At 41.2% G+C, this 408005-nt stretch overlaps 5 protein-coding genes and 2 long non-coding RNA genes across 12 annotated transcripts; 5 read left to right on the top strand and 2 right to left on the bottom strand.

Annotated features, from left to right (window-relative positions):
• Positions 1-865: 865 nt before the first annotated feature.
• On the top strand, positions 866-16247 carry DENND11 (DENN domain containing 11). Its single transcript, XM_021552021.2, has 9 exons — positions 866-1212; positions 6447-6546; positions 7577-7735; positions 8417-8570; positions 8811-8949; positions 9419-9550; positions 9740-9890; positions 10085-10153; positions 11248-16247. Exons 1-9 carry the CDS (start codon positions 972-974, stop codon positions 11441-11443), a joined length of 1341 nt encoding a protein of 446 aa, XP_021407696.1. The 5' UTR covers positions 866-971; the 3' UTR covers positions 11444-16247.
• Positions 16248-17640: 1393 nt separating this feature from the next.
• Positions 17641-52877, bottom strand: AGK (acylglycerol kinase). 3 transcript variants are annotated; one of them, XM_077783344.1, is made up of 16 exons: positions 52711-52877; positions 44796-44835; positions 40922-41001; positions 39604-39679; positions 38187-38279; positions 37239-37271; positions 36121-36213; positions 35192-35286; positions 33103-33172; positions 32265-32344; positions 30180-30237; positions 27703-27847; positions 26526-26623; positions 24279-24349; positions 20012-20096; positions 17641-18116 (listed from the first exon to the last, which is right to left on the bottom strand). In XM_077783344.1, exons 1-16 carry the CDS (start codon positions 52809-52811, stop codon positions 17979-17981), a joined length of 1356 nt encoding a protein of 451 aa, XP_077639470.1. In that variant the 5' UTR covers positions 52812-52877; the 3' UTR covers positions 17641-17978. The 3 variants fall into 3 exon arrangements, with proteins under 3 accessions (XP_077639470.1, XP_077639471.1, XP_021407697.2); XM_077783345.1 differs by lacking the exon at positions 52711-52877 and adding an exon at positions 51932-51996; XM_021552022.3 differs by lacking the exon at positions 36121-36213 and having other exon boundaries at positions 52711-52874.
• A 22355-nt stretch (positions 52878-75232) lies between these two features.
• On the bottom strand, positions 75233-293287 carry TMEM178B (transmembrane protein 178B). The gene is made up of 4 exons (XM_021552032.3): positions 291216-293287; positions 234781-234894; positions 103758-103895; positions 75233-85447 (listed from the first exon to the last, which is right to left on the bottom strand). Exons 1-4 carry the CDS (start codon positions 291595-291597, stop codon positions 85197-85199), a joined length of 885 nt encoding a protein of 294 aa, XP_021407707.1. The 5' UTR covers positions 291598-293287; the 3' UTR covers positions 75233-85196.
• Positions 293288-295381: 2094 nt separating this feature from the next.
• LOC110482631 (uncharacterized) lies at positions 295382-303221 on the top strand. Its single transcript, XR_002467443.3, has 3 exons — positions 295382-295635; positions 295848-296112; positions 298503-303221. It is a non-coding gene; the product is annotated as an uncharacterized LOC110482631 (long non-coding RNA).
• A 3751-nt stretch (positions 303222-306972) lies between these two features.
• Positions 306973-311586, top strand: MRPS33 (mitochondrial ribosomal protein S33). 3 transcript variants are annotated; one of them, XM_021551959.2, is made up of 3 exons: positions 306973-307063; positions 309354-309609; positions 311248-311586. In XM_021551959.2, exons 2-3 carry the CDS (start codon positions 309395-309397, stop codon positions 311351-311353), a joined length of 321 nt encoding a protein of 106 aa, XP_021407634.1. In that variant the 5' UTR covers positions 306973-307063; positions 309354-309394; the 3' UTR covers positions 311354-311586. The 3 variants fall into 3 exon arrangements, with proteins under 3 accessions (XP_021407634.1, XP_021407635.1, XP_077639469.1); XM_021551960.3 differs by lacking the exon at positions 306973-307063 and adding an exon at positions 307165-307289; XM_077783343.1 differs by lacking the exon at positions 306973-307063 and adding an exon at positions 307421-307764.
• Positions 311587-324254: 12668 nt separating this feature from the next.
• On the top strand, positions 324255-401442 carry BRAF (B-Raf proto-oncogene, serine/threonine kinase). 2 transcript variants are annotated; one of them, XM_031507954.2, is made up of 20 exons: positions 324255-324429; positions 340045-340146; positions 351198-351461; positions 365834-365937; positions 366645-366747; positions 368025-368173; positions 369220-369339; positions 377968-378127; positions 379700-379736; positions 381120-381239; positions 383920-384056; positions 384758-384875; positions 385576-385660; positions 387073-387249; positions 388379-388425; positions 389016-389134; positions 389827-389958; positions 392579-392713; positions 393554-393707; positions 399294-401442. In XM_031507954.2, exons 1-20 carry the CDS (start codon positions 324298-324300, stop codon positions 399314-399316), a joined length of 2418 nt encoding a protein of 805 aa, XP_031363814.1. In that variant the 5' UTR covers positions 324255-324297; the 3' UTR covers positions 399317-401442. The 2 variants fall into 2 exon arrangements, with proteins under 2 accessions (XP_031363814.1, XP_021407624.1); XM_021551949.3 differs by lacking the exon at positions 381120-381239.
• On the top strand, positions 369346-375725 carry LOC110482600 (uncharacterized). The gene is made up of 2 exons (XR_002467436.3): positions 369346-370373; positions 371450-375725. It is a non-coding gene; the product is annotated as an uncharacterized LOC110482600 (long non-coding RNA).
• Positions 401443-408005: the final 6563 nt, after the last annotated feature.

Genomic DNA, 408005 nt, shown 5'->3' with positions numbered 1-408005 from the left:
ATGACAGTATCTTCCTTTTAATTGTGGCCTGCTTAATTGGGTAATTCAATTAATCAGAAAGACCTAGGGAACCAAGTTAATCCTAATGACACTTAATGACATTGGTGGTGGCATAAGGAGGACGGTAATTACAAAAAGTTGGCTGACTGTAGATGCCTTGGTCATGCTTGTGACCCCGTCTTTCAATCTGCTTGTTCTGCCCAAAACGGTTTCACATCCTTCTGTAGCAGGTGTGTAAACATATACATGTTTACATATATACATATATATATATACACACATATATACATATATATGTGTAAACATATACATGTTTACATATATACATATATATATATACACACATATATACATATATATACATATATATACACACACATACATGCATACATACATATAATATATAATATATATTTTATATATATATATATATATATATATACACACACACACACACCAGTATATACTGAATCAGTATCCCTGACTCCTTCGGATTTGTGGCTTCGGGTTTCCACCGCAGCCATTTGATGGGGTGCGAGCCTGCCCCCGTTGCTCTGCCCAATTCCCGTGGCTTTTCCAGCAGGATGGCTTTAACGGGGCTGGGAGAAGCAGCTGCTCGGCATTTCTGTCACAGCCGGGTGGGGACACAAGGGGGGCAGCTGGCTCTGCCCTGCGCCAGGAGGTGAAGCCCCAGCCCCCCGTGCCCCTCCAGGAGCCGGCACCGGGGGGCTCCGAGCCGGGCTCTCCGCCGGCTGCCGCGGCCGCAGCCCCGCCCCGCCGGTGACACCGCCGAGCTCCCGCCCCTCGCTGCCCGCCCCCCGCCGGTGCGGCGCGGGGGGTGCGGCTCCGCTCGGCTCGGCTCCGCTCGGCTCGGCTCGGCTCGGCTCGGCTCGGCTCGGCTCGGCTCGGCTCATCTCTGCCCCGCTCGGTTCGGCTCATCTCTGCCCGGCTCCGCTCGGCCCGGCCCGGCCATGGTGGAGCGCTCGGACGAGGCGCCGCTGCTGTTCTGGGCCGAGGGCCCCGCCGTGTCGGCGCCGCCGCCCGCGGCCGAGCCGGGCAGCAGCGGCGGCGGCGGGCGGCGGCTCGGCGGCGGCTGGAGCGCGGCTCCGTGGGACGGCGAGGGGCCGGCGGAGGCGGCGGGGCCGCCGCGGGCCGAGGCGGAGGAGGACCAGATCGTGGCCGTCTTCGTGGTCACCTTCGACCCCCGCACGGGTGAGCGGCGCCGGGAGCGGGCGGGCCGGGGCGCCGGGGCCGGGCCTGGGGCTCCCGGTGCCGCTGGAGTACGATGGATGCGGCCGGGACCGGGCTTCCCTTGGGGAGCGCTGCCCCCGCATCCCGCCTCCTAGGGACCGCTCCTCCCGCCGCGCTGGGGCAGCGTGGCCGGACCCAGCGGGAGCCGGGCTGCCCTCTGCCCCCACGGGGGACCGCGGCTCCACCGCACGGCTGCCGGCGTCGGGAGCGGGGGCCCTGGGCATTTGCCGAAAACGGAGCACAAGGGGGATTGCTTTTGGTCTCCATCCTGCCGAGAAGAAGTTCTGGCGGGAGGAAGGCGCCGCGTCTGGTGCCGCTCCGAGGACGGGGATGGGTCTGTCTCCACGGCACGGGGAGTTTGTGGACGGCGCTGGGGCACCCCCTGTGCCCCGCACAGATTTAGGCCGAGCCTCTGCCCAGCGCTGCCTGGAGGGCACCAACCTGTTAGCAGCATCTTGAGAGCATCCTTCTGTCTCCGTGGAGTGGCGCAGACCTGCCCGCAGCTATCGGTGATGGATGGCGTTTGTGGCGGGCGTAAATCCGGCAGGCTCGCAGGGCATGATCACCAGCAGCAGCTCAGCTGCGTACTTCTTGGTGACCAGTGTGTTTAGAGGCTGGCCTCTGGTGGGATCTCTGGAACTTAGTGCTTTGAAGGAGTGCTGCGATCCATGAGGGCAGAGGAGAGGGGCAAAGGGAATATATTTTCCACTTCTCACTGCCATATCCACCTCTGTCAGTGCTGTTGGACTGTGCTGTTGTGTCACTACTGACAGAGGTTATTAATTTCAAACCTGTAAATCATCATTTCAGAAAATATCTCTAACTTTGTTTTCCTAGTCCTGCTGCTCCCACAGTATCACCAAACAGGATGCTAGGACACAGACAGGAAGTTAGCACCTGCTTTGCACCTGTGAACACAGGTACTGCTGTGCGCAGGGATCTGCTGTCCTGAGACACATTATTGGGTCATTTGGCTGCCAGGCACCAACCTGGGGTTCAAAGGCAAGAGAGACATTCAGGAGCCCATTTGCATCCAGATGTGAGACTGAGCTCCTCTTTCTTCTCTAGACAGGCACTGCCTTTAGCAAATCCCTAGCAAAAGTACAAGAGACAGGAAAGAGGTCTGTAAAGCACAGTGAGGTTGATTCTCCAGTGGGAGGGGAAATTACCTGACATCCTGCTCATAAGAGGGCCTTGGTAGTGAAGACTGAATGCCAGTCTTGAACTGAAAATCCTAAGGAAGTAGAGAACAGGGCATGGCTGCTGGTATGATGTGGTGTCAGCAATGCCCACTATCTGACAGCATGGCTGCTGTGTCCCAAAACACCCAAGGATTTTGAGAAGTTACCCTTTCATACTGCACCAGAGAGAAGTGTCATTCATTCATAAAAATCTGAAATAAGATTGGATGTCATATTTCCAGCAGGAGATGGAAAATGGAGCTGTTTCTCCTAAGTATCCAAAACATGAAAGAGTCTGGGTGACTGCAGCAACAGCAGGTTGTCTTTTGATTTGACAGCATATGCCTTCTATGAAAGGGTGAGATTTTCTTGAGAGTTGGCAGAAAGCTGAGCTTTCTCAGGAGTTTCTCTGAACCAGATGTTGCTTTGAATGAAGTCCAGGGAAAGTTGGGCAACAGCTCTTCTCGCATCTGATGTGCAGTTAATGCTGGGTGTCATCAGCCTTGGAGTAGTCTGTCAAGTCCAGGAAGATTCAGCCTCCTGCTGCTACCCAGCATGGATGACAAGACTGTGAGCAATATACCAGCAAATGTCAGCTTTACAGCTGGGGGGCAAAGTGCCCTGCAGAGGGTGTGGACTTGGAAAAATGTCAGTAAGTTAAATGGCGTGAACTTGCTACGGTCAGAAAGAAAGTACAGGAATTAATGGTCAACCACATCAGATAGCGTGAAGGATTTCTGTAATGTTTGTAAAGGTATCTGGTCCTTGTGTATGACTTAAAGGAAATCATCCAGTTAGTGTCTGAGCTGCTTGGTCCTGCCCAGGAAAAGCACAGCAGACCTCCTTTGGCAGCTTGCTGAGGCATAGGAACAGCTGAATTTCTGGTGGTGGCTGTGCAGGTGGTTATGCCAGGTAGTGTCTGCCCGACTACAGGCAAGTAGGTGGGCAAGAGAGTTTTTCCTGTAGAAGCATGAAGCGGTGACCATGCTAATAAAGAATGTAACAACATCCCTCCAAAATTTAGAAGGGCTTGAAGCAGAAGAGCTTAGTGTACGCAGTTGCATGTGATGAGTTTCCAAAGGTAGGTTATGGGGTTGCCAGGTCACTGTTACAGTTCCAGTGTCCCTGTGACTGTCAACACTCAGTGCTGTCCTCATGTGCAGCATGGTGAACCTTGTGGCACTTGACAAGGAGCTGTCTTCACTGCTGTTGTGGGGCAGCTGATAACAGTCTTTGTGGAGGTCCCACACAGTCTGTTGGCTTAAAGCGTCTGTGAGTAATGGAGAGAGACAAGGAAGGAAGAGAGGGAAGTAATGTGTTTTGCACCAGGGAACATGCAAATATTCTGTTTTTCTCTCCCACATTTCTTCCGTGCAGGAAACAGAGCAAGTGTGATGTTTAGGTTACACTTTATGCTTCTGTCCTGGCACAACATGGTAACATTGCACAGTAGGGGATCCTAAAGCCCTCAGGAAACCTCTAGTAGTGAGGAGTGACAGGTGATGATCCCCAAATGGGGGTGCCAGTATCTTCTTTGTGAGGGTGTGAAAATATAGTGGAAAGAAAATACGAGGGAAAGAGGAAGAACTTTGCACTCTAGAAAATGAGTTCTGGCTCAGACCTGGCCTGAAGGTGGGAGATAGCTTCTAGGAGATCAGATCTGCAGATCTGACTCTCAGCAAACTCACTAGTCTGCTCTCTAATGATGGGTGACTCTCACTTGGAAAGTTTCCTGTGTGCATGAGAGTTGCCTTCTGCATGGGGAAGGGCAGTGGTTCCTGTTTTTCTACAACATTGTTCCCTCCTCCCTCCTCTGGTTTCTCGGGCAGACTGGCAGCCGTATTGCATCTGGGTGAAGTCTCTCCTTTGTTTGCTCTCCTGTTGCGCCAGACTGACTTTCCTACTTTTTAATCTCCGCGTTTGTTCTCCGACTGCCACGTCCCCCGTGTGTTCACAGGGCAAGGTGGCATGAGGAACAGCCAGGAGCACAGATGCAGGTTGCTCCTGACAGATCCTAGGAAGAAAAAAAAAAAAACAAACAACCTATGTGATAGGTGAGTTGGTTTTGAGGTCACAAGCAGGGTAAAGATCTGTTTCAAGGCATTCTTTCCTTATTGCTGCTACAGAACGGGCATTGTTTGAGCAATGTCCACTTTAACACTTCTGCAGTGGATGTGACACCTGACAGTGTTTGTGGCTAAACTGAGCAAAGCCCATCTTCCTTTGCCCTTGATGGCACTCTCACCTATCGATCTGTGAATCCACAGGTAATGACCAATAAGGGATGCTCTGTGGGGCAAGGCTTAAAAGCACATCTGCCCTTAACCACAATTTCATGGTTATGAGGCAACAGTCTCAAGAGTTGACTTCCTCACGCTTTCAAGGAAGGTTCTTGTGCCTTTAAAAAGCAAACCAAACAGGCTCACACAAACCCAAAACAACAAAAGCCACCATCTCTGTATAATCTGGGAGCCCTCCAGGGGAGCGCGCGGGCTGCTATGATGTCACTGGCTCTCTCTGCCAGCCTTTCACACGCCTCAGAGGCCACAGCAGAGCTCTGTGCTTCCCTGTGGGACTGCACAGGGCTGTGCTCGGGGTCACGAGGCTGCTGCTGCTCCCGGCCAGCCCGGCTCTGCGGGAGAGCTCTGCTTGTGCACTGCAAGCGGGCACTTGGATGCACAGCTTCTCCTGTTGCCATGCCTGACGCTGTTGGGTTTTTTGAAGTCCTTGCCAGGCAGGGCTGGGGGAGGTCTACTGAATACAGCATCTATGTGAGAAGAAAAATAGCCTATTTAAATGTCAGTAGCTAAGCCCTATTCCTGTGCAGGCATATACTTGTGCAGTATGAGTAATGAGACAAAAGACAGGCTTCAGAAATGAGGCCTCTAATTTAAATATCTCCAAGAGCCTTAGCTGAGTGGAAGGCCCCTGCAGATGTAGCTGTCCATGCAAGCCCAGCTGGAATGGTCACCCCAAAGGGCAGGGAAAGGAGTGAACCAGTAGGAAGCACCTTTGTGCTGCACCTGCCATTGCATTATCATGAAGAATTTTGGTTTGTTTGCCTTGTTTTTAAAACTAAGCCACATGACTTCAAATGCTGTGGGCAGACTGACAGAGAACAGAAACTCTGGGTAAATTTGGAGCACATCTCAGCGCCATGGGAATGTCCAGGTAGGCAGGTTGGGCTCTGAAGTGCTGGGATGGGAAAGTGTGAGAAGTGACCCCTTTCTTGGTCCATGGTAAACTTGTTGGACTTCATTTGCTTTAGGGACATCTTGTGACTTCTGTAATATCATCTGTTCCAGGATCGGGCTCCTCAGGTGGCCTTTTCCCCTGAACAACTGCATACTTTCTGGCTGGGTTGGCAGGTGACAGATGTTTGCTGATCTTGATGTAGCTTGTAATTTATGTACTTTTTTGTTGGTTATTCTAGCATGCACAAACACATTACTTCAGTCTACATACAAAGTTTCAGCTAACTCCTCCTAACCTAAAGAAAATAGGAGAGACTTCCGAGAAGAAGTGATGACTTGGATGATGGCTCAGGGGTTTCTGTTTGACCAGGCCTGCCAAGCTCAGGCAAAGAACAATATTGGTGGTGGTGTGAGCTATCCCAAAAACTCATCTTAAAGAGCAACAGTATGTCCTTTGGTTCTTTTTTGTGGGATGGATGCTTGTGTAGACCAAAGCTTATCCACCATCAGGTAAAATTGTAGTTGCTCTGTAATTAAGTTTATCAAGAATAAATCAACAAAATAGCACTAGCTTCAGAAGTGGCCCTAAGTGTCCTGCAGTGTCTGTGTGTTGTGCTACAACAAGTAACACTTGCAAGAGATATATGGAGTATCATATGCCACGTACTGTCTGAGACAATTTAGGAGTTCAGGAGTTGTTTTAAGGCACAGTTACAGGTGTTCCAGGGTTAGGAAAGCAACAACTTTCTGTTGATGATGTTTGCATTTTAGAAATGGGTACTGTATTCAAGCTTACCCAATTTAATTTTCTTCTCTGCAGGCAACATGGTGGAATGGTGTTTACCCCAGGATATAGATTTGGAAGGTGTGGAATTCAAATCCATGGCAAGCGGGTCCCACAAAATCCAGTCAGATTTCATGTGAGTACATCTGAGCTATATTACTTCTTCCTTTCTTAGTTGTGCATCAACACCACCAGCTCTTAATTCAGAACATGCAAGAAAAATACCTTGTAGGAAGCTAGGGTCCTGCAGAAACCTGCTTGCTAAACTGTTTCTACCTGTGCCAAAGATACTTTTCAGACACTTTCAATATGGTATTAAGTACCAGCTAGCTGCAGGGATCTGCTGTATGACTGCTTTGCCTGTGGAGGCCAACTGGGGCAGGCCAGCTTCTTGCTGGTGTGCAAATTTCAGTGTGTACTGGGCAAATGATCTGCACTGCCACCATTGAGACTGCAAGCAGAGGTCTAGGGTGAAGGTCAAAAAATGGCAGAACTGAAATGGTAAGGATTTTGCAGGAACAGGACTTAGAAAAATGTTCTTAACTCTGCCAGGGCTTTTGGTTCCTTTCAATGTTGTTATAAACAGGTATTGTTCACTTTCTTTTTTGCTAGCTCCTTGAGTGGAAACACGTAAGAGGAATTTTCTGCATTCTGCTAACCCAATGTTGCAATGCAGCAATGTTTCACAATGAACTGCAGTGTCACAATTCCTTTTGGGCAGGAATAACAGTTACTTTCTTAAAGGCATGTGAAGTGAACCCTTGCAGTCTGATCATCAGTGTGCTTCAATGTGACCAGGTAGCTGTACTGTACTCAGAACTGCATTCACTGGAGGCTTCTACCTTGGAGGAAGGGCTCTGGTCTGACTGAATCATGCATTCTGTTGGTCTTCCTTCCAAGTTATTTATTTGCATTCCTTACCGGCCTGTGATGGGGCTGGAGTGGGAACTCCTGGGAACTCTTGCCTTAAATATTTTGTCTTGCTGCTGAGAAGTCTGGAGCATCCAAGGCCTGTCCTCAGCCCTTCAGTTAGCATGGTGGGATTTCAGGGAGTTTCTTACAGAAGAAAATATGTTTCCAAATCAGTAATTTTAGTCCTCAGTTACCTTTCTTTCTTCTTCTGTCCTCTTTTTAACGTTAACCCTTCTGTCAAACTTTGTCTCCAGTTATTTCCGGAAAGGGCTCTGTTTTGGCCTGGCCTGCTTTGCCAACATGCCTGTGGAGAGTGAGTTAGAGCGTGGTGCCCGCATGAAGTCCGTGGGCATCCTCTCCCCTTCCTACACGCTGCTGTATAGGTACATGCACTTCCTGGAGAACCAGGTCAGGTAAGTTCCCTTGGGAATGAGCCTGGCCATTCCCCACCTGGGAGAGATAATGTTCTTTCTATGGAGAGCAGTTTTAGGCAAGTGAGAATTCAGTAACAATGCTCTGCTGTGATTTCCTTGACTGGCTATTTCTCCAGAAAGTTTAACAGATTCACAGTGTGAAGGAGACAAGGAACCGATTAGTAGCAGTCTGTTCCTTCCTAAGAGGCTAGTCAAATGCTACCCAAACCCTGGTTACTGTAGGCAGACATAAGTGTCACAGGGAGAGTTGAGATAACAAGAAGTTCTCCTTTTTGCCTTCTGAAAACCATTTTATTAGGGCCTTACAGAAGGCTTCTAATTGTGTAATGGTGATCCTGCCTAGCTGTGTGCTTCAGTTGTGTTGAGTGGATCTAGCAGCAAAAATGGTGATGGCAGAAAACTGCTCCTACCTGAGTGTATTTAAAACAGGACCAGTGCTCTGTACAGCCCAGCTCGCCACGTGTGTCAATCCTGTGGGTGTTCTCTGGCTGCACTGGGAGCTGGTAGTCCTGATGTTTCTTCCGCCCTCTGGGATGAGTCTGTACAACTGAGGCACCCAGGATCCCTTTTAGCTGGGAGAGCAGGTGTTTGCTGTGGACAAGGCACTAAACAAATACTCTGGAGATACTACAGATCTCCTTTTTTTCCTTTCTTTTCCAGACACCAGCTGGAAATGCCAGGGCACTACTCCCATTTAGAGGCATTCTATGATGACAAGAAAGGAGTTCTCCCTGATAGCAAGGGCACGCCCAGCTCTCAGCAACCTGTCCACTGGCTGCCTTCCATCCACAGATACATGTACCCAGAGATGAAGGTGAGGCAGGTGCCTGAGGCCTGCAGGAATGGGCAGAGGTCTGCTGCTCCTTGCTGGTGCCTCATGCTCCTTTATATAAGCAATCACTCCCACGCTTTGTAGGCTGCTTTAGATAAGATTTTGTTACTTGGACCATTGCAAGCTGTGTGCTGGTCTTGCTCCCACATTTAGACTTAGCATCTGTGCATGTGTCCCTGTTTCACCTCTGAGCTGTTTTCTTCCCTTTCGCTCCACCTGCAGATCACACACCCTGCTGGCTGTATGTCTCAGTTCATAAAATTCTTTGGTGAGCAGATCCTCGTCCTCTGGAAGTTTGCCCTGCTGCGCAAGCGCATATTGATATTTTCACCACCCCCAGTTGGAGTTGTCTGCTATAGAGGTATGTTTCCAGGGACACTGCAGAGCTCTGATCTAGTAGGCTGAAGAATTGCAGAAATGCCTGCGAGTACTGAGGGGACAGACATCATGCATGTCTTTAAAACCCATTGTGACCATGCCTCGTGAAGATACCACTCAGTCTGCATTTACGCATTTCCTACCAAATGCTTTTCTTCAGGCCTCGTGAGTAAGGACACATCTGGCACTGTCAAACTCAGTTCCTATCAGCACAGGACAGTAAGAGCACTGACTGAATTTGTGGATTCTAGAATGTGGGATTCCTATGGGAGAACGGATTATTTCCTATGCGAAACAGGATGTCATCACTTGACAAGTTCTGGTGTTCAAAGGCATTTCAGAGCTCTGACCATTGTTTTCATAGAGGCCTGTGGGAGAGCTGGCCTTGTGGGGTTCAGAGTGCCCTTGAAGGAAACCAAAAGGATCTCAGGATGTACTTCTCTTGTCCACAGTGTATTGCTGCTGTTGCCTTGCAAATGTTTCTCTGCCTGGTCTTGGAGGAACTGTCCCAGAGTCCAAACCATTCTTCTATGTGAATGTGGCAGACATAGAAATGCTGGAGACAGAAGTATCATACGTGGCCTGTAAGTATTATGGATTAGGCATGATGTTTTTAGCTTGAGGCTGTAAAATGTCTTGAGACACCAGACTGTGGAATAGAACTGATGAGAAATAGGTTGTGCATGGAATGACTAACTATGCAAGCAGGAGAGAACAGTTGGTCTGCTGGGAAAGCAACATGCTGCTCTGAAAATCTTCTCTGGTTTTGGCAGGTACAACAGAAAAGATCTTTGAGCAGAAACGGGATCTCTATGATGTCTATGTGGACAACCAGAATGTGAAGACGCATCACGAACATCTGCAACCACTCCTGAAAATTAACAATGCTGACAAGGAGAAGTACCGACGGCTCAATGACCAAAGGTAATCACAGACATCTGGGTGCTCCTGATAGGAGATGTGGCATAAAGAGGACACTGCTCCTTTGTTCTTTCCTCCTTGTTGTATTTTCAAAATATACTACTGGTTCAGCTCATCTCTTGGTAGATTGTGATCATCTCATAAAGCTTTGAGGTTCACAGTAGGTATGTGCAATTAACTTGTCTCCCTTCTCTCAGGCAGATGTTAATGTATTCTCAAGAAGTGGGTGAGGACTGCAGCTCCTGTGAAGAGGACCTTTTCATCTTGTGAGTGGCTACCTCTAATACTTAGTTGGACATGGCTAGTTTTAGGGAGCCTCTTGCACCGATTTTGTGTTGCACTGTTTGGCACATTATGAAACAGCATGTTTGACATAATTCCATAGTTAGCTTTCTTCCTCTAGAGTTCTAAAAACAGACTGGCTCTTCCTCTTCAGATCATCTTTTCATTTTGAGAAGCCAAAATATAGTATCTGCTCGGGTCACTTATGTGTTAGGAGGGAGAAGTGAATTTTAAAAACACAATCAGAGATATAAGAATGCCCTCGCAAATATAAGCACTATAGGATTTTTCTTGCCAGAAATTCTTCTTCTTTGGCTCTGAAAAGGACAATGTTCATGGGAAGCAGGCACTGTACCATGATGGGGGCTGGTACAGGGTGGAGATCAGACCTGGATGTGAAGGATAGGCTTACTGATGTGGCTGACTTCATACCTGGCAAACAGAGGAACCAGAACTGGGTGTAGAGTAGGAGGTACAGAATTAGATAAAAACCACGTTTACCACCTCTGCAGCCCTTCACTGCCTGTTGCTATTCACACTCTGCAGCAGGTGAGAAATAATAGGAGGAAACTGTGTGAAGGGCTGTCAGGGCAGAGCTCTGATTGTTGAGCTTCACAGGTGTAGCCAGAGCTCTTTCTGAATAGCTTTGCATGTTTCTAGGAAAGCACCAGGTAAGAAGGAGCTCTCACTGGTGTGTTCTGCACCAGTAATGGAGAATTTATTTACCCACTGGCTTATCAGATGGGTGACAACACTGTTTCCTCCTTTACATTACGGGAGCTGTAGGTGTAATGTACCTGCTTGGTGACCACAGAACACACTTTAGCTGACAACGTGGCTTCTTCTGAGGGAAACGCCGCCCACAGATGGGAGCACCACTGTCAATTAAAAGTTACTGCTCTTTGTTTATCCTGGGTCACCCGATGAGAGAGTGGAGAAGTACTACAGTGCCACCTAACAAGGTGGGATCTCTGGCTGAAGGGGTTAGATGCAGTTCTGGGGCTCTGCTGCCTGTTTGCTAAATATACTGTCTTTCTGGAGGTCCAATGCAATCGCTTTCACTGACTTTACCCTATAGGTTTTTCATGGAGCAGAACAACCGCATATTCCAGACGCTGATGGAAGTGTCAGCCAGCCAGGACAAGACACTGACAGCTGACCACGCACGAGGCATGGGCCTGGATCCCCAGGGGGATCGAAGTTTCCTCATGGACCTCCTGGAAGTGTATGGCATTGATGTTATGCTAGTCATTGACAACCCCTGCTGCACTTAAACCAAGGGCAAGAGAGATGGGGAGCAAAGATCACTTTTTAAAGACTACCGGACATTGCTTAGGAGGATCACTGGAACTCACCACAGCCACAGTTATTTAATAACTTTATATGGAGAGTATTTATAATTTTAAAACAAAATGTGATTTTATTTTCTCACACTCAGCTTCTCAGTGAGTACCTGCTCTAAGGTTCCTTTTGGTTTTGTCTCCCTTTCCCTTTCATTTGTGTTTTTTGTTTTGATTAGCCAGGACCAGTGCACCTTTGCACCAAACCTCACTGTTGCCAGTGATAGCTAGGTTTTGGCCTAGCCTGGATACCTGAGCCCTGAAGACTTCAGGAAAGCACTTTGTTTGATGACAACCAATGTGAAATGCTATAGCCAAGCTTTCAGACTTGGCTGGAAAATCCTCCTATCAACTCCCCCTTCCACCTGGGGACTGAAGAGGGCTTCAGCACAAGCTGTTAATGGCCCAATCTCATAAATAGCTCCTACCAAGTTTATTGGTGGGGACAGTTAAACCAATGGTAAGAACCAGGACTCGTTTAAACACTCCTCACCCAACTTTAAGGTGAATTGGAGTCAAGCCACCCTTCCTTGTAAATGGCAGAAGCAAGTTTGGGATTGGGGATGCTACAGGATCTTACGACTTTGCTTACTGGAGCAGCACGGCTTCACTTCTGGCATCTGAGGTGGTCTAAAATAGCAGAGATTGCACCTACCTATCTCAGCTGGAGAAGAGCACCCTCTCTCCTCAATCCACCCCACCACCCCCTTTGGCTTTTAGTTGCATCAGACCTGCTGCTTTGGTTTAAAATTTTCAAACCAGCAAGATGGTCACCCATTTAACAGGGACCAACACCACTGAGCCACTTTGCAGTCACTTTGTTGTCCAGCCTCAGCTTGGACCATGCTGGGCTGGATGGGGTAGAACAAGTATGCTTTAACTAATGTCACTAGCCCTTCCTTTGTAGCTGATGGGACTTGTTGCTCCTTTGCTTTAACACTGTCTGCTAATCCTCCTTTTGTTGAGCCTTCAGCACTGCCTGCTGCTATCCCTGGCTTTCTGTGTGAGACAAAGAACAGACCTTTCAGCTGGAACAACTGAAGTTTGCAGGACATTCCCTTGGAGTTTGGTATTCTAAACTGGCACAGTTGCTAGAAGCAGTGTTTAAAAGCAAATCTGTCTTTTTTCCTGAGTAGAGCTATAGAACCAGATGAAACAGATGTTTTCTTATGCTGTGGAAAGAATAGGATTCAATTCCTGAAGGACTAGTCATTACCTCCAGGAAGGCTATCCCAGTAAAGAGTAATCCCTTTGCCACACAAAAGCCAAGAATCGTACCTGGAGGTGTGACTTAAAGCTCTGCCCCAAATCCTTCAACCAGCAGCAATATCAGCTTTTAACTGACTGTTCTTCCTGAACTGTGGCTATAGCTGATTAGTTGCTGTTTCTATCATTACATATTTCAGCACCCTTAGAGGCTTTTTTGCATTGTAGGAATCCAAACTGTAGCTGATGTATCCATTTGTCCTAATCTTTTATAGAATGAGACAGAGCCTGAACCACCAAGATCTCACCCACTCTAAAGCAGGCAAGCACCTTTTTGAAACAGGTGAAGCAAATGTTCTCCAAAAATATCCTCTGTGGATTGTCACCCTCTGGAAAGGAGGAGGCAATTTTCCTGCCATTTTCCTGTCTCCAAGCAGTCACTCCCCTGATTGCTTTTTCAAGGCTTTGGGATGTTTTCGTAAAGAAGAAAATATGCTGTTGTTCATACTGTCAATTGCTCACAACAACTGTAACATCATCATCCTTAGAATGTAGGGGGAAAAAATGTAGGAAGAGGTAAAAACAGCTGAGTATAATTTAATGGAAAGACCAATCTCTTCCTTAAGAAATGGCTTTGCTTTTAAATTCACACCTTCAGTATAAAAGTGGCCCACAACTTCCACACTTTTTTCCTCTAACTTCCACTACAGTTTTAACATGCTGCCTTGCAGTGACGATCCCTGAGGAATCAGGGCAGCTGAGCTGCCCTTGTATTGCTGTCACTTCTTCAGACATCAAAAGAGAAAAACAGAACCAAAACTAGTCTCTAGCAATTTATCCTCTCTTTCTTGAAGGTTTGCTACATAGTTTAGCTGTGGTCAGTTGTTAATGAATTTCTATTTTCTTTATTTCTTTTGCTAAACTAAACAAAAACAAACCTTTGGTTTGCTGAAATTTTACAGTCAGTGCAGTCAGAGGCTAACACTCTGCATTAGAGCACTGTTGTTTAAAGCTGTTGGAACATGAGGTCTAGTAGGACAGCACTGACATAGCCCCTTCCTTAAGCAGAAGCTCCTGAAATTTCTATTTGACATTTATTAAACCTCTGCTTTCCAGAAATCAGGTCCTCAGTTGTTAGCAGTAGTATGGGTGCAGAAGCATCAAAGCAAGCAGATTACTGTAGCAGCACCCATGTGCTACATCCAGTTGGATGGTTGCAGCCTATCTTGTTCTTCCTTGTAATTTTGCTTCTCTGTCAATGCTCTCTTGGCAGGCAACTGCTACAAAAGTCAGAAGCTGTCTGACAGAAAACAGAGCAAGATGACTTTTCTCTCCTAAGCCTTCCATATTCGATTAGCTGCAGAAGTGCTTCCACCTGCACTCCTTTTCTAAAAGATACTGCTTTTATTTTTGTCACATGTGAAAAGTTCTCGAGAAACGGGTACATAATAGAAAAAAAATTGTTATAGCTTGGGGCATGAAGGACTGTTCTGTGGAACCAGTTTAACTGAGTCATATCTTTCCAGAAGATACTATAATTCAATGTAGAACAGTTATGTACAGATATTCAAAATCCCCTCCTGGGCATTCAATTGGTGCTTTGTTGCCTACTAGCAGTTGGGAGACATCTACTGGGTATGTTTTGAATCAAAAGAGGGAGGAAAATGTGGCATAAGGTAGGATATTGCTGATTTGTCTTCTCCCTTTGACTTTAGAGTGGTGCCTTCAGTTTCTTGGGTGTAATGCCTCTGGTCAGTTGCTGTGATCAGAGCCAAGGTTTGAATGGTGGTTACAGTAACCAGCTCTATGCTGCGGACCTGTGTATTCTCCAAAACTCAAATTATTGGATAGCCAGGCAGGTTCTCAGCTTGTACTTGCTTGACTTTAACCAGGAGAACAAGAGCTTTTTAACTGCATCTTAACTTGAGATGCACTAGAAATGTATAATCAAGCAATGAATTTTTACTGCTTGTACTATCTGCATTGAAGGGTAAAGCTTATGAGAGACATATAAGCTCAGTTCAGTTTGAACAAGCAATACCATGCCAGACATCTTAATCATCCAGAAGTCTTCTCACAGCAAGGTTAGGCCAAGCTGCTTAGAGCCAATAAAGAACTATAATGGATACTAGGAGAAAGGCACTTGATGGAATCAGAATTCAGATTTGTCTTACAGACATGCTACTACCTTATTTTCTAGGATACATGAGGTACTTACTGCAGTGTGTCTTACAGCCAATGGTTGTGACTGTCACAGGAGCTGAGCTTGCCTGTCCCCATCCTTCTGGGCAGAAGTTCCATCACCTTTTCAAGAGGAAGTAGCTCCCTGTACAGGTTATTCAGTAAACCAGGGTTATGGTGATAGCCCATTTTAACAGCTGTCAAAGTTAATGAGCAAAAAATTGGCAGTAGCTGTGGCCGTCCTGGCCACAGACTGTGCAAGGGACAGGCAAGCTTCTTTCAGGGAGGTGGAAAGAGTGGCTCCTGGAATAGTAGGGCAAGAGCACTCTATCCAAAAGCAAAATTCTAGGTACAAAGCATGCACACGAACCCAAACTCTCATCCTAGCCATTACTTCTATGTTAGTTGCTGTCTTCTTCCCACTTTCCCAAAACCAGTGGTGTAGTGATTATGAGAAAAGACAGCATAAATGTCTTTTACAAGGGACTGGAATGTATTGATTTAACAGTGTGGTCTGTCTAAAGCTGAGGGTACTAAATGCCTGTGAACCAGGATTTTAGACCTTGGTTAATGCAACATGTCATTCAAATGGGAATGCTTAAATGTGGTCAAAATAAACAGGTGCCTTGAGCTGGTCCATGATTAGATTGTTATCCTTCCTTTTTATCTATGTTACAGTATTTTAAGCCCTTCTAGAGTTGAAGCCAGGTTAAGTGTTTTCATGAGTGGGACCTAGAATTTTACTCCTCCTTCCTGTCTGGGAGTTTGTACAAAGGAAGATTTTTGTGTTGCTGTCAGACAGAAACATGAGAACCAAGTTCTTTCCTCAACATTTTACATAGCAGGTTCAGCCCCTGCCTATTTTATGTAGTGTCTCACACCTCCCTTGAGAATGTTGCAATTCAGAGGTCTAGAATTACCCTATACTGGAAGAACTCTGAGCTGCAGAGGAAGGAGAAAAACTACTTGAATGGTATTTGTACAAGCTACTCAACTTATGCTGATATGAATATTTAAATACCAGCCTGTGTCTCGAATGATCCTTGGTACTTCAACATCAGCAATACCAATTCTAAAGGGATCTCTTGGTTACCCTCAAGCAAGGAATCACATTGCATTGGGAGCTATGGAAGAGAACTAGTGATTTTCCCTGTAAAATGGTACAGATGAACAAGGAGCCAGTTCTCACCATCTCATCCCTTGCAGCAGGCTGAGTGTAATTGTAACAGCTCTGATGTTGTTTGCATCTTGCAGATGTGTGGTTGCTCCCATAGGCCTGTGGCTCTGTAGAGAAACTGCTTACTAAAAACATGGGTATTTTTCAATACAATTAAAGCTTACCTTTTTGAAATGGCTGTTGCCTTGTCTTTCCTGCCACTGGAGAAAAAACACATTGCTGATTTTATTACAGAAACGTCACCTTGAGGAAAAATTCCAGTAGTGAGAACTGCCCTTGCAGCCAGAGGCTGCAAAACAATGTCCCAGGTGTCTCTGTGGCAAGCAAAAAGAGCAAAGCACAACCACCATGTTCCTTGGAGAGTGACCCAGGGCTCCACTGGGCACTCTTCATTACTACAAACCAGGTCCTATCAGCAGCATAATTATCAAAAGAAACTCAGAGGCTTCTATCCCCTTCAGTCTCAGTCAAGAGTTACAGGACAGCTAGGGCTGGAAGGGACTTTAAAGATCACCCAGTTCAGGTAATTTGTCTCTCCACAGTGTAGTCTAGGGAAGATCATTCAGCTTGGTTTCAGCATCATGCAGAAACCCAACCCCGCTTCCCCTTTCGAGGCATTTTTCCTTTAAGATGTCTCCAGCAGAGGATGCTGTTGGAGCACAGGCTGTCGGGATTCAGTCCTTGACAGAGCTGCTGGAAGCCAACTCACTTAGGTCTGTATTTTGATAACATCAGAGTCAACAACTGGACTTAGACTAGACCACAGCATAACACATGGACTACAGACAATCACATCAGAAAAATAAGGATAATTTTCTTTCTTCCAGTAAGCAAGACAGAATCATTTGAATTTCTAAGTTAGAATAAGGGCAACAGGTAAGCTTGCCTAAGTCAGTAATACTTCCTTTCAGCAATTAAAGCAAAGCTATAAACAAAAGCTCAAAACAAAAAGCAACAAAACTAATTATGGTACTGAGGCTCAAGGGGATGGAGGTTGCATATGGAGTGGTGAGCACTGTTTACATTAGACAAGAGCAATCAGACACAATAAATAAATAATAGACTTTATTTGGATATCCTTACTGGCATAATACTACTACAGGAATAAAAGGAATACTTACCAAAACAAACAAGAAAAAAACAAACAAACAAAAAAAAGACTCACTCAGCTTGTTAAAGAGTCTTTCCAAATAGCTTTCCAAAGCTTTTCATACAGCTTTGGGTCAATGATGTTTTCCAGTTTGCTTCTGTGCAATATACCTAAATTGATCTAAGGAATACATTTCTACTATATAATTACTGGAACTCTGTGCTGCTGAATCTGGTAAGATGAAAAAAATTACATAAATATCTTATCCAGATACATATAGGTAATTTTTAAACTTGCTCCGGAGCTTTGTATCACCAACCTCCAGTTTATTTTGTGACATCTGTTTTAATGCGGCAATTCCAATGTTTCATAGAATTCCTTAGCATTACTCCCCACCAAGTACTTTTTTTCCCAGTATCCCAAGTTTTGCAAGATTTTTATATGGGTAAACCTAAAATCTTAGAACACAAAGACAAGTATACTTAAATTTTACTTTAATATACAATTTCATTACAGCAGTAGCATCTGGCACACAGTGTTCAGCCTGCAGTGCTGTAAATGGAACAATGATGACTTCTTAGGGGAGGTGGAAAAAAAGATGCCATCAAGTTAACATGCATTTTTCAGAATTTTCATTTGCATTTTTAACCCCTTTGAGACCAGTCAAATCATATACTTCCAATGGAAGTACCTCAAACATAAAAATAGCCAAAAGGCTTTTTAGTCAAGTGGGGCTAATCAAGTTAGTTAGGTCTCATGAGCCTTGAAGAGACCCTGGTAAGACTGGTGAGCACTGGCCCGTGTGCCCTGAATTCTCATTGTACCACTGCCTGCAGCAGCTGCTCTCTCATTCTGGGATCGCAGAAGAACTGGAGTTTGCGGGGTAAGAGCTTCACCTCCACAGGCATAGCTTCATACTCCTCATTATCAATGCCAAAGGATCCCTCAGTGCCCTGTGTGCAGTGACAGGTAAACATCAAACATCATTTCAGCAAGCTGTAATGCTGATTTTACTAATAAAACAGTTGAATACTTAGCTCAGTCTCAACCAAGATGACCCCCCTGCCTCTGCCTTCCAGCCTATTTTCTCTCCACAACACAGGGAGACCCATCCTTCACTGCACAGAATGTATTAAGAGTCTGGTGCATGAGATGTTACCTCACTTAGTTACTAATTAGTGATAATTAAACGCTAGGAAGCTCTAATGACCCACATTGTTTATACTGAAGGATTCTTTTCTATTGGAACTACAATTATGTGCACTTAGATCTTGGGTCTGCCAGTGGTGACATAAACTAATCTGCAGAAATGCCTGTTAAGTAACTTCTATTAAATCCATGTTAAAAACCCCTTTCAGCATTCTTTTACTATATTGATCTGAAACATGAGATGCAAAGTAATTTACTGGCCAGGAATTACTCAGCAGTAGAATTTTATCAAGTGTTTAATGCTGATAAAGTCACCATGTGATTAAAACCATTCATCAAAATGGCAGGCTGACTTTACCTAAAAACAGCTTCAGTGAGTGCTTTGTGTGCCCTTGACTCACGGGATGGCTGTGCTGTGTGGCTACTAAAACCAACTCCGAGGGAACTGGGACACCAGAGCAGCACAGACTGGAGCAACTGGTACAAGTTCTGGTACAAAGCAGTCCACTCCATCAACATAAGCTGGTGAGACTCATCTGGGCTGCCTCCAGTTCCTTCACTGGAGCTGGGCCATGGAGTCGAACAACACTGTTCTGTACCATGCACCCGTGTTCTGAAGATCTTAGTAGCAGCTGCAGTATGAACAGCTCATTTTATAACACAACCCTTACTTATGGCCCAGCTGTACTTAGCCCAGCACTGCAGAGTATTCTTTCAGAATCACAAATTTGCCATGATCTGAATTCAGTGGAAGTATTAGGATGCTGGTTAATCATGACATCATAATTCATGATTTTTACTCAGTAGCAACAGATTTTTTTTGCCTTTCAACACATTTTTTATCCCTTAATATGGAATTATTTTGCCAAATCATAGATAATTTGAAAACAGAAGTTATCTATGAGATTGATTTCATGTCCTTGTAAAAACAAGAAACTGTCCTCCCAGGGCCGCAATAACAGCTCAGAGACAGGAAAAGATGAATCTAAATTACACAGGCAGGCACAGCTTTGTCTTCTTTGTCAGCTTCATTATTTCAAAGTTTTGAAACACTTCCTCATACTGATCTCAGCTCCCCTGTCCTATCTTACCCTCCTTTGTCTCCAATATTTACCCTCTCTACAGCACAATGCCTTCTAGGGCAAAATGTACACATCCTCAGTGCTAAGGAGAAGAAAATCCACATATTACAGCACTACAGAATGTTTGAATCAACAGTGGATCATCTGGTCCAACCTCCCTGTTCAAGCAGGGTCATCCCAGAACACAATGTACGGGATTGTATCCAGATGATTTTTAAGTATCTCCAGTGAGGGAGACTCCACAACATCTCCATGCAGTCTATTCCAGTGCCTGGTTATCTGCACAGTAAATAAGTTCTTCTTCGTGTTCAGGTGGGACTTCCCATTTGTATGCAATAAACTCAAGAAAGAGACCCTTTAACCACTATGACTGTCTTCATAAAATATCTGCCACTATTTCCTGGCAGAACAAAGCTCCCCCTTTGGGTTTACAGACAATTCAGGGAACTTCAGTATGTCTGTCCTGGCAAGGGACTCACTGGCTGCACTATGGAACTGAGTGTCCCACTTGCAGTGTAATCAATCTCCCTGATTTAGAATAGGAATTTCTCAAAGCACAGCATCAACAGGTACGAGAAATGAAGTGAAAGAGTTTTTCAGCTCTCTCAGCTTCTCACCTCTGGAAGTTGCAAGATACATCTGCTGGCTTGGATGCGCTGACTCCCTTCAGGGCACATGAGTGGATCACGCATCTTTTGACTTCTGTTCAAACCAAAAGACAGGTAAGGTAAGGACTTGCTTCTCTCAGAAACAGCCTTCTTCAGGGATGACATTTTGTTGTGGTAAATCACTATGCATTTGGTAAACTTAGAGGTTAGATACACAAATATTTGTGTGTTTAACTGTGAAAAAAGTAGAAGAGTCCTTCCCTCTTCTGCTGCAGTCAATGCATATCATAATGGACTGACAGACTCCAACCAGCTTCTGCTCTGAGGCTCACTAATTATATTTGAACACTGAGCAGTTTTGTGCTCTTCACTTCCATGCTGAACTGTGTACTTCCTGCAATGATTACCATCTCCTCATATCTCATGCACCTAAACTTACCAGCAACCTAAGCCAAAAAAAGATAGATTTATAGTTACATTGAAGCATTATTATCTAAAAACAAACAAAACCCCCACATTTTTTATATCAAAACCAATGACATTTCTTATCAGCTGCTTCTGTTATCACTCATGAAGAAATCCCCATCATTTTATCCATTCTGAATAACATTTCCAGTTTGACAGTTTCTCTCTTCTGGTGCCTGTGAGATTCTTGTCTATGTACTGTACTTATTTAAATGCTGTTCCTTTCCTACTTCTGCTGATGTCAAAAGGCAGCAGATAGAATGCAGTTTCCTATCTTGGAAAGCTGGTGTTGCAAGTGCCACGTGGTCTTTTTCAAGGCTTAGGCTGCTGTCCTGTCACTGGTTCAGCTGTTACAGAACAGTGAGTTGTGATTCCTTTTGCCCACAAGTGCTGCTGCAGAGTGAGCACAAGCTCTGGGCTGTGCTGACCTCCCTCTGGTCTCCTGACTGGCCACACACACAAGCTTTTGACTGACCCTTGACAAAGGGTACACTGCACCCCAGGCAGCAGCCTCTCAGTTTGCACCCCTCTCCAGAAGACAGCAACACACAAACAGCAAAGAGAGCAGCACAGAATTACAGTCTTAATACAGCACAACTCTCAAGCATGGCAGAATAATCACAGATATTTCTCTGACAGGCAATGCTTGCTGTCCCCAGATTTCCATCTCTACACTGATATGAAAAAAAGGTGTATTTAAGTATTGCCTAGGAAAAGAACTCACAAAAGCATGTTAGAATCTCCCTGTACATCAAGTCTTCTATGCCCTGAGGAAGGCATTGCTTCTAAAGTCACAGAAAATCCCAGAGAAGGAACATGAGAAGAGAGGGTTGATACAGGAGATGAAAATCAAAGACAAAGGAAGAAAAGCAAAGGAAAGGGCAGGGAAGGACAGAAGCAATATTAACTGTGGAAAGTTTGGTTTTAATCAAATATGTATACACTAAAAGATTGATGAGTGACTGTGAGGGAATTAAACATCCTCCACCAATATAAATTATAAATCATTGATGGCATGCAATATTGTCAGTTTGTACAGTGCTGCTCAAACAAGCAGCAAGATTCCTCACTTAAAGTTTAACCTGCTTGGAGTTTATCATACAAGATCCTAGATACATACAAGGCATACTCTGGTGAGTGAGCAGATTTTTTTTGGCCAATGAAGGCATATGAAGCTCTACAGAGATGTAATTGTGGGGTCAAGGTAAACTCAAAAGAACCAAGACATAGAACTAAAGATTAAGCAAAGGAGAACACTGGTAGAAGCAAGAAAGACACTCCACCAACAGTGATTGCCACATCATAATTCATTTCCATTTGACTCTGCTCTTCATTCAAGACCAAACAGCAATGTGAAACAGGAACAAGACCAGAAGTCTAACAGCAAGTTTCCATTGATTGTTCCATCCCAATCTATGCTGAACCACAAAAATACAGGCAGAGAGAGAACAATATCTACTACTGCATGTAACACACAACTGGAACCTCACTCTAAATCACTTAACTTCCGCATGTGAAAATAAGACCTCTAACAAAAAACCCAGTTTTCTGCACTGTAAATGGTAACTGTAATTGTGCCCTGGAGTGACAGCTCTCCACACTTTCACATACAGAAACTAAACTGGCTACCACAACAGGGATTACTGCTGCCACACTTTCCATGCCTGCTCTCCTTCTCTGCAGGACTTCTTAGTAAGCACTCCATTGTACGCAACTCTTCTTCCCCCACCTCATTTAAACATCAGCTCTATGACTGATGTGGTTGCTCTTCACACAGATCTGATCCACAGCCAGAGGGCATTTTTATACACCTGGGATGACCCCCTCTTTTATTGGAAATCCAACAGCAGCTGCCCTCTAGCACACTGATGCACCCCCACACCTCCCCAGACAAACACACGCTGCCTTGAGCCTCCATGGTAGTTTCCTGCTGGATGTGTGGTTTTTCTCCGTGTGACCCATCAGTTCTCATCAACTCATGTCAGTGCCCTCTCCAGTATAAAAACCCCTTGATATCTGCACTGATAAGGTATTTCCCCTAAAAACCTTTTTCAACCCCCCAAATTCTGGTATTTAAACTATGCACTAAAAAAGAAGAAAAAAGAAAGAGCTATTTCACACATTTCCAAAGACAAACCCTGTTGGTGCTAGGCAATAGAGGGCCTCTGATAATGGGCTTAACTTAAATCCAGCTGGCAAATGCACAGTGGGACCTCTGAACACCCTGATTCTGCCTTGAAAAAACAGGGCACCTTTTCTCTGCTCTGACTCCTCTCTGTACAACTAACCATCCCCTCCCACTACTCCCCCACCCCCCACACCTCTCTTTGTTTTTCTTTGTTACCTACAGGCTTTTTGGCACTATTTAATCAAAAGAGCTTGTTTCACTTCGCTTGAACAGCTCAAAGCTTTCAGTACTGCCTCTAATTAGCTCTCAACAGCAGGGCAATGGTAATGCTCCCCATGCTCCCCAGAGGCTTTTTCTGCATGACACTGTAACTGCAGTCACAAAATGTGCCATACTACTGCAGGAAGCATGTCCAGTCAACACAGGAGGTATTATTTACACTGGGAATACACTTGAATATGCCCCCTCAAGTCACACGAGCTCATTTACATTCTTCTGCTTGCAAAGTGTTTGAGAATACAGAATAGCATCTCCTTTATCTCTCTCCTTTATGAGACCAGACTCCTCTTGCTTCTGACATGAAAACTACCTCCTCCTTTCCCTGTGTAGCCTTCAAAGCAACAAATCGGTGGCAAGCAACCACGGTCCACATGCTCATGCAATTTGAAAGCGGCTGCAGGTGGTAACCTGACTTATAGTGTATGCATAGGTCAGAAGATTTTATTCCCAGCGAGGCTCCTGGGAGGCTCAAATAAGGGGCCTGAGTTGCCATTAGCATCATAAACAAGTATCTTGCAGGAATTATTAGGGTGATGACAAACAGGTAAAACTGCACTGAAATCCTCCCATTGATTTCACTAGAGGGAGCTCAAAGACTGAGAAAACGGCAAATTAAAAGGTAATGCAGAGAGGAGCTCCCCTGGATTTAGCAGGAAAATCTGTTGCTGGTAAAACCTGCACTGAAGACGCAATGTATTTGTGAGTGGGATGTAAAGAAGGAGCTGAAAAAGGCAGCTCTGATTTGCAGAAGGAACAAGCACACTACAAGACAACATCACAAGCACAAAGGAAGCAGTAACATTCACTTTTTCCACACTCTACTGCTTCATACCTGCAGCCTTTCTTATTCCACATACAAGCAGGACCAATACATTTGCTTGAAGTCCCTGTTTAAATTCACATCTTCCAAAGTTCTTCCAGCTCAGACCTGATTTCTCACAAGAGCTATTGAGGCAAGGAAGCTCTCTTCTTAGAAGAGGGCCTGTCTAAACAGTTCAAAAATTCCCAGGTATCACCAGTACAAACAACCAGCTCTGTGACCCAGCTCTCAATCCACTGAGCATCTAGGGCTAAAAGATTCTAGGCTAAGTCTGCACAGCTGCCTATAAAACTCAGTAGGGACAGTAATATCCAAGCAGTACTGACTTACAGCAACAGGGGAAAAGATGAAAGGTATAGCAAACTCAGAAGCTAGGAAGAACTCCTGGTTCTGGAGCTTTGCCTTGTTTACAGAAACAGAAGATGAGTAAGAATTTTAAAGAACAAAAGTACGAGTCCCCGTGAACTAGTACTGACTGGTGTGCTTTGCCGTCCTCTACTTCTGAATTTGGCAGGACATTATGAGAGAAAAACAGCACACTTTTCAGAGACTCTGTCCCCTTTTTGCAGCCTTCCCCTACTCACCCTCTGTGAACAAACTCCCCTTTGCTGACACTCTCTGCTTCGATGCAAATGTCCATGAAGTCCTCAGTGCGCTGTGCAAAAAAGAATTCAGAGATCAAACAGTTAACATTTGAAAATGCCACACCCATGATACTGCAATATGTTCACACAATGGCCAGTCCTTTGTCCCACAAAAGGAGGCAGAAAATGTATTTCTGCATTTCATGCTTTATTCAAATCTCAACCTGAGGTTTGAATTAGAAATTACTGACAGTATTTTCCCATTAATGAATATTCAATAAATATCCCAAGAAGCAAAATAGTGAGTCACATGCTTGGCTTCTTGTTACATTTAAAGACAACAGCAGATCTCTTAGGCTTACTTATTTAATTTCTATTCAATGGGTCTTCCATGAATTTAAGGAATAGTACAATGATACAATATTTGGCCACCAAATATCACAGTAAGAGGATTTTAAACAATACAAATTTGAAATCAAAGTGTCCTTGGTAACAATCCTTTAAACTCCTTACTTATCTTCTTTCCTATTTACAGCCTGCCCTTAAACTGAGTATACAGTAGAGCTTTTTCCAGGAAAACAATTTTTATTAAGTTGCAACTTTTTTTATGTATTTTAATATTTTTGTCCTGGCAAAATCACAGTGTGCAGATGCAATCAAAATGACAAAAGTAAAAATAAATGCATCTATTAGTGTAACTTGGTTTATTCCTTTGCTGTTCTGCAGAGGCACTGCCTGAGCTGCACCTCTATGGCTTTATCAGTTTCCCTTCAATGGGGCAGCCTCTGCAAGAATCTGAGGAGAGACACAGAGACAGGAGTGGCTGACAGCATTCAGCAGATATGGCCTGGTATTGATTCCAGAGAGCTGCTTTGAGGGCTACAGGGACAAGGGTTTCAAGAGGGACTTCAGTGCAATAATAAGGGATCCACCCTTGTAGAAAAAGAAATGCTGTATCAAGATACTTCCAACTCTAGAAATGGGAAAGGACAACTGGTCTAACATGAACTTGTCCATTTTTCTAGGCTATTCAAGAGACCTGAGAACCCTACATCCCTTCTGTTAAAAACCAATATTGAAGTGCATCTTGAAGGCCTAAGGAAGGCAAACAAACAAAACAACAGAAAGAGTGTAAGGGCTAGGGCTAGTTTGTGCCAATCATATATCTGTTCTTGGTAGGTCTTTTACTTCACATCACTGGCTCCAATCCAGTTCAACAACCAAAACTCTTGTGTTCAAGAGTTCACCTAGAAACCACTAAAAAATACCCAAATACTAGTCTCTGTCTAGCTTCTACCATTACTAGGACACTGACAGTCCAAATCATAAACCATGATGAAGAAGAAACTTAAGTTCATGTGCTATATTCTAAGGAGAAACCAGACGAACATTAAAAAAACTATATTGGCCTGTTTGGGCTCTTTTGGTCTGATCCTACAAGATAACCTATCAATATAACTCACGTTGTCATGTTATTAAAGACCCTGACTTCTAAGGAAGAAATATGTTGTGGTAAGTTAACCTCATGTTAACCTGGGTATCGTGGCAAGGGTTTCCTGCACCTTTGAGGAGGAAATGCAGGGAAGCTCATGAGTATAGGATCACTTTAATTTTACAGGAAAATGCTTACACAGACTGACATTATCCAAATAGCTTTCACAGCAGTAAAATTGCACCAAAACACAGGCATAACCAAAGACAGGTTCTAAAACACTGAATGAACAGCATGAACATGCTGAGGAGGTTATGACAGGAACAGTTCCTTTGATGCCTTGCTTCTATTCTTTCAACCAGCTGCACTTCCTTTCCTTCAAATCAGTGTCCTTTCCCTAGCACCAATTATTTTTAACTCCACTCTGCGAGTCTAAAAAAGAGAAATAAAAAATTCCAGCCAAACACTCAGGCTCAGCTTCCTTCTAGCAGCAGTTGATAAAAGAGAATCTCTCTCACATAGATGAAGAAGAAAGGAATGCTTCTTGGTGTTTGTTTACTCATGGGAAATCCTAAAACTTCTACTTGGCTACTGAAACCTTGTACAAATTCTTTCTGATCCCACTGCATCCCAGTTTTACACTGGTCTCTTTTGCTTTCACACTGGATCTGAAATTTGCCCATTCCTGGATTCAATCATGAACTTCTTCTTGCATGAAGTAGTAAATGCCATTTATATAGACCCAAGAATGGGAGCAAGACAGGAAAACTCTGTGGGCAGGCAGCATTTGGAATCCAATTATGTTATGGCCTTACTGTTAGATCAAGCTGCCTGTTCCGAGTTGCAATGGAAAGCTCAATGGTGGACAGCTTCAGTTCTTCCCAGTTCTCTGGGGCTACCTCCTGGGGGAATTCTGTGTATCAGGAAGAGAAGGTATCAGTCATTAAGTGTAATTTAATTAGACAGGTCACTATGAAGCAAATGTCAGACACAAAAATCAGTCTGAGTCATTCTGACCACTAGTTTTATTTCTCTAAAATGTCAAAATCTTAAAAAATTAAAAGGGAACTTAGGAGTACTGAAGAAAAGAAAAATAACATCAGCATTTAACACAGTATCAGAAAAGACTATCAAGTACAGTACATCACAGCCTTGTGAATCCTTATGTCCAGGGATTAACAGATCTGGACTGGTGACAGGAACATTTAGAAAACCCACTAAATGCTAGTACCAAAAAACCAGGAATCCAGTGTTCAGGAGTCTGTGGTAACACATTTTCTACCGGAGGCAGCTCCTCAGTTCAATTCTCATATCCAGGTCACTTGGTTCATCCTCCCACATGCATCACCCCTGCTAGCCAAGGAGGAACAAGGTCTTTGCACTAGACTGTGCAAAATACCCACTTCTTCCTCCTGTGGCCTGACACGTGCACTGCCCAGACAACAGCCCAACCCAAGAGAGGCTCAGAGAACCCAAAGTTTATGGTACAGAAAGAATTTAACATAGATAAATTCAGGCCTTCTGCATGGCCCACATTTTACTGTTCTAATTAAAGTAACATTTTTGCTCTGTGTCAGCAACTCTCCCCACCCTGGAACAACAAGGGCTGCCCCTCTCTGCCCAGTTCACTAAGAAGCCATTCTGCTGGAAAATTTCATGAAGCTCACCCAGAAATGTCAAGTATCCTCAATGGATGCCTCCACTGCAAATGGCAACTCTGAGTCCAGGGAATGCCCTGGGTTCTTTACAAGTATTTGCTTATGATACCACAAACTCTGGCAGGGCTACCCTGTTCCATTTCTGACAGATGCCACTACAACTGTCTTGACAAAAACCACAGTTTTAAAAAATAAAAAAAGGAAACAAGCAAATAAATAACAGTAACTAAAAAGAGAGCAGTAAAGTAGACATGCTATCCACACAACACAGCCCTGGATCTGTTAGAGGAGTAGAGCCTGCATGTGAGTTTATGCCAGAACACACCCAGCCCACCTTTTGGAGATGACCAGTACGATCTAAGTCGTCTGTAAAGCCTCACATACAAAGGAGGTCTGGACGATTTCTCCTCTGGCTCTTCTGGAGGTCTCTCAGTTGGACCCAGGTACATGAGAGCAGCTTGATGTTTCTGAGGCCACTCCTTGGATTTACATGGGAAGAAAAGACAGAAGATAAAAGGGCATTTTGTTTAGGGCATTAGCTGTTTATTTTGTTTAGTCCTGTAGCCTACTTATTGTGTACTCACACGTAGTCCTGCAGAGGTACTCAGAACCCCACCACTGCCTCAGCCTATTTTATGGCTCTCTCCAGTCTCCAGGTTCATTGGTGAGATGACATTTCTGCAGCTTCAAAAATATTACCCACAGTTCCCAAATCCACTAATCTAACCCTTCCCTGCACAGAAGCAAGGGCACTTTCCCCTCTATGAACAGAGGGTGAAGGGATGTTTCCTTTGCTGCTGATGTGGCAGAGCGACACAGCTGCTTCTGGCCAAAGGGAACAACCCAAACCAGCCAGGTCAACAGGAATGTCTGAAAGCACAGCTGGTTTCTGCATGGCAAAAAGGCAACCTCAAAGAGCAACTGCTCAGCAGGATCCAATGCAAACAGACAGAGCCTACAGTGCTGTGTGCAGCCAAGGGACACTAAAACCTGACAGGCCTTTGTTCTCCAGTAACTCAAACAATCCAGACCTGACCTGATAGTCAGGTGCTTCTAAACAGCAACAGAACAGCTCTTAAGGCAAGTCACATGAGCTTTATAAATTATCTTTAAAAAAGGGAAAAAAATTAAAAAAAAGTACTAACACATTATTCTTGGTGATACTTCAGATTCCAGTACCAGGGTTACAGAACAACCTTAGTTTTTGAAATATCTCCAGACACCGACAAAGTTTATTTCCTGTCATTGTTTTGAAAATAATTTCTGAAATGCTCCAAACATATGACTTAGGGAGGAAATAATTTAATTGTTTTTTAAATTTATATACTAAAACAACACAGCCAAGAGCTCACATGAGCTCAGTATAATTATTTTTCTATGTACAAAACTTCAGAAGTAGTTTTGGATCATATAGCACAGGTTGTTACAACTATTTCACTTCACATCTCTGAGAGCAAGGAAGGACTCCACTCTCATGCTTACATAATAAGCAGGACAAACAGAGGTTGTATCAGTAGGGCAGTACACAAAAAATAAATATTAATGATTAAATGGAAAAGCAGCAATGCTGTGAGAATTTAAGCCTGTGTATTTTAGAAGAGATTATAACACTCATAACAATGCCCCTACCAGTATCAGAGGTGATATTTTCAATTACACTTTTTTTCAGCTATAGGGTCATCCTGTTTCAAGAAACACCCCCAGCAAAACCAAAAAGTATGAAGTGTGGAGCAGCAAACATAAGCCAGGAAGAGGTTAAATTCAACAGGCTGGAGACACTTCTTGTAGAAATTAACAGAATGATAACTTAAGAGGCACATAAAGCAATGTGAATATCACAATTAGGTGAAATCAGGTAGAAAGTTTTCTATCTAAATGGCTGAAGAAGTGGGCACTTCTCTTTAGCCTTTAGCAGGTTAAACAGATCTTTTTAATGTACAATTAATAGCTCACCAGAGAAATCCACTATCACCAGCCCCAGCTGAGCCTAAGGACTCAAAGGTAGTGAGAAAGGAGGTAGACAGAAAAGAATAGGTTTCTACCTAGAATGGCAGAACACAGAAGCATAACCTTAAATTTTCTGTGGATGAGAGGAGGGGGAAAACCCACCCCAAAACTTTTCTGGATACATTACTATTAAGTCTCCCTTTACAGGAGCTGCCTATAAAAGGAAGCGTTGGCATTGTCAAAGACAGCATGGCTAGGCTGCACTACTTGAACTACTGTACCAGCTCCTGGGCATTTTCACTGCCTTTCAGGAGGTTCCTTATATGTTCAGAGAATAGGAAACCCATGTGAATGAAAATGCCTTACCTTTAATGCAGGTCAAATTTTAATCTTTCCAGGATCAATTTTAAGCAACAGAAAAGTTTAAGGCGAGATAAAAGCTATTCATCTTCATGTTCATTTACTACACAAGGAAGCCTGATTATCAATGTGCATGAGCAGTCTAATTATAGACCCTTCTGCCAGATGAATAAATCAGACTGAAATGTTATTACAAAGACTGTTGAGAAAATGTGGCTGAGCACTTTAGCACTTCACTGCTGCCCACCAGTTTCACAGGGGGTTATTGGCTTCCCCTGGTGATCTTGCAGCAAAAATTTTAAAATATTTTTAAAAGTATTTCTCTTCCCCTTCCTCTCTTCAGAAATAAGTCTATCAATTGGTAGGCTTTTTAGCAAGTTGAGTTTTAGTCCCATTCTATATTGTTACCAGAATCCTCCAGGAAAGCTTGCAGATAGATTATACAAAGCAAAGTCGCCTGTTCATTTCCCAAACAAAAACACTTTCCTCACAATTAATGTTTACCTTAAATGTACTGAAAAAATGAGCTGCTTTGGTTTTCAGAGGCCCAAGATACCAGTACCTGAAAAAAGAACAGAAATAGAACTTCTAAGATATTCAGGGGTCAATACTGGGAAAGGGAGAAACTTCATGAAGTCAGAGTACAGACTTGTTTGCCACTGAGTCAGTACTCCCTGACAACCTTAAGCTCTTTGCTACTGTAAGATAGTTTCTACACATCACCAGCAGCCTAGCAGTGACATCCCAATCCTGAGTTACACATCACCAAAATGCAGTCTATCATCTTCACTATGGGCAGCAGGACATCTCACTATCAGAATTTTACTTTGTTATGTGAGACAACTGGGGATGATTTGAATGTCTGTGCTCTAACAGCTGGTGGTGTACATCTCCACAATATGCAACACAGTATATTTACAAAGGTCAGAGGAAACAAACAAAAACCCCAAAAGCTTCAGTGACAAAAGAACCAGCAAACATTCATTAGCCCCAAAGGATTCTCACATGGAAAATAGGGTTTTACAAAATAAAACACCTGCCAGCCACACAGCACAGTATAGAATCTAAAGATGTGACTGTATTTAGGCAGGCTTGGCACACATTTTGATCACTGTCTTTCACCAAATAGGGTCAATAAAGCACATTGAGCACCACCACCAGCTCAAGAGTACTGCAGATTTAACGATCTCATGAACCATTGAGGCATGCAATTGTGCCACCACTCTTCTCAAGCCTTGAAATGGTCTGTAAAATAGTAACAGCACCAGGTCTCCAGCAGCACAGTCCATAGCAGAGGGATAGTCAGACACAATTCTGGAACTGTGTCTTATGGCTTAACTCCCTTTGAGTTGTTTTCAGTTTAAGATCAGCTGCACTGGAACACACCCAATGTTTTTAGTCCAATAACCCATCTCTCACAGGGAGCAAAGATGGATGAAGTGGGAAAGTATAGAAACAGGACAAGCACACAAGGATTTTGTTTCAAGCAGACTCTGAGCATCTGTTCATTTGTTGCTGAAGTGCTTTCCAAGCTGGACATGTTTCTCTGCATTCAAAAACATTTATGGAAGGAAGCAAGGCTTGAGGATGTTCATGTGCCTCATGCACCAAAGGCGCTGTCATGCCTCCAGCACTGAGCCCAAAGGACTCTTACAAAATGGAAGTGCAGCAGGGAAAGATGTGAAGGCTGACACCAGGAGAGAACTGGGACATGGGCAGGGAGCCCAGCAGGAGTGTGGAGCAGAGAGAAGTGCACTTCCTTGAACTAGGGGCTGCAATTAGCAGAAGAGCCTGCAGCACAGCCAAGTCAGCACCTACACAGCCCATTAAGAATGTCCCTTGCTTCCCAGGGACAAATCTGACCATTTACTGCATCTCCCTCATTCCCTTTTAAAACTACTCAAATATTTGCCAGGCAAACTCCAGAGGTTTGCCACTTCTTCCTTCCTGACAAAGACAGCTCATTCACAAAGCTGCATTTCCTCCATAAGAGTTTGGGGAGTGAGCTGCTTTGGCTCTGCTGCTCCTTCAGCAGATAATGCCTGTCATTTGATACACAGACAGTGACATGTTAAATGCCCATTTGGAGAAAGCCCAATAATTATGAGTTTAGCATTCAGAGAGCAGTAATCAGATAGCACAGTCCATGCCATCTCTGGCAGGAACCTGAAGGCATTTCTACTGCATCTGATGTCCCTGGTTGGAATTGAGTTTCAGAGTACACACACAGCTTTTCATTGGCAGATGATGAAAAACAATGGCCAATTACTTTACTTAGATTTTACTCAAGGGAGAGATTTTCTCTCTCTTACAATCTGAATAAAGTTCCAAAAGCAGATACCACAATGCAAGAAGAAAGTAAATACTTAAAAGAACAGGTCAGCACCAAGTAAGCGTTTATTTCAAATTACAAGAATTCTGATACATCTTACACTCCCCTGTGTGCAATGCAAGACCTAGCAAGAGTGGGTGCCTCTGCCCTGTCAGATGCCTACATTCAAAAAAAGACTTATTTGAGAGAGGAGAGTGTGTCTTTTGAGGCAACAGATACTAAAAAGCGTACAGTTTCAAAAAATAGTATTTTCTTACTTGCTGACTTTAACTCCTGCATCTCTGTAAGATCCCCATCTTAAACCAGAGACTGCAAACACAGGCTGTTCCTTTTCTCCCTATAAAGAAAAATAAACATTGCAAAACTGTTTTCTCTTACGTTTTTTCCAACTTTATTTTCTGAAGTTGGAAAAATAGCACTGCTACATAAAAACTTCTGTTAAATTTCTACACAAATTTAACAGAAGTGGTATGACAAAGAGCTAACAGCAATAAAGCTTAACAGAATTTAAGCACTGTAGATTCCATCTGCTCCAGGAAGGAATAAAAGAGGTGAAGTTTTGAACAGGTAGCCTGAGTTTGACTGCACACCCAGCAATGGCCATTTCATGTTGTGGATTTGACTGTTAGCCAAAAGCAAGGAGCTCTGCACAGTGACTGTCCATTCTACAACTGAACAGAAAAATCATATTCAGTAACCATACAATGCATAGTCAAAGATTTTCCCATTTTGCATTTTTCCATTTGTCAAAGAAAGCTATTAACTTCACAATTCACATGAATGCATCAAATCAGCAGACAGCTACTGCTAACTCTCATCATTGCTACAGAAATACCAGTGTAGTAAGTTTTGTATTCATCAATATTCTCTGAGTCTCAAACAAAGGCAATGTCGAGGCATTCTAGTGTTTTCTTCTGCATAGATTGTCTGATGCCACAGCACATGGTGGAGAAATGACTGCCAGCAGAACTGCTGATATCATAAACTAAAATTCATAACAGCAATACACAGAGGAAAACCTGTCCATGTAAACATAAAAACATCAGAATATGAAACTTGTAGGAACAGTGGTTTCCAAATAAGAGATGTTTTCACCTTGATCTGCAAGACGTCAAGTGGAACTGTCTCTCCTTTCAAAATGGCCAATGTAGCATTAGTAATATGTCTGCAAAACAAACAGGAAAAAAACAAAGGAAAACAAACAGGAAGAAAGGAAATGAGTAAGCCTTAAAACCACTTTTGTTTTTTCAGCAAATTGCACTATAAGTCCAGGTAGGGCTTTTTTCCAGTAAAAGTAAAAACCCCAGGGAAATGTGCCACACTTAACTGAAATCAGAAAGCAAAATGAGTGGTTGCAACACATGACAAAACCTAACAAACAGCAAAATACTCAAAACAGCAAAAGGAAATTATCAGCCTAAGCTTTTGAGATGTTCCTCCTTTTTGTGCTAACCTGGCAGGTCAGAGGCCAACCGTGTTACCTCCTGTTTCAGATACTTAAAACACACAAAAGACCCAAATCATAGTTTTATTTTAGTGGTAACAAGTATTACAGCCTGGGAGAGAATGGGACAGCATGACTGGTCTCAACTCACGTGTCTCAGGTTGAACTGCACTAGTATGTGATAATTTATTTTGAGGTTTTTAATCAACATAAATCTACCTATTAGCAGCACTTGTATTGTTTAGGTCTCTATTAAGTTGTGGACAGTAGCCAAGGCACTTTGTCATTTCAAGTTGTAAAGATTTTGTAACCAAAGTCCACTAAATAGTCTGTGTTCAAACCTTGAAGCATATACTTGATTGAAACCCCTTCCTTATTTTCAAAGTTGGGTAATATTTAGTCTCCACACTGCATACATTTCCAGTGTCTCAGCTGGACAAGGAAAAATGCAGTTTTCATATCCAGCCCAATATTCATTTGAATCAGTGGGAGAAACTGCCCTGGGTTTCATCAGGATTACAATACTGAGACAGATAAGGAAGCTGTTCTTCCCACAGCCCATCTTCACTCCCAGCTCTTATCTTTCTCTAAGACTTTTACACTTCCTACACTCCAAGGTAAAAGAGTGCTGAAGGAACCAAAGCCCAAATATTTCTTAAAAAAATATCACTTCTGCACTTCTCAACTCAGGCTCTGTTACCAGTGCAGGTTGTTAAGCAGCCCATTGACCAAATTACCTTCAACTTCACTGGTGTGCTGCAGTCCCAGCTGCACAGTTCATTACCTTGGCACAAGATCATCCATTTCAAACAGCTTCTTTAGAACCCAAACATAAATGATTATTTTAATCTTAGCTGCTGATTACAGCCTTGTCCACCTTTCTGAGCTTCAAAGCACTCTGGTAGTTTAATGAAGGATGTTATGCCAGTCGTGGGTTTTACGTATGATGGATACCAGCAAGGGTTCCACAAAAAACAATGTTAATGAGTTACTGGGAGAGTGAGAGTGAAAAGATTTCAGGATCAAGAAGAAATATATTTATTATTATGAGAGGAAAAGAAGGGAAAAATTGAAAAGAAATGAAGTGTGGGGAAAAGAAAGATTGACTCCCTTTTCTCTTTCTAAGTGGACAAAACAATCCTGCAACAAACTGAACTGCAAGCAACAGATACCACCAGATTGGACCATATTGAGGATGCTGGAGATAAGACCTGGGTTGTTGGATTACTGCCAGCATCAGTCCCACCAAGTCAGTTCTGCCCTGCAAAAGTCAGTAATGGGACCCAGCCTTTCCCATATTGTTGTATGCCTTACTTTGCAGGTCCTAACCAGGCAATATGTGGACCAATTTCTAGAATTCTTAGACTGGAGAAGGGTCAGAAAGAGGACTTATTTTTAGCTTATTTTGTTATATCCTTGCTATATTCTTGTCATATCCTTTCAGCTATTCCTAAGAGGCCGATTCTTTTAATCCCTTTTTCTTTTTAAACTCTGAGCATCACATGATCACAGAGAAATTAGCCACAGCAAATAATTTCTAATAATACATACACTTCCTTCTTTTAATTTTTAGTCAGTATTTGGAAGTCATTAACTCAGGTAAGTCCAGAGAATTATCAGGCTCTGCCCAGAGACTGCCAACTTCTATGTAACACAGAAGAAAAAGAAAAGCATCAAGCTACCAAGAAGCACTGCTTCTTGAAAACAACTAACCATGTTTCAGAAACATGTCATACTTACTGGACTTGATTTGTGCTCTCAGGGTACAGTGTGTGGCTCAAAGTGCAAGTTTTTCCAAGGGGTATGAATCCTATAGGAATCTTACTGAAGGCAGCCTGGACAGATAAGGAGAGTAAATTAACACTTGCATGAAGCTTCCTGTGTGGAGATCACAGCTGTGTCTGGCATCACCCCTTTGGCACTGAGCACCAGGCACTTCCTCACACAATGACTCAGAACATGGCACCCAAATCTGTGAAGCCACCACTGCCAACTGGGTACAAAGGAGTTCTCTGTAATCATTAAGAGCATTGTTACATGCATTTTGGCAGCCACATCCCAACTAGTGCATGGATTCTGTCAGCAGTCTGCCATCTTTCTTAATAGTGATGGTGGCATCACAGGCTCCGAATCCCTTTTACCCCTGCAGAAATCCTGCTCTGACAGAGTAACCTTGCACAGTAAAGAGATTTTCTCACTTAAGGAAAGGAAATTAATTGATTCCTCTGCCATCCAAATAATGCAGCAACAGAAGGTCTAATTTTTGGAAGTCACTGACCATATTATTTTTCTGTACAGCTGTTCAGCAAAAGGGCTTGTTGAAGGAGCAAGTTATTACCCTGTACTTCATCTCAAACCTTGATTTTTGAAGCGCGTCAGCAAACCAGAGCAAACTACCCCATACCCCAGTGCAGCATACCCCTCCTGGGGGATGCTGCCAGCAACACCAGGACACAGCCAATCTGCAGCCACTTGGGAATTTCTCTCTCACAGCACACCCAACCCCTCTCCCCTGCTGTGTCCGTGTCATCCGAGAGTGCTAACACTCTCAAACACCCTGCTCTCATTTTCTTCAGCACTGCTTTGCAGTGTGCAGATGCGAGGCTGTTTGCAGCTCCTGCAGTCAAGCTCTGCTCCCTTGGCTGATAGGAACAGGGCTTCTGCAATACCTTGCACAGGCTCTTAGGCAGGCAACAGTGGTGGGACACCTCCAAGGGAAAAAGGAAGCAGGGTACAGAGAGAGGGAGCTCGAGTGCAGATCTCTAATCCTAGGACAGAGTGACACGAAGGACAAGAATTCCTTGGCCAAAGACATGAAGTGACACAGTGACAAATACTACAATGCAGTATTGCACCCATAATTGTGCTGGATGCAGGATTTCCTACACTACTGCAAAACGATCCAAGCTACATCAGGATAAGAAGCCAAAAAAATAAAGAGAAAATAGCCAGTAGAGCCTCTAAACTTTGCTTCCACTATTGTCGGATTAAAAGAGTCTCAGGATCCAACTATAGTAATATTAGATTTAAAACAATGATGTATCAGAATTTATATAACTAGCCTTCCTTTAAAAATGTTGACTTGGTTGCAGAGTCCCCCTTGTCACATTCAGACAAAGCAAATGCCTAAACAGATACAATTCCAGCTGCCAAGGGTATCATCATCATCTTGTCTGGATCATTTAATTGAGTTTTTGCCAGCTCCTGCCAGAAGGTTTTGGGAACAATGATTCCCTCCTTTCTTCAATAACACTGTCCTCCCACTTTAAAAAGAAAAATCTCTCTCATTTCCATTCAGAGTGATGCACCTTGAGAGGTCAAAATTTGCTTAGTACAGCCATCTGCATAGGTAGGTATGCACTGCTTGAAGAAACATCAAAGCAATCCCAAAGCAGTAGGAGTGTGACCATAACTGAATTTGGTTTCAAGTCTGTACAAATACAAGAAAAACATGTACTTTTGCCCAATGCTTGTGCCAAACAAAGTGGCATGCACAGCTGGTCTATGGGTCTTTGAAAATTGAGCATTTGGCTTCTCTACAATCCCTGCTCTGACGCTGGAAACTTCCCAAAGCCGTAGCTTGGGAGTCACTGCACTCCCTCAGAAAGGGAACAAAGAACAGCAGGCAGCATTGCAGGACAGCAGCCCAGCTGGACTGTTGCACAGCAAGCTAGCTCCAGAGCAGTAAGCAAAGTATTTGCTGGAGGCAGCTGAGGCCAAGAGATCACAGTGGATGCACAAGACACTCCAAGAAATAAACACAATTTTTAAAATGACACCTTCTCACCTCATCTGCTCTACGCAGAAGTCCAGTTATGACCTGAAAAACATGGGAAATGCTCTAAGAATTTTATTTTTCAGTTACAGTAAGAAGCTATGAAATTCTTAACCATGTTTACTCTTTGAGAAGATTTAAGGAGCAGTTACTCTTTTATGAAAGGCGCTACAGTTGTTTACATGGGAAAGGAGGAATGTTCAGCCTGCAAACATGCTGGAAACAGCAGGTTTATGACTGTGCCTGAGCACATGCTGGTACCACAACCAATGGCAGCATAAATGTTTTAAGACTGAATGAATCTTTGCATAATGCAAAACCAGCACTGGTCAGTACAATTAACAAAATGCCAGAATGAACCTACAGATGTATTCTGATCTCTTTCTCTTAAGGTCATTGAATTCATTTAGCCATTGTCTTATGAAATCAGTAGTTAAAAACCAGGAAGTGTTTGAATATAATACAGTCTTGAAAAAGAGAGTATCCCCCAGTTCTGCTCCTGCCATTAATCATCTTGACAATAGGCATTTATTAAATACATTCCACGCTTTGTTATCATTCCCACATAATTTTTAAATTATCTGATTCACACTTAGTAAAATATGCATTCCTCTTGGGGAGTTTATAGAAAGGAAGGAACTTTGAAAATCAAACCACTACAACTATATCACACAGAAAGTTAGAAACATGTCCCTCCAAAGAGTTTGCTCATTCTAGAATAAAGTTCTGGAAGACATTTATGTCACACACATTTTTACCCCCACTCCCATAAACTCTTAAGACTAACACCAACAAGCAGGGTGTTATGTCCCCAGAATATTAGAACATTTACTAAAAGCACAGATTCTAAACTGGACAGATCTCTAGGAACAGTTGTTATGATGCTGCTACATTGCACAGATTCAATCTTCTTGCCCTCAGCCCAACTATGATTCTCAACAAACCAGGCTCCTGCAGTACCTCTTGGACTGTGCCATCTCCTCCTGCAATAATGATCAGATCCGTGTTTTCCATTAATTCCAGAAGCTTTTTTGCTTGTCCCTCATAATCAGTCTGAAGAAACAGAGATCCAAACATGAGGACTCAAATGACTATCTTTAGTATATTTCTTTTATAGAAAAAAGAATCATCTATCCATCTGGTTAACAGTTACTTTTACATAGGCACACAGTACTGTGTATTACTTACAATCAGAGGTTTTTTCAACTTAGAAAACCAGTTTGATGCATAATATAATATGTGCAAGTAAACACACACACAGAGGTTAAATGAAACACCAGAGCAAATCTTACTCAATAGATCAGAATACTACAGCAACCATCTTATTTCAAGGTAATATTACATTGAAACAAATCCAGAGGCCAATCACTTGCAGAAAAATTCCCACTATCTTTAACAGCCAAACTGCTCAACTGTATCTCCTGAAATACAACTGCACAAAAGGCCTGACAGCCACTGACAATGGATTTAGCAGGAAAGAGTACTGACTTTTTAAACCATCAAAACTGTTTTCTACAAAATTCATGTCTTTTACAGAGCCATCTCAGCCTCACTTCCTTGTCCATCTCTGTTTTGCCAGCTTGTGTGTTGGGTCTAACACTACCAAGCATGAGTTTTAAGTCTTGCAAAATGATTTATTCTCTTAGGCCAGGACTAGGTATATTTAACAATCAGAGAAAGGGATTAATAAAAACAGCATTTTAATACTAAACCTTGCAAGATTCTAAGACAGAAAGATGCATATTAGAGTACTTTGCTGTTAGGACACACTGAATATTAAGCAATCCACATATCACAGCCTCAAAAAAAACTGCAAAAAGATCAGAACCCCTTCAATGTTTTCTTCTCTTTCCAACATGTTTGTTAATTCACACCATTTAGAGCTCAGTGTTCTGCTTTCATGGTGGTAATGTTGAATTATTTGGAGAGACACAGAAATAATTTCAGTGTAAAGGTAAAAGGTTATTTTTAATTAATCTGAACAGTTCAGCTGCATGCCAAAATTCCTCACTTTTCAATTCTTCAAGTTCAGGCAGAAATGACAAAATGAACAGCAATGGGTACGCACCACTAGCCAGCACTCAAATATTTAGAGAGTTTTTTCTCAAACATGAATTATATAAAGACTGCTTTAGACAGACAAACAAGCATATGTACTGCTTTAGCTGAAAACTAAAATTTCACTACACTGTTTGAAAACTAACTGTGAATTAAAAAGATTAGGTATCGACCTAATATCTCAGTATTTATTTCTTCCTATAAGATGTCGACAGGACAACTGAGAATTTCCAATGCATACAGATTTGAATTTTAATTCTTCAAGAGGAGAAAGAAGAGAGTCACTATTTTTACAATAGCAGGACCTATCAGTTCTTACCTTAACCACAGTTACATCCAAGCCAGATAAGTGCAAGATTGGTGCAGCATTCTTTTCAAAAAGGTTCCCAGCTTTGCTAAAAATAACAAAATAAAAACTGTTTAATGATGTCTGTGGCTGAAAAAAATTAAAAAGGAAAGAAACAAATGAATAGCAAGAAGAAATCTACTTAAAACCAAGCATTCAATCTCCACAGTCACTTAACCTGACAGGAAATATGAGATTCCATGTGGTTCAAATGTATTATATTTCTAGTCTCATATCTCAGATGTCAGGGTTTTGTTGCAGTTTATTAACTGCAAAAGATGCTATCTAGCTTTTGCCAAAAATCATTTAAAAAACCCATTAAAACAAATTAAGATCTCCAGAAATAAATTTATTAGAAAATTAATGACTTACAAAGCACCAGCCTTTAGGACCACAAAGAAGGCCCATGTAGGCTTTAAGAAGTATTTTTAAAATTCCAATTATTTATTACTACATATTGTTAAGTAAAGTTAGAAGCAAAACTCTATCTGACCTCTTTTATTATAGGACTGATAATTTTATGCATGTCATTGCATAATAAAATCATTCTATCATTAACTATAAATTGTTTACAAGTAGAAACATGAGACTTGGTTAATACTATGCATTTTCCAGACTCACAAAAGCATGTGAGTCCGAGCACTTCCTTGTCAGCTATAATATTCCCCTCATATTGGTTGTAACAACTCTCTGCCCCTCCACAAAATGCAACTATTCCAAAGCTTAGCTGATCAGCAGAAACAGACACACATCACATCCAAGATTATGGTTTTTCTGCTAATGAGCACGTAAAAATAGCAGCCAACCTCTTCCAGGAGTCTTGCTCCAAGCCCATATTTAGCCTCTCAGTTTGTGGGCAAATCCCTTTCAAGGGCAGGTTCCCACAGAAGTAAGATCACTTCTTGCCAACTTCAAGTCTTGAAGCAATCAAGGTCAACTCTTATTTCTATAGTTTTTGAGGATGGAAATATATCACATGCAAAAGTTTGGAAGGAATACAAAGGAATTCTACATACGAAGGAACGACAAGGGCAAAAACACAGGATTAAAGAAAAAAAATGAAAAATATATATACATGTTTAGAAATCCTTCTTCCACCACAAGCAACTAATTCTATTTCTCATCCCAATATTTTTGGTGGAATAAAGTTTGGCATGGTTACATAGCACCAGCTTGGCATCAGAGGGAGGCAAAAATGAGCTCAAAAATCTGGCTGGCTTTTATAGTGGATAGCAGAGCAAAAATACAGAAAGAGTGCTCAAATGGGAGTGCTGGGAAGGGGGAATTTTACCCTTTGCAAGCTGCTGGGTTGAGGAAGACTGTTGCTTTCTTCAGTGGCATAGTGGCAGGCATCAGCTGGTTGCCAAAAGCCTAAGTAAAAGACAAAGAGCAGGGCTCAGTTTTTCTTTTAAGCACACTGCTAAAACAGTTCAAAATAATATACCTCTACAAATGTCAATGGGCTTTCAAGCCTCATGACATTCAAATGAGTTCCATCTTCAGCCATTGTACAGGTCTCTTATTCAAAGACCTGCACTCTTAGCAGCAGCTCACATCACTGGCATAAATACTCTTGAGCTCATTTTTACAATTCCACCACCATTTTGTTTTTGTCAATCTCTGGTTTTCTGCAATGGGCAGAAATCCAGGGAGCTCTCCTTGACTCCAAGGTTACTGGATTTTCTTTCCTTATGTAATCTCATACACCTACCTGCCACCTCCTTTCTGCATTCTTTCCAACTTCTGAACTTTAATTCCTCTATCTTTTCTACTCATTTTGGTATTTTCTATGCTTCAGTTTTTGAAGACAGAAAAGATAATTACAAGAGAATCTGCCTTGACCTATAAGCAAGTCCACTGTTTCTTACACTTTTTTAAACTAATCTCTCTCTATAAAAATCATTCAATCCCTCTTCAACTTTTAACCCAATTCTGAAGAGGTGTCTCAATTTTAAATTCTTTGAGAGTTTGTCTACAAAGCCTCTTGCACTTTGTACCCATTTTCAAAGCTGTTCAGCATAGGCAAGGAAATGCAAAACTTCCACACACATTACATCCTGCTACAAGCTTCTTCTTAAAGGCATCCTCACTAACACACCAAATCAAACTGGATTTGAACACAAAGAATACAAGGTATTCAGCAATAACATCCAGAAGCCCTAGAAAGAGCAGGAAGCAAAGACTACTGTGCTGAACGTGGCCCAGTCAACTGTCCCTGGCTTTTTTCCCCCTTTACCTTGACAGTTAATGCTCTAGCAGGAATTTTTATATTAAAGGAGGTGATACTGTACACAAAGAACAGTATATTTTAGTTGTTGTTAGCAGTTCAAACTTATTATTAATTCCACTTGCAAACTTTGCTCAGGAAGCCTCAATTTAAAGAAGGGTAAAGCTGGCTGTGCTGCTTAAAACATCCAAACTTCTTCTTTAGGACAGAAAAAGGGTGAGAGTTTGCTGAGAGTAAAGAAATCTTCAAAATAAGTGAAACAAATCTGTAAGTCTTAAGCTTTACACAAAGATCAGCTGGAAAACAGACCAACTTATTATATTGCAATTTTTGGGTGGGAACTGGGGAATGAGGGCCCTTCAGCATATTACAGCTGTTAGAAACATCTAATTATTTGCTTAGGGGGTATGGCATGATGTATCTGCATGCTCCAAACAATTTAGCAAGGCTCTAAACAACCCAACAAGGCTCATAAAATTTTATCAGTAATGACATAATTGCTTCTTTATGTAACATACGTAGACATTTATGTTATATACAGGGGCATTTCTAAAGCAAATACTGATTTGTACGACAGGAAATAAAAAATAATAATGAAATATTCTAGAAGTCTTTCAGAGCAGAACATAAGTAAAGGCAACTTACAGTCATACCATAAAAATGGTTATTAAAAAAATATATATATATGAAGGTATAATTTAGTTAAGTCAATGCCCTTTTCACTTTCTTGTCACATGCACACTTCCAGGTATTATATTTCTGGACTTCTAAAATGACAACCACTATTCTACAACTTTGAAAATTTCTTTATACAAAGCTTTTACAGTGCTTTATGAATACCAGCAAAAACTACATTCTTTTACAGAAAACTATCCTTGAGTGAATTGTTTGCCAGCTAAACAGCACCTCTTTACACATGCCCATAGTTCAGAAATAACACGGTCAATCAGCAAGACTGACCTGCCAAGGAAGTCCAAGTCAGCTGACACTGACTTATCCTAGAGACAGAGGTATAAAATGTTAAAAATATGATAAATGGGTTCTTTATCATAGAATCTTTCTATAATCATTTGCCACACCCAAGGCTGCCATCATAAACTAGTATTTAAATTCAGACATACATGCCAGAACTTTTGCATGAAATACTGCTGTCATGGATTCTCTCAGAAGGCAGCTCCCTCATCAAAGTGATAATGTAACAGACTTAAAAACCTAAAAATCCAATGTAAAAATGGTAAAAACGTCACAAACACTTCATTTAAACTAAACTTTGGCGAGTTTGCCTCTATTTTGCTTCCAATACTTACATACAGCACTGCAAAAGCAAGTAGCATTTTTCAAACTATTTTAGACTGTTATTATTCTGAAGAACATACCAGACACTTAATGCTTTAATGCAGTACTGTTGTGTGTTTTCAAGCATTATTTGGCAATGACACATCGGTGAGAATGGAAATTACAGCAAGAATTGATTACTAAGCTTTCTGGATCATTCCTTTCTAATGCAGGAGTCCTCTACAGGACATTTTCTCAGGCTTTAGCCACTAAAATTGCAGGAAGCTCTACTGACAGTGCTTTTGCATTTTCACTTGTAAGAATAAGCCATAATGGAATAGAACCTGTCACTTAATAACTGGATTTAAGAAATGGGAAATTCAGGATTTCCACAACTGAACTATCTGCTGGTACCAGTCTTTTCCTTAGCACTTGCACCTTTTTGACAATACACACAAACCACTTCATCAGCTCCTTTTAAAAAAATTGGTTTAATTTGATCAGCATGCTTCAAATACTGAGGTATTAACAGCTATTTTTTGTGATATAAAAAACTTCTATCACTTTGTTATTTTGTAGTAAAAATTAATATTGAAAACATAAAGACTCTGAAATTACAAGTATGGTTTATGAAAGTATTTTCAGGGAAAGATTTCCCTTGTGTTTTCATGAGCAGTGAGCTCCCTTACATCCATTTCGGCATGAAGATCCATTGCACAAGACAAGTTGCTGTGAAAATCTTTCAACAGCAGACAAGCTAAAATTGGGATAATTCAGGTGCACAACACTTTTCTACTGAGAAAAATAATTTTCACCATTCTACTCAGGCCCCAGTATGCAGCAATGATGGGAGCAGTGTTACACCCTGCAAATATCAAAAATCTGCCATGAAGAAGCAGGTTTAGAATAAACTTTATTTGTGGGAGGTGAAAACTCTTAAAATCATAGAGAAGTGATGTCATCCATGGGCAGCAGCACTTACACCTCCAAAAGATTGCTTATTAAGGACAAGATTTCTTTGTGGGAATATTGCAGTATGGGAGTTTGTTGACTGCTGTTTGCCCATGCAGGCCACAAACTAAGAAATGCAACAGTCAGTACCCTGAGAGAGTAACTCACTCCCCTGAACAGTGGCCTTCTTGTCACTGATCAGCAACCAGGCTGTCCCCATTAAGCTCCCAGGAGATGGGTCCCAAAAGAGCTGGGTCAGTCAGTCATCACAGCTGGCATCCCTGATAAGGTCACTCAGGGTCAAACAGACAAGGGAAGGGTCTCTGCAGCTGAGCACTGACACGAAGCGGTTTGTGCTGATTCTGCCCAGGCTATACCCCTCCTGGTGGGGCTGGGATTTCGCTCTTAGAAACAAATCATCTCCCTCCCAGAAGTTTACAGGCACAGAGCAATTGCACATGCAATTGCGTAGCTCCAGCAGTGACTAAGATCACCCCAAGGATAAGGCTGCACACCTCCGCAGCAGCCAGGACACACAAGGGGCAGTATCCCTGTCCACCTCTGGGCATCAAGGGAAAGAACACAGATGATGGATGGCATCATTAGAAGGCTTGTCACGTAGGAAAGGCCCTCTGGGAAAATCTCAGGAGGCCTGCACAACCAAGATAAGAGGCAAATTTTAATCTAATTTCATTACTTTAAACAGTATTACCTGGGCTTCTTGGCATGCAGCTCTTCGTAGCAGGTTATCACTATCAGGTAAGAAAGAAAAGAGAGGGGACATTATGTTGTGCAAGTTTAAAACAATTTGCTCATTTTTAAAATGTAGGTACATACCCTTTTTACACACAGTTTGACAACACTGAAACAGAAAAGCTCCAAAAACATTTTAAGGATAAAACACCCCTGTTTATGCACACATGCATTTTTTTTTTCCTGCATCTGCTCATAAGCATTCTTTCTACAGAAAAGAAAAGCAGAAAACAAAGACCAGGATGCCAAGTGTGCTGAGATTATGTAAGCTCTCGCACACTCTCTAACTGTGATTTATTTGTTAAACTGCTACATAACTGTACTCCAGAGCTCAGGTGTGGGTTCTTCCAATGTTCTTGTTGCCTGATGTTTACACTAAAGGTACTTACCATTCTGGCAGTGTAAAAAGGTTCCAGAGAGGACTTAAGTCTGTGCATTATAGCTGTGAACTCCCCTTTCCATCAGTTTGCAAGCCAAACACACATTAATGCAGCACCTCCCACTCACCTAGGTCTGAGCACAGCCCAAAGCAGTAATTCAGAGAGGTGAAAAACACCTATCTCATTAAGTGAAGTGTAAAAACAAAAGCAAGATGCTCAGGGTTAGATATGTCACAGATGGTCTGCTCAGAAATACATTCCTGACTTGTCACTGCAAGGGTATATAGACAGCAAACAATGGAGACACAGCTTCTGAGTGAGGAATGAAAGTCCATTCCTCCCCCAGCCCCAAAAATGTCCTATTTCCCCCTGCAGACAAAATGGCAAGTTCTGTTCTGCTGTGCCCAGAGTCTTGCGTGTTCTCTAGGTACCAACACGCTCCATCCTCCAGCTTGTCCTTGCCTAATATGGCAAGACCATGTATTTCTGTCTCAAAATATAACGTACAAAAAACCCCACTTACAGTCAGCATACCAAAACAAACACAGTACCAACCAAAAGGATTAAAGGCAACCAGACAAAAACAGGTGACTGGGAGAACAGCACACTTCTGCCCCAAAGTGTGGCTCATCAGGCCAAACCCTGCCATGGAAAGGGTAGAAGAGAAGGCAAGGCAAGGCCAAACATATGTGCCATCTATTTGATTCCCTTGATTCACGGAATTTTTATCTGTCACTGGAACTATATAAGCTGCTCTTTTTGGCATCTCCAAGATGCCATGAAATGAGAAGTAGGGTGACTTCAGGTGAGATATAAAATTGGGTTCTGAGAAAATAACTGCACTATAAAACCCACAGATTTATTCCTGGTAATAATGAAAAGACAGTTCAAGCATGGAAAAAGAAAATATGTGAATAATACCTCATCAGGATAACAAGTAACTGGAATGTCTGCAAAAGAATTCCTCAGAGACATGCTGTCATATTTGCTCCTTAAAACCAAAGGAATAGATAATTTGTATTAAGCACCTGCAATATCACTTAGAGGAGCAACAGCCCTGGGTTTGATGGCAGTAATATGATGGAAATGCACCAGTTAAAACAACTCCACAAAGGCTGGTGTTCCAGGCTGTGCAACAGCAGTGTCACAGCCAATTCCAGCTCAATCAAGACAGCGTGACAGGCTGACACCACACTGTGCCACTGAGGGCACGAGCCCTCACACAGGGACATGTTTGCCTCCCTCTGTGACTACGTGTGGCCAAAGCAAATAGAAAATAATTGTGATTTCAATACAGAAAATTGAAATATTATGGGATATCAAGGAGCCCCCACTACCAAATGATGGCTGCGCAGTTGATGTCTTAGAGAATTGCTGTCCTAACCTTCTGAACAAATCCCAGCCAAACCCATGTTATCTGTTTACTTCACATTGATGCTATTTTGTTCAGAAGTCAACCTCTGTCACACTGTTGGCCAGGCTGTTTTCCTGGTGCCCCCAGCTTTATGCTGCAGTGTTTAATTGTCTTTAAAATGAAGTCCAGCAATACTTCCCACATACAAGTAGAAAATACTGTGTTCTCTTTCTCAACCTCAAAGATCCTCAAAACAACTGTCAAGGATTCACCTCAGTGAGTTTTACCCATAAAAATCAAGCTTGACAGTTTAGATGTCAACATTTATGCTGATTTTCTCCTGCATTGAAGCACTTAAAGAGACAGAAGAAGCCGACTTCAACACTTACCATTCTGGTGTGAAAGGAAAAGTTTAGATCCTAAGACTAGAAAAATCATTTATCATCCAGCAATTTCCAGGTGATTTGTCTCATCTCTCCAGCAGCAGAGCACCCAGAATCCCATACCATCCCAGCCATACTCATAGGATTTCCATTTAATTCAACTGGGACATTTCAAAGTCATCTGAGGTTGTCAAGGATGCCCCAAGTTTGGTTTAAAGATGCCAGGTAACAGGATTTTTTTCATTTCCTTAAAATATTTTGTCAACATTTAACTAGATACAAACTCCAGAAAAAAACAGAAAAGAGGTACAAGTGCACTCACAGGGATGCATCTGTAAGAACAGCAGTTCTCCTCCTGCATCACAGCTTTTGCATTTATTCACCTCACATGGCTCACCTAGAGTACCCCAAGTGGGCCTGCAAGTCATAACAATCACTAAACAGAGCTAGAAAAACATGAAAACTGTCTAAGAGGTAACTTCTTAAAGCCTTCTGCCTCAATACGTATTCATGCTCAAAATATGACTGCTCACCAGCTCCCAGAAAAGATGAAACTTTAAAAACAAATAATAACAATTTAATAACAATTTTGTTGCTATTTTTGTACTTTTTTGTCTACTACTAGGTAGCAATAAGCCTTTTTCAACAATGCTCAAACATAAGCAGGTGGAGGCAGAGGGAAATTCCTCCACTGCCTTAAAGAATACACAGAGATTTCTTCTGACTTGCACCATATCCACAGCAAACTAAAAATCAATTTTTACTTCACGTTTCCCCTAAGGCCTTATCTACACAATTCAGCCTTAAAGCCAAACAGACAAGCAGTGTTGCATCTGCTGGCAAACTCAGGGCTGTCTTCCTGCTGTGAGAATTAAGCATCACACAGTTTACAGCTGGGCCAACTTGCTTAAGCAGTAAAAAATTGGGAAATGGAGAGGAACAAACAGTGGCAGCAGGGTATGGAAGAAAGAGGCTGTCATAGGCTGAACCCACAGTCAGAAGATTCCCAGCACAGCCTCAAGGCCAGCAGCCACTGCAGCACAGACTCTGTGGAGAACAGAGCAGGCTCACACCAAAGGATGGAACCAACACAGAGAGGACACAAGAGTGACTGTGCAGAGCTTCCCAGCCGTGCCAGGCTGCCAGCTGCTCTGAGAACACAACATCCGTACAACTCGCCTGGATAGGGCTCTTCTGATTTCTCTGTTCTGATTTTCTCTGATTTCTCTGTTCCGATTTCTCTCCTCTAGGGCAGGACAGCTGGCCAGTGCTCCTGTCCTGAACGTTTCCAGCTGGAATAGGGCATTAACAATCTTACATATAGGCACAAGATCCACACAATTTAGTATGGATGCTCCTCAAGATGAGACTGAGTTCTGTGCCCAAGTGCCAGCAGAAGCCAGGGTGGAAGGACAGTTCCCATGATGAAAGGTCATCCAGGGCAGCAATGGACGCAACAAGCAGAAGAACTGAAGCAGTTTGAGGCTCTCAGCTGCAGCAAGGGTCTTAGATCCAACCAAAGAACTCCCCCTAAAAGTGATCATGCTACAAATGTAAAAAGAAGCTCAGGATCTCATTCCAAAATGGGTTATCAGCATTAAATCTAAGACTATTAAATATACTCAAATATGAAGAAGTCTAAAAACTTTAAAGTTCAGTGTCTGCACCAAACAGTTTTGTGAGGAGAAACTTGACCAAAGCTGTGCACACAGGATCAGTCCTCAGGAGCTGTATCAGAACTCCTGAAAAAGATTTTATCTTAGCAGAAAGCTTTTTTGGCTGCTTCTAATACAGCAAGAGCACAAAATCCTCTTTACTAGGTATTAGAATTTACTTCCACTTGGCCTTGGAAGGGCATGAAAGACAAACCTTAGGTTTCATCAGCTTTACCTAAGACTCAGAATTTATACTCCATTTTTTTGACAAAGTTTTGATGAAATAAAGTCAGCTACTCAGGAAGTATATGCAGAAAGGTGACAAAGTGAGTTATCAGCTGGCAAACACACAGAGATTAACATTCAAATTGTAGATAACAGCACCACTCAGGATTACTGGCAGGCAGTCAAAGGCTCAGGTGCTTTGCCAGCATTTTCTACTGAGAATGTCAATACTTTAATATATACAGAGCAAAACTAAGTATGTGATTAGTCCACTGCCTCAGTAGAATATCCAGGGTCTCCATCCTGACATGGTCATGATCACTTATGCAGTGACATCATGGTAACAGTCTGGTCAAATCTGACAATCAGTTGAGCTGATGTCCATGATGCTGGAGATTTCATTTCTGCTGATTTGGCAGAGCTGGTAACTCACTGCACCCCCTGGGGATACAAAGAACAGCTGCAGCTCAGTTCAGGAAAGGTGACGCAGGACAAAGTTGAGAAGGGATTCCAAACTTGGTGAAAATTTTAGAACAATCTTTCTTTGTAATCAACCCCACTTGTCTGTGTTAAGCAGAAGCATGTTTCTGTGTGTGAGCACACAGCAAGCTTCATACCCTGCAAGCTTTGATCTAGGATATTAAATTAAGTGTCCCTAGTACCTGCAACATGATATGCTATAGATTAAAATGAGCCTTATATATAAATTCATGCAATCCAGACAACCTCACATGTAGCAACACTGAGTTATCCTCCTACTTCTCAGATAGCACAAGACTATTTGCTATCCTAAATGCAAGACAATGGATTTTTAAAGCATATTATTTTATGAGAGCAAAAGGAATTTTAAGATGCATTGTGGCTTTGCAAGACTGGCAATGGGGTTCTAGTTAACAGAAGTTCAACCAGACATAATTCCTATCATTTGACACATGAAAAACCTTCACCACCTCCTGACTGACACCCCTGTGAAGAGGCAACTTCTGCACTATCACATGCTCAGAAGGGCTGAATAACTCATGGCAGAGGGGGGAAAAAAGCACAAAGTTTTCTCCTTTAATTCTTCCTGCTCATCCAAAACTCCTTACTTTTAAATTAGTCAGTATTTGAACAAACCCCCTCAAACTGAAAAAATACACTGATCCAGAAATGAAATGCTGCAGGAATAAAGTACCAGGACTAAGCAGCTCCTCAACCTTCAGACCAAGTCAATGATGATCCATCACACTCCAGTGCCCCTTTTCCCTTTACACCTTAGGGAGCACAAGGGCATCCACACCAGGCTCCACAGCACAGGTGTGCAAGGGGGACTCCCACATCCATTTCCAGGCAGGAAAGAGGCCCTGGGAACACACCTGGAAAAGGTAACATTCTTCTTGTCCATACAGCATCCTCCAAAGTCTTAAGGAAGTACTTGAGAGCTCTGGTGTCCCTGTGAGCTTGGAGAGACTGACTACAGAAGAGCTGCCATTTACCTGCAGGACAGATTGTTATTTACAATAGCTCCACTTAATGTAGGCATCATGGCTGCTGCATCCAAATAAAGAAGGATCCTTGAAAAGTCAAAAAAGCAAATCACCTTCTCCTTGCAAGAGAAGTATTTCAGAAAACCCACAAGGATGGAAAGAGGGATGCAGGACGCTGAACAATTTTCTTCAGCTGCAAATAAATGACCAACATCTCAGCTCCTTCCAGGAAGTCAGAGGCTAACCTGAGCCAATGCTGTGCTGAAGCAAAGCCCTTCATCAGGAATTTGTGATGCCAGAAACCAAAGCACAAGACCTCATACACTTTTAGCATGTTCTTGAAGGGCAAATATCAGTCTAGTCAGGTAAAGCTATGCACAGCAATTGAGCCTCTGATGAGGATAACAACAAGCCTCAGGGCAAACACAGCCCCTTACAGATCCTTCATTAACCTCTCCCAGCATTGCCTGTGGCCATCTGTGCATGGGCCAAAAGGCACCTCTCCGCTGCCCAGCACAACTGGGACACAGACAGAAACTGGGAACAAGGAATGTACAAAAACACCCACACCAAAAGCCATCCCCGCAACCTGCAGAGAGGCATCCTGGCCTACTCCCTGCTGTCCACCTGCCACAAGGTAAGGTCCTCACCATTCACAGAGTATCACAAAAGGCTGTTGAGATCTCCTTTGAACTCTTCTTTACACTCCTGCCATCAGGCTCTCATTGTTCCTTGTTCTTCTCTAACCTGGATTAAACAACTCTCTGCAGGGAATGGCCCAGAAATTGCTAAACGGTTATCAGTGTTTCCAAACAGTGTTCAGAACTCTGAAAGCAGTAGCTATGGCCTGCATTAAAGTCTCACTGAGCTGTCTGTCATCACAGGATTTCCTGCCTTGCATTTCCAGTGCCTCCTAAGGAAGTGCTGTATTTGCCTGTACAGATAATAGGGAGATTGGAAAATGGGACATGTAAAATTTTTCTGCCCCCAGTACATCATGTGGGTTAAAGCACCATGCCTACACTTGGGGCAAACAACCCCCATGCACCAAAATTTAGGTACCAAAGATTCCCTTTCTGGTTGTTTGCCTTCCATATTGTCCTCTTTATTACCCACCACATCACCTGTTGCACACTCCACATTCTCTGTGATCCAAAAATAATTTCACTGCCACCACACAAGAAATCAGTGTACATCTGAAACCAACAGCACATGGGCACAAGAACTCCCAGACACAACAGGTACAAAGGGGGCACTGAGCCTCAGTGCTTCAGGTAGGAAGCAAGCAGCTGAAGCAGATGTAGCACACAAAACAAAGCTTGATTTAATGCCAAAGTCCCTGGGTAAAAGGATATGAAGAGAGTATAAAAACAACATAAACAGATTTATTTTCCTAACTTTTCCACCAAGGCTTTGGCAGCATTGCAATATAAGCAGAAAAGAGCACTGTTAAAAACCTGACTAAACCATGAAAAATCATTAAGACAGTGACAATAAGCAGCAGAACCAAAAGTAACAGTTTTTAAAAGTAATTTGGCTACATCTGCTTTTAAGTCAAATGCATGTCCTTGAAGGACAAGGATTAAAATATAAACTCAGCTTTTATAAAACAAGAATGATGATTTTACTTACTGTAAGGCACACTTACTCCACAGGTAAGCGGTGGGAACGACACCACCGGGTATAACTTACGGGAGGAGCAGCTCTAAGGCTTCTTCCAAGCTGGGTGGGCGACAACAGCAAAAACAACAGCACAAGGCTGCCGTGCCAGGCCCCAGGAAAGAGACAGGGACTTCTGCTACAGCAAACAGGGGTGGGAACAGGCACAGGACCACCACGCTGAGCACACCCTGCAGGCCTGGCTCCACTCATCCTTGCACAGGCTCAAAGCAGGCAAGCTGAAGGCCCACGTGTGGCTCATGCCATTCTTGTTTAGGCTCGAAGACAAAAGCCCTTCTCCTCTCCGAGAGGCTCCAGCACTGCCCATGCCAGCCACACATCCTCTCTGTTTAAACCTCCCGCCTGAACCCGCCCCACCTTACAACGCGGCCGAGGCAGGCGGGCATGCAGCAGGAGGCACTGAGGCTGCCGCAGCTGCCGGAGCGGGAGGGAGATCCATCCCCTGCCTGCCCAAACGGGAGGGAGATCCATCCCCTGCCTGCCGAAACGGGAGGGAGATCCATCCCCTGCCTGCCGGAGCGGGAGGGAGATCCATCCCCTGCCTGTCGAAACGGGAGGGAGATCCATCCCCTGGCTGCCGAAACGGGAAGGAGATCCATCCCCTGCCTGCCGGAGCGGGAGGGAGATCCATCCCGCTGGCCACCGGGCCGCTCCCAGAGCGAACCCCGTTTTAGCCGCTCCCCCTTCCTCCATCTCCCCCTCCCTCCCACCCCGGCCCCAGCCGGCATTACCAGTGCTTCCCATAGAGCCAGTGTCCGCCCCAGCCCAGCAAGCAGGCTCCGAAGGTGGATTTCTTCCAGTGGTGCCTGAGGGCCGCCAGCACTTTCGCCATCGCGCCCCGCCGCGCCGGGCGCCGCTGCCGTGCGCGGCCCGGCCCGGCTGGAAACGGCTCCCGGGCCCCGGCGTTCCGCACGCAGCCGGCCGCGCGGCACGGAAACAAACAAACAAATAACAAACAAACAACAAACAAACACCGCCAATGCCAAGGAAAAGAGCTTTCACTCTTCCCAGAGCCCCGGCGCTCGCTGCCTCGCTGCAGCCCCCGAGAGGAGCCGCTGCCGTGGGCTGCCGGGAGCACGGGCAAGTGGGGATGGAGCAGGGGACAGAAGCGAACAGGTATTTTTTTCACATCAGTAAAAATATCCACGGTGTTGCCCCCGCCCGCACAAAAAAAAACCCCATAAAAAACCCCGAGAAAACCCCAAACCTACCAAAAACACCAAATGCAAACAAATCACAACAACAACCCCAAAGAAACTCGAAACAAAACTCACAAGTAAAACAAAATCACAAACAAACAACAAATCGAAAATATTCCAGAATACTTAGTTAGAAGAAACGCTGTCCAGGAGGTGGGGAGGGGGAGGGGATTGCTGTTTAAGCCATAAGAACCTGGAGAAATGTCTCAAATCACACATGGAAAACACCAATATCACAAGGATGTCTGGACAGCATGAGCATCCTGCCAGGGGAAGGTGGAAACAAACAAAGGGCAAGATCTGACCTCATCATGTAAAAAAGCTTTGGGACAAACTAGCATTAGTTTGTAACTATTATTCCCTGTAACTATTTTTTACAAGGTAATGCCAACATTCCCCCCCCCCCCCCCCAAGTTGTTCAAGGGAAGCCAGTACATGTAATCTTTTTGGATTTCAGTAAAACTTTTGTCAGGAAATGTCACAAATGCCAGAAGTTTATGCCCAAAAGAAGACAGAGGAGTCCTGCAACTTTATTCAAGTAAAGGGAGAGAGTCCACCGGGGCACATCCACGGGGTTTTCTCTCTCGAGGTTTTGGAGGGTGCAGCCTCATTTATCCTATACTCCCGCTGCATCTCACCCTCTTCCTTTCCCCTCTGGCTGAGGTACAGGGAAGGTCCAGCCTTCCCAAACTACTTGCAACTTATCCCCCCTTGAACCTGTCATGCTACCCCGAAGTTCCGAAGTCTCAAGCTTGTGCAGACCCTTGTCTGTTTGAGGAGCCAAACTGTCTGGGCTCTGCAACAAACCTGCTGCCCAAACCAGGAGGGACATTAAGACCTATTTTAAACATGTTAACACCCACACCTTCACCCATGGAATTGTTTGTAAAGACATGAGCTTTCCTCTCAATCCCTCCTCTTCCTATTTTTCAATTAGTCTTTACAAACCCTAGTTATTGTTAACTTAAGCCTTTTTAACATCTGGAAAATTTGAAGCTTCTCCTCCTGACTTTTCCACTTCTGGTCCCAGCACCAAATGCGGCAAATAAATACAGAGAATAAAGTAGACAATGACAGTTGATATTCACCAATTAATCACTAGAAGTCCTTGCCTGTGACCCCCGACGGGAAGAAATGATGATGTCTGGCTCCAGATCAGAAGCCTGAAGGATCTGCTTTATTAAAAATATGCTATATTACATTATTATACTATTTAAAGAGATTCTATACTACTCTACATACTTACTTCTTACTTACCTATCTAACAATTAACAAACTCGTGGCTCTCTGCTGAGAGTCCGAGGCACAGCTGGATCCGATTTGTCACTGAACCCAAACAACCTTCACCAGAATCCAATCCAGCAATCACTTCAGGTAAACAATCTCCATACCACATTCCACATGGGGAAAACAAAGGAGCAGAGATAAAGATTGTTTTCTCTTCTTCTCTCTGTGCTTCTCTTGAGAAACAGAATTATGTCTCTCTATCCAGAGAATGTGAATGTCACACCTATCCTTTTCCTCCAGTTGAGAAGTGCAGATTTCTGGGGCTTTGGAGACCTTGAACTGTGTGTGATGGGTCTATCCATGTCCAGCTGTCCCAGATGCTGTTCCTGCAGCTCTGTTTGGATGTTCTGAACAGCAAAATCCCAAGGCAGTGTCTGTGCTAACTGTGCTTCCTGTTCAGGTAACCCCAAAATGGCCTCAAGCAATCCCCACCAGGCACTCCAGTGACCTCAGGTCAGCCCAAATGACCCCCATGACCTCAAGTAACCCCTGAGGTTCTGCACCCTCAGCTCTCAGGGAGGAGCAGCCTGCAGCACCCCACAGCAGCCCATCATTACCAAGCTGACAGGGGCAGGGATATGAAGCAGACTCTTCCACAGCTTTTCTCCCAGCCTGGTCCCTCCATTCATCATCTTCTTGAGGAGCTGGCTCCTCAGCAGCAGGATCTGAGCAATCCAGAGCACTCACCTGGCTCATGGTAGCCCTTCTATTTTGCTGCATGCAGTCAGTACAGAGGCTTAAACTGGGTTAAAAAAACCCAAAAACAATGAATATTCTTACACAGAGAAAATGTAGAAAACTACTCAGTGGGCACAAGCCAACTTCCTGTTCATGTCTCATTCTTGCTGGCCTCTCCCAGCTCTGTACAAGGTGTTTGAGGGGAATGGGCAAAGGCAGCTATGAAGATAACACACACTGTGGGAATTCACATACCCACACCCACATTCACTAATCATGGTTCAATAAAATGCACCTGCTCACCTTTCCCACTTACCAAAAGAACATTTGGACAATTGTTCCTCCTTTGGCATAAAATGCAAATTAGAGAAGTTCCCATGTCTACTAGGAAACACACTTTGTGGTTCAGCAAAAGCTCCAGTGTGGTGAGCCCCTGGTGCAATAGCAGATCCTGAAACCCTTAACAATCCATTTCTAATGTTCTTTTTACAAATGGCACCTTGATTCCTTCCCAATCACTGTCCTGATGACTGTCCCCTTCCCACTTGTCTGGGGGCTCCCTGCACCTTTTCCCAAAGTTTCTCATGACACATGAGAGGGTGAACAGCCACAGAGATTTCATAAAAGTGCAGAGTTATTCAGAGACACCCTATCCTGTAAGAGAGGAAGAGGGATGTTGGCCATTTCTAACAATCTTTTGGCTAAATAAGGGATGTGAGGGAGCAGTGCTGCTTTTGTTGACCACTCTTGACAGGGACCCCAGTTTGCAGACTCAGGAGAGCAAGGACGCACTCTGACAGGGACCAGTGAGTCAGGGTAATGAATGTAACACTGGACAGAATTTTTTTTCTGAATGATTTTCCCTCTTTAAAAATGCCATTTTAGCAATTCAAAAAAATCAAAGTCAATAAAATGGCTTTTTCTTTTTCTTTTTCTTTTTCTTTTTCTTTTTCTTTCTCTTTTTATTTTTATTTTTTGTAAAAAGCTTGTCCAAATCCTTCTGCTTAAGAATGTCAGGATGGGATATGAATTGTAACATAAGGTGGCTGCTTGAGGCCAAATTTGGGATTCTGGGTGTGCAAGTATGTTCTGCCAAAATCAGGTTGATGCAGAAGATGGTCCAGAAAACACTCTGCTGTTAGTGATAAGAAAAGCGGATTAAACCCTGGGGATTAGTACCCCTATTATATTTTGGGTTTTCTTTTCCCTTTATTTTGAAGAGTAGAAGATACGGGATTTTTCTTCTTTAAGTAAGAAAACATTAAATTATCTTCTCCTGATGAATATTTCAGGCATAACCTCATACAGTAGCCATTTCTTCCCACTTAAATATTCCAGGTTCATCTGTCCAGTGCGTCTCTGTGTGCTGAGTATGTGCACTTGACGCAGTGCTGAATGTTCCAGGTGGTGTGAGGTGATTAAATGTCCTACTTTTCTTTTGGTGTTTGTCCTACTTTTTTAGAGGATTCAGGTGGTATGGTCAACTGCTAACAGCACTGATAGCCTCAGTTATTAGTACTCTTAGCCTTCACTTATGAAAAGACTATGTGCAGATAAATGCTTTTCAAATTCATAATTCTCATGTGGTGCCACAAATAATTTACAAACCTCTATTACTTCCTATTGTGCAACCAAGTCTACCGAGAACAGTTATGTTCATTAACAATGTTTCCAAAACAAGCTGGAATTTTTAAAATAAACCCTCTTTAGTATTCTAAGACATGATCAGAGCAGTCAGAAAAAATGCTTAAATGGATGAAAGGCCTGAGTATCCCTAAGATGGATCAATGGCAATTTTCCTGTGCTCGTAACCATGAAAATACACGAGAGTTAGTAAAAGGGAGAAATGTTACTTCAGTTGCTAGTTGTCTTCAGCATCCCTAGCAGAGAAACTGGACCCTGCTTTGGGCAGAGTGGTTGTACAGGGCGAGGTCCAGAGGTCCCATCCCATCTCCCCTACTGGGACTGTGTGACACTATCTGAGATTTTGGGTTGCTGATTTTTGATGTGGAGCTTTTTGAAGAGAGCTGCCCTTAGAAGAAAGAGACAGTGCAGACAGCAATGACAGATTGTGCACTTGTCTTTTTACTTGTCTTTACTTAGAATGCAGTGTCCATTCCGAAATTCCTCCTGGCAAACACGTATGTCCTAGTTTTTGGCTGTAGCTGTCTGATCACCCTCAAGGTAGATCACACCTGCCATGCTGCTGCATGTACCAGGTAATTCTTTTTTAGCTGTCCTAGTTTTCTGCATGTCAGATCAATAGAAGCAGGTATTAGAATGTGTGCAATGGAAAATGAGAGGATAAAGGACTGATCTTGAGCATCCTCTAGATTATGTGCTGTAGTAATTTTTTAGGCCAAGTAAAATTCCTGTTTCTTTTTCATAACACTGTTCAGAGGAGGCTGGAATGCGTGATTTTGTTTTCTTATGATTGCTAAGTGGTTTTTTTGTTGTTTTTTTTTTTTAACAGACTAATTAAAAAAGCGGCTCTGTAACTCTTAAAACTTGACTGGGGATGTGTCACCTAAAATTATCTCACAAGTTGTATATGAAGACAGGTAAACACCTCATCCTAATTACTCATGTCTGACCCTTGTATGATGAGTAATTTTTTATAATTCTGTCTCTACCATCAGTTCCAAGCCTATTATCAAGAGAAGCTTCAGATACATGATCATGCTTCAGGCACATACTTATTTGTTCCTTTAGCAAAGTCACATCTTCAGTCATTTCAGTGTGCAGGTACAGAATGCAAGAGATAGTAGAGAGGTTTTTGTCTACTGCTTGGTAATGCTCTACAATTGATAAGGATAGAAAATAATTTAGTCTCCATTTCTTTCCAGCACAATCTGTGCTTATGTTTGCATAAAAAAAGGATCTCCCCAGTCCAGTGTAGTTCTTCTGTCATTCTTACAGCAATGGAGAATTGGGACCCCTCAGCCCGCTGGTTATTCTGGCATTTGAGACTCGTTTATCAATGGTCTGGGGGTATGGAACAGCAGTGCTGTCAGCACATCCCTTGCCATTGTGGTAATTCTGTCTCTTCAGGTGCTTTCTTACAAGTAAAATGCAAATAGCTATTTGTGTTGCAAAGAGACCAAGTGTAGTGCTCTGCAGGAGCTGTGTTTACCGCAGCGGTGCAGGTCCGTGTTCCTGCCAGACCGAGGCAGCGTTGGCTGTTAGGGTCTGCCCACATCCCCCCGTTTTTCACATGATTAATATCCCTGTGGCCAGAGTGACAGGGAAGAGAATCCTCATAAAACCTTCAGGCTTTTGTGCAGCTGATGTGGAGAAAAATGGAATCTAAATATTTCCATGTCTCTGACTCAGCAAGAGAGATTATAATTTGCTTTGTTTTAATTCTACACCCCAACACCAAGAATGGTTTAAACTGAGGAAGAGACCTTTTCCTTGGTGGATGTGAGCAGCACTCACTGGATATGTCTTCTGATCAGGCTATGGGAGCTCTTCATGGGAACTCCTGCCTTTCAGGCACATCCACCTCTGACTTTCCTTAACCACAAGCACAGGCTTGGCTGCAGACAGAGTTCTTTCCCTTCCTGTCCAGGAGGGTCCCTGGGCTAGCTGAAATCTCTGGTGGGCTTCCCAGTCTGTGTCTCTCTGCTTCTGTTCTTCTGGTTTTGTGTCCAGGGCCTAAAGCTCCTCCTCCACAGTATGTCCCAGGTCCCACTCCATTCTACCCTGGCCAATGATTTATGTAAGAGAGAGGAGCACTGCAGCCACTGAAGCTAATCAGAGAAAGTTCCTGCCTGTGAGAGCAGAGAAAGTTCATGATGGATTCTCTTGCCCTTATTTCCAGTTCTGCCTGGAGGTGTGATTCCCTGGGGCAGTCATGTCTGCAGTCAGTGCCTGCTCCACTGGTTTGGAGAAAGAACTGAATCACATTGGCAGGGTTTTTCATTGGGCAATTCAGAGAAACTCTGCACAAGAATAATCCCTCCCTTCTTCCCCCTCCTTGCTCTTCCTTGGCTCTTCTGTAAGCAGAACATGACCTGAGCTTCACTCTCCCTAGAAGGAAATTCAGGAGCATGCCTAGCATATTTATATAGCAAACCCATGACCTTTACACCCTGCCCCCTCTTCCCACATCCAAGCTATTACACAGAAATATTCCCTAATTCTCTGAGTTTATTAACCTTTTTTCCAAGGGAATGAATAGAGATATTCACAGCTTTTGAACAGCAGCAGAAACCCATTAAGTTGCTCTGTGGCAATCTTTACAGGAACTTGTTCCTTTAGCAGAGACATGTTTCAGAAGGCTCTACACTCACTCTCAAACCATTTAGATTCAGTAAATTCAGGTGCCACTGAGGCATCAGCATGAGCAGGCCTGGACCCTAAGCCTTGAGTGTAGTTAGATCTCCTCTGGGTCTGCTCCAAATGGAGGAACAAGGCCAGTGCCCTGGGACTGGGATCTATCCATTCCTCTAGCAGCATAAGCCCCTGCACAGAAACATCTGGCAGCTCCTGTGCTAATTCTACACTCTCACTTCTCAGTGAGAGCTATATCAAAGACATCCATTTTGTTGCTGCTACAGGTTCCTACCCTCAAGAAAGTCCTGCTGACTGAGGCTAAGGTCAGTCCTCTCTGAGCTCATGCTATTACTATGGTACTGATACATATTAGAGGACTCAACATAGAAAACAGTAGGATAGCAGGAGGGAGACAGAAGGAGAGAGCCTGACCTGCCTGCAGGATGTGCATTCTCCTCTAAGCAGCACCAATTTGGAAGGGATATACCTTCCACCCATCAGGCTGACAGCACCAAACCTCTCCTGCCTTACATCTGCAGGCAGGTATTGTCACTTCTGCACTGAGTCTGAGTGAGGGATGTAACCCATGAGACTCCTCACTCAGGCATTTTGCTTTTGGCAGAGATTAATGCTCATTGTTTAACAAAAGAAATGTCATAGTCTCTCCTTTTATCCCTGTTGTGCAGCTGGATGAGAGAGAGTAGGAAATTAAGGCTTTTACACTGTTCCTTGATTTCAGTGCATCCGAAAATATTACATATACTTACCTATATTCACACTGAGATACTGCCTACCCAAAAATCCAGCTGCTGCTATATACCATCCTGGTTATATCCCATGGCCAGATGATCTCGTATTTGGAAGAGCTTCTGAAAGCTACTAATATATCTGCAGCAATGGCTCATTTTTCACTGAGGCTGTGACATCCTAATCTATGGACCAGATGGACTGGGGCCTTGGGCAATTGTAATCAAAGAGCAACAGTCCCAGTTTGAAGGAAAGAGATTCCCTGTTGGTTTTCTATTAAATGCTTCTATTTTCATTTTCTTTTGACTCAATTGTGTGCATCACCATGGCTCACTGAACACATCTGGCTGACATCTTAGATCACATACCCAGCACATTACTGTGTTTACTCAAAGTTTCACTCCTTCCAAAGTCAGTGGCAGTGCTCTGTGACAGTGACTTGTTTTATCCTTAGGTGTCCTTAGGTGGAGTTTGGGGATCAACAGAAGCAGTTGCAGGCAAAGGCAGGTGTGGGTCTCAGATTCAGTCAAAGAGAGAAATGAGAGTTTCTATCCTGGCAGAAGCCTGGGATAGAGTTGGAAAAGAATGTAAATAATTCTTTATCTCTCTTGTTGTTCACATGGTTTATAGTTAAGTTCTATCACTGTGCGTCAAGCACTCTGCACGAATAGTGTGGGTTGTTTTCACTTCAGGACCAATGGAATTGGTCCTCACAAAGCTCTCTGTATAAAAGAGCAGTGTATTTTGAATAAACTGGAGTTTTTACTCTCACAGCCTTCTGAGTCAGAGTCTTCTCATTCCCATCCTGCCTCGACAGCGACAGGCAGGCTGAGAAAATCCATCACTATAATGATGAACCATTCCCATTCCTTTTCACCAACCAAATACCTTTGCTGTTGTAGAAGGTAGAAGAATTAATTTGCCTTGGATGCTGGAGTGCAAAATATGACCACTGAGTTACTATAAATTGGTCTAGTTCAGTCCCTGACAAAAGATACATTCTGCATCTTATACTGACAAGGACCTTTGCTTACACATTGTAATTGCACTTCATCAGCCTGTGAAGTACAGGTCTTAATGTCCAGGTGTTGATGAACACATAATTGTATTTTGTCTTCTTCTTTTCTCTCAGTAAATCAGTTAAATCAGAATAAAATCTGATATTCTGCCTTCTCATAGCTTTCAACTATTTAAAGGTAATCACTTTTTGTGTGATAAAAAAGTTGTTGGAATTACAGATCCTGTTGTATATACCGCTTCTTTAAGTTCAGGAAGACATTAGAGAGTTCTTCCAAACATTTTCTTTACAAACTCTGCAGCATTTTCAGCAAATGTACTTCAACAAGCTCTGTGACTAACTTGGTTTTGAACAATTTCACATTGCATTTATCTTCCAGAAAGTTACTAAGTGATATGGTTTTATGAATTGGTTTTGTTGCTTTCATGTTGTCAATTGACATGCTAATTATGACTGACACAGGCATTGTTTTTAAATCCCATGTTGTCTGTTTCCCTGCACACAGTGCATATTCTTTGTATTCCTATCACATTGTGATCTAGTATCAGTTCAAAGACTGGCTTTGCTTCTCAAGCTGTTTAGACATTCTTTTCACTTAATATGCTGCTTTAAGGATCTCTGATAAGATGTTGCTGAGGGCAGTGTGAGACTGTGGAACTTGACTAGGCTCGATTAGAACAGCCATGTATTTTACATTAAATGAAAGTGGTTTGAGCCACAGTAACAAGCCAATACTTATGATCCACGCTCTCCAAATGCACAGGCATTATCTACTCCATTTATATGACATCTTTGCATGCTTTGTTTTCTTGCTTTCCCTTGCTAAGAACAGATGGGAAGAGTAATTTAAATACCGAATACCATAAGGCACCTGGACTAAAGTAAATTAAGGAAATACCGTCAGTGAGAGAATGAAGTGTTAAACCTCTAACAGGAGATTTACAATTAAGAATTAACAGAGATGATAAGCTTTTCCAAGAAACAGCAATCACTTCAGAGAGTGAATCTTGCAGAGGATGGGCAGGGCTCTGCCATTACAAATACTTGGAGGATCACAGGTCATGGAAAAGAGAAGACTCAAGATGTCAAACATGTAAAACAGTGTATGGATTTATGCACACTGTAGCAAGCAACATAAGCTGGGATAATGTCCATTCTATGATGAAAGAGGCAAGGAATACCAGACTTGACTTTGCTTCACAAAAACAAGTGAATACTGACAGAAGGAATATATAGGATGGGTAATGAAAACAAGGACAGCGCCACATGCTTAGATGAAAATTATACAGATGAAAATTATACATAGTGAAAATGTACAACATAGCAGCCAAAGATGAAATTATCTAACTGGAAATAAATAAGACATTTCTTTTTTAACTGTTATACAGAAGCATATGTGTTGCCAGAAATACTTCTGGAAAACACTTGTAGGAGAGTCACACATAGCAGAAAATAAATATAGAAACAGAATGGACAGTGATAAGCTTATTAAGCACAAAGAAGTATGTGAACAAAACTGGAAAATAAATGGGTGATATGCTGGAAAAGGCATAATTTGTAATATTGACCCAGAAAAAAATCTCAATTCCCTTAGCATCGTACTGTGAGCTCCCTGCAGTTCTTATCTTTAGGAAAGATACTCTTAAATCAAAGGCAAAGAGGGGATATTGGTAGGATCACTGAATGGATGATGTTAGAACCATTACATTAATTTTTGTAGGAACAAAGCACAGTTTGTTCTAGTACTGGGACAAAGCTAAGCAAACAAACCAGAAAATTCTAGATAATGCAAATAATGCTGGAATAAATAATATAACATAAAAAACTGCAATGAGTATTTCACAGGTGAGATGACAAGGGAGAGCCTGTCTACATAGATGAGGAAAATATGTGAAGATTCATTGGGAAGGCTGCTAACATTTGCCCCTAATCTGGCTGCTTGCAGCAACCACCTGGAGCACTGCTGCTTGCTGATGTTTAATGGATGTGCAGTGTCAATATTAATACAGAGTCTGAGAAACTGAGGGAGTTTATTAGGGCACTCTATTCCAATGGTTCACAGAACAAGAGTTAAGCTACGCATTCATTTCTCCAAGGACACTATTAGTGGTCCTGCAAAGCTTTGCTCAAAGCTGCAAAACAGTGACTTATGTTCCACAAATGCCAATGAAATGTGATATTGGTGTGTTCTCATAAATAAAGAGATTTCGGGCTTTTTTCATACAAAACTGTGTCTGCTGAAATTGGCCATGTCACACTACTGAGATTGCCAAGCCAGTTCATCCTGGGAAATTCTGCTTGTTGTTAAATACACAGCTGGCAGGCATCTGGGGAGCCTAGAGCTACTCCCAGCTACCTGTATGAAAATTCAGTAAGTACAGCTTAGAATTACATGTTGTGTGTAATTATCTCACTTTGAAAAACAACAAACCTACTATCCAAAGTTTTGCCCAACCTTGAACAGAAGACAGAATGAGATTGCCAGAGACAGAGACAAACTACAGTGGAAATAAATATTATTAGCAGAATTGCTATCAAAATTCTGTAGAAATTCTCATTAGCTAGGACCAAAATGGAGCTGGGATAGTCCTTAGAGACTAAAAAATTTAAATGAAGAGCCAGGAAAATATTCCACAGACCATTAAAGGCACTAAAGAAGCTGGAAAAATTCACTAAATGTACCAAAACAAGCAAGAGATTTTGATGGTTCATCTTGATGGTGGAGGACAAGCTGCAGAGCTGTGCATCTGCTTGTGTGTGCACTGTTGTTCCCATCACTTTACTAAAACAGAGGGACACAGCACCTGTGTACTCAGTGGAGTTTGCCACCTGGAGCACACAGTTAGGTGTGTGAACACACCTAGATCCAAGAAGGGAGGGAGAGAGGCAGGAAGGGGATGGCGAGCCTGTTGTCTCAGCCAGGACAGCTGGGCAGCCTCAGGATCTGCAGGTTCATGGATATGTGAATGCTTTGTCCCCAGTCAGCCTTGCAGGTCCAAGAAGCAGCAGATTCCTTGCACTAATACTGATCCTGAAATGTCACTAAGCATCGATTTAGAAAGGAACGTGTGGCTTTAAGGTTACAACTTTGATGGCCAAGCATCCCTGTCACCGCTGTGCTGTCAGGCTTTTGTGGCCATCACACAGGAGTAATGGGAGCTAGGCAAGGGGCAAGGCCCAGCTCTGGAAAGCCAGGCACAGTTTGATCACTTGGACCTCACCATTCCCAGCCCATTGTGTTCATGAAGGGTCTGCTGGGTTCCACCTCACCCACCACATCCTAGCCTGTGGGGAAACAGAGCTGCTTCTCCATTCACACTCTGGGCAAGGCTTTGTCCTACAACCTCATGAGTGGATGGGAGAGCCTGGACCATGCATCAGTCACTGGTCATCTCACTGGAACGAAATGTGAATCCTGGTAATTTGGGAATAATTGTATCTTAGGATAATAGCCATTGGTATCTTCCCTCACCAAGTTTATTTACTCCATGATATAGTTACTGTGTCTTAAACAGAAATCACCCTCAAGGTATCATCTAATTATCTTCTCAACATTCTGCAAATCTGTTTCATATTACCAATAATCTTATTACAACAACTGCAACATTCATTAAGCAATTAGAGAACAATAAAAATACATATAGTAATAGCAATCAAATTAGGTTTGAATCTCAAAGTGAGTGATGGATAATTCTGGATCAGATTGTTCTCATAGATTTTTCTCCATTATTTTCTAAAAAGGTTTAAATAGCTCAAAAAATTTCAATTACAAGGTTCTCTTCTAGAGTCTGGCCATTTTATGTAACCTGGTTACCACAAAATGGCACAGTCAGGACCAGAATTGGTCGCAGAAACTTCCCCTTGTGGACAGGGAGATCTCTCAGCAGAGACAACATTGTTGGGCTCCCATGACAAACACCAGTCCCTGCACAAGCCAGGCAAACTCTGTGACAGTGATCCAACACCTCTTGGGTATGTCAGATGCTTCCAGGTGACATCCTGAATGGGCTTGCATAGGACTGGGAAGCCATCACTTTCTTCTCAACATGTAGTGGCTCCTGATGTTGCACTGAGCAAAGCCAAACCACAGATTTGTTCTGAGCCATCCATATTTAAAAGATCTGGGGCTTGATCCTCAGCTCAGGGGAGTAAATGGAAATGCATTCATGAAGTGCAGATGGGTAGATTTTCAAGCTGTTCTTGCCTATCAGCTGTGCCAGTTTATATTTAGGTCTGTTACACCTGCATGGAGCCACCTGAACATGTATCAAAACAATTCCCATTCCTAGCTGTGATCTGTACTCTCTAGTCCAACAACAGATTTGTCTCACTGGTAAAATAACTGCTGAGGAATATAAGTGATTTTTTCCATCTGCAAATGTACGAAAATATAGTTGGAACATTTTATGGGTACATTGCACACCTGATGGAAACATGACTGCTTCTTCTCTGGGTGCATCAAAAATATCCTCAGCCAACCTCACTGTTTTTATCAACTCTACTCTTTTATTTTATGTTCATTCTGGCCTGGATTTTTTTTTTTCTGAGCATCACAGATGAGTCTGTGGAAGAAATCCAGCCTCTGAAGTACAGTATGTGCCATTAAGTCAGTGAGGGGATGGTGTGATGCATGCTTGTGTGCATGTGCAAATTGCTTTGTGGGATAGGGCCAAGGTACTGAGAGCTGCCTGATTTTGGTTGGGACTCAGGAGAGGCTACTGGTCACAGCCTTTTTGTGCTGGCCCAGTGCCTTCCTAGTTTGTATTCCTCCAAATAATTAAAATCCTTTTTTGTTTTAATATGCAAGTTTGCATTTACCTCAATAATTCAGTACCACTACTACAAATGTAATAGAAACCCAGCTATGCCCAAGTACATTTTTTAGCAAAATGGGCAAAGACATAATAAATATGAGTTATTAAAAACATAAAACTTCCCTCGATCCATAAAGAAAGAATAAAATGGGAAGTTGGAGCACAATATCCCACCCCTGATGGTATGACAGCCTGTAAATATCTCGTCCTTTTCCCATTCCTGTTGTGTGACCCTCCTGTCTGGGCTGCACTTGCCTATGACTGTAGAGAAATACATCCCAGATGATGTATGCAGCCAGTTTTGGGAGGAATGAGGTGGGTCCCAGGGGCTCCCACTACGATGTTCAAAGAGACACAAGTTTTGTGGTGTGTAAAGAAGAACAAGAGGTCAAAGGGAATGAACTCTCTGGCCAGCTGCCCTGGAACTCACTTCCTGCATCACATACTGCCAGTGTTCATTCTGCTGCAATCCTATCTGGGCTCAGTCAGGAAATGCAAAAATGCAGTCAACTTTAAGGAAAAAAGTGATGTGTGCTTTAGTGGTTTAGTGTTTGTTACGTGTTGGGAGCCATCTGCCAGCCCAGTGCTCTGCCTGCCTGGAGGCTCCCCTCAGGACCTTGTTTCATCCTTCTCTTGTCTCTTCTGTCTGGAACTGCTGAGGAAGGGGCTTCTGATCCCCAATGCCCTCACACAGGTTGATGTGGGCTCCCCAGGATGCAGAGTTTGTAGGAGATCCCTTTCCAGCCAGTCCTCGTGGGGCTGAATGAGGGAGCCAGGATAGAGCAATACTTTGTCAGCTCTCACTGTGGTTTGCAAATTTGGAAATGACTCATGAGGAACTGGAAGTCAGTAACATGGCTCTGCCTGGACATTCTCTTGGTGGATGGAAGCTGAGCTGACCTTGGGGATTGAGTTTGTCCTTAACCTCCCTGGATCTCTGCAATCAGAGGGCGTGTGTTTTCTGAGCTGGCAGGAGCAAATGTGACAGCAAAGGAGAAATGAGAGAGGAAGGAGAACGAAGGGTTCTGTACAAAGGTGACAACCTTGAGGGCAGAGCTGGCAAGCTGAGACCTTGGTCTATTTGCACCAGCATTGCTATTTGTGGCTGGATGCGGACAGCAGTGAGGCAGTAAAGGTCTTTTATTTAAGGTGCTGACACCTCAGGAGAAAATGAGAAAAAGAGAGGTGCTAAAAGAAAAATACATTGCTTTTCATTGTTCTGTCCTTTCACTTCTTCCTTAAATTTTATGGGATGAACTCGCTCAATTTAAGTACTTGCCAGCAAAGGTCTGACAGGACAATCAAGAGCCATCCACTGTGCCAGCTGAGAACACTTCCAGGGGCCAGGTGCTGGCAGGTACCTTGGCACTGCCTGAAGGGAGAGCACAGCTTCTCTCTTCCTTCTCCCCTGTCCCCTCCCCACCAGGCATTGAACCTGGTGCACAGCCTCCTGCATTCCCATTAGCAAGTTCTGCGAGCCCCTGGGCTGCAGGAGCACATTCTGTGTTCAGGAATAAATGAACATGCTCCTAATAAATGTGCAGCTTGAATCTCGCTCTGCAGAAAAGTGGGGCTGGTGAAAATTAATTTGTTGCTGGCAAAAAGGCAAAAAGGGACTGTTTTATACAGACTGGGACTATGCCACCTGGCAACATTTGAGCAGCGCTACCTCAGTAGATTTCACAATAAGCTCTTGCAGATGTCAGACTCCATCCGTGTTTACTCGTGGGCAAAGGAAGGCTGGCAGGTGGGTTGTAAGGTTTTCTGCAAGGCTGTTCTGGATGATGCCACAGCTGGAGGAGGGACGAAAGCCTGGCTGACTGCCTGTCCTGAGATACAGCTTCCCTCAGGGCATCTTCCCACCTCTGCAGATGTGTTTCAACTTGTCAGGCATACCCTGAGAGCATCTAGACCCTGACTCACACAAGGTGGATCTCCATTCCAACCGTGAGTGTTCCCGTATCATCCTCCCTGGGGGGTTCCTCTTCGGGACTCAGTCCCAGAGCAGAGATCTCCACCACGACAGAGCCTCCCAGATGAAAGGAAGAGCTGATGTGACGCCCCTGTGGCAGTAACAGCAATGACAGCTGCGACGGGCAAAGATGTCACCCAGGACACAGAGCTGCTGCTGCCACCTGCGTCCCCTGACTTGGCTGGGCCTCCCGGGAAGCTGCGCATCTTTATGGAAAAAGCTGAGCTCTGAACATAATGTTTTTAGACTGGTTTCCTAAGGAAATGACGGTTCTGTCGCTTCATGTCTGCCCATCTGTCCCCATCAAACTCTGGATCCACTGGTTATTTGCAAACAAGTTTGATGGAGCATTAGAAGTTTCAAAAATGTTTCGATTTCTATTTGTGAAAATCGGTAACTGGGAAGAGACCAGAAGTGCAAGGTAATGCATGAACCTGTATCTGACAGAGGGGAAGGAAGGGAGGACTCAGCAGTCACCTCTTCTATCTGAAAGCTCTTTACAAACTTCAGCACATGGCATTTCTTGCTGCAAATAAGGTGGGTAGAGAAGTCCCAAAGGGAATGAGCTAGGTTAAATGAAGCAGAAACTGCATCCTGTCAGAAACACCCCAAATGTGAAACTGAGAACTTGAAGCTTTGTTCAATGCACAGGGAAACACGTTTCACTCAGTCTCCTTTGCTCTGACAGGTTTGAAGGAAGCTTGTAAGAAAGCATAACAGAAAAGAAGGAAATCTGCATCGCTGTGAAGGTGGATATTTGGGGTTGTTTCATGTTTCATATTTTACTCGCTGAGGGCCTTGTGTACCTGCATGTGTGTGCTCACTTTATTTAGTCATTAGAAGGCATTGAGGTACCAAACAGCTTGCTGTGCATAGTGGTTTCAAATATATATGGCCAGTTCCAAGTGCCAACTGCTGCTACGAAGACTTTGCCTTTGTATTTTATTCCCTCTCTCACCTTCTGCCTGCCTCTGCTTTTCCAAATCACATGCTACTTATGGCAGAGTTTATTATTTCTCCCTTTATGTTTCTGGCATGCATTTTGAGTATCGCTGTGAACAGCTAGCAAAAGCCAAAGCAGGATACCTAATTCCTTCAGTTCTCCTGTGTAATACCTTCTAAAATACCCACCACCACCTCTGACTGAAAGGGATGTCTCTGAAAGGGGAACTGAGCGGGGGGGACACGACGGCCCAAAGCTTGGACTCTGTGACCTCTCTCCAGCCATATCTGCTGGCAGTAGAGCTCTCCTGCTGCTGGGCATGCCCTTAGGCCACCAGCTCATTTCCTGGTGCAGAACTGAGCTCTGTGAGAGGGCTTTGCTATCACAGGCAATGCCAGTTTCACGCTGAGCAGCCTGCTCCTGGTGAGGTCTGCTTTGAATTTCAGAGCTGAGGAGGCCAAGGGTTTATCTCAGGATGGGAAGAAATAGCAGGGAGTTAAACAGTCAAAGGAAAAGTGCAGTTTCTTACAAAGAAGCGGTCTGTGGTCAGTATTTGCAAGTGAGTAGCAGATGCAGGGTAGCAGGGATGCTGTGTTTGAGGGATGCTGTGTTTGAGGCATGCTGGGGACACTGGGGCAAGTCAGGGACCTGCATGGTGAGCTCTGGGATGGCAGCAGCCTCTGTCACTTCTGGCTGGCCACAGGCTCACTGCTTTGTTTGATGTGAATTAGCTGATAAGATCAGAGCTGAGCTCTTGTAGTTCTTCCACTTCTGTCTCATGCAAATGTACAAGACCGTGCTCCCTCTGACCAGGGAGGGAGCAAAAATTTTAGTAAATGTAGCTTGTTAGGTGGTCTGATTTTGGTCTCTGCAGGAAAGGAGCTCAGCCGTGACTGTTTAGAGGGCCCCTGGGTAAGAGCCCGATAATGTAACAGAATAATGAGTGTCGAGCTATGAAAGCATTTCATTACCAGCATCCTCACCCCATGCAGCCCCAGTGTGCTGCAGTTATCATGTGTGTCTGACAAGAATGGTCACCGTGAGATTATCCTGCCTCTGAAACACAGTGCTTGCATTCTGGTGAGGGAGTCCTCACTCCTGGGTGGGCACAAAACATCAGCAGATACTTAAAGCAAAGGGGAAGTTGAACTTTGGGGTGCTCCTCAGGAACACAGCGGGTGATTTCTCTGCTATGAAGAACTGGAGCTGTTGCTGCCTGTCCCTCTGTTCAATCTGCTGAGGCCCCACTGTGTCGCAGATGAAGCTGAAAAGATTACTTTCTTCTAAACCTAATTCTCAAAATTTGCATTATTTTCCTTCCTAATTCTGTAGGTTTTTTTCCCTTCATGACTGGCTGGAATGTTGAATTAGATGATGCTAATTCAAAACAGGAGCTGGACCACAAGAGATGAGTGCTCCTGCTATCCTTCCCAAACTGAGCTGCCAAGTCCAGGTGCCCAGAATTGTGGGGGGGCAGTGTCTGTGTATGACAGCCTCAGTCCCTGCCTTCCTGACTGAGACAAGGGCACAGCAAACCCATGCTCTTCCATGGGTGGCTTGTGTGATACTGGGTTATTGAAATCACTCTGCTCATTTCCTCCGGGGTGAACAGCAGTTAATGAGTTTTCCCTTCTCTTGTGTCTGCTTTATCTAGCTGCGTTGCAGGATTCTGTGTGACCCCATGGCTCTCATGTATCCTCTCATTCCCAAGAGCCAGAGCCCAAGACATGAGCAGCAGCCTGGAGAGCACCTGGCAGCAGCAGGGCTGGGCAGCTTGGGCACTGCAGGGAACAACAACGCAAGGTGGGCTTAAAATTCAGCCCTCATGTGGCTAATATAAACCTGGACTCATGCATAAATCTTTCTTGAAGTCAGGCCATTTTCTTTCCTAAATGCAAGCCCTTCCATGACAGCATGTCCGGCTCAACCTTCAAGGACCAGCTGGTTTTTGAAGTTCATGTTCTTCTTCCCCCTTCCCTGCAGGAGCGCTGAGCAGCTGAGCCCTCTGTCCCTGCAGCCACGCTCCTGAGGCTTTCCATGCCGTCCCTGCCACAGGAGAGGGCACCTGCTTTCTCCCTCGCCACAAAGCAGGCTCTGCAGCCTTCTTTTTTTAGCACGGATGAATCACATTTCCCCTGCTGATGGCAGGGAGCAAAGAGCCGAGCAGCCCTGCCATGGCATCGCTGCTAAACGTGAGCAGTGGCACTGAGCAGGTGAGGATGGCACTGAGCAGGTGAGGATGGCTGGGCGGGCGGCTGTGCCTGGGGGCAGGGGTAGACAAGGAGAGGAGAAGCTTCATCCAAAAAGGTTTTGAAACCTTGTGGTGCTGAATATGCCACTCTGTTCCCTTCATTAGCTTTGCGGGGGGGTTGCCAGCTTCTGCATCCCCAGCCAGCTCTTCCCTGCTCCTGCTCTTTGCTTCGCCCCACAGTTTTTATTTGCAGCAGCAGGCAGGTCATAAGCACTGGTAACACAAGTGGGTTGTCTTGAAACATGGCAAAAATAGGCACATTCTTGGAGTTTTGTGTATAGTATATCACCAAGATTTCTCCCTTCCTCAGCCATTAGTGCCAGGGAAGAGGTCAAGGAATTTACACCAGTGCTGATGGGGTTTTTGACAGAGAATTGTCTTGTACACTTCTCCATTCTGATTCTTCATACGGTTCCTTACTACCACTGGTGTTTTAGACAGGACCTCTTTGGGGGCAGGAGGGACTCCGTCCTGAAAACTGCAAGAGATTCTTTGTTTTGCTACAACCCATAGTCTGTCATGAGAAAAACAGTCAGCTTGGGAAAAACCATCAGGTGCCTTCTTATTTTTGACTGTAAGGTCTTTATAGGTACAATGCCTCAATCAGGTAAAAAGAGTCAATACAGAAAATTTTACATTTTAAATTTAACACCATAACCAACAAAATTATCATGTCTAAAAACACCTTGCCATTATTTTGTTTCATAGTTTTGTTCCAGTTAATTTAAAAAAATACTATTTGTGTTTTTCTCTTTGATTCTCTCTTTTGCTCTTATTCTGCTAGGACAGTTGCAAGCACTTTTGTCTACTTCTTTTAATTTCTTTTTTATACATCTTAGGTAGTTTTGATACCTTTTATGAATACCCTGAACATTGGGTGTTCAGCCTGGGATGCCTGCAGCCCGACTCTGGCTGCACACTCCAAGCCCTACAGAAAATGTGTGTCTGCTGCATGATTGTCTGCTGCATTGTTGCCTGCTGCATTGTTGTCAGCCTGAGGATACAAGTGCAGTGAGGAAGCACTAATATCAGAGCAGCGTTTCCTGAAGCCCATGCAGCTGAGCACTGGAAACTTGACAGGCTCCAATCCATATTCAGTTTTAGTTGTTTATTTGCTGGGGGAAGGTGGGAGCTAAACTACTCTGATGCCTCTATGCATTTCAATTAAATCAAAGACTTCAACGCATTAAGTGGTTCCAAAATGAGATTAATGGTGTTTGAGTACATGCAGTACTCTAACATCAAGGTTCCAACAGGAATCAATCCCTTCTATGACAGACAGAAAACCTACTCATAAACAGTGACATTGAGATCCTGCTTGTGTTTGTAATGTTTTGTACAGTGATTCTGATCAGAAGCCATCTAATTTTTATTATCGTTAGCTTTCAAAGAGCATTTCCAGTACCCCATAACTCAGAGACCACCCACCTCCCAGTTTTGCTCTTTGTCCCTCATTCTTCTCTGAGGATGAGGATGGTGAGAGATGTCCAGTCCCGCTCCTGACACAAGTAGACTCAACCTCTTAAAACACACAACATGATTTTTTTTTTATTTGTTTAATCAGTTTACATTCCACAACTGACAGTTTACTTATTTATTTTTTTAATTTTCCATGAACAAGTTGTTTAGTTAGTTACCAGACAAGATTTTAATCGATGGAAATACAGTATTCTGTGCCAATCTGAATAAAACCAAAACAAATCAAAAGAAAATGGAAATTGTAAGATTTTAACCAGTTTTTCAGCAAAGTCATGTGACACTTTCTGCAACTCCTGTCTTTCAAATTTATAGGGGTTTGTTCCTTTTCCCTATTAGTTCCCTTATCTCAGCCCTGCCACTGAAATGTTCCTTCGGGACCACAATCCTGCAAACACTGATGCACGTACACCAACACCCATGTGTCTGCAGATTAGCACCTTGGATTAACAGAACAAGAAAATTAGGGGTGTTTCATGTTTAAACAAATTCTGTTCACCTCTTCTGCCACAGATTACAGGAAGAAATGGAAAAGTACAATACACTTGATGTCACATTACTTATGAAATTAGCCACCACACTCACATCTCACCAGAACAACCTAACAAAATAGTCACTGGTTGTTGATGTATTGTTAGCACCGATGGCCACAGGAGCCACTTTGCCTCTTACAGCAGCACAGAGGTCCCAACCTCCCAGGACATGTTGTTCTCTATTACTTCTGACAACTGGATGTTACTACCCAAAAGTCATAAAACTCTCTGTGTATTGGGTAAAAAGTGCTCCATTTGGTTGAGCAGCTGCATACACAGTTCAAATATCCTTTACAATGCCCAAACCATAATCAGAAATGGACATGGTTTTGGACTTTTCATAATATGTTGAAGTTTTATATATTTCAATGTAATCCCCGGTCTAGCAAAGCACACTTAGGCATGTGCCTAGCTTTAAGCATGACAATAGCATCGTTAATGCGAAATGTATGCTTGAAATTAGGCAAGTGCTTTGTGGGATCAAAGCTCTGTAGCAGTGCTCTGAAGAAATCAGGATCCTGAGTGTCCTAATCCTGGCTTTCACATTTACAGCCACTGCAGATTTGAGTAAACCCAGCTACAGTCTGGATTTTCAAAAGTGCTGAAAAGCTGGTAGAACTTGTGAGGGGGCATCAAACCACTAAATAGAAGGTCTTTTCCCAGGCTTTTGACTTTCCATCTCCAATATGTCTATAATACCACCTGACTCAGACAGGTCTGATGGGACTCATACTTGTAAAATTTTCTATAGAGAAAATATGCCAGATAAATGTGATATATTGCTGCATTTTTCTAAATATGCCTGAGTATTGTGGCATTCTAGGTCTTTCTAAATCCAGCTTGGATGTGTGTGTACTGCACTTAGAAAAAACATAAACAGCTGGCCAAGATGACAAATGTCTTGTACCAGTCATATTATTTCACTTGGGAATGTCCTAGGAAAGTGCTGACATGCTTCAATTTGCAGGCATTTAAGTGAATTATTATCTTAAGCCTCCCAAACTGTCAATTAGAAACAGTGATGATGCAACTTTTATCATCATCAAAAGATGATTATGGGAATTGCTTCATTTCTTCTGAGGAAGAAAAAAAATCATAAGGAAAAAAGGACCAATGAGAAAGTCAAGAAAGGGAAATCCTTCAAAAACTTTTGGCCAGTGTGGCATCATGTGGTTAGCTGAATATTACTTGGGGCAGAAGAAATCCTGAAGAGCAAGTACCTTCATGAGATGCACCTGCAGTGGATGGTGGGGAGTCCAGTGGGTCTGGTTTCTCCCTGCCCCGTGTAGCCAACGCTTGTGCCCTCACACAGGAGTGTTTTGCACATCCACACACAATTCCCATGGGCACAAGGGGGAAAGTGAGAGTCAGACCCTCGTGCTGAACTGGCTGAGAGGTTCGTGGGCAGCAGGAGAGCTTGCAGGGGAAGGTGACACTGAAGCTCTGATGGCCTGAGTGCTCCACCCATTCTTCTTCCTTTCCCCCGGGATCGCCTCAGTGCCAGGCATTGCTCTGTCCCATGGAGCCTGGGCATTCACTCCATGTGGCAGAGTCACAGGAGTGGTTATAGCTTTCATTAGGAGGTGAGACAGGGTTTTTTGAGAGAAAGTGGAAAGTTATCCAAGTGCATCATGGGGGTGAGAGGTCAGGCAGGCCCCTCTTGGCAAACCTTGGCAAAACAAACCCAGAAGAGAGGTGAATGTGCATGGCTGGGCAAGCAGGACTGTCATAAAGAATGGGAAACAAAGATAAACTGGTATGGAGTCACCCCTTAGAACCTCCTCCCATGTAATCTTGTGCATTGACTTTATCACCTTTTAAAAGGAGGTTTTCTTTGACACTAAAACTCTGAAAAACCTGCAAAATCCTTGTGGGACATAGTGAGTCAACAATTTAAAAAGGAACCTTTGAGAGTCCCACATCCCAGTATCTTCCTCATCCCTCTCACAGAGAGGGAGGGCAGGAGAGTGATGATGAGAATTTAGGAAAATTCTGAAAAATCTTGCAGAAAATGGTGCTGAATCCTTAAATTTGATATATTCTCAAGCTTCTCCTCATTTCCAAAGTTCACTCTTAAAGCCTTTATTTCTTTTTCACAGACATCTCAAACAACAAAACAGTCACATATGCAAGAGCTGGTATGGAATGAAATTTAGAGAAAAATGTCTTTACAGGAAGCATGTCTGTATTCTCACACACAGGGAGGAAAAGGAAGAGAGGGAGACAGAGATATATATCTTACTTCTCAAAACAGGGAAATGGAGAACAGGAGAAGAACGTCAGGATGATACACTACAGCTTGGGCAAGGTAGTACCATGCTGAAAAATAACATTTCATCCCTGGAACTCAGCTTTATCTTCCATTTTCTAACTAAAGTCTTTCCTTCAGTACTAGTACACAGTATTAAATCTTAATTTTACAGTTCTCTGAAGTCCCTCTTGTCAAAACCTTAACAGTATTTTTAAAAATAAAGTTGTTCTTAGAAATAGGTGAAGATTGTCAAGTCACTGACTTAAATTTAGCTGTACAAACAAATAGTAGTGACCATATATTGGCACAAGATCCAAAGTTCACTTAACCTTAGAGTTTTCAGAAAGCAGTTTAATTTTCCCACTCCTCTCACTGTGTTTGGTTTATTCAGGTAATATATGAGACTATGCAAGACTTCCAACGTTCTAATGCTAAATTAAATTTCTGGTCATTCTAGATAGACTCACTATCAATATGCAATTCCAAGTTTGGCTCTGAGAGACTCTCACCATGAGATGGAGATGTACGTTCAGCCTTGTCAGAGCAGCTTTCTGAATTATACAGCCACAGTTCATCTTTTTGTTGAGTCCTCAGTTTTTTTCTGAGGACAACTATAATCCCAAAAATAGGGGATGAAATTGCAATCTCTTTAATATCCATGTAAGCTGTTTGTAAAGCAGTTATTAACACTGAAAAAAAAAAGAAAATGAAGCTACCCAGACTGTATCTTGGAAGAGAAGTCTTTAATTATCACTACCAGCTAGATGACTTTTTCAGGCCAGTTTGGAAATAAAGCAAGAAAAGTAACCTTTGAACAGCTCAGCTCAGCTGTTCAAAAGGTTTAAGATGTAAATTCACTCTTTGAACTGCTTCAGCAATGCCCAGGACTGGCAGAGAAAGGTGAAGAGTTCAGACCAAAGACCTCTGACCTCCAGCACTGGGACCACCCAGTCATCTGTGCCTGGAGGCCACCACAAGGCACTCACCCCAAATGCTATTTCCAGGGGTTCAGACAAGCTCTATCCTTTGCACTCACATTGCAGTTTGAGAGGGGAAGGCTCTTGTGAACATCTTGTTTTGTTCCAACAGGCTTTCCAAATTAAAACCTGTGTTTGACAGATGAGCCCAGGTCATGCACCTGAAGCACACAGGCACAGCTATCTCCATATGGATGCTCTCCTGCACTAGGTACCTGATTCATCTCACCAGGATTTAAGATCTTTTAAGATCTTGAGATCACTCAAGACTCAAGATAGGTGAGTGGTCATTGCATGAAGCAAGGAGGAGCTACTAAAGCTTAGATGTCAGTTTTGCTGTAAGCAGCTGTCTCTCTTCACTACCTGTACAAGAAGCCAAGGGAGATGGGCCCACATTAACATCATGAACTCAGTGCAGTGTCTAAGGTTAATGGGGACAAGAGTGGGTCAGGGAATCCTGGCCTTTTGGTGGCTCAGTGTCACACACAAAGGTGCTCCTCCCAAACATACACCTAAAGAGAAGAACAGCATCTCTAGAAAGGGCCTCCTAATAAAGGACAAGAGAATCAATTGAGAGAGCTAGTGCTGAACAGAAATTCTACCATTGCTTTTTCAGTCCATTCCATTTCCTTAAAAAAGCCCTTGAGACCCAGTCCTTTGACTGGATGTACGTGTGTAGATGTGTGTGCTGCTGACTTTAAGTGTGGTACCCCTCCTCAACTGGTGTAATGGCAAAATGAGGATTTTCCTGGGAAATAGTACTTTTAGTTTGTTTTGGTTTAAATCTGAGATACGTGAGGATTGTGAAAAAGAAACAGTCCTTTGCCTGAAATTCTGTACATCAACCTCAGGTTATTTCAGGCAATCATGAAGATACATTTTTCATAAATTTACAAATATATATACAAATATACACATATATACAAGTGTATGCGTGTCAGCCTATGGGCTTGATTTAATAATGCTTTATTCCAGCCACACACAAGTAGAATGGTTGTTTTTTACAAAAAGAGATTGATAGAAAGTTGGAGTGACTTAGCAGTGACATTTCCTATATCTATGCAAAAGATCCTTAAGTAGGCTGACATAGAAGTGCAACCCCCTTACCTAAGTCCCCTCATCACATATACATATAAATAGGACCCAGTGTTACATCTACTAATTAAACAAATTTCTCCTTGATCTCAATGACCTGTAATCAAAGAGAATTTAATTTGAGAAAGAACTGAAAGTTCAAGCTCATTTTAGATACAGTTTAGAGTTTTGAAAGTTGTAGTCTATCACACTTAGCCCCAAAATGCTTTAAAATAATTAAAGTTACTGCAGAAAAAATACCTCCAAAGTTCCCAAATATGCTTTTCTGTGTAAGTAGGGGAAATTTGTCCTGCAAAAGATCAAACTGCAAATACATAGATATAAACACTCTAAGTGATGGAAATTGCCAAGTAAAAATAGTAACAGTTTAAATTAGATATTTGTGATTGCTGTAGGTGCCCAGGAGTTATAAATAATTCAGTACACTCTAGCTGAATAGTCTAAGGCTGCACTTTTTGTTGTTCTGATTACTTGAACCTTTTTCTTATGATCTATATTGTTAATGAATAACTCTTTGTAGAAAAAATACAGTCTTATGCTTTACAGCCAGAAGAAAACTATTTTTGAGATGAAACATCATGAGAGCTTAAGCAAATTAGAACCGTATGCGTTTTTTAAAAAAAATATTAGGCACCAAAAGCATTTAGTGCTTTATTCACTGTCTAAAGAGGAACTGGATGCTGAAGCTGTTTCGTGTATCTGGCCCCAGGAGACTAATCCATGACTGATTCATACTCCTTGGAGTCTACATCATTTTGAAACTGGAGCAAAACCCACAGGTTTTTGAAGGCTTTACTCTTTATCTCACCTACTGCAGAATCACTGTTGCTGCCTGAGTATTTCTGACCCACTGGCGAGTTACAAGGCCACTTGAAGGAATTGCCTTTACAGAGATATTCCTGTGTCCTGCTGCCACAGGTAGGGCTCAGTCCCACGGGATATGAAGCTCCCTGCTGTGCCCAGCATCTTTACCCACAGCCTTCCTGTTGCCAGCAGCCTACACAAGCCCTCTGCAGGCACAGGGGTGTCCTACCGTGGCTCTGGCTCTTGGCACAGTGGGATTGTTACACTAGGGGATCACAAACATTTCTGATTTGGGGGAGATACATTGGCATCTCTTCTTTAAATATCCAAATACTTTTTGATGGAAAATATCAAATTTATTTGTATTGTGCTTCCTCATGCATCTCCAGCAGAGATTTTGCATGTGATCAGCATACACAACCTAAAAGAGACACAGATGGCATCTGAATTGCATTGCAACTCCTGAGTTCAGTGTAAAAGAACAGAGAACAATTATGCTGCATTTTGCTATGTATTTTCTCTCTATATAGGACACTTTTACAGGTTCCTGGCATCCACATCATGTGGGATGTGCACATGTGTGTGTTTAAGGAAAGAAGGGAGTGAGGGTGCCCATGTGTACACACCCTATGCAAGAAAATTTTGGAAGTAACTTTTTGACTTTTTGCCACTGTGCAGGAGTGTTAATCAGTGAAGGAAGATCATAAAAGTGCAGTCCTAGAAGGACTAGAAATGACATTTCCTGCTGCTGATGCTGAGGGTGATATTGGATTATCCTCAGAGAGTTCTACCAATTTTGAAGCAACTGCTGTTGGGTCTCCTTTTTTTCACTCTCCCACTCTTCCCTGGAGATAGCCTATCTGAGAATGATATTTTCATTGAAAATCTTCCCTGAACAAGGGAAGGACAATTGATCTGTGATTCTAGAGTGCTTTACTAGAGGTGACCAGAATTTCATTTCCCTCTTGTGGCCTATATTGAGGCAATCATCCAGATTCTTTCTCAAGTTAAATCCTAAACTTGTGCAAGGCCTAATGCAATTAAATTGACATCACTGTATCAGGCTCCTGATCTCCAACTGATGTCAACATGAAGCTTGATAGAGCCCCCTGGCACCAGCAGTACTTGTCAAAACGTTACAATTAATAATTATGGCTCTGAAGAAGGCTCTATGATTGGGGTGTTAGTGGGACATACAGGATGGAAACCCTAAGTTGAACTGGGGGGATGTCAGGGAGGGAGGGGAGGTAGCATCTGATGACTTTCTTTCTAAAGCCAAAGAATAGATATTGTGGGTGTATAAGCACACATTTCATTTTTGGTGTTAACCAAGACAGAACTAAAATATTTTCTAAGGCATCTGAGCTTTCTGTGAACCTCAACAGACTATGGAATAGTTGCATTATATTCCTGGCTATGAATGGAAAAAGTGGACTGTACATTTTGAGCTAAGTCATGGTTTTTGAGTTTTCACCTTAGACTGGCAGAATCAAGATTTTATGGATCTGGCCTGGAGTTAGTAATCAAACTTTAGGCTTTTTTGAACTTCATTTCCTACCTTAGAAATTCATCTGTCACTAATCTTTACATGCTGTTTGTGTTTCATGCCCACTTTTTACTCTTTGTCTGTCATTGGTACCTGGCAATCATTCAGAGCTGTCTCAGTTTTTCACCATGAGTCTTCCCTTGCTGGCTGGATGAGCACAGCGGTTTGGACCATGAAGGTGTGGGAAACCTGGGGGCAAGAAATGCAGTGGTGGAGCGTGTGAATGTGCCTGAGCACTCCTGTAGCCCTTCTAGGCCTAAGTAGAGACACAGAGAAGAAAGAGCCCGAATAATGAATGTCTTTATTTAAGCTATACTTGGCAACATATTATTTTCCCTCCATTTCGCTGCTGGCAGTTAGCGTGGTGCTCAAGAATTAAGGACAGATTACAGTGATTTTCTTCTGAGCTCTGCTTATCCGTGGGGCTCCAGGGATGAGCCTGATTCAGAGGCGCTGCACAGTGAGTAAATGGACAGCCATGAAGACACAGTCTTCCAGGAATGCTTGGAAATCTAAAATAACCCTTGCACATCAATTCCCTCCTTCACCAACTTTGCTTTCTTCACCATTCATTGAACTGCACAGCTAACATGCCATAGCTAAAAATGGTCCCAAATTACTTGCATCCACAGGAAAGCAGAATACCTGCACTCTCACAATTCACTCCTGGGAGGATGAGGATCCTCTCTTTAGACGACTCAGGATGGTTTTTTTTCCCTTTCATTTGTTATTGCAGCTGGAATAATATTTTAAAAAGTAATGATGATTTTTCAAAAGCAGTATTTCAAAGAAATTGATCTGGTCACTAGTGGTTTGTGATCCACTTGTGACTGTCCCTGGGGTAGAAGAAAAAATTGCCCAACTAGAAAAAGAACTGGAGGGACTGTACTATTTAGATGAGGAAAGATCAGTTGTGTGTTTGCAGAGAGGAAGAAGGGATTGATGATATATACAAGCAGCTAATATGGGTTAGGAAATTTAACACACAAACAGCTTTAGCTTGAAGAAGGAGGTGTCCTATAGGACACCTATCCTGTAGGACATAGGATACAGGGCATGTGTGCTCCTGCCACACATCCCCTTCAGATGTACAGTGTCCCAGCAGGGACAGACAGCAGAACCCCTGCAGCTGACTCCTTGCAGTCACAGGGCAACAACACAAGTGAGTCACTACATAGAAAACCTCAGCCTGCAAATCACTGTGGGTTGAGCCAATTCATCCTGCATCCTTAGGATGGGCATTTTAGGGTATCTGTGCTGACTGCACTCCAGTGGCTCTGTGGGCACTGGAACACAGAGATGTGCTGTCCCAGAAGTGCAACATGAATGGTTATGTGTGGCAAAGAGCCTGCCAGATATGGATGCTGCATTTCCACCTCACAGAAAGGGAGACCAAGAACATACTGGTTGCTCAGGCTAGGACAGAGTGTCACCTTATCTACAGGGGAAGAATGGGAAAAGAAGAGTGTGGGCTGGACTCTGCAGGAAGCTGAATGTTATCCAAGAAAGCACATTCTTTACTTTAAGCATATGAATAGTCAACCAAATTTAAGGGGATTAGTCACATGCTCCAAGTAAAGCACATGCTTAGGCACTTGGCCAGAGCAGATCTGAGGGACAGGGTCAAGCCCCTTAATGCTGACATCACTGGTAAGAGATTTCTAATTAGCTGCTCCTCCAACTAAGAAACCACACACTAGTAAAAAAGAATCAATCTCTGTTCAAAAAGATACTTCAAAACCTCCCCTGAAAGGCAGAAACTCAGAGTAGCTATGAGAGTGCCTCAGCTCAGAAGAGATGGAGACACTAACCATCACAAATTTGCATCTGGATGTGTTCTGGATCAAGCCTCTCTAAAGACAAGCCAAGCACTCAGAAGGGGTGGTGGGGCTGTGACCCCCATTCAGGGCTATGGAAGCACATGGAACTCTTGCCAGTTCTTCGAGAAGCACGGAGCAGAAATTCAAAATCCCCCAGAGGGGTTCTGCCCTTACTTAAAGCCATGATGAGATAACTGGTGTTTGGACAAATGGTTCTTTTGGCAATCCAGCTGGAGATTAAGGTGACATGATCATCTGCTGCTTCAGGCATTCCCATAGATTTTAAGATGCTTCATAGCCACACAGGACTTACAGACACTATGCTAGAGCAAGTGGAAAATCACAGAACTGGCCCAAAGATTCAGGGTCAACACTTTTCTGTTGTTAATAAAAATAACCATAACCCTCTTCCAGCACTGCCACACACAGACAGACACAGAGACTTATATACAGCTTGTAAACCAATACCATCAGAGAATACTTCAAGGCAAAACTGGTTTTATGTCAGCTGCAGAAGAAAAGGAAACCTTTGAAAATCATCAAGCAGCAAAATTACTTCAATTTCTTTAAATTTTACTGCTATACCTCTTTCAAAACTGTATCTGTAGAATACACCCTGTGAACATTCAAGGACCACCCAAGGGTACATCATCACAGGAGCTGCTCTGCCTGCCACAGGGCCTGACAGTGGACTCCAGATAGGTATCTCTGTGACTATGGCTTACCTGTATCATTCCAGATAACTGTATTTACATGAAACACCTTTCCTATCGCATTCAGCACTGCAGAGGAGAAAGAAAGTTTGCATTCAAAGCTGTTTTAATTAAACAGCTGTAATTTTCCTAATAATTTCTTACCAATAAAGGTTTTTTTTTCCAAAATTTTTCATGCTTTGAAGAAATGAACAAATTTTTATAGTTCTTTTTTGGCTTCCAGTTATTGGTTTTCTGCATTCAGCCATCATTTAGCTCTCCAAGGCTGTTTTTGTTTTAAATTTCCTTCTTCTGTTCAATGGTAATTCATCAACCTCCTTACCACGTAGGCACTTGCACAGTCAAATGATTTCAAAACTTTTCAAAACCACTCTATTTGAAAACTTTTCCAAAAAAAACCAAAAAAACAATCTGCTTTAAAAGGAAGTTTCTTCAAAAGGCTTGTATTTTCAACTCAAATAAGTAATTTCTCTGGTCACATCTAATGTAAAATGAAATTGTGAAACTTCAGTTGACAGGGATGGCACTTCAGTGGAAACACACTGACTTAGCATCTTGGATTGGCATGTTTGGGGAATCTGTAGACAACAGAAAACAAAAGCTAGGTAGCTGAGCAAGAATGAAAGAAATCTACTCTATTCCAACATGCCCTCCAGCAACCTCATTTCTTTGAGCACTGTAATACAACTACGTGTGTAAGAATTTGTTAGCTGGATATTTTTAAACCAAGTAATATTGTTTCTTGCCATCTGTGTAAATGGCATGACCTGGAAATTAATGTCTGCATTGCTGTGCAGCAGGCACAGGCTCCTTCTCCATATGAGATATTTCAGATGGAGAGGATGACTTTTTATTGACTAATGAGGACTGATATCATGCAGCTATCATGTGAGAAAGGATTGCTGGTACTATCCCTGAATAAAGAGCATGTTGGGTTGGACTGGTTTTAGGGACATCTTTTTTCTTTGCCCTGCATATTTACCCTCCCTTTGCCTGCATATTTGTTAGTGGTGTCCTCACTTTTGCACGTGGCAATTCAGTCATCCTTCTTCAGAGTCCCTTTGGCTACACCCTTGGCCCTTCTTCCCTACCTTCCCCTCAGCCACTGGTATCCTGCAAGGATCCACTGTCCTCACAGCCAAAATTCTTTTCTTCCTCTAATGGTCTTCACCCCCCTCTCCAGACTTAGCTATTTGTTTAGCTCTTCTGGGACCTATGACCTGAACAATGGGAAGAGCAGAGGGAAGGAAAAAGGAGACAATAGGAAGAAGAGTAGCAGGAAAAAGAGAAAGACCAAAAAAAGAGAGTTCCATTTGCAGATTCACATTATACCATACAATGTTTAAACTCATGGGAAATGAATCTCTGTTCTCTGCATCTGACCCTTTCACATCCATTTGTACACAGTTCTCCCAGATGGAGAGAGGAGATGTCCATTGAATCAGGGCAGTTTCCAAAGACAAGATGTGGGAAGGTCTTATTTGGCATACATGAACACAATGAGAGGCATCTTTTACTTATCTTCTACAGAAATTAGCTCCCTTTTCCTCCTTCATAATGGCTTTTGCTCAGTTGTCTCAAACATCCAAACCAGAGACTTGATGAAATCCCATTCCATCAAATCCCTGGGAAGAACAGCTACCAGGTCTCCCCCCACCTCCCTTCTCCTTGGTCAGTCTTCCCCTGGATCCACCATCCTGAACTTTCAGAAGCTCCATGAAAAATAAAACCTGCTGAAATCCATCAGAGAAGATGAGCTGTCTCAGACCTGATGGCTTTTCTCACACTTCTGCGTTGCGGTGCCTCAGTCTTGGGCCACAAACACAGCATGGATGGTTTGGTGGACAATCACATTTCAATGTTTTAAATTTTTCTTTTTGTTAAAAAAAATCAATAAAGAGGGAAGAAAAAGTTATACACACATGTATCACAGCATTTTCAAAAGGCCTTCTGCTGCATTCACATTAGCAGTTCAGCCTCAGTTGTAAGCCTGGATGTAAGGCAGCTGGAAGATTAAAACCGCATTGTTGGAAAGTCCGCTGAGGTGTTCTCTTGGAGATTTTTATTGTTTTCTGGTTTTATTTTCTTGGATGATTTTTATTATTATTAATTATTATTATTTTCACTTGTTTGCTTCTCTCTAAAGTTTGGCAGGCAAAGAGAAAATGCTTTTCTATTTTTCCTCACACATTCTGTCCATTTTGTTTTCTGTGTTTTAAGAAGAAAAAACCCAACAAAACCAATGACACGACTTCTGTCATTTTGTTTTGAGAAAGAAAAAGAACATGGGTCGGTTTCTGATAATGGCCTTTAGGAGGTATGTTGTTGAACTGGCTCAAATGCTTCATTTGCTTGCTGTTTACATTTTCCCTTCTGGCTGCAACGAACACACTTTTTTCATCATCCCCCCACCGCCTCTGCCCCCACCATGTCCTGTACAGATTCTGGTTCCAGATTCCCCACATGGATCTCCTGTTCCCCCTCCCAAATGGCAGTAGGTAGGTGCAACTGTAGGTTCATTTGACCTCTAAGGTATGATGCTGAAGTTAAGAGTTGGATGGAAGAGCCATGTGAGAGAAAAGCTTTCCCATCACTGTGAGAAAGAATGAAGCAACAGAGTCCAGTGGAGATGTGAGTGCCGTGTTGGACTCAGCTCTACCTTGGCACTGGCATTAATTTGAGATTTTATATATATATAATTATATATACATATATATGCATGTATAGGCATACCTTGGCATACATACACATAGATATATATATATATATACATATATATGTCTTTGTGTGTGTGTGTATTTGTTTGCTATTTGTTTTAGCACACTGTCCCGTTCTCAGGTCTAGATTTGGGGCAGTTGGTCCTGGGGACAGGTTGGACGGAAGGGGCCAGAGTGCAGAAGAAGCCAGAGATGAGAGTGAGGCCCAGGCCCCCCCACGCACAGAACATGGACCAGCCATAGCCATGGCTGATGTCGTCGGGAAGTCCGTACAGGTAGCGGGGGTAACGGGAGAGCTCAAAGTTGATTCCAGCCACGCACGTGCACAGTGAAATGATGCAGAAGGTTCCTGGAGGAGAGCGGGAAGGGGAGAAGGAGGGAGGAAAAAAGAAAGAGAAGTTAGAAGAGTGATAGACAAACCCTTTTCCAAGCTGCCTGAGAAGAGCTGGTTCAAGCAGTAAGGAAGTGCCTAAGGGAAGACGTTTGTATAGAGAGTGGCTTAGTCTGGAGGCTCCATGGAGAAAGCACTGAGTGCCACCAGAGCCTTGAATATTGATCTGCTGCTGACAGAGCTGTATGGAGAAACTTCAACAGGAGCACTTTTTCATTATGAGCACTCCCTTGGGAACCAGATGCTCCATGGAACCATTGATTTTTTCTGAAACTTTGCTTTACAGAATAAATACAGAGTGAATAATCTTGTTTTGACATTTTTGGAGGGGAAAATAACCTTGATTTTTTTTGTTTCATTCCAGTTTTTCAGTGATAGACTTTATAGAATATTACAATATACTTGTCATATTCTGGCTCTGTTGAAATGTACATTTGAACTTACGTGGGAGATTTTCTTCACACTTTCCTTATATCAAAATACAGAATTTTCATTATACAGTTTCCTTTTAAAATCACTAAAAGAAAAAAAATCTTAAAATCCTTTACAAAACTCAGATTCTGCCCTTTGCATGACTCCAGTTTCAATCTAGATGCCCTCTGCCACATTGCTGAAATCTTCAAAATATCCTGTTCTTGTTTTCCATCTCTGCAGCAATATTTCATTTCTTATTTCTTCCCGAAAACATGGCGAGGACAAACTTCCTAACTCTGTCAGGTGGTGTTACAGAAAGACATTCATATCAGATGAGGGCTGAACTTTATCCCACTCAGATGAGTCTAATTTTGATCTTTGGCCTCCAGCTTCATAGAAGCTAAACTCTGAGCTCCTGAAATGTCACAATTGCCACCCACATGCCAAATAATTGATAGATACAGATGCTACACACCTGCCACAAGAGATAACAACTCACATCAGCATGAAGTTGGTACTTTATTTTTCTTCTCTAATTCCTTCCTTTGTGGGACTCTAAATTGCCTGGAGAGCCCTGGGCACAGAATGCAGCCTACAGGATTCGTGCTATAGAACACATACGGTCAGTCCTGTGTGTCCTCCTCCGTTCCTGCATGGATCAGTGACATGTGACATGTGCTACCTGTGCAGCATGTCCTGCATCTCTTCACTTACAGCTGCTGGTGAGGAATGTCCTCTTTTTCCTGGTCCCACCCCTAAACCAGCATAATCTTTCACAGTAGTCACAATCTGCCTAGTTTCAGTGACAAGCTCCTGTCTTTTGCTTAATAGGTGCCTTTGCTTCCTTCTACTCCTTCCTGCCACTGGCTCTGCTCCTCTTCTGCAACACTTCTGCTGTTGTTCCTCTGCTGCTTTGCTCTTTTTAGTTGCAGTTGCATTGAATAAATGAATTTGACACTTCCCACTAGGAACACAGAGCTAAGATTATTTGGTGAAATGCCATGGAATTTAGTTCAGAAACTGGGAGCATTTGCAGAAACATAAACACATCACCAAAATGTGTGGACTTTGCGCTATACCCACCTCCTTTATTTAACAGGAACATCACATAGGTATTAAATCTACAGGCAAATCTCTATCATGGACCTACAGTGGGGCCACTGTTATTGTTCTGTCTCTGTTCCCTCTTCTGATCACTGCTGTGCCTGTTTGTATGGCCTTTTCTCCACTGTATTTTGGAATGTCACTTATAGATAGTCTCTGCTATCTATAAATAAAGGTCAGGTGCTTCCCCTAATGCCATGTACAGCTGCCAGATGGCCCAGGATATTCATAAATACTCAAATTATGGGAGTGCCACTGTCTACCAGTGAGGAACAGTGATCTGCTGAAGTAGGAACTATGCCTATTTCATTCAAAACAGCCTTCTTGCCTCCTATCAACACCCCAGCAGTCTGCAATCAGTGATCTGTATTCTTGCAAAAGCCTTGTGAGATCCCAGGCTCTGGAATTGTCCTATACTACTTCAATGCACAAAGTAGGATGAAAGGGGAGATCTCCATCCCACAATCCATTAGTCAAAAATTAGGTTGTTTGATTAGGAACCACATGTCCTTTCCATGTTTTACTGTGTTATTTAGGTTATTCAATAATATGAAGATGTGTGACAAGAATGTGGTTGCTCCCTGTATTCTATGTCAGAACGGCTAGAACATTGTGGGATATACACACAATAATACCTCAGAGGCATTGTACTCTGAACTGAGCTCTGTGGCTCATTTCAAATGGTTGTGGTTTAGAAAATGACAGGGAAGGCCTTTCTTTGCTAGTAAGAACATGGTAATTTCTGTTCTCTCAAAATACAAGATTGTTAAGAGAGGTGGGTGGGAAAATCTGTGTGGCCAGACTAAAGCTGCATTTGCTAAGTATAAAAGGGAAGGAAATAACTTTGGATTTCCAATGCACCCTGTGCTTTCACGCTTTGTCTTGGCTGTTTTGTTCACAAGCTCTTCAGTGCAATGAGTGTTGCTTCTTCTTTGTATTTGAGCAGGGCCCAATATATTTGCTCTCCACCTTGCTGAGGGTATTCTGCCCCTTAACAAAGGAACAACAAAGAGGAGCAAGTAACAACACTAGAGAACTAAGCAAATCACAAGCATGAGACTTCTCTAAAAAAAGCCTGGCCCCTTTCTGGAGTATGTGCTAACCCATGATGCAAATAAAGACTGCAATCCAGTGTCACAGAGTGCAGAGCACAGTCCTCAGCCTGTCACCCCCCAGTGCTTCTGCAGGATGTCTTGTACAACACAGACTTATCTGTCTCTCTAGTGCTGTTCATTGCAGACACAAAAAAATACTATTTTATGCCACCTAGAAAAATCTTCATGGCCATTTTATGACTCCTATGTGTTGCTTGTGTTCAGCCAAGCAAGGAAGTTCCTTCTTGTAGTTAATCTGGCCTCTCACCAGGAAGGCTTCTGATAAAAAAACAAGTAAGGTTCCTACCTCATGACTGTTCGGTAGCTTTTCCTCATGAACTGGCAATCACAACACAAAAGATCATCCTTGTAAATTGCACAGTTGTTGGCCATTGTAGTGAAAGAGTCATGAGTAAAAGAGATGCAAAACCTGAATTTATCAGTGGAAATGAAGCCTCTGCTAGTCCAGGTAAGACATGGAGCTGAGGTGGCAGGAGGAAGGAAGCTGTTGCTCCTGCCCATGGCACTCTGCACTACAGACACAGTGCTTCAGAGGCAGCAGGACTGCAGGAAGTCATGACCATTCCCAACCCTATGCTCCTTTTTCTCCCCAGAAGTCAAACTGAACCCTTCTGCAGTTTCCTCCCAAGTTTTTGCTGTCAGTGCGGTATCCTCCTACAAGTGCACTAATGCCCCAGATCTCCTGGAAACTGCACTGATACAAACTTTAATTTTTTTGTGAAAAGCACTCACTGCAAGCAGATGACCAGACCTGAAGGCTGGTAGTTCAGCCATGGCCCTGGCACAAAATGTGAATGACAGGTGTCAATAAGAGCTCGCTGGTACATGAGCTGCCCAGGGAGATAAAGGCCGTGTCCTTCAGCAGCTGGGGGAGCAGAACTCGCAAAGTTCTTTGTGCTGGGATTTACACATTATCCTCCTAAGTGAAACCTAATGAACGACACATGGCAACAGTGGGATTTTTGACAGGTAATTCACATGTCACTGTAAAATGTTTCAATCAAGTGAGAGACAAAATTTCACGTAAAGCTGTGTCTGTGCCACAGAAACTACTCTTTGACATGTAGTCAAAGCTCCATCCTGACTCCTTGTAAGTAGCCTCACTTTATCTTGGCCTGGTTCTGACAGTGCCTGTCCTGCTAATAGGCTGATGATCATCAGTGGTTTGAGAACCTGAGCTATTAAATAACTCTTGGTTATCTTGTGCCTGTTTTTCTTATATATTACAGAAAAATATTAAAAATTACACTGAACATCACTTTCATTTAGATTTGAAGTTTTTTTAGGACAGAGATGAATTTATTATATATATATATAATAATTATATATCTGCTGCAGGGGCAGATGTGGTCTGAAGAGGGATTGCAGTGAAAGGTAATGTCAGTGATGGTCAAAGCCTAATTCCGTGTGGATTATGAGTCAGAGCCTTTTGCTGTAGCTGTTTTCAAGCATGATTATATCAAACAATGCTATGGGCCTCTGTTGCAAGGAATTAATTTTTTCTTTTTTTGTAAATGTCCCTTTCTTTCCAATCAGCCTAGCTGTGTGAGGGTCTGCAATTCCACCACAGTTTTTAAACTTCTCCCCAGGGGAGACCAAAATTGCTTATGATTTAAACACAAACAGGCTCAAATCATCCATAGCAAATCTGTTTGAATTTTCCCTGATGCTAGTATCCCCTTGAACCATGTCAGAAGCCACATCCTTCACCCATAGACCTGGCTCAACTTCCAGAGTGATAGAGCTTGAGGAGCTTCCCAAGGTCCATGGTGTTTTGAAACAAGAACTGGTGCCTTTCTTAGATGCACTGCAGATGAAGGGGGACCTTTGTGGTGCTAGGGCATAAACAGACCCTGTTGGGCAGGAGCTTCATCTAAACACTCTCATCCTTATTATTAGAGAGGAGGTGTCTGACTGGAGCCTGAAGGAGACATCACCAATTTAAAGGCATGGGAAATCCAAAAAGCCAGTAATTAAAATGATCTGGGCACCAAGCCCATCTCTGAGACCCTCCTCCTAGAGATCATTTGTCTCATGATTTGGAAATAATTTCTTTCGCATCTGACAGAATGATGTTCATTCTCTCCCTTCCCCCCACAACAGATAGAAATGACTCACAAACTGTGCTGTCAGATGTACAGAGTAAACAACCCCAAAAACTGATTCTTCTCACCTTCTGTTATTTTTGAAAGCATATAGAAATGTCAAGTATTACTTATAAATTGGTAGATAAAAAGAGAGCTGCAAAGGTATGGATTTTAAGATGTCCTTTGAAACCATGCAGTTTTCAAATAAATGTAAATCTCTGCCTTTTAAAGTATTTCTAGTAGCTTCTTGTGGCCACTAATGTCTTTGGAAGGAGTGTTGTTTACTTAATTATCATCACTTTCTTTTATTATAGGGCTATGGGAGAAAAAAAAATCTCACAAGTGAAACATTATCTTTACTTTCTCTCTGCCCTACTAGCTTTTACTATTTTCAAGGTACATCAAACAAACAAACAAAATTATGTCTGATCCTAAAGAGGAGTGTGAAGCATTAACTATTTAAATTATATCCCAATCAAATGAAATTATTAAAGAATACACTGAATTCCCTCCCAATACAGTGATGACAAAAGCCTTTTGGAGGGTGGGAGCAGCTTTGCAGTAAACTCCTTCTGTGCACGGATTAAATGCCTCAGCAGCACTCAGCTCTTGAGAACACTTTATTGCTCTGTGCATACACGCATAGAATATAAATTATTCCTTAATTATGTACTGTTCCAGCAGAAGCAGCTTGCAGCATCACCAATAGGCTGCAGAATAGCAAGGGGTTTACTGGAAAATTGCCCTTATGAAAAAGTGGAGATGGAAGGATAAATCTGACTGGGTGATGGAGATTTAGTGCCGTGTCCTTGTGAGATAACATCTTCACCTGGGTTGGGACTTAATGCATTTTTATATTATACCGTAGACCAGATAAACTGCAGGGTCTGCCATGATATTGCATTATAGCCACTCTCAGAATGTGGTTTGCATTTGGCCTTTGGTCTGCTGCCTCACAAGGTGCCAGAGGTGCCCAGTGAATGCCAGTGCGGTGCTTCTGCTGTGTGTCACCTCCCCTGTGTGCCTGTCTGGGACTGCTGCTGCACAAGCTGCAATGTCTTATGGTACCAGAGGATTATGTGTGCTCAGCCACAACCCCAAATGCTTAATGGGGACCATGCTTAGGCTTGTGTAAATCAGGATCTCATATATAGGAGCAATGCTGCAGCAGCTGAGAGCTGAACTCCAGTTTGCCCTGCTGATCCAAGTGTCAGTCCATATTTTTTACTGCAGATTTGCACATGGTGACATTTCAGTGACCGTATCGCTCGGGGCATGGGGCTGCACAGGGAGTGGATGCCTATGCTGTGCACAGCCACAGCCAGTGAGATACAGTGATGAGCAAGCACTCTCTGAAGCTGTGAGCTGGCACATAAGGCAAAAGCAACACTACTTAGTTAAAGGCACACATGTTTGATGGACTAGGCAGAGAAGAAAGCTTTCAGATCAAAGCCTGAGTGAATAAACTTCTGAGTTCTTTAGCAGTGATGATTCCTATGACCCAACCAAAATAACCTAGCAATAATAGTGGGTTGACTACAGCCATTAAGCAAACATAACTGCTCATGAACTTGCAACCACAACACAGAAGACAGCAAAAATTGTGCCAGTTGCAGTACTGTGATATTCCAATTTTACTGGAGCAGAAAGCAAGAAAAGGACCACAGTGTCAAAATGAAGAAAAATTCTAATCCAAAGTAAGAAAAATTATCCCATCCATGCACTAGCAAGCACCGTGCTTGGCAACATACAGAGGCTTCTGGCAGGTTCTTTCATCCTCTGTAGTGTGGAGCTCACAGCATGATCCAGACAGAGGCCAAAAGATTAAATAGGCACTGGAGGTCTGAACAAACTCAAGTGACTCCATCATACCTCAGGTTTGCCTCAGAAGACGACACAAATTTAGTATCAAGCTGTAGCTTAGGCAGGTGCTTTCCACCCTAAGCATTTGTCAGAACTAAAGGGAAACTTGTAGAGTCAGGTTGGGTTTGCCTTGTCACAGGATATGTCCTGTAGCATGAGGAATCTGTGCATCACATTGCATCTGGTCTTTTAGTAATGAGCTCATTACACCTCTAAGTATGTAAGACCATTTTCTTTCAGTCCAAAGACTGGACATCTCTCAGAAGGAGCCTAAGAGGATTCATGTAATCTTTCTTGTGCAGGAAATCCTAAATTGCTGAAAAGTCTACTGATAGATGTTCTTCAAGACAAGTGAAAGTGAACAACATGTACAACAAGTAAATTCAAGTAAATTCAATATAGCTTTCTTCCATATTGCCTACTGTGTGCCACTACAAATACTTCTAGAGGATAGCTAGTCACTTGCCATTTTAATCCTTCTGTTTGCTGAAGGCAGTACTAAAGAAGTCATTGGCAACTTGGGATGATGGTGGTGGTTATCTGATTTGGATAATTTCCCCTTTAGGTGCTGGAGAAAAGACTATCCATTCATTTTTGTCAAGTGACCAAAGGACTCTGCTTGTACAACTTTCAGGATCTTTACTGCAAAAGTCTCTGGGCTCTATTGCTGTTTCCCTGAGTTAACTTGTTAGGAACAGAAAATCCTTTCTGTATGTGCTGATACACTTACTGAAAGAGAATAGTCAGAAATCAAAATAAGATGAAGTTTTGTTTGGTCAACAGGAACCACCTAGTGCAGGGCACTCCTATGAAGTTTACATCATCCACATAAATGCTTGCAAGCAACAAACTAGACTGACACTGTACAGTCCTAAAGGGTCATGCTGAAATCTCCTTTCCTGTTGCAAAGGAAATGCCTGCTCATCCTCTGTAGCCCACACAAGATTGATCTCTCTATGCCCTGGAAGAGCCAGGTTGGGCAGAAATGAGGAAGGCCTTACTCATTTTTAGTTTTTCCAGTTGCTTTTAAAATGCAGTTTCCAGTGTCCAGTTGGACTCTGTCCAGGCAGATTAGACCAAGTGAGTGTGGCAGTAATTTACCCAAGGGGAATGTTGTTTTCTGAGATGACAACCTGAGGAGACAAGAAAGTGATTTAAATCTTGCTTCAGCTTCTGCTTTTAACAAAAAGATCTGCCACACACAGAAATTTCCTCTCCATTCCCTTTGTAAGGTTTTCATTTTTGTCTAGCAAATTATGCTAGCATTAATCTTCCTTCTGTTGCATGTGCAGTCTCTCCTCTTTTAGGCCAGGCATGCAAACAACTCAGCAAAATTTCCTTTTAAAAAGACCAATCAAATAATAAATGCCAGTTTTGTTTTCATTGTCTTCCTTTGGCTTGGTTCATCTTGCCATTGGAATTCAGAAGCCAGCAACAGATCAAAGACCTAGTGACATCATTAAAGGATATGGGACAACCACTGAATTTTAAAACACACAAAACTTGTTTTCCAGGGCTGTGGGTGAGAAAGTCTTTTGTATTTCTACAAAATCTGTCTCCTCTGCTTTATTTCTGCTTTATTTTACCTTCTGTCAGCCCCTCAAAGACCTACTGACAACCCTGAGAAGGAACTTGATTGCATGCCCTTCACGGACTACGCTAAGTTGTCTGTTCTCATAACTTTAGAAGGTACTGATGCTTCTGCCAGTACCTCCCATCCTGATGAGGGAGAAATTACAAGTCAGTATAGCTGACTTAAAATGAACACACAAAGGAATATGAACAGTTCTTCCTGCTGAAAAGACAGACAGAGGTGACTCCTTAATTCACTGCACACCAAGTTCAGGGGGACAGTTTTGAGCTAGGACAGAAAAACAATGAGTTTAGAGGTGCACATACACTACTTGCCCTGTTTTTTGCTCCAGACTATAAGATCTCTGCACCTCATTCAAGAAGCTTTTTCTCTCCTCCTAAGGGCCAGTGCTTTCCCATGATCAGGTACAAGGCTGATGAAATTGAGTTGGTATTTCTTCCCCCACAGCCTGCAAGTGCACATCTAGGAGCATCAGAAATGAGCCACAGGAAAAAAAAACAACCCACAACATATTTGAAGGTTGACTTTGAAGTCAGCTGATAATGTTTCCATGGAGATGAAATGGTATGGAATTGACAATGAATTCCCTTCTTGAGGCTTTCCTTCCAGGGCAAAAAAAGCCCCACAGAACAATACTTCTAAATGACTACACTCTGCAGTACAGTTGTGCTATTGACTTGCAAAAACCACATCTATATCCCACCCTTGTTTTCTTATGGAGATGTTACTTCAGGTCTCAACATTTCAATGCCATGTGTGCCAGTATTCACCTAGAGAATCACATATATTCCTGAGGTACTGGGAAAAAAATACCACCTAGTGAAAATAATATTCTATGAGACAAAATATATAACTCTGCATTTTAACTTATGCTGTAAATGAGAGTTATGATTCCCCTCGAGGAGTATTATAACATGAAATTATAAAAGAGTATTTCAGTTGCTGATAGGCAGTGACACAGATGTCTGTATTGCGAAAGTGAGTGATCTTTCCTATATCCAGAGTCTCCTATTTCCTTTTCAAAATGAGTGCCAGCATAAATAAATAAATGCAAAATGTGTTGTTGGTGCACCAGAGAGAAGTACCAGCAGTTAAGATGTAACATGGAGTCCCAGCTCTGCCTTTTAGGCCTTGTCCTGCCATCTGCTGAGCAACTTCTTTCTAGCTGGGAAATGCTCAACAGGCCACCCTGGCAATATATTATCCTCAAAAGATGGCAAAGGGGATATATATCTGCCTGGGTGATTTCCTAAATATTTATTTTTGAGTGAAAATAGGAAATTAGATAGCATTCAAAAGGCATGTAGTAAGAGCTGCTAAAGGCTGATTACTGGCTCACTGGTCTGGATGAAGAAGCAGTTCCAGTTCTACCCCCATATCAGGACATGTGTATGTACAGTGAACCCATATCCACACATACATGTCTGGACATTAATCTATCAGTGTCCTGGTTTTGAAAGACATAAGAAAATAAAAGTCACACTTCAGACTCCAGAAATGGCAGTCTAAAATGGGACCAAGGAACATGACCTTGAAGCAGGTCTGTGAGAGACACCACAAACTGTGCAGAGAGAGATGTTTTAAAGGAAGCATAGGATTGCTTATGTTGGAAATATCTCTAAGATCATCAATCCAACCATTAACCCATTGGAATTCACCACTGCCAAATCCACCACTAAGCCATGTTCACAAGTGCCACACCTGCACAACTCTGGGATGCCTCCAGGGATGGTAACCCCTTCTCTGGGCAGCCTGTTCCAATGTTTGAACATCCTTTTGGTGCAGAGGTTTTTCCTATTATCCAATCTAACGCTTCCCTGGTACAATTTGAGGCCATTTCCTCATGTTCTATGACTTGTTATTTGGAGAAAAGATCAATCCCTTCATAGCTACAATTTCCCGTCAGGTAGTTGCAAAGAGGAATAAAGTCTCCCCTGAGCCTGTCTTCTCCACATTAAGAACTCTCCTTGGACACTCCCCATAAAGAGGGACAAATCCTTAAAAGCAAAAAAGAACATTTTTAGAAAGAGTTTGAATATTATTTCCTGAATATGAATGCTCTTGGACTTGCTACATTACTTCCTGATGGACATAAAGCCTGTGTGACTTCTCTGAGCTCTGCTTCTCCTCACAGGTCCAAAGAGACCCTCATCAGCTCCTTTTCTGCCTTCCATAACACCCTTGTCATATGTTTGAGGGTTTTAAACAATCAAGAGTCTTTGAGAGGTTTAAACATTTAGAGCCTAATAATGCTGTACATTAACTCAAGCTTGTTCCAACTCAAATCCTTAAATCACTTTAGAAGATAATGCAAAATTTAACTAAAAGCACAGGTAGGAGCCAGAGTGTTCACATGTGTGGTGGTGGATGCATGGCAGAGGGGGAATAATTTTGTTGTGCTGAGGCTGGTCTCAAAGACTTTCATAACCCATTTATGGCATCTCTTGATACAAACTAGCCTGTGTCTCCATCTGGAGGTCAATCCACATAAATAAGTTCTCACAGTGATCTGTAGGGAGTTTTGCCAAATTTTTAAGCTCCTCTGCAGTCATCATTAATTTAGTACCTCCCACAGGAATAAAACATGATGGGTATCTCATTTTTTTCCAGTCTTCCAACTTATTTTGAATTATAAATACTCTTCAAAGTGGCCAAAGGTATTATGCCTTTGTGAAAACTGCATTTATCCCAAGCTTCACCATTCACATTCCAGTAACTTACTGCAAATCTTGGTTTTTCTAAAGATCACATGCTGCTGTTTAAAATCTGTCTACATACACTTGTGCACACACATGTGAATTTATACTTGCCTTTACACAGGAAAAAATAATTGCTGTAAACTTTCTAAAACTATTCCTTTTTTGGAAGAGGCACAAGAAACTGAGCTTTCAAAGAATAATGTTGTATAAATGAAAAAAAAAAAAATGATCACAGGAATACCTTCCATATTCAGTGTTGTGGTTGATCACGTCACTACAAGTAAACATTTTGAAGAATGGGTAGAGACCGTGATTATTAATACAAGATATAAATCCCAGGTGCCCTGTGGGACATATCATATTTCCTAATGAATTCCAAAGAATAGCTCTTACTTTGTCCCTTTGTTTATCTTTCTCTTTGCTTCTTCTTGGCAGCTACTATGAAGGTGCTTCATAACTGCCTAGAAGATGTCAGTCACAGAGCTTTGCCTTACACCTGCTACATTAAATTGTTCCATTTTGTTAAATTATTCAGCAGTGGAGCAATTCTTTTGAGACGGCAGGACCACAGTTGTGTAGAATAAACACTCATCTTTTCTACCGTTATGTGCTATTTTCAAAGTACAGCGAGTTAAATTTGAGACCCAAATGACTCAACAGCTGGTAACAATCCGTGGCTGCAAACACACAGATGCCTCCGTTGTCATCTCCTCACATATGCACAGCATGGGCGGAGGAAGCACAGCGCAGAGGCTCGGGGTTTGGAGACAAGGCTCCCTGTGGAGGTGGGCGCCAAAGAGGATACAGAGGTGTGCAGCACAGCTACACCGACAGTGGCACTGCACGGGCTCCCAAGCCCTGTCTTGAAGCCCCGCTCTCTGATGGGATTGGCATCCCAGCCTGGCCACCAGCTCCTGGGCACAGCGAGTCATGCTGTGACAGCTGATGGCACTGGCACAGAGCCCCGGGTGTGTCCTCATCCCTGTTGGCACCTTGAGACAGCCCCGCGTGAAGTGTGCACAGCCGGGGCACAAGAAGGTGACCCCGTCTAAATGGTTGGTCCATCCTCTGGCTGTGAGGACAATAAAGCATGTTGTTGCCTTACCCCTTCACTGAGGAAAGGAATATTTTGCAAGTATTTCTGAGAAGGCTGGAAATTACTTATTAAAAGCTGTTTCTCCCTAGTTTAAAATTAAAAAAAGAACACACTTGTAACATACAAAAGTGGGTTTTTCTTGATTTCTTTAAAAAACATTCTCTCTTGCATATCCAAAATAAAACATTACATTACACCAACACACCTGCATAACTTAAGTTTTTATTCCCTCTCACACATCTTTCCTGCCTGCTTATCTTTACTGCAGCAGCCAGCATTGGAATGAATAGGTGACCACCTCTGCTGTGGGAAGGATTTGAAGCTTTTCCAACCCTGACCTAGGTCCTCTGAGTACGGATGGGCTACAGAGAGTAATGTCTCTGCAGCACTCTTAGAGGGGGTCAGAAGAAACCCAAATCAGTGGCAAAAGTGGAACTGGCAAATGGTACTTGAAACCCTCAGACTGGCAAATCATCACTGGTGATGAGGGAGGAGGAGAGGATGAAAGGAATTCCTGATTTTTTGAAAGCAAATGCTAGAACAAAAGCTCAGGCCAGAAGAACTCCACGCTACTGCTATAAGTGTACAGCATGACTTCCAGGCCTTTCAGTGCCACTAGAAAAGGAAGTTTCAGACTCCCAAGCAAAGCTCCAAGCCCAGTACCTCAGGCAAAAATATCACTAGGCAAAGACAAGAAATGAGCTGTTATATGAGACTCCAGATTATTTTATTACAGATCTGCATGGTGAAGCCAAATCACATATGGGGGCATTTAACACCTGGAATAATTTCTAAATAGACTAATTAGAGACTGAATTGTTAATGGTAAAATTTCTAATTGTCTCAAAGCAAGGTTACAGCAAAAAACTCACTTGACTTTGCAAAGAATGATGAATATTTGCAAGGCAAGTAAAATTACATGCTTCTCTAAGGAAATTGGCAGCAAATGAGGAAAAAACCATAAAGCCACACTAAAAGTGCATGTCACAAGACAAAACTGGCAGAGACCTGATAAGAGAACAGGTAAAAGTAAACAAGTGTAGAGATGATTTATTACATTCATTTGCAGTAAATTTGGAACAAAATAAGACAATGCAGAAGTCTCCCTGAAGGGCTGCCTTGTTAGGTATGCAGTAAAACCCCAACTACTTCACTGAAATGTGTTCTCAATACAAATTACAGACTTACAAAGGAAAATACATGGATGTGCAGCTGACAGACAGAGCTCTGATAAGGGTGATAAAACGTCATTCTTTGTGAGTCTTTTAATACATTTACAAAGGCAAGTGATGTAGCTTTGGCCAGGGATAATTGTGTGCTGAAACAAGTACCAAAACATGATATTGGAAGTGCCATTTTGCAGTTCCAGCAGTTCAGCAGGGAGGTGCACAAGTTAGGGAGGGGAGGATGAAATTATTGCCAAAACACTGGATCATGTCGCCAGGAGGCAGCCACCCCACTTTCCCCACAGCAGGCCCTGATGAGGAGGAAAAGGGCTTTAAAGTATTTTGGTAAGAAGTCAGTCCTGCCCTCAAATTAGAAATAATGCAAGCCATATGATATTTCAAAACAGTTGACTAAAATCAGCTGACCTGGGAAAACATCAGACTGTCGGAGATTGTCTTTAAAAGATGATTTTATAAAGCAAGTACAGTAACACAAGATGTGGTGTGGTTGGGTTTGCATGACTGCAAACCTAACAGAATCTGAGATGCTGAAACAAGAAAATCCTGTGGATGAATGTGATGGAGAGCAGGTAGAAAAACCTAGGGTTAGATGGATCAGCTTGTTCACTGATCATGATACAGGAAATATTCACAAACAACTTAATGGAGAACTGAAAGAAGGAATTCCTGAGATAATGGAATTGCCTTGGTAGAGTTATCAGCGTGCCAATTTGTAGCATCTCAGCTCTTTGGAGATGGAACTAAAACTGACATTTGACCTTGACAATATTGGCTAAATTAGATGTCGAGGGAATGAAGACACCAACCAAAAGAATTGGCAGGTTTGCCATAATAAACCCAAACAAGTCAAGGACTTGAATACATTCAAAAGAACTGCTCAAATCCAGAAAATGTGATCTTCCTGGAAACTGATGAGGTGGCCACCTCTAGCCTTGAAAATGCAAAGGCATAGTTTTGATGCAAATAAATTTGCTTTGGTCAAAACACAACATATAAAATATCCCACATGCATTTCCTTGGGTAGATGTTTAACTGAATTCTTGTTAGACTAGGTACTTTATGAGCATGAAAGCATCACATTTGCCACAAGATTCTGACATTTGGAAGGAGTGTTACAGATGCTCCTAAGGTTCCAGAAATGATTATAAAATTACAAAATTACTGGCTGGAGCTTTTAGTAGTCCACAGATTTTTGATAATTTGAATGAAGAGAAAACACAAGAACCTGCAAGAGGATGTGCTTGGAGTCATGTATAATTTGAGTGTGACCTACTTCTGTAATAGAATTAAACAGTCTCAAGTAAGATGAATAAAATGAACTAATCACAGTGAAATTTAAGAGCACAATTCCAAATAAAGAAACTACCAAAAAGGGAAACTCTCTCACCTTGCAGGGTAAAATGATTTTGACAACACAGGAATGTAACATTAGTGTAATTCTGGGTACAGGAGGCTGTGCAACAGTACCATCATGCAAAGTGAGATAAAAAGAGCTAAACATAATTTACAGTATCCATCTGGCTCTGTAGATGATGAGGGACTGAAAAAAATCCTACTGTGTTCAGGCAAACACTGTAGTTAAAGATAAGGAATCCAAGTATAAATTGTACAATAAATACCAAAAATTATGGAAAAGAGCTGTGGAAGCCATAAGGAATCTGTGATTGTTGTTGATACAGATACATTTGGAATAAACAGAAAAGATGAATTATTAATAATTTTTAGCTTGTTACAAAATACGCAGAATAGCAGTGTAAAACAGACTCTAAATCACAGTTTACATGTCCTGAATTCCAGATGAGCTAAAAACCAAATAATGGCCTGCATTTCATAAATTACTTGTTTCAGCAATTTGCTTGAGAAATTAGATCAAGCAAAGTAAAGCAAGTCCTTATGAGGCACTGCCACATGGGTTAGCAAGAGGACTGTTTTGTAAATACAATAAAGAACCAGAGGTCCAAGCAAACCACGTCTGGTGTTATTAGATTATTATAGCACGCTTCTCAGTGCTCTGTTGAGATTTCCTGTTCAAAGAATTATGGGCAATAAGGGACAAACCCCATAGATACGTTAAGCTGGCAGTGTTTAAGCATTGCAAAAGAGCTATTTGTCTAGAAATAAAAACAGAGCAAATGCTATAAACATAGCCAAGACAAGTGGTGTTGAAAATGGAAGGGAAGGTTAGATTTCAGTCTGATTCTATGGCCACCAATTGAACACAGTCTCCTCTCAGCTGCAATGAGGTCAGATGGCAGAAACCTTCCAAAGCAGTTTTCCCATTATTAGACCTGAGAGAAAGGCAAAACTAAGAGGCACTCTGTCTCCATGCATTTTAAGAAACAGCAAAGTAATATGTTGACAGCACTTATGGTGTGACAGAAGCAACAGTTTTGTATGCACACACTGTCCAGCAATAAAAAAGTTTAAATTAAAAACTCATTGGCTGTAAAAGGAATGACTGTGTAACACACATGACACAGTCTGAAAACATTGATAGCTACTGACTTTTAGATCAGATGGCTCTAGCTGTGTATTTTATTAACTGACTGCTTCAGTTTGTAGATGTTACTTTATGCCCATTTACTGTTAAAAGAAATCAGTTTAGCAATTGCTATTGACTTGTACAAAACAAGAACGAGGTTAACCTTTGGGTAATACTGATCCACGTGTCTGCACTGAAGCAGAAAATAAGTTTGATCTCCTCCCAGCACATCTTTCTTTATAATATTACACATCTTGACAGAATTTGGCAGATAAAATAATCTGGTGCCTCTCATTTCAATTAGTTTCATGTTCCAACTGCTGGATCTGGTTATTATTTTGTCTATGCAAAGAGCATGCTTCTATCAGATGGCTTCCCACTGCATAGGTGCTTCCACTCCATGTTCAAGTCAATTATAAAACTTCTGGTAAACAGTTTCAAGCAATTGGCTTTTTGTGGCATGCTGTCTTTTTCTTGTTTTTCAAACCACAAGTCACTTTTGTAGCTTTTCTGCAAACCTCTTCCATTCTTTCCACACCCTCCTTTAGCATTTACATCTGATTAGGATGTCCAGAAATAGTTTTGCTTGCCCAGGGATAACCCCACCTCATGATCTCATTGCATATTCCATAAAAAATAACACATTTAGCACCTGCATTGCACTGAGAGCTCCTGTGCAGCTGGATGATCCCAGCACCCACGATTCCAGAAACCTTTGCAGAGCCACTGTTCTCTGAGCAGCTTGTTCCATGGGGATGACTGAGGCTGTTCCCAGCTGCATGACCTTGGCTCTGTCTCCACTGCAACGTGTGTTGTTTGAGCACCCCAAAAGATGGCTCTGTAAGCTGTGAGTGATCCATTCCACTACACACGGTTAAAACTGAATCCCTTTTTAACCTGGAAACTTTATCAGCCATCTTTCAAATCACTCAAAAATAACCTTGAGCTAAAAGGTAATCTCTGCAGCTGCATTGGAAACCAGCCCATATATAATGATAATTTACAAACAGTAAACAAGACATAGCTAGTTTCTAATAAATGTAAGTTTTCTGTATTTATTTAGTATACTCTTAATGTTTTAATCTGAATGTTGTGCTGTAGTAAATTAAATACCACACAGATATCTGAGCAGATTGGAGCAAAATGGCCCCTGTTCAAAGTAAGTTTTTAAATAAATAAGAAACACCAAGCTCATCTGGCAAGCCATCACCTATAATGTCTTGACACCCACAACAAACCATTTACAGACATCCCCATGAACACCAGTGTGTGCTTGCACAAGGTCCTAGCAGATTTCAAATATGTATGTGGGCACACAGAGAACTGATTTCTAATGTCGCCAGCACACCACTAGAACATAAATACTTGTTACTCCAGCACTTAACTCCTCTTCTGGGACTATAGAATCTTTCCTCTGTGTCACACACTGATCTGTGTCATACCACAGTACAGATAAATATGATAAAATGCACTGAAGTGATGATCTGCCTGGAGGGCAAAACCCCAGCTAAACAAAAATCACAAGCAGAGAAAAGAAGAGAGAACAGAAGTAGTGGTGTTCACTTTGAGACATTCACCCATGGCTCTGTTTGGGACTTGACTCTCACACCCTTCATGTCAAGTGTGCCTTGAAATTTGCTGTTAACAGGAATTTGGATGGAATCTGTAGTAAGGAAGGCTGATACATTACATGGGAACTGTTGGATGACCTTGAGGGCTGGTGTAGTTGGAATGGGAAGAAGTTCAAAAGCACAGAGTGTCAGGGCATGTACCTGGGGATTAATAAACAAAACCTCTGCTATAAATTGGGAGAGCACCAGTAGGAAAGTACAAAGGTGGAGAAAGGTCTGCATGTCTGATCCAATTGCAGGATGACTGTGGGTCTCCAGTGTGATGGAGCATGAAAAAAGCAAATACAACCACAAAATACTTCAGGCAAGGAATTACCAGCAGGGGAAGGAAACCATCACACCACTTATACAGGGCATTGATTAGACCTTGTTAGGGAATGGCCCTTCTCATCCATATTCAAAAAAGGTGAGTACAAACAAGAACAGGTGGCAGAAAAGGCTGCTGGATTGATAATTGTTCTTACAGAGAGAAGTTTACAAGAAAGTATCTGCAGAGTGGGAAAAGGAAAACAGAGAATGTTCTTCATAGTTATAGCAAAGAAAGAGAGATATAAACTAAAGTTTACAAGAACAGCTGATGAGTAATAAATATAGATTATAACTCTCAGCACAGTTTCTAGGTATCAAAGTGTCCCACTGTGGAATAGGATAGTGGTGGGAATAACATCTGCATAATCCTTGGATTTTTATTATTGAGCTTACTAAGTGACAGTGTTACATCCAACAAGGAGTACTGCACTAAAAATCTCAGATTACCCTTTCTACTACCATGAGTTATAGACGCTCCAGACAAGTTTTGTGATAAAAGTTAAATGTAACTATGGCTGGGTGATCCTTGATATGCACCAGAAGGAGCTCAGAATGAAACCAAGTCCAGATCAGGTAAAACAACTCTGAAAATATATTTTCAGTGACTTAGAAAAGGAGGGACATGTGAAAAGAGGGAATATGAAAACAACAAGAAATATGCATTTCTTCCAACACCACCATCCTTACCTCCCATGAGGAAGAGAAGCCCTGCCACATACTGCATAAGGCCTCGATCCCAACAGCACCCCAGAACACCGATAATCCATCCAAAGAGGATGATGGCCACAGCCATGCCCATGAAGCCAGCTGTCATCCTGCGCAGATCTGCAGTGGGGAAGACAGAAAAACAACATGAGTGGGAACAGTGACAAATCAGCATCATCTGGGGTTCATAACAGTCTTAATCCAAAATGCTACTGATCTGCAAGGACTTCAGTGTGTGTTGGTATGGGATGATTTAAATAAGGATGATTCAGAGAGAGGACAAACCGTAAATTAAGTCACTAGCTTGGGCTGGGGAGAGAGAGAGCAGCTGACTGTTTTGCCACACAATGAAGCTCAGTGCAGATGCACTCAAGTGACTTGTAACAGCTTGCTCAGGAGCTCAAAGTTGTAAAATGGCCTCAGTGCAATGCAGTTCCTAATAATCCAGTCTCTGGGCACTAGCACAACATCTGTTTACATCCTGCCTTTTCATCTCTGTCCATTACTCCCTAGCATCCAAAGGATGTCCCTGCTCAAAGTGATCAGCAAAGCATTTTCTACGCTTTGCACCAGCACAGACATGACAGAGTATGCACCTCAATTGTCACCCCAGGTGTAAGTTGGGCCATGGGATCCAGTGCTAGGAGTGAAATTTGGTTCCTCCAGAACAGCAAGGCACACCGATACCCTGGTGTCAGTCATTATCAAATACACTCCAGATACATGGCTGGGACAGAGTAAACATCATTGTCCTCTCCTGTACACAGATGGTGACCTTGCCAGATGATTTTTGGTGAGGACATTTTTGGCTGCTCCAGTGAGCACTAAGAGTAGGAGGAGGGCAGAGCACTGGAGAAAAACATTTTTGCTCTTCAAGTGAGGACTGAGTACATCTGATGTGGGTGACAGAGGCTGACCTGCATTTATTTCATAAATAAAGGAAAAGGGTCCCCAAGTCTTAATTAAAGGAATACTTAAATAAAGACCTGGCTATGTTGCACATTTGCCTTCTGCAAAAAGGATGGTACTATGGGACTGCTGGAAACCCTCTTCCTGCATGTGCTGGGAAAATAAAATTCTTCACAGTTGGTTTGAATGTGAAATCTGGGCAGTAAGACCATGTGGCAACTGAAAGAGCAAGGACTATGTGAGCTAAAGAGCATCTTCACACCCTCATATAATGAAACAGATGGGGGCAGCTTCACTAACATTTGATTATTCCCTGTCCCCTCTTCATGCACACATAAAAAGTTGAAGCACTGATATATCAGGAGTATATGTACAGAGAAAATTCCAGCCAAGTCAACTCTCTAAACATTTGTTTCCTTCTTGAGTCTTGAGACTTTTTTTTTTTTTTTTGCACAGCAATTATTTTACTTTTTATTTTTTTCCCCCAAGAAACAGAATGTTTATGACAGAGAAGAAAGATTTGGAAACTGTGAATCATCCACCAGTCTCTGTGGCAGCTTTTCTCCTTGGCTGGCCTTTGACTATGTCTCAGTTTCTATTATTTTTTATGCTTTTCCCAAAGCAGATAAAAAGACCAGCAATATCTACAACACAGATTCAATGAATTCTGTGAAGAGATAAATTACTATCATCAGAGGTTTATAAAACTTAATATCCAAAATGCTAAGTGTCCACAAAGTCTATCAGTATGCTAGGACAGAATGACTTGAAGGCAGTTTACTCAGGTCCATGTTCATTATAGCACTTTGTATGTAAGCTCAAGTTGCAGAACACAACCCCTCCCTTGAAGCTGTAACTCCTTCTTGTAGGTTATCACTAATTTTCCAACGAGCCTCTCTGACAACATAAAAATAACCAGATCTTCAGCCCACCAGTAACCAGGATCTTTTAACAAGATGCACATCTTAAAAGTACTTTTGTCTTAGGTTTTGTGACTGTCCCACCATGTTTGAGTATGTTCAAGGAGCTCTAGTACAGGAAAAAAAAAAAGCCTTTCCTGCAGAAACTACTACTTCCCTAGGCAATGTCTCTGTTCCTTGGGAATTTCTCAAAGTGCTTTCTAAAACAAGCAGTAAGTGTTAGTAAGCATATGGCCAAGTGTCTTCCTACTTTTTAAGTCCATAAGGCCATGGTCTCAATTTGAAAATAAAACCATAAAATCCCTACTGTTTCCTGTATCCTCTTCCATAACCCTCTCCAAGGTGCTGCACAGCTCTTTGTGTCAGCCTTACAAACCCCTTGCAATTTAACTTGTGAGTGCTGACTCCAAGTAACACCATTTACTTATACAAATGGAAACATGCCCTAACAACCTGCCTCAAATGAGCTCAGATTAAATAGCTTTATTCACCTGCAAGATGTCCAGAACCCCTCAGATCTACCCCAATGGGTAAAACTGACCGATGGACCCAGTTTTCATAGGCCCCAGAGTAGATCACAATCATCCCTACATCATGTATGCCAGACTCAGGAGTAGTGTTTATCCTGCTAAAATCTGAGTGAATTTTGCCATTAAACACAAGACATAAAGGAGCAGGACCAAGATTTCTAGGCCAAATTTTAAAATTGTTTTCCCTCAGCCTCTTTTGTTGATGGAGCCTGAAGTTCCCCTGTTAACACAGTGAAATTCACATAGAACTTCTTTATGGACTCTTAGTTCTCACAAGTCCAGTGGGTTTAGTTTAAGATTACCACTGTTAGTCCAGTTGCAATCTGCTCCTCACAAGTCCATCCACTAGGGATTATCTGAAACAAATAAAATACAAACTTTCTTTTCTATTTAAAACTATTTGGCCTTTTTCCTGCCATAACATCCTTTGAGGGGAACCCTTGGAAATGGCAGTGCTGGGAAAGGGGGTTGTAAAGCTGGCGTCAATAACAGCCTGCACTTGTCCATCAGCAGCCTCCTGGCACTCCTCACCTGTCAGTGCCCAGACAAAGCTGAGGTCAGTGCTGGGATCAAGTCTAATCCAAGTGATTCTTTTGTGGAAAAGTACTTAATGGATGTAAATGAATCATCAACCTCAGGCTGTTTAGAGGAATAGGAGCCTATATTCCCCAGACACAATCCCTATTAATGGGGTTGTTTATGATTACTGTTTGTTGGTGTGGTGCCTGACATGGAAAGGACAGAAGAAAAGCAAAGATTTGCATTGTGTACTCAAGGCAATATCCGAATTCATTCTGCTAATTTAGGATGGAGGGATGACATATAAATAAACAATAGCTCATCAGTACAAATTGATGGGGTTTTGTCTGAGTTTGATTGGCACTGATAAGACCCTTCCTGAATGCATCCTGCAAAGGTAAAAAGGGTCATGCTGTCATGTAACACCACTTATGACGTTTGAGCATATTCTGGGTTTGGTTTATTTTTCTGAAATTGCTTTTATTTATTTTTAGACTATGAAATTAATAGTTCTCTACATTCTTTCTCTTTTTGAAAACCTCTCTGAGTAATAGGATCTCAGGGTCATGGCATGACAACACCAATCACCTGAAAGAGTGACTATGCCAGCAAAAGACATTGTTGAATCTTATACAGCCAAATGGGAGCTGCAACAGCAAACAAACTTATCTCAGTGCATTCATGAGCATTGCTTAGCTGGTCCTGCAGCTGATCCTCTCCTGGGTACCCATCCCAAGTCCTCACGCTGTAGCAAAGTGTGCAGATTGCAGGGACACTGAATTCCCCTTCTCCACCATCTAGCAAACCAAATCTTTAGAAATGTAGCTACAGGGTGAAAGTAAGGAATGTTACATTATTTATTCCATAACCTAAAATATGGAAGTTAATTTTTAATGCTTGGCCTATATGACTTCTAGCTTCAATGATTTACTATGTGGACATAGATACCAACATCATTTATGAATGAAAACACAATATTAACTTTCTACACATATTTTAGAAAAACCTTCTTCATCCCTTTTTCTTTTTAATGTTGACTAAAAGTTATGAGTGAATGATCTTCTCTTTGGGAGACTTTTCATATCTAGTACTGCTACAGGTGCTGCTGCATGCAAAAGGCAGGGAACTCAATACTGACTCAAAAGCAACATGGATCATCAAGCAAGGAATACATTTTCACGTAGGTTGGGAACAACAAACTTCTTGACTGATACAATTGGAAAAGGGACAAAGAATGGAATAATCCTAGTCCCATGGTGGAAGCTGAAATGACAAATTTGAAAGCCACAAGCTTAGTGAATCATGATGAAAAGAGACACATTAGCATTTTAGACAACATCCTTAAAATATAGACAGATTCTCACAAGCCAACATGCATTTCTTTAAAGCATTTTTGTTTTCTGCTGGGACTATTAACTCTGTAGGTTTCCTAAAGATAAAGAAAGGCAGAAAAGCTGATTAAGAGTAATTTATTTCCAAGCCACTTGTGGTGGAAAGTTCTCTCTATCAGTTTGCAAATGCCCCTGCCCTTCCTTTCACCCTAATATCTGTCCATCTGTATTTGTTATGAGCAATAAGGTAATTCATGCTGGTTATCACATCGTGGAAGAAGTTTCACACCCCAGCAGCCGTAAATATAACATGTTCTGATTCAGCTTTGCTTTATAAAAATTTCAATATTCCTTTTTGACTTCTGATGTTCTGTTCTTTTCCTTGAAATTGCAAGTCATCTTTCTAAAGCAAGGGCTCAGTCTTCCTGTTGATATCCATCTTCCTTTCCACAGAATTTAATAATACCCCCAAAAAGACTAGAGACTGCTTTCCTCACAACACATACAGGAAGAACTGTATGAAAACTCTTCTGAAAGATGGGGAAACCAAGTCAAGAATAGTCAACGTGCCTCCAGCTACGAGAAAAGTTTGTGGAGAGTGTATAATTAAATCTGTATTAACAGGATTTCTGGACAGCCCTTGAACCACATAGCCCTGCTTTTGCTTTCAGAACTGCTTGTTCTTAAGTGTTTGCTAGCAAATCAAATTACAGTGCTTGTTATCAGGCCCTCAGAAAGTGTAATGTTGCTGCAAATAGTATTTCAGATAGCCGACCCTACATGTCCTCCTTCCTTCTCCCAGTAGAAGAAGATCTGCAGGGTCTAAGCACCCTGAAGTCTACATATCAAGAATATCTAGAACAGCTTAGAAGACATTCCGGGTATATCACAGCTCTTTCCTGAGGTGTCCCAACAAATGGGAAAATCAAAAAGGAAATCACAAATGCATTTCTGTGCCCATCTAGGAACAGATGCCAAGATGTAGTAGAAATACTATAGAAGCAGAATACTAATGTAGTAGCATAGTAGTAGAACACTATATTAGTCACAAGTAGAAATAGATTGGGATGGTGTAATTCTTTAGCATAATCCTTCATTGCAGGTCACTCTGATCTATACCCTCCTGTACCAAATTCCCTGGGATTTGTCTTTACCAGAGATCAAGAACATTTGTACTCAAAAAGAGTCAAAATCACTCCTTTTACTTCTTTTTCCAGAAAAGTATATGTACTGGAAATTGTTCAAGAACTGCACACAGCCCTGGACAACAATTTACCAGATTTCACTGAGCTTTGTTTAAATTGCTTCTCTTATAAAGGGTTCCAGGGTCTGTTGGACCCTGGCTGCCTCAGGTGTCCCGGACAGTGCTGGGCAGATAAGCACAATCTGTGCAGGTCCCTCAGGCAGGCTCCCAGCCACGGGCACTCTTAGCAAGCAGCTCAGCTCTAAGTGAGATCAGCTCTTTGATGAATTCAGCCCTTCAGTGATTTCAGCTCTTTGGTGAATTCAGCGCTTCAGTGATTTCAGCTCTTTGGTGAATTCAGCGCTTCAGTGATTTCAGCTCTTTGCTCGCTTAGTGCCCCGGGCAGACACAGGGAGAGAGAGGAGAAGGCTGTAGGAGGTTCCATGTGCCTTTATTGGCAGCTCCTGTGAAGGGTTTCAGTGACAGCTCTTCTGCTGAACTGGGCAGAAATGGGGGTTTATAAAAGGTGCAGGGGTTTTGGAAATGGTCCAAAAGTAAGGGTCGAGGTGAATATGACCTGTGGTCTTACAGAGAGATAATGATGGTCCGAATGTGGAAGACGGGCTACTTTGGTCCAGCCATCATGACTGCATTTCTTATCTTAGGCAAGTGACCTCCAGGGAGGCCTTGCAGGGCCTCTGGCTGCTGCAAAGAATCAGCATCATAGAGGTATCTTGCTCTGACATAATCCCTTCTCTTATCTCACCCTGAAACTTCAGCAGGGGCAAGATAGAATTGGACAGACATGTCTTTTATTGAATTATTGAGCCCTGCAGCTCCCAGGTACAATGAACAAGTGACTGTTAATGCAGGTGATTTTGAGTGGTGTCTTCTGGCTCTCACTATTCCCTCTGCAGGGCTTAAAATTGCATTTCGGATGAGGTTGGCAAATAGAGGGTGAGGCTTTTAATCTGTTCTTTGCATTTCAGGTATGAAGAGATAAGAAAAGAAATATGTATTAGTCTACCTGAGACTGTTAAAATCTCTGAGTGCCTTTCAGTGAATCATGTGATAACCCAGTCCTCAGTTTAAAGATTACTCTAATGCAATCTCAGTGAGTACAACCCACTTCAACCAAAGTAACAGTAGATTACATTTACATGTAAGTATCTGCACCAGAGAGACTCAGAAATATGCACATCACAAACATACACTAAAACACAGCTCTCTCAAAGCTGAGAGAAAGAACAGCAGAAGACCCTCAAAAAAAGGGAAGCAGCTCTGTCAAGGATAAAGTCAGCCTTCATATCTCAAGAGGTACAATGGCCTTTATAACACACATGTATAAATTCTCCTAAACAACAAAATCCCATCAACTTCTGTTGACTAGAGACTGTTATTTTTATGATAAATGAAGTGTTTGATTGCCAGCAATGCCTGAACCCACCTATATGGAAAAGCTGACAGGAATCTTTGCAAGCTGGCTGTGGTCTGTGATCGTTAATGTGTCCCTCAGGATGAGGAATATGGAAAGTGGACATCATGAGATTGATTTATTCCTGTCAGGACAGGCCACCTATATGGATTTCCTCCATCAGAGTTTTTAAGTGTTCTTACAATTATTTAAAACAGATACAATCACAAAAGGAAGGTGCCAGCTATGCACTGCTGGCACTTCAGTCTGCCTTCCTTCATAAGAAATCCCACAATTTCAGAGCCAGGTGAATAGTTCGTCAAGGGAGGAATGAAGCCATGTCTTCTACAAATGCTGACACCTTCAGAGGTTTATGCTGGCAAATAGCAAACCACACATGACATTGTAATTTCTTATGTCTCGTGAGCTGTCATAAAGCACCAGAGGAAAGGGGAACTCCCAGACCAGGTCACATACTGGTGTTACTGTCTGAAAGCAATTCCTCCATTATTTGGGTAAAATTACAGGGGCCTAAGAAATTCTGCAGTGGACAAAAGCACTATCTGGAGCTCAAATAACAAATTCAGATTTTCATCTTGCCTTTTTCCTCATGTAGAGCAGAGAAGAGGTAAAAGAAAACCCCTAGACAGTAAGGGAGGGATTTAAGGAGGCACTAGAGAAGGAAGGAAGGAAACAAGGCTTAACTATAGTGCAGAAAAGGGTGAGAAGAAGTGTCTCATGAGGGTGAAAAGACGGATTTGTCTTCAAAAAACTTTATGATATGGATATTAGAGAGTTTAATGCATAAAGAGGACATTTGTACAGCAGGAATTGAACACATCTGAAGCAGTTCCACTGTTGAAGGTGCAAGACTTACGTTGTTGTGGAAGAAAGATGACTGTGAATACCATCCCATAGAAGGGTTCAGCCTTTTGCTCAAATCCTACTTTCCATTACACTCAAAAAGAAACTTTGACCAGAGAAGAAAAATTATATTTTTGATTGTATTGGGTATTTGGTTGGGTATTTTTTTGTTTTCTTTCTACTCAGCTCTGAGTGACAGCAGGATAGGAAGAAAAGAAAAGCTTTGCCCTTACAACCCCTGATCTAGTGGGCCAGTGTAGCTGAGACTATGCCAAAGCATCATTCAACAAAGCATCATTCAACTCTACTCTTTCATGCCCTATTCTACCTTCCCTACTCCACACCATTCCCTCTCCTCCCCTGGTTCTGGTGAGGAGATTTTATTGGAAAGTACCTGAAGCTGATTATTTACATTTCTTCAGTGGTGTTCAAGAGATGATTTTAGAGAGTCTTTCTCCAGATTTATTATCTGTGATTTCAGCATTGCAATATATGATCATCTAGGAATATTTCCAAACTTTGGTCTCAGGAGAGTATACTTGCAATTTGCCCAGTCAACCCTTTCATCCCTCTTTCCCCTCTCTCATCAGAAACAGGGAAGTCTGAGGCACCTGCAATTTTGGCCACTCTTCTTCATATTCATAACTTTAATCCTTCCTGCTCTGTGGGTGGGGACTTGGCTGCTGGGTGAGGCCACACAAAGCAAATATTTCTCAGTTGTGACCAAGCTAAGAAGCTTTTCGTTACACAGCTTCCATGGATTATGCAGGTGTTGAAAAACCTGAGGCATTTGAAATAAAATGGCTTTTGCTCAATTTCAGTGAGGACTTTGGGACTTTATGACATCAAAGCTGTACCTTTCTAATTTTTCTTCCTTCCTGTACTTTTGAAAAATTCAGGTAATACACACTTCTATATGCTGGTCATCTCTTATTGGAAGTGGCTTCTACCTGGATCCACTACAGCACAATATGATCTTGATGGGGAGGAAGGACAACACAGTCCCTCAGCATCACATTAGCCTGACCAGAGGGATCCTTCCTGGAGTATGTGAGGTGCTATCTCCCTGCTCCCAGCACCTCCACCCCTGGGGGCAGTGGGAGAGGCCAGGTGGAATGCCCATTTCTAAATGGAAGTTTCTCTGCATTCTCCAATGGTCTTGAAGAAATCTTTGATGGGCTCTGGGTTCAAGGCAAAGGTGCCTCCCTTCATTGTAAAGTGCTCTCAGCACTGGTGAGAAGTGCTGCTCTGACACCACTCAGATTGGATACTCCATGTATGCCTCCACAAGGTACAGTGCACAGGAGGCAACACCGAGCAGGGTACCAGGGCAGCTTCACCACACAGCCCTGCTGCCAGCCTGTCACAGGCACCTAGAGACACCTCGGGGCAAGGAACTGAGCATCAGTGGAGAGCCCAGTGAGCTCTGCTTTCCCTGAAATCAGTGGGAGGGTTGGGCGCTCAAAGGCTTTCCTCTGAAAATCAGACTTTCTCCTGTCTCCCAGGGGGCCATGGAAGACGGTTTAGCACGTTTTCTTCATAGGCATTCAGATAAAAATGACATAAAGTAACATTTGGATGAAAATAATCTGGACAAAGAAAGCCTGATAACCTATTTTATATATTAGTTACTTTATAACTTAGTTTACAGAATTGCCCTTCTGCTGCAAGGGTATCTCTTTAACCACTTCTTGCAAAGTTGGATAAGACTCATCAGGGCCAGAAGGAAGCAAAAGAAAAACCAGAACCACTTTTTTTCTTTTAGTGAGGAAAGAAGAGTGGACAAAAACAGATGGATAATTGAAGAGTAATGAGAAAAATTAAAGAAAACCTTGAAGATGAGAAATGCAGTGTGACAAGAAGCAAAACCCACAGTTATACGTAGAACTCCAGTATCACACAGTGTTAAGTGCCTTTTGTAAAAAGCAGATTTACTCTAAGCTTCTGCCAAAGATAAATTAAGTGGGAGACGTGCAACAATGGAGCAGAGGAGAAGCAGGAGGGGTAATAAGAAAGAAAGAGACTTGGTAACAGCACCTTTGTTTTATCTTCTTCCCTCTGCTTTTGACTTCGCTCCTCTGCTGCCTGTCTCAGCACCAAAGCCTTGCTCACAATCAGGAGCAACTAAAATATTATGCTAAAGGTTTTCCTTTCTTTTCATGTCCTGCCCCAACCACTGCACAAGGCTGAGAATAATCCCAGCACAAAGCATTCAGAGCAGCACGTTTGATAAATGGCCAGCATGAAACAGGCTGGAGGTGGAGGGATGGTATCTCTGCTTTATCAGTGCCTCAGCCCTCTGCTCAATCACACTCATTCCACAGATCCCAGCGTTAAACATTTTCATTCAGGAACTCTGAAAGATGTATTCTTGTTTTTAAAAAGACTATTTAATGCAAGTGAGGCTGGGCTGAGGTGTAGGAAGAAAGGAAGGACGATGGAAGAGAAAGAGGGAAGAAGTAGAAAAAGACAGAGATGTGAAAAAACACTGTCCCTTATGGAGAAATTTTGATTTTGAAGTTTACTCTTCTATTAACATTTAAATTGAAAGGCGTTTCTTCCAAGCTCCACATATGAAACCAGAAAAATCTGCATTTAAATAGATACCATTTAAATGCAGAGAAAAAAATATACATCAGCATTGAATGCTTTCCCATTTGTCTGAAAATAACTTCTCTTATAGATGATTATTAATTTTTTTCTTTTTTCTTTGTGTGTGCTAAAAAGAGAAATTGGAAGTACATTAAAATTCTGTTTGGCACAAGGAAGAGGTGGGGGATGGTTGCTTGATTGACCAAACTCCTGATTCTGAGCTCAGACTTTCTCCAGGAGAGCTGCTGGAGTTTGTCCAGACTGCAGGAGGCAGTCCAGACTGCTGCCATGGTCAGGACCAAGAGGAGTCTGTCCTGCCTGCTCCTGGAGACATGGCACCCATAACCACAGGGCTCCAACTCCCACCTCAATGCCCGTCTCACTGGGGATGTCACCAGGTCCCCATTCCCAGCTGGAGAATCGAAATCTCTGCAGTTTTGTTAGACACCTCTCTGGCTTCAGGACACCACATAGAAAACAGGGACATACACCTCCTCAAAAACCACGGAAAGTCAGGTTTTCTGTGTCTCAGTTCTTATAAACTGGAAAAATATCACCTCGTCGGTCATTTTGAAGATTAACACATTAAAGACTCCCAACTAGGTCCTCTCCAGTGATAGCCCCAGAAGCTCTAAAAAGGCCCGGGACTGATAAAAACTGCAGTATGGGAATTTTTTCAATGGTACTTTGGAACTCATTCTGATTAAATACTTAAAAAAAAAAGCACAGAGATATAAATAAGCAAAGCAGTAGCTCTCACCTAAATATAGGCATCTATAAACTTGGGGTGAGCAACTGGAAATCATGACTCCTATGGGGCCAAGCTGGTATCGTGGAACGAAGAACATACAATCTCCTACTTTGATACTGGAGTTTCATCAGACCCAATTTTTGCAGCATAATCTCATCTCTAGTCACTGGGTTGATGAAAATAAACATCTGTTGTCACTCAACACTCAAATGAATTTGGCCAACTTGCCCCCATTTCACCTCCATCTCCCTCTCCCAGCTTGCTGGAATCTCACAATGAACAGCCTCATTCTTCATGGGGTCTCCAGTTGATTTTTCTCCTATGCAGATGGCAACAACTTTCTGAAAATATATATGTGACAAGAAGAAATATTTAGTAGAAAAAGCAGGTGCCTGGAAAATGGATTCCCATTTGTCCTCCCCTGCCCCTCTCCAAAATCCAATCATTTCTGTGCTAATAAGCTCACTGCCTATAATGTGGCACTAACCTTTCACAACTGATGCCAGTGACATTTTGACAGTTCCACATATGAGTCTGCCAAAAGCAAAAGGAAAATAAATTTGCAATTTGGTAAAAAGCTGGGTAAGCAGCCAAAGCAGCTTGGGGAAAGGAGAAGAAAACTGCCAAAGAACCAAACAAAAGCACACTGCACAGATGTTACACACAGCAAAAAGGAAAAGCACATCCACAGCTGGAGTACCCCAGCAAATATATGCTTGGGAAGAAAGCCTTAGGCACCTATTAAGCCCAGTCTAGCTTGAGATGCCTTCCAATAAATTCTTCTCATGTGGCAAATTTAGAAGTCTTTCCTAGCAGAAGGGAAATGGGACATGGTCTTCAATCTGTACAAACTATCAGATATCACAGGACTCAGCAGCTGCTCTAACAAGGAATCTTCAATATTTCCACTGATGTGATCAGCTGTAGGGAGACAACAATTTTCTAACACTATTTTGTGGGTGTCTTTGAATTCACTCTTCAAAATCTGACAATTCACAGATTGACTCAGTTACTTGGTGCCTGTATCACACCCCATCTTCTTCAAATTACATATATTGAATCTCATAATGTTTGTCTAAAAAACCTTCCAGAAAGAGATCCAATCAAAATGTGACAAGATGAAGAAAAGAAGAATGCTGCACTTAGCAGTTCATTCAGGTGGTTAATTAGCCTCTAGTTAGGAGAGCCAGTATTTCAGCTGAATTGGTCCAGTTTCTGCTGCCAGGCAGCTACTGATAGGAGGCAAGGTAAGAGTAATCAGTCCACTTCTTTCTGATTCCCATTCCACAACACTGAAATAACTTTTCTCCTGAAATTAGAGGGCTATGGCTTTTATGATGGTGCACTGATGCCTTGGTGGAAAATGTGAAGGTGTGTTTGCTGTATTTGTGTATGTAAATAGTCATGCATTGTAATGGTATAGCTGATGTACATAGGTAACCAGAGATGCAAAATTACCACTAGAAGATAATAGTTTATTGAATTTTCTCTAGGACAATGTGGGTCTTCTTGGAACATCAGTCAGAGAGGCGTCACAAGGATCTAGACAAGCATACTGCAGCTTGGAACTGAGAGGAAATGGAGCGTGCTCTTTCCATATTCAGAAACACAGAGCCAAATGTGGAGCCCAGAGGAGCTCTAACAAACCCTAAAATACTCCCAAAGCAAGGGCAGTGGGATCCACTGGCCAGCTGATAGAGGTGGGCTGACACTAAAACACAAGTTCAGAAAGCTGAATCTTTGCACAGGCTGAGGACAGTAAGCCTGATGAAAATGTCAGGTACACTCTTTCCAAAACATTGTCCCTGAAGCATTTTTGTGTTCAAGAAATATCTGCAGGGCAGCTGCTGGACCACTGTATTAGCCATGCTCAGGGAGAATGTGAACTCTAAGACCTTTTCAAAGTAATGTCACTCGATAGGCAGGGGACTGTGGCCAAGGCTGGAGCACACGTGTGTGTTTGACACAGCTGCAGGACACAGGTGACTGCTCCCAGTGTGACATTTGTATGGGGTTACACCTGATGGAATTGGGAGGATGATGAAGGTCAGAAGTGTGGAGTGGCCAGCAGTTATAACAGAAAGCACACTCAATTTCACTACGGTGAGTTTGATTTGAAGCCACTTACCTGTCAGACTTTGGGAAACAGCATGGAGCTGCTTCCAAAGCCAGTATAGATAGCTCTGATGGATTCTGGCAACACATTCCTTCACCTAAAATAGATAGCAGGATCCAGCTTGGCATGTGAGACTATCTGGCCTCAGCAAATAAAAAAAGTGGGAACTAAGTCATTATTTGGCCACAGCACTGCAAGCAAGTAGGGTTTCCTTCCACACATGGCATGGGACAGAGTGAGCCTTTACCTTGTTCTAGCAATGCCACTGACAAAGAACAGCCTTAGGTGCTTAGCCAAAGCCTTCTCCTAAAGTCAGCTTGTTTCCAATTTTGCAGAGGCTCTCCCTGTCTCAGCACTTAGTTCCCACTCCCCAGAGAGCCCTCTGGGGACTCATTTCCTTCCCTGACTTCCCATGGTGCTATTCACATTTTTTCAGGAAGACCTGTCCTTGCACAGGCTTCCCTGTGGAAGCAGCAGTGGAAGTACTGGTTAGCAGCACATTTTTCTTCAGCTCATATCAGCAGTCCTGCTGCTGATAAAATTTCACAAGCCCACAGCAAACTGGGGCAACCGTGGGAGATTTTCTGAGAAATGACCTCACTCTAATGGAAATTGTCCAGTCTAAACAGCCTCCATGTGCTGACTGACAGGGTAGGAGACTGAACAACCTTGGAGCTGTATGTGGTTTCACAGAACCTGTTACCTTTTCATGGAAAGCACTCCTTGATTTTTGCTAAGGAGAACAGTGAGTGCTGCTAATGCTGCAGAGTCCTGTGGGCAGCACTCTGACTCAGTCTGACAGAGTAGTGTGAGGCCATGAAATGTGGCTTGAGGACTCTGAAGGGACTGATATTTGCATGGCAAACAGGATGGAAGGGCCCAAATTCCTGAGGATATCAGTATATACTCTAGAAAATTACCTAAGCCAAACAATTCCCTCACAACACCACCAACAGACCTTGGTGGTATTCCTTCATACCATGTATTTATCAACTATCATCCTAAAAGGTGGATTATTGTTGTTGTCATATACTCAGCACTCCCAAAACCAAAAGTCCCTGTGCACCTCTGTCTCTGGAGTCTGCAGAAAGCACAGCAATGTGAGGACAAATGTGACCATCCCCCACTTGCCTCATCAATCAGCCAGGAGCAGGGCTGATTATGTGTTTGGAGACAGGCAAAAAGAGAGGGAAAGCAGTGACAGTTATAAATGTTTTGCCACCTGAATGTGACATTAATGTATGTATGTGGTGTGTTCACATCGTTAGATATTTCTGCACAACCCTAATAAATACCATGTTTGACAGCAGTTTCCCAAAACCACTCAATGAGCTAGCAGAACATGCCATGAGATAGTTTTTAGTTTTACTGTGAAAAAAAGAAATATCACTGTATTAGTCAGATCCTTGACTTAGTGGAAATCTAGAGCAATGCCAATGAGCTCCATATAAAGTTAATTACTCAAAACCATATTGAAATGACCAGATAGATAAGTGATAAAAGCCTGTTCCATAAAACACATTTCATTTCTATTCCCCAGAGGACAGCCTTAGTAAGCTTCTGAGTTAGAAAGACCAATGTAGGATGCATGGCATTGCAACATCTCCATCTCATCCCCCTTCTTGGGGGAAGGCACAGTTGTCCTGTTTCTTTCACTGGATGGTGATCTGGTGGCTGCACTCCAAAGTCTACATGACTTGACTCACAAGCTCTCCTTAAAGTCCAAGTCTGTTATACTGATGTAGATCAGAGATGTTTTTAATACAAATGGGAAGCTGACTAGAAATCTACCCTGGCAATTTCCTCACACTGCCAGGGGCTGTGGTGCTGCATGTGAACACATGTGGGCCTGGCTGGGACAGCCTCACATCTGCTTGTCAGCAGAGCACCCCAAAAGCAGTGACAAGTGTCCATGCAGCTATTGGCTTGATTCTGCCTTTCTATTGTTTTTGAGATGTTACAAAAGAGGGAAAGTTAAGTATCACTTAAAAATGTTGATATACTTCATATAAAAAAAAAATCCAAAAGGTCTCATATGGACATTTTCTTATAATAAAGCTTCTGACTTTTCATTTCAAACAGCCTTTTTTAAAATTGCACTTACATTTAAAAGAAAAAAAGATTCTAAAGTGTTAAGACAATCAAAGCAGTTCAATTCAGCCAAAACTCTATTGGTTGGCTGCTCCAAAATAAACTGTTGTTCATTTTGCTGAAAAACTTTTAAAAGCCACCTGCAGCCCTGCTACCATGCTGTTTTATTCACTTTGCCTTTCCAGCCAGAAAGCCCTTTTATTTCAATAGCCCTGTCCATCAGTGCAGCACCTGAGCAGTGGCAGAGGGCTAATAATATTCCTGGCAGGAATGAGAAAGCTAAACTGGGAAGCCAAGCTTTGACAGCAGTGGTAAAATCAGAATTGATTCTAAAATATTTTGGTTTTGAGATGGTATATGGTTCCATTTTTGTGCCTCCACATGAGTGACTCAATTGATTTGGGATCTGAAATCCTTGTAGCACATTTTCTCACTTTTAAGAAGCGTCTTGGTTCATCTGTATTGGCTGATTTGCTCATTTCCTAATGGGTCTCCCTAGATCTGATACAGCATTTGAAGTTTTGGTCGGTACATATGTGAAGGAGGGGGAACAAATGGAGGGAAGGGCCCACTGTGAATTGCTAACAGTCACACATTTCCAAAAAGCTGTGGTTAGGAGATCCCTGATTCACTTAACCTCTTTGATCTCATCATGCAGTGTGAGCTGCTGAAAGGGAAAGAAAAGATTGCAGGCAGCTCTGCTATGTTTGCACATCAAAACACATGCCTCAACCCGGCACAGAGAGCAGACATAGTAAACACACTCATGAGAGGTGGAAAAAACAGCTTTTGATTGGGAAATAAGAGCTTCCTTCCTGGTTGTGTAGTGGTCATGTATGTATAATGAGGAAAAAAAAAAAAAAAACAGAAAAGTCAAACTTTTTCAGGAAGCTGTGCACACTGGGGCCAGGATTCACTTCCACTACATTCCTCCAGGCTACAGGCTGGATTTATCTCCCTTTTTCCCTTGACAATTAGCAGTACAGCACAAGGCAGACAGTTGTGCCTCAGACAACAATGACCTGCACCTTAAAAGACCTATTCTGCCAAATGTTCATGCACCAAAAGAGGAGATGCATTTTATCAGAGTCCAGAATCCCATTCCCTTTTCCTTTAACTGAGACCTGTCTGTCTAGAAAGCCAAGACACACATCCAATGAGTGCCAATATCTGTGTTTTAAGAAAATATAACAGCCTTCCCTCTAAAGCTGGTGACCTGCCCCTCCAGCCATGTCCCCACCTTCCCTTCTATCTGTCCCTTATCCCCATCTCTGGTGCAAATCCCTCCTTTTCTCAGCCTGCCCTTCTCTGCTTGTCTTCATTTTGCATTGTCTTTCACTTCTCCTTTCTTAATACACACACACCTCTCCCTTTCTTCCTAACATTCCCCTATAATTTCCTCCCATCTCCTTTCTCTCTCACACAAGTCTGACATATCTTAACACCCTCCCCGTGACTTCCAAGACATGTGAAAAGCTGTAGTCAGGTATTAGATTCCTTATCAGGTCAAAAGAAAATATTAGGGAAGTCAGTGGACAGAGGCAATGATTATGGTTCAGTGTGGACAAGAATGACATCAGTCTCTATAGTCCCAGATGGGATTTAATTTGTTGGTAAAATGCATCATCATTGATTTTCCACTTCCTCCCTTTGTGGTATCTCTCCAGGGCTAAGGTAAGACAGTTTGGGTACCTTATCTCTGCATTTCTTATCTCAATGCAGTTGCTTTCTCTTATATATGAAGTCAGCTACAAATATCCAGCATTTGTGCACTTAGATATTGTCCTCTACTATTTTTTATTGCTAAATTACTGATACTCTTAACTGTAACAGCACTTGATGCTTTGCTTAGCAATTTTTTTACTGTGCTTTCTTATATTATTTTTTAAAAATCACACCTAGTGAGGCATAAGAAAGCCCAAGAGAATCCTACCTTATGATATTTCTAAGGGCTTGATGTCCTGAAGTACAAACTTTATATTGCTCCTCCTAATTTAACCTTTTCAGGACACCTTCACTGTGTTCCTGTGGTGTCACACACCCAAACCACACTTGTGATTTTGGCTTGTCACCTTTGAGCAGTGCTTTTAACTAGGGCCCTACATATGAGCCTCTCACTCAACAAGGGGTGCAGAGGGTGCTCAGATGAGTCTCAGTGTCTCTGTGCAGGCTCCATTCTCCCAGAGGCAGTGCTCCAGCCACAGGGATGGTGGTTCCCAAGGCATGGTGGTTTCCTGGGTCCTGGCATATCCCTGCCAACGGGATCTCCTCCTTCAGGGAAGGGACATCCCTGGTGCCAGCAACTGCCTGCAGACCACTGTCCTGCTGTGGCTCAATGAGCCACAAAGGAAACACAGAAGACAACAGCTGGGGCTCCTTTGTCTGCAAATCCAAGTGACCCAAGCCTGGCACAGACCCTGATCACCACAGCATCTAGACGTCATTAACAACTTTGCTTAATTACTTCCTAATTTCTTTACAAAGAGCCTACGAGCAAGATTTCAATTAATTTTAACTATATATAAACTATAAGTTTAATGTGTCTCTATCGTTCCATTAAGATGATCTGGGACAAGACAAAGATAAACATAGATATTAACATTCTATAATGTATGAGATTTTTAATTAATTTTAACAAAAAATTAATTATCAAGTTATTTATAAAGCTCATAAAAGTAATTTTCTACTCACAGAATGTACTATCTGTACATTTGGGATAGGTTTGTTCTGTCTCTCAAACAAAACAGAGATTCTCAGCCCCTTTGCATCTAATCTGGTTTTACCATGGAGCATCATCAGCAATTCTTATTAAAAAGAGCTTTGGAACACTCAAATCAAAAACTCGTCTAAGTGCAAAATCCTTTTAATATTTTCAGTGAACATTTTTATTATCATGTGAAGAGCAAAATAAAGTTTAGCTCAGGCAGGAGTCTTTTTGACTGAACCAGAAACTCGTCTTGCTGGGAGTAACAGCAGGAAATACGCCATGCCCTTAAAATGAAGCTCCTTTAAAGTCAAACTCTGCTCTGGCCCAAACTAAGTCACTCTATTCCCAGGATAGGGTTTGAAACTCTGCAGGCACATCATTAAGCAGGCATTTTCAAGCAAAGAATTCCACATGACAAATCAGAAGATGCATCAGTCTGTGGAAGAGGATGTGTCCTGAATCTAGACTCTGGATTAATTTATTAAGAGGGCAGCTCAGCTTCAGAATTGCCAGGTCAGGGTTTGCTGGCCATTAAAGCTGCCCTGCTTGCTGGCTGTTAATTTTAAAGATGACTGCATAAGCAGCAAACAGCCTCCCATGTGCCTTTGTTGAGCCAGCAGCCAGGTTTCCTGGTCACAGAGCTGTCATTTGTAGAGATGCTCAGAGCCTGGGGTGGCATTTCCAGGGCCCCACCCAGGGACAGCCATTCCCCACATTTAGGGCAGAGTCTGACTGCATCCACCTGCAACTCCGGAGGTGCTTTCCAGAGCTGCCGATCCTGTCCCCAAGAGTGCCACCCACTAAAACGTGGGTCTGCTCTCGCCGGGGTAGCTGACGGCCAGGGAGGACGATTCTTCGGGTCCGCACGACCCTAAAATCCTCAAACGAGGGGTCCAACGCCGCAAAAACGGGGCCGCTCGTTGGGCGCCAGCTGCCGCGCTCCCGCCCCAGTTCCCTTTGTCTCAGCCCCGGCTAGCTCTCATCCTGGGGCGAGGGCGGGCGATGGAGGCACCCTCCGCCGCTCCCAGCTGGGGTTTGGAGAGTGCCTTTGTGGGTTCCGGGCAGCGCTAGCAAGCCTCGCGGTGGTAAATGAAGAGCGGATCCTGCTGGGGGCTAAGTCCGAGTTTATTGTAGCCCAACGGGGCCAAATATCCTAGAACGATACCAGCCAACAGGAACAAGCACAAGGTGCTTGCACTGGCTTATAAACTGTAAGGGAGGGGTATCCAACGACCAATGGGGATAGGGATAGGGGGTGGCTCCGGGATGGGGGGATATGGTGGGGTCCAATGGGGGAAGGATATGGGGGGAGTCCCAGGTCCTCGCCCAATCACCCGGTGCCCTGAGTAGAAGCTTCTGGATGGATGGGAAGGGGCACCGAGTGATAGACAAGGCACCCGGGGGGGGTAAAATGCCTCTTTCAGGGTGATGGATAGATACTGGGAAGGCGGGAAGGGCGGACAAGGCGGGAAAACTGGGGATAAACCAAGTTGCACACGGGGGTACAAAGGAATAAACCAATACATAATACAGGGATAATAAAACATATACATAACGCAACTCCACAATGGGGACATTTCTCAAGCTGTAGGCATGTTTTTTAGTCCATCTCCTGCCCCCACAGATGATTTTGAATAAACCTTAGGGATTTGCTCCAGAGCCAGACTTCTCTCCCTGGCACACGGCAAGCACAGCTGTACCACTGGGCTGGGTGCACTGAGAAGCCCCAGCCCCGAATCTCCTTCAATCCTCCCCAGACAGGCTCTGGGGCCAGAGCCCGGGTGCAGCCATGCCAGCTGCCATCCCTCTAATCAGGACCATTAGCAGGTTGCTATGGAATTTTCCTCTCCCTGGAGAAGGTGTGAGGGCACTACTCAGGGGAGACAGGAAATTAAAGGAGGAAGGGAAAATGCAGATGACTGGTGGAAAAACACTGTCTGTTGAAGCTGCCCCCAGAGCATTATTTCCTTGGCCAGAGTAGACCACACACCTTGTAGGCAGGACTGTGCATTTTGTCTCCAGAGAAATGCTCATCTTGGCATGACTAATACAACAAGCAAACCCAGCACAGCAGAAATGTCACCAAAGTCTCTCCCACACAGGGGCTGTGATTACCATAAGTGGATATTCTTAACCTGCTGCACCTTCAATGCATAGCTAAAGAAAGATGGGAAGGAGGAGAAAATTATGCTGAATTTTAGCATCTTCCTGACTCTCAATAAAAACATGGCTTCTGGAAAAAAAAAAAAAAAGAATTAGAAGCATCAGGCAAGTTCAATTCCCTTTTTACTACTGATTCCCAGTTTCCAAGCACTGAAAAGAAACAGCAAATCCCTCACAAAACCATATTTCCTGACTGGGAAGAGAGTGCAAACAAGACTGAGGGAGAGGTTTAGTTCCCAGCCCATACCAACTGCTGTACCAGTGGAGAGAAGCAGCTGGGGAAAAAGACTGGTAACATAAAGTCTTTAAATGGTTTTTGTTCCTCCAGAGTCACAGGGGGTGAGAATCCATGGTCTAGGTAAATGTGGATGTAAAATGAGCAGGGACCCAGCTGGAATCAGTTTAGTGATATAAAGACACATAGTCTTAATTAAGGGAATTGTGATTTGCCAATGAAATCCCAGCAGGGCATCTGTCTGCCTGATCAAAGACTCAACTTTCTGATGGAATCTTAAGCGCATGAGCCATGAAATTACTTTTTGAAAAGGGAACATGCCGCACAAAGAGGCAGAGCTAGAGGGGAGGAGGTAGAGGGGAGAAGGGAGGAAGTTAGGGAGGGATGAGGAGCAGACTGGAGCTCCAAGGGATGCTACTGGGAGCCTCCATTCCCTCCCTCAAAACAAAGCTGGGAGGGGAAGGATGGGGAAAAAAATTATGTGAAACTGCCAGCAGAGTCAGCACCTAAAATCATTACCCAGCCCACTGAATAAAGACACATTCCTAACTTGCTTTTCTTTCTTTTGTGTTTTGTTGGTTTTGTTGTTTTTTTGGGATTTTTTTTCAGCAACACAACACATTTCCTTTCATTTCTTTGCAAAAGACTGAAACAATAAGAATTTCTACTCCAAAAGGCTTTTCAGTATACATGGGAAGAGTTTTGGATCAAATCCCAAAGTAGCAAATCCTGCATGATCTGGAATTATAGTGCTATGGAGCCCTACAACACTGAAAGTTCCATAAATCAAGACACAAAGTTGACAGAAGAGACACAATCTACCAGCTTCATTTATCATGTCTGTACCACATAAGCATTCCCACAGCACTCAATAAACTTTCCAAATCCCATCAACTCATGTAGCAGACTCAGTACAAAGCTACATGGAATTAACCCAGAAAAACCTCACCTCTGTTTATAAAAGTCTACCAAGGCATTGAGGGGACATGACATTTCTGAACATCTTACACAGGTCTTTTCTGACATTTAGATATGTATTTAAAAAAAAAAACAAAACTCTAATCACCAGACTAAAACCCAATGTAGTGATTATAGAAATTATTATATGAGAAAAAGCCAACTGTCACCTTGTTATGCCATCTTCCTCAAAAATGACTGAAGCAGAGGAAGAAATAAAGCACCCATATGCACCTGCTGTGAAGGGCAGGGCTCCATTTAATGGAAGAATAGTCTCAAGCAAACACACTGGGCTGTATTACTGGTCAGGCAACAGCATGAACCCAATAAATCTCAATCACTATAGTGATGCCATGCCAGGATCTAAAGTAAAAGAGAAAATAAGCGATTCAGACCTATGAATTTCTAGCTGCGTTCAAAATACCTGGAAGAAAGCAATGGACTTGGTGAAATAAAAATTATAAAATAAAGATTAAAGCAGTGAGAGAAAACACTCAATTTTCAAGCATCTCCAACCATTTGTGTAGCAAAGAGCCTGCAGGTTTCTAGCAAGTGGCTGCACAGCACAGAGAGCAGCTCTGATCCAGCCTGGTGGAAGGAACATGGTGCCTCCACTGCTCCCCTCTACTCACTTGGTCCTTAGTGATGCTGTTAGATCTACAAGGAAAACATATCTCAGCACCTTTCCCTGAGTCAGCTCTAAAGCTCTGCTTCAGGACTGTGAGCCCTCAAGAAAAGCTGCAGGTTGAACAAATAAATAAGTGGGTCAGAGAACTCAAACATTTACCTTAATTACTGCTTCTTGAGCCAAATGGGACAAACAAGAAGTGGACCTCCTGGTCATGGGAACTTTTTTTGCAGTGGCAGAAGAACTTTTGAAATTTGCATTGATGAAAGAAGTATTTTCCTTGCTGCATTTTGCTCCACAACATCTGTTATCACAAGGCCCTTCTCTGCACAGCTTCATCACTGTGGGATGAAAGAGGCTCCTTCACCACAGCTGTGGCTACCAGCTCCCTTTCACTCAACCAGATTTTCTCACTTCTCAATCTTTTCAGGGTCCAGGTAAATGGATTTTCTCTCTTGCCTCTTTTCCCTTTCCTCTGCCACTCTGTGTGACAGCTGTTCCTATATTTGAAATTTTTGAAGAGCAAGTTTATGTAAGAAATACAGCTCAAAGTATAAGGGAAGGTGTTTTCCAGAAGCATATAACAAAAAAAAAAAAAAAAAAAAAAAAAAAAAAAAAAAAAGGTTTTAAGGAGGATTAACAGCTATTTCACATATATGCCTTCTTCAAAATACTTTCTTCTCACTATTAGAACAGGCTTCACAGCAAAGCAGCAGTTTACAAGCTTGGGTTTTCCAAGCAGGTTCTGTGCTGTGCTTGAGGGGCTAATTAGAAGCACCAAAATACACTATTAATTTGTGCATCCTTAGTAATAAATTGCTGGCTCTTCTGTTCACCCTCAAGCATGCTTACGATCTAGAGGAAAATATCCCAACATGACTCCACCAAGTTCTCAGTTACTCACGCTTCATTTTCTGACCAAAGAACAGTGAGCAGCCACTCAGGATCAGGGGAAAATCTAAACTTCTTGTTGCCTTGACAAACAGAATTTCTTGTGCCTGGGACTTCACATTTTCTCAAGGTTTCTGACTCAGGAGTGCCCAGCACCAGCTGTTGAGCCACCACCACCATCTGTGTGTGTATATGGGACTGCACAGATATCACTGTTAATGCTAAAATAGGCTCACTACAAAGTCTTTGACAGTTTCTTTGAAAGGCTTCCTTTAGGATAGTCTTCTGTATTTCCTTGAAAAACCTAAAAGGCCAGAGCCTTGTAATGCCACACCAAGTGCCTTTTATCACTACAGGACCAGATCAGGAGGAGGATGGTTTTTAGTCATGGCAAAATATGAATACCAAGGAGAGGCCAGCCCTGCTCGTGGATTTCAGCCCTCCACCCAGGAAAGTGCACATCCCTCCATCCCATAGTATGAGTCTTGTCACCTTTTCAGATGCTACAGCTACATCAGACCAAATGAAAACAACAGGCAGGACTGAGGTGCTCCTGCCCTTGACAGACCATGTTTTTTTCTGGTCTCCTCATGAAGTATTTCTGAGCACTTCTGCTTTCGGACAGCAATTTCTCCTCTTAAGAATAAGAGTTGCCTGTAGAAAAGATGTGACCAACAGTCACTCCCTGCATGCAGGTTCTACCTCTCTTGCCATTCATACTTGTTTTGCTCATTAAGAGATTCACTCTTATATAATGAAAAAGTCCTAATCCCTCCCTCCCTACAAACCTGCTGCTTAAAATCAGTGCTCATTGTAGTTGATCCTGAGATCTCAAAGGGCATTAATTGCTTTGGGCCTCACCTCAGAGCTGCTGAATACTGATAATAACTGGTTTGCCTGGGCTTAGTGCCTAAATAGCTGATAATTACAGCCCAAGAACAGCAAGGAGCATGCTGTCTTTCTGCCACAGCCGTCTGTCTATCTGGTTTGCTAGGCATCTGTCCACCTGTCTCCAGGCAATTGTTCCTATTTCTACTTGACTTTCTTCTCCATCTCTGTCATTTATTTTGCTTTTCAGTCTCTCTTTTTTGTGGGATTTTTTTTTCAGAGTTCTGACATCTTTGATCTCTTGTCGACAAAGAATACAGCTACATGTTCAGAGATCCAAACATTTTATCACCTCCCAGCAGTAGGGGTGATGTGCTCACTCAGGATGTGTCAGGTGAAACGTCAGGAACAATTAGCAGTGGAGAGAGACTTTCCAGCCCCCAGGGGAGCCATCCTGTCTGCATTCTGCGCTTCACCTCCTCACTCTGTGGGAGTCAGAGTGCTGAGCTTCTCCAACACCCATCCAGAGAGACAAGTGGGAAGAGATACAAACACGCAGGGAGGATGTTAAATGTTTGGGAGGATAAAGGGATGTGTGTCATGCAAGGGAAGCCAGTTGGATTCTTATCTACCTTTCTCTTCAGCTGTGACAAGATGCAGTCATCCCTGTGCATCTGAGAAAAATGTGCCCCCAGCAGAGACAGTTTTCCTATAACCTCACTGTGTTATTGTGACCATCTGCTCCTCACTCCTTGCCAGACTCCCATGGACCAAGAGGATCACTGTACTGACCAGGGAGCCAGGCATTGAAATAGAAGCACAGTGTTACAAGCCAGAAGGGTGATGCAGAAATTTGGGTCATGCTGTAGCTCAGTGCACTGGAAACACAGAAGGATAGAAAAAGCACAGGAACCTACTGGTAATGTGGGCCAAAACCCAGGATGGGCATATTGGTGAGAATCCATGGAGCCTCTGATGTCTCCAGAGCCTGCTGGGTACAGCCGAGAGAAGAAAGGGTTGCCATGCCTGCCACTCTCTCACACCATCTGAAGAGTCACAGGCCATCTGGGTCTGCTGGGATGTGTTGTTTTTACAACTCAGAGCTCCTCTACTCTGCCACGTGCTGAGAACTTTTCTAGTAAATGAGCTTACAGAACTTTTCCACCCCACCTGGTTGACTGAACAGCACAGATGGGCAGCAGAAGGAGCCCTGGACACTGCTGTACACATCTTCCCACTACTCTAAAAAAGTTGTAATTTGAATCCTCTGTGAAAGTTTAGGTCCAAACTCCCCTCCTGCCTTTGCCTCTCTCTCTCATGCACAGATTTTAAGCAGGCAGCTGTTGGGTCCTGGAAGGAGCAGCCTATCTCTGCCCTGAGAAATTACCCCACTCATCTCCTCTCTTTCTCCTGTCAATTGTATAAAATGGTTTTCCTGCACTCTCTTCTTCCCTCTCTTTTCCTCCATAAAACTGATCCAGCAAATAGTTCTTCTCTTTCCTGACAAAGAGCACCATTGCCTCTTGTGTTGTACACCCTGCCAGATGGCAGGGGGAAACAACTATCTGCACAAGGAAGCTTTCTGGCTCGCTGCGCACAGGAAACAGCCAAAAGGAAATGGAAAAACACTTGCAGATGATGTGCCTCCTGACACAGACTGATACAAATCCAGGAGACTGACAGTTAAGCCTCTTGCACTTGTCCTTCATTTCATTTTTCCTGTGCTTTGATCTGTGGGAATAGATGACTGCCAACCAACAGAGGCTGGAGGGAAGTAAAGGTCCAAGCTCTTACTGATACTGACCTAGTGTTAGAACCCCGTGTCTTGACTGCTGCTTTGCAGCCCATGGCTTTTTAGAAAAAATTGGATGGGGAAAGAGAAAGCCCTTCTCACTCCAGCTTGATGGGCTTTCTCTAGAAGTCATGCACCCCTGTCCAGAGATGGGACAGAGGTTGCGTTTGATGGATATTGTTGCAATGTCATGGACAGTAATTCCTTGTTTGCTAACTTCAATCAGGATAGCTGGGACATGAGAGATGTTTAATCATGTTTTTGTCACAACACTGTGGTTTTTTACTGAAGCTGTGATGGTATGGATCATGTCTTCTAAGTCTTCCAGGGAAAACAACACCAGAGCCACCTGAATCTTTATCCAACCTCACCTTAAAGACTTCACCTCAGATTCAGACCTGAATTTGCACCTTGAGGGAACATGGATTTAACCTCATGCTGACTAATGCATATACAGCAACATTACTGTTGTGGCCTAGGGAACCTCAATTATATCCTCCACTGTTGTAGTTTAACTAGCTCTCCGTCAATCTATGGAAAATATTCCACATTTGAAAACCACCTTTAAAAATGTGTGTAGCGTGTGTGTTCAGATATGACTTTCCCCTGTTGTTACTGAAAGAAATCTAGCTTGAAAGGCTCCTTCAATTGACACAGTACCTAGGAGGACAAGAACAAGTTGCTTGGGAAGTACAGATCTCTGTATTCCTAGGCTGTCTGGAGAAGAAAACTGCCTGGCATCTTAAAATTTTGAATGATTCAACCTTTAATAGCAGTGAATGCAAAACAAAACAAGCCTGACGCCATTTTCTCCAGTGTTGTGCCATGGTTTATTAGGAAGGGGTTATAAGCTGCTTTCCAGTGAACTTGTTCTCAGACAGATAAGCTGACTAGTGGGAAATCAATCACTATGAATTTTGATAGCAGTGCCTGCTGAAGTAATTACTTCAAACATCAATAATGCTGCTCACCTGCCTGTGCAGTTTTCAGTCATGCTGAAGGTTAGATTAATGCCACAGAGCTCCTGGGGACTTTTGTTTGTTTTGTTTATGTTTTCCCTATCTTTTTCCATCTACTTCCTTAAATATTTTTCTTAAACGCCGATTTAATTGAAATGTCACTTAGTCCTTTTCTCTCTTTCTCTGTCTTCTCACCCAAGTAATCAAAAAGAGTTTGCTCATATCAGTGAAATTGTCTCTGCAATTCTGCACATACGGGAGCTGCTGCTGATCCCTCCTGGCAGACTTACTGAGCATTGAAAGCTCACGCTACATCTCTCCTCAGCTGTTTGTGCCTGTGTTTAAGTTAATATGTATTTATTGAGAAGGTCAAAAACACTTTGGTGGAAAATACTCTTAGAATCATGGGATAGTTAAGGTTGAAAAAGATCTCTAAGATCATTGAGCCCAACTCTTAGGCTAGCACCATCAAGCCCATGATTAAACCATATCCTTAAATGCCACCTTTACATAGCTCCAGGAAGGTGACTCCACCACCCCTAGGCAGCCCATTCCAATGTTTAACATCTATTTTTGTAAAGACATTTTCCCTCTATCAAATCTAAAACCTCCCCTGGAACAACTTGAGGCCATTTCCTCACTTGCTCCTTGGGAGAAGAGCCTGGGCTCTGTGCTCCTTTTGGGCAGTGGTAGAGAGCAATAAGGACCCCCATGACCCTCCTACCTTTGGCCTCAGCTGTCCAGATCTTTCTGCAAAGCCTTCCTGCCCTGCAGCAGATCAACCCACCCATCCATCTTGCTGTCACCTGAGAGAGCACTCATCCAGGTAACTGGTCATGGAGTTACGCGGGGCTGGCCCCAGCTGAGCCCTGCAGAACGCCGCTGCTCGCTGGCCACCAGGCAGATGTAGCACCATTCACCACCACTCCCTAGGCCTGATCATCCAGACAGTTTTCACCCCCCCAAAAATTGCACCTGACCATGAGCAGCCAATTTCTCCAGGAGAATGCTGTGGGAAGTGGTATCAAAGGCTTCAACTGAAGTCTAGTAGTCAACTTCCACAGCCTTTTCCTCATCCAATAACTGAAGATCCTCACCCTGGCCCACATACAATGTGATTTAAGTTCCCACACAGATAAGATTGCCAGTTCAGGTTTTGCCGCATAGACTGGGTTCACTGATAATTCATAACTTAAAGAAAATATTGCCAAAATTTTAAGGCAATACAATATCACCTAAAATGTCTCTGTCTCAAAATTAATTCCTTTTGGAACCAACAAGAGAATGGTTGGTAAAACGTGTGTGTTTATGCTTGTGTGTTCAGCATATAGTAAATTAAAGAGAGTATTAGTCCACAGAGAAACTAATTATTTCATCCAGTTACTAAACACCATGATAAAATTATAACATTATCCCAAATGTGTATCATTTTCATTTTAAACACAATGAATTATCTGAGGTTTGGACTACTGTGCTTCACAGACTGCAACCTCCTCCTCCATTTGCCACATCTTCTAAGCCCCTGGATATCTCCTGCTGCCTTATGCTAAATATCCTCCAGGTCTCCCACTGCTGCCACTTTTATACCCAAATTTCATGCAGCCCCAGAAGTTCTGCTCTCTCTGCTGGAGCAGCAATATATTTATTATTATATTATTATTGTATTTCAGCTCGCAGCTATAGTAAATGCCATCCTGCTGCAACCCCTACCTCCATCTACCATTAGGCAGCCTGGGATTCCCACAGACTTGGCAAATTTGATAGATTTGTTTATCAGCTCATCAGAACTGATGCGTGCATGGTCTTACTGCCTGACTGAAACTAAAAGCTGGCAGAGAAGTGCCAGGGGGTATTTTTCTCACTTTCCTCTCCTTATCTTTCTCCATCCAATGTGGAGAGCAAACAATAGTCATATTCCAGGAAGTATTAATTTGCATTTGGGTTTCATTCCAATAAGCAGCCCACTCCTCTCCAATTAAACATTCTGGAAGCTCCTTTTATTGTCCATTATACTGAGCTAATGTAGCTAATATCGAGCTTATATAGATGTCCTTTATTTGTAGCAGTGATTGAATATACATCACAGATTTCAGCAGAGAAAGTCCTCCACAGACCCAATTTCAGATCCAAAAAGTGTCCTGCTGATGATTGCCCACATAAATTCAAGCAAGGAAAGAATGAAAACCAAGTGCTTTCCTGTCTGAAAGATAATTTCCACTCTCAGCAGAAGATGACATCCCTCACTTTAGCACCACTTAGCTGATCACCACAGACACAGTAAGATGGGAAAAGCAGGGCAGAGTACTCAAAACCATGAATAATCAGGATTTTTTCATGTAGGATTCTTACTTACCACTTAGCTGGCAGTAGCCAAAAGAAAAAATAAAACACCTTTATCTAAATACTAGTCCCTTATCTTAGTACAATTTTACTGAAGTCAGGTAACTGAGACCTGAATTTGGTGAGTATTGTCCATAATGACAAATCAATCTTTGCTGACATCCTGTGACAATGTCCATTCAGTTTATTAACAGGAAAGTGCTCATAATTGCCCTGACACTGTTTATCCCATTGTTATCAAAACTCCTCCAAAATTAACTGTTGGGAGAAATGAGGACATCTCTGCAAAGAGGAACTTAAGTAGAAGAAAGAAGATTTTGTTGGCTGAGAAAGGGATTTCAGCACTACCCAGACAGGCAACAGCAGGTCACCAGAATTGTTCTTAATTCTGGATTTTATAAAAGATTTTACACTACTCCAAAATACATTTGGGATTTTTAAAAAATTCTCCTCTGTCTTCGAAGTAGTAGGAAAATTGCATAATAAAAGATATGAGATTTCTGGTATTTGTTTAATACTTCACATACACATGTTTAGAAGGGATCTATGAAAATGAGTGAAGAGGAGATGATTAAACCTCCAAACAATGCCATTTATTTATTTTGATCAAGAGGGAAGAATTTGATAGAGACTTTCAGCTGAACCTGGTGAATCTGTGAATGAGCATAAAGACAAGAAATGAAACTTGGTGCTGAAAAATGTAAGGTACCAGAAGGAATGACTTGAACTCACTGCACACATTACTGACTTCTAAATTATCTGTGAACTCCATGGACAGTGTGTGACAAAGGCAATCTTCAGGGCAAATTAAATATCAATCTGTATGAAGAAAAGAGGAAAGAAGAACATTGAAATATGATAGTGTCTTTATAGTAATCCATGATATCCATGTTGAGAAAGAATTTAGTTAAAAAATTGGAAGGATATGACTGGAAGGAAAAAAAAAACAAACAGGGGAGTCAGTAACAGAAAGAGCAACTATTACAAGTCTGGAAACACTGAGGGGAAAAAGACTATAATGACTGTTCAGAAGAGCAAACACCATTCCATAGAGAAGAATTGCATGAAAACAAGAAATGGTGAAGAAAAGTTAAATTCATATATTCTACTTCTCTCTTCTTCCTATGAGAAGATAAATTAATCATTGGATTAAAAAAAATGACTGTTGCCTGGAAACCAACTATCATGACCAGATTACAATCAATAAGGGTGACAAAAGTTCAGCATCCACAAGCAATACTTACATACCTATACCCACATGCATACAAAGTACACAGGTACCAACAAATGGTCTTAAGGCTTCAAGAGAAGGTATTTGCAGAAAATCTGAGTGAAACTGAGAAGGGACCAAAGATTACAGAGGTAACATGACTGAAAAGTGGAAGTACTTTATATAAGAGTTAAGTGACTAGTCAAAATGCTGGTATCAAAGTGAAAAGCTTACAACATTGGATAAGAAAGCAATACTTGGTTTGATGACAAATAAAGCAGTATTTAGGAATTAAAGCAACATATGGTAAAATGTAAGGCAGCAGTTACACATGGCAGTCAATACAAATGAAAATTGTATGGTTTGTTTAAGTAATTGATGAGGGAAGCTGAAGAAATTAGGGAAAAATGTGTGGCTGAGAGTTAAGAATAACAAAATCATAGAATCATTAAGGTTAGAAACTACCTCCAAGGTCATTGACTCCAGCCCTTGACTGACCCATACCAACTACACCATAGCATTAAGTCCAGTTGTTTCTTGAACACTCCCAGGGTTGGTGACTCCACCACCTCCCTGGGCAGCCTGTTCCAATGTCTAACCACTTTTCAGTGCCACCACCTTTTACATATCAGTGAAAGCTTTTTCCTGATGTCCAATCTAAAAATTCCTTGGTGTAATTTGAAGCTATGTCCTCTTATTTTGTCAGTAGTTGTAAAGGAGAAGAGGTTGGCCCCAGTATTCCTTGGTCCTGCTGGCCATCCTGTTGCTAAAACAGGCCAGAATGTCACAGGTCTTCTTGGCTACCTGGTACAAACTAGCTCTTGTATAGCCACTGTCACCTGCACTCCCAGATCCTTTTCCTTTGGGCAGACTTCCAGCCACTTTTCCCCCAGCCTGTAGCACTGCAGGGTGTTTTTGTGACCCAAGGGCAGGACCTGGCCCTTGGCCTTGTTGAATCTCACACAGCTGGCCTTGGCCCATTGATCCAGGCTGTCCTGATCCCTCTGCAGAGCTTTCCTACCCTCCAGCAGATCAACACTCACACCCAGCTTGATGTCATCTGCAAAGCCACCGAGGGAGCACTTGATCCCCTCATCCAGGTCATTGATAAAGTTATTGAACAGGACTGGCCCCAGCACTGAGCCCAGTGACGGGCCACCAGCAGGATGGCACTCCATTCTCCATAGTCTCATTCTCTGGGTCCAGTCATCCAGCCAGTTTTTCACCCCCACAGGGTGCACCTGACCAAGCCACGGACTGCCTGTTTCTCCAGGAGAATGCTGAGGGTATCTGAAAACACTCTGGGAACAAAATAAATCTGCAGGTAAATAGAAGTATGATACTAGATGAAAGTGGCAAAATTGTTAATGCTGAGGTAGCAAAATGTCTTATAAGCATTACTATGGTTGTTTAACACATTATGTATATATTTAATATTTACTGAGTTGGCAATAATTAATTCCAAACCTATTGGTAACCAGGGACAAGTTCTGTAGGTCAACCAGCCAATACCCACAACTCTTGAAAACCTGGCTTACAAACATCCCTCAGCACCATGATGTTAATTTTTCATACACTGTAGAACATTGAGGAATTTGATAGGACTGGGGAAATCTTAATGTTGAGTCAACAGTCAAAAAGGGCAAGGGAAGAAGGGAGGGTTCTCAGCCTGACAATACTCCCAGGAATTATCACAGAAATGCTGAATCACTGTTAAATATATAAAACAGTATCAATAAAATTCATGCCAAGAAACATAGGATTATGGGGACAAAGTATTTTTAAAGCAATAGTTTCATACTCTAATTAAATTACAAACTCCATTGACAAAGGTAAGTGAATATCCTACAGAAATTGTGGCTTTTGTAGAGTTTGTGACTTATTATCTCATAGCACTGTGATTTAAATTGCATTATACCTTGACAATAAAGTACCTATTCAACGAATTGAGGACTGTCTGAGGAATCTCAAAAAGGAACAAAGAACAGAATCATCATTCAGTAGGAGGATTTGGTGTGAGGTTCTGCATATATCATGAGTAAACAGAACGTGATTTTACATCTCATCACTGATGTAGAAATAGATGCAAAATACTTGAGGTGAACTTTGCAAAGACTGGTAGAGAAGCAGAAATATTAAATAAAGTGGATCCCTTCTAAATTATACCTATTCAAACTGAATACATTTTAATTCAGCCAAATAGAGAGTAATATGTTAAGGACCAAGAAATGCAGATGATATCTACAAAGCAAGACACTGCAACTGGGAAAGCAGGGACCTTGAGGAAGATTAAGGTTCACTGTGGATAAGCATAGCTATAGAAAAATAGGTGAATGCAAGCTGGGAAAGTGAAACACCTTCAAATGGGAAAGGAGACACAACTTACACTGCAGGTGTTTAACTACTGGAACAAACTACCAAGAGAAGCAGTAACTTCTCCATCTCTCAGACTCCTCACATCAAGAGTTGATGCCTTTTTGGAAATGTGCTTTCACCAAATACAAAATGGGAGTCTTTGTACAAATGGAGGTCAGTGAAATAAATAGCCTGTGTTCTATCAAAGGTCCCACCATTACAATGTCTTGTATCTTCTGGCCTTAAGGTCTTTGGCTTTGCAAAAAGCTGCTTTTCAATGAACCAAAAAGATAGCAACATAAAAATTCAAATAGCAGAGATTTTCAAACCCAGAACATGGAAAATTTTTTCCATACACTTTGTTGACTGACTATGCTATAAGCTGCTGCATTCTTGGTCTCAGCAAGGATGCTACCTGTAAATCACTGCTGATTTCTTTCTGGGCTTCCAAAATATCTGCTGGTTCTGTGCAACCTGCCATGAATCAAGGCTAAGGTAAACTGAGCTTTCTTGCCACATCATAACAGAACTTGGGTTTGATTGTTTTGTTTTGGGCAAGAAAGGATCACAGTGCGAAGGCACAGAAGGACTGCTACTCTCATGACTGAGCCTCACAGCTCTCTGACCTTCGGAAAGGTGCGGAGACTATGGGCCACCTAATGCAGTTAAGTGGGAAACAGGAGCCATGGGGCTTGAGGGCATGGGGAAAGCACATCTGTCCCACAGAAGAGAGTTCAGGAGGATGCCAGGCATATCTAGAGCAACTAATGTACCTTGGCCAGCTGTGGATGTACATCTCAGAGCAACTTTCCCAAACAGATCTGCTGATGTCCAAGGAGTGATTCCTGCAGGGGGTTCTCTAACCAATTTGGCCAAAGAGGTTCAGACTGAATTAAGAGGAAGAAGTAACTCTAACTCTCATTCTCTCTCCAGAGTGTTAGTATGCAAACAGTTTCCTTAGAAAACTGGAGTAAAAAAATTCAGTATTTAAGTTTTGCTTCATACCTGTACTAAGCCCCTCAAAAATATAGTGGCCCAAGAGGGAGCAGAGAACTGCAAATGCCTAGAAACAAGCTCTGTCAACATACAGTAAATACAATCACTCAAAACCAAATTAAGCTATTTATATGCAGTTCTGACACATAGAATTCAAAGTATAAGACACTGAGACATGCAGACCTTTGGCACACATGCTAAAAGGATGTCTTGTTTGCCCTCACACCTGACAACAGAGTTAACAGACTTATCTATTGTCAGCTGGGAGGGCAAAGAGAGGGCAGTATGAAGAAGAATGGGCAAGAGGGAGGGTGGGGCTGCAGCGAGTGTCTGAGGCTGGTATGGTTTATCATGACAACTTGCAGTGCCATATCCTGTTGTATTAGATCCACTGGTACTGCACCTATCAGCATGAGACAGCTGGAATTGAGGAGTCCTATCTCATGGTGTTAGTGGTGAAGTAAATCAAGCAATTCCCATTACTCCACCCTGCCACATTACAGGCTGTTTCTATATACAAAGAGTTTTGTGAGAAGACACTGGAGAAATGTAATCATGTCTTTGAGTCTGGATCCTTGCATCAAAGCAGGCAGTTTGTCAACTACAGTAAGACTAACACCCAGTCTTTGCCTTTTGACTAAATTAACTAGTTCAGGTTTAGAATATTGTGTGTACATATATATACACACACATATATGGATATGCATGTGCACATTTCTGTTATTTACACATACAGTGTGTACGTGTAAATAAATAGACATATACATGTAAGAGTAGGACACTGGTGATGCAGAACACCAGAGTGAGAACCTCTAATTTCTGGACAAGGAAGATGAGTCCATGAAAAAAACACAAATGAGTAAGAAAGAGAAGTGTGAAAGAGAAAAAGGGATTAAGGGAAAAAGGGAGACACTAGTTATGTATCAGAGAGTCTCGGAAAAAGCAGGAAGGATATGTGAGGAAAAAGGGTTTGGAAAGGGCTTTTGGCTGAAGAAGAACATGGGGAAACAGAGGCAAAAGATAAGTACAGAAGGAGCCAAATATAATGAAATGCCAGAGAAGTGAAATAACAAATATCAGAAGGGAATTTACAGATTAATATATAGGAAGGGAAGAGGACATGTCTCCCTCCATGTTCACTGGTTATACTTGTCCATGTCATGTCTTTTGTTCTTTCTCACACACTTTCTTCTATTCTTATCAGTCCCTTATAGATATTTCTGTTAGAAGCATTAATCTGCACAAATTCCCTCATTGCACCTCTGCCCCTACACTTCCCTCCCTCCCCAGCAAGAATGATAAGAGAGAAGACCTCTCACCTTTACTTCTCCCCAGTGTGAGCTTTTGTCAGCTTATGAACCACTGCCAGGTTCATGATGCAAAGACCATTTACCATCAAACAGAAAGTCTCGTTCTGACACACCCAAACTTTGTTTCCATCAGAATATGTTCCCCAGGGGATGGAGCTTTACAAATATATGCAGTGTAATATTAATTTTGGCATGTTACTTCAAGCTGACATGCTGTCTGTTAGATTACTGTTTTTTCCTAACAGGACTATTCCACTGGGAGGAAAATTAACTCTTAATATGCATTTCTCTTGTACTCTGCTAAGTTCCTGTTCTCACTCTCTTCCAGTCTCCTTCATATACTCCCTCCATCTGCCATCCTCATCCTTTTCCCTGATTGTTGTATTCCACTTTCATCTTTGTTATTCCTACCTTCCTTATTTTGATTCCTTCTTCCATCCTGCCTCTTTTCTCTGACTTTCCTAGTCTATACTTTCCATCATTTCATTTTTACTTATTTTTCTATTTTGTCAGTTTTGCTTACTCCCTCTCCTGTCCAATCCCCTTGCACTCTGAAAATATGTTTTAGGTAGTTCTTCAGCCACAGAGCCATAAGAAGAGTCAGCCAACCTATTCAGAAACACAGCCAGTCAGCCCCATAGAGCCATCAGCATCTCATGCTATTCTGTAATCTGGTAATTTCAGCTCCCACAGAAATAAGGGAACAAGGAAAAAAACAGGACCCTCTGGAAGCAGGGGTTCAGCATCTTTGGGAACCTAATTCAAGAATCTGATTGGGCCTACACAGTGCTACAGGCTTTGAGATGGATGTGCAGAGACTGCCCTTAAACTTCAATAGTTGTCTTGTCCAACCCTGCTGTATGGCACTATAATCAGTAGGAAGATAGTGGGGGAAGACAGTTCCAAAGAATTAATTATTCCATAATAAATAGGCGTCTCGGGGTGGCTGTCAAGAAAGCCTCAAAACTAGTTAAATTAATAGCATAGCTTCCAGACAGTAAAAGGTATGTAACATGAAACACCTGAGACAGGGGACAGGGTAGAAAAGTGGTAGAAAGTAGAGGAAAATCAAGAGAGATGAGAAAGATACCTTGTTTACTAGTGGACAGACTGAAAAAAAAAAAAAAGTCTTTGCTAAATCAGCAGTACATAGAGGACCAGAGCTGCAGACAAGCTGAAGAGCTCCCATTGATTTCTCCCACATTTCAACTGCTCAGCATTTCTAGAAGGCAGAACCCTAACAGCTCCCCTGAGCTGGGGACTAATCTAAGAGACTTGCCTTTCACAGCTACTGCTCTGGCCACATCACACCCAAAATGCTGACTTCATTGCATTTTGCACGAAGCTGCTACTGCGAAGAACAGCGGAGTGAAGGAAAAGAGAATTAACGCTAACGCGTCTCGCAGAAAAGCAGTCAATAGCTGAGAAATCTGTCTCAGGCTATTTCCCTCACACCCTTCTGCACAGTATAATTTAATCTCCTGACAGCACGGCCTGTCAAGCCCCGGAAGGGAGTGCATGTGGACACACAGGCTGCTGCGTCTGGCTGCTGAGGCAGCAGCAGCTCGGCTCTATGGAGATGTACACAGCAAACCGCCGCTTGCCAACACTGGGAAGCACATGGACCTTTTTGGGGGCGTAAAATCAGCGCTGCCTTCTGCAGCTAGTGGGAATTGGCCATGTCATGTGTTTATCCACTCTGTATGAAGATAGGGGATTTAAATCATCAAACATGGAGTGCAGTGCTGCTTAGCCAGTTGTACTATCTGCTCACGTTCTTGTTCGAAGCTTCTCTGCAAGGCAGGGTACACAAGGACCATGTACGAGAAAGGGTGAAAGGTAGGAGATGGAAATTTCAATGAAATTAAGAAAAGAGGAGGCAAACATGAACATGCAGCATAGGCTAATAATTTTGTGAATAATCAAAACTTTCTATGTGCAGGATGTCTCAAACCACTGCAAAATTGGTGGGTTTTATAGATAGCTTAGTCCCTAGACAGCACCCAGGATCTTCACTTGCTTTTTGGAATTAAGGGACCCAATATACTACAAAAGTAATGTGTAAAAATTTCTGACTCTGACTTAGAAACAGCATAACTGCATGCTGACTGTACCAAGACTTCTGGATATGCATAAAATGTTTGCAGCTTACCACCTGAAAACTCCAGATCCTGGCTTGAGGATGGCTGGGAGGAGAGCTCAATTGGGAAAACTCCTTCAGCTGTTTTGCTCTACAGAGTATTTGCTGTACAGTACCTGGAGTGTTAAGAATCAAATCTCTTGTGAAGTAAAAAATGTATCTACAGAAAGAAAAGCACGCAATTTCCAGAATGCTTTCATACACAAAACAGGATCTTAAATGGAATAGTATATTTTTTTACTTTTCTGGATTTTTAATGGGTTTTGGTTTTTTGTTTGTTTTTTGGTTTCTTATGTTTGTTTTTTTTTACTTTACTTGTGTAAAGCAGCTTCAAAATAGCCTGTGAGCTAGTAAATCAGTAGAGTCCTTTGTCCAGGAATGCTTTTGATTTGGTTCCCATGCTTAGTCTGTAACCTATGCTGCCTTTTCACTGGTCTCTGACAAGTGAGAGCATTGTGAATTTTGAGCCGAGATAAGATCCCAACAGACCCTCAGTCCTGGAGTTCATTTTCTTCATTGATCCTGGTCAACCCAGATTGAAGAACAATCATTTATATGATTTATAAGAAATTCTGGAAATCTGATTTTACCCTAATGAGAAGGTAGTTTCCATTTTCTAATAGAAATTAGGGTGTAAAACTGTTCCTACCTTAGCCGTCATGATCAAAGACATATGACTTTTCTTTAACTGTATATTAGGCTCATCCTGTGACTATTATCTTCTCACATTTTTCCTGATATTAAAGAAATTGCACTGGAGAAGCTTTAGAAAACAACAAAAAAAATTGCACTACTTGAGAGTAATGGATGCCTCTGCTGGAGGGCCACATAAAACCTATTAGGTTAACATGTAACCTTACATGTTACTGTTAACATTTGGAAGATTCTTCTGACATTTCTTTCTATTACTTCAGTATTAATAAGTTTAAATAGAAAATGTTAGTCTTGGTTAGGAAGTACCTGGGTTTGAAGGAAATGTAGTGTCTGGAAAATGCCCCAAAGGAAAGATGTTAAAGATGGGACATTAAAGATTTTCCTCACAAATACGGGGCATGCACAGAAGCCAAGAGACACATAGAATCACAAAATAGTTTGAGTCAGAAAGACCTCTGAAATCATCAAATCCAACCATTAACCCAGCACTGACAAGTCAACCACCTGATCATGTCCCTAAGTGCCACATCTACATGGAAATTTAGATTTGTCAAGTGCTTGACAAATATTTGAGTGAATAACTTTTTCCTAATATCCAATCTAAACCTCCCATGGTACAACTTGAGGCCATTTCCTCTTGTCCTATCACTTGTTACTTGGGAGAAGAGCCGGATCCTCACCTCACTACAGCCTCCTTTCAGGCAACTGTAGAGACCAATAAGGTCTTCCCTGAGCCTCCTTTCCTCCAGGCTAAAAATCTCAAGTTCCCTCAGCTGCTCCTAATACCATGTAAAATACATCTATTTCAATTTATGTTGTATTTAACTTAATATGTATTTCAAAGGAAGTGGTGAATACAAACAATAGCAGTGATTTCACTATTAAATTTGTATTCCTGGAAAAAAACCCAAACCAGGCACCACCTATGAGCAAGTATGAGTGGGAAGAGGAAAAAAGAGATAGTGTTTGGGCTGGATTATTGCTGGGTGAAAGGAGAAAAATCAATTTTCGTGTATGTGGTTTGTGGCAAATTTCCTCCCCATTTTACCTTTTCTCTCTCCATTTTAAGGTGAAGGGTGATGCTCCTCAAAGCTGTTGTCAGTGGAGATGTTGAGTAGAACAAAACCCCTTTGACTCTACTTCCCATTGTACTTTTCCTTCCAATAAAAACTACTGGTGGTGGGCCAACTTCTCAAGCCTCTTTCACACATGTACTGACATGGCTGAACAAGACCTCTCCTCCCTCCTCCCCGCTCACTCAGATCAGGGGGAGGAATGTGAACAGACAGGGAAGGAAGGGATGACAGAGAAAGTGGAGAAAAGATGGGGAAAAGGTATAGATAGAAAACAGGCTAGTAGAGTGGCAAAGCTACTATTCTCAGTTATAGAGAATCTCACCTTCAGGAAATTAGGTAATTTGGGGCTTTTCAACAGAATTATTAAGGAAAGGCAAGAATTATTACCTAATATTATTTGTTTTATAGGGAAAACTGAAAAAGCTGAATAGGACAGCTAAATAGAAAAATCAAAAAATATGTGCACACACTGTCCTTTGTACAGCCGGATCACAGGGGACACTAGTCCTGGAGCCCACTATATAGTATCATGATTATGGTTAAACTTCAAGAGGAGATATTTAATTAGATTATGGAAGAATTTTTTTTACTGTGAGAGTGATGAAGCACTGAAATGTGCGGTCCAAAAAACTTGTGGATGTTGCATCTCTGGAAGTGCTCAAGGCCAGGCTGGCTGGGGGCCTCAGCAACCTTGGTCTAGTGAAAGGTGTCCCTGCCCACAGCAGAGGTGTTGGAACTAGTTGATTTTTAAGATCCCCTCCAGCCCAAACTATCCTATGACTCTGTGATAATGAGACACAGACCTCAACATGTTCTACATACATTTTGACCACCTAAAAAATACATAGGGACTGCAAAAGGCAAGCAGTGGTGGAGAACAAGAGAAATTCTCCAGATGGGATACAAGTGAGTGCACATCTATCTGTGTGATATTTTTCTACCATGTATACTTAAGCAAATATTTAGGAACAATGGGATGAAAATTAGTATAGTAAATAACAGAATGATTTCCATAGAATCTGCTCTAATTCTGACTGACACAGGCAAAAGTTCCCTTGCTTCCACATGAACCTTTAAACTTGACTGAAGACTGTATTTGAGGAAACAATAGTGAAATATATTATCTAGGGAAGGGGCATGCAGTTATCACTGCACCTTAGGGAGGAACCTCCAAGCTCTTGCTAGTTCAGCTCTGGTTGGCATTATGTCCCTCTCCTTCTGCTTTCATACACAGGCTCATGAATGATGCTATTAATCAGCATCAAGTCCCCAGAGCACCTCCTGCTCTGGAATGCCACTGATGAGCAGATGGGATTTTTGGCAATAAATGACCTGGCACAAAAATGAACATAGAAAAAGAGTACTAGAGGGGAGGGGGAACTGCCTGGAGTTCCTCATTTAAAATAATGGAGGAAAAGAGATTTATCTTCTCTTCTGATACCACATTCCAATGTACAGTCATCTAAGGAATTACCAGAAGCCACCTGTGCACTTCAACACAGGCCAATTTCCTTCCTTAACAGTCTGGTATATCTATATTTGTCTGGGTATATTTAATAGGTAATGCTAGCAGCTACCTTCAGGGGTTCAATGCAGGTTAACTAAAAATTGTTGACTCAGCCTCTTGGCTGGGCTCTGCAGCTCACAGTGATGTCCAGGCAAATGCTGTGATAAGAACCCAACTGGCTATTTTAAACTAGCAGGGATACAACTGTCTGAACTGCAGCAATGTCAGCCTAGAAGAAAGACCAATCTAAAGTCTTTTGAAGCCTGATTCTCATTCCTCTTCTACATATCCTTTTGCTCAGCAAATAACAGACAGGTCTCCCCCTGATACCCCTGAAATTCATATACAGGAGGTGGGAGCTCATATTCTTCAGTCATGAAATTAGTAAGATATCTTAGGAAGTTTTTCCACATTAAACATTACAGGAAATAGCCTCACTGTGAGTGAAAAGCAGATTCAGATCTTACGTGCCAGGGACCACTCAGATTTAATTCTGTAAATCTCACTGGTAGTAGTGGAAGCTGGGGAGATATATCCCAGGTTACATTCTGCACCTTTGGAGTGCTACAATGCTGAAAATCACATTACACATCTTGGATTCAAATACACATATAATACCTGAAACAATAAAAAAGAGTATTTATTTCTGACATATTTCTCCCTTTTTAAAGAAATCTTCTGTCTTCTTGCACTTACCAAATAAAACACACAGCAGAACACAGAGTTATTCTGTCAACAAAGCAGTGTATCTGCAGTCTAGAAGACAAGCACCTGCTCAGGGATCATTAGTGGAGAATGGATAGAGAAATCTTTCCTGTCCCATGCTTTCACCTCACACACAGTTTGAAGACACGTGGTGCATCATTTGGTGATGCACATGGCACAGAAATGCTGCTTTCTATAGCTCATGCCATACAAGGCTCAAGAAGCACTTTAAAAACACTAATAAATTAATCTCTGTCTCTATAACACCAGGGTTATCACCTCTCTTGATTTTACCCTAAGTCTCTCAACTTTACTTGTCCTACTTTATTTTATGTGAAGCCCAAACTCTCAGAAGTCAAATGATGTGCAAGATCCATGGCTATATAATTGGGCAGCAGCTGGCAAAAATCAAGCTTATGATTCAGAAATCTGAAACTAATTGAAAAAGTTCCCACTTGAGAGGAAAAAAAGTCTTGCTTCTTATGTAAATTCTCTTATTGCATGACTAGCTTCTGATTTCTAATTCTTGGGCTGGTAAACTGGAGCATTTCTCCGCTAATGGGCAAGCACTCTTATCCCTAGCTGGAAGATCAGAAAATTACAAGGCAGCACTAAACCTGGCTACAGTATAAGTGAGTATTCAACAGAGGTAAATTCCTTTTACATGCTGCAGCACTGAGCTGTGCCTGCAAAAAGGGCAAATGATGCATTTAAGAAAAAAACATAGGCAAAGTCTGGAGCAAAATCCAACTGTCTTACTCTTAGCCCAGTGTTTCAACATCCAAGCATGCTCTTGTCTAAACTCAGAATTCAGGAAAAAACCCTCCTATTTTAAAATAAAAATCTGCAAGCCTCCCTGCAGATATATTTGAAGAAAGAAAAACATAGTAAAAACCACTGGAGCCTCTCATACTGTATTAGGGACCTGAAAAGAAAAAGGAGTACATTTTTAAAGGACTTTGAAGGTAGTGCCTCCTGTTTAGATTGCAGTAAACTAGGGATGATTTCCCAGCCCAAGCAGCAGCAAGAACATCAGCATTTCTAGACCCACATGATGCAAACCAGCTCAAAAGACAGCAGACAACAACAGGATTAGGGACATTTCCAGGAGCTAAGGAGTTCATCAGATTTCACTTCCATTTATTACACATCCTCAGGATGTCATTACAGAGCCATCTCTAGCATAGCTGGGACTCAGAGAGCTTTTGTTTGGCTTGCAGTGTGTGACAGGAGCTGGAGCCCACAGGCAGTTCAGTGCCCACTGAACAGGGTGATAGGAGCTGTCTCATGCACTGGGGAGCTTGCACATCATTCCCAGTGACTGCAGGACTACTGACTTTCCACGGACAATACCTTGCTGTACAAACAAAACAATAATCATACATTCTCCTCTGACTTATCCTGCTGTCCCCCTCTGTCCCACTTCCCCCAGGATGCCACTGAAAGCTGAACACCTGGAGGAATAGAGCAATTGCTCTATACCACCCAAATGTGAAGGAAAAGAAACAGCAAAATAAAAATATGGCAAATGCAAAAAATAAATAAGCTCTCCCCTAAAAAGCTTCAAAAATAAAGAAACATTTGCAGGCAGTTTAATTTCAACACCTATCTAAAGGGAACAAGAAGACTGGATGGTGTCAAGGTCCATAAAGTAGGTTATAAACAGTTCCACAAGGGCAACACCATATATTTTAACATGCAATTTTATAGAGACCTTCAAATGAAAATAAAAACACTGGGCAGTTGGGGCTCTCTCTCATGCCTATGAAAAGTCAGGAAAGAAGAGATGGTACCAAGAATTTATAAACTGCAGAGGAGAAAGAAAGCATCAGAAAAAAAAGGAGCTAGTAAACATTTTATTTTAAAATATTGTTTTATTTCAAAAATAATTTGGTGGTTTGCTTCAATTTATTTCCAGGTTAAACAAACTGACTAAAGCTTCTGTGAGCTCTCTTCAAGGCACAGCTATTAAGTAATGGAAAAGACCCTCTTAAGTAATAAGTAATCAAGCCAGGAAATAGGGAGGGATTTTAGGAACCGAATACCCTACATAAATTAGTAGCTGTCTCTTAGATGTCTTCTGTTCTCTTTTTAACCCTGGGAAAGATAAGGGGTGAAAGAGATTAAAAAAATAGAAACAAAATCAGAATAATGCTTTGCCTTTCCTTGCATCTGTCAGGCTGAGAGTGAAAGCCCTTCTTGGAAGGTGAAGGTCAGGGGAGAAAGCCACAACAAACAGGTGAGCATCCAGGAAACCAGAGGTCCTTCAGACTTCCCACAATGGAGGAGCTTGGCCTCATGTACCCTGCATTGACCTACTAGCACTTCCACACATAAAAATTGATCAGATTGAATCTATCCATGCTCACCCAAGGGATTCTGCCTCTAAGACACTTCTGTTTGCTCCCAGACCAGTAGATAATGTGAGTAAACTTGTCAGAGCAATGATGTGGGTGCTATGGCAGAGCTCCCTGCCATAGTGCCTTTTGAACTGGATGTTGACAGCTCCCACCTCCTCACAAACCATGGCTGAACCCATGAGAAAAAGCAATGAGCTTACACCAGATGAGGAGAACCTTCCTGGTCTATAAAAAACCTCATGGGTGAGCACAGAGTACCTCTCCCAAACAACCTATAGCTTCCTGGGATGTAATCATTATCACCAACACTACATATATGCCCAATTGGAACATGTGAAGCAGGTTAATGAGGGGACAGAAATCAGCCATGCATGTAAGGAATAAAATCTGTCCTGCAAATGAACCATTTCACAGACCGAATCCCCTTCTGAAAAGGTAAGTTCATCATTCCCACTTTTCACAATGGAAAACAAGTGTTTCTTCTTTTCCCTCTTCCTTTCAACTTCTCTTTCTCTTCCCATCAGTGGCTATTGTGTGTTGTGTGGGCTACATTCTGTCTACTGTAAAATCCTCTGAGTGCAAAACAGAAGGTTGCAGCAGAAATACAGCTGGCACGGAGTGCCAATTCCCTAATTTCCTCCTCTATTTCTTTCTCTCCACGAGCCAAGCTCTTGCTCCCTGCTTCCACACATGCACAGAGCAGCACCCTTCTATGTGAAAACAACATTTTGTAAAAGCAGCCTGAATTCTAAGAGAATTCCTACTCCAGCTTTTACCCTAACACTATTCTCTTGTCCTAAATCATGTAGCTTTCATGTAGCTTTTCCCTAGGTAGTTCCAAAATAACACTTCCTAACTGTACCATATGGCTGACAAGGGATAGCCAGCCATAGGTCACACTCAGACAAATTCAAGCAAAGGCTTATTCTCTGCAAAGAAACATTCGAGCACCTTCTATTAACACTGCTGTTTGCATTAAACTATGGAGTCACAACCTCAAATAATAGGAAACATTTGCCAAGGAGACAAAGGAAAAAAAACCAACAGCCTAGTTAAGGTCCAAATCCCACTGTTTTATTCCAGTTTCTGGTTTTGAAGCCTTCACTCCTCTTTATAAGCCAATTAGCTTTATATACCTAGTGGCTCTACTACTAAGATTTCCTTTCTTTACTTCTGAGGCAACTATCCAATTACAAATGCATCCTTTTGTTTTTCATGTTATTTCATCTTTCACAGATCTCAGTTCTCAATATCATGTAGAAGGTAAATCATCATCTCCCAGGAATCCATATGAAAAGAGCCAAAAATCTCACTCACTTGAGATCTTGTTTATCTCCTGTTCTGATGATTAACACTGTGAGCAAGGAGGGACTGATGCAATCTGGGTTAAAACCAATATTCATTAAGTGACAGTAACAACCCTCAGGCCTTCAACAGAAGCAGACAGATGCTGTGGGTCAGGCTGTTGCTTTCCTCACACCTTTTATTTCAAATGAGATAATGCTCCTAAAAAGTACAGTGCTAACAGCCTTAGATAGAAGTCCATCATGTGCATAGACAGGTAACACAGGAAAGCAGCAGCGGTGACCAAACATCTGAAAAACCTGACCAAGGTGGAAAACCACCAAGAGTTTGAGGAGAATTCAGGGTGTTTAGTCCCCAGGAAGCTGAAAAGAGGCACAGCAGTCTTGAGATGTATGAAAGGAAACTGTGGAAAGGCAAGCAATAAGCAGTTCTCCTTGCTCACAGGGAACAGAAACAAGTTTAAATAGATTGTACTGAGTAAGACACAGGTTAGACCTTAGGAAACTGTCTCCAGTGGGAGCTCACCATGGGAGCAGACAGGCTAGGCTGACTGCAGAACTTCCAGGGCAGAACAAGACATGCAAACATCTGGCAGAACAGGTGTGAGGGTGGCCAGTTCTGCCTCCACACAAGGCAATCCTGCCTGGCCAGCAGAGATGGGATTCAGGCCTTTTTCCAGTGACTCTCAGATGTCAGCATTATAACTTTTGCATTGCCAATGTGTTTGTACTCTCAACTGGCAATGCCAACACCAAGGTTTATGGGCTCTTTCCCTGCCCAGGCCATTCAGTGGATGGTTGTACTGCTCAAAGTGCCAGCAGAAATGCTACACAGTGCAATTTGCACTTCAGTGTTGCCAGCATCAGTCTATTTGCAAAGGAACTAAGATCAACTAGTGCAGGGTATTTCAAGTGATCATCAAAAAAAGACTGAAACAAACCAGAAACAAAAGAAATCACTTCCAAAAATCTAAAGAAACAACATCCATACCACAGTGCTCCATGCCTTTCTGTGTTTTAAAGACCTGGTCCACATATGTCCATCAAAGAGACCAAAAACTAGTTCATAATGTAGTAAGGGAGTATTAAAGGACACCCAGGCTCCAGAGGCATGCAAAGCACATGCACAGTGATAAATTTACCATGAACTTCCCTAAATATGTCTATAGCTTTATCACAAGCCTGGCTACTCCACATAGCTCTTAATTGCGCTTGGTGGCTGTGGGTCATAGTACTTCCCTTTTGATTACGTCCCTTGTGCCAAAAATATGAGCTGGAAGTACCCACAAGCCAGCAACTTATCTTTATCCTAGTAATTTGGTTGCAAAAACTTGCCAGCCTACCCTCTACAGGAGTAGAGAGATTGGGCAGTGGAAAAATTGGGTACACCTACCCGTGCATTGTGGGTGTGCAATGGAAGAAAATTAGGAGGACAGCAAAAAACCAAAATTTTTTAGATTTCTCATTTGATTCCAAAAGAGCTACAGCAGTCTCAACAAAATAAAAAATGCCTCTGTTTTCACCAGTGTCACCATAATCTCTGCCACTGGTACTCAATGCTCCTAGAAGCAGAGTGGAATAATCTCTGGGATCTCTAGACCAAATTCCTCTGGCACCCTGACACCATATGCTCCCTTCTGAACACAATGTGTTAGGAGAAGCAGGAGAAGACCAGAAAGATGTTGGTGTCAGTAACAATGGTCTCTGTGCTGTGAATGATGAAAAATAAAAATGGCATTGACACCTCATGACTACGGTGATGATTGTATTGCCTGGAGTTTAACAGATGAGGGAATAAATCAGTCTTTTGTCACTGACAGGATGACAAAAGGAGCTTGTAAAGGATCTAAGTAGCATGCAATTTTCCATTTTGACTATTTCTCCTCTTCCAAGTTCCCCCACCTCTGCAGCTGTGAGTACAAAGAGAAGTGGTAACCATTCAAGGATATGCTGACCAAGCTAATTTGCTTTACTTGCTCCCAAATCCCTCATTCATCCACTATACCTTAAAAGGCAGCCACTAAGCCAGTGGTCTAACGAAGACATTATTGTTATTAAAGCAGGGTCCTTGGCATTGTGGTGCAAATTAGCATAACAGCATCACAACCCGTGGGGTTATTAAAACAATTGCTTTTATCATTTCAGTTTAGGTCTTCAGAGATTGAAGTCTCTCATTATGAAATTCCTCTCAAAAGTCTCAAAAGTCATCCTCTTGTATCTTATTAGGATGAACCCAACTCCAAAGACCACATCTGTGATTTTCTTTAGATAATTCTGAAAAGATCCAGCATGTCCTAGCTCTCATAAAACATTAACACATTTACATCTACCTTGGTTTTCCAGTTATGTAAATACATTTTATCACTAAATGATAATCTGGTTAGTTACGGTGACTTGCTCAGGGAAAAAGACAGTGTATAAGTGGTTGGTCCTGCATTTTGTAAACTGCCTAAAATGCAAATTGAAATCATTCTTGTACACAACTGCAAGAAAGAAAGTTATAAATCAGCAATTTTTCAGTTGCTGAATAGCCATATATTATGCCCACACATGCTGTCATTAATTTTTTGCAAAGAATAGGAATTCCCTCACCTTCATGCATGAGTGTCAGGATTCCTGGTACCCAGTGTTCTCTTCTTACAGAAGGAACCAACATTATGGAAATGCCCTAACCATGCCATACAACTGGGGCAGGAGTTCCAGCCCCTCCTCCTTCTGGTCTCCTTTAATCACCTGCAAGTAGATTACGTGGTTTGTGAATAAGGCATACAGCAGTGCAGAGATGTGAGTTAGCTCTGTCTAGCTGTGTATAGATCCAGGCAGGAGGGGTAGCCATGAGTCAAACACACAGTCCTGCTACCAGACCAAGAATCTGTGTGTGTGCTCAGCATCCATTTGTTCCCTACACAGCTCAAAGCTGACACGCTGCTACACGCTGCTCTGTCAGTTGTGTGGAGGACAACTCCTTTTCCATGCAGAACATGTGTCTGTTGATGGAGCAGCCAAGAAATGTTTAAGCACAGAAGTTCACCCTGCTGGATGAGACCAGTCTTAACTCCTTCCCAATACTCACTATGCCTTTCCAGGCCACTCTTCCAATGCAGCTGTTCTTGGAAGATCTGCCCAGGGGCAGGAGATCCACCAAGTACCTTCCTGTTTCTTTTGGTCTGTGCAGCTCCAAGTACTGGCTCATCCCTGAGTAACAGGTACTGGGCAGTACAGACCAACAAGCTTGGTCAAAGCACCCAAGCTAGTTCTGTAGCAGGTTTGCTTTTGAGTGTGGAAACTAATACTGTCTGTGGGTTTCTATACCTGGAATTATTGTTAAATGAAGTATCAGGGAGTTTTCAGTACACAGTCAGTGTTGATATACCAGTGCAATTAGAAGAGCAAGGTTTCAGTACTCTTCTCATAACTATTTTAGCTGCATCCATCTGAAAACAGCTGGTTCTTTTTCAGGCCAGACCAATACAAAAGAGAATCAGACACATCAGTGCAGGGATTTCTCTTGAAATCTGGTCCTTGGATCTTGCTGAGTTTATGTGGTTAAGAATAGCAGTCATTGCATTTCTGACTCTGGCCTGGGGACTCCCTTTGCACTGCAGTGCTCCACTTCTCAGTGCTGGAGTGAATATTGCTTCTATTTCTGGCTTTTCAGTGAGTCTCCCAAAACCTCTGAATTCCAGCTGTGATGCTGCTGTATAGAGTGGCAAACTCCAGCACACAGGTTCTCCAGAGATGTGCCACAAACCATGTGTATCTTGCTGAGCATCAGCTGTTTGTTTGCAAAGAGATGCCTGATCATAATTCCCCACCTAAAAATACATTACATGCCCTCTTAAAATTACTTTTTTCCTCAGTAGACAGTTACCACTGCTGCCACAGGGAAATAACGTGTTTTTCAACATCTGGGGGAGTTTGTTCAAGATGGCAAATTGGAAGGAGAAGAGCACCAGCAACTCTTTTTATGTTAAAATATGGTTTGCAGTTGTGAAGGAGACTGAAAAGACCTGTTGTGCAGTAGCTGAGAAGGGGCTGATATTATGAATTACATCTTGTCCAAGATAAATAAAGTCCTGCAGTAGTCCAGCTGAAGTAGGCCCCAATAGGATGTGTATTACAAGAGGCTGAATGCCATTTCCACTCTAATTTGAGTGTCTGGACGAGAATATAAAACTGTGTGCTTTCTATGGTGGTAGGTAGGTGAACAGAGTCAATTTTATGCTGTTCTCTGTGCTGTCCTCTTGCCCTGTGTTTCTATAACTGAAATAAAATGTTTTCCTGTTTTGACTGTGCCAAAGAAACCATGAGCAGCTCCACTTTGCATGCTCACCTTGCAACCCTAAGAATCAGCCCCCAAAAGAGCCAAGGCAGAGAGGCAGCATGTGCTGCCCCTTTCTTCTGCCATCCTGAAGACACCCTGATCCCACCTGAGAAGCTTCCATAATGTTCTACACCTCAGAATAGCAGCAGGCCTACTATCCAATACTGTTAACATACCTCTGTGACCTAAAATCCATAATCAAAACAGCAAATACTGGCCTGTGGTGTCAGCTCACCAGCTACTGTGATGACAGCTCAGAATGAGCTGACACCACAGACAGCCTTGATACAAATGTAGAAGTGAGAATATCAAAAGGAAACATGAGAGAATGCTATGCAAGGCAAGGTTCTTTGAAAATATGCTGAAAGACTGAAGGTGAAATAAGTTTTCAGCTTCCCACTGTGAGACTTCTCTGTTTTACCCTGTGATGGGGGCTCAGTAGGGACAAGCCCAAGCTGGGTAATTTCCATCCTATCACCTGCACAGCTCTCTCCTAGAGCCTGAAAAATGATCTTTATGATAGCCTTGCAAAAATAATGACAAACAAGTGCAACTCAGATGAAGCAGTGAAATGCTGAATTCCTGCAAAGTGGGCTGGGTAACACTGACAGGGAAAAGGGACTTGCAAAAAGACAGAAAAGACCACAGGTAGAGAGCTGTGGTGAGCCACACCACCTGTGGCAGGTGACTCAGGTAGAAGGAGTGAAGGAAGGTATGTGGCATCTAAAAATGAAGAAAAAAGAGCTGGGTAGGAGGCAGGAGGAAAAGGGCAAGGCTGATACAGCCACACAGGCTGATTCATTCCAATGGCAGCTACAGTGGCACAAACCTGAGCCATAATGAGTGATGAGTCAGCCCCTTATAATTAGCCCTAATTGGCAACCTAGTGAAAGCAGGAGGGTGGGAGAAATAGCAGAGCAAATTCTGTGCTATATGCACTGATGCAAATCTATAACGCATAGTTTAAAAATTCATCTTATCAGTGTTTTTTTCAGAAAAACTAAATAAACCCAATTCTGTATAGGCAAAGTGCTTTTTGAACCACATGGAGAATCCTAAATGTTTACTATTTTCATTTTGCAGTACAGCCATTTTCAGATCTTCAGGATTAATATCATGGTGGTATCCATATTTCTAGTAGTTTTTCAGGAGACATCACAAGCAGAAAGGAAGTTATTTCTTATGGTACAACACAGCCACAAAAAACAACCTCTAACTATTTGTCATTCAATGCAACCTATTCACTTGACAGGCTAAATGTATCAATACAAGTTGAGAACTCTATTTCTGGGAAGACAGATTTTATTGTGCAATTTTCATCAACAGCTATTTACAGAAAAGAGACGGCCCTGTGAGTCAGGACATTGGCCTTTGGGAACCTGAATTCACACTTTAAATGCACACAATGAGTTTAATAATTTAATTCTCAGCCAAAAAAACCCCATCAATACATTTCACAAACACACATCCTTATCCAGTGTGAATGGCAACTTCTCCTCAAGATCTAGGAGTGGACCACAGAAGTAGTTACTGCAAGTAAAATTGCTTGGGATATTTAATGTATTTGCAATAGGGCCTTTCATCTGTCTACCACATGGCAGCATATCAGTTGTATCCCCTCTGTTGCCATGCTGATTTAATGAGACCTAAATACAGTCATGATGTACTTGCCATGGAAGAAAAGCCTTTTTTCCCTAACTGGTGATGAGGGTACTCAATGTCTATGAACCCTCATGGAAATTGAACTACAGTCCATGTTCTACTATTAGAAGTCATGGGAGACAGGTTGGGTTATGCCAGACACTCTTCATGCCTCCACGTGTTGGCTGTGTGTGGAGCCCCACTGGGTCTGAAGCTTCTAAAATCAGCTGGATCCACAACTTCTTCATGCAGAATAACTCTAATAACACTGCTCTCTCCCTAAGCTCAAGAATATCCCACAGACCCAAGTGGCTACGCTCCTGGTGGAGGTGATGCGGTCCACACACAGAGCATCATGCCCCACTGAATAACTCTTCTGGTTTCAGGCTGCCCCTACATCCAAACCATGGATAACCAGCAAGGATAACCAAGAAACACCTTCCTATGTGTTCACTCTGCATCATGTGACAACAGAAGCAAGGCAAGGCTCTCTCAGCCACTGAACTCACAAGGTAAAATGGGAGCCTTCCCAAACTGCTCTATCCACGCTGACACACCCCAAATGACACCAAACAACTGCAAAGCAAAGGCCAAACTCCTCTTAGAAGTGGAAGACCGGAGTTAATGTGACACTGAAGTAAAGGAGGAATTTATCTTCTGGAAAGGGGAAAAACGCAGCACCTAACAACACATTTCTTGCTGTCAAGCTCATCAGCATCAGAAAGGTATCTGTTCCATGGTTGCTACCCAAAGGCATTTATCTCACAGTTATGAGTTAAACACAGCAACCTATCTCTGGAAGACAGCTTTTTACATTAAAAAAAATAAGCCTCATTCTAGAGAAAGAAAATGAGGAAGAGAAACAGCAAAAAAGGCAAGTGAAGGTGCAAAGATAGAGCAGGGACTCTGTTTCACTGCCACACTTCCCATTTGGAAGGACAAAAAAGTGGAGAGAAACTTTCTTTTAAAGTCTTCTATCAATTATTCTTTCTGACTTAGAGCCTTCAAAAATCAAAAATCAAATGGGCTTAACAGTGCAGGACACCTGCTGAGCCAGAGATCATCATGCCAAACTGACCTCCAAATGTACAGGTTATTTACAAACTAATGGAGGCAGCAAGCAATTCCACTGCTGCAAGGGCTCTTTTCAGCAAGAGGCAGATCAGAAGACATCACAGGCTGATTTAATAGATCATCGAAGCCAGTGATTGAATTTTCTCATCAGACATCAATCTCGCTCCTCGGTCAGTCTTTATTACATAGAAACAGTTATAGAAGGACCTCTGTGAAGAAGCTAGAGAAAGACCTGCATTTCAAAGTAGTGAGTGAGTCAAGGTGGAAAAATTATATCTGTGATTCACCAGAGAAGAAAACTGCTCATTTGAGTCAGGAAGAAATACTGACTAACCTAGGCAGAAGGAGAGGCAGGAAATTGGGGTGGCAAGGGGACTGGTGTTTAACTGCTCTTTGGATTTTTATTGATGTCCCAGTAATTTCCTTTTACTTTACTACAGGCTCATCAGTGTCTTTGGAAGGACTTTTAATGGGATCTCCAGCTGGAGAAAAGGTAAATTTAATTCCATCTCAAACTAGTCTTCCTTCTTTTTAATTCTCATTAAAACAAGAACAGATGTCAACAACAACAAATTCACATCTGTCTCTTAGAAATTACTTATTTCCTGCTTGGACCCCAAGCCTGGGAGATAACAAATGTTCTCCACTGCTACTGGACAGTGAAGCTCAGAGGAAGGCCTTGGGGAGAATAAGACACCAAATGTCACTAGTCCTGATTATCTCCCCACCACCAATTTACACAGAGAGCTTCTGAGAGAAGGTTGGGACTAGGATCTCTGGGGGTGGGTAGGAAAAGGCAGAATGGGAATGCAAAAATGAAGATCTCAACCAGATCAAGGAAATCTTTCCTCAACCCATATTTTGTTAGGGCTGGAGCTAGTCCCATCAAAACTAGTGAAAGAGGAAAATTAGAGTCATTTGAGGGAATGGTAAAAAGCAAAACTTTGAAGACTTTTTTTTCTGACCTATATTTCACCTTCTTGTACAGCAATTTTCTTCTCTCCTTAGTCTTTTAGAGCTAGGATGTACAGAACTATTTAAACAATGTGTATTAATGCAGCATTCATGCTGTGTGCTATGAATGAACGATTGAAATACTCTCTCACAGATGTGCAACTGTGAAGAGCAAAACAGGAGAAGCAGATTTTGGGGGAGAATTTGGCTGAAGCAGTGGGTATGGAACCTGACCTGGCTGTCAGCAAAGGGAGGCTGAAGTGCAGCTTCAGGGGGGCTGAAGGCTGAGACTAGAAAACCTTTTCTCTGGGATGCTGCATGCTGAAGAAATGATGGCAGAGTGTGGTATTTGGAGGGACCCTGGTCACAAGTCAGTAACTGGGTCTCTACACCCATCTGTCATTCAAGCATCAAGAGCAAACCTGGAGGATTCTGTGGTAAAAGCGTAAACATAGAAAGGTCTAACAGTAGAGAAGCCTAAATGGAAAAATAAAAAAAACACCTTTTTACAGAATACTGGAAAGTCACTTTGCCCCTTTTTGTGTTGTTTTTGTAATTCCTAGTTCCTCCTAACCCTGACAGCACAAAATGCACAAAAAATACATGCAGTTAAAAAAATCTAAAAAACCCAAACAACACAAAACAAACTGAATGCTTCTAGAAAATTTCTAGTTGGAAATCTAGAGAAAAGGATGAACCTGTTCCACCTCCCTCCCTCCTCTTTCCCCAAACACATCTGACAAGAAGACACAGGTAACAGACACTGTCAGTTCCTGATCCACACACTCATTTTTGATGGAGAGAAATTAGAAATTCAGTTCTCACCCACCTCCACCCACCCACTGAAGCTGAAAATGATAGTTCAAAATAAAATTATGATGATATTTCCCTTTTAGTCTCCAGGGGAGCGGAGAGTTTTGGGGGTGGGAAGAGCAATTTTACACAGTCTTTTCATGATTTTTACTTTTTTTCTATTTCTTTTTTTTTTTTTTTGACCAAGTGTGAGACACACAAAAAAAAAAAGTGCTGTATTTGCTTTGTTGAATTGTGAAAGGTGTGAAAAAAAACATTCTGTGAGATAAGTAAAGAGCTGCTTCCTCCTTCCATCAAAGCTACTACACCCACAGCCCATAAAGAGCAGAAACCAGCAGGAATTGGGATATGGGAGCATGAAGAGCAGGAATACCATGTTTTTAATTCAGAAGTTGTCTCTGGCAGTCTTTTGCCCCTCTTGTCTCTGCTGGTCTCCATGGCAACAGCAGCCCAGCAGAAGCATCCTTCTCCTGCCAGCTCCAACACAGATGAATTCAACCAGGGGTCAAAAGCAGCCCAGCTTTCAGGGAAGCAAGAAAATGTGCCGTCTTCCTTCCTTCCACTGCCAGCCTCTTTTGAGATTGTTGTTTTCTTTTTTGTGCACTGGGGTGGGGGATAACCAGTCACACTTGTTTTTCCTCAGAAAAGAACGGAAAGGAATGTGTTTTCTTTTCAGTCATCTCTCCAGGCAGTCTGATCAGCCATATTGCATGTGGGTTGGGATGCTCGGGACACAGACATGCCAGCAGTAAGCCAGGCTGGGATAGAGGCCTCCAGCCTCGATGGTTGGACACACATGTCATGAGACACACTCTGGGAGGGCTGCTCTAGCAGTCCCCACACTGGATTAATGAATAAAAGCAGAGGCTGCACTGCTGAGCCATTTTAATAATTGCTGCATTGTTGTTTGTTGCCGTGTTCCTTAAATATCTTGTTTGAAAACCCAGGGAGCTCAACTGACATCATCGAAATTGACAAGAGAAATTTGGTACTCTCTACTCTCCTTCTGCATTTCTTCTATTTAAAATGTTTCAGATATCTGGTTAAACAGCAAAATCATTGAGCAAAAAGTTCTATACTACTTGGACAATACTCAGAAAGAAAGCATTAGCCAAAATCAGAATCTGTCTGCAGACAGAAATGAACCATTTTCATTGAATATTTTATCTGGAGCTAAAAGTTCTCCCAATTATCTTTCTGGTTTCTTTGGGTTTGACAATAAGCTTTGTGTAAGGCTACAGAGACATAAATTGTTAAATGGCTCGATATTTTCTGAACACATCTGTTACCACAGGACACTCATGAATATAAATACAAGGGAACAACATTAGTCTTACATGCAAACATATCACCCTGTGCTGAGTGGTGTTCAGCATCTTGCTTAATCTGAAAGAGTTCTGGAAGAGAGAAGAATGGCTAAACTGCACCCTTGCTTCTCTACTCCTTCCTTCTCACTTTGTCTTTTATAAACTCACAAGCCCTCTCAATCCCCGCCTCTCACAAATTTTAGATGAGGCTAGCACCAGGAGATATATCTAGGTCCACCTTGGCTCCAAGGCCAAGCTGTTTGTTGTCCCACCCTCAGTCCTTGTTTCTGTTACAGGGATGGGCAGGAGGAGCTGGTGCTGCTGCTGGGAGTCAGGAGCACTTCGGGCCAACAAAGTGTCACCCATCTGCATGATGGGAAACCACCCCTGGGCAGCGGGAGACTAAAAACTGTGAGACAAACATTTTTAACACTTTCACCACACCTGATGCCGTGTGAGGCTCTGCTGCTAAGAGGTCTGGTATCTGACCATATCCTGAGGTTAGGTTCCTTGCTGGAGAGCAAAACATTTAAACGCTTCTGAAATGTCTTCTGCCTCTCTCCAGGCTGGGAGGTGCCACCAGCCGCCTCTCTCCATCCTCTCATTGCCTTCAGATGTGCCTCAGAGAGGACACTGCTCTCCAACACCAGAAAGAGAAGAAAACTGTCTGAAGTACAAAAGTGTTCTTCAGGTGGCTGTGGGCCTTTCCCACCCTTGCTCCATTCCCACTCATTCCACTCGCTCCCAAACTTCTTTTCACATGTCACAACCACTCCTACTCTACTTCCGCAGGTCCCATGTAGTCTTCCTCAGCTTCCAACTGCCTCCTCCTTGCTTCCTTTCCATCTCCACTCACTCGACCCACTCCTGTTCCACTTCCGTGCGTCATTCCACTTCTGGCATGGGGAAGGGCTGACAGCGTTAATGCTGAGCTATTGCAGACTCCCCCCACTCCCTTCCCTTCTCTTGCACCTATTTATATTGATGATAAACTTCTTTCTCCCCTTCACTATTCCCCTGATGGCCTAGAAAGCATAATTACTAATTTTGATTAACCATCTGGTCTCTGTTTCACAAACAACCTTCATGGCAGAGACTGTGAATATTTTGGAAAAGCTTTAAAATAGCCAGCATTTCCTCAGCCCAGAGGTCACCACTACATGGAGCTCTAGTGTTACCTTTAAAGCATCAGACAGACAACCCTAGAGCTAGAAGGTTTGGGGGAGCACTGTGGTGCTGCCAGAGAAAGTAAAACATAACTTTCTTTTCTCAAGATAACCAATATCAAACAAAGCCAAGGTGGAATGAAAGGGAACACAAAAGGATAAGGATTGTGATGAGCTGACAGGACCTTATTCCTTCCCAATACAGCTACACTGAGGTACACTTTTTCACATCTGTGGATTTTGACTGACATCCAGCACATGACATCCAGTTAATGACCTCCAGAACAGCAAAGCCTTGGATGTTTGGTCAGTAAAGCTTTCACTCATAGGCATCCTCAAGCTTTAAAGGAAACAGATATCAATTTATCTTGGGAGGGTTTATTGTAAGAGACACTTGAGATGTCCTGAGAAGGTATACTGAAAGACAGGAATGCACATAAACACATACACCATCTCCTCTTACTTTTAAAAATCACAGTAGTATGGTGGAGGTTTTAAATCATCCTGCTGCTGAAGGGAGAGGTGCACTGACTGGAATGAGGTTGACCCAGGAGATGAATTTAGAATTAAATGCCAAGAATAATATGTCTGTTCTTCTGATTTTCAAAGTAGAAAACAAGGTGGAGAGTGAAGAGAGAGAGACTGGAAGAGGAGTACATAATTGCCTAATTAACAGGATTTTCTCCACTGATTATAATAACTTTCAAATTAAACAGGGTTTAACTGCATCATAACCAAATTTTTTCTTGTGTTTTTTTGCATTAGAGAAGTGCCAGCAGTGTCCAGAAGATCACTGCAATGTTGGAGCTCCAGAGATAGAGCTCTCATTAGTGACCTGGGGCCAAACTTTCACAGCTGACCTAACCTGGCATGACTCCACTGAAGTCAGCAGATTAAATTCAAGACTCGTTCACCTACTGTGCTGTGGAAGAGTGGAAATGGAAATCTTATCTGGGTTGTTTGGCAGCATCCAAGAATGTTCAATCAAACCACAGAAAGGATTTCAGCAATTATTTTGGAAAAAGATGCTTGGTAATTCAGACACAATTATGCTATAAGATGGGAGAGCAGGACAGGCTCTGCAAGGCAACAGCTCAAATGTAATGAGATGAAAATTTCATGCTATGCTTCAAACTGTGGAATTTTCATGCATGTGTCTTTACTGCTGCACACTGGTACTTGGGCATCCAAACCTTGGACTGATTGCATGTTCAGCCATAGCTTGTGTAAGTGAAACATGCTACAAATTTGCATTCACTACCTTTTAAGCTTTGTTTGCTGTTTTTTTTTTCTTTTCAACCACAAGCAAGCAATACTAGCAAACTCTTCGAAAGCATTGTCTTTGTGAAACTACACCTTAGTTATGGCAAAATTAAAAAATATTGCTAAAAACAGCAGGATGTTGCACCAGATCTCTGAATATTTCAAGTGAAGAACACCCTTGGAGACTCATGATAACCACAAAAGGGGCAGTATATAAAATGCTTTGCTTGCCCTGGTTAATTTTTTTCCTTATGATACCTGCAGAAAGATCCAGTGATAGCTCTTTTCCAGCTGAGGAGAGACACTGGGCACTTTAAATTAAAATTTTTATTACTGAAATGGACTTCCATCACGTAGATGTGGAATGACTTTATACTGCAAAATGAAGAGCCATCTTTAACTAATGAACTGATGGCTCCCTGCAGAAAACATAATGCCATACCCTGCACTACACCGGATCTTTCTCTTCCTTTGAGGGACTATCACAAACATTATCAACTTCCCAGCAGAAAAGAAAATGACCTCAGGAAACGACACATATTTCTCTATATTTTACAATAAAAATACACCTGTATGTATAATTTCTTCAATAAATCCATAATATTCTTATATTTGAAAAACAAGAATACACAAAGACACACAAAGCATAGTGTAGATATGCAAATTTTACACACAAATTTTTTACCTATAACTCAGGCATCTACAAGCAAAGATCTGGACATATCTAACATGCATCTCCACTTCTGAAGCATACACCTTACTTTAACAAACAGTAAATAATGATGGTAAATGTTCACCACGCTTATGCAGCAATACATTCACTCTTGCCTATTCCCCCCGACACACCTGTAGTACACTGTTGTGATTCCATAGCTGTGAGTTAACATCATACTGTGTGAGCCACAGCCATGTGCAGATGGAACATTACATTCCTATAATGCCATGCAAGGGTCCTGCACCATTTGCTAAAATATGAATGTGCAAATATTCCCCAGGAAATCAAAGAAAGGCATTAGAAATAAGAAATCTCTTCAGGTTACCTAGCCTGTTCTCTGCTAGTATAGCATAACTCCCTCGAGATTGCTTTCTATTTACATTGTAGATGACAAAGGCACATCTGACTGTCCACAGAGATACAAAGCATTCCTGAGGAGCACTGAGGGTCCAAAAACATCAAAAAGCTAAGTGCACATATCAGCCTTTGAAGAAGGCAGCATACAGAAGTCCACCATATATTGTCTCACATAAAGCATTTCCCCCCAGAATAAAGAGATATGATGAATGTCTGACCCTGGTCTCCCTGGGGAGCTGAAATGACATCTCTAGCTGCCTGTTTATCACCTCCAGTCCTTGATAGTACTGCCAAGGCCATCCATATTGCTGACACTTTCCTTCGCCCTCACCTCACTGCCACCCTCGCTGCTATGGCTGGGTAGTCCTGCTAATGTTGCCATTTACAAGAACAGCTGAGACAGTAGTGCTGATGAAGCATTCCTAAATCACCATTATCGATTCAACAGGCATACAGAAAGCCAGGGAGTGCTCACAGTTTGTCTGTGTACTTGTGAGAAGGAGGGAGAGTTGCAGAGCCTCCCTCTGTGCTGATATGCCTGGCTCCCTGCGTCTCCCGAGCACACACCATCCCCAGGCTGGCCCTGGATGCTGAACACGTCTGCCAAACCCATCAGCAACTTGGCCTTTTGCCATAAATCAATAAGTTCTCTTTAGAATTCTATCTTCCAAAAATATTTACTGTACATAATTTAATATAATACTCTCCTGGATAAAGAGCTGACATGTTTAATTACTGGCTCAAGTGTTTTTCTTCTAGAGAATACTGTACACCCAGCCAGGAACATGGACAAACACAGCAAATTTTTAATCTGTTGTGAGCTTAGGGAGGGAGAAATTTCAGACTAGAGACTCTTCCCTGATGGTGTCCACCCCTCCTAGGTGAGTTTGGGTGTGGCCCAAAGAGGGAGCAGCATCATGCCCACACAACTGGAACAGTCTCTGCCTTGCCAACACTTGAAGCATTTTCAGGAAGGGAAGAGGTACTGAAAAGAAAGCTCATCTCTTAATCAGCTCAGCAGATCACTGTTGCCATTGATTTGACCACTTATCCTGGAGGGGTTTCTTGACCAAAAAGCACTGGCAGTGTATCACCCACTACTGTTTTGTAGTTTAAATATCCAGGACCCCTGCTGATGGGCCAGCCTAATCACACAGAAGTTATCCACCATTTTTTCCCTCACAAATTTTAGACTGTAGTTCTGCTTGAAAACAATGTTTTGATATTTAAACCCTCATTTTCTCTTTGTTTTTATCTTCCATTTCAGCATGTACATACTGCCATTTGTCAAATGTGGCAACCTTGTCAAATGCAAGATTCGAACGTAGAGACTACCACCAGCAACCATGGCTTGGGTTTAACCCTTCTTCAGTATCCTTTTGAACAAGAAAATCAGGTGGGGAGCTTTAATTTCAAGATCAGGTTCTTTGATCACTTATCCCCTGCTGCCTGCTCTAAATTGCATAATCTCAGTGAATCACACTCTGAAGGTGTGGTGGGAACCAGGTATCTGCTGAATACAGATGCAGGAAGAGAAGGTTGCATGTGAGAACACTTGTAGAAGCCTCAACAAATACAGCTCACACATACTTTTGCAGACTTTGACTTCTGAAAATCCAAAAGCTCCAAAACTTAAGAAAACTCAGCAATGTGCACAGATATAAATTAACTCACATTCACTTTTGCGTGAACAAAAATATCCCATTTTACTTATGTTGCTGAGAAGTTCCTAGTGATCTCTGCCAACTGCTTCCCTTTGATGACCAGATGAAATCGCAGCTCTGCATCAAAAGCCAGAAGCAAAGTCAACTTTGTCTTAGTACATTAAGAAACTATGTCCTTTTCTTCCTGCATGATACATGTCAGCAAAATTTTCTTGGGAAATATGTATATCCCACCTCTCTCACATTTTCATGAGGGGGTCCAAGTGATCAAGGTGTGGGTGAACCAGCTTCTCTTTATGTATACTTTTGTTATTAATATTGCTGTTGCTACTGTGCATTTCTTATTCCTTATTTCTTATTATGGTTGCTGCCTTTCAGTTAGTGATTATCTCACCTCATAGTCTGTGCCCTTGTCCCTCTCTTGCCAAAGAAGGTGGGGGGGGGTAGAGGAGTGGCCTATTTGGAGTTTAATTTCTGGCTAGTGTAATCCACCACAATCCCTTATTTGAAACAGAACCAAAATTGCATCTTGTTCTCAGAGGAATTCTTTGAACTAACCCACAGTGACTTCTGATCTCAGTTAAAGCTTGGTGATCACTTCCAAATGTAAATCAAAACATATTTCCAAAGCAGCAGACATGTACTTTGAGCAGAAAGGTATAAATTTTCACAGTAGGAGCTCTGTCAGATTTGCTGACAAATTTGCTCCCTCTCTCAATACTACAGGTATATTCTCAACAAAGTTTATTTTTTGTTTTTCTGGTTGGTTGATTAAGGGGTTTTGGCACCAAGGCTGGTCTTGGGTTGTCGGGATGGTCATTATCTTGAACATGGCCTAAACCAAACTGGAAGTAGAAGTGTCCCTGCCTCCCTTGCCTGTGAGGAAAGCAGAGTGGTCTGGCACAGTGCTGTGGTGGGTCTGACAGCTCGTGTGCAGAGCTGATGCGATGCTGAGTTGGGTGTGACGCTGTCACACGTGACACCCCATGGTGACAACAGGCATGCCCACAGCTCACAGAGCTGTGAACAGGAGTCACTCCATAGTTCTTGAAATGCAAAGAATAGGAAAGAACTTGGAAACTCTTCTGCTAAAAACAGTCTGAGACCTTCAGAATAGTGTATCTGTGGAATGGATAGAAAAGCTTATGTTACATGCTCGACCCAGTCATGCGCCATGCAATTTCTCTACATGTAATAACAGATCACTCTTGACAGTGCACCTCAGTCTTCATCTGCTGTGCTTTCTGCTATTCTTGTCCCCAGACAGCCTTATGCAGAGGCTGCCTATCATGCCAAATTTGCTGCTAGTGACAAACATCTCACATGTAAAAATAACCCTGAACCAAATATCTTTTTTTCTGGCCAGTTCCACAGGGCTGAGAGACTACAAATTAAGAACAAACATTTGGATTTCGCAGCTGAAGTTAAAAATCCTCCTCATCTGTGCACTGTATAAATCTGGTACTCTTATAAGCTACATTCAGACCTGTAGTCTCCAGATCACCTCTAATGACCAGTTCTAGAGAGAAGTCACAGATTTCTTTTGCTTGTGACCTAACAACAGTCACTGAAAGCAGAGTAGGGGTTTTTTTCTGTATTAAGAGGTCTGAATCAGGCACTACATCGGCTTATGAAACAGATTTAAGATGCAGCCAGTGTATTTACCACTGTATTCATGTATCCTTGTCTCTGGTCCCTCTAGAAGAGAAGAGGGCTTTGCACTTCCATAAAAAGCTGCATACCAGCTCCCTGCTTTTCACACAGGCTTACTCCTGCTCTCCCCAGGAATAGCTTATCAGAGTCTCCGGCATTGTTTAGCTGGCTATAAACCAGCAAGCAAGTTCTGTCTCCATGGTGAATGATTCTTTGTCATCTTTTCCTCAAAGCTGTCTAATTAGACATCCTGTAATTTGCAGCTTTTCTATAACATATTTGCAGTGGGGTGGGCGGCTGTGTGTGTAGAGAATAAAAATTAAAACATGGCAGTGAATAGGCAGTCTGTAAATAATTGCAAAAAATAAACAAATTTTTAATTTTTTTGTTAACGAGACAGGGACTACATCTTCCTCTCAAGCAAGCAGCTGGTCATTTTATTCCTTCATCCTTAAATCCCCAAATTTATTCCTTCATCCTTAAATCCCCAACCAATCCCCAAACCGTAACAAAACACAACACCAGTTTCCACCTGTTCTCAACGTTATGGGATGACACGTCCCATTCTGGAGGTCCATCCCACAGTCTGGGGGTGAAGCAAAGAATGGATGCAAAGAAAGTGAGACCACAATAAAATAATGTGACATTTAAGAAAACATTCACCTCCAATTTGGAGTTTCTTCTCTAGTCAAGAGCTGATCAAAATTTGTTAGCATTTACCAGTCATCTAGCTGACTTTTCCTTTGCGAAATGTGCTGCTGATTTCACCTTTGGACAGGCATTTACCTCACAAAAGTAATCTTTACAGTGAGTATTACTTATCAGGCCATAGAGACATGCCAAAATAAAAAAGGAGCTATTAAAAAACCCACATTGAAAGGGGTGGAGGCAGGGGTAGTGGGAGAGAGGAGAAAAGGGAAAAACAGATCTAGTTATTCAAATGACTGCTTTTCCCACCAAAGATACATACAGCTTAAATTGTTATGGCTGTGTTCCTGCCCTTCTCATGACCACTTGGCCACCCAGATCACGGAGTCCTGGACACTGGTGCAGTCTCCTCTGAGAAGGCTGCACCAAGGGAGTGAAGACAGTACTGTCTGGCAGACCTCCTTGGGAATCTCCAAGCATGGAGCTACTTCAAAACCTGGACCTTCCCAATAGCACATCCTCAATCCTGACAGAAGAATACTTTCTACTACCAGTAAGTACTTCCTACTGGAGTCTTCATTCCTTATTCAAAGAGTAAGCTCTCTACGACTGCCTTCTAACCTTCTAAATAAAATGTTTATATAAAAAACAGTGTGTTTTTACATGATACATAGGCTTGCATGTACATCATACATGCTCTCTCTCAAGGTTTTTTAATATTGCTAGGAATACTGCAAAGAAAAGCAAATTTCACCTCTGTGTCTCTTGTTCCTCAGCTGAAGTTGTAAACCACTGCTTCTAATAATGCAATCAACTCCACATAAATATATTGCATTGTCACCAAGATAGGCTTACAGTTTCAATTTAGGAATAATTAGATGGAACAGATGTGAATGTCAAGAGTATCTGTGTCTGCAAATTCTTCCAATAATGCATCTGATGACCACAAAATGTTTTATGAGGTTCAAGCCTCATCCACAGCTAATGGCTCCCAGTTAATAGAAGCAGTCAAAGGGCAAAGAAAGGAGAGGGGGTGTTCATGAATATTTATGAAGCAAAATAAGCAGCCAAGATATTCCCTTTTAACAGGCTTCATTACTTCTTTCACTCTCCTGATGAAGTAACAGTATTAAAATCCAGGCATTTGAGAGTTTCTCATCTGCCACTCGCAATCAATCTCATAAAATCATTTGAACATACATATATTTATATCTACAAATGGAAACAAGAAAAACCAGACACAGTCTATTGTTTTTAAACTATTTTGTTGCTTGAGGACAAGACCAGATTGACAGACAGCTTTCTTCTGTGCCTCATTCTAGAAGCTGCTGAGTGTCTCCTGAAAACACTTGAGCCCTCTCATAGTCATAAACAGAACATGAGAGCTGAGCTTTCCTGAAAGATGTTCAGCAGTTGGCAGGATTACTTTCTTCATCCTCAAACCAAAGGCTGTCTGGGGAGGTTTCACAAAAATGGCTTGTGCCTGTGCCCTTGTGCAGAGTGGCTGACTTCTAACAGAAGGCTAATTCCTTGTCAGTCTTGTTTACTCCATGACAGTTCTGGTGAGAAAACTGATGGGAATGGGCCTAGATGTCTGTAGGCATGTAAAGACTTAGGGGGATCAAAGCCTACCAACCCTTATTACATTTGCCTATCATTAGCAATGATTTACACTCTGAGCAGGCTGGAGTTGCCTGGAACCACACCAGCCTGCCTGTCTGAAGCAGCAGGCTAACACCAGCAAGCAGTTCCACAGCTGGACTTTCTTAATCTGGTACAGTCCCTGAATGCCACAAGTTACAAGAGGACTCCCTTCACCTAGGCATGATTCCAGGCAGCCATCAGCATATTGGAAGGCAGAAGGCAATGGATGTAGGAGTGGACAGGCCTTCTGTGTGCTGGATTTATTCACAGCATTGTCAGTTCACCACAGATTGCAAACACATCAAACCAGGTTCCTGCCCAGGTCCTCTGAACACACACTGTCACAGAAGTGTGCATGAAGAAAGCACATGTACCCACCACAAGATACAGAAATGTACCTAAACTCAAACCACAGCACAGAGAGGTGGGTTATGATTGTAACTGCAGTGCATCTTGTCCTCTCTGCTGCTCTCTGCTGCACACTCAATAGACAATTGATATCGCATAAATAAAGTTTTACAAAACCTGAAAGAATAATACTCAAACACATTAATCAAGACAACCTAATTGATACAGAGAACATTCCCTTGGGCTGAAGTTCAAGACCTTGGGATTAGAAGGCTCCAACCAGCCCTTCTCTGCTTCCCAAGTAGTCTTGATCCTGACATCCTGTGAAAGGATGAGGGTAACAGGAGCTCTGTATGCCCAGCTACGTCCTTGAAAGCTCTAAAGATCAAAGAGAGAATATTTAACAGTATTAAAAGCCTCTGTATCTTGAGCTTCGAAAATAAGTCTTAGTTGGGTCTGATTCCAGACTTTTAAATTTGAGAATGTGCTGAGTTGGGAGGCTCTCAATGAAGCCCCTTGATAGCAACCATATAAAATCCCCATATCCTGGCCTGACACTGTTGGTCGTTGGTTAGTCCTACTAACTCTACTATATGGAAAAAAGCAAAAAGGAAGACAGAAAAGGGTACAAAGAACATGGCATCTTCTCTTGATGTCTTACCCTGATGAAGTCCAAGTGGGAATGTTCATGCTCATTTCTGCAGAGACTGCTTCCTAGATTGGCATGTCAGTGATGCAGAAGGTTTGAAATGGCAGCTTGAGAAGACACTGATTTTTTTCAGAGCTCAGCAGCACATGCACAGTCTACCAAAACAGCCTGAGCAGCTCTTCCATACACCAAGCCTTCAGAAGCTCCCAAAACCATAGTGCCCACAGACACATTGCTCAGGTCAAGGCAAAACTCCTCACTGACTTCTTTAGTCTCCAAGCTCTTCAACCTTTCAGGAGGCTGAAACACTCTTTGCTTGGGTTTCCTTCCTATGGACACTTCTAACTACAAAGCATTTACATTCTTCTCATCAAAAAATTCTACAAGTAATGCAAACTTTTAAGAGAAAATAAAACTTTAAAAATTAAGTTTGGATCAAATGCTTGCCTACTACATGTTCTAAGTTTTGGCCAATGATTTGTAAACAGAGATATATTCTTGTAAGAAAATGCTGAGAACAAGCACAAAAGCATAGTTGAGGCCAAAATTAAATTTCACATCAAAGAACCTCTTGATAAGTAATATTTCTACCCATCTCTACCCAAAATTGTATGCATCAGAAATGCCATTTTGGCACCTTTTCCACATAGGGATAAAATAGTATATCTTTTTAACATTTTCCATGGGCATCTTCTCAAGCAGTTTTCAACATCTCCAACCATGTACCCTACTGTTCATACCTTGTTTGTAAATCTTTCAGTCTTGATTGCTCCCAAATTATCTATGTCTATACCTTGTCACAAATGTACCCAGTCCTTTTAACAGCTCCTGACCTCTTATCCTTGTACATGTAAACCACTCTACATGTAAACCACATTAATTCTGGAGATATTTTGCAAAGATTAGACAGTTAATGGATATTCTAGAATTAAATATGAATCAACCCATTTTAGCCTTCTGCTGTTAAATGTGCAATGCCTCAGCAAGATATACACACTGAAAAATGTCATAGAAGCTTATATGGGAGAACCAGAATTGTCCTTTTGCAGTAGGAAATGTTCTCTTTCTTTAATACTTTGTTTATGTTTGAGACCCTTTAGTACATAGTATTTGCTAAATGTATTTTTTTGTGTGTTTGAAACAATGAATTTTATCTTTGTCTTGCATTAACATAATAACCATTAGACTCCTGTGATATCTGTGCAGCTATTTTTAATTTATTGCAACAGAAAGGCAACTAGATTTTCATTCTGCACTTACTCTCATACACAAGAGATATTTTTTCTACATACTCATCAGTCCTGAAAGCCAGTGCTATCCTGCTAATCAGATTATATCTCTTATTTGTCTAAAACACAAATTTTTTGCCAAGACGAGAGCAAGAAGCAACAACCTTTGCTTCAGTATGAATTGGGAGAGATTTGGCATTCATGGCTCACATCTGTTACACTACACTCAATACTGCAATACAGCAAAATGTACTTAAGTCATTAATGGATTCTGAAATATATACACATGGTCTAAACTTGAGTTCATCCATAAAGTATTGTTCCCAATGCCTGGAAATATTTGGAGTCAAGTAAAGTTGAAGGCTATTAGTCACTTCTAAGCTCTCAATTCCAGTCAACACTTAACTGCAAGCAGCGGTGGCTTCTCAAGGACTTGTGCAATTTTCTGTATGGATCTCAAAACTGGCCAGAACATTTTAATGCCTTTAATAAAAGTAAAAGTTTTGCTAAATGTATTCAAATGGATACTTTGTAAATTTTCAAAATACAAAGAGAAACTTAAGTTTACATTTAGATTTGCAGTGGCACAACTTTTGGGTTTTGTGTACTGGTAGCACTTGAGCTCATTAGGAAAGAAATTATTTCCCAGATAAATAGAATACTGGATGTCACACTGCTACAATTTAATTTCTGAAGAATTTTTACAATGCTCAAGCCTAACACAATTGTTTCCATTGGGCTATATGTTAATTTAAAAAAGAAACAGAACAGGAGTGGAATTATAAACTAACAGTCTGCTCTCATGATTGCATCTCTGTGTTGGGGCATAAAATCTTAAATTGAAACTGTGCAGAAAATTACTATATAGGCAAAAATTAAAACCTCTAACACTTCATTAACAGAGGAAAGTAGCATAATGGTCAAAAAATATGAATACTGACAAATTAAAACTATCATTTTAATCTTCAGTTTTAATATACTATGGTTATTTTAAGTACGAAAGTAAGTACATATGTTTCATTATTACTTTTAAATACAGAGTCCAATTTATAAGGAAATTCCACCCTTGTTTTGACAGAACTCATTCCTATCTTTATCCTGAAATTCTATGTACATTTGAAGGATTGCCCCCAGGACATAATTCAAGGAAAACTATTTGGAGATCCAGAAACTGTCTGTGGGAAATCTAAGGTCAAATGTTTCTATTAACAGCTTTCTAGATGATGTATCAAAGGTACTCCCCAAACAGATGTCTGAATTTCCTTTGAGAACTTCCTAACTTTATCAGAGACTGTTCCCATTAGCTCCTTCAGAACTCTGAGACATCCAGACAAAAGTGCAGGAGAAGCATTTCTCTATGTAGCTCCTTATTTGCAAACCCTTTTATAAACCTGACACCTTTTGGCTCCAGAAGCTGGAAAGAGCCATTGCCAGTAGCTGTTGTACTTCATGAGGAGGGTCACAGCACTGGAAAGGCTTCACAGAGCAGTGCAGAGGAGAGTGGCTAACCACAGCCACCATCCATGACTTCTCCTAACTGGACAGGCATGGGGACTGTAGCAGAGATTGCTCCCAGCTGAGATAATGGATACATGATTTAGGAAGTGAAGAATCTCACATTAACCATTAGACAGCGGGGTAACACAGAAATCACAGCCCGCCCCAGTGACCTCTCAAGCCACCAGCTTCTCTTTTTGAAGCAAGTCAGCTGAGAATCTGGCACAAACCCAGACTCATGGCAGGGTGCTGGATGCTCTTTGGTGCCCTTTGGACCCACGCACAGCATGAAGACAGGACCTGCTGCTTGCTGGGAGGAGGGACTGCCATAGTGTATCTCTGTTCTTCTGGTTTTCACTGTCCTGGAAAGTTGTAGAGGTGTGTACAGGGCATCCTTGAAGCAGGGTTCATACAGAGAGATAGTATCTTTTATTTAGATTAACTGATATAGCTGGAAGAAACAGAGAGACCAGTTTTGAGCTTGAAAAACCTTTTTGTTTTGCTTCCCACCTGTGCCAGTTGAGCTAATGTAAGATATTCTCTTTCTATAAAACTAGACCTTACTTATGTATTTTAGACAATCACGACTACAGAAATCCTACCACTCTTTACTTTAACCACTCTGAAATGGCCCAGGGTCCTTCCTCTTTGGCCTGAGAGGTAAATTTTTTCTTCAACCTCCACAGACTGTGTGGGTCCATTCCTCTCCTATGCAGGCTGCTGGTGTTAGTGATAAAACCATATAGCATGCAAATCACTCCAGTGTGCATTATCTTCCTTATAACCAGAATTAATAGTATTGTTCCCAGATTTTTAAACAAAGGCTTGCAGAAGGAAGCAAACATATCAGAGACCTCCTACTAACACAACAAGTCTTCTACCAACATGTTAATCCCACATGATCACACAACCCACTGGCATAACAGGCATCCTTGCCTTCCCCAGCCATCATCCCCTTCATTGTCCTCTTGCTGATGGCAGGAGACTGAGAGCCAAACCCACATGCATTTAATATATCTTAGAGTCACCAAATACCAGAATAATGAAGTCAGAAAGAATGGTACCTATGTCCATTTGGTGCTGTATGGACTACATCCCAATTAATCAGACAAATCTGACTATGTGGTGCCATTATCCATGATGTCGAAATTTGCCTGTCATGGTAAAATCCCAGCCAGCTGCCAAGCCCCACACAGCTATTCATTCCCTCCCTCTACCAGTGGGACTGGGAAGAGAATTGGCAGGATAAGATCTGGAAAACACATGGGTTGAGATGAAAACATTTTAATAGGGAAAGCAAAAACTGTACACTCAAGCAAAGCAAAACAAGCAAAGCAAAACAAGTTCCTTGCTTTGCCTCCCATGGGCAGGGAGGAGTTCAGCCATCTCCAGGACAGCAGGGCTCCATCACATGTAATGGTGACTTGGGAAGACAAACACCATCACCCCAAACATCCCCCACCTTCCTCCTTGTACTTTACATTTAACGCAATGCCATACAGTATGGATTATCCCTTTGGTCAGTTGGGGTCACCTGTTCCTCCCAGCCTCCAGCTTCCTCACCTGTGTGACCCCAAAAAAGCATAAAAGGCCTTGACTCTGGGTAAGCACTACTCAGCAATACCCAAAACATCTCTATATCATCAACCCTGCAACACAAATCCAAAACACAACCCCCACACCAACCACTGGGAAGAAAATTAACTCTATCCCAGCCAAAATCTGCACAGGCTGTGACAATTAGTGGTGTTTAGTTATTCAGCTACATAATTAGAATAAGCTTCAGTGCATGTAAAATGAACCTGCTTACTTATTAGTAGCTGTATCAGGTCATTGTATACAGTGGAGACTCCTCATTATGTTTGAGACCATTTCAATTTCTCTATCCTCCGCTAAAGTTTTTTTTTCACAGTACCGACAGAAGCTACTCAAGAGACCTCACTGTAATCTCCAAGATAACAGCACCACACCTACACAATTACACCACTGAGTAGCAGCAGGAGGTTCACAGGATGCAACTTCTGCACACCAGAGCCATCACTCACATATATCTTAAAAGTGCAGGTCTGCCCACATTTAGAGCTGAACACAAACTACATCCCTGTTACTGCCTGCCTCTCTACAGAACTGCGTGTTTTCACCTGCTGCTATACACCAGATGCATTCACATGTACAGCCTGTGGAATTGGAAAAATAATATTCTTTCACTCTTAATGCCTTAGCAAAACACACACTTGATGTATGAGAACATATAAACATTCATGTGATAGCTTGATCCATCAACAGATCAATGGTTCAACTGATCATCTGTCACCTTTAATTCTTTCAGGATTATATCTCTTAAGACAAAAGACAGACAGTTCTTTCAAACTCCTTAAAAAAACCCAGATGTTGTTTCTCTGCACTATATCAATATTAATAATCACAGGATCCTTGTAAGCTTCTTCTTGTCTTTGGCATCTTTTAATTTCTAGCAGCATTCAGTTGCTGCAAAGAAATAGATGCATTTGCATTGTTTGCTAGTAACACCAAGGAAAAATCCAAATCCACAGTTAAGTCTGTGAATGATGCTCGACCCAGGTTTCATTGTTTTTTATTGAGGTCTCTGGTAGGCTGAGCTCTTTAGCTAGATTATTTGATCAAAAAGCAATCATCAAACACTGCTGCTTCCTAAACTACCTCATATCACTTGAAATACAAGTCAGTCTGGCAGTTACAGGAACAGAGTCTAGAATCTCAGGTTCTCCTTTTTTATGCATGTGCTTGCCCTTGAACTTGGAAAAACTACCCAGCCTTGCTCTGTGCCAGTCACTCAGCTTATGGAACAGATGTGCTGTAGCACACTAGTCATGGCAGGCACTGCTCACCAGCATCACTGAAGCTGCCCGTGAAAGGCTCATGCCTGGCTTACAGGAGAAACCTTGCAAGTGCTGAAGGCATTGATCCTTCCAGCTTCAGGCAGACAAGAGGTTACCTCTATGGCCATCTCACCCAAAGAAGGAGGCACAGAGTGCAGCCCATACATGATGCCTATGGCACAGAAAACTCAAAGCTCCTACAGTTGTCAGTACCTATAAACAGTCCTGGCTCTGAAAAACAGCAGCATAGGGATGACAAAGCAAAAAGGACAATCTGAAGACCCCTCTGCAAAGGCAAGTCATGTTCTGGGGAAGCTCACAGAGTCAGGAAACTGGAGGATCTGCAGAGGGCAAGGGGTCAAAGTAGCAGGAGCTATTATCACAAATATTTCCTTGATTCACAATGAAAGAAGAGTGCTTGGAGCCGAGGCTGGCGCTTCTCCAGTGCCAGAAGAAAATTGAAACATGAAGAAGAGATGACAGGTCCATCCATCATATCTGGATTTCTAACCACCCCATTCAGAGTGGAGGGTCCCTGGTAAAAGAGGCTTAGCATGTTTCAAGTGAAAACATTCAATGACAAGGATCCTTACAACAGAAACTGCTGATCCTTTAAGTAGGGATCTCATCTTGACACTAAGATCAGGAGACAAGACACCACAGAAAAGAGTTAACTTAATGTGGTTCATTTCTAGGAAAGCTGTCCTATGAACAGAGAACAGAAAGGACAACAAAGGAATCCTCTCCAATGAAACTCTCCTACTCCTGCCAAAACAGTGATATGTTGAGTTTTTCAGGAATTAATTTAGTCTGAATAAATTTAATGCAGAATTGGCCAGATGCTTAGGTCAGCATAAATTGGTGCAGCTCCTCTGATTTCTAGGTGCCAAAACTCAGAACAAGGTACACCCAAAGTGCCAGACATTCATCATTACTGACATAACACATCACTGCTCATGAAAGCAAGGTTTTAGTGCTGCTCCAAGACCCACCCAGCTACAGTACATTTATCTTTCCTGCTGTTCAGTGGTTCTCTGTCTCCTTGAAATTAATGTGCAGATTTATTAAGCTACTGTTGTAGTAATGTACATTAATTTTACTTACTTCTGGAAAAAGTTACACTTTTTTCATTTATCTCATAACACACATAGACACTCAGAGTGTATACAATCAGTTTGTGTCATGTGACCCATGTGGCTGAAAGGTGCTCTATGAGTATCATAAATCATTTTTTTATCTGTCTTGTCTCTTTGTATAAATATCATATCTTGGCTTTGTATGTCTTAAATGCTTTGGACCATTTCTTTTATTTATGCGGTAAAAACAGCAATAAGAATTTGTTTATGAACAGGGAAAGAAAGACAGGTATTAATATTTCTGTGCTGTGGCTGAAAGCACAGTCCCAACAGGAGCTGAATTTCCAATCTTTTGTATAAAAGCCATCAACAACCTTTTTCACTGCACTACCTGGGATGTTGTTTAAAGCTCAATGCACACTAGAAATTCCATGTAAATTAGCCATCTGAGGACCTTTGACTATAACAGAAACATATTGACAAAAAAAAGGCTAATTAACTGCCTCCTTTCTGTGAGTTGCACACTGTGTACATGTACTCAGTACCTTCTGAGCTGCTGCAGACACACCAGCAAATCCCCTCATTCCATGGAGCTCAGCACAACAGCTGCTTAAAAGGTCTGCACAGAAGCACAGAGGAGCAGCAGTATGAGGGGATGAGTGTTCCACAAGCAAAGGGATAGAGAGTTTAAAGTGCATCCCTTTCCTTCATGTGGAGCAAAGCTCTCTTCATGCATGCACCATTTTTGGAAAATCAGACTTGACTTCAGATGTTTTTATTCCTCAGTACAAAGTGCCACTGAACCGCAGTAGTCCTATGCAGCATGTTTGGGGCTGATAAGAATAACAGTGTGTGGGGAATCTAGTCCTTCATTGCTCATAGGGGAAGACAGATTTTGTGGCATTTTCTCATTGAAAGACAGCCCCAAAGAAGGCTGTGAACTCACAGCATCTGGAGGTTAGTCAGGCAATTCATCCAGGAAGTTGCACATTCTGATTAGAGGATCTTAAGGTGTTAAGCAAAAACCAGTACACTTCCATGAATGCGACTGAAATAAACTGTGAATTACCGAAGTAATTCTCAAGCTGTACAGGTTTGATTGCCTTGTATAGTGATTTGCACTCACACACTGTGAGTATCAAAAGCAGGTGTAAAATGCCTGCAGTGGAGAAATCGGGGATGCTGATTAAAGGCATTTTATACACACACTGCCCTGAACTTAATCGGTGTGAAAGCATACTACAAGGTAAAGAGGAAAAAAATCAGTCCTCAGAACTCTAAACACACATCCTTTGTGGTTATCAAGTCCTTATCCTAATATTAATGCTTATTCCTTACAATTCACTAGAGAAAAGTCCATAACAAAATCTGTTCTAAGTCCCAGAAAGATCTGGACTACCTGAAGCCCATTTTCAGGCTTTCCTTCATTCACATTTTTTCAGTTTATAGTCTCTACAGCATTTTTTGACTTGCCTCTTCTCTATGTTATGCACCACAGAAGATGGGCACCTCTTCAATGTTTTCCCTCTAACTGTTCTGCATCCACAGCATCACCTTTCACCCTTTGTGTAGCTATGAAGGTGACAAAAGAATGAGCAGCTGCATGGGTCAGGTCAGTGGCAATGGAACAGTAAGCCTTTCATTTGGGGTCACCAGTAACAATCCAAAGCATCTCAACACAAAAAAAAAAAAAAAAAAAAAAAAGAAAGTTGTTCCCTTTTATGACTTTTTGGTCAACTGTGAAAAAGGAGTTAGCAGTTCCACAACAGACTGAAATGCCACAGAAAATAAATAATACAATACATAAACAGAAAACAGTGCACTCATGTGATGCCAGCACTATTACACAATAAAAAAAAACTGGTCTGAAAATCAAACTACTAACTTCTTACCTTTTATCTTCTAGGTAGGGATGCAGGTGCTCTGGTGGGAGGCAGAAGCATGCATTTCTGTTGCTTCTGCTGTCCTCATTCAGAAGTAAAGCACAGGACTCAGTGTCTGGGAATTGAAAGCCCATACTAAAGCCACCACACAACAGCAGAAGAAATTATGGAAATGTAGGCTACCAGCAAGAGAGATTATCTGCTTATTCCTTCCCAGTTGCAGTCCAAGGAGGTGCAGAAAATGCTTCTCTGTAACATCAGAACATCAGGTTCTGCTGACTTAGCATTAAGATGGACGTAAACAGTTCTAGGGTAAAGCTTTTTTATGTATCAGAGAGCGCCAGAACCAAAAAGAGTAATTTGTAAGCAGTCAGCATCCCTAAAATTCTAGCTCATTTCACATTTTTTTATTCTCACATATATATTACACTCATCTTAGAGATAACACTTTCCCCTCTGGCTAGGAATTAAAACATCTTTTTTCTCTTTTATTTCACTGGCTCTGAGGAAAAAGCAGCGTGAGAAAGATAATGCTGTGGCAAATGCATAGTGAAAATGCTAAGAGTTAAAAAAACCTGGCTCAGAATGGGAGATAAGGTTAAGGGCAATGACCTTTTTGCCCCTAAAAATGTAGAACAAAGGTTAGCTGTTCTACTAACCCTGCTCGCTGTTATTTTTTGACTCCCTGTGACCTAAGAAGACCCTGAAGCAAAAAATTTGCCTCATATATCTGGCCTATTTGAGGTGCATTCTTTGAGAACCTCTTTCTTTCATCAGATACAACGCAGCCAATGAATGAAGACAGCTGTCCCTGAAGAAATGAGAGCACCCAGCCACACACTGGGTTCAAGATGCTTGGGGCACTCTGGCAGCCATCAGCAAAATTTAGGGGATTTATCTCTCCTGTTACATCCCATCACGTTAACCACTGCATGCTCAGTTACACTGCTGCAAAGAAGAGGGCCAGAGCTTAATTTCATTAGCCATCATGGACTAAAACTCCAATAAAATAGGATAGGAGAATAATGCTGGAAGGCATACTGATCTGTCACAATCCTAACATAACCCACATTGTAGTTGACCGTAAAAAAGCAAAAATATCTCACACAGCGACTCCCCCTAGGCCTCCAGACTAATTCTGACTGCTGTGGCCATTCTGAATTGTTTTTTTTATCTTATTAACAGCAGTAGTGACATCTGCTTCCTCTGTCTCAGAACTCTGCTTGATATTGGAGATTTGCTTTCAAACTCCAAGTAGCTTTTGTGCAAGAAGCTTGCTTACCTCTTTCTTCTTAGATGTCTGTCTTTAAATGAATTTGTAAGGCTGGCAGGACAGGACTGAAAAATAAGAACCATTAAGCCTTGATAATTTTCTGCTAGAAGAGACTATTTAAGCCAAAATGACAGTCATATCAGGAAAAAACATCCACTTTGATAAGCTGGTAATTAAACAGAAACTGGTGAGGCAGTGTGATCAGTCAACCATGCTGGCCAAGGTGTGACTGTCAAGTAGGACAGCAAATTTTAAAGGCAAATTTTACGCATCACCCACTTAGAAGATGCCACAGATATTCCACTACAGAGGAGAGGTCATGTACAGAAAAACAGGAAAGATCCTGGTCTTACAAGAGAACCCCAAACACAAGGAGCATGCAATCAGAATGAAAAAGCTGAAGCAAAGAAATATTTTTAGTATTTTATTGATTTTGTCACATGTCTGGTGATGTGTGAGCTGAAGGATACCTGACTTGGAATCCCTCAGACAATGCATTAAGTATTTCAAATGTCCCGGGGCAATAAGCCATCAACTGGAGCAATCATAAAGCTGAAGACTTGGGAAAGGATGGGTTTACATGGTGTATTTTGTGAGCACCAGAACTGGCCCTGAAGACTCTTGGAAGGAATTATGTGCCAGAGGAGTCAAAGGAAGGGACAGTACCGAAGTCTATGACGAGGAACGGTTTTGAAATCACGTCAGCTCAGCCTATGGGAACAAAGGCAAGTGGGACAGTTCACAAGATCCAGGCCTGTGAGAGAGCCAACTCACATTCATTAAGCTGTCAAGATTTGCACAGCTCTCCCAGCCCACTAGGTTTGCTAGTCCTGCTGAAGCTGTTGCTACCAGTCCCTTTGTTTCCTTCCTCAGTGCCAGTCCCCAGCAGGAACAAGGCACATGCGGGGAGCCTCTAGTCCAGGGCTGAATCCCCTGCTTGGGAAGGGAGCTCCACACAGGCTCTCATGTCTGCCAGAAAGGAGACTGGGACCAAGAGGTGCCACTCATTGCTGTTGTTATGGCATGTTCAACGATGGAAGAAGCAGCCACAAAGCCCTAGTGGCACAAGTGACAAAGAATACTAAAATCCAGCCTTGCTCCGTTTTTTTCTCCCTTCCCTGAATGTCCAGCCCTTCCATGCCCAAAAAAGATTTGGCATGCAAATCACTCATTAGTATGCATGCCACAGATACCTCAGTCCCAGTAAGTTTGAGTGAAAAACATGTGTGGCAACTGCAACTGCTGTGACACTACAAGTTCAGTGTCCAGCTATCCGGAAATCTCAGTTATAACCTATCAGACTGATAGAGAGATCAGCATTTTTTTTTAAGTTCAAGAATTTTAAATAGAACAAACTATAAATATAAAAATTCAATTCCTTGTAACAATATTAAGGCTTACAAAGTCCATGTATGCAACAGAGACCATCACAACTGGTCTATTCCCTATTTAATGCAAAATGGGACAGGTTTTCATAATGCCCAAACAATGAAAAAACACAAAAAATCCACAGCAATCATTAACAAGATTAACCAGTGATATTTGACGTCACTGGAAATTTATATTGACTCTAATGTATACTGGATTAGACTTTTGGAGATCACTGATGGATCACAGAGAGTGAAAAATGGAGGGAGGAACAGGAAAAGAATAACAAATGTGTAAGGTGCTTCAAAGCTACAAGGATCAGTTCAAGTTTCAGACCCTTCCAAATGCATAGGGATTTGAATATCTAAAACTTAGCTTCAAATTCATAATCTAAATGTCTCCAAAACCTCCAAAGGTATTTTTTAAATGTTTGTATTTAGTCATATGAACTTCAGCACAGACAGAAGTTTCCTTGTTGCTCTGAATAGTCTGAAACATTAACCACCAATAATGTTCCCATTATCACAACCACAGTTTCTCTCAGAGCAGGGAGGGTTCCTCGGTCTTTGCTCTTAGAAAAGCCAGAGAGTTTCTTGAGTGTTGGCTGCTAAACAATTGATTATTATCCTGTGGGCTTTCCCCCATCCTTTCTTTTCTGTAGGCTCACGGTGTGCACAGATGATAGGATGTATATTTTGCAGCATGCTGTTTTAGCACATGGCTCAGCATGCAGAGCACACGCTCTCCAGTCTGACTGTCAGTGTTCCCAGCATCAGGACATAGATAAATAGCTCTCAGGATAGGGCTTATTAGGCTCCACCGAATAGCCAAGAGGAGCAATAGATTCGTGCAGTGAAAGCATTCAGCAGGTGGAAAATACTTGTCATTGAATTTGGGCAAGAACACATGTTGCTCTTAAAATACTTCCTAGTAGCTATAAAGAAAGGTAGAAAACCAGATTTGAATTAGCTCTCTCTGGCTTCATCTTCACTGAAGGGAAGGTGCATTCTGCAGCACACCTCCAAGTCCTGGGGTCCACTTAAGTGGGGAAACCACTGCGGCCCTTTCATTCCCATCTGCCTGGGTTTACTCTCCAAGGAAACAGCAACAAGTTTGGAAATTACATCTGCTCAAGCTCTACCCTGACAGACAGTTGCAACACCAACAAATTCACTGCAAACAGCTATGAAGAGTTCCCAATCCCACTGTTTAGATAATTGGGACCATATACTATTATTTTTTTTATATTGAGCTCTTTGTCTGCACCCCAAAGTCCTGAAAGTGGCTAAACTGCACATCTTGATTCATAAGATTCACAACCACTTGAATTCACTGAGTGCATTAGAAAGCCTAAGAGGAAAACAAGGGTGATGACCAGGCATTAGGGTACACTGTAGCAGAACAGCTCAGAGCTGCTTCCTGATGGAAAGCTATTTCCATGTCTTTATTTTTGTAGAGGAGTTCTCTGGTACTTACACTGAATTTGAGAATCTCTCATGCCCCACTAAGTAAATTTGCATGACGCAGAACTAACTTAGCACAGGTAGAATTGCTCTACAGAATATTTTTTGTGTGCTTGTTGTTGTTTTGTTTTAAACCTTCTCAGGATTACTCAAACTAGATTGAGGAGGAACTTCTGCATAAAATAATTCTCTGGACAGCCCACGTTTGGAGGGTGAGAGGCTAGAAATTTCATGCTGGAAGCACCTGCAGTGGCAGGGACATGGGAGGCTCAAGGAATTTGCCTTCAGGAAAAGCTCTACCAAATGGAGCCAGAGCAGAGAGCTGGCTCCTGAGGGATAAATTACAGCTTGGAGAGAGTTGAAGGAAACAGTGTCGGGTCAGAAAGTGAAATCTGTGAGGAGACTGTGATGCCATGCCAGAGGCCATGCCTTCATCACCTTCTACCACACCCCTGCAGAGGGGGCTCTGCTGGTGCCCAGGCAGAGATGGCACTCAGCATCCCCAGGGGCAGGAACAGAGTGAGAGGGAGCCATCCCTGCCTGTCTTCCTCACTGCCATAGTCAAGGGGGTGGTGTCAGGACTGTAACCAGCCCTCTGACAGCAGAGCTGAGTGAAGCACTGCATTCCCAGAGAAGCCTTTGCCCTGCTGCTGCCAGTGCAGAGACAAATGCACAACATGTTTACTAAGACAAGGAACTGTGGTTTTTATATTAATGTTGTCCCTGCTTTGAGCTTTTTATCTTTTTACTGCTGATGCCTGCCCTTGCTGAGACTAGAAGTCCCATATTTACATGAAAATGGTTTCATTTCAGGAATTATTAAGTGTGTTTAAATATTAAAGAGTCAATAAATGCCAAATCAAGACAAATACTCATTTAAGATGTAAATAGAAAGAAAGGTTTCAAGTCAGCAAAAGCCAATGAGACATGAAACCCCACTCAGGGGAGGGCACAGGCCTGACAGCACCAGAACAGATGTCCCATTGCAGAAGCATTGTTTCAACTTCCGTTGGCACTTTAGGACCTCTTTATGGTTTTTGTCTTGATTGTAACCCCAATTCCAAATTTGCCTTCTTCTAGGAAATAAAATAGTAATAGACTAGCACACATACGAAATGCATTCACTGCCCCCTCCCTCCAAGTCCTGAGGGGATTTAGAAATATCATAGAAGTCATCCCAAGCCAAAATCTTTAAATGTCCAGTGCTTCATGGATGCACAAGATGCATCAGAAGGGCACTGAACTGAACAGGTTTTGTCCCACCCCTACCAGTCCCAGATATGGTGTAGCATGGCAGGAGGGCACCTGCAGGCTGTGCTCAGTCTCTGCTACTTTGCAATGGATACAGTCAATACCAGGCAGCACTGAACACTCCACAGCTGATGTGAAAATGTTGTTGAGCACAATATTCATTGCTGAAAAAAAAAAAAATCAACACTTTCTGTATTGCTTTGCCTGTAGTAGCATGCTCATGGTGCCTGCTTTCCACTGCTGCACTCATCAATATGGCAAAGCTACAAGACCCTTTAAATTGCAACCATGATTATTCATGTCTTACTGAGCACTCACCTGCAACCAGGTTTCCTTGAGAATGTATGGGAGGCCTGAAAGGGAACGATGTTGTATAGAGAAGTATTATGCCAGAGAAAAAACATTCTATGAAGAGGAATATTTTCTTAGCACACAACCGGAACAAATTGCTGGAGACCCACACCAAGTCACAGGTCACAGCTGCAGTTGGAACACAACATCAGGGTGAGGAGCAGGAAAAAGCCACACAAGGTCTGACTGAAACCCCAGAGGATTGAATTCAGAGGATTTAAGCTCAGGTCCTTGATTAACAAATCTTTCCAAGGCCTGATTTCCACACCAGTGAGGTTTGCGTGATTTTACATCGTTATGCTGAATAGTGTATGAGTCATAATACCTGCAGAAGGTTCCTAGAGGTTCTCTCTTAGATGTCTGTAAAGCACATATTTAAACTGCATTTCCTAAATCATAAACAAGTACTTAAGGCTTCCTGATTTACATTCAAGGTGGGTTTTTTTAATGTGAAGGTCACCTTGAAAGCTGCAGTGCAAAGAGATAACTCATTTTATCTCTAGCATCATGGTCCTGCCTCTGCCTGCCACAGTAAAAGATCATCACCACATGAAAAACTCATTTTTAACTCTTATTCAAAATTAACCTGCCACAGATTTTGAATATACAACCATGATTGAAGAGCACCTGCCTGGCCACATCAAAGAGCTGTATGGGTAAGAAAGTGAAAGATCCCTTGGTGCTTTGCTTACTTTTGAAGTAATTTTTGAGAGGCAATATGGTTTTTGAGATATGATGGTGGCTGTAGCAATCAGAAGACCTGGATTCTATTTCTGGCTCTGTCACTGATCTGATGAATGACTCAAGACAAATGATTTCCATGCATCTGCCAAGTTTCAGAGAACAAGTGTGAGACTCACACTATCCCATTTTCCCCCAAGCTGCCCCTTCACAGCCCCAGCTTCCCACACATTTGCAGCACAGTCATGACCTCTGGTATGCCTCATGATACCTTATACAAGTTACAGCTTAGCAACCACCCCTGACATGCCAGCCTGCTGTGCCTGGGGCGCAGAACCCCAAAGCAGAAGGGAAGGTTCAGTCCTAAAATTCAGTTTTATCAAAAGCACCTCCTTCTCTCCCCATGAATTAAAACCAGATACATCCAGATATATCCAAAGAGGCTTTATTCCTGGAACACAACCCATAGACTATCATCAGCAGTGCACACTCAGTGTTCACCTGCATACATCTCACAGATATGTGGAAAGTCAAGAGGTCCACTACCAATTATCTACCTCTATTTTTCCTTCTGCCACTTCCACTGACAGGAACAATCCTCTGGCACAAGGGTAACATTTTCATTTTCCATGGTCTGCACAGAAGAAAGAGGCTCCAGCTCTGCCAAGGACGTCAAATGCTTCCATACCTTCATAACTACAAATTCATTTTTCTACCCAGTAGACTCTTTCTGCACCAAACCCTCTCTGTAACCACTGAAGTACATCACTAGTGATCCCATTTCCAAGGGCTGGCACTGATTATTTGCTGGAGGACATTTGCAAAATATTTCACTGTCATGGGCTTATGTATCTTCTAATATATGTATCAGTAAGAAGGGAGTGCTGTAATCTTTGACTAAAAAAAGCTTCTTGTGAACCACCTATTATCATTATTGTTAAATATTATGATTATTTTATCAGTTACTCCAACAGTAACTGATATAAAATATATACTATGACTAGGAATCACTAGGGGATTCTCTGTCCAGCCTGATATCTAACTTTTCTGAAAACAAAGACTGCCTACAGTGTATTGATTTTTGTTTACCTTTCACAACTGAGAGGTAGAACTGTAATGAATCCATTTCTTGATTTTTTTTGCGCCAAGAAAAGTGCTGTGAGGAAATATAACTACCTGTATACTTTAAATTAGACTTCTGAACATAAATTCATTAATGTTGCTCTTCATTCAGTACCACTTGAAATCAGCAGAATTCCTAGTGGTAGAAGGGCAATGGAGATTCTCTCTTGTTCTGAGGGGAGGAAGAGCCCACACAGCAAGCAGCAAATGACCAGCCCTTTCTGAAAGAAATTTTAGTCTCTGTATGAGTGGTACAACACCAGGAGTGATACCTGTGCTTTTTAAAAATACACTTCAGTTTAAGTTACTTTATGCAAAGTGTCCCCACAGCCCCTGGATGGTAACAAGAGAGGAAAACACATAGCACCGAGTCATCAGCACTATAAATGGCAAATACACTGGGGAAGAGAGGGGATAACAGAACATAGAATAAGTGGCAGAGGAAGCAAGTCTCAAAGGGAACATCAACTGTCAGTGGAAAAACCCTCACAAGGCTTCTCCCACCAGTGCTTTTGTTCCACATGTAATAACAGAAGTGCCACCAAAGTAGAAGATATTACTGAATAGGAACCATACATAGTGATGACAGTGAGCCTGAGCAGTCTAAAGGGAAACAGAAGGAAAGAGCCATCTGACAGAAGAATTACTGGAGTTAAGAGAGAACAAGTTCAACATAACAGAGGAAGCCTGTTTCAGAGGCAGGAGTTCAGATCAAGGCAGTGCCCTTGCTAGGACAGTGCCCTGACATAAGAGAAGCTGATTGCCTCTCAGTGCCCTTCAGCAGTGAGGAAGTGGAAAACTGGAACAGGCTGAGGAAAAGAGTTCACCTGGCTTTACCCAAAAATGTCTGCATCTAGAAGGCCAAGAAAGTGGGAATTTTATTTCCTTTCAAGGAAGGACATAACTTTAAGCAAAACTCAAGAATAAATACCTTGACAGAAAATAGCCAAAGCACTATAACTGAGAGGCTGGATTAACCACTCACTCAGGTTTCTCTTCTTTCCACAGTTTTTAGCAATCTAAATAATCTTTAGTATTTGAAAACTGGGAAACAGGTAGTTACTTCACCTTGGCTTTAAAGTAGGGCTCACAAGAGTACAGTATAGAGACCATTCATCTCACTAATCTTCATCCACAAGGAATCAAATAGCAAGAAAACACTCTATCCCCAAGCCTTATTCCTCAAGATTGCTATGGGAGGATTGCTCAGTTCATGCTCCTGCCAGCCCATGGAGCCAGGAGTTCCTCGAGGTTGGAGCTTGATGTCCTCCTCAAGCTTACTCTGTGCAGAGAGACATTTGTGCCTTGGCCTGTGAAGTGTGTACCAGCAAGGATCCCACAGCTCTGTTTTACTGCTTCCTATTTAATGATCTTCTATTTTTGCAATGCTGCCAATCCCAACTCATTGCAGACTATCCTCAGTGGATTTGCAGACTTATCTGGAGAAGCTTCTGACTGTTCAGTGCACGAATCCTAAATCCTGACCTTGGGAATGCAAAAAAATCCAGTGGTGGCTCTGTCAATATTTCAAGTCAATAACATTACAGAGGTTGTGGTCTTCTGGACAGCAGTGAGCAAAGGCTCCCACAGCTGTGTTATTTTGAAGGTTCAGGATAAGATTAACTATTTACAGATAAAGACCTGTAACGAGGTTAGCTGTGCATGCCAATGAGAAGAAGGAGGAGCAGCCACCAAAATGTGAAAGCACTGTAGATCTTTCCCCAGCAAGGCAGCATTTCCATCCAACAAGCTCAAGGCTTAAGATTCCTTACTTAGAGTCAAGTAAAACAAAAGCACTGAAGAGATAGGCATGACAGAAAGGAGAATGGAGGATTACATGGCTCTAGCAAAGCCACAGGGAACCCATCCACATGAAAGTGAAATGAACAATTCGCCATAAAATTGTGCTGTGGATATAGGGTCCTGTTGTCATCCCCTTCACTGATAGCTATTGATTTTACAGTATTTGTAAGATTTATTCCCTTTTATTTTCACCAGGGGAAATTAGGTTGTCAAGATCTATTAACCCAAAACAAGCCATTATCCCTCTCATGATTATCGCCTTTCAGGGCTGGCTGCAAAAGGCTCCTGGGCTCTGTGTGACAGGGAAGGAAGCTGCTGGCTTTTACACACCCCTCACACCCATCCTGTCCCACTCAGGGGCCAGCTGCATACCCAGCTTACCAGCCTGCAGAGGACAAAGCCAGAAACCTGTGCCTGAAGTGACACATGTCCCCGTTCTCCACTGACAGCCAAGGCCCTGCAATTGTGCCCCATAGTTCAGGCAATCCCATTGAAAAGCATTCCTCTCTCATGTCCTTGCAGAAAACCAGGAGACCTCCAGGGCAGGTGTGGACCAAAGATATGAGTGCATGCATGGCTTAAGACAACACTGGCATTCACACCCAAATGCAATATGGGTTTCTCCATTTACTTTTTTACAGCGACTGTATCTGGTTGCTTTATGAGAAAGAAGCAGAATATCAAAACCACAGGAACATAAAGCATCCAAAAATAGAAAAACTAGCTGGCTAAACACCAGAATGGTGCTCTCACCAAATTTTGTTTGAGAAGTGTGCAGACTCCTCAGTGGCAGTTTCTGAGAAGACTGGGGGCTAGAGTTACATCTGACCTCAGCTGAGGCACTATTGTGGAGAGCAGCCATCCTCAGGGATTAATTCTCCTACTAAAACCTCTGCTCTACACATTCAGCATGGGATTTTCAAAACCCCTTAAAGTGGTCAAATAAAAATGAGTCGCCCTTGGATCAAGGCCCTGTGCTGTTCCCCAGTGCAGACTATTTCCACAACAAACTGCATCTCCCAAACCCCAGCTTGATCAGCACCAGTCAGACACACTAAATAGGAGTTGTGAAGTACAGACCTGGAAATAGGATTCATGCCCTCTTGACTTCTAGAGCTGAGTGCATTTCCCCAGGCAGCAAGGGCATTTTGACTGGTGGAATAGCAGGCACTATGGGACATACTTTTCTTACCTTAAGTTTTCCAAACCACATGAAAAACAGCCCATACTTTTAAAGCTCTTTTGAGGCCCACCCAGTTGACTGCAGAGTCAAGTTAATTCACTCACATACAGTGCCTCATTTCTGAGATGCACAGTTAAGCCCAGGAAAAACACTCCACAGTACAGGCTCAGTATGTGATTTTCAGTGCTAATAGTGTGGTAAAATCAAACCCAATTTCCTTTGGAAAAAGGCCACACATCATTCTCCAGTAAGGAGCATTACTGCTTTAAATCACAACTTTCAAACATCTGCCATTACCACTGAAAAGCAGCTTAAGAAAACCATCACCACCTAAAAGACACACCCTCCTCTTTTCTTTTTCGCAGGAATAAATAGCTAACTTTGCTCTTATTTGAAAAGACAGGATAAGAAAGAAAAGAAAGAATGAAAAAGCTTTATTTCAGACCAGAAAGCAAGTATGACAGACCTTTGCCAAATGCAGAATGCCTCCCAGGCTCAGTCTGAAAACAGGATTTCAAAATTTCAAGTACCTTGATAATCTTTAATGCAATACTAACTGCACCACTCCCAGCTAAAAATATTAATTCTCTAGAATTTTTGTCACTTAAAACTCCCAGTGGATATGGGAAGAGTGAATGTGGGAAGTACAAGGAGGCAGATGTGTGTTGGTCATTGCTCTGCTAAAGAACAGCCAGCTTCCTCCTAACAGCTGGTTACCAAAGCTGGCACTGCAAGCCAGAGCCCAGCCTGGGACTCAGCCACTTCAGCCAGGCCATAACTCCTTGGGAAAGGCTGAGCTGCACCATCTGCACTTGGCTCATACCTTGCCATGGGGGCACCTGCATTCCTCTGAAGTTCAGCTTCACTCTGCAGAGACACACATGCAAGAGGCAAAAATAGAGACTGCACATCCTGTGGATGTGGTTTGAGTTTTCCCTCCTGACAGCAAATGGGGATCAGCTCTCTAAATTCTGGCCAAAGGCAGGTATGTTGCCAGGCAAGTCACCAAGATAGGCTATTTCCGTGCATGTGATACTAAGGGACAGGGAGACAGGATTAAAAATAACCTTGTAGAGCAAGCTCCGATCATGTATCTGAGGCATGTATTTGAACTGTGAGCATTACAGCCATGCTCATGGACTAGAATTTGACTGCTCCTGCAAAGAAAATGGTGTCCTGGAGTCACTTGTAATGAGGCACTCCCAGAGCAGCCCTGGTGGCACACAGAGCGTGCGAAATCCCAGCTGGGAACAAAAGGGCTAGCCAGCACCCCAAAGCCACTTTGTCTTGGGGATGTTTGAGCTAGGCCTATGTGTTGTGGGGCTTGTAACACCAAAGTTCTCTGGGGAGAAAGGAAAGGAACAGTCTCTGACACACCATTCCTCATTTAATTCCCTCAGGAGTGGGCTGGTGCCAGAGCTGGCCAGAGTAATTAAGCACACTCACTATCCGGGCCTCTGGATCTCATGTATGAATAGACTAAGCCTGCATCTAGTTAACCCTTCTGCAGCACACAAAGAAGTTACACACTAGGATGGACAAAAATTTGGAGTAGGCACAAGAGGTGCAGCTGTAGAACCCTTACACAGGTGCACTCAGCACCACCAGGCTGAATTAGATACTCTTCAATCCAGCCATGGGAAGGAGCAAATGATCCAAGGATGGACAGGGTACCATGTGAAAATGATCAGCCATAACACTAAAAACAGTGGTTGTGATCTTTCAGAATTGTCAGTGAATTCAGCCAACCCTTTCCAAGCAGTGAAATTTCAAAAACCAACAAAAGTGACCCCATCAGCAAGAGCTGGGGACCAGCCAGATCACAGCTGCCTTTACTGAAGGATTTACCAGGTTCAAATGTTGCAAATCAGGAGAGAAGCCAGTGTCCAGATGGTGCACTGCAGATAGAAAGCAGCAAAGTCCTTACAAAAACAAACCTGAGTGAAGGCAGCAAATGGACCTCCTTGGGCCATCAGAAGAAAATCAGAATCAGAGATCATCAGAAGAAAAAAAAAACCCTTGGGGATTCTGAAGACACTGCAGAAATTAGGTTACTGCACATAATCTCTCAATTTACTTTATTCTTCTGACTTCCAATAATCCAAAGTCCAAAAGATCCAACTTCAGGTTACCACAAAAGGAGCAGCATATCATCACCCAGCTAATAGAGGCAGTCATCAGGAAAACGTCAGCTAGAGAGATCAGAGGAGCTAAAAGATTTGTTTACCAAAAAGAAATATATTTGGTCACTGTGAGATTTTCCCAATGATTGGATTAAAGAAAGTGGAGAAGACAGTCATATAGAAATATTGAATGTTTCAGAGATTATGCAGAGATTCACAGCTAGGAATAGGACATTGGTTATGTTAAGAGAGTATGGAAAAACTAAACAGACAGGTAACATTCAGAACTGAGGAGAGAAAAATTAAGTTCTGGCATAAAACTTTAGAGATCCCAATCTGTGATGTTAACTGACCTTAAATGTGCAGATACTGCAGTTCATTCTAGCAGTAACAGGCCAACTCAGTTAAGAAAAACACCTGTTAAATCCTGCCTGAACCAGAACAGTTTTAAGGCTTAAGGAACAACTCTTTGCTGCACCTTCAAAAATGCTTCACTGAAAAGCACCTTGGCACTGCACAAAAACACAGGCATCCCTGTGGAAAATGAGACACATATTAAGCACAAAGAGCTCTGAACTGGCTGAGAAAGCCCACTGCTCTCTCTCTGCCTGCCTTCAGACATGCAGCAACAGACAGGCAGAGAAAAGCAAACCAACCTGTTCATAAACACACCCGTGACATCTCCAGGCTATGTCATAGGACTTTTTGACTAATCAAATATTCCTCAGTGAGTCTGGAAAAGGTGTTGTAATAAAATACAGGATTTATGGTCTGGTACCACATCATGTATTCATCAACTTTGGAAGCCAGGGAGCAGCTTCCTCCAAGGATCTCAAGGAAACACAGCCTACATATGCAAAGGAAGGAGAGCAAGAGCACCACCTTGTTTCCTTCTTTTACTGCCAGGGCACGCAAAAAATGCATTCCTTTATTTCAATAAGCCATGAAACTGCATCTTATTCCTTTACACTCTTGTTCCTTAATATATGTTCTGCAGTCTTTGACATGCTTGAGTACCTTGGTAAAAGCAAAGAGCAAAGAAGGAAAACATGGAGCTGTGAGCAATAGAACCAATTAATGATGTGCAGTGGCAGACACTAAGGCTGCAAGGCAGAAGTACAGCCCGATACATAAAGCAAACAAGGGCAGAAATGTAATGTTCTTCTCCATTTTGCTATTGGCTTCCAGTTATGGTTATGGAGCATCCCATCTCCTTCACCTGTTAAAGGTGAACAATAATGCTAACTTTCCACAGGGAAGAATAAAGATAAGCAATCTCACACTTTGGAGAGTGTTTTGAGAAGTAGAAATGGAAGGTATTATAAAACACCATGTCATTGTTTTCCACAAAATATCGTACAGGTGAATTTGAATGGGAAGAAGTATCAATGTACATTGTCTTCATGTGGTACATCCATGGCATGCCAGGATCTGTTTAGATCTATAGTTTATTTCAGTAGCATGGGAAGGGAGATTTAGTGGCAGCACAGGAGGAACAAATGAAATCCCAAAGCTTTCCTTCATTGCCAGATCTTCCTCTGAAAGTCCTGTTTATTGCATTTTCCCTGCAGCAACAAAACCGCAGCAGCAGTAGCTATTACTGTTTCCATAAACAAACCATATTAGACAGAATTTACAATATTAGCTGACAAATAATATCCTTCCCTCTACCACCCACTCCTTAATATACAGCCACTGATGTGAGAAAATGAAAATTTGGGTATTGGGAAGGGGGGCATGTCTTCAGGCAAGAATATTATCTGTAAGGCATGCCAGGAAGAAACTCAGAATTGAAAAGGAAAGATAAAAGGGCAAAATCTGAAGTATTTTCTGTGGAGATGACTGTGCTTGAATTTTCTAAGGTATGTGCTGTTACACTGCTACCAACTGCCTCTTTCAAATGATGTGAAAAGCTGTGATCTTTATCTGTATTCTGCAAGAAACTGATTACTCAAATAACGCACAATTAAAACCAATCTTTTTGTTTTTCAACAAAACATAATAATACATTTTACTTTTACATAAGTGCTTTCAGCTTGTGATCTCAAAATAATTTTGACTTTTATTATCATCATTACAATACAGCAAAAAAGGTGCAGTCCCTTTTTATCAGCACCAAGATATTGTGTGAGCACGTTGTGGTCACAGAGGACAGTTGCAGGATTAAGAGTGGAATCCAAGAAGCCTGACTCACAGAGAAATGAAAAAATAGGACCTCATCCCTCATCCTCCATTTGTTTAGCCTAAGTCAATCATCCCCCAGCCCTGTCTGCTGCTACAGACATGCCAGCTCCAGAGCAAGCACAGCTCATCTTGGACACACATCTCAAAACAAGCACAACACATCCACCCTCCCCTGTGCACAGCCACTTGCTGAGAACTTCCCTAGGACAAGTGAATGACCCAAACAGCTCCAACATCACCTGCAGCAAAGAGAGGGACAGGATCACCTTTGGTCTCTCAACAAAGATGTCCTGTACCACACATCAAAAAGGAGACCAAGCTGAACTGATAGCCTCAGCAATCCTGGTGAAGCTCTTTCTTATACAGCACCATACTAAAGCAGTTTATTTAAAAAGAAAACTAGACTGGCACCTTGTGGAACCACCCACTGGGTCCTGCAGAATGCCACCAGATCAAAATTGTGTCACTGTGAAGTCCCTTTTGCAGAGATGTACAGGACCCCAGATGGAACAAGGCATCAGGGATCAGGATCTATCCCCCAGCCATTTTCCCTGAAAATAAATCTGCTTTCAGCTGCTTTCACTTTCAACTCTAAAGCTACAAAACAAACAAACAAACAAACAAAAGTCATGACAGTGATTTGCAGTCCTGTACATGTCCATCCTTTCACAACTACATGATCATGTGGACATACTTGGGAAGGAAAAAGCCAATACCTTCAAAATGCAAAGCTTCTGTATATGAACACACAGTGAAAGACACCTCTGGTTGTGCTGACAGCTCTGACACTCTCCTAGATTGCTTCTGCAAATGCAATTGTTCATCTTCTGTCAAAACACAAGGAAATAAGTTTGCTCTTTGGTGGCACTTTTTTAATGGGGAAGAGGAATTAGCATCAGCCTTCAATACAGAATGAAGGTCTACTTCACCATCACAGACAATTCCACCCAGGAAAACGGGGTCTAAGCATCCACCTGCCCTCAATGGGAATGGGGGAAGGGGGAAAGGGGAGAACTGGGGAACTAAGTTAAGTAGACATTATTTCAGGGGACCCTTCCTCTATACTGGGATTGTACCACTGCTGGTATTTTTTCAGCAGACTGGACTACAGTTCTAATGTGGGAATAAAATAGGAAGTTTGGCAAGCTAAAAGATAATCTAATATTTAGTATCTTAACTACCCATCCAGATAACATCAATGTTAAGATTTTAATCTCAGAAAGGCTAAATTGGAAGGAGCTTCAAGCACTAGATTCAGGTTTATGAAAGGCCAACATGTGACACTCCCTGTGTTAAAAACTTTAAAATGTACACAGAAATCAGTGTTGTTAGAACTAGAGAAAGCTAACTTTCAATTTTACTGATAACTCTTAACAACAATCCTTAAAATAATTCCAAAAATAGATATAAAGTTTTAAAAGGAAATTTTTATTTAGAAATTAAGTTTTCTTCAATATTTTTGTGGGAGGGAAAAGAAAAACAACCCCCTTTAATTTATAAAGTTATGCTTACAGGAGTTTCCACTAACATATGATGCTATTAAACCTGCTTAATTTGCTCACCAAGGCATCTGTTTATGGAAGTGGTTTGTGGGATTGAGGGGGAGGAAGGTTTGTGTGTCCGGGTTTTTTTTTGGTATTTGGTTTTTTGGAGTTTTTTCCCTAAATAAGGTGCAGGATGCTGTGGTGTGGGCAGAAGCAGCACCTTTAGTTACTGGAAAGTTGCTGCCTATCCATGAAGCCTTTGCATGAGCCAACCATCAGAGGGAAGTACATTGCTTCAGGAATGTGCAGAATCTGGCACTTTGCCATGTTGAACTTCATCTGATTGGTGATTGCCCAGTCTCCTAAATTGTCAACATCTCTCTGCAGGGTCTCCCTGCTCTCCAGGGAATCAACATCTCCTCCCAGTTTTGTATTGCTTGCCAACTTCCTCAGTATCCCTTCCAGTCCTGTCGTTAATGTAGGTACTGAACAACAAAGGGCCGAGGACAGAGCCCTGCAGAGCCCCACTGGTGACAGGTCCCCAGCCTGATGTCACCCCATTCACAGCAACCCTTGGTGCCTGCCTCATGAGCCATTGCTCACCCACTGCATGGTGTGTTTATCCAGCTGGGTGCTCACTCAGAGCATCCAGCCAGCCACCCAACAGGAGGAGGACCATGGCTCAGCCTGGGCCAAGCAGGGGGTTATTCCCCCAGGAAACAAAACAAACCCTTTCCCTCCATGCTGGAGACAATACCAGTACATCTTTAACTCCAAGGAGAAGTATCATAGGGGGAAGTGGATCCAGAATTAGCATGCTCATCTCTGCAAAACTGGTGGGGCTACCTGCCAGGGACACATTAATTGGGGCCAGAAGAAATTAAGCCATAGGGTGCAGCTCCAAGTCACAGCATGGGTATTGCCCCAGCAACATCTGGTGCAGTTACAGCCCTGGGTTGCTCAGATTTAAGTGGCTATATTTTACATTTTCCTGAAAAGACTATTTTTTATTACCTCTGTCCATTTCCCAGTTATACAGTTCTTTACATTGTAAAATGCCAGCATAACAAGTGACACAAACCCTTCAAGAAAGCATCTCTGATGTTTTTTACTCCACATACGGTCTCTGAATACCATAGCAATAAGTTCTTTGTAAACGGCAATAAATCGAATCTACAGATTTTGACACCTGCTAGTGTAACAGGCACTTTTCAAAGATGAGGAACATCAAAATGTTCAGCAAATTGCCAGTGTCTGAAAACCTAATTCCCTAAAAGAGAACCTGATGTAAAAAAGGCATATACTTTTGAGAGCTACTATCACACGCAAATCCCTTCTTTTGACCAAGGCAAAGAAACTGAGCTAATGGATCTTTTTTATAAAATACACTTTCACTAAAAGGTTTTCTTGTGACAATTTCAAAGCCATTACAGGTGCAAAGTCCCTTACATAAATTACTAGTCTAGACTGAAAGACTCAATTCTTAAACTGAATCATTATTTAAATTTTTTAAGCATCACTCTCTATTTGTGTACCAACAAAACTGAAATTAAATGCTTTATAAAATATTCAAAGGCTTGAAGAATCATACAGTGAAGACATTTTGACTTAAGCAGTGGTTAACATTGCTAAGTGACAACAAAGTATTTATTCATCTGTAAAACATGGACAACGTCTTGGGAAAAACAAGCAGTGATATCTTCTCAGGCATCAGTCACAAAGTACAATACTAATCTAACTTGGAACTAAGTACTGATGTACTCAATGCAAGAAAGCAAAGCACACCCACTAATTTTGCAGCTCTTATAACTGCTTTCATCTTTCTGTCAGGCATCACACGGCGCAGTTTCAGAAACAGAACAAAAATTAAGGAATATTTAAAGCAAGCCTGTGTGTAGGAAAATTCCTCCCTGCGGTGCCAAGTGATTCTGATATGCCTATGCCAGTCGAAACAAACAACTTCCACTCCTCATTGCAGAAGAAAACAATAACAACGACAAGAAGGCATTTATATGTTCACCCCTTTAGCACAGCACCTGCTGGCCAGCAGTGTAGAGATCATGATGTTACCAATGAAATCTCAGTAACCAGCCCTCAGATCTCCATGCCACCAGGACACCTCCTAACATGTCCACAAGCTATGGCTGCCTTCAGACTTAGGTGGAAACTGATGACTCATTTTCATAATTTTCATTCCAGATAGGAAGAAAAGTGACTTCCTTTGAAATAATCAAGGGTGTGAAACTGGAGAACAAATACAATCTGGTTCAATTCAAGCCCCAGGAAATACATAGCTAAGGAGTTCATAAACTGCCCATGGAATAAACACATTCTTATTAAAAGGGAAGAAGTACCTTTCATCACAGCTCAGAACTCTGAAGGTGACATGTAAAGGGATAACAATCTGTTTTGAGTTCTCTTTTTTATTGTTTTATGAAGTGTGATTTTTTTTTTTTTTTTAAATGCATTTACATTTTACAAGGCGTGTGCCTGCTGATTTCTTACATGTGAAGTCTGGTTATTTTCTGGAAGATGTTATGATGACTTGAGAAAGTGTGAAAGGTTATGTATCATAAGTCTAAAGCCAGGGAAACTCTAACAGTCATTAGCAAATGGGATTGCAATCAGGCTTTTAAAAAGTTTGGGGAATTAGGCAGATATGGCTAGGATGTATGGGCTCAGCCATATGAACAAGGCTGATTACTTATTTTCTTACTTTTTAATATCAGCATTTGAAGGAGAGTAGCCCATTTTTAAAGATCCTGCATCTTCAGTTGTATAAATCAGCTATAACCTGCTGCTGGCCCACCAGATCTCAGGATCACAGGCTGAACTCTGGACATGCACCAGCATCCTTCAAGAGGATCAGAAGTTATATTTCTCATCTTTTCAGAACTGCTTTGAACTATCACAGGTGAATTTGAACATTCTATTGACAGTAGACCCAAAAGGTTTGTAGGACAGTCAAAAAGCAGCACTGCACAGGAAGGACACAGTATTGCCAACATTATGATATGCCAAAACACTAATATCACTCAAGATAAGAGATACGTTTTCTTAACCAGGGGGTAAAAAAAAAGTAGTATCTATGCTGCAACATAGGATTTAGGCTATCACTACTTCCCAAAATCTTTATAATTGTTTCTTCATTAATGTCTTCATGAATGCAATGCAGGAATCACTTTCTTAAGCCTTAAACCAATTGAAGGAAGCTTTTTGGTTTGGATCTGTTTTGCTTACCTAGCATTATAACCTTGGGCATTTGCAAGGTACAAGTTGAAATAAACTATATATTTCCTGAACTGCAGTTTTCTAATGACCTTGCTTTCCCTACCAGAGACTTTACACACAGCTCAGCATTTAATAGAGGAAGCAAGTCCATGAGTAAAAGTCTCTAAAAATCACATCTCTGTGATGAACCACAGACAGGCAGCACAGAATAGAAAGAATGATGTTGGGATATACAGCAGGACAGATCTTCTTCAAAGCTTTTTAGCTTTGTAGGTAAAATGTACCTTTTGAGCAGCAACCCAGAAAGTTTGGGTTTAGGGAGTGAGAAGCAGTGGATACCAGAGGGGTGAAGAAGAATGGGAATGAGGTGAAGGCTCTTTGGACATGGTGAAACAAAGGTCCAAGAGAGGAGAAAAGAGTTTTAAGAAATCCCTTTATTTGTATACATTCTGTTCTTCCCCTTGGCCCTCTTCCCCCTATTCCCATCCTCTGGTACACAGCACTTTTTAAAATTTAACCTGAAACCCCTAACCTTCTGCTTCCAACTCACTTCTACCACATCTCCTCCTCCAGCCTTCTTCCCCCCGACTAATCTCTTTTCACTCTCTCCTGCTAGAAAGGGCTAGAGAGAAGGAAAGGGCAGGGCTGGCAATCAGTCCACTCTTGCCTGTAGGGCAGAGAAAGGGCAGGATCAGAAGAGGCAGAGGGATTCTGCTCCACTCATGCCTGGCTTCCCAAACAGCCTGACTGAACCAGCACAGCTCTGCTTATGTGGTGGCCTCTTAGAGCAAAGAGTCTGCTGGAGCAGACTGCCAGGAAGGGAACCAGTTTGGTGACAGAGGGCTGGAAGATGTCACTGGAATAAAGGGGGTGGAGGTGCAGAGCCAGGAGGAGCTCCTAAAAGGCATTGCAAAGCAGAGGCAGGATGGAAGAGCAGCTCACCACTTCTCAAGAAAATCAGGCCAGCTGCAATCTCAGCCAGGCTGTTCTCTCCCTGGGTCACCTCTGGACAGCCTGGTTCACTATGGATTCAAAACACTCTGGATTTGAAGGAAATGCTGTTTCTGCAAAGCACCCTGTGGTGCTGGGTGGGCTAATGCCAAGCAGAGGTTGTCAGGTAAATTCCAACTACCGGACTCAAGAAGTAACATATCATGAAAGAATGCCAAACCAGAGGCATCTCCACAATGGGGACTACACAGCACAGGAGATAAATGGACAACATACTGAAACAGAATAAATCCAACAAACAGCAGCTGGACTACAAGGAACCTATTGGAAAACAGCTATTTACTGCTCTGATTGAGCCTGGCCAAACAGTGCTGTGAAGCAAACCCTGCCTGAGAAAGAGATAATTGCTGTGAGGAATCAAAAGGCAAGAAAGGTAAAAGAAGATAGGTATCCAAGTTCTTTGTGTGTGTAGAGAGAAAATCAAGTGCTATATTCCAAAACTGGGGGCTAGGGATCAACTGCCATCTTATCACAGAGTAGCTGGCTTCAGCCATGCTGTCATATTAGCTTTTAACTGCTCCTTCCAGCTCTACAATTGGTTTGTTTTATGAGATTGTGTGAAACATCTAAACTATATTGGACTCAATTTCCTTCGCTCCAAAATACAGCAGTTGTTTTTCTTCACTGGGAGTTGGAATTTCTGTCACTCTGTAGCCTGCTGCCCCACCTTTACCCCATGAATGCATGTGGCAGCCTAAGCCCTAGCTGCTACCCTCTGCTGAGGGTTCAGGCTTCTGTTCATGCTGCTATTGCCAAAACAGGAGGAGAGGGTGGGAAAAAGAGAGAAAGCAGATGCTCTCAAAGTCTGGGAGATGCTCCCACTTCTTATGGCTCCTGGGTAACCCATCTTCATGAAGGGAGAACATAAGTAGTGGAAGAGGAGAAGGAAACCAAGGATGAAGAGAAGACTTAAGACAGGAATTGAAAGACAAAAGAATCATAAAGAGATGAGGAGATGGAACATAGGATAAGGAAAAAGAAAAAAAAACAAAACAAAACAAAACAAAACAAAGAAAAGAGCAGAGAAGGGAAAGTTATTTCCTTATCTCCTGAATTGAAGTTAAGAGCATGGCCATGCTACTTCATGCCATTGCATTTACCATGAGCATCTGTGAAGTGTGTGCAGGTCATTTTTAATATGGATGGTATTCCCCTTAAAGGGATACCTCTCTTAAAGGACTGAGCACAAGACAAAAAGGATTCACAGTTTCAGTACTATCTCTCTGGATGCCCCTGAGCTAATCACAGCTTTTGTACCTCAACCTTTGCATCCCTTGCAAGAAATGGAGAAAATCTCGTTATCTTCACAAGGGATTACTGAGCCAAATTTAACTTTTTGTTTCCCAGGAACCTGGATGCCAATTCTTAGCTTCAAACTTCTTTCAGAACAGCAAAAATTAGTTGACCTGTACTAAAAATCAAGGGACCTACTATACCCAGACTTAATACAGTCGTACCATTAGATGGACTGAAAATTAAACAGATTAGCCCTAGGTAGTGCTAACAGATGGCATGGCAGAGCACACACATGGCAGAGCAGCAAGGCACCACTTGGTCATCTCCCTGCTCTGCTGTTAAACTTGTGGTGCTCCAAAGTTGTATTCAGCAATGAGCATTTGCCCCCGTTTGCTCCACTGGCAAAGTCATCTTTGCCTGGGAATAGGACAAACACTGAAGCCTTGTACTTGTCATGCAAAATAATACATCTCAAAAGCCACCCTGGGACTCCTTGTTATGGCTCCTGCTAAAGGGCCTATAAAGTGAAATCAATTAATACCAGAAACAGCAAAGAAACGGAAAGAGACAAGGAGCAATTAAAAATGCCTGTCAGAAAGGGGCAGAGGAGGAAAGAACAACTTAAGCCATCATTAAAGGGTGCAAGAACACAAAAAAAGGAGCACAAATCCCCTTCAAAAGGGGCTGCAGACAATTTTCCAAAACATCAGTTGAGAAGATGTGGTCTGTGTGTTGCTAGGGCACCCTGGAACTAACAGTGCTGACGGAAGGGAGCATCTCCTCTCTAGCCACGATGGCCTTGTGGCCCGGCAGTATAAGAAACAAATATTCAAAGCAAGCTTTGCCACTTCTCAACTTCCCTCTGCAAACCCTCCCTTCCTCTCTACCCGTACCCCAGCAGAATAACAGAGCACAGGCAGCCCTGCCAGGGGCAGATTCATCACCAGCTTTCAGGGCAAGCACGATGCCAGGCTTTTACTCGACTCTGAAGCAGCAGTGCTGCGGCTGTGGGGTGCACAGACAGTCCCTGTGAGTGAAGTGCACCGATTTTCCCTTCCAAGAGGTTCTGCGCGTTGCCTGCAGCGGAGCAAGTGCGCTGCCATCTCGTGGTGCTTTGGAATGACGCAGGTAAAAGCCAGGATAGTCAACAAATGGGGCTCATCACTCTGGATTTGTGCCGGGGCCCGAGCGGTCACACCCATGAGCAAAATACCCATGTCTGTGAAGAGTAACACAGCCCCTGCCTTTCCCATAAGCAATGCCTCGAGGCTCCAGAAACAACTGGTTTCAAAAAGATCTTATTTCTCTCCTTCAGACTATCACCAGAGATGCACCCAAGCCAACACAGCTTCCATTTCACACAGAGACCAGGACAAATGATACGAATTTGGGCAGCAACATGAGGTGAAAATACCCCACAACACAGGGCAGGGTGTGTTTACCCCAGGTAGCCAGTGCTGCTCTTCTCACTGCCCACCTACCATAAAACCTTGTGCTGCAGTGTGGCACACCACTAAAGGCACCTTTATTCAGTTCTGATTAAAGCCCAGGATCACATGCACAATCCAAAGCCCTAGAACTGCACACATACTGTGGAGAAGGACTTTTGTTTTTAAGGCCAGCACTTTCCTCATCAGAGATTGTGAAGATCCAGGGAGCTAATATAAACCAGCAGCAAATAGGGAACAAAGACCTTGTGTATAAATAGCTCATCAGTACACGGAAAGACAGCTAAGCAAAAGGAAACAGACTTGTATATATTATTAAATTTCATCCAGCAAAAATATTTTTAGGATACAGTGGTGGTTCCGAAGATTTCACAGAACTACTTTTCCTCCTCAAGATCAACACTGGTGAATGCATGCACATACACTTTGGCTATGCTCTGTTATTTTAAGCTACTGGAATGGTACTAAATCCCAAATTAACATGGCTTAGAGACTCCATTTCACCTCCATACAGAAACCTGCATTCTGACTCACAATTAGCAAATGGGGACAGCTCATTGCTGTCCCTAAGGTGCTGTGAAAACACATCTGCCTGCTCAGCACCAGCCTCTGCCCTCCTGTGGGCCAGCAGACCTCCTTATCAGAGAGCAAAGGTAACATTAACTCCAGTTCTGTGGTCAGTGAAGGTAAAAAGCCAAGTCTCAAAAGCAGGAAAAGTTTTCTTTGGTTAGCTGTGACTTGGCAATTAAGTCTCCACAAACCCAAAAAAAAAAAAAAAATTAACTGTACCTACATTTCCTCCTTTTCCTGCATATACCTCAACCATCTTTCCTAGGTAGATGCTACTTTTCACCCCTGCCCCATGCTCAGCCCAAACACGGCTCCAAGCAAGCTTTAGGGATAGGAAGAGTGAGCCCACTTTACTCTACAAAACACTGTAGAGATGCATTGTCTCCTCACCCCTTCATACACATTCTTCATTCTTATCTTTCTCATTAATGCATGGGTATAGTTATTATTTCAATGTCCAATATCCATGGGCCAGTAAAACAGTCATCAGTCAAAAATCCATGTAACTTAGGTTTGAAAAATCTCAAAAAGAAAATAAACACGAAATAACAGGCAGCACAGGTGTATGCCTAAAAAGGAAAATAATAAACTAACACTTTAAAAGACCTTCTAAAGAACCCATAATTTTTTTGTCCCTCTTATAAAAGAGGCGGAGACAAGAGAAAGAGAGCAAGAATCTTAAAATGGATGGAGGAATGCAACTGATCAAATTCCCTCAGTGCATTCAGGAACTCTCCTGCACCTCCAAACACACTGTGTGAGGGATCTCCACATGATCTTGAGCTTACCAGATGGAAAATCCTGCACCAGCTCTCACATACAATAGACTTCTAGAGTAAGGATTCCCTACAGTTTTGGGGAATTCTGCTGGGAAGCATGCAAAGTCTCATGTACCTCAAGGGTGCAGACAAGCAGCAGCAGGATAGAAAAAAAATCCATACAGCCTCTGAGCATCAACAGGTTTGCAGCCAGAGGAGGGAGAAGAGGAAGCTGTAATTTTATTATGGTTATTCTCCTCCTTACTCAACGCCATAAAAAGAAAACCAAAGGGAGGATGAGGATGGTGGCAAAGTTTGCCAAAGCTTACAGCAGTTTTAGAAGGTGCCTAAATCAGGCTCAAAACTCCAGTGCCTCTCAGCAATAGCTTAAAAATGTAAGAGTGCAATAAAGTACAGAATATAGAGGAAATCCTCTTCTGGATGCACAATCTGATCTTTTATTACACATTGTCCCTCCAGGTACATTTGCATACACTTGTGCCATACTAACACATACATATACACACAAAGGTTTAATAGACACACATATAAATAATGCTGACATTATTTCAAAGCTTTAGTGACAAACACTGTAGACAGCAAGAATACTATGAAGTTAAATCAGGTAGAGCTTGTTTCAATATCTCTCACCAGACAAAAATAGTTCAGATTGCTCCCAACAGAAAACAGGCAGTATTGAATATTTACACATTTTTTCCAGGAGTTTATCCTAAGCACAACTCAGATTTATAGACCAAGTCTCCAGGTGGCCTATAATACACAGATGAGCCACTAACAACCCAGACATGTGCAAGAATTACAGGGTGGAGTTCCTGTTCTGCAGTCTTCAACAGCCTTTTTCTCGAGGCACTGAGTAAGGACATGATGCTGGAGTGAGGGCAGTGCCTTGCCCTAAAAGTCTCTGTGGCTTTGCACCCCTTGTGAAGGTTGGAGGATATGGACTGGAAAATACCTCAAGTAAATATGTCCCTTCATATTTAATAGTCAGAAAGGAAAGTGTGGTACAGACATAGCTTCAAGGAGAAGATTAAATTAATTTGTCTGCCTGGCAGAGGTTACACAGAAGGCTAAACTGATTTTTTTGTGTCCTACTGGCTTGTAGGCATGAAAGTAAATGTCTTGGTTTAGGGGGAGTAAGTGGCTGTAATCCTTTACTGAAAGTGGTTCCATTATGTGGGCTCAACATTTCATTTAATTTAAAACTGTCACATTCAGGTATGCCTTTTGCCTTGTTCATCTGATTAGATATCCCAGTGAAAAACTATGTGCAGGGATGGCAAAACAACACCAATTCAGAGACCCACGTGTATGAGCATTCCTGCCTTGACCCAGCAAAGCCCCTGCCCCATTGCACATCACATGGGTTATGGGCCTCTCTAATAATCTGGGCTGGGAAATTGATTCAGGAGAAAATTAAGGATTTTTTTTTTCCCCTCTATGGGTCCTTATGAAGGGCAATCAGCTCCCTGGTCCAGGTGACTATATGGGCACCCAGGGTTTGGTCTGGCAGCAGTGAGGAGATGGCAGAGAAGGAAGGAGAAGTGGCAGGAAACAGCACTCTACAGACAGAAAGATGCACATCACAGGATTTCAAGGGACAACATCACGAACTGCAAAGTGTCTCTGTTCCATATGAAGTAGACTTCATAGCCTACTTCCAACACTTTATACTATCATATAGTCTCTATGTGCTCCACGTTATAAAAGGTCTTTTTAGAACAATACAAAGAGCTTTCAAAAGTGCTGTTAGGACTGTGTTACTCATTTTTTCAGCACAAGCACCAGGTGCCTTAGTTACAACCACCCCAACCACAGAGGGCTCGGAGGCAACTGTTAAAACTGGAGGAAAAATTAAAAAGGGGACATAAAAATAGCTCCCTCATATCTAAAAATATCTTAAGTCTTATCTCAGACCTCCTGAAAGCTGTAGGAGAGAGTTGTTTCCCACAGGAAAAAGAGAGTGACTTCCCACAGAAAACTCCCATCTCAAGTTTTTCATGGCTGCAAGTGACCTGACTTTCACCATATGCTATCATTTTGTCAAAAGGATCAAGCACAAAATGATGACCATTCTAGGCCATGTCAACTACCTGGCAGGAAAAAAAGATCACTGTGAGGAAGGAGAGGAAGGATTACTCTGCCAAGCTGATTATTTTTTATTTAGTGTCAGTATTTAATTTTTTAAAGATACTAGAATACCCTCAGAAAAAATAAACTGCTGAACAGAAGCCAGCTGACACACGTATTTAATTGGTATCACATGACTTCTCAGTTTAATATCACCTCTACATCTGTGAGGGGACATTCATGTACATCTAATCTACAACTGCTGCCAAGAAACATTGAAAGAGTAATTTTCTCTGTTTATGTAGGTCCTATGTTGTGTTATCTTTTCCAGCTCCAAAACAAGCAGAGGGAGCATCTGCTAACTGGGAAAAAAAAAAAAAAAAAAACCAAAAAACAATTCCCAGGGCAGAGGAGACATCATCCAACATTCTGCAGGTGTTTCAAATAAGGTATTAAAGCCAGGTTAATTTTTTACCTCTTGGAAACAAAATTATGGAAAAACATTTTAAATGACAGTCATATAATGTGTCTCTGTCCCATATATACTTCATGGCATAATGGCAAAGGATGAGAATGTTATTTATATCCCACAGAAAGTTGACAAATGTCAGAAAATATTTAAAAACAAAAAGCAAAGTGAAATCTCACCTTTCATGCCAAAAATCTGGCCCCACTTATTAGCTCTTTCAGAGCTAATAATACAGGTGTTTCAAAGTTCCCTTTACATCCAAAAGTCAGAATTTCACTAGGGCCACAAAGCTGCTCTTTAGAGATTTTTTCTCCAGCTGTCCAGCCATAAACCAAAATTCAGCCTCAAGTATTGCATTTTTACCACCACTCTGTATTACATTCATCTAGGTAAGAAATCAGACTGAAGAATATGGTAGCAATTTACCACTGGGATTAAACTGACTCTTATTTTTGTTTTTTCAAGACAGTCTTATTTGTGGGGAAAAATAAACAAACCAGTGCTGCTGCCTCTTGTTTTTTTCTCCTTTGAACAGTTGGTAAACACGGCGCTATTTCCCTGTTCTTCCAAAGCTTTAAATGCCAGTGTAATTCCAGTTTGGTTTCTGCTATGTCCAGACATAAGTATTACTACCTATCTGTCTATTCCTCAGACTTTCTGAAATACCTGCAACAGTAGAAGAGCAATCAGAACTTGGATGGAAAAATACAGGTTTTTGTTAGAGCAACTGATAAAAACACCAAGATGCAGTCAGGCACACAATCCCTACTCCAAGGAAGACACATGACCTCTTCCTAAAAACATCATCTGTTCTTGCAAGAGTTGATGGCATTCTATCCTGAAACCATCATGCCTAAAATAACAGTATCAAGAGTATTTGAGTGCTGTTCATAGATTATACTCAGATCACACTCACATAGGACTGCCTATTGTTAAGCACTTGCTTCTGCATTTATATTCACAGCTAGATTTTTTCCAGCTTCCCTTCCCCTTTAGGGAAGTTTTCAATGAAATGGCAGATTCTGCAGTGAAACATGAAAGCAGCAAAACTTGGATCTCTTCTTGGTGTACCACTGGAAGTTTTCACAGAGGATGCCTCCCACTGTCACACTTCAGGTGCTGCCTCTACATGACAAACTGTGTTTGTCTCCCACAGGGTCATACCTGGGCTCTCTCTGCTGCAATACACTGAACTGCAGCTTTCTGCCAAGTCCTGGCAGGCTCAGAGACCACAGAGCTCCCCCTGCACACAGGACAAGGCTCATCACACCACCCACCCACTTCATAAGCACAGCCACAACTTCAGCTTGAAGTTAGTGCAGTCCTGGAAACTACAGAGTATTGAAGTTCATCAGTCTTTGAGTTCCCTCAGTAGAAAAAGGTGCATTGTCACCAAATACTGTTTCTATTTAACAAAATAGGAACAGACTTTTAAAATTATATTTTTACAAGTCTGCCACTATGAAAAGATATTAAGCAAATTTAGAGAAAATTGTTTAGATACTTGGGTATTTCACTATTCAGAGCAAATTTAGCTCCAACATCACAGAAATCTGTGCTTACAGTTCTGCTGTACCTGACAGCAGAATTCAGCCCCTACTATCCAGAAGCAGGCCTACATCAAAACACAGGGTTAAGATACAGGGTTTGAACCTGAAGCATGCACAGAGACAGATTTCTTTGGTACTAACTCAAATGTCAGAAAATTAAACTGAACAAACTTCATAAATATTTAATATTATTTAGTGCTAGAGATTTATGTCTAATCAACTAGCTCTACTCAAAAAAATAGCTACAGTTTATGGACTTTCCCATATATATTCACTCAGCGGACTGGAACTCTGTTTCAGGTTGAACTTTTCATTCTACTCATCCTTTCCCAGTTATGTTCATCTACACTTCTGCATTATTTACAGGACCTTCATTTACATGGTATTGAAGTACTTTGTAATAACATCAATCAGGGAAGCAGCATTTATCCCAATTCTACAGAAAACAGCTGAGGTGCTGCAGTTACATGGATTGCACCCTGCCACATCAGCAGGCATCAGTGATGAACTCTGGAACTCGAGACTAAAATCAAGCCTGCACACTGCCTCTCCCTCCAGCTCATCTCTAGGCAGGTAATTCTTTTTTATGATCCTGGTTCCCTAGTATCCTGATTGTCAGCAAGGTATGTTATCAGCATGGTTTAAAACCATGGAGTGGATCTGATAGCAACAATATCTGTCCAGCTTATCAAGTGGTAGTGATTGACACCCATTACCTCAGGGCTGAACATAAGCTAAAGTTTCTTATCCTTGAAAATGAAATAAAGTTATGGAATCAGCAGCTGGACCCTATAGCCAACACCAAATTTCTACTACACCACTATTCCCATTCAATAAAGGTCAAAGCCTATCCAAGTGTAAAAGAAGGAATAGGGACCCACTTTCAGAATCAGATTGCTGCACTGCTTTGCTGGAATGATGGCAAAGAAATGAAGGAGTCAGAGACTGACCTCCCAGTGCTAAACCAGTGGGTTGGCAGAGGAATCAACCCTTTCTAATCCCATCATAAAGAATGGGCCAAGTACACAAGGAATTGCACTAGAAGTGGCTTCTGGGGTAAAAGAGATAAAATAACCCCCAGAGCAGATCCTAGGACTATTCTAACTCCTGCCAGGCTAACAAATCATTTTTCCCTGCTATTTATTGTTTGGAGCTTGTGTGCTGCACTTTTCCAATTCACCAGTGACTTTGGTAGGAGTGAAGCTGGTTGCTGGCACTGCACTGCCTACTTTCAGCAGTGGCAAACACAAGGACCACAGATGGCTGTGACAGCTCCAACAGGGATGTGGCAGTGCATGGTACCTCTTGCAGAGTGTTAATGAGCGTGACATGGAATGGGGCTGCAGCACAGCAAAATGAGATTTTGTCCAAAGAAATCCCCCAAGATCCACAGGTGTCAGTGCTGAAGGAAGTAGCTCAGAGGCATAAACCCAATCCCCTCTGCTGCCAGATGTTCCCTAAACAGAGATGTAATAATATGCAACGTATAGGTTTTGGGGTTTTTTTAATTAATAGAAACAATTATTACATGCTTCCTATGAGCACTTCCAGTTCTTGCTTTGCTGTCCTTTTTTTGGTACGGATAAGACCCCCTCTAAACATTGTATGATACTAGCAGGGAGGTGATGGGCGTACTAGCAGCTCAGCTTTGAGAGACAAGAACCAGCAGAGAAGCAGGAACTGCTCCAGCACATAAGCCATGGCAGGACAGAGGACTATCTCTCTTCAGAAATCATATTCATTTCCTTACCACTTTTTAAGCAGAGACTTGCATGAAGCAGGGTAATTGCTGTTTTACACCACTTTCAGTACTGTCAAATAAAAAGATATAATAAATGCATTTTCTTCCTCTCCTCTTTATTCCCTGACTCACTCTTCCTTGCTGTCTCCTGCACTTTGACACTCCATCCTTTGCAACCAATTTTCACTCCCTTCACTGATTATTTTTAGCTTATGCTACTGAATCTGTCCTTCCTTCTCTTTTTTGCACTGTCCTTTCCCCTCTATCTCACTCTACATAGTCACTGTCTCCTTTTCTGTCCTTTGCCATCCTTCCCTCCTCTTATCTCTGTTTTACCCCTATGCTGCACAGAAGTTCAAGTATTTTCCTCTCTCAAACTTCTACTGGCCCTTTTATAATTTTTAAATATAATTTTAAGTATAATTTTTAAAAATAAGTATGTATGTAACTATCTGAGCAAATGAAGAAAACAACCTAGGACCCTTTCAGCAGGTGCACCTCTTGGGCAGGAGTCACCTCCCCTCATTCATTAATGTGGTGAACACTGCAGAGTGACCCAGATGTGGGAAATACTCTCCCACTCTTTCATGTACATCTGTAATACTGTAAGACATCAGCTAATCCACCTAACTAGAAATCAGGGTCTATACAGTGTTCTGGTAAACCTCTCCTTTGGAGCAAAAAGCAAGAATTTCATTTTTCTTTCAGAACATTTCTTGCTTTGCATTATTAATAACATTTGGCATGCTACAGCCCTTGGGTAACTAATCCTTACAACCTCTTCTCGCCTCCAGCCTGTCAGGTAGGGAAGTGTTATCATTTCAATTTTAGCATTACAGACACCCAGAAATAGCAACTGAGCTGGTAAAAACCACTGGAAAAGGAAAGTCAGAGCCAGGGAAGAAGCCAGAAACACCCATTTCCCAAAATCATTATTGCATCCTACTCTCCGGGGAAGAAGGTGGCACTAATAGCATCTTATTAGCATATGTGTAGGAAAGCTCAGTGGGAGGTATGGTTTGCTATACTCCCCTGGGGAAAGGCAAGAAGGTGACCTAGAAGAGGGATTTAAAGGCTCTGACAGGCCCTGATATATGGCAATCTAGAAACAGCCTAATTGGAGAAGAAGGCTTAAGGGTAAATCCATGCCAGGGATAGGGAGAAGCTGAAACTCTCTATTAAACTCAGAAATAGAAGCACCGGAGCATCACACAGAGGTGGTGGAGGCAGCAGGGGCCAGACCTGCTCAGCTCCGGGTTTGGGAGCTCCTCAGGGCTGGCACAGCCCCTCCAAGACACTTCTGCTGCCCCAGGTGCAAGGTGAGGCTCCCACTGCGCTGTACAGGTGGCATGAGCATCATCTGTGTTGCTCAGGCGATCCCGCACTGTAACCCACCATACAATAAGCACATCATTCTGGATTCAGGATAGTGCTGCGTTATCTTGATTACCTCAGAACAAAACCTCAGAAAAAAGGTTAAAAAATTAATCTGAAATAAAATTTGTGCAGCCCCTGTCAGGTCTTCTGAGCATCTGTTTGTTTATACATGCTATTACAGTTTGCTGAAAAGTATGTAAAAAAAAAATGTTTTACAGTGGGGAGCCTTTTAACTTAACATTACTCAGAAATTATTTAAAAAAAAATCGGTTGAAACATCTTTTAAAATAGATAATTAGATTTTTGACCAAAAGATGAGGAAGACATTCTGTTTCCTTGAGGAAAAAAAAAATGTTTTGTTAGAGAAAAAAATGTTGAAAACTTTTCAGTATCTATCTGAACTTTGGGAGGTTTTGGGAATCTGTAATTATAAAACAGCAAGACACAAAAAGAGTTTTGCCTTAACACTATAAAAGTATTGCTGGGAAATTACAAGCAGCTCTTTTTTTTTTCTTCTTTTTTGATCAGGACTAAATGAAAAAATGTTTTTCAATCACTCTTATTATTCATAGCTAGAGCAGTCATAACTTGATTCATTTAAACAAGCAGCTCCAGTTCATGGTTTCTCTCGTACATGACGTTACACTACCCACTTGTTTTATTCATGCAAACAAGTCCTGTTCTACTACACTAACAAAAAATGAATAAACTGGATTCTGCCCTGCACATCAAAGCAACTATGAGCTAATATATTTCTGATAACTTTCCTTCATATCTTTCTGCAAAAAGCACCCATCTTGCATTTCAGAACAAAGGTTTGATTTAAAGAATTTTGCAATTCGATTGTATTTTAAATAAATTCAATAGGAGAACCTAAGCAGGTAGAGAACACTGCTGCTCTTTCCACAGATACTTTTCTGTCTACAGATTCTCTCTTTACAGCTCTTTCATCCTCTATCTCACTGCTAATAACCTGTGTGGCACTGAGGAACAAAACCCTGGTATCAGATTTTCTATTAATAATAAGTGTATGTTTAAAAAAAGGTAATCTTAGAGGTGCATTTCACACAAAATCAGCTTAAATATAGAATTTAGAAAGCCAGGGCAGGAGAATTTTTCCACTGAAGTGTATTTATTAATAATTGTTTTCTTCTTCTTGCTAATGTAGTGCTTCTGGAAATTGCCAGATTGCAAGCTCTAGAGGCACAAGTCCTATTTATTCATGAAATAGGTCAAAAATAGTCATTGAAGCAAACACTTTCCCACACACATATCTCAGCCAAGAATGCACTGGAGTTTGTGCAGATTCAGTGGTGCCAGTTTTCTGTGCTCAGCTGCTAGCAAAGATTTGCTCTGCTTAATTGTGCTATAGACAACTCCCTCCTGTGAGCTATATTTGCATGTCAAATCTTTAAAGAGCCATCATATTGAGAAGGCTTTTCATTAATTTTTGACCTGATTTACCTTGAGACTCAACTTCCCCCATGAACATAAAAGTAGCAGCCTTCCACCCTTCACAAATTTCAAAGCTCTCAGCAGTTTCTGAGTTGCTGGGGTTTTTTGTACAAAAAAGGCGTACATAGAGAACAAGAAGATACCCTACTGCTCTTTCTGGTGCACACACCTTTAAAAAGCAGAAGAAACAGTATGGTCATCTAGGAACCCGGGTCTCTCTGTAAGAATTCTTAAGCATTAGCAGCATCCTCCGCAGCTGATAGCAAAGACAACCTTCATTAGAAGATATTAATTTCCATCAGTCCTCAAAAAAAAAACACCACCCTGCTCATCCAGCATTCTACACTTCCCTGCTCTCTTTTATATACTTATACTGATATTCAATAACTACAAACTTGGCTTGGTTGTGAAACCACAGCAAGAAACATTGAAATGGAGAAGGAAAGAATACAGTTCTGTATTTAAAAAAGCCTATCTGAAAATAAATACTTACAATAAAAAAAATAATAGGGTAGTAAAAACACACCAGAAACCAGTACCCTCCTTCAAAGAGCATGTGTGTCAAAACTGGAGGCACCTTCTCTACAGACATCCTGTCAGTAACAAACATCCTCATCTGTACCATGACAGAAATGCCAGGAATTTCTGCCTTCTGTGAGACAACCTTGGCCTCAGCAAGCTGGCAGGGAGTGAGGCTGGGATTACAGAGCAGCACGAGACCACATTGTGCTGCTCTCCTCCCCTCCTGAGCTGTCAGTTTTTGAAGAGTGGTGAAAAGCCAGAAAGATCTCTCGTGTCATTATAAAGGCCCAGAAACAGTTCACAATGAATAGGCTTGAATGAGGCACATAATTTCATCTTTTAAAGTAATTCTGTGAATGTGTCTTTTTCAACAGCACTAACCAGAGCACCTGTCCAAAACTTTCAGACAGATTAGATTCTTGCTAGTTTCAAACAAGTAAAAAGATGGATGGTGGCCATCATGACATGACACTTTTATTCCTTAAGTAGTTCCTCCAGTACTGCTGACTCATAATTTAAATGCCTGAAAAAGTGCAGCCATTCCAGGATCCTGCACCCAAGTACTCATGAGCCAAATCCAATATGTATGGCATAGGAATGTCTTGCCTGTTTCCACCAGCCAAATTGCATTTTGTGAAATTTCAAAAACAACAGGATAGGAAAATAAATCTGCTTTTCATAAAACAGTTTTAATATACCCACACATGGTAGGTGCCTCATACCTGCCACTCAGGTAGTGCAGTCTTATTGCCAGTTCTCTTTCCCAGCTTGCTAAAAAACACTACATAAAGTCACTCTACCCTCCTGAAATCTGCTGATGAGAGGGCTAAAGCTGCAACGTTACATAAAAAGTCAGCTCAAGCCTGCTCTTTACATTTCAAGAAAAGGCACAGGAACCCTCTTCAGAACCCAGTTCCTGGGGTTTATCTCAAGCAAAGTTATCCCAAGCCTACTCCCCCTCTCTCTCTCTCTCTACTAAAATTTTTCCTGTTTCACAAGCCAGTAGAATCCAGATAACCTCTCCCACCAGTGTAAATACTTGCAAAAAGTACAGGATGATGATGAAAAACATTGCCAAGTAACTGTTGTTGTGTAGTTTAGCGTGGGTGAAATTTTGCTGTACTGAAGTCCCCAGTTAATTTACACAGCAGAAAGAGCTCCTGGGGCAGCAGCTTGCAAGCACAGTTAAAATGAACAAGAACTCATCTCAGCTGTGGCCAGGAGGGAACTTACCTGCCAGACTAAGACCAGCACAGTCTCCTGATTGATTCAGCTCTTGGCCTCTCTTCTCAGACTGCTACACGGTGCCAACTGCATAGGTAGCTGTGTGAAACAGTTGTGAAGCTCATGGAAAGAGCAGGGAGAGCGCCTGTCTCTCCACACTGAGGCATTTCTCTTCCTGTCTAAGTACAGGGTAAAACCCAGATGTGTTCTCACCAACAGCATTTCTATGTCAATCTTAAGACATCCATTAAGGGCACTACAACTTGAGTAGGCATGGAGAAATTGTGCAATGTGCCAACGCATGTGATGAAAGTTACAGATACCACCCAACTCTCAGAATACCCAGTTGCATTGAGCTCCCCAGTTTATGCAGAAAACAGTGTTTATAGTTAACAAATATAACAACCAAATATTTATATTCACCTCTTGCAGACATGGGATTTACAGGCAACACAGGTTTGCCCTTGGTCCCATTTATATACACAAAGGTCACTGCAAATAGACAAGTTCTATCAGGAATGAAAACACAAGGCTGTAGTCCTTGGAGCAGGGGGAGCACTTGTTACCTACACTTCAACTTGGGCCATCACATCACATGGAAGGAAAAAGTTGGTGTCTTTGAGTTCTTGCTTGAAGCAACAGAATAACAGCAACACAGCCCTGTAATTAACAGAGCACTGAGGACCAAGCATCAAGAATGCTCTTGGTATGACTCTCATCCCTAGAGGGGATTTAGGACTCAAGAGGATCTGTGACAGGAGAAATGCAAGAGAGACAGCCTCATTCTGCATGGAATAGTTAAAGCAAGCTCACTGGGAAAAGCAATCTCCTCATCTGGAAGATGGGACATGAATTGTAAGAACAAGCCAAGTTAATATTCTTAGATATCAGCATGGTTCTGCTCTCACTGCCCTGTGAGAAACCATATGAAAATACTTGTAGGCTAAAAAGGGAGTACTGAAGAATAAAAAAAGAGAAGTTCTCCTGCAGAATATTTATGGCATAGGAAAAGGTAGACAACTGCAACATAAGGAGATCACCGGGACCTGGAGAAGGGTTTAAACCAGGCATTTAAAGGCTCTTGTCACTGTGAGAGAGGCAACATCAGTCTGTGCCCAGAAGCCCTGAGATTGTAGCTAAAAATTTCTGCCTGAATAGACCAGAAATGCCTCAGCCAGACTGTTTTTTAAGAACACTCAACCCCCACACACACTTCCAAAATTGAACTGATATGTGTGGATAAGGAGCTATATGTCTAAATTTATCTCCAGCCACTTAACTAATTCCAAATAAAACACCTTTGATATTTTGTGCAAGCAATCTGTTTAAATCAAGTGTCCTGAAGAAACTCCTGACTACAAAATTAATCCCTTGGGTGTTCCCTGGCTACAAGTTGTTGGTTTTTATGCTTATGCATTCTTCATGGAACATTAATGTAAAACAAGATCTGTCTTCATTTACCAAAGGGTTAACAAAAATCCCAATAATTAAATTAGCAGCAATCAGCTAAGGAGCTCCCCAGTGCCAAGTTTAGTACACATCAATTCCTTTTCTCCTCCAGGATAATGGATCAGGCAAGAAAACTTCAATTTCCCCCTGCAGGGCTGTGGCAGGCACAAATGTATATGTGTACTGTCCCATCTCTCTCCTTCCATCCACAGCTTGACTCCAGCTCCATGTGGCGGCTATGACATTACATAAAAGGGGCCAACTCCCACCTGATTTTCCTGCTTTCTCCAGGGCTGAATCTGGCCTAATAGGACAACAGCAACAAGAGGTTAGAAAGTGAGACTTTAGGTGTTTTAAAAGATCTAAATGCATATTTGTCCCAAAAAATTAGAAGTTACATGTGAGGTCAGGAGACCACCGAGAACAGCTTTCAAAATCCTCCCAACCTCTCTGAAAAACAATTTCTTTCCAGAATTCCAAAAAGGTGAAGATGCTGGGATGGGCTCTCTCCAATGGTCACTGTTCTTTCTACCCAAGAAGAGCATCCCTCCCCTCTCCATAAGTTAAAATGCCAGTTAAGACTTTTGAGGTGGCAATAACCACAGGGTTAGAGCAACCATAGAAGCTTCTCCTACACTCTTCAGATGATGGATAATCTGTCTTGTTCTGATTCTTGTTAAAGCCATATCCTAAACTGGGAAACAGAACTTCCAAGAGAGTCACATCCGTGCTGGAGAGACATCCGTGACAAGAACAGAGCACAGCACTTAGTGAATAACATCACCAAGATGTTCTTGGTCAACATTTAAGGGAATCATGCTCCTCCTAAGCAATGACATTGCCAGTCAAATACATCAGCCTATTTAGGGCAGAGCAGGATGAAGTCCCAGAGGAGGGCAGCTGCTTCTGTCCCCAGAGAAGGAAACACATGGTTTTTTTCCAACCAGAGATTCATGGCTCACTGCTGCTGAGGGCTTCCCAAAGACATACTGCATCAGCACATTCACCCATCAGTTTCGTTTTGCTATGGCCCAAGATAGTCTGGTTTATTTGTGAGCAGCCACAGCTGGAACCAGGGGCATTTGCAAAGCTTGTGCCATTATATCATAATGCTGGCAGTAAAATCATCCACGGTGATTTTCAAAATAATTTGGGCTCATGATGCACATTTATAAAGCACAGTGCATGCTATTTGTTTTGCACTAGTGAGTGTATGTTTGTTACTGAAAATATGAAGGTGAAAAAGTCTTAGTTGAATTCTGCATTTGCAAGTCAATTTAAATTTTACATTAAATGTTTATGCTACAGGGATTTTGAAATTTGTAAGAATCAACATCAATAATCAATACTAGCTGACAACAACCACCTTGCCATATACTTAAAGCATGTTGAGAAAGTGAAGCCTTAAATTTGTCCCTGAGGGAGTGTGAGGTGACACATGACACAGTAAGAGCAAACTAACTCAATCTTTGTCATCAATATTTTTAATGTAAACTGAAAAATACAAGTTTTTTCAATATTAACTGCATCAAAACAGTATTGCAAGTACATAATGAGTAAATTATCTGTGCATTACTATTAATAAATAAATTCTATGCACTGTTAATAAATATGCTAATAGCATTCCACTCATAATGCTGATATTCCTCAGATAGTAGAACTGTGTGACAGCTATGTCTGAATTTTATTCTGTGATTCAGCTAGAATAATAACTAACTAGTTATTTTCTTCTCTTTTGTAAGAAGAATGTAACAAAATATATCCCTGTGATAAAACTAGCACAAGGTTAAGGAAATGACATCAAAAGATCACAAAATAATTCCATAAAGCAGACAGCCCCCTCATTGCCAGGTTTTGCAGCAAGCACATTTCAAAAGCTCTCTACAGTTTAACACACCTCTAAAACTGAGGTTTATGAACTCAGACAAATTTTCCAAACTAAGAAATAATTTGAATGAAATTAAAATTCAAAGCCTGGCTTGCTGTACCACCTGCTCTGTTGTGACACTGTGGTAGTGGAATTTCTGCAGCTCTAAAGATGGAGTTGTGCAGGCAGAGTGTGAGAGCTGCCAAAGCAGCACAGGAAGCACCTGAGCAGCCCCAGGCAGGAGTGAGGACAGAGCAACTGCTGCCCATGGGATCTTGAGCCTGACAGCAAGGGATGGGGCTGACATTCCATTGTGTGCAACTTTACAAGAGATGGTTTTGAATGAGATCTGACCAAAGAAGAACAAACCTGCCACGGGAGCTCAGCTGTTAACAAAAAAACACACAAATCAAATTCTGCTGATTTTGGCTGGGATTGAGTTAATTTTCTCCATAATAGCTATTATGGTGCTTTGTTTTGGATTTGTGTTGGAAACAGCATTGATAACACAAGGATGTTTTAGTTACTGTAGTGCTTGCACAGCTCCTTTTTTATTCCTTGCTGTCCCTCACCAGTGATTGGACTGAGGGTGCACAAGAAGCTGGGAGGGCACACAAATAGGACAACTGACCCCAAGTGACCAAATGGGCCCTTTTTTTTCTCCCAGAGAAATCAAGGGCTCATGTGGGGCAAATGCATTGACACAATCTCCTAAAAAATGCCCCAGTCCACATGCTGCAGGTGTTATTAGCAAGTCTGCCCTCCTACAGCCGAAATGGACATGGAGAGAGGACAGGAGGGAAACAGAGCAAAGATGAGGTGTACAGACATGTTTTATACACATAATAGTAGTTCAAAAGAACTGCCTTATTACTATATCTAGTAGCAAATTGCTGGCCCTTTCTCCCTTAGGACAGACTTCCTTCATTTGAAAAATACCCTTATCTGATGGATAAATACCCAATACTCAGCTAACAGTGGGATGATAAAGCCAGTGAAAGCACAGGATCAGGGCTGTCAGGAAGCAGCATGAGAATTTAATACCATATTGTCTCTTGTAGGAAGCATCCACAATGACTTTTTAAGGGAAGTATTTCAGAGTCTGGCTGCTGTGACTTTTGCATGGTAACTTTTAAATCCTATTAAGGCATTATAAAGGACTTTGTTTGTTTCTTTAATTGCTATGGATTAGAAGTCAATAATAGGAAAAGACCAAACTGAGTACTATTTCATGCTAGAGCTTGGAGAAAAGACAACAGATGAATATGATTTCTTTGTAAATGTATAAATTTGAAAATTCAACTCATTGGAAGTATATGCTATTTTGTGTAATTACTATCCTCAATCTTCTTGTGAAACACAAGCTGTTTTTTCTATGTTTGCTCTACAGGGAGTTCTGAAAATTAGCAGTTATCTTTTTCTAAAAATTCCAGATTATCCCAGATTTCTCTAACATGCTCTTAAAGAAACGAAACTCAAGAATAACATTTTTGTACAATGGTGTGACTCGATGATGACACTGCCAAACATTTTGCTGGGCACATAAAACATCCATGCAAACTCAAGCCAGTAAAGTCTATGTTGCCTGAATAAACAAGATTTTGCCTGCAGTACAATCATATTCTATTTGTAGCTAAACTGGACTTTTCTTACTCAGTTTGAAACAGGCTTCTGCTGGTAATTGTGGTGCTCTGAAAGAAGATGTTTCAGGACTGATAATGGAAAAAGGGAACAACATTATGTTGTATGGCCCAATAGGAAGTACTGAGTCCTGGCTAAGAGCTGACACATGACTGGCTGCTACCTGGAGTAGCAATCACACACTCCAGCACCAGCTGGTGCCACCAAGTGCTGGTCCCAGTCTCCCCAGAAGCACCACTACAGACCACAATACTGCAGATTCTTACGATCATGGAACAGTTTGGGCTGGAGGGATGAAACCACCTTTGAAGGCCACCAAATCCAATCCCCCTTCCACTGCTTCAGGTTGCTCAGAGTCTTGTCCAATCCAGCCTTGAAAGTTTCCAGGGATGAGGCATAATCACATCTCTGGGCAAAGCTGTGCCAGTGTTTACCACCCTCACTGTAAAAATTTTCCTTGTATCTAGTCTAAATTGACACTCTTGTTTAAAACTGTTATCCCTTGTGCCACCACAACAGGACCTGCTAAAAGGTTGTCCCCTTCCTTCCTTATAAGCCCCCTTTAAGTACTGAAAAACTGCAATAAGGTCTCTCCAAAGCCTTTTCCTCTCCAGGCTCAACAACCCCAGGTATCTCAGCCTGTTTTCACAGATAAGGTGTTCCATTCCTTTAATCATCTTTGTGGCCCTCTGGACTCCAACAGGTCCTTCCTGTGCTGAGGAATCTGGAGCTGGATGCATTATTTCAGGCTGTCTCCCAGATCCCTCTGTGAGACATTCTAGCAAGCAAATACAGAAGAGTCTATGTGCTTCTGGTTGAACATGATCTGCCCAGCTCCAGCTGGTAGTTTAAATGGTTTGTACCAAGAATTATGTTTAGCTCTTGGCCCATTCAGCTCACTGAGAAGTCACCTTTGCCGCCTCTCATCTCCCTCAGATCAAAGGAATCTCAATTGCTTCTCTGTTTACAGTCATCACAGGCAAAGGCAAGGAAATGAACCCCCAATCTGACATACCATTGTACAAATAACTAAAAATTCTCTCATGTAGAGGTACCTGACACCAACCTCATTGCTACAAAAAAAAAAAACCACCAAAAAAAAACAAACCAACAACAACAACAACAAAACAAAAATCAGTCCAAAAAAATCAGCTGGGAAGTGATCCCACAGGCACACAGAGGAAGAACAGGGATATGCATAATCTCAATTTAAAGTTAGAAAGAATAAAATATTCAAGCATTTGGGAAGGATGGTGGGAGGGGATAAAAGCAGGAAAGGTGAAGAAAAAATTCAAAATATTTTTTGAAAGGTGGGAGGAAAAGGGAATTCTAACTAATGAATAACCTAGGAGTATCTCCCAGGTTGATACTCAAGCTCATGCTGCAACATCATTATTTCAAATAGCATTCCTAAAGGACTCAAGGTTTTGCAATGCAATATACAGATGTAGCTGTAATAATGACTACTCCTCTCAAGGCAAACTTAGCATTCAGAACGTCCTTTAACTTATGCTGCTATTTGCCACAAGCCTCCCAAAGCCAGTTCCACTATAGGAATTGCCCAGAAAGTTTGCATCCATCATGTTTTGTGCTGGTTCATCTGCTCTGGGATCCAAACATGGAATGTTCAAGATTCACTTGTAGCTTTCAGGATCATTTGGAATCCCAAGTAGCTCAATTGCTTTCAGAAAACAACACAGTATGGTAATTTATTTCAGCCTTATAGTTTTCTTGCTTTTGGAACACCAGCATTCACTGTATATGTGGAGGAAGCTTTCCACACGTAGCAAAAAATACCCAGTATATATCCAGTACTATGGTGCAATTTTGCAGACAGCCTTTTCTCTATGAGTTGGTTCCCAGACAAAATTCTTTCTTGCACTGAGAAAGTAGCATCTAGAAATCCCTAACTAGCACAGAAATAACAAATATAGCCAAATCTGCCAGAGACACCTTTGCTGGATAACTGCCTATACCAGGAGGTAATGCTGCACATCACCACACCCAGATACTGGCAAACTTCCTCAGTCTTCTGAGGAATGCTGAGCACTTCCCACTGGCCATCAGGCTCTTTCAAGCATACTTAATGTCAGATACCTCAAAATCAGGTACCCAATTCACTTCCCTCTGAAAAAGCCCGTGCTTTTTAAAGTAACTCTCTTATTGATGTCACAGCTATGCTCAGACAGAACTGCTTTTTATCAAAGATGAGAGACACAACTTTCTCTCTTTGTTTTTCAATGGCTGCCTAAAGGTCATATTCTTCTCTTCAGCTACTAATTCTACATGTGCAACAGAGTGTATAAAATATGTTTATGAGGTTTTGGTCTCTTCTTTGTAAATATAGCCTGGAATTCTAGTACATGCACTAGCTCTTGGCAGTGAAGAGCTCAAGGACATGGGAAAAATAGCATCCTGCTCTCTTCCCACTTCAGGGCCCATGGCTCACCAAAATGTAATGACTTAGAAATGGATGGAAAGCAATGCCACTGACACAGACAAAAGGATTTACAAAAGAATTAATAAATGACTATCACTTCTCTTGCCTCAGGACTTTTCTGGGGAAATTATTACTCTTTAAAGCAGTGCACTGTGAGTAAGCTGCCTGACTCCCATTAACATTAGTAGCAGTGGCATAGCATAAGCTTTATGTGCCAGTTCTGAGGATTAATCACAAAGTTGTATCTGTAGGGCACTCACTTTGAACTCAGCAAATCTGCAACAGAACTTTCCTCTGTCAGACTCTTCTTTGAAGAAAAATCACAAGGAAGTGGGTGAGCTGCCAGCTAAACCACTTCTTAACCCACCAGTGCTTCCCTCATAACTCCAACAAAACACTAAAGCAACAAGTGAAAGCATTAAATAGCTCTCTTGCTGCATTTCCAGTAATGTTAGCCAAGGTACAGGAGCAAGCAGGGATAATTTTTTTTTTAGCAGAAAGGAAAAAAAAAAAAAGGATAAAAGAAATCACATAAAATTAATGCAGTAAATGCACCATCAATATAAGACTGGGGTTTTTTAATACAGGATGAAAGCTGGAACAGTTGAGAATAATTTCCATGTATGGATTTGGCAATCTAAAAATAGCACCTCATTTAAAACAGAAAAAAGACAGTAACTGACCCTAAAATAGATGGTGATGAATACATTCAACATCAAATTTTCTCTCTTTTCTCTTCTCTTCTATACTTGCAACCTTTTCCCACAGCCCACCCCTTGTAATTTCCCTAAAAAGGGAGGAGAGGCAATCATCTCTGAGCAGCCTCAGAGTGGCTTTAGCAGAGCAGGACAGCCACGATGGATAAGGCTTCACAGGAGAGCAGCTCCATCAGCTCAGGTCTTGTTATTGTTTGCCTGAGGTGCTGGGATTTTGTCTCACTTCATGCTACAGTGACAAATATCCACCTCTTTCAGTTTCTACGAGATGTTGCTCCAGATCTTTCAGACCTCCCTTTTCTGCAGCTCTTCTGTTCTCCTCTCAGCAGCATTACATCTCCCTTGCACAGGCTTTTGGTTTGGCAAAAACCCCCAAAATGACCCACACAGAGGCATCACCAAGGAAAATGAGTACAGGGATGCAGCCAGCCCTCAAACTTCAACCTTCTCATCCCAGGGGCTGGAGAAAGGCCCAAGGCTCCTCTGCACCACTGCAGCTGCACTTTCAGCCCACTGCTCGGGCTTCAGCTCACAGAAAGCCAAAATCACTGACTCTATGCTAACTCCATTTCTCCCTCTTCAAAACTGAAGACAACCTCCTCTGCAAAGCTCTTGCTCTCCAGTAAAATCTACTGGTATAATAAGTTCTCTGGATCATCTCTGTCAGGCCCAATTGCAACACGTTTGCATTAGGGGCCAAAGTGCTTCTAGATAGCTCTAAGAAGAGAAGCATAAAAATGCATCACACAGACTCTCTGCCACCAAACCAAGAGCTGGCCAAAGCTGAGAGCCTGAAGAACAGGGCCATGAGTAGAACTCGAGCCTTGTTTAGCAATGCTGAACTCCTCCAGCAGAGCATGGCACCGAAGCAAGACACTGAGGACAGCCCAGGGAGCCAAACTGCAGGGCTGCAGCTGGCATAGTGCTGCATTTTGGGAATGGCAGGGCAATACTGCAGAAGAAGGCTTGAGACACAGCAGCAAAGCTGTCTAAAGTCAAGAGAGCTCTGCACCAACAAGGGATCAGCTCTTGCTAGAGCAACAGTTCGTACGTGGCGATGAAGGCCAGTGGCATGGCGGTAACTGGGAAACATGCCCAGTAGTTGCCTGCAGTATGCCTGGGTTTAGCTGGGGCTCTTACGTCCCTTGCTTTCATGAGCAATACATCATTTCAGCCTTTCCCCCCACACACACCTCCAAATAAAGAGAAAACTCATTGCAGGAGGCAATGTTCTGTTCCTTCTGCCTGTTCATTCCCTCCAGAGGCCCAACAGAGCAGCCATGCCCAAAAATGTCTCACTTACTTTTATTGATGAGGCAGCACTGTAGGAAGAGAAGCAAAACACAGTGAATTCAGGGCAACTGAAATATCTGATTTCTGCTCCTTCATTAAAAAACCCCACAAGGATTCACCTGTCAGCTATTGATACTTACTAGCAGCAATACTTCACACTCCTTACTGTCCTGTGCCATTTGTTGCATATCCAGCCCTGACATCCACATTCAGATGGGTATATACAGTAGTGCCTACAATAAATGTTTTATACTTTGGTGCTCTAAGTAGTCAGAACAACTACCAAAACAACCAATTTCTTCACCATTCTAGGTACTGTCAGATATTTTAAAAATACTTCACCAAGACCTCTGTTTTGATACTTGAATGTAACAGCGGGCAAGATTTTCATTACACAGCACTCAGGAAACAAGTGCAGTGAATCTCACACACTGCCCACTCACACTGCCCTCAAACCATACCCATAAGACTTTTTGGGATAAATGCACTGGTGTGACTACATCCCATCCACTGATGTGATCACATCACATGGTTGATTGAATGTTCTAATGACACCCAAATGAACTCATCATCCCACCTCCCAGACTTCTCTGTAAGTCAGGGAACCAGATGTGATGTATTACTGGACAGCTACATGTAATCTGGTACCAATGAACCCCATGGATGTTGACTAACACCAAGTATAGCCCCATCTTCACATCACCTGCAGCTCTGCCCTGGATGCTGTGGCCTCAGACATATAAATGCCCAAAGCTCTGTGGCATTGCAGCCAATGTCATGTACCAGTCAATAACAAAATAACAAACCTAGCCCAAGCCAAACAGTTTGAATTTTCCACACTCATGACTCAAGGCATATTTACCTGTTGTGTAATCCTCAGGTCTGTACACACAGACCCCATACCTCTGAGGAGGTCAGTATAAAAAATGTACAGGCAAGAGCTCTCTTCTGTGTCCCGTGGTACTTTGGTTTTGGGAGCTGCCTGTTAGCTATCAGCTAGCAGGTGTTAAGAAAAAAAAAAGTAAAAACACAATTTTAATAGCTGGTTTTGTTTTGTCATTCAGTTGAAATAAAGAGTTTGATCTCTATTGATCTGTGGAAAGGGTCCATCTTTTTGTTGCTTATCAGAGTTGTGCCAAGAGCTTGATACACACAAAGAGAAGTAAATTTCAAAAAGTAATGAGTGAGCAATGGCAAACTCATGCCAGTCTCATTCACCATCAGGCTTTGCTACAAAAGGAAAGAGACAGAGGCAACAGCTCCTGGTTATTGTCTCAGCACTGCCAGGAATTTGTTTGATTTTTCACATAAATCTAATGCATCCACATCACTGAATAATAAACAGAGGAGAAAAGTTCTCTCTATACACAGAAGAGCATCTAGGCATCACATTTTTATTTCCCCCAGCAGCCTTTCCATTTTGCTCTGTTTTCTCTTTTAGCTTCTCCCTAGGTGTTTACACACATCACCTTAGCTCCCTTATTCATATTCTTAAAGGCACCACTAAAAGCTCATCCAATTGCATCCTCAGCTCTCAGAAAAAACAAACCAAAAAACACACAGAGCCTCACAGGCATACAAAGAGTTCCTCTCTGCACTCACCACTCCCCAAGGCTGTAAGATTCCTGCTCCTCCACCAGAGAATGTTTTCTCTACTCATGCCTACAGCACAGGAATAAAAGACTTGGAAAGCAGCGGTATCCTTCCAACTGCCAACCGTACCACTAAACAGCCACCACCAGATGTTTTTCCCTTTCTATCAACATCAAAATGAAGGCAGCTGTCAAAGCAGATGGCTTTCTGTCCCAAACTAGCTCTCCTCAATCCCACCAAAACAAGATTGCTGTGTGGAGCACAGCCCTCTGCAGATAACTTGGGGCCACATGAGCATTCTATCCATGTCCTCCCTGACTGATGATCCTTCTGCCAACTTCATAGATAGGTGTGCAATTCCTAAAGGCCATCACTGCCTAGGGATTGGCTCTCCATGGTCCCTCTCTCAGTTAAAGCATTTACTGACAACTGCACCAGCAGTTTTAGGAGACTCCTAGACTTTCCTACCAGGTCTTAGCCCTACAAAAATATTTACTAGCACTGCTTTGATACAGTAACAGATCAACTCACCTGGTCTATGAGGAAAGGACAGCAAAACACTTATCATGAATCCAACAAGCCAGTGACAAATGGCCTCTCTTCTCTGGCTTGTAAAATACTGAAGCTCCCCCAGTTGTGATAAAAAACCCACAAATATCCTTATCCTGCACTTGTTATCTGACTGGCAAAAAGCAGGGATTAATTTACCTCTGGAACTCTGCCCTCACTTGCATAGAGGATTGGTTCCCATTGAAAGCCAGTGCCAGAACTGTTAACCAGGAAATCCTATGAACTAGCAGCCAAAGAGATACATCAAATGATCTAATCCATCCATGCATCACACAGATTTTCAAAGTGCTCCTGCCTGAGCAACCCTTTGTCTTGTCAAAAAGCTTCACCTAGCAGAGCTGTCAATTCAGCTTTTCAGAGAACCACTGATTCCTCCTGGAAAACTGGGCAGACAGTCTGAAATACTAATCCTATTGCTATATCAAGAGGGTTTTTCTTGCATTTCTCTGCCTGGTTTCTTGTCACAAAAGCCTTTCATTCTCAATTACTTCCACATGAAATATCTGGTCCTCTGTGGAAGGAATGACACCATGGACTTTACTACTTCATCAGCTAAAGTCAGTACAGAGGAATGGTGCCTTAGTAAATGATTGTCAGAGCCAAGGCTTATCTATGGAATAAAAAAATCCTTTTTTAATGTAAGGACCCAAACATCAGTGAAAAAACAGCAGAACTAATCAACACATAGGTCCTGGTACACTGGGTTTCATGAAGGATGAAGATATTCCTGAAACAAGCCAAAGACCAGTTCAGCCTAGGTTTATGCGGAATAAATCACAGGTAGCTCTCATGCACCCTCTGGCAGCAGATGGTTCACAGCCAGAAATCATGGCCAGTACTATCCTTGTCAATTAATCATATCCTGACCCATGCCATTTTGGGAAGAGGAGCAGAGCTGGCTGTGGCCAATCTACCAGCCAAAGAGGATTTGTCACCCATAACAGGTTCTGCCCAGGCCATATCAGAAAGGCCATTTTTGCATCATATGCCTAGAGTTATCCTGTCAGTGTGCATTGCTTTCAGATTTTAAAACTCTGTAATAGGACTGATAATTATTATTTCTCAAAATGCACTAATTTGATTATTTCTCAAGTTAAATTATGGTTAAGTTTACATGCAGGTAAAACCAAGTACCAATAAGTTATTTATGCTGTATCAGTTGTCATAAAATCAGCAAGGACACGGCTGTAGAGTGCAACATACACATGGCAGAAAATTCACAGCATCTACACATACTGTAAGGGACAACTTTTGATCTTCGTCCCTCACCCTCGTGTCTCCAAGTGCCTGGGTTTTAATAGGTTCTGAGGAGCCCCCACTTTGTTAAACCTAATCTGATAGCAACTTTTGAAGGTGGTTTTGCCATTTTTCTAGGCAAAAATGGATACATTCATTTGGATTCTGCTTTTGGCCAGTGAGCTTTCATTTGAATTTTTTTTTTTTTACTACCTTTAGGAAAAACATTATTGATATTTACTTTTTGCAAGGCTTTTCTAGGAGACAGGATGCATAATCCCTGGCACTGCAGGACACAGCATTGTCTAGCAATTACAGCAGTGGGAGTCCCAAGACCTGAGTTCTGTTTCTGGCTCTCCCACTCACTCTCCACATGACATTTAGCAAATTAATTCACTTCTCTAACTCCTTCTGTGAAATGGGTGTGCTTAGATTGTCTTCCTCCTTTGGCACCCTGTTTAAATCCAAAGGATACTGAGTGAAAACAATTTCTTGACTGTTTCAAGATGCTAGGATGGAAGGTGCACTATACACCATCAGTAGCATCATTAACAGAAAAGTTTAACTGTGGGATCTGTCCATTTTCATTGAAATACCAAAAAGTAATTTTCTTTTCCTGATACCTCTTGAGTATTTAGTACTCAGATGCTGATTTCACACCATTTTCATCTTAGAATATCTGTTCTTGTTTCAGTAGAATTAGTATTTTGGTAGGAATATAAGCCAACCCAAGCTCATAGTCCCCATCCTATAGCTCCTTTCTGATTAGGATCTTTCTCTATGTGGATTCATGCCTCTACTGAATTCCTCAGTGGAAGAAAAATGATTAAGCCTACACTTTTCTTCCCTTGGCAACATCATCAGGCATGAGAGCAAGTTATAAGGAATGGCATTACGTCATGCTCAAATAAATGATTATAACATGCTGCAAAATGGATTCTACAAGGAGGACTGATTTAGTGTGTGTCTGTGATGATGAGTAAAGAGCAGCTGGTACTGAACGAATGCATTGCTAAAGATTGTATCAGATTAAGCTAGTAATTCAGCTACCTCCATGTCCTCTCCCATAAAATTTTAATAAACCCAGTCTTATGGGAGGAAAGAAAAGACAGGGACCCTACTGAATTATTTATAACCTTAGTTATGTATGGCAAAGAAGCCCCTCTTAGGTGAGCAACTGATATTCTTCCATTGATTTTCGTCTCTGAGAATATCTAGGTGAGAATCAAGTTTGGGGGGGAAAAAAACCCACAAAATACACAGAGATGCAAAGGGCAAGCCAGAAAAGACAAAGTTGATGGAGGCAGAGATGAGGGAGAGTTTGTATTTATGAAAGACATATTGATCAATTGCACACACCAGTGGCAGACAGACTCAAATTAGCTGTCATAATTCCAGTGATGCAGAGGGACACACAGGCTCAAGCTCCATTAAGTATAACCTACATCCAGAGCAGCCAGATGAGACTTGCCAGACTGAACTCTGAATTCCCACAGGAAATACCTGCCGTTGATTTATATTCCTGATTTCTTATTCCCCCACCAACTGTGCAATCAGTTCCTGGAGGTGGGTAGGGAATAATTGAACAGCTAAACTGTGATTCACCCAGCCAATTAAGGAGTCTTGGGATGGGCCCCTAGACAAATCCTTCAGCTTCATCCAGTCTTCATGGACCAGAACTACATTTGGCTCTGACAGCAGGGCCAAAATCACAATGACCCAGTTAACACTGAAAATATGAGGAAGTAAGATGCATTATGGTTTCTGCACATTAATATTGACACATTTTATATTTTTTCAAAGCAGGATGATGTCCTGATTGTACATGAGGTTTGGGTTTATTCTGTAATACAATGTCCAAAGAGTATCTCTGCAAAACAGTAATTAAAATGGCAACCACTTCCTGGTAACTATTGACATAAATCTCACCTTCATGTTTCAGCCTGCAACTCCTGTCAGGTCAAGGCCAGGTTGTTTGATTCAAAGTTTCTTGCTCTCTCTCTCAGGCTGGCTGCTATGATGTTTCCTTGTGGATGGTGCATGGCTTTGTGAACAAACCACACTAAAACCATTTCCAAAATGTTCCACTTATGTCTATCTTCTTGCACTGAAGTAAGGAAGCACTTAACTCCTCATTAGTAACTCTGTATGTGGCATGTAATCACCTTGAAATATTTAACTGCCAGGGTTTCATCTCACTAACATTGTGGGGTGGGGCATTGGACCAGGGTATAAACAAACTAGGACATAAATCATCATAAACCAGGCATTAAATTGGTATATAAATCAAAAATTATAGAAGTCAGATGGATGAGACCCATTAAAGTCTCCTGTTTGTTCTTTCCTCTTCTCTCACCCTAAAAATGCACAAGGCATCATTCTTGATTAGCCAAGAGACAGAAGAACGCCCATGTCTCCCTCTCTGTGTCTCTCAAGAGGGAGAGAAGGGAAACAGAAAGCTCTGTATGCATATTAATAAAGCTATATTTTGACTGGCTGAATGACTAGAAATTATTAGCAATGGTAGGTTTTACCTGCCAACATCTCCACACTGCAACAGGCCAAAAGTGTCTATTACTTCTTCACAAAAAAATCACTAGTGAGACTGGAGGGGGTTTGCTCTCAATTTTCCTGCACTCAGAACAGCTTTTGTAAATACCTTAAGATTCTCTTCAACATTGAAGATAAAAATGTCTTTTCTTGTATAACAGTGTACTACAATGCAAAACATCACCTAAGCCACAGTGAATCTAAGTGTCTCCACTTACAAATATAACAAACAAAACAAAAAAACCCAAAACCTATCAACATGAAGGTTACCAAGCTAAGCATGCCAAAGCTAGGAAATACAGGAATTGAAAGGGTCCTTTGAAAGGGTCAGTGTAAAAGGGGAGAAGAAAAAAAATTCTTCAGCAAAGAGCAATCAGAACAGAGATCAGACAGGTGGCCACACCTCCTCCTCCCTCTCACACAAGCGTTTTGCTCTTCACTTAGCCTAAAACTCCTTGGTGATAAGTCAGTCCAAGAAATTTCTTAAGACATGGTCCCTAGCTGTGTTTTCCTCTTTTACTCTGACCCAGTGTGAGTTGGGTGGCCATTTCAAGTTTGATACATAGTGTGGAGCTCTTACAGTTACTCTGAAAATCAATGGGAGCTGTGCACTGGAAATACATAAAACTCAAAACTTCTTTCTATCCAACTGGACAACCAAAAAACCCAAACAAGTTATTTTTGATTATCGGGTCTAAAATGAAAATTATAATCAACCACAAATTATTATTTGATATTAATATATCTATATTTATATGTCCTTCTTCAATTCAATGACTAGAAACGTGACAAAATCCGTGAAGTGGTTAACTTCATCGTAGGATCAGGAGTTGTGCAATTAAAAAGGCCAACAACCATACATTCAGCAATGAAAAAGAAACCAAACAAAGTCATCATTGAATGGAAACAGAACATCCCAAATGTATGGAACAAAGCAAGAGTATGTGATTACAGTTATTTAAGACAATAATTAATATGCTTAGAGGAGATAAATAAAGGCCAAGTATGCAGCCCCAACTGGGTCATCTCCTAACCTTACATGCTTGTATTTGCAACCTTAAAAACATTAATTTTATTTCAAGTGAACTTTAAGTAAACAACAAACTGCAAACCCATGAATTTCTAGTGTGGGGTTTCTTACTGATTCAGAAGAGTGGCAAGAAGGTCATAAGCAGAATAAGACTATCCTGATTTACCTGTGAGCCCCATTATGTGACCTGGGGAAGAACCTGCTGGCTGAGGGAGCAGGATGAGACCTCCCCTCTGCCAGTGCTTCACAGCTGCATTAGCAGTAGATGTACAGTAAGACCTCTGACTTGTTCCCTTTGAACAGGGCTTTGGAGAGGATCCTACACTTTCCTGTTTGTTCCCCACTTCACTCCAACAAAGCAGTTTGACCATTTTTGCACCTTCTCTCCAAAATTGTTCCAATCCACCACTCCAACTATTTTCCCAATTGCAATGCTTAGTAATCCCTCATTTTACCTCTTCCAGCTCTCCAGCATTGTTCTACCCCTTTCCTTGTCCTCATTTTCTCCCTTCCCAAATCTTGTTTATATTTGCTATTCAGGCACCTCTGTCAGCTCAGGACTGAAGGTTCTACTGACCTCCTCCCTTACCCCATCCCTGCTCTTCTGCCTCTAAGAAGAAAATAAAAAGTAGTATGTAGTTGGCAAAGTTATTAGTCAGTGTAGGTATTAAGGTCACAGGCATATTAGCAGATTCTAAGATGAAACCTAGCAGAAGGCAATAAAATCCCTTACAGATTTCAAAATAGGTCTTAGATTTCAATGCCAAAAAAAAATTTATCTTAGCTTGAAATAGCAGGATATGAAGAAAACCCTACAGCAGAGAGAGGCAGGGAAATGAGAAGGTCTGTCACTACCACCTGGTCATTAGCTGTGGGAACAACGAATGCAATGAAGATCCAACAACAGGAGACCTCCAGGCATGTGAGCACCTGCTGCCTGAGTAACCTCTGGGATGGCTGCCCTGTCTGTTGTCATAACCAATGCACTAAGGAATGACATCATACCAAATGGCACTGACCAGCAGGACGGGGCCATACTTCAGGGTGTACGTCCATCTGGGAGCCCAAGTAACTAATTAAAAGTGAAACAGGATTTCCTGGTAGATGCATGTAGAGGAGAGAATGAAAGAAAGGAGCAAGAAAAGTAGGATGTTGCCTATTTATTTCAAACACTGTTTTCAGTAGTACCCATGAAAAAAACAAAAGCAAAAATTTTCTGGGGTCAGCCCTTATTAAAAATGCAATTATTCAATATTTATTGTTGCTTATAACAGCAGATGGGGCCAAGCCCATAAGCTTGCTGATGTTATCAAGGCATTGTCAAGTTATCAGTTGAGCTTCTGTGCAAATCTCAACTTCATGTTCCATGGAATGAGAAGGCTTGGGGAGTCTGGACACTGCAAGAATTTGACCTACAGACCTTTTCCTTAATGTTAATTGTTGCTGGATATTTTTCCAGTAGTTCTACTGTTTTTAAAGGAAGTACTTGAGTGCTTGCAGGCTCCTGCAAAATTCAGAGCATTAAGGCCAATAAGATCCACTCAACTTCCAGCATAGATGCTGTATGAATTAAAATATTACCACTCTGTACACCCTGTAGAAATTATTCATTTCCTCCAATACTTGCTCTTCTCACAATGTGCCAGGCTATTACTTTTGACTTTAGAATTCATTTTTTATGCAAATGGCTTTTAGACCACCACAAGCACAGGAGTGCTGCAGTTCCACAGTGCAGATCAATGTTATCATTGCAATACAAAGCATTATGATTGTTGTTCTGACAGTGCAGCTCTCCTCACTGATACTTTAAATTCAGAGTCCATGTCCTGTGGTCCTGCAGTAGAAACATGGGGGTAGAATACAGGTAAAGGAGATCCCACAGTTCCAGGCAAGGAGTATTTTCAAAAAGCCCAGGAAATTCTGAACACTTAGGAAGCATCAGATACCTGTAGCTACCTGTTTATGAATTGATTCACTTCAAAGCAGTCTGGTGACACAGTTTCTAAGCTGTGCAGGAAAAAATCAGTTTCCATAGCAATTCCAGCCACTTCCTGCCCAGATGCAGTACTCTTCACATTCCTGGACACAAAACACAGCTGCTATGGAAGACAGGCTGAGGAGGCAATGGAAAGCTGGAGAAGAAGAGACAAACAAATTCCCTCTTTTGTGGCAGTGTTACATCCAAAGTAGAAAACCAGGTTTGTGACATATAGGGAGAAAGGAAAAATAAAAGGCTTCTAGACCCTACTATCTACCTCACATAACAGGCTGTGTGAATCAGCAAAACAGAGCTTTTTGGAGACAATGAAGAATTTTTTTTATTTCTCTTCTGATGTAGAGACTTTCATGCACTATAACACAAACTACTGGGAGTTCTGCCAAAGGCTATAAGTGCCACACAGCAATTGTCCCATTTTCAGCTACCAAGGCAAGAAAAAGGGAAGAGGGAGTCATTGCACTTGTTCTCTAAGAGAAAAACAAATCTCACTCTTCAAGAACACACATTAGCTACTAGTTTGTTTGCAGCCCTTTAAAGCCACAGTAGTCTCTACGTCTGCTTTGGAGAGAAGATGGCTTTTCCATGAAAGTTAATTCTCAGAGTGCAGTGTAAGATGAATACAGTACCTGGGTTGCCTATAGCCTACTAAAAAAATAGAACAAAACAAACACACCCACTCAAAGCCAAACAGGGATGAAAGCAAAGTGACCTTACTACAGTCCTGGTGGTAAAAAAAAAACAAAACACCACACAGCATTAACCCAACATGTGTTTGTTGTTCCTCAAAAAGCAACAAAGACTGAACACTCCCTGGGCTTTGAGTGCCTTATCCCTCAATGGCTTTAAAGAACAGCTTTGTCAGCTCCTGGAAGATGCTAAACTGAATATAGCTTGTCTCCTCATTGACTTGGAGGTACTGCCATTTTCATTACAAACACAGCCTTTCAACTGCTTTGCCATAATATACCAGATAATGGTTTCCTGAAGACTCTGGGACAAGAAAAAGAAGAGTTAACATCAACATAGCCTCCCTTTTATTGTCATCTTCCTTAAAGCACAAGCATCGAGTTGAAATACTTATTCTATCACCTGGAAACACTTTTCACCCTTCCAAATGCCTGCACCACATTCTATAGCTCAAACTCCTGCCATGAGTACAATCTCATGTTTTGTGAACACATATGTAGCATAATAAAAGTAAACCTACAGGAACAGCATAAAACACATGGAACAACGTGTGAATAAATATAGACCTGCTCACATTTTCTTGGCTTTTTACTGCAATAATACACCTCAATTTCTAAGAGTGTCAATGATGCTGGTCTCCTTTTTCAGAAAACACAGCTACGGATCAGGTTTTGCACTCAAGGCCAGGGTCAAAGTGTGACAAAATAAACACCTAATAGTGACTCAGTCATATCACTACGTCAGCATCTTCCATAAAAACAGTCACTCATGCTCAAAGTTGTCGGACACTGCTTTCCTCTGCTTCTCTCTTCCCCTCTCAGCACACACAGAGTTTTGTTTTGTCTAATTAGATCAACATTTATCTCCTGACAGGCAAGAGCTGACAATACTACAATCATCTTTCCCTCTATCCCTGTTTAACCAGCGATAGTTGAGAGGAAGTGATTGCAGTGAAGACAAGTCCTATTTCCCCAGCTCATACTGCCATAGGCAATCAATTTGGAGCAAAGGTTCAATCTTGAAAATGTCAAACAAAATGAAAAAAAAAAAGATAAAATCAAAAATGGTAAAGTCAGCTCCAGCCATTCCTCTAGGACCAACTGCTCTCTCAAGTTCTTCCAGCATAGCTAACAGCACAGCTAGAGTAGTATCTGCTTTGTGTACTGAATGGTGCCATGGGGTCCTCAGCCTCAAATTAACTGTCCCCTCACCCATTCCTGCAATTCAAGAGAAACTGCTGGAGCATCAGTCCTGCCTGCCAGTCCAAAAAAGCAGTGTGCAGACCATGGTGGGAGCCCTCTCTCTTCTGATCCCCAATCCACTGAACATCCAAAACAATGGATTTCTTTCACAGGCACCACAGCAGACTGTCCATACACAATAAAAAGAAAATACATGACTCAAATACAAAACCAGCAAATGGTAACAGTGGCTTCAGCCTGGAAGAGACATTTTTGTTTACTAAGGTGACCAAATATTCTGCTTTCACCTTTCCAGTTCATCTGAAGTTCTCCAAGATGCCATTTTGCTCCTGTGTTTCTTCAGAAGATACTTTTTTCCCTCTATCTCATGGTACAGATATGAAAAATAACCCATGGCAGGAGAAGGAAGATAGCCAGGCCTGGATCCTGCTTCTTTTGCTGTTTGTCACAACACTCACTGATATGAACAGGAAAATATTCAGAGGAAAATAATGGCCAGGTTGACCTGGAAATATCAGACTGACCAGTGTTGAGATAAAGTAGCTGTGTCCTAGATGAAACTAGTCCAGAGGCATAGAGAAGGGTCAGCTGCTAAGGCACAGGGCTAAAATCATGGGGACCTCCTGAAGAGACTTATCCTGCTTGATCTACTGTAATGCAAAGGGAGAAAAATCTCCTCAACCAAACCACAATTTGAGAGATTGGTATTTGCCTTGTCTTTTAAAACAGGTTACTGTTTCTGCACTGGAAATAGTCATATAAATTCCATTCATTCTTAAATGCAGTGACCTCCAGAACCATCAGTGGGATTATGCCATATATCAAAGCACTCTGTTGCACTAACTGCTCAGGAGAAGGGAGCTTCAGCAAAGTATTTCTCTACTCCTGTCTTCAGATAAGTAGATGCAGACATCAGTGCTCTCTACATCTGACTCCCGAAACTGGCAAGAAAATTTGGGTCAGAAATATGAGGTATACTCAATGTACCATCTACAGAGAAGAGACAAGCAGCCTTACCCAGAGAGCACCTCAGACAATACCAGATACATAAATATGTGAGCAGTGTCTAGACTGCACCTTTGGAGACTGACAAATGCCCTACCAGCACTCAAAGCTCAGGAACTTGCTGATGCTTATATGACCAGGTAGTATAACCCTGTATATGAGCCATTGCTGAGATAAAGATTAATTTTAGAAAATAATTTTTGAACAGTGAGACTCCCAGCAGATGGTTGCTTATTGATACTCCCAACAGTGGCAAAAACACACATACACAAAACATAAACCAAAGCCCCTTCCTACTGCCCTAAGAGCTCTTGGGTGGTGGGTGCACTTTTTTGCCAATATATGAGCATTGTTACATTTTACATCCACATGAAACTAACACCAGCAGAGAAGACAGGTGGTAGGAGAAAACCTGAAGCAAACTGAACCTTCTGATCTTCTGATTTCAGGGACAAAATAGCATAACACAGTATTTTGCAAGACCAGCCTCTTACCAACTGCGAAGAGGCATAAGCTCAATTATTCCTTTTTTTTGTCATATCGCAATAAAAATAGATATTTATCCACATGGACACATTAAAAAAAAACCCAACAGCATTTAGCAAGACCCTCTAGAATGTTCTTAACTCTTTACCAGAGTGTACCAGGAAGTCCTACAAGCATCAATGAATTTCACCCATGCAGGAAATAAATTATAGCATTGCACCTTCTCCTCTGAGCTTAGAAGGACCCACTCAAAGCAAGAGCCACACAAGGGAGGAGTGAAACATACTGAAAGCCATGGGAACACCAAAGGTCTGGCACAGTTCTCAAACTGACAGAGTAGAAACTCACCATCACCTTTCAAGGTCCTCAATCAGAACCATTATTGCTTCAACCACTGCCACCTTCAAGGAGGTTTAACTTCTTCCACCAAAACAGCCTCTCAGGACATTCATCAGTCCCCACAACTATGCAGTAACAAGAACAGTCTCAGTGGTATCCTTCCTTGTGAAATTCTACCTCTCGTATTTTATCAGTGAAAACCCTTTTCCATCTCCAAGATGAGAAAGAGACAAGATTTAAGGTCAGCCAATACACTGCAGGGCAATCCCATCCCTGTCAGATCTTGTCACTTCAGCAAGCATTACAAGTTGGTGACCATTGGCTATAATTATCACTGAGGTCTAAGCTCCTTCCTTGTGCCTTGAAGGGTTCAGCAATTCTCTTTCAAGATCTTCAAAGGAGAGTGATGGCACACTCACACAGGAGCTGCTGGCAGTGGGACATATTCTACAATAAATGCCAGCAATGAATTCTCCTGGAAGCAGGAAACTCAGCAGCAACGGCATGAGAATGTGCTCACGTACAGAGCATTCTACTGAATTAAAAAATAGGGCATTGATTTTGTTATTCATTTTTGTATTTAACTCAGTATTAATCTCTGCATACAAATTCCTTTTCCCCACTGCCACATTCTCATGCCTCAGCAGAATTTCCAGTCAGCAGCAGAAACAGAGATGTAGGTCCTAAGAACAAATCGATCTGTCTGCTGCAAAGCCAAACCGTATGTGAGATGAGGGTTCTGAGCGGGCTGTCACTCAAAGCCTCTGCTCTCATTTATCAGGGAGCACCTCCTGTCTGTACACGAGGAGAAGGTGAAGAAAAGCAGCAACACTTACGCAAGGCATGCCACTCATCCTGGCGGATTGTCTTGGTGATGTTGTACGTAAGGTTCTTGGGGATGGTGGCTGAGGAGTAGTGGTACTTGATGTATGAGCACCGCTCAATTGCTCCTGGGAAAGGCAAAATGCACAAAAGTGTGGTTAAATGAATGTAACATGTCCTGCCAGCTATAGGCCACATGGGTTTGACAACCAAAAGCAAAGCCTAGGAACAAAGCAATCCCTACCATCCCTGCCCACTGTGACAACCAGCACGTTCTCTGGTCCATTACATGTAAGCTCAGATCCAAACTTCTGATAGGAGAAGTTTATCTTTCACACATTCCAGGGACCTTCCAGACTGGCCCTGGAGTATTTGCCAGTGCCTGCTTTCACTATGAGATATCTTTGTAGCAAATTACTCCTCCTTTCAGGTCTTCCCTGAACTGCGAGCTAGCAGCTGCCATGCAGTTAATGTATAGAAGCTATAAATTCATGTCTTAGCTTTCTGTGCAGTCATGGGCATGACCCAATGCCCATACTTCAGGAAATACACAAACCAAGAACCTTTGATCTTCCCTTAAACAAAAAGCATACAGAAAAATTATACACATAGGTAGTGAACAATTTCCTAACCCTTTCCACCCCACAGCAGGGGGACACATGACTGGTGACACTGTCTCCTGAAGTTACCTAGACACTTTTTACAGCAGGTTCAGGGACAGAATTTATTGGCATCCCTGAACAATGAGGCTCAGATGGCAATATCAGTGGGTAAAATGGGAAATTCCCCACCCCCCCACCACCCCTCCCCACCCCCCCATCCCCCCCCCCCCCGCTCTGTATTTTCCTCAGGACGTCGCTTATTTCCATGGGAAAAAGCACTAGGTGCTGCTTCTGATGTCTTCTGGTCACATCATTACATCTCCTTTTACAAATACTTTCCTTGCTGTACAATATTTGCCCCTCCAGGATCTGATCTCCTGGCATCTCTCTGCATATTTAGTGTCCTTAGAAGAAAGGCTGGTGTGATGCTTAGAAAGAAAGGTGGTGGTGATGCTTTCCATGAATTATAGCCTAGCCAAATTTCACATCTGATTGGACACCTGTAACTGTGTAACTGTTCTTGTATTGATGAAAGCCAGTCAGGTTTCCTACATTGCTTTTGTCAGCATTCTCAGCTAACACTGGCTTTATTAGGCCTTCTCAATAAGCTGGCAGAGTCAAAGCCCATGGAAGTAATTTTATTTTGTTATTTTGGCTCAGACCTTTGATAACTAAATAGGTATCCTTAATGTGGTTGGCCATGCTGTTTGCTAGTAGCTACCACTAGTCAGAGAAGCAGCTATGCTGGAAATGCTTTTATGTATTAAAAATACATTAAGATGAGCACTCAATAGAATAAATTAAATGAAGCAATTAATTATATAAATAATAAAGAGCGCTACACACAAGGAGGCAGGTAGAGGACACTTACTGCCAGCCTGAACTGAAAAGGCAGACCCATTAGCCTTGTATTGACAGTTCCACAGAGTAAAATATGCTTTTAAACCACTACAAATACAGATTTCTACTAAGGGTTCTAAGATTCTACTTGGCATGAACTTAGATTATAGACCATGGATTCACAGCATGAAGAAAACCCACAAAACAAGTTATTAATTACATCACAGCCTACCAGAGTTAGTGCAGTATAAATATTTGAGGTCCTCATTGTTTGCTTCTTGCAAGTATTCTTCACATTCTGCCTTTGACAGCAATTAGATTAGACAAAGCCAAATATTATAGGGGAAAAAGGCAAAATATTTACATATGTATCCGCCTGCCCTGACAGCGTGATGGGCTTCTGTGTGAGTCTGCACCATCTGGGCACCAAATGTACGCCCAGAATTAAAGTTTCAAACTAAGAATAGTATTTAAATAAAAAGACAGCTAGTGTGCAAAGAGCTTTAAAAAATCCCAAAAAATAAAAAACCTTGCCTTCTTATAGGCTTTCCTATCCCTTTTTGCTAGGTTGCTTTTCTAAATTAGAATCATCAACAAGAAAACAACAAATGCTTATTTGTCAAAAATTAATCTTTAATTTATCAGAGACCTAACCAAAAATGAGATTTATGTAGAATAGTAGAAAGTGACACAGAGCCAAGATACAAAATAAAAGCTTACAGAAGGAAGGGAGAAAAACTCCTGTTGTATTTGCAGCTTTTCTGGAACCAAAAAGACCAATTTCTAGTAAGGTCCATGAGATTTCTAATTCTGCAAAGACTTTTGGTGGTAAGGCAGCAAGTTGTTCAATATCACTTTTATCACCAAAGCCTAAAGCAGAAAGAGATTATGGGCTGAATACAGATTATCACTTGACCATATCCATAATTCTTGGCTCATGCTTACTTCCCCATGGCTCTAATGAGACTTAAGCACACAAAAATAGTCTTGGACCACTATCAACTAGGGTGGGCAAACAGGGCATGGTACAGCACTGCATGGCAGTTCACAGAGGGCGTTGAAGCCCTGCCAGCTCCACCGAGAAGCAATTGTGTCAAATCAGCAGAAGACGGCAGTCTCTTACTGAGAAACTCAAGATTTTCATGGCCCAAAACAACAATACTTGTGATTGTTTGTCATTTAAACATGGATCACTTATTTAAACCCATTCTCACAAGTGTAAGAGAGTGACTACACTGAGTCAATGCAATTACATCAGCCTATATCTAACTGGACAGGACAATCAGCTCTTGAACTTAAGAAAAAGGCCTTCAATTGCCTGGACCTGGCAATAAAAATTAGGAGAAGGTGAGCTTATAGGCAGTGATGATTTCATACTTCTGATGTTTCCCTAGTTGTTCCATACAGAAGAGAACAATGTTCAAGATGCCCAAATGAGGGAAGAGTAGGCTCCTCTGCACGGTTGGGGTGTAGGGAGGCAGAGATCTCTGAAGCTTGCTCTTGGGGGAAGAGATTTATTGGAGAATTCAGGAATGCCCAAGCCTCGTGCTCTCAGGCGTAGCACGTGGCTGGGCTTAGGAGGATGGGGGAGGGGAGAGAGAAACGGAGGGTTTAGGAGAGGGGAAGCCCCAGAGGGGGAGAAAGGAGGAAGTCCAAGAGAGGGAGGAAGTCCAAGAGCGGAGAGGGCCAAGAGAGGGAGGAAGTCCAAGAGGCCGCATGGCCGCTCAGAGCCCCCTTATCAGGGGCTCCCAGGTGGGCTGGGACAAGGCATGGGCCAATGGGGTTACAGACTCTGTTTTAGGGGCAGGTACAGAGGTGCGGGATGAACCACAATCTTTTGCAGGGTGGGATGGAACAGTCCATTTCACTCCAGGATTCATCCAAGGGTAGAAGTGACATCCGGCTAGCTAAAATAACAATCATATCTATCTATCCTCTGCAACACCCAAAGATCCAAGTCCTGGAGGCCCCTATGAGAGCAAAAGCATCAAGAATCAGAAGTACTGCTCTGCTGGAAAGCCTTCTCAGAAAAACGCTACAAAATCCTTGCCTTCACAAGAATTACTAGCTGTGCTAAATCCAGTCTTTGGGATAGGAAGCAAAGGAAGCTTTCCCTTCAATACCCTCAATAGGGTAACTGCACTTTATGGAGCATCTCCAGCCTTCAGCACAAACTTAGACCAAATGCAACTGCAGCTTTGCTCTGCAGTCTGCTCCAATAACTGGGAACGGTCTTTATAGAGCAAAGCAGTGAGTGGGGTTTTTTAACTATGAGCTGCCATAGTAAGAGTTATAGCTGGTCACAAGAATCACAAAAACCACCACAAAGCTGCTCCAGGGACAGATGCAGTATATCCTATATTTCTCTGGCCAGAGGGAAATGCTTGCTGAAAATCCTAAAGAAAAGTAGCTGACATCTTCCAGTAGAGTGCTAAGAAAATGATCAGCAGAAGGATGCAACTAGAACCATGCAGAGCAAACCTCTGCCATACCATCATCACAAGCACAGATGCTCAAGGGATTCAACAGCTGTTAACTGTGGCTGGCCACCCCCTGTTCCTGCAAAGGTCAGATGACAAACAAATTGGAGATAAGGAAACTAGAGATAGCTTCATCCTAAGGAGCTAAGTATACACAGCAAACATGCATCTCCTCTTACTGACTCACTTAGATGCTCAGTTATCTTCCCATATCTGCTGATCATTGCTCCATACTATCACCTTATCACATAATACTTCCTCCTCTCTCCATTACAAGAAAAGCCTTTAACCTAGGCCACAAGAGAAATACCACCTGAAAACACTGATGTTTTTCTATTCAATTTTCAGAACTTTACCAACTAACATCCTGATGTTAGTTCAGCTGCCACTGCTTTACTGGAGCTGTAAACACCATCCTCGTAGAGGCCTCAGACTGTTTGGTAATGCAGGGAATAACTGAGTCATAATCCCATTCTAAACAGAAGAGGGTTGAGATCAATTAAGGTCATAGTGCTGGTGTCTGACTGTATTTGTCTGGAAAGTAAACACACAACTTTTTCAGAACTTTTGGACCAGTATTTCTTGATCACCATCACTCCTTTAAATATAGTATTTGTGCCCCCATCACTCCCTTAAATATAATATTTAAACTCTTTCAAACTGCTCCAAGCAACAGTTTTTACCATGGGTACTTTTAAAAATAGAATGGAAATTCAAAATGCCACCAAGATATTGGTTATTTCTGTTGTAAATTCTGGATTTCAGAAGCACCCAGAGGCATTTGCCCCGCTCAGTTTGACTTCTGCAAAGGTGGTTGCCAAGTTTCATGAATTTACAGTGTCAGTGTGATTGTATGGTTTAGTATTCTGCATAATAGAGACCAACCCATCTGAGAGGTGGTAACAAAAAGTAGTCCTTGACATGGTCTTTCATCAAACCGGTAACCTGTGAGAGCAGTTGGGTGACAGTATCCAGCCCAAGATGGCAGAGTTACTTGCATGTGTTATTTGAGTACTTCTCTCCTGTCTTGAGGACTAGAATATTCCACACTTGCCCCCTGCCTCAGCTCTCAGGGCTGCAGATTGTGGAGCCATCCTTCAAGGTTCAGCTACAGATTAACCCAACGCCTGTGAATAAGTTCCCTTCAGTAGCTAGAGGACTTGCAGATCACATAAAAATTTCTCCCACACTGAGGTTCTTTGCAGCAGTCCCTAGGTTAGAACAACCAGGAAACTCAGATGCAGGGAGCCAGCAGCTCACTCTGGATGAACTATGGTGTAGCCATTCCAGACTCCACCAGCTAGGACTGAGAGTCACCTTGCATTCTGTAACATGCAGAGATCTGAACCAGGGGGTATCCATTCTCTTATAGTATGCATATTGATTACTGAGAAAGATCCAGTGTAAAACTAGTATTTGTTTTACTACATTTCCTGTCAAAGCTTTTGATATTATGAGCTTCCCTGAAAAGACTGGTGTGGATATTTGAGCCTTTGCTACCCCCAGGCATCTTTTCCTTCTTCTGTATTGCAGATACCCCTGGATGAACTGTTTTGTAGCAAGCAATTCCACAAAATCCACCCTTTGTGCGTGTTCTAATTTTCACAAATCTGTTTGAGAATTACTACACAAACATTTCCTAGTAAAAGAAATCTAACCCTCTGGCTTGAAAACTGCACTCGCTACATATATTTGCTCTTCATTATAAGAAACTGCCTTCAGTATGAATGATTACCTTAATTCCTTGGTTTGGTTACTGTTCCCTCATTGAGTGACTATCTCCATAGCAAACAAAGAGATGTAGATTGGCCCATTTAGCCTCTAATTGTTTCATATTATCTTCAGAAAATCTGTAGAGCAGAGGAAGTTCATAGTGGGTTGTTTTGCTTAGCATAACATTTCAGTTACGTTTCCAGAGGCTACAAGCATAGTTAGGACAAAGACTTGGTTACAAAAAGCAATTCCATGTCGCATAGGTATCTACTATTGTCTTAAAAGTCTTCTCTCACCTAGAAAAGTTCATTGTTTGTGTGAGCATTTTTGCATACTTCAAACTAGCACTGGCAATTCAGGCTGGTGCAATTTCAGAATTGTCACCCTCAGATGTATGTGCTGCCCTCAGTTAATTTAATCATTTCTTATGAGTCATCAAAACTCATCTGGAGGCACCTTAATATAGGCAAGACTTGCAGTTCGAGCATAAATTAACTGGTCAAATTATAGCTTGGAGGAGGACAGAAGGAGAAATTAAGTTCTACTTTGACCAGCTGCTATGACATAACTGCAATCAGAGATTGCAATCATGCAATCAGAGATGCTGACTAGTTAATGAACTCAGAATGACTTTTTTAATGAAATCAGATACTTATTAGAAAATATTGCAACACCTTTAACAGGATTATTTTGTTACTTCTGGAGTAATACTAACCATTAAAGTACTGGTTACATATTTTTCCAGATCTATAAATAGATTAATACCAAAAATGTAGGAACACTATTCTTCTGCATTAACTGCTGAATTATTTCTGTTAAAAGGGTTCTCTAGATGTCAACCAGCCCAATGCCCTGCTCAAAAGAGGCACAACTTCAAAGTTAAAATCAGATCCAAAGACAGTTCACGTTGCTCAGGGCCTTGTCCAATCAAGTTTTAAATACATCCACCAATGGAGGTGCACATCCTTGAGCACCTATTCCAGCATCTGAACATCCCTATTACCTACTCAGAAATTCCCTTGGTGTCACATTAATATTTTGAATAATAGAATACCTTACAGTAAAGGGCTAAAAATATAGGAAGAATATGCAAGAATCACTGCCTTAATCAACATGTTTGGTGAATATTCATTAACATATGCATAAATAGAAGTCAATGTTTAAAATTAATGAAGCTCAACATAGATTTTCAGATGCAGCATGGGCCAAACTATTAGAACAAGAGACATTTCTTCCTAACTGGCTCTGGCATCATCCTGCACTGAGGTGCAGCTTGATTTGCCAGTAGGACCTGTTGCTACTTGTCCTAGATAAAGTGAAACAACTCCTGGTGCTCATTGCTGCTTGCTTTGAGCTGTCAAGGAATTGGGCTGGTGCCTCCCTTCAGTTGATGAGCTGGAGTTTCTGTCCATTGAGTTTAAGACTCATTGCCAGCCCCTAGCTGTCTCCCCTGCATGTGCATAGAGGTGGACAGTCAGGTTCTACTCACCTTCTGGATATCTGAGTAAAATCAAAGAAGGATCTACTCCAATGCCCTTTCCCATTCGCAGACAGACCCAAGGGTCACATATTGGGAGAGACAATGAATATGTCTATGAGAACACATGACATGGATCAGGAGAACACTTTTGGATATGACCATCTGATCATCTCTAGTTACCATGCTTTGGTTCAGAACACAATGTGCTGTGAGATGATGCTCATTAGATTCTTCACAAATAAAGTAAAATCAGAAGATGTGTTAATGGAAATTCAACTAATGGTACAAGAGTAGAGCCAATTTGAAGTAACATCCCCTTCTTGAAAACACAAAGTGAATATTAGGTCCTAAGCACAAATTGTTTATTTTAAATTCAACCCTGCCATATCACACAAGGAAAAAAAAAAAAACAACCAAAATTTCAGGTCACTAGAAAAGTTTTGTACAGCCACAAAACTTTATTCATCTCTAACTTATTTTGATGCCTTTAAAGAATAATTTAAAAACTGAAAGTTAATTGAAAGTCTGAAAAATATCCTCTGAAAATTCTACAGCATTTTTCTAAATTTCATAAGTTTTTTTTCAGCCAAAACAACCAGCAGTATTAGATTAAGTTTCACAAGTGGTTCTGTCCCCTTGTATGCTTTATGTTTCAGAAAAAAATTTCCACATGAAAATAAACAATTTTCTAATTGTACTTAAAAGTAACTATAAATGTACTTACAAGCACATTACACGCCTATAGATTCCCTGTGGGGTAAAACGCAGAAAGACTGCAGTGCAGCCTGTTAGGCTGCCAGTGGCAAATGGATATTTCAAAATATAATCTTATTTAAACTTGCTTTTTACATATAGATGCCTTTACTGGCCACCAAAAAAAATGCAATGAACAGAGAACTTCAGGAAAACATACTCCAAAGATTGCAGCATCCTCTGTTTTATCTGAAGGAAAAGCTTGCCTGTATTCATTGAGTAGAAAGCAACTGAAAGGATGAGACATAAAATAAATATTTTGTCCTCAAAATGGCACATATCCAGAAAATACATTTACAGAAAGAACAGCTTAAAGATTCTCACTAGGAAAGAGACCAAACATTTTTTCAGCGTGAAAAGCAGAACCATTATGCTCTTTTTTCCTTCAATTTTTCTTTTACAGCTCATCTCACTTAACTTCCAAATAAAAAATCTTTCAGAGCCTCTAGCTTAGTCAAAACTTGTTAGGCAATGCTTAGCTGGTAAAGCAGTCTTGTAAAAACTTAGCATGGGGGGGATGCTTGAAAGGCTCCACCATGCTGTACTATCCATACAAAAATGGGGTATTAGACAACAGTGTGCCATTTCCATTCTTACCAGGTCATCTGGGATGGAAACCTGCCAGCTCCCTTTCAGTACTGGCCCACTAGATCTCTAGAGATATAGAAAAAAATCAGATACAGTGCACACATGAAAAGGAAGATGTCCCTGAAGAAGATGGCTCTCCAGATGCAAAACAGCTGTGTTGTGTGTGGGCTTCGTGACCAGACTCCATAGAGAAACTGCCCCAGATTTCAAACAGTTACACCTACATTTCAATTTCTGTTTCCACACCAAATTGTCTAAATTTTCTTTTCAACCACTGTGTGAGCAAAGACAGAGGTGCAGCAGATGTTTGCACATGTACTGAGTGGACAGCAGCATTTTCAGAGTAGAGAAAAATTCTTGGGCAGCTTTTGCCAGGCCTGTTTCTCACATGCTTTCTGGATAGCCAGCACATAGCAGCTTGCTTAAAGCCACCAGCTGGCAGAAGATAAATATTCCGCCCATGGTAAGAAAAGAATCCAAGTATGAGACCAAAAGCTGAATTTGCATTGGAAAGTGATGAGCTCACACTTTCTCTCCAGGGACGTAGGAAAGGGGGCTGGCAAGGAAGCAGGAGCAAGAAGAGGGTTATGAAACACTTTTTTACTTCAGCTATTAATAACAGTCTCCAAGCCACAGGGCACTTGAGAGGAGGAAGGCATCTCCTTGCTTCTATTAATCTTTTTGTCCACCTATTTGCTTTGGGCTGGCCACAGGGGAGAGGGAAGCAGAGCACAAATGAAAAGTTAAGAAGGTTAAAAGGACTGAAAAATATTTGCTCCCACATGTTTGAAGGCAGAAATTAAATGATCAATAAAAAGTCACTGAGACAGCAATTACCAGTAAAAATTCACTGATGACCCAATAGCTCATGAAGCAAAGCAATATCTCAGCACTGCTGTCAAGACAAAGAAAAGGCACAGTAACAGCTATTCCATGGACAGGTTTCTTCTATATCAATGTACACCCTATGATTCCCATAGTGAGATGCTCCCATGAAGCTTAGTGTTTCATGAACCAGCTTCAAAATCTATTTCAAATGGAAGTCAAAGAAGCAGGGTCCCAGATTGCCAAGAAAAAAATAAGTTTGGATCCACTGATATTACTCATTGTGGTGAGTATCTGTGATCACATGCAGTGAAGTCTGAGGTGCCTATCTCTCTGCCTTGGAAAGCTCTTTTACATGCTGCTTTGCAATGTAAATGTGGCTTTCTAGACACATTCAGACCCCTTAAAGTGAGAGGAATAGAAGCTTTTCTCTGTATCCCCTGTTAGTTTACAGCAAACACCACAAATAGCTGAGCTGGAGAAAGCATTTAGCTTTCTTGTAGCACTTCAACCTCATGTTTAAACAGCAGAAATCACAACATGACAGAATCATTCAGCTGCTTGCATGCAACATTGAGGAAATAAGGCTGAGAGCTAACCCAGACAAATCTCCCAGAAGAACCCACTTACAGGGGATGTTACGCTTGCATACAGTAGTCTTTTAAAAAAAAAAATTCCCTAAACAAAAGGACTTACATGAGCTATGCAACATCTTTAGGATATCATTTTCATGTAGGTTTTGTCCTGCAACTAAGTGTGGGGGTGGCAGGCCGAGTTTCACAACTTTAATTAGAACATAATAAGTTGTGATGAGGAGAAATGAGAAGGAAGAATGAAGTTTGTGGCAGGAGTCATATGGTAGGGATTTATAGAATTAAACTAAAGTGACAGTTTTTTCCCTTATAGTCAAAAAGCATTTTGCTTATATGTTGAAATTAAGATATGTTTTTCTAACTCATATGTTATATATAAAAGGTGATCTGGCTCACCCTAAATTTGGGAAGTATACCCTTGCTAGCGTAAATCCCATTTTGCACATTTTAAATTAAATGTAACTAAGAGAAAACACAGTATCTGAAATTATCTCCGTTCCAAAAACAGAAATACCAACACACAACTAGCCTATCAAAGAAATAAGTAAGGAAGAAATCCAACATCAGCTTTGCAACCAGGCTGGGCTTTTTCCCCTGTGAGCAGGCTACAGCATGGCTAGACCAGAAAGAAGACACCCTGCTGTTCCCATAAACCGTTCCCTCTACATCCTGTGCTGATGAGACAGACTGCCTCCATCCATCAAGGGCTCTATTGAGAATTTAAAACTGGGCAAACAGAAGACTTTGAACATATTCATATTCTCTCTTTGGTAAAAAGACTCCATTTTTAAATACATCCTTATATTCTAGATTCTCTAAGATTAATTTTTTTTTATGCTGTCTCTATTCTAGTTATTTCAAGAAAAAAAATTAGGGTACTGTGATTGGAATAAAGATATTTTCTTCACTCCATAAAGTATTTCTGAGACAAAGATCCCCTGCAGTTATTAAATATAAGTGCAGAGTAAAGCTAACAGATGAGAACATCCCTAAATGAGCAGTTTCTCTCAGTAAGTCCATAGTATCTCTTGCCTCAGACTTTACCAACTGAAGAACTACTTGGTCATATAGTCTGATGGGCAAAAGCTACAAAAAACTACCTTGAAATAAACATTGAGGCTTTTTTTTTCCTAGTGAGTAGAGACCATTAAATTATACAGGCAGTATGTATAATGTCTCTCTGAAGTGAGGAACAGCTTCATGTTTGGCCATGCTCTTTCCCCGTGAAGTCATTCCCTGGATTGTCCTTGTTCAAATCATTAACTGGTGAGCCACCATCACTAAATTGCAAAGATACTCCATCTTCCTTTGTAAAGGAATACACATTGAGAGGGACAAAAGACTGCACAGCTCACTGCCCTTCCCTTGCAAGGCTGTTTGCTTCACTATTCTAACTGGACTTACTATTGTACATGAGGGCTTGAATCAAATAAAGGCCTTGAGAAATTCAGTGTTATGTAGATATTTTAAAAGGTGTCCTTGAATAGTCTAACAAACTGAAAGACAACTAGAAGGAAATGAAAAGGAAGATAAAGATAGCGATAAGAAGATCAGACAACTGTATTGTGAAATCCAAGATGAGCAAAAGCACAATTTGGTCATTCTAAAACGTATGAACAACAGATATTGTTAATCTACCCACAGCTGTCCGAAATCATAAGTGGTTTCTCCTGCCAGAAGAAAATTATTCTTGAAGAAGTACTTGAAATAGGAAAAGTTGGTGGATACGATCAAAAAATATTTTCCCAATTGACTGGACTGTGCCCTTACTTACCTAGTGATGAGTTTTGCAATACCATCATATGCCCTTGTGTACAGAAAGCTTGGGCATTGAGCATCTCTCCACAAACACTACAGTAATTCATTTCTGGTGCATCAAGGTCTTACTGCACTCAAATGTACTTCAGTCAACTTTGGGCTAGACTCTCAACATGGCTGTAGACACTCCATACCAAACAACAACATGTTTCACAGCAGATAACAGTACTGGAAGGATAAATGCCCTTGCATGAGGATAGAGGGAACCAGAAACTGAGAAGGGACCAACTTCTCTCCAGTCCCAACCTTCTCTTTGCTTATTCCCAGTACACATCTGGAAGGATCAGAGTATGCCAATAGCTCCAGCTATGGGAAAGTTAGCAGTGAGATGACCTGTAGGCAGCGTGATATTGAACAAGGAATTAAGTTACTCTAGTCAAGTTTCAAAGTTATTTAATATCCAAGCACTTTAGCTAAGATTTCTTGTATTTCTCTTACGACATGTATATGATCTATTTTAATACAGAAATAAAAAATAGCAGAAGGCAGACCAGCTCATGGAACAGGGCAGTAGAATAAAGTAGAGAAATCCCTATAGGTCTAAAAGATTCTATTATTTTTTCCCACACCAAATAAAGTTAGATTGTTACAAAATCATGTGACTCTGGCTTAGGCCCAGAGCTGGTATATATTTAAATGTATTAAGGTGTGGGATGAGAATTTTTCATCCCATCTACTGCTGGGTCAGCACATATTGGAAGGCAGATTGGAATTTGCTTTGGGAGGGGATTGTGACATGATGATCCTTTGCCTATAACATCCTCTTGTCTATCAGTAAATGTCATCTATCACTTCTTGCACCTTCCCATCTGAAATGTCAAATCAAATCAGAGGCTTACAGAATGATGATCTCCCACTCACTGCAATCTAAGATGTTCTGACCAGGACAAGCTGGACTAGGTGTTTCTGCTGCCTGTCAAGAAAGCTGTATAGAAGGAAAGACACAATTCAAAGTGCACTGAGCAGCATTAGATAATAGAACCCCATGGATGGCAGCAATAAGCACTGTCTGAAAGGTGAGCACTGCACATCTGAACACCTTTGTCATCCCACCATCCCTGTGCCTGAAAGGGCAGCAGAATCCCACTGGGGTTTATAGCATGAAGTGTTATTCAGCCCTTTAGAACTCAAGAACCTGCTTTATGATCCTCATCCTGACAGAGGAGGAGGCAACAATATCCCAGAAGATCCATCACTATAGATGGGACCAAAGAAGAGCTCTCTTCTAAGCAGCATGCAGAACAGGCCTTAAACACCACACTGGTGAAATTCAGATTTAGAGAGAAGGGGCTATGGAAACAGGTATTTATTCAGACACTCAGCTCAGGTTTTACTTTTTTACTCTATACTCCTAGTCTGAAGTTTATTAAAGGCTTGTGTCTCAGTGGCCTCTGCTAACACCCAATGGGACAAATGCTGTACAATTACAGTGAACAGAATCTGTGCCCTGAAAGACTTTTGCTGATCCTGTTTAGTACCTCCTCTGCTCATATACATAATTTTGTATAATATGTCAAAGTAAGTACTGAACTGCAAAGCTTGATTTTAGATATTTAAAACTCCATGATTCAGCATCCCATGTGCTCCTGGATTTTTTATCTGTACAATTAATTCTAAACCCAAATGTTATTATATGTGTTGTATTCTATGAATGCTTTACTTTCTATTTTAGTTACTACTCTAAAACTACCTTGCACAGTCTATTTCTCTACAATATCTGAAACTATTAAATAAAAGACAGTATTGGTCCCAGCATTAATTTATGTACCAGTCTCTTCCCAAAAGAGCATGAGGCTTCAGTTCATTGAGTACAGGATGAGATGGAGATCAAGGGTGATTCTAAACATGCCTCCACTGGATCATCAGCCACACTGGTGAAAAGGATGGTGACAACATGCCAACCTAACAGAAAACATATTAATTGAAAAACATCCAAATCTTTAAGAAAATATGCCATTAGCTTAATATTCTTTTCTCCTAGGGTTCTGCTATATCAGGTTTAATTACAGCAATTGTGACAAAAATAATAGTAAAGAGATATAGCTGCAAGCTGATCTTGCCCAGAGATTCCCCCACCAGGGTAAGAGGCAAATGCAGCACCAGGAAGACACTGCTGTACAAGCTCAGGGAGTTGCACATGCAAATCAGTTTAATCAAAAATATTTCTGAGTATAGCCTACCTTAAAGGGAACAAGTTATTAAGGTGGCAGGCACAAGGCTAAGATTCAGGAGGCACTCACAGGACCAGGAGACTTAGGGAGGAGAAGCAAAATGCCCATCTCATACAGCACTAGAAATACAGTAAGGGTGCACAAGTGCCAGACTCACTGGCAACACAGTCAATACCTCAAACTGAACACCCAAGTCTGTCACTGGACATTACTGGAATCAGCTAAAGATGACACTTGTGTCCTCCTCAGGCAACTGCCCAGCCTGATCATGCCTAGAGAAAAGAATAGCAGGTTTAGATTGTTAGCTGAAGGAGAGCTTATGCTTGTAGCTATGCAAGTGGGCAACAGCATAAAACAAAGACAAGAGGAGCTAGCAGCACAGAGCTCTAAAAGTGAGAAATTAAATAGTCCCAAAAAATAGCCCAATTTCTGGAATTGATAGCATTATCATATATGTTTATATAACACATTTGCAAAAGTGGTAGATTTTACACTTTAAGGAATAAACAGCTTTTCTGAAAGTAGCCACAGCAGATGCAGGATATATGGAGAACAGTTCCCAGTACAGGGACATAGGTCAAGTAAAATATTCCAATCCTGAAATATCAGTAAGTGAATAGCTCTCAAATGTGCAGGAATGTGGCTTTATCCACGCAAAAAAAAAGCCTTTCCCAGGAGCACACACAAAGGCAAAACTGGATCTTGACACTTCATAATGGACTAAAGAAAAGCTATTTGGAAAATACAGAATCATAGAATAGGTTGGGTGGAAAGGACCCCAAAGACCACCCAGTTCTAAGCCCCTTGCCACAGGCAGGGACACTTTTCACTAGGATCAAACTGCTCCCAGCCACATCCAATCTGTCTTCAAACTAATCCAGTTCAGAGTTTTAATATTTTTCTGAGCTTTAATAAGCATCTTTCCAAAATGAGAGCAAGTGGTCTAGAATTGTAAAGAATGGCAGAACACAGAATTTTCCAGCTATTATTTCCCACATTCCAGCAAAAGTCTTTCCTACTGGAAAATAATCAAGTTATCCTAAGAAATTAAAAATAACAGTATTCATCTCTTACTCTATAGACTTTCAACTATGGAATAAATATTTTACTATGAAATTTCTTGACAATAACTTGCTTTAAAGAAGAATATTAAGTATGTATAGACTGTAATATTTAAGAATACTTAGGTTGTCTTTAAAAGGAGGGAGCAAAAGAAAATACCTTGTTTCTCTGTTTAGATTTCCTACAGACTTGGTGACATTTATTGTAATCCAGCAGTGCTGTGACAATGACTAGGAACTTCAGTCTTGCACCAGGTTCTCATGAGTCCAGGTACTGTGTGATTGTGAAACTTATAGTGTTCCAGATCAAATTTATTCACCATTTGATGAAAATTTCTAGTGCTTCTGCAATATCAGGCCATAAGCTGATTTTGTACTGGGCTAGAGAGATGTACCTAAACAATAAAAAAATCATAGCTAGATATACTACTAATATTCAAAATCCAAGAAGAGACATAAGCAAGTGGAATGATCTGATGACACTCAAACTGTACGCCTCACCCACAAGAGTTGTTACTTAAGGCCAAGCCTGCAATTTTATAATTCATATTATACCAGGGCAAAAAAACAGGGTATGAAATAGTCCTGGTTGTTTAAAAGACTCAGAATCTTGTACTCCAAAAGGAAGTAAGAATATGTAGACTCCTGAGGTCCCACAAGGAAGTAGGACATAGTCATGTAAGCTGCACATTGCCTTTGTGGCAACCTTTAAGCCTCAACTCACACTCCTGATTTTGCCCAATTAGGATAATTTAAGCCTGAGGCTTTGATCATTCTGGAGCCTGATTCCATGCCATGAAGTACAAAAACAGTAAAGAGGTTTACTTCAAACAGTTGCGCATCACCCGTGGCAATAATACAACATTTGAATCACTTCAGCACTGGACAGCTCTGCAATTTCTCCAAATATGCTGACCTGGACATGAAGCTGAGCGTGACTTCCCCTCAGCTATTACTCCTAATCCTATAAAGTGAATCTGAGAAATACAATGTGCACAGCAGTTGAAGGATGCTGGTCTCACTTCTAATAGGAGTAAAGCAGACTCACACCACCACAGATATTCCTACTAGGAGAATATTTATGAGGAGATTTTAAAATCATTTTTATGGTATGCTAGAAATAGTCGGTTACTTATCTCTGCCTGGAGGATGTTGGTGCCTGCTGGGTCCTCGGCCCAGAGTTAGAAAGGACAGGGATAATCACTTAAGTGCCTTGTCTAAAATGGGTACCATCATACTTGCAGCAATGTGCACACTTGCAGCTGTGCTGCATCAGGGATGCAGTCAAGCATTATGAACTGCATTGCTCTGCCATAGCACTAAAAGCATGATGGAAGGTTCTGACAGCATCTTTCATTAGGGTTAGGGCTATGCTGCTCCCACATCAGACAGAAGCCAAGTAGAAGCACTGTCCTGCCAGAGTCCATAGTTTCTTGACAAGCAGGCTGACTCCTGTATCATGAAGTACCTGGTTGAAAGAACTGGAGCTTGTTTCAATATAAAAAAAAAAAAAAAATCCCTTTCATTTGTTTAATCTTTGGTCCCTTAACCTGCAGTTCATCTCTATCACCTACAAACAACAATCACAACTAGTGAGTATCTGGGGAGGACAGTAGCTTCACCCAATTCCATAAAAGGAAGAGTGAACTGCATGATTTAGCATGAACCCAGACCAGATAATGAAATGAATTAGCAATAAAAAATTATTTCATGTATAAAAACCTTTAAAAGAGAAATAAGCCAGGATCCAAATTACCATTAAAATTAACTTCTATTGATGCTCTGCCAGTGCTGCTGAACTAATGTTCTTTTCAGAAGCCGAGTAGATTGATGATTGAGTGGTATCAATTAACATGAACTGTTGTGCTAGTTGCTTCATCTGGAGATCACAGTATTTTGTTTAAGAAGAAAAGAAAAATGCAGCACAACTAAGGTTTCCCCTTCTGCATTATTCTCTGTTTCCAATACCTAGTTTCTGGCACAGCTAGCATTCTTTTCCAAGCATAACTCTCTGTATTTAAGTTACCAGCAACCATAAAGTCAAAACAAAAATTCCATCTTCTGGGAATTAAAGCTCTAAATAGAATGGTTCACAGACCACAGGAAACTTAAATGTCACACAACTAAGTATGGCTAAGTGATGTTCAGGTGATGGACACAGCTTGGGCTAGTTTCTCTCCCAGTGGCTTCTTGGCAAGATGACAAATCTCTGTTCAAGGTGGCTGCCTGTTTTTTCATACATTTCCAAGCAACACTACTGAGTCGTTCAGCCCTCTTCCTTGTCAAATATCAATTTGAGAGTGTGATGCTTCTATTTTTCTCAGCTTATAAACCACCCAATTTTGTTGATCCATGCCAGTGAGCTGCAGCTGGAGGCATCTAAGCAGTAAGCAAGTTGTGAAAATAGTGAAGGAGCATCAAGAAGGGGATAATTACATATTGAAATCTGACTGCCCCAGAAACTCACACATTCTGTCAGGACACTCAAAACACTCCCAGTCAGCAGTCTAGACTGGAGCAAATGTCTGGGGAACAGTTTGGAGAACAAACTATTTTGGCTATTGAGATTTGTGCCCAGTCATCATCTGAGTGATTTGCCTTGGACCCAGGCAGAGTAGGAGAGGTACACAGGCTCTTTCTCAAGGCTTGGCCTCACCAGTTTCTCTGTACTGACTGCAAGTCCTATTGTGATAACCAAATTTGACTAAGTAGTCTACCTGGATTTCAAAGCAGGCAAATTCACTACAACACACTCTAAATGTGGGATGCTAGCAAACACACCTGTGAAAGCCACAGGAAACTGATTAATGAGATTTGTTAATATTAACATCTGTGCTAGCACAAGAGTTATGCCTGAAAGGAATGGACAATTTAATACCTAAAGTACATCCACTGCTTCTCTTTGCTCTTTAGGGGTAAAGAATGATCTACTCCAGCAGCAGTAGCCAAACATGACTTCACTTGGCTCTAGCATGCTGTCCCTGCTAAATCTCAAAATACCCTGTAGAGACAAATAAATAGCAGCAGGTATGGAAAGGAATTAAGGAACTGACAAAGGCCACATTCTCTTCTCAGTTTTGAGATGAGGTGGAAAGTCAGCGAAAAAAAACTCATGTTGATGGCAAGAGCTGCAACAAAGACTCACATCAATAGAACAAGATTATCAGCAGTAAGAAGGCAGAGATTAAGACTGAAGCCAAATCTAAAAAAACCTCAAAGGTGCAGTCCCACATTTTGGAGTTATCCAAGAAAAAAGGGTCTGAACTTTACTTCTTCATATGTCTCTTAAGATGTTTGTGGTTGGGATTATACATAGCAGTTGCTCACAATAGCAGAAGACTGCACTGATTCAACAGCTCTTCCTAGTCCTGCACAGATGTGTCAGGAGAAGACAGTAAAAATTATCTGTCATTTCTTGGATGTGAACAGGGAAAAAAACACAAGAGTAATTAAATATTTTAATTCTCCTCTCTAAGTGCTGCCACTATGACCTCACTACATTATTTGAAGTACTCTCTACTCAGCTAACATTTTTATTAAGAATAAACCACCTCTAGCCTCCATTCCACTTTAACCACCATTACCCACCCATAAGACTTGCTCAGCACAGCCATTGAAAGTCCTCTGAGCAGCATCAGAGCTAGGCTGCCTCGTGCAGCAGAGCAGCAGGGAATACTTTAATTAGTGTTTTCTTCTGAAGCATAAAAAAATATTCTGAAATTACTTTGCCTGGTAACAAACTGCATCTTTCACACTATTGGAGAACTGAAACTGATTCCTGCTTCATGTACTTTTCTTAGTTTAATTTTTTGTGGGTTTTTTTTTTGTGTGTGTGTGTTTTTTTTGGTTTTTTTTTTTTTTTGCTTCTATCACAGTGAAAGCTACAAAAAACATCGCAAAAGCAATGGAGAAGGGAATGTCAATATTAAGGGAAATTAATTTTTTACTTACCCTGCTAAAATAAGTTGACCAAGATGGGTGGGAACAACCCCAGTGGGAAAAGAAAACCTACAAACTACTTTATTTCTCCAAATTTCCTTTGCCTCCTTAACAGGGTGATTTGGTTCATTGGCTCTGAATTCAGAGTGAAGCAGAGGTCACTTCTACCTCTCAAAGCAGGCATGGATCACACAAACACATCTGCACCAGAAGTCTTTATATGGGTCAGGTTCTGGAGCCATTCCCCCGCCATCCTGGGCATCCAGTCACCAGCAATTATAGAAACAATTAAATACATGTTTTCCTGCCGTGCAATGAAGTGCATTTCAATAACATTCTTGTGTACTTATTAAAATGTTTTCCACTGGAAGATCTCCAGAATGATAAATATTCATTAATCACCACAAAACTACTTGAAAACTACATCAAATAGGTGATCACAGTCAGAATTAGAGGCCATTTTATATTAGGTAAACTTCATGCTGCTCTGCTGACACACAGCCAACTTGCTGTGAGCCATTCCAGCCCCAGAATTACCTTTTCTGCTGGAAAACACTTTGGCCAACAGCACCCCTGCATTTGTCAATCATCCCAAAGCCTTTGGCCAAGAGAAGGAAGAGCCAATCCAGGCATACATGAACTGATAATCCTCAACTAACTTAGCAGCTGAACCAGACCACAGATTGTCAGGACAAGTGACCTTCAGGCACCTCCAAGGAAAGCTCACAGGCCGCGAGAAGGAAGGAAGGGCACAGCCAGATCCCACATTTTCCCACAGGCCATGGGATCACAGATTTACAGCTCAGCTAGCTGAGTCACCAACACCTCAGGAAAAGATGACAGAAACCTTTTCAAGGGCAGCAGGTGGCTCTCACTGCCCACACCTGACACGAAAGGTTCTCGGTGAACAGCCCAGAGCATAAGACTTGGCTGCAGTTAACACCAGAACACACACTCAGGAGGTAACCTGTACTGAAATAAGGTTTTTGACATGACTTTTGCAATAAAAGTAAGATTTTTCCTGAAAAATCATCCTAGCAGAGAAACCAGTGCACTGTGTTACAAGCAAACCACTTTATACTAATATAGCCTATTTTTGTTCCAGAACAGGAACAAGCAATTCTATTGGGAAAGCTGCAGTTGAAATAAAAAAACTCAGACACAAACATTTTTTAGAATTAGACAAATTTCTAACACATCACTAGGCTGTTTAAATTTTATACCCATGTAGAAGAAAAGACTTGAAACACAGTTTACAGAGCATTTGTACTGCAGATACTGCTGTGTCTGATGCTCAATCACAACATAGAAGTTTGGATACTTTCATTTGTATACATGAGTATTTGTACATATGCATGTTTTAATTAAGCCTTATTAATGTACTTAGTCTATTTTTGCTCTATAATTATACAGTTATGCAGAAAAACATTCAAAAGCCTAGATGACTCAGGAGTTTGACAGCAAGATATGAACTGCCAAATTTAGTCAACAGTACAAACCCAGCTACCCAGCTTAAGTCACTAATCTGGAGCAGACAGTAATTTAAATACAACTCTAACAAGTTCTATCCTTTTTTCTTTGTTAATTGTCTGCTAACAGGCTGCAAATAAAATCCAAAATTTATTCATTATTCAGAATGATTCATAAATGTCTTCCCTGACTAACCCTCGGCCTACAAATATCTTAAGCTATGGCTGTCACAACTAAGTAAACAATTTGCAATTCATGGTGTAACTTATGTAATGAATTTCTTCACCTTATGTAACCAGCTTGAACAGTTTAAAGAGCTGACAAACACAGTATACATTTTTAATTGCACACTCTCAGTTAACAGTTGGGTTGTTAGAGGAATCACCCTCCCAGAAAACATACAGTGCCATGTGATTTAGGTTGCAAATATCAAATCTTTTGCTTGAGAACATGCTTTAAAACTCACTTTCTCTCCCACACCAAATGAAGTAGGCAAGTTCAAGCTATAAATGTTTTTCCACTTATCCTTATGCTGTTATAGTAGTAGTACTAAAAAGCTTCCAATTTAAGCATGATTTTTTAAAATTCAGAAAATGACAATTTATTCCATCCTCTCTACCATACTACAAGATTTGGAAAATGGACATTTTCTAGGAAGCTACTGCATTCTTCCTAATACCATAAAGTGTGCCCACATGCTCTGCATCAGGGGTTGGGGTCACACTAGCACAGGTCATGTGCTTCTCTGCTCTTCCCAATGTTGCACTCCATTTCAGGAGTTAAAATCTAAATATATGAAACTACACTGCAGAAGAAAGCAGTTCCTCAAATTAAAAGCTGCAGGCAAACTGAGTTTACCATTTGTCTCAGAATGAAGTTCCACAGTTTACCACCACACTCAATTGTTTTGTACTGAATTAAAATTTTACATTTCAGTTCATTATTAATAATTTTTTTCTGCACATTTCTCCAAACTTTGCTCTCACTAGAGCCACAGAGAGTGTGATGATCTCCTGTCTTTTCCTCCATTTTTTTGTGCCAAAGTACAAGCCAGATTTCAATATCATTAATAGGGCTCTCAGAATCCTTTAATTGTGTGTTAAGTCAGAAGGAAGGTGACTTTAGTGGGGCTACTACTGAATATGAATAAAGCTCTGAAATCTGGCCCTACTGTTTTAGCTTAAAAAAAAAAACCTCCTAAGCCAATCATCCTAGTGTCCCAGTTTTCAGTATTCTTTGATTTCCCCCAGTATTACTCTGATAGAAAAATGAAATATTTCTGTGCTGCCAGGCAATAGCTATCAACAGTTCTGGAGTACTCTGATGCTTTGCCCCACTTATAACACACTTTAAAATCATGCCAGTTTAATATCTCTTCTCACACAGGTTACAACTCCTAATTTTCACTAGAAAGAACTATTCCTAGACAGGTCTCTGCCCAACAGCAACTAGAGCTTTACAAGAGCCCAGGCACGAAACATCAAGGCCCCCTTCCATGAGGGCATTGGCATAACATCTGTGAAACATTTCTTGACAATGAGTATAAGGCAGTGGTGAATTGGATCCCAGGACAGCAGCCTTAAATTAAAAATCACTTTTCATAACCAAATAATCAAAGTCCTCCATGTTGTTTGGGTTTTATTTCTGCCAACTTCCATTACTGTACTTTTACAGAAACTTTACTGAAAATTTCAATATAACAATTAGAAAAGAATTTCATTATAACATCTTTAAAGATTTTAAAGATGTCACTGAAATTTAAGGGAAGAAAGACCAAAAAAGAGCCTATCTTGAACTACCAAAAAAGCCTGGTACTACCTTTCCACAACTATGTTCTCATTTTTCAGACAGCTCTCACCCCTGGGACTCCGTCTGTCCTCAAGATTTTCCTTTACCAGTGGTAACATGTTCCTGATGATTTGCCCTGGAGGTAGAAACAGCCCTGTGGACTCCCCCATCCAAAACACACACACACACACACACACACACACACACACACACACACACGCTTGTATTTCTTTCTTTCCTGCCCATGTTCCACTGCTATTTTAGTCTATTCTCCTGTCTAGACAAATTTTACAACTATTGGTATTACTGGGCTCTCCTAATAAAAATACCCCTGTGCAATCTGCCATCACTGTGCCTGTACCATTTAAGATAAATGTAAACACAAAATAAAGCTGAAAAGGCACATGGGCCTCATATCTTTTGGATATACAAGAGTCACACAGATATGAAATTCAAAAGCAGTTATTGCAGTTCTTCCGAGGAGGATTTATGAGACTGTTTTCTGAGGAAAACCCCCACAGTACAGATGATGTTCCCACCAACCCCAACTCTGGCAGTATATCCCAGGCAAATGATCTTTTTAGACAAGACTACAGCACTTACAAAAAGTAGCATCAAATTCTGCATTATGAGCCAACTGCAGAGCAGTAACCTTTTCCATTTTACCAACACTTCCCACAGTATTTTGTCTGTTAAGACTCCCTCCAATAATGTAGCAATTAAACTCATGGAGGACAGCTGAAAACCTACCCTGAATATCTGGGTATTGATCAATAACCAGAAGAAAATTAAAATTAGGTGAATATTTGTCAATCACATATGGGTCATGAATCTCAAATTTTTTTAGAGGTAGATTGATTTTTTTTTGTACATTTGGATTGTATATTGTCAAAAAACGCACAGAATAAAATTCAAATATCAATAAGAGTATTAAAATTTAGACCTTAGACATAAATCCTGCATGAAAGAGACAGCCTTTATAATACTTTTGCCATTTATAATATTCCTCTCAGCAACATCTGGCACTAAGTAGCAGTTTTCTCCTAAAATCTCACACAATGTGATACATATCACAATAAAATTAATTTAATAGAATCACTTATAATACATAAAATGTCAATTCAATTAGACTGCTACCATTATAGCTTCCTGGTAATAGCTTGCTCTACAAAAGTGTGACCCAGTACTGTTCCTATTTGTTACTCTAGGAGGGGAAAAAGTGGTGATATTGCACTATGTAGGGGACCATCAGAAGGTAAGAAAGCTGTCAGAGCCACTGGTTTCAGCCTATTGAAACTCATGGACCTATAAAGCATCTCAAATGGAGGTATGGATCCCTGAATAATGAATTTAAGCCTAATGACAATAGCCTCACTTTTCTCATTATCTTTCACAAACCCATAGAAATAGTTCCTGGACCATTGGTCGAAGACCATTACTTTAGGGCAGAGAAGAATTACATGCTGACACTCACAGTACTGCTGACTGAGTCATAAGGTGAATAATTACACACTCTGCAGCAAAGCACAAACTCCTGGGGCTGGCCAGACCAAGGCTCTGTGCCAGCACACAAGGACCTGTGTGAGGAGCTGCTCCAGCAAGCAGAGTCAGTGCAAGACAGGAAACTACACACTGGTGTTCAGCTGCACACAGCACTGTTCACTGGGTAGTGACCTAAGGCTGCAGCTTGAGAGCTTTTAATTGCCATCCTCTCTTGCAAGTCACCAAACCCACACATTCAAAAGCCCCAAACTGAAAACACAGCACTAAAGAACAGGAAGAGTCCTATTAACCCAACTGAACCCATTTCCCCTGATCTTTCTGGCCCCTGAACCTTTTGTGGGAAAGTGTTGATAAAATCTCTGTTGTTTAAATCTATTTTCACTTACTCTTAAGTAAATATAGACCAAACAGACATGAAGCATTTTTCCCTTGCTCCTTACTGCTCATTCACCAACTCCACCGGCCCAGTCACACCAAGCCCTGATCCCCTTCAGACCCATGAGAATGGAGCCACTGTGTCCTGCCAGGGTGTCAACAGCTTCAGGGGAAGCTCTCAGACCCATGCAGACCCCAAGCTACAGCCTCCCTGGATTGCAAACAAAGAAGCTGGACATCCAGCCTGCATAGGAACAACCTCACAGGCCACCAGTTTTGTTACCAGGGTCACACACAGCTGCTCTACAAGCCAAGCCTGCAACACCCAGCCCTAGCACTGGCACTCCCCAGGTGGATGTCATACCTTAGGTGGCTCAGGGAAGAAGCCCCCACAGCTCTTCCTAAGAGTTGACGATTCCCCCAAACCAGGGGGATTCGCCAGGGCCAAGGAATGAAAAAGATGCCATGTCATCCCACAACAGCATGTTTCCTCATGCTGCACAAGCCATGAGGACATGGGGGAGGTACCTGCAGCAGCAGCAGCAAGTCCTCTGCCACCTCCCAGACCAGGGAAGGTCCCCAGCTGAGGGAGATGCCACTTCTGCACCATGGAGCTGCACCCCAGGGCATACAAGGGGCCACAGCCAGCTGCTGCTTTTGCTCACACAATCTGCCTGCAAGAGGAGCTGTACCCAGTCCAGGAGATCACCAAAGCCTACCCTGCTGGTTTGGGCACAGAGGCCAGAGCACCTGGTCCCCAAGCTGTGAGAACCCAGGCCTTATTCTGGGGTCCCATGTGGTGGTGAAATTCCTCCTCCAGCCCGTGCTTCCAAAGAAAAACTCCACAGGCTCTTGCTGTTTGGTCTCAAGGCAGTTTATCGTGAGTTATCTAAAAGATTGTCTTCTTGGGCTGCGGCTGCTTGGTCAGCGGCCTGGGTAGAGGCACACACACACCCTGACATCCTCCCTGTCTGCTGTCTTCTTCTTCTCTCCCCCTGCCCAGGGCTGCTGCTATCTTTTATATGATTTATTACGTATTACATGTTTACAGTTATTCCCCAATACCTACTACCTATATTACAAAGTGCTTTTCTACTCTAAACCAATCTGTGAGTGCCAACATCACCAAGAACATGGAGGCAAGGAAAAGGAAGGAGGAAGAACAGGATCAGCCCACTTTCCTCCATCTTAGAACTTCTGACCCCCATGTACAGAGTAAAAACCCCCCTGTACAAGTATTAAAACCCCCCTGTACAATACTAAAAAAAATTCCCCTCTGTTTTGTAACTACTTTTACTATACTATCTAACACTTTGTGACTGCTTGTTCCACCTCCAAAGTTGGTAACTCATTCCATGGCTCAAACTCAAAATCACAGCTGTTTCCAGCTGCCTGCTGGGGTCTAAAATGCTTCTGACCAAGGCCTGGAACCTCCAAAAATGTCTGAGAGACATTTTGAGTTCCCACACTAAGCCACAGAGACACCCCAGCACCAGATCCATGCAGCCTCAGGAGAGTCCAGGTGCACAAAACCTGTACCCAGCCATGCACATACCTCGTTCAAATGGCAGAAAGAGCCTCACAAGGGGCACAAACCCACAAGACTGATCACAGGGGCTGGTAATAGGGTCCTTCATCACAATGATGGTCCATCCATCCAGCAATGAGCAAGCCAGGACCATGGCACCACCTCTCAGCAGAGCTCAGGGAAGAGCCAGCACCCGCAGGCTGAGCTGAAACAGCCCCAGGATGGGAGCGGGAGCCCAGGTGGAGCCAGCTGGGGCTGTGAGGGCACCACCAGTGGCACCAGCTCTGCTGAGGAGTGGCTGCACCTGCCACCAGAGCCATGTGGCACCAGGGGCTTGTTGTTCCCACAGAGACACGGAGGAGCCGTGCCCAGAGCTCCCTTGGTGGCCTTGGTGGCCTTGGGACAGTGCGGGTCACCGGCTGAGGGATCGCAGCCACTGCAAAAGGCGTTCAGTCAGGATCAGGCTCTGCGATGGCTGGGCTGGAGCGAGTGTGGTGTTTCCTTTTCCCTCAAGAAAACTTCTAGCTGATAAAAGGCAAACAAATTCCATCATAAATTTTCCTAGGATTATTTACAATGTTCTTTCAGAAGAAGAGATTAACAGCTAGGGGCCTAATGTGTCTCCCCTTCCAGCAGTAAACAGCCACTGAAATAAATGAGGTGTCAAGAAAAGAACAAGAGAAAAGTGCACAAAATTTTCACCCCTACACCAGTGCTTGGATGACAGCTGTGCTTCTGTCTTTTACTTGCCTCACTCCTCCAGAAACCCCTGGCATGAGCATCCTTCTGCTCATGGTCTTGGATTTTTTTCTGCACCCCACCCACAGTCCTGAGGCAGTGCCCAAGCAGGTGTCATGCCTGCCCAAAATGACCTCTGAAAATATTTAGCAAGCAAGCACCAAAGGTCTGATGCAGAGACTCCATCTTTGGATGTAAACAGTCCTCTGTGCTGCAGAGGAACAATATTAAAGCAGTCTGAAGCTTACTTGGTGAAGAAACCAACATTAGCAGTAACACAAATCTCATTCCTGAGTGTGTGGGGGCTCCTGCTATGGGCTATGCTCAGAAGAGAAGCTGTGCCTCTGGCAGTGAAGAAATTTTTGAATCAGCACAATGTAAGAACAAGAAAATCAGCCTTTGCTCTTCTTACCTACATGACAAGGTACCTGATGGGTAAGCTTACCAGATTTTCATAGGTTTAGACTAGATATTAAGAAAACATATTTGAAAGACTAAGCCAAATTAACAAGGATCCTGAAACTTGTACACTCACTGGGAACATAATAAGGAAGCATAACCATATATCAAAAAAAAATACATACACAGATTCAATGTGTTGAGTTAGAAAAGGTAATTTGATTGATTGGTGCATTCACAAGGATTGTTTTGGAAGAAACAAAAGGTGTGGTAGAGGAAAGCTGTGTCCAGCAGGTGAACAGGTAATCTCCAGTTCACCTCTCTTCTAGAGCAAGCTGACTTCATGCATCATAGCCTCCCAAGTTTTGCCTCCAGGGACTGCTACCTACCTCTGTAGATACTTCACTGACAACACAGTACTATGTTTTGACAGCAGAAGGTTCTTTGTAGTTTTCAGACTATTTTGTCACTTCTTCTCTGTCATTTCTTATGATATACCCCTTTAAATCACACAAAGTAATTCTTCCCCTCTTAGCATTAACACCCACCAAATATTTATAGTCTTTTAGTGCATGCCCGCCTTCATCATCTCTCACCCACATTAAGCATACCTAATCTTTCAACCTAAATCAATCCTGAAGCCATCCTGATAATTTTTGTTGCTTTTCTTTGAACTCCTCTCAGTTTGTTGAGGCACTGCTATCAAAGTTTTGTTCAAGGCTTGATGTGATAGTTTTATGTGTATATACATAGATGTAGATGCATCAGAACTGTATAGAAATAATCTATTATCACCTTGAACTGCAATGTAATGCTCCTGTATATGCAATGCAAACACTGCTTTGCAGATTAATATGGAATGTCCTATCCTGAGTTTCTCAGCTGATCTCCAGGTTTTTGATTCTTTTTGAGAGTCATGTGTTCCAGATTATTCTTGTATCTTGTTTTTTTCCATTAGAAGAGACACAGGTTCTGAAAAATCTCAATAGAAGGAGCATTAGAATACTGTATAATAATCAGAAAAGAAGGCTTCAATGTATTTTTCAAAGTCTCCATGACATTTTGCCCTAAAGAAAATACTGGTTTGGCTGAATTCTTGTTTAGTCTCTGTGTGTACAGGCCATGATTGCTGCATGCTGGCCACCCCTGGGTCTCCCAAGATCAGGAACATTATGAGTTACACAATTTGCATGGAAAGACACAGGGTCTATGCACAAGAGGCAGGAGATGAACATTAGAAATAACAGGGCAATTTGAAAAGAGAAGACACATAATAACAAAATGGGACTAAGGAAAGGGACAGAAAGAAAGGGAGAAGAGAAGAGCAGGGATCAAAGGAGCAGGAATATGGAGGCTGAGAAGAAACATTGTGACAGCCCCAGACTGTCACAACCCAAGGTGGCAGACTGCATCAGGCCATTAAGAGCACGGTTTCATGTCAGACACAAATATGATCCAAAAGAAGTCCTGGCAGCTTCCAAAGGGACAACCTCTGCATTTCAAACACACAACAGGGCCCCAGACTGAGCCACTAATAGGTAAGCTAGTGTTTGAAGGCAATAGCCAACCGCCATTTCTGATGAGACAAAACCTGGCCACACATCTGTTTGAGAAGCAAACAAAGATCTCATCTTTGTCCAGACAAAAACTGAGTAATTCTATTAGCATTGTGACAGTAATATTCCTTCCTCTAACAGCACACTCTTTACTAACAGATTTCAAATGCCTTATAAAGAAGGGATCTCCATTGTCACTAACAGGTAAGATGGCTGAGGTGCAGGGGGTGAAGTTGCTTCCTAAGCTGGTCTAACACAGATCAGGAAATAGAGACTGGCCACTTCTCCTCTGCTTCACTGTGCTACTTGCAAAGCAATGCCTCCTATAAGCATTATCTCTTTCTCTCTCTGCTTAAAGGGCACCACTTCTTTAAACTGCTTCCTCTGGTTTCTTACAGGCACCCTGGTGACAGGAAAAAAGCCAGGGGACAGTCTTCCCTTTAACATTCATCATCAGACATGAGGTAGGTGTGCTTAAGGGGAAGGACCAGAGCTCTCCCAAGCATAGGGATACCTCATTTACCCTGCACCCAGTCAGCTCCCTTCTCCTTGCCTGACTACTCAGTATGCTACGTACATGACAAGTGGATTATAATAATATTTAAGACAAGATCTAACACTTATTAAAAAGAGAGGTGATCTCAAAGCAAGCTCAAACTGCATCATCACCTCAATCTAAAGAGATGGGAGATGGTAGCTTGCTGCACGGACTGCTGATGGTTCCTGTCTCAGCGGGTGTCAGGCTGCCATACATGTACATTAAATACACAAATGCACATGTCAGCGAGCTTGAGAGGGTGTTCAGTATCATGTGCCATACTCCATAAGGTACCATGCTCAACAAGGAGAGCTGTGGGGCTGCAAACCCCAAATCTGCCTTCATCTTCCATTGACCAGCTGATCTCTTTGCAGAGCAGAGTCCCAGACATTCCTACCTTGTCTCATCGCCCCCATTCTTTCCCCTTTTTAATCCCATACACACATTTTGCTTTGGAAGATGGGCACAAAGGTGAGGGAAAGGAAGGCAAAAGGGATTTCTCCCAGGTCTACTATCTGTGATAGGAAGCTCACCAGTGGATTTGTCTGGGAAATACTTTGTTAAAATGAAATGCATTTGTGGTGAAGAAAAGCATTGCATAAAACCAAGTCCATATTAGGACATCTGCTCTTTGGATCATCCTGTTCTGGCTTGCTTTATAGATAGCACACATTAACCAGCTAATGATGAAGAGTCAGCCTAGCTATGGATGAATGGCTTGGATTAATGTCTTTTGTCTTGTGTATGATAAACACCAACTCGTCAGCTAAATCCTGTCTATAGAAACTTTATTAAGGATGATTATGAATGAGTCAGAAAGGACACAGCTTGACTTTCAGATTCCAATTTGAGTTTAAGGACTGGCTGGTTAGAAACATCACCTTGAAAACCAAGTAGATTTGATCTAGATGCCACTGAAGAGAATAAATGTGGAGTCTGATTATATAATTTTTTTTCTCCAAAGTCACTTTTCTGTCTGCAGCAGAATTTTACCTTTATTTTAACAAAGACCTTTCTTTTGACTTTTCGTGTCTTTGTGCTCTATAAACTATGTAAGAAGAAAAAGAAAGCAAAAAGACCAAAAAATGGAAAACATAATTGTCAGTTTGGGGCAATGACATTCTTAGCTGTGACACTACATATAGCTGCAGAGGAAACCAATAAAAGTTATTTATAGAGATTTTAGGTTGAGTAGATAAAGGTCAAGATGTTTACCTGGGCCATTACTAGAGTCAATGGGCTGGAGGATGTTTTAAAGGAACCAAAGAGGGATGAAATATTTACATATCCATAGTAAAGTTACACATTATGAAAATTTAATGCATTTAATTTTCAACTTATTTTTGCCTTTTTTCACATTCAATGTGCAAGATCAAGCTAGCAAAAATGAAAATGCTCTTTTAGTAAAGAAAGGTCCATCAGAAACAGATGGGAAAATGAGAAAAATTGGGAAAAAATTTCATTTGACTCAAGCAGAATAGAATTTTTAAAGCTTTTCAGTGAAATGTTAAGACAAAAAATAATTTTAGGTCAACCCAGAATGTTTTGGCAAAACAATAATGAAATGCTTTGATTTTTAACTGGATCCATTTTTCCTTGAGAAATATTCCCTAAAAAAATTGGAAGTCTATTTTTAGAATATTAGAAATTGTTATAATTTCCATAATTATACCTGTTGAGATGAAAAAAAAATTACTTTCGCATTGCCTTATTTCCCTCTATCCTTCCTTGCCTTCTGACATTATAGTGATTATTTTGTCACTGTGCTTGACAAAAATTCACAAAACCCTTTGATTCTCCCCCAGATTGATAAGTATATCATTTATGAAAAAAATTGGACCAGCCCTGCAATGCCAGTAATTCAACCATGTCATAGAGACATCATTCTTCTCTTTTCTGTATGTCTGATTAAATTGACCTGAGGTTTTATTCAGAATCATAATACTGGAGACAAGAGTCTTCATTTCTCTTCATTCCCTTGGCAGACCATTACTACAGCTGTTCAGGAAGAAAGGATGCTTTTACAGCTATGGCATATGACTAGGGGTCAAGAATTTTGGACACAATTCCAGCTCTAGCTCAGTTTTTTGTGAGATTGCAGACAAGGCACCTGAACTTCTTGGCAAAAAAAAAAAAAAAAGGAAAACAGAATATCTCGATAATTCTTTCACTGTTTAGATTTTATGCTTTGAGGCAGTCTTTTTCCTCAGGACAGTAGTCAACTCAGATACACAGTCCTTAATCAAAGACTAGGCCTTCTGCTGGGCCTCTTGGTAAGAATCTCATCCTGAAGCTCGGTTTTAATGTTTTGAGGTGAATTTTAATGTACCCACCACTGCAGGACTACACAGAGCTGCAGAAGGAGCCCGAGTGCAGTCATGGAGTAAAGCTTTCCCCCGCTGTAGGGAAAGCCAGAAAAAAAAAAAAAAAAAGACATTATTAAGTCACAGCAAAGAGTGGGCCTCCAAGAAGGCACTTCCCAGGCTGTTTCCCTGTAGCTGTGCAGAGAGACATTGCACTGCTCAGCTGCCCCAGCTTGGGGAGAGGAGAGCGGTGGAACAGAGGAAGCACTGAGGGTTTAGCAGCAGGCAGTAGTCAGCATGTGTTTAGCAAAATAAATTAATAAAAAAAAGCAAAATCAAAATTAAATATCTCAGTTACTAAATCAGAGGCTTTCAGCTGACTCAAAATAAATGTCTGCTTTGGTGTTTCAGTTCTGAGAAAAATCCGCTATTTTGAATTTCCGGATCAGTTCTTGCAAGCCTTTCCCATATTGAAAATCTGCTGCCTGTAGCTTAAAGCAAAATGGACCAGCTGTTCTCTCTCCTCCTGGCCCATGGCTCTGGCTCTGCATCTCACCCCATCTGGACCCCAACAAAGCTGAGTACCTCTGGCTAGTCACAGCAAGTCTGATGGTTCTCTGTGGCTCAAAAAGGCCTGGCAGACAGCATCCCTGTTTGTCCACAGTGTGATATTCTGTGCAGAGCAAGGCTGAGCTTGTTGTATGGGCACACTGGGTAAAAACTGATGTGCTGGACACAGTCTGGGCTGCTGGTCTCTGCTCTGCCTCAGCAGAGTTGGGAGCAAAGACTGCCAGAAATGCTTTCTGCCACCTTGGTACCTTCTGAAGATGGGGCTGGCTGGGAAGTATGACTGCCCCATGTGTAAGCCAGAGCAACCCCAGAGACTGCTCTAATTTATGCAGACCTCAAATACCTTTTACAGATATTTTACACTTTGTGTTATTTTCATCCTATTGAAAGTGAATAAGCACAAAACTTAAAGTCTGTTGTCCTTGTGCTTTTGCTGAGGTTTCAGTCCAGCTGTACTGACCCTGCCTATGCTTAGGACTTCCCAAAAAAAGCACCATTTGGGATGGTGGTTTAGTCATGCAGACAGCTGTCTGCTTATAATTGACTGAGACCAATACATTTCACATAAGCCACTTCAGGTAATGACTTTTGGTCACTAGTGATGTGAGCAAGGTCAAGTTAAAACCCATGGGTGAGAGACTGCATAGTCCTCTTTGAGTCCCTGAGGACATCCATTCTCCAGTGATGATGACTGAAGTAGCAGGGTGGATTGCTGGGAAAACTTAATTTGCAAGCAAGAAAATATCTTGGAGCTCATACAGGGCTGTCAGCAAAGTTACTCTGCTGGGCTGGAAATATTCTGAGCAAATATGATAAGGTGAAACTGGCCAGCAGCAAGGCCTCGGTGCCATGTCACTCCCAGAGCTCTATTTTAAGGATTTAAGAGAGATTTAAGTTGTGTAGAAAAGTTAATTTCTCCCCACAGACAGAAACTGTCTATCCCAAAACAAAACAAGCACCAAGTAATTTTAATTTCTTTTTCCCTTTTACCTGCATCCCCTCCTTTTAACTATTTACAGAACTTGCTTACTCTTTGAAAATGAAACAAGGTCTGAACTCCAGGTTGCACAGTGCCTGTACAATAGGAACATAATTAAATTACTCTAATCATAGAGCAGAAAGTTCAGCTCATCAATGTTTAAGGGGTTCTCCCTCCCTTTTATTTCTTGCAAAGCAGAACCATGCATCTTCTCCAGAGACCACAAGCTCCTCAAGCAGCAGCACAGAACCTGCTCCTGCAAAGAAGGTGCCAAGGGAAGGAAATATAAGAGCTCAGGAACTAAATATGGGTCCCAAAAGTGCTTCTTCTCTTATATGGGTTGCTTGAGATGGGTTGGACAGTGAACACTTCTGAAGTTTTGGCCAGTAAGTGCAGATTCCCTGCAAACTGTACCCCATGACTACCTGCAGGCTATGGAAAAAATATAAAATAGGTTCTTGATTTTTAATTGGAATAAATACAAAATCTCTGGGTTTTAAATAATCTGTTTTCCCATTTGGTATAACATCTATGCAGCACTTTTTAAGTAACATGATGCAGCATGCTTGTGTTTAAAACAACAATAATAACAATCTTATCTCAAGCCCTCAGGATGCTGAGGGGTTCAGCGTTGGGTGAAATGTCACCCTTGCAGAGGATAGGCTGAGGAATTCATGTGCAGCAGTAGCTTGTGATCTGAGCACAGGGGTTTAGAAAAGGGCTGCATTTCATGACCTACAAAAGTGAAAAAAATGAGATTTACATTCTAAATGTGCTGAGCAGCCCTTTCCCTTTAGTTATTAGAGGCACTCGGCATAATTCATAATCGCCTGATGCCAGGGGGAGGGGGAAGATGCCCGCTGCCATTCAACATCAAAATCCTTCCAGGAATAGCAGTAACAGAGTTCTGCTCTTATTTATATCATGACAAAAAAACGGCTGGCAGGAAGATACCAGCAAATATCAGAATAAATAATTCAGTAAGTGTAATAGAAGTTCACAAAGACTAACAAACATTTCTGTTTCTTCTCCTTTTCTCTCTCCCCATCTTTTATGTACATGCTCTTTCTCTTCCCTCCCAAATTTCCCTGCTTTTGTGCAATACTTCTTTCTTTTCCTTATGTACACAAAATTATGGTTTAAAATGCAGTTTTCACATTTCTCTGTTTTCTAGCCTCCCTTGTGCTGCTGATGGTTTTAGTGCATCTGTCCTTCCTCTCTAACTTTCCCTTGTATTCTTTCCCTCTTTTACTGCCTGTTTCTTACATCACCCTCCACATCCACTCTTGTGGAAAAGCTGGCCATGCTGGCTTGCCAGGGTGAACTCAGTTCTGAGTTATGCTATAGTCAAATGCTGATGATGTTGATAAAATCCTCTCAGCTTGATCTTGAAGCAGCAGCAGAACGTGGCACTGCATTAAGAGCACTCTTAGCCTGCATTGCTGTGGGACCAGATCCACACAGTTACCTAAAGCTTTAAAGTGGGTGCATCTATGGCTTTTGTGTACTTACACACATAAAATACTCCAAGTCTTGCTCTACGTTCAGGAAAGCCAGGGAGCCCTTTGACTGACAAGTAAAATCTGAACTCTTGGTGTCAGGCACTCATTTTCCAGAGCCACAACTTCTGTGTAATGTTCAGTCATAATTTATGAGTGCAGAAGGCAGCTCTAGGATCACTCACTCAGATGCCCAGTAGAGGCCATGGGACTGTCTGGAATTCAGTTTTTCAATTTTCTGTTTGAAAAATACAATCTGACTTTTCAAGGTGTTTTCAGTGGAGAATCTGCCACGTCCAAGAGGAAGCTGTTCCTTGGGTTAATACCTTCCCCACTAACTAGCCTTATATCTCATTTTAATTCAGCTGCTTTAACCTCAGCTTTCCACTTGTGATGGATCTGCCTGCTAGATACAGAGTCCTGTCTGAGCAGGTTCTCTTTCCATATGCAGCTTTATAGCCTATGGTGAAGCCATCCCTCAGTCCTCTCTTGGTTAAGCTTGGCTGGTTGAGGCCTATAAGCTTTGCATTACCAAGCATGCTCTCCTCAATGATTTCCACAGAGCTACCTGGTTTGCATTATTATTTAGCACTCCCCAAACTATTATAAGTATACTTTATTGATCAATTTCTCATGTTTTTCCCTAGTTTTTTAATAGAAATTATAGCTAGCCTAATGCAAAAAGCTGTTACCTGTAACATCCTGTGAAATCTGTTTTATGTCATAGAAAATATCATTTTAAACCTCATAATTTACCCAGCTTTTTAATCCATATAATGTGCATCATGTTGATTTCTGTGGTTTATTAATAAAAATGTCATCTGGTACCCTGTCAAGTGCCTAAAAAAAGAGAAGGAATATTCAATCATCACTAGCGCCTTTATCAACAAAAATTACTTTAATGAGATCTATTGTTATAAATCCATTTTGATTAGCATTAGTTAGCATATCTGTATTTAATTCTTTATTAATTAATTCATTATTTTTCCTAGCATTTTTATATTTACACTTTACAAGAGTTTGTATAATATCAGCTTTCTTCTAGGTCTTTGTTATTTCACCAGTATCCTGGCGAATTCTAAAAATCTGCATTTATATGAATTAAATCTGCACATTTCCTTACCCAGGTCTTTTAAAATGCTTGGAATCAAATTATTCAGATCAATTAAATTAAAATGACTGAATTTATTAACTGTTCTGTCAGTCTAAATTACTGCTGGAGAAAGAAGTATTTTGTTGTCATCACATGGCAAGAATATCTTATCTAGGATTTTCCCAAAAGAGAAATAAAAATTATTATTAATTAAACATTATTAAAAATATCCTTGACTTCCACAGGTTTTCTTAATCATTTCCATTTAGCAAAAGGCAAATACTATTGTTAGCATTTATATCATTAATATGCTTTGCTATTACAGAGCATATAATAATAATTTACTTGAAGTGTCTGGGTTTTAATAGCTTTTGGAGCTTTGCTTCCTGTATCGACACAGCTACCCATAGCTTTCCTTCTTGTACTTCTCCTACCTAGCTGTTATCATTCCAAGGTTCTAATTTCCAGATATTTCAGTATGTTGCGCTTTCTTCCTCCTGGATGTGAGAAAATGCCCATTCACAATTTTTATTTCCTGCTATTTTTGCTCCCTTTCATAGCAAAGCTATTGTAATTTTTAACAATACTGTCTTCTTTTTCAGATATAGCACTACGGTTTTTTGCAGACATGTAGTAGAATGTTGTCAATAAGTTTCCAATTACCTGTCAAAATGGTTTAGATTTTATCTCCAAATTAATTTGGTCCTCCATTATTTTCAGCATTGAGAAATTTTACACAGTTCTTTCTCCTTTTGCTTTTAGCCTTCAGTGCTTTATTTTGTTTAGTATGCTTGTGTAGTTCAGTGGGATCCATTTCTCAACAGGCAAATATCTACAACTCTTGGATATTTACCTCTCTCTGCATACACAGCTGCAGACATGCACTGCAGGGAAATGCTCATGCAGAAGGAATAGAAAACATGCTGGATCCACTCTTCCAGTGCCAGATCAGCACAGAAAGACTTCACAGGCCCAAATTTGCCATCATGTCACCATACAGCCTGACACCCCCCGTGCCATTAGCACCATACTGACCCCGACCATCAGCAGCCTAGCTTTAGCTTAAATCCCCTGTACACTACTACAGAGTCATCAAAGTGTCCTGAAAGCTCTGAATCTGTGCTGAAAGGAACAATTTAAGTGAGTTAGGCAGAATGATTTAAGTCACCCCCAGCTATGCAGTGCTCTGCTACCCATGGGTAAAGCAGGCAAGTTTCCTAAGCAAATCCTTTCCCAGCACACACGCTTAGTCATCAGTGAAAGCTTCTGGCTCGCTCCCATCCCAACTGTGGTTCAGCTGCTGCTCAGAGGTCAGCTCTGCAGGAACTTGATAAAGCTTCAATTAAGTGCTCTTCTTGCAGCACTCGCTGATTTACACATCTTGTGCCCGCATCGGCCATTTTGCTGAATAAGCCCGCGTGACAGCAGGGACCGCACACGCACAAGTGCCCAGCTTCCCCTGCCCACAGCACAATTAAGCTCCTCAAGCTTAGCATCACCAGGCAGCCTAAAATAAATAACAATATTCAAATAAGTGCTCAAAAGGATGGGGGGAATAGAGCTGCAGAGCCAATAGTACAAATATTACTACAGATGCTTCAGCTGGGTCATTAATAATACATGGCATATCTACTCCAGACAGTTTCTGAGCTGTACTTCCTTGCAGAGTCATGCATGTCAGTATTTAGATGCTCCTGTGATGGGATGGTATAAAATCTCAGTGACACGGACATCATGGTATGCTTTTCTAGCCTGTGTAGTAGACTGAAAGATCAGGTTCCCCCCTAAAAGGTTACAATGGAAAGGCCTGACCTTACCTGCTCATAAATGAGGGTCACTCTTATCTGCAGTGAGTAGCTTCTATCGAAGCCTCACACTTGCGTTCAATTGCTTGGGTACAAGTCAAAATGGAAAGTGACTCATAATGATTGCAAATCCCTCTGGGAAAAATGAAAAAGTAACAAGCCTAAGATGATGTAAATTGTTTGGTCAACACAATGTGCATCAAGGAAGATCTGAGTTATTTATTTGTGAGTGAGACTGGTTGAAAGGGAATATTTACATTTACAACTTTCACAGAAGAAAATACTTCTACAAAAGACCACTATGTCAGAGGTGTAGAGGATTATTCAAGTAAAGACCGAACATTTTTATTTGTAAGGGTAGTTATATGAATTGATACAAAGCCTTGGATTATTTTTTCCTTGAACTTTTTTTGGGCAGTGGTTCAGAGTAACAACATCAAAAAATTCACTCAAATATTTATAAGCCCTGGCACAAAATCTTCTTTGCCAGGAGCAGCATAGTAAAGAAACAAATGAACATAATTTTACTCTCTCCTCAGGAAAAAAAAAAACTACATATCCCAGCCAAACAGGCAAATGGAATTTGGCAACACTGAATTGTTGACATGCTTTTATTATATCAACAAATAAAACGTTAACTGCAAGTGTTACATGGCACTTGCCTTGTATATAGGTAATTTTCTCTAGGCAAAGCTCCTGCTCCATTCAAGGTAATATTTCAAGGGACTCCCATGGCAGTGAACCTATGCAAGAAGGAGTGATTAGTAAGTCCCTGGGAGGTTTGGTTTAGAAGGCCTTTCTCCATTTTTTTCTTTAAGACTTTTCACAAGCAAAAATTAATACTGTGCAAAATCTATGTCCCACTGAAGTCAAAGGCATGTTTGCTTCCAACTTCAGCAAGACTGACTTAGCTCTCCTGAACTTAAAAGCAGTTTTGCTTGAGCAAGAACAGAGTAAAAGCTATGTGTGATCTTCAGCACGTTGCCCTGGGCTAACTCCAGGGAACACAATCTTCTCAAAGCCCAGCTGCAGACATGAGAACTTATTTAAGGCTACTTTAAAATGCAAATTACACTGGCGTGCTCATCATATGCCTATGGATCCACTAACATGAAAATACGCACAATCCAGAAATATCCATGATCTAACTCAAATCTCAGCAAGAGGATGCTGTGAGTTAAGAGAGAAAATCCTATATAAGGGTCCATCCTGAACTTATACAACAAAGTACAGTCTATCAGCATGGATTTGCTCTGACTTTTCATGCTTTTCTGGGTTTAAGTCTGAACCCCTAACCTCATTTTAGTACGGATTTCCTGCAGACTCACTGACAGAACAAATGACAGGCACCCATGAATTGCAAGAATATAAAACTGTCCAAAGGCTGAAGCTCTGTGTCCAGAGCTGATACAGTGAATGATTGCTATCACCGATCACTTCTTGGCACTGCATTTTGCAAAAACAATCTGATCACTGATTATTTGAGGTAGCAATGAAAAAAAAAATAAAATGGCACCACAATTATTCTCACTTAATGATTCTGGCAATCTGAGTTTGCTTTGCCATGTTGGTGCTACCCACAGCAACAGACCCATGGCAATGTTCCAAGGTTTACAGGCAGGACAGGGTTATCCAGGTCCCATGAAAATGGCCATCAGCAAAGCCGGAGCAGTTCCCGTGGGCAGCAGGAGCCCACAGAAGTGTAGCAATGCAGGGGATCACAGTCTGCACAAGGATGGGGTGTGTGCCATGTGCCACATGGCACGGGAGGTAATGGGCCATGCAAAGGGGAGAGCTGTCAAACCAGACTTCCTCCACAAATCCCCTCACGGTGATGCCGTGGAAGACCTGCATTGCCAAACATGAGCCTGCAAGAATAAGGTCAGCAAGGAGACTTTGCCAGGGGTGGTGCTGCCTAGAGGCTATAACCCGTCTGTGATCTGTAGCCCTGTCTCCCCTTCCCCTTCCCATACTTCTTGGTGCAAGGTAAAACTGCAGAGGCCACAGACTCCTGGAGATTTTGTCTACAGACTGAACTTGTTTTAAGGGTTAATTCCAAAAGGTTCCTGCATCCTTTCACATACTCCTCTGTACATATACTTCATGTTAGTCACAGCTTCCTAGCAAAGCTGTGTGCTTTGATTCAGTCTAGACTCTGCTCATGACTGAAAAAGGGACATGTTCGGTCATCTGTCCTAGTCCTGATGGAAACAAGCTGATGCTTGCTGTATTTCATGAGAGCTATGTCCCATCTAATTTTAAATGTCACTTGTAATAACTGGTTTTTCTTCCCCAAATAACTTTTGCAGCCCTGCAGTTGTAGTCATCTGAAACCACAGGACTGGAGTTTGAATGGTGTCTGATATTATCACTGAGCCGAGCCGCTGCTCTGCACCTCAGCCACCATATTCCCTTCCCATCCTTCACTGAGATATACGTGCAAATCCAAAGGAACCATTCCATCAAATGTGGTGAAGCTATCAAACACACGGCTTCTCTTCCACAGCAGAAGAAGCCTGCCTAAAGCCAAGGGAATATCTAGGTAACTGCAGCCAGTGGAGGGATTTAGGGCTTTCACAAGGCATGACAAAGCTGTCATTAAAGCAATAGAGCAGATCTGGGATCTTGAAAAAATGCAAAGACAATAGTGTAAACAATCAGGGAGACTTGTTTGATAATAAGTTATTCCCAGCATACCACAGGATGCTCTTGAGCCTTCTGAATTCACTGCCATCTGCAATGCTTGTATCCCCTTGGAGGAATTGCTGCACTATCCAAAAACTCAATTACACAAACTTATTCAGAATCCCTTATGATGTTTGGGTTATAAGGCTCATGCTGTATATTGATTTGTCTTCTCCTCCTCCCTGCTCACCTCATTTCCCATTTTGTGTACATTGGTTTCTTGGATTGCAGAGGGAATTGTCTCAAGGTCATACCAAGATGCTTCAGTATGGCTCAGCTATGAAAAATGTATGTAGCCAAAAATATTGTTTAAAAGCAATAGACTGAATATATAATGCCTGTGGCCCGAAGGAGCCCTGATGTATTTAAGATACAGGGATATAGAGGCAGACTTTTAAAAACTGCCCGTACTTCACCAGTTAAAAGGATGAGAACAAATGAGGCTGTGATCTGTCAAGCGATCCTTCCTCACTCCCAGCACAGGCCCATAATCCTTTGGTTGTGATTATGCAAAAGAATATTACATTGATCCTGTAAAATATCTCTGATTGGATCAATGTTATTTTCTCTCGCATTGACAAGGTCTTACAAGAGAATGACTATAATTCCACTGCTAACACTGCCTTAGTGAAATCCCCCAATAAATCCTCCAAGCAGCACTGTTAGTAATACTTTTATTAGACTAACTAAACAAGATATTTATATGCAGGGCTTTCCAAGGGACTCTGGCTTCTGCTTCAGTTTCTGGAGGAAGACTTGATCAGAAGTGCTCCAATGGAAGAATTGCCCCCAAGGAGGCTCTGCAAGGACAGAAGTGGCAGGTGAAATTATCCTTTCAAGATGAAAAAGTTGGTCACGGGTTTGCCCTTGTCCTGCCCCTACTACAGTAAAGGTCCAAATGCATCTTTGTCAGGAAAATCTCACCATGAGTCTGGTTCACAGGCAGCATTAGAGTTCAGGCTCTTCCCACATATTTCACAAATGTGCCAACTGTTTGCTAATGGCCAAAAGGGAAACATGGTGTTTATGTACCTTTTGTCACTTCAATATTTGTTCAAGGACAGATCCTGGCCTTCACATTCAACAAAAGGTCTGCTCCCCTTGCAGCCAGTGCTGTCTCTCCTCAGCAGTGCTTCCATTCTCTTACATTCTTCCCCTTCTCTCTTTGCATATGTTTCCCCTAACTTTGCCACCATTTTCTTTTGTCCATAACCCCAAACTTTCTGTCCCAGTGGTTTCATTCTTACTCTCATCTCCCCTTTATCAGTGAATTTGAATTTTCACCTTCTGGTTTGAAACATGATGCTCCAGTGAAATTACTATGATCACCTTGCTAAGTAATTTTTCCAGGCTGCCTGAGGGCTCAGGCACACACTGATCTCTGCTTTCCCTTGGTTCACTTCAATGAAGTTACTTTAATCCATGAGAGCTACAAATTTATTTCAGACTTATCTTCCTAAACATTTAAATAGAACCATAAGAATAATGAGAAAACAAAGTAGTAGTTCTAATATAAAGCTGATGCACAGCTGAAAGACCAGGATATACAGCCATACATCAATTAGCAGATGAAAAAGCTACAAAGACAATACATCAACAGAAAAATATCAAACAGAAAAAAAAAAACCAGCGTGGCAGACAATAGGCCTTCTTAAATGCTTTGAAACCAGATTGGCATCTGTGATGGGTAAACTTTGGCTCTTCCATGTGAAAACTTGCTCCATATTATTACAGTGTTATACTAAAATGTCAGAGGAGTAGCTTCTCAGCTCCCAGGCCCTTAGAAACAAAGGAAAAATAATTGATAGACTATCTTTGGAAAGGAACAGCCTGATGGTAAAAGAAACTGTTAAAGACCATAGAGAGAACTCCTGATCTATTTCTTCCACTCACATCCAGTTTTTTACGTGTTGCCTCCATCTTTTGGTTCAAGTAGGTGTGCACCAGATGCCTAAACCATGATATCAGCTTTGAAGATTGTTGCCATAGCTCTGATGGAAAGTGAAACTAACTCAAATTGAAGCTTAAACTCAGGAAGGAGCACTGACCTGCATTTTAGCACAGCCCAAAACCTGGAAAGAAAACATTTAAATGAATGGAGAAATGCTAATATTTGATCCCCAAGTACTAGAACCAAGTCGTACCCTGGTGTAAATTGCCACCAGGATAGATATAATTGGGACAACTTGTGCCTTCTGAGAGCTAAACAGTTGGATCTCATTTCAAAACACAGTTCCTGAAGATATTCAATGAAACATTATCACAAGCAGCCCGAAGAGCCTTAGTCCTCAGCGCAGGTATTTCAGTGCCTAACTCATGTGCCCAAGACGAACATTCAAACTTAATTTTCTGCATGACAGTTACAATGTACCGTCCAACTATAGCAATCAAGTGCAGGTCACCTCAAATTTCAGGTCTAGGAACTCCCAGAATGCCATGAATTGCATTCAAAGGAAGGAGAATCCTTAAAGAAGCTGTGCCATTCCAGTCATCCTAATGCCACCAACCAAAAACTACACCCTGGTAGCACAACCAAATGGACACCAAGACTACTCAGATGGAAGCAAGGCTGGCAACACGTGTAGCAGAACTTGAGTTTGAAGATTTGCCCATACCTCAGCATTGTGGGCAGCTTTCCGCTAAAGGAAGTCCTGCTTCTATCCCCTTTCTCTCCCTTTGTAAAGGGAGAGGACTTTGGTGATGAATAGTTCATCTGCTCCTGCTCCTACTGCTTCTTCATTTGAAAGCATTGACAATGCAGTTAGTTGCTGTGTCACAGGCTGGATGCTGATAACAACTGATGAACAAATGGGGCATATGTGCCACAAGTTCTGGTGTGGCACAGAATGCACGGGACACCGGTAAGAACAGCACAGTGGACAAGAAGGAAAAACTGAGGGAGAAACAGTAATGCCATCACTGTCAGTGTAAGGGAGACCTTACACTGACATACATCTTCCTCCTTCCAACCAACCAAGTAGCTTCTCCCTCCTTCCCTGGATGACACTTAAACAAATTGCCACACTCTTCCTAATTGTCGGAACTCAAAATGTCCCTCAGACATTTTTGGATGTTCCGGGTCCAGGTCAGAAGCATTTGAGACCCTGGCAGGCAGCTGGAAACAGCTGTGATTTTGGATTTGAACCATGGAATGATTTACCAACTTTGCAGGAAGAACAAGAAGTCACAAAAGTTTAGATATTATAGTAGAAGTAGTTACAAAGTAAAGGGAAGAATTTTTGAGTGCTGTACAGGGAGGTTTTGGTTTTGTACATGGGGGTCAGAAGTTTTAAGATGGAGGGATTTGGGCCTGTCCTGTCCTCCCTCTTCTTCCTTACCTCCATGTTCTTGGTGATGTTGGCACTCACAGATTGGTTTAGAGTAGAAAGGCACCATTTATTATAGGTAATAGGCATTGGGGAAAAACTGTAAACAATTATCACATAATGTACCATATAAAAGATAGCAGCAGCCCTGGGCGGGGGGAGAAGAAGCAGTCGGGAGTCAGAGAGGATGTCAGGGGTGTGTGTGCCTCTGCTGAAGCTGCTGAGCAAACTACAGCAGCCCGAGAAGACAATCTTTGAGATAGCTTGCAATAAACTGCCTTGGGACCAAACAACAGAAGACTTCTGAGCTCTTTTTTGAAAGCACAGGTTGGAGGAGAGATTTTTCCACCACACGGGGCCACCCCCAACCTAGGGTGAGCTCCAGCACCCAATGACACCTTCTGTTTAAAAAAATGTTTGAAACAAGTCTCCATGCTTTCTACAAATGGAATTTTCCAGGTCCAGAAGCCAAGACATTGTGTAGGCACATTCTGCAGCCACTTCATCACTGATAAACATGGACCCTATGGAGTGGTCAATGAGATTTGGTCCTGCTACCCCACTGTGACACGAAATAATTCACATACTCACTCTAAGATTCAAAAGAAGAAAAAGGAGGTAACTTTTATTTCTGACCTCGTAATATATAGAATTCCAAAAGTGACAGTGGATTGAAGGATGAAATTGCCACCTCTGCAACCACACTAGTCAAACTAACAGTCCATCAATTCTCTCCTCTGACTAAGAAGAATGCAAAACAACCATTATTTACCTGAACAGTACATGAGAACGCCAGTAGAAATATGTAAACATCAGAAGGCATATAAAACTTTTAAAATAACTTTAAAACTTTGAAACGAACAGGGTGACACTCTTGGACATGAAATATTACTTCATGGAAAAAGGATGGCTTAAGTCTACACAAATGAGCCAAGAAAACCACTTATCTCTGCCCTTGTTCCATACCCTCAGTGGTGTACAGTGGCTTAGCATAACTCACAGGCACATATGTATAGCTGATAGCACAGCTCAGCACACAGGCACAGTATCTCACATCCAGCTGTTCCCACATATGCAACATGCCTGTAGAGGCAACACCATCAACCTCCAGCCCCCCTCTCTTGGTCTCTGCCACAACCCTTTCTAGGTCACTCGAAGCAGAATGGGGCCTGTTCATCAGACTGTAGTCATTCTTCAGTGGAAACAGAAAACAGAAATCCCTTCTCTAATCCACCTTGGACACAGGACACAGCCCTGCTTCAGGTGCTCAGGCAGAGGGCTGGGTAACCATTCTTTCCAGTAATGCAGAAGGCAGCTTTGCTGCTGGGAGTGTCAGACAACATTCTCTGAATTTCCAGACAGGAAGAGCATCCACACTTGTCCTGCCCCATACTGATGTCATTGTGCTTCCACCTTTCCTGGGAGCTGAACTATAGCCCCAAACACTATCCTAGATGTTTTCCTACCTTTAGTGTTCTCTGTAAGACCTTTCCCAAAAACTTCTTTGAGGAACGTGGTCTGCTGCTTCACACACAAGTGAACAAGGTCCATAGTGGGTCGTTTATTCCTCATAAGGGGGTGGATCCTGTGCCAAAATCCATCCCTATATAAGGAAACTCACCCAACATCACCAGCCAAAGGGTTGAACATTTTGTGAACTGAAATACCCATCTCATGATAATTTAAATATGTGCAAAGAAGAGTTTAATTCTGCTGCTGCCAGCCATTCTGAACACTTAAATACAGTACAGAAGTACTTTTTATTTTATATAAACTGTTTTAATGAAGAAGCTGAAGGCTCTACATTCTTTTGGCTTATGAATATAAATAGCTGAGAATCTAACAGGCCTTTGTTGTTGTTGAGCTAAGGCAATCTGAAATGAAAGCAGATGAGGGAGCCAGGAAACAAAGGCTCTACTAACAACATTATTTCAATGAAAGGTGAAGTAGGCATTAAAATGCTCAAAGAACTCCTCTCTGGTCCCTCCTGGATGTGTTGGGTGTTACAGGTATGAAAGTGTGGCTCAGGTCTAAGTAAGAAAGATAGCAGCTGGGATAGTGCAGCTTGGATTTGCCTTAGGTCCCTTCCCTCTCACCAGACAACTTGGCTGGTGTCAGGCAGCCCAGAGACAAACACTCCTTCCATCAGGTCCTGCTCAATAAGAGATAAATATGCTTTTTCACAGGGAAAAAAAAAAGAGGGGAAAAAAAAATAAAAGAGGAATTAACAATAATAGTAAAAGAATCCTTCAGAGTCCTATGGTTGTTTCACAAGCACACAGTACTGGAAAGGACTCTGCATTTTTCTTGCATAGTAGGCAATATATCACAGAATCATATAAACATTTGGGTTAGAAAAGTCTTTTAAAATCATCAAAGCATTCTAGTTGGGGTTTGGCCCCTCTAATTCTCTTTCTGCATAACCTCATGACATCCTTGTAGTCCTCCTGAGCTGTCTGCCTCTTTCTCCAAATGTCACAGTCGGTGACACACCACTAACTCTTGAGTCATTGGCATATGAATCTCCATCCTCTACCTCCACTGCAACAGCAAACTGAAGGGCTTTGCTTAGCACACTGTCCCTAAAACATCAGTGTGCCACCCTCAGGCTTATCACTAACAAGATATTATCTCTTTCGCCCTTCAAATCTAGCTCAAAGTCCTTTTCAATGAGCCCTGCTAACTTTTGTGCGAAGGTGCTACTGGTTCCCTACTTCAGGAATTCTACTGTTGACTTCATCTTGGCACTTCCTCTCTCAGTACTTTTTGCCTTCCCTCAGTCAGTTCCTTAAACCCTCGGTAAATTTTGTACTAATTACCTAAACATTGCAACAAACCATTTCAGGCAGAACGTAAAATCCTTTACCAAAATCCTGATAATTTATGTCTAAGGCATTTCCTTATCGTAAACCCCAGTTATCTTCCTAGCAAAATATATCAGGATAGTTTGGCACACTTCAAATAGGAAAACATATGTTGCATGTTTATTTCATTTTTCCCCTGTGCATTTCATTAATCTCTTCTTTAGAACTTACTTTAAACACTGCTTGGTATTATTATGATCAGACTAAAAGGTCTGCTGTGGCCCAGACAAGTTTTGCTCCTTTCTTTAAATATAGATTTGCTACTTTTCATTCCTAGTGTACCACCCTAATTAGAAAGATTTATTGAAAATCCTTTTTACTGGACTTGCAATGTCACATCTTTCAAAAGACTCAAATGGAAATTGTCCAACTTCCCAATTTGAGCCCATTAAGTTATTTGAGTTTTTCCATTTCCCCTGTTCCTGTTGGCTGTCTCCTTTGTCTCTCTGATCACAATAACACCCCTCCCTTTCTCTTTAACCATTACAGAATATCACATGTACAAAACTGGACAGTCTTGGGAACTGGTAAATCGAAAGGAGATTAAATTTAATATAAAATATGTAATTAGGGATCAGCAATGACAAATTTCTTTCCAATGCAAATTGTTGTCCTGCAGAACTTTTGCATTGTTGAGCAACAGTCCTCTGTGTAAAACAGGGATCATTCCACTCTTCAAATTCCTTTATGTTTAAAAGTCAAGAACAGTATTTGGATACTCTCTTAATCAGGGACACTCAAGCACCTAAGACAAAGCAATATAATTGGATCATCAGCTACCATAAATCATCACCTCTTCAAAACCAGTCTAGTGACCCTAATCTATACCTGTAACATCTGAAAAAGTTTTTGTTCCTTTTGTTTGTGTTTGTTTCTGTTATAATATTTCTGCCTTTCAATGACCATTAGGCAGAAAGTATCTACACTATAAAGGCTCTTTTGCATATTCAAAAATATGCAGTGATTAAAAGAGACACAGACAGAGACAAGAATCATACATTCATATTGAGGCAGAACGATCTTTTTAAATAGCTTTTTTATCCAATAAAATTAACATGACAGTTTCATCCTATTAGAAAGTCTAGAAATATATTTAGGAAGCTTTTTTCAAATGTCTGCTGTTAAAACTCAAAACCAACAGAAGTTCTCAGAATTAAGTAAGGGCTACAATGTGACACCCCATGTCTTTCACTTGATCTGGTGGGATATCTTAACAGGATCCACACTGTTGTATACACAGAATATCCTGGAACTCCTTTTCCTTAAAAACCCCCAGCTATGCAAATACCGTTCTCCACACACACCGCACTTTGTGGAAAATATCCTGAATTAATACTTGATATTTATTTATCTTCTTTGAGGCTCAAGCTGAGACTGGAACATGGCTGTTACAAGCACTGGACAAACTGGCTGAACTCTGTTGGGGAGAGCCGTGCTTACACCTCTGTAAGGTTACACAGGATAAACTCACAGCAGGAAGGCAGAGCAAGTTATAGAAGAGTCGGTGGTAGTGACTTCTCTGCCCTTTAAAGCCATATGTTTTAGTGTATCCTCTGTTCAGTCTACAACCCTGATCCACTCAGTCACCAAAAAGGCAGGGCTTCATCCTGAACCCTGTGTTTTCCCCCCATCCTTCTCCTCCACCACCTGGACAATCTCATGGACCTTTCAACAAGTACCAGGTACCTCTTCACACTAAGCTTCCTCAGCCTTTCTGTCACCTCAGATCATCAGCATCAAGGACTTCTTGCCTGTCCTTATTCTTTTATCACCCTCTTTATCTTTCCTTGCCTTTCTCCCCTGTAGATGTTATCCATGCTGCATTCTTTCATTCACAGAACTTCTGTCTTGCATCCCCCTAGCTATTCCTTCACTGTACCTCAAATCCCAGCTGATCCATACCAGCTGGTCTCTGCTATGTCTCATACAGCAGGGCATCTCTAATGGGGACCCTCCTGCCTTACTAACTTTCTCCTCAATAACTGCATTGCTCCCCCATTCAGTTCTGCTCATTTCCTAGACTTACTACTCCAGCTCATCATAGTTAAATCTCAGACTCACAGTCACAATCACCTCTTTGCCACATTTGGCTCATTCCTCAGACCCTCCTGCCTCCTTCAGCCTCCACTTCAGCTGTCATGCAGGATTTCACCCAGTTCTTCCATGAAAAAATGACAAACCATGATCTTCCTCTTCCAGCAGCTTTGCCTTGTTTCCTCTTCCCCTCCTATGACTCTTTCCCCATTCTTCTCTCCTACAGATGAAAAAGCTCCTGTATGGCTCTCTTCCTTTCTTTTATTTGCCACTGAACCAGTCTTACCCTACCTCCTGCCTTTCCTTACAGCTGCTCTTGTCCTCTTGCTCTCTCTTTGCCTTGACCTCTCACGCTCCTCTGCCTCTTTACTCTCATAACACAAATACCATTCAATCACTTTCCTCTTAAAATATTCTCATCTTAAAACACTCTTTTATCTTAAAACATTTATTTTCCTCTATAAATACCATGTCATTTCCTCTCCTCCCTTCCTCACCAACCTCTCTGAATATGCCAGCTACAAACATTGCCTGGAGTCCTCCCCACTAGTTCACTGCAGCTTCCTGTCCTTTGCAACCACTGCTAAAATCTTTACTTAATGTACTGGGCAATTTTCAGCACAGTCTGAATACTCTGTTCTCACCTGCTGCAGCACACTGGCTACCTGCAGTAGTCTCTTGTGCTGTTTAAACTTGAAGCAGTGTCTCTCTTCAGCTACCATGGTGTTACTGACTTCTACTGCACCACCTTTGAATCTGCTCCTTTTGCATGCCCTCCAGAAGACACTTTTCTTCTCCCAGATCTCCTGGAGTTCATGGGGCTTTTTTCTTTCTGTATTTCACTCCTTGATAATTTCAAGCGCAAACATAGATTCTGCTCTGATCTCCATGTAGCAATTTCCAGGCTCACTCCTCTAACACAGACTTGTCTCCCTAGGTCCATACCCACAGTATCTCTAATATTTCTTCATGGATACATATAAAACAAATTCAGCTTCTTGTAATTAAAACAGAGTTCCTAATGGTCTTCTTCCTGCTCTACTATATGCTCTCTTCAGTAATTCCCCTCTAGATCATCACAGACAACACTATTACTTTTCTCATTATTCTGGTCCAGAACCGAAGCAACATTTTCATCACATATCTCTTACCATGTATATAGATCCAGGGGATGTCTAAGGTTTGCATATTCTTTCACCATCCAGGCTCTCACTACCTCGTGCCTTTATTGCTACAATATTTCTTTTTCTGACCTTTACAAATGTGAACTTGCCCTCCATGTATCCATTTAGGATGCTGCTAGAAATATAATTTTCCTAACACATCACTCTGACCACGTCATTTCTCTTAGCAGCTGTAGACTGCTGTCCCCATATCTATTTCATTAGTGTAATCTACTTGTCTTCATTAAGGAAATGTCAACTTCTTCCTACAGCAAACCAAAGAGGTCAATCCCCATCACCTACCTATTAATATTTCAAGCAGACATGACCCATGACTTTTCTGGTGCCATCCCTCAGTCTTTGGAAGTCCATCCTGTAAACATCCACACTTCTAACTCATTATCCCTCTTTACAACTGTACTTGTGTAGGAATGCCACATTTTGTGGTGCTCACAGGAATGTGGTTTGCCTCCTGGTGTTCTAAAGCACTACTGCTCAGGCTGAACATAATTACTTTGTAGTCTCCTACTCTCTCATAAGGCTGCATTCACTGCCAATATTTGAAGTGCAGCCACATGTCAAAAGGACAGGGGCATTTTTCTGATCCGTGATTTCTGATCCATGATTAAGGCTCGTAAATCTGAGGGTAGAATGCAAACTGGCATTAATAACAGTGAACAAAATCCCTATTATACTGCTGCTGAGCTGAGGTATGAGAGATTTAGTCCCTTGCCTCAGGTCATGAAGAAAGACTATGGCAGAGTTGGACTGAATTCTGGCTTTGTAAGCCCCTGCCCTAACTGCAGTACTACCTTTCTTTCATCTATTTTGGTACTTATCTACAAAGGATTATGATTTCAGCAGGCTCAGCCGGCCAGTTCTGAATATTTATTTATAAAAGAATTGGACCTAATGAGGAAGAAAATGGATACATTTCCTTTTTTAAAATTCTGAGTTCTCTCCTGCAGGGAAAAGGTCTTAGTTTATATTTGTATTTTGTATTTTTTTTTTTTTTTTAATGGATTCTATTCCAAATGATCTGTTAAGGGAAGCTGGGTTCCAGAATCCACATTATATATTTATTTATTCCTTAAAAACTAAGAAATACCATCTCATTTTTTCTTTTGGTCCTAAAGAGGTAGATGTGTAGTTAAGAGTTCCAGCAGCAGTTTGTGAGCAATGAGCCATTAAGTAACTCGCATTATAAATTACTGTCATTATTTCTGCTAAGCTTACAAAAAATAAAGGCTTCATATCTATAAAGGTTCTGCAATAGTTAATGAACTCATTCTCTCTACTGGCTTTGCAATAGTTAATAAACTCATCCTCCTCTTGAAGCTTTTCTACATGCACAGAAATACTTTTTCAATAAGAAAAAGCAATATTAATATGGATTTTTATTGTGAGAGATGACAAAATAGTTCAGACCATTTCATCTCTATTAAAGTAGAATTATCTTTCAAATTTTATTTTTACAGTGAATAGAACACAACTGCACTCATATTAAATCTTCCCTCCACAGCTTTTACAAATTTTTAGCAGTAGGCAGAAAGGATAAAAATTCTGAGATTTCTCAAAAGGATTTGGATGTTCAATTAAATGAACAGGAATTAAACACGCAGTCCTGCAGGCAGCTCTGCAAATATCAGTTTCTCTTGAGAAGGGCATGATCCCATCATTTTTACTCAGGCAAAATTTCCATTTGTCTTCACTGGCAAATTTGTTTGAAAGCCAACAGCTTGATTGAAATTTGCCCTTTAAAAAGTCATGATCAAAACTAGTTGCTGTTCTGTTAAATTACATATATGTTCTTAGTATTTTTAGCAGATATATATTATCAAACTAATTATCTCAGATGTGTCAGAGGAATGTGTCAGGTTCTTATTACTTGTGGCAAATAAATTTTTAATGAATTGCTATTTAAATTTGATGCAATTAAAATATTAAATTGCCTATTCAAAATATGATGGGCCAAATCCTCTTGTGCACGTGAACCAGTGATTTCACCCACTAAAGGATTTTAGAAAATGCCTGAACAAGAGGATGGCTTTGCTGTATCTCAATTGTTTGACTTCCAGTCTTACATCAACAGACTAAGAACAATTTCAGCATCAAAAACTGCAAACTGAGTACCTGGATAGCCTAAGATTCAACTCCAGTCCTGTCTATTGCCTGAATTTCAGTGGATGCCTCCAGCAAAACTCCAGGTCTGACAGGAGGAAGCATAGACCTTGCACTGGTCTTTCTACAATTTTAGCCTCAAAGGAAACACCTTTAGTGCAGCCTGAGCTTGCTGTATCACCCTGTTCAATAAAACATTTACTATTTACTTCTCTAGGATCAGAATCCAGTCTTCAATAAAGTCCCTTTTTTAATGAGTCCATTTGAAAAACAGTTGGGATTTCAAGCACAGATTTTTAACAAAGCATTTGAGTCTTCAGTGTCTAAGGGATACATGAAAAAATTTGCTGTCTTAATTTACCTGTCCAAAACCATTGCACTTTAAAAGTCAAATCTAGAGCATTGCAAGGTATTGCAACAATTTTTACAAAAATAAATCTTTTTGCTCTTTGCAGCTAGATATAGCTGCAAGTAGCCTCTTTCAGTAGCCTCTTTCCATTTGTGTATAAATAATCCCTAGTGACGGCTGGAGTAGGCCTGTTAAGCCTTTCTTCTGCAGTTATGCCCTGCATCTGACAAACCAAACCAGAGAATGCTTTCATCCCAGAAATCTTGCATATTATTTCAGGTGAAGGTGGGCTGCACAAGAATTACTTAGGGTTTGGGTTGGTTTTTTTTTCAGTGGTGGCATGGGCTGAGTATACTCACAATAAAATGTTTTAAAAATAGGATTTACTATGACTTCCAAAGATCTTAGGGGAAGAAAGAAGGTAAAAGGAGGGTTAAAATATTAAGGTCATTGTAAATTCTGGGAGTTTTAAAATAAAAACTGGATTCCAATGGCAGGCAGCAGAGCCCCATCCAGTCAGGTTTAACTGGCAGCCTTCCAAAGGGAAGATGAAAGGTCCTCTGAGTAGTAATTGTCTAAATGGAACAGACTCTAGTTATTGTGCAACTTCTTCATCTACTTTATTGTACCTTTATAATTAAATGATGTAATTCCCTTTTTTCCTTTCTTGTTTTCCTCTCAACTACTGCAGAAAAGCATCTGAGCAACATTGCCATAAGATGCAGTCAGACTCTGTGGCTCCCCATTTTTTTCCTGGCTCACTACAAGTTGTATACAAGGAGTTGTGAGCTACTGGTTGCCAAAGCAGGACATAAACTCCACCATCTCCCAGACAGTCCTTGTTTAGTGCTGGGGCTGCCTGGCTCACTCAGAGTTGTTGCTTGTGTGAGGGATTTCTGCTTTTGTTAGAAACTCCATGGTAAACAGGCACACAGTGGATCTGATAGGACAGGGTGAGCTCTGTGTTCAAAGGGGCCTCCAGCTGCAAGGCTATTCATTTTGTGGAGGAGACTGGAGAATTGGGGAATTTTCCTTGCTGAGATTTGGAAGGATTTTAGAATACTGTGCTGAACAATCCCAGAGCCAGCATTTCCTGACTCTGGAAGGCTTTAGAGATCAGGAGTGAAACTCTGGTCCCAAGATGCTAAAAGGTTCAACCAGATGTGAAAGGAAAATCAGAGGAACAGCTCTGTTAGCTCTTTGATTTTCACTGGTCCCTCTGTATGAGAGAGCTTTCCCTCAGTCCAAGCAGTCCGTTCCCAGAAATACAGTTTATTCAGCAGGAGAAAAATTAGCAAGACTGAGACCTCAGTTTGCATGTTCAACTCCAATAATTTCTTTACTGACTGTAATTTCTGTTGTTTCTGATTTTATTTTTTTTTTCATGATGACAAAGAGAAGAAATGAACTGCCTAATTTTGTTGCAGCTTTAGAACACTCAAGTCTTTGGTCTCATGCTATTTGCCTCTCTCTGAGTATTCTTACTTGTGACAATCTCTTTTAATTCACTGCCTATTTATCTAATTGTATTATTTTGAAATATGAACATGGGTTCTATGAAAATACAGAAACAGAAAGTATAGGAGAAATAAAAATAGGGCAAACTATTATTTATATGTATTACTGTCTATTACACCTATATATAAGAAATCTGAAGTAAAAGATGTCTAGTTTTTCTAGCAAAATCCAACATAAAGGTCTTGATTTATTTCCAATAAAGTAAAAATTAATAAATATAGAATAGAATTACGGAAGTGACCCAACCTATTCAGGAGCAGAACAGGCTTTTTAAATCACTGGTATCAGAATATTGCCAAGTACCACAGTCCCTGATACTGCCACGAGCCATTGCCTATAGCCTGTATTAATTTCAGCAGAGTTCATAAGCAGAATAACTGCAGGGTATTTGAAAAGCTAGTTAGGCTCTTAATGACCATTTTTCGTTATACTTTGATAGACAAATCTCAATAGACCATTCTCAACACTGGAAATTTTGCCTAGGGAAAAATGTAGGATCTGTTTTAAACTAAATGGATCACAGATCCTGTCCAGCTTTACAAACAAACAAACAAAAAACCAAAACGCTTAACATTTACATTCAATTATATATAACGTTGCACACAATATCTGGGGCTAGAACCTGCATTACTTTATCCACTTCTGGAAGAGGTGTATTACATTAAATTAACAGAGGAACAAGAGTTAAAGCTGTATGTAGCAATAATATCCACTTTTATAAGGTATTTGCCCTGTATCTCATAGAGAGTGATTTCATCTGCGCAAGGATATGTGTCCCAGTCAGGTTATTTGAACACTACACACAGAGAGTATCTGCAGCCTCTCACACCTTCACATGACATACCCTGTCCACACACCCATCCCTACAACTCCTAGCTCCCAAAAAAATATTTGTCATGGAAGAGAAAACTACTTTTAGTTTTTACTTTCATGTTGGTATGAACCTGGAATACCTGCCTTGTTTTGAACTCACAGCACTTCTCAACATTGGACAGCAGTAACACTTACTTCACTTTCATCATATAAGTGAAGATCAAAAAGGAAACATCATTTTTATTTCTGAGAAAATCAAACACTTCATTTTATTGAATTGCCATTATGCTTGCTTTTTCTGTGTTTCAGTCTAGACATGACAAAGCATATATATATATGCTATACCTCTATATCATCATGGCTGAGAGCCATAGCATAGACAGATCCTCACCCCAGAAAGGCCATCAAATGAACTAAATTAACTGCTGTTTAATGTTACACTTGAACACTTCTCTCATTCTACAATGAAGTTCATTAGAAGTGTATCAGACAACACTTAGAGCAGGCAAGGAGTGACACACCCAGATATTTGTACACAGCTCCTTTACGTGCACAAGTGGCACATCTGACCTGGGGCAGTGACTTTGCCAAGTGGCTCTCTGGCCATCTGCAGACACACCAATGCACCTGAGCCCAGGGAATCCCTGGCTACCAGCTGGGTGCTGTATGTTTAGAGTTAGTTTACTGCACACACTCATTGGCACATACATGAACACAAGCAGACTACAGCAAGATTTTTCAAAGACCACATTCTCCTACATGTAACCACCTCATCTTTCTTTGTCACATTCTCCCTATGGTTAACACTTAGCAGAGCTGCCATTATACATAACCCTGTGCTACATAATTTTAGCTGTTTAAAGCAGGACATTCCTGCTCCCAGGACAAAGCAGGTGGAGAAAGAGGAAAGAGTCTCACTTATTTCAGGCTGAAAATCCTCTCTAATAACCGCAACTCCATTTGCAAAGGTGAGCTCTGTTGACATGTTTGCCCGCTGTCAAGGTTGAATTTGTTTATGCCCCGAGCACAGCAAGCACACGTGGCAGAGCAATCCAGCTCACCATGGCCAGCCCAGCACATACCTTCCTTGCCTAGAAGGAGAAGAGGAATCACTCCCTTGGCACTGAAACCAGAAGCAGGATGTCTGGGTGCTGACAGGCTTTAACCATATCCACCTGCCCTTTATAAATGGGGCTGAAGAGCCCAATCTGTTTCCTAGGAGTTGTTAAATAGCAGCTGGATATGAAGGGTCCCTAGGAACACAGGCAAGATCCCAAGCAGTGATCCAGGTATGCTCCCTGCTTGGACTGGTTTGGTACAAGTTTCTTCCATACTACTCACATCCAGAGCTCACTCGCAAAACATATGGAACAAAACATGCTCATGGGCAAACATGTGAGAACACCCCTCCTGAATAAATAGCTTTAAGTAATAATTCCACTTGCAGTGTCTGAGGAGGGAATTAATGAAGGCTATCAAGAGAGTCTGAGATAGAGAACACTCCTGGAAGAAAAGTATTTTGGAAGATGGCACTATGTGAGAAGCAATGATTTCACTACAATGGAAATAAACCAATGGGGAATCTTCTGATTGCAACAAGAGAACCATGGGAGGGAAATGTTATTTTGTTGTACAGAGTAACCATGCTGTGGGTAGTAAAGATGCCATCATCTTTTACTGGAACCCTCATCATCCTGCAAAAACATGCATCTTCTATTTAGGTAGGGGTTATGCATGTGGCTCCTTCCTATACTTCAGATCAAAGAAACATTTGGGGCAAAATGACCATCACCTTGAACCACTATCCTGGGGGAAAAATTAAGACAAAGGATCAAAAGACTAGAAAAAAATAGCACAAAAATGCTGCAGGCAAAGAGATGCATCTCCACCCCAAGAGAAAAATATTCCTTTTTAATAAATTCCTGTAATGTTTTGTAGATATTGAAAATATTCCAAAGTATAGCTCCGTGTAAATAGCAAGCTGGGTCTCCTCCTGCTCTTTAGCATTTCTCTTTGTTTACTCTCCATTTGAGGATAGAAAAAGCCTACAAGTGAGCACTGCAAATGGTGTATTTCAGGATGGATGGGATATTCAGAAAGACAGACACACGTAGCCTCCAATAAAACATGATGTACTCTGCCCAAGCCACCAGGGTCAAACAAACTAAAAAAATAAAAAAATAAAAAATAAAATAAAAAGGAAAAATCCAGTGTCTGCTTTATGAATGCTTCTCATTTGTGTGTGGAAATAATCTGATACCATGGTGATGGGAAGATGATATCCAGATTAGAGAGAGAGGCATGAAAAATATATTCTGGGCTGTGTGTATTCTCACCCTCATTGCCTTCTTGCTGCCAAACCCCATGTCTCAGGAGCAGAGATCCTGTGGGAGATTGCCCTGGCAGTGCTTCTGGAAGCAATGCCCAGCCAGGCCAGTTCACCCATTGCAAGGAGAGGTACTTGGCTAGAGACACCAGCTCCCATCTGTGAGCCCAAATGGCTCTGCTCAGCCCCTGCTCATCTCAGAAGAGCTTGGCATGTTCATCTGGTTAAAAAAACAACCCTTACCTTTGGCAATCAGCTCCTCCAGCTCCTGGTCGAATCCTTGTCGGTGGCATTTCCTCCAGAGCCCCATATTGGTGGAGTTGTACTGTCTGTTGCACTCGTCGACTGCGCTCATAGCAAAGATCTGCCTCCTGTTTCTTGCCAAGAGGAGTTTCCCTTCCCAGCGGTCCAACCTAGACCTGCTGGCCCTGAGAGGCAGGTTGTTGTTGGAGTTATAAATGAAGCCAGGATCATTTCTCTTAGTGGTGATGCTCTTGCACCTCTCCCTGTGCTTCCTGGCATCAGTTTCATACCAATGGTCAGAGCAGATTGCCACAGCCAGCATGCCAAGGGCACACAGAGCTAAAGAGAGGCCAGCATAGAGCAGTAACCTTCCAGCAGCCATGCCTCAGCTTCACAGAAACACCATGGACATCTTCACAACAGGCAAAGCCGTTGGGGGTGAGACCATGCAAAAGCCACCGGAGCAGCTGCTAGGTGTCACTTGGCACAGACTGCCTCAAACATCCCCAACTCCCGTGGCTCACATCCACGCTGCAGAGGGATGCTGAGAGCACTACAAAGTTCTGCTCTGGAGGCAGTCTTGGAGTCTCATCTGCCTCTTCTTCTCTGCAGAGGAGACCTGGTGAGGAGAAACACAGACTTTCACCAGTGACTCCCTCACCACAAGCACCCAAGTTACAGGGGCTGAAGGGATGAATCCCCCTGAAGACTCCTGATGGCTGATCAGTCCATTAATCTCTTTCAATCTGGCCCGCTCAAAAATCCAGAAGAGATGGCTTTCAGATCAGCAAGCTCACTATAGCATCATCACAGGACAGAAAAGTTCAACAGCCTGACATCTCCCACTTGCAAGCAGCCAGTTGTCCCGATGTCAGGAATGGGTGACTTGCTTTTTCTTTGTCAGTGGCTCAGCAAGAGCATCATCGTCTGGACGGTCGGTCACTTGCTTGGGTTTAAAGCGGGGTCGAAAGGGAGGGAGTGAGGAGGGGGAGCAATCTGTTGTTGTTGTTGCTGCTGCCGCTGCTACCGCTGCTGCTGCTGTTTGAAATCGTGGTTAAAGCATCCCCTCCCCGGTTGGCTCTGGGAACGCGGGCACTCACGCGTCTCTCCCTCAGCAGACTTCGCTGACAGCCACTGGCATCTTGGCTTCGGAGACACCTCGGCTTCTCTCTGCCAGCCTTCCCTTTCACTCTCCTGCTTTTGTCGCAGGCGCTGTCATCCAGGCAGCCGAACGCCGCGCTGCCTTCCTCCCGGCAGCGCTCCGGCAGCCTCCGGCTCTGGGCCGGGCAGGGGCGGCGGAGCAGCCGCAGCCCGGCAGGAGCCGCCGCCGGCCGCGCAGCGCCCGCTACGCAGCGCGGGGGGCTGCCCTCGGCCCCGGCATCCTGCTTCCACGCACACACACACACGCTGCTGCCCCCACTTCCTCCGGCAGCTGAAAAGCTTCCTCCGTCCCCGGCGCTGGGATGTGTTGTGCACAGTTTTCCTAACACGGCGGCACGTTAGCCATCTGCAAGATGAAGGCGGGCAGGGCTACGGCTGGCGGAGAGGATGCTGAGGAACGGGGAGGGGAGGGAGGTCGGGGGAAACCGAACCAAAACAAACCGGGGTGGAGAGGCGGAGGGGCGGAGGTGGGGGGGAGCTACACACCTTACACGGGGAGAGGAAAGCAGCCCCTAACTGTTGTCAACAGCTTTCGGGCTGCACCATTTCTATGCCATATGGCCCGATCTCCTCGTCGGAGCGGAGATGTTTTAGCTCAGCAGCTTGGTACGAATTGTATCCCCGGCATCAGTAGTTATATATTCAGACATATTTTTTTTTCTTCCTTAAATTTTCACTCCCTTTCTCTTTAATGGGAATAACTCACCCATCTTGTAGAGATCAAATGCAACAGAAGGCGAGCTGCAGTCCCCAAGCTTTAGAAATTTCATTTCACCGTTTTTAACCCAAATAATAGCAAATCCAATCTTCTGTACACCTGGGATTCTTTCCTTGTTCAAACACCGAGCCCTGCAGCCTTGGCCGAAGCCTACAGACCGAGCATACAGAGCTCTGAGCCAAAAGCCAGTGATGTCACCCATGCAACGTGAGACTCATTTCTTATTTCTCTATCCTCCTTAAAGATAAACTGCACCACTTCCCAGGCAAGAAATGTCGAAGCCTTCCTTTCTTAAGAGGGGAAAATGTAAAACCTGGATTTAACTGGATCTTCATCATTCTTGATCACAAGCCCTTACATTATGTCAACCAAATCCAAAACAAGTGGAGCTGTTTCTCACTGCACCAAAAAAATCCCAGCCTGCTACATAGTAGAGAGCTTGAAAGAAATCCTGGATTCTAGATCCAGAAAGCTGAGGCCTCCAGACTGTGAAATGTACTGTTTAAAAAAGAAATACACATGGTCATTTCCCTTGCACCAGAAAGGCCTGGATGCTGGCACATTCTGACCACAGCATCCTGCAGTTGACAGAGGAACCAAATTAGCTCCAACCAATATTTGGCTCCGCCTGACTCCACAGCATGAAAGGCAAACAATGCAGTTGCTCCTACTGCACCAAAAAGTCCACAGTCCAATGCCTCCCCACAGATGTATGCTACAAAAATCTATATCCATACTGGATCCTACCAGCTTTTGGCCCCTGAATCCCAAGCTGTGTCATCTGAATTGAAAATAAGCACAGCCTCTGTGGGGCTGGTGACAGCTCTTGCCCCCAAGAGGAGAGCCCTGAGATTTTGCTAGCTTTTAACCCTAGTCACCCAAATTATACTTGCTCCAGTGGGGAGAGCAGATGTGGTAGCTCTTTGTGGATCGGAAATACATACCTGCATTTTCTTGTAGAATACAGCTGCACCGGGAAAATACTAACCTGTATGGCTGGACCATAACAAGTTTTGGCACCAAACCAAATTGTATTTTTGAAAAAAAACCCCAAAATATCTCCCATTTTACCTGGCAAAACCAGGGTCCAGATCAAGTGGGATTGCAGCTATGGAGTATCTGTGTCATTAAACCATTTTTGGTGTGAAATGTACTGTATTCTCTAAACACCTTGCAGAATTATGAAACTGACAAAGAAAAGTCAGTCATCCAAACCATAAAGGTTATAATCATCTCCATCTACTGAACCAGGTCTATTGCAAAATTTCACTGTTGTGTTATGAATATTCACTGTATCTGGAAAGGTCTAGGTAAATTTAAGAGTTTTACTGGAAAAAGGGACTAGTTTAATTTTTTAAATAGTAACTTCCCTTTGTTGTTAATAATAACAGCCAATATTTAAAAATCTCAGGTTTTTTTTAAAAATAGTTCAGCACAGATGGATCCACTTCTATAACTGGATTTTTCAAGCAACTACATGTCAGTAGATGTTACAGTAGACCTGGAGCAAATACTTGTTGTCTGTTCAGAGATAAAATTTAGAGTTTTGTGGTGAAAAGCTGTTGGCTCCTATAAGAACATGGAGGTTTCTTGTATCACACCCACACAGAGATGAAAATGCACCTGGATTTCTTTGTCAATTTTTAGCAGCAAGTCCCAAGCTGAAGTATGAAACAGGGAACAGGCCTAATTTTACCAGCCATATTTTTTGGCTGATTGTTGGATTTTCTGTTCAAGCACAAGAGCCTGCTATGCTTATTCTCTATTTAGATTGAATTTGAAAACAAAACTGGGTTTTGCCTGATCCAGTTCTAACAGAGCTGGAAGACTGGGACTAAGAGCAGAATGGAAGAACCAGCTAATAGAACTGGTTTTTCTCATTTTGCTGGCCAAAGATATGTGAGAGGATGGGAAAATCATATAATGGAATCACACCTACATTTCCTTCTCGTTAAACATTAGGATTTCAGTCCAAAGAGCCAAATTTTGGTTAGACCCAGAGAGGTTCAGGTGCCAGGCTTTCCCATCACATTCCAAGACAACAAGACAGTTTGTGGCACGAGGACTTTTGTACCTGGAGAAGCCAGACTTGTTCTGTCTTCCCATTCTTAAGCATGGTTTTGAAAGCCCAAATTGACATTCAGTTCCAGGTTTTATCTTTTTCTCTGAAAAGTCATTTTACTGGCAGTTTCTATGCTTCCCCCCCCCCCCCCCCCTTTGCTTGCATTTGTAGCTTTATCAGATGCAGTCTATATCTTTCTGTAAGTCACCTTAAACATATAACTGCAAAAGAAATTGTTGGATTTTAGCCCCTCTTTAACTCTTAGAATTAAACATTTTTCCAAATCATCACCACTTTTTTTCGGGAGGGGAGAATATTGCTTGCTGCAGGCATTAGGAACCTGCCCTATGTCTCTAACCGGGATTATTACAGACAGCCCCTTCTCAGCATAAACAGATCATTATTAAATTTTCTTCCTCCCACCCCACCCTGCCTCACTACAGGGAGAAAAAACAACCCTTGTCGATCTTCTGATGAATGTAAGCTGGGAGAAAGACATTTAAAAAAAAAAAAATAAAAACCCACAACCCCTCCACGTACACACGACATGGAAACCGCTCCCGACAATGAATTAAGGACATCTCAGTGCAGGGAGCTAATTCATGGCTCTTAAATGAATCAGGGGGTGAAAATGCAGTTTCAGCGACGGAATGAAAGCTGAGGTTTTCTTTTCTGCGGGTTACAATTTCAGTGATCCACGGAGAAAGCCAGAATGCACAGGAAAACATGTCTGAAGGCACGGGGCAGAGGAGCGGAGCCCGGTGAGTCTGTTCAGAGGCAGTTCCTTGTGCCCAGCCGTGCTGCCTGCCAGACCTCCCCAGGGACGATGTCCCAGAGCTGGGGCCGGTCTCCTCCGTTCCAGCATCGCTCCCGCTCCCTGAGCATCCTCCAGCGACCATCGCCCACCGCCCCTCCAGAGCTGCAGACACAAAAGCAAAGAGAGCGCCTCTACAAAGGTACACAGAGGTGGGGTCTGGGGCTAGGAGGGGGAAGGGCAGAGTAAATGGACAGAGTAAATGTACAACCAATTGCAATTTGCATTTCTTCGTCGGTTTTTTTTTTTTTCTGGGGTCTTTTTTTGTTTGTTTGTTTTGGGGGGGTGGGGTCTTTTCTACATCAAAATGACCTCCACCATATTTTTCTTCCTTCGTCTTTCTTTTTTTTTATTTTTTTTTCTTTTTAAATAAAAAGAATTCAGTGCCATCTAGTGGGGGAGGGGATCGAGCAAGTCAAGGTGCTGCCGATTCCCACGATCTATACTTCCAATTCAGTTATTCAACAGGGAGAGACGACCCTCGGTATTTCCCTGCTCTCTCTGTGGTCTGCAGCTCCCCAGAGGTGATGTTTAATTTACATGGGCTCCAGCCTTCATTCTTTGTAAAGAATCACCTACTGAAGTCAAAGGAACTCGTCCTAGTGTTGTATTACCTGAAGCAGTGCTGGCTCTGGAGGCAGTTCACTGCCCTAATTACAGGATTTCAAACACAAGACAGTAATCAAACCAAACATAGATATAACAAATTACGTCTACTAACATTTTTTATCATTCCAGTGCACCTTGAATACTGGTCTCTGTGAATCCTCAGCATGTCAGCCCTTCTAATAACACAGTCATAAAAGATGCTACCATAATAGCGCCTTATGATAACTCCCACAAACACTTGACCCATCATTCAAACAGATTTGGGGTGTTCAGGTGACTCAGAACCAAACAGAGGCTCTATAAAGGAAGATCTGAACCACAAAACACTATATAAAACTTTGTAATCTAAACCCCAGGCATTAACCAGTTGTCAATGTCCCTTCTATTTTTTTTTTAACTGGAAAAGAGTTTTCAAAGGGAAGCATCAGCCAGCTGCATAAACACGGGCTAGCCACACACACATACACACACATACACTCTCAGAGACACAGAGAATAGGCACACAGCTGTCTACATACTTGTGTAGCTGTGCACACACTGATATCTAGCTGCACACAACAGCACCTAGTTGGATGTCCTCTACCCTCCCCACTGACAACTCCCCAAAGAGATTAGTTTTGCTCTCTCTAAAAATAAAAAAAAAAAGTTAAGCAAGTTAGTGAATGCCAGATTTAAGATCATTCATTAATTTGCCCAGCATACAAACACTATGATACAATCTTTAATAATATGATTTTTGTTTCCATGGGTCTCCCATTTTTTACAGTGCAAGGGATGAATGTTGCTCACTTAATGAACACTATTCAAATTTTCTCCTATCCTTATCATCCAATGTGTGGTGCATGTACTATTTATTGCAGAGCATCCAGATCTCACATTGCATACAGAATGATTAATTTCCTCATGGGCTTTTCTATTGTGGTGCTCTAATTGTAGTGTTGGAGGGCTGGGGGATTTTTTACAAACATCAAGGAACTTATCTTCACAGCTCCCTGCTGAGGGACAGAGATAAAAGGCAGTATTTTCAAACATGTCAGTATATTTTGGGTACTCTATTAAAAGAACTTAGAGCCTAAGCTTCCAGAGTACTTAGCACCTTCTTTCCTCCGAGAACAAACAGCTCACAGCCCCTTTTGCTCTAGGTACAGTGGGCAGAATTTCCACAAATTAGTCATGGGTGACTGAAACTGGACACACAGAAAATGGGGACCACATGTACAGAAGTTGGGAAGAATGTAATTTTTTTGAATCACCAAGCTTCATAACAGTAAATTTCACAAAGGGTGAAACAAAATCCGGTTTTCAATTTAAATTCAAATGCCTGTGACCATGACTTTTCCTACCTGTCCTCATCTGCTAGGCTTACTGCTCAGCCTCCAAACTGTCCACCAAACAGCCACCACCTCAGGACTGCAGAGTCCTGGTTCATCTGACATCTACAGTAAATGAAAACAGAATCTGGGCAGAAATCAGGATGTGATAATGTATTTTACCTCATGACCACAAGTCACAAGTGAATGGCAGTCCATGGGCAATATTTATTTTGGTGTTTTCTTAGAGTCTTCATTTACTGACCTGAGGTTGTGATGGACAAGGGAAGCACACAAGAGCTGAGGTCAGGAGCTGAATGGAAGGTATCATCAAAAGAATAGATTTGGTTTTGGAGAAAGCAAAATGAATTGCTGGGCCAAAGGCAGGAGGACAGGTAGGTGAGATGTCTTAGACCATATTTTTCAATAAAGCAGAGGGAATGGCCAACACTAAAGGGCCTCACAGAGAGACCAGTAAAAGATTGTGCACACATAAAAAGAACATCAGTATAATGTTGTTTTTCCAAAGACAAAACAAAACAAAACAAAAGGCTGTTGGCTTTTCACTAAAATTGCTTCCTCCTGTTAAAACTTTTCATTATTTATCTGTCAGCTAAACCACATCACTGTTAACAACCTAAGGCTGCACTGTGGACATGGCTATGTATGATAATCACTGCTCTTCATGAGAACATCTCCAGGAATGCTTTTAAGCTCAGGCAAAACAAAGATGAACTATTTTAAACAAAACTTTTCCCTGCACTGCCCAGTGTGGACAGCTTGGAAAATGTCAGCCCAAGCAGTTGAAGTTTAGCAGAGCTATAAGGTGCTGAAAACAAGGCCAGGTAGGCAAACTCAGATGACTGAAAACATTATCCCTGAACCCCTGCACCACCTCTACACAGCCCGAGTGTCCATGGGCACTGTGCTAAACTGCAGAAAGACTTGGGAGATACTACTGCACCTCTGAAGGCATTGCCAACAGCTTTAGTGGTTTCAACCAGGTGGTAGGATCTAAATGTAGATCATGCCATGTTTAACATATTGAGTTCTAAAGTCAAATACTTGGGAAAGCCATTCAGGTCTCTTGAGTCCTGGGTAAACACTCAAGTGCTTCCAGTAACAGAGGAGAAACAAGAATGTTTAAAGAAAAGGAAAAGGCCTAAGCTGCAGAGGTTTAAGCCTCTATTGGAAGAGAAAGTTCTGCTCGAGACAACTCAGATAAAGCAAGGCTCTTTCAAATTCATCTCCCTAAATACAGAAAACAGATCTTAGCCCCAGCTCTCACAAGCAGAGATTCAGCTCCAATTTACTGCTCTCTGAGATCACAGCAGTCACTCTGAGTTCTGCTTACTGTCTTGCCAACAACTTCACGTTCTACAGCTTCTTCTCTGAGCTGGACAGGCTTCTGCATGAACAGACCTGTTTCCTCAAAAGCCTTGCTATGAGGACTGCTGCTTGATTCAAGCCCATCTCTGCTTCCCCCTGTTTGCCTTTTGGATACATCAAGCCCAGCCTCCTACCCAAAATCCTGCTACAGGAAAAACCCATTGCTTGCTGCAGAGAGGAAGGTGACATTGCTCTGAATGCAGGAGTTTTATAGCAAGGTCACTTGCTGCCTAAAGCCAGCTACAAAAGCAAGATGGCTCTCAACATCACCATCATTGGGCTCAGCTGAAAACAGGAGATTTCACTTCATTAAAATTCATAGATCTTGTGACTCTTATAGAAATAGCAAGAAGAATCCAGGATGGCAGAGATGAGATATTAGGGCCAAAGAGTACTGACTGAGAGCAAAAGCTCAGACCTCTGTCTGCCAAAAATAAGCATATTTGGTAAGAGGTGGCTTTAATTCTTAAAGTTACATCTAACACATTGATCTTCAATATATTAAAGCCTGATTAATTCTGTTTTTTCTTTACTGCATCAATATGTATTCATATAGGCAACCTAATGCAAAGGTATATCTGCAGTACTGTTGGGTTGCTTGACATGGCAAGTCAAACTGCACTAAACTTCCCCTAAACTTCTGACAGATTTCAGAATACATTGTTCATTCCCACAGAGAGTTTTGGACATGGTTTCTACCAGCAGTATTTTCTGAGCTAATGCAGTGAAAGTCATTGCCACAGCCTTTGTAGATGGATAACGTGGTGTTTCATAGTGAATGTATCACATTTGTGATTGACTCTCAGCTATTAATTAAATTCATTGCTTCTTTTAGTCACAAAAGAAGAAAAATGATTAATTAAAAATCAGAATTCACAGATCATAAGAAGACATCACAGAAGCAACTGGAGAGAAAACCAGTAATCAAAACAAAAACCAGCAACTGCTTGGAAAATTATATTCTCTAAAAGCACTCCTTCATTTTGGAACAAGACTCAGAAGCAAGACTTCAGTCTTCACCTATTCTATTTGACTGCGAAGTCCCAACAGAGTAGATTCATTTAAATAATTTTTTTAAAAGGTATATAAAAATATATTGTGTGCTGCTGTAAAAGCAGCTGACATCTAGGATGATAAACTCTCTATTTAGACATAAGCATGCTGCCATCTTCAACAGTTTTGCATTTACTTCTCTTCATTTATTATCACCTATTATATTTGCATCAAAATAAAGTAGCTGGTTCTTCAGAGTTCATCTGTTTGTGCAGTTCATTTCCCCAACTCATGCTTCAGGACTGTGATATCACAATTACACCTTGCACTCTGAAGTTGTTCCAGGGAGAACTGCTGGGCCATGACAGACAGGCATTTATTCCCCTTTGCTGCAATGGCCTCCAGTAAGTACCCACCAAACAAGAAATCATGGGGAGTACCAAGCTTCAGTGACCATACTCTGATTGTCCATGATAAAGAAACAGGCCTGCAAGAAGTTACTTGTTTCCAGAGAAATAATGTTTCCAAGACTAAGAAACAAAATTTCCCAATGACAAAAAACAAAAACAAAAACAAACAAACAAACAAACAAACAAACAAAAACCACAACAACAAAAAAACCTGAAAATTTATGACTCACAGAAATAAAATCTGAAGAAGGAATTTTTCTCAGGAAAAAGGGAACAAATGTCCAGAAAGCATGTGTAGGAGCATGGCTTACTCAGCCTGGGTACCAGCAAGGTCAGAGAGAAAGAACTGAACCAAAAAAAGGCCTCTACAGAATGCTTCTAACAGGCTGAAGCAACTGAGGCTGAGAAGTGCATGTATTGATTATGATTCTCCAGACAGGCAAATTCTAAACCAGAGAGCACCTCTGGTTCCATAACTAACAGCAGCCTCATGTCACCCACCAGGACTACAGCAAGGAACTCCAAACTAAAACCAAAACTATTATCTGTTTCAATAACTCTGCCTTCAAAAGGCTCTGTGGGGGAGGAAGGTTGATCAATGATGTTTAGGTCTACAAAGAGCACTACTGAAATGACTGGGTACCTGGGAGTCCAGACAGATCTTGGAAAAATCTGCTGACTTAGAAATCAAGGCAGCCAGAGTGGCTATCCAGAGTGCTCCCAAAGACCTAACAATCTATCCCGTGATCAGCACTGGTCGAGATATTCTAAGACAAGAAGTGACCTAAACCAGGAAAATATTAAGAGAAATCTGCATTGAAATGCACCACAGGGGTCAACAGAGGTCAACAAAATCAAAGTCTGCTGTAACTCAGGGCAACCACCAGCTCACAAACCCAAGAGGTCTAGATCCAAGACAGTATCTTGAAAAGAGTTCAGCTTGAAGAAACAGAAATGTGAACTCAAACAGACCCAACTAATCTCCTTGGATTTTATGTTTAAGAGATTGATTTATTCCTGAAAATTCTATTGCTGGAACATTTTTATTCACTCTGTTTTCACACTTGGTCAAACAGAATTAGAGATTAACAGTTTTGTGATCCCGTTTGAAAGCCTTGGTGGATGTCCTTTCAGATGAGTGTTGCAAGGAATTATGGAAGAGAAACTACAAGAGCTTTTATCAGCAGTGAGCCAGATGTCTCCATTATTTATTCTCTTTTGCTGATTCTGTCATTTTAATATTTGTCCTTTTTTTTCCTCCCCTCTGCAATCCTCTGTTCCAGCCAAAAAATATGTGTCTTTGTTACTGTTGCCTTTAAAAATTTTATGTGCATGTTGCTAGGAAAGTAACAATAACAGTTCTGTAGTATGTTTTTCACAAGGGGAAGCCAAAACATTTTCTAAGAATCAATTAATCTTCACAACCCATTTCTGAAGCAGACATTATTTTCCCCAGTTTACAGAGAGATGAAATGGCAGACAGGTTAATTAACTTGCTCAAGGTCATCCAGTGAGTTAGCAATCGAGCTGCAAAAAAACCCCAAGATTCAACAATTCCCATTCCCAAACCCTTCACCTAACCACTAAGAAATATCCCTTCTCTTCGGGCTTAAGTATTTTGTTGAAATCTATCACTGACCACTTATTCTGACATATTGTTGAATTCCAAATTAGTCAGTCTAAGTGACAAAGATGGAAGCGTGGGGAGCTCCACAGCATCCTTTGCCTGTTCAGCCTTGTGCAGAGCCACTACGCCGGACAGCTCCTCTCCCATTAAAAATGGATGTGTTACAGATCTCCTGCAGAACTGCCAATATCATTGCAGGCACTGCTCCGAGGGCGCTGCACAAGAGACACACGGCACCGGCTCACTTTCCCCAGGAGGAGGGAAGGCTGCCTCAACAGCCTGGCTGCTGGGGAAAGCAATCAACTCAAAATACCAAGTAGCTTTGAAAAATAATTTCTGTTTTCCTCTTAAACTGCATCTCCCTTCCAAGTGTTCCCTGTGTTAGACAGCTGGAGTGGCAGTACTTAATAGTGACATCTTTGTGGATTCCACTCTGGCATTAGTTTGATGAGTTACTTTAAAGTCAAAATATCCTTTAAATGCCCACCCAGAGTCTGTCAGTCTCTTAACACTGCGCATTCTCTCCGGAGGGATTTGCAATTCAGATGTCTTCACGGCTCAGCATGAATTGCTGTGCAACAAAATACAGTTGAAATTTTCCAATTAATCATGAACACATAATGAATAACAAATTATTTTTAAACATGCATGTAGCCAATGCAGTTCTACCAAATGCTCAGAGGGTCCTTCTACTTACTCAGATGATTTTGTTCCATTATTTATGTCAGTATTTATTACAATAAAATGTTAGAGATCATGTTGCAGCACAACAGTTTTAAGCATAAGACTTAAGAATGAAGTTGATCACTTTGTCATACAGGTACTGCTCAAATGCCTCATTTCCAAGATCAAAGGATACAAGTTCAGACTCTGCTTTCCTCCAAATGTCAATAAACAAGCACCAATGAGCAGACTGTCACCGTGATCTTTTTTTCTTTCTGGGTATACCTTTGCCTTATCAGGACAAACAATGGAACAAATGCTGCATTTTGTCAAGATTTTGCCTTAGAGCTGTCATTCAGTTATAAATTAAATACATACAGAAGATGAATTAAATAGACAAACAATTCTAGATCACTATTGATCAAAACTACTGCCAACTATTTGTGAAAAGGTTCTTCATTATACTTTATCGTGAGGTCTCTTCTCTTTTTTTTCTCTTTGGCTGCTTTGCAGGTGTTCCATGAATGTCTCTCCCCTCTCTTCATTTCCTTTCTCCACAACAGTCCCTGTACAGAGAATCCCCATGTTGTCTTCTACTCCATGTCATTCTCCTTTAACTCCTTTCTAGGGTTTTCAGCTTTTTCACTCACCCATCTCCCACTGACTTTCTTGTTAATAATTGTTAACAAGTCCAAACACTTTGCTCTGCTTGCAACAAAAAGCTCAAGAGGATCTAACAACATGTCCATCAAATTCAGCTCATCACAAACCCACCCATTCCTGCAGTCAGTCTCTGCTGCATTCTTCCATTCCCTTAGCATGCCAAGTCTCATTTGGACTCTGAAGACCTCGAGGTGGGGATGTTGAGTTTGCACTCTCTGACAGAATATAGGGAGACACAGTGTCCCAGATAAGGTGAGCAAGACTTTTTGGGTCCATGGATTGCAAACCAGATCATTCTCCGTCTGTGCAAATTTGCAGATGTGTTGAGTTGTTGTTTTGTTGACTGATGTGACCCCAATTTTCCATTCTGAGTGTCTGCACACTGCCTTACTGGCACACTAACCCTGGCTGGGTGCTCTGCAAGCAATTCTCCTCATAACCACAGCAACAACAGTGACATAAATAGACCCTTGTAAGTGTACATTTTTCCTTTGATTTCATAATAATAGTGGTAATGGCTGACAGGAGAAACAGCTGAGGAAAAAGGCAGAAAAATTTAAATAATGCAGACCTTTTTATATTTGTGCTTCCACCACACCAAAAAGACCATGCTGGAGCCTGCAAGTATAGGCAGCAGCAACACTTTGAAGGAAAGAGGAAGATGCTTTCCAGTGGTCTATATGCCAGTTTTCAGAGTGTGTAACATGTAAGTAAAATATTTTCATTGATGAGGAGGAATGAGATTGAACTGATGTAACTACTGAATCAGGCAGGATGATTTAACAAAATTGATTAAAATACTTTGCTCCAATCCTTTAACATAAATGAAGAAATTTGAAGATTGAGAAGGTAAGAGTGCATATGAAAACACCATCATTATTCTAGAGATGCAGAGACAGTAATTTGTTCCAACTAACCCTGTTAAGGAGGGCTGGAATGAAGTGGAGCTGACTGCAGAGAATCAGGCTGCTTATCCCTGCACTGTACCAGAAGTGTGCTCAGTTTGAAGCTGTGTGAGGAAAAAGCCCCAACAGCCAGAAGCCACATCTCATTACACTTTCCAAAAACTTATTTTCTGTGACAGACTGCACTTCTGTTAATCCAGTCTGCATGGAAGAAGTACTTTTGAACTCATAATGTTTAAACAACTTAATCACAGAACAAAAAGGGGGTATCTGTTTAGGAACCAGTAATCATAATTTGATTATAACAAGGACAGTTGTTATAAAAAGGACAAAGGACAAAGTCCCAGTCAGGGAAATTGTCTCTCTTTTTCCCCCCCGCCACACTCTCTGTCACACACACAGGGATGCTTCAGAGTGACCTTCTCCATAAAGATGGGAGAAATGATGAGAAAATTGCTATTCAAAAATAGAGACAGATATGTAAATGAGAATACTTATGATCTTACTCCACATAGTCATGATTGCTTAATTAACAAAATGGCCAATTTTGGCTGAAGGACAACTTTGTCTCAGCAGCAGAGTGAAGGAAGCGCCCAGAAGTTAAAAGCATGGTATAGAACAACACAGAAAGGCAAAATAAAGGAAAAAATGTTCTGTTAATACAAAAAATGAAGACTACAGGAATAACATAAATGGTGTGACTACAGACAGCAAAATGAGGGGCGCAATAGTGCTGATTTGTGTGTCTAGAGATGGTAAAATAGCATAGAAGTGGCAGAAATGCTAAAAACCTCTATTTCCTCCTTAGAAATATTAAGGAAGAGGCACTTTTCCTATCTTGCAGGAAAAAAAAAAAAGAAAAAATAAGCACTTTTCCATCCATTAGTCAGTTATGAAAATGGTAGGCAAGATCTACTAGAGCAAACATTTTAAAATTAGGATGTCTACAGAACTTTTATATGACAGTGTTTGATTAACTGGTTGAAGAAATTCCATTAATGTTCATTCTTAATAATCACAGAATCATATAAAGGCTTGGGCCACAGAGGAACTTAAATATCATCTAGTTCCAGCCCCTCCCTGCCATGGGCAGGAACACCTTCCACTAGATCAGGAATAGAAAGGGAATTAGAGGATCATGCCAATATTCAAAAAGGACAAGAAAGGAGAATGGGTTGCACAGGCCATGAGGCTGCTCTGCCTGTGACAAGCATGGAAAAGGTGACAGAAAATTAATTAAGGAAGGATGACAGAATAACAATTTGTTCAATGCTTGGCAGAATTTGCTCTTCTAGAAAATAGGGCAAGCCAGACAAACCCAATTTGCTTCTTTGATGGCATTACACATTTGGCATATAAATGCAATCACATAATTGTCATTTACTCAGATGTTTGCACAGAGTCTGATTTAGCACCTCCTGGCACTGATTAAAAATTAGCATAAATCAAGCACTGGGAAAGCTCATCTCTAGTGGGATTGTCAGAGGCCAGAGGTGTGCCAGGGGAAGTGTAGCAGGGTCAGGTGCCCATCCCCACACCTCAGGGGCTCCCCTGGGAACACACCACACTCCAGGTTCGGGGCATGGAGTGAGTGACCAGCTCGCCACCTTCACCAGCAGCAAGAGACCAAGAGGACACTTGTGCTGAAAGACTGAGATTGCGCAGGTAAATTTGCCAAGGGAGATACATTTATGCAGCTGAATAACCATCTTCGAAAACAAGCAGCAGGAGGGAAGCAAAAGTTATGAGAGAAAGGAGTGGCAAAGAGCACAGGAGACATACACCCTGAATTTGGAGTAGAGAAACAATCTCTCAAAGTGGTTTGGAAACACAGTGAATGACAAACATTTGTGGGGCTACTAAACTCTCATCTCTTTTCAGTAAAACCAGATTTTGACATTTGTCCCAGTTTGCAGCCTGGACAAGGCCATGAGTGAAGACCTGGCTTTCAGCTCTTTGTGTAAATTCATGCTCTCTCCCAAGAGTAAAACCAGCTTGGTTTTATTAACCTGAACACACGTTCTTACGGAGCGAGGCTGCTGACTGGACGTGCCAGTGTGGACACCTCACACCACCCTTCCTTCCCTGGCAAAACCAAAGAATAAGGCTCTATGTGGACTTGTCATCAGCTTTTAATGAGGATATCCGCTTTTCTCATTTCGTTATTAGATTTAAGCATATAATTCCAAAGCTGCTTAAATGAAAGAAAGGGAGTCACAACGAAAACGTTTTGCTCTTGACGCAGGAGGGTGCGACCCTCTCCTGGTGTGATCCTTGTGGGTCTCTCCCAGCTCAGGATACTCTGTGATTCCGTGGCTCCAGCACCGTGGGGACAGCTCCCGGCGAGCCGCCATGGAGCGCGGGGAAGGAGCGGGAACAGCAGCGGGAGGAGGAGGAGGAGGAGGAGGAGGAGGAGGAGGAGGAGGAGGACGATCCGCCCTTGCCCGCCCGTCCCGCCCCTCGCGTCAGCCGTGCGCGCCGGCTCCCCTCGGGCGGCGCCGCTCCTCCGCCGCGGCCCGGCGCGGTGAGCGGGGCCGGGCGGGCTCCGGGGTGCCGGGCGGGGCCGTGTCCCCGGGAGCCGCAGCCCTCGGGATCCGCAGCCCTCGGGATCCGCAGCCCTCGGGATCCGCAGCCCTCGGTCCCGTCCCGACGGGAAGCGGGGCCGGCCCGGCCTGAGGCGAGCGGCGCTCGCCGCGGGCTGAGCTCCGCGGCGGCCTGGTCTTCCCCCCTTGCTCCTGGGAAATCCAGAAGTAACGCGGGGGAAAGGGCGTTCTGCTGGCGTTCCGAGTGGGAAGGGAGCGATCCGAAAGAAGCGGGTGGATCGGGAATGAAGAATAAGCAGCGCAGGGCGGGGGCGCTGGGCTGTGGGTGGGCGTGGGGAGCCGGGAGCGGGGCCCCGGCAGCGCTGGACGCGGGTTCTGGGTTAGGTGTGCTAACTCCTGGCGGGCCATGCTGGGGATGTCACTGCTGCAGGTGACAGTACGAAAGCAGTCTTTAGTCTCACAGGTGTTGCATCTCACAAAGTCACCCTAGAACTGGCTTTTGATAGCTCTGGGAGTCTGCAGCCTTTGCTTTGCTTCTCTCCCAAGCGTTCTTAGTCGGGCAAGGGTTAATGGAGTCCCCAGACTCAGCTTGGGCTGTTACAATTCCTTCAGCGAGTCAGAAGTGAAAATCGGGTTCCTCAGAAATGAAAATCAGGTTCCTCAGACCACAGGTTTGCTAAAGGTATTTTCATTTTAAGGTTGCAGTAAGTAGAGATTAAGCAAGTTGCGCGTTTGAGTCTGGTGATAAAGACACACTTTTGGAGTCCTGTGATGAAGAGTTTGGGGGACAACTTGTTGCTTTGTCTCTGAATGTAGGAATTAGAACTGGCTGTTCTGAAAGAGATGATTTAGCAATTAGTGATTATGCCCCTTGTAATAGATGCTCACGTTGAACTGTTGCCCTGCAATCATTTAAAAGCTTCTGTATTCTCACACTAGGCCTACTGCCTTAGTCCGATGTCTCATGCTTTGCCTTCCTTTTTGTTACTTTCACCATTATTCTCTCTTCTCAAATTACTTATATTATTTCATGCTTGATTTTTTTTCTGCTTCATTTACAGTGCTTTGCTAACACAGTAAATCAAAGCATGTCCTCCAATGTATATGTACATGAGGTTATGAATACTTCAAATTTGTATTATTAAACAGCAGGCTCTGTGTAATCATACTGAAGTGGACTTAGCACTGTCCTGATGATTACTCTTATCCATGATCTTTAATTTGTTATGCTTATATTCTGGAATCAGCTGTGCAATATTTTTTAAAACAAGAATTTTAAATTTTTACCTCAGTGTCATGCTCTTGAAGGAACCTGCTTAATTTTCTGAAGACTTACCATTCATACAAAAAGGGAAAGTACAGACAAGATACTGCTTCAAATACAGGATTATGGGATTCCTATTCTTGTCTACTACAACCCATTCTGCAAAGAGAGAGTAAAGAAGACTTAAAATGGGGAGGGTTAGGAAAGCTGAGATAACACTCTTCTCATGCTACTTTAGCAGATTGGATGTTGTGTGGTGGCCTAATACAAATGGTTTTGTCTTCGGGGCATTTTTGTTGCAGATGTTTTCGGTGAGAGATGAAATGGGAATCTGCTGATTAATTTTCTTGGAATCTGGCATAGGAAAACTACTGTTCTCCTCTTAAAAAGAATAGGCATCGTGAGAGACTGAAACGAAAATGGAGAAAAAGCAGATGGAGATGATCAAGGGGAAGGAATTGAGATGGAAAAGATCTGTGTGATCCATATAGAGAAACATGATTTGTTTATAGCCCATTGTTACATGGATTATAACAATGTTTTAAATAGGGTGAGAAACTTCCCTGAGGAAAAATTTCCAGGTCCTTTTCTCTGTATGTTCAAGTGGTGCCTTACCTTGTGCTTGTGTAGCAGTCAGTGGTACCACACGGGTGCAATTTTTGGCAGAACTCACACTGTAATTGTTGCTGTGGATTGAGTTTAAGGGTGTCTTGAGCAAGCTGAGTAGATTCTGCTAATAAACCATGCTAGCCATGGTAAATTGTGATGCAGTGGACTTCTATAGTTGGTATTGCTGTCTGGAGGCTGGGAATTGTCCCTGAATTCATGTAGATGTTCTTTATATGCAGGATTACATGCTCAGGTATTAGACTGATTTTATGCAAGGAACGTGTGATGTCGAATGAGTGATCAGTGTATGATACATTCCTTTGTTGGCCTAATTGTGGGATAGCTTGTTCTGCTCTGAGTTGGGTGAAGAGCTGTGGCTCTTCTGTTTGCTTTTGCAGGAAGGTCCACGTGTCTGTGTGTGCCCAGTGCTCCTGGGGAGATGTCCAGTGTTTCCAGCTACGCCCTTCGCATGGCCCGGCTGAGTGCCCAGATATTCGGCGACGTTGTCAGGCCCACAGACTCCAAATCCATGAAGGTGGTGAAGCTGTTCAGCGAGCAGCCCCTGGGCAAGCGGGAGGAGGTGTACAACTGGTACCCCCCTCACAACACCTACTACGCCCTCATGAAGAAACTCCGCTACTTCGGGCTCTACAGGTGCTTCCTGTGCTTGGAGGGTGGGAGCAGGATTGGAGATGGGGGAGTGGGAGCAGGACTGGAGTCTCGTTGCAGTTGTTTTCCTTAAGGACAGTGTTTAGTTCTGAATATGGTGGATACTGAAATAGGCACTTAATTGTTGGCAGTAAGGGCAAGGAGAGCAAAAAAGTGATTGCTGTCTAACTTTTATCATAATTGGAACCTTTTGTGAGAAAGACTTGAGGTTTAGTTGTGGGCAGGCATTTACCTAAGAAATAGTTCCTGCTTTTGCTTTGTGGGGAAGAGAATAAAGCTTTCTGATAGACAGGAGATGGGTCTGTAGTTCTAAATGTGGCAAATTAATGTGCTACAAAGAGGTGATGTTAACACCAGACTTACCATATATCTGTGTCATTCATCAGCTAATAAGTGAAATTTAGAAGAGACAGAAAGTCTCTGTTAGGCCAGAGGGCCTTTTTATTCTTCAAAATAAATTAAATTAAATTTGAATGTGATTTAGTCTTGTTAATTCCAGCTTCATCCAAACCAGTTGTCTAATTTCTAAATTAACTCCCACAGTCTGTATCAGGGAGAATTGTACTGCTGAAGAGCATCAGCAGGAGTCAAATGCAGTTCTTTCACTTCAATCAGGTCACACTAAAAAAATCTTTAAAAGTGAGGCTGCAAACCCTGTATAGTCAAAACAGATTATTTGTCACTAGTATGACAATAGTAACCATCAAGGATTGCATCCAGGTAGGTGTGCCAACACTTTCTAGACTGGCTGTTTGTTTACACAGAAAGCCTCCATGTGATGCTAATGTTCTTTACTCTTCTCCTTTCCCTATTAAGTTCCTTCTCTAGCTGTATACAGAGAGTTGGTAGAAGAAAAAAAAATGTGTAATGAAGAATCATAGACTAATGGGGCCAGTAATAAATCACAAGCTTTTTGTTTCTATTTAGAGAAGTTGTGTTTAAAAATAGCAGTGCAGCAATCTTAGGCCACATAGGATGCAGTCATGATTTTTGAAAATCACTTTGCACTAAAAAATACATGGACAGATTAATACAACTAATTAGAAAGTGATTGAGGATTAATTATCCCTGCCAGCCCCTTCATCCTCCTCCTATTTTACTCTCTTATTAGGATTCTCCCAGTACTGATGCCATCTTCATAACTCATTCCTGAAGTCACCTGAGAGCAGTGCCATGTGCTGAAATTACTGCACAGCATAGCCCTGTTTCCCTAGGAGCTAATGACCCAAACACAAGAGCACAATGTGCTCTGGCTGCACTACTGAGCTGGCTAACAAGGGGGAAAATCTTATTCTTGTCTCTTGCTGATTTTTGCATTTTACTGCTCATTTAAACAAAGGGGATCAAAAAATGCAACTGAAATAATACATATGTGCACACACCCTTTATTGCTGAAAAGGACAACCCTGTTAGTTCTGAAAGTATCAGAGGAAATCTCTCATGTTGTTATTCAGTGATACTGCCTGCAATAACATGGAATACATTGCATGAAGCTTCAGTACAGACTTCATGGTTAAAAAAATCTGATTTTTGTTTTTTATCTTTAGCATATAGTTCAAAGAACCATTGGTATCTCTGCATCCCAAGAAAAAGAATAAACTGTATTCCTTCTTCCCCACCTAGGGATGAGCATCAGGACTTCAGGGAGGAGATGAGGCGACTGAAAAAGCTCCGTGGGAAGGAAAAACCAAAGAAGGGGGAAGGAAAGAGAGCTCTCAAGAAGAAATAGTGCTGCTTGAACAGTGTAACTGACTTCTCTAGAAATGCTGGGGAGTGGCTGGAGAAGGCTTGGCATGTGAGCTGCATGTGGGGCACAAGAAACACGCTGTGAAATTGCGGACTCCACCTTGGGAATGCGTTTGGGTCTTTGAAGTTTTACTGGTTTTGAATTTCTATACTTCAAATATACTCTATATTGCAGCACAGTAATAAAAAAAGAAGTGCTCAGTGTTTTTCTTGAAACCAGCTGTAGCTGTTTCAGTTTTTCTTGATCTGGAAATTGTTTACTTTTCATTGTCTGTTTTACTTTCTTGATATCAACACTTTTGTATGTGTCCACAAAAAAACAAGGATTTCTGCTTCTGCAGCTGCTTGTCAATCTTACCTGTTATAATTAGCTTCATTTCAGGTATCTCTAGTGCTATTTTTTAATGGTTTTTTTAAGGTTTTAGGTTTTTTAAGTTGCTGTTACACTCTGTTGTTCTGTGCTTTTCACTGGACAATACTTCCCAGACCACTGCCTGCCCACAGCACTCTCATTGTACCCTAAACTTTCAGATACTAAAATAGAAGAGTCTGAAATACTAAGTAACTAAATCCATATAATAATGGAACTATTATATGCAATAATTAAATTTTAAATATTTTTTTATAGTAAACTTATTCTGATTGCCTGCAAGACATGTATGAAACACCACCTAAGATGATGAACATTTTTATTCATTCAATAGGGGTTTTATCACTAGGCTTCTTTGGTTGCTACTATTAATCATTGGTGGAGCGACATAAATTTGTAACAGCTCTAGCTCACCAAGGTTATTAATTGAAGAGGTGCTGATTGTGTTAAAAGGTGTTTCTGATGAGCTGCATAGTTCTTGTTCTGTGTCCTTACTTTATGTTACCTGCTTTTCAAAGCTCTAAGAGAAGCTGATTTTAGGAAATCTACAGTGTTGTAGGAGAAGCACCTGAGTTCTTACCATAGTTAAACAAATGCTGTTGAAGTTACTATTTTATATGTACTGCTCTCTATGGCAGAGTAAGTTTCTCTCTTATTCTAATTTAAAATCCTTTTAGTAACTTAGAACTTTTGCTCAACTGTAATGTGTTTAAGACATTTTGTGTTCTGTGTGTTGTCTGTGGGTTGTGACCTGTCTGGTGCTGAAGTACCTGGAGCTTGTGATGGGCCCTCCAAGAAGTTCGTGGTTCCTGGGACATGTGTTTGCAGCTGAGGAGAAGGGTCTGGTTCCCTTGAATTCACCTTTGGGAAGAAGGGCAGCATGGACTCACATACTGGGCAGCAAAGAGAATTATCCAAGTAGAAAGGTTGCTGCTGTCTGACACTTTCTGCCTAGGAGTGTGAGGGGTGAAGTTGTTATATTGCTTGCTTTGGTGAAGAGAAAGACCCATTCTGAACCTCTTCAGCAGAGCTACTGCAGCAGATCTGCACAGCTCTTGATGGCTTCTAAAATTAAATCTAAGATAAACAACGTTTTCCCTGCTATTTAAGATGAAAAATCAAGACCATCTCTTCTGGTGCTGCAAAACTTAAGGCTTTCACAGTATAAACACACAAGGGGCCAAAAGTATGCATGCATCAAAAAGGGAATTGTAGTTCTGTAAAGGAAGTATGAATGGCCTTAAACTTTGTGTGTGCGGGCACACTTGGTAATGAGTAACTTATAGCAATATATAAAATACTTGTACAACATGATGAAACTGACAGAAGTGCCTGTGAAGTAGGAAATGTGAGACAAATGGACTGAATTGTTAATTTTCACCTTTTTTGTGCAGCATTTACAAAAGCAAATGGATGGAGGAAAGAAAACCAAACCTTCTGAAAAAGCATAAGAGAGGTTGCCCTGCCTAATTTTTCATTATTTTTCTTCAGTAATACTCATTTGCTAGAACTTCGTCTTTTCAAAAATGGTTGTTTTCCTTCCCCTAAGTCTTCACCCTAAAATAATGATGACTCAGCCAGTATTGGAGCATATCCTAGTGTTAGCATAACCCATTGCTTGCTGGGACCATTAGCTTTACTATTTTGTTAGAGAAAATACAGCCTTCTCCTTTCCATAGCTGGGATAGGAATAGGCACTTTCCTACCTCCCTTATAACCTGTGCTCTGTCATTTAATAGGAATAGGCATAGCCTGAAGAAGACTGCATTTCATTAATCACATGGACTAGACAGATTGGGAGTCAATCCTGAAGCATCACACAAGGTATAATGCATTAGGTATATTTAGGAGAGGAAGGAGAGTTCCAGCCATGTTCTGAGGGGTAAGGATAGGAACATTATGCCTTATACAGTTATTGGTATAATGGTGTTTTATGTACATCCATTTCATGTATGGATTACCAAGTTTAACTTGATCTTTATTTTCAGTTTTCCCCTTAAAATGATTTTTTTCACCATTAAAACTGCTGTTTTGTTACAAAATTCACTCTTTTCCTGAGGATATGAACTGACTGCCCTCAGAAGATGTATGTTTTAACTCTTGATCAAAATAAACCTGGTTAGCTGACCTCCAAGGGGCTGAGAGTAAAAACTAACCTCTTCCCAATCCTGAGCAGCTTTACTAAGTGCTACTGTTCCTTTATTTTGCAGTGCTCTAGCTATGCCTGTCTTTAATTAGACTCGTGTGATGTATTCATAGCTGCTGAGCACTGCTGTGATAATCACAAGCTATTTTGTAAACAGGCTGACCCAGTTGCTGTATATATCCTATAGGGAGTGCAGCTAGTGCCAGAACCTCTTACTATTGCAAGCCCTGCAGACAGGCAGAAGTTCACTTGCATGTGACTGTACTTTGTAATGGTGGAAAGAAGAAAAACCACTCAGTCTTGCTTTTTGGCAGACCTACCAGTGTGTTAAAATATCTGTGCTCTGCTCAGAAAAGTAGTAACTTGAACAACGTTTCTCCTAATGTGGAAAGAGTCTATTCTACTAATTAAAACAGCGTGCTGAGTTTACACAGCTCTGAGTGAAATGCACCCGAATTTCTCTAAGGTTTTAGATAAATGCTTTGTCTTGCTTGCCTTTTCTTCCCCAAGAGTAAAATTAGAATAATGATCACTTAGTGAACAGCATCATGAGGTTAAGCTGCTTCGAGGATGGGAGTTTACCCCAGGAGAACCCTGTAATGGGCAGCTTAGTCTGGCTTCTCTGGTAGGACTTGTAGCTCTGTTGTTTCAGAGCGATGGTTGTATACAACAGCTGAGGACATTTTTAACACATTAGAGAAGCTGTGGTATGTTACTTGGGTTGCTGTTCTGTATTAAATGTTTAAAATGTCAAGTGCTGAAAAAATCTTGATTTGGTCAGAAAGTAAGAATAAAAGAAAATCACAATTATGTCTTAAACTATAAATATTTTTTGAAAATTTGAAGTATCTATGTACATCTTCCTCTACCAATTTGAGTTTGAAGCCTTATTTTAGGATAATTTAGAAAAACAATCAACAAAGACTGAAAAGATTCACAAATTTAATGTTTTGTGATTTTTTGTTTTTGAAAAGATTCACAAATTTGAAGGGCTGCTTTGATTGAGGGAATGACTGTGTTTTGTGTTCTTTCTTTCTTTTAAAGCAGAAAGGATAATATGCAAGGCAAACACTATGCGGATCTCAGATCCATTTCCTTAAACTCAGTTCTCCTCTGTAACTGATTGTGGACCTTCTTGTACAATCCCTTGGCAGTAGATTCTGAAAAGCAAATCCTTCAAGGGGACAATCCTTCTCTGTTCATCATCTTGATACTGAGATGTGTAAGAGCAGAAATTCTTCCTGGTTAATGTCCTACAGGGGCAGCATAATTTCTCTCAACTGTCCAAACAGCAATGGAAAACTCAAAGGTTCTAATAAAAATTTAAGAGGAAAAAAGATTGTACGAGGGACGTAAGAGAAAGCAGAAATGAAAACAATACCCTTATTATAAATCCTAGAGGTAAAACTTAAATTATGTGTGTAGGCCAGCTATTTAGAATGGATCCTTCTGTGCCTGCACAGCTGAGGTGGCATGAAAAAAGGTGGTTTTGTCTTTTCACTTCTTTCTTCTTTCTTTTCCGTGTCCTTTTCCTCAAGTGTAATAATACTACTAACAATAATAATACTGTCTTGAATACAAAGTGGAAGGAAATGGAAAACATCTGAAAGAATTTCTTGTGAAGGCTCAGTCACAGCAGAACACAGCAATAAAGTGTTCAAATGGGGAGGAGCATAACTCTAGACAGATGCTAGAGGGACACCACCACCACACTGGCTGGGAAGTTATTTAGGGTTGTCTAAGGGGATAAATATGAAGTCAACAGCATAACGATCTTTACATCAAAGTGTGTTTATACATACTGTGCTGAATTGTTCTGGGTGGAATACTGGGGAAAATTCCACAAAGTGAAATATTTAGAAAAACTGAGAAGATTCCCAAGAAGTGGGTTTGGTTTATGTTATCTGAGTCAGGCAGAGCTGGGCTGAGCCAAGTGTTAGAAAATATAGCACTGGGATCACTTCTCTCCTGGAACAGGAGGAGGCAGACTGGATGTTCTAATACATTTTCCTCATATCACAGCTAGGTATTTGAAAATAAATCTCACCCAAGAGCTAAAAAAGGATTTTTATATCCATTAGGTTTTCTGTCTCTGCTTGAAAGTACTTCACTTCATCCCAGGGCTCCTACAGCTGTTTGTAAATATTTCATAGAGTTCAGAGGGTCTCTCTCACTTCAGTTGTTGTTTCTGTGTGTCTGATGTTTGCCTCATGGGCTGCTTCAGTAAATAGGCTTTTAATGGTTTTAGAAGCAAAAAGCACCCGAGGTCCAGAAATTCTAAAAGCCATTCTACTGCCACACACAGTGGTGTTGCTGCAAATATGTAACTGTGAATGCATCACATTCCTCTGTTTCCACTACAGTCTTGCCTGGATAAAAGTGAGTTGGGTTGTTCACCTCCCACCTTTCAAAACCAGATCTCTAAAATGTGATTCCAGGTTAAAACATCTCCAGAAGTGACCTCACTTTAGAAGCTGCATAAATACTGAGTATCTCAACTGGAATCAATGGGATTTACCTCTGTGTGACAGGTAAATCCAATGCCAGCCTCTGGCTGATAGTGGTCTCTTCAAGACAGAAGGGACACTGTCATGTCTATGCATGTCAAAGGCGCTTCCCCAGTGATACTCCCCAGCTGGAATAGATGATCCTTGTGGGTTCCTTCCAGCTCAGCATACTGTGATTCAGTGTGGATCAGAGCTGTGTAAGGCTCTCTGGGTGCCATGCGTTGGTTTCTGCAGAGAAGAGAGCTTCAGAGGCTCTAGGAGAGCCTCATCTGTGAGAGATTGTGCTGGCACCTGGCAATGGTGACTTATTTACAGCCAGCCACCGCTATGGACAAGGTGAGACATTTCTCATTTCTGTACTTGCATGCAAAGGAGCCTCTGTGCAACAGGCAGCATCCAGTGCTGCTCTGAGTGTTTCTGGAGGAGCAACTGTTGGCTGTTGAGTAAGAAACGACACAGACTCACAGAAGGCTGGTTTGCACAGCATCTCGCTTTACTTCAAAATTCTCTCTTATACACTCTTCTGATACAGACAGATCAGATTGGTCAATTAATCAATACATTTCACCTGATTGGCTAATTAACAAAATGCCTTTCTTATAAACAATCTTTGAGAAAAACAGAAAAACAGAGTAGGAAAACAACACTTGCAGGTTGTTTATAATAATAAGCTATCATTGTTTATCTTCAACTCCCTAAAGTCTCACAAGTCGATTTTGGGAAAACTTACCTAGTTTTCTTGCTCTCTGACCAGGCTGTCACATCCACAAGCATCAAGCAATGAGGGCATTGCATTCAGTATTGAACTGGCTGGTTAACAGGACATTTATTGTATTTTTTTTTTTTAATTATGTGCAGGTAAGTGTTGTTCTTGAGCTCTGTACCTCACAAATGCTTTCTGAGTCAACAGCATAAACTGAAAAGTGAAAATTAGGCTACAGAATGTCAGGGTTGTTACTGGCAACTAGAAAATAACCTTGTAGCCTCCTTATTTTATTTCTTGTGCACTTATTTCTGCTTGTATGCTGCAATGTTGGCCAAAATACTGCTGTTACCTGACACCAATAAAGCCAATGGTGTGATTTGTCTCTGTATTTTCAAACTCAAAATGTTTGATAGCATCTTCAAGTTAATTAATAAATATTGCCCTCTGAGGACAGATAGTAAGGTATTAACTAGGCATGCAAACCACTTAAAACTCAGATGAAATGAAGATCTAAGCTGAAGTCATTGTCATGGTTTCACCCTAGCTGGCAGCCAAGTCCCATACAGCCTCTCACTCATGCCCCCACCAGCAAGATCAGGAAGAGAACTGGAAGGATAAAAGGCAGAAAACTCGTGGGTTGGGATAAAGACAGTTTAATAGAGAAAGCAAAAAGCTGCACACACAAGAAAAGGAAAACAAGGAATTAATTTACTGCTTCCCATGGGCAGGCAGGAGTTCAGCCATCTTCAGGACAGCAGGACTCCATCACATGTAACAGTGACTTTAGAAGAGAAATGCCATCACTCCAAACATTATCTTTTCTCCTTCTCCTTCCTCCTTCCCCTCTCTTCCTTGTTTTCCCCACCTTTATATACTGAGCATGATGTCATAAGGTCTGGAACATCTTTGTTTGGTTGGGGTCACCTGTCCTGGCTGTGTCTCCTCCCAGCCTCCCAGTAACCCCCAGCTTCCTCACCAGCCTCACAAAAAGCAGAAAAGGCCTTGGCTGTGTGTAAGCCCTGTTCAGCAATAACAAAAACATCTCTATACAACCCTGTGTTCAGCACAAATCCAAAACACTATCCCATACCAGCCACTGTGAAGAAAATTAATTGCCCTGTAGCCAAATCCAGCACAGTCACGTAGAACACCCCAGAGAGGGTAAAAGAATTTGTGTTCATTTACCAAAACAAATGTGTCTTCCAGAGAAAGAGGTCCCTTATGTCAAAAAGGAATAATCACATCCAAGAGCCTTCAGCATAACTGCAAACTTCAAGAAATCCACAGCATCAAAAAGCCTGAGAGGCCATTGGCCACTGCACCAGAAAGTTTGCCTTTGGCCAAGGGCATACTCATGGAATGAGGATAGAGCAACATGGTTAGGAGACTGTCCTAATTCCCACTTTTTTTTGTGAGCAGCTTTCTTTTACAGGAGAGACTAAAGGTCTGTGAAGCTTGTGCAGTCTTGGTGGTAGTGGGGTTTAAAAGACAAGAGCAGATTGTGAAGAGTGACACTGACTCTATCAGCAAAAGACCCTGATGCTTTAACATGTAAGACATGCATATGTGTATTACAATAAAAACATTCATTTACAAAGGTTATCCATCCTATCTGACCTATCCCTGAAGAAGAAAAACTCTTAAGACTCCAGCAATGTGAAATATTGCCCTGAGGAACATGATATGTCACCATATTCTCACTCTCCCACATCAAAGCTGCAGTTTCTGTATTTGATTCCTGGTATTGATTTAGATTTTTTAAACTCTTAAAATATCATTTCTTCAGGCCAACACCAATCCTAATGGACTTTTTGTGCTCAGAGAAGAGGCTAGAAACTGAAAGGTGCAAGTTAGTATCTAAACTTTTATTAGATCAGAAATGTAGATAGTCACGAACATGTCTGTGAAGTGCTAGAGAATCAAAAAACAGCAGGTATTCAGGCCAGGAGAAGCTCAGCTACCCTGGATATTATGACGGAAAATCCTAGTACTGGAACATAATGGAGCAGTCATTTTCTGAACAATAAAATTATTTGATTGAGGTGGTATCCTTTCCTGCCCTTTCTTGGAACACATTCAATACCATTAGTGGGGATTTTTGTACCTAAAAGGTATGGTTTTGAGTTGTAAAATGTGATTATTCACACTGGAATAATAATGTGAGGCATATAACACTGTTTAGTCCTTAAAGCTGATCAGCTTATCACTGTCCAACACAAAGGACTCCAAAATCAGATATCTGAACAAGCTGAATGTGTTAAAGCAGTGACCAGGGATGCTATGGGAACAGGAGGGTCTGGACTAATCTTTGCAAACATGAGATGTGGTTCTGGTTTTAGTTAAGTACATCAGGCAGGAAAACCAGTGTTCCTTGCTCCTTTGTTTCCCTGTTTTCATCTGCTTCTCGTTTCCTAGGAGAGCTGCATCTTCTTCTCCAGTGACTACTTGGACTGTATTTTCCCTCCATCTGAATTTTTATCCCATCTCTCCCCTTCCTTTTCTGCTGGCTGCCACTTCTGTTCCCTTAGTAGTGATTTCAGGGTTCATGCTGTCACTTGAGTCCCTCAAATGCCACATAGGTGGGTATTTACACCGCTTTTGAATAAATGTTGTTCTTTTCAGCTTCCCCCACAGGGACACGAGTGAAGGCAGGAAGCAGCAGGGAGAGCAGCAGAGCACTCACATGTGCAAGGGAACAGGTCAGTACTTGTTGCTGGTGACCAAACACTGTGCAGGGTATGGAAGGGGCCTATAGGCAAAGTCACTCCCATGTCCCAGTCCTGTCACTTTTCCTGCCTCCCATAAGTCTCCAAAGGAAAACGTTTTACTTTATACTTTCTGAAGGTTTGGGCAGGAGTTTAGGGAGAGAAAAGCAGCAGTTTTATAAATAATGACTAAAATAAATTATGCTTGAATCAAATGAAAGCTATGTAAATATTCTAAAGATTATTACAAGAAAATGTAGAAGAGGCTACTAGTTTTATATAAAATAAAGGTTAGGTTTTATTTTATATAAAATAAACTTAGGTCAACATTGCTTTTAATAGTAGAATGAAAACTGAGTTAAGAATCTGGCGGATTCACATTTTTTTCCTTGTTTTCCCTACTCCTGTTTTACTGGCAGGCTCCACCCATGCTCATTGCTTCTACTCATGTATTTAACTCAGAGGCAAAGAGCTATGAAATCTCCATCTGCTGAAAAACCCACAGATAAGAGTGTCCAGCAGCAAAGTTCCAATCACCAGCTGAATATTATCTAATTTCACACTGAAGGTAGAAATATTTCAGGTTTAGCAATGTCACAGAATGATAAATACCCTGAACTAGTTCTCAGAAAGTTCCAGAGGTAACAATATATATGCTTTGTACTGGAATAGTTTAAAGCAAAGGACAAGGGAAAAAAAAAAAAAAAAAACTAAAGGAAAAAGGAAAAAGCAGCCTTGTTTTTTATATTGCCTCACAGTGGATCAATCAGACAGCAATTCCTAGAAAAATGAAAATATGTATAGTATATCTGAGAGTGGGAGAGATAATAAACTGCTATAGCTTCTAAAGAGCTGCAAAAGAAAAAAAATGTCAGGGTTATATTCATAAAAATATCTCCTACATTATTTTCCTGGAGAGCAAAGTAATTTTCTTAGGTGTGTGTTACTCTAACTAGTAATCAGAAAATGACTGAACACTGGACAACAGCCTAGTTTTGTTCTGCTTTACATTCTCTGTCCAAGGTAACAGGGAACACAACTGGTATCATTAGAATCTGTGTTTTTACAAATCATCCAGACCTGTATTTCTGCTGTTATGACTGAGAACTTAAACCAGCACTTTCAAATGTTCATGGACCAAGCACAAATGCTACAATTTACAGGACAAATACTGTCTTTTCAGTGCATGAAAAGGCTAAACAGTTTTTGAAATTTGGATAAATTTTAAGGGCATTTCAGACATCCTGAGTTGAATGTGTATCAAATTTTCACACCACTTAAAAAAAATCATATCAATTATCACACCAGTATGGAAATCTTGTAATTGTTTTGATTAAGAAAGTGGAAGGCTGGAGGTTTTTTAGAGATACCGTCTTCTTTTGAAAGTATATAATAAAGGAGACCAAGATTAACTATCATCTAATATCTCCTTTGGATATTCACATTTTGGAGCATCTCAGAAAGATCTCATAAAGTTTTGGTGATCTTTTGTGGGTTTTTTAGGTTGTTTGTTTGGGATTTTTGTTGTTTGTTCTTTGGTGTTTTTTTGGTTGGTCGGTTTGGTTTTTTGTTGGTTTTTGGTTTTGTTTTTGTTTGTTTGTCTTTGGTTTGTTTCTTTGTGATTTTTGTTTTGTTTTTTTGGTTGGTTTTTTTTTGAGAAGAGATGGAGTGTTCAAATGGTCCCAATGAGACAGCTGCTCCCAGGTAATCATATATATTTTCTTACTGACTGCCTAAAACATTGTTCTCTGAAAGTGCAGGTGTTGATTAGATTAGACAAATGTTCTGGGGTGGGAGGCAACCTAGGTGGAGAGTCTTGGTCTTTTAGCAGCTGGATTTGTTTTCTCATCCAAATTCAAATTAAGTCAAACAATTCTGAGGAGAATCAAACACCAGTGCATAACCAGGAGTTTGGTGGGAGGTAGCAGGTTTTACATTTACAAGTTTGCATTACCTGCTGCAATACTAGATAAACTGGCTGTGCTGCATTGCAGGAGTCAACCAGCCAGTGGCCCACAGATTTGATAGCAGAAACCTGCCTTTAACATCTTGGTTGCAATTTGATTTTGACTTATGTTGATCATGAAAGCTAGTCTCTGTAAAAGGTGTTGATGATATCAATTATTAGTAGATAGGATTTCATATCACCAAGAAATAGCTACAGTTATTAACTATTTATCTTTCATCATGATGGATCAAGCAGAGAGACCAAGTAGCCACCATGTGAAGGAGTAGAAAATTCCATTTGTCACTAGGTGTGGGTTCCCTCAATCAAAAGGAAAGCATAATATGAGTATAATTTTTGTCTCCTTCCTACACAACAATCTTTTAAAGTAGTTCTGAGGTGTTTTTTTTTTTAATCTCATGTATTTCTGCAGGTAACTCTGCTGTGTTTACAGCACTGGACATGACTTCTCAGTATTAGAACTGCAGCTCTTTGATGGAACATCAAATGTGATATGAAAGTCTAGCAGAATTCAAAGTGAATGAATATTTTCTGGAAATAATCAGAACCTCAGAAGAAAGAGACCCTACACTGCTAAAAGCAATGGGAAATGTATTAAAAGTTACAGATTCATAGTAGTCTATTAATTCCACTGCTAGGGTTTTGCCCTGGACATAAATTGCTTGGGGAATAAAAAAAGGCTATGACTACATTGAGATTAATTATCCCTTGGTATAAATTTCATGGAAATGAATGGACTTACTGTGTTAGTTAACCTCTATTACTCTGTTGGCTTTTCCACAACAGGCTATGTGCTGGGAGAGCCATCTCCTATTACCTCTGCTGCCTTTTCCTTCAGAGATCAGAGAGATTTGTCCCAGTGTTCAGTCCTCAGCATGGGTATTATTTTCCAGAGTTTGTGAGCAATTTTTCACTACCATTACACATTCCCGCCACATAGCAGGAATTACTGATAATTACCCTCTTCATTAATGTGGCTATTAGAGAGAAACTTCTAAACTTGGCCAACTGCTTAGTCTGTACATTTTATTCTTACATACTTGTGTAGCCTTTCTGTTGACTGCACTGCAGGGCTCAAGTCACAGGAAACCCCAGGCTCCCCTCTATGCAAGCGTAGCCTGTAAAAAAATGAATTAAAATCCATTGAAATATTAAATTGAAGTTGCATTTATTTACCAGTTGCAACACAGCAGTATTGCACTGCATTTGAAGTGCTTTTCCACAGCGATGGCCCGCAGTGTGAAAGGTGAAATATAAACCTCAGTTCTCTCACCAGCACTAGTACATGGCCCGCAGTGTGAAAGGTGAAATATAAACCTCAGTTCTCCCACCAGCACCAGTACATTCAGAGGTTGTGCAGTCCCATGTTCACAGCTGAAGTGAAACACAGATAAGGATCTTGCACTGGCAGGTTTCAACCTAGTGTATTTTAGCTGGCCACCATTAAATAGATAAGGCTGTGTTAGAACAGCCTTTCTCTGAAGTCCTGCTGCTGTTCTGATCCAGCAGCTTTTCTTTGCAATGCACTCAAATACCGTTGCCTTTTTTTTTTATTTATAATAAAGGCCTTCTCAGCAAGAAAGCATCTTAAATTACCTGATGTAGCAGGTGTTTTATGCGTGTAAGCAGCATTTCAATGGGTGTGGCATAAGGGTCATGGCTGTAGTTCAGACGGGAACACACGGCCAATTTGGGGAAAGATGGCACTAGGCAGAAGGTGGGGAGCAGCTTTGAGGGACAGCAGTGTTTTTCCCGAGGATTAGGGGGATATCCCGATGTCTGCTCAGCCAGACCCGACCCTTCCCTAGCTTGGAGCACCCTGTGTGAACACAGCAGCAGCTCGGGCAGCCAGGGCCTGAAGTCTGTCAGTGGGAAAAGCAGGGAGGTTGTACGGATGCCGGCGATGGATTCTTTAAAGCGGTGATCACCGCAGTTACGGCCAGCAGGTGACCCGGGCAGCGCTGCAGCCTGCCGGTCGCTGCTGCACGGGTCGCGCTCGGAGCATTCACCGCAAAGCCGCGGCGCTGCCGCCGGCCGAGGGATGCCCGGCGCCCCGTTCGCTCCTCCCGGGAATTCCGCCTCTGTATTCCCCTCTGCGCGGGGCTCCTCCTGCCCCGGCGCTCCCGCTCCCGGTTCCCATTCCCATTCCCGCTCCCGGCTCCCGGGCCCGGCCCAGCGGGGGCGGCGCCGCCATTGCGCTCCCGCGCCGCCGGGGGGCGCTGCGGCGGCGGGCGGGGCCGCGGGGAGGGGGCGGGGCCCGAGCCCACGTCCGAGTTCCCAGGGCGACGGGGCGGTCGCGCCGTGACGTCACGGAGCTTCCCGGTGACGTCGGCGGGCCCATGCGCCGTGGCTGCGGCGATTCGGCGTGACGTCACGAGTTCGGCCGTGACGCGGCGGCGGCGCTGGGAGCGGGCCGGGAGCGCGCTCGCCGCTCGCTCCTCGCACTACGGGTCCCGGCTGGGGCCGCCCCGGCGGCGCGGACGCGGCCGCCCCCGGCCCCGCCCTCGCCCCGGCGCTCCGGCCCAAGATGGCGGCGCTGAGCAGCGGCGGCAGCGCCGAGGGGGCCTCGCTCTTCAACGGGGACATGGAGCCTGAACCGCCCGCGCTCGGCGCCGGCTACGCGGGGGGCGGCAGCGGGGACCCGGCCATCCCGGAGGAGGTGAGGCCGCGCGGCGGCCGCCCGCCCCCGGCGCGGGCCCGGCCGTGCCGGCGGGGGCAGGGAGCGGGGCCGGGCGCGGAGGGAGGGCGCGGGTCCCGGCCGGGCTGCGGAGGAGCGCGGCTCGGAGCCGCCGCGGGTGCCGCGTCCCGATAATGCGGGGGTTTTGCCGTCGGCTGCCCCCGGTGGTTTTGAAACATTCGAAATGCGTTTTAAACCCGAGGTTGGGCTCGGTTCGCTTTGCGGACGTGCCTTTTGTGGACGTGTTTTGCACAAAGCGTCTTAGGAAATGTTAACGGACAGGGCACCGTGGATGTCAGGCCTCTGGTTGGTGTCTTTCTTAAATACTTCCTGTGTTTTTGGGGCTTATTACTTAACTTCCCAATCCCACGGGGAGCGAGTGGTACTACCTGTTTTGCTGGGGCTGAAGTGTGAGTTGCAGACGCTTCTGCAATGTTTTCGGAAGGGGGAATAAACTGTGCGGTAACAACACAAGGTGCTTTGCAGATTCAAGCACTGTAGGCATCCAAGGCAGACCAGCCTGCCAGATGCCATGCCTCGAGTCTGTTCTGGAGGTAAATACAGATGCCAGAAGCTCTGCTGTTTTGTTCTCAGCGTTACCGGCTGGAGAGTGTTTCAGCTCAGCTTTCCCTGGAGTGTCTGTGCAGTTGGTACGAAACCTCTCGACTCTGAGCAGCCTTGCGACCCTTCAAGGAGCCCTGCCCACCGGGGAACCTCTCCTTTCTAGCCTCCAGTAGGGAAAATGAGCTGGCTCGGACCAGCTCCTCTCAGAGGGGTCCAGTTTGATTCCCAAATTCCCAAAGACTGGGGAGGATTTTTTTATCCATTTTATTGATTAATAGCATACTGGATTATAGTGGAATTAGTGGGTTGAGAAGTTTGGGAAGTGCTAGAGCTCATGCTGGGTACATGTCCAGAAAGGAGAAGTAGGGAAAGAGTCAGTCCCTGTGGATGTCTGCAAGATGTGAGGTTGATTCCCTCATCCTAAGGAGTTCCTGACTGACTTGCTTGCTGAAGGTAGGCAAAATTCAGCAGTACACATCTATTTTACACCTACCCAGCACGGTGATTAAACACCTTGAGTAATGCCAGTCCAGTCTGAACTTTCCTGAGTAAGGAGAAACTCTCAGCTGGTTGAGGAACCCAAACACCTGAAGAGTGGACATACACTTTTAGCAGCAAAGTGAGGCTAAAAAGCTTCTGAATTTCCTAGTTATTTCTGTCATTAAAAAAAAAAAATATATGGGATTAATCCAGTAACTGATTTTTATTGTGACTCTTGAAACAATAACATCAATACAGCTGAACTGCTTAAACTGAAGTATAGGAGAGAATAGAGGGAAAAGCAGTGGCAGGGGCAAGAATTTTTTTTAAAAAACAGTTTTCATACTGAAGGGGATGTTTGTGAAACTGCTCTAAGTCACTTGAACTTCAGAAATGTTTGAGACTGTCAGTCATGACATTTGATTCCGAATGCTAAATTACATAGCGTGGCTGCTCCTGCTTCCATCCTGGATGAGACAGAGATAAGTGGTCCAGCATGTGGAACACCTGAAGAGCAGCAGGGTTGATGGGTTGTCAGTACAGGTGTAAGTATTTAGGAAGTGTGTGGGGGATAGTCGTGGATTATTTAAAAGCAAACCTCTTCTCCATTGGAAATACTGAAGCACATGGGTCTCAAGGCAGAGCTGGTTGTAGAGGTTTTGTTTTCTGATGTGGTTTTGTTGCATACTTAACTAGTTCTTCCTCAAGTTGTAGGTAATTAGATTTGTTTACTGTATAAGTACACCTATTACTTCACCTAAAGCTCTACCTTAATGAAGTTCAAGCCCAAAAAGTTGCTGATACAGTTAAAATGGAAACTATCCTTAATACTAGAACAAGCCAACCTAAAGTGTAATGCAAGTTCAAAGTGACAGAAGTCAGAGAAATACTCAAGTGCTGGTAACTGACTCACGGCTGTTATATAAGTACATGTTCTAGTGTTTTGTTTCATTGTTTCAAGACAAGGTAAACCCAATCTTTTAAAGTAACCTTGCTGTGGAAGCCTCTCAAGGAGCATGACCTTACTTATTTAAGGCAATACCTGAAAAGGTTTCAGTTCCTTTAGTCTTTAGGGAAATGCAATCCTGATTTTCAGAAGGCAGGCCTTCAGTCCTGCTCTCAGTTTCTGCTTTTGAAACGGGAGCAGACAAGAATTTCTGGCAGATGTTGAAGTCATCTTGCACACCTTACTTGTATGTTAAAATGCTATGGTAAATGAGATGTTCTGTTCTGAGATTGTAGTTGAGTGCCCTGTGTTGGTTACAGCTACATCACTCTCTCTCATGAATTCCCAAGGGCTGGGGCTTTGAAAAACAAATCTAAGCCATATTGTTCAACTCATGACCACTTCTTAATCAAATAGTGAATTTATGCCTTTAAAAGTTGCTTTTGTAGCCTAAGTGCTGTTGCTAAAAATTTTCTAATAATGAGTATTATAACTCTTCTAATAAATAGTATAATAATTGCTAAATCTTTTCCCCCTATATTAAAATTCAGAGTTGGTAAGGGTAGTTGTCCATGCAGTCATAGAAAATATACAGGAAATGGCTACTTCTCAGAGACAGAAGGATTTGGGAAGAGTAGGGGCAAGTGCATTTAGAAGGAATTTGTTCCTCTCGCACTCCCTGTTTGGTTGCTGATGCTGGGAGGCTTCGGATGCGAGCTGGCGACCACAGGCACAGAGGTTGGCTTCTTCCCCAGCATGAATTCTCAGGACAAGAGATTGTTTGGATGGAAGGTTTTCAGAGCATTACAGGGTTGTTGATATAGTAAGGAGTGTGTGACAGCTGAGAGGAATGGTTCTGCTCTTGTTGCTATAGATTATTTACAGCAATATTAAATAATTCAAATGGGATTTTCTGTACTTGGAGCTTTGTACCCTTAACTGCTCTTTGTAAGACAGGAACTACTTTGAAGGCTGTGAAGTGAGGGCCTGAGCTGCTGTATGGTTGTCTTCTAGGCAGCAATGCTGGAGTTTATCCTGTATGAATATTAGTTATAAATTTAGAAACCTTAATCCTATGAAACAGACTTAAGAGTAAAATGGAGAATGGATAAAAAGATATATAAAATGAAGATAGAATGAAAAGGCACCTCTAACATCACAATATGAAATAAGTAATGGATTCTGCTAATGTAATGTAGGTGCATGAAGTAAAAGTGCACTTGATTTTGTTGTAGTAACACTTAGGGAACCTATAGTGCTGGGTATTAGAGTGTCTGTTTCTCTAAAGAGTTTACCATAAACATGCTAATTATTTGGAAACTTGAAACCATATGAATGTTTTTTTTCTTCATTGTTTTTGTAGTTTTGGGAATACATTTTTTGTTCAATCTCAATTATGTTTCCATGCATTAGTATTCTGTGACTGAAGTAACTTCACAGTCTGTGGATGACATCCTGTTTAATTGTGAGGACAAGTTAAAGTGGAGCTGGATGTGAAGCATCTTGTAGTTAATATTCTGCAGTAGTATATCTCAGAAGATAAGTGAAATAGTTGTCTCTGTTACGTAGCATGGAAAAGGCCATGGTTAATACTGTCTGACTTCGGGTCACAGCTTTGAGAAATGCATGGTCTGGCTGAGGGGAGTCTACAGCAGAATACTAGCAGTGATTTAAAGTCTGGAAGGTCAGAGCTTTGAAGAAAGACTCAGTGAAATCTGAAGTTGTTGAAAAAAGAAATGGAAATTGTCAAATCTGATGCAAAGAAGAATGCAAATAACTTGTTTGCCAGGCTTGTGGTAATTACTGCCAGAAGTATTGAGTTCAAGTGGTAGCAGAGAAGATGGTTCCATGTCACTATGAGAAGTTGTTCTTTATGGCTAGGAATAGTGAAGCATGAAAATAAACTTTCTGAACTTACTTATAAGCTGGTCATTAATAGACTGTCACCTCAACAGGCAAACATATGTCAGGAGTGATGGGGGAAAACTGATTCAGATGTAAAAAAAGACAATTACTTTGGTAACCTCTCATTAGAGTTTTTATGATTTATTTCTGGCAAGGTCGATCAAACATTAGAACACAACCTTGAAATACTTAGGTTTAGTGGGGATAGTAGAGATTTCTGCTTAAGGTGTTTTTCCCAAACGGGAATATGATTAACAGCTCTTTCCTGTGGTAGCTTGTTTGATTACACAAAACTTGCTTAATACTGTGGTGGCTCCTTCTGGAAAGTTATGTCTTGGGAAGCTTGTTTCTTATCTCTGTGGATATCCACAAACTGGTTGGGAACAAAATGTTTAGTACTGATTTTTTTTTTTGTCCTGACTTACAGTCTTGCTTCTTAATTCCCATTTATATTTTATTGTAGTTGTTAAACTCAAAGACCTCTTATTTTTAAAGCTGTTCTAATAATACCCTTCTTGACACTTGTTTAGCCAGGAATGGCAGCTCTTTTGTTGCATCAAGTTAAAAATACTGTAGACCAAATGCATTTTGGGTTTTGGCTCTGTTTTTTGTTTGGTTGGGTTTTTTTTAGTGCAGATATTTTTTGATTGCAACTATCTTTTAACATCAACTGATAACCCCAAGTTTCCTTAAGGCTTCAGTGATCCACTTTGTAACAAATCTGTAGTTCAATTTAATTAATTGTTATTAATTATTGTCCAAAATTTTGAATGCGTGAAATATCTTGGAGGGAATTTGATTTAGAAACAAATCTAATTTTATTTGTACTTACAAGGGAAACAAAAGAAGGTTTTGATGGATCATGGAATTACTAATTCTCTTCCAGTCCAGCCTTCCAAGGAGGGTGTTTCAAGTTTAATGAAGGGGGTTTTCTGAAATACAGTTTTGGCCCAAGTGCAAGTTTTATTTTCAGTTTGAACCACTGGCTTCTGAAGGGTGATGAGATGTACAATATATCAGAAATGTCCTGTCATAATTGTAGTCCCTGTGGTGTCTACTGCTCCCTGTCTCTGCAGTTTGAGCTAAGTCATTCAAGTGGTGCTTTGTCACTCAGAGCTGCAGGTTTTGCCCTTTGCTGTGCCCACGTCACACCTCTCAGCCAGATCTACTCCCTTGTGCCCACTTGGTGCCACACAGGTCCTTGTCCTGATTTGACTCCACTCACTGGTACTGAAGAAAATCAGCGTTGCTTTTGCTGCAGTAGTTTCCTGCAAACTTAGTCCATGGAATCTCCTCAACATGAGGAGCACCCAGTGAGTTCCAAAAGCCTGTGAAGTCAGACACTAAAGGAATGTGGTTAGGGGGAGTAGTGGTAGTATGGGGGGGTGGTGTGTGTGTGTCCCCTTTTCTGTTTAGGTACTATAAATAATCTTTGTCCCATAAAACTCCATTGGAGCCTGAATTTTTAATATTTGAATGAGAAGTTGTGGTCAATGAGACTTCCTTAGCTGGACTTGTCAGGTTTAGATCCTGACACCTCAGACTTTGTGGTCTTGAGCTTCCCCTGCCAGGCTGTAACAATCTTGCTTGGTCTCTGTGGAGCCCTTCTGAGCATGCTTTTTACAGAAGTAGGATTGCATGCCATAGCTCTGCCAGTGTGCCAGGGATGTGAAGGTGTCTGTGAGCTTCTTGTGTAGCAAGTGTAGATTTCCAACTGCCTTGACCACGTTTTGGGTACAGTATTTAGTTTTGTGAGGTGTGAGATGGTTTTCATCATTTTCAGCCGTTCACACATCTGTGTGTGAACAGAGCTACTTTCTCACAGCTAGTGGAGGATACAGAAGTCAGCATGCAATAGATGTGTTCTCTTGCTTCAGCTTTTTTATTCCAGTTGCTCTTGAGCTTTTGGGGTGTACAATGGATTCCTCCCAATCCTCCCTCCTGTGCATAGCTTCTTTCCAAAAGAAATATGTATTCATTCAACTGATTCTCCCTTCTGTGGCCAGTTCTAAAGAGGGCTGGTTGATGCAGAATTACATGCCTTTTCTTTTTTTTCTCCTGCTTAAGCCCCTTGCTGCAATTTTTTGGTTTGTTGCGCCTTTTTAGCATTTGTGAGTTTTGGAGGAGCAGCAACAGTGTCTTTATTCTGTTTCTGGTTACGTTTTAGGAATGTGGACCCTAGCAAAAAAAGAGTTAAACAGGCAAAAATCTAATTTGTAACTTTTCTCTTTGACTGAAGGTGCTGCCAGTTCAGGCAGGAGTTTTGAGAGAGCAGTGCTGCCAGTTACCATCCCACTATGACACTCCCCAACCAACATGAGCATTTAAAATCAGAAAACAGAACTTATTTTCAAAATGGAGCTTGTTGTGCAGCGTCAGATACAGTGCTCAGTATCAAATGAATTTTCCACACTATTGGTATTAAATGCAGAAGCATATATGAGTATGTTTGAGCACTGAAGGGCACTTTTGTTTTTCTAAGGTTGTGATTGAGTGAATGTGATTTTTGTGGGTTCTCACAGTATACCTGCACAAAGCTTAGCATGAAGGGGCAATCCAATTTCTGCATGAAACATACTAACTTTGTTTAAAATCTTTCTTCTGGAAGACAAACAGAAAAAGCTGATAATGAAGATTGAACTAAGTTTAAAAATGTGTTACGTAACTGAGTGGCTAGGAATATTTTTTTTACCCTAAAAAGGGGGATACCAGCTCTAATGTCTTGCTTTGTTATATAGTGAGGCCTCTTAAACGGTATAATTGTAATAAAGCTACTGTTAAATGCACTGGTTAGTAATAAGTAATCTCCAAATGCAGTTACATTGTATTCAGGCAACATTTTCTGACACTTGGAGCACAGACATGGTACCTTAATTTTTTTCCATCCCTTTATCTCAGTTAAAGGGTTTGTTTTGAAGGTAGACATTTTTGAAGTCAGACTAGTGTGTCTAGTTTTTCTCTCTCTAGTACAAGTTATTCACTAATGATGTTTGAAAAGCACTATAAAATCAACCTGAAATAAAATGCATCATTATGACTAAGAAGTTGGTAGTATCTCAATATTTGGAACTGGATGGTTGTATACTGGTGCCTCAGTCTTTGATCTGGTTTTGAAAATTTATTCATTAAACTTAATAGGTCAAATTTTCTCTATAATAGGTTTCAGTAATGTAGATTTAAATGTGAGACTTTAGTATCACCTGAGGTAGCTTTGCGAAAATATGTATTTAAGTGTTCTATAATTAAGCTCGAATACAGTTTGTACTGTCTCTTGTGACATTTTTAAGCCTATGTTAATCATATTGATGTAACTTTTTCCAGATACTAGGTTAAGTAGTTAGTGTATTTTTTTTCATCTACAATGGGTGGCAAGGAGCCAATTCTGCCTTTTAAATCATTTAATTTTGCAAGGTGGTACAGGGGTTGCTAAGGCAGGGTGGTCTGCTGAGTAGAATATAGAATGCTGTTTAGGAGAACATGGTTTCTGTGGCAGTTCCTATTTGACTATTTCCTTTGACTAGGAACACATTATTTGTGTTTTAAAAATAAAAAGGAAAGAATGAGTACCTTTGCTCTGGTTTAGCTTTTGAGATCTGCTCATGATAAAAATAGGATACCTTCTTTATTGGATCACAAATATTTCTAAACAAGCAGAGTATAGTTGGACTCGTCCAACAATTTCAACTGTCTTTTACATTTTCTAATAGGAAACTATTCACAGTAGTCACTATGTAGAAACAGTTTATTGGTGGAATATTGCAAAGTTTCTAACAAATTATTCTATGGATTGATAATGCGAACTTTTAAATAGGTGTTGATTATCTTTTCTGCCTAGTGAAATTAATTGTGTACTCTGGCAAGGAGAGAGAAGAATTAAGTTCTGTAGTTCAGCTGAAACTCAGTTTATTTGTTTTGTCATTTTAATTAATGTGACCAAAGCTGTCTAAGAGCTTTGCTGGACAAGCATTTGCTTCTTATAGGCAATTATTGTAATTAGCTAGCTGGCTGCTTGCTTTCCATCACAAATTTGACTTTTCAGCTTTAGGTGTGCAGAGAAATAGTCTGGTGTCTTCACAATAATCTTTCTTAAATGTCACCGATGTATGGATTTAGTGTTACTGAGATTCTGTGGTAGTTACCTGGCTAAATCAAAATTGCACTCTTAGGTGGGTTAGAAAATCTAGATAGTTTATTTCCTCTTTTATTTTTTTTTAAAGCTGTTACTGTCTAGGGAGAAGTTGTTGAATTCATGAATGTAAATACAGTGAATTGTTCCCAAACTCGGTCTGTGCGTGATCCTCGTGACTACTGAATTAGTATCAAAGTGAATAAGAGGGACTAGTAATACTGCAACACAAAAGCCATGAAAAATATGGAATTAAAGATTTAGCTGTGCAACTGGTGGTTAATGATGTAAATGAGGGATACAGGCAGCTCTTATTTTTCCACACACTGCTGTTCTACTGTGGTAGAGAACATTTGTTAACTTTCCTTTTTATAGTGCTTGGAGGCAAATTCTACTTAGCAGCAAGCAGTAAAGATGGCAGGTGATGGAAAAAGTGGGAGAATGAAAGAGAATTGAAACTTAAACAGAAAGGCTGCTGCTGCATGGTAGCCTGAATCCATCTAAGTGTGAGCTATAGAGAGGAAAGGTGACTTTTTCACCAGCTGAGATGATCACTGTGTCCTTTGCCAAGCTGTTTTAAGCGCAGTAGACTGGCAGAAAGCTAACCTTGACAAATAGAACAATTTTTCACTTGTTTAGAGTATGGAAAGGGTCCAGCCAAAGGTTTACGTTATGGAGAAAGAGTAAGGAAGAGAGCAGGGGTAAATAGCCAAGGACAATGTGATAATTGCACCCACCATCTTGGCTGGTGTGAGCTGCGAAGCAATCAGTGCCTAAGGCTCTTGGTTGCTTCATTCTTAGAGAGAAGATGCTTGCTTATGTTACAAGGATAGACTTCACTGAGCTTTATCCTTTACAATTTTTGAATTCATTTTCAAAAATATTTTTAAACATTTGTAATGAGCATTTGAAGTCTGAATTTCTTTGTTCAAGAGGAGGCAACTTAAGAGGCAAAGGCCTGTCAGACTGAAAGGCTGTTTATTTGGCTTTAAGAGTAGAGCTGAATGATGAGCAGTTGAGTTTGTGTTTAGAACTAATGAAAGCAAAAGATACAGATTACTCTCAGTTGCAATTGATGGTTTGCAAAGAGATGAGAGATGTAGAGACATAGTTTCTCATGTGAACTCTCCAAGGATGATGGTACTTTGCTACTTGAATGTTAACTTAGTCAGATGTTGCCTAGGTTTTTGGAGAACAGTGGAAGTTGTTGGGTGTTGGTTCTTGGTGAAATGGTTTTGTTCAACAGGAGCAGTGTCAGATGCAGCTGAAACCTCCACTCCTAGCTACAAGTTAGTCTTTCCTTCATAAAAATTTCTACCTGTTAAATGGAAAATAACTTTTCATCTTGAAGCCTTTTTAATATTTAATTAACTACTGTGCTTACAGCAGATGCTCACTGATCACATTACTGTATTAATTGACCTAGTTATGACCCTAGCTGTCAGACAGGGTGGTACTGAAAATGTACCTCTTCAGAGGATTTTCCTTCCTAGATGTAGTCTTGTACATCTTCCCTAAGGCCATTTGTCATGAATCTAGAAAGATACATTCATAGGCTTTTGTGGGAAAAGAGATAATGGGTCCTTTTTCTCTTGGCTACAGGTACTTCTCTAGATATTGTTTTCTTGTAACTTACTTGCTAGTCTGTGGTTGTAAATTTTACTGACTTATTTTGAACTGCCGACATTCAGACTTTGACAGTGTTCCATTGTTGGCTACCCCAGACATTTTAAAGGACCTATAAATAAAAATTATAAAGATGATTCACAGAGATTAAAAAAAGCTGGGAAATATTAACTAGGAAAGGCAAGCTTGATGTTGACCTTGATGTTGACTCTTATGTGAAAGCCATTGCAGGCTGGTTTTCAATTCAGTGAAGTTTTTCCGCTGTTGTCACACTTGCTCAGTAAAAACTTTAACTGCACTGTTGAAAATGTGGTATGCATGAAGAGCCAGGAGAATAGGAAAAGTGGAAAAATTAACACAGTTAATGCACAACTTGTGAGAAGCTTCCACAGAGAAATGGAGAGAAGCTATATCCTGGAGTATTGGAAGAAGGCAAGGACTGTACGCCCCACTGTCTGTTTGTTCTGCAGAATTGGCCTGCAGGAAATGAGAAGCAAGCTTAGTAAGAGTTAAGAAGAGGACTGGGACTGAGATGACTGAGGGGGGAAAGTATCTGAAGGAGGTACCAAAGTGCAAGAAAGAGGCAACAGTGATTGTCAGCACAGAAACCCAAATCCACATATTCTGCATCTTGCCATGCAAACAGTTTGGTGGGCTGCCCTGGTATTAACCCCATTCCTATGTCCTCTTGCCTGTCTTTTACCCAAGCATCTCACTTGGGTATGTTATCCAGCTAAAGACAATCTCATACATGACAGCTTTCTATAGTGTTTTCTGACAAAGTGGACCCTTGCTCAGGGGACCAAACAATTGAATTTGTGGTGTAAGAAAGAAGCCTGGAAGGACTGATTGGAATAGCACTGGATAGGTATTGATGATTTTTGTCCTCTTTATAAAGCAGTTTCCAAATGAAATGCTTAAATTTTTAATTGGTTTATTCTTTAATTACATTGTTAGTACTATCAGAATGTTTTCTGTCATCACCATGTGTGATAATCCAAGTGCAGGATATACTATTCCTGGACAAATAATGCAGTTTTTTTCTTAGAGAATAGATTTGAACTTTCAGTGTCTTCTACCAAGCATGAATCATACTGCTTAGAGTTGGCATGCTCTGCAAGATTTGAGTAGTGATGCCAGGTGCAGAAAGTACGAGATAAGTTTGTTTTGTGATGTCTCAGGCACCGCACATTTTGACAAGCAGCAAAGGATGCGAAAATAACTTTATGGCTTAACCTTGTGTGTACCTGAAATTATTGTCCAAAGGCTTCTTGAGCTCTCTCAGGCTTGGTGCTGTAATTACTTCCCTGGGGGCCACTGAATCAGGCTCCTGGTGTGACTCCTTGGGATGGTCCTATGCAGGGCTGGGAGTTGGACTTGATGATCCTTGTGGGTACCTTCCAACTCAACAAATTCTGTGGTCTGTGCAGCCATAATCTTCTCTGAATAGAATGGATTTAGGCTTCTACTGTATCTGACTTGCCTCTGGCTTGAAATAGGTCATTGTCTTTATTGCATTGTAAGGGAGTGCTTGTTTGCAAAATTAATGTACAATTATCCACAATAGGCAGATTTAAGTTGATATATTCCAGTATATCTGGAATATTTCCAGTTGTCTGGCTGCCTGTGTCTATGTTAGCCTGCGTCAGCTTCCTTGTGTCAGCAGCACTAAAAGGAGAATCAAATCTAATCTCTTGTGATAGAGAATAACCTTAACCTAATGCTACAAGATAGGCCAGAAACATTTATTTGATGCTTTTTTTTGGAAAAATGATATGGTTATCCAAGCTGTAAAGGATTCATTACTTCTTCATGCAACTACAGCTTAAACAGTGTCTCAAATCCCCATTCTGTTTCCTATGGAAAGGGACCAGACTTACATGTGGTCAGTACTGGATGCACTGCAGGTTTACTTCAAAATGCATTTAGATTTCCAGCAACTGTCTCTGAGACTGGAATAGTTTTTGTATTTCTGTAAGATACTTGACAGTTGTGGTTTGATGTTTTCTTACAGGTGTAGGTTTCATAAATATAGTGGAGAGCACATAAGAATAAGAAAAAAATATGTCTGTTCTTTCTTAATAACTTTGAGGCAGTTTTCTTTTACTTCTAAAAAAGCGTGAATAAAGAGTGGATAAAGGGTTTACTGTAATCTTTAAAAACTTGGGTTTATTTTGTGGTGTAGTAACAAGCTCTTTGGCCCAGAACTGATTGATAAAATGTCATGTTTTTGGTGCCTTTGTTGTGAGGCAGTTCTTTGCTGTTGTCCTGGAATGTATGTGCTTATGGGCAGTGAGACCCTTGCTAGGCCATACTTGCCCATTGGGGTTTTATTTGGACAGTTTAAAGAAACCTCTATATCTGTGAGTGCTGCTGCACTCCAGTGATGGAGCTCTTAAGAACTTTGTGTTCCAGGGTGTTTTGCACAGCAAAGATGGGGCTCTATCTTGGCTCAAGATCTTCAAGGTTGGGCTGTGCTCATGGCACAAACTAAGCTGAGTTGTCTGAATGAGCAAGTCTGCAAGGAGAAAAGATGGGCTGAAGTTGCTGGCTCTGCTGGCTGTGAAAATACAACAGGGATGGTAGAGTTTTTGTGAGGCAAAAGCTGTGGGTGCTGTGCTGGGCAGCAGCAGGCTTTTCTGAGTCATGTGAGGTCACTTGTTCTTGTTCCTTCGATTGAATTGAAGCAGCAATCCTGCATAGGATGAAGGATACCTGCAGAAGGGTTCATTCTCAAGCCAGATACTTAAGGATTGCTCTGGACCACAAAAAAACTGTGTCTTAGTATATTCACAAATGCAGGAAGCCAGAAGGTAAATTTGCTCTAAGTAAATAGCAGTACAAATTGCCACTTAAAAGGAAATTGTGAAGCTTGGAAATTTGTTATGGCATATGTGTTCTTGGGCTAGAATATGCTAGTCAATACTAGATTTGTGAAAGTTCTCATCTTGTCAGAAGACTTGATGAATATGGCACACAAAATAGCTTTTCCTTTTCTATGAGAAACAAGTGATTATTTGTTGCTATGGCTGACTTTGATAAATTTCCTTCTGCCTTCAGTGTTCTTCTCTCCTTCAGTGTTCTTTCAACTGTATGAGGAGCCTTTCTAAGATTATAGAATCCATATGAAGTTTGCCTGTAGGGTTCACTTGTGGAAAGGCTCTCTTGCACAGATATATACTATGTAATTCAGGGCAATGTTTTCAGGTGAAGATATTTTCTTATAGGCTGGCAGCAAATTTATTTTTTTTTCATTAATCTTAGAATCACAGAATGGTTTGGGTTGGAAGGGACCTTAAGTATGATCTTGCTTCAACTGCCCTGTAATGGACAGGGAACCTTCCACTAGACCAAGTTGCTCAAAGCTGTGTCCAACCTGGCCCTGAAGAATGTCAGGTATGAGACACCCACAATTTTGCTAGGCAGCCTAAATTATTAGTCAAATTCCACTTGTCGTGATACTAACTTTGGAGGAAGATGTCTGCTCTTTAACTCTGCCCGTTTTGGAGGCTATTTGATTCTCTTGCCAACATTTCCAAAATAACATGCTTCTATTGTGCATTTTGCTGGTGGTGTTACATTTGTTATTTGGTATCTTTACTGTAAGAGAAGAGGAAGCAAGGTTCTGGTTATGGACACAAAATAGAAAATAATATGAGCAGGGAAGTTACTCGTTATTGATATTGAAAAAAAGTATTTGGAAACACATGTGGCCGGGGCTCCTTCTTGGCGCTGGTGAGGCCTCACCTGAAGTGCTGTGTCCAGTTCAGGGCTCCCCAGTACAAGATAAACGTGGCTGTGCTGGCTAGACTCCAATGAAGGGACACAAAGATGATGGGCAAGTGGAAAATGGAGCCAGGCTATCTTCAGCAGTGCCTAGTGACAGGACCAGAGGCAGTGGACACTAAATGAAACACAGGAGGTTTCTTCTGAACATCAGGAAACATTTTTACTGTGAGGGTGGCTGAGTGATGGCACAGCCTTAGGGAGGCTTTGGACTCTACATCCTTGGAGATACTCAAAAAGCATCTGGACATGGTCCTGGGCATCCTGTTTGAGGAGGAACTTGGAGCAGATGACCTAAAGAGTTCCCTTCCAACCTCAAATCCTCCTGCAATTCTGTCTTGCTTTGTCAGTGAAGAATCTTCCCTCTTCACCTTCCTCATTGCCAGGCAATTAAGTATAGTAAATTGTTCATTTTGATGAGGAAAACCTTTGCTGGGTAAGATTGCCAGAATAACCAATTAATAGCCATTTCCTTAAGTACTATAAACCTATTTCTGGAGGTGATCCTGAGATAATTCCTAAGATTGCCAGGAATTCTAAGTACGTGCAGCCCAGGTTAACAGCATGTTACCAATTACATGGTAAGCAAACATCCTAAGCCTTATATTGAACAGGTTAATTGACACAGTGTTGATTCATGCTTGCTCTTTCACCAAGCATACAACTAGTACTTGCCATCTTGGGAAAAGCTAACCAAATACAGAAACCCTTCTCTTTGCTTCTGGTTGGCAGTCCTAGGTTCACTGATAAATGATTGCAAGTTGAGAAGCAAGTTGACTCCCACCATTGCCTCAAGGGAATTTACATATAGAATACTTCAGTAGCACATTCTTTGGTATCCCCCCACTCTCACTCTTTGAAGTTTGGTTTGCTTGTTCCTGAGGAAACTATTTTTGCTCAACTGCAGCTTCTTGATGAAGTCTTTGTTCTGGTATCTGTTAAAAAAATTGGGCTAGAAGGGAATCAATCATTAGTTTACTTCAGGAAACTGCTGGAAGATAACTGTTATATAGAAATAGAATGGTAAATAAGGTGATGTGAAAGTGCACATTCAGTATTTTAGAGTTTGTGAGCTTCTCAATTTACGTATTAAAACTTGTTTTGATCCCTCTTGGATTGCATCCTATTATTGGTGCCTACTTTAAAATATGAAATTATTTGCATGTTTTTTTTTTGCAGAGGTAGGTTGTCACAATTTGTATATTGAGACCTGATCTTGAGACTATCTATTATATATTATAATCCATGAAGTAGAAAAGAGACTGGGAAAGGTAACAGGAATCTTTTAATTGTCTTTGGAAGAAACACCCTGGGGATGCTTTTTAGAGCATCCTGGCTCTAAAAACTTGATTGAATAATTTTTTCTGATAAGTAGTTAGAATAACAGTATGTATGAAGGAGCAATTCCCCTCTTTCTCACCCATCCTCTCCTCTGAATTTCTGATTTTGCTTCTACTTGCTTCTTACATCAGTGTAGCATTATTGCCTTAAAGGTTTGTTTTTGTGCTTTGCTGCCTTTTTTAGGTATAAATTGAGATTCATGGTACTGTTAACCTACATTAGTGTCCAAGTCCTAAAGTGAACTCTTTCCAGTTGTGAAGAATAAGTAGCAACATGAGTGGTTTCAGAGTACAATGCTGTAGGTCATCTCTGTGCACAGGAGGTAAATGTCTTTTTCAGGTCATGTCCAAGGTCTGTAGCTTGCAGGGTAGACTGAATATGGAAGTTGAGACATAGAAGATGCTAAAATCAAGAGATCCTATTGCCATGTAAATGGAACTCTAGGTATGGGTTTGTGAGTATTGTTAACACACATTGCTGAGGTTTAATAGAAAAACTCTTTAACTAAGTTTTGTAATGCTCTAGAAATTGGTTTGCAAAGTCTTGCAAGGAAAATACTTAATATGATTGATTAACAAGAAAAACAAATCATTCCTAGAAGTTGTTTATTTAGTAGGTCCTGAATTTTAGGACCAAATGTAAGTTCTGTCTATTTCACAAGCAAACTATTACTGACACTGGATGAACAAGATAGCCTTCTGCACTCGTTTATTGATAATTACAATTTTTATTATGGACTTCTCTTAATTTTGAGAGACTCTTGTTCTAGGACAGATTCTGTAGGCTTCCTTTGATGATTAAAAATTTTAATTTTCTGTTCTAGGTGTGGAACATCAAACAGATGATTAAATTGACACAAGAACATATAGAAGCACTGCTAGACAAATTTGGAGGAGAGCATAACCCACCTTCAATATATTTAGAGGTAAGTTTACATTCAAACAAATGTGGTTGGATTAATGTTGTGTTAATATTATATAAAGTATCTGAGGTTAAAACTGAGAATACCTGTATTAAAAGCATATATTCTCCTTGTGCATTACAAACTGAGCTCTCTTCTAAGAGCTAGAAAGGAACTGTATGGGATTCCTGGGATTCAGTAGGGGAAGATCAGTGGCATGGGGTAATAATAATGTTGGTGCAATAGAAATGTCAAGCCTCTTTGTAGGGGCCAGGGGAGAGAAGATTGTGTTTATAATGGAGAAAATCATGCTGTGTTAAAAGCCAATATATACACATGAAAACATTTTGTAAGACTAACTTTGCCTTTAAAGCAGATGACTTCCCTTTCTTTGTCTTTGAAAACTGGTAATGTATAATCCAAAAAATTGCATTAGTAGAAGGTGACTTCTTACGGAAATAAATAAAATTGTGGGGTGGAGTAGAATTTTTAAGCTATTTTGAATTTGTAAACTAAATACAAATTCATAGTCTTTATTTTTCATCACTCCAGATTCACAGAGTTGCGTTGACATAGGACCATTAAGAGCTTAAAGAGCTGCATGCAGAAGTTACCTCTATTAGGAATTGAAGGGTCATCATGTGCTTCAAACCTGCCCTTTTTGTGCTTTCCTCAAGTATTTAAATAACTGGAGGTCAACCAGATTTCTTTTCTAGTCCTTTTATTTGCAATTGCTGCCTAAAGGTACTGGATAATTAAAAATAAAGATCTCATTATTTGAGGTACTTCTAGCTTTTATCTTAATATGTCAGAGCAGGGCACTAGGTTGATTATACAAATGTTGACATTACGTCCTGAACAGTTAAGGTCAAATGAGGCCCTTGGTAGTTGCTTTACTTATTGCTAATGTGAAATGGGAGTATCAAATCACTACTATCACTGTTTTATCCACTCTGCTACATTTAAGCACACCTGTTTTCACAAGGATTGGTTCATTCCATGTGTTTGGATTTATTATTGCTAGATGCAAGTGGGTTTTGTTAGATTGTGTATCAAACTGCAATAAAAATGAACTTAGGCTATACATATAAATCTGTAAGTCTGGATTGAAGGTAGGAAAGCTGTTAGTTCAGCTGTTTCTCACTTGCTTTTACTGAAACCAAAACCAAGATACATTACTGGAAGCTCTGTGTTTGTTCTGTAGGTCATTGATAGGGAAAAGAGCATTTACAGTTATAAATAGGTACTGGGAAATTATTATGACAGCCTGAAGAGTAAGTCTGAAATAGTTGGTGACCACAAACCATCAATCTGAAAGCAGATTTGCCAGATCAGTGGATCCATGTGCCTCTGAGATGAAGCTCCAGTTCTGGCTCATCAGTGGGGCAGGGCAGCCCCATGAGGCAGAGCAGGGTGTTCCTCTGCGGCAGTGAGTTCCACAGGATCTTGAGCACATCTTGGGACAAGTAGTGCTGGTCCTGGCTAGGGAGCCACAAGCCATTGGGTGGAAGGTGAAAGGGGCTGACGTTGTGCTTTTGCAGTTGTTATCTCATAAGACAGTCCTGTGGAAAGAGCTTACCATGGTTGAAATTAAAAGCTTGTTCTTCCCAGCTCATTGCTATGCAGTTCCTCTGCTTCCTTTGCTCAAGTACTTGCAGTACTGGCAGTGACTAAGCCACAACCAGTCACTAACCTGTAAGGAAAATACCCTGGTTTTGTTGGATTACTTTACTATCCAGGTAGTAGTTTAAGCCTGATCATGATGAAGTTGGTGAGCTGTAAAGCTGTGGTTAAAATTAGGGAAGGGGAAGAGTTTGCAGCTGTGAGCCAAGAACTGGAAGATGGGGTGAGAGGGGAAAGAACTTTTTATTTGGATGGTCACTAGCATAGATTAGATCATCCTCAGTTGCATTTATCAAGGTGAACAGGATTAAATGCTACAGACCTGTAATTTGTTTAGTGTGTAGACTTCCTGTGGTAGAACTAAAGTGTGAAAGGAAAAAAAAAAAAAAAAAAAAAAAAAGAAACATTTTGCTGAATGCCAGATACAGTTAGAAGCAAGATTACTCTCTACCTTTGACTGTTAATTTCAGTCTTGCAGCAGTTGTCTAGTGTGTCCTTTCTGTGCCTTTCCCACCTTTTGGCTTGGTCAAGACAGGGCTTGCTTTCTGTTCTCAGCATTTGCTTGGCAGCAATTTATCTGAATCTAACCTGTCACTGCTAGAGCTTATGTTTTGACTTTCTGTATTCCATCATTTGTCAGAGAAAGGACCAGAAAAACTCTGGTTGCAGTACAGAAGAAAAAAGCTATATGTAAAAAGTTTTGAATGTAGTGTGATAAAGTGTGAAAAAACATGTTTGCCTCTAGGAAAAACTACTAAGAAAACACAATAGTTTTGATACAAATAAAAAAAAAATGTCTGTCTGACATGTTAGAGCAAACTTGCCACGTACAGAGTTATTGTGTGATATTGGGTCTGGGGCTCAAGTCCTGTACCTGGGTGTCATCACTGACTTCTGTGGAGGGCTCCTCTTTCCCCTTAAGCTTTTACTGTAGTCTATGTCTAGGTCTTGATGTGGTCTGTGTAGTCTCACCAAAACTCTCAGGTGGGAAGTAATGGAACTTAGATTCCATCCATCATCTTTTGATCTTTCTCTTTTTATTGCTTTGCCAAAGACTAATTTCTGGCTGTAATTCAGTCCTGGTTTTACCCAGAATCTGTATGAATGATTTTGCTAGTGTGTTACTTGAACTGCATCACCCTTCCCTTTGTTGCCTTAGATTCATAGAATGGGTTGGATTGGAAAGTATCTTTAAAGGTCATCCAGTTTAACCCCCTCTACAATCAGGGATAATCCAATTTAACACCCCCTCCAACCTGGCCTTGAATGTTTCCAGGGATGGGGCACCCACCACCTCTCTGGGCAACCTGTCCCAGTGTTTTACCACCCTCATCATACAAGTTTTCTTTCTTGTGTCTAGTCTGGATCTACCCTCTTTTAGTTTAAAACCATCAGCCCCACTCCTGTAACAGCAGGCTCTACTAAAAAGTCTGTCCCCATCTTTCTGACAGATCACTTCAAATATCAAAAGGCCCTTTAACTATTACAGGCTGGACCAACTCCAGCTCTCCCAGCCTGTCTTCATAGAAGAGGTGCTCCAGCCCTCTCATCTTGTCACCTTCCTTTGTACCCCTTCCAACAGGCCAGTGTCCTCTTACATTGGGAGCCCAGAGCTGGATGCAGCTCTCCAGTGGGGTGTCACAAGAGGGGCAGAATCACCTCCCTTGACCTGCAGGCCATGCTGCTTGTGATGCAGCCCAAGATATACTTGGCTTTCTGGGCTGTGAGTGCCAGCTCATGTCCAACTTTCCATTCACTAGTACCTGTTCAGCAGGGTTGCTCTCAATCCCTTCATCCCTCAGCCTCTATTGATTAAAATCCTTCTTCTGCTCTGACCTCTTGGCATTTTCCATAAAATGTGAATGACTCTTAAGGACTCCTTAAGAGAGTAGATTGTGTCTCTTGATTATCTCTCGAAGTTGCTATCAACAAGCATGTTAGCTTATTTTAGCAAAAGTCTAAATTAGCCAAAGCTAAATGCTAGGTATGCATCTGCAAATGAACACCCTTGCTTACACCCATATTGCTTTTCACTAGATGTAAACATCTAGTTTTATTGTAATGCTTCCTGCAAAACCATGGCTATTTTTATTCTTCTGACAAGTCTGACAGCTATCCATCCATCTTCCAGTGTGTAGATTTTCAGTATCACAGATTATTTGGTTCTTTTGTACTCCTGCCTGGCTTTACATTTTTAATTTACTACACTTCTCACTGTCTGCTCGTGTTCACAGAACTTGCAGCACCCTGTACACTGGCTCCTGGCCTGTGTTGCAGCTGCTTCTGAAGACCTGTCAAGTGAAGTTGTGGTTGAACCTGGTGACACCATTGCCTTTCAGTTAAAAGTGAAAGGAAGGATTGGAGGGAGCAGAAGCTCGTGAGAAAAGTGCAGAATTCAACAAGAAAATAATTCTGAAAATTGAGCATTCAAAGGAATATAAAACATACATCTCATTTAAAAATAAAAAGGAAATTATCATTGCTCAAGAAATACAAGTTGTTGTTTCTGTGTTCATCTGAAAGTGAAGACAAAATTTTCACTGCCCTCAGATTTAATTTTTTCCCAATTTCAGGAGAGGGTGTCAATGCATTTTGCATCAAAAGAACTTGAAAACTGACAATTGTTGCAGCCATCATTTCAGGTTTCATCAACTGACTACGAAAGAGGAATGCTTTTCTTGAAATATTGAAAGTGGTTAACCTGTGCTGTGTTGAATTCAGCATATATTTAATTATGCCTGCAAGAGGGGATACTTGGATTTAGGGGTGTCTCCCTGCCTTGATCCATCACTCCTCAGTGATGGTCTTTTGAAGGTGAGTGTGCAGCAGGAGGAGAAGAGCGCAGAGTGCAAGCCTGGGTGGAAAATATAGTTTAAAGTGGGAGGGCAGCAAGTTGCTTCCCCTGGTCCTCCCTGGGCAGGAAAATTAGGGCTCAGGAGGGAGACCAGAGCTGCAGAGAGACTTGTATGTGTCTAAGGTACAGGGGGAGGAAACAAAATGTACAGAAGAAAGAAAAGAACATTTGTCATTAACCACACAATTTTCTTCTAATCATTATAATTAATAATAGCTTTGGGAATCTTGTCAATGTTCTCTAATGTGATGGTAAGAAAAGCTTTTCTGTTTGTTCTGTCTGGAAGAAAGAATAAACCTAGTAAGCAATGACTGTATTAAAATCCAAAAATGGCTTGTAGCCAAATTTCCTTCTTCTATAATCTTGGCATTTAACTTTTCCCATTTGCTGTTTGTGACCTCAGCTCAAAAAGACCCCTGAAAATCACTGTCAGACCACAGAATGGTTTGGGTTGGAAGTGACCGTAAAGATCATCACGTCCCAACCCTCCCTGCCATGGGCTGGGACCCTTTCTATAGACCAACCTGCTCAAAGCCCCATCCAGCCTGACCTAGAGCAGGGATGGGGTGTCCTCAGTTTCTCTGGGCAACCTGTTCCATCCAATGGAACAATTCCTCACAATTTCTTCCTAATATCTGATCTAAACATGCCCTCTTTCATTATAAAGCCATTCCCCCTTGTTCTGTTACTACATTGTCCATGTAAAAAGCCCCCCTCCAGTTTTCCTGTAGAGCTCCTTTAGGTGCTGTAAGGTCTCCCTAGACTCTCTTCCAAGTTTAAGAACCCCAACTCTTTCACCCTGTCTTCATAGGAGAGGTGCTCCCAATATTTGAAATAACTGCTTGACTCAGTAGATACACTAATTTTATTTTTATTTTCTCCTGGAAAAGAGGCTGCAGGAGCTTCTCAGTAGGTTTTACCACACTTTTTGGAAGCACTCTGTATCTCAGTAGCTGAAAACATCAATGATTTTTGTCTTCCCACATAATTTCTTACTGCGTTATATCAGTCCGTGAAGTGCTGTTTCCCAAAATACATAGTTTGTGACTCACCATGGAAAAACCCTTTTCCTAAGGGTTTGTCTAAGCATTGTAAATATTGGAAATATTTACTGCAAAGAAGGCTGCTATTATGATACTAGGAAAACCTGGGATTTACTTAGCAAAAATGGTTAAAATATGCAGTTGTGTATTCTTTAGGGCATGCATCAAAATTTTTATTTCTTTTATCTCTACCAGCAAAATACTGCTGAAAAGGATAAGCTGAGTTAGGGAAAAGAGAGTAAAGGTCTGTATATTGGTAACAAATGCTGTGTACAAAACTGAATGGGTTGCACAGACCCGGGCTGGCCAAAAGCACTCAGCTAAAACTTAGAAGGGGGGATCATGTTTAAATTACTTAATCAGATTTGTTAGGCTTTATAGACTCTTAATGACTGCTCAGGGAGGCCTTACCTATTTAAACTTCCCTACTCTTATGTGTCCTTTTTGCTCCATAGTCATGTGTACAGTATTACCTACCAGCACTTACCTGTAAGAACTGAAACAGTATTGGCCCATTTGTGTGTAAATTGTTGTCTGGGATGGGGTTGTATTCTGGACCTGTTGGTTACTTCAGTTAACAGTCCAAGACTAAGCTGCCAGGTCTTTTGGGGTTTGTTTGGTTTGGTTTCTTGAATTTGGACTCCACACAAAATGAAACAGTATGCAAATGTATAGAATTACAGTGGTATCAAAATAAGTTTTAGAACTTGGTCAGATTTCTAATACTGTCTTGAAGGAATCATTCTCTTTCTTACTCCTACTCTTGGGAGCAATTTAAAATGAGAATTGTGGGGGTAGAGGTATGTTTGCCCCTAGCTACTGTGATTTTTATTTTTTCTTAGCTTTCTCTTTGCCAGAATGTGTTTTATTCAGAGGCATTGCTGTTCTCAGTTTTGAGAATTTGGCTATTTAACATCAGGAGAGTATCTAATTTCTTATTCCTGTATATCTGAAGAACCCATGCAGGAGTTCAAATTAGTTAATTAAAAAAGATTACTTCTTTGCTAATCTGAAGTATGCTTATTGCAAGAGCATGCAGATACAGTCTAAAATAGATCTTGGTGATGAATCTCCGCTTGTTCCAGACTGTGGGATTCCAGGAAAATGCTAACACTGCATATAGACACTGGGAAACCTGATGGCCCTCTGAGAATTTCAGATTGGTTTTTACCAGCCTCCTAACAGATGCTGTTCAAATATGTTGGACCAAATCTGGAGTGTCTAAAGTTAGACTAAGTACAGATTTAGGAGTCATACTAAATGAAGAAATCGTGACGTATGTTACTGTCTATCTTCAGCTCCCATTTAACTTAGTGGGATTTGCGTTTGATCAACAGCCTAAAAGGTCAGACATCTTTTAAATAGAAACACAATCTCAGTTTCAAACACCAGAAACCTGTAGTCTAGGCTTTTGAGTATTGCAATATGTGGATATTACCTAAAGCTGATTGACAAAGAGAGAGAGCAGAGAGCATGGCAAAAGCAGTTATCTGCTTCAGTTTGGACTGGTGTTCCAACCAGATGTAGTAGAGGGCAGAGAGAGGAGAAATCATATTTTGCTACTTGCGTTTCTCACAGATTAATTTAAAAAAAAAAACAAACAACAACTTGTTTCTTTTTATTTCCTTAGATGATTTTACTAGAATGTATAGCCTAGTCATGGCCCAAGAAAACAATTTTCAAATATAATATAAATTATATGTAAGAAAAGAAATGCATATTTTTGAGAAAATTCTTTGTCCTCATCAACTGAACTCTTCTGGCATATCTGCATAACATCTCAAATTCTGTTGACTTCTGAGGTCAGTTTTTATTTTGTCAGATTGCAACATTTAAGAAGTAATTTTAAGACTGCTGCTCCGGAGTATATACAACCGTTAAAACTACAGAATATATACAGCAGAATAAGAGAGCAGTGGTATTTTGGCATATGTGCACATTAAATATAAACATGCCATCTTGTAATGCTTTAGTTGGACATTGCAGCTTATCAGGCCTTGATGCATTTTACTTAGCTTAAGTCTCAGGGGTGTTCTCATATGTATGGGACTATTATATGATACGCAATATAATTAAAATTCACTTTTTGTTCTATTTTTGATAGCCATAGGATTATGTGTAGATAGACAAGTTGTGCCAATTTTAATCTAATGCTCAACTTTTCAAATATATACTTTGTGAAATGAGACTTGGTAAATTCACACCAAGCTGGGAGCAATCTGAGCTGTCAGTGACGCACTCTCACAATACCAGCAGCAAACTGCACATGGGGCTGCAGCAGCAAATGAAGAGGCACCCATCCACTCATTACTTGTGTGACTGCTTTGAGGTGGTGTTCAGCAAGGGGAAGAGAAGCTTCAAAAGGAATCTGCAGGCTCTTTCAACCTAAAGAGAGAGTCAGAGTCACTCTTCCCAGAGCTGCACAGCAAACAGGGAAGGGGTAATGTCGCACATAGTGATCATCCAGTTGATTTCATAAGAGACCATTCTTCATCGTGAGTGTGGGGTTTGAGCTCTGCAACTGGCTGCCCTGAAGTTGTGGGCTCTTCTTTCAAGATTGGAAAGCATGCTTTGATAAGGCCCTGAGCAACCTCATTGAACTTAAAAATTATTTCTGTGCTAAATGTGTGTTAGGACTAGATGTCTTCTGCAGATATCTTCCAAACCTTTTTTTCTCTCTTCTCATTCTGTATCAAGGAAGATTTAAGTTTTATGCAGAACACTACTCACTTCTTAATGGCGAAATGTAAACTGATTGGATTGCATCTAGATTTCCTAAACTCTTCCATCTGAAATGCCTTTAGAATTCTTGATTTAATTATTTGTTTGAATATTCATATTAATATTTTTCATGCGATTGATTCTGTACAGACTTAATTTTAATCTTGTTAGTTTGTTTTTGAAAAACATGGTCAGGAATGAACCTCATAGTTGACCCAATGACCCTTGATGGATTTGAAGGTTTGTGTAGCTCTTGATGCTTGTCTGCTAAGGTGGCTGTGTTACTGCAGGTCAGTTTAGTAGACAGGCTGAATCTGCAACATGATCTTCCTTTTAGCTAGAAATACTTGCCATAGGTCAGCTTTGCTGATGTAACTGTCTTTGAATTTAGCTCTATAGAATTAGTCTGTCTTGACTTGGTGCTGTTGTCTTTGTAAGGTCTGTTGGTGCTAATCATCAGATTAAACTGTTTCTCCAAAGTACTTAACCTTCATAAAATGAAATTTTATTTGAGATAGGCTGTTTCTGCTGCATGTACTGTAGCTCCTTTTGTATAAGAAGAATTTCTTTTTTTAAAAGAGAAAAATATATTTAAAGTCTAGTAATGCATTTCTAGTTCCTTTATGTTTTTCTGTGCGAACTTCTGCTAGAACACCGAATAACTGTATGGTACTTGAGAGGTTTTGTTCTCAGAAAAAATACAGAGCTTTTGCAGAAATCAGTGGTATAGAACCCAAAGCCAGCTGCAGCTCCCAGCTTTCCATACTCATTGTTTATTCTCTTGAGAGAAATCATTTGACTTTGCGTTTGCATTAGTGACAGATTGAGCTGCCAATGTAAACATTGTAGGATTGAGTATTTTGAAAGTTGTGTGTAATTTTGTGAAGGAACTAAACCCACAAGTGTCCGGAAGCAATGTAATGTTGCATGTGTTTGAATAATATTTTGCAATGTTCATGAGAAAGGGAAGTAAGTATTTAGAACAGTATTGGTGAAATGGTAACAGTTTATATTTCCTAATTTTTGTTTACTGAAAATAATTCTTGACACATGGAGCTTTTACTCAAGTTTCCATGCAAAGTTGATCCTGGAAGTAGGAGAGACACATGGTTACTGTACAGCCAAAATATGCCATTATTTATAGTTGGGTAATCTTTCAATTTCCTTTTGACAAAACAGTTGGGTTAGAGTGAAAATGTTTGTTTTAAATCTCAGAGTTTGGGGTCTATTTCTGAAATGCTAGATATCTTCAGTTTTTAAAAGAAATATTAAATAATTCTCAGTTTCTTGCAGCTAATGTATATTTATCAGAAGTGGAACCCATAAAATTTAGAATTTGCAACTGTGATGTTCACCACCATTCTTTAAAATGCTTTTTCTTTCTTAGTCCTCACTGTCAAATTATCATTTTCTTTGTTAATAGTGTGGGGATCATGACACATGTTGAACATAGGTCCATCCTGGGAGGATGCTAAGCTTTCTTAAAAAGGGAGGGATGAACCACTGTTTACACAGCAAGAGCAGTTTGGATTAGATGAATCTGCACATTAAACCTGGAGAAATAAATTCCGAATAAAATGTAGTACTTGTGGCTGCACTGCTAAAAGTTGGTTGTTTTTCCTCTTTATTTATCTTTTTCCTGCAGACTATTTGGTCAGTTCAGTTCTCCTGTAACTTTAATTAGCAATAGTTATGGACAGAAAAGTAGGAAAGCAAGTAAAATAATTATTTTTAAAAAAAAACAGAACCAGAAAGTATTTTTCTTTTGTATAAATATACTTGAAAATAATATAAATATACTTGAATATCACTGAAAACTATATGCATATTGGTATGAATCTTGCTCTTGAATAAAGAAAAACAGAAAATTGCATTCCCTACTGCTTACATGTTGGGTTTGGAAACTGCTTACATGTTTTTTTCTTCTTTTCTGTAAAGGTCTACACTGACATGATTATGTAATGTGAAACACATATTGCTTAACTGATTCAGGTTTTTAAAAATATTCTGCTAATTTATATACTGAAGAAATGGTTCTAATACTTGATATCGATCAAAATTTTCTTGTTACAAAGTTGTGCATAACAAACTTTAAAGAAAAATATATATTGATTATGTATTTGTTTTCTAGATCTTGGCAATAATGTTTAACTTGACTACATTTAATAAAGACTAAATGGGAAATTTAATATTGATGGTTTTGTTTGTTTAAGAAACTGATTTGTGTAATTGGGTTTTGCATTAACATGCTGAAAATATGTTAAAAAAACTTCCAAAGGATCACTCTTGCATGGTTATGGATGGCTTTGAAATGGGCAAACTATGTTCTATTATAACTGAAGAACGTATTTTGTACTATTTGATATGGTAGGATAGTGCCAGAGGTGAAGGATAGTGAGCAGAGGAGTCAGATACAGATGATAAAAAGCAGGTTTGAACTTTCTCTTAATTATTGCATTAGAAGTATTTAACTGTCATTCCAACAGAATGATAAATTTATCTGGAGCATAGTAATTCAGCATTGCAGCTGACAATATTGGTTAAAGATTTGTCATTTTTTAAAGTGGTTGTGAATTAGAAACTTCAGTGCAGGTGCTTTGAAACTGTAACTTATGATTTCTTCAATCCTTTTCTTCATTTAATTTATTAAAACATTACTTGTTGGTTCAGAAGGTTTAACATTATATTCTTCATTGTATCCTGAAAAATTTCACCAGAGCATTTTGTTCATTTCTTGGGAAATTTGTATTAATTTAGGAAGTATTCATTTCACGTTTGTTTCTGGTTTTATCTGAGGCTACTACATGATTAAAACAGCTGCTGTTCCTTCACAGGCCTATGAAGAGTACACCAGCAAGCTTGATGCTCTACAGCAGAGAGAACAGCAGTTACTGGAATCCATGGGGAATGGAACTGATTTCTCTGTCTCCAGTTCAGCTTCAACAGACACAGTTGCATCATCATCTTCCTCAAGCCTCTCTGTAGCACCTTCATCCCTTTCAGTTTATCAAAACCCTGCTGATATGTCACGGAATAACCCTAAGTCTCCACAGAAGCCTATTGTTAGAGTCTTCCTGCCCAACAAGCAAAGGACTGTGGTGAGTCAGTTTCTATTCACATACTTGTAACCTCAATATTTCCTGTATCTCTCTCCTTCTGTATGCAAAAGTTAATTTAAGAGCTGAAATATACCTGGGTGGAGGTCAGAAATGTCATGATCACAGTGCTCTGCCACATTCAGTTGTTTTGATCTGTTGAATATTTTTGACAGGATTAACTCAAAAAAGTCCGTTATAGCAACAATATAGGATACAGAACTTTCAGGAGTTTTGTAACTATGAATATACCTCAAAAAATATTTTCTCCAATCAGTTTTATTGGATAAATAGTAATTTACCATTTTACAATAGTTAGAAAGGGACAATAAGCTCTACTTCTTGTTTTATACAGAACTCTTGATTAGTTTAACAGGACAAGAAGGAGGAAGTATTTTCTATGTTGTCAGAGTTACTAGAAGCATTAAATGCTTTAGAGCAAGAACCAACCTTTTGCAGCTTAGAAGAGCTATGCAGAATTGGTTGAGGATTTTTTATTTTATTTTTTCCTCCCCACTCACCATGGTGAGCATTTATGTGGAGACCATGATGATGCTTTCAGGTCTTGTGTAGAGAACTGGTATGGGGAGGGACATAGTTGCAATTAGAGAGGTCAAGAAGTGTTGCTCACAAACTGCTTGAAACCTGGGGTTTATCAGTTTTGACAATGCTACAGTGGTTCCTGATGTTATGGAAGAGTAGTTCACTTTTTGCTGGTAGAGAAGTGATTTTTTTTATCCATTAAGAGCTGCCAGCTGAAGAGCCTTGATATGTCCACTAGAACAAAACACTCCAAACTGTGATACCTGAAATTATTGACAAGCCATAGTCTAGGTTCTGTTTTGCAAGGTGGTACATAATCCAAATTTAGCAGGGGAGCAGTGTTTCCAGAGAAGGTGGAATTGTCTATGTCAAATCAGGACATTTTGCAACAGTCAGTCAGGTGTCAGATGTCTCTGGATTGTTATTGTCTGTTGAATTTGAGTTGCTGGTAAAAAGAAGAAAACATCAACTGAGTAGTTCTGGGTGTTGGACCATGTCCTCACCCCTTCCCTACCACTTTCCTTTCATCCTTCCCCCACCTCACTGAGCAAAACACTTACAGTGGGGACAACATTAGAGGATAGTTGTTTTCAACTGCATTTTTTTTTTTTTTTTGCTATTGCTTAATTGTTCAAGATATTGCTGAAGATGGAAAGTAATATTTGGGTTTTGACTCAGAGAGTGGGAGTTTAATGTAGCCTGTGACCACTGTGCACAATCTACAGTGTAAAGCCAGGTGATTCTGTTGTCTGCCTGTCGAGGAAAGTCTAAGCACACAGTACTACCCGTAGAGTGAAATCTGGGGAGAAGGTCCTGGATTTTGGAGGCTTCTGTTTTGTCACATCCTGTCTGGCTATTTGCAGTCCCTGTCATGGGGCTCATAAGTTGGGTTTTGTTTCTTTCCTGTAAAGGATCAGAGCATATCACTTCCTGCACTGTTCTGTGTATTACCTATTTTGTCTCTCCTATGTGTTCTCCTGTCCTCTAACCCACATAGTGTAATTCACGCTTATTCTTTCCCCCTCATCTGCTATACTCTTGTTCTGCTTCTTTGTCTCTCCCTTTTTACCTCCTCCTCGATCCTGTTTTATTTTTCACAACACTGGATGATCTTTCTGGGCTATGGAAGACAAACATGGTTTAACTTGGGTTCAGTCAGGGAGAGGCTCTCAGTTCTGTCCCCAGCTTTCACTATTTGAACTCCATTTGCCTTACAGGTCCAATTTTGCAGCTAGTTTCCAGCTTGCTTAGGTTCTTTTTATTTCAGTTAGACAAACAGCTTGGATGAACTTCTTTTTCTTACTTTCTTTTTATATACTAATAAAGTATCTCTGGTTTAGAGGTGAGAAATGGTGCTTATAGGAGCTCTTGAGTGTGGTTCAAATGAAATGTGAAGTTCATTTCTCTGAAACTTGAACCACTTGAACCACTGATCATTTTATTGAGAAAATCAGGAATTTCTTATATGGCTAATGTAATTACTTTATTTTCAGTATTAATTAATCTTGCTGTCTGTTGGAAAGTAAGGAAATACCAGGAACAGCCACAATCCAGAAGGAACTGCAGCAGCTTACTGAATCCTGGGGTGCATCAAGCACGACATCAGTAATTAGTTGGGAGAGGTGATTCTCGTCCCCTACTCAAATGTGGCCTCACCTTGAGCACTGTGTGCAGTTTTGGGTGCCACAATATAAGACTGTGTGATTCACAGTGCAGTTTTAATGGCAAACAGTCAGATGATGGGTTACTAACCTAAAAAAGCATCCAGCATTTTTCAGTGAACACTGAGACTGCTTCCTTCATTCTCTCTTCCTTCCTTGAGAAGTGTTGTGCACATTTGTCTTCCTTCATAACCTTTGGCTTTTAAAGCAGACTGGTTGTGTCTCACTTGTACCCATTAACTGAGCCATTTGCTTATGTAGCTGGGATGGTAGTTCAGGATACTCAAGTATACAGGCTGGCTTGTGATGGGTTGTAACAGGAAGGAGCTTCTTTGTAAAAATATGATAAAATTATGGTGCCTGCCATTAGAGCCTTCCCACTGCCCTAGCTGCCATTCCTTATGGCTTTTAAAGCAAGGCTTATGTGTTCTACAGTCAAGCAGATGGCTGGGAGAGATACTGTTCAAGTTGCAGTGTTGCAGCAATCTCCTCCCCATCTCAACCTAACTTGCTTTCAATTAATGTCTACTTCTGAAAGAAAATCTTGTTAATATCGCTAATAATTTCAGTCTTTATTTCCAATTCGTTTCAGGAGGGGAGAAGTGTTGTCAGATCCTAAGGAGTCTGTTTTTGTCTGGGAATGCTATGACATTTCTTCAACAGACTTTGACTAGAATTGAGTTGGTAATGGAGAGCCAACCTCATTATTTTTCTTTGATCACTCTGACACAGCCTCAAGTACTACAACAGCCTTCTGCTATTTGTTTGGAGCTGCTAAAAATGCAGGAAATGGGGCAGAGTTGCTTGCATATCTTACATTTTTGACTAGCAACTGCCTTGTTAGGAGTTCTCTATGTGTTATTGTTTGTGTAGGATCAAGCTAATACATCTGTTGGAGCTGACTCCAATTCAAAATATAATTTAAGAAAACTGGTAGAGTACAAAGAAATGGGATCGTGGTGTTCAGTGTAAGTGATTGTGATGCTGAGGAGTGTAGCTGAAGGGGAGTTTCTTTGTGTGTGTCATGATAAGGCAGAGGTTGGGCAAACCTTTTCCTAAGGTGTGAAGGTGCTTGCCTGAAAGCCTGATGGGACTGTGGCAGAGCCTACTGCTGCTGATCATTTGAAGTCAGCATTTTGATTCAGCTGGCTGCAGGACAGGGTTCAAAAGTAACTTTTTTTTGAAAGCAAAACCAAATAGTTGGCTTGGTTAGCTGAAGGGGAATCAATGAATAAGTAGTGTCAGAAATACTGTTTTCCTTGTCCTGAGCCTGGAGAGGGATGAAGAGAAGTTTATTTCTCTGAACAACCTCCTAGAAGAAACAACAGATTGTTTTTTCTTCTCTCTGCTGGGGTAATTTTATCCCCTATAATGCAGAGACAGAAACATGCATACTTATTTCCTCAGTGGCTTTGTTCAACTGGCAACTCACACACCCTTTGGAGAAGCATTCCACGCAAATGTCACTCAGATAAGTCTGTGCGGGTGGGTTTGTTCATTTTGTTCTAGGCCAGATAGAAAGATGCTGAAGTTATAAAATTACAAGATGGTGCAAGTTTAACTGTGATGAAAAATTGTTTTATAGAACAAGTTGATGAGACTTACCCAAGCAGTGGCAGAATTTAGGGAAATACTAGTTTCAAGCTTGTTTGGGTTAGGAGTCTAAATGTCTGTGGCATAAATTGTAACAAATCTGCTAATTAAGGGAGAGCTTTTGGAGGTGGAAGGAAAGTATAAAAACTCTGATCTACTGGTTTCCAGATGTCTGAGAGTTATATTACATGCTAAAACTTGGTTTTGGTGGAAGGGTGGTAGAAATAGAAGTAGATGATATCTAGTGGTGAGATTTCTGAGAGAATGCATGGAGCCAACAGGGAACAGAGTCTTGGGCATTCTTAGTTGTGGTGTGGATTAGGATTTTTTTTCCCAAATTGAATGATTGAATGTGCATGCAGAGAAAGGAGACAGAAGATAGTCCTCATGCAAATTAACAGGAGCAGACACATACCTGGTTGTTGAGAAGGAACAGTAATTCAAGGAGAATGGTGATTATCAATTGATGCAGAGGTACAGTGTAGAAAATTGCTGCCTCTCCAGGACGGTTTGGGTGAATGAAGACAAGAGATCTCTCAAGGCTGCTCTTGGGGAATGAGGTTCATTGGGGATGCAGAAAGGTCCTGCCTTGTGCTGCCAAACGCAGCACGTGGTGAGGCCTGAGAGGATGGGAGAGGGGAGAGACAAAAGGATGCTCAAGGAGAGGGGAGGAAGTTCCAAGAGAGGGGAGGAAGTTCCAAGAGAACGTGTGGCCCTTCAAAGCCCCCTTTTCAAGGAGCTTCGAGGTGGGCTGGAACAAGTCTCAGGCCAATGGGGTTACAGGCACTTGATGTTTTAGGGGAGGGACAGAGGTGCAAGGTGAACCATACATCTTTTGGGGGTGAGATGGAACAGTCCACCTGACCCCAGGACCCATCCGTAGGCAGGGGTGTTGTCCGGCTAGCTGGGAGAACTGTTCTCATCCTGGCTGTATTATTTATGGATAATCATATTTATCTATCTTCGGCAACAGTACAGGACAAATAAGATAACTTTAAGTTTATTTAAGAGGAAGAAGAAATTGCAAAAGTTTAAAATTAACTGAAGGAATTTGGGCAATGAGCATAAAAAGCTTTCTGTGAGTGTAAAGAATATAGGAATACGGTATTTGCATGTAGTGCAAGATTTAAGGATTTTGTGAGATTGCTTTGAGTTGTGTGATTTTTATTTTTTTTCCCCCTAAGTTTTTCTCTGAGGGTTGAGGAATGATTTTTGAGGACATGGGTAAAGTCTCTTTTGTGTATCAATTTTTAACTGGTTGGTTTGGGATAAGGAAAAAACCTCCATTTCCAGTTGCAAGAACAGTTCCAATTTTTGCCCTGTGAATGTTGACAGAATAGTTAAAATTATTTAGAGATTTCTCCAATTAGACTGCTTGCTCACTGAAGACTTTAAGGCACTAGCAAGAATTTTTAGACAGTTCTCCCGTGGCCCATCAGGTGAGGCTGATTTCCTCTCTTGGAGGAAAGCTTTCTGAAACATGTAATGGAGTAAACATTTTGTGGGCATATCTGGATTATCTCTCTGTCACAGTGAATGAGCACAAGAATAGGTCAGGCATGTATGATATTTTCCATGGGTTGTCTTCCAAATTTGAGCTATTTGTCACTCAGGAATTGTATGAGTTTAAGTGTTCTCTGTTTTGAAGCCCTCCATTCAGCCTCCATTAAATGCATGCTATGGATACTAGAAATTTGTGTCTTGTGGTTAGAATTCCTTGGGCGTGGTTATGTGGAGCGTGAGTAATCATGTTCTGTGTTGGTCTTTAAATCTGCCACAGGCTACTTTATTCTGAGTGAAATAAGGGCCTCTGAGAAAAGCCATTTAACAAGAGGCCTAGTAGAAAAACAAGTAGCTAAAATTGGTTATGACTCTGCAGAGGACATTATCAGGATGTTTTAGATGTTATAGTGAAGTCCTAGTAAAAGGAAAGAATGAGAGAATTCTAGGAAAGGAGAGAATGCTGTAAGAGGGTTTCTAACTCAAGTACTTTATGAACAAGATCATACAAGTTGAGGAATCACAGCCCAGAATGATTTTGATTACCCAGGAAATCCTTTCTGTACAAGTACTTAGAGTGGGGGGAAAAAATAGTCTGAAAGCAAGTGAGTTCTCCTGAATAGTAATATTCAGGATGGAAAGTTTCAGGAAAACACGGTTTAAGAAGTGATGGTCATTTGAAAGGCATCAGGTGGTGATAGGTCTTGTGCTCCATCTCTGTGGTCTGTTGCTGCCTACTCCATATTACCAGCTTCCAGAAAAAATGTTCCCTTTGTGTCTTCTGGCCTTCTTGGTAGAGTGAGGGTGGTAAGAAGTCTCCACTGCTCTCCACAGTAACATTTATAAAGGATCCTCTCTCATCTCCAGTGCCCTCTTTCTGTCAGCATGAGAAAGGTGTGGGTTTGGTCATTTTGAATTCTCTTTCTCTCTATAGTGGTCTGAGTCGCGACAGTGAAGCAGGGCGGAACAAAAAAAAAAAATAGATGTTGTGCAAGTTTTGGGAAAGCTTGGTGGCCTCCAAATATTTCAGTTGTCTACAGATTCTTGATAGGATCAAATCATTGTGTGTTATCAACCACCACAAGGTCAAAAAATTTCCACGGTAGCTTCTAAACCAAAAGTAATACTATAGGTAACAAAAAAGTTACCCTTTTTTCTATGTTAAACTATAGAATATTGAGGAGGTTTTGATTGTTCTTTGTTTTGCTTTATTTTGACGTTTAAGAGTAGAGGTGCTTTGAGTAAAAACTCAGCATGAATCTGGGCCAGTAAAGCTTTTCCACTTGGTTTTGTGTTGGTGTGTTTCATATGCATCTCATAGTTAAAGATATATTGATGGAAAGTTCATGGAAGTTCTCCAAATGTGAATGTGAGACTTAGCTTTTAAAGTGACAATTGTATGTGTAAGAGTTAAAGGAACTAAACAGGACTGAGAATGGTGCATGGGGACAGTTCTTAAGTGTCTCACTCTCATCACACCTTGGTTTATTAGTACATCTGCCTTTTAATTAGGCAGGCAATCATGTGATCTTCTCTGCAGTCATGAAGACTAGAAGAATAAGCTATTTTTAGTCTATGTAAATTCTTAGCATAAATTAATTCATCATGCATGCACAACTGGGATCCTTCAAATATTCTGTTTTTAAATCTGGTACTTGATTCATTTCTTTTGAATTGATATTTGCATCTTGCTTTCTGTAGTTTATGTTGTGTGTTTGTGCCTCAAGCTTCTGAGTAGTAAGCACTGGATTTCTGTAGGCATTTGAGCTGCCCTACCAGTTTCACCTGTCAAGTATAAGGAAAATTCAGAGTAAGGATGTTCAGGCAGCTGAATAAACCAGTTTCTTGCTTTTAATTGCACACCTGGTTTGACATGATTAGGCTTTACTAATCAAAAATACAATTAAAACCTCCCATGTTATATCAAACATGCAGCAGAAATTGAGTTTATTTTTAGCCTATGCCAATGGTTGCTTGCTGAATGTATCTGAATACTTTGGAATTTTATGAATCTCATTTAACAGTCTGGTGATATGAAGTAAATGGTAGTTCATTTTCAAGTAAACTTGATACTTCTGTATCACTAGGAAAATTTATTCTGTCTCTCATTAAATTGTCTTTTCTCTTTCCTCAAGAGTTTTTCTTTTGTCCTTCCAATTCTCTTCTCCCCTCCCATTGAGGGGGGGAGCAAGCGACCAGCTGGGTGGTGCTTAGCTGCCTGCCAGGGATAACTCAACACAAACTACCCTCAAATGCTGTATAAATTCAAAGGCATATGTGTTGAAAAGAGAATAATTTAATCAACTACAGGTTTATTGACACACTGTAGATTGTGTGTCTTAGATTGAAAAGTGAAACAATATTGAGAACTTGCAATTAGAAAACTGATGACTTGTCATCTGGAATACCATGTGCAACATTGCTTGTTGGTCAGGAGTGTTTAGTGATTCCTTATGAGATGGAAAGTCTCGCTGTAGAAAGCAATGAATGCTAGAAAAAAAACACAGTTTGGAGTATACTTCCTTTACCTCGTAATGTGCTAGGCAGGCACTCGGTGAAATGGAATGCAAGTCACAAATCTGAAAATGATCATAATAAATGTTTTAATTCCATGTCTAGTAAGTAATACTTAAATTCATGCTTCTTGTGTTGTTTAAGCAAACTAGCCAGTGGGAGTTTTAATATTTGTAGGGAATGTGTATACTACCTGAAGGTGGAAGTATCCATTTGGTTTTAGGCTCAGTTACAACAGCTTAGAGAAGGATGTGAATTTTAGCCCTTCTGCTACAGTTTCTTCCCCCATGCTTCTTCTATAGCACTTGGAGTTGTGATCAACTGAGACAAGACTCTACAAAAGTGAACTCTATTAAAAAGATTTATTTAAACTGTTTTGTACTTTAAATTTCTAATGCATGTGGATTTTGGTTTGGAGAGCAGCCAACTGACTTTGTCTCTTGAACAGAAACCACAAGGTCCTGGGCTTTTATGCCTATATAGTTGCCACAGATATTTTTCTAAATGAGCATTTCTTGCAAGTCTGAAGTCTAAGGCCATATTTTCCAAACTTTATTTTATTAGTAGGTCACTGTTAGCCCTCACAGTTTCTGCCACTGGTATTCACCCTAACAAAAATTTGAAGATGATCTGCTCTCTACTATCACCTTTAAAATGACCAGTGCTCTTCTGAACATAGTCTCTCAAAAGCTTGAAAAATTATATGTGGAGGCCATTCATTAGGCACAACAGGTTTCATCCAGTGTGGTTGAGTGATGTTGTATTCTTGAGGAAATATTTCAGCACTGACATAAATCAGTCTGTTGTGTTCTACATTTAATTGCATTGGAGGTACCAATGAGTGCTGGTAACCCATGTCTTTGCAAGTTAAATGGAATGCATTTTATTGAATGGTAACAGCTTTGTAAAACGGGTAAATTCTGTTCAGTTTCCCTTGGAAACAAGATTTAATGCAATGAAACTGCATCTCATCCCACTAATATGCTTCATTAAGAATGTATTTTCTTAAGAATGTATTTCTTGCCACTTTCTCCTGGAAGCTGGACAGAGCTTCATGTCCTGATATCCAGAACAGCTGTTTCTGAAAGCTGTGCTCTTTTCTAGAGGATGTGATGTTCAGAGCCATCTTATGTCCTTTTTGCCACAAACGAGAGTAATTTTATCTGTTAATGCTGCAAGAAGTAGCTGACTGGTTTAGTGAAATATTTGTCCTCCCTAAGAAGTGAAATTAAATGTGGATCTCGTGTTTGGATTTTACCAGAAAACCTTCCATATTAGGAGTCTATACTAATTATTTGGAAAAGTATAGTTTGGCCTAATTTTCTCCCAACATGTTGAGTTCTGTGAACATGTGACTGAAATTTTTAGTCCTGGGTATCAGGTATTGGGAGGAAAAAAGTGTGATCTTTCAGGGTGTATGTTTTGTGGTAAGGAAATAAATACTTTGAAGTGATACTTCAAATCCATTCTACTTGGCATATTTCCACTATTGTACCCAGTAGTCTTCTTGATTGTTTGGAATTGCTCTGAAGCTCTAAGCTATGTTACACATACCTTACATACTGTACATATGTTACACTTGGCCAAAGTGAGCTGAATTACAGTGTTTGGCTGAGGGGAAAATAAATCCAGCAAACTAGTTTTGAGAAGTATAATACTGGTTATTCAGGGCTGACCAGCCTTTCTACTTCCAGAGAATACCTTTGCATTGCTTTTTCGGAATGCTTCTCAGTCTCTTTATTGCTTTAAAACATTGGAAACTACAGTGGTGTAAGGAAGCATTTTTAGCTTACTGAGACTATACCAGTTTCTAGTCTGATGTTAGAAAAGTGATGTAAGAGTTATTTAGGGATGTAGCCCTGAATTTCTTACTGAATTGAGAATGACCTGATTTACAGAAATAAATGATTTATTATGCATGGCTTAAATACTTGTGGCTGCAGTACTAAGTATATATCAATAATATTGTTACAAATGCTTACTGTCCCTAGAAATAGTTCAGGTGAGTAAAGGAAATGAGGACTTTAAGGGCCATAGTTCTGTTTAATCTGTCTAGGTAGGTAGTAGGACTGCTTTGAGAATTCTGCAATCTGGAATAATTTTCAATTTTTTTCCTTGGGGCTTAACATTTGCAAACTTAAGCATGTGTTTTGGTGTCACCCTGAATTGCTACTTACCCAATTTAAGATGCTCAAGTAAATTATCTTCTCTGGTATATTATTAATCTACACACTGAACACACCTTGCAGTTTGTGTTGACAGCTTGTGTACTGTTTCTTAGTGTTATATAGCCCACACTTTCATACTCTTAACTTTTGAAAGTGGCTTGCTGAATCAATTTTCTAATTGCTATAAAAACCTAAGACTTTTCTGATCTACAAATGTTCTGTATATAGGTAACCTAAAAAGAAAGCCCTTAACAATCACAATTTAGAAGTATATCCCCTAGTACAGTAATATGAGTTTCTAGGTGGAAACCATTGTGAAACAATTGAATTCTCTTTGTTCTAAAACAGAGGGGTTAAAAGATAATGGATCAGTGCAAAAAAATCTGATTTTAAATAATAGCAAACATTCTATGTTTGAATAGACTGCCAACTTTGTTCAGTTTATTGGGTTGCAGGCATAAGAGTACTGTGTATTTTGGAGTAGCTGAGAAATTTTCTCCTGGGGAACTGATTTTGTTAAAAAACGCTGATGTGATTCAGTTGAAATGCTCTGTGGGAATCCTGGCAAAACTCTTGATGGAATTGATAAACCCTCCTTGTGCCTTGGTGCTGTGCTGGAGCTGCTGGCTCCTGGCAGGCACTTGGGGGCTGCACCATGTGGGGCTCCTGCCCCCCGCTGCCCTCCCAGCCTGGGGCCACACACCCTCCCCCTGCCTGGGGGTTAGAGAGAAGCTGTTCCAAAACTCCTGCTTTGGAATCAGCAGGAGTCTGTTAGTCAGCAAAAAATAACTGGTGTTGGTTTTTGTTTTTCTGAAGACTGAGTTGGTCTCCAAATCATTCTGTTGGAACCAGCTTTTTCTTTATACTTTGCCATAATTCAGGGGTGAAAAGAAGATGGGGGCAAGAAGAGGTTTCAGAAAGAGTGCTTTGCAGGGTGAAATTTCTGTTTTGCAGCAGGCACTAGTTGGGACTGACGGAGGGGGCTGAAGGGCTACATGCACAGATGGTGATAGACCGTGCTGTACCAGTCTGACAAAATGATTAATCAATACTACAAGGACTTATTCTAGCACTAAGTTCTTTTAATTTGGCCTTATGTTTCTCTGTTCGGGAGTTCTGTAAGAGAATGTTCTAAATGTGATGCTGATTCAGGATCATGATGGTTTATGAAAGTAACAAAAACAGTTCTTTGGGTTTTAGCTGGGTCTTGAAGCAAATGGCAATAAAGAGAACAAATGTTCTACCCATGTTTTCTAATTGTAAGTTGCATAAATATTACTTGGATTTTAATGAAGGGGACTTGGGATAATAATACTGAGGAATACCAAATGATTAGTGAGCAGGATGTTTAATGTACATTTTTCATAGTCCCATTGCACTTTTGCTGCTGTAGATAACCTTAATTCTGATACTTCCCAAATTTTGAGAGTTTGTATTTTCAACTTTATTGTAACCTCTTGAAAGAAGCTTTGTAACTTCATAAGTCTTGTTTTTGACAAAATTTAAAGGGAAAAAAAAAAATTAGACCAGTGTAATTACTTAATAGCATTGGAACTTTGATGTTCCTGATGCATTTCTTTGCTTCATGAGTTACTGGAGGATGTTGTCATCATTTATAGAGGATCAGTGCTGGAGGAAGAAAATGTTTTCCAGTATTCACAAGACTGCTTATCTCTTCTTTAATGTTAGTCATTTTCCTACTGCTTCATTTTTCCTCCTTTTCCTGTTCCACTCCCTGACACAGGTCAAAATTCTACTAACCTGGTTTCTTTTAATACTTTGTTGGAGTTTTCTGCCTAAGCTAGAACTTCCTACTCTGTGCTGGGTTCTATTGCTGCTCTTAGGCACTTCCTTCTCCCTGATGGTCCTTGTCCAAAACAAAGCCACCTTTTCTCCCAATCACAGCTTGAAAGCTTCCTGTTCAGGACTTACTTCCAGTACTTCCCCAGGTGTTGGCAAACAGTTCTCTGCAAGGTGGTTCTTCACATCTTTTTTCCCTGCCCTTATCCTCAGCTCTTCAGTCTGTCCTCCCTCTGTCTTGCTTGTTTGATTCTCACCAACCTGCTGATCACAGTTCTCATGTGTATACTCTCCCATGCTTTCCCTGCATGTTCATTTCTTGAAGTTTGTCCTGACCTTCTCCTCCCATTTCTCCTTCATGCCCAATCTCTTTCCTGACTCTTTTCATTCCCTTTTTTGCCCCCATCATCTGTCTGCCACCTTTGCAGTATTTCAGTTTCTTCTGCCACTGTGGATATCAGTGGTGAAGTGACTGAGGTTGCTGGAAAGGCAGACCTGAATTGTCTGTGGGGACACAACCTCAATCCTGCAGGAGCTATACTTAGAGGAAAAATAGCCTTGAGTTGAAGAACTCTTGCTTCCTCCATCAAAATGGCTCATGATTGGATCTAATGTGTGTGGGAGGTTGGAGCAACCTGAAATCCTCAGACTTTAGTCTGATTCTCAAAAGTATTTACTCTCTATTTGTAAATATATATGTTGGAGGCAAGGAGAAGGACACTGAGGGGACAGACAGGTTCTCTTAGGGATCTTTGGCAGAATGATGATGGCACAAAATCATAGGGACAATTAAAGAGTTATTTTCTTAATAAGATATTATGATTAGCATAGCACAGAATTTATTATTAGGATGGCACATGAGTTCTTCAAGCAGAATCAATGTTGTGCAATTTATAAGTAACATAATACAAAACTTATAATACAACTTCACTTAAAATTTCTGATCACCTTTGCAGGTCAAGACAAATCTTTAATACATGTTTTTCTGTATCAATACAACAATCATAATTTAGATGCAACATTTGTATGAAAGAACATGAGTCACACCCTCCATCCATGGAGAAAGGAGAGGAGTTCCTTTCTAAGGGGTTACTTAGAGTAATAAAAGGATGCATTAAAAAATAATACAATGTATAAACAAAAGTCACCTAAGGCTGAATATCAAGATTGTAAAGTAGTGTGCTGTAGGATTTTTTTTCAAGGAATTCAGAAAAATAATCTTTTTTAAAATGTTTGTGTTGACCAGATGAAATGCACAAATATCCTGTAAAGAGGCCCTCTCATGTGGGAGGAAGATGGTGAAGCAAAATATTCCTTTAATTTGTGTCTTCTGAAAGTGCATATGTTTGAATTCCAGAAATGCAGTATGTAGTGTAACCTCAAGTGGTGTTCACAAAGCTACTTGAAACAGGCTCTACTTTATTCTGTCATGCTTAAATAGGACATAGAGCCCCTAAATACCCATGGAAATTTAAATGCAGGGAACAAAAACTAGGCTCCCATCCAAAGCCAGTTGAAGCTGATTAAAAGACTGCTTTTGGCTATTGAGTGCACTGGCTTAAGCCACTTGCAAGCTAGATTTGTGTTTCAGGTGTTCAGACAGACTTGTCATATGACGTTTGTTAAGTTTGTATGTTTTTCTTCTGATTTGTGTTTGAGATACTGTCCATGATTATAGGAGATATCCCAGTGTGTACAGTGCCTGAAGCCCTACATGTTTTCACTACTGAGTTCTAAAAACAGTACATAATATTCAATACTTGAACTACCCTTAATCACCAGGTCATGTATTTTTCTTTTTTATGGCTTGACACTATATACTGTTAAATCACAGGTATACCTAGAGATGATCTACTTACTTGTATAAAATATACCTACAATTAGAATAGAACTGAGGAAAATACCTTTACATTGTATGCAGTTCTTGATTTGGCTAGTTTTAATGTGCTTCTCCATTCTTCCCATCCTGTTAGTTATCTAAACTTTTCAAGCCAGGAAACAGAAGACAGCAATATATTTTCATATAAGATGTATCTGTAGAGTTACAAATATAGGTTAAAGTGAGAGGTGATGGTCTGCCTGACTCAGATGACTGTTTTGTTTCACTTGTTTGCATGCTTATCTTCTGTTTTAGAAATAGAAAATAAAATATTTACATTTTATTGCAATGTTTTTTTGAGTGCTGTCCAAGTTAGTTCCTTCACTTAATTTCACTTGGCATGTTTCCCCACTTATGTTCAGGCCAGCCTGTAAAATAAAGCTGTGTGTAGTTATTGGCTATCTGTGTGCTGTGTTTCCAATTTCTTCCAGTTAAGAAAGTTGGAAATTCACTTTTGGAGTTGAGTGAAGATTCTGTTCCAAATGCTAATAGATGTGTAGAGCTTGTTGACTCTTCTAGCTGAGCCTTTTTCCTCATATACTATTCAGCAATAAAATTTTTCTCAGTACAAAAAGGGTTTTGGAAAACTCTGACCTACAATTCTGTAAAGCATCCTGAAGAGTGAGTTTTAGCACTTGAGGGTCAAAATGTTTGTGTCAGTTTTAGGGGATAAATTGGAAATTGTTTTAACTAATTTATTTTGTATTTGACCTCTAGGTTCCAGCAAGATGTGGAGTGACAGTCCGAGACAGCCTAAAAAAAGCGCTGATGATGAGAGGTCTTATTCCAGAATGTTGTGCTGTTTACAGAATACAAGATAGGTATGGTTTGTGTGGGATGCTTTTTTGTTCTTAGAATCAATTATTGGAGCTACCCAGGATGGCCATTTCTATTCAGAAGCTGTTTAGCAAGTTCAGAATTTTATGATACTTTGCACTAAACGATTTGCACATTGCAGACAGGTTGAAAAGAATGGCTAACTCCTAGGAAAAGGCTCAGGCATAATATTGAGTAATATGAGATTATGGCAAAACAATCATAAATCAAATTCATGCTAACCAAACAAGTAATAAATAGGTTGTGTTAACTTCTTGGTTATATTTAATTTGGCTATAATGCATTCTTAACTAGAGACAGAGTTCTCTTGGTAGGAAAAAAAGAGTTTTCAGTCCTGAAAGTTTTTATATTATCTTCATGTACACAGTTAGCCATCTCTGTGGAACTCTTACACTACAGTTACCTTCACAAGCACTTTATTTCATCAAAAAGCCATCTGCCACGTAGGAAACAAGGAATTGGCCACTACTGGAGCTGGTTGAAAAAGTGTATTTCCTTCCTGCAGTTTGGCCAGGGAAGGTGTACTTTGTTTGCTATGTACTGAGCCTAAGGTCTTGTTCTAAAGTTTCCTGCAATTAGGCTGGGTAGCAGCCCCCCCACAGTGTAACTTTTTAGCTGATCTTACAACTTTGGCAAGAGATATGCAAGGGCTTGTGTGCTGATGCTAATGAGAGGCTTATTTGCACTTCAGAGAGAAGAAGCCAATTGGCTGGGATACAGACATTTCCTGGCTCACGGGAGAGGAGTTACATGTGGAAGTTTTGGAGAATGTGCCACTCACGACACACAATTTCGTATGTAATGGGTTTTGTGAGATGCTGAGTGGGGTTGCATCAATATATTCATACTTTCAAATTCAAATTACCAACTTGAAATATTTTGCATCTGTGGGATGTGGTGGGAGTTGTAAAATAAGTTTTTAATCACAGTAGCTTAAGTGAATTAGATAGAATTGTATTGGAAATAAGTGATGCTAGAGTACTTGATCGCCCTTAAAACTTTCACGTTTTGTTGGAATACACCCTCTAAAATCTATAAATGTAAGGGGTTTATATCAGTACTGCATTGCAGAGCTGTAATAATCTACTATTTTTGTATTGCTGTATCTATAAAATGTATTCTGGGCCTCCCTGCTGGCTCTGCAGCAGCAATTAACTAATGAACTAACTATTCCCAGAGCAGTGCTGACATCATCAGTGATGCAGTGCACAAATATGTTTTGACCTGATAAAGCACTAAGTAAATGGAAGCTGCTAAACAATCTGTCTAAATGTTTCCAGCTACATACAAAATCCTGGGAATAGTGTTTGTCACACTGGGGAAGAAGGACCTTCTATTTCAGTTTAAAACATAGCAAATTCTATCTGCAAGCTGTTTCAACCTATTTAGCTCAAGCAGGCTGTTTGGGTTATGGCTAGTTAGGTGAACTCTAGTAGGCTTAACATTTTTTTATATGTCACTGAAATTCTGATTATTACATGTAATAATAGAACTAAGAATGTGTTTTTATACTATTGCTAAATTTGAAAATTAACTAAATCATTCCCCCCTTATAATCTGGGGAGAAATCATGATCACCCTTCTGAATGTTTCTGAGTTTCAGTAGTCAAAATTGCAACTATATGTGTGACCATACATTGAAGCCGTATATATGCATGCCTGTGTATTTCTAGTCCTGTGAGTATTAGATAGAAATGTTCTTTGGCTTCTGGAAAAGTTAGAATATGAAATAATATTTCAGTAACTTTTGGTTTTATAGGTTGTATCCAAATAAATTCTCAATGTTTGTGTCTAACATGATAATAGTGAAGTTTTGCTTCAGGTTCTTTGCCCTTATTCTTACTGCTAGGGAAATGAAGCATTAGTTCCAAGAAACAGTTGAAAGAATGTTGTAATGCATGAAAACTGTTTCAAAAAGGAGCTGCTCTTTAGTGTAAATCTGTTTGATATGTAAAATTGTAGCTCCACCATCACAAAAGAGACTTAAGTACACTTGAGGGAGGTAAAAGCAAATAGCCTATCTGGCTTACAGAAGGACTGTAGGTAATTGTGACTGTGTTTGACAATGTAGGTACGAAAAACGTTCTTCACGTTAGCGTTCTGCGATTTCTGTCGGAAGCTGCTTTTCCAGGGATTTCGCTGCCAGACCTGTGGCTACAAATTTCACCAGCGCTGTAGTACAGAAGTGCCATTGATGTGCGTTAATTATGACCAGCTTGAGTAAGTAATCACAATTGATTTTCAAGTTGAGCCTTTTAACAAGTGTACAGCTGTCAGTGATTCCTTGTGTTAAATCTGTAATTGAGGAAGTCAGAGGAGGTGTCTGAAAAAAAAAATAGGGGTTCAACTGTTCTTGTGAGACTGCTTAATTCATACTCTTTCTGTGCTAGCTCAGACTACCAGTTCATATTTCTTTGCTGGTCTATGAAGTGCTTTTTTTGAAGCATGAATAGGGTTGCTGAGCACTTGACTGTATCAGACAGACTACTCATTGTTCACCATTGTTATTAATCAAAACTAGTTCTGTATTATGCGGTGGCTAGGGCAGTGTTTAAAATTTAGCTGTGGGTTTATTCTCTTCAACCTGAAAAAATTTTAAGAGATACTAGTTGATTATAGTGAAATTGCAGTTAGTTTTACAATAATTGAAAATAAATCCGGTAGCAAGATTCATGCTTAGGTAAGAAACATAAAAGAGAATGACCCAAACAGTCCAGTGTTCTTGGATTGAGTTACTGAACTATTTGTGTCAGTCTTTGATGTAGATTTAGGATCTGGTGTAAACTGGGTCTGTTCTATTTGATTAGTTTCAGCAGAGGCTATTAAGACTTTTAAATAGATTTTTGTATAAGGAGTAATTTAAAATGCTATTTTTCTCACGAAGAATGAATTTAATTTAAGTTTATTTTAGTATTTGTAACTTTCCATTGGCATCTCTGGTGTTTGTGCTCAGGGTATAAGGTTATGTGCTGATAGATATAAGTTGTGCATTCTTGAAGAACTAGATGTTTACAATTCCATGTAAAAGATCAAAAAATGAATTTTCACAGAGTTTATATTTAAGGCATGATCTTTTGATCCTCTGTGAAGTAAATAATACTTTTAACATATCTTGCTGATTTAATGTGCGTGATCTTTGTTTTTAAATTTAGAATTTAATGGGATTTTGGGGGTTGGGATCTTTTTTCTAGTTTTTGAGTATGTCATTGTGAAACTTCTGGGTTTTGCACAAGTTAGGCTGTTTTTGTTTTGTTCTTGCCTCACAGTTTGCTGTTTGTCTCCAAGTTCTTTGAACATCACCCCATACCACCAGAGGAGGCCTCCTTAGGAGAGACCACCCCAGCATCTGGATCATACCCCTCAGTGCCCCCCTCAGATTCTGTTGGGTATGAACTTATTCCTGCTGTTTAATAACATAACTTTCAGTACTGTGCTAAGAAACACTCAAAGTATTGCTTTGCAGCTCTGCATTGTTGTAATCTGGCTTCTCAGGCAAATATATTGACCTATGCTTAAATTAAAAGAAGAGAATGTTTTCATTCACACAAATTCTCTAAATTAGTAATGAGCCTAGGTTTAATGTGTGTGTAACTGTCTGTAGAGTTGGGGTATTACCTGTTAAACTGATTTCCTCTACTTAATAGCTTAGACCTGGTCTAAACTGGAAAGATTTTATACTTAAAATTGATATAAACCAAAATTATATCCTCACAAATTCTTTTAGTTTTCATTAAATTATCATTTATATGCTTTCAAGTGAGATGTGTCAGCTTGAGAATAAACCACATTACTACAAGGCTGATGAGAACAGGTGCCAGTTCCAGGTTCATAATACTGTTTTAGTAGCTTTTCCACATACACTGCTTTAGTATCCTCCAGACCAACTGTCTTCTTCCTGTTCTTGTTGGGGTATGCCAGTAGCATCTGTTGCTGCAGCTCCAGGTTTTGTAAAAGTAGACCTCTAAAACTCACCATTTCCAACAAACATTCTGGACCCTTTCTGCATTAAGAGATAAGAGACCATATTTAAATTATGTTCCCAGTAGCAAAGAGATCAATGACACCATCCACCATTAGGTAGTTGAACAAATGTCCAGGGAAGAGTAATTCGGGGATCTATGTCACACTCAAGAAATCTGGTGCATATTTATTAAGAACACCAAATACAGAAACCTTCAGAAAACCATTCCCAGGACATGTGTGCTGTGTGGAGTTAAGCTGAATGTGGCAGAGAGGCTCTCTTGGATTAGTGAAAATTGTGCCTCAACTAAAGCAGAAACACACTGGAAGCTATGCAGGCACATCTGGACTCTTAACTAGAAGATAAATTCTCTGGACAGCCAAGACTGTTTTATGGAAGACCAAATAAAATGCCTCCCAGGAAAACAGACTGACTGTCCTGCAGAGGGAACCTCACTTGGTAAGTACAACGATTTTGCTCTTACTTGTTCTATTTTGTGCAGATTCAAGTGAATTCAAAAGTACTTCTTCCAAGATAGTGAATGTTTCCTTTAGATCCCATGGATATTAGTAGACCACCTTGTGGGCAAGGCTGCTTGTCAAGTATTTGTCATGCTAGAGCCGAAATTGTAACTGGGCTAGAGCATTGATTCATGAAGAAACTTGCTCATACCAATTGTGTTAAACTCTAGTGTATGTCAAAAGCACTATATAGACCTAATCTTAATATTCTAAATTGTCCTACCTTTCAATTGCCTTTGCCTCACTTTGGTCCATTCTCACCAGCAACTTCAGGCAGTCTTTGTTTTGTGAAGTGAAAACAGAAAGAAAAAACTTGAGACCAAAGCTGGCTAATGCCTTGAGATCTTAAACTTCACATACATAAAAATGCTAACATTTAAATACACTTACTAATTGCTGTTTAGGAACTTTTCTCAAGCAATTGCAGAGGATATAAAAGGTTTCTAGCTTTCTCCATTCTGCTTTTTTACTTTGTTGTACACTTTATTGATTAAAAAAAAAGCAGACATCATGCCTGCAAAATTCTGTTAATTTTGAAAATGGTTTATAATTATCAGCTGGTGTTCATATGTAATATCCATGTTAATCATACAGTGTTCCCCTAGCATCTGTGTATGTAGTGCTTCCTTTCCAGAAGTAGCTCCAATTTTACTGGATGAGCATCCAGCACTGTCCATACCTTTTTCTAATTATCTTTCATGCTTTTCTTTAATCATACTTCTCTGCTTTTTTAAGAACATAGTTGTGGAAATATTAATCTAGCTGAATTTTAAAAGCTAGCCTTTTCTATAAAAACATGTACTCACCCGTGTTTTTATTAAAGAAGACTGTTACAATATGGGACGACAGCTCAACTGGAATTAAAAAATAGGTTGACATTTGAGCTTAGATTGTCTGGGAGGAGAATATGGGATTGAAATTTGAGAGCTGAACAGTGGGATGGGAAATATGAGGAACTAGCACTTTAATAACACTCCCTAGATTAATAATTGTTCCTTTGATTCTCTGTTCTAGCATCTTGCATGGAACAGCTCACGGAGGAAGGGATATTACTGATTGTTTGGTAAACCTGAGGAAAGAGAAGGCAAACATCCTTCTTCATCTCTAGCCTTGTGAAGGGATCCCAATGGCAGGCAAAGTGCCCAGAAGAAGGAAGTTTGTGTTGCAAGACAAGTTCAAGAGCGAAAGTGTGCAATGGGAGCAAATGGAAAAATTTGGAAGAGAAAGGGACATAAAGGAAAAGACCATTGGACATGATGCAAAAGCTGCTAAACATGCTGGAGAACTGTTTCACTTTGCTTGTGTGTAACATCCTAAAGCAATCCAGGCCTGTAGCTTTTCATTCTTCCAGCTGTGAGCCACAAGCAGTCCCTTCAGGTTTTCCACCCCAAGATGTGGGAGCACATATGATTCTGTTTCACATTTCTGAACCCTTTATAAAATGTGTCTGGCCTCCCATGTTAGTTTTTGTGTCCCATTTTAGTTATTTCCATTTGCACTATCCTATTGTGCCAAAACAACCATTTTAGTTATGATTTGCAGTTAACTGGAAAGAAAAGCATAGGTCTCCCTGCTAAGAGCCATTTGTAATAAAATTGAAGTAAGGAAACTGTATATCAAGACATTGTATTTGTTTCGTTCATTGCACTGTCATGAAGTTTCTCCTCCATCTGAGATATACAAGCACAGAATTTCCGTGAACCCAGTTCCCTCAGTTACAGATACATGAAAAAGAGAAATAAGCAAGTTGGCAACATCTTGGCTCTTTGAAAAACAACATTGCCCAATATGCTTCGTCTTCTAAGTTGGAGGAAGAAAAGGGGAATGTCTGGTGCACTGTTCTTGGAAGCTTGCCAGTCCTTGACTTTGAGCAGGCTCCAGCTTGTGATTAAACACCTCTGCTTTCCTTTCTGTCTTCCAAATGTTCACTGATCATTCTGCTTCAGCCCAACATACTTGAATGTCTAGAAAAGCTTCTGAAAAGCCACGGAAGCCAAGATACAGTCTTAAAATACTACATTTTATGCTACAATGCCATTTAGACCCTGTGATGTGTGAGTGAGCAAAAGCTTTGTGTTTTTGTGCATAAAACAGTGAACTTTTCGCCTAAAAGTTCTGGTACTAAGCCTTTTCCAGGTTTCTCCATGAAAATATTCCCAATATTCCTACAATATACAAGTTGAGTTGATATGCATTCTTGCTTTGCAGAAAAGGTTTGGTATCAGAATCTTTAAATCAGAATCAGAAAACTCTCAGTCCATACAGCAGGTGAGGGAAACCTTTTGCTGTCCAAAACTTTATTTGCAAAAACCTGCTAGTGAACTGGACCTGGTTTGGAGGTCTAACAGTGACAGTGTGGTTGTCTTGATAACCTCTGGTATGTGAAGCTGTCAGGAATTTTAGGCTCATCAGCTTTGATCTGGGCCAAAAGGCCATTATAAATGAGTGCACATCATTGTGGTACTCCTGGCAGTTGTTTTTCACCTACACTAATTTGTGTAGGGTAATGACTTACAGATCTGTCCCATGATGCTTCTAGGCTGACTTCCTAGAGAGTGCTGCAAGAAAGATATTTAGCTTGTAGTTACAAATTGGTATTGCTGTCTTTTTCTACAAATCGGCATTTAATTTGGGATTGTTGAGTATTTCCAGGCTGCAGGGATGAGGAAAGAAATTAAAAAGTTAAATTTTCTGGCAATGATTAAATAATTAAATAGTCAAATCAGAACCTGTTTGGCCTCCACAATTTAAATTTACCTGCTTGCTACTATCACTGAAATACCGTTGTGTCCCAGATCCTTAGCAGTCCTGAGAAACTGCTTGGAACTGGAAAAGCAATGTGTTCTTTATTAAGAACAGTAACAACAACCAAATCCTGGTGTTAACACTGATATAAACAAAAGCAGTCAAAAAAAAAGCCTTGATACACATTTTAGCTTGCAGTAGGTTTGGATATGAGTGTGCAGCCTTACAGGTAATAGTGTGTGCAGCACTGAGCCCAGTGGCTAAACTGAGATGGACTTGTTCAGGGTGTAAGGAGGAGAAAGAATCTCAGTCCAGGAGAGACGCTGTCATTTTAAAAAGGAACAGGTGCACACCTTATAATTGAGGCTAGGTGAATGTGAATTTTCAGTTCAAGTGTTTGCTCAAGTACAGCAAAACAGAAATACGGTCAACAAAAACTTGAAGCCTAAATACACCTATCATAAGAACAATTTCAAGAAAAATCTTTCCTGCGTAGACCAGCTCTTAAACACTTATGAGGCATCCATTGGTGAGTAAAGGACATTAAGGAAAATCTATATTAAAATTTTATTTTGCATTTGTAAAGTCAACATAGTTATATCACTGCAAATTCTAAAATCCAATAGACATACTGTATATGATTTTATAAAATTGTTTGTTTGTATATAGCATAACATGGGCAGACTAGTTTCTGAGTTACTTTACTCTTTCTTGTGGACCCAGTTTCGTGGGATAGTTAAGCTGTGGACACATGGGTACTTGCTATGCTTGGTAAAGGGTATAAGTTATTCTTATCAGTTATTCTTGTTTCCTGATAAAACATCTTTCTGTTTTGTCTGATAAAAAGGGAGGGAAAAATGTACTAATCCCAAACATATGGTCTAAGGTAAAATCATGTTCTGTCATACTGCCAGGAAAGGTTGTAACATACTGGATTGAGATTTGACAACATCAGCTTGTTGCCTCAGAAGCCGAGAATAATTTGTTAAAAGAGTGCCCACATCTCAGAGGCTGGGAGAAAGTTATTTATCTGCTTCCTTGTAGAAGGTCTCCTTTATCAAGGTGACTGTAAACTGTTCACAAAGGCCACAGGAGCAGCAGAAACTCAGATCCTGATATTCAAACTGCATGTTCCTTTAAGCCTTAGCCTGTTATTTTTTGGGGAGTGAGGATTGGTTTTTTGCTTTAAGTTTCTTAGGTGTATTTGGGGTTTTTGGGGGACTTTTTGTTTGGCTGCTATTTGGGACTTTTTTTTGTCTTGTAGCGTGTTTTGTCATCACTATGCTTCCATAACCTAAGAACTAAGAACAGTTTTGGAACTGGCCTGGAATAGACCATGTCACCCTTTTCCAAATGATGATATCTGGCCCTTTTAGCTCCAGTGTCACAACACCTCCTCTTGAGTAATTTCAGTGTAGGAATACTGTAGGAACAGCCTTTTGGTAGCTCAGAGGATCACTGTGTTCTTTGTGGTTACATGATTTTGATAGAATAAGATCTTGATGCTGATCAAGATCTAGCTTTTGCCACACACAGATGGAAGCTGGTGGTAATATTTTTCTGAGCTTGTGATCTCAGTAGACTAGCAAGCAAACCCCTTGTCTCTTTTACTTCACTGGTTACCTTTTTTGAGGAAAAATTCCATTTATCAGAAATAACCTATGTTTTTCAAAGTGTCTCAAGGACACCCATTAATAACTGCTTATGAGATCCCCATCTCTGGATTCTTTGTTGTCTAAAGCCCAGAGATCCTTCATGTAATAGCTTAAGAGACAAAAAAAAAAAAAAAAAAAAGATAATTCTTTATCAGCCTGCAATTATTTTCTAAAGATCTGGACTTCCCTCAATAAGAATTTAGTGAGAAGAAAAAGCTGTTCAAGTTTTTTTCAAACATGGTATGGTGTAGCATGCTGTTAAGCAACATGATGGACATGATGACCTGTGACCAGAAATACAGAAGTAGCAGATGACCATTTATGACTCAAAGGAGGATGTAATTGAAACAATATTGCCTCAATCTGGTTTTCTTTTCCTTGGCTTACTCATGATCACAATATCTGATTGCTTCTGTTTTTGTCATGTGGCAGAGCTCAGATGGTGTGTCAGTCAGTCCTGGTGCAGTGTTCTGATGGGTTTTGTGATATACATCCCTTAATTTCCTTATTACCTGAGAACTCCCAGGAAGTTTAAGCAGGAGTTAGCTATCCCAACAATGACAGTACTGGCCTGGTTTAGACACTTGTTAGAGTTTTCTTCTTATACTTTTTTTGTGCAGCATTTGACACACTTGCCTTAACATGAGAATGGAGTGCCTGTAAATGTCAGTCAAATCCTGCAGTGGGATGTGTGCAGTGTCCCATCTCCTGCTGTGTATTCTAGTCACATGATTTACTTACAAACACATTCAGGAGTTCAAAACTTCATCTGCAATATTTTACCTGAAGGTACTCGCACAGCAGTGAATGAAAACTTCAGCTTACATGTATGTACAACAACTGCATTAAGAAAAAATAATTCTGAAATAATAAACAACTTCTGAAATGCTGCGGTTTTCAAGGTCCTTTCTCAGAGATTTGACTATTGGTAGTTTTAGTTCATTGCTTGCCAGTATCTTCCCAATATCTATACTGTCATGTGACAGTAGGTAACTGCTTTTTGCAGGGTATAAACCCCATGCCTCTTCTATCCTGCCCCACTTCCATAACATATTCAGGTATTTCTTTGGAAGACTTACTAGACTGTTATTTGAATTAATTCACAAGCACTGTTTTACCATTTTCAGTTGTGAGATTATTGGCCAGGAAGGAAAAGATGACAGGTACTTAGGATACAGATAACACTGATTTCTGGGATCAATGCCAAACTGGATAAACTTTTCAATGAAAGGTAGGATAGTAGGTTATAAACCAGAGCTGTTTCTGAAAAAATGCCAAGATGTCTATCACTGGCTGGGGGACTATGTACAAATCATGAACAGGATGAGACTGCTGAGGTATGCATCTCGAGCTGTTTATATTTTAGCATCAGTCTCATTACATGGTTATGACAATGGGAAGACGCCAGCAGTTCACATCCTAGGCAGCAGACTGAGAACTTAATGTTACAACTTAGTTTAAAAGCTTTTTGACCAATCACACAAAGCAAAAGCATATTGACAGTAGTTCTATCCAATCACTATGAATACACGTACCTTCGGTTAAAACAGTGCTTGCTTATTTCAAATATAATACTTGCTTGTAAGCCTTAAGATACAATGCACAGAGCTCCATTATTAAGTTTAGAACTTCCTACTATCTCACCAGAGATACTTTTCTGCAACTTAGGCAGTTATTCTACCCAAGCATTAATACACAGACCATTGTTCTATTTGTCCTTTCTTTCTACTTCTTGTGTAATTTTTCTGCTGACAAATCTTATAGCTACTGCTTAGCTCTAATCGCCATCCTGCTGTCTCTGAGGCCTGCTTTTTGCAATGTGCCCAAAACCCTCTGATTTTAAGGAATACCACAGATGTCCTGTTGAAAATGTTAGTTTCCCCAAAAGTTTTTGAAGAGGCCAAGTAGCACTGCTTACAGGAGGTGGCATCAGGACATATTGCTGCTATATGCTGCTGTCTGTTTTGTTTCTGAAGCTTGTCCCTGTGGGCATTGCCTTTGTTGGCTTGATAATTAATCCATGAGTCATGGAATGGCTGGAGGACTCCCCTCCTCTTTTAGAACATAGAAAAATAAAACAACTCTTAAAAACCTTGTTGTCAGATACCGTGTATATTTTGCCATGAAGTTTTCTCTTGACAAAGGTGGCAGGAGTTTTCATTAGCCTTTTGCCTTACATCCATTAGATTGAATCATTATGCTTAACAGTGACTGACCTTGACTAGGGTAAGAGATAATTGCCAGTTCATTGCACTTCAACAAAATTAATGGATAACCAAAGAAGTAACTTTCTGCCTTTTTACAAACAAAAAACTCAAGTGTTCAGTTGTTTTATCTTTTGAATATTCAATTCATTATACCATAATTAAAGGCTTTATCTACATTTATGACTGTCAGTTTTTGCATTTCTTCAGGAAGCTTGTTTGTGTGTTCTGAACACTTACCTTTTCAGTCAAACCTATTGCATTGTAGCACTGTAAATAACATTTGAAATGTTGTGCTATTCAAAATTGTTTCTTAAAGGTTGAGCTTAAAGGGTGATATGTTTATTTTTAGTATCAATGATACATTGGCCATGTTATTTTTTAGTATCAGTAATACATCATTATTAATCAATTGAGTTGAATGACCAGAAGTAATTTTTACTCTTTCTTTGTTGAAAAATAATCCCATTCATACATTTTGTTTTATGACATTTTCTGACTGTAACGTTAATATGAGATGTTAAGCATTTTTAGTTCTCAATTGGTAACCATTAAAATGAGTGTATTGCATTTACTCAGAGGTGAGGAAACTGCAGAGTATCTTGCTATCAGCAATGCATGTTGGTCAGCATGAGTTTTTCAGGTCAGGATTTATTATTAGTAGTTTGACATGGTATGGTAGAGTTTTCTTTGTTTTAATTCGGAACACTTCACAGCCATGTGGTCAGGTAGTTGATGCACAGAGAGTTGTTGCAATTGATCATAGGGAAGTAGAGATGGTAAATTATAAATTGCTTTAATTCAGGGCTTTAGATCAGTTTTTTTGTTATGTATTATTATAATTGAAAAGGACTTACCACACCCACTATGCAGTGTTTGAAGCCATTTGTAGACCTAAATCCTCTTTTTCCTTGACTTTGTTTCTCAGACCACCAATTCTCCCTAGTCCTTCTCCTTCAAAATCCATTCCAATCCCACAGCCCCTCCGACCAGCAGATGAAGACCATCGGAATCAATTTGGGCAACGCGACCGATCCTCTTCAGCTCCCAACGTCCACATCAATACAATCGAGCCAGTCAATATTGATGTAAGTACTGGTAGCCATTAGATCAGGAACAGTAGATGTGATGTGTTCCTTGTGAATATCAGTGTGTTGAATTCATTGTGTACACAATGTACACTGTTTCTATGATGATCCTCTGTGGTCAGCCAGAATCTTCAAAGATCATTAATTTTTCATTTTTTTATAGTTTATTTTATACTGTTGAGAGGTGTAAGAGCACAAATAATCCCTTCTCTGAAAGCAGAACTGCTTTTTGACAGTTCTGTCCTTTTCATTCTCAAAGAAACATTCTACCCCAAACAACTGTTTTTTTTTTCCCTGCCATTAATCCCAAGGCTTATGCTGTTAGCTGTAGCCAGTAGCCACTCTTGCAAACCATTCTGTGTTAAACACATTGTTACGCAAGATAGACTTTTTAGTATTTGTATTCCATGTAATAATTTTGGCATTGAAGGGAAACTAAATAATTAAACTAAACTGAGTTCACATATTCTGATAGTTCCCTAAGAGTTTTAAGAGCCCAGTTTATGTTGTTCTGAGAATTCCTTTGGAGTGTTCAGAAACTGCTGCATTAAGGTTTTTTCCACAGTTTTGAAATCTCTTGATGGTGAAATGTAACTAATAATAATGGTTGGTATTAGCATAAAGACAGGACCTTTCAAGATGTTACCTTTTGCTAGCTTTGCTAACATGCGCAGTTTGTATTTTATCCTTAAACCTGTTCTCTAGAAATCAGTCATTTGTTGGGTGAGAAGTCTTGAAATCTGCCTGGACACTGAGGCACAAAATCAGTTTTGCATGTGAGCTGAGGGAAAGGCGAAATGTTAATTTTAGTGTGGCTATGTAGGCATTTGCATGTGGTATATGGCAGTGGTGCAGCTGAGGCATAGCCAGGGCTTTTGGCAAAGCACAGGTGGTTAAGAGAACAAATATAATTATGGAACAAGAAGGGAATAAACATAATAGTGTAATCCAAAAAAGGCTTTTTTATAAAAACGGACATACAGAAGCAATCTACTAGAATTTTCTCCTTCTGTTTATAGAATCCTTAGTGTAGTTTGCTTTTAGTCTGGGCATGTTGCAAAAGATAGTTTCAGCTCACAGAGGATTGCAAGTGAAGAAAGTGAAGTTAGTCATTTCTGAGAAGAACAGTGTGCCTGGCTATGCAAATCAGGTGTGTTGTTACAAGAAAAATCAAAGCAGGATTCATTGAACTGATGTACTTCAGTACAGAAAATTGGTGTCCAAGGTTCTGATATGACAACTCAAACCATTTCTGCTACTGTAACAGGAACATTTTACTCAATATTTCTTTCTATGCTTTGATCAGATATGTTTTTAAGTCAATATTTTCTTGTCAGCATCTCTTTTGGGTGGTGTACATTTCACTTTACTGCAGAGAGATGCTGTTTTAAAGCAACTTAATTTTGAGTAGTAGTTCTTTGAGTCATTGCTATTAGTAAGTCAGGGTAGGAAACCACTTTTATTTCATGGGCAACATATGACACTATGAATTCACAAACCTATCAGTCTCATTTGATGCTAGAATGTAAGTGTTAATACCTAAATTAAATACAGCTTTTTAACTTTTTATAGGACTTGATTAGAGACCAGAGTTTACGAGGAGAGGGAGGTAAGTAGCATTTAAACTAACTACTGTGTTACTTTTAATTACATAACTATTTTGTCCCTTCCAATTACCCTTCTTCGTTCTACAAAACACAGCCACAATTCAAGATATGACTAGAACAAAAAAGTGAATTTACATTTGCTTGTCCATGAACTTAGTATTTGTTTCACAAAGATTTGAGTCATTTGCTGGTCATTCTGGGAGTGGGGGAGACAGAAGGAGAAAAAGTTTTGAAGTTGTATCTAGTTTTTTTAGTTTTAAAATTACTTTTTTACTTCTCTCACCCATACACACACACTTACTCACTCACATGGCTGCACACAGGTACACTACAACTTCCCAAAGATTTTCATGCCTGTTGTTACCTTTTGACACGTGGAAACAACAGGGGTTTTCAATGAAAACCATCGTGATAGATGTGCCTTCCATAGGAACTGCTGCATCCTAAAGCAGCTTGAAATACTCCGGTTCTTCTCCCCCTCTACCCCTGCTGAAGTTGCTGCTTTGCTGTACTGCATGCCTGTGCTACTCTTGGGAGCAATTATTAGGATCTTACACTAAAGCCAGGTCTTTTTATGTTTCCTTCAGTAACTCACTGCCCTAATTCACAATTAAGTCAGAACTAGTGCCAGAAGGTTTATTTTTCTTCACGTGTTGTGCACGGGCCTCTTAAGTCGCTTCTCCCATTGGTTGTCAAGGTCCTGAAGAGGGCTTCTTATGTGCTGTATTTATTCCCATGAATATAAGAATAAAGCAGAAATATTGAAAATAGAAGAATACTAAGTAGGGCAGGCATATGACAGTTTTTCCAACTCCAAATCAGTAACACAGTTATCTCCTACTGATTATAACTTGCTTCAGCCATAAGTGTGGGTCTGAATTACCATAGTGCACCTTTTCTTAGGCTCAAAGGTTTTGTACTCTGGACTTTCACTCCCTTTGTTTCTCCCATGCAAATCTGGTATTTGGTAGGATGTGTTATGTTTCATGGAGCTGTCTTTAATAATGCCAGAAATAGGCACTTTAAATAAAGAAATATCCTTTAACCCTGCAAGCTACTAATTGCAAATTGCCATTTAAGCTATTTTTTGTATGTGTTGATAGGTGTGGCTCTCCAGAGTTTTGCCCATTTTGTCCAACATTTAAATGTTGTGCGATCATGTTGGTTTTAACTTTGATCATAAACTGTCTGCTTGGCATCTGAAAACAATTGGCTATTTCCAGTCCTGAAATGGTGTTCTTGGAAATTTACTTTTTTTCCTTCAAAGTACAGAAGAAATCTATGATTAGGAGTCAAAGCATCCTAGTTATTTCCCATGACTTCTTTCATTTCTTCTATGTGTCTGTCTTTCTGTCTCTGCCTGCCCGTCTCTTTCTCTCTAACAGCCCCTTTGAACCAGCTGATGCGCTGTCTTCGGAAATACCAATCCCGGACTCCCAGTCCCCTCCTTCATTCTGTCCCCAGTGAAATAGTGTTTGATTTTGAGCCTGGCCCAGTGTTCAGAGGTAGTTGGGCTCTTCTTTCTTGTTTTCACCCAAACAAAATAAGTAAAACCACAGATGCTGTTTGTGCCTCACCCTCACACCGTGTGTATGTAAGTGTGTGAGTTTATCAAAACACCTCTGTTTTTTGCTTGGCCTGGCTGGAATGCTTTGAATGTGCTTTTCACACATACTCACTTTCACCTTTACCTGCTTGAAAATTATTATAAATGAAGTCTGACTTAAATCTTTAAAAGCAAGGAATTTCATAGTTGAGGTTTTTTCTTAACATGGACCTTAACACAAACTTTCTAAACAAAGGACATTGGATTGCATTGCAGTGATTTTAAATATAAAATTATGTCCTTAACTTAGAATTTCCTTGACTGTTCAGTTTAAGTCAGTTCAGTGCTATAATGGTCTTCTATATTTAATATTGTTTTGAAAAGATGTAGGAAATCAAACGTGAATTACAAACATTTCCATTGATATCTTCTTAGGTCTCAGCCTTGTCAAGTAATGTGTCATGTCAGCTTTCAACAAATACTTAATTTTGACAAGTGTGCTAGTGACACCACATCGGGGCTCTAGATGGTTTTAGTAGTTTTTATTTAGTTAGTAAATTTGACTGAAACAGTATTTCTGTCCCGTACTTTATAAAATAAGACACTTAGATTTGCATGTCATTGGCCATGGGGGTAATTCAGGCCTTGAGCTGTCAATGGATCTGTTGTATTGCACAAAATCCCAAAAAAACTCTGTGGGATTTCGTATGCTGGAGAAACCAACTATTGAGTAATAGCATGAAATATTCACATTTGTATCCCTACATAATATGTGTAGAAATGGTTAGTTCAGTGCATGTAGTGTGGTTTTCAAATGCTACCATCTTGGCTGTTTCAAAGACTCTTGTTTCAGAATATATCAAGAGCAGTTCACCTTTTGAACTTGTCAAGATCTTCCAGAAGTCTTTGTAAGAAGACAGGTGTTCCCAACAAGCAAACTGGCTGAAAAATGAAATATGTTACTTACTGCTTCAGAGGCCAAGCTATTGACTTAAATCCAGCGTTATCTGAAGTATTTTACTCTAATAACTTGAAGACAGGCCATCTGGTATTATTATGAACAGATTAACTACAGTATTCTGCCATGTGCTAGAGCATGAAAATACAGTGAAATGCCATGTGCATTTTTGGTGAAGGGTGAATATTGTGCTAGTGTTCCCATATTGCAGTATTAAAATTTAAATAGTAGATTTTAGTTACCTCAAAGAAAATGCATCCTAGATCTTTGCCATTGCAGAGGAAATCTGTAGCCCAGTAAACCTTTGGAAAATTGCTCATGTTCTTGGAACATCATACATTTAATTCCATGTATGTTTGATTTCAGATGAATCATATAATAAATAAATGTTACATGGTGGCTGTAACATGAATGCAAGCCCATCCTTCAGGTCACTGGCTTCCAGCTGTTTATAAATGTAGTTAGGATGCCCAATATACATCATTATTGTTGCTTTGTTATGTGGGACAGTTTACAGATGCTGTGTCCCATTTTGTATTTGTTGGTATGTAGTTTTGTGTGTCCACTTCTAAGTGTATAGATTTTAGCATAGTGAGTCCAGTGATGTATACATATAGTCTGATAAATTAGCATGCACTGAATGACTGAACTTAAGCAGCAGTTTAAAGTCACTAAGTCCATTTCTGAACTCTAGTTGCCATTAGGAGATACTTTTTGCTTAAGAGAGGAGTTTCGAAGAGAACATGAGGAGTATTGTCTTCCACCACTTCCCAGAGCACTGATGTGAGAGAATGCAGTAGAATGTTAGAGGTCTTGTTCAATGACATAACATTGTTTAGCAAAGCAGCATGAATTTAATTAACAGTTGACCCTATTTTATGTCCTTTGCATTGGAAGGGTCAGCATAACCTTGTTAGGAATAATTGTGATGTATTTTAAAAAGCGGTGTCTAGGTGAAGTGCTCTATTTGAAAAGGGCCACTGGGGCTCTGAAACTGCTCTCTTAGTAACATTTTCCTGCATAGATTTGTTTAGATAACCTACAGGCTACAGTCATAGTGTTCTTTTTGTGTTTCCTAGAATATGCTTCAAATAGCTAACTTAAGTATTTATTGTTTTTTAATCCTTTCTGAAGTCTAATATTAGTTTTAAAATACTAGTTCTCTGCTAACAGCTTTAAAACAGCCAAATTATTTTCAGGTGGCACTTGGAGACTCAACAGAAAGCATTTCAATTATATGCATTTAGTATATTTTGATTCCAAAGTACAATAGTTCAGCTATTTGTTTGATTCCTAAAAGCTTAGCTACAAGAAATATAACAGGTAGATGCTGTGAAATAAAATACTATTGTTCTTCTTGAAGAAATTGATGGAATTTTAAAAATGCATTTTAAAGTATTTTTTCTTAGTTAAAAAGACATTGTCCTTTGTTAATTCATGAACAAGAGACTGGAAACTATCTATACAGGGATGTTCTCTATAGATTTGTCTCTTCCTGAAATCTGAGACATGAGCACTAATCTAATATTAGGACAATATTCCTGTATATGTTTGTTCTCTCTTAACATTCACATTGATGTTTAGCGATACTGCATCTTAAACACAATTCTTGCAGCTAATATCAATGCATACTTGTAATGTGGATTCTTAAAGATAAAACTATCCTATTTCTGAAATTTAGGCTCAGCTTCAGGCTTGTCTGCAACACCTCCTGCTTCTTTGCCCGGGTCACTAACCAATGTGAAAGCATTACAGAAATCACCAGGACCCCAACGGGAAAGGAAATCATCCTCATCCTCAGAAGACAGAAATCGAATGGTAAGGGAAAGATCAACTGTTTTCTTTTGTAGAAATAATAGACAACCATATTCCTCTTTCATCCAAGTTTTATTAATTATTTTGAAGATTAATATGACAGTGATCAAGGAAACCAATAAATAATAGAGTGGGATAACCCACTTTAAACCCATAAATAATTGTGGGACTGATATATAAAGAATTTAAATAATTGACTAAACTCACTTTTACTGGTGTGCCTCCTATTGTAATGCCACTTTCCCTTCATATAACAGCTTAACTTCTCCCACCATGATTCATAAACTTTGAAAGTAACAAATCTATATAACAAATTTTCATGTAATGATACATGAAAACATAAAACCATACACTTAAAAAACCCCAAACCTTTGTTTAGTATTACAATTAACAATTTAAAATCAAATACTACTTGCTTTTTGGTTAGCATTTATTAATATTTTCTGGTTTTAACACTGCCAGAAAGCTGTTGCAAATGTTTCATGCCAGATAATAATTTGGCATACCTGTGTCCTAAGGTTTTGTGTAGGGCTAACTTTAGCCCTACACAATGTTGGCCTGTCAAAAGACATCTGAAAATTATAATCTTTTTAGGACATTAATGATGGGAAATGCTGATGAGAAATTTTTTATAAAGGAGCTGTTTTCAGACACACTAACGCACTTGTTTTCTTCCTTTTTATTGTTTTTGCACATATATAAAGAAAACTCTTGGTCGACGGGATTCAAGCGATGATTGGGAGATACCAGATGGACAGATCACAGTTGGACAAAGGATAGGCTCTGGATCATTTGGAACAGTCTACAAAGGAAAGTGGCATGGTAAGTGGCCATGATGGCAAACAGCTATTCTTGAGGAGGTCTGAGTGCCTGCCAGGGCACACCCAGCTGGACAGCAGCTTCCCAGAAACAAGCCTGGGATTCTGGTGGGCACCAGGCTGAGCCAGCAGTGTGTCTGTGCCACAGAGAGGGAGGATGGGCTCCAGGGCTGCACTAGGCATCGCCAGCAGGTTAAGGGAGGCAATCCTTCCCCTCAGCACTGGTGATGCAAAATCTGGAATGCTGGGCCCAGTTCTGGGCTCCTCAGAACAATAGAGATGTGACATAATGAGGAGAGCTCAATGAAGTGCAGTAAATATGATTTTTAAATTAATAAGTAGTGTGCTAAATAACTAGTGTAAGAACTTCATATTGCTTAGAAACTCAACTCTTGCATGTTCTTCTGAACTGAGAAATTATTAGAATAAAGATGAAACATTAGAAAGGCAGAAGTATGCATCTTGATGAATGAGCATTTCAGATGTTTATTTTCAATAGTCTTGGCCTGGCTTTGATTTCTCAGAGTAAAGTAAGAACAGAATTTCTACATTTTACTGAACATTGGCTTACTTTAAAATTGTAGTGATTTATTTCATGTAAGATAAAAAAACAGTGTATCCCAAAATTTCTGATGCTCTCTATAGCATTTTCTCAAGAGAGGAATAAGTATCAATGGCACTTACTAAAACTTGCTGTTTTACAGGTGATGTGGCAGTGAAAATGTTGAATGTTACAGCACCCACACCTCAACAGTTACAGGCTTTCAAAAATGAAGTAGGAGTGCTCAGGTAAGAATATTTTTAATGGCATGAAATAATGTGTGTAGATTTGTACTTCATTAATTAAACTGAATTTTTAGATCTCCATTGGAACATATTGGTCTCACTTCTACATGATACTTCAGGCAGAAAAAATAGCCTTTTAAAAATATTTCGTTGTACCCACTGTGTTTGTCTGCATACCTATGTTGTCAATACATATATGTCCAAACACTCAGAACTAGTTTTTGCTAATGTATTACCCCCAGGGCACAGTCAAGCCTAAGTATGAACTGCAGGCCTTTCTTTCCTCTCATTCACATTTTGAAATTGAAGGAGAACATGGTTGGTGGTTGGTTTTTCAGCTACAGTCCTGCCCATATTATCTGTAGTTTAATAGCTTTTGTTCAGTAACATTAATTTCTCTGAGGTTTTTTTTTTTTGTATAGTTGTTATGAAGTCACTTCATTATTTCCTTTTCTCATGTCTACTGTTTCCACAATCTCCAAGGAGGTATTTGGTTTGGGTTCAGCTCTTAAAAGAAGATCCATCAGCATAATATAATAGAATATATATTGTGAAGAAACATTACATCAAAGTACAGTCTGGAGCCATGTTAATTGTGTTTTAAAAAACTAAAATAGCAAGAAGGTTTTTGTCCCTGGAAACCTGATGGCTTGAGCTGGGCACCTATGCTGCAGAAACATCCCAAATAATCTACATGGTAAAAGGGAATGGTCAGCCTTTTACCCTAGGAAAATATTGCTTCCAAAAACTCTTTAAGTTCATAGCTGTGGAAGCAGAGGCTTTCTTGGGTGTGCTGCTTTGGGTATCTCTTCTCTGTCTTTACAGACTGGTGAGAGAACTGAATGAAATCAAACATCTTACTCCAGCTTTCTGCTGGTAGTCCATTGGATGGAGCCAAGCCTGTTTGTTTCTCAGCATACATAGTCACTTGTTCTACCCTTTGACACAGACAAGGCAGATTTTCCTACAGTTGTACTTTCTCCATTATGATTCATCTTTACTTAGCTTTGTGGTAGAATTTGCAACCAACTGCTTACTTCTTCAGCAGTTATTCTCAGCATCACTTGACAAATTCTTGAACCTGAAAAAGGCCCAGTCACATAGCATAGAACTGTCCTAGTCCACACTGCTGCAAGGACAAAGGGATCACACGCTGGGATCCCATGGCAATTTTTTAATATAAGAAAACATAAAAGAGCTCTGGCATTTTTCAGTTACCCCAGAGTACTTATTCCATGTAAGTACAACAAGAAAGGCTAACTTCAGGAATAATTAATTAAATTAATCTAGCAAGAGGCTGAGATTGACCCAACACTTTCTGTTTGGAAATATATACATAGACTGTGATAGATCTGCCTGGGTTTTCCTGATTTTCTGGTCTGATTTCCTCTTGATTCTTATTTATTTGTAAACAGGAAAACACGACATGTGAATATCCTGCTTTTCATGGGTTATTCAACAAAACCCCAGTTGGCTATTGTTACACAATGGTGTGAAGGGTCCAGTTTGTATCATCATCTACACATCATTGAGACTAAATTTGAAATGATCAAGCTAATTGATATTGCACGACAGACTGCACAAGGCATGGAGTAAGTATTGAATTACTTATCTGCAAATGAGCACTGGGGCAAGTTTACTTATCCCCTTCACACTCTGGTTGGCATTGGCAAATAAGGCCAGCTCTCTGCTCACTTTGCTGAGCCCATGGTCCTGTCTCAATCATCAAAGCATTTGGTGGAAGTATCAGAGCTCTCTGAATAACAGGTTTCAACATCTGAAGAGAACATCCCTATTTTGTTCTAAGGATTGTAAATAATCCTTACTCCCATTGAGGGCCATTGAGTTAGAATTTACCAAACTAGCCAAATATTGTGTGTCAAAATCAGAACACTACTGTAAGACCAGAGAAATCGCACTTCAGCTGAAAAACCACTATGATGATTGCAGTTCATTGTGCCATTTTTCTACTCAGTACTCCATCACATTTTCAGTCAAGAGGATGGAGGTGTTTCCAGCCTTAGCCTTCTGTTAGCCTGTGCATCTCCCCAGGCTCCATCTGTAGGTAGGGGAGATGCAGAAACTGTTTTGTGAACACGATTCAAAGCAGAGACACAAATTGGGGCTTTTCCAGTGGTTTTGACTAAACAAAGAGCCATGGGAGACTAATTCAGGCTGTATCTGCTGTGGGGCAAGTGCTTTCCTCTGTGTTCCCTGCCATCTGTTTATCCAGGCTGCAATCAGAGAATCTTTTTTCCACTCCTCTACTAAAAAGCAGTCAGTGTACCTGAGTACGCACTGAGACTGGGCAGCACATTTAGCTCCTGCAATTCAGAAAAACCTTATCTAAAGCTGTGACTAGCTCACAAAGTCTTGACAGTCCCCATTAAGGCTGGGAAGCAGAAATTTCAGCACAGAATTGCATGAAAGAAATCCGTGAAATTCTTGTTACTGTGAATATTGGGTTAGAATTGAAAAGCAGAAGCTGGAGCATAATTGTTATTCATCAGTAGCATGAGATTTGAGCTGGAAGTCAAAGCTTAATTTTATTTTTTCCTGTGAATGTTGCAGAAACTGTCATAGGTAACTGAAGTTTCTCTGCCTGTGTGAATGTGCAGTTTGAATGTCAACAGAATTTATGTTTCAGTAGTACAGTGAATTTTGAATCGTTGATTGGTGAAGTATTATCTAACCCACCTAATCTATGATATTCCTTTTCAGTTATTTGCATGCCAAGTCAATCATCCACAGAGACCTCAAGAGTAATAGTATCCTTTCCCGGAGATGTAATTTTGGAAAGTGAAAGCATTCCTGGTTTTTGTTTTGAGCTTTTTTCCTGCCAGAAATTTACTTACTGGTGTGAAAAGCTGTTCATGTGTGAATATTTGCCAAATAGAAGTTTCACGAAGAAGGTGAATTAAAAGTGAAAAAAGTGAATTATTTTTCACTAATAACAAAAATAGGAGATGCTTACTGTATCTTTTGATTTGATTGCAATAATGTAAGGAGTTTTAGTTGGTATCAGAAAGATTTTTTTGCATCCTTTGATTTCTTCATGTAATGAAAGATTATATGAGTTGGCTCATAGAACATTTTCAGCTTTTCTCATACTTGGCACTTCATGAAAGCCACCTGGCCATGGTCTGTTCAGCACTGGCCCCGTCATTGCTTACATAACCCTTACATACCGTAATCCACCATGCTGGCTGCTTAAAACCTGCGTGATGTGGAAACTTTCTTCAGTGATGCTGAATGGTTAAAACTGCCAAGTTCATGTTGCAAATTTGTAGCTGTTCATTGTTCTTTTAGGACAGGGCCAGCACTGCTTGTCTGTTTTTCCTTAACATTCCCCCCTTAGATATTTTTCTTCATGAAGACCTCACAGTAAAAATAGGTGATTTTGGTCTAGCTACAGTGAAATCACGATGGAGTGGATCCCAACAGTTTGAACAGTTGTCTGGTTCCATTCTATGGATGGTAAGCAAGGGGAAAGTTGTGAGCTTGTTTCAACAAATTTATTTACCTCTGGCCAAACTTCCTGCTCCTATCCCTCTGGCACACTGACATATAAAAAGCTGGATAAAGCTGGAAAAGACAAGCAGTAGTCAGCAGAAGAACTTTAGTGTCTCTATCTTTTATTTTGAGGTTTATACTGAAATGAAAATAGTGGCTAAGGAAAATGAGTAACATTAATCTAAGGTTGAGGAGGTGGTGAGAAAAGCCTTGCAAAAGATCCTGCAAAAGAGTAGAGGAACTAGCTCAGCAAAAAGTATGATGCTCTTAAGTATTAAGGATTCATGAAGAGTTGCTTCATACTACAATCTCCTGTGCAGCTCCACTTCCTCTTTTCCTCCCTGGAAAAACTTAAAGTTCTGTTAGCTGGCATTATTTTCACTATCCTTAGAATTCTAGTTTCCAACTATGTTCTCAGCCTGGTCAAGGTCATTTTGCTCTGTCATAGAGGAGTAAAAAGGATCACCAAGCTTAATTGAAGCAATGAATTTTGGTATTCGTGTCAGGATCCACTCTATGTTAGGACCCCGTAACACCTGAAGGCAAGAGTGGGCCTTTTGCACCTGTACCCTGGGCAAGTCCATCTTTTGTTCCTGGTAGGTAGGTGAGGTGCAGCACAAGGGAGAGAAAACTAATTCTTGCCTTTTCTGATACAGGCACCAGAAGTTATTAGGATGCAAGATAAAAACCCATATAGTTTTCAGTCGGATGTGTATGCATTTGGGATTGTTCTCTATGAATTGATGACTGGACAGTTGCCATACTCCAACATCAACAACAGGGACCAGGTAAGGGAAGGCTCTGAATTCAGTCAAGTGTGGTCTGAAACAGAGATTGATAGAGCTTTGCATGGTGAACTTTGATGTTCTGTGTATTTGATGTTACTGATTCTCATGCTGTGAGAGGACATTTCTGCATTTTCTAGATCTGCCTCAGCCACATAGCAACAATTTACTTAATTCTCTTGAGATATTTTTTGTGTTCTTTTTATTTTAAGTATGGATTTTCAGCTTCTGGACTGGTTGCCAGGATACTTATTAGGGAGAGAGCAGATTACTTAATAGTAATCTAGTTTAGGATAGTTCTGCAGAGGCAAAATGATCCCCCATATGTGTGTTCAGTTATTCTTCTCATTCCCCTCACCCCTCCACTTGAATAATAAATAGTGCATCTACAGGACTGACAAAACAGAAGAGCAGTCACCTCACTGAGTGTTTTATATTAGTTTCAACTTTGAGAGAGCATGCACCATCTAACTGAATTGCAGGATGTCAGCACTTCTCAAATCCTGCTTGTTGGACAATATAACTTCCCAGAGTATGAGGATCCTGTAAGGAGATTACTTAATTGTGAAGGAATAGTCCTCAAGTCCTAATGATCCCACACTCCGTAATACATCTCCATGGGATAGGCACATTTGGGAAGGCACACTTGATTCATTATTTCTGTGTAACCTGTAAACAGCATCTGTGCATCAAGATCTTTGGTGCAATCTATTCTGTGTCTGAGCAGTGATGTATTTGTTGCTTCTGTGTCCTCATCCCTTGTTTTTTCACTGTCAGTACTTGAGAATTGAAACCATAGCAACGTTCATCTGTGAATGCCATTTTATAAGGCTGCTTCCCTATCTGCCAGAACACTTCATCCCAGTTCATCAAATTTGGAGTGACTCCTTTTTAGGTTTTTTTTCTTTTTTATAATTTTGGTTTTGACTTTTGGAAGAAGCCTGGATTCCTGGCCAGATGGATCCAGCCTTCTAAAAGCAGTATTTGGCCTTGTTTAGCTTTTACCTTTTGAGATCTGAAAGATGAACCCAGTGATGTGGGTGCTTACAATGAAGTGCTGAAACAAATCTTGAAATGCAAGTGAAGCCAACATATGGATTCTAATGTCTTGAGTTCTGTCACTCCTTGTCTATGACATGAAAAATTGTAAATATTCCTCACTCTCTGGTGCATCTATATCAGCTACTATAACACAATCGAGATTTTTAGTGAGCAAAGTGTCATTCTTATGCCTCAGAGTGTTTCTCTCACTTCAACAGATTTTTCTAGATTGTTCTTGTAGTGATACTCTCTTTTCTCTAGCCTAAAATAAAAGATTAGCCCCTATATTATTTGTAAAGAAACTATTAGAAACATAAAGAGTAATGAATTTTGAATAATTTCAACTTGTGTCATTATTTAGAAAATACCAACAGCTGGATAATGTAAGTCTGATTGCAGCAGAAGTAAGGGATGCAGGACACAAACCTCTACTATAAAATCCTGCTCAGCACATGGCGATTTCTACAGGAACCATATGGAAGTTTTCTGTTCCTCCTTGATGCCAACACAGATGTGACTAAAGCAGAGATAGAAAAGGACTAGGATTGTGTTAGTATAAATAACATGTATAGTGTGCTTGAGAAGTGAGGGTTTTCTGTTGTGTTTTTTTTTTCCCAATGTCAAGATATGAAATAGTCACACTTCATTAGAGAAAAGGTGTGATAGACCTGCTGGGTTGTCTGAGTTCTCAGAAAAGGCAGTGATTACTGCTGCAGCATGAATGGATCTTTGATTAGCTAGTTTGGAAGTGTTTTTTAGTCTTAGTGCTACTGCAGTACTCAAACCACATTGCAAATGACCTTGGCTTGACATGATGATGTTTGATGTTTTTTTATATATACAAGAGATGATTAGCCATGTTTATGCTTTGTTTTCCTGTTTCCTATCAGTTTACTTGGTTTTATGCAAAAGTTTTATCCTTAGGGGAAACGTAAGCCTCTCATGTTGAAAGAATTACTGTAAAAATACCAAGCCTGTCTGTCTCCTCTTCTACAGAGAAGAGGGAGTTTCTCTCTTTCGAGATTTTTTTTTTTTCTTTTTGAGAGTGGGGGAGATGGTCAGATGTCAAGAATAAGCTTGTGTTGGAAAAGTATGTGATGGAATCAATTCTCAGAAGGTAAAGGGTTTTAATATCCAAAGTCCATGTGTTTCTTAAAATACCTTTCAATGTGAAGTTGTTGTTGATTTGTAACATAAAACAGAATATTTCTTTTTACAGAATATTTATTTTTAGACATTCTGTTCCTGCCACAGAGTTGCTTGTTCTTGTTTTTGTCAGTTTTTGACACCGAAGAACTGTTCCTTACATGGTTATTGCTATAAATGGTAACCATTTACTAGTGTTCAAGTTCCACAGAAATCTCTCTGAGGAGGAGGAAAGATCTAATTTTTTCTCTGTGCTGAATAGGTTAGCAAGCGTTACTCTAAGAAATTTGTCAATTTCAATACCAGATAATGTTTCCTGGGAACAGAAAGCTTGTTGCTGCAACCAAAATAGTCTAGCAAAATGTTCACCTTTTGTTACTGTTTATTTTATCAATTCACCTTCTTCCTCTTTCATCTTTTTTCCCCTTAAATAAAGATAATTTTCATGGTGGGACGAGGATACCTATCTCCAGACCTCAGCAAAGTACGGAGCAACTGTCCGAAAGCTATGAAGAGACTAATGGCAGAATGCTTAAAAAAGAAAAGAGATGAGAGACCCCTTTTTCCACAGGTGAAATATGCTCTTCTTTAGCTCTCAATAGACTTTACAATTCAAAGTTGTGAACTCATTGGCCAGTTCCAAATTTTTTTGATTAGTGCTGTGGCAGGGTTTCATAAGAGACCTGGTTCAGTACCTGGTTAGTTCTGTTTAATTAGAAATGGCTCACTTTAATTTCAAAACGCAGGTATTAAAATGACCTGTGTATTTGGAAAAGTATTTACATGTTGGAGAAAGTTTCAGCTGGGAGATAATGAAAGTAATAGTCACAGTTAGACACACAAATTAGTATATGTGCTCAGAAATGTTTACACTGCCCTCCTTGCTCTCCCCCAAGCTTCATGAAGGGAAGCAGATAGTTTTGCCACAGAGCTTGATTTTTATCGTGCGTGCTGAGGAAGGTTTGGGTTCAAAAAGCTTGAGGGGAAGGAGGGCAAAAATCTGATTTTTTTTTCCTGTTTTGAATGTAATCAAATCGTTTTCAAAAGATAAGGAGCTCCCCCTGCTGACTTTTTGGTAAATGTTATTAAGCAAAATGCTGGCAGAGCTGGGTTTGTTTGCAGCAATGGCAGGTACAGGTACTAGGGCATAGACAAGGAGTCCAATAAAAAGCAAGTGTTTCACTGTGCTTAGAGGCAAGCAGTGTGCCTTTAAAAAGGGGGAAATTCCCCAGCTGTCCTTTTCAGCTTCCTGAGGATATAAACAGTGCAGTAAGCTATATTTTAAAAATCATTTTTTTTTAAATGGGTGTTTAAATATTCTTCTGTAGTTAATTGATATTGTGCCTTTGGTTTTAAGAGAGAGTCACAACTTTGGAACAACAGGTTTGATCACGTATTTTCTATGTTTCAGATTCTTGCCTCCATTGAGCTTCTGGCCCGGTCATTGCCAAAAATTCACCGCAGTGCATCTGAGCCCTCATTGAACCGGGCTGGCTTCCAGACAGAGGATTTTAGTCTATATGCTTGTGCTTCTCCAAAAACACCCATCCAAGCAGGGGGATACGGTGGGTTTCCAGTGCACTGAACCAAAATGTGAAAGCATGTGCCTGTGTGTCTGTGTGCTGGTGTGTCCTGTGAGTGCAGGGTGTTTGTTCTCAGTTCCTACCAGCTCCGATCGTAGGGTTTACTGAGGGAACAAAGACTCACTTCCTAACACTGGGCATTGAGTGTTCCCAGCACAGAGTCTGTGTTGGTGATTAGTGCCCTGGGAACAGCTGGCACAAGAAGAACTGCAATGTCATGTAAGAGACATGGGAAAAGTCACTTCAAAATTAGCAAAAATCTTCTTAAGGTCATTGGGTGTCATTTTTGATTGGAATTAGTTTCTCAGGAGTGTATTTGATTTGAATCTACTCAAGTTGTGGTGGTCTGTTGTTTTAGGGGTTTTGGGTTTTTTTACTTCATTTGAGGTCATTATATTTGAACAAAAAGCTTTAGATTCTTCATTTAGTTAGGCTATTCATGTGGGAAACACTTGGAAAGATAAACTTAGCTTCAAGGTTGAGCATAGTCAAAACTTTATTTTGGACAAGGAAGTGAACAGATACAACACAGAATCCAGAGAAAGCCCTGAATAACATGTGACTCTTGAAAGTAGAATTTTAAATTAGTACTGTTTAGGGAACATTTCTCCTACAGAAGAGTGATGAATGTGGTTTTTTATGTTACAATTTTTTCTAAATATTCTGTCCTGATATCGTATCACCATCTGCAAATGTTCTGTTACAATGCAACACAGAAGGAATTCTGAATCCACTTTTGCCAAGCTACAAGGCTATTACTGGTAATGGTGCCTGTATCCTTCAATTAGTAGGGATTTCAAAATTTATGAAAACATTTTAAATCTCAAGCATGACAAAGTGCTTTAAGAGGAAAAGTGCTGCTAACACCCGTAATAGGAAAATAAGATTTGAAAAAACAGCTTTGTTCATGGAAATCAGTGTTATACTACAATCTTTGTTAAGATGAAAGGTGTTGATTATTTTAATATTGTTAAGAATACACTGAACATGCTTGTCTTCAGTGACAAATCGATTATTTCACTTCCATGGAAAAGCTGCTAGTTTGACTAGGTAGAAGTGAATCAGTTGGACTAGATATCTAACTGAGAAAGTTAGACACCTTACCAAGATCCTGCCAGCTCACGTTAGAGACTATTTTTCTCTAGAGTGTTGCTCGGGAGCAAGGGCATCAGAGCAGTGGTTCAGGTTATATCAATCTTTAATGTCAGATATGAAAATAAGATATAGAAACAGTATTATTGCATGTTTTGAGATGAGTTATGTGGTTTTACGTGGTTTAAACTGCTAAACTGTTAATTTTCACAGATTATTCTGCATTGTAAACAAACTATTTCTGCTCTTATTAGGACTTCAAGGGCCAGGAGTGTTCTAGTAGCTTCTGATTTACATACTCATGGAGAAGTTTGCCTGTTGCTAGGAACACATTTTTGAAATAGATCAGGAATTCTGAAATGTTTTGGTGTACTGCTGTCTGGCAACTAAGCCTTTTAAAATGGGAAGCACATTTAGAGAGCTTGAAGAGATATAGGCAATTTTTACATTTTCTGGATGGATTATAATGGTCTTCTTGGCTTCTGCTGTTGGAATAGTTTGGGAACTAACTTTTCTCCTTTTTTTAGTCAAGAAAATTTAGCTGTTGAAATCTCTCTCTATGGAAATAGTTACAGAGGACAAAAGTTATTATGGTTTTAGCAAATCTGTTTCCCATCTTCCTGCTAGCTTCACCTCATTTTGGCAGGCTTATCTTAAAATGAAAACAAGACTGAAGTATTGTTTTCCTCTCATTTTTTATTTTATGTATCTGTTCTAGCAGTGATGAGGAAAGTTTCCAGAGCTGTGGGGTGTGGTATTCAGTACAGAGCAAGAGGATGCTACTGGGTCTCCTGCAGAATCTAGAAATGGGGCATCCCACACAGAAAGTCTTACCCACACAGCGAGTTGCAGAGAGTGCAGAACCATCACCATTGCCCTGCCCAGGCTTATTCTTGTTCAGATCTGACAGATCAGTTCAAGCCACTACTCTTTAGAGTAGTGTTATCCTTCTTGTTGTTAAGGTTGTTCATCTGTGCTATCAGAGCTACAATTATGGGGGGGAAATGCTGCCATCCTTAGACACATTTGGCCCCATTTCCTGCTGTATGGTCAGTGCCTTCTTCCTGTGTCACCTGTTCTTACTGAGCATTTTGGGTTCCATGGCCATAATGTGATTTTAGTTTCTCGCTAAACATTTTATGAAGCCTAAAAGGAGGCTGTTTTGTGGATCATTAACTTTATCTGACAAAGAGGCATTTAGAGGTCTCACTTCTGTAAGTTCTAATTGCTGCTTCAATGAGATTTGGGAGTACCTGTGGGATGAAGGTGCCTTACTACACCTGTGGATTTGGTCAGAGTCCTCAAAGGTGTAACTCAGCTGTATTGCTTAGATACAGATACCTGTTGGTTCAGAAAACATGCCTGTAGGATCCTAGGTTTTTCTGGAGGAGTAATTTATACTAGGTGAGATTCCTTTTTATTTTACTTCCCTACATAAAGTACAGAAGCAAAATCTGTCTTGGTACCTTCAACATGTTACAAATTTTTACTTACCCAGTGGATAGTATTCATACAAAAGATCAGCACAAGATCCAGCAGAAAACTGCCTCTTTTTTTTTCTGTATCTGTGAATATAAACCAGGCAAGGTGTTGGAATCTGGTGTTTCCCTACAATAAATCAGTCAGTCTCTAGTTCAGTAGGTAAGGCTGGCACAGCCTGGAAGGGAACCATTCTCCTTATGATTCTTCTGAGAAACATGGCATCTACCCCTGGATAAGGAGTGCACTTAAGATGATGTGTGTATACCTTACTAACCAACCCCATGAATTCAGGTAGCTTACAAATTTGTGAGAGTACGGAATGGTAGCTGCATCTTAAATCCTTCCAGGAACTGGGGGTAGCAGGTTCACTCAGAACATGCCCTTGTAATACATTGTTTGGAGGCAACATGAAAGATCTTGATCATCTTTTTAGTACAGATTTTTTGAAAGTGTGCATTTAAACTAGTTTCCACTTGCTCTGCATGAGACAAGCATGAAGAGGCTGTAGTAGCTGACTTGAAAGGGGTTTGTAAGAAGTGGATATTTTCAGATGCTCTCCATTCTTTGGAAAGAAATTGCTTTGCTACCACTCAAAGCAAATATCTACAGTTCTGCTTGATAAAAAGCACCTCAGATGTCTTACTCACAGTGAATATAAACATCTGGGGTTTTCTCTTGTAGCAAGTTGCTAAGCATGTGGTTTCCTAGCTTGGTGTGGATAGCTATAGCCATGTCCATACCTCACCTAGGGAAAGCTGTTACTGGCAACTTCATTTTACACATATTCAGCCAACATAATCCCCTTATTAGATGACCATGTTACCTATTTTTGGTCTCCTATTGATTTGAGATCGGATTAACAGTGGAATTTTGAAAGGGGAGATTTAGCATTAGCTTGTCAAAGAAAATATGGTTGCTAAGATTTGTTTAAATTGCAGGAAAGTGAAAATTACCTTTCTCAAGCTACCATTCTATCTCAAATAATTCTTTACTTCTGGTCCTGTTTTTCCATTGCTCTTTCCCAATTTAAGGTTCTTTTTTTTTTTCTGAAATTCCTATATGACCATTAAAATCTGAATTATTACCAGAAATAGGCAGAAGGACAAGATGAGAAATGAGGGAACAATCTCTTTCTTATAAATTTATCTTTAATCACCAGTTTAGAAAGGAAGACTGAAAAATAAATTAAATAGAACATGTTTTGAAAGTGTAGCTAAGCATAAATGTCACTTAAAAATTGACCTCACAGGCAATACTTGGTCATTTTTTTGTCCTCTTAAAAGAAAACATGTACAAAACTTGAGGTGTTTCTAGAAGATACTATGAAGAGAGTTAGAAGTTATTGAAATGTAGCAGAAAAAAGCAAGAAAAAATTATCCAGTATTTAGAGCAGGAATTTGATATGGTGCTAGAACTAGTAAAATAGGCAATTAGATCCATCATGAAGCCTTTATTCTATTGTTTTTATAACTTAAACCTGCCACCACAATCTGTAAAGACACAGAGCTTGAGGCCTGTCACAACTCCCTGTGCCACTCTTACTTTGGACTTCATGTGTACTCCCTTCTCATTTCCTATGAGACATATAGCCCTCTCCCTGCTTTCTTCAAGTTCCCTTAGAACTGGGTCAGCTGTTCCTCATGGGCCTTTTAAATGCCTTTTCTTCCCCCTCCTAGTGCAGACAGCTGACTACTCTTCTTGGTTCCACTCTTTGCAGAGCAAGGCATTCCACAGAATTAACACTCTAAGCCTAAAATTTTGTTTGCAGGGATGTTTCTGTTTTGTTTCCAGTATTTAGAATAAGAATCTTGAGAAAAAACAAAGACAACAATACAATCACTCTTGAAAAGATGGAAGGACACCAGATAGGGAGCAGTTGTTTGCATGTAATGGTATTCAAAACCCTTCTGTTGAACAGAACAAAGGCTCTCTTGTGCCTGGTTATCACTCCTTCCGTTTTAGGGAAGCTCAGAGAAGGGCTGTCAAGAAAGTGGCATAAATTAACCCTAAATGCTTATGAAACCCAACATAGACAAGTTAGGTTTCTTTTCTCTTTCTCCTGAGTCCTTTTGATTATGACCCCTCACTAAAAATCCTATAGAATACAATTTCTTTGTGGGTGGCAGGGAATTTTTTTTTTTTTTTTTTGCTCAAGTATAGGATTAAGAGGATTAATATCTTAGACTCAGCTTCTATTCAGTCTTCTGTGAAACTCCTGAAAGACTTCAGGCAGCAATTTTACTCTGTGCCATAGTTGCATCCCCTCAGAAGTGGGACTACGAGTCTGTCTCACGGCATAGTGACACTAAATAAATTATATAGGATTTCAGGACATCATCACATGTGAAAGCACTGCATATAATTATTCTTTATTCAGTAATTCTGAAGGAAGTGTGGAGTTGCTTTATTTGTTATGCTCCCTGCAAGTGAGACCTGATTTCTAGTCTGGGGTTGAGTAGACAATCTCTCCATTCTTATATTTCTGTCAGTGGGTTGCTGTGCTGATCTCTAAACCAAATCCTAGCACTCTGTAACACTTTTTTTTCTATTCAGGCACTTTACTGTATATAGTCTTTAAAGGGTAATGGATGTCTCATATAATTCTTTGTTATTAAATCAGTTTTACAACAGAACAGAACTGGTTTGCAGTTGGATGCATTTATTGAAACTGGTGTTTCTCAGGAGGACATATGTGCAATAAGGAATTTAAAGTCAAATTAAACTGACACATTTAATTTTCAAATGCATGATGAATTAGACTTTGCTTGAACTTTCACCTTCTTGGGAAGAATGGGTACGGCTTGCTTTCAAGAAATCCTTTGTTGGTTAAATATGCTGGGTCTGTATTCAATATTCTCTCACTGTTGTGCTTTAATTTTAACCGTTTGCATTTTTTAACATCTTTTATATTTAGCCTGATGTTCAACTAGTCTCGTAACTGAAATCACCTTTTTAAACCATGACTTAAACCAAGCTCTTGTCCTCCCTCTACAGGAGAATTTGCAGCGTTCAAGTAGCCACAGCACCATGGCAGCACCCACTCTGTTATTTAAGTCTTGTGTTCCTACAGTTTCTTAACATCAAAACTCCATTCTGCTCCGCAGAACCTAAAGTCATTTAGAAAAGATATCCATAAGCTTAAAAGTGGAGCAGAATGGAACCACCAGTCCAACACAATGGGAAAAAGTACCTTTTTGGGAACCTGAGTCCTCTGCTGCCAGTGTTTCTCCTTCAATACAAACCACCACGTGCATTTGGAGACCTGCAGTGGCTGCCTGTGCCGTTGACATCATTCCCGGGAGAGAGGAGAGGGCGCTCTGGTGTGACTGTGGTGCTCGGGCGTGAGGGGACGGAGCTGCTGCTGCTGCCACTTAGGAGACTTGCTTTGGATGGTCTGCCGGCCGCCTTTCTCCCTCTAAGAGCTAACCATCAGAGGCTGAACGTCTGATGAGTGCTAATTTCAAAGAATCATTTTCCATTCTGATCCTTTTTTTTTCCCTGGTGTACTTACTGATTTATGGACAACGCAGTATCCCCTTTTCGCTGTATTAGAGTGTCAAACACCTCAATCTGTCTATATTACTGGTGTTCATTCCTTTAAAATTAAAAGTGTGGGGCAGTGGGAGCTGGAGATGTTATTCTGAAGGCAGAGAGGTTCATCTGAAGGAAAAGGGGATGCTGCCACACCTTTTCAGATTTACTTTACCACTTCTTAAAAAGAACAAACAACCACCACCATCCTTAACCTCTTTCCTTTTCCAGTATTTTCTTGGTGTGTGCATATACAATATCTTATTGAAGGATTAGATAAATCCTTCTTTTGTTGGTCCAGCAACAAACTGAAGTTTAAAAAAAATGTAGCGAGATTGTCCTCTCTCTTTTTTTTTTTAATCATATGATACAATGTATTTATCAAAGATGCTCTTGCAGCATCTAAAGTCTGTAGAAATCCTGATACAGACTGTGAATGGTGTATGTACCTACTTTAAAAGTTCTATTTTAAACGAGGGTGCAGGTTAATGCCAGGTACCTTACCAATATGTAATGTTTTCATAAATGAGGAAAAAAGTTCTCAGGTTGAATTGAATACAAATACAATCCCCCCTAGAATTAGACATTCCAAAAAATTATGTTTTGGTACTTTCAAGAGCTTTTTTTAAAGGATTTTTATCCTGTTAACTGAACGTCCTCTGATAAGTGTGTGTGTAAATGTGGAGCACCTTATCCTAATGACAAGTTGTTAGATCAAAACAAAACGGTACTTGCTGGATCCACGCTGACTCCTCCTCTCATTGCTTTCCTCCCTGTCATCTCTTCCCTTCTGCTTGTCTTTCCCCTCTGTACACTTTGCAAACTAGGACAAAGGTGGCGGTATCTCCATTAGAGTGCTTTGTTTTCCTGTCCTCCAGTCCTGGTTTTCAAATGGTTAATAGCTTTTTGAAATTACCCAGTCAGGGAAAACAACAATACATAAAGTTCTGCACATCATTTACCTCTAGTAGAATATCTCGTGATGTGATCTGCTTGCAGAGCTCTCTGTATGTGGTATTACCCGTAAATTATTTGTACAGAGGCAAGGCAGACCACATTGGAAAGAAACTCAAGCTCAGACAGAATTTTCCAGAATTTGATTCATATCAGCCCTGTACCACTCCAGGTGAGGCAGGAAAACTGACCCCCCTCTAGCAGGAAGGTTCTTGCTGGGAGGAAGTGAGGAGTGTTTAACAAAATCACCACACATAAATGAAGGAGTTAAATGTGTGTGCATGTGGTGTCCATGCTAAACATGGATGTACCGAGTGAGGGTGCTGTCCTTCCCTCCCTAGGGAAAGTGGGGCTGTTCCTGTCTGGAGAAGGTTGCTCCCATTTGAAGGGAGAAAAGCACATGGGAAGTAGAAGGCATTTTTAATACCCTGGAATTTTGCGGTGTTGCTGGTAGTCTGTTACATTTGTCAGTAAATATTTACTGGGGCTATAGGGACCGGACTGATCTGAAGTGGGAATTAAAACTGAAATACTGTGTATTCATATTAATTCCACAAACATTAGCAAGATAGCAATAGTGAATGACTTAATAGTCACTACAAGAATGAAGTGATTCATGTTGGTACATGAATAGAATTGATTTTGTGTACGGGACGCATTTTAAAAACGAAGGGAAAAAAAAAAGCACAATTTTTTTTCTTGTCTGCTGTGGGTCTTCAGATGCTGTAAGATTTTTACCTTAATGAGGTTGGCAGGAATTTAAAAAGTAGCAATAGCCACTTACCAGTGTGGAGAAGCTGATGCAGAGCAGTGGTAGCAGATGGTGCAGTTGGAATGCTTCCTGGTGATCATCTGAGGCCAGTACCTGAGAGCTGGAGGGAGCCTGGGGCCATGGTGGTAGTAGGCAGGTGAGAGCATTTACCAGATACAGTCTCCCAGGGGAAAAGGAGTCCCTGCTTCTCCTTTCACCCCCTGCTTGTCTCCTGCCCCTTTGTGGGCTGTGGTCCTGTTTTTACATGCCAGGGATACTGAGGTCAAGGTTCTCTCAAAAGAAGCTGTTAACAGAGCAAGTATGGACAGGTGGTTCAACAAACACATTTGTGTCACAGAGCTTGTTAAAAGTTCTCATTTCCTTCCACAAAGTCATGCTGGCAGAAAATTCTCTGTTAGGAACTTCATTCTGTCTGTGCTTAAAATGAACTTACTTTGGTGAAGATTCATTACCCATTAGTCTACAATATGCTTCTTGAGCCCATAGGAAAAGCACAAGGAAAATTGCTATCCTTGTCCATGCAAAGCACTTTATAAGTAATACATGATCTCTGGGGTTTTTTTTTATTTGGGTTTGTTTCTTTGTAATGTTTTTTTTTGTTTGTTTGTGGGTTTTTGTTTGTTTTGGGGTTTTTTTTGTTGTTTCTGGTTTTGTTATATTGTTTTTTTCCCTGAGGAATGTGCAAGTTGTTTGGCTGCTGTTTACAGAAATCCTTTCAGGATGCATTTCTACTGGTTTTCTTGTTTGTTTCCCTCCAGATAGGTGTAGTAATGTGTGTTTGTCTGTAAGAGTTCCCAGGTAATGCTCATGCAAAACTTTGAAAGAAATGTAGTTTGTAAATAATTGGGATTATTTTGGTTTTATCTTTTCCTTCAGGAGTTTTTCCGGATGTCTTGCATGCCATCAGAGCCAATCTTAAAGATGCCCTGTAGCTATTTAGTGAATGGAGAAACAAGAATAGATGAGAAATGAGTGCTCTCTGTAGCAGTGGGATGAAGGAAGTAAACTGAAATGACTAATACATTCATGCCTGTTACCCTAAATTCTTTAAGCTCCTTTGTGGTGTCCCAATCACAGGCACATACCGAAGTATGGAAATGTGAATACATTCTTCATGTGCATGTGTTGGGACAAACGCCTAGAGAGTCATACTGCTGCTTTTAGCTCTCTGGTATCTTGTATTTTGTTATCATTTGCAAAAGTACCAGTATCCAATCCCAGCTGTTTATGTCTTTATCAACCAGGCACAGACCTCCCCCCTGCCTTTTCCATACAGGTGACAGAGACCTGTTACACCTTCCTGCTCAGTATGTGATTGTTTCCTCTGGCATATTTGCCAGAACTGCAATATTGTGGTGGAGCTCAAACCAAATGGCAGGAATATAGAGGCCAGGTTACTTTGAAAGTAATTTCTGTGTTAGCTAGTTAAGTCCTACATGGCCCCAGATACAATTAGCCCAGTCATTTCTATTTTCTTTCTGAACTCATGCAGGTCATTAAATGAATCCACTTCTGCTTTTTATGCCTACCCAAAATCATCTTTCCTTGTACTTGAATGCTGTAGCAGCTAATGATGATGGAGAATGTTTGAGAACAAATACTGTCATTTTATCATGGTGTCTTAGCATCACTTGGATTAGTATGTACACATTAGAGGCAGAACTTGGCCTTTGTGACAAAATGAATGAAATTCTTATTGTTGATAAATACCATGTCTTTCCATAAATGCCCAAACTGGGGGAAAGATACCCTGAAGATCACACATAAATAATTTTTCTTCTGTGTTTGCCTGGTGGTGTAAATGCATCCATCATTTTACAGAAGGCTGAGAGAAGCCAGATCCACAGACATGTCACAAACAAGTACGAACTGAAGCTTTGATATCTGGAGGGGCTAAATTGAGGGAAGAAGCATGTAGACATTTCACACTTTTGCAGCCTCTAGATTTCATTCCCTTCTTGACTGTGAGTGCAGCGTGTGTAGCACAAACTCTTCATAGTACTGTAGACAATGTGTCCTTTCTTGATAAAATGTATCGCCACTAGCACAGTGGGACAGGCAAAGCTTCTAGGTACAGTCAAGTTTAAAAAGTTAAAAAGCAGCTGCATGAGTGGACTCTTAGGGCATCACTCTGAAGGTGCTGAGTGTTCTGGTTTTCTGTGATGCATTTTATGTAGAAGTTTATAAAACAAGCTTTGTTTACTGCAGCATTGTTACTGTGCATTTGCACTTGGTGTTTGTTTTGGCATGCATTTGAAAGGCCTGTCTTCACTGCTTTATTACTTCATACTGATTTCATACCCACCATATGAAGTTTGGCCAGGGCAAGTACTGGCTTCTGCACCTGGGTTGAATAACCCTGGTTGTGTGTATAGACTGGGGGATGAGAGGCTGAAGAGCACAAAGGGACCTGGGGCTCCTGGTCGATGGCAAGTTGAACGTGAGCCAGCAGTGCCCTGGCAGCCAGGAGGGACATCCCTGTCCTGGGGGGCATCTGGGCTGGGGTAGCCTCACCTGGAGTGCTGGGGACAGTTTTGGGTGCCACAGTGTAAGAAAGATTATTGCTATTAGACTATTAGTAATAAACTATTAGAGAGTGTCCAGAGGAGGGCCATGAGGATGGTGGAGGGGAAGCTGTATGAGGAGCAACTGAGGTCTCTTGGTGTGCTCCTCAGCCTGGAGGAGACTGAGTGGAAGCCTCACTGTAGCTACAACTTCCTCGTGAGGAGAAGAGGAAGGGCAGGCACTGATCTCTTTTCTTTGGTGACCAATGACAGGACTCAAGGGAATGGCCTGAAGTTGCATCAGGGGATGCTTAGGCTGGGTATCAGAAAAAGGTTTTTCATCCGGGGGGTGGTCAGACATTGGAACAGGCTGCCCAGGGCAGTGGTCATAGCACCAAGCCTGACAGAGTTCAAGAAGCATTTGGACAATGCTCTCAGGCACATGGGGTGATTCTTGGGGTGTCCTGTGCAGGGCCAGGAGCTGGACTTTGATGACTCTTGTGGGTCCCTTCCAACTCAGCATATTCTATGATGCTGTGATTCTTACCTAATAAACTATCAGAAGAGCAGAGCCAGATTGTTAAAATGAAAAAGTTTGCATTTAAGTTTCAAGGATGCTAACACAGAAGCTGCTAAGTCAGTAACTATGAACCTGTGGAAGGACAAGGCTTTAAAAGCTACAGAATACAGATTACACCAAGAGGGAATTCAGATTCAAGCTAACTTCTCTCTTTTGTTTAGAAAGAGAGCTAGCAAGACCCTCTGTTCAAATGGTTTACATAGGGATCCCCCAAAACAGTTTTTGTAGTTTGCCAAATGATCATGTGCCTTTGCAATCTTAAAAAGTACAACAGAATGTAAAACAGGTGCTTTGTAACTAGAGCAGTGTCTTTGGTTTACATCTGCTGTAGTAGTTTTGTATATAGCTATCCCTGTAGGTAGGCAGTTTGGAGTTGGTCAACTCCTGTAAAGGAGCAAGGAGGGCAGAGAGCATTCCCCAAAATACCTGTTAGCATTTCAAAGATAAGGATTGAAGGATACCGAATTTAGTTACAGTAAACCCGCTGCTTGAAATCTGCTCTATCAACAGGTCATGAGGTTCATTTAACTTAGAAACAAGTAAGGCCTCCTTCCCTTCCAAAGACACAGATCTTGTTAAAGAAAGCTCCAAAGAGGCCTGAGGTTACACTCCTACAGCATCTTGGAAGGAAATGGTAGATGGAGAATGAGAGCTAGATGAGGAGAAACTGGTGGCTAGCATTCATATAATCAAGGTTCACATATATCAGACCATACAATTAGTTCCTTGTCCCAAAAAATGAACTAAGTTTTGTTTCTGGAATGTCAGCAGGTTTCCTCACTGCTTCCCTGGGCCTCTTGCAGTTGCTTGCTGTTCAGTGATCACATCCTGTTATTGCACATGAACTCTGAGAGATGGTAGGTGTCTTGTCAGCTGAGGGACAGCCAGTAGTTGTGAATTTGACTTGTTCAAATTTCCAACTGGTTATGTAGACTTCTGGCAGTACCTACATATCCGTGTCATATTTAACCTACTTGTCCATAAAAGACAAAATAATGGGTTTGGATATTAATGCTTTTTCAGATCTTTTCCTTTTCTTCCTTGGGGCAGGACTTTTGGCATAATTGTAACTTATGAGGTTATGTCTAAATGCAAAGTTCATATGAGATATCAGACCAATTTTAATTTGGGTTTGTTCCAAAGTGTAAAAATGTTCTACTTATTTTCCAGTAACTATCTGGAATCTTTCTACCTACCCCAAATTCTGCACTAAAAGTACATGTGATGGTTATTTTGTCTTTCTTTTTATTTTCTTTTTTTTGTTTGGTTTTTTTTTTTTTTTTTTTGGAGGGGAGGAGGTGCTTTTTAGGTTTTGAGGGGGGGGGGTTGGTTTTTTTTTGTTGTTGTTTTTATTTTGTTTTGGTTTTTTTGTTTAGGAACTTCTAAACTACCTAGTATTTGCTTCATAGCATCCAGCAGCAGTGTGTTCAGCCTCCTCAAGGGTGGCCTGTCCAGTCATTTTGTCTAGTTTGTCATGTTTGCAGCAGCTGTACTTTAGAATAAGCCTTGTGTGACATTTACTTTTGAGCAAGTAAACTACAAAAGTAACGTTGTTTTCTTTTTTTGTTGTTTATTTGGGTTTGGAAGATGGTCAGGTTTTGTTTTGATAAGTGTCATTCTGTGTTGCATTTGTATACTCACCCTTGTTGAAGAGAAAATCCATCTGTGTGTTTGGGAGTTCAGTGGTATATTAGGAGAAGAAATGAAGCCCATCATGTGGGCATGGATGTTGGATCTAGGGGGAAAAATGGACCAAACTTGGGTGTTGGGTTATTTGGGGATGGTGGGGGGTTATGAAGGCATAATTTAAATTAACTCTGTCTAAAATAAAGTGTAAGTGCAATAAATGTGCTTTTTCATTCAAAGCTGTGAACCTTTAGGAATAAAAAAAATCACAAAAAAAGTCAACCAAAAAAAAAAAAGGCACATCATTCTTTCATGAGCCTTGTGTCCTACCTGCCTCCCCTTCCTCCCCTTCTCCACACTTCTCAACTGACCGAAACCTGACAGTGGCCAACTTGCATGTGTTGGCAACCAAATTAACATTGCTAGTCTGATCTCAGTGTTGGGATTGAGGAAAGTCCTGCCTCCTACTTGTTTTCCACTCTTGAAATTTTCTTGGGCTCCAGTACTGCCCTGTGCCTCTAGAGCAGACTCTGCCATCCTGGGATGCATGAGCCAGCCCATCTACTCTGTGACCATCCTGACTCCAGGTGCAGAGCTTCTCCTGGCCCTCCATTCTTTGGGTGGAACCTTCATCCCCACTGCCTGTGGGTGTAGTGCAGGCTCACCTGGGCTGGACAGTGACTTTATTCTCGAGCAACTGCAAAAGGAATTGGCCATCAGCTGCCTGATGGCATCCAACACACACATGCAGGCTGGCCACTGTTGCCTTCTGTGACTCTGCTTGTTTTGCAGGAGCAGGTGTAGGTGTGTGTACCTGTTGTGCATTACTTGCACTGTCTCTCTTTCTTACTTGAGCACAGGCTGCTTTTCCTAGATTAGGAAAGGGGCACAGGTCTCCCGGGCTTCCCAGGAGAGCACCATGCATGGAGCAGTGACGGAAGGGGTAGCACTCGCTGGTTGGACCCTCTGGGGGAGTAAGAGAGGACTGGCTTGTTTAAAGTTTATAGATACCCAGATCTATATCCTTTAAACTTTATTATTTTTATATATAGTCAAGACAATGGCATTACCTCATAATAGAGAGGCTTGTTTATGAGAGGCAAAGTACATAGTAAGGAGAGGAAAGGGAAATTTATATACAGATTTGATTTCTTTTGTTTGTTCCTTAGTGCAATGAAATGTATGTCCCACCACTTTAAACTCTGTGCTAACACACTCCTTTCAGCTGTATTTTTTTCTTTTTTTTTTGACCACCAGAGGTTTGCAAGGGGCTTATGACTGCAAAGTAGAAGGTCCAGTCTGGTTACTTAAAAAAAAATAAAAAATAAAAAAAAAACAACCCATTGTGTTAGTAGATTTCCATAGCTGCTTTTTAAAATCTACAATGGAGTAATGGTTTCAAAAACTTGTATTTATTTTTTAATTCATAACAAAATGTTTATTTTTGGTTTCCTGTTAGGTAGGTCATGGCAACTCCCCTTCATTCCTTCTCAAGTTTCCCCTGTAACTGCCAATACAACTTATTTTTCTTGTTTGTTCCTTCTCCCTTTACTTTTTTTGTCCCTTCATTTGTACTTTGGAGTTTTTCTCATGTAAATTTGTACAATGGGAAATATTGTCCAGTTTGGTTAGAGAGCATGGAGACTTAAAACATATTAAAATTTGATAGCTGAATTCAGATTGAAGAAAACTATTTCAGTGTAAAGTTATTTAAAGAACTCTGTATTATATGAAAGGTA

Source organism: Lonchura striata, chromosome 5 (genome assembly GCF_046129695.1).
Source record: "Lonchura striata isolate bLonStr1 chromosome 5, bLonStr1.mat, whole genome shotgun sequence".
Taxonomy (NCBI): Eukaryota; Metazoa; Chordata; class Aves; order Passeriformes; family Estrildidae; genus Lonchura; species Lonchura striata.
Note: the sequence above shows the minus strand (reverse complement) of the source record. Positions and strands in the feature narration are given on the sequence as shown.

Bases quoted from the DNA above. Each gene is read 5' to 3' on its own strand.
- DENND11 (XM_021552021.2), top strand. From the start codon at position 972: ATGGTGGAGCGCTCGGACGAGGCGCCGCTGCTGTTCTGGGCCGAGGGC. The intron at 6,547-7,576 runs GTGAGTACATCT...CTTTGTCTCCAG, and splicing joins AAAATCCAGTCAGATTTCAT to TTATTTCCGGAAAGGGCTCT. The intron at 8,950-9,418 runs GTATGTTTCCAG...TCTTGTCCACAG, and splicing joins TGGAGTTGTCTGCTATAGAG to TGTATTGCTGCTGTTGCCTT.
- AGK (XM_077783344.1), bottom strand. From the start codon at position 52,811: ATGGCGAAAGTGCTGGCGGCCCTCAGGCACCACTGGAAGAAATCCACC. The intron at 35,287-36,120 runs GTATTGCAGAAG...TTATCTGTCCAG, and splicing joins TGCCTAAGAGCCTGTGCAAG to GCTGCCTTCAGTAAGATTCC. The intron at 24,350-26,525 runs GTAAGGCCATAA...TTTTTTGCACAG, and splicing joins ACAGGCAGCTTGATCTAACA to CGCACTGAGGACTTCATGGA.
- TMEM178B (XM_021552032.3), bottom strand. From the start codon at position 291,597: ATGGCTGCTGGAAGGTTACTGCTCTATGCTGGCCTCTCTTTAGCTCTG. The intron at 234,895-291,215 runs GTAAGGGTTGTT...TGCCTTTCCCAG, and splicing joins GGAGGAGCTGATTGCCAAAG to GAGCAATTGAGCGGTGCTCA. The intron at 85,448-103,757 runs GTAAGGATGGTG...GCTCTCCTCCAG, and splicing joins GCTTCTCTTCCTCATGGGAG to GAACCTTCTGCATCATTTCA.
- MRPS33 (XM_021551959.2), top strand. From the start codon at position 309,395: ATGTCCAGTGTTTCCAGCTACGCCCTTCGCATGGCCCGGCTGAGTGCC. The intron at 309,610-311,247 runs GTGCTTCCTGTG...TTCCCCACCTAG, and splicing joins CGCTACTTCGGGCTCTACAG to GGATGAGCATCAGGACTTCA.
- BRAF (XM_031507954.2), top strand. From the start codon at position 324,298: ATGGCGGCGCTGAGCAGCGGCGGCAGCGCCGAGGGGGCCTCGCTCTTC. The intron at 378,128-379,699 runs GTAAGTACTGGT...AACTTTTTATAG, and splicing joins TCGAGCCAGTCAATATTGAT to GACTTGATTAGAGACCAGAG. The intron at 381,240-383,919 runs GTAGTTGGGCTC...TCTGAAATTTAG, and splicing joins GCCTGGCCCAGTGTTCAGAG to GCTCAGCTTCAGGCTTGTCT.